This window comes from Oncorhynchus mykiss, chromosome 23 (assembly GCF_057628025.1).
Source record: "Oncorhynchus mykiss isolate SJ-2025 chromosome 23, ASM5762802v1, whole genome shotgun sequence".
Lineage (NCBI taxonomy): Eukaryota > Metazoa > Chordata > Actinopteri > Salmoniformes > Salmonidae > Oncorhynchus > Oncorhynchus mykiss.
Genome location: NC_143044.1, coordinates 10,275,397 through 10,760,455, shown reverse-complemented (window position 1 = coordinate 10,760,455; position 485,059 = coordinate 10,275,397). Strand labels below are relative to the sequence as shown.

The 485,059-nt window shown below is 41.3% G+C and overlaps 9 protein-coding genes and 2 long non-coding RNA genes across 13 annotated transcripts; 4 read left to right on the top strand and 7 right to left on the bottom strand.

Annotated features, from left to right (window-relative positions):
• The first annotated feature begins 24,035 nt into the window (after nucleotides 1-24,035).
• Nucleotides 24,036-36,226, top strand: LOC110502422 (uncharacterized). Its single transcript, XM_021580448.3, has 5 exons — nucleotides 24,036-24,137; nucleotides 28,858-28,914; nucleotides 29,580-29,697; nucleotides 29,806-29,981; nucleotides 31,281-36,226. Exons 2-5 carry the CDS (start codon nucleotides 28,912-28,914, stop codon nucleotides 35,709-35,711), a joined length of 4,728 nt encoding a protein of 1,575 aa, XP_021436123.3. The 5' UTR covers nucleotides 24,036-24,137; nucleotides 28,858-28,911; the 3' UTR covers nucleotides 35,712-36,226.
• On the bottom strand, nucleotides 35,944-45,224 carry LOC110502423 (ectodysplasin-A receptor-associated adapter protein). 2 transcript variants are annotated; one of them, XM_021580449.3, is made up of 6 exons: nucleotides 44,862-45,224; nucleotides 40,109-40,167; nucleotides 38,811-38,853; nucleotides 38,635-38,705; nucleotides 38,168-38,216; nucleotides 36,230-37,972 (listed from the first exon to the last, which is right to left on the bottom strand). In XM_021580449.3, exons 1-6 carry the CDS (start codon nucleotides 44,917-44,919, stop codon nucleotides 37,584-37,586), a joined length of 669 nt encoding a protein of 222 aa, XP_021436124.1. In that variant the 5' UTR covers nucleotides 44,920-45,224; the 3' UTR covers nucleotides 36,230-37,583. The 2 variants fall into 2 exon arrangements, with proteins under 2 accessions (XP_090074119.1, XP_021436124.1); XM_090217993.1 differs by lacking the exon at nucleotides 40,109-40,167 and having other exon boundaries at nucleotides 35,944-37,972; nucleotides 44,862-45,128.
• A 3,096-nt stretch (nucleotides 45,225-48,320) lies between these two features.
• On the bottom strand, nucleotides 48,321-298,485 carry LOC149972504 (uncharacterized). The gene is made up of 3 exons (XR_016490957.1): nucleotides 298,348-298,485; nucleotides 297,918-297,979; nucleotides 48,321-48,338 (listed from the first exon to the last, which is right to left on the bottom strand). It is a non-coding gene; the product is annotated as an uncharacterized LOC149972504 (long non-coding RNA).
• LOC110502421 (PDZ domain-containing protein 8-like) lies at nucleotides 56,037-130,907 on the top strand. Its single transcript, XM_021580447.3, has 5 exons — nucleotides 56,037-58,372; nucleotides 90,305-90,433; nucleotides 99,352-99,454; nucleotides 123,930-124,092; nucleotides 124,263-130,907. Exons 1-5 carry the CDS (start codon nucleotides 57,492-57,494, stop codon nucleotides 126,509-126,511), a joined length of 3,525 nt encoding a protein of 1,174 aa, XP_021436122.3. The 5' UTR covers nucleotides 56,037-57,491; the 3' UTR covers nucleotides 126,512-130,907.
• On the bottom strand, nucleotides 131,440-160,359 carry LOC110502420 (synaptic vesicular amine transporter). The gene is made up of 16 exons (XM_021580445.3): nucleotides 160,161-160,359; nucleotides 159,754-159,926; nucleotides 157,271-157,631; nucleotides 155,888-155,946; nucleotides 155,663-155,746; nucleotides 152,635-152,727; nucleotides 152,444-152,533; nucleotides 152,287-152,330; nucleotides 150,999-151,059; nucleotides 150,341-150,436; nucleotides 149,436-149,514; nucleotides 148,856-148,907; nucleotides 144,677-144,740; nucleotides 144,456-144,575; nucleotides 144,116-144,249; nucleotides 131,440-139,389 (listed from the first exon to the last, which is right to left on the bottom strand). The coding sequence occupies exons 2-16, from the start codon at nucleotides 159,884-159,886 to the stop codon at nucleotides 139,288-139,290; spliced, it is 1,572 nt and encodes a 523-aa protein (XP_021436120.1). The 5' UTR covers nucleotides 159,887-159,926; nucleotides 160,161-160,359; the 3' UTR covers nucleotides 131,440-139,287.
• On the bottom strand, nucleotides 163,807-187,154 carry LOC110502419 (potassium channel subfamily K member 18). Its single transcript, XM_021580444.3, has 3 exons — nucleotides 186,806-187,154; nucleotides 186,472-186,627; nucleotides 163,807-167,219 (listed from the first exon to the last, which is right to left on the bottom strand). The coding sequence occupies exons 1-3, from the start codon at nucleotides 187,026-187,028 to the stop codon at nucleotides 166,381-166,383; spliced, it is 1,218 nt and encodes a 405-aa protein (XP_021436119.2). The 5' UTR covers nucleotides 187,029-187,154; the 3' UTR covers nucleotides 163,807-166,380.
• Nucleotides 201,813-224,313, bottom strand: LOC110502418 (cytosolic phospholipase A2 zeta). The gene is made up of 20 exons (XM_021580443.3): nucleotides 223,219-224,313; nucleotides 222,901-222,973; nucleotides 222,558-222,694; nucleotides 219,688-219,816; nucleotides 219,549-219,589; nucleotides 219,381-219,423; nucleotides 217,749-217,803; nucleotides 208,181-208,320; nucleotides 207,723-207,830; nucleotides 207,580-207,614; nucleotides 207,301-207,439; nucleotides 206,902-207,038; nucleotides 206,529-206,751; nucleotides 206,148-206,265; nucleotides 205,800-205,937; nucleotides 205,578-205,685; nucleotides 203,502-203,681; nucleotides 203,149-203,318; nucleotides 202,758-202,944; nucleotides 201,813-202,454 (listed from the first exon to the last, which is right to left on the bottom strand). Exons 1-20 carry the CDS (start codon nucleotides 223,225-223,227, stop codon nucleotides 202,243-202,245), a joined length of 2,382 nt encoding a protein of 793 aa, XP_021436118.3. The 5' UTR covers nucleotides 223,228-224,313; the 3' UTR covers nucleotides 201,813-202,242.
• LOC110502416 (ventral anterior homeobox 1) lies at nucleotides 241,526-252,294 on the top strand. Its single transcript, XM_021580442.3, has 3 exons — nucleotides 241,526-242,802; nucleotides 244,766-244,953; nucleotides 250,172-252,294. Exons 1-3 carry the CDS (start codon nucleotides 242,586-242,588, stop codon nucleotides 250,697-250,699), a joined length of 933 nt encoding a protein of 310 aa, XP_021436117.1. The 5' UTR covers nucleotides 241,526-242,585; the 3' UTR covers nucleotides 250,700-252,294.
• Nucleotides 298,486-311,878: 13,393 nt separating the features above from the next.
• On the top strand, nucleotides 311,879-328,026 carry LOC100136607 (V-type ATPase B subunit; the record flags this gene model as incomplete). The annotated part of the gene is given in 13 exon segments (NM_001124597.1): nucleotides 311,879-311,934; nucleotides 312,417-312,515; nucleotides 312,599-312,692; nucleotides 313,261-313,338; nucleotides 314,033-314,172; nucleotides 316,621-316,722; nucleotides 317,531-317,628; nucleotides 317,801-317,924; nucleotides 322,768-322,918; nucleotides 323,596-323,678; nucleotides 323,898-324,002; nucleotides 325,497-325,626; nucleotides 327,158-328,026. Coding segments are annotated over 13 exon segments (1,403 nt in total), but the record flags the coding sequence as incomplete, so codon positions are not given.
• A 10,815-nt stretch (nucleotides 328,027-338,841) lies between these two features.
• LOC149972503 (uncharacterized) lies at nucleotides 338,842-389,869 on the bottom strand. 2 transcript variants are annotated; one of them, XR_016490956.1, is made up of 3 exons: nucleotides 389,464-389,869; nucleotides 389,034-389,148; nucleotides 338,842-338,863 (listed from the first exon to the last, which is right to left on the bottom strand). It is a non-coding gene; the product is annotated as an uncharacterized LOC149972503 (long non-coding RNA). The 2 variants fall into 2 exon arrangements; XR_016490955.1 differs by having other exon boundaries at nucleotides 389,034-389,095.
• A 13,079-nt stretch (nucleotides 389,870-402,948) lies between these two features.
• LOC110502415 (enolase 4) lies at nucleotides 402,949-442,833 on the bottom strand. The gene is made up of 13 exons (XM_021580440.3): nucleotides 442,326-442,833; nucleotides 441,691-441,819; nucleotides 429,166-429,365; nucleotides 420,243-420,379; nucleotides 419,581-419,750; nucleotides 418,979-419,110; nucleotides 418,465-418,533; nucleotides 414,973-415,137; nucleotides 414,759-414,884; nucleotides 414,455-414,650; nucleotides 406,232-406,293; nucleotides 403,983-404,100; nucleotides 402,949-403,424 (listed from the first exon to the last, which is right to left on the bottom strand). The coding sequence occupies exons 1-13, from the start codon at nucleotides 442,500-442,502 to the stop codon at nucleotides 403,360-403,362; spliced, it is 1,746 nt and encodes a 581-aa protein (XP_021436115.2). The 5' UTR covers nucleotides 442,503-442,833; the 3' UTR covers nucleotides 402,949-403,359.
• Between the last annotated feature and the right edge of the window lie 42,226 nt (nucleotides 442,834-485,059).

Below are 485,059 nucleotides of genomic sequence, written 5' to 3'. Positions count from 1 at the left end.
AGATCTGGATAGAAAGTTTGACAAATATGAGAGAGAGAGAGAGAGGACTATCTTTAAACTTGCATTGGAAACACTTATGACATGTATGAATCATAACAGATCATGGAAATTCACCAGTCTACACATTTTATGAGTGCTATCAAAACTGTGACAATGCATCTTGATATGGCCTATAGTGGTGACAGACTGTACTGTCAAACAAAGCTGAGAAAGAGAGAGTGAAAGACTACTGGAGATGTAGCTTCAGCCAACTCACTGTAGTTAGCCAGTAAATTTGTCTCAGTAACGTTTTACTGACATTATTTTAAAGCTTTTATGTCCACAGTGATATGGAATAAGGGTTTATTGGACACATATATGAACACCTACATGAGTAAGTCTTTGTCAGAGCTAACAAGCCACAAATGAATGACATTTTGTTCCTAAACTCAATGGAAAAACATATACATGGCACTGGTGGATCTCCACACATCTGCGAGTGATATCACTGAGTTGTGACAATGCATCTTGATATGGCCAATAATGGAACATATTGACTTCTGTCAAACACATTTTGAACTCTACTGTAGCTGTAAAACTGTATAAATGTAGCCTATTGTGTGCTTAACTTTCAGAAACATTAACACTGGATAAAATGGTTTTGAAAAATGTCAAGGTTGGAGATCCTTCATCACCGCCAGGGCCTGGCACTTTGGAAACTGTGATGAGTTCTGTGCCCACTCTCTCACAGAGGCCTGACACACCAGGAGGCTCTGGCAGCAGGTGGAGAGTGTAGGCTCCTGCATTATTGTTGAAAACATATATCACTTTGATCAGCATTATGCCCTATTAGAAAACGTCTATTAACATCTGTTTCATTGGTAGTAATACTTGATGCAACTAAAGATGCATGAATTCATGTTCTCTCCCACCTAGGTTACTAAAATGCCATACTCGGTGGTCTCCCCTCACATCATCAACTGACTCCAACATGTATAAAAAGCTGATTCTCATCAACACCCACCTGTTACCACATCACCCCTGTACACCGGGAATAACACTGACGACCCATGAAAGTGAGGATTGACTTAAGTTCTGGGCATGGTTGCATAAAACATCTTAACATCTTAAGTGTTTCCCTTAAGGAATCATTTTTTGTTTTTGTTTTCAACTTGAAATTGAGCTCAGGTGCATCCTGTTTCCATTGATCATCCTTGAGATGTTTCTACAACTTGATTGGAGTCCACATGTGGTAAATTCAATTGATTGGACATGATTAGGAAAGGCAAACATCTGTCTATATAAGGTCCCGCAGTTGACAGTGCATGTCAGAGCAAAAACCAAGCCATGAGGTCAAAGGAATTGACCGTAGAGCCCCGAGACAGCATTGTGTCAAGGCACAGATCTGGGGAAGGGTACCAAAATTTGCGTTGAAGATACCCTAGAACACAGTGGCCTCCATTATTCTTAAATGGAAAAAGTTTGGAACCACAAAGATTCTTCCTGGAGCTGGCCGACCGGCCAAACTAAGCAATCATGGGAGAAGGGCCTTGGTCGGGGACGTGACCAAGAAACCGATGGTCTCTCTGACATAGCTCTAGAGTTTGTCTGTGGAGATGGGAGAACCTTCCAAAAGGACAACCATCTCTGCAGCACTCCACCAATCAGGCCTTTAAGGTAGATTCTCTGGTCTGATGAAACCAAGATTGAACTATTTGGCCTGAATGCCAAGTGTCACATCTGGAGGAAACCTGGTACCATCCTTATGATGAAGAATGATGGTGGCAGCATCATGCTGTGGGAATGTTCTTCAGTGGCATGGACTGGGAGACTAGTCAGGATTGAGGCAAAGATGAATGGAAGAAAGTACAGAGAGATCCTTGATGAAAACCTGCTCAGGCCTCAGACTGGGGCGAAGGTTTACCTTCCAACAGGACAACAAGCCTAAGCACATAGCCAAGACTACGCAGGAGTGGCTTCGGGACAAGTCTCTGAATGGATATGACAGGGAGAAAGAGATCGCAGGAGCAGTGGTACCCTGTATGTCCTGGGTTCCCCTGGTTCCCCTGTATGTCCTGGGTTCCCCTTTGTGGTTCCATTAAGTGCTTTGAAAGGTTGGTAATGGCTCACATCAACACCATTATCCCAGAAACCCTAGACCCACTCCAATTTGCATACCACTCAAACAGATCCACAGATGATGCAATCTCTATTGCACTCCACACTGCCCTTTCCCATCTGGACAAAAGGAACACTTATGTGAGAATGCTATTCATTGACTACAGCTCCGCGTTCAACGCCATAGTACCCTCAAAGCTCATCACTAAGCTAAGGATCCTGTGACTAAACACCTCCCTCTGCAACTGGATCCTGGACTTTCTGATGGACTGCCCCCAGGTGGTGAGGGTAGGTAGCAACACATCTGCCACGCTGATCCTCAACACTGGAGCTCCCCAGGGGTGTGTGCTCAGTACCCTCCTGTACTCCCTGTTCACCCACGACTGCATGGCAAGGCATGACTCCAACACCATCATTAAGTTTGCAGACGACACAGCAATGGTAGGCCTGATCACCGACAACGACGAGACAGTCTATAGGGAGGAAGTCAGAGACCTGGCCGGGTGGTGCCAGAATAACAACCTATCCCTCAACGTAACCAAGACTAAGGAGATTATTGTGGACTACAGGAAAAGGAGGACCGAGCACGCCCCCATTCTCATCGACGGGGCTGTAGTGGAGCAGGTTGAGAGCTTCAGGTTCCTTGGTGTCCACATCAACAATGAACTAGAATGGTCCAAACACACCAAGACAGTCGTGAAGAGGGCATGACAAAGCCTATTCCCCCTCAGCAAACTAAAAAGATTTGGCATGGGTCCTGAGATCCTCGAAAAGGTTCTACAATTGCTTGGCCTCTGACCGCAAGGCACTACAGAGGGTAGTGCGAATGGCCCAGTACATCACTGCGGCTAAGCTGCCTGCCATCCAGGATCTCAACACCAGGCGGTGTCAGAGGAAGGCCCTAAAAATTGTCAGACCCCATTCACCCCAGTCAGACTGTTCTCTCTACTATCGCATGGCAAGCGGTACCGGAGTGCCAAGTCTAGGACAAAAGGCCTCTCAACAGTTTTTACCCCCAAGCCATAAGACTCCTGAACAGGTAATCAAATGGCTACCCGGACTATTTGCATTGTGTGCAAATAGTCCGAAAACATTTATACCAATTTATTGAACTTACAGGCAACAAATTATCTAATCATTATGGTAGGAGACTATAACACAGTGTTAAGAACCTCAATGGACCGTAACGGTAATCACTCTACAAACTATCATCATCATGCCCTTTAGGAAATCACAAATATTATGGACACATTAGAAATAGTGGATATTTGGAGACTAAAAAAACCTGACCTAGTGAGATATACATGGGGGAGACTTAATCAAGCTAGTCGTCTTGACTACTTTCTTGTCTCTTTCTCTCTTGCATCAAAGGTTTAAAAAAGTTTTAATAGGAGACAGAATGTGATCGGATCATCTAATTGGCATTCACATAACTCTTATAGATTTTCCACGTGGACAGGGATATTGGAAATTGTATCAAATTTTACTGGAGGACAACTTATTTTTAACTAAGACATAATAATTTATAACTGAATTTTTCCAGTATAATATAGGTTTAGCAAATCCCCTTATTGTTTGGGATACCTTTAAATGTACGTTCAGGGGTCATTCAATTCAATATTCATCAATAATTAAAAAGCAGTTTCTGGCTTAAGAAACGAGACTAACAAGGGAAGTCCATGAACTAATAGTACAGGTAGATAGCAATAAAATCGATACTACAGAGATACAAAATAAGTTAGAGGAAAAACAAAAAGAACTTGAGGAACTTATTCAAGAACAACCTAATGTAATCTATTACAAAAATCAAGCAAACTGGATGGAATATAAAAAATTATTCCTGAATTTCCAATACAGGAATGCTAACAATAAGAATTTGCAGAAACTCGTTGCTGAAGACGGAGTCATTTATGATTCTCCGAATTATATTTTAAAAGAGGAAGCTAATTATTTTAGGCAGATGTTCTCTTTTCTGTCTCATCCTCTCCCAATGAATGAAGATTATGGTAAGGAATTCTTTCCAAATAAAATAAAAAATGGAAAATTAACAAATGTACAGAAAGATCCGTGCGAAGGCCAAATTACAGAGGAATAACTTTTTGAGGCTATTAAATCCTTTCAGTCTTGAAAAACCCCAAGGCTTGATGGCATACCGGTAGAGGTATATAAAGTATTTTTTGATATACTTAAAGCTCCATTGTTAGATGGTTTTAACTACTCCTATAGAAATGGTAGTCTCAGGTACTCAGCAGGAAGGTCTGATTTCTCTATTATTAAAACAAGACCTAGATGGTATATATAAACACCCGGTCTATCTAAAAAACTGGAGGCCCCTTACACTTCAATGTCGTGTTGCAAAAATACTAGCAAAATGCATAGCACTCAGAATTTAAAGGGTTTTGCCAGGTATTGTTCATCCTGATCAGACAGGGTTTTTACATGGACGATACATTGGAGACAATATACACTAGACTACTAGAAATAATAGAACATCATGAAACATATAAGAAGCCAGGAATGGTATTTATAGCGCATTTTGAAAAGGCTTTTGAAAAAGTAAGACTGGATTTTATTTATAAATGTCTGGATTTTTTCAATTTCAGTAATTCTCTTATAAAATGGGTAAAAATAACGTATAGCAACCCCAGGTGTAAAATAGTAAATAACGGCTCCTTCTCAGATAGTTTTGAATTGTCAAGAGGAGATAAACAAGGGTATCCGCTGTCACCATATCTATTCGTTATGGCCATTGAAGTGCCAGCTATTAAAATCAGATCCAATAACAACATTAGAGGATTAGAAATACAAGGCTTAAAAACAAAGGTGTCCATGTATGCCAATGACTCAAGTTTTATGTTAAGTCTGCAAGCTAGATCACTGCAATGTCTCATTAAAGATCTAGATAACTTTTCTGTACTCTCTGGACTAAAACCTAATTATGATAAGTTATATTATGCAATATTATGTATTGGATCCTTAAAAAATAAAACTTTTACATTATCTTGCAGCTTACCTATAAAATGGTCTGATGGTGAAGTAGACATACTCGGTATTCATATCACAAAAGATATAAAAAGCTCTCCACAATGAATTTCAATAGAAAACTCGTAAAAATAGACAAGATCCTGCAACCATGGAGAGGTAAATGTCTATTGGTAACCTGTCTATTTATGGAAAAATTGCCCTAATTAACTCCTTAGTCCTATCTCAGTTTACTCACAAACTTATGGCGCTGCCTACTCCTGATGATTCGTTTTTCAAATCATATGAGCAAAAAATATTTTGCTGTTTCTGGGACGCTAAACCAGACAAAATAAAACGAGCATATCTATATAATGAATGTGAATTGGGTGGGTTGATATTATTAAATATAAAAGCACGAAACCTCTCTCTAAAAGCTTCACTCATTCAAAAGTTTTATTTGAACCCTAAATGGTCCTCAAGTAGATTAATTAGAAAAGCTCATCCATTGTTTAAAAATGGCCTTTTTGCCTTTCTGGCTTCAATTTCATTCCCCTGAAAAGATAAAACAAATATTACAACAAATATTATGGCTGAACTCAAACGTGCTGGTTGATAAAATACCTGTATTTATGGGAAAGATGTTTGAAAAGGGTATTTTGTTCTTAAATTATATTGTAAATTGTAATGGTAGAGTTATGTCCTTCATGGAGTTTTCACAATTGTACGGGAAGGTCTGCTCAATCCAAGAGTACAACCAATTGATTACAGCATTGCCCCAAAAATAGAGGAGGCGGGTGGCAGCAGGAGGAGGTAGGGAACTGGTCTGCCCAATATAAAGGATCAAAACTGGCGGAGGAATAAAAATAGCATAAATAGGAAAGTATGTCAGTTTCAGATTGCAAAATAGTTGGGAAGAGATTTTTGATGTACCAATTCAAGACTTCGTGCTTTTCAGCTAAAATTATTATACAGAATTCTTGCCACCAACAAAATGTTGAATATTTGGGGCATAAAATCATCGAACCTCTGCAGATTTTGTTGTGAGGATACAGAATCAATAGACCATTTATTTTGGTATTGCCCTCGGGTAGCCTGTTTCTGGTCTCAGGTTCAGGAATGGCTGAAAATGCATAGCATTGATCTAAAATTGACCCTAGAAATAGTTCTGTTAGGAGATCTGGAGAAACCGGGTCAGTCAATTACTAATATACTAACACTCTTAGTAGAAGTATTTATCTTCAACACGCAACCTATAGATTCTATTCGATTAGATAGATTGAAATTGTACGTTAAACACAGTTAAAAGATATGTGTTGCGTAGAAACACGAAGTGGGTGGCCAGCAGAGATGAATGGGATGGGCTGAGGGAAACTGAGGGTTGGTATGTGGAATTGGAGACAAGTGGGAATGGAGTTGCTGTGTGAGAGAGAGAATGATGGTCAAAAGATAAAGGGGGGAAAAAAAGTCCAAATAAAACATAATAAAAGTACATTTGAATGACAGTAAGTGGTAGTGTTTTTACAACTAATGCCGGTTGGCCTGAGGCTGATGCCATGCAGGTGTTTGTACACATGCATATACACACACTCTCATTCAAATACACACACAAAATAACACACACATACATGTAGTAGTGCCAGACATGCACACAAATATATAAAGTAGGCATTGCTGTTATGATTTCAGTTGTCCTTGATGTCCTTTGTTATAAATGTATTTATTCTTTGCATTGTTGTTTGCTGTTTTCTTCTGTCTTTTCCTTGTTTCTCTTTAGTTCATTCTCTTGGTTTTTGGTGCATTGGGGGGTTCTTGGGGGTGGGGAGTGGAATTAAATGTAAAAAAAAAAAAATCATCTGGGGGTGGTGTGGGAAGGGTCTCGAATGGTTGAGGGAGAGCTATTGGGGAACTGTGGGAGGATCTTGAAGGGTTCGGGTTTCACAAGATTGTGATCATGAAAAAGGAAACTACGGCATATATTTTATATCACTATCATGCACACGTTGCCTCACACATAAGTATGGCTCTGTTGCGGAAAGACTGATACATGTTTGATAGTGTCTTGATGCTCTATTGTTTGTCCTTCATGTTCTAATACTTTAATGTTACCCCTTCCTTGTGTTTCTTGTAATAAATCAAAAATAAAAAAAGTGGCTGGGATTTCCTGCACTGAGTACACCATCATCTTTACCCGAAACACTTCCACCACTTCCACCATCTGCTGTCTGCACCACAGCTCCCTCTGACCACAGTTTGATGCGTAGGCCAACCAGACTCATCACACATTTGGGTGGAAATTAGATTAAATCAAACACAACTGAGAACACACATCAACTTCATAAAACAATGAACACACATGCTCTACTCATAATATAAGTATTATGACTAGAGAGAGCAGGGTAAAGCACCTACACGGATAAACATAAATACAACTCATAAGATTCTCAGTGCAGACTTGAAGGCTTTCTATGTGTCTGTCTGTGTGTGCTCATCCATTCCTTTGTGTGCGTGTTACCTGTAGGAAGTGGTCTAGCAGCTGCAGCAACTCCATGTCTATGGATGTTCTTCTCTACCGAATGTGAGGGATTGTAAGGAACTGTATTTATGCATCTAGCGTCTCTATGGAGATTGAAGATTGTACACACAGAGTCAAATACAACGTATATTTAGTTAATCACATATTACACATTGTCCCTGACCCTCTCTAGAAAAACAGAGGGAAATGTGTCATTGTACTCTAGTACAGGGGTATTCAACGCTTACCCTACGAGGTTCAGAGCCTGCTGGTTTTCTGTTCTACCTGATAATGAATTGCACCCACCTGGTGTTCCAGGTCTAAATACTGTAGATGCAGTATACCATACTGTAGATGCACATCCCGCACATTGGCTAACCGGGCTATCTGCATTGTGTCCCATCCCCAACCCCCCAACCCCTCTTTTACGCTACTGCTACTCTCTGTTCATCATATATGCAATGTCACTTTAACCATATCTACATGTACATACTACCTCAATCAGCCTGACTAACCAGTGTCTGTATGTAGCCTCGCTACTTTTATAGCCTGTCTTTTTACTGTTGTTTTTATTTCTTTACCTACCTATTGTTCACCTAATACCTTTTTTGCACTATTGGTTAGAGCCTGTAAGTAAGCATTTCACTGTACGGTCTACACTCTTGTATTCCGCACACGTGACAAATAAACTTTGATTTTGATTTGTGGAGGTGGCCATACACAGGAATACGCAGTATGCCCACCCATTTCTCTACAGCTATACTCACCTATACTCACTAATTACCATTGAGAATAATTGAATGATCGAACAATCTATCTTAATGCGCACAACGCATCACCGGGGGCAAACTACCTGCCCTCCAGGACACCTACACCACCCGATGTCACAGGAAGGCCATAAAGATCATCAAGGACAACAACCACCCGAGCCACTGCCTGTTCACCCCGCTATCATCCAGAAGGCGAGGTCAGTACAGGTGCATCAAAGCAGGGACCGAGAGACAGAAACTGTTTTTCAGTCTCAAGGCCATCAGACTGTTAAACAGCCACCACTAACATTGAGTGGCTGCTGCCAACATACTGACTCAACTCCACCCACTTTAATAATAGGAATTGATGGGAATTGATGTAAAAAATTATGACTAGCCACTTTAAACAATGCCACTTAATATAATGTTTACATACCCTACATTACTCATCACATATGTATATGTATATACTGTACACTATATCATCTACTGTATCTTGCCATCTTTATGTAATACATGTATCACTAGCCACTTTAAACTATGCCACTTTGTTCATATACCCTACATTACTCATCTCATATGTATATACTGTACTCTATACCTTCTACTGCATCATGCCTATGCCGTTCTGTACCATCACTCATTCATACATCTTTATGTACAAATTCTTTATCCCTTTACACTTCTGTGTATAAGGTAGTAGTTGTGGAATTGTTCGGTTCGATTACTCATTGGTTATTACTGCATTGTCGGAACTTGAAGCACAAGCATTTCGCTACACTCGCATTAACATCTGCTAACCATGTGTATGTGACAAATAAAATTTGATTTGATTTAATTCCTTTCATCTCTGCCATTATTAGGTGGCGGGAATGACCACCTGTAGCTAGCTACCTACACCATATAGACAATTGTTTAGAATTACTTCATACCCACCTGATGGTAGAGAGGGTGATGGTCAAAACTTGGCATGTCAAGCCATGTTAGCTGGGGCTGGATCGTCCTGAACGATCCTTGTACAGTGTACAGACAAACACACACACACACACACCTGTTTGGTGTGATAGCTAGTTAGCTTTAGCCTTTAGCTCGATGCTTGGTGGCTTTTAATATAAGCTCCCTGTATTGTCTGTCAGTAAAGCCACCAAACATTGAAGTAACTAACGTTACCTGTTTTTGCCGCTTATTTATAACTAACGAAAGCTAGCTAGCTGTAGCGATGATCACTTAACGTCAGATCGTCACACAGCTTTTACTTTAAAAAGAGCTTGCACATGTATCCTGTTGCAGCCCTTCATCTATGCCCACACCGTCTCTGAATTAATGAACAATCTTGTGGATGACATAAGAAAAATAAATGAATGCAGTTGAAATGATTATTAAACTAAATTGGATATTGATTAAATGAACCGTATAAAGATCCTGGGGTCTCCTTGCCCCCCAGCAGCCAAATCGAACGCTCTGCACCATATTTTGACGTTTTATTGATGACGACCTACAATAACATTTCTAAATATGATTTGTACGGTATATAATGCATATAAATTATTAGAAATAGTGAAATACTTATAAACGTATTATTACAAATAATGTATAAATGCTTAAGGTTATTATACAATTATAAAATAAAAAAAATAAAAAAAATTGGCCTTGGGTATCAGGCATAGGTATAGTTTTTTGCATACTGCCTGGCCTATATGCATTTCCATGATAACATTATTTAAACATAGTGAGAAAGTGTGATAGAAGTAATATGTAGTTCACAATTCTTGCTAGGCAAGAAGAATGATTGATTTTCTACTTTTCTCACTCGATTACTGTGTTATATTGAGTAGGGCCTTGGTAGCTTTATGTTGAAGTAGTTGACTGAAGAATTCAAATTCCATGAAGACAGGACCACTTGTCTTTTAAATCAAAAGAAGCATGTCGAACGTACAACTGGGCATTTTCATTGTGAAACTATAGTATTGTTGTCTACTGTATTAACTGATGACTATCATAAGAATCTTAACACAAGCATTCCTTCACTTGGGCACAATGCAAAATACCTCTGCTCTCCCAGATGCCTGGCGTGCTTGAGTCTCAGTTTACCCCACGGATTGCACAATGTACAGTGAGTGACCTGACCTCCTGAAGACTGAGGATGGGTAAGACAAGTGACACATTTATTTCCTGTTCAGCAACAGATATTCACAGTCCAACAAAGGGCCCTATTTAATGAAAACCGATAACCAGGTTTCTAGGGTAAGACGAAAACATCACTTTTGCATTGCAAGATGGCAGGTTTTCCATTCATGAATAAATGAAACACTGTTTATGTGATGACATTGTTGCATATCTGACTACAGGTAAATAGGTAAATACCAAAATATATGAAACACCAACATAGAGTGTTGTCGTGTCTTTGGCCATGCTGGATTAATTGATCAGACATGTTATTCTATAAAATAATTTCTCCGTTATTAATATCACCTGATTGAGCTAATCATGTAAATGTAATTAACTAGAGAGTCGAACACCACAAAATAATATTTATAGAGCTGATATCTTCTGAATAAACTCTTAAAGAACTAGTAATATTTTACATCAATAGCAGTCAACATTAATCTTCATCTTATTTCAGTGTAATGGCATTCTTCGGGAGAAAGAGAGGAGGACCAAAGCGCAGCGTGGTAAGTGTTCATGATGATTTTAATTAAAGAAAGCACTGAACACTGAATCAAAACAATAAACGATGACGTGAATTTACAAAACCGAAACAGTACCGTGTGGCCCAAACACTCACACGGAAACTAACACCCACTTCACCATAGGTTTGGTCCGCCACTTCAACCGCACGCTTGGCCTCTTATGAGCGGCGACCCTCGCCGCCGACCTCGGACTGGGGACCCTCGCCACGGGTCCCGAATGGACTGGAGATTCCGGCAGCACCGAGCAGGCGGGAGGCCCCGCCAGCTCCGGAGTGAAGGGCGATTCTGGCATCGCCTGGCTGACTGACGGCTCAGACGGGCGGCTGACAGACGGGCGGCTCTGGCGGCTCAGGACTGACGGGAGACTCTGACAGCGCTCCCGTCTGAGACTCTGACAGCGTAGTGCTCCTCCCAAGTCCAGGAGTCTTGTGTTTTCGGCCGCTGCTGCTGCTGCCCGTTACCACACTGCTTGGTCCTCTTGTGGTGGATGTTTCTGTAACGGCATTCTACGGGAGAAAGAGAGGAGGACCAAAACGCAGCGTGGTAAGTGTTCATGATGATTTTAATTAAAGCAAGCACTGAACACTGAATCAAAACAATAAACGATGACGTGAATTTACAAAACAGAAACAGTACCGTGTGGCCCAAACACTCACACAGAAATGAACACTCACAAACCAAAAGTGAAACCCAGGCTACCTAAGTATGATTCTCAATCAGAGACAACTAACGACACCTGCCACTGATTGAGAACCATACTAGGCCGAACACAAAAACCAACATAGAAAAACCAACATAGACTGCCCACCCCAACTCACGCCCTTACCATACTAAAACAAATAATAAAATAACAGAACTATGGTAAGAACGTGAGATTCAGTCTCATAATCTGAAAGTTGTCAATTATTTTATCTGCAAGAACCCTGGCTAACAATTTGAATCAGCAATACAAAATTGGGTTTAATTATTTATTTACTAAATACCTAACTAATCACACAGAATTCACCTACACACAATTAATCACAACTTGATTTCAAATTACGTCATAAAGGAAAATGTCCCTAGCGGGCGGAACAGATATGACAGCTTGTTACACAAAGGAAAAGGGGCTGGGTTGAGTGAAAGAGCGGGAGACTGAGAAACAATGGGAAAAAGCTTTGCTATCGTAAATACAGTATCTTATGCATTCTAAATTACCTCCCATTTGGAAAAGGAAATTGCAATAAATATTTACTCCGAGCTGCGCTTCAGTAGGTTGGTGGTAGATGGAAGGCCCTGTTGCCAAGCCGAGTCCTCTGTCCTTTGAAGAATGTCTCTGGTTGTCAATTGGATACGTTGTAGTAACGTTGTTGTGTGATAGACGGGTTACTCTGTCTGTTCCTTCCTAACCTGCGTTTGCAGCTGCGGTCGCTAACTCAACAGCTTGGAGGTATCACTTCTGAAGTGAATAAGAGTTCAAAAGTTCATACCATTCGCAACCAAAGCTCATGCTGATGTTGGCTTCGTTCTGTAGTTATCTGAACCATTCTGACATAGGACCTCATATCCTCGGAACAGGAAGTTCTATTGTCGTCAAGGGCTTATATAGGAAGGGAGAAAAGGGGTGTGTTTCATAGTTTACAACCTCTGTCTCTTCACGTGGGCGGGCCACTGAGTGAGCAGCCCTAACTTATGAAAACCCACATCTCACATTTTAGAAGCTAAAATCACATTTCATCCCATCACAAATAATTTCATATTGAAACATTTACATTGAACAACAATTCCATGTGAATCTGATAACTCTGATGTGTAGACTTTCCACTGTAGAGTTTAGGTCATCTTATCATTGATGAGAATGTCTCAGATGACAACCGAACTGACATCATATTCATTAAGTACCACCGCATGCATTTGTTCAATTGTTCTGATTAGCAGAATATAGTTAATTTCCCCCCACATTCTGATGTTCCCAGAATCTCTATGTCAACCAAGGTTTTTTCTAAATGTTTATTTTTTTATTTTTTTTGGTCCGCCACTTCCGCCACTGTAACCTCAGTTGGTTAGAGAGAGGAAAAAGGGGGGGGAAGAGGTATTTATGACTGTCATAAACCTATCCCCCAGGCCAACATCATGACAGTGTCTTGATAATAATTGATGGAAAACAATTATCTCTTATAGATTCTCAAATCACATCCATATCTTAACAAAAATACTTTTATCATTGTTCATATTACATGCACAACGCATAGCATGGGAACTTCGTATATGTAGTGGGTATACTTTCCATGTTACAGTATTTCCTTTATAACATTTCTAATTACATCACTAACTAACAACCAAAATGACTTTAGTATTCTGTAGATCTCCTCTGACCATTCCCCACATTCTATGTTAGAAATATTGTTCCAGTATTCTCTTTTGAACGTGATACAGTTTCAGCGGGAAAAGGTCTGTTGAAACAAAGAACCTTTCTCTGGTGAGTGTTGAGAGCACAAGCCTGGATCTTCTCCCTTGATTTACAACAGGACGTGAGTTGGTAACCCCCACTAGTTCTCCACCCTCCCTTCTCTAGGGTGAGAGGGGTCTGACTGAAGTTATTCATTGCAAACCCGATCTGACCTATTTGGATTCACGTGGACAGTCATGACAATTGATTGTATAAGTAGAAGTCATGTCCACTTACCAGTCAGGCAGGAAGTAGCAGTGCCAACACTGCAAAGTGGCTGGGATTTCCTGCACTGAGTACACCATCCTCTTCACCTGAAACACTTCCACCGTCTGCTATCTACACCACAGCTCCCTCTGACCACAGTTTAATGCGTTGGCCAACCAGACTCATCGCACATTTGTGTGGAAATTAGATTAAATCAAACACAACTGAGAACACATATCAACTTTATAGAACAATGACCACACATCTCTCACAAAAAACAGACTTTTATGAATATTATGAGTAGGGCAGACTAAACTGACACACGCACACACACACACACAAACAAATAAACATGAATAAATCTCATAAGATTCTCAGTGCAGACTTGAAGCCTTTCTATGTGGAAATTATGACCATGTGTCTGTCTGTGTGTGCTCATCCATTCCTTTGTGTGCGTGTTACCTGTAGGAAGTGGTCTAGCAGCTGCAGCAACTCCATGTCTATGGATGTTCTTCTCTACCGAATGTGAGGGATTGTAAGGAACTGTATTTATGCATCTAGAGTCTCTATGGAGATTGAAGATTGTACACACAGAGTCAAATACAAAGTATATTTAGTTAATCACATATTACACATTGTCCCTGACCCTCTCTAGAAAAACAGAGGGAAATGTGTCATTGTACTCTAGTACAGGGGTATTCAACTCTTACCCTACGAGGTTCAGAGCCTGCTGGTTTTCTGTTCTACCTGATATTGAATTGCACCCTCCTGGTGTTCCAGGTCTAAATCAGTCCCTGATTAAAGGGGAACAATGAAAAAAGGCAGTGGAACTGGCTTTGAGGTCCAGAGTGTAGTTTGGGGGTTCTAGTATATACAAAGCCATAGCTTGCAAGGCAGGGAATGGCAGAAGTGTTGTGACTGTCTATATGTGTAGTGTCACTGTCAACAATACCAGGTTCACTATCACCCATACTGTAGATGCAGGTGTAGAGGTGGCCATACACAGGAATACACAGTATGTCCACCCATTTCTCTACAGGTATACTCACCTATACTCACTAATTACCATTGAGAATAATTGAATGATTGAACAATCTATCTTAATTCCTTTCATCTCTGCCATTATTAGGTGGCGGGAACAACCACCTGTAGCTAGCTACCTACACCATATAGACAATTGTTTAGAATGAATTCATACCCACCTAATGGTAGAGAGGGTGATGGACAAAATGTGTATGTCAAGCCATGTTAGCTGGGGTTGGATAGTCTTGAACGATCCTTGTACAGTGTACAGACAAACAGACACACACACACACCTGTTTGGTGTGATAGCTAGCTAGCTTTAGCCTTTAGCTCGATGCTTGGTGGCTTTTAAAATAAGCTCCCTGTATTGTCTGTCAGTAAAGCCACCAAACATTGAAGTAACTAACGTTACCTGTTTGTGTCGCTTATTTATAACTAACGAAAGCTAGCTAGCTGTAGCGATGATCACTTAACGTCAGATCGTCACACAACTTTTACTTTAAAAAGAGCTTGCACATGTATCCTGTTGCAGCCCTTCATCTATGCCCACACCGTCTCTGTTCATTCATTCAATCTTGTGGATGACATAAGAAAAATAAATGAATGCAGTTGAAATGATTATTAAACTAAATTGGATATTGATTAAATGAACCGTATAAAATCCTGGGGGTTTCCTTGCCCCCCAGCAGCCAAATCGAACGCTCTGCACCATATTTTGACGTTTTATTGATGACGACCTACAATAACATTTCTAAATATGATTTGTACGGTATATAATGCGCATCAATTATTAGAAATAGTGAAATACTTATAAACTTCTTATTACAAATCATTTATAAATGCTTAAGGTTATTGTACAATTATAAAATAGAACAAATAAAAAAATATAGTTTTTTCTAGTGTCATGACTTCTGCCGAAGTCAGCTCCTCTCCTTGTTCGGGCGGCGTTCGGCTATCGACAACACCGGCTTTCTAACCATTGCTTCTCTATTTTTCATATTCCCATTTGTTTTGTCTTGTTCCATACACACCTGGTTTTCATTCCCTAATCACACTGAATGTATTTAGTCCTCTGTTCACCTCCATGTCTTTGTGTGAAATTGTTTTGATGTTATGTGGGTATTGTTACAAGCCAAACTTTTGTTTATATTCTGTGTATTGGGCATGTTATATGTACATATGTGCTTTCGTTTGGACCAGAATAAAAAGTGTGCCTGTTAACTACACTCTGCTCTCCTGAACCTGACTTCGCCTCCAGTACACATCCTTAACATGCAGACTACATGGCCTTTATGCATTTTCATGATAACATTATTTAAACATAGTGAGAAAGTGTGATAGAAGTAATATGTAGTTCACAATTCTTGCTAGGAAAGAAGAATGATTGATTTTCTACTTTTCTCACTCGATTACTGTGTTATATTGAGTAGGGCCTTGGTAGCTTTATGTTGAAGTAGTTGACTGAAGAATTCAAATTCCATGAAGACAGGACCACTTGTCTTTTAAATCAAAAGAAGCATGTCGAACGTACAACTGGGCATTTTCATTGTGAAACTATAGTATTGTTGTCTACTGTATTAACTGATGACTATCATAAGAATCTTAACACAAGCATTCCTTCACTTGGGCCCAATGCAAAATACCTCTGCTCTACCAGATGCCTGGCGTGCTTGAGTCTCAGTTTACCCCACGGATTGCACAATGTACAGTCCTGACCAGACCTGACCTCCTGAAGACTGAGGATGGGTAAGACAAGTGACACATTTATTTCCTGTTCAGCAACAGATATTCACAGTCCAACAAAGGGCCCTATTTAATGAAAACCGATAACCAGGTTTCTAGGGTAAGACAAAAACAAAACTCTTGCACTTCAAGATGGCAGGTTTTCCATTCATGAATAAAAGACACACTGTTTTGTTATGACATTGCTGCATACCTGAACAACTCAATCAAATGTATTTATAAAGCCCTTTTTACATAAGCCGATGTCACAAAGTGCTATAATGAAACACAACCTAAAACCCCAAACAGCAAGCAATGCAGATGTAGAAGCATGGTGGCTAGGGAAAACTCCATAGAAATGCAGGAACCTAGGAAGAAACCTAGAGAGGAACCACGCTCTGAGGGGTGGCCAGTCCTCTTCTGGCTGTGCCGGGTGGAGATTATAGCAGTACATGGCCAAGATGTTCAAACGTTCCTTGATGACCAACAGGGTCAAATAATAATAATATTCACAGTGATTGAAGAGGTTGTAACAGGTCAGCACCTCGGGAGTAAATGTCAGTTGGCTTTTCATAGCCAAGCATTCAGAGTTAGAGACAGCAGGTGCTGTAGCGAGAGAGAGAGTCGAAAACAGCAGGTCCGGGACAAGGTAGCACGTCTGGTTAATAGGTCAGGGTTCCATAGCCGCAGGCAGAACAGTTACAACTGGAGCAGCTGCACGACCAGGTGGACTGGGGACAGCAAGGAGTCACCAGGCCAGGTAGTCCCAGGGCTCAGGTCCACCGGGAGGGGAGAGAGAGAGAATTAGAGGGAGCATACTTAAATTCATACAGGACACCGGATAAGACAGAAGAAATATTCAATACGCACAACATACATTTTTAAAATGGTTTGATATTCGTTTGTATGGTGTTGCTACAATTTTTTCACAACTCACCAAGCTTTGTTTCATGCCATAAACAGAGTAGATGAAATGTAACCATACTTTAAAAGTCATATCATCAATGATACTATTTAGGCCTATATACAGTAGCAAATTAAAAGTCATCAACAGCTTTTGCTTCAATTCAACCCAGGGTTCAACAAAAAATAGACAACGCATATAGGCACAGGGTTTCAAGCTTTGGTTGATTTCAAATGTAATCTTCAAGTTAATCATTAATATGTTGGATGCACATCTCCATCTCAACCAAAAATCTAAGTTACAGAATAGGAGTAAATCAAATGCAACTTTATTTGAAGTGCATTCAAAGTTTGGTTAGATTATAATTAGTTATATTCTTTAACTTAGATTTTTGTTTGAGATGGAGACGTGAATCCAAAAAATAAACTATTAATTTGTAGACGAACTGGATATTGAATTGTGTTTAGTTTTCAATACAACCAAATATCAACATTTGAAGGAGATGTATCTTCTGCTTGGATAGTTCCATCTGTGCCACTGACTTAGTCTGGCTTTAATTCCAGTTTGTCTACAAATGAATAATTGATATGTTGGATTTACATCTCCATCTCAACCAAAAATCTAAGTTAAAGAATAGGACTAAATCAAATCAAACTTTAAATGCACTTTGCATAAAGTTTGATTTGACTTGGTCCTATTCTTTAACTGCTTCAAATGTTGATATTTGTGTTGACAACCAAACACAATTCAGTATCACTTTTGCAATACAGTAAATAGCATATTAACTTGTTGACAAGTTAACAAATTATATGTTGGATTCATGCCTCCAACTAAACCAAAAAATACAAGTTGAAGAATAGGATTAAGCCACTAGCGCAGACGAAACGATCCAATCATTAGATATCCTTTAAATGTTGATATTTGGTTGTATTGTCAACCAAACACAATTTAATATTATTTTTGTAATGCATCACATAGGCTAAAGTAAAGGCAAAAAATATTTTGTACGATTGTATGTATTTTATGTATCTTACGAACTAATGTAGCAGTATTCATTCATCCTTAAAATCAGTGCCAAATGTTGAGGTTAGCCTACAGTAACTATACATGTCTTCTTATGTAATCTTAAAAAACTTGCATGTTCAAGATAGCAAAGTCGCAGGTCTATGAGGATCTTCAAAATTGCTATATTAATCTGTGCAGAATCTCGAACAGCATTGACTGCTTGCACAATGTACTTTTAATGTAATCTCAACTGCAATCCAGGCCGTTTCGTTGTGCTATTAGATGAAGCTCAGTGATAACAGATTCAGTTTTTGTATAAACACAAAATATGTCATTATATTCCCATTTCAAAATTGTTGTGCTTTTAAATGGTTGAAAGCACGGCGAGGACACATTTAGATGACAAAAAAAAAAATTCCCATTGGAATTTGGTTCTGCTTTTAGATGGTTGAAATCAAAGTGATAACACATTGGAAATTCTACAGACTTTTGGATGAATTTTTGAATGGGTGAATAAAGGTTGAAATCTCTTAGATTCATCCCACTGGGCACACCACATAATTTCAACATGGGAATAAGGGTAATATTTTGTTGAGACGTTATTCTCAACCATGTTGAAATTACGTGGTGTGTCCAGTGGGATGAATCCAAGTGTGACTGAAAGGATCGTTGGCCTAGCTGTCAAGTAGAGTATTGCAGTTGAGCATTGCAAAAGTTTCAATGCAAAATAGCCAGGGAAAGAAGTACACCACAGACTTTTCATTGTGCTAAACTCATTACAGATGATTGCCCTTGATTCTTAATTGAAGGTGTGTAACCTTTGATCCAATGTTGTGTTGATTGGACATCAGTGTCAAGACAAATGGAGTAGGTAGGCTAGAAAAAGCTGACTGTCAAATACTCAGAATTCCTTCCTTTACTATGGGTACCACTTACCAGATTATGAACGAATCGCAATAACCGGATTGACAGCGTCTTACTATTCACCTGTCATCAGAGCCATTCACATCTGAATGAATAAAAAATCCCCCCTCCTCTTGACATTCCACAGTGACGAGCTGCTGCATACGAGGACTTACAAATGCAAGAGGTGGTTTGATCAGCATTACACGGATTGTTAAATAAAGAATCTCTCTTTGAAGCATGTGAGGAATGTTGTTGTGTGGAAGAATGTTAGTGGCATGACACAAACCCTTCTTGTGACATTTTCAACATGGTTTATTTTTCTGATTTAGTGTCGTAGTTTACTATATTTGAAGCACATACTGTATGATTGAATGATGTGCACAGTGTGGTGTTTGGGCCTGTGCAAACAGGGGGAGACTTTCTTTGTTTCACAGAGCTCCCCATCTGACATTTTAGAGACTTTCATTAAAGAGAAGTCTAGCTATGAGAGTACAGCATGTTTAGACCTGAAGCTGAGACAGTAAGTGAAACATGAATCAAGAAGCCATCCTTATTTCTCTTCTGATTCCAGAATCCTCCCTTCAGGCGAAACCATTTGACTTGGTTGCAGACATGTAGGAACAAATTCACAACAAATTCATTATAATGAGAACATCTGGTATTTTCCTTGCAGTGCATGTCTTTGTCCATTCTACAAGTGTAAAACCTGCTTTTTTCACTGTTCATTCCCCTGCCTACATGGTAATTTCACATCCACCACCTCCTTTGGAAGGCCAAATACAGAAATTGACTGTGTTTTCAGAGTTTAAGTCACTTTATTAGTTCTTTGTACACAAGGTCCAACCGCTTTATGCCAAACCCTCCGAAAGACACACATACATGTTGGAGAGGTTGGAACAGGGGTGGGGGGGTTTGCCACATTAGGCGCCCGTGGAGCAGTTGGGTTAAATGTCTTGTTCAAAGGCACAATGGCAGGAATGTCATCAAAAATGTGATACCATATGTTTCCTATCAGACCTGGGATTCAAACCGCCTCTAACCGCTAGGCTACCTGCCACCCTCCAAATACCTTACAACACAGTTACTGTGCATGTTTTCTGAAGAGAACAAGTGATTATTGTGTTCCAGTATCTTAAACTTGGGGAATTCAACATAAAATGCCATCATTGCCTGATACCTCTCTGCTCTGAGGACAGTGCATGATAAGACATGCATGGTAAGACATGCATGATAAGACATGCATGATAAGTATGACACTTTGCAACTTCATTACAACAACAGTAAATCAGTAAAGAAATTCTCAATGGTGGTGGTACTGAGATGGATTCCAGACACCTAGTGAGATCTATCTGTCTGTTGGACTGGGAGGACAGAAACTAGACATTTAATATACAGTGGGGAGAACAAGTATTTGATACACTGCCGATTTTGCAGGTTTTCCTACTTACAAAGCATGTAGAGGTCTGTATTTTTATCATAGGTAGGCTTCAATTGTTAGAAACGGAATCTAAAAATCAAAAATCCAGAAAATCACATTGTATGATTTTTAAATAATTAATTTGCATTTTATTGCATAAAGCTCTCGTCGGTCAGACCAGTTGATTTCGACTGGTTCCTCCACAGCAGGAGGGCATGGAAAGGGGTGCGAGTAAGAGGAAAAGAGGAAAAGTACCAGTACCAGAGTACTCACCCCTTCTTGATGAGCCTGGTTTCTTAATGGGCAGGTAGCTACGAAATGTCCCGTAGCTCCACAATATAGACAGCTCTGGGTGTATTTGGTATTTGATTAGGGTCCCCATTAGCTGTCGCTTAAAGCAACAGATACTCTTCCTGGGGTTCATACAAAACATAATACAGAAAGACATAATACAGAACATCAATAGACAAGGACAGCTCAAGGACAGAACTACATAATTTTTTTTAAAGGCACACGTAGCCTACAAAATGACAGGTCAAGGGCAGGCAGAGGTCAGTAATCCAGATCAGTCCAAAAGGTACAGAACGGCAGGCAGTCTGAGGGTCAGGGCAGGCAGAGGTCAATAATCCAGTGTGGTGGGGCAAGGTACAGGACGGCAGGCTCAGGGTCAGGGCAGGCAAGGTGGTTTCTACTGACAATTGAGATGTAGAAACTATGGCATAAGGGGACGACAAGCGGATAAGAGGCAATCCGTAATTTCGATTAAGACATTAATGAGCGAGCTAGGACAAACATAGTCAATATGACTTTTTTTCAGCACTTTTGAAATGAACAGTGACAGAATTCAGAACATGGGCCGTTCTTACAGTGTTTTCCCTGTACACCAAGTCAGAACCATATGATAAATAAAGGGGGCTTATAAGCAGACAATGAAAGCTCTTAGAATATTATGTGATTACATTTCTCTTAAACAGGTTATAGGCTACATGTGTACCATCAAATCAGAACAATAGGCGAAATTAAGAGTGGAAAATATACCAAATTATTAGGGTGAGGTACATGGGCTACTAACAGATTACTACACAACATACACTTAGTATTACTTTCTTAGCTACAGTATACAAATCTCCCTGACATATTACATAATTTATGCAGCAGCATACAAGACATTTTTGGACTTGTGCTGTGCTCACTTGAACAGGAGTTCAAAAGTTCATCAAACTTTGTCATCAAAGTCTGGCATTCTCTGGATTTGTGGTACTTTCATGACAACTGGGAACTAAAAAAAAAAAAGGTTGAATCATGATGACGTCAGTGATCTTCAGGTTGTAGCTCTAGAGAGGCCCGAGTTCTCGACTTACAATTCTGAGTTGGATGACCCTGCAAAATGTTTTTTTCCCAAGTTCCCAGTTGTCGGGAACTCACTGAAGTCAGATTTCCCAGTTACGGGTTTACAGTTGTTTTGAGCACAGGAAGAAATCATGCTGGATTGACAGGATGGCCAATGTTGAATGTTTATCATTTTAAGCTTGGAAAAGTGTTGATGGAATTTATAGGTTTAAATGAATGACTATAATATTCCACCTTGAAGCCATACAATTGTATGAAATTGATTAATAGTCAGTAAAATTATAATAAATGATGTGTGTAGTTTTAGTCAGAATTAGGTTAAAACATAATTATTGCACAATATGTCTCTAAAGTGTCTTAAACACAGACTGTCTGAGCAAGATTCGGTGCCGTCCTTGGCTAGGGGCCACTGAGAGATTTGGGAAAGGACAGGGAGTGATTCTCATGGTCCCTAATCTTTGTTGGCAGGACAGTATGTGCGTAGGATACCTACTGTTTGTGTGCAAATGTATGTGCGTATGAATTATGTTTGTGTGCAAAAGTATGTGCGTAAGGAGCTAGTATAAAACAAATGGTTTTGTACAACTAACCAGCACTCTTGTGAATAAACCTTATTTACTATTTTAGCTGGGCCTCCGTCTGTTCAATCAGTATCTTACAAATCCTGATTAGCAGACTGAGTAGTTTAATTGAATTGGTTTATGAATATCGAGAACATAATTCTCATGACAAAAAGAGACCCTTAAACCCAGACTTGGGACCATAACGCCACTCCACTGAGTAGCAGGCTAGTGATTGCTTTGCAATGCTTGCAGTTAGCCACTGATTCCTTCCAAAACACTCATTGTTGAATTTGCGATTTCCAACTTGTTGTGTAATGTTTATGTCCAATGGGCGATGAGCACTGATATGTTTTGTCTATAATTTCTATTCATTATTTATCTTCATGTGACAAGGATTAAAAAGGATTTGACACTAGATTGCCGACTTGATTCATGATGATGAGTGCTAGCTAAGATTTGGAATATATGAGTACCAGTCCAATCAAAGCTACTGTAGATATAAGGTGATTTGACATCATTTTATCTGTAGTCAATAACCCTGAGAATTCTTGGATGTGCACTTCTAATGTAACTCAGGAAATTAAGCTTTGAATGCAGAGGTTCTTCTTATTGTACCTACCACTAGAGTACTACTGCTTTCCTGGAGCTGAGCCCTACTTGTGTGATGTACTTTTCTAAACATTGTATTCATTGGGTGGGGCAATAACTCACTATATTATGCCTGGTTTTGGTTTGGTACATAGTAAGCATAATACTGAATAAACCCAGTTATTATTACCACTTTGACACACTGATTGTCAGCACTGTGACCTCATCTCTACGGCCTTATGTCCTACTGTACCTGGAAAGAAGTGAAATCAGTATGGAAAGTATGAGTCTACAGTATAATAAGGATGCTGTAGTGTAGGGGCTGCCATGTATCTGTGTGTATACATATTAACCTCCAAAAGAAGTTGAAATGACAAAAATACAATACTTTATCATGATATTGAAGATAATGAGCAGATTTTTGAGCGATCGCAATCAAGTTCAACTCACTTAAAATAACATCCGCCTCCCTTCACTATACAGGTCAGTCAGATACAGTAGAAGACGGCAAAGACACTGATCAATGGCTTATGGCAGAATCTTTGGATTCCATTAATCTCTCCAGAGCTGTGGGCAGTGTGTGTGTATGAGAGACAGAGAAGGAGAGAGTGCATTCATATGTTGATGGATGTAGATGCATGTTTTGCAATTGTTGCAGGCCTCTGTTTCTTAATCCTTGGTTAAGGACGGGTGGTGTGTACCGCTTTCTCTCTCTTTCTAAATCTCCATTTCTCTCTCTCACTCTCTTGGCAGGTTTCGGCTGTCACCAGCCCTGTAAATGTGCATGACATGTCCCTCTCCCTGTGAAAAGGTTCATAGTGGGGGTTGGGGTGGCATTGGGGAGGCGGTCTAGGTGCTGCCTAACCTGTTCTACAGCTCAGGTTGCGGTCAGAGAAGGCATTTAACATAATGTATTTAACACAGATCCTCTTAGGTTGACAGAACAGCTAAGGTACAGAGGAGACAACATTGCCTGGGCTTTCAGAGGACGCATATCTAGGAGCATCACAAGGTGAGTCCTTCCCATCCTATGCCCCAATCTGAGCCCAGCACAGGCCCAACATATATGTATACGAGCTACGCGGCCACATTATAAGGCTTTTGGTACCATTAGAATAAGATATTTAACAAATTGATGTAATTCGTGCTGATGGTACAATGGGAATTTTAATCATAGTTCAGTGCTCTTGTTTCTGTTGTGTCAACTGGTAATAGAATGAACCTTATAAGTCCTGAGACCCCAGCCCTAAACAGTTGAATTCACGAGTTTTATTGATAAAGGTGAATATCCAACTAGTCAGTGACAACTGTGTGGAGTTTGGCGTTTGTGACAGCAACTATGTGAGCTTATTACAGTATTATAGACACAAGGTCCTTGGATTTCCTAGGATCTTCTATGTAGAAGAACCCCTTACCTTCTAATGACTCTTGTGTAGCTTGTGAGCATTATATAGTTTGTGAGAGTCTCGGCTTTTCATTGAAAGCTTTTAATAGTTTGTAGCTCAAACCATACAGACGTTTTTAGAAAAAGAACCGGCCCCTAGTCTCACAAACATTATTCTACTCAGCCCCCGTTAAACACAGAATAATGGTTGGTACCAATGAATGCAGAATAAATAGAAAAATCTAATGGTACAACCCAAAAGTCTGTAGCTCATTGGGTTAACAATTCATTCTTTGTAACGCTAATACTAAAAATCCTCTTCTCCTCATAAATGATGTCCGATTCACTTCAGATTTTGTATTTCAACTCATAACTGCACATAAAATAATATGCATACATCATAGAGCGCTTGCTTTGTTATCCAACTGATCTTGTGTCCTTTCTGTCATCCTGTGAACCCCGTTCGTTGCTGCTCACAGCGATATTATTGTATTTTAAATGTCTTGCTATTCAGATTAAATAGTCCCTCATTGAATTTCCTTGAAATAAATATACATGAGAAAACATGTAGATATCTGAAAAGTAAATATCGACCTGTGTAACCTTACAACTTCATTTGAATATGTGGCAAGGGAGGATGGTTGTTTTATATGTTGTGCTTTTAGTGTCGTTGTTGCGATCCATTTCGTTTCCTGAAGGTACTCCCATAATTGCTGTCTGGTTGGGGGTTTGTGAGTCATCGTCTGAGCAAATTTGTTGTGTTATCTGAAACATTGTGAAATGATGGGGATTATATCGATGTGTGGGTGTGGGTAGTGGATGTAGGGGCATATTTCAGTAATGTATTTCAGCACATGGGTTATCGCTGTTGGATGGTTTCTAATGAACTTGGCATCACCCTTGCAAGGCATTTTGAAAAATACACTTTAATGCCCAGAACTGTAAATAAATCAATGAAGTGGATTTTGCTTGTGGGTTACTATTCATCAAACATATAGGGCTGGTTTCCCAGAAACCAGATTAAGCCTAGTCCTGGAATGAAATTCTCCATTGAGCAAGCTTTTTAGTCCATGACTATACTTAATCTGTCCGGGAAACCGGCCCACAGTGTCTTTATAGTACCATTGTTACTTGATATCTGTTTGAGGTGTTGCTGTTGTATTACATTCTCCATGGTGGTCAGATGAGAATGAAGCCACCTTACAATTATTATCAAATATGTAAATAGACCTCCCTAACATATGGAATGTGTTGCTTGTTGTGATATACAATATGAATTACATACCAAGCCATTCTGGCCTTAAAACGAAGCCACAATAATAAAGCCACAACTACTTACTTACTTTCTTCAACTGTCTTATATCTAGTATTAGTCAGAGATTGAATACAACCTTTTTCCTTTTCATGAAACACAAAGAGACCAGTAAAAAGTTGTAACCCAATGTTTGTGGCCTCAGGTTTTACATTTTCACAGAATGCATTTGTGCTGGTGGACAGGGGCAGACTAGTTATTTGGCAATTCTGGCAAATGCCTGAAGGGCTGGTACATTTTGTGGTTGGGTGAGCAGGTCGGAATTGACACACACAAAAATATTTGTTTTATATACAAATAAAAAAAATGAAAAAGGTGAATGGCTGGCGGCTTGTGGACCTGTTAAGATTTTGTATTTTGCATTTATTTTTGTGTAATTTCTTGGTTATACTAGACTTGCTTCGACTCTGTCATCCGTTAGACAGCCAAGATCATGCATAAAAAAAACATAAAGGGTGCCTATAAAATAAAAATAGCACATTCTACACTGAACAAAAATATAAACGCAACTTGTAAACTGTTGATTTCATGTTTTATGAGATGAAATAAAATATCCCAGAAATGTTCCATATGCACAAAAAGCAGATTTCTCTTAAATTTTGTGCATACATACATTTGTTTACATCCCTGTTAGTGAGCATTTCTCCTTTGCCAAGATAATCTATCCACTGGACAGGTGTGGCATATCAAGAGCTGATTGAACAGCACAATCCTTACACAGGTGCACCTTGTGCTGTGGACAATAAAAGGCCACTCTAAAATGTGCAGTTGTATCACACAACACAATGCCACAGATGTCACGGAGCATGCAATTGGCATGCTGACTGCAGGAATGTCCACCAGAGCTTTTGCCAGAGAATTGAATGTTAATTTCTCTACCATAAGCTGCCTCCAATGTAATTTTAGCGAATTTGGCAGTACGTCCAACCAGCCTCACAACCGCAGACCATGTGAATGGCATCATGTGGGCGAGTGGTTTGCTGATGTGTCAAAGTTGTGAACAGAATGCCCCATGGTGGCTGTGGGGTTATGGTATGGACAGGGATAAGCTACAGAAAACGAACACAATTGCATTTTATCGATGGCAATTGGGCATTAATACCTCTTACTGGAAGGCTTTCCACTAGATGTTGGAACATTGCTGTGAGGATTTGCTTACAATTTTAAGGGGTGTCCATATACTTGTGCATATATAGTGTATAACAGCTACTAATTTCCAATATAGCCTAAGTCGCTAGCTTGGCTTTTATAACGTCTGTTTTATAAGCCTTATAAGGCTTAAGCAGACAGGCAGGCAGAGAACAATAAGAAGCACAGAGTGACAGCAGAGAAGATGCAGAGACAGACAGCACAACAAGGAGGCAAACAAAATGGCTAGCGCAGAGGGACAGTTATTGTCACCAGTGGTGTTTTTACATATTGTGTTTCTCTTTTAAAAAAGTTGAGGAGGGCCTCCCAAGTGGCTCAGGCATTGCTGTGCCACTAGAGATTCTGGGTTCGAGTCCAGGCTCTGTCGCAAGCCGGCCATGACCGGGAGACTCGTGGGGAAGTGCACAATTGGCCCAGCGTCGTCCAGGTTTGGCCAGCAGGTTCCCATCGTGCACTGGCGGGCCGGGCGCAGTGCACAGTGTTTCCTCCGACACATTGGTGTGGCTGGCTTCTGTGTCAAGAAGCAGTGTGGGTTGTGTTTTGGGGACACATGGCTCTCGACCTTCGCCTCTCCCGGGTCCGTACGGGAGTTGCAGTGATGAGACAAGACTGTAACTACCAATTGTATACTGTGAAATTGGAGGGTAAAAGTAAAAAATATATTTTTTTGTACAAAAAAAAGTTGAGGGGAAGTCAGTCACTGGTACTGTCAATTGTTGAATAACGCTGTACTGTACTGCCAATGTTATGGCTGTACTGCCTGTGTCCAGGTAGGGTGTGGGGATGGGATGTGTGTGTATGGCTGTGGATGAGTTGGCAGCGTGCACAGTGATGTGGGCTGGTGTGGATAAAATGCCTGGGATGGATTCTTGTCCCAGTCTGCCCCTTCCGGTACAATAATGTAATGTTTCGAAGCCAATATCATGGCACTCATAATTCAGTTTACTCCATTCCCTCTTTCTGACATGCTGCCCAAACCCCCCGTGAATACGTTGACATTCATGAGAGTAGTGGGTGTGGCAGTATGTGGCTGTGGTAGTAGGTATGGCATGTAAGCTATCATGCATCTAAACCAACTTGATTGGGGAACATTCCCCTGAGCATCCTGGCAATGGCCATTCCTGGGGTTCCTAAGGTGTGCGGCTGTCTGTGTGTGGGTGTCGCTGTCACTCTCTCTGTCAATCAGCTAGCAGTAAATTAAAGGCAGAGAGCTTTGTCAAAAGCTTTAGAGTGGTTATCAAGATAATTATTGTCATTATAACAATAGTGATGATACCTTTCAGCAGACATAGTCCAATGACTATTTTGGTTGGTTTTTACAAGTTAAGTTATGCAACCTGGTCTCAGAACATTTCATATTATTCTGTACGTAAATCACCCTCCATTTGTGAAATGCTCAAGCATTCATCCCACCTCCTGCCTTATCTTGTGACACAGCAAAAGTCTAGCAAAAACTGTTTAGGTGTCAGTCTGAGCAGAGATGCATTAACTGTGTGCAACTGTGTTTCTGTGTGGATGTTTCACCCAAAGAGCTGGTAGAGGATGTGGTTTTTCTCTGCAAGCTACACCTCACAAACATTTTAATTATCAGATATATCACCACATACAGATATTATAATAATGTGAGGCAGTTTTGTAATTAGTAAATGCAATATTTCCAAAGCTACCCTTCAATAGAAATAGTTGAAATAGATTTCTCATTTGGCCCCTACAAAATGATAGGGGAAAATCATCCTTAAGGATTTTTCAATGTACATTTTATTGTTGTGCAACATCAAACCCTGTCAGATGAAATGTCTTATTTTAGAGGGAGTTTTGCTTATTAAATCACATTATAAACTGATAGTAAAGACAAACTGTACCACTTATTTTTTGTTGTTTTTACAGGTTATAGTGAGGACATTTTTCTTGATATGCCGCTGTAAATATACTTCAGAAATCATGGTGAGTCAAATCATTTATAACGTTCCCTGAAATTGTATAACCTTTCATGCTTCCCATTAAAGCGACAATCTGAGATTGGTACATCCATTTTTGTACTTAAATAAATTATATATTCCATTGATTCATGAAGAATATAACTTATAAAATCCTTGTGTGCTTAGGTCAACTGTCATAACCCATCAGAACCCAAAATATAAGAACATTTTACTTCATTGTTAGTAAACAATATCATTGTAAACAAACCCTGTATAGTCTCAAAGTATATTTTAAACTATAATGTTTATATCATGGCTGGTCAGTCCTCGTAACCATAGCTCTATCTATGAATTTGAGAGTGATAACATTTATCCAGACCCATCCCTCAGGTTTTTACAAAAACAATGGCAGGTGACTTCTTTGTTAATGTTTGAAAAGCAGATTGCCCCTTTAAAGAGCTGGAGCCTTGAGGGAGTCAGCTTGTTTTTACGAGAACAATCTATCCTGGGGTGTATTCACAGTGTAAAAAAAAAAATCAGGGCCTAAAACCATACAGATACTTTGTTTTACCAGATTCTTAGTCCACTTTGGATGAGTACTGCACACACGCTAATGTAACTGTTGCAAATGGTTGCTGCTTGATGATAGTGACTACAATTGTTATTTCATTTTATTTGACATCTTACTAGAATGGGGAAAGTCAGCAAAGACGTTACTCCAAAAGCTTGGTCCTGGAGGATTCAGAAAGAGGAGGAGTCACAGGAATCACAGACCCGAGTGTCACTGATAAGATTGGCTTAAAAGAAGGCAAAATGTCAAATACTAGTTTATTTCTGATCAAAAACATTCATAATTATAACATACAAAGCATAATAGATCATTATTAGTGAAGCGTTTTTCTCTCTACTCTTTTAGACAATGAGATTGTTGCGGTCACCATCAATCTGAATCACCTCAGTAAAGAGGACAGGATGAAATTACTCAAGATCATGGAGCCTTACAATGACAACATGAGAGTTATGACAAAGCAGGATCTGAAAGCCAGCGTCAGTCTCGGATCATTGGATGGTGGCCTCAAAGATCCTGGGGAAGTAAGTGTCAGAATCAAATGTACTTAATGATTTATGCCAGCAGTCATTGCACTATGCTGACATAATACTTCCAATATTATTTTTCAGTTTTGAAGAATTAGAGTGCCTTCAGAAAGTATTCAGACCCGTTGACTTTTGCCACATTTTGTTCCGTCACAGCCTTACTACTCTAAAATTGATTAGACATTTTTTTCCTCTCATAGGTTTTTAGAATTGTTAGCTAATTTATGAAGAAAAATAGAAAAATGACATTTACATAAGTATTCAGACCCTTTACTCAGTACTTTGTTGAAGCCCCTTTGGCAGCAATTACAGCCTTGAGTCTTCTTGGGTATGACGCTACAAGCTTGGCACACCTGTATTTGGGGAGTTTCGCCCATTCCACTCTGCAGATCTTCTCAAGCTCGGCCAGGTTGCATGGAGAGCATCACCGCACAGCTATTTCCAGGTCTCTACAGAGATGCTTGATCAGGTTCAAGTCCGTGCTCTGCCTTGACCACTCAAGGACATTCAGAGACTTGTCCTGAAGCCACTGTCTTGGCTGTGTGCTTAGGGTCGTTGTCCTGTTGGAAGGTGAATCTTCGCCCCAGTCTGAGGTCTTGAGCACTCTGGAGCAGGTTTTCCCTGCCCTTGTCCCCCGATTGCTCAGTTTGGCCGGGCGGCCAGCTCTAGGAAGAGTCTTGGTGGTTCCAAACCTCTACCACTTAAGAATGATGGAGGCCACTGTGTTCTTGGGGACCTTCAATGCTGCAGAAATTTGTTGATACCCTTCCCCAGATCTGTGCCTCGACACAATCCTGTCTCAGCACTCTACGGACAATTCGACCTCATGGCTTGGTTTTTGCTCTGACATGCATTGTCAACTGTGGGACCTTATATGGACAGGTGTGTGCCTTTCCAAATAATGTCCAATCAATTGAATTTACCACAGGTGGACTCCAATCAAGTTGTAGAAACATCTCAATGATGATCAATGGAAACAGGATGCATCTGAGCTCAATTTCGAGTCTCATAGCAAAGGGTCTGAATACTTATGTAAATAAGGTATTTCTGTTTTGTTTTGTTGCAAAAACCTGTTTTTGCTTTGTCATTGTGGGGTATTGTGTGTAGATTGCTAAGGAATTTGTTTTATTTAATCCATTTTAGAATAAGGCTGTAACGTAACAAAATGTGGAAAAAGTCAAGGGTCTGAATACTTTCTGAAGGTAATAAAATAATGTATTGTGGATCAAAACCTTAATATTTGCCCACTGAGTACCACATAGCACTATGCTTTATTTACTATTTGATTGTCTACAGATGTTCAAGGATACCTACAGCAGAATGCAGCAATCAGTTGAGGCACCAACTATCGAGGTCGATCACCTCAGTGGACAATTAAATGCTGAAGGGGGGTTGAAGAGTGCAATCAATGGTCCCACTTTGAATGGGGAATTGCCCAATGTGACATTGGACACACCTGGAACTGATGGTGATGCAAAGTTCACAATGCCCACCATTGGAATATCTAGGCCTATAATGAAAGGAGCAGATCTCGATGGCACCCTCAGATGCCTTGAAGACAGTCTATTAATACTAAAGCTCCGCACTCCAGATGCCTCACTTGACTTGGAGAAACCAGAGGTTAAGACAAATGCATATAAGTACAAGGAGTCAAAATTAAAAATGCCTCACTTCAATCTACCACACATAAAAGCCAAAGCACCAAAGGGACACGTGAACATATCAGGAGATTTAGAAGGCCCTGGTCTCAGTGGAGAGCTGGAGACACCAGACCTGAAGATTTCAGCCCCTGATGTGGAAATTAAAGCCCCAAATATAGATTTGAATGATCCAAATGCTGACTTGAAAGCTCCAGATGTTGACATAGAGGCTCCTTCAGGCAAATTCAAATGGCTAACTCAAACAAAGCCCAAGTTTGGATTATCAGGAACAAAAGTGAAGGGACCTGACGTCGACATAGATGCTGGCCTGTCTGCAGTTGATGTGAATCTCTCCACTCTCAACATTGATGGAGAGATAAGTGAATCAGATGTAGATTTGAGTTCACCAAAAGCTGAGGTAGATCTGCAAGCTCCAGATATCAACATTGAGGCTCCCTCAAGTAAATTCAAATGGCCTCATTTAAAGAAACACAAATTTGGTCTTCATCGGCCAAAAGTCAAAGCTCCTGGTGTTAAGACAGACCTGGAGACACCACCCGTTGATCTTTCTGCCTCAAAGATTGAGGGTGAGATGAGCACCCCAAATTTAGAATTGAATTTACCCAAAGCAGACCTGAGTGGCCCTGATGTTGACATTCATCCTCCCATTGGCAAATTTAAGTTCCCGACACTCAAGAAGCCTAAGTTCAGGCTCTCTGGACCAAAGATTAAAGCTGATGCAGATCTGAAGGTACCTGACCTCAGTCTCTCTGTCCCTGATGTTGATGCATGTCTTGACATGCCTGATTTGGGAACCAATTTGTCAAAAGCAGATATCAAAGGCCCTGAAGTAGACTTTAACGCACCAGAAGTGAACATTGAGCCCCCTTCAGGGAAATTCAAATGGATTACTCTAAAAAAGCCCAAATTTGGACACTCTGGACCCAAGGTTAAGGGACTCCAAGTCGACATAGACGCCGACCTGTCTGTACCTGACTTGAATCACTCCACTCCAAACATTGATGGAGAAATAAGCGCACCAGATGTATATCTTAATTTACACAAAGCTGACCTTGATGCCCCAGATGTTGACACTGATGCTCCCTCTGGAAAATTCCAGTTGTTCAACCTAAAGAAGCCTCAATTTGGACTCCATGGTCCAAAGGTGAAGGAGACAGAAATGGTTATGGATGCTAATCTGACTGTACCTGACATGAGTCTCTCTACCCCTAATATTTACAGGGATATAAGTGCACCAGATGTAGATGTCAATTTACCCACAGCTGACTTGAAAGGTCCAGATGTAGATCTTCAGGCACCAGAGGTCAACATTGAGGCACCCTCTGGAAAACATAGATTTCCAACTTTTAAAATGCCCAAAGTTAACTGGTCTGGACATAAGGTGAAGGGACCAGACCTTGATGTTGATCTGAAGACACCAGATTTGGACCTATCAGCAATTGAAGGTGACATCGCTGTTCCAGATCTCAATGTCAGTTTGCCTGAAGCTGACCTCAAAGGACCAGGTGTAGATCTTGATGCTCCCTCTGGAAAATTCAAGTTGCCGAAAATAAAATGGCCAAACATAATTAAAGTAAAAGGACCGGAACTTGATGTAGATGCTGATTTTAACACCCCAGAATTAGATGTTGATTTACCCGAAGCATATCTGAAAGGGACTGAAATTGATTTGAAAACAGCAGACCTCAACCTCTTAGCACCAGCAATTGAGGGAGACATCACTGTTCCAGATCTCAATGTGAGTTTGCCTGAAATTGACCTCAAAGGACAGGTTGTGGATATTCAAGTCTCAGATGTTGACCTTGATCCCTCTGGAAAATTAAAGTTCCCTAAAATCAAACTGCCAAATTTGGGTTTAACAGGGCCAAGAGTTAAAGAATCAAACCTGGATGCTAATCTAAAGGCCCCAGAGTTGGACGTCTCGGTTCCTGATCTGGATGTCAATTTGCCAACAGCTCATCTCCAAGCTCCTGTAGTAGAGCTGAAAACACCAGACCTGGACCTTTCTGCCCCTCAAATTGAGGGAGCCATTGCTGCTCCAGATTTGAGTATCAGTTTCCCTGAAGCTGACATCAAAGGTCCAGAGGTAGATCTTCAAGCCCTAGATGTTGACCGTAATGCTCCCTCTGGAAAATTCAATTTTACTAAAATCAAACTGCCAAATGTTGGTTTAACAGGGCCAAGAGTTAAAGGACCAAACCTGGATGTTAATCTAAAGGCCCCAGAGTTGGATGCCTCTGTTCCCGATGTGTATGTCGATTTGTCAACAGCTGACCTCCAAGCCTGTGTTGTAGAGCTGAAAACACTTGATCTTTCCGCCCACAAAATTGAGGGAGCCATCGCTGCTCCCTGTCTTGATATTCATTTGTCTGAAGTAGACCTTAAAGCCCCTGATCTCAACATTGAGGTTCCAATAATTGAGCTTAAGACACAAGATTCAGGCATATCAGTTCCAAAGGTCGATGTGAATTTACCAAAAGCAGATATTCAAGGGTCTGATCTAGACCTGAATGCACCTGGCCTTAACTGCTCAGCTCCAAAAATTGAGGGAGACATTGCTGCTCCAGGTATCAATGTCAGTTTGCCTGAAGCTGCCCGAAAAGCCACCGATGACCAGCTGCAAATATCAGAGCTGAACCTTTCTACCCTAAAGGTTGAAGGCGATATCTCTGCTCCAGATTTAGATATCAGTTTGCCCAAAATGCACCTTGAAGGACTAGATGTAGATCGTCAAGCCCCAAATGTTTACCTTAATGTTGATGCTGATCCAACGACACCAGATTTAGACATCGCAGCTCTTGAGGTTGATGTGCATTTACCAAAAGTAGACCTTAAAGTTCATGATCTAGACCTGAAAACACCAGAGCTCAATCTTTCAGCCTCCAAACTTGAGGGTGAAGTGAATGTACCAGAGATGGATATCAACGTACCCAAAGCTGACCTCAAAGGATCTGAAGTAGATCTAAAAGCTCCAGATATAGATAAGGATGCCACTTCAGGCAAATTCAAATTCTCTTATTTTAGGCACCCCTCATTTGTTCTTTCAAATCATAAACTGGAGGAACCCAACTTTGACGTTGATACACCTGACATAAATATTCTAGTTCCCACACTTGAGACTGGGCATGTAGCCCCAAAGGTAGATGTACCTCAAGCAGACCAAAATCTATCTGCTCCTAATGTTGAAAGTGATATCAGTGCTCCAGATGTAAATCTAAGTTTACCAAAAGCTGACCTCTCCGGCCCGGAGGTGGAATTGAATGCTCCTGGTCTTAATCTATCTACTCCAGAGATTGGAGTAAGTGTCCCAGACATTGATCTGAGTGTGCAGGGAGACATTAAAAGCCCCGGGGTTGAGCTGAAAGTTCCAGATGTTGACATTGAGGCTCCCTCTGGAAAACTGCCTTATTTTAAGATGCCAAAGTTTGGTCTCTCAAGACCTAGAATAAAGGTACCAGAACTTGATGCCAGTGCAGATGTGAATGCGCCTGATGTGGAAGTTTCTGTCCCCAAAGTTGAGGGAGAGATTAGTACACCTGAACTGAGTCTCTCTGCTCCTGACGTCAATTTACCTGACATCAACATAGATGACACTCACAAAAGTAAGTTAAAATGGCAATTAAAGTGGCCAAGGTTTAGATTCTCTGTCTCAAAAGGTAAAGAGTCTGACATGGACAATGAGGAAGAGCAGAGTATGGATGAAACAGAGAGTGGTCAGGTAGAAGTACCAATGTTTACCTTTCACAGACTTCCAAAGAACAACAAGATTGAGAGTGCGCTCAAAGATGCTGCGGAGGCCCTTTTTGAGGCCATTGACACACCAAAGCTTGAAGGAAGCCTTGATACAGCTAGTACAGAGGTCAGTTTGTCTAAAGTGAATGTATCTTTGACTGAAGGAGGGAAAGAGACATCACCTTCAGGACCTATTAACATCATGGAGCGGTTGAAGTTGTTCAAAGCAAAAATCACCTCAGATGCACTAGACTCATCGGATGAAAACAACAGGATATCAATAAGCCTCTCCAATATGCTTGGTCTGAATATCACAGATCCCGATGCAGATTAATCCTGGATTCCAGCTATGTGAACCTTACACTTGGGATAAACCAACATGAATGCAACTTTTTTTGTAAATAAGCACCATTCCATTTGTGCATGGGTTGACTCCATGTTGAGGATGTGATTTGTTTCTATGTAGAAAACATAAACATGTCATTATTTTTTATGTAGATTTGTCTCAGATATCTCTTTGTATTCATCCATATGCTACATCTATATTTAAACAGTTGACATCAAAATGAAGGAAAATGTGCTCATTAGCTCTTTATGTACTCAAACTTATTTAAATTATGGTACCATTTCCCAACTTCTGTTCACTTGGAAGTATACTCATTTTTACAAATGCATCAATATTGTATCTGTCACAATTCAGACCTATTTCACCCACAAAGGGGACACAATCTGTATGGAAGATGTCATCTTTACATTGTAAGCAAAAACAACAGTTGAAAAGTGAAATGTAATTAAACTTTTCATGAGATATTTTTTCCAATAAACTATTATATTAAATTAATACATCCATTATGTTTCTTTGTCATTTATTGATGATAGACTACTAATTTATAATTGACTACAACCATATGATACTGTATAATTAAATGACAGGCTTGAATTCCTCTGATTGGATATTCATCACTGAAATCTAGATAAATAAACATTTACCAAGTTATATAATCATATACACAGAAAGCTCAAACTCTCATGGGTAACTTCCAACAGAAATCCTTTTTTTTTCAGCGCTGTATTTTTCAATGATGACTTTTGAAACGTGTTGATGAAGAAAAGTTCATAAGATTATCAAGAAGCTGGAAAACATCTAGCTTTTATTTGCTTCAAGTGGGGGTGGGGGGGAATTGTAACCACAAAAAAATATAAAATGTAAGGGAAAATGGCTAATTAGGATTCAGACCGGAGTGAGATATCTCATTTGACAACATGACCTCAGCTTCATCAAACTATCCCAAAATAATCAAGACTCATTAACTATTAATACAAACGATACAATATTTGGAGATGTTTCATGTTTTTATGAGACTATAAAGACCAATACGCAACACTATCTCCGTTGCCATATTATATATACTACATTGATTATTATTGTCTGTCATTACTATGGTGACTGTTCTAATAAGTAAAGATGTACTAACAGTTCACCATTTAAATCTTCTCTCTTTTCCACTTCTTGATGTGCCATGTTGGTTAGCACAGTTCCACTTAAGATTGACCTAGAACCATGATTTCCAATCTCCAATGTAAAGCCCAAAAGGTAGGCTACCATTATGTCAGATCGTGAAATACGTGTTAAAAATTTTTTTTACGTGGTAAAATTATTAGATCGGTCCAAAAAAAATGGTGTTCATTTTTAACAAACTGCAAAAATGAATGTGGACCAGAATGTACACGTTATATTTGCATAGTAGCAGTATGCAAATCAGGGAGCCAAATGAACGTCTCTTTCAACGATGCGATTTGTTTCCTGAAGTTCACCAAAAAGGATCTGTTCATAAAGAGCCGTTTGTTCGCGAACAACCCATCACTATTGGACACACAGCAATTCTGAGGTTGCGGGACCTTTGAAAAAGAAAATAATGACCTGGTTGAGATGTTCAGAACTACAGTATTGGTAAAGAGTACACAATGGAAATCAGTCCTATTAAGTCCTCAACTCCGCAGGAGTCATAAAATGTGATCCACCGGTCTTTTGCACACCAACTCAACCAAAATCCTGGAACCACTGGATGTTAAATAAATGGGCTTCTGTTAAAGAAAAAATGGTCCAAGTCCCTGTTGCTAATTCAATAAAGTGTATAGCAAAATGTAAAAAGTAAAAAGTAATATGCATAATTTCTGAGGGATTTTCAGGGGTTGGGGCAAGTTGTTAATGAGCATTTTGCCAGCGTGAGGGCCAGTCGTTATCCATCCAGCGTTGCAGAAGCCGCAGCACATCAATGCGCTGGTAAACCCGGCAAAGTTCGGTGAGCTCAGTGACGGTCTTGTGGTTGTTGCGCAGCAGGAACTCTTGTGTGGGGCTGTGGCACATTGAGCCCTGGGTCCGGTGCTCCAGCAGAGTCAGCTCATCATAGCTCATACCCCAACGGCTCGCAAAGTTCTTCCAGTTCTTAACAGTGCAATGATTTGGGTCCAGTTTAAGACGCAGTAAGTCCAGCAAGTCCTTGTCATCCATCAGGTCACTGATCTTTGGAGGTGGAGCTGAGCAACAGCACTTCTCACAGGGGTTGTTCAAGAACTGCAGCTCCTTGGGGAAGTCTAGGGGGTAGGAATTGGGGCAAGGAAAATGGAATTACCAACAGCCTTGGAAATATATACACTGTACATGGAAATGATTAGACTACCATTTTAGGTACACGTATGTTAGTGTAATGCATCTATGTAGAACATGTGCTTGGAAATGTTGTTCGGAAATACAGTATACATCATGATAAAAACGCTAATTTAATTTACCTTGTAAGATGGAGCCTGTGCAGATGCACTCCACACCAACTTCTACTGGCTGTATGAGGTTGGGTAAAACAAAACATTACATTCAGTTGTTGTAATTCTAGAGTGGAATTAACTACAAATATGATTCAGAATACCTCACAATATTCTAATTGATACCATTAAAATAATCACAACCTTTTTAAACCAACTCACAACACCTTTCCTATGGAAAAAAAGTGATAATTCTCACCCATCAAAATGGTCTTGTGGTTTTGACACCAACAGCTAGTTTCCGTTACAAAGGCTCAAACATTACAGATAGCCAGGGTATGACATTTTCAGATGCTGGGTAAGAGGTTTGGAGTTATATTTAAAAAGCTACAGAGTACAGGGGCAGCCTGTCAAGACTAGTCACCACATTTTCACATTAATATCATAAACAAAGAAACAATACACTTTAGCTCAGTGCAAGTGACCCCATTACACACCTGTCTTATTCTGCCTGAGGGAGGTGTGAGGTAGCCAGGTGGCATGGACCTCAGCTGCAGTGTCACTGCATCTGGAAAGGTCAGATGGAAGGTGTAAGTGAATGCTGTACTTTCTCAGAGTGCACAGAAAGGCACATCAGTTGTGTGAACAGATGTACTGAGCTTAGAGCACCCACCTTGAGGTTCTGTGACTTGGACTGGATAGTTGGACTTCAAGGACTAAGAGACACAAAACACACATGTTCAGCTTTGCTGGGAAGTGGCACACTGATGGATTGTGATCTTAATACTATATATCAATGCAGATATTTATGCTGATATACATCTTTTAAGACCGAGAGGTAGCAATGAAAACGTCTGTAAATTGTGTGAGAAAATTATACTCTTGTGTTGGATAGCGAAAAGTGGCTTGTTGCAACTTGCTTCTATATCAGTCCCTGGGCATAAGAAATTCCAGCATAATGTACTCAACTATGCTTCAATTACTTTACATGGCTATTTTCTCCTCAATCTAAACAGGCCGAAGAGTTAGCTCAAAAGAATATAACAAAATTTTTGCTAACAAAAACAATGTATCTATTCAATTAAAGGGATAATCCACTCCAAACCTCTAATTCCAATTATTAACAGTGTTAAAGAGTGTTAAATAACACTAATATGTGAAAACAATATTTTTTTGTGAACAAATGTTTCATTTTGTCATTATAACAAGCTTGGTAGCAACATGAAAATAATTGTGGAAAAATGTTGCTGTTCAAGTTGACTACAAAACCCACCATGTAATGCTCTCTCTGGGCTGGCTGACAAGTTAGCTAGGTAGCTAGCTAGCAAATATAGCTACACACAATAATACCAAAGTCCATATCAGCATGTGAAGTAGCTAGCTAGCTGTAAAAATCACCTAAACAAACTGCACTGTCAATTTAGGAGTGTATCTCAGTGAGTTAAATTTGCAGTTTGTCACTACCAAGAGCGAGTGCAGAGTATGTTGCTATGGCAACAACAGCCAATTCTCACATTTCTCACAGGGCACATTGTGAGATGGTACTTAAAGGAGAAACTGAGTTGAATAATTTGGTACACTGTTAAGATTGAGCACATCTTTAAGCTAAATATATACTCTGTCATGACGATATAAAACGGATGAATGTGTTCTATTGGCCGATCTGAAGGGCAGGTAATTGTTTTAAAAGCGTTATGAAATGTGATAGGTGATAGATAACACACTATCTCCAGTGACGAGAAACTGGTAGCTATGATGAGTTTCTACATGATTTTCAGATTTCCCAGACGGACCATTTAGAAGTTAAATCATTGGGTATAGTTCTATTTTAACCCCTGATAGAACATAGGCTTTCACCAAATTGACAGGTGTTTCATGATTTTTTATTTCTGGGGGTGGATTATCCCTTTAAATTCAGATAGTACATTTGTTTACACTAGTTTGTTTCTGATGATATTAGGAGGGTCGTACCATTTCTGCCATGAAGCTACTAGTATCTGTGTCCTCCACTGGTTCAGAGATTATTCTATCTGTCGAGACAAGACAGGTGTAACAGGGAGATTACATGAAGAGAACAATGCACAAAGGACAATATTGCAGATTTTATAGAAAATGATGGCCGATGGAAATGGAATGCAGTTTTTCAACAAAGCAAATATCAGCATGAAGAGGACACATTAAATCTGAACTTATTGAGTGTCCTGGGTCCTGATAGTTGCAGACGTACAAAGCCCTCTTTTCAGCTCTAAAACATACCTCTACAAGGCTATGCAGGCCTCTATCAGTCTGCGTCACTGTGAGGCTATTGTATGAGACCTCAGAGTTCCAAATAAAGAGCTACTCTGACCTTTCTTAGGTTACACTCCATGAAGCTGACACTCACTTCAGCTTAAATGGGAACCTTGGATTTATAAACACATTCAAGTTAACCAAAGACCATTTCACATGGGTTATATTAATGAAGTTGTTGACACAGTTGAAACTACAGTGTAAGTCAGACATAGATCTCAAAACGACAATACGTGGGTGGATTCACTTCCTCAAACAAGAGAAAAAAATAGCAGCGTTTCTCACATTGGTGGCATGAGTAAACACACACACACACACACTTTACTATAATGGAGTTGTAAGGTGTCTCACACCAGGGGCCTGGGTCATTGATTGAACATATCACCAACAAGAAGGGAAATATTGTCAAGACGTCACTTCTTTTGTGGGGATGCAAACTGTGTCAGAGTTTTACATTGCAGTCATACCAGACTAAAATAAATACTAAAACACCCTCACCAGCTTTGATTAGCCAGCAGCATACCACCCTGCATACCACTGCTGGCTTGCTTCTGAAGCTAAGCAGTGCTGGTCCTGGTCCGTCCCTGGATGGAAGACCAGATGCTGCTGGAAGTGGTGTTGGAGGGCCAGTAGGAGGCACTCTTTCCTCTGGTCTAAAAAATATCCCAATGCCCCAGGGCAGTGATTTGGGACACTGCCCTGTGTAGGGTGCTGTCTTTCGACTGGGACGTTAAACGGGTGTCCTGACTCTCTGCGGTCATTAAAGATCCCATGACACTTGTCGTAAGAGTAGGGGTGTTAACCCCGGTGTCCTGGCTTAATTCCCAATCTGGCCATCAAACCATCACAGTCACCTAATAATCCCCAGTTTACAATTGGCTCATTCATCCCCCTCCTCTCCCCTGTAACTATTCCCAAGGTCGTTGCTGCAAATGAGAACGTGTTCTCAGTCAACTTACCTGGTAAAATAATGGATAAATAAATTGAACAATATTATTTTAAACATATCACAGTCCAGAAACTGTGATAATTTCTGTGGAGGGTACAAACAAAATATTGCAGTATTTTCTGCATATTGACATATTGCAGTATTTTCTCAATTGTTTTTGTTGTTACATAGATGATGATGACAGTGAGACAAGAGAGGAGAGGACATTCCAGTTAACTCACCATATGCCATACTCTCAGTAAGATCAATAACAGCAGAGCAGTGATGATCACTGTAATAACCGTGCAATTGCTGATGGACACAAAAATAGAATCTCATTCTAGGTCTGTGGTTGCATAGATGTGTACAGATGCTTTGGTAATGCATACTCAATCTCATTCTACCTTGCTCTTTATTAGTGCAATGCTGAGACACATCAGCCCCATGTCCCCTACTCATCAACTGTAAGCAGAAACCCATCTCAGCTCAGCATTGTTTCTGCTCCACAGGGAATGCACAGACATGTACCTACTCGCTCTGCAAGAAGTTCAATAGATGAAATATAAACCACATCATAATAGATCCCTCCAGGCCATGATTCCATAGAGATTAACCTAGATTTTCTCCTTTTTGACCACCCATGCCTTTGCTACTAAGATAAGTCGAGTTTCTAAAAGTTTAATCAGACCGTGCAATGTTGCATTTGCTCTGCAGCGACCAAGGCATGCTTTTTTCCACACATGGCTTGAGATGAATGGCGCGCTAATACCTAACTCAATCCATGCAGTTTCTATACCTAAAGCAGAGATGGACAAATGCTTTGAAAGTTGCCTTGTCTATGTACGGTGAATGATTGAGGGTTGTGTGTGTGTATGTGTGTGTGTGTGTGTTGTAAAACTCAAGTTCCAGCAGGACAAATAAGTTCTGTGATTTTGTTGTGTGAGAGAAGGCTTACTTTGCTGGCCTAAAGCCCTCAGCTTCTGCACAGGCCTTGGCTGCTATATGAAGATTGACAACGCAATAGTAATAAAGAATAAAGAGCTTGTTCTTCAAGGCTTGCTGATGAGGACAATGTTTCAGCATTAAAAAAAGCACAGACATTTTTATGAAAGAATCAGAGCATTGTGCAAAATTGGGGTATTATTGTTCTGCTCATTCAACTGAGCAGGCATCCTCAAGACCCAACAGGTATCTGTCCAAACAGATCACTGAGTAAATGTAATTTATATGTATGAGCTCAAGGGGACAGCTCACATTTTCATACATTTTCCACAGCGCGCGGGAAGTAGGGGTGCTGAGGGTGCTGCAGTTCATTCGTGGAATTTATTTCCTTCTTAATGCATTTGAGCCTATCAGTTGTGTTGTGACAAGGTAGGGGTGGTATACAGAAGATAGCCCTATTTGGTAAAATACCAAGTTCATATTATGGCAAGAACAGTTCAAATAAGCAAAGAAAAATGACAGTCCATCATTACTTCAAGACATGAAGGTCAGTCAACCCAGCAAAAGTCAAGAACGTTGAAAGTTTCTTCAAGTGCATTTGCAAAAACCCTCAAGCGCTATGATGAAACTAGGACTGCCACAGGAAAACAAAGACCCATAGTTACCTCTGTTGCAGAGGATAAGATCATTAGAGTAACCAGTCTCAGAAATTGCAGCCCAAATAAATGCTTCACAGAGTTCAAGTAACAGACACATCTCAACATCAACTGTTCAGAGAAGACTGCGTGAACCAGGCCTTCATGGTCAAATTGCTGCAAAGAAACCACTACTTAAAGACAGCAATAAGAAGAAGAGATTTGCTTGGGCCAAGAAACACGAGCAATGGACTTTAGACCGGTGGAAATCTGTCTTTTGGTCTGATGAGTCCAAATTTGAGATTTTAGCTTCCAACCGCCCTGTCTTTGTGAGACGCAGAGTAGGTGAACGGTTGATCTCCGCATGTCTGGTTCCCACCGTGAAGCATGGACACTGTCATGATTTCTTTAGAATTCAAGGCACACTTAACCAGCATGGCTACTACAGCATTCTGCAGTGATACGCCATCCCATCTGGTTTGGGCTTAGTGGAACTATCATTTGTTTTTCAACAGGAAAATTATCCAACACACCTCCAGGCTGTGTAAGGGCTATTCGACCAAGAAGGAGAGTGATTGAGTGCTGCATTAGATGACCCGGCCTCCTCAATCCCCCGACCTCAACCTAACTGAGATGGTTTGGGATGAGTTGGACCGCAGAGTGAAGGAAAAGCAGCCAACAAGTGCTCAGCATATGTGGTAACTCCTTCAAGACTGTTGGAAAAGCATTCCAGGTGAAGCTGTTTGAGAGAATGTCAAGAGTGTGCAAAGCTGTCATCAAGGCAAAGGGAGGCTACATTGAAGAATCTCAAATGTAAAATATATTTTGATTTGTTTAACACTTTTTTGGTTACCTCATGATTCCATATGTGTTATTTCATAGTTTTGATGTCAACACTATTATTCTACAATGTATATAAAAAAAGTTAAAATAAAGAAAAACCCTTGAATGAGTAGATGGATCCAAACTTTTGACTGGTATTGTATATATTATTATTGTTTCAATGTTTTTCCACAAAAGTAGTGCACTGGGCCTTTACTAGTATTAGTGGATCGATATAAAAAGTCTGTAGGGCTGGCAACATTTTTTTTCAGCATCTCTGCTTTGGCAGAAAATGTTGTTGTACAATTAAGAACAGTATCTTTCAGGATTCAATAGTTAGAATTACAAGAGTTGTTGCCCTGTCCCTTTCTCTGTTATTCTGGATTCCATTAGAATGACAAAGAACAAAACCCTGTCCTCAAACAGTTACATCAAAAGGTGCAAAGTTATGGGCAAAGACACAAAACATCCAAATCAAAGTAAATATTTTCTTGATCATATATATATATATTTTTTATAACATGGAAAATAACCACTTTTGTTCAGTATTAATTTACCATCCTTACAAACCACTTAATGTAAATGTACAGTACTATATTGTATAAAGGCTGGTCATCTAGGTTTGTACCTGTAGACTTTCCATCACCATGAAGAAAAACAATGGACAATAAAGTTATTGAGTACATTGAGACATCAAGTGGTTTGCGATTATGTGATGTGGCTCAGTTGGTGGAGCATGGCACTTGTGATGCTAGGGTTGTCGGTTTGATTCCCATAGATGACCAGTATGAGGGGTATTTTTATGTTTGGGGAAATCCCACTTTTGAGAAGAGCACATTGAAATGGAATCAATGGAATGCAAATTATCTTAATTAAATTATATCAATGTGAAATGAATTATAAAACATTTTTTTAAACGAATTATTTAAAAAGTTCAGATAACCAACATTTAAAAAACAAAAGGACTTTTACATTTCAATATTACAGTGGGTCTATTTATTTGTAAATTAGAAGGTTGCTCAAAAAGAACCACAAGCAAAAAGGTAGCATCATAAACGACATAGCCTATCTATACCATTTAACGTTTGAAATAACAGTGCAGACTTACCGAATGGCTCCTTAAACGCCTTCAAGCTAGTCATCTTCACACAAATAGATGTGAACATAAGAGAAAAGTCCGTTGCACATAAGAGTAAAATGACAACGGATGATAACGAAATTGAGTCGAATAGTGCAACCGCGTTCCCGAGAATGCGCTGAGGGGGCGGGAGGTGTAGTTGGTAAAATGACGCTCAATGGGAGAAAAACAAGTTCTGACCACAATGCTATTGGTGCTTTCAAGACAACTGGGAACTCGGAACAAAACGTTTTGAATGGTCATCAAACTCGGAATTCCAAATCGGAAACTCAGGCATCTTTCTAGAGCCCTGCCTTTCCGACCTGAAGATCACCAACGTCATAACCTGATCTCGGTTATTTCCCAGTCTTGAAAGCACCATAAAACTTCTCCCCCGACCACAAGTGTCACGTAACTTCCCATACACATAAATGGTAGACATGGAGGCTGACAGACCCCTTCTACAGATTTACCATTCACTTTCCGCCATGTCTGATGACCCGAAAATGGGGACTTTTCTTAGTCTATACTATAGGATGCTATTTTACGCTATATAGCCAAGGAAACAGACCGATGCTATGTCCCATAACACTGGTGTAGAAAATTGTCTAAAAACAGTTATAAGGCTATGCAGTGGCTCCAGTTAACCAGTGGTCCAAATTAAAGCATAGGCCTACTTTTTTTGTTAATGCAGCCACACTTTTTGGGCTGCATTTACACAGGCAGCCAAATTCTCCACTGATTGAACAGTAGGAAACATCCCAGAATGAAATATGGCGGCCACTCCAATTAATATGAAATGTTACGTTTTGTATGGTATGTAGGCTATTAATTTGTGGATGTCCATCATCCATTTTGTATATGTTACAAATTACAAGTCATATATTTTACAATTGCAATTCGTACAATATGTTACGAATAGCAATCCATACAATATGTTATACATTTCAAAACGTATGATATGTTTCGAATTCCAATTGTGTGGCAAAAGTGGCTAATGTTAGTTAGGGTAGGGCATATGGTTAAGGTTAGGTTTAGGAGTTAGGTTAAAGGGGAAGGGTTAGCTAACATGCTAAGTATTTGCAAAGTTGCTAAATAGCTAAAATGTTACAGTTGTCCATGATGACATTTGAACACGCAACCTTTGGTTAGCTCGACATTCACGTTGTTGTATAAAACAGATGATTAAGTCATCTTCTGTCTTGTGTAACCATACTTAACGTAATATAACATTAAGTTGAGTGTCCCGAATATACATTTACTATGTTATGTCTACTCTATGAGACCAGGCTGCATCGTATAATATAACAGTTAACTTATACTGCATAATATATTATCCCTTTAGAGAGTCCTTTGAAAATTCAAATGTAAAGTTGCTGCCATCTGCTGAACTGTATGGGTATGTCCTGCACAATGTGGACAAAACACAGCTTATCTTAGAAATTCAATACAACACATACTTTTATGCCTAGGCATTTATTAAGATTTAAGAGTGTTCTGTTGGGGAGTAACTGATTACATGTAAGCACGTGCATGTAATCTGATTACTAAAAACTGTAATCAGGTACGTTACCAGCTGTAATATTGTCATCAGATTACAGATCCTTTTGAAAAACTAGTTAATTACTTATTTGATTACTTTTAAAATCAGAAAGGTTTGCGAAAAAATACATGATGACACCTTTCTGTTTTCTCAATCACATTCAATTCAGCATTGAAAAAAGGTGCAAGTGTACTCCACCTGAGCGAGTCTGACCACAAGGCATACCACTATAAATGACACACCAAATGTGCTTGATGGATCCTTCTCGTCTTCTTCTAATGCCATTCAAGGGGAATGTAATCCAATAAAATGAATCAGATTACATCACTGAGTTTGAGTAATCCAAAGGTTACGTTACTGATTGCAATTTGATAGGTAACTGTAAATTATTACATTTAGAAAGTAACTTATCAAATTAACGTGGATTGTTTTTAATAATGGCAATAAAAATAAACTAAAAAAGGCATAGAAACCGTAAATTATTTGATAACAGAAAATACATGTATTTCAATGACAGAGTTAAAAATACATTTTTGACTGACCAGTGTTGATAGTTTCAAATACATGCAATTTAAAATTCACGAAATTTCGATTTAAAATATTTTAGACAACTGCGCAACCTTGTGGGAATCTTACTTGAGTCAGAAAATTATATTCATATGATAGGTAAAATGTTCAAAACCTTGCAGTGAGCATATTCAATTGACAATCTCTTAGAAAAAATAAACTATTCGAACCAAGACCTGAAAAGAACTGACGTTGGCACAAAATGGAGGGAAAGTTGGAGCATAGCGAACGAAATTACGGTTAACGAATTTGTAAATTGAATCCAGTATAAAGATAATGTATAGAATGTACTATACAAGAGACAAAAATCACACATTTTACATCATAACGGCAGAGTTATGTCCAGGTCCTGCCGCAGAACAAATCAGTTGGACCGGCGTTTGATTTCCATAGGCAGGAAATACCTCACATTTTTTCATGGGTGTAATGGTAAATACCAGACAGCTCATCATCCTCAATGAAGTGAAGTATTTTTAATGAATTAATTTAGACCAGAGTAATTATATAATTGTGGCATAACATACACTTACTTTAGGGGAAGCCAGCACCCGAACAGTGCACTGTGCAATCACCAGCTTTCCTTTCCAATTTGCAAGATGCTGAAACCAGAGATCTGTATACAGTTATTTCATTTTTTTAAAATGTATCCTTTATTTTACCAGGTAGTTAAAAACAAGTTCTCATTTGCAACTGCGACCTGGCCAAGATAAAGCGTAGCAATTCGACACATACAACAACACAGAGTTACACATGGAATAAACAAAACGAACAGTCAATAATACAGTAGAACAAAATAAAATAAAATGTCTATATACAGTGAGTACAAATGAAGTAAGTTAAGGAAATAGGCCATGGTGGCGAAGTAATTACAATATAGCAATTAAACACTGGAATGGTAGATCGGCAGAAGATGAATGTGCAGGTAGAGATACTGGGGTGTAAAGGAGCAAAATAAATAAATGCCAGTATGGGGATGAGGTAGGTAGATAGATGGGCTGTTTACAGATGGGCTATGTACAGGTGCAGGGATCTGTAAGCTGCTCTGACAGCTGGTGCTTAAAGCTAGTGAGGGAGATGTGAGTCTCCAGTTTCAGAGATTTTTGCAATTCGTTCCAGTCATGGGCAGCAGAGAACTGGAAGGAAAGACGACCAAACGAGGAATTGGCTTTGGGGGTGACCAGTGAGATATACCTGCTGGATCGCGTGCTACGAGTGGGTGCTGCTATGGTGACCAGTGAGCTGAGATAAGGCGGGGCTTTACCTAGCAGAGACCTGTAGCCAGTGGATTTGGCGACGAGTATGAAGCGAGGGCCAACCAACGAGAGCGTACAGGTCGCAATGGTGGGTAGTGTATGGGGCTTTGGTGACAAAACGGATGGCACTGTTTGTTGAGTAGAGTGTTGGAGGCTATTTTATAGATGACATCACCGAAGTCGAGGATGGTCAGTTTTACGAGGGTATGTTTGGCAGCATGAGTGAAGGATGCTTTGTTGTGATAAAGGAAGCCGATTCTAGATTTAATTTTGGATTGGAGATGCTTAACGTGAGTCTGGAAGGAGAGTTTACAGTCTAACCAGACACCCAGGTATTTGTAGTTGTCCACGTATTCTAAGTCAGAGCCGTCCAGAGTAGTGATGCTGGACGGGCGGGCAGGTGGGGGCAGTGATCGATTGAATAGCATGCATTTAGTTTTACTTGCGTTTAAGAGCAGTTGGAGGCCACGGAAGTAGAGTTGTATGGCATTGAAGCTCGTCTGGAGGTTAGTTAACAGTGTCCAAGGAGGGGCCATAAGTATACAGAATGGTGTCGTCTGCGTAGAGGTGGATCAGAGAATCACCAGCAGCAAGAGCAACATCATTGATGTATACAGAAAAGAGAGTCGGCCCGAGAATTGAACCCTGTGGCACACCGAAAGAGACTGTCAGAGGTCCGGACAACAGTCCCTCTGATTTCACACACTGAACTCTATCAGAAAAGTAGTTGGTAAACCAGGCGAGGCAATCATTTGAGAAACCAAGGCTGTCGAGTCTGCCAATAAGAATGTTGTGATTGACAGTCGAAAGCCTTGGCCAGGTAGATGAATACGGCTGCACAGTAATTTTTCTTATCGATGGCGGTTATGATGTCGTTTAGAACCTTGAGCGTGGCTGAGGTGCACCCATGACCAGCTCTGAAACCAGATTGGATAGCGGAGAAGGTATGGTGAGATTCGAAATGGTCAGTAATCTGTTTGTTAACTTGGCTTTCGAAGACCTTAGAAAGACAGGGTAGGATAGATATAGGTCTGTAGCAGTTTGGTTCTAGAGTGTCACCCCCTTTGAAGAGGGGGATGACCGCGGCAGCTTTCCAATCTTTGGGAATCTCAGACGATATGAAAGAGAGGTTGAACAGGCTAGTAATAGGGGTTGCAACAATTTCGGCAGATAATTTTAGAAAGAGAGGGTCCAGATTGTCTAGCCCGGCTGATTTGTAGGGGTCCAGATTTTGCAGCTCTTTCAGAACAGGTCTGGAGTGAACCAAGGACTATATCTATTCCTAGTTCTACATTTTTTGAGAGGGGCATGCTTATTTAAGATGGTGAGGAAGGCAATTTTAAAGAATAGCCAAACATCATCTACTGACGGGATGAGGTCAATGTCATTCCAGGATAACCCAGCCAGGTCGATTAGAAAGGCCTGCTCGCAGAAATGTTTCAGGGAGCGTTTGACAGTGATGAGGGGTGGTCGTTTGGTCGCAGACCCATTACGGATGCAGGCAATGAGGCAGTGATCGCTGAGATCTTGATTGAAAACAGCAGAGGTGTATTTGGAGGGCGAGTTAGTTAGGATGACATCTATGAGGGTGCCCGTGTTTACTGATTTGGGGTTGTACCTTGTAGGTTCATTGATAATTTGTGTGAGATTGAAGGCATCAAGCTTAGTTTGTAGGATGGCCGGGGTGTTAAGCATGTCCCAGTTTAGGTCACCTAGTAGCATGAGCTCAGAAGATAGATGGGGGACAATCAATTCACATATGGTATCGAGGGCACAGCTGGGGGCAGAGGTCTATAGCAAGCGGCAACAGTGAGAGACTTGTTTCTGGAAAGGTGAATTTTTAGAAGTAGAAGCTCAAATTGTTTGGGTACAGACTTAGATAGCCTGCAGAGTTCTGTATTACTATCTTTGCAGTAGATTGCAACACCGGCCCCTTTGGCAGTTCTATCTTGGCGGAAAACATTATAGTTAGGAATGGAAATGTCAAGGTTTTTGGTGGTTTTCCTAAGCCAGGATTCAGACACGGCTAAGACATCTGGGTTGGCAGAGTGTGCTAAAGCAGTGAGTAAAACAAACTTAGGGAGTAGGCTTCTAATGTTAACATGCCTGAAACCAAGGCTTTTACGTTTACAGAAGTCAACAAATGAGAGCACCTGTGGGGTGGGAGTGGAGCTAGGCACTGCAGGACCTGGATTAACCTCCACATCACCAGAGGAACAGAGGAGAAGTAGGATAAGGGTACGGCTAAAGAGTATACGAACTGGCCGTCTAGCACGTTCAGAACAGAGAGTAAAAGAAGATATCGTACTATTTTTGTCAAAACAGCATCAGATACATGGTTTACACATGCTAAGACAGAGGGGCGTTGTTTCGCTCGATCAGATGTTTTATATGAGATTGATGCGTCTTTCTGTCGATGCGTGTCTCAGTCAAATAAATCAATATTTCAATATTTTATTTGGACGGGCAAGGAGGTACGGTAGTGCGGGCCAGGCCTCCTAAGGCACTCCAATTATAACGCCGGCCCAAGTCATGTCTAAAGTGTAAAGTAATAATGACTCAATAATCAAAAATCCAACCATGCTTTCTGGGAATGCTATAAAGTCCGGAAGTTGTGAGCGGAGGTAGAAAGTTGGCTGTCAGAAGTATTATAATGAACATTTACCTTTAACCCGTCTGTCTGCTTATTACAATACATTGCATATGGGGTGTAGTGAGATACTCGACGGGTTGGACGATTCTCTTTTCATCACTCATCTTGAGAAAATGTAAACAAAAAAACGTGGAAATTAATCACTCCGCAATCATTAATTACATTGGAAAAATCTCATTATTTATTATTTAAATAATGAAAGTGCTGGGCTACGGAGAGAAAAAAAATGGTGGGGGAAAGTGATGTGTGCTAGTGGGTCTGGGCAGGTGTGATCAGTTGATGTTTGTTTGATGATGTCATTTGCATGTGTATGCTTTGTATTGTTTTTAAAATACAATATTTTGGTCTAGGTTAGGCCAGAATTGATGCACAAAATTGGGCACGTACCACAGCTAAGGTGAGGCGAGGGAACAACCAATGGTGGCGTGATACGTCACCGACAAAAAAATAAATGCTATAACATGCGGTCTGGTTAGCTAAGACACTTAAAATACTTATCCAGGAGTTGTAAGATCTGCAAGCGTTAGCAACGTCTAAGCGTAGTTAGCTAACAGCAAACTGACAACATTGAAATGTCCATGTTAGATATGCTAAGCTAGCCAGTCTAATAGACATCAATACAAATAGTGGGGTGGTTAAATTGTGTATTTTGTTGTAGGTGGTACAGAATCTAATTCCACCCACATGCTCTTCCAACCTCTAGCTCTGTACAAGGTGAAGGTAAGTTGGCATATTTACTAAGGTCGCTCAATTTACAGTAAGCATGGTATAAACATGAATTGGGTAGTGTTTGTTATGGGGTTCCAAGTGTTTTTTTAACCTTTTATTTTTGTAAAACCTGGGTAATCTGGAGCCATTCCCCAATGCCCTGCTGAAAAATACCCCAAAGCAGTGACATTTTGGATACACGCATGAGGGAGCAGACACCTTGCTGTTATGGAGCACACAAGATTGTGGGACAGAAACCAGAAAGGGGCACTTGAAGGATATAAAATCAAGACAACAGTAATGACACAACCAAATCAAATCAAATGTATTTATATAGCCCTTCGTACATCAGCTGATATCTCAAAGTGCTGTACAGAAACCCAGCCTAAAACCCCAAACAGCAAGCAATGCAGGTGTAGAAGCACGGTGGCTAGGAAAAACTCCCAGGCTATGTGGCCAGTCCTCTTCTGGCTGTGCCGGGTGGAGATTATAACAGAACATGGCCAAGATGTTCAAATGTTCATAAATGACCAGCATGGTCGAATAATAATAAGGCAGAACAGTTGAAACTGGAGCAGCAGCACGGTCAGGTGGACTGGGGACAGCAAGGAGTCATCATGTCAGGTAGTCCTGGGGCATGGTCCTAGGGCTCAGGTCAGTTGAAACTGGAGCAGCAGCACGGCCAGGTGGACTGGGGACAGCAAGGAGTCATCATGTCAGATAGTCCTGGGGCATGGTCCTAGGGCTCAGGTCCACCGAGAGAGAGAAAGAAAGAGAGAAGGAGAGAATTAGAGAACGCACACTTAGATTCACACAGGACACCGAATAGGACAGGCGAAGTACTCCAGATATAACAAACTGACCCTAGCACCCCCCGACACATAAACTACTGCAGCATAAATACTGGAGGCTGAGACAGGAGGGGTCAGGAGACACTGTGGCCCCATCCGAGGACAACCACCTCATTTACAGACAGTACTTTGAGATGAAAGTTTTTTTTGGTTGTGCAGGGTTTTGCTTAGACAGTAAATGTATTGTTGTCTATGAGAGCGATTGAGGTGCCATTTCTCCTTAATCTCCAACACAACTATTCATACTGTGTAAGAACTTCCTTCCAAATACTTTTTACACTTTCTTTAGCCCCCCAGCCCATTCACTGTGTTGACTGATCTTTCCTCTCTAAAGCAGCTCCCAATGTCCCCTCATTGTCCCAAAACAGTACGCTAAATGGTCCCATTCTGTTGACACCTTTACCAACAAAGGCATGTTGCCCTACATCCCTTCCACAAAAAGTGTAAAATGCTTACACCACGACCATGTCTTTCCAGCAGACGAGCAGTACCAGCAAATATTTTGCAAGAGGACCAAACAGTTGTTGGTTAAGAAGCCCTACACCACTTTTGGCAGAGTCTTATCCAGCTGGCCACTTACCGCAGACAGGACAAGAACATTTGCCATAAGCGCAAAGTCTCAGCTTCCCCAACCCACCAATGCCGAACACCATTGCCAGTGTACAGAAGCCGGATAAAGGACTATGGCTGCGTTTACACATTCGGCCCAATTATTATCTTTTTTTCACTAATTGGTATTTTGACCAATCAGATCAGCTCTGAAAAAGATATGTGATTAAGACCAAATAGTGGGGGAAAAGATCACTATTGGGCTGCCTCTGTAAACACAGCCAGTGTGGATCAGCATAAGACCATGTGTAGACCATGGGTCTCCAACCCTGTTCCTGGAGAGCTACCCTCTTTTATGTTTTTGCTCCCACCCCAGTTGTAACTAACCTGGTTCATTTTATCAACCAGCTAATTATTAAAATCAGGTGTGCTAGATTATGGTTGAGGGAAAATGTACAGGACGGTAGCTCTCCATTAACAGGGTTGTAGAGCCCTGATGCAGAATCACCATGAGATAAATATGGATCTTTTCTTTCAAAATATCTTGGAAATTTGTATTCCTTTATGGATTCAGAGAATATATTTATATTACCTGTACAGGGCTATGTAGCATCAAACAGATGCTCGACATTCAGATGTCCAACAAATGTTTTTGTCAAAATCTAAAATACAAGGGTACACTATTTAATGCTAAATCAAGTAAAAAAACAAAAACATTGTATGAACACTGTTTTACAGTTCAGTGTGTCTGGGTGTTTCTCAGGTGTAGAGACACACAAGTGCAGGGAACTGTAGCTACATATTGTTACACCAGATAATGTGATTTACCCAAAGATTCTTGCAGACATCATCTAATTTCAGGTCTTCTCTCATTGATCGAGACAGGTGGGTGTGCACCCCAAAGAGCTGCATGGCATGATAACCGAGACCTACCGTGTAGTGACACAATAATGTCAGCACAAGTGCAATGTCAGCACACGCGCTGTTCATCGGGAGCTTTATGAAATGGCTTTCCATGGTCAAGCAGCCGCACACAAGCCTGAGATCACCATGCACAATGCCAAGCATCGGCTGGAGTGGTGGAAAGCTCGCCACCATTGGACATTGGAGCAGTGGAAATGTGTTCTCCGGAGTGATGAATCGCATTTCACCATCTGGTAGTCCAGCAGACTAATCGGGTTTTGGCAGATGCCAGGAGAACACTACCTGCCCGAATGCATAGTGCCAACTGTACATTTTGGTGGAGGAGGAATAATGGTCTGGGGCTGTTTTTCATGGTTCGGGCTAGGCCCCTTTTTTAAAAACCTTTTTATTTAACTAGGCAAGTCAGTTAAGAACAAATTCTTATTTTTAATGATGTCACTACCTTGTTCAGGACCAGAACAACAGATTTTTACCTTGTCAGCTCAGGAATTCGATCTTGCAACCTTTCGGTTACAACTCCAAAGCTTTAATCCACTAGGCTACCTGCCACCCCATTAGTTCCAGTGAAGGGAAATCTCAATGTTACAGCATACAAAAAACGTTCTTCCCACTAACTAGTCGTTATGCATCCTCAGAGAGGCATCTTTTTATTTGATTATTTTACCACCTTTTCTCTCCCCAATTTTGTGGTATCCTACAGGCTGGCATGGCCGTCTCTCAGCTCCCGGTGTTCTGCGTCCTCGAAAGAACCAGCAGTTTGTGGAAGGGCAGAGGCAGAGTCCAGTATTGGAGAGCCGCACCTTGGCCGCTCTTTCGCGGAGCTATACGGGAGGAGCTGGGTGGTGGAGAGATAGAGACCAGGTCCACTTGATGGCGGAGAGAAGGCAGAGGAAGCCCGGAGCAGTGGATACAGAAGAAGGGGTCCGTTACATCCACCTCTACGTGGTCCGAGGCATTGGGCGCACTCTCCGTGAAAGTCCCTCCCTGACATGAACTCGACGCACTGTTTTATCCCGGCAGGTTACGACAACTCCGTCTGAGGAGAAATAAACAGTTAAAAAACAGAAATCTGAAGGAATCCATCTGATACCCTCACTCAAAGCTTAAGAACACTGTTTGAGTGTGATTGAATAATTACCTCAGAATCTTGTCTCCTGCAAGCATGACACGTTAGCTAGCTAGCTAGAAGGACTGTTAGCAGTGGCTAGAAAGCTAGCTGACTCAGGCTTCTAAATGGACAGATGTCAAAAGAATCTAAAATGTAAAAAAAAAAAATGTCTTTGTCGCTCGGTCGAAGGCGTAGGGTATCTGAAATTGAGCAATTTGGATGAAAAAAGTAAAGATGAATTTTCAGATGATAAGAATGGTGGCTTCGATAAACAGCGGTGGTTGAATAAAATAAGAATGAGACTCTCTGACAAGGCAGTGAGTGTTATCGTCTCTGGGGTGGGGCAATATGGCCCAAATTGGCTAATCACTGCCTGCCATGGCCAAGACTGGACTTTGGTGGTTTCAAAGTAGAAAATTATTCAGTGGTGCTGTCTGGAGACAGTTTATAGCATAGTACAAACTTGAGTTAGAAATTAAGTAAAACCTGGTAGGTAGGTAGGTAGGCAGACAGTAGCTATCTACCTACAGCCATGTCTATCAGGCATGCTTTGGCAAATATTATTTTATAGTAAAACCGGCTTCAGTTTTAGATTTACAATAGTAAATTGTTGTATTATTGTTTCTCCTCTATGTTTGCTAGTAAATTTAGCTATCTAGCTTGGTGGATATACAATAGTTTGGAATCTTATCTTGTGTCATGCTTATAATTTTGTGAGATTGAAATTGTTACATAGGTAGCTAGTAAAATAATGTACAGTTGTTAATGTTACACATTTGCTAACAAGTTACATACGTGAGGCACGCAAGTGCTGTTTGAATGAATGTATGTTTACTTGCCTGCTTCTGCCTACCACCGCTCAGTCAGATACTTAGATACTTGTATGCTCAGTCAGATTATATGCAACGCAGGACACGCTAGATAATATCTAGTAATATCATCAACCATGTGTAGTTAACTAGTGATTATGATTGACTGTTTTTTATAAGATAAGTTTAATGCTAGCTAGCAACTTACCTTGGCTTACTGCATTCGCGTAACAGGCAGGCTCCTTGTGGATTGCAACGAGAGAGGCAGGTCGTTATTGCGTTGGACTAGTTAACTATAAGGTTGCAAGATTGGCTCCCCCGGGATGACAATGTGAGAATCTGTCGTTCTGCCCCTGAACGAGGCAGTTAACCCACCATTCCTGTTAACCCACCATTCCTAGGCCGTAATTGAAAATAAGAATGTGTTCTTAACTGACTTGCCTAGTTAAATAAAGGTATAAAAAAATAATTAAAATCGGCAAATAGGCACCCAAAAATACAGCTTTCCTATTGTTATGAAAACTTGAAACCGGCCCTAATTAATCGGCCATTCCGATTAATCGGTTGACCTCTAATCCACAAGCACAAAAACGTATAGTGCGATCAGTATAAAATAAAGCATTCACAAAATGCCACAAAGAGGACTACATTCTTTAAAAAATATATTTTATTTTAATTTTAAATGTGAGGTCAAATCATGACCTCAGTGATCTTCAGGTCGGAAAGTCAGAGCTCTGGAAAGTGGCTTGAGTTCCCGAGTTGGAATTCCGCGTTGGATGACCATTTAAATCAATTGTTCCCGGTCGGAGCTCGTTTTTTTTCAGAGTTCCCAGTTGTTTTGAATGTGCTAAAGTCAGAAGTCGGAGATTTCCGAGATCATTGAATGCACCAACAGTTTCCCTGGGCTTGGTTGGTGCTTATTGTCATTTCGGAAAAGGCTAAGCGAGAGGCAGAACTTTGCCAGAAATCTTTCTTCTCCAGCAGGCGACGTTGTTTAGTTTATTTATTTATGAGGTGTATTTGATCGAATAGAAGTTTTGTCATGCTTAGATTGTTACGAGTGTACTGATAAGTAGGATACGTGATATCCCGGCAATTTGGAGAAAAAAAACCCTTTTATATCGGAGTAGTCTCGAGATGGCTATACATATTCATGCCATAAGGCTAGTAACGTAGCAGATATGTAATACAGGTGGTTGATGTTAACAACTCAAATAATGAGATGTATCCACCAATCCAAAGAGAGGAATAGGGAGAGCTCCGTGCAGTTTTGTGTTAGGGCGGAGAGACAAGTATTGCCGCGTTCAAGTGCTAGTCAAACTGACATTTCAGATTTGCTAACTAGTTGTAGTCATACAAGTGCCACATGTGAACCAGTTAGCGAGGAAATTTGAGTTTAGTTCCGACTAGCACACGAAGGCGGCAAAATATCCATAATCTTTGGTATGGTAGTGTACACTTTTCTAAATCCGTCATTACGCACAACCACGTAATACGTTCGCCCAATCAGCTGAAGAGCTTGAACCCCAAGAAAAAGGCAGCTAATATGGCAGGCAGGTTTGTGAGCAACCAGGTGGAACTTGCTTTGTTATTACGGTTAAACGTCGGAATATGATTGTTTTATAACGCGGAAACGGCAAGAGGCAACTGCTCGAGATGATTTACTTGATAGTAATTTCCGCATTATCTGGCGTACTCATTACGTTGGTATTACAGTTCTTACTGCTTTACTGGAGAAGCCCCGAGCCAAAAACCGGGACAGTGCAATATGTCAAAGCAGTGCCTGATCCCGCCTTGAAGGATTACTTCAATAACCAACATGCCGAATCAGGTCAACAACAAGATATCGCAGCATCTGCTGCATCCAAACAGCAAGAGGCCATCTCTCCCAGGCAACAGGAAGCAGCTGTCACAAGCAGTAGCCCTAAACAACAACCGCCACCGCATTGTCAAAGCGAGCCACTCCACACCTCCAAACCGGAGACGTGCAATTTTCTAAACGCTATCTTTTTGTTCCTATTCAGAGAACTCCGCGACACTCCTGTCGTTAGGCACTGGCTGACCAAAAAGATCAAGGTGGAGTTCGAGGAGCTATTACAAACCAAGACAGCTGGTCGGCTGTTGGAGGGACTCAGTCTCAGGGATATCTCCCTGGGTAATTCTTTGCCCGTTTTTAAAACGGCCAAACTTATTAATCCAGTGCGTTTAAATGAAGACTGCATGCCCGAGGAACTCAATTTCGAAGTGGACCTTGAATATAATGGGGGATTCCATCTAGCAATTGATGTAGACCTTGTTTTTGGGAAGTCAGCCTACCTGTTCGTAAAGATGACGCGTGTGGTTGGAAGACTGAAGCTGCAGTTCACTCGCGTGCCTTTTACGCACTGGTCCTTCACGTTCCTCGAGGACCCATTGATAGACTTTGAGGTGAAGTCACAGTTCGAGGGAAGGCCCTTGCCTCAGCTTACCTCAATCATTGTCAACCAGTTGAAAAGAGTCATCAAGAAGAAACACACCTTGCCAAATTACAAAATCAGGTAAAACTTGCTCAGAAACTACAGTTTTATATTTGTTTAGGTCTATGCAAGTCAGTAGGCCTGCCGAGAGATGGTCAAACATGTGTATCAATATTTCAAGCTAACCTAAGGACCATGGAAAGTGGCCCTCAACAGCCTCACTTCTATTTCTATAGTTACCAAGATCTGTAAGATGCATATTTGGACTCCAAGTTGGTGATAATACATAAACTGAGCTAAATAGAAGGCTCTGGGCCTAAGGCTCTGCTTAGGCCTTTTAGCCTACTGCAACCCTTTTAGAAAAATGTTTAGGTTAAAAATGGACCACCATGTTACTGAAAGGTTTAATGACAACAAAACATGCTGTCTTGATGTTTTTTCAACTGTCAGCCGGGACATACACTGTGTGCATACTGAAAGTGGGTGTTAGTTTAAGGTCTTGAGACATGGGATGGCACCTGTTGCAAAGAAAGCCATTGAGGGACATCATGGTTGCAGACCTATGAAAGGATAGGGTTCATCCTTTTTAGACAGAGGAGTGCTTTCTGTCACTACATTCGGAATGTTTTTAAATAATCACAACCTGGTGTGAAGTAGTGACAGTTAAACATTTAGCCAACACTTGTGTAAAACTGAAAGACAAAAGCTTTCTACTATTTCCCTGTTAGAAACATGAATGCACGTGTAGCATCCTTTCACCTCCTATTATTTAATCTCTGTCACTTTTTTCAGGCTCCCTTTTATAGGTATTTTTTACTGCTAGTGTTCCCCTTCACTCTTGTATTTGGTTGCACTCTCATAGGTAAACAATTTAGACTAAGCTAGGCCTGGAAGTTTTCCGATTTTCTGTAAACGTATGTCACATAGCCTAAATGTAAGTTTAACTGATGATATACTTCCTTACTAAATTAGGCTATTATGTTACCGTAATGTTTTTACACTGTACCACTACTGTACCTTCTCAGGTATAAGAGCAATTTAATGTTAAGCGTTACCTTTTCAACGTGACTAGGCCTTAATGTAGTATAAATCGATGCCTTTTCAAGTTGCGGAAAACTAATCGATTGAATTATGCTGAAAAGGTAGGCCTTAGCCTATCACCTATAAGTTGCTATGGTTGAGCTTATTCTAAATGCTTCTAGTGGCTCTGTCAGCTTATCATAAATGCTCTGACAGCACTCTCTGGGCTCAGAATTGGTGGCCCCAATTACATGGCACACTGTCCCATGCAGCTGGCTCCTCTGTGTTATGTTTGGAAGGGTCACACTGGTGTGCTGGAACTGCAGCGATAGCTGCATTGGAATGTAAAACCTCTATACATTCAGTCTCCTGTACAGCGTGATTAACAGTATTCCTGTCTCATTCCTTTGCTTGGATTGTTAGAATAGCAGTATTCCAGCAAAATGTTATCTTGTTGCCTGTTCTATCCTTTGAAGTGAAATGCACTTCACATCCTGGGTAGGTTGTCTGCAGGTGCGTTGGAGATTCACTAGAATGTAGCATGCCAAAATCACTTTTTTAGTTCAATATGATTTATTTCAAGATGTGGTCTTTGCGTGCAAGTTTTTTTTGGGGGGGGGCAAATCCACGCTAACAGAGGGATGCACTGTTCGGTAACAGAATGACGGTACCAACAGCATAAACCGTCATTCTGTTACCAATCTTTGCATCTGCACTGTTCTGCAAGCACGTGTTTTTGTAAGATTTTATATGGTTTGTTGAACTTTGCATTAATTCGTTTTTGTTTGACATGCATTTTAAAGTGAAAAATCAGAAACTTTGCATTTGCACTGTTTTTCAAGTAGTGCTGAGTGATTACATGAAATTTCGGTTATTTATTTTTAATCAATTAGTTGACCAACATTGTTTATTATTTGAATTCCGCTTTGTTCGTTTTTTTCTGTGAGCTCAACGCGCACATTGCACAGTTTATCTAAAGATAAATCAGGTCCTGTCTGAACTGTTTGATGTAGTAGGGAGTTGTAGTTAACAACAGGACAATGTTCTACGTAGTTTAGCACATATAACATGGTAATTATTCCGTTGTCGTAAATCACATTCTTTACTGCAATATTTTTCGTAAATTGGACGATGCTTTGTGTTCTTGAAATTTGCAACACAAACAAACATGGAGGAGTGTGAATGTGACACAGAGCACGGAGACACGGAGCTCGTACCTAAAAGAGGGGCTACTTCAGTCGCATGGATGTGGTTTGGGTAGGGCTGGGCGATATGGCAAATAAATTATCACTATCTATATATATTTTTTTCATTCGATAAAGAAAGTTATCACGATATTAATAAAATAATGTTTAAAAGGTGCATATCTGCTTCACTCAAGAATGCCTAATGCCTGAACAAACCACTAGGCAGAGCATTGGGCCAGTAACCGAAAGGTTGCTAGATCGAATACCTGAGCTGACAAGGAAAAAATGCATAATAGCATTTGTGATGTCTTTGTCTTATCAATGTTTGCTTGTAGGACATAAACGCTGTCAGTGTTGACTGCTTCGGGCAAACATCCCTAGATTGGCTGGTGTTTGAGGGGCGTTTATCAATACCGTGGCGCAAACTCAAAACTTCCTGCATGTTCCAAACAGTGACTTTGCTTCAGATGTTGAATAAGGTTTGTCGTATTACCAGACTTTGTAGCCACCTGTTTACGGCACAATTTGCACCGAATGTTGCTCTGCTCTTTGTCGGACTTCAAGAAGCCAAACCACTTCCAAATGACTGAAACAGTTGAACACTTTTTATCAATTTCTTCATTGGAAGCTGCTCCTTCTCCATGGCTATCACTGCCACTGTTTTCGCTTACAATAATTTTTTGTGGTTAATAGTGGCTACTCCATCACATGAGGTGCTAAGTGGTTTTTAGTGGGCGTAAAATCAAATCAAAAAATGATTTGATTTGATTTTGATTTAGTGGGCGTATACCTCTCCACGTGCATATTGTCACTTCTCCTCTCGTTCCTGCGCGTCAGAGGTCAAATGGACTGCTGTACCTAATTATTCTATATCGACATTATCGAAAATGAATCTAAACGTTTTTATATCAATATTGAGGGAAGTAATTACCTCAATTAATTATTGATTTATTGCCCAGCCCTAGGTTTGGGTATGAAAAGTCTGACACAGACCAGAAAACCGTCCTCTGCAAAATATGCCGCAGGCCAGAGTACTGACAACGAGCTCAAACACGACTAACCTCTTTACCACCTACGCAAGAATCATGTGAAACAGTATGGAGAGAGTCTACGGATGAGACCCAAAAAGTACAGTCGAGTGCTCAAAACAAACCCCTGACTCAGACGTTGCAAGATGTTTTTGCCCGCGGCACACCATATGCCAAAGAATCCCGAAGATGGAAGGAGATAACAGCTGCCGTTACAACTTACATCTGTCCAGACATGGCCCCAATTTACATGGTCGAGAAACGGGAGTTTCTTGAGTTGGTGCTAACAGTTGACCCAAGGTACCAAATGCAAATTAATATGTGACAAGTATTAATGCCAAAATAACAGGCAAGCCCCCCAAAATATATCTATTTTAGGCCTATATTTATTTTGTTTGCAACTATAGTTGAAGTATTTTCTATTTACCTTTTTTTTAAAGATTTTATACATTAATATTTTTATTTTGTTACATGCTTAATTGAAAATTTGCACAAAGGTTCTAAATAAAAGGAGAAATAATCAAATATGAGTAAGTACCTTTTATTTGTTGAGTATAATTCAAAATGTAATAAGATGTTTATTTTTTAAATTTTATTTCACCTTTATTTAACCAGGTAGACCAGTTGAGAACAAGTTCTCATTTACAACTGCGACCTGGCCAAGATAAAGCATAGCAGTGTGAACAGACAACACAGAGTTACACATGGAATAAACAATTAACAAGTCAATAACACAGTAGAAAAAAAAAGAAAAAAAAGAGTCTATATACATTGTGTGCAAAAGGCATGAGGAGGTAGGCGAATAATTACAATTTTGCAGATTAACACTGGAGTGATAAATGATCAGATGGTCATGTACAGGTAGAGATACTGGTGTGCAAAAGAGCAGAAAAGTAAATAAATATAAACAGTATGGGGATGAGGTAGGTAAATTGGGTGGGCTATTTACCGATAGACTATGTACAGCTGCAGCGATCGGTTTGCTGCTCAGATAGCAGATGTTTGAAGTTGGTGAGGGAGATAAAAGTCTCCAACTTCGGCGATTTTTGCAATTCGTTCCAGTCACAGGCAGCAGAGAACTGGAATGAAAGGCGGCCAAATGAGGTGTTGGCTTTAGGGATCATCAGTGAGATACACCTGCTGGAGCGCGTGCTACGGGTAGGTGTTGCCATAGTGACCAGTGAACTGAGATAAGGCGGAGCTTTACCTAGCATGGACTTGTAGATGACCTGGAGCCAGTGGGTCTGGCGACGAATATGTAGCGAGGGCCAACCGACTAGAGCATACAGGTCGCAGTGGTGGGTGGTATAAGGTGCTTTAGTAACAAAACGGATGGCACTGTGATAAACTGCATCCAGTTTGCTGAGTAGAGTACTGGAAGCTATTTTGTAGATGACATCGCCGAAGTCGAGGATCGGTAGGATGTGCTTATTTTATGCCTGCTTCAAAAGAGGCAGAAGAATGCACGATCGTGAGGGGATATAGGGCAGTGCACAATTGGCCCAGCGTCATCCGGGTTAGTGTTTGGCCGGGGTAGGCCGTCATTGTAAATAAGTTCTTAGCCGACTTGCCTAGATAAATAAAATAAATATAGAGAGCAGCTGTTGCTTCGCGAGATATCTCTACCTGAAAAAATTAATTTAAGTGATTCATCATTGGTATTCAGCAGTCATAAAAGTATGCCTTATTTACTTTGAAGAACTACAAAATATACTTTTTGTCAGAAAGAATAGGCAGCAGCTCTATAGAGATGAGATGATGACTTGGAATAAAATAATAGTCATCAAATAAAACGCATGTAATATACTCAACTGAAAGTATATAAGTAATGTGAATAAATGGCTAATAAGTGATAAGCAGTAATGGGCAGTCACTACCGTCATGGGAATTCTATTAATGGTTTTATTCTGTGTTACAGCATTCAACTCAAATGATTGAAGTCGAAAAGCCTGATCATTTAAAAAAAGAAAATCCAACCAAATCTGAACCGGCCTCAAAAAGCACTAATTGCTCAGCACTATCTTCAAGCAAATGTGTTTTTTAGTGAAATTCGGTGGAAATTGTTAAAAGTTGGCCTTGTGCATGGAGTTGTATGGTTTGCTTGATTTTGCAATCATTGGTTTTTGTTTGGCATACATTTTAAAGTTTAAAAAAATGGTGTGTCTGCATCACTGTGTTACTGTGCAGTTGCCCTTTTTCAGGATGCGTAGTTGTGATTATAGGGTTGTGTAATAAACTACTATAATATGTTCTGGTCCATTTCAAATCATGTTTATCATTGTTCTACCTGGCTGTTACCTGGCTGTTGCTTTAATTTTTTAAACATTTTTTTTCTCACCAATCTTGTGATATCCAATTGGTAATTACATTGTTGTCCCATCACTGCAACTCCCCTACGGACTCGGGAGAAGCGAATGTTGACAGTCATGCGGCCCCCGAAACACAACCCTGCCAAGCCGCACTGCTTTTTGACACACTGCTCGCTTAACCCGGAAGCCAGCCGCACCAATGTGTTGGAGGAAACACTGGCCAGCTGGTGACCGAAGTTAGCTTGAAGGCGCCCGGCCCGCAAAATGAGTCGCTAGAGCGCGATGGGACAAGGAAATCCTAGCCGGTCAAACCCTTAACCCGGATGACGCTGGGTCAATTGTGACACAGCCTGGGTCAATTGTGACACAGCCTGGGATCGAACCCGGGTCTGTAGTGACGCCTCAAGCACTGCAATGCAGTGCCTTAGACTACTGTGCCACTTGGGAGGCCCCTGGCTGTTGATTTTTACATGTTTTATTTGATATCAACATTTTTAACACTGTAATGCAGCAAATAGTCCCTACAAAACCAGCTTTTCTCATTGATTTAGATTACACTTAACTAATTAGGTGAGATTAATCAGGTAATTATTGCTGTTTAAATGCCAGAGAATGTGAGTAGGCACATTGCTTCACTTGAAAATCAATGAAATGCTGTCTTGTGTCCGTTCATTTTCTCAGACTTTCCTTTTATCCACTATGTACTGTGTGGGCTGCAGAGCAGGCAAACAATGGTTTGGTTGTTTTGTGAGAACAACAACTAAATGTAACTATTTTAATGTTCCTCTGTGTGGCCACAGACACCTATTGGCATGGCATAGCCACTTCTTGTGAAAGATCTGTTTCGGCTCATGTGTGGGAGCTAACTGTTAATTGTAGACTAAATGCACCAATCTGGAGGAGTTGCCTAAAAGAGTGCATGTGTCTGAGGTGCCCATGATAAGGACTGACTGAGCAAGCTAGGGTTCTGAGGTGATTTTGAGGACAGAGCAGTGGACATTAGGATTTGCTGAATGTCACAGATGGCAGAACTCTGGGCCAGACGGTTTACCAGGATGTGTACTCAAAGCATGCGCAGACCAACTGGCAAGTGTCTTCACTGACATTTTCAAACTCTCCCTGACCGAGTCTGTAATACCTACATCTTTCAAACAGACCACCATAGTCCCTGTGCCCAAGAAAGCGAAGGTAACCTGCCTAAGTGATTACTGCCCATAGCACTCACGTCTCTAGCCATGAAGTGCTTTGAAAGGCTAGTCATTGCTCACATCAACACCATCATGCCGGAAACCCTAGACCCACTCCAATTCGCATTCCGCCCCAACTGATCCACAGATGATGCAATCTCAATCTCACTCCACACTGCCTTTTAACATCTGGACAAAAGGAACACCTTTCTGAGAATGCTGTTCATTGACTACAGTACTCACAAAGCTCATCACCTAAGCTAAGGACCTTGGGACTAAACACCTCCCTCTGCAACTGGATCCTGGATTTCCTGATGGGCTGTCCCCAGGTTGCAAAGGTAGGCAACAACACATCTGCCACACTGATCCTCAACACTGGGCCCACTTAGGGGACTAAGCATGCACCTCTACTGTACTCCCTGTTCACCCACGACTGCGTGGCCAAGCACGACTTCAACACAATCATTAAGTTTGCTGACGACACACAGTGGTAGGCCTGATCACCGACAACGATGAGCCAGCCTATAGGAAGGAGGTCAGAGACGAGAACTTCTCCCTCAATGTGAGTAACACAAAGGAGTTGATCGTGGACTAAAGGAAAAGGAGGGCCGAGCAGGTGCCCATTAACATCGCCGGGGCTTAATCGGAGCAGGTCGAGAGTTTTAAGTTCCTTGGTGTCCACATCACCAACAAACGATCATGGTCCAAACACACCAAGACAGTTGTAAAGAGGGCATGGGTCCCCAGATCCTCAAAAATCTCTACAACTGCACCACCGAGAGCATATGACTGGTCTAGGACCAAAAGTCTTCTTAACAGCTTCTATCCCCAAGACCATAAGACTGCTGAACAATTAATCAAAATGGCCACCCGGACTATTTACGTTGACCTGTTTTGCCAGGTAAGGGGCCAATCACTTGGTGGATCAGATCAGAGTAAAATGCACTAAGCCATTCACCCTGTTTCCATCCTTATCTGAGATTGGACAGGACAGACCAGATTGCCATAATTTTTTTGTAAGCTTGGGCTTACCTTGCGTCATTCCTTTTTAATTGTCATGACTTTGGGTGGTTGTTGGATTGACTCTACAATATGACTCGTATGTCCTGTGTGAAATTCAGAAATTATTTTAGTTTGAGATGTCCTGGACCATCCGTAATGGGTGAAGCCTCATGGCGTTGGAGCCATTACGGCATCAAACAACCCCCACCTCTCACTTATCCACTGTCAGCTGGGTTGTTTGTTACATAATTGCTCTCCAGACATCTGTTATTCCTTCACTTTTACGTCTAACCTCTATCGCTCTCTCTTTGAGCTCTTTGACTCTACATGCTGAGGTAGGGACACAGCACAGTTTTACATGTAGGTAGCCACTTTTTAATGGACCCTCTTCTCCTCTCTGCTCCACTCTGGATAACCTGGGACTTCAGACACTTCATTGATTGAGCTGTCATTGTTATTTAGCTGTTCTATTGGATCTCAGAGAGGGAGAAAAAGAGGTTTATAAAACAATGAAGCTAGAAGTACAACAACAACTTCATACATTACAAATGGCCATGCCCTCGCCCACCAATCTCCCCTTTATGTCCAACCTCTGTCAATAGAACAACATATTGCATACTCTTGTATAAGTGTGTGTTTTAGTGACTGGTGCTCAGCTTGGGTTGACCACATTTAAAATACCCAAATGAGGGAGAACAGGATTTTGCGGGACAGTGTAGCCTACATTAATAATTTTGGGGGGCCAGCACCCCCCAACACACACACATCCCCTTTAACTAAAGCGCACCTAGCCTACTCTTGCCTCATGCCAAATTTGGTGATGCAGAAAACGAGACCACGTGTAGCTGTTTTCTGAAAATGTGGAATATGTGGCCAAAGAACATTTTCTGGTTGGTTTCAGGGAATGTAAAACAGTTAGGAAGTGAGACTAAAAACGGGATTGAGTGAAGTAGAAGCAAAATATGTTGAATGAGAAAACCGCAATAGTTTGAAAATGACCTTATGTTTCAGTCTAATACGGCGATTTACATAATTCTGTAGCTCTTTGTTAAAAGCATGCTTTTTGTAAGTACTAAACTGTCCAATTTTCTCTAAATTTAGATGGAATTCAGCCTGAAAGGATTTGACAAATGTGATAGGCCAATGTCATATCTCAACCAATGTCTCATCCTGCGCTGTGCATAATATCAGATCTCAACAACGATTGGAGAAGTGTTTAACATCACCAGCACCACATCCTTATGATCTATCTCGTCATAAGCGCAATGTGATTGCAACAGGTACAGGTTGGAATGTCTATTTTCCTCGATTGAAGAGGAAGTCTGAGTGAAATGCGTGATAAATTGACCTTTTCTGTAAATTAGTTAATTTTTTTGATAAAATGTGGGACACAATTGTTTGGTTGTGGGACAAAGGGCCAAAATGCAGGACTTTCCTGCACAATCCTGGATATGTGGTCACTCTATGTCAGGGTAGGGCTGTGACTGTCATGGGATTTTGGATGACACTAATGGGCCATCCACAAAAATGTATGTATGCATGTATGCATGCATGCATGCTCCTCCGCTCCTGACTGTATGGGCAATGTGTGTTGCCTAGGCAACCGACGAATCCTTTGCTCCAACCCCGCTGGTCATCATTAGCTTCCATAGCAACAATGTCCAAAATGTATGGCTGAATTCTGCCCATTTCTACAATTCCTCTATTAAAATGTGATTTAAAACCTAACCCTAAACCATAACCACACTGCTAACCTTATGCCTAACCTTAAGGCAACACCTTGCTTGTTGTAGCAAGGACCAACAGTTTCATCACGTTGTTAACAGTCCATGTTACCGCAGAAACTGACAACTGCACGAATGCCTGGCCGTCCCGTCTTCGGTCAGCTGCTCATTGCACAAAAAAATCGAAAACAAAACTTCTAAATGGTTATGGCTGTTATTTTATTTTCATTACGGTCTTCATCCATAACCATCGGTTTATACGTATTTGTGCTAGACATCCTGATAATGTTGTTCATGACATCCTGATAATGAATAACTTCATCGATTCCTTTTGCTCGAAATTTTGATATTTTTTTTTACAAGACACCTGACCAGTTTTCTTTACCTGCTAAAGTGATAGCATAACTCACTGTCTGTTAAATATGGATCGCAATCTGTTTCAGCTCAATGTTTTCCAGATTTCTATCTAACACTTATGATTTCACTGTTGCTAGGGCACCGGGCATAACAATGGGTACTATAATTTCCTTGTAGCTGAGGGAAGGTGACAACAGGGGAGAAGTACATTTGTCTCAGAGTACAGTAATAATTTAAGGAGCATGTGATTTCAGTTCTATTTTGAGTGAAGTCGTAGAAAATGCTATGCTACTGTCTTTAGCACACACACGACAAGTTTATGATGACACATGTGCTCCCTGATCCTGTTAGGGCATTGAGCAGTGGGTGGGTTACACAGGTGGTGTTGAGTCCATTTTCATAACATAAATAATTGCTGTTATTTTCACCACATGGGCCATTGGCATGTTTTCCAGACATATGCTTCTTCTCATTTTGAGACTGATACCTTTACAAAAAATGTAGACAAGGTAGTGGAAGGATTTTCAGTCTGCTTTGCTCAGTAATGTAGTTTTCATGCATTATTTAAGAGAATCACAATGTGTTTGGTTATTTCATCAGATTGTTGCATTTTACTGGTCACCTCTGCTTATCATTTCCTCTCACCTAGCAACCCTCATACAGTCATTTTAGGATTATTGCCTGAAACATCTGTCTGGCTGCATTTTATCCAGTCCTCCCAAAATAGACTTTAATCCTCACCGATCACATCAGGACTGTTAAACTGAGTTTTGTAGATCTTTATTGGGCAACCAAGGCAGTTCAAATTTGATTCATCACGTGCTTCGTAAACAACAACAGGTGTAGACTAACTGTGAAATGCTTACTTATGGGTGGGTCCCTTTCCAACGATGCAGAGTTAAAGATAAGATATATACTTTATTTTGATAGTCCAGATTTTCTATCTGTAGATGTTCTACAGATGCTTATCAACAGATAGTATGACCAACTGCTTGCTAAGAGTAGGTTTAGGGTAAGGGTTAAGTTTTTAGGGTTAGGATAAGGGTTAGTAGATAGTCCATGCTCTACAGATGGACTATCCAAATAAGGTGTTACCAAAAGTAGAAATAGTGACAAGGAATAAATACACAATGAATAATATCAATAACGAGTCAAAATAACCTGGCTATATACTGAGTTAATGTGCAGGGGTATGAGGTAATTGAGGTAGCTATGTACATATAGGTGGGTTAAAATGACTAGGCAACAGGGTAGATAAAACAGTAGCAGCAGCATATGGTGTGTGTGGTGTCAGTATGCATGTGTGTGAATGTTGTATGTGTGTGGGTGTATATAGTGCGTGTGTGGGTAGAGCCCAGTGTGTGTGCATAGTCAGTGCAAAAAAGGATCAATGCAGGTAGTTCGGGTAGCTGTTTGATAAGGTATTTAGCAGTCTTGTTTAGAAGTCATATGGCTTGGGGGTAGAAGCTGTTTAGGGTCCAGGTTTTGCCCACTGGGGAATGTTTAGCTAAAAATGTTGATGAACACAAATATAAATGCACCATGTAAAGTGTTGGTCCCATGTTTCATGAGCTGAAATAAAAGATTCTCTCAATTTGGGGAACAAATTTGTTTACATCCCTGTTAATGAATATTTTGCCATTGCCAAGATAATCCATCCACCTGACGTGTGGCATATCAAGAAGCTGATTAAACGGCATGATCATTACACAGGTGCACCTTGTGCTGGGGACAGTAAAAGGCCACTCTAAAATATGCAGTTTTGCCACACATGTTTTGATGGAGCGTGCAATTGGCATGCTGACTGCAGGAATATCCATCAGAGCTGTTGCCAGATAATTCAATGTTCATTTCTCTACCATAAGCTGCCGCCAACATCATTTTAGAGAATTTGGCAGTACGACCAACCGGCCTCACAACCGCAGACCAAGTGTAACTACGCCAGCCTATGGTCTCCACATCCGGCTTCTTCACCTGCGGGATCGTCTGAGACCAGGTGCAGCTGATGAAACTGTTTGCACAACCGAAGAATATCTGCATAAACTGTCAGAAGCCTTTTCAGGGACGCTCATCTGTGTGCTTGTCATCCTCACCAGGGTGTTGACCTGACTTCAGTTTGGTGTCGTAACCGACTACAGTGGGCAAATTCTCACCTTTGATGGACACTGGCACGCTGGAGAAGTGTGCGCTTCATGGCGGAATTCCTGTTTCAACTGTACCGGGCAGGATGTATGGCATTGTTTGGGTGAGCGACTTGCTGATGACCATGTTAACAAAGTGGTGGTGGTGGAGTTATTGTATGGGGAGGCATAAGCTACCGACATCAAAAACCATTGCATTTTATCGATCGCAATTTGAATGCACAGAAATACCGTGACAAGATCCGGAGGCTCATTACTGTGCTATTCATCCGCTGCCATCACCTCATGTTTCAACATGATAATGCACATCCCCATGTCAGAAGGATCTGTACACAATTGCTGGAAGCTGAAAATGTCCCACTTCTTCCATGGCCTACATGTCACCCATTGAGGGTGTTTGGGATGCTCTGGATCGATGTGTATGACATCGTATTCCAGTTCCCGCCAATATCCATCAACTTCACACAACCATTTGAAGAGGAGTTGGACAACATTCCACAGGCACACCAGATACTGACTGGTTTAATGAGCCACACCTTACTTTTTATTCCCAGTCATGTGAAATCCATTGATTTAGGGCCTAATTTATTTCTTTAAATTGACAAATTTCCTTATTAACTAACTTTTGTTCAGTGTAGTTAGTTTTTTTTACTGCTGTATGTACGGGAAACGCATGGTATAGATTCTCCAACAAAATGCTTACTTGCAGCTTCCTTATCGACAATGCAACAACAATAAGAAATAATACAAGATAAGACTACGACCATAAAGTTAATTGCATTAGAATATGTTTTTTTTTAGCATAAGTATAATACAGGAAGGTACAATTTATAGTCTAGTCTAATGTTTACACGTGTATTAGGGAAAGGGGCCAAGTGTATAAATTGAGCAGTATATTAAGATTCTGGTAGCAGCAGTTGTGGTGTATCTGTGTGGGTGTGTGTGCTAAGGTTTGGAGAATCAGCAGGTGGTCAGTCCAGTTCAAGTGTTCAGCACTCTAATGGATTGTAGATAGAAACTGTATCTGAGCCTATTGGTATCCGACCTCATGCTCCGATAGCATCTGCCTGACAGTAAGGGAGAGAACAGCTCGTGGCTGGCGTGTGTGGGGTTCCTGATGAGGCTGCACGCCTTCTTCAGGCACTGTTTCGAGTAGATGTCCTGGATGGGTGGGAGCACGGTATTAACTATGGCTGTATCCGAGTAAAAAAATAAATAAAAAAAAAGAGTTGTCTGTTCTTCTGACGAATCGATTGGTTGAAATTTTAAAACGTATATTTTTGGCAAGCCATATGTTTGGCTACTGAGCTTGTCTGATGCGTTAAGCACTGCGCAAAAGATGAAGACACCGGTCAATATAGCCTAACTAGAAGAAAAAAAATCTGTTCCCGGCCGTTCTCCTCTCGCTGCCCTCTGCTGCTGGCCTTCGCAGATTCTACCATTATGCTCCTGATGTTGCCGGTAATAAACTACACCAGCATTCGGCAACCTTTTCCAGTTGGAGTGCCAATTTATCATACCATTTCTACTGATCTGCATGCCAGTTAATTTATTCCTTTATAATAATGTCTTCATATCTCAAAATCAATGTCATGTGGTTAATCAATTATATCTAAATGATTCAAATATAAAAGTAGCATCTATTGCCATATAAACATAGCCTATAAAGCCAACAAATAAAAACGTTGAAGGTAGAAACTATCCTGATAAATATCCCGTAAATCACATTGGCTACTCATGGAACTTTTAAATATTGTGTCAACTATTGTATTAACTTGGTCCGGCCCGAAGCTCGTGCTAGGAAATTTGCAACATTGTGTAAAATATTCTGGACCCTCAGAGTTTCCGGGACCAATAAGCTCGGGACAGACACACAGCTGTAGGCTATTTTGGTCCGGCCCGAAGCTCGTGCTAGGAAATTTGTGGGTTTCGGCGCCGACAGAGATGGCCGCCTCGCTTCGCGTTCCTAGGAAACTATGCAGTTTTTTGTTTTTTTACGTGTTATTTCTTACATTAGTACCCCAGGTCATCTTAGGTTTCATCTTAGGTTTCATTACATACAGTCGAGAAGAACTACTGAATATAAGATCAGCATCAACTCACCATCAGTACGACCAAGAATATGTTTTTCGCGACGCGGATCCTGTGTTCTGCCTTACAAACAGGACAACGGAGTGGATCCTATGCAGCGACCCAAAAAAACGACTCCGAAAGAGAGGGAAACGAGGCGGTCTTCTGGTCAGACTCCGGAGACGGGCACAGCGCGCACCACTCCCTAGCATTCTTCTTGCCAATGTCCAGTCTCTTGACAACAAGGTTGATGAAATCCGAGCAAGGGTAGCATTCCAGAGGGACATCAGAGACTGTAACGTTCTTTGCTTCACGGAAACGTGGCTTACTGGAGAGACGCTATCCGAAGCGGTGCAGCCAACAGGTTTCTCCACGCATCGCGCAGACAGGAAAAACATCTTTCTGGTAAAAAGAGGGGCGGGGGCGTATGCCTTATGACTAACGTGACATGGTGCGATGAAAGAAACATACAGGAACTCAAATCCTTCTGTTCACCTGATTTAGAATTCCTCACAATCAAATGTAGACCGCATTATCTACCAAGAGAATTCTCTTCGATTATAATCACAGCCGTATATATCCCCCCCCAAGCAGACACATCGATGGCTCTGAACGAACTTTATTTAACTCTCTGCAAACTGGAAACAATTTATCCGGAGGCTGCATTCATTGTAGCTGGGGATTTTAACAAGGCTAATCTGAAAACAAGACTCCCCAAATTTTATCAGCATATCGATTGCGCAACCAGGGGAGGAAAGACCTTGGACCATTGTTACTCTAACTTCCGCGACGCATATAAGGCCCTGCCCCGCCCCCCTTTCGGAAAAGCTGACCACGACTCCATTTTGTTGATCCCTGCCTACAGACAGAAACTAAAACAAGAGGCTCCCACGCTGAGGTCTGTCCAACGCTGGTCCGACCAAGCTGACTCCACACTCCAAGACTGCTTCCATCACGTGGACTGGGAGATGTTTCGTATTGCGTCAGATAACAACATTGACGTATACGCTGATTCGGTGTGCGAGTTCATTAGAACGTGCGTTGAAGATGTCGTTCCCATAGCAACGATTAAAACATTCCCTAACCAGAAACCGTGGATTGATGGCAGCATTCGTGTGAAACTGAAAGCGCGAACCACTGCTTTTAATCAGGGCAAGGTGTCTGGTAACATGACCAAATACAAACAGTGCAGCTATTCCCTCCGCAAGGCTATCAAACAAGCTAAGCGCCAGTACAGAGACAAAGTAGAATCTCAATTCAACGGCTCAGACACAAGAGGCATGTGGCAGGGTCTACAGTCAATCACGGACTACAGGAAGAAACCCAGCCCAGTCACGGACCAGGATGTCTTGCTCCCAGGCAGACTAAATAACTTTTTTGCCCGCTTTGAGGACAATACAGTGCCACTGACACGGCCTGCAACGAAAACATGCGGTCTCTCCTTCACTGCAGCCGAGGTGAGTAAGACATTTAAACGTGTTAACCCTCGCAAGGCTGCAGGCCCAGATGGCATCCCCAGCCGCGCCCTCAGAGCATGCGCAGACCAGCTGGCCGGTGTGTTTACGGACATATTCAATCAATCCCTATACCAGTCTGCTGTTCCCACATGCTTCAAGAGGGCCACCATTGTTCCTGTTCCCAAGAAAGCTAAGGTAACTGAGCTAAATGACTACCGCCCCGTAGCACTCACATCCGTCATCATGAAGTGCTTTGAGAGACTAGTCAAGGACCATATCACCTCCACCCTACCTGACACCCTAGACCCACTCCAATTTGCTTACCGCCCAAATAGGTCCACAGACGATGCAATCTCAACCACACTGCACACTGCCCTAACCCATCTGGACAAGAGGAATACCTATGTGAGAATGCTGTTCATCGACTACAGCTCGGCATTCAACACCATAGTACCCTCCAAGCTCGTCATCAAGCTCGAGACCCTGGGTCTCGACCCCGCCCTGTGCAACTGGGTACTGGACTTCCTGACGGGCCGCCCCCAGGTGGTGAGGGTAGGCAACAACATCTCCTCCCCGCTGATCCTCAACACTGGGGCCCCACAAGGTTGCGTTCTGAGCCCTCTCCTGTACTCCCTGTTCACCCACGACTGCGTGGCCACGCACGCCTCCAACTCAATCATCAAGTTTGCGGACGACACAACAGTGGTAGGCTTGATTACCAACAACGATGAGACGGCCTACAAGGAGGAGGTGAGGGCCCTCGGAGTGTGGTGTCAGGAAAACAACCTCACACTCAACGTCAACAAAACTAAGGAGATGATTGTGGACTTCAGGAAACAGCAGAGGGAACACCCCCCTATCCACATCGATGGAACAGTAGTGGAGAGGGTAGCAAGTTTTAAGTTCCTCGGCATACACATCACAGACAAACTGAATTGGTCCACTCACACAGACAGCATCGTGAAGAAGGCGCAGCAGCGCCTCTTCAACCTCAGGAGGCTGAAGAAATTCGGCTTGTCACCAAAAGCACTCACAAACTTCTACAGATGCACAATCGAGAGCATCCTGGCGGGCTGTATCACCGCCTGGTATGGCAACTGCACCGCCCTCAACCGTAAGGCTCTCCAGAGGGTAGTGAGGTCTGCACAACGCATCACCGGGGGCAAACTACCTGCCCTCCAGGACACCTACACCACCCGATGTCACAGGAAGGCCATAAAGATCATCAAGGACATCAACCACCCGAGCCACTGCCTGTTCACCCCGCTATCATCCAGAAGGCGAGGTCAGTACAGGTGCATCAAAGCTGGGACCGAGAGACTGAAAAACAGCTTCTATCTCAAGGCCATCAGACTGTTAAACAGCCACCACTAACACTGAGTGGCTGCTGCCAACACACTGACACTGACTCAACTCCAGCCACTTTAATAATGGGAATTGATGGGAAATGATGTAAATATATCACTAGCCACTTTAAACAATGCTACCTTATATAAATGTTACTTACCCTACATTATTCATCTCATATGCATACGTATATACTGTACTCTATATCATCGACGGTATCCTTATGTAATACATGTATCACTAGCCACTTTATACTATACTATGCCACTTTGTTTACATACTCATCTCATTTGTACATACTGTACCCGATACCATCTACTGTATCTTGCCTATGCTGCTCTGTACCATCACTCATTCATATATCCTTATGTACATATTCTTTATCCCCTTACACTGTGTACAAGACAGTAGTTTTGGAATTGTTAGTTAGATTACTTGTTATTACTGCATTGTCGGAACTAGAAGCACAAGCATTTCGCTACACTCGCATTAACATCTGCTAACCATGTGTATGTGACAAATAAAATTTGATTTGATTTGATTTGATGATTTTGCGCAAGGGAAAATAAGTAATCTGGTAGACTTACACTATAATATACAAAAGTATGTGGACACTCCTTCAAATTAGTGGATTCGGCTATTTCAACCTAACTTGTTGCTGACAGGTGTATAAAATCGAGCACACAGCCATGCAATCTCCATAGACAAACATAGGCAGTAGAATGGCCTTAATGAAGAGCTCAGTTACTTTCAACGTGGCACCAGCATAGGATGCCACCTTTCCAACAAGTCAGTCAAATTTCTGCCCTGCTAAAGCTGCCTCTGTCAACTGTAAATGCTGTTATTGTGAAGTGGAAACATCTGGGAGGAACAAAGGCTCAGCCGCTAAGTGGTAGGCCACACAAATTCACAGAACGGCACTGCCGTGTGCTGTAGCGCGCAACAATTGTCTGTCCTCAGTTGAAACACTCTCTACCGAGTTCCAAACTGCCTCTAGAGTTTCATGAAATGGGTTTCCATGGCCGAGCAGCCACACACAAGCCTAAGATCAACATGCGCAATGCCAAGCGTAGGCTCAACTGGTGCAAAGCTCGCCTCCATTGGAGCAGGGGAAATTAGTTCTCTGGAGTGATGAATCACGCTTCACCATCTGGCAGTCTGACCGACAAATTTGGGTTTGGTGGATGCCAGGAAAACGCTACCTGCCGAATGCATAGTGCCAACTCTAAAGTTTGGTGGATGAGAAATTATGGTCTGGGGCTGTTTTTTATGTTTCGGGTTAGGCCCCTTAGTTCTAGTGAAGGGAAATCTTAATGCTATAGCATACAATGACATTCGAGACTATTCTGTGCTTCATCTTTGTGGTAACAGAAGTGGCACTCCTAGTGGCCGGGGACTTTAATGCAGGCAAACTTAAATCAGTTTTACCAAATTTTTACCAGCATGTCACATTTGCAACCAGGGGAAAAAAAATCCTAGACCACCTTTACTCCACACACAGAGATGCATTCAAAGCTCTCCCTCGCCCTCCATTTGGCAAATCTGACCATAATTATATCCTCCTGATTCCTGCTTATAAGCAAAAACTAAAGCAGGAAGTACCAGTGACTCGCTCAATACGGAAGTGGTCAGATAACGCGGATGCTACACTGCAGGACTGTTTTGCGAGCACAGACTGGAATATGTTCCGGGACTCATCCAATGGCATTGAGGAATACACCACCTCAGTCATCGGCTTCTCAATAAGTGCATAGACGACGTCGTCCCCACAGTGATTGTATGTACATATCCCAACCAGAAGCCATGGATTACAGGCAACGTCTGCATCAAGCTAAAGAGTAGAGCTGCCGCTTTCAAGGAGCGGGAGACTAATCCGGACGCTAATAAGAAATCCTGCTATGCCCTCAGACGAACCATCAAACAGGCAAAGCGTCAATACAGGATTAAGATTGAATCCTACAACTTCAGCTGACACTCGTCAGATGTGGCAGGGCTTGAAAACTATTACGGACTACAAAGGGAAACCGAGACGCGAGCTGCCCAGTTACGCGAGCCTACCAGACAAGCAAAATGCCTTTTTATGCTTGCTTCGAGGCAAGCAACACTGAAGCATGTATGAGAGCACTAGCTGTTCTGGATGACTGTGTGATAACGCTCTCGGTAGCTGATGTGAACAAAACCTTGAAACATGTCAACATTCACGAAGCCGCTGGGCCAGACGGATTACCAGGACGTGTACTCCGAGCATGCGCTGACCAACTGGCCAGTGTCTTCACTGACATTTTCAAACTTTCCCTGACTGAGTCTGTAATACCTACACGTTTCAAGCAGACCACCATAGTCCCTGTGCCCAATGAAGCGAAGGTAACCTGCCTAAATGATTACCGCCTCGTGGCACTCACGTCTGTAGCCATGAAGTGTTTTGAAAGGCTGGTCATGGCACATATCAACAGAATCGTCCCGGACACCCTAGACCCACTCCAATTCGCATACCACCCCAACAGATCCACAGATGACGCGATCTCAATCGCACTCCTCACAGCCCTTTCTCACCTGGACAAAAGGAACACCTACAGTGCCTTGCGAAAGTATTCGGACCTTTTGCCACATTTCAGGCTTCAAACATAAATATATAAAACTGTATTTTTTTGTGAAGAATCAACAACAAGTGGGACACAATCATGAAGTGGAACGACAGTTATTGGATATTTCAAACTTTTTTAACAAATCAAAAACTGAAAAATTGGGCGTGCAAAATTATTCAGCCCCCTTAAGTTAATACTTTGTAGCACCACATTTTGCTGCGATTACAGCTGTAAGTCGCTTGGGGTATGTCTCTATCAGTTTTGCACATCGAGAGACTGACATTTTTTCCCATTCCTCCTAGCAAAACAGCTCGAGCTCAGTGAGGTTGGATGGAGAGCATTTGTGAACAGCAGTTTTCAGTTCTTTCCACAGATTCTCGATTGGATTCAGGTCTGGACTTTGACTTGGCCATTCTAACACCTGGATATGTTTATTTTTGAACCATTCCATTGTAGATTTTGCTTTATGTTTTGGATCATTGTCTTGTTTGGAAGACAAATCTCCGTCCCAGTCTCAGGTCTTTTGCAGACTCCATCAGGTTTTCTTCCAGAATGGTCTTCCCTGTCCCTGCTGAAGAAAAGCAGGCCCAAACCATGATGCTGCCACCACCATGTTTGACAGTGTGTTCAGGGTGATGAGCTGTGTTGCTTTTACGCCAAACATAACGTTTTGCATTGTTGCCAAAAAGTTCAATTTTGGTTTCATCTGACCAGAGCACCTTCTTCCACATGTTTGGTGTGTCTCCCAGGTGGCTTGTGGCAAACTTTAAACAACACTTTTTATGGATATCTTTAAGAAATGGCTTTCTTCTTGCCACTCTTCCATAAAGGGCAGATTTGTGCAATATATGACTGATTGTTGTCCTATGGACAGAGTCTCCCACCTCAGCTGTAGATCTCTGCAGTTCATCCAGAGTGATCATGGGCATCTTGGCTGCATCTCTGATCAGTCTTCTCCTTGTATGAGCTGAAAGTTTAGAGGGACGGCCAGGTCTTGGTAGATTTGCAGTGGTCTGATACTCCTTCCATTTCAAAATTATCGCTTGCACAGTGCTCCTTGGGATCCAAATCCGGCTTTAAACTTCTTCACAACAGTATCTCGGACCTGCCTGGTGTGTTCCTTGTTCTTCATGATGCTCTCTGCGCTTTTAACGGACCTCTGAGACTATCACAGTGCAGGTGCATTTATATGGAGACTTGATTACACACAGGTGGATTGTATTTATCATCATTAGTCATATAGGTCAACATTGGATCATTCAGAGATCCTCACTGAACTTCTGGAGAGAGTTTGCTGCACTGAAAGTAAAGGGGCTGAATAATTTTGCACGCCCAATTTTTCAGTTTTAGATTTGTTAAAAAAGTTTGAAATATCCAATAAATGTCGTTCCACTTCATGATTGTGTCCCACTTGTTGTTGATTCTTCACAAAAAAATACAGTTTTATATCTTTATGTTTGAAGCCTGAAATGTGGCAAAAGGTCGCGAAGTTCAAGGGGGCCGAATACTTTCGCAAGGCACTGTATGTGAGAATGCTGTTCATTTACTACAGCTCAGTGTTCAACACCATAGTGCCCACAAAGCTAAGGATTCTGGGACTAAACACCTCCCTCTGCAACTGAATCCTGGACTTCCTGACGGGACGCCCCCAGGGGATCAGAGTAGGCAACAACACGTCTGCCACGCTAATCCTTAACACTGGGGCCCCTCAGGGGTGTGTACTTTAAGTTTGCTGACGACACAACAGTGGTAGGCCTGATCACCAACAGCAATGAAGACGGCTTATAGGGAGGAGGTTAGAGACCTGGCAGTGTGATGCCAGGACAACAACCTCTCATTCAGTCTGAGCAAGACTAAGGAGCTGATCGTGGACTACAGGAGAAGGCAGGCCAAACAGGCCCCCGTTTAACATTGACGGGACTGTAGTGGAGCGGTCGAGAGTTTCAAGTTCCTTGTTTTCCAAGTCACCAACAAACTATCATGGTCAAAACATACCAAGACAGTTGTGAAGAGGGCACGACAATGCCTTTTCACCCTCAGGAGACTGAAAAGATTTGGCATGGGTCCTCAGATCCTCAAAGTTCCACAGCTGCACCATCAAGAGCATCTGGACTGGTTGCATCATCGCCTGGTATGGCAACTGCTCGGCATCTGACCGTAAGGCGCTACAGAGGGTAGTGTGAACGGCCCAGTACTTCACTGGGGCCAAGCTTCCTGCCATCCAGGTCCTATATTATAGGCGCGTCAGAGGAAAGCCCATCAAATTGTCAGAGACTCCAATCACCCAAGTTATAGACTGTTATCTCAGCTACTGCATGGCAAGCGGTACCGGAACGCCAAGTCTAGGACCAAAAGGCTCCTCAACAGCTTCTACCCCTAAGTCATTAGACTGCTGAACAATTCATTAAATTTACATTGAGTCCCCCCCCCCCCTTTCCTTTTTAACACTGCTTCTACTCGCTGTTGTTTGTTACCTGTGCAAAGTCACTTCTCCCCCACCTGAATGTACAGATTACCTCAACTAGCCTGTACCCCCGCACACTGACTCGCTACCAGTGCCCCCTGTATATAGCCTCGTTATTCTTGTTACTTTTTATTATTACTTTTTATTTTAGTCTACTTGATAAATATTTTCTTCTTCTTGAACTACACTTTTGGTTAAGGGCTTTTTAAGTAAGCATTTCACGTTAGTCTACACTTGTTGTATTCGGTACATTTGACACACAAAGTTTGATTTGATCTTTAATTTGAACAGTTTGGGGAGGGCCCTTTCCTGTTTTAGCATGAAACAAAGCGAGGTCCATACAGAAATGGTTTGTCGAGATCGGAGTGGAAGAACTTAACTGGCCTGAATAGAGCCCTATTCTCAACCCCATCAAACACCTTTGGGATGAATTGGAACGCCGACTGCGAGCCAGGCCTAATAGCCCAACATCAGTGGCCGACCTCACTAATGCTCTTGTGGCTGAATGGAAGCAATCCCAGCAGCAATGTTCTAACATCTAATGGAGTTCCTTCCCAGAAGAGTGGAGGCTATTATAGCAGAAACTCCATATTAATGCCCATGATTTTAGAATACAATGTTTGACGAGCAAGTGTCCACACACTTATTTGGTCATGTAGTGTATTTTATGACGTTTCCACCGGATCAGAGCATTACATTTTTTCCTCCTTTCATGCTTAGTGGTTATCGAAAGGGAGAGAGCTGGAAAGATTTTTCAAATAGGCTAAATTGCGGAACTGTTGTAATTCTTAATGGATATAAAAACAGACTTTGTCAGTGAGTTAAGACAATCAGATAACAGTATTAGATCACCAAATGGGCACATTGATAGACCTACACTTGTGCGCAGGCCTGGTAGCCTCATCCTACTTCTATATGCGTAATCAGGTGTGTGTCCTTAGTCAAGATTGACAGGACTCCTCCAAACAAAAACTTGGAAATGGAATGAACCAAAACTTTTTTCTCACAAGTTTAGCCTAGGGTGTGCTCTCTGCAAACAACGTGTCCACTCCTACAATGACAACGGTAAGACTGTAATAATTATTACTATAATAATATTAAATGCATAACAAAAATTACAGTAACCAAACAAACATTGTAAATGAGAAATAATGGGAATTGACAGTAAATGTACTACTGGTGATACTGGTGTGCCATCCCCGCAGCCTCTGCAATGGGTTAGTCCACTCAGACATGCGTGAATCAGATGGGTGTCTCGTGTGCCAGAATCTTTTTATATTCAGTGCCTACGTTAGCCTTATTCTAAAATTGATTAAATTGTTATTTTTCTCTCATCAATCTCCACACAATACCCCATAATGACAAAGTAAAAACAGGTTCCTATACATAAAAAAAAGAAATATCACATTTACGTAAGTATTCAGACCCTTTACTCAGTACTTTGTTGAAGCACCTTCGGCAGCGATTACAGCCTCGAGTCTTCTTGGGTATGACGCTACAAGCTTGGCACACCTGTAGTTGGGGAGTTTCGCCCATTCTACTTTGCAGATCCTCTCAAGCTCTGGCAGGTTGGATGGGGAGCATCACTGCATAGCTGTTTTCAGGTCTTTCCAGAGATGTTCAATGGGCTTCAAGTCCGGGCTCTGCCTGGTCCACTCAAACATATACATAGTCTTGTCCCGAAGCCACTCCTGCGTTGTCTTGGCTGTGTGCTTAGGATCATTGTCCTGTTGGAAGGTGAACCTTCGCCCCATTCTGAGGTCCTGAGTGCTCTGGAGCAAGTTTTCATCAAGGATTTCTCGGTACCTTGCCCAGTTCATCTTTCCTTCGATCCTGACTAGTGTCGCCACAGCATGATGCTGCCACCCCCATGCTTCACCGTAGGGGTGGTACCAGGTTTGGGCTCCCGAGTGGCACAGTGGTTGGAGGCACTGCATCTCAGTGCTAGAGGCACTGAGGCACCCTGGTGGCACTACAGACACCCTGGTTCGAATCCAGGCTGTATCACAACTGGCCGTGATTGGGAGTCCCATAGGGCGGCGCACAATTGGCCCTGCGTTGTCACGGTTTGGCAGGTGTAGGCCGTCATTGTAAGTAAGAATTTGTTCTTAACTGACTTGCCTAGTTAAATAAAGGTTTTTAAAAAATCCTCCAGACATGACGCTTGACATTCAGGCCAAAGAGTTCAATCTTAATTTAATCTGACCCGAGAATCTTGTTTCTCATGGTCTGAGAGTCTTTACGTGCCTTTTTGGCAAACTCCACACAGGCTGTCGTGCCTTTTCCTGAGGAGTGGCTTCTTCTGGCTGAGGGCTGCAGATATGGGAGAACCTTCCAGAAGGACAACAATGTCCACACAGGAATTCTAGAGCTCTTTCAGTGACCACCGGGTTATTGTCACCTCCCTGACCAAGGCCCTTCTCCCCCAATTGTGCAGTAAGGCTGGGCGGCCAGCTCTAGGAAGAATCTTGGTGGTTCCTAACTTGGAGGCCAGTGTGCTCTTGGGGACCTTCAGTGTTGCAGAAATGTTTTGGTACCCTTCCCCAGATCTGTGCCTCGACACAATCCTGTCTCGGAGCTCTACGGACAATTCCTTCGCTCTTATGGCTTGGTTTTTGCTCTGACATGCACTGTCAACTTTGGGAACTTATATCGACAAGTGTGTGCCTTTCCAAATCATGTCCAATCAATTGAATTTACCACAGGTGGACTCCAATCAAGTTGTAGATACTTCTGAAGGATGATCAAGGGAAACAGGATGCACCCGAGCTCAATTTCGAGTCTCATAGCAAATACTTGGGTAAATAAGGTATTTCTGTTTTTTATTTTTAATACGTTTAGAAAAACAATTTTTTTTTGCTTTGTCATTGTAGGATATTGTGTGTAGATTACAATGGAATTTTTATTGATTGAATCCATTTTAGAATAAGGCTGTAACGTAACAAAATGGCTGTAACAAAGCAAAAAGTCTAATTACTTTCCGAAGGCACTTTATTTGCAACTGCTCAACTAAAAAAATATTTATTGACCAAACAATCGACCAGTCAACTAAATGGGGTCAGCCGTAATGTCAACATGGAGGGTAAATGGGATTTTAAGATATTGAATTTGGACAATGCTAGTTAAGAAAAGATCAGTGTTAGCTGTGAATTTCAAAGCAAATCAAATGTTATTTGTCACATGCGCCGAATATAACAGACCTTACAGTGAAATGCTTACTTACAAGTCCTTAACCAAAAATGAAGTTTTAAGAAAATTACCCCGCCCCCCCCCCTTTAGCAGTCAGTCTTATGGCTTGGGGGTAGAAGCTGTTTAGAAGTCTCTTGGACCTAGAATTGGCTCTCCGGTACTGCTTGCCGTGTGGCAGCAGAGAGAACAGTCTATGACTTGGGTGGCTGGAGTCTTTGACAATTTTAGGGCCTTCCTCTGACACCGCCTGGTATAGAGGTCCTGGATGGCAGGAATCTTGGCCCCAGTGATGTAATGGGCCATACGCACTACCCTCTGTAGCGTCTTATGGTTGCATCACCGTCTGCCATATCAGACGGTGATGCAACCGGTCAGGATGCTCTCGATGGTGCAGCTGTAGTACCTTTTGAGGATCTGGGGACCCAGGCCAAATCTTTTCAGTTTCCTGAGGGGGACAAGGTTTTGTTGTGCCTTCTTCACAACTATCTTGGTGTGCTTGGACCATGTTAGTTTGATGGTGATGTGGACGCCAAAGAACTTGAAGCTCTCAACCTGCTTCACTTGGTGTGCTTGGACCATGTTAGTTTGATGGTGATGTGGACGCCAAAGAACTTGAAGCTCTCAACCTGCTTCACTTGGTGTGCTTGGACCATGTTAGTTTGATGGTGATGTGGACGCCAAAGAACTTGAAGCTCTCAACCTGCTTCACTACATGAGAAAGGGGAGTTCTCAGTCCTCCTTTTCCTGTAGTCCACAATCAATCAAATGTATTTATAAAGCCCTTCTAACATCAGCTGATGTCACAAAGTGCTGTACAGAATCCCAGCCTAAAACCCGAAACAGCAAGCAATGCAGGTGTAGAAGCACGGTGGCTAGGAAAAACTCTAGAAAGGTCAGATCCTAGTAAGAGGCCTAGAGAGGAACCAGGCTATGAGGGGTGGCCAGTCCTCTTCTGGCTGTGCTGGGTGGAGATTATAACAGAACATGGCCAAGATGTTCAAATGTTCATAGATGACCAGCAGGGTCAAATAATAATGATCACGGTGGTTGTAGAGCGTGCAACAGGTCAGCACCTCAGGAGTAAATGTGAGTTGGCTTTTCATAGCCGATCATTCAGAGAATCTCTACCGCACCTGCTGTTTCTAGAGAGTTGATAACAGCATGTCTGGGACAAGGTAGTACGTCCAGTGAACAGGCCAGGGTTACATAGCCACAGGCAGATCATTTGAAATTTGAGCAGCATCACGACTTGGTGTACTGGCGACACCAAGGAGTCGGTAGGTAGTCCTGAGGCATGGTCCTAGGCTTCTGGTCCTCCAAGAGAGAGGGAGACACAGAGAGAGAAAGTGAGAGATAAAGAATTAGAGGGTGTACTTAAATTCACACAGGACACTTGCTAAGACAATATAAATACTTCAGATATTAACAGACTGACCCTAGCCATCTGACACACAAACTATTGCAGCATAAATACTGGAGGCTGAGACAGGAGGGAGACACTGTGGCCCCGTCCGACGTTACCCCCGGACAGGGCCAAACAGGCAAGATATAACCCCACCCACTTTGCCAAAGCACAGTCCCTATACCACTAGAGGGATATCTTCAACCACCAACCTATAATCCTGAGACAAGGCTGAGTATAGTCCACGAAGGGGGGGGGGGGGTGAGCGCCAACCCGGACAGGAAGATCACGTCATTGACTCAACCCATTCAAGTGACACACCTCTCCTAGGGATGGAATGGAAGAGCACCAGTAAACCAGTGACTCAGCCCCTGTAATAGGGGTTGAGGCAGATAATCCGAGTGGAGAGATGGGAACCGGCCAGGCAGAGACACCAAGGGCAGTTTGTTGCTCCAATGCCTTTCCGTTCACCTTCACACTCCTGGGCCAGACTACACTCAATCTTAGGACCTACTGAAGAGATGAGTCTTCAATAAAGACTTAAAGGTTGAGACCGAGTCTGTGTCTTTCACATCGATAGGCAGACCATTCCATGAAAATGGAGCTCTATAGGAGAAAGCCCTGCCTCCAGCTGTTTGCTTAGAAATTATAGGGACAGTAAGGAGGCCTGCATCTTGTTACCATAGCGTATGTGTAGGTATGTACGGCAGGACCAAATCGGAAATGTAATGTAAAGCCCATGTAATGCTTTGTAGGTTAGCAGTAAAACCTTGGAATCAGCCCTAGCCTTAACTTCTTATGGCTGGGGGCAGTATTGATGAATAAGGTGCCCAGAGTAAACTGCCTGATACTCAGTTCCAGTTGCTAATATATGCATATTATTAGTATATTTGGGTCGAAAACACTCTGAAGTTTCTAAAACTGTTTGACTGATGTCTGTGAGTATGACACAACTCATATGACAAGCAAAATTATTGAAGATTTATGTTAAAAACATCCTAAAGATTGATTCTATACATCGTTTGACATGTTTCTACGGACTGTAATGGAACTTTTTGACATTTCGTCTGCTCCTAGTGGACGCCCTTCATGAGTTTGAATTTGTTTACAAAACGTGCTAACAAAGGTAGCTGTTTGGACATAAATGATGGACATTATCAAACAAAACAAACATTTATTGTGGAACTGGGATTCCTGGGAGTGCATTCTGATGAATATCATCAAAGGTAAGTGAATATTTATAATGTTATTTCTGACTTCTGTTGACTGCACAATATGGCGTATATCTTTTTGGCTTGTTCGGTCTCTGAGCGCCGTACTCAGATTATTGCATGGTTTGCTTTTTCCGTAAAGCTTTTTTGAAATCTGATACAGTGGTTGCATTAAGGAGAAGTGTATCTAAAGTTCCATGCATAACACTTGTATTTTCATTAACATTTATTATGAGTTTCTGTAAATTGATGTGGCTCTCTGCAAAATCACCGGATGTTTTTGGAACTACTGAACAATGCGCCAATGTATACTGAGATTTTTTTATATAAATATGAACTCTACCGAACAAAACATACATGTATTGTGTAACATGAAGTCCTATGAGTGTCATCTGATGACGATCATCAAAGGTTAGTGATTAATTGTATCTGTTTGATTTTTGTGACTCCTCTCTTTTGGCTGGAAAAATTGCGGTGTTTTTCTGTGACTTGGTTCTGACCTAACAATCGTTTGTGTTGCTTTCGCCGTAAAGCCTATTTGAAATCGGATACTGTGGTGGGATTAACAAGAAGTGCAAATTTAAAATGGTGTGAAATGCTTCTATGTTTGAGGAATTTTAATTATGGGATTTCTGTTGTTTTGAATTTGGTGCCCTGCACTTTCACTGGCTGTTGTCATATCGACCCCGTTAGCGGGATCTCAGCCTTAAAAGTTTAGCAGGAAGCCAGTGTAGAGAGGCTAGCACTGGAGTAATATGATGATGATTATTATTATTATTATTATTATTTTGGTTCTTGCCAAGATTCTAGCAGCCGTGTTTAGCACTAACTGAAGTTTTTTTTAGGTGGAAAGTAGAGCATTGCAGTTGTCTAATCTAGAAGTGACAAAAGCATGGATTATATTTTCTGCATAATTTCTGGACAGAAAGCTTCTGATTTTTGCAATGTTAGATAGATGGAATAAAGCTGTCCTTGAAACAGTCTTGATATGTTGGTCAAAAGAGAGATCAGGGTCCAGAGTAACTCCGAGGACTGTACAACCATCAAGATAAATTGTCAGATTCAACAGAAGAGTTCTTTGTTTCTTGGGACCTAGAACATGCATCTCTGTCTGAGTTTAAAAGTAGACCTCTCCTTTTGTCTTGATCATGTTAAGGGAGAGGTGGTTCTTCTTGCACCACATGGTCAGGTCTCATTGTTGTTGGTGATCAGGCCAACCACTGTTGTGTCATCGATAAACTTAATGATTGTGTTGGAGTTGTGCCTGGCCATGCAGTCATGAGTGAACGGGGAGTACAGCAGGGGACTGAGCACGCACCCCTGAGGGGCCCCCGTGTTGAGGATAAGCGTGGCATATATTGTTACCTACCCTTACCACCTGGGGTGGCCTGTCAGGATGTCCAGGATTCAGTTGCAGAGGGAGGTGTTTAGTCCCAGGGTCCTTAGCTTAGTGATGAGCTTTGAGGACACTTTGGTGTTGAACGCTGAGCTGTATTCAATGAACAGCATTCTCACATAAGTGTTCCTTTTGTCCAGGTGTGAAAGGGCAGTGTGGAGTGCAATTGAGATTGCATCATCTTTGGATCTGTTGGTGCGGTTTGCAAATTGGAGTGGGTCTAGGGTTTCTGTTCTAATGGTGGTGTATTGAGCCATGACCAGCCTTTCAAAGCATTTCATGGCTACAGACGTGAGTGCTACGGGTCGCTAGTCATTTAGGCAGGTTACCTTAGTGTTCTTGGGCACAGGGACTATGGTGGTCTGTTTGAAACATGTAGGTATTACAAACTCGGCCAGGGAGAGGTTGAAAATGTCAGTGAAGACACTTGCCAGTTGGTCAGCGCATGCTCGGAGTACACGTTCTGGTAATCCGTCTGGCCCTGTGTCCTTGTTAATGTTGACCTGTTTTAAAGGTCTTACTCACATCAGCTGCAGAGAGCATGATATCACAGTCGTCCGGAACAGCTGATGTTCTCATGCAAGTTTCAGTGTTACTTGCCTCGATGCGAGCATAGAATTAATTTAGCTCGTCTGGTAGGCTCGTGTCACTTGGCAGCTCTCGGCTGTACTTCCCTTTGTAGTCTGTAATAGTATGCGAGCCCTGCCACATCCAACAAGCGTCGGAGCCGGTATAGTATGATTCGATCTTAGTCCTTTATTGATGCTTTGCCTGTTTGGTGGTTCGTTGGAGTGCATCGCGGGATTTCCTATAAGCTTCCGGGTTAGAATCCTGCTCCTTGAAAGTGGCAGCTCTACTCTCCGTGTGAATGTTGCCTATAATCCATGGCTTCTGTTTGGGGTATCTACGTACAGTCCACTGTGGGAATGACGTCCTCGATGCACTTATTGATAAAGCCAGTGACTGATATGGTGTACTCTTCAATGTCATCGGAAGAATCCCAAAACATATATTCCAGTCTGTGCAAGCAAAACAGTCCTGTAGCTTAGCATCTGCTTCATCTGACCACTTTTTTTATAGACCGAGTCACTGGTGCTTCCTGCTTTAATGTTTGCTTGTAAGTAGGAATCAGGAGGATACAATTATGGTCAGATTTGCCAAATGGAAGGTGGGTTAGAGCTTTGTTCGTGTCTCTGTGTGGAGTAAAGGTGGTCTATTTTCTTTCCCTCTGGTTGGACATTGACTTGCTGATTGAGATTTTAAGTTTCCCAGCTTTGACTTTTGGAGATGAGTTAGGCTCACAGAACTAGAATGAGTTATACATTTTTCCTATTCAATACGTCTATGGTTAGGTTATCTCACATCTTCCATGTTAGATTATTATGAACAGTTACACAAAATCTTATCTGGTTTAGAATGCGAGGGGCTTCAGGCTAGAAATAGCATCAGGCATCAATTACTGGAAAATAAAGGCATACGTGTGGTCCCAAACAGCATGATGTTCTTAATTATAATGAGTAAAGGGAGTTGCACACTGTATATTCAAGCTCCCAGTAATTTATTGGGTGAACCACCAACGTTTCTGCGTCACTGTTTTGCTCAGTTGGTGCTTTATCCAATAAATTACTGGAAGCTTGTATATGGAGTGTGAGGCTCTCTTATTTAATAGCATACTGTTTACTCACCGTTAGTCAGCACCTCAAATAACTATTTTGTGTGCGTGCCAGCTCATGCTTTTTATTACCTAATTACAATGAACCCATTATTTACGGTTTAACCATCTGCCTTACTGCTGCATTTAGCCAATAACCACACCCAATTGCGGAAGTCACAGTGCTGGGACCAAACATTTTGTGAGGGTGTCTGTGTGTATGGTCAGGGAGAGAGGTTGTGCGAGCAACGGGCAGGAGAATGTCATGTTCGGAGAGTGGGTCAGTGTGTGAGTAGAAGAGTGTGAGCTAGGGCGAGCCTGGGAGATGGAGAGCCAAGCTGTGAGTGTCTTTCTCAGCCCCGCATTGGTTGAGGTCAGCCTCCCTGCTGTGGAGCGAGAGCAGGAAACAACCAGGGTTTGTTAGATAATCTGATCCCAGCAGGATATGGATTTCCTCCTGCCTTTCCTACCTGCCTGCCAACTGGAACTGTGGGGCTCCTGTAAACGCTCCTATAGCATCTCCAACATTTCTTATCTATCTGTTCTCCATCTTTCCCCTACTTTTCCTCATCTCACCATCTTCCTCATCTCTACATCATCCCTCCTTCATGTTTCAACTCCATATCCTCTCAATCTCTCCTTTTATTTCCTAAAATGTTTATTTTCTCCTCATTTCTCTTTCTACTTCATCTCTTCTTCTCATTGTCTTCTAAATTCCCTTTTCCAACCCATTCATTCTCTGAGCAAGGAAGTGCCCTTATTACTGTGTAATTATTCCTGTAATTAGAATGTAACATATTACACTAATTTATTACACACATTGATTCAGTGTATTTTTTTTGTTTTGTGCCTTTTTATACCTGTAGTCCTATACGGTGTGGCTTTGTTTATGTGTAGGTGTCGTGAAGAAGCCGTCAATAGCAGCTTTAGCATGCATTTTAGACTGTTGTTTGTCTCTAGTTTTATCACTGAGCCTGTATTTCTGTCACTTAAGAGAGACAATCCTGAGGATGCTGACAAAGCAGAAATGCTTAACGATTGTGTCTGTTAATCTGTTGCTGTGGGCTAACAGCAGATCATCCTCTGAAACATAGATGTTACCCCCAATGGAAAAGCCAGAGGCCTATGCTTCGATTGTCAAACACGGCTAAATGTTGTTTTCAGTTAGGCCCCGAGTTCTTTCAAGTGTAGAATCCCTCAGCAGTTATAGTCTCACTGAAATCACTAACAGTATACAACAAATGTATAATAATTTACTCATTGTCTACCTTTTTGTGTTTTTCCAGATACAAACCCTTCTTCCCGTTCCAAGTGCAACCTTCCATTGGATCCTCCGCCTGTGACTTGGACCTCTCTGTTCAGGACTCAGGATTGGCTGAGGGTCGGCTTAGGGTCACCCTCGTTGAATGTAGCAGGTAGGATGACTAATTCTTGGTAATATTTGAGAGGGGGTGGGGTGGTATTTCCCTATGCATTACAGCAATCCCCCTTTTATCAGAGAATATATCAAATAATATAATTATACTCAAACTAAGTCAACCCTATATATACTAATATACTTTATGTAACACACACTATGTTCAGCACTTTTTATGCAGAATCATAAGGTAGGCCACCCGCTGTGTGTATTCTAGCCTGGTTTGAGCTACTTGACAGGTTAGGATATATCTTATGGTGAAAACCACTTTTATTACATAAGTATTAAAAGGACCTAAGATGTCTGGACTATATCTTAACATTGCATTTGTCACTAGTATCTATGCTAGGTGTTCAAGGCTGCTCTTCATAAATAATCAAGGCCTTTTATTCTCTAGCCACAGAAAGGAAATGCAGCACTAATCAACTTAACCTGCAAGGCTACAAATTTACCAGGTGATTGACTTACCGCCTGCTCAAACTAACCTAATCCGTTTGGGCGACAATGCCTACCACAGTTTCAGGCTGACTACACCGCTCACGTCGTGTGCGCGCAAAATAAATTTAGACATGCATGTTATTCAATTATTGCACCCACACTGCTCGCGCGCGCCAATGAGCGTCTGCGTTGCCAAGGGCTAAAATAGAAGTCAGTTCTATTTCTGATGCAGATCGTACTGCAAGTCCTGCCTCACCCATCTCCTCATTGATTTATAGAAGCAGCTATCCATGTGCCATCTCCTCATTGGTTACACCCACGTGGGTGACTCAAAGACAAATGAGGTCAGTGCCGGTAATGCACCTAATTTATAAAAGTTGTCAATCGCCATATAAAGTCAAGAGAAGAAAAAGCCTGGAAGGAGGAGAGATGACTAGAAACGATTTGGTTGACCATTTTTATGTTTGGATTAATTGGCGGAGCAGAGGACCTTGTGCATTTCAGGTAAAATATCAACTCAATGTTTATATCCCAGGTCAAATTAGCTAGCAACAGCAAGCTAGCTAAATAGGACAAATTAGCTAGCAAGTGCAAATTGCCATAAATGTTTAATACTTTTCAACCGGTCCCTAAATTAATATAATTGTTCAGAGTTTGTTTTGACATTTTAACCTGCGTGTCGTGATCGCATTTGGTGTGGGGGGACAAAATAAATTTATGCACGATGGCGCACGCACGCGCGTAGCTGGTTTGGTTTCCATGTTAGAGGGCGCACTTAAAAAGCAGCCCTTTGTCTCGGGGTAGGTGATGTATCCCTTCACTAGTCTCCTCTCCCTTCCTGAAACGCACCCACTTCTGCACTGGGCTAGGGCTGTTGCGGTGACTGTTTCACCACCTCACCGACAGTCATGACCGCAGTAAAATTCCATGTGACTGTTGAGTCATGGTAATCTCCTCTTATGCACACTGGACATGCTTTAGTAGTACCCAACTTGCTAATGGCCTAACGGCCTGGTACTCAGGGCTCTATTGTCCCTCTAACCACTCTGACATCAATGCAAATGGTAACGAAACACAACGAAATGGAACAGTGCTTTCTAAGGTGATGATTAATTCAAAACACACATTGGCATATTAGGGCTTATACAGCCGCAGAGGCTTATGAGCGCAAGCATGAAATAAAAACCTGAATTATGATTCTGCCGTTATACAATATATAACCTACAGCATATTACGCATGGCAGAAAAACAAGAAACTAAATTGATTTTAAGATGCCTTTGGTACATAATTGGTCTAGCCTATACTCCAAAATTATACAAATTAGAGTAATCGCTTTTGAGTGTGGACAGTTATTTATTTATTTATTTATTTATTTATTTATTTATTTATTTATTATTATTATTCATACCAGATGGTGTGGTTACCTTATGCTACGTTCCAAAATGTCTATCCAAATCAATTTTTATTGGTCACATACACATGGTTAGCAGATGTTAATGCGAGTGTAGCGAAATGCTTGTGCTTCTTGTTCCGACAATGCAGTAACATCTAACAAGTACCCTAACAATTTCACATCTACCTTATACACACAAGTGTAAAGGAACTAATACGAATATGTACATATAAATATATGGATGAGCGATGGCCTAAAGGCATAGGCAAGATACAGTAGATGGTATAGAGTACAGTATATACATATGAGATGAGTAATGTAGGGTATGTAAACATTATATAAACTGGTGTTGGCAGCAGCCACTCAATGTTTGTGATGGCTGTTTAACAGTCTGATGGCCTTGAGATAGAAGCTGTTTTTCCAGTCTCTCGGTCCCAGCTTTGATGCACCTGTACTGACCTCGCTTTCGGGATGATAGCGGGGTGAACAGGCAGTGGCTCGAGGGATTATATTTTTGGCCTTCCTGGAGGGCAGGTAGTTTCCCCCCGTGATGCGTTGTGCAGACCTCACTATCCTTTGGAGAGCCTTACGGTTGTGGGCGGAGCAGTTGCCGTACCAGGCGGTGATACAGCCCGAAAGGATGCTCTCGATTGTGCATCTGTAAAAGTTTGAGTTTTCGGTGACGTGCCAAATTTCTTCAGTTGAAGAGGTGCTGTTGCGCCTTCACAATGCTGTCCTTGTGGGTGGACCATTTAAGTTTGTCTGTGATGTGTACGCCGAGGAACTTTAAAACTTTCCACCTTCTCCACTACTGTCCCGTCGCTGTTTCTTGAAGTCCACGATCATCATTATCGTTTTGTTGACGTTGAATGTGTGGTTATTTTTCCTGACACTACACTCCCAGTGCCCTCACTTCCTCCCTATAGGCTGTCTTGTCATTGTTGGTAATCAAACCTACCACTGTAGGTCTGCAAACTTGATGATTTGAGTTGGAGGCGTGCATGGCCACGCAGTCATGTGTGAACGGGGAGTACAGAAGAGGGCTGGGAACGCACCCTTGTGGGGCCCCAGTGTTGAGGATCAGTGGGGGGGAGATGTTGTTTCCAACGCTCACCACCTGGGGGAAGCCCGTCAGAATGTCCAGGACCCAGTTGCACAGGGCGGGGTCGAGACCCATGGTTGCGATCTTAATGACGAGTTTGGAGGGTACTATGGTGTTAAATGCTGAGCTGTAATCGATGAACAGCATTCTTACATAGGTATTCCTCTTATCTAGATGGGTTAGGGCAGTGTGATTGCGATTGCGTCGTCTGTGGACCTATTGGGGCAGTAAGCAAATTGAAGTGGTTCTAGGGTGTCGGGTAGGGTGGAGGTGATATGATCCTTGACTAGTCTCTCAAAGCACTTCATGATGACGGAAGTGAGTGCTATGGGGCGATAGTCATTTAGCTCAATTACCTTAGCTTTCTTGGGAACAGGAACAATGGTGGCCCTTTTGAAGCATGTGGGAACAGCAGACTGGGATAGAGATTGATTGAATATGTCCATAAACACACCAGCCAGCTGGTCTGGGCATTCTCTGAGGACGGACTAGGAATGCCGTCAGGGCCGGCAGACTTGCGAGGGTTAATACGTTTAAATGTTTTACTCGCGTTGGCTGCAGTGAAGGAGAGCCCGCAGGTTTTGGTAGCGGGCCTTGTCAGTGGCACTGTATTGTCTTCAAAGTGAGCAAAGAAGTTATTTAGTCTGCCTGGAGCAAGACATCCTGGTCCGCGACGGGGCTGATTTTCTATTTGTAATCCGTGATTGACTGTAGACCCTGCCACATACGTCTCGTGTCTGAGCCGTTGAATTGCGACTCTACTTTGTCTCTATACTGACTCCTAGCTTATTTGATTGCCTTGCAGAAGGAATAGCTACACTGTTTGTATTCTGTCATGTTTCCGGTCGCCTTGCCGTGATTAAAAGCAGTGGTTCGCACTTTCAGTTTTGCGCGAATGCTGCCATCAATCCACGGTTTCTGGTTGATGAAGGTTTTAATAGTCACCGTGGGTACAACATCACTGATGCACTTGCTAATAAACTCAGCATATACATCAATGTTGTTGTCCGATGCTATCCGGAACATATCCCAGTCCATGTGATCAAAACAATCTTGAAGCGTGGAATCAGATTGGTCGGACCAGCGTTGAACAGACCTGAGCACAGGCGTTTCCTGTTTTAGTTTCTGTCTATAGGCTGGGAGCAACAAAATGGAGTCGTGGTCAGATTTGCCGAAAGGAGGGCAATTTCCTTTAGATCTGACTAAAATAAATAATGGATTTATTGTGATGGTGTATATTAAATTGATTTATTAGACTTTTTTTAAATGTAGATGTTGGAAAGGCATGCATCAGCAGCTTGTTTGCGCGGAGGCCTTGAGATGCTAAACATGTTTATGTTAATTAGCTGCAAATTACCGTGAGACCGGCAGACTTTTGCATGACAACCAGATGACACAATTTCATGACCTCCAGAGCCCTACTCTGGGCCAATGAAAATGTGTAAACATGCCAGCTCTGGGTCTGAGCTCTGTCTCCTCCACCCTCTCCTGACGGTGGTGTAAGCCTTTATGTTGCTTGGGTCTGGTATAGTAGTGGAGTGGCTGCAGACGGTAGGACATCCAGAAACCGCTCCTCATTAATAATGCACAGTCCCTGCCCATTATGAGACCAGGCCAATGCTATGACTGGCTGGCTGACACACCTATCCTCACAGCTGCTGCAAATGGATACCCTATTACCTCACTGGGCCAGCCAGACATGTCTGACAATGACAACCATCCACCTCAACTTACCGTGTCCAATATTGGGTTTGTCTATGTGGAATTCCATTGGGATGGTGCCAAATGCAACCAAACTGCAAGGTCTTAGTTTTTGGGGGATAGGCAATGCATTTTTAAGGAAAAAAAGGTTGTTGATATTCAGAGGAATATCAGGATATTCTACATAGGCCTGAAATGTACAGTGCACAGGTCCGGATGAATATTTGATCGATTGCAAATTGCAACAGGATCTCTTTAAACTGCCTATCATGTTCTTTATGTTCTCTTAGTTTTGGCTACTTTCTGTCTGGTTACTACCAACAGACGGTGAGAAACCTCTAAGTTAATGATAGCATGCTTGCTTTTTCTTGCATACAAAATACATCGCTAGTGAAAGTCTAAAATTCAATCTAAAAAGGGATTACATTTTTTTCCCCTCCAAATTAATACAAAATACACATTGCATATATAAATGCATATATTTTCACACCCCAGAGTTAATGCTTGGTGGAAGAAGCTTTGGTAGTAATTCAACTGTGACTCATTTTGAATAAGATTTTGCCAACTAAGCACAACTCTTACAGCAGCTATAGTTTTTGTCAATATTGCTCTAGCTCAGTCAATTTGGTTGGGAATCGTTGATGGACAGCAATATTCAAACGTAGACTTTGGTGTTAAAATCTGTGTAATTCTCCAGCTGAAAAATAAAACTCAGACTGCTGTAGGTTTTCCTCTAACTTTTAACCTGGGCTCCTTTTTAATATTTACATCCGGACAAACTCCCCAGTCGCTGCAGGTGACGAGCACATCTATAACCTGATGCTGCCACCACAATACTTGAAAATACAGAGGATCAACAACTTTGCTTTCACTCCACATTACTGGCCTGTATGACAAAGTGAAAAGAAGAAAGCTGGTGTTAAAAAATCCACTCCAAATCATCCATTCTGTTTGCAACAAGGCCCTTAAAGGTAAACTTAGCGAAATGACATTGCCACGAGCAGTAGGTTGTGTTGATCTGTAGGAATAAAATCCAAATGAATCTCTTTTTTCAGATGTAATTGTAAGGCATCAAAATGTGAAGACTGTGCAAGGGGTGTGTAGACTTTCACTAGGCTCTGTATGAATATAGAGTTACCAGTCAAATGCTTGGAGACACCTACTTATTCACTTTTAATTATTATTATTATTTTTTAAACTATTTCCTACATTGTGGAGTAATAGTGTTGACTTCAAAACTATGGAACCATGTAGTAACCAAAAAAGTGTTAAACAAATGAGAATCTATTTTATTTTATATTTTAGTTTCTTTAAAGTCGCCTTGATGACGGGGTGGCAGGGTAGCCTAGTGGTTAGAGCCAGTAACCGGAAGGTTGCTAGATCGAATCCCCGAGCTGACAAGGTAAAAATCTGTCGTTCTGCCCCTGAACAAGGCATTTAGCCTACTGTTCCTAGGCCATCATTGTAAATAAGAATTTGTTCTTAACTGACTTGCCTAGTTCAATAAAAGTAAAAATAAATAAATTAGCTTTGCACACTTGGCATTTTCTCAACCAGCTTTTCCGGGAGTTCCCACATATGCTGAGCACTTGTTGGCTGCTTTTCCTTCACTCTGCATTCCAACTCATCCCAAACCAAACCATCTCAATGGTGATTGTGGAGGCCCGGTCATCTGATGCAGCACTCATGCAGCACTTCTTGGTCAAATAGCCCTTACACAGCCTGTAGGTTGAAAGCACAAACCAGATGAGATGGCGTATTGCTGCAGAATGCTGTGGTAGCCATACTGGTTAAGTGTGCCTTACATTCTAAATAAATCAGACGGTGTCACCAGCAAAGCACCTCCTCCATGCTTCACGGTGGGAACCACATATACGGAGATCATCCGTTCACCTACTCGGCATCTCACAAAGACATGGCCGTTGGAAGCAAAAATCGCAAATTTGGGAATCATCAGACAAAAAGGGCAGATTTCCACCAGTCTAATGTCTATTGCTCGTGTTTCTTGACCCAAGCAAGTCTCTTCTTATTGGTGTCCTTAGTGGCCTGATTCACGCAGTTTCCTCACGCAGTTGATGTTGATGTGTCTGTTACTTGAGCTCTGGGAAGCATTTATTTGGGCTGCAATCTGAGGTGCAGTTAACAAGTTACATCAAGCACTTGATGGTTTTTGTGACTGTGCTTGAAGACACTGTCAAGGTTCTCAATGTTCTGTGTTGACTGACCTTCATTTCTTAAAGTAATGGTCTGTCGTTTCTCTTTGCTTATTTGAGCTGTTCTTACCATACTGCCACTGACTGATTTATAAATCACTTGGTCTTTTACCATATAGGGTTATCTTCTGTATACCACCCCTACCTTGTCACAACACAACGGATTGTCTCAAAAGCATTAAGAAGGAAACAAATTACAGAAATTAACTTGTTAATTAACTCCTGTTAATTGAAATACATTCCAAGGTGACTTCCTCATGAAGCTGGTTGTGAGAATGCCAAGAGTTTGTAACACTGTCATCAAGGCAAAGGGTGGCTACTTTGAAGAATCTCAAATTTAAAATATATATTTGTTTAACACTTTTTGGGGTTATTACTGTGTTATTTCGATGTTTTCACTATTCTACAATGTAGAAAATAGCAAAAATAAAGAGAACCCCTGGTCAAGACAGAAGAAGGGTGTCCAAAGTTTGTGGTCGGCTTTTACCCAAATTCAGAGAGGAGCTCGAAGATTTTGCAATCAGTCCGTGACAGTATTAATTAAGTTATCAAGTCTGTGTAAAATGTGCTGTCTACCACCACCAGATGGAGACATAGTCAGTATATTGTTAATCCAGAATCCACACATCTTGTATAAATACTGCACTTGTTGTATACAGTAATTGGGGACTCAATGGATTTAAGTAATGGGTTTATCCAGTGGTCTAATTGAGGAAAATAAAATAAGGTCACTACCGTTTCTTTTATTTGCTTTTTTAAACACTTGTCAGTTGTATTTTTATGACCATAAAATTAAGTTTAAAAAAATCTACATTTTGAAACCATCAATTTCAAATAGGTCTACGTACTGTATATTGTAGAAATGAATCCCACAATACACAAGAATACTCTCCTATGTATTAATTTGACAGTGAAGCAAAAACTTTTCATTTGGCTCTATACTCCAGCATTTTGGATTTGAGATGAACCGTTTCATATTGACACTACAGAATGTCACTTTTTTTTTAGGGTGTTTTATATAACTGTTTTACCGTTTAGAGAGAACTTTATGAAAGAAAGAACTTTTATGTATCTAGTACCGCCTATTTGAAGGAGTCATAAGTAGTCAAGTGTAGTATTTGCTCCCATATTCCTATCACACAATGACTACATCAAGCTTGTGACTCAGACAAAATTGTTGGATGCATTTGCAGTTTATTTTGGTTGTGTTTCGGGTTATGTTGTGCCTAATAGAAATGAATGGAAAATAATGTATCGTCTTTTTGAAGTCACTTTTATTGTAAATAAAAGTGGAAGTATGATCTTTGTGCGTCTTAACTTTCTCATCAGTATTCAGGATTATCCATCGTCATGGTAGCATGACATTAATGTAGAAGTGTTCAGAAACATTTTCCATTCTTATTTACAATAAAAAACAGACTCCAAAATGACACCATACATTATTTGCCATTCATTTATATTGGGGCACATCATAATCTGAAACACAACCAAAACAAACTGCAAATGCATCCAACAAGTTTGTGGAGTCACAAGCTTGATGTAGTCAATTTGTGCTAGGAATATGGGACCAAATACAACACTTGACTACTTTTATACACAAGTACATTTGTAAAAATACTTATGACACCTTCAAATTGGGGTATTAGATACATAAAGTGCTGTAAAACAGGTATGTATAAAAAGAATACCCTGAAATAAAAAGTGACATTCTGTACTGTCTCCTCATATGAAACATTTTATCTTCCAAAATAAATCATTATGGGAGTGTAAATAGCTCAACACTTCAAATGTGCAGATACTACTGCTATACTACAGTAGTTTATGCTTTTCTTGTGTATTTTCATCACTACACCAGGGGGCAGCAATAGCCTTGACAGTGTTTGTTTGCTTTAGTATCATTGCAACCATTGGTCAGGGGTCTCTCTGATACATCTTAGTAGCACCAGAAAACATAGTGGCATCAGCAGGTTTACATACAGTAGGCTATGCACTATACATAGGGAGACCAAGAGAATCCGCAATGATGTACTGTCTAAATGAGCTTTTTGTTCTGTAATTTCTCCTTCAGGCTGTTTATCCTGGGCTCGTATGACAGAGAGACCTACGTGCACTGCACCTTTGAGCTGAGCAGCCATGAGTGGAAAGAGAAGACGCGCAGCTCCATCAAAACGGTGGGCTTCTCTTAAGATACTGTTCCCCCCCTCCCCCATGTAAATCAATTGTTACATTTTGGCAATGGTGTTTAACTCTTATAGATGAGGTACGTTTGTGAAACGTTAATTTGCTAAATACAAAACACCTAATGGTGACATTTATCGGTTTCACTGATTTTTATACATTTATATTCACAGATATTAACATGATAGAGACCATAGCCATTAGAGAAGAAGCATGACATACTTGATCTATTGACACAAATGTTTTAACTTCCCCCCCATCTGAGAAGTCAATTACCCCCAGTAACATTTTGAAAGAAAACAAATAATCAGGCCTTAGAGCAAACCTTTTCTAATTGCAGCAATTCAGAGATATTAGCATTTTCACATTGGGGTTTTTCGGAAGTAACGCCTAACGACCATTTGGGACTGAAATGTCAAGTCTAGGCTAATTGCTGACTCCACCGCTCACACATCCCAACGCTGCTTCTTTCTGTCTGTATAACTGTCATTTGTATTGGCTCAAAGTTAATTTTAGTTTCATTCAAGAGGTAATTTCCCTGAACAATTATTTCATATTCATTGTAATTAAAGGAGCAGCTTCCATCCTATCCAGCAGGGGGCAATGCCACTAACATTTGTTCTTCGCTACGTCTCTTCCAATAAATGTCTCAGTAAGCCTTATTTACTGAGTATCCTCTCAGTAAGCTATGCTTTCTAGCATGACATGATCTGTAAATTACAGTTGTGTGTGTGTGTGTGATGTTTGTTTTAAAGAGGGAGCCAATGAACATCATTTTTATTTTACCCTCATTAACTTGAGAGAGACCTAATTATATCTCTACCATTACATTTTCCCATATTAAGCTTGTTTGAGTTTTACGCTTTGCTTCAAACTGTGTTTTTGTTGTTGCTCTGTAGCCTACAGTGCATTCAGACCTTTTCCACATTTTGTTACGTCACAGCCTTATTCTAAATTTGATTGCAAAATTCCCTCATCAAGCTACACACACTAACTACCCCATTATGACTTTTTCATTTATTTAATTTTGTACATTTTAGCAAATGTATTAAACATTTTAAAACTGATATGACACTTACATAAGTATTCAGACCCTTTACTCAGTATTTTGTTGAAGCACCTTTGGCAGCGATTACAGCCTCGAGTCTTCTTGGGTATGACGTTACAAGCTTGGCACACCCATATTTGGGGAGTTTCTCCCATTTTCCTCTGCAGATCTTCTCAAGCTCTGTCGGGTTGGATGGGGAGTGTTGCTGCACAGCTATTTTCAGGTCTCTCCAGAGATGTGTGATTGGGTTCAAGTCCGGGCTCTGGCTGGGGCACTCAAACATATACAGAGACTTGTCCCAAAGCCACTCCTGCGTTGTCTTGGCTGTGTGCTGAGGGTCATTGTCCTGTTGGAAGGTGAACCTTCACCCCAGTCTGAGGTCCTGATGACTCCGGAGCAAGTTTTCATCAATGATCTCTCTGTATTTTGCTCCGTTCATCTTTCCCTTGATCCTGACTTCTCTCCCAGTCCCTGCCTCCCAGTCCCCACAGCATGATGCCACCACCATGCTTCACCGTAGGGATGGTGCCAGGTTTCCTCCAGATGTGACGCTTGGCATTCAGGCCAAAGAGTTCACTCTTGGTTTCATCAGACCAGAGAATCTTGTTTCTCGTGGTCTGCGAGTCCATTAGGTGCCTTTTTGGCAAAGTCCAAGCGGGCTCTCATGTGCCTTTTACTGAGGAGTGGCGTCCGTCTGGCCACTCTACCATAAAGGCCTGACTCCACAGAAGTACTCTGGAGCTCTGTCAGAGTGACCATTGGTTTCTTGGTCACCTCCCTGACCAAGGCCCCTCTCCCCCGATTGCTCAGTTTGGCCAGGCAGCCAGCTCAAGGAAGAATATTGTGGTTCTAAACTTATTATATTTAAGAATGATGGAGTCTGCTGTGTTCTTGGGGACCTTCAATGCTGCAGACATTTTTTGGTACCCTTCCCCAGATATACGGACATATCCTTCAACCTCATGGCTTGGTTTTTGCTCTGACTTGCACTGTCAGCTGTGGGACCTTACTTACACAAGTGTGTGCCTTTCCAAATAAGTTCCAATCAATTGAATTTACCACAGGTGGACAATTTCTATTCTCATAGCAAAGAGTGAATACTTACACTTAAGGTGTGTTTATTTTTTTTATATGTTTGCAAAAATGTCAACCTGTTTTTGCTTTGTCATTATGGGGTATTGTGTGTACATTGAGGAAAAAAATCCATTTCAGATTAAGGCTTTAACAAAATGTGGAAAAAGTCTAAGGGTCTGAATACTTTCTGAATGCACTGTGTGTAATAGTGCAAGTGATAGCCGAAGGCAGTAGCCATTTTTGTAAAAGCTATGAATCACAGACATGCTACAACACATTTTCCTCAAACATTCCTTCCAATGTAAAACCTCAACTGCAGCTGCTGAGGTAAAAGTGTTCAACTTGCCCGGTGCGTCCCTCTAATGGCTCCTCTACAGACAGATCTGTTGCCAGCTCTCCATTAATATGCAACCTAGAGATGCAGATGCAAAGTGGCATTTAGGCTTTTTTATCAGCCTCTTCCAGCTTGTGTCCCAACAGGACTCCATGCTAAGGATTAAAGGCGATACCATCTGAAAAAAGGTCACTCTCTCTCTCTTTGCATATTCCTTTGCATTTTTTTCCAAGAATGATCGCCTGAGATGAGGCCCAACTTTCCTCTGAACTGGGCTCTTTGTGTGGCACGTATTTCATGCAATTTAACTACTTTCTCTCTCTCTCTCTCCCTCCCTTCCTCCCTTGAGCAGCTCTGTCCTCAGAGTAGCATTTTTCCAGGAGAATTGGTTCAAGCTTCTAAATTATATTATTGACGGTGTTTTTCACAGCCATTTGCAGCTGTCTGTAGATATTTACTTAGTTGTTTCACACAAAAGACATGCACAACACTGGTTTCCATTGCAGAGTGCTGCAAAGCCTGCTCTTGAATAACCTGTTTGCAGAAAGAAAATAGTGTTGTCATTTATACTAGTTGTGTGGTCACAGTTGTAGCTTAGAGTATAGTGTAATTCTACTGGTAAATGATTGTAAACCAGGATAAGGTTTGAGCTATCTGCTTCTGTTTTACTCTCACCTTGACCACCCTCCCCTACATTGAGTTATAGCACGGTTTGCATTCCTAATATTGATTTTTAGATGCGTTTCCCTTCCTATTGTAGACTAGAGGGGGGGCTCGCTCCCTTCACACTCCTTCCTGCCATCACATAATACCCAGACATTTTGTGTCATCTACCCGTCTCAATATGTGTAGGGGGAGAGGAAACGTTGCGGACGCTTGGGTAAATTTAGCCTTTTTCCATGACCAAGCTGGGCTGGGTTTATTAGTGACAGGAGGCCTGTGGTGCAGACTGCTCCGCCTTACGTGTTTGCACATCTGCCCCATTGATTCCATCATCAGCCATCAACTGGCCCCGAGTGCTGATGCTTTCTGACAGCCTACCAGACGATGTGTGTCTGTATGTGTTTTCTACATATGTTTTCTTATTTGTGTGTCTATAAGTCCATCTCTTTAGTACCAAAATGTTAATGGTAAATAACCAATTAATTTTTTTACATGGTCCTTCTGTTGTCCAAATGTGCCTGAAGGTGTGTGCTTAGATTAGAAAGTGATTGGCTGAATGGCTATATCTAAGAACTGATGTCTAGTTCTCCTCAATGACAAAGGATGTCCGGGTTCAGCACTGCACTACCCCCCCCCCCCCCCACACACACACACACACACACACACACACACACTTATTTTTACTACACATAAAGGGAAATGCACTGCTCTGTCGATAGGATCACCTCAGCCCAGTGGTTAGGAGATCATGACACTGCGAAAGAACACAGCGTTTCTCACCAAAGAGCAGTTCATCTCTACATCTCTCTCACTCTCTCCATCATCATTGCTGTTGGTCATGGGAATGACACAGGCAGACAATGTCTCTGGCTGGAGTTAGGAGCTGTCTCTCTGAGGCTCACTCTCTTCAGCTGGCTGGAGACTAGTGAGTCTGTCTGTACACAGTTAGACGTAGTACTGTGCACGCACAGCTCGTTCAGAGGAGTTCCCCACAGACAAAAACAAGACAAGACGTAAAGGTGCTCACTGGGCATCCTTAATTCCTGTGACCTAGAGAGCTTGTTTGCTTTTATTTCCTTGCGATTTTGTTTCTTTTATTCAGCATTTTTCTGTGTTTCTGTCCCTCCCCGTCTTTCATGAATAATCAATAAGACATTTCCTCACTTTTCACTGTAAAGGCATCTGTCTGCACACTAGGTTTGGTTTGCTCCAAGCAGAACTGGGCTGAAGTGAATGTCTGTACTCCCTTAAAAGACCTTTGCTTGAGAAATGAGAAAAAATAGGCACTAGTACTGTTTGTCCCCCTTGAGATGCCGTAGCCAGTATACACTTCCTCAAAATAGTCTGAATTCATCTAAGACAGGGGTGCCCAGACTTTAGTTACGTACGATCTACTTTTCTGCTGCCTCTAAAAAGGCCTCTCTTATCATTTCTCCATCCTGGAACGGTTTATTGTGCTTTGCTAGTATGCGACTCACCCGGAATGATGGAATCGTGGCTGCCTCTGATTTTGAGTTGGGCCTTGTAAAGATTGATTGTTGGGCAGCTAGTTGAGACTTCAACTCTTACTTTTCTCTTACGTAGTTCACTTTGAGCTGGAAAGTCACTTTCATATTTCCTCTGAACAGTTTTGAAATGCCTCTCGACATTTCCCTTCTTAGCAAGAGCTATGTTTGAATAGCAGATCAGACACACACATTTAGAATTTGTGGCAAAAAAAATCATCTTCCTCCCACTCACTGTGAAAGTGGTATTTCGATTTATTGCTGCTTGGTTCAGCATTCATATTAAAAATGGAACCTCAACTTCATAGAAAAAAACAGTAAAATAACAACTACCACTGGAATAACAAAGAATATTCTGTTACAGGTCTCGCAAGCGTGGAAATGTAAATGTACTAACTTCAGACGGTTGCTATGGTAGTTACAGTTTGGAAAACAAATGTAGCAGCTATAGTGCCGCGGGTTGGTACAATTGTATGTCTATTATGCAGTTTAAAAAATGAAAAAATATTTTGGCTGTGCAGTAGTATTCGAGAAAGAAGCTAACCTGTAAGCAAAGCATATGGTGCTTCAGAACAGTGGACCTCATTATTTTTAAGCAGACTCGATGGTAACGCTGAATTGCCCAAAAAAATCAAATAAATTGTGCAAACATTTTGAAACTTTTTTGATGCGGTCTACTAGAAAGAACGTTGCAATTGACGGGTCAACCGCGATCAACGTCCTGGACACTAATGATCTAAGATATCTCAAGAAATCTGTAATTTTGTTGTTTTTTAGGGGTAGGTACCTTGCCAAAGACCAAAACGAACAAATAACATCACAAAATGCCATCATAATAGATGCACAAACTGTTTCGCATGGGAAGCATGTGGACGCCTTAAGAACTGTCATTTTTCTGCATCCTGTTTTCACAAAGGATCCTCTCTCATTTTGCCAGTTCACCTGGAACAACTCCATGTGTCCATCTCTGCAGTCTGGCCTTCAGCATCTACCCAGTGCTGGTTTGGAGCGATCGAAAGGGAGCACTTCCTGTGTCCATTGGTGTCATCAGAGATACTCTGACGCACCTCTTCACTCCCCACTGTTTGATGTTCCACTCCGGCATGTGTGCGTTCCTGTCTCTTTTAATCCACCTTGTGCATGGCTCGCACTGACAGCTGATGAAAGGCAGTCAATTGACAGGTCTGTCTCCCTCTCTCTCTCCCCCTCCCTTTGACCTCGCCTGCCCCTGCTCATTCTGCCCTGCAAAGATGAGGTTCATTCAGGCGATGGGCTGCACACAACCCCAAACTCCACCATACAGGTCAGGTATACACAGTGCACTTACTGGCTCCTTTGTTGTGTGGCAGAGCTATCAAGCTCTTCTCTTGAGGCAAATGTTTGATTTACATGGAGAGGATGTGAAAAAGTAGATGGTTTATCAGGTATTTTTTAATTACTTTCATCGTGTTGGTGTGGCTATTCATTTCCCTGAGGGACAGTGATATTGTACAGTGGTTGCGCCACTAAAAGTTTTGTGATCATGCTGCGGGACTTAGGTAATGTGTGGTTTAGTACGGTACCCTGCGTCACCACTTCATTGCTCCAGACCAGCGCACGGGGGAGTTGGAGCACCGATTATGCTTTTGTGTCCTACTGTGTCTCTGACAATGAATGGGTGACATAAACCTAAATATAAACTGATAATTGTGCATGATTTCAGTATTACTTACTAAAACTGTTGTTACACTAAGGTTTTTATTATTTATTTATTATTTATTATTATTATTATATTTTGTTAAGATGATTTTGTTCTTACTGTAGGCCACTCCCGATCGGTCACATTATACAGCGCCTGAGTGGCACAACTGTCTAAGACACTGCATAGTAGTGGCATGCTGTGTTGCTACAGATGCTGGTTCAATACCCGTGCCGGCCTCGACTGGCAGTCGCATGAGATGACTAGGTTTTTGGTTTCTCTCCCTCTAAAAACAGAAATAAATAATTATAAAAAACAAACTGGCTTTATTTACAAATTAGTAACGATGTCTCACGCCATGTTCAAGGATGGCCTTTTTCTTGCTCATTTTATGTTATTTGAATACAAAATCATCTCCAAAATATATTTTTTTTCAACAAAGCTATTATTTATTAGTTTAGAATTATATAAAAGCCTGTTGGATATTCTCACAGATATATTATTAACCCTGTTATTAGCAGGACAATATATATTGGTCATGGCTCCCGAGTGACCCACAATGGGACTGCCTTGCAGTTCTCCTGCTGTATCCACTGAAAGCGTGCGAGGTTCAAGGCACGGGGGCAGGGGCCATGGGATGGGCCGCAGAGCCGCGCACAGAAGACCGACCTAGCCCGCAGGGAGGGAGGGAGGGAGGGAAGGAAGGAAGTAAGGACCCCCACCTCGCCACACTGGCAAAACTTTGAGGCATTGCACTAATAATGTCGCTGACTAGGGAAACGTTCTAGCTGTTTGTTCTTAGTGCCAGTCTGCACGTTCAACCTAAAACAGTGTAACTAATACTGGCATCTTTATGCTTTCGTTAATAAAATAATTATAAAAATACTCTTTCAAAATGCAGATGTTTATTTAGTTATGGCTCCATAATGAATTACTATGGGAATAAATATCACTGAATTACAGAAATATCCTCCAATCCTCTATATGTAATTATTAGCGGAGAGAAGTCATATTTTTCGATATAACGAAGGCCAACCGTAGGCGACATGAGTCTCACTAGTGTTGAGTAATGTGCTGTTAAAAGTGGTGTAGGTCTTATTTATTTAAAGAGCATATTGAAGTTAGAAGCAATAGAATTTGAAGCAATAGCCTACAACTATTTTAGCACAGTATCGCACTGCTCTGAAACAAGCATGGGGACTGGTCTTGATAAATCAATGAGATTTTTATTTTCACTGAATTTCCATTTGGGTATTGGTTAGACTACAATTAGAAAATTAGGGAATAAAAATGTTATGCTCGTAGTGAAACCTTTATAACTAGACAAGTCAGTTAAGAACAAATTCTTATTTACAAGGACAGCCTACTCCTTCCTCCCTATCGGGGAATTGAACCCCGGTCTCCCACGTGCCCGCATGACATGGGGATTCTTTAGCGAAGTAGTCCAGTACTGTACTCCCGACCGTCATGTTGTACAGTGCCATATTTTCCGTTCCATCCTAACGGAAACCCCAAGTTTTTTTTGTTTTTCTTAGAATAGAAACATCATAATATGAATCAAATTAAACAAGTAACTTTTCTTAAAATCTGTCCCGTATACTATGTTCTTACAAAAAAGGCTATCAAATGCTTCTCAAAGATGCCCTCTGGTGGGCAAACTAACACTAACTAGCATTAATTCTACCAGTGATTCACACGTAAATAACGTGCCATAAAATTCTGCGGCACCATGCAAGCTGCACCGCAGTACGCTGCAACTTTTAAAGGATGAACCACTGTAGGTAACAAAAATGCCTTTGACACATATTAATGGATCGAAAATGTATGTGGAAAATGTATTGACATGCATCAACTCTCTCAAAAGCCAGTAAAATACTTTTATTTCTTAACCCAGTGGGGATAGTTGATGATCTAGCCATTGGAGAACTGCTGTCACCTCAATATCTGTTACATGGCAAACAAATTGACTGCCGGATTGTGTGACACTTATCAGCGCCTTCCTCCTAGGTGTGGCCAATAAATGGCCCACTATAATTCTGTTTACAGCTGTGTGTCTGCAAGGTGGGAACAGATTAAAGACACAGACACCAGGTCTCGTAGGCTGTTTGTTATCATCATTGAATTTACAATCGATTCACCTCGGAGGGTGAGCATGACAGACCTCGCCACAACCACATTACTGACTTCCTGTCATTTGGGCTCGGAATGCCTTCATCTGATGCCTTGGACAGCATCACTCATTTGAGCGTGAATGACCTCACGTTATTTGCTGCTGTATGTCAGAATTGTCCCAGGTTCTGAAAGAAACATCAATACTGTGAAGAAATGAACCAAATGCGATGCTCTGTGTTTCATGCGCAGGCAGGTTTGGCTGCCACAGTGCCACAAAGAACTACATAACCTTTAGAAAGCTGTTGTTGTACCAAAACAGATCCATTTACTGAAGAAAAGCATAACACAAGTTTATTAAAACTAAGTTTGGTAGAGATACTATGATGTTGTGGCACAGCAAATCAATGTTTGTTTTATTAGTACCGGTATAAACTCACAGCAGATGGATCTTAGGCTATAGCCTACAGTAGATCACACTAGTTGGCAAACTGCTCAGATGAGCTGAAGGAGAACTGTTTAGTTTTATGATCAGCTTATATTCCTCTGACAAGGGCCATGTTCTTTCTCCTCAGTTTAACTTCATTCAGTATGAAATAAATTGATGGTAATTTATTTTCTTAGAATTTTTTTCTGCTGCAGTTTGCATTTCCTCTGATCCAAAACTCTGATAGTACACAGGAAGGCTAAGAGACAAATGAAGAGACTGGTGCTGGAGGGGGTTGCTATGGGACTGGCTCCACGTCTGCTCTGGTAGGGTTCAAAGGGTTGGTTGGCAGGGGATGTTCTAATACACTGTGGTTGGACCAGACTAATACACTGTGGTTGGACCAGACTAATACACTGTGGTTGGACCAGACTAATACACTGTGGTTGGACCAGACTAATACACTGTGGTTGGACCAGACTAATACACTGTGTTGCTGTTTACCTACGGGCTCCAATCAGCTCCTAAGGTAAGGTAAGGTAAGCTAAGTAAATGCCAGGGGTTAATCAGGCAAGTCAGGATTGAGAAGTCCCAGAGAGCTGAGTAGCACCTGCGATCCCACAGAGAGCCTCCACTTGAGAAGTTCAGACAAGGATATGACCAGGCTAACTCTGCATTTGCCTGATTGACAAGCTGCACGTTGGAGCTCAAAGGACCAAGAATAAATAATTAAATGCCAACGTGATAAGGAAAATAAAAGTGTGTCATTGCTGTTTGAAAGGAAATTGCTGATATGAGAGGAAGGACATTTTGTGTCTTTGTGGTGGTTTTATTTCCATTTGGGAAAACTGCTGCTGATGAGAGATTATTATCTGGGTGCGAAGGACAATGGGCCTGCTATAAACAGACCTGTGGACTACGTGTGGGTGAAGAACCTACAGGGGAGGCTGTATATGCAAGTGCAAATTAGGAGGGGGGGGGATGAGTACCTTTTTTGTGTTTGCCTCAGTCTCCATAACAACTCTTTTGTCCCCTTGCTTTTGAACCCGGCCTCCTATCATAAGCCACAGTGGCAACATTAAAATTCAAATATATTTTGATGACAAACACAATCATAAATTAGACCGCAAGCTTTGTCAACTCAATTTTTCTAGATTTGTATTATTTAAATATATTTGGGTACATCTTCCCATTCTAAAATAACTAATATAGTAGCTTAATTACTTCATCATTAGTGGAAGCCACTAATGCTTCATTTAAATTGACTACCACCAATTGACACTTTTGAATTTACACACTCCAAATGATCAATGGAATCCTCAAATGTATGACATACTAAAAGGGTGTGATTAGCTAATAATTGTATTTAATATAGACAGACCTCCTCCCCAGTAGCAGTTCGCCAATGGAGAGAATGCTCAACGTCCTTGTATATCTTTGTAGTGTAATCTGTGATTTTCAAGGCGGTAACACCAATGGCATAAAACTGAGGGACATACATTTCAGTAAAATAAATAGGTATTTGAATAGTTGATTTAGAGCGTTATTTACTTTTCACGAAAGAGGAAAGGGCAACCATGACAGGCAACGATAATTATGTCAGTTACGTGTGAGGCCTGATTTAGCAGGTACATCTGCAACATGCCCAACGAGTAATGTAATTGGCTTTCTCCTTCAATTAAACATTTTTGGGTTAAACAGATTGCAATGCTTCACATCCAAAACAGAGATTATTGAGGAAACATCCATTATGAGACCTTTTATTAAATATGTTAAACCAGGCAGCCGTAACCAGCCATATAAAAGTAATCACAGTCACATTCGCTCTTACACATTCTATTCCATATCGCAGGGGTTGCCAAACTTTTTGGGGGCTGGGGATGCTTTTTGTGATGCCTAATTCATTGGGGATCCCCTCATAATCAGAACACAACTCGAGTGAGGTAAAAATAGCATACTTAGAGTTTTACTATGACTTTTTGACAGTGCATGGCCAGACAAACCAAGTCTCTGGCCCTGGGAAGGAACATTTTAAAGGCCCTCCTCTTGGTATCAGAGAGAATTTTGCAGTTTTCAAGCAAATTTCCTGCAATTCTAGACATTTTGTCATGTGGCAGAGATGTTTTTTTTTAATGCAGTTTTAAAGCTAATATCCTGAAATTCGACACATTTTCCCATGAGGCAGAAGGAGAACTTTGCCATTTTAAAGCATGTGAAGAATTTTTTTTTACAAAAATAATAAAATATAATATATATATATATATATATATCTATATCTTAAATGTATTTTGGGGGAAAAATTCTAGATCCATAATACTGTATTACACCCTCAATTTATTCCCTTTGCCAAAATATGTTTAATCTGTTTTTAATATCCTCCCAGCTGCCCACTGCACTGAGGCTAGGTAACACGGTCACCACCGATAAATCCATGATTATCGAAAACTTCAATAAGCATTTCTCAACGGCTGGCCATGCCTTCCGCCTGGCTACTTCAACCTCGGCCAACAGCCCCGCCCCCCCCCGCTGCTCCTCGCCCAAGCCTCTCCAGGTTCTCCTTTACCCAAATACAGATAGCAGATGTTCTGAAAGAGCTGCAAAACCTGGACCCGTACAAATCAGCTGGGCTTGACAATCTGGACCCTCTATTTCTGAAACTATCCGCCACCATTGTCGCAACCCCTATTACCAGCCTGTTCAACCTCTCTTTCATATCGTCTGAGATCCCCAAGGATTGGAAAGCTGCCGCAGTCATCCCCCTCTTCAAAGGGGGAGACACCCTGGACCCAAACTGTTACAGACCTATATCCATCCTGCCCTGCCTATCTAAGGTCTTCGAAAGCCAAGTCAACAAACAGGTCACTGACCATCTCGAATCCCACTGTACCTTCTCCGCTGTGCAATCTGGTTTCCGAGCCGGTCACGGGTGCACCTCAGCCACACTCAAGGTACTAAACGATATCATAACCGCCATCGATAAAAGACAGTACTGTGCAGCCGTCTTCATCGACCTTGCCAAGGCTTTCGACTCTGTCAATCACCATATTCTTATCGGCAGACTCAGTAGCCTCGGTTTTTCGGATGACTGCCTTGCCTGGTTCACCAATTACTTTGCAGACAGAGTTCAGTGTGTCAAATCGGAGGGCATGCTGTCCGGTCCTCTGGCAGTCTCTATGGGGGTGCCACAGGGTTCAATTCTCGGGCCGACTCTTTTCTCTGTATACATCAATGATGTTGCTCTTGCTGCGGGCGATTCCCTGATCCACCTCTACGCAGACGACACCATTCTATATACTTTCGGCCCGTCATTGGACACTGTGCTATCTAACCTCCAAACAAGCTTCAATGCCATACAACACTCCTTCCGTGGCCTCCGACTGCTCTTAAACGCTAGTAAAACCAAATGCATGCTTTTCAACCGATCGCTGCCTGCACCCGCATGCCCGCCTAGCATCACCACCCTGGATGGTTCCGACCTAGAATATGTGGACATCTATAAGTACCTAGGTGTCTGGCTAGACTGCAAACTCTCCTTCCAGACTCATATCAAACATCTCCAATCGAAAATCAAATCAAGAGTCGGCTTTCTATTCCGCAACAAAGCCTCCTTCACTCACGCCGCCAAGCTTACCCTAGTAAAACTGACTATCCTACCGATCCTCGACTTCGGCGATGTCATCTACAAAATGGCTTCCAACACTCTACTCAGCAAACTGGATGCAGTCTATCACAGTGCCATCCGTTTTGTCACTAAAGCACCTTATACCACCCACCACTGCGACTTGTATGCTCTAGTTGGCTGGCCCTCGCTACATATTCGTCGCCAGACCCACTGGCTCCAGGTCATCTACAAGTCCATGCTAGGTAAAGCTCCGCCTTATCTCAGCTCACTGGTCACGATGGCAACACCCATCCGTAGCACGCGCTCCAGCAGGTGTATCTCACTGATCATCCCTAAAGCCAACACCTCATTTGGCCGCCTTTCGTTCCAGTACTCTGCTGCCTGTGACTGGAACGAATTGCAAAAATCGCTGAAGTTGGAGACTTTTATCTCCCTCACCAACTTCAAACATCTGCTATCCGAGCAGCTAACCGATCGCTGCAGCTGTACATAGTCTATTGGTATATAGCCCACCCATTTTCACCTACCTCATCCCCATACTGTTTTTATTTATTTATTTACTTTTCTGCTCTTTTGCACACCAATATCTCTACCTGTACATGACCATCTGATCATTTATCACTCCAGTGTTAATCTGCAAAATTTTAATTATTCGCCTACCTCCTCATGCCTTTTGCACACATTGTATATAGACTCCCCCTTTGTTTTCTACTGTGTTATTGACTTGTTAATTGTTTACTCCATGTGTAACTCTGTGTTGTCTGCTCATACTGCTATGCTTTATCTTGGCCAGGTCGCAGTTGCAAATGAGAACTTGTTCTCAACTAGCCTACCTGGTTAAATAAAGGTGAAATAAAAAATAAAAAAATAAAAAAATAATAATAATATTCATAAACATGTATTTTTAAATATATTTTGAGATCTGGCCGCGGACCCCCTGCAGTAGCTGTCTGCATGCCTTGCAGGGACTTGTACCCTATAAGCATACACAAATCGATCTGACATGTGGCATTAGATTAGATTACTGGGCAGCCCAGTGACAGGGAAAAGGATTTGTTCGCCCTGACCAGCATCCGGGCAGACACTCTGCTCACGTGCAACCCCCTGGACCAGCCCGAGAGGAGCTTCAAGTTCAGCCATTCTGCAGAAGCCCCAGCCCTCTCAGGTCATCTATATTTCAGTTTGTACCTCTAAATGCACATGTTACACTATAGAGTGTAACATGTGCTTTTAGAGGTACAAACTGAAATATAGATGAAGCTGGTTAAGCTATGACTGTGGCACTACCTGGCCTATACAGGGTATTATATGTTTTTTGAGGCAGAATGAAAGTAAGGGGCTAGTATCGTTGACATGTTTTATCTTTTTCTGAATAGTGCAAAACCACTGAAACCATGTTTGTTTTGGCTAACCTTTCTAGTTTTTTTTTACCTCTTGCTGCCTAAAGTCATGATATTGCTGCTTATATTTTGGCATCTAGCATGGTGTCAGTCTACACATGGACGTTGATGTAGGGAGTGCTGAAGTTTAACATTTATCTAAAATTTCTCTGTCATAGAATTTCACATAATTTCATTAGGCTACATAATAACAAAGAAGACACACACACACACATTATCAACAAACTATTGAATAGATTTCACAGTACAGGCCAATTTAAGTAAAAATCCAACGTGCGATTTAAATACATACTGTGATGAATCAAAGAAGATAATGGCCAACTGTATTCTTACTCAAGCGGAGGACGAGGCTACAGACAAATGTGTATTTTAATCAGGAATACCTGCTAAATAAGTAATATTAACCTTTCATTTGTTCTTCATGGCAGCACAGATAAAAGATAGGTTTGCTGAAATAGGCAGAACATTTTTCTATTTACATCGAGGCCATTCACTGTTGCTACGCTTCCTGTTTGTTTTTCTCCTCAGTGAGAAGAAACCAAGAGCTGTCTGTTCTCTGTCAATGTTAACTAGATTACTCAGTCACTTCAGCTCGCGCTTGAGATTAAGCACCCACATAAAATAATAAAACAATGTCATTTGAGGGTGAAAGCCATTTTAAAACAACTTTAAGCACGAAAAGTGCCATTAAAAAAAGGCCTGTTTGGCACACACAGTTTTTCATTAGTTGAATTTCAGGTCTGTTTTTGTCCAACACCATGGTTGATATTCAGTCTTTTTAAAAAATGTCTAAATGATAAAAAAAACGTGTTTACTGACGCATACTGTAGATATATATATACTTTATATTCATATTTGGATACTAACATCAAGCTGAAAGGAATACTACTATAATTGTTTTGTGTCAGCAGCAGCACTGATGGATTATAAGAGGTGGTGCTGGTTTCTCTGTTAGTTGAATGAGTCATCGGAGTACAGTAGATCATAACTCTGAAGGAGCCCGGGACAAACACTCTTTAATGAACACCTGGGAGAGAACAGCGGTCTTATTTCTAAATTCATTAGGGGTTTTCTTTCTTGTCAGTGTCCACCGTGTGTGTGTGTGTTGTGCACACAGCATGTGGGAGGGGAGAAGGCACTATTTGCACTTCACACAAAAAAAAAACTCTGCTCTCATATGCAAATGACCCAGGGGGTGGATGTAGATGTAGAGGTAGATTGAACAGTGGCGTCGCTCGAGCAACAGGTATATCTGCAAGGCTACTGTGTTTGAGCACAATAGCTTCAATGACTGTCCGTCAGCACACACACACACCCATCCATGTGCCTCAACTTGGCATATTTGCTCATTTACATTTGACATTTTGGTAATTTAGCTGACGCTCTTATCCAGAGTGACTTACAGAAGCGATTAGGGTTAAATGCCTTGCTCAAAGGCACATCGTCAGATTTTCCACCGCTTAACCACTAGGCTACCCGCCGCCTCCTCAATCTCTTGGCATCTGCTACATGGGTAATTTGTTTCTCACCAATGTACTCTGTCAGACGGCCTGTCATTACAATTGCAGCGTACAATTTGATGTCTGTGCATTCTGTTCAGAGGCAATGTTGCTTAGCAGAGCATACAATTGTATTTGTGGGGACACTGTTTTTTTTTTGTTGTGTGAATCATCCTGCAGTTTTATGTTTACGATTTCACTACTTGTTTCCCTGTGAACAGTAACTGAATAAAGGACGTAGTGGAGTTGTATTTAGTCATCAATGGTGTTGACTCACCTCACTTCCTGTACTGAAAAACATATGATTTCCGCTCAGTGCAAGGCGATCATTTTTTCAGTATAATACTTGAAGTGCTGTAACTGCAAGCATAGATGTATTCAACCCTGTATGATTTTGCTGCAGCCTACGACTTGGTCATCTAACTGTAAAGCTTTTTAGTGTTACGTCACCCCTATGAATGTAATCACATGTCACTCAAGACAATGGTACCATGTTGTACACACAGCTCGAGGGGACATTAATGCTGGTCAATGAATATTCCTACTCAGGGAGGTGTGTGTTTGGTGTGCCTCTTTTTAGTTCATGGCAGGTAGGCCATCTGTGGGCCAGGCGTGCTGATCTATAGGGACCGTGTACAGCATCAGTTTAAATTGATGTGGTGCGGAGCGCTGCACGCCACAGCCCTGGTGAGCGGCAGCATCTGTTTACCTGCTCCCTGAAATTATTGGCCTGGCTGAATCATACGCCGCTCCCCACTGCTCCTACCGTCTCCTCCGTAATTGCCCTTTAGTCGGCGTTCATCCTTGCAAATTACCCATAATTGCCACTCAATGACTCCTCTGAGTGGGTTAGGATTTTGGGGGGGAAAACAGTGACATGGACACACACAGGATGTCTATCTCAGGGTCTTGCTGCCAGGGCATGTAGAACAGTCATAGCAGAGGGTATTATCTCTGCTTTCTTCTTTTGTATAGTGTCTCATTTTTGAGAGCCTTCAAGAGGTGACATGCCTATTTCCTATAAATCCTATTCAAGGCAAACTGATGAGCTTCAAGCCTAACCCTCCTTGACCCGGCGAGCATTATCTTTTTTTTGTTTTTTTTTTGGGGGGGGGGGATTTTTACCCCTTTTTCTCCCCAATTTCGTGGTGTCCAATTGTTGTAGTAGCTACTATCTTGTCTCATCGCTACAACTCCCGTACGGGCTCGGGAGAGACGAAGGTTGAAAGTCATGCGTCCTCCGATACACAACCCAACCTAGCCGCACTGCTTCTTAACACAGCGCGCATCCAACCCGGAAGCCAGCCGCACCAATGTGTCGGAGGAAACACCGTGCACCTGGCAACCTTGGTTAGCGCGCACTGCGCCCGGCCCGCCACAGGAGTCGCTGGTGCGCGATGAGACGAGGACATCCCTACCGACCAAGCCCTCCCTAACCCAGACGACGCTAGGCCAATTGTGCGTCGCCCCATGGACCTCCCGGTCGTGGCCGGTTACGACAGAGCCTGGGCGCTTACCCAGAGTCTCTGATGGCACAGCTGGCGCTGCAGTACAGCGCCCTTAACCACTGTGCCACCCGGGAGGCCCCCGGCGAGCATTATCATCACAAAATATTGATAAGCTGTAGTACAGCGCCCTTAACCACTGTGCCACCCGGGAGGCCCCCGGCGAGCATTATCATCACAAAATATTGATAAGCTGCAGTACCATGAAAACAGTTTTGTTTAATGCTTTTTAGAGTTGTGAGGTTTTAGACTGAATGTCTAGTTCAGAGATCAGTGTTTCTTCAGGTTGGATGCTGAAACTCATGAGGATCCAGCTGATGGTTTGCAGTCAATTGAATTTGCTTCGTGACTATAGCAGTGTATAGCAGACCATTCGATCTGATGTTAAATTGTCTTTTGTCAGTCGCAGCCTTGTGTGTGATTTGCATCATAACCATCGACTGAAGTGGATTGCAATGCTTTCAGAGGCAGACATTCTCAGATGAAAGCCTCCGGTTTAGATCACACAGCGTTTCCGCTCCTGGCACAAAGAAGATATTAGCCTCAGTAATAGCGGCGGCACCCTTAATATTCACTCTGCCCAGCTAAATGTTGAGCTTGAATTGCTTTATGTACACTCGGGTCCAAAATGATTGGCACCCTTGATATTCACTCTGCCCAGCTAAATGTTGAGCTTGAATTGCTTTATGTACACTCGGGTCCAAAATGATTGGCACCCTTGATAGATAAACGAAAAAGACTGAATGAAAATAAATAATACAATTAACATTTCTGAGCTATATTGCATGCTACATTTTTTAAATGATATTTTATACTAATACAATTACTCAGAGAAAGAGATTTCCAAGTCCACATATTTTACAGTAGGTATGGTCTTTTCTTTTTATGCAGCTTTCCACCACTGGTGTAAGAACTCTATTTTCATATAATCTGACCCCAGCACAGGTTCCGATCCAAGTGCCATTACCGTTTAGCATACTCCAGGCGTTTACATGTGTTGGATGACATGAAAATATAGCTCTTGGGCTAGTGGTGGGTTTGGCTTCGAAAGAAAGATTAACCCATACCTACTGTAAAATATGGTGGTGTATCTTTGACGTTATGGGGCTATTTTGCTTCCACTGCTCCTGGGGCCCTTGTTAAGGTCTACGTCATCATGAACTATACACAGTACTAGGACATTTTAGCCAAAAACCTGGTTACCGCTGCCAGGAGGCTGAAACTTGGACGCAGGTGAATCTTCTAGCAAGCCAGTAACCCCAAGCACACATCAAAATCCATAAAGAAATGGTTACTTGACCACTAAATCAACATTTTGCAATGGCCATCTCAGTCTCCAGACTTGAACCCCATTGAAAACCTGTGGTTTGAATTGAAGTGGGCAGTCCATAAGCACAGACGAAGGATATCAAAAATCTGGAAAGATGACTTATGGAGGAATTGTCTAAATCCCTCCCAATGTGTTCTCCAATCTCCTAAAACATTTTATTAAAAGGCCCAGTGCCATTATGTTTGCAAGGTAAGGGTATTTAAAGGTAAGGGTATTTAAAGGTAAGGGTATTTAAAGGTAAGGGTATTTAAAGGTAAGGGTATTTAAAGGTAAAGGTATTTAAAGGTAAGGGTATTTAAAGGTATTTAAAACAAGGGTCTCCTAAAACATTTTATTAAAAGGCCCAGTGCCATTATGTTTGCAAGGTAAGGGTATTTAAAGGTAAGGGTATTTAAAGGTAAGGGTATTTAAAGGTAAGGGTATTTAAAGGTAAGGGTATTTAAAGGTAAAGGTATTTAAAGGTAAGGGTATTTAAAGGTAAGGGTATTTAAAGGTAAAGGTATTTAAAGGTAAGGGTATTTAAAGGTAAGGGTATTTAAAGGTATTTAAAACAGGGTGCCAATAATTTTGAGGGTGCTATCTTTTTGAGAAAAGTAAATATGACTTGTTAAACAATATCTCTTTCTCTGAGCAATTGTATTAGTGTCATTCTTTTGGCATAAAATATAGATTATACAGTATTTTGTATATTTATTTTCTGAAGTCGAGTTTGCTCGTCTTTTATCAAGGGTTCCAATCATTTTGGAGCTGACGGTATGTGTGGTTTCAGACCCTCTTCTGAATCTCACTGGCCTCTTATTTTAGAAAAGGGGGAAAACATGTTTTCTTTGGCAAGATTGGCCCCCATAGTTTGACTTACCTACAAAATGTGTAGTTTCCTCCTCTAATATTACAAGAGCATGCTGTCAACTCTTACACAAACTCTATATATTTGTGTAAGTGTGTGTGTGTGTGTGTGTGTGTGTGTGTGTGTGTGTGTGTGTGTATTTACACAGTTGAAGTCGGAAGTTTACATGCACCTTAGCTAAATACATTTAAACTCAGTTTTTCACAATTCCTGACATTTAATCCTTAGATACACAGTGGTCTTCATCATTGACTTGTGCACAATTTTGATGACTTTAAAGGCTCTTGTGCACAGTTTGTCTTTACAGCTACTGTTAGCTTTGCTGTTCTCCTAGTTTCCCCACAAACACCTGTTGCCTTTTAAATGTCGTTAGGGCATTCTAGGAAAGGGGAGCAACGTGGCCAGATCAGGTTAAGCCGTGAGGCAGAAACCTGCATTAAATGAATTTGGAATGTCTCAAATGAAAAGGCAGGTTCCTGGGTCCACGGGATTTATAAACAGGTTATAGGACTAACTTTAAAAACTGCTGTCCACACCATATAATGGCGGCAGGTAGCCTAGCGGTTAGATCGTTGGGCCAGTAACCGAAAGGTCACTGGTTTGAAATCCTGAGCTGACAATATTTTATTTTGTCTGTGCTCTTGAGCAAGGCACTTAACCCTAATTTGGCTGACCCTGTAAAACAACACATTTCACTGCACCTATATGGTGTATGTGACAATAAAATAGATTGTTTTTGAAAATTTTTATTTAAAAAAAACATTGTCAGTTGCCTTCCAATGTGACAAGGCCTACAGGCTATTTTCATGGTTCACACCTCAACTGTGTTTGTATTTTTCTGGTGTATTGTAAGTATTTTTAAACCATCTGCAACATGTGTGAACATTTGATTTCCAACAATAAAATAGTCAAATAAATGTACGTCAAAAGCACAAGTTACCATTTTACTTTTTCTGATGATACCTGAAACTTTTATTAGAAATATAAACCATTATGATCTGTTCTTGCCTACAGTGTAACATTGTGATGTAGCCACATCTCTTTATCTCCAAAAGGTTCCCATCCCAGGTTTGAAATCATCCGTCAGCTTCAAGTGAATCAACCCCCCTCGGCTTGCCAGCTCATATAGATCATTTGCTTTTTCATCCCCGCCCCTAACTCGATCAGTGCCCTCCTTGAGAATTATGCCAAATGACAGCTGGGAAATTACAGTTGTTCGTCTCAGTCTCTCTGGCTTCTCTGAGTCCTCTCTGTCTCCCCTTCTCCCTCAACCATCAAGCTCTCATCACATTTGAACTCTCATTCAAGATCTGACCGACTTCATCAACTTCCTCCACAATTCTATAGTTGTGTTGGTGTGTGCACGATGTTGATAGTTGGAATTGTCCCATGATGACATGGTGTTATGAGGATCTGCATACAATAGAGGGGGACTCCAACTTTAGACGGACTGCACTTTAGCGACACATGCTGTCATGTTGCATTGGGCCAGGGAGACACAAAGCAGGTTGCCCCGACGTCACAACCGGTGAATGGTGGATACGTGACTTGTTCTCAGTGCGCTGTGACAGTGATTGAGGCAGCTGGTAAACTCCAGGAGCCTCATTTATCAATCATCTGTAGGCACAAATCTGTGCGTAAACGATGCAGGGTATCATTTCCGCGCAAAGTGTGAGATTTATCAATATGAACGTTTGCTTGAGAGTGTGTGTAAATTTACATCCATGACCATGCGTACGCACATTGTCGATTGGTCGGAATACGAGAACTGCCGGTCAAGCGTAGCCTAGTGAATGGGTCAAATATATGTTGAAATTGTGATCCATTTCTATTGTGAAGTCATGCAACATATCTTGACAGTGCATTTGTTACAATAATAATCCTTATAAAGTACAGTTATTTGTTAAATTAGAGGTACGTGTGAAAGGGAAGCCATTGTTGAAATACTATTAAAGGAAATGGGGAAATGGAATGAGAGCTGGCCGATCTTGCTCTGTTGGAAGATTTGGCACAGTTATTGTATTTTGCAGCGAGCACGTTTTTAGAGACAGGTGGGACTTTTTAGCGTCAAGTACAAATTGGATCATCAGACATAGTTTCCCCAAACCAATGTTATAGAATTTTTGTAAGGATTTAATACCTACTTTAGAAAGGCAAGCACATGCCACTCCGGTGCACATCCAAGTGCTCTCCACCCTAGGGTTTTTGGCAGGAGTTTACCGATCGGCATCTCACAGCTCGACGGACTGTGTTTTGGATGTGATCATTAGCAAAACGAACAGTTGCATACAATTTCCATACTCCATCTCACAACAGGTTAAAGTTGAGGGGTTTCTTTGCCATCAATAGGTTCCCAAATACGAAAGGAGCAATAGACGGCACCCACATCGCCATAAAAGCACCCTCCCTAAACAAGTTAAACTATGTGAACAGAAAAGGCTTCCACTCACTCAACCTATCACCTGCACATTGTGTGATGCGCAAAAGACGCTGCTGAATGTGGTGGCCAGGTGGAACACACAACTCATCCATTCTGCAGAACAGCAATGTTGGCCTGAGCTGTTGAGGATAGATGGCTTATTGGTGAGTGTTGCCTACTCATTTGAAGTATATTTGTCATTGCTAAACCAACTTGAATTGTCCTAATGTCCTCTATTTGTAGCTATGCTTTTATTTTTACTTGTCAAACCGTTTGGTTTTTACGTAACCTCTGACACTAGCACCTCTATCTCTGTATTTCATTTTCTTCAAGGCAAGGAAACATTGCTCAATCCCCACACCATTACACCACTGCCACCAGTCTGTACCGTTGACACCAGGCAGGATGGGCCCATGGACGCGTGCTGACTCTGCCATCAGCATGACTCAACAGGAGCAGGGGGCCAGAACATAATTACAAATAATTTGTAGACTGCAAATTGTCCGATTTTTAATATTTGACTAAAACATGATCATTTCAAACCTTGCTTACATACAGTTGAAGTCAGAAGTTTACATACACAGGTTGGAGTCATTGAAACTCATTTTTTCAACCACTCCACAAATTTCTTGTTAACAAACTATAGTTTTGGCAAGTCGGTTAGGACATCTACTTTGTGCATGACACAAGTAATTTTTCCAACAATTGTTTACAGACAAGATTATTTCACTAATAATTCACTGTATGACAATTCCAGTGGGTCAGACGTTTACATACACTAAGTTGACTGTGCCTCTAAACAGCTTGGAAAATTCCAGAACATTATGTCATGGCTTTAGAAGCTTCTGATAGGCTAATTAACATCATTTGAGTCAATTAGAGGTGTACCTGTGGATGTATTTCAAGGCCTACCTTCAAACTCAGTGCCTCTTTGCTTGACATCATGTGAAAATCAAAAGAAATCAGCCAAGACATCAGAAAAAAAATTGTAGACCTTTGGTTCATCCTTGGGAGCAATTTCCAAACGGCTGATGGTACCACGTTCATCTGTACAAACAGTAGTATGCAAGTATAAACACCTTGGGACCACGCAGCCGTTATACCGCTCAGGAAGGAGACGCGTTCTGTCTCCTAGAGATTACCTGAAAGGCCGCTCAGCAACGAAGAAGCCACTGCTCCAAAAACCACCATAAAAAAGCCAGACTAGGTTTGCAACTGCACATGGGGACAAAGATCGTACTTTTTGGAGAAATGTCTTCTGGTTTAAGAAACAAAAATAGAACTGTTTGGCCATAATGACCATCGTTATGTTTGGAGGAAAAAGGGTGAGGCTTGCATGCCGAAGAACACCATCCCAACCGTGAAGCACGTCGGTGGCAGCATCATGTTGTGGGAGTGCTTTGCTGCAGGAGGGACTGGTGCACTTCACAAAATAGATTGCATCATGATTAAGGAAAATTCTGTGGATATATTGAAGCAACTCTGACCATGAGAAACACGATTCTCTGGTCTGATGAAACCAAGATTGAACTCTTTGACCTGAATGCCAAGGAAACCTGGCACCATCACTACGATGAAGCATGGTGGAGGCAGCATTATGCTATGGGGATGTTTTTCAGCGGCAGGGACTTGGAGACCGGATCCAGGAAAAGATGAACGGAGCAAAGTACAGAGAGATCCTTGATGAAAACCTGCTCCATAGCGCTCAGGGCCTCCGACTGGGGCAAATATTCACCTTCCAACAGGACAACAACCCCAAGCCACACTCCCCATCCAACCTGACAGAGCATGAGAGGATCTGCAGAGAAGAATGGGAGAAACTCACCAAATATAGGTGTGCCAAGCTTGTAGCGTCATACCCAAGAAGACTCGAGGCTGTAATCGCTGCCAAAGGTGCTTCAACAAAGTATTGATTTAATGGTTCTGAATACTTGTGTAAATGTGATATTTAAGTTTATTTTGAATACATTTGCAAAAATGTTTAAACCTGTTTTTGCTATGTCATTATTGTGTGTACTGTAGATTGATGGGATTTTTTTATTTTTTTATTTCACTTTAGAATAATTGTGGAAAAAATCAAGTGGTCTGAATACTTTTTGAATGCACTGTATATGAATCGTTTAAGCTAGTTAAACAGGCAAAAATTACCTAATTTTTTTTAACTACCGATTTTTTTAAATTTTTACCTTTATTCAACTAAGCAAGTCAGTTAAGAAGACCATTCTTATTTTCAATGACGTCCTAGGAATGTAGCTAACCAGATAGTAGAACAGGCAAAAATGACCTAAAACCAATGTTATCCAAGGTAGATAGCCATGGAGAATTTATATCTGGCTAGCTAACATTAGTAGCTAGCCAGTTAGCGCTATTGACTTACCATGGGCTTGAGACCTACGCACACTACAGTGGGTATTGTAGGCAGGTAACCCTGCCAAAATTAACACAGCATGTATTTATTAACGTTTCAAAATAAAATATTGTAGTCAGGCAACATATGAGATGTTTTATAGTCGACTGCTATAAATAGAGGACTTCACAAGAAGTCAAGTGTTTACTTACTGTCTAGAAATGAACTTCATTTGTTGAATACTAATATTGTTGAATATTTGTATGCTGTAAGGGTGTTAACTGTTCTGTGATACTTTGGCTTACTGTATTTTCTTCAATGTTCTGATATCCATAGCAAGCTTAAAGTTAGAATCCTTAGTTGCTACATCCATTTTTGGACTTACACATTATTCTATATACCCATTCATTCTTGTAGAATATAACTTATAAATGCCTTATGAGCTTACTTACAAACACTGTATAGCCTCAACATGGTTAAAAGTATATTTTTTATGATGGATGGTCAGTCCATGCATCCATAGCTCTATCTATACATTTGAGAGTGGTTACATTTCTTAGCTTTTTAGCAAAACACTTTGTTTTTTTCTTCAGGATTCTAGTTTTAAAGTGATCCTAAGTTGAAAGTGCTAAGTGTGTTTGTTTCTCTCTGTGTGTTTCAGGCAGAGGTGATCAAAGGGCCCTTTGGGAGTGTGGGTATGACATTCAGGCACATCCCCGACTGTGAGGGTGATGCGGTCCATGTCAGCATCGAGACAGTCACTCCCAACTCTCCTGCTGCCCTGGCAGACCTACAGAGGGGCGATCGACTCATCGCCATCGGCGGTAAGACACTAAGGCCATGCAGCATAAGTAAACTGACTGTGGCATGATCTGGCAACCCTGAGGATGTTCGAAGTGACTTAAGAACAGCAGCATACAGTAATACTGGATGTATGTTGTTCAGTTGTACTGTTTATCTCTATGAGTCTAACATGTTCTCTATCTCTGGGCAGGTGTCAAAGTGACATCCTCTGTCCAAGTGCCCAAACTGCTGAAGCAGGCAGGGGACAGGGTGCTGGTCCTGTATGAGAGGCCTGTGCGTCACCAGAGCACCACCATTGGCCTGGGAGCCCTCCAGGAGGGGCTGGGCCAGCTGGAGGAGCCCGGGTTCATCCTCCCGCCGGGGGGCTATGAGGAGGACCCGGCACCCATCGCCGCCCTCGCCGACATATCCGACAGCAGAGACATGGACTCTGAGTTTGAAGAGTCGATTGCAGACCCCAAGTCTAGCCTGCTTAGTAGCAGCGCCGAGGCCAAGGAGGATTTCCTGTCAGTAAACCAAAGCCCCAAAAGGACTGTGGCCAATCTGGCCTCCAAACCCCTTGGCAGCATATCGCCCATCCTCAACCGCAAACTGAACTTGGCAGGGCTTCAGTCACCGGTCAGACCTCCACCCACACCAAAGCACTCACCACACAAGAGTGGCGAGCCAGGAGAGGGGCCACAGCGCCCCACTGTCCCCCCTCCACCCCCACCCACTCGCCCGCTGGTGCCCCCTAGACCCCACATTAAATTAACGTCAGCCTCTTCTGAAACACAAAGTCTGTTGGAGGGGAGCGAAGCTTCCACCGCAGCTGAGAAAACTCCAGAAAAGACTCCTACACACTCCACTGGAAGCAATGGTGACAAAGGCAGTGCTGTGACGACACCTGTGAAACAGCCCGAACCAAAGCCGGCGGTCAAACCACCCGAACCCTGCGAAGAGCCACCAGGGGCCCCCTCCGCTCCCAGCAAGCAGGAACTGGCCAAAGACAAGGTGTCTGAGAGCTCCATCATCACCCGAGACATCATGGAGGACCACTCAATGTGGGAGTCCTCAGAGATCATGTTCCGCAACCGGACGGCCCATTGGGGCAATGGTTCCGTGGTGTTAGCGGTGGAGAGCAACCATAAGTACCTTAACACGGCCCTGTGGTGCAAAGACCCCTTCAAGCTGGGCAGCCTGCTGTGTCTGGGCCATGTCAGCTTGACACTGGAGCATGTGGCCCTGGAGTGTCTGTCCTCGTCTGAGTACCAGAGCACTTTCAGACTGGAAGCCCCAGAGCCCAGGGCCAGTGTCAGCCGCACCGCCCTGCGCAGCCTTAGCACCCACAAGGGCTTCAACGAGAAGCTCTGCTACGGAGATGTCACACTCAACTTCAGCTACCTGGCTGATGGAGAGTCAGAGACGTGTGCTGGGCTGATGGAGGGTGAAAAGAAGGCCAGCATGCCGGATGAGGAGCTAAGGGAGGGGGAACAGCTTTCCTTTGTTCCCCGTGACGACCTGGCTTACAGTGCCATACAGCTGGTGGAGGTGCGCCACAACTTTCAGGACACCCAGTTCCAGAACCCCACCTGGTGCGAGTACTGCAAGAAGAAGGTGTGGACCAAGGCCGCCTCCCAGTGTATGAGCTGTTCCTATGTCTGCCACAAGAAGTGCCAAGAGAAGTGCCTGGCCGAGCACCCTTTCTGCGTGGCCGCCACCGACCGACGCAGTGCCGACCCGGAGGCCAAATCCACCATCAACCGCGCCACTGCGGGCCTCAGCCGCCACATCATCAACACCGGCTCCCGTCTGCTCAATCTGCGCCAGGTGCCAAAGAGCCGGCTGGCAGAGCAAGCGGCTGATGTGCCAGATGTGGTGCACATCCCCGACATCTCTGACAACGAGAGCAGCGATACAGAAACCTACGCTGGGGCCAGCCCCTCCAAGCATGCAGCCGGCGGCAGCACCAAGCTTGTACGGCGGGAGGGAGGACTTGACGACAGTGTATTTATTGCAGTGAAGGAGATCGGCCGCGACCTTTACCGGGGCCTGCCCACTGACGAGCGCTCTCAGAAGCTGGAGCTGATGCTAGACAAGCTGCAGCAAGAGATCGACCAGGAACTGGAGAACAACAATGCCCTGATGCTGGAGGAGAGGGAGACGGGGGACGCCCGGAGGAAGGCCCTGATCACGGCCGCCCTGGCCAAGTCTGGGGAGAGGCTCCAGGCTCTCACCCTGCTCGTGATTCACTACCGGGCAGGCATCGAGGACCTGGAGTCTGTGGATAGCACCGGCACCTCCCCCTCGGAGCCACATGGTTTCAAGGATAAGGGGGTGGCATTGGAGGAGGCCTTACTGGGGACAGAGGTTTATGACAGTGATATATGCAGCCCAGTGGAGGCCCAGCTGCTGGATGACATCACAGAGGAGCAGATCTGTGTGGAGGCGCTCCACTAGAGAGGACAAGGACGAGGGATGGGCTTCAGAACATTTTTTCTGTGGGGATGGTGGGGTGAAGGTTACCTTCTGAAGATCAGCTGAGGTGGCCTGGTGATTTGTAAAACAATTGGTCACGCAATTCATACTTGGTTTGGGGAGACCACTCTTGTTGTCCCAAAGAACAGCAGTTTAGTTTTCCTAAAATTATACTTTTAAAGGGAAGCTGGAAAGCTAGATGGTGAAATTTGCATTGAGGATCAGTGTTTCATGGCAATCTGTAAGTGCTTGGGATCACAAACATTTTAAAACATACATATATAACATTGCCTTCTATAATTTAGCTTTTGTTGACTTTTGTTGACATTAAGGTGCCCTGTAACTTTTTTTTCTATCACTTGAAAATGTGAGTTTAAATGTTTGTCACAGTTCAGTATTTTATCACTGAAAGTTACAGCAACCGCTTTTCCGTTTTGCAGAAGATTGCAATCAAAATGTGGTTGCCATTGCAGGAGCTATGCAAATAGCAAATGGCTCTGTTTTATCCAAATTATATTTGGGGAATGAATATTAGTTTGATTTGTTTTACTGTGAGTAACACAAGCATATTTTGTTAGACTGGACACCGTGTTGTGCGTCTACAGGAAGACAACAGTGTGGAAATGCAGAACAAAAATGAAATCCTCCACCATATGGAAATGTATGTTTCAGATGATGTACTTTTCATATCTTCACTTTGTGAGCACTTTTGATTTGAATGCATAATCTTTAGAAATCACCTATGACTTTCCTCTTCTTTTGGACTTTTTAGATTTTTTGCAAACTACAAGCTCGTGACGATTGAATGAAATGGGCAATAATGTTGTGGGGGAAGATGGTCTCTCCCCTGTCATCCTTGGTTCAGTTTATTTATAGGCCAAACATGTATGACCCATTTTGTTTAACCAGCATATTAACTGTACATGTTAGTTCTCTCTCTGTTACAATGTTTTCTTAGCTTTTTGGGTGGAGGGATAGTTATAATAATATTTTTCTCAAATGTATCATTTTAAAATGTTGTAAGTTATTTGATTAAGCACCTGCTTTTGTGTTCTTGCCCCCCTTCCAAATCGTTTTTTTTTTTTGTTGTATGGATATAATATCCCTGAACTAAAACATAACTATGGTGGTGGTGGTTTTATCCAATCATGTTACTTCAGACGGAATGTTTGCTTTTGAAATTATTCTTGATAAATGCAAAGTATTTATGTAGTCGTGGCAGAAAGTTTTTATTTATATGGTTCATCTCAGTATGAATATTGTTACAGGAGCACATGGATCTCTGTTTTATTCTATGTACAGTGCCAGTCAAAAGATTGAACACACCTACTAATTCCAGGATTTTGCTTTATGTTTACAATTGTCTACATTGTAGAATAATAGTGAAGACATGAAAATGACAAATTTACACAAATGGAATCATGTAGTAACCAAAAAAATGTTAAACAAATCTACATATATTTTATATTTGAGTTTCTTCAAAGTAGCCACCCTTTTTCTTGATGACAGCGTTACAAACTCTTGGAATTCTCTCAACCAGCTTCATGAGGAAGTCACCTTGGAATGTATTTCAGTTAACAGGTGTGCCTTGTTAAAAGTTCATTTGAGGAATTTCTTTCCTTCTTAATGCGTTTGAGCCAATCAGTTGTGTTGTGACAAGGTAGGGGTGGTATACAGAAGATATAATTTTACCAAATAGGGCTAAGTCCATATTATGGCAAGAACAGCTCAAATAAGCAAAGAGAAACTTCAGTCCGTCATTACTTTAAGACATGAAGGTCCGTCAATCTGGAACATTTCAAGACCTTTGAAAGTTTCTTCAAGGGCAGTCACAAAAACCATCAAGCACTATGATGAAACTGGCTCTCATGAGGACTGTCACAGGAAAGGAAGACCCAGAGTAACCTCTGCTGCAGAGGATAAGTTCATTAGAGTTACCAGCCTCAGAAATTGCAGCCCAAATAAATGCTTCACAGAGTTCAAGTAACAGACACATTTCAACATCAACTGTTTAGAGGAGACTGTGTGAATCAGGTCTTCATGGTCAAATTGCTGCAAACAAACCACTACTAAAGGACATCAATAATAAGGAAACTTGCTTGGGCCAAGAAACACGAGCAATGGACATTAAACATTAAACTGGTCCTTTGATCTGATGAGTCCAAATGTTTTATTTTTGGTTCCAACCGCCGTGTCTTTGTGAGATGCAGAGTAGGTGAACGGATGATCTCCGCATGTGTGGTTCCCACCGTGAAGTATGGAGGAGATGGTGTGGGGGTGCTTTGCTGGTGACAATGTTGGTGATTTATTTAGAATTCAAAGCACACTTAACCAGCATGGCTACCACAGAATTCTGCAGCGATACGCCAGTCCCACTAAGCGCAAACCAGATGGGATATAATTTGTTTTTCAACAGGACAATGACCCAACACACCTCTAGGCTGTGTGCTGCCTATTTTACCAAGAAGGAGAGTGATTGAGTGCTTCATCAGTTGACCTGGCCTCAATAATCCCCTGACCTCAACCCAATTTAGATGATTTGGGATGAGTTGGACTGCAGAGTGAAGGAAAAACAGCCAACAAGTGCTCAGGATATGTGGGAACTCCTTCAAGACTGTTTCAAGAGTGTGCAAAGAGTGTCATCAAGGCAAAGGGTGGCTACTTTGAGCAATCTCAAATATAAAATGTATTAACACTTTTTTGGGGGGTTACAACATGATTCCATATGTGTTATGTCATAGTTTTGATGTCTTCACTATTCTAGAATTTAGAAAATTGTAAAAATAACAACCATGGAATGAGTAGGTGTGTCAATGTTTGACTGGTACTGCATATCTTTATTTACTTGGTTTGGTGACTGGTGTGGGTTCTGATTTATAAATGCTCTGTGCAGTTAGGATGTTATAAATGCTCTGAGCAGTTAGGATGTTATAAATGCTCTGCAGTTAGGATGTTATAAATGCTCTGAGCAGTTAGGATGTTATAAATGCTCTGAGCAGTTAGGATGTTATAAATGCTCTGAGCAGTTAGGATGTTATAAATGCTCTGAGCAGTTAGGATGTTATAAATGCTCTGAGCAGTTAGGATGTTATAAATGCTCTGAGCAGTTAGGATGTTATAAATGCTCTAAGCAGTTAGGATGTTATAAATGCTCTAAGCAGTTAGGATGTTATAAATGCTCTGTGCAGTTAGGATGTTATAAATGCTCTGTGCAGTTAGGATGTTATAAATGCTCTGAGCAGTTAGGATGTTATAAATGCTCTGTGCAGTTAGGATGTTATAAATGCTCTGAGCAGTTAGGATGTTATAAATGCTCTGTGCAGTTAGGATGTTATAAATGCTCTGTGCAGTTAGGATGTTATAAATGCTCTAAGCAGTTAGGATGTTATAAATGCTCTGTGCAGTTAGGATGTTATAAATGCTCTGTGCAGTTAGGATGTTATAAATGCTCTGTGCAGTTAGGATGTTATAAATGCTCTGAGCAGTTAGGATGTTATAAATGCTCTGTGCAGTTAGGATGTTATAAATGCTCTGTGCAGTTAGGATGTTATAAATGCTCTGTGCAGTTAGGATGTTATAAATGCTCTGTGCAGTTAGGATGTTATAAATGCTCTGTGCAGTTAGGATGGGGGGATTTTTAGGGTAAAGTTCAAATAAAGAGAGCATTATTCTCTTCTCAAGGGGCCCAAATCCTCTGGATAGGATCAGTATGACATGTATTCTGTTCTCACCAAGCTAATTTATATCGCAGTGTACTTCTGTGGCTGTGCTGCCATTTGCTTCAGCACAGGACCAGAGCTGGTTAAAAGCAGGACTTTTGGGGTCAGACAGGAGGACAATATACAAGGTGTGAAGGGGAAAGGAAGCAAAGCAAAAAATGTCTGTGCAATAGACGTGATGCTCTTCTAGATACTGTCTTGGCTGCTACTTGTTGATCTCTCTTCAATTGTTGTATATTCATATTTTTGTAGGAAATGAAGACAAATGTGATAATCAGGAAGGGAATCTTCAGTTTGCAATCTCTCCTTTTCAGTTTCTCGTTGTTTCTCTCCGACGCAAAAAAATATCTGGCGTAGTTTAAGGGTCAGTTAGGTAACTTGGGGGACCCTGGGCTGGAATTGAGCTCATGGGGAGAGTAAACAAAAAACATTTTTGGTCTGTGTCTTGCTACTTCCATTACTACTGCTGCAGCTATTGTACATCTGTGCTCTCTAATCCCATTCATACGCTGTTTATCTCTCTCCCCACGATTCACATCGTGTTATGGCGTTCTGCTTTTGTGATTTGTTTTGTAAGAGGGATGTTGTACACAGTTCTAGAGGTGGATCATGTGATGAAGCGCTATTGTACATAGCCTCAATAAACAAGCTCATCTGAAGCCCCTTCCTGTGTGTTTCTACTCCAAATGCTCGTTGAATTACACAATACTGAACTCATAGTCTTACAGTACCTTCAGAATATGGCATTTGCTCCTGTTAAATATTTTCTTAGTGAAACATTACATTGATCTAAAGGTTTTTCTCTCACACTGTCCTGTAGACACAGGGAAAGATAAGGCAGCCATCGGTCTTATGGTAACTGTAAAGTTCCTTGGTGGAATGGGAACGTAGCATCTGGTAAGTAATTGGAGCCCAGTGGGGAGACTGACATGATAAGTACAGTGTGTCGTCTCAAACATGGGAAACTGGTGACACACACACCCCCCCCCCCCCCCCCCCATCATCATAGCCTGGTCCCCCATCATCCTTGTGTCTCCCACTACTGCTTCGAAGACATCAAGAATAGGAGGCATTTATCCTCAGTCAAAAACAATCATACCATCAAACATGTAACAAACTGAGGTTGATTGAATCTACTGCTTAAAAAAAAAAGATATCCAATGTTGACATACTCATATTCAATTCAAACACTTTTTCAGAGCAACATTTATTTTGGGGTTTTCCATCCCCACTGAGTATCAACATATATTACACAATCAGCACACTTTACAGGTAAACAACCAGTCCAGAATATAAAAGGTCAACATTTGTTTTTGTGTACCAGTTAGTAAGTAGTTGATATACACACAAACCAATTACATACATGTCAGAAGGCACACACACCAACATGGGCACACACACACATATGTTTGTGCATGTGTGCAATAGAGTTCTAATATAAACAAATGACCAATATATTCATCTCTACACCCTAGGTAAATATGAACAAAAAAGGCTAGGGAAAAAAGTTGTTTATCAGCTTAATCTTACACTCAAAATATATGAATCTAACCTGTTTTTTTTTTTAAACAAACATGCATATCACAATTATTGGCACCTCTGCATTTAGTTCTTTGAGCACCCTCCCCTTTCCAAGATAACAGCTCTGAGTTGTCTAGTAATGTTTGATGGGGTGGGAGAACACAGGAAGCGATTTGAGACCATTCCTCCAGATCCTTGGTCCTCGCTTGTGGACTCCCCTCTTCAGCTCACCCCACAGGTTTTCAGTAGGGTTTAGGTCAGGGGACTGGGATGGCCATCGCAAAAGCTTGATTCTATGGTCAGTGAACCATTTTCTTGTGGATTTGGAGGTTTGCTTTGGATTGTTGTCCTGCTGGAAGATCCAACGACGACCCAGTTTTAGCCTCCTGGCAGAGGCAGACAGGTTTTTGCCTAAAATCTCCCGGTACTTGGAGTGAGCCCATGATGCCATGTATCCTAACCAGTGGTGTAAAGTACTTAAGTCATCTTTGGGGGGTATCTGTACTTTACTATTTCTGTTTTTGACAACTTTTACTTTAATACATTCCCAAAGAATGTATTATTTTAAAATATATTTTTTTTTACCCCATTTTCTTGTTATCCAATTGGTAGTTATAGTCTTGACTCATCGCTGCAACTCCCGTATGGACTCGGGAGAGGTGAAGGTTGAGAGCCGTGTGTCCTCCGAAACACAACCCAACCAAGTTGCACTGCTTCTTGACACAATGCCCACTTAACCCGGAAGCCAGCCGCACCAATGTGTTGGAGGAAACACCAAACACCTGGCAACCGTGTCAGCATGCACTGTGCCCAGCCAGCCACAGGAGTTGCTAGTGTGTGATGGGACAAGGACATCCCTGCTGGCCAAACCCTCCCCTAACCCAGATGACGCTGACCCAATTGTGCGCCGCCCCATGGGTCTTCCGGTCACAGCCGGCTGCAACAGAGCCTGGACTCTAACCCAGAATCTCTCTCTCTCGTTTTTGGAAGTAAACAGCCCCACAACATCACAGATCCACCACCATACTTATTTTCTGCATGACCATGGCTCTCTTTTTACACCAAACCCTTGTTGCCAAAAATCTCTATTGTAGTCTAATCAGACCATAGAACGTGGTTCCAATCAAACTTCCAATGACATTTAGCAAACTCCAAGTGCTTACGTTTGTGGTTTGGTGACCACAGAGGCTTTGTTCTAGCAACCCTTTCAAATAACTTTTTGGCATTGGTGGCGTCTAATTGTAGTTTTGGAGACTTGGTGACTCCAAGATGTTACCCTTCTGCAATTCTCCAACTATTATCCTTGGAGATTTTTTTTGCCACTTGAACCATCCTTCTTAATACACTTGCATCCTCTTCGAGGCAGGTCCATCACAGTCACCAGTTGTTTAAAATGTATTAATTATTGCCATTGGTATTTTCCGGCATGTAGCTATCTTTTTATAGCCATTGCCTGATTTGTGAAGGTCAACAACCTTTTGTCCATGTTGATGGATGACTAAGGGATTTAGCCTGCGTGTCACCTCATATTTATACCCCTGTCATGGATGACCTGTTAAGAGTTCCCAAAGACTCAGATCAGAATATACATACATTTGATTTTGTTAATAATAATTTTTAGGTGTGGCAATAATTCTGACGCATGTTTTAGAATTTAAAAAAAAAATCTTGATTTTTTAAAAACATTTTTGTTTTTAGAATTTTAACTCAATTCAATGTTACGTTCATATGATATTTGGAGTGTAAGAACAAGTTGATAAACAACAATTACATTTTTTCACAGCCTTTTTTGTTCACCTGGGGTGCCAATAATTCAGGAGGGCACTGTATAATCCATTATGTAACCTACATGACCCAACAATGTATTGCGAAATAATAACAATCTCTCAGAATGGTAGCCATCTCGACATGAGCATTTCAATTTAAAATGTTAATATACATTTAAGAGCAAATAATGAAACTAATAGTTAAGGTATCAGGAAACTTTCTCTGTCAACTCCATCACAGACTATTTTGCTTGCATCATTTATTTACAATGAAACCCATTGGGGTGTCCATTCAACCAAACCTGCAATCCAGCAAACCCAGAGTTTTGCAATTAACAGTTCATATACCTAAAAATGCAGTCTTATTTGACATTTTTAACATGTGCCATTGTGTTTTTCCGTGGCAAGGGCATAAAAGTATTTTCACAGATTTCCAGATATCAGGTTTGCTCGAACAACCACAGAATGGTTTGTAATAAATGCACTTTGCAAAACAGCACAGAGATATTTGACAGTTATTAGCAGTGCTTTGTATGCCTGGCTGTTTCTGTTAGATCACAGTGGTCTTGACAAAGAGCAGTGGATGAGTCAATATTTTCAGCTTCAGGACAAATAGGAGAGGAGAGAGGGGGGGGGGGGACACTTCATGGCTCTGTGTTGTGGATTAATACTGGTGACTGACTTCACACAAAAGTCTCTAATGACATGTGCAGGCCAGGGCCCAGTCAGCCAATCAAATCCTCAGACTGAAGTTGCTACTGTATGTATGTGCATGCACATTGCTGCTGGTCAATATAATATTGGATCTTGGAAACAATGCATATTGATCTGTATATATTGTGTGTATACTTTTTGATGACCTACTGGAAGTGTTCACAAATAAGTTCACAAATAATGTTAATGCTCTTCACAGGTTAGTTTAGGATTCCAACTGGTCAAGATTGAGACCAGGAATTCAACCTCAGTGTTTGAAAATAATGTACATTGCGGTTCTATTTTATTTATTTAACTAGGCAAGTCAGTTAAGAACAAACTCTTATTTACAATGACGGCCTCCACCGGCCAAACCTGGGCCAATTGTGCGCCGCTCTATGGGACTCCCAATCACGGTCGGTTGTGATACAGCCTGGATTCAAACCAGGGACTGTAGTGACACCTCTAACACTGAGATGCAGTGCCTTAAACTGCTGTACCACTCAGGAGTAGTGTTAGGGATTAACACTACTGGGATGTTCAGTGCACTGCACACACAATAATAAGTGAATTCATCTTTGATAAAACTTTGAGTATTTTGTTGCTAACATTGGACAAAATTACAAAACATATCAAGCTCATCACCTCAATTCTCTCTCTGCTAAACCAACATCAACATACTAGAACTGTCCTTGGAGTTAAATGGTGTGAGTAACTAGACTCTGATAAAGTGCTTTACCATCTCCTCAAGGTGCTGTTTATTCAGAGACGTCAAAGTAAACCTGTATCCGTACGTTTACTTTTCAACACAATATATATTTGTATGGCTTGTAATGTCAATAGGGAAAGTTAATTATCTTCTCCCTAAACATTGAGTCTTCAGATCCCTATTACTAGCCTGTTCAACCTCTCTTTCGTATCGTCTGAGATTCCCAAAGATTGGAAAGCTGCCGTGGTCATCCCCCTCTTCAAAGGGGGTGACACTCTAGACCCAAACTGCTACAGACCTATATCTATCCTACCCTGTCTTTCTAAGGTCTTTGAAAGCCAAGTTAACAAACAGATGACTGACCATTTCGAATCCCACCATACCTTCTCCGCTATGCAATCTGGTTTCAGAGCAGGTCATGGGTGCACCTCAGCCACGCTCAAGGTTCTAAACGATATCAAAACCGCCATCGATAAGATACATTAATGCGCAGCCGTATTCATCGACCTGGCCAAGGCTTTCGACTGTCAATCACAACATTCTTATTGGCAGACTCGACAGCCTTGGTTTCTCAAATGATTGTCTCGCCTGGTTTACCAACTACTTCTCTGATAGAGTTCAGTGTGTCAAATAGGGGGGACTGTTTTCCGGTCCTCTGACAGTCTCTATGGGTGTGCCACAGGGTTCAATTCTCGGGCCGACTCTCTTTTCTGTATACATCAATGATGTTGCTCTTGCTGCTGGTGATTCTCTGATCCACCTCTACGCAGACGACACCATTCTGTATACTTCTGGCCCCTCCTTGGACACTGTGTTAACTAACCTCCAGACGAGCTTCAATGCCATACAACTCTCCTTCCGTGGCCTCCAACTGCTCTTAAATGCAAATAAAAACTAATTGCATGCTATTCAATCGATCACTGCCCGCACCTGCCCGCCCTTCCAGCCTGGATGGCTCTGACTTGGAATACGTGGACAACTACAAATACCTGGGTGTCTGGTTAGACTGTAAACTCTCCTTCCAGACTCACATTAAGCATCTCCAATCCAAAATTAAATCTAGAATCGGCTTCCTATATCGCAACAAAGCATCCTTCACTCATGCTGCCAAACACACCCTCGTAAAACTGACCATCCTACCGATCCTCGACTTTGGTGATGTCATCTATAAAATAGCCTCCAACACTCTACTCAACAAACTGAATGCAGTCTATCACAGTGCCATCCGTTTTGTCACCAAAGCCCCATACACTACCCACCATTGCAACATGTACGCTCTCGTTGGTTGGCCCTCGCTTCATACTCGTTGCCAAATCCACTGGCTACAGGTTATTTACAAGTCTCTGCTAGGTAAAGCCCCGCCTTATCTCAGCTCACTGGTCACCATAGCAGCACCCACTCATAGCACGCGTAGCAGATACCAGCAGATCTCTCACTCATCTCCCTCACTAGCATAAAGCACCAGCTGTCAGAGCAGCTTACAGATCACTGCACCTGTACATAGCCCATCTGTAAACAGCCCATCTATCTACCTACCTCATCCCCATACTGGTATTTATTTATTTTGCCCCTTTGCACCCCAGTATCTCTACCTGCACATTCATCTTCTGCCAATCTACCATTCCAGTGTTTAATTGCTATATTGTAATTACTTCGCCACCATGGCCTATTTATTTCCTTAATTTACCTCATTTGCACTCACTGTATATAGACTTTTTGTTTTCTTTTGTTCTACTGTATTATTGACTGTATGTTTTGTTTATTCCATGTGTAACTCTGTGTTGTTGTATGTGTCGAATTGCTACGCTTTATCTTGGCCAGGTCACAGTTGCAAATGAGAACTTGTTCTCAACTAGCCTACCTGGTTAAATAAAGGTGAAAAAAAATATATGAGTCTTCGTTTTCCACACATTCAAATGGCTTACCAAAAGGTATGTACACTTAAAAAACAGCTAAACATGTGTCCTATGAGCTGTAGTATCATTTACAGTGACAGTCATGTGCTTTATTAACTTGTTTTTAGTTTTGATGTGGACAGTGAAACTGAGGAAAGGCATTGGAGTGATGGTGTTTTTTTTAATGTGGTATACCATGCAAATAGTCACAAGCACAGTCATAAGCAGTCAACCCAGGACAGCATTGGCTATAACAGCTTCTGGTGTATTGTCCTTTCATTTCAGGTATTTCCTCAATTTAAAAATCAATCTCAATGTATAAAAAAAAATGTTTGTGGAATCAATGAAAAAGGCCAATTTCAAGGTAAAATGTGGTTTGACTTGTTATAGCAGTAAGAACATTCTCATTCCAAATGTATTGAGTAACTTGTATCTCTCATAGTGCCTTGTTCGAGATGTTGAATCTGACCCTAGGTCAATTTCTACACAGACAGAAGTAACTCTCTAAGTACATTAGTTTTGTTCGTACTGTTAATGGCCAATAGGTGAATTATTAGGATAGGTTTGTACTCCTAGCCGATCTACAGCACAGAATTTGGAAGAATTCTGAGAATTTTGAGAATGACACAAATATTAATTTCCACAAAGTTTGCTGCTTCAGTGTCTTTAAATATTTTTTGTCAGATGTTACAATGGAACAATGAAGTATAATTACAAGCATTTCATAAGTGTCAAAGGCTTTTATTGACAATTATATGAAGTTGATGCAAAGAGTCAATATTTACAGTGTTGACCCTTCTTCTTCAAGACCTCTGCAATCTGCCCTTGCATGCTGTCAATTTACTTCTGGGCCACATGCTGACTGAAGGCAGCCCATTCTTGCATAATCAATGCTTGGAGTTTGTCAGAATTCCGTGGGATTTTGTTTGTCCACCCGCCTCTTGAGGATTGACCACAAGTTCTCAATGGGATTAAGGTCTGGGGAGTTTCCTGGCCATGGACCCAAAATATCTATGTTTTGTTCCCAGAGCCACTTAGTTATCACTTTTGCCTTATGGCAAGGTGCTCCATCATGCTGGAAAAGGCATTGTTCGTCACCAAACTGTTCCTGGATGGTTGGGAGAAGTTGCTCTCAGAGGATGTGTTGGTACCATTCTTTATTCATGGCTGTGTTCTTAGGCAAAATTGTGAGTGAGCCCACTCCCTTGGCTAAGAAGCAACCACACACATGGATGGTCTCAGGATGCTTTACTGTTGGCATGACACAGGACTGTTGTTAGCGCTCACCTTGTCTTCTCCGGACAAGCTTTTCTCCGGATGCCTCAAACAATCGGAAAGGGGATCAAAGAAAATGACTTTACCCCAGTCCTCAGCAGTCCAATCCCTGTACCTTTTGCAGAATATCAGTCTGTCCCTGATGTTTTTCCTGGAGAGAATTGGCTTCTTTGCTGCCCTTCTTGACACCAGGCCATCCTCCAAAAGTCTTCGCCTCACTGTGCGTGCAGATGCACTCATACCTGTCTGCTGCCATTCCTGGGCATGCTCTGTACTGGTGGTGCCCCGATCCCGCAGCTAAATCAACTTTAGGAGACGGTCCTGGTGCTTGCTGGACTTTCTTGGGCACTCTGAAGCCTTCTTCACAACAATTGAACCACTCTGCTTGAAGTTCTTGATGATCCAATAAATGGTTGTTTTAGGTGCAATCTTACTGGCAGCAATATCCTTGGCTGTTAAGTCCTTTTTGTGCAAAGCAATGATGACGGCACGTGTTTCCTTGCAGGTAACCATGGTTGACAGAGGAAGAACAATGATTCCAAGCACCACCCTCCTTTTGAAGCTTCCAGTCTGTTATTCAAACTCAATCAGCATGACAGGATGATCTCCAGCCTTGTCCTCGTCAACACTCACACCTGTGTTAATGAGAGAATCACTGACATGATGTCAGCTGGTCCTTTTGTGGCAGGGCTGAAATGCAGTGGAAATGTTTTGGGGGGATTCAGTTCACTTGCATGGCAAAGAGGGACTTTGCAATTCATCTGGTCACTCTTCATAACATTCTGGAGTATATGCAAATTGGCATCATACAAACTGAGACAGCAGACTTTGAAAATTAATATTTGTGTCATTTTCAAAACTTTTGGACACGACTGTATAATACCACCCTCATCTGAACTATTCAGTAAATATGACTCACAGCAGTCTGCTATTACGGCCCATGAAAACCCTGTTTTGACACGGCCCCACTTCCATTGGATAAGGCTGTTGGCTCAAAATAAACACAGGGCAATGACAACAACTTTGGTTTGCTCTAGTCGTACAATAACAATGACACAGAACAGTGAAGACGGACACTCACAACGAAACAGCTTCGCTGTTAAAAATAATAAACATTGTATCTCTGTTTTTGTACAACAAAATAGATCCTCTGGAAGGTAACATACATGTCTGGTGTCCATTAATACTCATCGTACTCTGTCTCCATCTCTTCGTACTCTGTGTTCCCCTGTGTTGAGTATGATCGGGTCTTCATCGAGCAGTTAGAGTCCATCAAGATGGCCTGAGAAGATTACAATTGTATAGAGTCAGAATATAACCAAAGAATTTACCAGAAATTCTAAGAAAACAAAAATTAGCCACCAATAATTTGTTATCAAGGATCAAAGTTTCAGAGACAAAAGGTAGTTCTCGATTGAACACAAAGAGCTTTGTACTGTGGTTACATTGTAACAGTCATGTGGAAGACAACTACCAAGGCAAATTCATCCGCCTGTCTCAGTGCATTCAGAAAGTATTCATTTTGTTACATTACAGCCTTATTCTAAGATGAATTAAATTGCTTTTTTTCCTCATTAATCTACAACCAATACCCATGAAGACAAACCAAAAACAGGTTTTTAGAAATATCACATTTACATAAGTATTCAGACCCTTTAAATCAGTACTTTGTTGAAGCACCTTTTGCAGTGATTACAGCCTCGAGTCTTCTTGGGTATGACGCTACAAGCTTGGCACACCTGTATTTGATGAGTTTCTCCCATTCTTCTCTGCAGATCCTCTCAAGCTCTGTCAGGTTGACTGGAGAGTGTCACTGCACAGCTATTTACGGGTCTCTAAAGAGAGGATAGATCGGATTCAAGTCTGGGTTCTGGCTGGGCCACTCGAGGACATAGAGACTTGTCCCAAAGCCACTCCTGCATTGCCTTGGCTGTGTGCTTAGGGTCGTTGTCCTGTTGGAATGTGAACCTTCACCCCAGTCTGAGGTCCTGATGACTCCGGAGCAAGTTTTCAACAAGGATCTCTCTATACTTTGCTCCGTTCATCTTTCCCTCGATCCTGATTAGTCTCCCAGTCCCATGCTTAACCGTAGGGATGGTGCCAGGCTAAATAGTTCAATCTTGGTTTCATCAGACCAGAGAATCTTGTTTCTCATTGTCTGCGAGTCCTTTAGGTGCCATTTGGCAAACTCCAAGCGGTCTGTAATGTGCCTTTTACTGAGGAGTGGCTTCCGTCTGGCCACTCTAACATAAGGCCTGATTGGTGGAGTGCTGCAGAGTTGGTTGTCCTTCTGGGAGGTTCTCCCATCTCCACAGAGGAACTCTGGAGCTCTGTCACAAGGCCCTTCTCCCCCGATTGCTCAGATTGGCTGGCCGGCCAGCTCTAGGAAGAGGCTTGGGGATTCCAAACTTCATCCATTTAAGAATGATGGAGGCCACTGTGTTCTTGGGGACCTTCAATGCTGCAAAAATGTTTTGGTACCCTTCCCCAGATCTGTGCCTCGACACAATCCTGTCTTGGAGCTCTACGGACAATCCCTTCGACCTCGTGGCTTGGTTTTTGCTCTGACATGCACTGTCAACTGTGGGACCTTAGACAGGTGTGTGCCTTTCCAAATCATGTCCTATCAATTGAATTTACCACAAGTGGGCTCCAATGAAGTTGTAGAAACATCTGAAGGATGATCAATGAAAACAGGATGTACCTGAGCTCAATTTTGAGTCTCATAGCAAAGGGGCAGAACACTTATGTAAATAATGTATTTCTGTTTTTTTATGTATAATAAATTAGCAAAAATGACATTAGTTAGTTGCAGATTTTGCATGTGCAATTTATAAAAGCATTTCTAACTATGTACAGGTATTGTACAGTGGCTTACAAAAGTATTCACCCCCTTGGCATTTTCCCTATTTTGTTGCCTTACAACCTGGAATTAAAATCGATTTTTGGGGTGTTGGTATCATTTGATTTACACAACATGCCTACTACTTTGAAGACGCAAATTAGTTTTTTATTGTGAAACAAACAAGAAATAAGACAAACTGAGAACTTGAGCGTGCATAACTATCCCCCCCCCCCCCCCCCCAAAGTCAATACTTTGCAGAGACAGCTTTTGCAGCAATTACAGCTGCAAGTCTCTCGGGGTATGTCTCTATAAGCTTGGCACATCTAACCACTGGGATTTTTGCCCATTCTTCAAGGCAAAACTGCTCTAGCTCCTTCAAGTTAGATGGCAACCACTGGTGTACAGCAATCTTTAAGTCATACCATAGATTCTCAATTGGATTGAGGTCTGGGCTTTGACTTGGCCATTCCAAGACATTTAAATGTTTCCCCTTAAACCACTCGAGTGTTGCTTTAGCAGTATGCTTATGGTCATTGTCCTGCTGGAAGGTGAACCTCTGTCCCAGTCTCTAGAAGAGGTTTCCCTCAAGAATTTCCCTGTATTTCACCTCACCAATTTGGACTATTTTGTGTATGTCCATTGCATGAAATCCAAATAAAATCTATTTAAAATACAGGTTGTAATGCAACAAAATAGGAAAAACGCAAAGGAGGGTGAATACTTTTGCAAGGCACTGTAACTGCCAAAAAAAAGGAAACGCCAAGATAAAGTGTCTTAATAGTGCCAAAACAGCTTCAATGCGCCTTCGGATTGTCTGGAACACTATTGTAGGGATGCAACACCATTCTTCTATGACAAATTCCATAATTTGGTGTTTTGTTGATGGTGGTGGAAAAAGCTATCTCAGGCGCTAATCCAGAATCTTCCATAAGTGTTCAATTGGGTTGAGATCTGGTGACTGATACACACACACACACACACACCTTTTAAACCTCCTATGCTCCTTTGAGACCCCTCTTTCAATGTCACTGAGCTCTCTTATTCCAGCCATGGTAGCTACAATAATGGGCAACTCTGCATTTTTATACATGACACTAAGCATGATGGGATATTAATTGCTTAACTAATTTAGGAACCACACCTGTGTGGAAACACCTGCTTTCAATATTTTGTATCCTTCTTTATTTTGGAAGTTACCTTTAGACTTACCACCATTCACCACCACCATCTACCACCAAAAGGTCAAAAGGGGAAACTTTATATAGTTCAAACACTTTAATAAAGCTGAATCCCCTGCTATCTGGTCATGTATGTGGTGTATCTGTTACAGCAAACAGTAAACATTCACACAATCTGTCCACCAATCCCTCCACCACAAGAGGCTGGAATGGAGTGAATGGCGTAGAATCATAGCTGTGTTCGAATACTCATACTAACCGCACTGATCGTACTATTTGTGACGTGAATTGAGTATATAGTATGCTTATTGGTCATAGTATGGATATAGTTAGTATGCCAAAAGTTTCCAGATGTCGTACTAAATTCAGAAAAATACAAAGTATGCACGCAGGGGACACTATTTCCGTACTTTTAGGGCCCATAATGCAATTCTTCAGAAAATGGGTGTGGCTTCACAACGTTTTCAGATTTGAAGAAAATGGCGGAGAAAATGCAGCCGAAGTCTGACTAACTAATGACAAATGTTAAGAAAATGTTGAGCAATGTAATAAAGTAATGACTTTTCAAATAAGTTGCGTTACGTTGGCAGACAATTTGCTAGCTACACTATCCTTACGAACCGCATAGCATTACAGCAGTATGTACCGGTATGTTAGCTAGTTACCTAACGTTAGTTGGATACTAATACATCAAACTTGCCAGGCAGTATATTAACTATCTGCTATCTAACTAACCAAAGTTTATTGACTTGATTATTCACATCATTCTTAGCTAAGCGGTATAGTCGTTGAGCGTTTCAATAGACATGGTTAATTCTGGCTATCTACTCTAGCGCACAGTTGAATATGGCCGGTGTCGGCAAAAAAAAGCGGAATACATTTTTGCCAGCAGCACAGTTACAGTCACCAACGCTCTGGATAACATGAAAACAGCCTAACCAGCTCTGCTATGGCAAGTAAAATGGTCAGAGAGAGGTGTTCTCTCATTTGTGTCTAGAAATAGCTAGCCAACGTTAGCCAGTTAGCGTGGGTGCTTGACTGCCGTTGAACGCTCGGATCAACCCTACTCCTTACTCCTTGGCCAGAGTGTCCAGTGTGCTCTCTGAACGCTCCGACCGCTCTGAATTTACAATCTGACAACGCTCTGGATTTACAAACGCCCAGAGCGCATTCTGGTACTGCAGATTGAATTTACGAATACCCCCAAAATCGTAAAATGTTTAGCTAGTCATTTGTTATGATAACAGGCTAGCAAGAGGTTGCATAGCAACAGCATCCACTTCCGGTAGACAGGCAAAGCTCTAGTATGCTCAACTGAAACGATACCATTTGTTTACAGTATACTAGAATGAACTAATAGTATACAGTATTTAGTATATACTCATTAAGTATGCAGTATACAGTATGTTTGCATGGGTATTTGAACACAGCTCATGTGTTTGATACCATTCCATTCATTCCATTCCAGTCATTACTATGAGCCTGTCCTCCCCAATTAAGGTGCCACCAGGCACCATGTGCACAATCTATCCACCTATCCCTCCCCCATGTGCACAAATAAGCCATCCTCTTCCACCTACCCATACACAGCTTACTCATAGTCTAAATCAATTTAGTCTAGGGAACCAAAAGCAGGTAGAAGGTAGAGTGGGGGTGGCCAAAAGCAGTAGAATGCAATACACAGCGATGATGAGACCTGAACTGGTCAACTTAAACAGACAGCCCATTCAAAGTGTGTCTCATGATCAAAGAGTGTCTCGAGTTCCTCTCTCTCCGTTTCACCTGGTAGTGAAAAGATGGCAATAGTTTGAGCCTGTGGGGACGGCAATGGATAGTTCTCTCTGCATCAGATGCAGCTTTACAAGTAACCAGTATTCAAACGCATACCTCTGTTTAAGTGTGTGTAGTATGTTTGTGTGTGTGTGTGTGTGTGTGCATGCGTGCACACTTCTGTGCACATGTGTACAAGGTGTTCAGTGTCTCACCATTTTCTCTTCCCTCCCAGGAGGACTCCTGAGGAAGTAGCAGAGGGGAGCGAAGAGGATGTCCACGACGCCGATGATGGTCATGAGCCAGGGGAACCCAATGTTCTTCGCTATGGCGCCTCCAGCGGACGGACCTTCATCAGCAAAAGGAAGGTCAGTGAGCTTATAGAGGAGCCGGATATAGATTATTTCCCCCAAATTGACATATCGTGATGCCACTCTTTTCGTGCCACACCTCAAAAAAAAAACAAAAAAAAACATACATAAGAACGTGTGACAGAAATGTTTTAAAACTATACTATGGGACTGGGATATTTTCAAGCATCTGATGGTAATTTACCTAAAGCAAAGCCCATGCAGAAAGCCACATCAGCAATGGCGTACACAGTGCCATAGACTGACACATGTCTCAGGTCCACCAAATATCCCATGATTGGCATCATAGAGGAATCCACCATGCCTGACAAGAGACAAGAGAATGAGAAGTTCAGTAATATCTGTTACAAACCAGATGCTGATTTCATCATCTGTTGTTTCTCTATACAATACAAATTGACTTACCAATTGCAAAACCAACACCAAAATTCGGAAGTATCAGTCCATAGATGTCCTTAGCGAAAGGGACCTATGACACGACATAGTCAAGGTAAGGAGTGGAAGAGGATTTGTATTGATCAAATGTTTACCGTGTAATTCAGAATACCATCTTTATGTGGTCTAAGGACTTGAGGATCTTTGTTCTCGCACTACATTTGTTATCGCACAACACAATTGCATAAGGAACAACCATGAAAATGTAATTATCTGTGTCCAGAGAATTTACTGTTCTGACTGGCTTTTGAATTGACTTCTGATTGAACTCCCCTTCCCTTCGTAGACTCAAAATATGATTTGGAGACTAATGAGATAAAGTAGGACATTAAGACAGTAGGCCTGTTCCAATACTTAGAAAATTAATCCTTACTTCCTCCCTTCTTGTATGTAACCCCTGATCTGACATGACTGGGTTGGTAAAACCCTAGCTTTCACCTACACAACATGACCAAAAGTATGTGGACCCCTGCTCGTCCAACATCTCATTCCAAAATCATGGGCATTAATATGGAGTTGGGGACGCTTTTCACTAGATGTCACTGTTGGCACAAAGTTGGAAGCACATAATTATCTAGAATGTCATTGTAGGTCTGTAGCATTAAGATTTCCATTCAGTGGAACTAAGGGGCTTAACCCAAACCATGAAAAACAGCCCCCAACCATTATTCCTTATCCACCAAACTTTACAGTTGGCACTATGCATTGGGGCAGGTAGCGTTCTCCTGGCACTCTGAGCTCCCGAGTGAAGCAGCGGTCTATTATAAAAAATATAAAAAGATTTGTCCATCAGACTGCCAGATTGTGAAGCGTGATGCATCACTCCAGAGAACTTGTTTCCACTGCTCCAGAGTCCAATGGCGGTGAGCTTTACATGACTCCAGCAGACGCTTGGCATTGCGCATGGTGATCTTAGGCTTGTGTGTGGCTGCTTGGCCATGGAAACCCATTTCATGAAGCTCCCAACAAACAGTTATTGTGCCGGTACAAGAACTGTTTGAAACTCTGTAGTGAGTGTTGCAACCGAGGACAGATGATTTTTACGTGCTACACACTTCAGCATTCTACGGTCCCATTCTGTGAGCTTGTGTTACTTACCACTTCACAGCTGAGCTGCTTACCACTTCACAATGACAACACTTACAGGTGACCTGGGCAGCTCTAGCTGGGCAGAAATTTGACGAACTGACTTGTTGGAAAGGTGGCATCCTATGACAGTGCCACGTTAAAAGTCACGGAGCACTTCAGTAAGGCCACTATACTGCCAATGGCTGTGTGATATATATATATACAGTGCCTTGCGAAAGTATTCGGCCCCCTTGAACTTTGCGACCTTTTGCCACATTTCAGGCTTCAAACATAAAGATATAAAACTGTATTTTTTGTGAAGAATCAACAACAAGTGGGGCACAATCATGAAGTGGAACGACATTTATTGGATATTTCAAACTTTTTTAACAAATCAAAAACTGAAAAATTGGGCGTGCAAAATTATTCAGCTCCTTTACTTTCAGTGCAGCAAACTCTCTCCAGAAGTTCAGTGAGGATCTCTGAATGATCCAATGTTGACCTAAATGACTAATGATGATAAATACAATCCACCTGTGTGTAATCAAGTCTCCGTATAAATGCACCTGCACTGTGATAGTCTCAGAGGTCCGTAAAAAGCGCAGAGAGCATCATGAAGAACAAGGAACACACCAGGCAGGTCCGAGATACTGTTGTGAAGAAGTTAAAGCTGGATTTGGATACAAAAATATTTCCCAAGCTTTAAACATCCCAAGGAGCACTGTGCCAGCGATAATATTGAAATGGAAGGAGTATCAGACCACTGCAAATCTACCAAGACCTGGCCGTCCCTCTAAACTTTCAGCTCATACAAGGAGAAGACTGATCAGAGATGCAGCCAAGAGGCCCATGATCACTCTGGATGAACTGCAGAGATCTACAGCTGAGGTGGGAGACTCTGTCCATAGGACAACAATCAGTCATATATTGCACAAATCTGGCCTTTATGGAAGAGTGGCAAAAAGAAAGCCATTTCTTAAAGATATCCATAAAAAGTGTTGTTTAAAGTTTGCCACAAGCCACCTGGGAGACACACCAAACATGTGGAAGAAGGTGCTCTGGTCAGATGAAACCAAAATTGAACTTTTTGGCAACATTGCAAAACGTTATGTTTGGCGTAAAAGCAACACAGCTGAACACACCATCCCCACTGTCAAACATGGTGGTGGCAGCATCATGGTTTGGGCCTGCTTTTCTTCAGCAGGGACAGGGGAGATGGATAAAATTGATGGGAAGATGGATGGAGCCAAATACAGGACTATTCTGGAAGAAAACCTGATGGAGTCTGCAAAAGACCTGAGACTGGGACGGAGATTTGTCTTCCAACAAGACAATGATCCAAAACATAAAGCAAAATCTACAATGGAATGGTTCAAAAATAAACATATCCAGGTGTTAGAATGGCCAAGTCAAAGTCCAGACCTGAATCCAATCGAGAATCTGTGGAAAGAACTGAAAACTGCTGTTCACAAATGCTCTCCATCCAACCTCATTGAGCTCGAGCTGTTTTGCAAGGAGGAATGGGAAAAAATGTCAGTCTCTCGATGTGCAAAACTGATAGAGACATACCCCAAGCGACTTACAGCTGTAATCGCAGCAAAAGGTGGCGCTACAAAGTATTAACTTAAGGGGGCTGAATAATTTTGCACGCCCAATTTTTCAGTTTTTGATTTGTTAAAAAAGTTTGAAATATCCAATAAATGTTGTTCCACTTCATGATTGTGTCCCACTTGTTGTTGATTCTTCACAAAAAAAATACAGTCTTATATCTTTATGTTTGAAGCCTGAAATGTGGCAAAAGGTCGCAAAGTTCAAGGGGGCCGAATACTTTCGCAAGGCACTGTATATATATTTTACACCTGTCAGTAACCAGTGTTGCTGAAATAGCCGTATCCACTAATTTGAAGGGGTGTCCACATACCCCTGTTTTTACAGTGCCTTGGAAAGTATTCAGAACCCTTGACTTTTTCCACATTTTGTAACATTACTGCCTTATTCTAAAATTGATGAAATAGTTTTTTTTTTTCCATCATCAATCTACACACAACACCCCATGATTACAAAGGAAAAACAGGTTTTTAGAAATGTGAAATAAAAACTGAAATATCACATTCACATAATTATTCAAACCCTTTGTTCAAGCACCTTTGGAAGTAATTACAGCATCAATTACAGCATTGCTACACAGCTATTTTCAGGTCTCTCCTGAGATGTTCGATCGGGTTCACGTCTGGGCTCTGGCTGGGCCACTCAAGGATATTCAGAGACCTGTCCCGAAGCCAGTCCTGCGTTGTCTTGGCTGTGTGCTTAGGGTCATTGTTCTGTTGGAAGGTGAACCTTCACTGCAGTCTGAGGTCCTGATTACTCTTTGAGCAGGTTTTCATCAAGGCCTTTCTCCCCCGATTGTTCTGTATGGCCGGGTGGGCAACCCTAGGAAGAGTCTCGGTGGTTTCAAACTTCCATTTAAGAATGATGGAGGCCACTGTGTTCTTGGGGACCTTCAATGCTGCAGAAATCTTTTGGTACCCTTCCCCAGATCTGTGCCTCGACACAATCCTGTCTCAGAGCTCTACGGACAATTCCTTCAACCTCATCACTTAGTTTTTGCTCCAACGTGGACTGTCAACTGTGGGACCTTATATAGACAGGTGTGTGCCTTCAAATCATGTCCAATCAATTGAATTTACCACAGGTGGACTCCAATCAAGTTGTAGAAATATCTCAAGAATGATCAATGGAAACAGGTTGCACCTGAGCTCAATATCGAGTCTCATAGTAAAGGCTCTGAATACTTTTCAAAAAAACTGTTTTTGCTTTGTCATTATGGGTTACTGTGTGCAGATTGATGAGGAATTTGTATTTATTTAATCAATTTTAGAATAAGGCTATGTAACATAATAAAATGTGGCAAAAGTTAAGGGGTCTGAATACTTTCCGAAGGCACTGTATAGTGTTACCCAATATCCTTAGATGGACCCCCTGATTCTGATGATGCCACCAGGCCAAACAGCTACATTAATGTTAGCATTGTGTTGAGCTGGTTGCTAAAAGCTACCTGATAAAGATGTGTCTAGTACTCACACAGAGGATGCTAACCCCCACGAGGACCATCCCGATGAGAGAGCACAGCCATCTGGGAAAAGAGGAAAGAGCAGTTCAGGGTCTGCCAATGACAACAGTCAATGTCCCTCTCCCCTCCCTTCACTGTTGTTTTTGTTACCGCAAGCCCACAAAATCTCATTTATTACAATAATAAACTTCAAATAAATGACAGAGGAAGCAAATGGATCACAATCTGTTTCTTTGAGACTGGATTAGGACATTTTGAGAAACAAATGTTAGATTTTTTTTCAAACTTTCTAAAAGAATACTTCTATGACTACAGGCATTATTTGAGCCCTGAAACACATGTATTTTCATAAAGTGTGAGGTAAAAATCTATTGATTTAAATGTGACTGTGCACACACAACTGTGGTAAACAAACAAACGTTAGCCAAGCGGTTATAAACACACTGTCACGCTGTAGACTTCAATAAACAGCAAATACCCAACCTGCCTGAGAAATCTAATTTAGAGTTGCTCAATAGCACAGGAAACAGATACCAACATAGGAAAAGATAAGGAGACCGAAAAAAAAACGGGAGTCATTTCCCTCCCTACCTCCCCATCTTGTGCGCGAGGACGCCAAAGATGTTAGTTCCAATAAGGTAGGAGATGCTGGCTGGCACAAAGGCAACGCCTGGCAGAGAGAAAGATAGAGAGGGAGGGACAGAGATCAGTTGAGAGAGAGCAGGGTAGAGAGAGAGATAGCAGGGTAGAGAGCGAGAGATAGCAGGGTACAGAGGGGCCCAGATAAGCAAGCACATTATCCGTCTCTATCATAGGGCTCCAGCATATCTCCTAGACACAGTAATGAGCACTCCCACTCTCCACTCGCCCGCAAATGAAACCCTAATATCCTGTCCCCCTGCCTCCCCCCTATGTCCCTCCATCCTCTTTCTCATCCCCCATTTATCTGTGTGAGTCCTCATAGTCAATGCCACTAATAAAAATAAGTAATAATGGCGGGAAAAGAAAAAGAGTATTCGGTTTCACTAAAACGGGAGGTTCAATGAGGTGGAGAACGACTACAGATCCGTTTCAATGGTCATCTAGATACTGTATGAAGTTTTTGTGAATTCACAGTTATACGCCACAGTGTCATAATCAAGTTATTATTGTGCTATGCTGTTTCTTTTTGCTGTGTTTTCAAACCTCGAGTTCAAATGAAGGCCATTATTCTAAGTACATTCAGCAAGCAGGGTAGCCTAGTGGTTAGAGCGTTGGACTAGTAACCGGAAGGTTGCAAGTTCAAATCCCCGAGCTGACATGGTACAAATCTGTCGTTCTGCCCCTGAACAGGCAGTTAACCCACTGTTCCTAGGCCGTCATTGAAAATAAGCATTTCTTCTTAACTGACTTGCCTAGTTAAATAAAGGTAAAATAAAACATTTAAAAAGCAGCATTGGCAATAGGGGAAACAGGGTTGTCAAAAGGGACAAAAAGGAAAAGAAATGTCAAAATACCTAGCTGCCATTTTCTTGGACACATGGTCTCCATCATCCAAATAGGCAACGCTGGTTCTAACATTGCAATGGCCATGTTTGCAAAACAAATGGATCCTGGAAAAGAGAATGTGATTGAGGATAAGTGGATCTTGGGCCTGTTGTTCTCCATCTTTACACATTTTTATGTCCCTGACAGCCCCCCCCAGGCATAATACCCAGTATTAGGCTGCCCTGGCAAAAGGGCCTGGTAATTGAAGTGGTGGGGAATCTAACTGACACATAGATGTTGTTTCCCCAAGCACTTCAGCATCACACATACACCAACACACACAAGCAAATGTGCACGCACACAACACACATACACACTCTATTCTGATGCGGAGATGACCCCTTCTAACATGCAGTGCTCGCTCCCTCTCAACACTCTTTCTGGCAATAATACTGTTCTTAACCCAGAAATCAATTGGTAGGCTCAGTGTTTGTCTTTTCCTAGCTCAGGGGAGAAATTCAACCACTGGAATACAATTTGTTTGAACATCTAAGTCAGTTCTTCTTCCACATCTTTGCTCCCACCCAGTTGCTTTTCACTTAGTGTGACTGAAATGGAAAATGCCACAGTGGGTACTTCAGAATGAAGTAATAATATGACTAACAATAATAAATGATGAATTCTTACCTGCAGCAATGAGTATGTATGGATCTTTAATAAGGCTCCAAAGTGAGGACCCTTTCTGGCTCTGTAGAGAGAAAAGGGTCAGGAAATGTAGAGCTAAACAGAGCTATCAGTTTCATGTCAAAACTGATTAATACAAAAAGGCAGCCTCGAATAATTATGTGGTACCTAGTTACTACAGTGCTGTCTGTACCTTTACATCATTCCACAATGATGTACAGTTACTATCTGTGCTTTCAGTATGCAAAGTGTTTGTGCACACTGAAATACCACTGTTCCTGCTCTTACAGTAATGAATAGGACATGTCCACACATAGCCATTGAGTTCACTAATGACTGGCACAGGTGTGACAGTAACCTCTTGTCAGTTACTATGACAACGTCTTTAAGCTTAATGATCATGTATTCACGTCACTGTTAAAAATCTCAGCAACAGAGATTTTAATTTTTTTTAACTAGGCAAGTCAGTTAAGAACAAATCCTTATTTTCAATGACGGCATAGGAACAACTGCCCTGCTCAGGGGCAGAACCACAGATTTTTATCTTGTCAGCTTGGGGATTTGATCTTGCAACCTTTCGGTTACTAGTCCAACGCTCTAACCACTAGGCTACATGCCGCCCAGCAGCGATGTACTAATAGTGAGGATTATGTCATGTCCCCTTCCCTTTTTCCCTTTTTAATATTCATCATCCACAACTAAACAATGTATAAGCGCCATTGGTCTGATAATCACAGCCACCATCCGATTGGGTCTCTGTCACTACCTCCTTGGTATCCGTGATGACTGATATGCATCAGCCCCATAGATCAAAGTCAGAGGGGCTCTGATAGGAATATCCATCCCAGGCACATGTCTCCTCTAACTGGGATGGTAACCCATCATACCAGAGACCTACACAGCGCACAGCTCAGGCTGCCGCTCTGATATAAAAACCTGGCTGGAAGACACTTCCAAACGGATCATCACTCATGGCTGTCACTGTGAGCGGCTGAGGTTCATTTCTCTGCTTATCTGTTTGCATGGCAGAAGAGTTCTGACAGAGAAAAGTGTATTTATTCAGTGTTAAATTACTTGTAATGGCCTGTGCACTATTTGTATTCCCTAAACAGTGTAAAACACTTTAAGCATCTGGAAAGACGCTGTATGAATCCAATCAAATCACTTATAATACTCTATTGATCCCCGCATTCATATCACAGTGATCTGGTGATTGTGAACACATTCTTACACAATTCCAATGAATTTACATCAATAATCATAAAAAGAGCTGTCAAAGCCATACACTCACCTCTGGTTCCACCTTTGAGGGCTGGAGAATGAACAGTTGCAGTGCTGTTGGGAGACACAGAGGATGAACTTAGTTAGCATGCCTAACAGGTGACTCCAGATTAGAGAAAACAGAATATCTGCATTATGATAGACAGAAACATGGCCACATTACTTACCTCCATCCAGCACAGCCAGAACAGCCAGAATGAGGAAAGGCGCCGTTTTCCCCACAAACTCATACATGACGCTGCCGAATGGTGGGCCCACTGGGTGGAAGAAATTAAAGGTGGTCAATGATTTTGTGCCAACTGTTGCCTGTTACAGTAGTCTACAAAGAGCTCAAATACATCATGAATTGTGTACATACCCAGCACGCCCATGGCCAGACCACCCAGTGCTATCCCGATGGCATTTCCCCTCTCCTCATCATCTGTGTACACACTGGCAAGCATCCCCATCCCTAGAAGAAGAACAGAACATGTAAGCTCTTATATACAAATGTACATTTCACCTGGCCATATCTATTTAGTTGGTTTGAGCAGTCAGGGTAATATACAGTGCCTTGCAAAAGTATTCAGACCCCCCACATTTTCACAATTAAAATGTATTTAATTGTCTTTTAAATATATATATATATATATATTTTTACATACATAGAACCAGTCAAAAGTTTGGACACACCTACTCATTCAAGGGTTTTTCTTTATTTTTACTATTTTCTACATTGTAGAATAATAGTGAAGTCATCAAAACTATGAAATAACACATACGGAATCATGTAGTAACCAAAAAAGTGCTAAGCAAATCTAAGTATATTTTATATTTGAGATTCTTCAAAGTAGCCACCCTTTGCCTTGATGACAGCTTGCACACTCTTGGCATTCTCTCAACGAGCTTCATCAGGAATGCTTTTCAACAGTCTTGAAGGATTTCCCACATATTCTGAGCACTTGTTGGCTGCTTTTCCTTCACTCTGCGTTCCGACTCATCCCAAACCATCTCAATTGGGTTGAGGTCGGGTGATTGTGGAGGCCAGGTCATCCGATGCAGTACTCCATCACTATCCTTCTTTGTAAAATAGACCTTACACAGCCTAGAGGTGTGTTGGGTCATTTTCCTGTTCAAAAACAATTGATTGATGGGGTGGCTACTTTGAAGAATCTCAAATAGAAACTATATTTTGTTTGTTTTTTGGTTATTTCATAGTAAAATGTAGTAAAATAAAAATAAACCTGTGAGTAGGTGTTTTTCTTTTTTTTACCCTTTTTTCTCTCCAATTTCATCATATCCAATTGGTCGTTGTCTTGTCCCATCGTTGCAACTCCCGTACGGACTCAGGAGAGGCGAAGGTTGAGAGCCATGCGTCCTCCGAAACATGACCCCACCAAGCTGCACTGCTTCTTGGCACACTGCTCGCTTAAGCCATCCGCACCAATGTGTCCGAGGAAACACTTTCCAGCTGGTGACCGAAGTCAGCTTGCAAGCGCCCGGCCTGCCACAAGGAGTCGCTAGAGTGCAATGGGACAGGGACAGGGCTGGCCAAACCCGGACTACGCTTGGCCAATCGCACGCCGCCTCATGGGTCTCCCAGTCGCAGCCGGCTGTGACACAGCCTGGGATCGAACCCGGGTCTGTAGTGATGTTTTTAGCACTGCGATGCAGTGCCTTAGACAGCTGCGCTACTCAGAAGGACTAATTGTAATTTTTTGTTAACAGTCTACACAAAATACTCTGTAACGTCAATTGGGATGAAAAAGTATAACATTTATAAAAACATTAATAAAAATGTAATAAATTTAAATATTGTCGTTGCATAAATATAAATAACCCTGAGTCCATACATGTTAGAAACACCTTTGGCTGCGATTACATAGGTGAATCTTCTAGGGTAAGTCTCAGCTGGATTGCGCAAGATTGACCTATTATTATTTTCTAAATTCTTCAAGCTCTGTCAAGATGTTGGTGATCATGGCTAAACAGAAATGTTCAAGTCTTGCCATAGTATTTCAAGCAGATTTAAGTCAAAACTGTAACTTGGCCACTTAGGAACATACACTGTCTTCTTGCTTTAGGATTTTACCTGTGTTTAGCCCTGTCCCGTTTTTTTAATCCTGAAAAACTCCCCAGTATTTGCTGATGTCAAGCATACCCATACCACGATGGTGGCACCACCACGCTTGAAAATAAGAAGGCAGTTACTCAGTGATGTGTTGTATTGGATTTTCCCCAAACATAAGGCTTGCATTTAGGACAAAAAGTGTATTCCTTTGTCATGTCTTTCTTGCAGTATTACTTTATTGCCTTGTTGTATACAAGATGCATGTTTTGTATATTTATGTTCTTCTTTTCTCTCTGTCATTTAGGTCATTATTGTGGAGTCACTACAATGTTGCTGATCCATCCTCAGTCCTCTCCCGTCACAGCCATTGAAACCACTTTTAAAACCACCAATGTCCTTAAGGTGACATCCCTGAGCAGTTTCATTCCTGTCCTGCAGCTCAGTTCAGAAGGACGACTGTATCTTGGAGGTGTCTGGGTGGCTTAATACATAATGCACAGCACAATTATACATTAGACCATGCATGCCACAAGAGGTATTCACTGTCTGATTTTTATTGTTACCTATTTACCAATCACTGCCCTTTTTTTTATGAGGCTTTCGAAAAGTTCCCTGGTCTTTGTAGTAGAATCTGTGCTTGAAATTCAATACATAACTGAGGGACTTTACAGATGTATGTATGGGGGACAGAGGAAGTGTTAGTTGTTTAAAAATCATGTCATGTCCATGTAACTTTTCATGTAATTTGCCTAGCCAAATTTAACTCCTGAACTAATTTAGGCTTGCCTAAACAAAGGGGCTGAATACTATGCAACAACTATATTTTTGTTATTTAATTTTATATGAATCTTTCATTCTTCCACTTTGACATTACAGAGTGTTTTGTGTATATTGTTGACAGAAAAATGACAATTACATCAATTTTAATCCCACTTTGTAACATAAAAAAATGTAAATCTGAATACTTTTGCAAGGCAATGTATTTCTTTATAGCATACTACATACATTATTAGTTCTTGAAACACTGCTCTTCATTTATCCCAGGGCTGCTTGCAACAAATCCTCTGTGACTGTTTGAATAGACACTTACCAGTGTCTATTAGGGAGTATTTGTTGTTCCTCTCACCACATCACCTTTCAATAACTTAACTAGAGATGTGTATAATAAATGCCTCATTGTTCAACTCGAGAGACAAAGATGCATACCAAGGTAGGCCTACTGTAATAACAAAGGGGAAGGTTCTGGGGCAACTGTATGTGCTTGCTGCTCCTGTCTCAAAGTGAAGCTAATCCTGAAAGCATCTATAAATGTCAGGGGTAATGCCAAGGACCTCACCAGCCACGGAGGAGCAGGAGGAGCCCACACCCTGCAGGGATCTGGCCAGAAACAGCAGAGTGTAGCTCGATGAGAAGGCGAACACTTTACAACGACGACAATAGAAATTCAGACGACAAAAAAAAAGAAAAGAAAACATCAATCATGAAAAAATATAATTGAAACACGGTGTGAGATCTGGAAACAGGTGTGGATGTGACAGGTGTGGATGTGGGTAATACTTACTAATGGTAGACAGGAACATAATACAGAACCCGGCAAACATGGGGATCTGGTATCCTATTCTGTAAGCACATTGAGACATCCTTTCTCAATACTATAGAATGTAATGCAATAATATATAAAACAAGACGCATAACTACAGCTCATCTAACATTAGGCAGTCTAGTAGAAGTTGGGCAGAAACACTCTTTGGCCTCGTACACACTGCGTTTGGCACAATGGTTCTGATACAACTGATATTTGTGTGATACACACCTGGGAGTTGGTCTGCACAAAAACGACACAATCATGGTGCGGTGTCAATGCTTTTGTAAATATGCATTGTGTGTACTTAGAGCCTTGTTCCATGTACCTGACATGCATGACTTGCCTTGTGTTGTCGTTTCCCACACGGAAGGTGACTATGGGTAAATAATAGGATTCTATTGTTTGCTTTAATTACAGAATATTGTGGCGCCCGGCTGAGACGGTAAATATTAGCCTTGACGCATTTGTCTATAACTGAGCAGTGAGCACTGCTAGAGCTCAAACCTTGACTGACTTTACCCATGTGAGCATTCCACAAGACAATATTTCACAGTAATATCTCTGACAAATTGGTCTTTCCGAATAGGTGCGCTAACATACAGATATGTCTACAAAAGTACTGATCCTTAGTACAATCGATATTGAGTAATTTCAGAATACAGTACGTAGTAACAATAACTACAAGTGCTTGTAAAGCACTACAAGCAGGGATCCATACTGAATGCATGCATGCAGAGATGCATAAATCCAACACAAACCACTAAACAGGAATTTAGCTATATGGGAACAGGTTGGATTAGATCTAACTGACATGACATTTGGTCTCAAAATAGCAATATACAAATGGCAGCGTTCCATTTGACTCCCTGTCACTTGAAAAGAGTCTGTTCCTGGTCTTTCTCTCCATGGACCTTTGACTGATTACCCAAACGCAGGCCAAGCTGAGCCACCATTTAGCTCTGGGCTAGCAGGAAGCCCTGGCAGGCACCCACACTGCATGTGGCTTCACACTGAAGATACACATTGGCCTAACCTGCATGCCTGCTGTCATCTCATTTTAGTGTCATTCAAAACTACTTGTCTTAATTATTAGTATTATTAGTCAAATCAAGTCATAACTGTATGAAACCACCCCTTTATAACCATAATTAAAACATTTGTGCAACCAGGGAATCATTTTAAATGCTAAAACTCTTCATTAACTAAGGCAACATAAATAGACAGGTTTTACGAAACCTGAATTATAGTTGCCATGCAAGCAAGTTCACAGCTGGCATTTCATTGAAATAATCTAGAAATAAGTATGAAAATTAGTTAACAGAAAACACACCAACCAGTGTGATCATGTCAATCACCCACCTGTTGGTGAGAGGCCCAATAAAGGGGTTGGTGATGAGCTGTACGGTGGCCTTGGAGGCAAAAAGTAGTCCCACTTTCACATTCTCATTGAGAAGCTGGTCATCTGCTTTGGGGCAGTCAGGCTCTGTGGAATTGTGGGGTGTGAGAGCCGAGGTGGAAAGAGAGACCGCCTGCGCCTGATCCAAGGGTATGGGTGTGGAGTCCATTGGGCCCCCGCTGGTTACCCTGACAGAGTTGTCATAGAGGGACACGATGGTCTGGAAGGTTCCAGAAGGGGTGTGTGGGGAGGCCGTGGTGTGATTCTTGGCCATGTTGGCTGCTGCATCATCAACTGTGTATAGGTAGCTGGGGATGATGGGGACTACCAGGAAGAAAGGAGCAGAAAAACAGATCCTGAAAAGTGTTATATCTACTATAGTATATTCCGATATAACCTCATCATCCAAAGAAGTCTGTGTGGAATATAATTACACATTTATTTTATATTTATTAGATTTTCGTAGCGGGTAGGACATTAGGACACACTCCATTTCTTTCAAAGGTTAAGAAAATATTGATTTGATTTAACTCATGTAGCTATAAATGTGCCAGATAACACAATAATTGGCCTCTTTAAGATGGTTTTAGCTTATTATTTTCATATTATTGTTATTATCATGCTTTTATCATATTGTTATTCACACCCTTGCTGTTTATCGATTTGTCTCCAATCACGTATGAGCATACACAGCTACTCTAGAGTCATTTCTGACTGAAAAATTCGGACATTCTTCCAATGCGCATCTGTATCCATTGCTCAATGGACATGTCCGGGAGACGTGACGACACGATCTCAAGCAAAATAACAGCATTCATGTGCACATCAATGCCATCCATAATCTATCTGATACGACTGGGTGATTCATTGGTAATGGCAATGCTGATGCTTTCAAGGAAATCAAGAGAGCTGGGCACCTTGGGACCAAAAATATACAATGGGTGTAGATGGATGAATTCCACGGCCAAATAATCTGTAGCGGGCCCACCATCCCGGCCCACCATAGTTTTAATTTACTAATTACTATTCACTTGGCCACGTGAAAGGCGATATAAATGATGACCAATTATTAACAATTAACCTCCCTGTGAACTTTACACTAAGGCTACATTCAGCTTTTGAAAATGCCTAAGGTTGTAAACAACTTGACACAATCTGATAACATGAATAATCAACAGAGGAAATGTTTAGGGAAAAACATTGTAGCACATAGGCCGCTTACTAATATGTTATTATGGGTATATTTACATTTTAATTCACAATATGTTGGATTTATGACCTATTTTATTCATTCATTCTGAACTTGGACTCAGGAGTAGACGTAAAAGTAGTAAAAGTAGTAAAAGTAAATCCGGGATGTTCCAATTATTTATTTACATTTTATTTCACCTTTATTTAACTAGGCAAGTCAGTTAAGAACAAATTCTTATTTACAATAACGGCCTACCTTGGCCAAACCTGGACGACGCTGGGCCAATTGTGCGCCGCCGTATGGGACTCCCAATCACATTCGGATGTGATGCAGCCTGGATTAGTATGATATGTTACATTTGGTATGTATGTATTCATTTGTGGATGTCCATCATCCATTTCGTATGATATGTTAAGAATTACAATTCGTACAATATGTAACGAATTTCCAAAATGTAAAATATGTTACGATTTCCAATTTGTTGTTGCTAATGTTAGCTAGGTGGCTAACACTAACACGTTAAGTAGTTGCAAAGTAGCTAAAAAGTAGTAAGTAGTTGCAATGTTGCTAATTAGTTAAAATGCTAGTTGTCTGTGATGAGATTCAAACACGCAACCTTTGGGTTGCTAGACATTCGCGTTATACACTCACCCACCCTACTTTCACTTCTGCCTTAAGTAACCTTCTGTTTTATGTATCATACCACACCTAACATATAATACACATTTTTGTGTCCATGATTTACGTTTACTATGTATAGTTTAGTCTATGAGACCAGACTGTCATTCTTACTCATTGTGCTATCTAATATTGGATATTGGATGAAAACCAATGTGTATCTTATTTGAATAAAATGTAACAACTGAAGTAGCTAGTGTCTAATTTCGTATATAATTAAAAAGCTTCATGCAAGGTAAAATTATGAGCAAATCATAGGCTTTAGACTAGACAATGTTTTTTTCTTTTTGGGGGGGGGGGGGGGGCAAGACCGAATAACTTTTTTTCCACACCAAAAATTATAATTAAACTACTCTAAACAAAAAGGAGAATACAACCATCTTATACAAGTGAAACAACAAAACATTGCATGGTTGAAAATAATATTGTCAGTTGTCCACATTGTTAATGGGTTAGTTTGGCTAGCAACAGACTCGAATTGTCCTTTAGACAGGCATTGATACGTTTCAGTGGGTGAAACAACAGTTGACACAACAGTAACAGGTGTGAAAATAATATTTCCAAAGTTGCACCTACCAACCACCGTTAGAAGCATATTATCCAGCAGCAAGGCGATGAAAACGATGACCAGGGTCAACTTCCTCGATTGTCTTTCCTCTCTCATCCATGACAATAAATTAAATTCTCTCAGAGTGTCTAATCTTCCCATTTTTTGAGTCCACAAAGGAGCGAGCGAAAAAAGATTTGCTCTGGGGAAATAACAAACGTTATGGACACCAGAGAGTGACAGTCCTAAAAATGTGCTTTAGCACAATAAACCTAATTGCAAATTAAGCATTCATACAAGGCGATGTAAAATGACTTGATGTAGATTGGAGAAGACTCAACTAAATCGCATATGTGTCATTAGAATAAAACAGAAATTGGTACATCTGCTTCAATAAATCGTGACCTGTAATGTGACATAATGGTTGAAATCTTACCTTAGATGCACATTAGCAAAAATCACTTTGCGGCTGCAAACCGTGGTGAAAGAAACGATATGTGCAGGGCGTTTTAGTTTCTTGACTGGTCCTTGACGTCATGCAACTTTTATCATGAACATCCTCACCTAGAGCACAGCAGTGTCTCGAGAAGGGTGCAACTGCAGCCCGCAATTCGGGGGCGTTCCTACATGTGGGCATTTCTGCATCTGCAGGAACCCCTCTTTATACTTCTTTTGATACATTTTAAACTCTTACTCCAGTATATAGGCAGGGGCGCTCCAGTACAGTAGATGGCAGGGATGCAACATAATGTTGGATGCAATACGCTGATAAACCTCACAGGCAGAAGAGGCGGGGGCGACAACGGTAGCTAGCTATAGCTAGTATACACCGACAAAGTGTCCTTTGCCCCTGTTCTGTTAACGAAGGCTAGGGCAGGAGGGAGCCGAGGCTAGGGCAGGAGGGAGCCGTTCCGCTAATGTCATCCGTGTTTATCATGGCTAAAAAGGACATTATGTTTTCAGGAATTTTTACGATATGGCCAATTTTGACATTGTGGCTGTGGAATACAGTGAAAACCGTTTAGCACTGCCTTCTCCCAATCCTGATTCGTTCAAATAATCAATGATGAAAACCCAAATCCAGGAACTACTGCTGCTCGTAATCACATCATTCTACGTAAACCTTGACAGATTCTCGCTGTTTCATCTGTCCACGATAATCTGTCCACTAGAGGTTACGTTGAAGACAAAGTCGAAATAGTGAAAGTCTGTGTTTTGATGATGTTCATGATATGAAATCAATACAATCTGCAAAATTGTAATTATTCGCCTACCTCCTCATGCCTTTTGCACAAAATGTATATAGACTCTTTTTTTTCCCTTTTTTTTCTGCTGTGTTATTGACTTGTTAATTGTTTACTCCATGTGTAACTCTGTGTTGTTGTCTGTTCACACTGCTATGCTTTATCTTGGCCCGGTCCCAGTTGTAAATGAGAACGTGTTCTCAACTAGCCTACCTGGTTAAATAAAGGTGAAATAATTAATTTTTTAAAACAATTCAATGTCCAATTCCATAAAGTTACACTACATGGTCAGCCACACCCTTTGCTGACAGGCGTGTAACCATGCAATCTCCATAGACAAACATTGGCAGTAGAATGGCCCGTACTGAAGAGTTCAGTGACTTTCAGTGTGGCACATTCATAGGATGTCTTCATGGCCGTGTAGCCGCATACAAGCTTAGGATCACCATGTGCAATGCCAAGCGTCGGCTGGAGTGGTGTAAAGCTCACCGCCATTGGACTCTGGAGCAGCGGAAATGCGTTCTCTGGAGTCACGCTTCACCATCTGAATCACGCTTCACCATCTGTCATTCCGACGGACTAATCTTGGTTTGGTGGATACCAGAAGAAGGCTACCTGCCCGAATGCATTGTGCCATCTGTAAAGTTTGATGGAGGACGAATAATGGTCTGGAGCTGTTTTTCTAGGCCCCTTATTAGTTCCAGTGAAGGGAAATCTTAATGCTACAGCATACTAGACCATTCTGTGCTTCCAACTTTGTAGCAACAGTTTGAGGAAGGCCCTTTCCTGTTTCAGCATGACTACTACTACTGTGCACAAAGCGAGATTCCTACAGAAATGGTTTGTCAAGATCAGTGTGGATGAACTTGACTGACCTGCACAGTGCCCTGACCACAACCCCATCTAATGCCTTTGGAATGAATTGGAACGCCGCCTGTAAGCCAGGCTGAATCGCCCAACACAGTGTACAACCTCACTAATGCTCTTGTGCCTGAATGGAAGCAAGTCCCTGTAGCAATGTTCCGACATCTAGTGGAAAGCCTTCCCAGAAGAGTGGAGGCTGTTATATCAGCAGAGGGGGAACCAACTCCATATTAATGCCCATGATTTTGGAATGAGATGTTCCATAAGCAGGTGTCCACAAACCTTTGGCCATGTAGTGTATTCTTTTTTTTCCACTTCTGATTGGCATCATTGTAATTTTTTATCCAACTACAGTTTATCTGTTAAAGACTGACAATCTAGCATTTAAAAAAATAAAAATAATTGGGTAGCCTAATAAGAAGGCTACACTCCAGTTTATTCATAATCATACATAGGCAACAGCCTATCACAAGGTCTACAGTAGATGTGTGTATGTGCGTGCTTGTGCTTGTGGAAGTCATTTAACAGAGATTTCTCATGGGGCTGTGAACCAAAAGCTGGAGCATGAACAAACACACTCCTTTGTAATTTCCTGTACATGACCGATTGTCACATCTGCACATCTGCTCATGCTACGCCCTCTGGTGGTCATCCGGTGTCCTTTTGTCAGTTCTCAAGATCCTGTTGCTCTGCTGTGCTTGTTTCCCTGCCTCACACCGTCTTGTCCTCTCTTGCAGTTACCTCTCTGTCTCCTGTCTCCTGTCTCCTGTTCCACATCTCACCATCCAACCAACTTGCCCTGTATATCACTCACCATCACTCCCTTGGATTCCCCTTAGGACCTGTTTCCCTGTTCAACTCCAACCTCACTCTACACTTCTGGTTTTCCTGCATCTCATCTGAGCTATCCCGGTTCTGCACTCCATATTTCTCTGTGTACAATAAACATTTTGGTTCCATCATCCCGGCTTCCTCTTCAGAGTCTGCTCTTGGTTTCCCCGTTTCGCACCACGTAACAACAATATAGATCCTGTGAGGTCCTGCGAGGTAAAACTACTGGAACTTTTGTGAACTGTCAAAAAAACTTTATTTTGATCCCCTCATACAGGAGTAATAGGAAAGGGGGGATACCTAGTCAGTTGTCCAATGTATTCAACTGAAATGTGTCTCTACATTTAACCCAACCCCTTTAAATCAGAGAGGTGCGGGGGGCTGCCATAACTGACATCCATGTCTTCAGCACCCGGGAAACAGCAGGTTAACTGCCTTGCACAGGGGCAGAACGACAGATTTTTACCTTGTCAGCTCAGGGATTCGATCGAGCAACCTTTACGGTTACTGGCCCAACCCTCTAACCACTAGGCAGGCCTAGTTCAATAATTTTGTGGAGAAAAAAAGTTATTTACATTTTTTAATACATATTTGTTTTAATTTCGATATATCAGGGGTTGCTGCAGCACCCTCAGCACCACTTACTTCTCGTGGCTTTGTAAAAAACGATACTCTTGTCTATTTTGAAAAGGACTCGTCATTTTGCACACTTCATTCAGTAAAGGGTGGCAATGGCACCATCTTGTGTTATATGACGTCTCTTGCATCTCCACGAGAATGCGAAACTGACACAGAGTAAGCCTATGTGTTGCCATAAACAGGGAACCACCTACAGTGTCTGTGCATCGCCAATTCTACGGAGACATAAAGATGACGTAGCTGTTATCTGTCTAGACTTCACGCGACTGTAAGTGTGATCACATTACATTTTATTGGCCCCGGATATATCCACGACCTTCATCCAGTTAAACTGAAGCAAATCTAAACTATATTGACATATTCAAACTATCATGTCACCCACCAGGATATAAGCATATCGTATTTTGCTGTTCCGAATTTGCTGTATGAGTCTGATTTAAACAAGTTTTGATGTGTCACGATGTCTCACGTTGTTTCCCTCATGAAAAATGTAGACACCACACATTGAGTTGAACGTGTTTTAATGGTGGTGTGAAAGCAGGATATACAGTTGGCTGGAGACAGCATGAGCTTATACATGCAGGGTGATTAAGATAACAAATTATCTGAAATATGTTGTCATCTCTTCTCCATTACAATTTTAAACAAAAAATGTAAGTAAACTACCGTATACATGTTAGTAGTTACTGCTGGCACATACAATGCACACAGTCAAATACTAGCTCAATGAACACAGAAGGCAAGTTGATTTTTTTGATTGGTAGTACTTAATTTTACATTACCAAGAATTTATACATGATAAATGATAATTACACAATAATAACCATTTGGTACCAGGTACTATAGTTACTAGCCTAATTGTGTTAAATTAAGTAAATACCAGAGAAAATGCATTGATAATAAATACAAGGTAAATACAGTGACCATTTATAATGTTTTATATATAAACTGCTACCACATTAGTCCCTATAGAGAAGGCACTGAGAAATGCAGGCGCAAGTGCACAAACATTCGGAACACCTGCTCTTTCCATGAAATTAACTGACCAGTTAAATCAAATCAAATTGTATCTGTCACATACGCTGAATACAACAGGTGTTCAACATAACCAACAATGTAGTTCAATAAATAGAGTTAAGAACATATTTACTAAATAAACTAAAGTAAAAAATAAAATAAAAAGTAACACAATAAAATAACAATAACAAGGCTGTATACCGGGGGTACCGGTACTGAGTCAATGTGCTGGGGTACAGGTTAGTCAAGGTAATTTGTACATGTAGGTAGGGGTAAAGTGACTATGCATAGAAAATAAACAGAGAGTAGCAGAAGTGTAAAAACAAAGTGTGGGGGGGGGGGGGGGGGGGGGGGGGTAAATAGTCCAGGTGGCCATTAACTGTTCAGCAGTCTTATGGCTTGGGGGTAGAAGCTGTTAAGGAGCCTTTAGACTTGGTGCTCCTGTACTTCTTGCCGTGCGGTAGCAGAGAGAACAGTCTAGGATTTGGGTGACTGGAGTCTGACAATTCTTGGTCCTTCCCCTGACACCGCCTAGTATATAGGTCCTGGATGGCAGGAAGCTTCGCCCCAGTGATGTACTGGGCCGTACACACTACCCTCTGTAGTGCCTTATGGTTAGATGCAGAGCATTTGCCATATCAGGCGTTGATGCAACCGGTCAGGATGCTCTCAATGGTGCAGCTGAATAACTTTTTGAGGATCTGGGGACCCATGCCAAATCTTTTCAGTCTCCTGAGGGGGAAAAGGTGTTGTAGTGCCTACTTCACGACTTTCTTGGTGTGTTTGGACCATGATAGTTGGTTGATGATGTGGACACCAAGGAACTTGAAATTCTCGACCTGCTCCACTACAGCCCCGTCGATGTGAATGGGGGCGTGTTCGGCCCTCCTTTTCCTGTAGTCCACGATCATCTCTTTTGTCTTGCTCACGTTGAGGGACAGGTTGTTGTCTCTGACCTCCTCCCTATAGGTTCTCTCATCGTTGTCCCAGGTGAAAGCTATCCCTTATTGACGTCACTGGTTAAATCCCCTTCAATCAGTGTAGATGAAGGGGAGCAGGTAGGTTAAAGATGGATTTTTAAGCCTAGACACAATTGAGACATGGATTGTGTATGTGTGACATTCAGATGGTAAATGGGCAAGACAAAATATTTAAGTGGTAGTAGGTGCCAGGCACGCCGGTTTGAGTGTGTCAAGAACTGCAACCCTGCTGGGTTTTTAACACTCAACAGTTTCCCGTATGTATCAAGAATGGTCCACCACCCAAAGGACATCCAGCCAAGCACTGGAGTCTACATGGGCCAGCATCCCTGTGGAATGCTTTTGACATCTTGTAGTTGACACCTTGTAGAGTCTCAAACTTGAGGCTGTTTTAAGGGCAAAAGTGGGTGCAAATATATTAGCAAGGTGTTCCTAATGTTATTGTACACCCAGTGTATATTCAGGCAACAGACATGTAAGATGAATCTCACACAGATAACATCACACAATTTTGCTTAAAGTGGCACTCGTCCCATTTTCACCTCATTTAATACCTGATTTACTTAACAAAAGGAACATCTCAATAGGTGGTCAAGGTGAGTCATGACATATCACAGGGGGGTGGGCCTTTCCTCTTTTGTTCTCTAATGTTCCTCTATTGTTCCTCAGGCAAGGAGGGAGGGTGATGACATCACGACTTCCCATCAGACCAACTCCTTGAATGCCCTATTCCTTGAAGTTTGTAATTGTGTCTAAAAAAACACTATTTTTCTCTAAACTTTTTGGTTTTACCCTTGAGTGTGTGTACTTTACTGTATTTATACTTGGGATATCACTTTTCAACTGGACATTTAAAAAAAAAAATCACTGGAGCATTGTCCACATGCACATTTTCATTTGCTCATGCTAATGATGAGGGGTCAACTCAAGGGTTATCTTTGCACCGCCCTGAGCTAGACACTGTTCCCAAGTCAGCCGTACAGAACTTCAACTCCACTCTTAGTGCTTTTTTGACCCACAGTGCAGGGCCTTATAACCCTAGAACCCTTGAGCTGCCCAATGGGGGCCAAAACTCTTTGATTCAGTCGCTCTCCAACTCGTCATACCTCTTGACCTTCCCCCCGCTGATACAGCGCATGCACTGGCGGTAACAGCTGACGATGCGTGACTGGCCCAGCTTGAAGGCCATGGACATGATGGCCATGCCAGTGATGATGAAGACGAAGGTGAGCATGAAGAACTTGGGGTGGTTGGGCACGATGTCACCGAAGCCGATGGTGGTGAGGGTGATGAAGCAAAAGTAGTAGGCGTCAAAGGTGTTGAACTCTGTCTCCCACAGGGGCAGGATGAGGCCTCCAAACAGGATGTAGGCAAACACCACCACCAGGATGAGGAGCAGCGGGACGTTTAGCTTGTCCATACTCTCCCCGATGCCTGTGAAGTCCCAGATGGCAAAGTCCTTGGGCAAGGGAGGCATGCTGTCAAGCTCATGGCAAGAAAGGCTCCGCACCAGTGGGCCCTGCCTATTGAAGTTCTCCTGTGCAATGATGCAGTCAAAGATCTTTGTGTTGTTCAGCAACTGGTTGGACTTGCGCTTCACAGACTGCTGGCTGTGAAGGACCTGTCGGATGTCGATGGGCTCCCGGACCACCACCTTGTGGCTGAATGTGTAGGTTCCGTCCTGGCGGTCCCCCTGGCCCCCGTCCCCTGACTTCTCTGTGTGATGGGAGGGGAGCCAGCGGCCATATTGACGCAACCTGCAGAAAAGAGTGTGCAGGTGGATGTAGGCCCTGGACAGGAGCACGGCCATGAGGTCTCCCACATCTGTGATGACCAGGAGCATGAGGGGGATACCCACCATGGCATACAGGATACAGACCACCTTACCATTCAGGGTCACCGGATATATCTCTCCATAACCTGAGACAAGAAAATAAGCAAGGTATTCATTATTTCTCCCTCATTACCAAATATAATATTTTGTGACAACAACAATTGAGTCTAACTTCAAATTATATTGTAAAAATGATATGTACACTACCAACATACAACAAAGACGTGTAGAAGGTTGAGATAATACATTTTTTTAAAGTTGGTTTTGGATCTACAGTGCCTTGCAAAAGTATTGGCGTTTTTTCTATTTTGTTGAATTACAACCTGTAATTTAAATGGATTTGTATTTGTATTTCATGTAATGGACATACACGAAATAGATCAAATTGGTGAAGTGAATTGAAAAAAATAACTTGTTTATATTATTATTATTATTTTTAAACTGAAAAGTGCGTGTGTATCTATTCACCCCTTTTGCTATGAAGCCCCTAAATAAGATCTGGTGCAACCAATTACCTTCAGAAGTCACATAATTAACTAAATAAACTCCACCTGTGTGAAATCTAAGTGTCACATGATCTGTCACATGCTCAGTGAAAGGCCCCAGAGTCTGCAACACCACTAAGCAAGCGACACTATGAAGACCAAGGAGCTCTCCAAACAGGTCAGCGACAAAGTTGTGGAGAAGTACAGATCATGGTATCAGAAACTTTGAACATCCCATGGAGCATCATTAAATCCATTATTAAAAATTGAAAGAATATGGCAACACAACAAACCTGCCTAGATGGTGCTGCCACCAAAACTCACGGACCAGGCAACTAGGGCATTAATCAGAGAGGCAACAAAGTGATCAAAGATAACCCTGAAGGAGCTGCAAAGCTCCACAGAGGAGAATGGAGTATCTAGCCATAGGACCACTTTAAGCCGTACACTCCACAGAGCTAGGCTTTACAAGAGAGTGGCCAGAAAAAAATAAGTAAACATGTTTGGTGTTGGCCAAAAGGCATGTGGGAGACTCCCCAAACATATCGAAGATGGTACTCTGGTCAGATGAGACTAAAATGTAGCTTTTTGGCCATCATGGAAAACGCTATGTCTGGTGCAAACCCAACACCTCTCATCACCCTGAGAACACCATCCCTACAGTGAAGCATGGTGGTGGCAGCATCATGCTGTGAGGATGTCTTTCATCGGCAGGGACTGGGAAACTGGTCAGAATTGAAGGAATGATGGATGGTGCTAAATACAGGGAAATTCTTGAGGGAGACCTGTTTCAGTCTTCCAGAGATTTGAGACTGGGACGGAGGTTCACCTTCCAGCAGGACAATGACCATAAGCATACTGCTAAAGCAACACTCGAGTGGTTTAAGGGGAAACATTTAGATATCTTGGAATGGCCTAGTCAAAGATCAGACCTCATTCCAATTGAGAATCTGCCGTATGACTTACAGATGGCTGTACACCAGTGGAAGCCATCCAACTTGAAGGAGCTTGAGCAGTTTTGCCTTGAAGAATGGGCAAAAATCACAGTGGTTAGATGTGCCAAGCTTATAGAGACATCCCCCAAAAGACTTGCAGCTGTAATTGCTGCAAAGGGTGGCTCTACAAAGTATTGACTTTGGAGGGGGGGTTGAATAGTCATGCACGTGCAAGCTTTCTTTTTTTGGTCTTATTTCTTGTTTGTTTCACAAAACAAATATTTTGCATCTTCTAAGTGGTATGCATGTTGTGTAAATCAAATGATACACTCCCCCCAAAAAATCTATTTTAATTCCAGGTTGTAAGGCAGCAAAATAGGGAAAATGCCAAGGGGGTGACTACTTTTGCAAGCCACTGTATTGCTGCCATCTGTTGGTCATATCTGTAAGCTGCCTTTGCTGATTCTTCTCTTTGGGCATTCAGGGACATATAACTGTATGCTCATTGCGCAGGTATTGCTATCATAACCTTATTATTCAGTTCTTTCAATTACAGTCAGTGCAACATTATGCAAATTCACAGACATATATATGGAAGCGATGACTGGCCATCCATGATATACAAATGTCGTTTTAACCATGCATTGAGGCTATTCGGCGATTGTTTAGAATTACATTATTTACAAGAAATGTAATAATACAAGCTTATATTTTTGGTTCTGAGGGAGTAGGACAGTTGAAGTAAGCTCAATAGGCATTTATTAGGGGTTAACAGCCTATTGTTATTATTAGATGTGTTTTTTTTCCCTTGACATGGTCAAATAACTCAAGCATAGATTAGTAACTTTTTTCTAATTTGGCACACAGAAACTAGACGCCATCAGTAACTTGTTCAAAAAGAATAGCCCCAATGGCACTGCCATTATGAGCAGTCTCACTTAAATCATCATATTGGATGCCCGATTTGACACATCTCTTAACATAGTTCAAGGAAAGCAAAGGGATTCGTTAAGAATTGGCTGAGTTATTGGTAGATCAGGACATCAGATGTTTCATGTCCATTTAAATCCTTTGTAAATCCACTTCACAACGGCCTATCAACTTGAAACCTTTTAGAGTCATCAAATAATTACCATAATGAACCATGTTTTTGCACTGATATCTTAAAAAATAAGGAAACTATTAACAATCCACTTCTTTGACTATGTAATGCTAATGCTTAAAATAATCATAAAAAATCTTCTCATGTACTAAAAGTCAGATTCACTACAAATGTTGTCTTTGGGCTCATCACAATGGTCCCTAAAGAGATGGAGACAATAACATTGATGCATTCAAAGATGGCCACACTATACCAGTGCTAAAATATGCTTCTCATGAACCATAGGACCAAATGACACCAAATGTGGAATCTAGGCCCATGGTACATATCTTAAAGATGCACTACGCAGAAATTGTTCCTCCATTTCCTGGTTGCTAAAATTGTAATTGTTTGCCTAATTTCAGTTTGTGACAAAACAAGCAAATGTTGTGCAGAGAATCATTGTATGATCTAAACTGCTGTGAAATATATTTCCCATAACAAAAAATATTGTATGTTCAGCTGTGTGAAACTGGTTAACAAAAACACATGAGAAAGATACAAAAACAAAACTTAAGAACGGGAAGCATAGAGATAGTGCACATAGAACAGATCTACCGCTTCTTAGACTTGAGTTCAATGAGAATGGCAGATCTATAACACATGAATTTGGTCATATTGCAGCTTTAACTTAGTTTAAGAAAAGCTAAGGGATTGGTCAAAAGATGGCTGAGCAATTGATAAATACAAAATCAGATTTTACATGTAATTTTAAGCCACTGTAAATCCACTCCACAGTGGCCTGTCAACTTACGTGTCATCGCTATCATGTAATTTGGAATTGATATCTCAAAACACAAGGAAACGATTAACAACTCATTCTTTGCATATACAATGCTAATGCTCAAAACGATCTACAATCATCTTCTCCTCATGAACCATATGTCAGATTCACTCCAGATTCTGTATTGAGACTCATGATTGAACATCAAGGAAGATAGTTCCTACATGATAAAATGCTTGCTTTGATATCCAACTGATACTGGTTTTCCATTCTGTCATCCTGTGAACTCTGTTCATATATTCTATTAATTTAAAAGTAAAACATTTGATGTAGAAACCGCAGATTGCCCCTTTAAAAGTACTGTTCAAAAGCAGCTGTTGAGTGACTTTTATGAGAGATTAGAAAATATATATCTGACTTACTAAAAGATATGTGCTGTCGCTGAGGGGGGTGATGCTTATTAGCGTAACTCCCATAGCATAGAATGGAAGGCATGCATGGATTACCATGCATTTTCTCTCACTTGAGAGTGTCCCTGGAGATGATAGTGCTACATCATATCACAAGCTTAATAAAAGTGAAATCTCCCACTATAGACACACACCATTGCCTCAACAACACGTGCACAATAACAATCTCATACAAGCTCAATAACTTACAATTTTGACTACTACGGGATAAAGAGGGGACATAGTTGAGATGGGATCCATTGTGGCTTTTTAGTAGCGACATGAGGATACAATTGAAGTCGGAAGTTTACATACACTTTAGCCAAATACATTTAAACTCAGTTTTTCACAATTCCTGACATTTAATCCTAGTAAAAATTCTCTGTCTTAGGCCAGTTAGGATCACCACTTTATTTTCAGAATGTGAAATGTCAGAATAATAGTAGAGAGAATTATTTATTTCAGCATTTCTTTCTTTCATCACATTCCCAGTGGCTCAGAAATGTATATACACTCAAATAGTATTTGGTAGCATTGCCTTTAAATTGTTTAACTTGAGTCAAACATTTCGGGTAGCCTTCCACAAGCTTCCCACAATAGGTTGGGTGAATTTTGGCACATTCCTCCTGACAGAGCTGGTGTAACTGAGACAGGTTTGTAGGCCTCCTTGCTCGCACACGCTTTTTCAGTTCTGCCCACAAATTTTCTGTAGGATTTAGGTCAGGGCTTTGTGATGGCCACTCCAATACCTTGACTTTGTTGTCCTTAAGCCATTTTGCCATAACTTTAGAAGTATGCTTAGGGTCATTGTCCATTTGGAAGACCCATTTGTGACCAAGCTTTAACTTCCTGACTGATGTCTTGAGATGTTGCTTCAATATATCCACATATTTTTCTTCCTCATGATGCCATCTATGTTGTGAAGTGCACCAGTCCCTCCTCCAGCAAAGCATCCCCACAACATGATGCTGCCACCACATGCTTCACGGTTGGGATGGTATTCTTTGACTTGCAAACCTCCCCCTTTTTCCTCCAAATATAACGATGGTCATTATGGCCAACAGTTCTATTTTTGTTTAATCAGACCAGAGGACATTTCCCCAAAAAGTACAATCTTTGTCCCCATGTGCAGTTGCAAATCGTAGTCTGGCTTTTTTTATGGTGGTTTTGGAGCAGTGGCTTCTTCCTTGCTGAGCGGCCTTTCAGGTTATGTTGATATAGGACTCGTTTTACTGTAGATACTGTATAGATACCTGTACCTGTACCTGTTTCCTTCAGCATCTTCACAAGGTCCTTTGCTGTTGTTCTGGGATTGATTTGCACTTTTCGCATCATCTCTAGGAGACAGAACGTGTCTCCTTCCTGAGCGGAATGATGGCTGCGTGGTCCCATGGTGTTTATACTTGTGTACTATTGTTTGTACAGATGAACGTGGTACCTTCAGGCGCTCCCAAGAATGAACCAGACTTGTGGAGGTCTACAATAGTTTTCTGAGGTCTTGGCATATTTTTCTAGTTTTTCCCATGATGTCAAGAAAAGAGGCACTGAGTTTGAAGGTAAGCCTTGAAATACATCCACAGGTACACCTCCGATTGACTCAAATGATGTCAATTAGCCTATCAGAAGCTTCTAAAGCCAATACATAATTTTCTGGAATTTTCCAAGCTGTTTAAAGGCACACTCAACTTAGTGTATGTAAACTTCTGACCAACTGGAATTGTGATACAGTGAATTATAAGTGAAATAATCTGTCTGTAAACAATTGTTGGAAATATTACTTGTGTCATGCACAAAGTAGATGTCCTAACCGACTTGCCAAAACTATAGTTTGTTAACAAGACATTTGTGGAGTGGTTGACAAACAAGTTTTAATGACTCCAACCTAAGTGTATGTAAACTTCTGACTTCAACTGTATATTGTGGTGATCTTGGAGACTAAAACCTAGCAAACAATACTCGTCAAGAAAGTGGAAAGAAGTATGTCTTAGGACCACTGATCTCATTTGGTGATGGGAAATGCATCTTGCTCTTTCAGTAATTTATGGACTCCCTGTTTGCCAACCAAGCTATTAGCCATTAGCACAATAACCATGGACCACAATAACTATCATATATCAGACCTTAACAGACTTCCTAATGTATTAATGTAAACAGACTTCCTAATGTATTAATGGCTCCTTAGACAATCATCCAGTTGAACGGTTTATTGCCTGCCAACTGTACAGCATACACTAAAAGTTGCCAGATTCAGAACAATGCTAAACAAGATAGACTACCTGCTGATTAATAATATGTCAATCGGTTAAGAGCGTTGGTCCACTAACCGGAAGGTTGCTAGTTCGAATCTCCAAGTCGACTAGGTGAAAAATCTGTCGGTGCCCTTGAGCAAGGCTCTTAACCCTAATTGTTTCTGTAAGTCACTCTGGATAATTGCTTCTGCTAAATGTTTAAAATGTCAAATCTGCAGTTGATGGGATGGCACTTTAACAATCACATCTAGGCACTTATGCTGTAGCTTCTAATGGATTTTGAGTGAAGTCAAGACTGGTGGTGAAGCCAAGTCAATGATCTATGTTCTCCACTAGAAGAGAGCTGAAAGAGCAGGCTAACCAATGTCTTATCTTATAACTTTAAATACTGGACATACACTACCTTGTCCTCACACTCCCTCAATATTGTAGTAGTTGTCGTGTCTATGACCACATCTGTCATTGACAGTTCAATTATTTGACTACCAAAATCAATAGGGGCCATTTGGAGATCAGGGCCCCTGGGAACATGCCCTGCATGCCCGCTCGGTATTCGGCCATGACTACTACAAGATTAGATAGCTAGCTAGACTAATTTACCAATCTAAAAATTGTTAGCTGACATGGCTAATTTAGTGACTGTTAGCGACTGACAAAACAAGAGAAAAACTGCCGATGCACAAACACATTTCGACCTTGCACCTTGTGTCTTCTACTAATCTAACTCTCAACAGTAAGTTGAGACCCCGACTGTTCTCCCTCCAAAAAATGACCGTTTATGTGGCTTATCCCTGTGTCCGGCCCTGCTAAACCCAATAGAAATGCTTGTTTCCTCTGGGAAGTAATTGTTAGGGAGGGGGTCAGGAAACCACATTTGTTTAATATAGAATACAGAACGTCTATGTATGTGCTAGATACAAGTCAATGTCAACCATTTTTTTAACAATTCATTTGAAAAAGGGATATAGGTTGGATGAATATAAATTCATATTACAGTCCAGACCTTTTGGAAAATGTTTACAAAATAAATAATAATAATAAATAATACTGACAACTTTGTCCATGAAATGATCTAACGTACAAAAAGGTGTAACATTTATTATACTGTATTTCCATGTAATGACAAACTATGTATCACAAGGCTAATGTAGAAGTCAAGTTGGCTATGGTAGGAATTACAGAGAGACAAATCACCAAAATGTCACAGCTTCAATCTCTGTTGGCCAAACATGTTGTTTCATGGTTGACTGCTGGATGGATGGAGAGCAGGTCCTCAATTTTCTACCCTGATGAAGACAGCTTGGCTGTCGAAACGGTGGCAATTACATTTTTGCATCTGAGCTCCTAGAGTGTGCGGCTCTCTTTTATCTTCAAGTTTTCTACTCCGCTAGCCAGCACCTCGCCTAAACAGGTGTGCGTTTCTTTTTCTTCTAGATTCCTCAAATTTTCTACAGCCTGGTAGCATCAGTTCACTCAGTGAGCACAGCACACAGTCACTAAGACCAAAGTACATCAAGCCTCAGGCAAACAACAGCTAATGTGGTGGAAATCTCAGTGCCCAAAGAGATGAGAGAGACAGAGTCCTATTTGTTTTTTAGGTTAATCTTTGTAAAAGATTTTCATTGATATTGTACCAATACATCATACAGTGCCTTGCGAAAGTATTCGGCCCCTTGAACTTTGCGAACTTTTGCCACATTTCAGGCTTCAAACATAAAGATATAAAACTGTATTTTTTTGTGAAGAATCAACAACAAGTGGGACACAATCATGAAGTGGAACGACATTTATTGGATATTTCAAACTTTTTTAACAAATCAAAAACTGAAAATGTGGGCGTGCAAAATTATTCAGCCCCCTTAAGTTAATACTTTGTAGCTGTGATTACAGCTGTAAGTCGCTTGGGGTATGTCTCTATCAGTTTTGCACATCGAGAGACTGACATTTTTTCCCATTCCTACTTGCAAAACAGCTCGAGCTCAGTGAGGTTGGATGGAGAGCATTTGTGAACAGCAGTTTTCAGTTCTTTCCACAGATTCTCGATTGGATTCAGGTCTGGACTTTGACTTGGCCATTCTAACACCTGGATATGTTTATTTTTGAACCATTCCATTGTAGATTTTGCTTTATGTTTTGGATCATTGTCTTGTTGGAAGACAAATCTCCGTCCCAGTCTCAGGTCTTTTGCAGACTCCATCAGGTTTTCTTCCAGAATGATCCTGTATTTGGCTCCATCCATCTTCCCATCAATTTTAACCATCTTCCCTGTCCCTGCTGAAGAAAAGCAGGCCCAAACCATGATGCTGCCACCACCATGTTTGACAGTGGGGATGGTGTGTTCAGCTGTGTTGCTTTTACGCCAAACATAACGTTTTGCATTGTTGCCAAAAAGTTCAATTTTGGTTTCATCTGACCAGAGCACCTTCTTCCACATGTTTGGTGTGTCTCCCAGGTGGCATGTGGCAAACTTTAAACAACACTTTTTATGGATATCTTTAAGAAATGGCTTTCTTCTTGCCACTCTTCCATAAAGGCCAGATTTGTGCAATATACAACTGATTGTTGTCCTATGGACAGAGTCTCCCACCTCAGCTGTAGATCTCTGCAGTTCATCCAGAGTGATAATGGGCCTCTTGGCTGCATCTCTGATCAGTCTTCTCCTTGTATGAGCTGAAAGTTTAGAGGGACGGCCAGGTCTTGGTAGATTTGCAGTGGTCTGATACTCCTTCCATTTCAATATTTTGCACAGTGCTCCTTGGGATGTTTAAAGCTTGGGAAATCTTTTTGTATCCAAATCCGGCTTTAAACTTCTTCACAACAGTATCTCGGACCTGCCTGGTGTGTTCCTTGTTCTTCATGATGCTCTCTGCGCTTTTAACGGACCTCTGAGACTATCACAGTGCAGGTGCATTTATACGGAGACTTGATTACACACAGGTGGATTGTATTTATCATCATTAGTCATTTAGGTCAACATTGGATCATTCAGAGATCCTCAGTGAACTTCTGGAGAGAGTTTGCTGCACTGAAAGTAAAGGGGCTGAATAATTTTGCACACCCAATTTTTCAGTTTTTGATTTGTTAAAAAAGTTTGAAATATCCAATAAATGTCGTTCCACTTCATGATTGTGTCCCACTTGTTGTTGATTCTTCACAAAAAAATACAGTTTTATATCTTTATGTTTGAAGCCTGAAATGTGGCAAAAGGTCGCAAAGTTCAAGGGGGCCGAATACTTTCGCAAGGCACTGTATATGGTCTTCGAAATCCATGTATATGTCTTTCAAGCACGCACATTTATTTTTTACAGGAAAGCCATAGAGGTTGCTTAGAGGCTGTCAATCTGTGAGTGACAGTAGGCTGTTTGAGATTGCGCAGATTGAAAATGTGCTAGCCTGAATGACATGCTGCGCTGTTCCAAGTTGTCAAGTGAGGGTTTGTAAGGTCATGAAAAGTCCTGGGAAGGAGTTTCATAATTGCTGGTAGTGTAATTCATTAAAGCACACTTTTAAATATGATCAATCCATTAAAAAAGTATATATCAGCCATTATCGGAATGACCCTTCAGTGCACGTCTGTGGTGTTGCGTGTGTGCCAGTGCAACATGCCAGTGCGAGTGGGCCATTGCCCGAGGAGAGAGAGCAAGGGCGCCGCCAGGGATTTTGGGCCCCATGAAAAGATATCACATTGAGCCCCACCACCACAGGCCACACCAACCCTGCGCAATTGTTGTAACCACACACCTCCAGAACCCAATCGACCCATTTAAAGCTTTATAAATAACTCCACCTTTGCAGGCTTGCAACTCTCTTGTAGTCCAATATATACTGTACGATATTTACTGACAGTGAGCTGTGAAAATATAACACTGTGCAGACATGCATGCAGCATTCTGCATACAGTGGAATTCACTATTTGATGCAAGACTGATACCCTCTATAAGAAATGTGCTAAAGGCCATCTTTTACAGTCTAAATGTAATTTTAATGGGAAAATTCTCTTAAAATGAATGAATAACTTAAAATAAATATAACTTAAATATACATGAACCTCTTCAATTTAAATAAATTAACATTATCATCTATAAAATGATATAACAAACAAAATAATAAAATCAGAAGCAGATTATTGAACTAAGTTTACATACCAACTAGACAATAAGCAGCTGGAAAAGTGGAAATGGAAAATGGAAAACAAAATGGAAATAGAAATGAAAAGGCCTGATGGTGGCGCTAGAGGAAAGGTCAAGAGGTCACCAAATCAATAGGTTTCTTCCACTTGTGGTCTTGATTGTGTGCAACACATTTTATGACAATCCAGCCATTACTTTGAGATATATATTTTTCTCAGTCTGTTCTCAGTCTTGTTCTCAGCCTGTGGGCATCATGTGTGTAGTGATCCAATATCCATAACCATGCCATTTAACAGTTATCATTGGCCCTTGCTCATTCTTACTCACCAAGAGCCTAGCGTTGAGCCTTCTTGCTAGCAAAGTCACTGGTCAAGTCTTTGAAGTCCAGGGATATGTTTTTTGGGATTCCCATCCGATTGTGTGATTTTCTTTTTCAAAGCAAATTAGGCGATGGTGGTGCCTAGTTCTCCTGCAGAACTTTCCCATGCCATAAGTCTTAAACATTATAAAAACTTTTTATTTGCATCCTTAAAATCACTTGTTTTACTGTAGCCAGACTGACCTAAATATATTTTCATATTGAATGTATGACATTCACTCACTAAGGTCTGAAGAAGAGAGATTGAAAAAGGCGGCGAAAACAAAATCCACTACAGGTAGGAGATGTCATATGATGAGTGGTATCGTCTTAAACCAATGTTTTAAATACTTACCCCCCCCCTCTCATATGATGAGTGGTATCGTCTTAAACCAATGTTTTAAATACTTACCCCCCCCCTCTCATATGATGAGTGGTATAGTCTTAAACCAACATTTAAAGACTTAAACCCCCCCTCTCCAATATATTTCAGGACGATGTAGAAGACACCGCCCCAAGAAGTCACAGCATGTCACGTCAGCATCTAGCTCTGCAGGATCAGGTGCTGTATAGGCTACTAGCTAAAGTAAGGTGCATTCTTGTACACACATCCCTAGAGGTTCCCTTACATTACTTAATGACCACAATCTGTTTTCTTTCTTGGCGATACTGAAAACAAAATACACGGCGAACTGGGTATGTAGTCTACTGTGTGTAATGATGAAGGCTTGATGCAAGGCAAGATATAATAGTTGTGATGACTTGTTGAGTAGTTAGAGATATCACTGAAAACCCCTTTAGTAATAGTGGCTTTTGTTTGCATGTTGGAAGTTTTCATACAAATACATTTGAACTCAGTTTTTCACAATTCTTGACAATTAATCCTAGTGAAAATTCCCTGTCTTAGGCCAGTTAAGATCACCACTTTATTTTAAGAATGTGAAATGTTAGAATAATAGTAGAGTGATTTATTTCAGCATTTCTTTCTTTCATCACATTCACAGTGGGTCAGAAGTTTACATACACTCAATTAGTATTTGGTAGCAGTGCCTTTAAATTGTTTAACTTGGGTCATTGTCCATTTGGAAGACCCATTTGTGACCAAGCTTTAACTTCCTGACTGATGTCTTGAGATGTTGCTTCAATATATCCACATATTTTTCTACCTCATGATGCCATCTATGTTGTGAAGTGCACCAGTCCCTCCTCCAGCAAAGCACCCCCACTACATGATGCTGCCACCACATGCTTCACGGTTGGGATGGTGTTCTTCGGCTTGCAAGCCTCCCCCTTTTTCCTCCAAACATAACGATGGTCACTATGGCCAAACAGTTCTATTTTTGTTTAATCAGACCAGAGGACATTTCTCCAAAAACTATGATCTTTGTCCCCATGAGCAGTTGCAAACCGTAGTCTGGCTTTTTTATGGCGGTTTTGGAGCAGTGGCTTCTTCCTTGCTGAGCGGCCTTTCAGGTTATGTTAATATAGGACTCGTTTAACTGTGGATATAGATACTTTTGGACCCGTTTCCACCAGCATCTTCACAAGGTCCTTTGCTGTTGTTCTGGGATTGATTTGCACTTTTCGCAACAACGTACGTTCATCTCTAGGAGCCAGAATGCGTCTCCTTCCTGAGCAGTATAACAGCTGTGTGATCCCATGGTGTTTATATCTGCGTACTATTGTTTGTAAAGATGAACGTGGTACCTTCAGGCATTTGGAAATTTCTCCCAAGGATGAACCAGACTTGTGGAGGTCTACAATTTGGCTGATTTCTTTTGATTTTCCCATGATATCAAGCAAAGAGGCACTGAGTTTGAAGGTAGGCCTTGAAATACATCCACAGGTACACCTCCAATTAACTCAAATTATGTCAATTAGCCTATCAGAAGCTTCTGAAGCCATGACATCATTTTCTGGAATTTTCCAAGCTGTTTAAAGCACAATCAACTTAGTGTATGTAAACTTCTGATCCACTGGAATTGTGATACAGTGAAATAATCTGTCTGTAAACAACTGTTGGAAAAATTCCTTGTTGCATGCACAAAGTAGATGTCCTAACCGATTTGCCAGAACTATAGTTTAACAAGAAATTTGTAGTGGTTGAAAAACAAGTTTTGATGATTCAAACCTAAGTGTATGTAAACTTCCGACTTCAGCTGTATATATGCTCAATTAAACAATTTAATTATAAAGTTAACATTTATCAACACAATTTTAACAGTACATAAGTCTGTTGTTCACTGCAACAATATCAGTAGCTTGTCTCAAATATAGCATGAAGCAAAATGTGTTAGAACACGTGCTGGTACCACTTCATATAATATTTCTTACAATCTTCAAAAATGAAATACGTTTGTATTCTACATGTGCTTTGCACAAACGTGTGTGTTTGTATTCAGTGTGACTGTCAAACCCGAGATGGACTAAAAAAGTGTGTGTACAATATACCGACACACAGACAGCGCATTGCGCAAACAGAACAACCCTCGCAATATCAACTGGAAATAGATGGGTCTACTGCTGAACCTTTTGTTGAAATGGGATGGGAAGAGACTGTCACTGGCAAACATGGTTACAGACCGAACAACATTATATAGGATCCCCTCCTCGTGAAGAAAAACCCATGAGCTAATTATAATTCACACAGTATACAAAACAATTAAATCATTCCAAGATTGCCTGAAATTATGAATAAGATACTAATGAGATAGACCTAAATAACAGTAGCCTACCTTATCCAATTGATCCCCGATTTATTTAATGAGGTAATTATTTTATGAAGACTAAAGTATTTGTTGTAACGTAGATTTTTTTTTTTTGCCAACCTAGGAGCTCTCCAGACGGATGGCTAAACTCTCTTTGGTAGGGGGCAGTATTTTCACGTCCGGATGAAAAGCGTGCCCAAAGTAAACTGCCTGTTACTCAGGCCCAGCTAGGATATGCATATAGTTGGTAGATTCTGATAGAAAACACTTTAAAGTTTCTAAAACTGTTAAAATAATGTGAGTGAGCATAACAGAACTGATATGGCAGGCGAAACCTCGAGGACAAACCATTCAGGGATTTTTGTTGTTGTTGAGGTCATAGGATTTACCATTTGGTTTCTATGGGATACCCTTATTATTAGGAACCTGATTTGAGTTCCTATAGCTTCCACTAGATGTCAACAGTCTTTAGAAATTGTTCAATGTTTTTCTTTTGAGAAATGAAGAAGTAGTGCTATTCATTGTAAGTGTTACTCCAGGTGGACTGTTTTGATGTGTGTGAACTGGAGGGCGCTTCACATTGTTTTTATCCGGTATTGGAAAAAGTTTATTCCGTCATAAATTTTATTGATTATTTGCGTTTTAGGGTACTTCAGGTTGGATTAGGAACGTTGTTTGAAATGTTTGGACCAAGTTTACAGGTAATTTATTAGATACTTTGTAGGCATGTTGGGCGAGTTGAAACCGGTGCATTTCTGAATCAAACGCGCCAAATAAATTGACATTTTTGGGACATAAAGAAGGACATTGTTGAACAAAAGGACCATTTGTGATGTTTCTGGGACATTTTGGAGTGCCAACAGAAGATAATCTCATGGTTTGCTTTCCCTGTAAAGCCTTTTTGAAATCTGACACAGCGGCTGGATTAACAAGAAGTTAAGCTTTATTTTGATGTAGAACACATATTTTCAAGAATGTTAAATATTTAAATTTGGTATTTTGGAATTTCGCGCTCTGCAATTTCACCGGATGTTGGCCACGTGGGATGCTACCGTCCCACCTGCCCATAAGAAGTTTTAACCACGTGTTGACAACATGTGACTAATAGTGCAGTTCTATGTGGGGGTCTTAGTGCCTTAATCAAGGGCACAATTGCAGGAGATGGTAGGCATACATGGGAACAGACACAGCAGCTTTTCAGTGTCAATAATGCTTACTTTGTATTGTAGGCTAAAAGTCATGGAGAAGTCATGTAGAATGTGTATAAACCGTTAACAGTGAATATTCAGAGGTCCCTATAGCATAATGTCACCAAGTCAAGCACTGGTGCCCATGCATAACAGTCCATAACCAGGCATAATCATTGACAGTATCTGTATTGTCCTCATACATTTACAAAGCCAACAATTGTCATGCACAAAAAGCCTATTACTACAGATCTTAATTTGATCACACTGTTGCAGGACAACTTTCCTGCAATGCAGTGGCGATTTTAGCATGTAAATCTTGGTGGGGCAAACTCAACCAAGTTTTTCACATGCATGCCAGCAAAGCCACTCACAACATGCTATTATTTTATTTGCCCTATGTGGTCTGAAAAGGAAGGAAAATACAATCACAAAGATCCACTTTTATAGACAATATACCGACACACAGACAGCGCATTGCGCAAACAAAATAACCCTTGCAATATCAACTGGAATTAGATGGGTCTATTGCTGAACCTTTTGTTGGAAAAAAATATTTGAATGGGAAGAGACTATCACTGGCAAACATGGTTACAGAACGAACAACATTATATAGGATCCTCTCCTCATGAAGAAAGGCGCATGAGCTAATTATTTAGCATGTGCTAATTATAATACACAAAGTACACAAAACAATTAAATCATTCCAACATTGTCTTAAATTATGCATAAGATACTAATGAGAGAGACCTATATAACAGTGGAGGCTGCTGAGGGGAGGATGGCCCATAATAATGTCTGGAATGGAGTGTAATGGTTGCAATGGAGTGAATGGAATGGTGTCAAACAATGTGTTTGCCACCATTCAATTCATTCCAGACATTCTTTTTGAACCGTCCTCCTCTCAGCAGACTCCACTGCTGTTTAAGCAATAAATCAATTGAGATGTACAAACTATGGCATAAGGGAACGATGAGCTGATAGGAGGCAAGTTGTAATTTTGAAGAAGACATTAATGAGCGAGTAGTCAATATAACTATTTGTTCAGCACTTTTGAAATGTACAGTGACAGAATTCAGAACATGGGATGTTCTTACAGTATTCTCCCTGTACACCACATCAGAACCGTAGGATAAATAATGGGGATATGAAGCAGACAATGAAAGCTTCTACAATATTCAATGATGATATTTCCCTAAAAACAGACTATAGGCTACATGTGCACCACCAAGTCAGAACAGTAGTCTTAGGGGGAGATGGGACAAATTCTTAGAGTGAGACAAATGGGCTACTAACAGAATACTACACAACATAAACTTAGTATTACTTTCTTAGCTACTGTATACATACAGTGCCTTGCGAAAGTATTCGGACCCCTTGAACTTTGCGACCTTTTGCCACATTTCAGGCTTCAAACATAAAGATATAAAACTGTATTTTCTTGTGAAGAATCAACAACAAGTGGGACACAATCATGAAGTGAAACGACATTTATTGGATATTTCAAACTTTTTTAACAAATCAAAAACTGAAAAATTGGGCGTGCAAAATGATTCAGCCCCTTTACTTTCAGTGCAGCAAACTCTCTCCAGAAGTTCAGTGAGGATCTCTGAATGATCCAATGTTGACCTAAATGACTAATGATGATAAATACAATCCACCTGTGTGTAATCAAGTCTCCGTATAAATGCACCTGCACTGTGATAGTCTCAGAGGTCCGTAAAAAGCGCAGAGAGCATCATGAAGAACAAGGAACACACCAGGCAGGTCCGAGATACTGTTGTGAAGAAGTTTAAAGCCGGATTTGGATACAAAAAGATTTCCCAAGCTTTAAACATCCCAAGGAGCACTGTGCAAGCGATAATATTGAAATGGAAGGAGTATCAGACCACTGCAAATCTACCAAGACCTGGCCGTCCCTCTAAACTTTCAGCTCATACAAGGAGAAGACTGATCAGAGATGCAGCCAAGAGGCCCATGATCACTCTGGATGAACTGCAGAGATCTACAGTTGAGGTGGGAGACTCTGTCCATAGGACAACAATCAGTTGTATATTGCACAAATCTGGCCTTTATGGAAGAGTGGCAAGAAGAAAGCCATTTCTTAAAGATATCCATAAAAAGTGTTGTTTAAAGTTTGCCACAAGCCACCTGGGAGACACACCAAACATGTGGAAGAAGGTGCTCTGGTCAGATGAAACCAAAATTGAACTTTTTGGCAACAATGCAAAACGTTATGTTTGGCGTAAAAGCAACACAGCTGAACACACCATCCCCACTGTCAAACATGGTGGTGGCAGCATCATGGTTTGGGCCTGCTTTTCTTCAGCAGGGACAGGGAAGATGGTTACAATTGATGGGAAGATGGATGGAGCCAAATACAGGACCATTCTGGAAGAAAACCTGATGGAGTCTGCAAAAGACCTGAGACTGGGACGGAGATTTGTCTTCCAACAAGACAATGATCCAAAACATAAAGCAAAATCTACAATGGAATGGTTCAAAAATAAACATATCCAGGTGTTAGAATGGCCAAGTCAAAGTCCAGACCTGAATCCAATCGAGAATCTGTGGAAAGAACTGAAAACTGCTGTTCACAAATGCTCTCCATCCAACCTCACTGAGCTCGAGCTGTTTTGCAAGGAGGAATGGGAAAAAATTTCAGTCTCTCGATGTGCAAAACTGATAGAGACATACCCCAAGCGACTTACAGCTGTAATCGCAGCAAAAGGTGGCGCTACAAAGTATTAACTTAAGGGGGCTGAATAATTTTGCACGCCCAATTTTTCAGTTTTTGATTTGTTAAAAATGTTTGAAATATCCAATAAATGTCATTCCACTTCATGATTGTGTCCCACTTGTTGTTGATTCTTCACAAAAAAATACAGTTTTATATCTTTATGTTTGAAGCCTGAAATGTGGCAAAAGGTCGCAAAGTTCAAGGGGGCCGAATACTTTCGCAAGGCACTGTATCTCCCTGGCATATTACATAATTTATGGAGCAGTATTTTTGGACTCAGCGTTGTTGTGCTGTGCTCATTTGAACGTGGTGCTGCGGTCCGTCTGTGGGCAAACTTTGTCATCTAACTTTGTCATCTCAGTCTGGCATTCTCTGAATTTATGGTGCTTTCAAGACAACTGGGAACTCAAAAGTGAACAAGGTCAAATCATGATGTCAGTGATCTTCAGGTCAGCTTTCTAGAAAGAGTCCCGAGTTCCCAACTTGAAATTCTGAGTTGGATGACCGCTCAAAACATGTTTTCCAGTCCAAGTTAATTTTTTTCAAAGTTCCCAGTTGTCTTGAATGCACTGAATTCTGAGATTTCCCAGTTCTGAGTTTCCAGTTGTTTTGAATGCAGCAGTAGTCATGCTGGATTCACAGCATGGCCAATGTATTCAATATTTTCTGTCCCATGGTGTTGCATGTGAATGTTGATCCTTTTAAGCTTGGAAAAACGACCCTTTCAGAGATATGTTTTAAATCCTTAAAGCCATACTTAGCCCACACACCCTCACCATTGAATAGCAGGCAGGGGAAGCAACATAGTGATTGCTTTGTGACGCTTGCAGTTAGCTATTGATTCCTTCCAAACCACTCATTGATGAATTTGTGTAATGTTTCAAAAACATGAACGCATAATGTTAAAGTGATGGTCCTATGTTTCATGAGCTGAAATTAAAGATCCAAAAAGCTTATTTCTCTCAGATTTTGTGCACCAATTTGTTTACATCCATGTTAGTGAGCATTTCTCCTTTGTCAAGATAATCCATCCACTTGACAAGTGTGACATATCAAGAAGCTGATTAAACAGCATGATCATTATACAGGTGCACCTTGTGCTGGGGAAAATAAAAGGCCATTCTAAAATGTGCAGTTTTGTCAGACAACACAATGCCGAAGATGTCTCAAGTTTTGAGGGAGTGTGCAATTGGCATGCTGACTGCAGGAATGTCCATCAGAGCTGTTTTAGAGAATTTGGCAGTACATACAACCGGCCTCACAACCCCAGACCACGTGTATGGCGTCGTGCTCGCGAGTGGTTTGCTGATGTCAACGTTGTGAATAGAGTGCCCCACGGTGGTGGTGGGGTTATGGTATGGGCAGGCATAAGCTATAGACAACAAACACAAATGTATTTGATCTATGGCAATTTTAATACTGAGGCCCATTGTTTCAGCATGATAATGCATGGCCCCATGTCACAAGGATCTGTACACAATACCTGGAAGCTTAAAATATCCAAGTTCTTCCATGGCCTGCATACTCACCAGCCATGTCACCCATTGAGCATGTTTAGGATGCTCTGGATCAGCGTGTACAACAGCGTGTTCCAGTTCCCGCCAATATCCAGCAATTTCGCACTGCCATTGAAGAGGAGTGGTGCAACATTCCACAGTCCACAATCAACAGCCTGAGTCTCCACTTAGTCTCCACTTAGTCATCTAGAGAAGATTACCAATGCCTACGCTATGTATTATAGCTGGCTGCCCCTCCACCACAGAAAGCACTGAGCTAGGCTGAAACACCTTCATTTTGGAGCTGCCTTGTGTTTTTTAACTTAATGTTTTTGATTATTTATTTTTTTACATTGTTTGCAAACTGATATGTGACATGAAATAATGAAAAAATTACTTGCAAAACAGGCACTAAAAAAAATATAGACGGGTTGCAATTACTGCAATGCAGGACTGTTTAAAATGCTGCTTTAAAAAGGCTCCTGAAGTTTGTAATTTGTACTTTTCAATTTTGTACTTGATTTCCCCATATGAAAAATGAATCAACTCCTACAAAAATGTCCATTAATTATAATTATCCACACAATAATTCACATTTCCTATTTCCTAGTAGCAAATTAAAATCCTACACCTGCACACCAGTATTGTAGTATAGGCCTAAAGTGTTGTCTTAATTGGGAGTATTTTGTGTTTGTTCTGCATGTCTTTTGAAATGTATGTGCATTAGATTACTTACCCACGGTTGTGAATACAGTACAGCAGAAGAACATGGATGCATCGTATGTCCATCGCTCTGGACGTTGAAGCCATATGGACTTGAACCCCCTGTTGATTTCTTTCTCTAGTTCTTTTACCAAATCTTGTTCTTGAGTAGAATTGCTGGACAAATTAACTGCAAGTAAAATGCTATTATTTGAATAAAAGTAGACTACACTTAAAAAACAAAACACATTTCCACCACATTTTCACCCCACCTATAAAGACTTTACAACTTACACGTACTACAAAAACAAAATGTATACTGGTGTTATCAACATAGATCTAGCTACCTATCTGGTATTTCACCTTACCTGGATAATTCTGAATTGTGCGCACCAGTTCACCCAAAAACTCACGATATTCCCGTTCTGTTTTGTACACACGCCCTCCCTCTATGTACCAGAATAGCACCGCTCCCAAGGCTGCATATCCGACGAGCGAAAGTATGAGAAAAACGTGAGGAAACAGCTTCCATAGATTCAACTTTATTGACTTCTCTATCGAACTTCGTGACTTTCCCTCTGCCACCGACATCTTCCAGTCTCTGAAGAGCTATTGTATCGCAATTCCAAATTATCTCTCCACGGTAAGGCTGTCATGACGGTCTGACGGCAAGAAGCGCAGGACCTGGCCACCCCTCTGCATTAAGCAAATCCTTACTCAAAGTCCCCCAGGAGACAAGTGCTATTGACTCCAACGAATTATCCCTCCATTTGTAGTCTAACCATCCACAGACACGGCAGAAAGATGTCTCTTGGAAGGCATCCAACAATTAAGATGCATCTTAATGCATCTTCATCTCAGGATGAAACTCCACAAAAGAGGACATTTATTCGTTTGGTACTTGATTTCACATTAAAGCCTCCTAAACTGGATAATGCAATTGCCATTTTAATCAGTTAACACAATTTGATCTTGTCCCCTTGCCTTTTTCTACATTGAGCAACAGGTGTTGATCTGTATTTAGCTAGCCCATATGCCAGTGTGGTTTCAGAGGAACGACTCCAGGCTTCTCAAATACCAGGCAGTAAAAGAGACAATACAATGCACAGGGACAAAACTACCTTAAAAACATCTTACAACCATTACAACTAACTTCTGCTGCCATAAATCACAATGTGAATCATGACCATTGCTAAAACATTGCCTACTGAAAATAGGCCTACTGTTTTACTCAGTTGTGATATTTATTGTACAAAGTGTAACGGCCGTTGTTGGTGGAAGAAGGTGAGGACCAATGCGCAGCATGGTAAGTGTCCATATTGATAATTTATTGTCACGAGAACACTAAACAAAATAACAAAGGCGAATGAACGAAACAGTCCTGTCTGGTGTAGACACAAAACAGAAAACAATCACCCACCACTCAAGGGTGAAAACAGGCTACCTAAGTATGGTTCTCAATCAGGGACAATGATTGACAGCTGACTCTGATTGAGAACCATACCAGGCCAAACACAGAAATACCAAATCATAGAAAAACGAACATAGACAACCCACCCAACTCACACCCTGACCATACTAAAACAAAGACAAAACAAAAGAACTAAGGTCAGAATGTGACACAAAGGGCCTGCTGTAAGGCAAGAAAGATGCATCTCTTTAAATGTATTTCTTGTTTAATCCAACGAATCACGTTAAGAGGAGCACAATGTCAGACGGTCCATTTAAAGTCTTTTCAGACTGTTGCCATGATCCAAATAGGTGTAAGTCTGACAGTGGCAATTGTAATTACCCTGTTATGGATGATGCGAATTTTCGCAGCTTTTTGTTAAAAATCGCGCAACATTTCAAAGTCCTGCTACTCATGCCAGGAATATAGTATATGCATATGATAAGTATGTGTGGATAGAAAACACTCTGAAGTTTCTAGAACTGGTTAAATTGGGTCTGTGGGTCTGTAGAACTGGGTCTGTGGCTATAACAGAACGTGTTTAGGAGTAAAAATCCCTGGTAAAACTGTTTACCAAAAACAAAAACAAAAATATTCGTCCGCCATTCAATTATTTGTTTAAGACGAGAGAAAATATTTGCGAATCCCCTGTAAACGTCTACAGCTTCCAAACGATGTCACCATTGCTATCAATATCTGAATCATTTATCCTTGGTTACAACACGAATAGACCCCTCCTTTCTTGAGGCGCACCACAGTATGTTGTGAAACTGAAAAAATGGACGATGTTTTCCAGACTTGCTGCTATCGAATACAGATCGCCCCCTGATCAATTTGATACATCATTAACGTTTATTAATACCTAAAGTTGGTTTAGAAAAGTCGTTTGAAGTGATTTGTAAAAGTTTATAGGCGACTTTTGTAATTTTAAAAAGTGACATTGCGTCTTGTAAATGGACTTTTTGCAGCATCAGACTGGCCTTCAGCAAATTACATTTTGGGTATACAATGACGGATTTAATCGGGAAAAAGACCCAATTGTGATGTTTATGGGACACATAGGAGTGCCAACAAAGAAGCTCGTCCAAGGTAATGAATGTTTTATATTTTATTTCTGCGTTTTGGGTAGCGCCGGCTACCGCAAAATCTGTTGTTGGTATTTTGGGGGGTGCATGCTATCAGATAATAGCTTCTCATGCTTTCGCCGAAAAGCATTTTACAAATCTGACTTGGTGGCTAGATTCACAACGAGTGTAGCTTTAATTCAGTACCTTGCATGCGTATTTTTATGAAAGTTTGAGATTTATCGAGTACTAAGTAAAGTACTATAGGTGGCGCTCTGAAATTTCCGCTGAGCGGTCCCTGTACAGGGACCACCTCCTTAAGGGAGTCAACTTAGGGAGGATGTTTTAGGCTCTCAAGCTAAGTTTTGCATCATGTGAGCGTGGTTCACCGACACACATGTAATGGAACTAACCTACCAGGTTGTCCAATTTTGTGAGAGTGGCAAGAAAGAACCTTCTGTGCCAGGTGCATCAAAGCTGGGACCGAGAGATTGAGAAACCGCTTCTATCTCAAGGCCACCAGGCTGCTAAACAGCAATCACTAACTCAGAGAGACTGCTGCCCACATTGAGACCCAAGTACTGGACACTTTAATAAATGGATCACTAGTCACTTTAAACAATGCCACTTTAATAATGTTTAGATATCTTACATTACTCATATCACATGTATATACTGTACTCAATACTACTGCACCTTGCCTATGCCGCTCAGCCATCACTCATCAATATACTTATATGTGCATATTCTCATTCACCCCTTTAGATTTGTGTGTATTAGGTAGTTGTTGGAGAATTGTTAGATTACGTGTTCGATTTTTGTGTATTAGGTAGTTGTTGAGAATTGTTAGATTATTTGTTAGATATTACTGCACTGCTGAACTAGAAGCACAAGCATTTCACTACACTCGCATTAACATCTGCTAACCATGTATTACGTTCCCCAGGTTCTGTGTTGTTTTGGGTTTGTTTGTGTATATGTGTGTATTTCAGGAAATGGTTTCCTGGATTCGAAGCAGCTGATTGGTCTGCCCCATGATGATTGGAGGTCTGATCCCCGCCCTCTTGTCCGGGGATACAGCTGTCTAAAATTACAGACTCCTTCTGCAGCTTGAAAAGCCAGTGTTCCTTTGTTAGAAAGTGAGCTTCTTGCATGTCCTGTGTTGGTTGTTGCTCAGAGACAGGTTTTGTAAAGTATTTTGTAGCTGCTACTTCTGAGGTATGTGTGTGCGCCAATAGGACTCAGTGTTTTTGATGATTGAAGTTGTTCACTTTAAGTTTATTATTCTGTTTCATTTGTTTCCAGGGGTGGAAGGGTAAGGCACCTTGGGAGTGCTTAGGCAAGAGGCCTGCGGGCATACATATACCCGTAGTATGTACTCTGTCTATGCACACTAGGTAAGACCTGGGCAGACCACCCCCTGTATTTTGGTTAGTGCGCCAGGTGGTGTTAGGTGGGTAGGCAGGTTAGGTAGGAGAGAGGACTCTTTAACTTTATTTGCTTTGGTTCCGTCCAGACCCCTTTCCCCACATTACTGTATTAAGGAAATAAATTCCTAGTAAACGGTAATATTCTCTGCCTCTGTCATCCTTACCTGCACCTACAATCACATACCTCTTTCACTCCACGGGGAGTTGAGTGTAGCAGGTTGTTGCGTTCCCTCCTCCAAGAGGTGTGTACGTAACACATGCGTATGTGAACAATAACATTTGTTTTGATCAGCAACTGGTCTGCAGCCTCCCTTTTGTAGGCCCGCAGACCAATTTAAACAAAGCCTTTTTTAAACTCAGTTGGTCTCAACTTACTGTTGAGAGTTAGAATAATAGAATACACAAGGTGCAATTTTGAAATGTGGTTGTGCATCAGTAGTCACTCAATTTGCCCATGTCAGCAATTTATTTTTAGATTAGTAAGTTAGTCTAGCGGCCAGCTATCTAAACTTGTAGTAAGCATGGTCGAATTACCGACCGGGGTGGGGCCCACTAATCATCAGTTATATTAAAAACTGCAAATATTTGCCTCCACCCTATGGCAAAACGTGTAGAATTGCTGTAAAATAGCAGATTCTTTCAGCCCTGCGGCAAAATTAGTAGAACTGCATTAAATTAGTTATACACTTTTTAAATGTTCTCTAAGCTCCGTTGTGCAGAATTGCAGGAAATTAACTTTAAAATTTAATTTTTTTCTCTTCACTGTCACAAGGAGGGAGGCTAAAATGTTTTGCAAGCCAGCGCATAGGGCAGTGAGTATGGGTACGAGCCAACAAGGGGTTCATTCTCAGACTACTTTTTCTCTTCTTTACCCCAACTGGCTTTAATTATGGGCAGGTGGGACGGTAGCGTCCCACCTCGCCAACATCTGGTGAAATTGCAGAGCGCAAAATTCAAATTATAGAAATATTTAATGTTCATGAAAATACAAGTATTATACATCAAAATAAATCTTAACTTCTTGTTAATCCGGCCGCTGTGTCAGATTTCAAAAAGGCTTTACGGCGAAAGCACACCATGCGATTATCTGAGGACAGTGCCCCGCATACAAAAACATGAAACATTTTTCAACCAGGCAGGTGCGACACAAAAGTCAGAAATAGCGATATAAGGAATGCCTTACCTTTGAAGCTCCACTTCTGTTGGCACTCCAAAAGGTCCCAATTACATCACAAATGGTCCTTTTGTTTGATAAAGTCCATTATATCCTTAACTCAGTTTAGCTGGCGTGCTTCATTCAATAATCGACCGGTTTCCCTCCTTCAAAATGAATCCCAAACGTTACCAATAAACTTATCCAAGCAAATCAAACAACGTTTATAATGAAACCTCAGGTACCCTAATATGTAAATAAACTATCAAATTTAAGACGGAGAATAGCATGTTCATTACTGGAGATAAATGAAAAAGAACACGCATGGAAACACAACAGCCAAAATGGGAGCCACTTAGAAAAACTACAACTTCCAGCTCATTCTTCCAAAAACCAGCCTGAAACTCTTTCTGAAGACTGACATCTAGTGGAAGCCCTAGCAACTGCAATCTGGGAGGACTTCACCTCATAAAAAACATGAAAGACAGGCACCACTTTTGCAAAGTTTCCTACAATACATGTACTGTGGCTATATAAATAATTCAGATGAGGATGGGACTTCACTATCTGTATGGTTATCACATCCATTTGAGCAATCAACATTTGAACATCATACAATGTTCAAATTAATAATGGTCAATTGATAGGGTCACATATAGACAGTACTGTGACACTATCACACTACGTCTACAATCACAACTGGTTAATCTGGTGAATAATTAAGTGATAATGCCAGAAAAGCCAATGTTTGGAGGATATATTGGCTCGGGTTTTATATCTTCCAAACACCGACTTCTCGAGCATTATCAAATGTATTTATAAAGCCCTCCTTACATCAGCTGATATCTCAAAGTGCTGTACAGAAACCCAGCCTAAAACCTCAAACAGCAAGCAATGCAGGTGTAGGAGCACAGTGGCTTGGAAAAACTCCCTAGAAAGGCCAGAACCTAGGAAGAAACCTAGAGAGGAACCAGGCTATGAGGGGTGACCAGTCCTCTTCTGGCTGTGCCGGGTGGAGATTATAACAGAACATGGCCAAGATGTTCAAATGTTCATAGATGACCAGCAGGGTCAAATAATAATAATCACAGTGGTTGTCGGGTGCAACTGGTCAGCACCTCAGTTGGCTTTTCATAGCTGATCATTCAGAGTATCTCTACCGCTCCTGCTGTCTCTCTAGAGTTGAAAACAGCAGGCCTGGGACAAGGTAGCACATACGGTGAACAGGTCAGGGTTCCATAGCCGCAGGCAGAACAGTTGAACCTGGAGCAGCAGCACGGTCAGTTGGACTGGGGACAGTAAGGAGTTATCAGGCCAGGTAGTCCTGAGGCATGGTCCTAGGGCTCAGGTCCTCCGAGAGAGAGAAATAAAGAGAGAATTAGAGAGAGCATACTTAAATTCACACAGGACACCGGATAAGACAGGAGAAATACTCCAGATATAACAGACCGACCTTAGCCCCCCCGACACAAACTACTGCAGCATAAATACTGGAGGCTGAGACAGGAGGGGTCGGGAGACACTGTGGCCCCATCCGACGACAGGGCCAAACAAGCAGGATTTAACCCCACCCATTTTGCCAAATCACAGCCCCATACCACTAGAGGGATATCTTCAACCACCAACTTACCATCCTGAGACAAGGCAGAGTATAGCCCACAAAGATCTCCGCCACGGCACAACCCAAAGGGGGCGCCAACCCAGACAGGAAGATCACGTCAGTGACTCAACCCACTCAAGTGACGCACTCCTCATGGGACGGCATGGAAGAGCACCAGTAAGCCAGTGACTCTGGCCCCTGTAATAGGGTTAGAGGCAGAGAATCCCAGAGGAGATAGGGGAACCGGCCAGGCAGAGACGGCAAGGGCGGTTCGTTGCTGCAGTGCCTTGTTATTCACCATCACACTCCTGGGCCAGACTCCTGGGCCAGAAGTTTATTTAGTGCTTTTTCCGGGTAGGCGGAAAGTAGAGCATTGCAGTAATCTAACCTAGAAGTGACAAAAGCATGGATATATTTTTCGGCATCATTTTTGGACAAAGTTTCTGATTTCTGCAATGTTACGTAGATGGAAAAACCTGCCCTTGAAACAGTCTTGATATGTTCGTCAACAGAGAGATCAGGGTCCAGAGTAATGCGCAGGTCCTTCACAGTTTTATTTGAGACGACTGTATAACCATCAAGATTAATTGTGAGATTCAATAGAAGATCTCTTTGTTTCTTGGGACCTAGAACAAGCATCTCTGTTTTGTCTGAGTTTAACAGAAGAACATTTGCAGCCATCCACTTCCTTATGTCTGAAACACAGGCTTCCAGCGAGGGCAATTTTGGGGCTTCATCGAAACGTACAGCTGTGTGTCATCCCCATAGCAGTGAAAGTTAACATTATGTTTCCAAATGACATCACCAGGTGAAATATATAGTGAAAACAATATTGGTCCTGAAGCGGAACCTTGAGGAACACTAAAATGTACATTTGCTTTGTCAGAGGACAAACCATTCACAGAGACAAACTGATATCTTTCCGACAGATAACATCTAAACCAGGCCAGAACTTGTCCGTGTTGACCAATTTGGGTTTCCAATCTTTCCAAAAGAATATGGTAATTGATGGTATCAAAAGCAGCACTAAGGTCTAGGATCACGAGGACAAATGCAGAGCCTCGGTCTGACGCCATTAAAAGGTCCTTTACCACCTTTACAAGTGCAGTGTCAGTGCTGTGATTGGGTCTAAAACCAGACTGAAGCGTTTCGTATACATTGTTTTGTCTTTAGGAAGGCAGTGAGTTGCTGCGCAACAGCTTTTTCTAAAAATTGAGAGGAATGGGAGATTCGATATAGGCCGATAGTTTTCAAAATATTTTCTGGGTCAAGGTTTGGCTTTTTCATGAGAGGCTTTATTACTGCCACTTTTAGTGAGTTTGGTACACATCCGGTGGATAGAGAGCCGTTTCTTACGTTCAACATAGGAGGGCCAAGCACAGGAAGCAGCTCTTTCAGTAGTTTAGTTGGAATAGGGTCCAGTATGCAGCTTGAAGGTTTAGAGGCCATGATTATTTTCATCATTGTGTCAAGAGATATAGTACTATAACACTTGTGTCTCCCTTGATCCTAGGTCCTGGCAGAGTTGTGCAGACTCAGGACAACTGAGCATTGGAGGAATATGCAGATTTAAAGAGGAGTCCGTGATTTGCTTTCTAAATGATCATGATCTTTTCCTCAAAGAAGTTAATGAATTTATCAATGCTGAAGTGAAAGCCATCCTCTCTTGGGGAATGCTGCTTTTTAGTTAGCTTTGCAACAGTATCAAAATTACATTTTTGATTGTTCTTATTTTCCTCACTTAAGTTGGAAAAATAGGATGATTGATTATCACTTTTATACGGTTTACTAACATGTTAAAATTATGATTGACATATTTTCAGAAATGTTGTTTCTCATTAGTCATTCTTATTAATGTATTATTATTACCTTGTTAGTCTCATTTCAAACGTCGTAAAATTCTTGGTTATCTGCATGAACCCTGGCGTAAATTATGAATCAGCAATATACAAATTGGCTTAATTATTTATTTACTAACTAAATAGTCACAGAAATACATAACAAACAAACAGTAGATATTGGCTACTCACAATGATAGAAAAGTCCCTAGTGGACTAAGCCGATATGACAGCTTGGTAGACAAAAGGAAAGTGGTGGGACTGAGAAAGAGAGCGAAAGACAAAATGGAGTCATTACACACAGTCTATAATTATATTAATTGAAATGCTAATCCTCTACACATGAACAGCTGCTCATTCGAGAATGATTGCAATGTATATATATTTACGCCCGTATGTCATTAATTTGTTAACTTTCATTGAAGTCACAAAGTCTTTTGTGATTGTAAATGGTTAGATGGATACTTTAGAGTACCATTCAGAAATGTTCCTATAGAATAGATGCTTCGGCGGTTGTCTATTCTCATTCTAGATTTATGTCATTTCTATCTGCAGACTAGTATTTATACGTCTAAGATTTGCTCTTATTCTGTAGGGATCGATAGTCTCAGAGTTTAACCATTTCCAGCCGTGTAGTCAATGCTACATGTGATATTGTCTTGTCTTTTGGTAGAGATTTCCTCCTCTTTGTCTGAAGAGGAGTAAGGATCGGACCAAGATGCGGCGTGGTAAGTGTTCATGACGATTTTAATGAGAAAAGCACTGAACACTATGAAATACAAAAACCTAATACGTGAAATAACCAAACTGAAACAGTACCGTGTGGCGACAAACACCCACAAACCAAGAGTGAAACCCAGGCTACCTAAATATGGTTCTCATTCAGGGACAACGATAAACAGCTGCCTCTGATTGAGAACCATATCAGGCCAAACACAGAAATAGAAAAAACGTAGAAACACAAACATAGACTGCCCACCCCAACTCACGCCCTGACCATACTAAATAAAGACAAAACAAAGGAAATAAAGGTCAGAACGTGACAACCAGATAACTGCACTTTACCACCTGCACCACTTTGAAGGAATGGACTTCTAACATTAGGTCAGTAGCAAAAGCCTTTAAAACATGTATACACTTTTTCCATCAAGTCTAGTGTGACTTGAAGGTAACATGCTATCAATTTATTTGACAGTCTTTTAAAGTGAAATCTTGCAGGTAACTACTTCTGATTGTTTCTTCCAATGTCTAATAAAGGCACTTGCAATATGAAGCCTTATATTCAATAACCTACAATTAATCTGGCTCAATTTAATGTTAACGTTCATAGACACTATTTTACCAAAAACGACGAGACGGCCTACAGGGAGGAGGTGAGGGCCCTCGGAGTGTGGTGTCAGGAAAATAACCTCACACTCAACGTCAACAAAACTAAGGAGATGATTGTGGACTTCAGGAAACAGCAGAGGGAACACCCCCCTATCCACATTGATGGAACAGTAGTGGAGAGGGTAGTAAGTTTTAAGTTCCTCGGCGTACACATCACAGACAAACTGAATTGGTCCACCCACACAGACAGCATCGTGAAGAAGGCGCAGCAGCACCTCTTCAACCTCAGGAGGCTGAAGAAATTTGGCTTGTCACCAAAAGCACTCACAAACTTCTACAGATGCACAATTGAGAGCATCCTGTCGGGCTGCCTGGTACGGCAACTGCTCCGCCCACAACCGTAAGGCTCTCCAGAGGGTAGTGAGGTCTGCACAACGCATCACCGGGGGCAAACTACCTACCCTCCAGGACACCTACACCACCCGATGTCACAGGAAGGCCATAAAGATCATCAAGGACAACAACCACCCGAGCCACTGCCTGTTCACCCCGCTATCATCCAGAAGGCGAGGTCAGTACAGGTGCATCAAAGCTGGGACAGAGAGACTGAAAAACAGCTTCTATCTCAAGGCCATCAGACTGTTAAACAGCCACCACTAACATCGAGTGGCTGCTGCCAACACACTGACTCAACTCCAGCCACTTTAATAATGGGAATTGATGTAAAATATATCACTAGCCACTTTAAACAATGCTATTTAATATGTTTACATACCCTACATCATTTATCTCATATATACTGTACTCTATATCATCTACTGCATCTTTATGTAATACATGTATCACTAGCCACTTTAAACTATGCCACTTTGTTTACATACTCTCAAATGTGTATACTGTACTCGATACCATCTACTGCATCTTGCCTATGCCGCTCTGTACCATCACTCATTCATATATCTTTATGTACATATTCTTTATCCCTTTACACTTGTGTGTATGAGGTAGTAGTTTTGGAATTGTTAGCTAGATTACTCGTTGGTTATTACTGCATTGTCGGAGCTAGAAGCACAAGCATTTCGCTACACTCGCATTAACATCTGCTAACCATGTGTATGTGACAAATAAAATTTTATGATTTGATTTGATTTTTAGCAAGAGGCTCAGTCGAGACTAACAGATTTAGGCTGAGAGCTAATCTGTCAGTCACACAATCAGTCCCCCCAAATGTAACTTGTATTAAGATGTACACTAAGTGTACAAAACATTAGGAACACCTTCCTATTATTGAGTTGCACACCCTTTTGCCCTCAGAACAGCATCAGTTCATCAGGGCATGGACTCTACAAGGTGTCAAAAGCATTTCACAGTGATGCTGGCCCATGTTGACTCCAATTGGTTAGAGTGGTGCACCATTCTTGAGACACATGGGAAACTGTTGAACGTGTGAAACCCAGCAGCGTTGCATTTCTTGACACACTGAAACCGGTGCGCATGGCACCTACTACCATACCCCATTCAATGGCACTTGAAATATTTTATCTTGCCTATTGCCCCTCTGAATTACACAAATACACAATCCATGTCTCAATTGTCACAAGGCTTAAAAATCCTTATTTAACCCGTCTCCTCCCCTTCATCTAAACTGATAAGAAGTGGATTTAACAGATGATATCAATAAGGGATCATAGCCTTCACCTGGTCAGTCTGTCATGGAAAGAGCAGAAGTTCCTAATATTTTGTACACTCAGTGTAGTTTACAACTACCAACTAATAGATTTATTAGGCACAAATGAATTAATACAAACAATAACCAAACACATGCAAGATATGGTACAGAATAAAGCAAAGTAAATTACTATCATGAAATTATCACGACTCAGGATATGACACAGGAGGCGGATAGTTTAATTCTCAGAATATTTAATATAACAATGGGGCAGGCAGAGGTTCGTAAACCAGGTCAGAGTCAGGCAGGTACAGGACGGCAGGCAGGCTCAGGGCCAGGACAGGCAGAAAGGTCAGAACTGGGAAGACTAGAAAATAAAAAATAAGAACAGGAGAAACGAGAAACACGCTGGTAAGACCTGACAAAACAAGACGAATTGGCAACAGACAAACAGAAAACGCAGATATAAATACACAGGGGATAATGGGGAAAAATGAGACACCTGGTGGGGGAAGGAGACAAGCACAAGACAGCTGAAACAGATCAGGGTGTGACATAACATGGTTACACCTAAGGTGGTGGTGTCTCCATATGAAACATACTGTATGGTTTATAATGGTAAAATATAAAAAATACAGTCTAGATAAACAACACACAGCGTCTATATCGTACGGAACATAGACTAGGAGCTTGGAAACAAGAACCCGAAGTCACAACAAAATGCATTCTCCTTTTAAACCATCAGAAGCGGGGCTTAAAACTTCTTAGGGCTGCAATCCCGTTAACGGGATCGATATGACAACAGCCAGTGAAAGTGCAGAGCACCAAATTCAAACAACAGAAATCTCATAATTAAAATTCCTCAAACATACATGTGTTTTATACCGTTTTAAAGGTAATCTTGTTGTTAATCCCATCAAAGTGTCCGATTTCAAATAGACTTTACAGCGAAAGCACCACAAACGATTTTGTTAGGTCAGAGCCAAGTCACAGAAAAATTCTGCCATTTTTCCAGCCAAAGAGAGGAGTCACAAAAAGCACAAATAGAGATAAAATGAATCACTAACCTTTTGATGATCTACATCAGATAACACTCATAGGACTTCATGTTACACAATACATATATGTTTTGTTCGATAAAGTGCATATTTATATTTAAAAAATCTCTGAATACATTGGCGCGTTACGCTCATTAGTTTCAAAAACATCCAGTGATATTGCAGAGAGCCACATCATTTTACAAAAATACTAATTATAAATGTCGATGAAAATACAATTGTTAGACAAAAAATATAGATACACTTCTCCTTAATGCAACCGCTGCGTCAGATTTCAAAAAAACTTTACGGAAAAAGCAAACCATGCAATAATCTGAGTACAGCTTTCAGACAACAAAGCAGCCAAAAAGATATCCTCCATATTAGGTAGTCAACAGAAGTCAGAAATAGCATTATAAATATTCACTTACCTTTGATGATCTTCATCAGAATGCACTCCCAGGAATCCCAGTTCCACATTAAATGTTTGATTTAGTTTGATAATGTTCATCATTTATGTCCAAATAGCTACTTTTGTTAGCACATTTGGTAAACAAATCCAAAGTCATGAAGCGCGTTCCCTAGTTTCAGACGAAATGTCAAAGTGTTTCGTTACTGTCCATGGAAACATGTCAAACGATGTATGGAATCAATCTTTAGGATGTTTTTAACATAAAACGTCAATAATGTTCCAACCGGAGAATTCCTATGTCTGTAGAAAAGCAATGGAACGAGAGCTAACTCTCTCGTGACCGCGCCTCAGAGCCTGTGGCACTCTGCCAGACGCCTGGTTCAAAGAGCCCTTATGAACCCCCACTTCACAGCAGAATCCTCAAACAAGTTTCTAAAGACGGTTGACATCTAGTGGAAGCCTTAGGAAGTGCAACATTGAAAATTGACCAACCTTCAGATTTCCCACTTCCTGTTTGGATTTCTTCTCAGGTTTTTGCCTGCCATATGAGTTCTGTTATACTCAAAGACATCATTCAAACAGTTTTAGAAACTTTGGAGTGTTTCCTATCCAATACTACTAATACTATGCATATATTAGCAACTGGGACTGAGGAGCAGGCCGTTTACCCAGGGCACCTGTGGGCATCTTTCATCCAAGCTACTCAATACTGCCCCTGCAGCCATAATAAGTTAAGACCCCCCCCCCATTAATTAGCATCACTTTGCTGGCGAAAAAATCTAATGAAATATTATAGACTATTCCAATCAGATCACACAACTTAATTTCAATATTATGAACGAACACCAGGAATGCGCTCATCTGTGTCATAACTCTCCTGTGACGATCTGAAGGATCAGGTTAGTGGTTCCGCTCTACAGCGTGCTCTCTCTCATAGAGGGGGAGAGCGGGAAGTCGGCTGTTTAATGGTCGGTTATAAAATACGCTGCCCATATGCTCTGTAGTGTTCGAGATTGGAATGTAAACTGTGGAACACAGAGAGGCCCTTGGACAAAAATAATGGAACAATATTTCTATTGTTGAGAATGTCGGAGTGGTTCGTAGACACTTAAGGGAGAGTCATGACGAGTTTGTTTCATTTGATGATCTCATGAAGGACAGGAAACCCACATAACTGTATCTTTGTTTGTGTACACTTTGTTATCAGATTTACATCTAGATGTTGGATAAAATATGATAGTTTCATAAGTTATTTGTGAGAAGATAAAATGTGATGTTAACCTCCTAAATTAGAGTAGGGATTTTCATATGAAGTTTAACTAGTCAGTGGCCACACCCTCGTGAGCCCAGACATCACATTAGGCATCATAGAACTGCCTGCCTTCATTCACAGAGTATAAAACATACTTCCTACAAAATGCACATTAAGCCAGAGAACGCTGGGACGGAGTCCCCGCGTTGGAATGGCTACAATTCTATAGGACATCAGAACAGATAATATGAAGCTGATAGGCCACGGAGACCATACAGGGTGCAGCGTTGGCTACACGGCTGGAAATGGTTCAACTCTAAGACTATCGATCACTACAGAATAAGAGCAAATCCTAGACGTAGAATTACTAGTCTGCAGATGGAAATTACGTAAGTCTAGTACGAGAATACCGACAACCGCGGAAGCATCTATGCAACGACCATCTGTACGCCTGACGTATACATTACAATAGACACTATCCAGAGCCGCTGAGAAAGCGACAACTACGAAAGACATTGTGACTTCTGGGGAAGTTAACCAGAGACTCTGATGAACTGACTTTCCAGCAGACGGACCGGCGATTCCAACAGAGAAGATAATGACATACAAGCGTAAATGTATACATTGCAATTATTCTCGAATGAGCGGCCGTTCAAATGCAAAGGATTAGCATTTCAAAGAATATAATTATCAACTGTGTGTAGTGAATCCATTTAGTCTTTCCCGCTCTTTTCCTGTCCCCAACCATTTCCATTGTCAACCAAGATGTCATACCGGTTTAGCCCACTAGGGACTTATCAATGCATTGTGTTAGTAACCAATAACTACTGTTTGTTTGTTATGTATTTCTGTGATTATTTAGTTAGTTAGCAAATAATTAATTAAGCCAATTTGTATATCGCTGATTCATCATTTAGGCTCCTGCAGATATCCAAGGGTTTGCGACGTTCAGTAATGAGAAGTGATGAGGTAATAATCATACATTAATAGAAGAGTAATCGATAAGATATGAAAATATCTGAAGAGTTGATTCGGGAAATAGACTCTATAAACATTTTCCCATGATGCCCCGACTTCCTAGTTAATTAAAGTGTACATGATTTGTTTAAACACGTAATAATAAATACACCATGAGAATTGATTTGATAAAATAACAGTCTTCACATTTAATGATAGTTCAGACACGACATCTAATAATAAGCAAGCAAATGAATGAGACCTGGTCTCTCTGAAAATACATCAATCATAAAACGTAGAAGGCAAAAACTCATATCAAAATACTCTGCTCTTTATGATCTAAAAAATGAAACCAAGGCCCCTGAATTGAAGATACAATTCATGAAAATATATTCACAATATCAAGTCAGCAAGCTGCTGATGATGTCTTCACACTGTCTTCCTCTCTCTCTTACTGTCTCAAATGGACAGTGTAACCAGACTGGACGTCCCACCAAGAAATTGCAGTTAGAATTGCTCCTCTCAATGTAAAGACTGATCTGATTGCATGTTGTTCTCGCTCTCCCTCCATGGAGGGGCTCATGTCAATGGCATGCGTGCTGCTCATGGTGGTCCTATTCCTCCACAGGCACCTTCCTCTCGAGGACCTTCCCGAGAGCCTGGAGGATCTTCTCCTTGTTGTTCTGGATGTTGTATGAGGTAAGGTCTGTCAGTGCCCGGAAGTCCTTTGCTGCGTAGGTCAGGTGTTTGGTGAGGTAGGGGGAGCGGCTTGTGCTAACGTCAACATCCCCTGCCATCATCTCCTCCTTACCCTTACGTGCCACACCTAAAGAATGAGAACATAACAATACCATCAGCTTTAAACATCAAACAACCTTAAAATCAAACTTCAGTTTGATCAATAATATCAACAAAGTGCAATCCAATACAAAGTTTGAAGGCAATGATCTTTGGCCCTGATCCCTAAAACACATATGAACCATTTTCTATTGACAGAATATTGATTTGATTGACAGGCACAGAGCCAATGGCTTATTGCCAGCTTGCATTATAAGCTAGCTACAGTAGCTCATTGACTACCCCTACACTCTGCTTCTTTTAAAATGACCATCATCTTGACAGTGCTTACCAGGGGCCTTGAACTCTTTGAATGAGATGTTGACGAAAGGGAAGTGAAGCACTGTGGGAGCCTTGGGGTTCTTTTCATCCTCAAAGATGTATAACTCTTTCAGGGGCTGTCCCTTCAGGCTGCTGAAGTCAATGCGGGGGAAGGGGATGCTGTGGTCTTTGCAGTAAACCTCAGTCCTCTTTAGGACCTGGTAGATCGATTAAAGAGATGTCAGTCAGAACAATCAAACTCAGTGTATGGCCATTAGGCAAGTCATATGCACCTTCTGGCCTTGTGTGTGTGTGCAGACCTCTGTGCAAAATGTGGATCTAGCAAATTATCAAGTACACTGCTCTGTTCATCTTTCAACACAAATTCACTCTTGTATTATTCATAAATTCAACCCATTTACTTCGAATTGGTCCTCGCACCACGAATAGTTGAGGGACATGATGACATCAACAGCCCTCTCTGGTCTCAAGACAGGGGGGCAGCCTGTGTTGATGGAGAACCCAGAGTCTGCCAGGTGGAGTGTGGAGTCAGCTGGAGTCAGTCTGTTGGGGAAGGCATCTGGATGCATATCTGCAGCAACATTGGGAGAAAAACTTCAGCAAACATAATCTTAAACTACATACAGTAATAATACAATACATAAATAGACTGTTGGTGCCACACACACACACACACACTGTACAACAGTATTTTAATAAATCCATGTTGAATTTGTTTTACCAGTAATAGTTAGGGGAAGTTCATGCATGGTACCTTTCCAGGCAGTAAAGTTGCTGTTGTCATTGTAGTTCCAGTGCAGGAAGAACCCCCGCATAAAGTTGTAGATCTGAGTGATGACTGGCCGGGTGGTAAAGAAGCTGGTCAGCGCTGAGGCAGTGTTAGTGACAGGCTTGAAGAGATAGGTGTCCAGGGTGGTTGGTTCATTGTCGGTTTCTTTGGAGGAAGAATTTGAGGGGTGTCAAATAACTGAAATATTGCCACAGAGTTTGGCTGTGGAACAGTATAGTATAGACACCCTAGTCGCATCCTCCGAGCATGTGCAGACCAGCTGGCTGGTGTGTTTAAGGGCATATTCAATATCTCCCTAACCCCGTCTGCTGTCCCCACATGCTTCAAGAGGGCCACCTTTGTTCCTGTACCCAAGAAGGCAAAGGTAACTGAACTTAATGACTATCGCCCCATAGCACTCACCTCTGTCATCATGAAGTGCTTTGAGAGACTAGTCAAGGATCATAATCACCTCTACCTTACCTGACACCCTAGACCAACCGATCCACAGACGATGCAATCGCCATCACTCTGCACACTGCCCTATCCTATCTGGACAAGAGGAATAACTATGTAAGAATGCTGATTATTGACTATCAACACCATAGTACCCTCCAAGCTCATCCTTAAGGTCGAGGCCCAGCGTCTGAACCCTGCCCTGTGCAACTGAGTCCTGGACTTCCTGACAGGCCACCCCCAGGTGAAGGTAGGAAACATCCCTAGACCAACCGATCCTCTCCACTGATCCTCAACACTGGGGACCCACAAGGGTGTGTGCTCAGCCCCCTCCTGTACTCCCTGTTTACCCATGACTGCATAGCCAAGCACGCCTCCAACTCAATCATCAAGTTTGCAGATGACACAACAGTAGTAGGCTTGATTACCAACGATGACGAGTCAGCCTACTGAGGGGAGGTGAGGGCTCTGGGAGTGTTATGCCTGGAAAACAACCTCTCACTCAACGTCAACAAAACAAAGGAGATGATCGTGGACTTCAGGAAACAGCATAGGGTGCACCTCCCCATCTACATCGACGGTACCGCAGTGGAGAAGGTAGAAAGCTTCAAGTTCTTTGCCGTACACATCACTGACAAACTGAAATGGACCACCCACACAGACAGTGTGGTGAATAAGGCAAAACAGAGCCTCTTCAACCTCAGGAGGCTAAAGAAATGTGGCTTGTCACCTAAAACCCTCACATACTTTTACAGATGCACAATTGAAAGCATCTTGACGGGCTGTATCACCGCCTGGTACGGCAACTGCACCACCCGCAACCGCAGGGCTCTCCAGAGGGTGGTGCAGTCTGCCCAACGCATTACCAGGGGCAAACTACCTGCCATCCAGGACACCTATAGCACCCGATGTCACCAGAAGGCCAAAAAGATCATCATGGACATCAACCACCTGAGCCACTGCCTGTTCACCCCACTATCATCCAGAATGCGAGGTCAGTACAAGTGCATCAAAGCTGGGACCGAGAGACTGAAAACAGCTTCTATCTTAAGGCCATCAGACTGTTAAACAGCCATCCCTAGCACATTAGAGGCTGCTGCCTATAGACATAGACTAGAAATCACTGGCCACTTCAAGGAATGGAACACTAGTCACTCTAAGGTTTACATATCTGGCATTACTCATCTCATATGTATATACTGTATTCTATACTTTTCTACGGTATCTTAGTCACTTAATAATGTTTACGTATCTTGCATTACTCATCTCATATGTATATACTGTATTCTATACTATTCTACGGTATCTTAGTCTTTTAATGTTTACATATCTGGCATTACTCATCTCATATGTATATACTGTACTCTATACTATTCTACGGTATTTTAGTCCGTTCTGCTCTGACATTGCTCGTCCATATGTATGTAGTTTTAATTCATTCCTACTTAGATTTGTGTGTATTGGGTATATGTTGTGTAATTTGTTATATATTGCTTGTTAGATATTACTGCACTGTCAGAGCTAGAAGCACAAGCATTTCGCTACACCCGTGATAACATCTGCTAATCACGTGTATGTGACCAATAGAAGTTCATTTGATTTGACCTATTTTGTTGACATCTTCACCCAGCCATGGGCTCCAGGATGGCTGACCTCCAGTTGCAAATCTCCAAAGCTGGGTCAGGTTGAGAGAGAAGACACTGCTCCAAAGACCTGTCAACACAGAGACAGAGGTGCCCACAACTGTTGTAAAAAGTATTGCATTTACATTGAAATTCATAGATACATTTTGCACACGCATGCACACACAAATAAGTGATCTCTCACCAAGCAGATAGGAGGTACGTATCGCTGGATGTTTTTTGACTAGGTGACCAAGGTAGAATTCACTCCCGAAGTCCTCCGCATGGATGTAGGCGCCATACTTTGGAATGCCCACCTCATATGGTGTGAACTCACACCACTCTAAAATGATAGGAACAGCCATTTCAACTCCAACTGCAATTTTTCAAATCGGTTGTATAGCATTTTTGATTTGACACGCGCAACATACGTTTGGTGTATTACCTGGATACATAAAGTTAACACCAACATTCTGTTATTCAACACGTGGACCACTGTTTGGGTTTCATTCAAATACATATTATCAAACATAAAATGCTAGAACAGCTTTACCAAGTTCTCTTGTGGTGTCTTTCACTCCATCTTTCAGGTTGACAGCAGTGCAGATGGGTAAAGGGTTCTGTCCCTCTGATACAGCCTTCTGCTGGTCAGACAGAGTACTGGTGTTCTCCTACAAATCACACGTTGGAGAAATCATTCTGTCACAGGCTGTTCCAAACAACTTCGCAAAATGTTAAATATGTAAAGCATCATAACTCCGTGTGAAAGACATAAGACACTAATTGTGCCTGTGGGAAAAACATTCCACGGTTTCAATTAAATAAAAAGCACTATAATTACAGGCAACAACCATTTCCGTGAAACTCCTTCCCATTGCAGTGTGATTAGTACAGTGTGTATTGTAAAGTAGGAGTGTACAGTAGGCTGTTGTACCTTCCCATACAGGCAGTGCTCGATGACCAGACCCCACATGTCTATGAGTGACACCATATGACCCTCCTTCTCTTTCTCTGCCATCTGGTGTCTGTAGTACTGCAGCTTCTCAGGGGTGAAGGCACTGAGGAAACTCTTGGTGATCTCCCCCTCCATAGCTGAGATGGACTCATCCATGTCACACTGTGACCAATCTGCTTCCTGATACAGCGTCGCTAAGGCCCTGTTGAACAGGAATATGTTATGATGTCACATAAGTATGGGTCTCAGTAGTATAAACTGGCATGTGTTAGTTTGTTCATTCACTCCTTCATTAATTCTGCTTATTGGATATGGCATATTTAATTGCAATGGAGATAAATTCCATGCTCACCATGTGGAGCCTGACACACCAGTGATATAGCTCATAGCATCCAGTAGGCCCAGTCTCTGCAGCCCCTTCAGACTGCCATACAAGCCAGTCATTGCTCTGGTCCCTCCCCCTGAGCCAACCACAGCTATAACAGGCACCTGGGTGAAAAAGACAAACACCATCTCTGGTTGGATCTTCCATCTGTCAGTCAACCTGTTTGAGACTTGTTCCATAATTACAGTGAATGTCACCACAGTAGAAATAAACCAATTCCCCACAACAATGTCTTTCATGAGACTGGAAAAACACAAACATATTTGGTCAGCATCAATATTCAGTCTTCATTAGTGTGTAAATTATGGATGACAAGCAGCCATTGGTGCAGTGTGTAATAAGTGCATAAAACTCATCACCATGTACCTTTTTAGGGTCAGGGGCCGAGCTGAGGCCCAACACCTTTTGTAAGGCCTGACCCACTAGCACCTTTCTTTTCTTCAGGAATTCTTTTTCCTCCGGAGGGATGTCAAAATCAAGACGCACCTCAAATTCATCATCTAGGCTGTGGATTTACAGGGGCCATAAAACACGCACACAAGCACGCACACAGTATCTTACAACAACAACAACTCATGCCTTGTGTTTGTATACTTCTGAATGAAATACTGATGTTTTTTTTTTTCGTAAAAAGGAACACTTTACCAGTCCTCTGCTCTCAAATGTAGATCCACCATGTCCTGTGAAGGGGCAGTGTCCACGTAAGTCATATAGGCTTTACAAACACCCTTCATCAATAATCATTCCTTGGATCTTTATGGCAAAGACTAGAATGTGGTCTACTGTACCTCTCCCATAGGTAAAGATACTTTGAAGTCATTACTGGCTGGAAGTTGCTGGAGTGGAACAGCAGATACGCCAGTGATAGTTGCACCTTCTATCTCACCCAATTTATCCTGGGGATACAAGAAATATGATAGTGGAATTTTTAAAAATCATATGGAACTTGGATGACGATAAGGAAGATATTGGTCAAGTAAAGTATTTCGCCACTATGGCCTATTTATTGCCTTCAGTCCCTTATCTTACCTCATTTGCACACACTGTATATAGACTTTTTCTATTGTGTTATTGACTGTATGTTTGTTTATTCCATGTGTAACTCTGTGTTGTTTGTGTCGCACTGCTTTGCTTTATCTTGGCCAGGTCACAGTTGTAAATGAGAACTTGTTCTCAACTAGCCTACCTGGTTAAATAAAGGTGAAATAAAATAAAATAATGAAATAAAAGGATCAGTTAACCGCACCGTCAAGCCAAGCTCCGTCTCCAAGTCTCTGTTGATGTAGTAGCGTACGGTTTTGGCCAGGTTCGATGTTTCTTCAGGAGCAAGAATCTTATGTTCTTCTTGAAAGGCCCCACACAGTTTCAGTACCACATTCTGCTCCACTAGAACAATAACATAGATTGGTTGCTCAGTTGAGTGCTTTATGATATACAATTCATACATTGGGGTGTATTTAGAAAACAAATCAACGTTTATTGGTTGCGTACACAGTTTAGCAGATGTTATAGCGGGTGCAACAAAATGCTTGTTACTAGCTCCTAACAATGCAGTATAATGTCAAACAGCACACAAATATATATACCGTACAGTACCAGTCAAAAGTTTGGATACACCTACTGTAGTCCTTCAAGGGTTTTTCTTTATTTTTTACTATTTTCTACATTGTAGAATAATAGTGAAGATATCAAAACTATGAAATACCACATATAGTAGTAACCAAAACAGTATTAAACAAATCAAAATATATTTTATATTTGAGATTCTTTAAAGTAGCCACCCTTTGCCTTGATGACAGCTATGCACACTCTTGGCATTCTTCAACCAGCTTCATGCTTTTCCAACAGTCTTGAAGGAGTTCCCACATATGTTGAGCACTTGTTGGCTACTTTTACTTCACTCTGCAGTACAACTCATCCCAAACCATCTCAATTGGGTTGAGGTCATGTGATTGTGGAGGCCAGATCATCTGATGCAGCACTCCATCATTGTCCTGTTTTTGTCCTGTTTAAAAACAAATGATAGTCCCACTAAGCGCAAACGAGGTGGGATGGCATATCGCTGCAGCATGCTGTGGTAGCCATTCTGGTTAAGTGTGTCTTGAATTCTAAATAAATTACTGACAGTATGACCAGCAAAGCACCCCCACACCATCACACCACCTCCTCCATGCTTCACGGTGGAAACCACACATGCGGAGATCATCCATTCACCTACTCTGTGTCTCACAAAGACACAGCGGTTGGAAACAAAAATCTCAAATTTGGACTCATCAGACCAAAGGGCAGATTTCCACCGGTCTAATGTCCATTGCTCATGCGTCTTGGCCCAAACAAGTCTTCTTCTTATTGATGTCCTTTAGTAGTAATTTCGACCATGAATGCCTGATTCCCACTGTCTACTCTGAACTGTTGATGTTGAGATGTGTCTGCTACTTGAACTCTGAAGCATTTATTAAGACTGCAATTTCTGAGGCTGGTAACTCTACTGAACTTATCCTTTGCAGCAGAGGTAACTGGGACTTCCTTTCCTGTGGCGGTCCTCATGAGAGCTAGTTTCATCATAGCACTTGATGGTTTTTGCAACTGCACTTGAAGAAAGCTAGTGAAATTGTCCGGATTGACTGACTTTCACGTCTTGAAGTAATGGACTGTCATTTCTCTTTGCTTATTTGATCTGTTCTTGCATTATATGGACTTGGTCTTTTACCAACTAGGGCTATCTTCCCCTATCTTGTTATAACAAGATTGGCTCAAACGCATGAAGGAAAGAAATTCCACAAATTAACTTAACAAGACACACCTGTTAATTGAAATGCATTCCAGGTGACTACTTCATGAAGCTGGTTGAGAGAATGCCAAGAGTGTGCAAAGCTGTCATCAAGGTAAAGGGTGGCTTCTTTGAAGAATATAAAATATAGTTTGACTTGTTTAACACTTTTTTTGCTTACTACATGATTCCATATGTGTTATTTAATAGTTTAGATATTTTCACTATTATTCTACAAAATAGTATGAATAAAGAAAAACCCTGGAATGAGTAGGTGTGTCCAAACGTTTGACTGATACTTTTGGCTGGTGCTGAATCTAATGAATCTAATTAACAACTGAAATAACACTGTAACAGTAATCCAAATGCAATCTATACATATGCCCACCGGTTGAATTTACAGAAGATATACTAAGAATTATATGTACAGCAGTAGATAGAGTGAGCTATGTAAATAATCTAGTATATAAATACATATGGCGGTGTGTATAAACAGTTGAACTAAAATGCAATTTACAGTAGTAGAAATAGTAGAGTGAGCTATGTCAAGAATACAGTATTTAAATACACAGTATAAAACTCCATGGCAAAACGGATAGAATTGCAGGAAATTAGCTTCCGGACCAGAGTGTATGTGAATATGTGTGTGAGTGGTGTGTATAGACAGTATGTGAATAGAAAATGAGTCTATAGCAGTAGTTATATAGGATGAGCCATGACTAGAATACAGTATATAAATATAAAGTGGGTAAATAAGTGGCACTTATAGTCACTGACCACGTTTACACGCCCAACAATATCCTGTTATTATTCGGGTTACTCAAGTATTCTGTTTTTGAGTTGACACACAGCTTATGAACATCATATTCCATTTACAATAACATGAAAATGCTTGTAAACTGGATATGAGTAACACGGATAAGATGCCTGGGATATACTGATCTTAGATGGGATACTGTGGCATGCAAACATCTTATCCCGTTTACTTTAGTTTTTTTGCGGTCTGTATACAGTAGGCTCAGTTTCGCATATCATGGCCCTAGTCAAAATACCCTATAGAATTAATGATTTTTCCAATAGAATCCTATAGGATTCTGGCAGTCCTATAGGATTTTGTGTCACCTGTATCAGAATTCTATTGGATTACTTTTCCCCCCTATTGGAAATCAAATAGAACTTTTATTTCTTAATTGAACCCAATAAACAACAAGTTATTGCCGTAAGTTCCTGTACAACATAACATTAATTACAACATTTTAGTTGATCGGAAACAGTTCAATATTCATTTCTGTTTTATTCACCTTCAAGACTGTCCCTTTAAGAAGGACTGACGTCACAGCTAGCATGCTTGCAGTATTAATTAACTACCAAGTTCAGCTCACCACCTGTGGCTGTGCAGAGGATCTCTGATTTTCTAACATTAATATTCTACCCGTTTTATCCTACACTGTGCGTGAATGCAAGAACTTGTGAATACAGCAGTGGTGTAAAGTACTTAAGTAGTACTTGAAAGTTTTTTTTTACTTAAGTACTTTCTAGGCAGAATTGCAAAGAAAAAGCCATATCTCAGACTGGCCCAAAAAAATTAATTGGCGTCCCGTCAATTGGCGTCTCGTCAACGGGACAATTGTAAATCATGCAGCGCCTTTTGTCAAGATCGCATATTTTAGAGAAACAAATGTCGGTACATATAAGTGTCTTACATTGGCTGAAAGCTTAAATTCTTGTTCATATAACTGCACTGTCCAATTTACAGTAGCTCTTATTGCGAAAAAATGCCATGCTATTGTTTGAGGAGGGCTCCTAACAACAAAACACTTTTTTCACTGCAGTAAGTTTGATAAATTCAACCTTGAAGGTGAAATGTGTACTTACGTTCTGAAATATTGCTCTGATTAATCATTCAAAGGGTCCCAGAGATAACATTAAGTGTTGTTTTGTTAAATAAAATCCTTTTTCATATCCTAAAAAGGTCGATATAGCATGCACAATCGATTTTGTATTTCCACTCGTTCAATTTGCAAAGAAAGGAATCTGTAAAAATATCACCCTAAACGTTGTTTCAACGAGTCAAATCACGTTCGTATTTATTCCTCAGAGATCCTAGAACGTAACAAGACTTCACTATATCATTAGGGGTGTAGTATATCCTATACAACACCATATTTGGTCAGAGAGCGATGCCTTCATGGCACGCCGATGACGCGGGCGGTCATCACTTGAACGACTGCATCTTTGTCAAATAAGCACCAAACGGGGTCAAACAAAGCTAGCTAGATCGCCAATGAGCTGGGCTTTACGGGACTATCCGGAAAACTATGTATATGTCGTAAAATGTAGCTACTAACCTTGTACAACAGCATGCCTTTTCATTTTGGACAAAAATTCTAAGAATATTCAGAGTTATGAAGTTATGAAAACTGGTTGTTTTGCAAATGTTGAACATATAATATGGCTACTAATACTTGGAACGCTAAATCAAAGTCCAAGTATACAGATTTTACGATATTCTTGCAGAAAAATTTAATATGAATGTGAATGTTTCCTTCACGATTTGCTCAAATGTACCTGGGGACTTCACACTAAAAGTCTTGTAGTTCACTCATTCTTCAAGTTATCCGTCTGAAACTTTGCACCTACACTGCTGCCATCTTGTGGACACTATCGGAATTACAACCAGAGTGATGGCTGGATGGTGGTAGAAAAAAGTTATTTCTTTGTATTTTCTTCTACCAGATCTATTATGTTATATTCTCCTACATTGCTTTACAATTTCCACAAACGTCAAAGTGTTTCCTTTCAAATGGTACCAAGAATATACATATCCTTGCTTCAGGGCCTGAGCTACAGGCAGTTAGATGTAATTTAGACTAAAATATATATATTTTTTAAGTATTTAAGTTTTAGTCGTCACTGTTGATGTTGAGATGGTTGTTTTGTGGGTACTATTTAATGAAGCTGCCAGTTGAGGACTTGTGAGGCATTTGTTTCTCAAACTAGACAATCTAATGTACTTGTCCTCTTGCTCAGTTGTGCACCGGGGCCTCCCACTCCTCTTTCTATTCTGGTTAGTGCCAGTTTGCACTGTTCTGTGAAGGGAGTAGTACACAGCGTTGTACGAGATCTCTTGGCAATAGCTTTCATTTCTCAGAACAAGTATAGACTGATGAGTTTCAGAAGAAAGTTATTTGTTTCTGGCCATTTTGAGCCTGTAATCGAACCCACAAATGCTGATGCTCCAGATACTCAACTAGTCTAGTCTAAAGGCCAGTTTTATTGCTTCCTTAATCAGCACAGTTTTCAGCTGTGCTAACATAATTGCAAAATGGTTTTCTAATGATCAATTAGCCTTTAGAAATTATCAACTTGGATTAGCTAACACAACGTGCCATTGGAACACAGGAGTGATGGTTGCTGATAATGGGCCTCTGTACGCCTATGTAGAAATTCCATTTTAAAAAAATCAGCTGTTTCCAGCTACAATAGTCATTTACAACATTAACAATGTCTACACTGTATTTCCGATCAATTTGATGTTATTTTAAATGGACAATTTTTTTTGATTTTCTTTCAAAAACGAGGACATTTCTAAGTGAACCCAAACTTTTGAACGGTTGTGCAAGTATACTTAAAACCAAATACTTTTAGACTTTTACTCAAATAGTATTTTACTGGGTGACTTTCACTTTTACTTGAGACGTTTTCTATTAAGTTATCTTTACTTTTATTCAAGTATGACAATTGGGTACATTTTCCACCACTGGAGTACAGTATTTGTTTCCTTATGTTTCCTGACAAAGTTATCAATGTTTAAGTCCTATTTTGTCATTGTGCAACCCTTTATGCACACATTTTTCTGCTACCTAAGAAACTACTGTTATTTGGCTAAGTTGTATCCATTTGCATCTTGTTTTTGAGTAACTATTGTTATAGCAGATAAGAAATATTTCTTATTGCTAAATATAAGTATGTGCCTTATATTTTTAACCTTTATTTAACTAGGCGAGTCAGCCTTATTATAGGCAAGGCAAACACGTTTTCATTATTTCAGGTAGATCAAAATAAATAACTCAATTACATCACGTTATTTGTACTCATTCAGCAGTTTTGACCAAATTAAGAAGAATACTATTGGAAATGAATGTTGAATGTTCCATTTATATTCCTAAAACATAAGTTAAAAATGATGCTGTCGCTGCTTCCCCTTGACAATCATTTTTGATAAATAGCCTTATGTCAAAACACTGTTTTGAAGTGTTCAAATCAATAAATATCAAATACAAAGTAATTTTACAGAAAAAAAGTTATCAGCAGACTTTCAGCATGACTATAGGGAAGGGCACTCAACATGCTCAGCACTGACACAAATGACTGGTGATTGGCTGAAAGAAATTGATAGTATGAAGATTGTGTGAGCTGTTTTGTTAGACTTCAGTGCAGCTTTTGATGTCATTGATTATAAACTATTGCTGAAAAAAACCTAGGTGTTATGGATTTGCATCCTCTGTCTCATTATGGATTGAGAGTTACCTTTCTTATAGAAGAGTGGGGGTTTTCGTTAATGAAAGGCTTTCATGCAAATTCAGTTGAGTATGGTGTACCGCAAGGCAGTCGGCTCGGGCCGTTATTGTTTTCTGTTTTTTACAAATGACCTTCCACTGACCTTGAATAAAGCCTGTGTGTCTATGTACGCTGACGACTCAACAGTATACACGTTGGCTGCAACAGTTAAATAAATAACTGATAAACTTAACATAGAGCTCCAGTCAGTTCTAAAAAACGAAAAGCATATATTTTTTTGACAAATCTCTCGTTCAATGCTAAACCTCATTCAGATCTATTATTGAATGATGCGGCTATTGAGCAAGTTGAGGAGACTAAACTGCTGGGTGTAAATGGCAAGCTGTCATGGTCTAAACATATAGACTCAAAGGTGGCTAAAATGTGATGATAGGGTGTTGCGCTGCCTTCTTGACAGCTCAGTCGACCAGACAGGTCCTACTGGCCCTAGTTTGGTCACACCTGGACTACTGTCTAGATGTGTGGTCATCTGCGACAAAGAAGGACATAAGTAAATTGCAGTTGGTCCAGAACAAAGCAGTGCGTATCACACTCAAAGTTGAGGAGAGATTGACTGCATATTGGTCTTTGTGCAAGGTATTGATGTGTTGAAGGTACCGAACTGTCTGTTCAAGCAGTTTGCACACAGTTCAGACACACATAGGTACAACACAATACATGCAACCAGAGGTCTCTTTACAGTCCCCAGGTCCAGAACAGAAGATGGAAAACTCACAGTTTTAAATAGAGTCATGGCTACAATGGAACTCTGCCACCCCAGGTAACTCAAGCTAGCAATAAAAACAGATAAACACTTTAATGAACAAAGGACTGTGAAGAGACACAGCCATTTTATACATGTTGTAATTTGCACTATACCATGTATTAGACTTAGATATTGTGTGTAAGTACTGATATGTTGGCTATGTGTGACGTTTTAAATTGAGGTATTTCCGTCCTTGACTAATAATGTTCTGTACTATGTAGTATGTTATGTTTTATGTAGACCCCAGGAAGAGTAGCTGATGCTTTTGCAGCAGCTATTGGGGATAAACCAAAATCCCTGTTGTTTTGACAAGTGGCAATTAATCACTCATATTGACTAGGGGGAAATCAGGCTGTATGCGCTGTTGAAACTAACACAAATCAAAAACCAAATGGAAACTGGAAATATTGTTTGCGTCACTTGTTAGAGGACAACTTGTAGAAGACAGCCAGCCACATTTTGGATTGTTGCATTTTGTTTCGAGTGGGTCGCCAACGCAGAAAGCTAAACGCAACACTATTTTGTTAATCACATATCGATATCAATTTGACATCAATAGAGCGGGGTCAAACGTTTGATTTCAAAATAGCACTATTCAAAGGCCACACTGAATCTCAGAATCGTTCACACAGTATATCACTGGTTAGAAGAGAAGTTGCTGTGGAAACGGGGAAGGAAACAAATCAGTTGCTTTATTATTTATCTTCAACGAATCACGACCCACCATAGTATATCAACAGTGACAAGAGTTGGCTGTTATTGGAGTGAAAGTTTGACTCTCAAATCCATGTATTTGTGTGAATACAAAGAGCGCCCCGAATTTCCTCTGCCATTTGAGTTTGAAAATTGATAGCAAAATTCGACTGATTTGTATGACAAATCTGATCTGTGGTAAAAAGGACGTGTAATTACCCTCAATTCGATTTGGTCAAAGCGTGAGGTTGTGCAATGTAGTAACACATACTCTCCACGTACAGGAAATTAGCGGAAATAATATCAAATAATCTACTGTAATATGTAGCTTTATTGGGCAATCTCACAGCTAAATATGGAACAGAAACTTGAACATTTATGTTCAACTGCAATCAAGATTAAAGACCAGTAAACTGAGGAACAGTCTCTGACCCGTATCGCTCCGGAGCACAATCTCCATCTCTTTGCCTACTCACCCCAGTGATAATTGAAGAGGTTCTCAACCTCTTCAACACACCACCACAACATGGGAGTGATTCAAATTCAGAATTTGGAAACAGTCCTTTTGGACTGCTATGGGATTCGATACTTTAGGATTGTATCTTATAGGATCCTATAGGATTCCAATACAAGAATCCAATAGAAAAATCCTATCAGATTTTAGAACCAGTCCTGTGCAGATCGATCCACCATAATAATTCCATTATACTTTATTTTGCTGATAAATTGTACTGGACCGTGTAGCCTACTGGCTTAGGCTACTTTTACCCCTAATTTAGATACGTTTTTGCTTACAATTTACGACATTTTGGTAGGGCATAGTATAATTTCCGACATGTGTTTGTCAACTATAGTTAGATACATGCAGCTTCGCTTCTGTCATAACTTGTTGCCCAGATGACTAAATAAAGTAGTGCTCACCAGAATAACATCAATAGAATGAATTTATTAGTAATTTAGTTAACACCTGTAAAGCTGTCTGTTTTGTTTAGGGACCAGAGAGAAAACACAATACCTCCAAAACAGTGGAAAGATTGTTCCTGTGCAAAATGTCCAAATGTAATCAGCTTGACCTGTTAGGGAAATTAAAAGCTGAGAAAAAGTTTAAACATGTCTCTGATAAGACTTCAGTTCTTCTTGGGTGCATATTTTATGTGGTTGAAATGCTGTCTGCTTGCATAACAGTGTTAAAGATAACAAGTGACACGCGTATTTTCATTTTCTAAAGAGATAAAATAAATAATTTCTGTTCCCGAGACAAAATTACATTTGTTGTATCATTTTACTGAAAGAAGTGCATAATTCTGCAGGAGTTAATATTATGCTACATGTGAGAGGTTATAGACCTACAGTCAATGTCCAGATTTCAGTTACTATTCCATTTAACCCATATGAACTTATCCAGAATAAAACCTTAAGCGGGATATGAGCTACTATCCAGAATACTGTGCGCATGTAAACGTGGTCACTCCTCTTGTCAGGACTATAGAGGGAAGCAACTGGGTTAGGAAGAATGCAAATACTAATAACAAAGTGAACATCCCTTGGGCCTGTCCTGACACTGAACAGGCAAAACTCAAACCAGGAACTGATAATGACAATAATGCAACCAACTTTGCCCCAGGGATAGTCTTAAGACTGTAGATATATCCACGTCTTAAATCTTGCAAACAAGTTTAAACCTGTTTTATGGGTCAAGTAAATGGCAAACTATGTTCAACAGGCACCTGGAGAAAAATGCTCTTCAAACTAGCTTTTCAGGGGTTTGTGAAAGAAAAGCTGGGTAGAATGCATTATGTGTTACAATTCAATTTGTGTTCCAATAAAATGTGTGATTGTGTAATTATTGTTATTCCATTTCTGGTAGGGAAGGAACAGGTTTTCTGATTACATGTCTCTGCAGCTCAAAAGGTCACAATCTCACAATCTCAAGTTTCAATATGCAGACGGATTTATGGCGCAGTTGCTGACTGCAGGGCCGGCGCCAGAACGAATCAGTTACAGACATGACACAATAATACTCACTGGCAGTGGTCATCAGCTTTTCCACATTCACATCCACAGTAGAGAATGTGGAGGCCTAGGACAAAATATACTACAATGATCAGCCAATAGAATAGCCTTCTGTTTGGGAATGACAAGTTCTTTCCTTCATTTTGTACAGCAGTACATTACGTGTACATTGCATTCAGAAAGTATTCAGACCCCTTGACTTTTCCCACATTGTTACATTAGTCTTAATTTAAAATGGATTTAAAAAAATGGAAAACACCCCTCAATCTGCACACAATAACCCATAATGACAAATCAAAAACAGGTTTTGCAAAAAAAATTACATCAAGTATTCAGACCCTTTACTCAGTACTTTGTTGAAGCACCTTTGGCAGCGATTACAGCCAAGTATTCTTGGGTATGATGCTACACCTGTATTTGGAGAGTTTCTCCTCTTCTTCTCTGCAGATCCTCTCAAGCTCTGTCAGGTTCAATGGGGAATGTACTTCTCTCAATTGATCTTTCCCTCGATCCTGACTAGTCTCCCAGTCCCAGTCGCTGAAAAACATCCCCAGAGTATGATGATGCTGCCACCACTATGCTTCACCATAGGGATGGTGCCAGGTTTCCTTCAGACGTGACCCTTGCCATTCAATTTCGGTTTTATCAGACCAAAGAATCTTGTTTCTCATTGTCTGAGAGCCTTTAGGTGCCTTTTGGCAAACTCCAAGCGGGCTGTCATGTGCCTTTTACTGAGGAGTGGCTTCCGTCTGGCCACTCTACCGCAAAGGCCTGATTGGTGGAGTGCTGCAGAGATGGTTGTCCTTCTGGAAGGTTCTCCCATCTCCACAGATGAACTCTGGAGCTCTGTCACAGTGACCACAGTCACCTCCCTGACCAAGGCCCCGATTGCGCAGCTTGTCCGTGCGGGCAGCTCTAGGAAGAGTCTTGGTGGTTACAAACTTCTTCCATTTAAGAATGATGAAGGCCACTGTGTTCTTGGGGACCTTCAATGCTGCAGACATTTTTTGGTACCCCCCCCAAATCCTGTCTCGGAGCTCTATGGACCATTCATTCGACCTCATGGCTTGGTTTTTGCTCTGACATGCACTGTCAACTGTGGGACCTTGTGTGCCTTTCCAAATCATGTCCAATCAATTGAATTTACCACAGGTGGAGTCCAATCAAGTTGTAGAAACATCTCAAGGATGATTAATGGAAAAAGGATGCACCTGAGCGCAATTTTATATATATACACACACACACACACACACACACACACACACACACACACACACACACACACACACACACACACACACACACACACACACACACACACACACACACACACACACACACACACACACACACACACACACACTTGCATACATTTTTATTTTGCTTTGTCATTAAGGGTTAATGTGTGTAGATTGATGAGGAATTTAATACATTTTAGAATAAGGCTGTAAAGTAACAAAATTTGGAAAAAGGGAAGGGGTCTGAATACTTTCCGAATGCACAGTATTAAATACAAATAATTGTCTGTTTCTCACAGCACATTACCATGTCCTTTCATTATTGACCACATCATTATCCCTCTATGATCATCCTTTTTATGCTGACTTTGCCTTAGAATGATAAAACATATGATCATGTCCTTACCACTAGTACACCATTAGAGAGATAGTCACCAGCATGCTCTTTACTGCAAACAGGGAACACAAACTGTTGTCAGTCATGGAATACCTTTTTACAACAAAAATGTGACTATTTCAGCACCTTCTTTGAAAGTAGTCTGACAATGGTATGGATGTCAAAGTTGTCACTCACCTCTCCAGCAACTCAAACTCAACCCACAATTCATTTGTGGTCTGAAATAGAGAGATGGCATAGGAGACTAAACATAGGCTACATGGGATTCATTAATGACATATTCTAGCTCTAATCCTTAGTGCTATAATAGTCCTACCGGTTCACTGATGAAGGTCTTGGTCTCCTTCTTCCCAGGTGTGAGGTTACTGATGTCAAACACTACAATGGAGCACAAGTCATCACCCATGATACTGTCCTCATCGTACATCGTCAACTCCACAATATTCTGAAAAGACAAGGGCATCTCTTACTCCATTTTACCACGTTTGGATGTATTTTGATTTACAGTATATTACAACAAGACAATGCATGTCTGTTTTATACTATAAGGGGTAAACTAATGAGATACAATCTCTCATTCGCTCATTCCATGGCATGTGAAACAGCTTGATAACCTATTTCCAATATATTAAGGAAATAAAAATGCACTCCAAACTAGCTTTTCAGGGGGTTGTGAAAGAAAAGCTGGGTAGAATGCATTTTATTACGTGTTACAATTCAATTTGTGTTCCAATAAAATGTGTGATTGTGTAATTATTGTTATTCCATTTCTGGTAGGGAAGGAACAGGTTTTCTGATTACATGTCTCTGCAGCTCAAAAGGTCACCATCTCAAGTTTCAATATGCAGACGGATTTATGGCGCAGTTGCTGACTGCAGGCCCGGCGTCAGAACGAATCAGTTAGACAGATATTCAATTTCTATAGACCCAAACTGCAGGAATGTCAAAACGGATGATCAATGGAAACAGGATGCACCTGAGCTCAATTTCGAGTCTCACAGCAAAGGGTCAGAATACATATGTAAATAAGGTATTTCTGTTTTTTATTTGGAACACATTTGTAAAAATGTTTAAAACCCTGTTTTTGTTTTATCATTATGGGGTATTGTGTGTAGATTGCTGAGGAAAATGTTTTATGTAATCAATTTTAGAATAAGGCTGTAACGTAACAAAATGTGGAAAAAGTCAAGGGCTCTGAATACTTTGGATTAAATTGCCCAGCCAATTAAATAACTTTTAATTTACTCATCTGTCTTCTGTTCCATGGCGCAATTCATGCATCTCCACTGGCATCACCACTGGCCTCTCTCTCATCCATCCTCTCTCTATAGTAGCCTAGTTCAATGTGTGTCCCAGTAGTAGCTATATAGTTTGGTCCCTTATTCCGATCAATTAAAAAATGTATATATATTTGAGGAAGAAAAACAAGTATATAGGCTACATCTTGTCAACTAGCAGGGAAGTTTGAATGGTGAGAGCTTCTCTGGTGTGATCACATTGGCCGCTGGTAAAAATACAATGAAGTGGAATACTCTGTTCTCCTCTCGCCCAGTGTTTATGTTTCCAATTACATGTATTACGTCAGAATTGGTAAGGGGATACCTAGTCAGTTGCACAACTGAATGCATTAAACCGGAATGTTTCTTCTGCATTTAACCCAGCCCCTCTGAATCAGAGAGGTGCAGGAATGCCAAATGTTAGAATGTTTCTTCTGCATTTAACCCAACCCCTCCGAATCAGAGAGGTGCAGGAATGCCAAATGTTAGAATGTTTCTTCTGCATTTAACCCAACCCCTCTGAATCAGAGAGGTGCAGGAATGCCAAATGTTAGAATGTTTCTTCTGCATTTAACCCAGCCCCTCTGAATCAGAGAGGTGCAGGAATGCCAAATGTTAGAATGTTTCTTCTGCATTTAACCCAACCCCTCTGAATCAGAGAGGTGCAGGAATGCCAAATGTTAGAATGTTTCTTCTGCATTTAACCCAACCCCTCTGAATCAGAGAGGTGCAGGAATGCCAAACGTTAGAATGTTTCTTCTGCATTTAACCCAGCCCCTCTGAATCAGAGAGGTGCAGGAATGCCAAATGTTAGAATGTTTCTTCTGCATTTAACCCAACCCCTCTGAATCAGAGAGGTGCAGGAATGCCAAACGTTAGAATGTTTCTTCTGCATTTAACCCAACCCCTCTGAATCAGAGAGGTGCAGGAATGCCAAATGTTAGAATGTTTCTTCTGCATTTAACCCAACCCCTCTGAATCAGAGAGGTGCAGGAATGTCAAATGTTAGAATGTTTCCAATCAAATGTATGAATTATAAACACTGCGATTGGATGATAGCTGTGAGGGTTATCGAATCAGACTTGAATCCTCTGACCACCTCAAGCTCATTAATGTTCATATTTGAAGATTGCCGTAAGGCAAGTCTCTTTGGCAAATGACAGGAGTGGCAAGGGGTGTAATGTAATGCTGAGCAGACCTGGCAACCAGGCTATTACCAGCATGACCAAATACCCCAAATGGGTGGCTACAATGTCATTGCACCCTACCTACTTACAGTACCTTTAGAAAGTATTGATTCCCCTTGACTTATTCCACATTTTGTTGTGTTGCAACCTGAATTCAAAATGGAATACATTATTCCTTTATTTCTCACCCATCTACACACAATACCCCATAATAACAAAGTGAAAACATGGTTTTAGAATTTCATTTTATTCCAAATGTATTCCGGATTTATTCAAAATGAAATGCAGAATTATTACATAAGTATTCACACATGTAGAAGCACCTTTGGCAGCGAATACAGCTGTGAGTATTTCTCTAAGAGTATCTCTCAGAGCTTTCCACACCTGGATTGTGCAACATTTGCCCATTATTCTTTTCAAATGTCTTCACGCTCTGTCACATTTATTTAGGCTTGCGATAACAAAGGGGTTGAATACTTATTGACTCCAGACATTTCATAATTCCACTTTGACATTATGGGGTATTTGTGTGTAGGCCAGTGACAAAAAAAACTCTATTGAATCCATTTTAAAAATCAGGCTGTAACACAACATGTGAAAAAAGTAAAGAGTTACAAGTACTTTCTGAAGGCACTGCATGTGTAAATACATAGGTTTTAGGAACACTATGTCCCTATGGGTAACTCTGCCTAGTGATTGGCCTATTGTGTGAGGGGACGTACCTTGACATGACGGTGGACCCTGAAGTGGAAACTCTCATTCCACTCTGGGGTCTTGCTGTTGGGCACAGTCTTAGTACGGTGAGACCTGGCAGAAGCTGTGGGGAGGCGTACAATAACATAACAGTCCGACTCAGACCCTGTAAAACAAAACAGGACTGTCACAAAATAGTTTTGCCAATAGCAGGTAGGTCTTTGTGTGTATAAACAGATCAGAGACCTTAACTAAAAAGCTTAAAAGTGGTGGTTCAGTTTGTTTGTTTTTTCACCCAAAAAAGTGTCTGCTCTGAAAATTAATTTAGAAATCTATGAAAAGTATGCACAAGGCGAAAACAATATGACTCACAATAATCATGAGATTGGTTGTTTTTTGCTCGGAGTACGGTAACAGTCAGGCTCTGGTAGGTCTTAACTCTTCTCTAACAGGGGAGGCAAAAACATACAGAGATAGTTACAGAAATACAACACACATACACCCTACATATTCTGGGAAAAAAGTGCTGAAGGGTGTAGTGAGAAACAATATTTCTTTATATAGTAGATACATTAAGCACCTGCATAATTCTAATGGATACATTTCAAACATGAAAGCACCTGGACGAGATAAACAATGTTTTGTGCATGATCTATATTATACACTTTAAAATATAGAGAAGTACTGTACCTTCATCATGGTTAGTGAATGTTCCTCCCAAAGAATTGAAGAGCCTGTCAGCTGCTGGGAATCCTTCTCCCTGAAGAGTGGAAGGTAAATACACTATGTAGGTGAGGCATAATAGGAGGACACACTGTTCTCAGGCTCAGGCATGTCCAACACAGGAAACCAGGGGTCTCAATGCCAGATGGGATGGCCTAACTTCTTGTTTTGTTTTGCACAAAAGGATCACTATCTGGCTAATAATGCTTGACGAGAAAAAATGGTCCAGAGTGGTAGCCTCAAGGAAACAAATGGGCGGGTGTGCAATGTTCACAAAAAAAAAAAAAAATGTAAGCACTGATCACATTTCAGGTTTGCTGAGCACAAACTTGAACTTTGTGAAAATTCTGTGCAACTTCTGGCACGCGTTTATTGTGAACACTGAGGCTGTACCCACTTTAAGTTACAGTTATAACAGTGGCCAAGTAGGCTACTGTGGCTTTCTGATCATAATATAGACCTATCAGAATGATAAAACAATGGAGAAAATGCATCCCATAACATTTTGACATGGAAAAATCTGTTTTATCATTCTGCCTACAGTAGGAGCCGATATGTGTTGTTCAATGTAGGCCTACATTGCAAGAGACTTTAGGAAAAATTGTGGATGTCAGTTAAAACCTGCTTATCCACTTGTCCTTAAGATAAAGATGTGACTGAAAAAGTGTTGTTTGATGCAAGAAACCGCTTTTCAAAATAAAGTTCATTATTTCCATACCATTATTACAGAGAATGACAAATTATGCCACCTTCTGCCTATTGGCTACTTAGCTTACTGAAGCCTGTCTCAAAATACAACACTGCCCCTTTAAGACCAAAGAAAATGCTCTTGACCTGACTAGCTTTTCAAAGATGGATAGAAATGCTCACGTGTTGTGCTCTTGTAGGAAGCAACCACTTCCCCATTGCTGACTAGAAATGAGCTACAACTGGGCTAATAACTTACTAGCTAGCAAAGGATATGAAAATGGTGTGCACACGTGACTACATGCAGCTCTCGCTTTGATTACAAAACAAACGCATCTAATCGCAACCACTCATGCTGGTAACAGAGTCCAGTTCAAAAGAATGGCACAGATCCATATATGGACAGGAAAATGTGCAATGCTGGCTCACCATTCAAAATATGTATTTTTATAAACATGAATAAATTAATAAACATTAATGACATTAGATTGATGTTTCGGCCTTCAATGGCATGCTTCAGAATAATCACAAAGGGAATGGACAAGTTCATGTAGGGCACGGGGAGCACAATTAGGGAGAAAACTCTTCAGCTGGTGGTGCTAATCAGAGACAGTGTGGTAGACCATACAGGTTAGTACTCAGGGTGTGGTGTGCTGTGGTCAAGGTCTCCACCTAATGTTGAAATACAGAAGTGAAACCAGTAAACAACAATTGGAAAAGTAGACAAGCTTTTTTAATTTCCAGTACGGTAGATGTAATTGATATACAACCACTGCTATATAATTCATGTTGAATATGTTGTGTGTTGAAAAATAAACAGGGATAAGCAAAACTAGGGATAGCAACAATAAACATCAAAAGCTTAGGCAAAGAGGTCTAACAACTGGTTTGGACTGCAGTTAGTGAGCTAGTGAGCAATAAAATGCTTATCATACAATGTGATTTTTCTGGATTTTTGTTATAGATTTCGTCTCTCACAGTTGAAGTGTACCTATGATAAAAAATTACAGACCTCTACATGCTTCGTAAGTAGGAAAACCTGCAAAATCGGCAGTGTATCAAATACTTGTTCTCCCCACTGTGTTTGAGCCATTGAATTGCGACTCCACTTTGCCTTGCGGAGGGAATAACTACACTGTTTATATTCGGCCATATTCCTAGTCAACTTTCCATGGTTGAATGCTGTGGTTCGCACTTTCAGTTTTGCGCACCATCTATCCACGGTAGTGATAGGTGAACGTTGGGAGCCGGCTCGCACATCAGAAGAGCCAAATCTTAAAAAAATATATTTAAAAAATTAAGATATGAATATTCAAAAGATTTAAATAAATAGAATCAACTCATTCATAGAACAAAAAATAAATCAAATAATATGGCCTAAATGTTCAATCGCACACACATTCGTTCAGACTGTCTGCTCAGACTAACTGCCTCCCCTGTGGATCCTGTCAATCAGACACGCAGTGTCAACCAATGAACCAAAGATGCATGAGGGAGGGCAGAACCATCTCTCTCACAGTCACACACTTAGCAGCCGAGGAGCGAGAGGAAGGACAGCTGTGAAAACAGCTGGAAAATGAGTCAGAAGCACAGTAGCATTTGGATGCATTTTAATAATGTAGACAATGTTAGAGCACAGTGTAGAATTTGCCAAAACATTTCATATAAAGCCGGTTCTACACACAACCTACACCGGCATGTGCGAACTGTGCACCCAACTGTGAAGCTAGCTGTAGCGAAGCTTCGAGAAACTAGCGGGCCTGCTAGTGATAGTGGAGCCAGCACCTCCCCACGTGGAGCTGTATCCACTCAGTCAAATAGGCCTAGACCATGACCCACAGCAACGCAGTCTTCTATGGACCAGTTTATGCCAAACGTCTACGTCTGTAGCAAAACAAGGCCAAATTGATATTGCAATAATTGCCACCGATTTCCAGCCATTTTTGAATGTCGAGGACAGAGGTTTCAGAAATTATAGCAATAGTCTAAATCCAATGTACACAATTCCACACAGGAAAACCATTTTAAAATAACTTATTCCACAACTGTACGAGAGCACACAGGCTTCAGTGCGGGAAAGAGATTAAAAGCTACTGCAGTTTGCCTTACCACTGACTGCTGTACATCAAGGGTAACGACTTCTTAATAGTCAGGTAACATGTCACTTCACTGATGATTTTTCGATGTCTAGCTATCTTCTGGACTGCTTTGAGTTCAGTGACAGACACCTCAGAGAACATGGCAGAGGAACTGTTGAGAGTGGCCAGAGAAAGGCAAGTAGATGGAAAAGTGGTCTGTTGTGTTAGCGACAATGCAGCTAACATAACCAAAGCCATGAACATTTTTAATCCATGTCTTGCACACACAATCAACCTGAGTGTAAGAGATGCTCTGAGGGTCATGAAGCCCATTGTGGACAAAGTGAAAACAGCTGGGGAATACTTGCACAGGAGCAAAGTAGGTGCTGAAAAACTAAAGTCTACACAACGCCAGATGGGGATGCTTCAGCTGAGGCCTAAACAAGACTGCACTACAAGGTGTAATTCAACATTTTATGTGTTGTAGCGGTTTCTTGAGTCAAAGGATGCCATCATCTCTAACTTGGCCATTGTCAATGCACCTGTTGATGCTCTGACCCAAGAGGAATGGGAGGTGGTGGAGGAGATGTGCAGAGTCCTGGAACCCGTTGAGCAGGTCACTGTGGAGATCAGTGGAGAGAGGTACAGTAAGCAGTTATTACTACATCATTATTTAATCAAGTATTACACATGTATATGAGCAGTAGATGAGAATGTAGTATCAGTAGACAAAACATGAACTAATAACTTACTGTTCTCTCTTTTCAGCTATGTGACAGCCTCAAATTATACTCCTGTGTAAGGGTCTGCAGCGAGTCACAGCCAGCCGCCAGAGAGAAACAAATGTAAACACAGGACATGTGAGAGTTGATGGACACCCTATGTTCATGACCCCAGGTTTAAGAAGTTAGCCTTCAGTGATGCCAGAGCGATTGATGAGGCTCTTCAAAAAAGAACCTCAGCAGCAGGGAGGGACAGCCCCAGCAGTCAGCTGGCTCAGGCACCAGGAAGAAGAGGGATCAGATGGAGCAGAAGCACCAGCAGTAGTGCCACAAATGTCTGCTGTTTGGATGCTGTTTGACGAGAGAGCAACTGGTGATGCAGCATGAAGGAATCCCTCAGCAGATGCCATAATGGAGGTCCGATCCTATTTGGAGCCCCTCCTCCAAAATGTGATCAGTATTGCTGTGTGCTGCTGGTTATAACATGGCAATAACAAAGAGAGAGAAAAGAGGGACCAGTTTAATGTTTTAGGTGGGATGCTCCTGTTTTGCACATTTCTATTTATTTTTCTTTGATATGGTGCAATATTCTATTATACTGTTTAGATTGTTTATTTACATTCAAAAGTTATACTTAAATGCAAATGTTTAATAGCATTATTTTTCATAACAAACCAATGCATTTTTAAATACATTGTGGTTAAGGTAGAGTATGATTTCATTTAATAATTTAATTAGAATTGTTTTAACAACAATCATAATCAAACTATTTGACTTGAACATTTTTTTTTTAAAGACCCTGTCAGGACCCGGTTACGAACTCGGGTCTCCAGTGTGAGAAACAGTCCCTTAGCAAACTGAGCCACTAATAGTCAGCAGAACCCAGAAGATGAGGCAGACACAGCAGTACTTGAGACGGTGTTTTAATAAAGTAAAAAGGAAGGTTCTTCAGGCAAAAATATAAATCCACAACGTCAAAAGTAATTCCAAGAGAAAAAGGTAATCCTCTAAGTCAAAAGGTAAATCCACAAGGTGGTAGGTACAATAGGGAAAAAGCCTCAAAAGATCAAAAATAAACAAGGACAAAAACAGAGTACCACAAGAGAGTCCAACTGGAGTAACAAATGTTCACAGCATGGCTGGGGCTGGGTGCTAACATTAAAACACAGAGCAAAGAACTGAGGAAAACTAAGGGTTTAAATACATTCAAGGGAAATGAGGCACAGGTGCAAATAATAACTGGAAACAAGGGAAAACAAAATGGTCAAAAAAGCACAATGGGGGCATCTAGTGACCAAAACCGGAACAATCCTGGCCAAATCCTGACAGACTAATCCACGGTTTCTGGTTAGGGTAGTTTTAAAAGTCACAGTGGGTACATCATCTCCAATGCACTTCCTTATGCATCTTCGCGTTAAAATTTTCTTAGCGATGTCCTGGGTTCGGGCGGCTCGCCATCCTTGGTGGAACAGAATCCATATTCAAAAAACCTGACCTGTTTTACCAACAGGATCACACAATATATATATATATATATATATATATATATATATATATATATATATATATATATATATATATATATATATATATATATATATATATATATATATATATATATATATATATATATACACACACACACACCATGAGTACCTTTCATATAAACATTAATATAGCTATTAGCTTTCATCTCTTACAGGAATAAGAAAATAAAACGTAGTCAAAATGCTTTAACTACAGCATAAGCCTTAACAATAAACTAGCCTGGGCAATGCAAAGGACTTTACACCATTAAAGCACCAGGATCACGTGGACTGAACAATAGACTAGCCTGGGCAAATGGAAAGTACTAGTGCTTACACCATTTCTAATAAAGTAATCTAAAACATATCTGTGTACCAAAATGGGTTGTGATAATAGCTAACCACATTTTATAAAAGGTTAAAAACTAAAATATTGCCATGCATGACTAGCATGATCACTAACGATTGCTATTTCAATTGAGCAATAGCTGAGCTAGCCTAAATGTTAATGGCTTGTGCATATGCTTAGCTCAGTATGAACACGCACAAAATGCTAGCAATAGCTTAGCTAGCCTAATCACTAACAGCTCGTTCTCCTTATGATAACTCCCCAAATCCTGGCGTCAAACTTTCCCTCAACTCTTTTACAGCATGTTCGGATAGATTAGTGAGTGTTAATATAAGGTTCTCTTTTTAGTAAGGGTTTTATACAACTTCTCATGATGATTTGAAACTTATTCTATGGAAGAAAGACTGGCGGTAGCTATTCACGTTCCGTTCTAGCTCCTTTTCAACATGTTAGCACCCACCGGTGTTGAACGTAAGGTTAGGAGAGGGACTAAGATAGAATATTGGGTTTCATCATGTTGCTGGTTACTATTATTTTTCTCCACATATACAGGGTCAACTGAAGTAGGTTCAACAGGGACATCATCCCTTGTGTTCTTTGTCTCTTCTTCACTTTCAGACATGTCAGAGAAAACAGCTAACTCTTTGTCTATGATGAGAGAAGCTTATTTGTGAGGATTTGCAGAATGTTCAGGTAAGTTGTTTATCTCTCTGTCAGGGGTTTCAGGTTGTTGAGGTAAGTTGTCAGTCTGATGTACTGTTCCAACTTCTTCTGCAAGGATATCTTGGCCTGCCGTAACTTCATCATGCTTTTCCTCGATAGCAACCCTCCTTGATGTTCTCAACCTGTGAGTATCATAGACCTTGGTAAACCTAAGAGTCTCTTGTCTTTTCGTTTTTTCAACTTAGAAGTCATAAGAATCTGAATGTGTCTCATTCTCTTCGGTCACATCATCAATTTTAGAAAGAGAGGGTCCAGGTTATCTAGCCTAGCTGATGTGTATGGGTCCAGGTTTTGCAGCTCTTTCAGAACATCTGCTATCTGGATTTGGGTGAAGGAGAAACTGGGGAGGCTTGGGCAAGTAGCTGCGGGGTGCTACTGCGGGGTGCAAGTAGCTGCGGGGTGCTGAGCTGTTGGCCGAGGTTGGGGTAGCCAGGAGGAAAGCATGGCCAGCCGTAGAGAAATGCTTGTTGAAATTCTCGATTATCGTGCATTTATCAGTGGTAACAGCATTACCTAACCTTGGTGCAGTGGACAGCTGGGAGGGGGTGCTCTTATTCTCCATGGACTTTACAGTGTCCCAAAACTTTTTGGAGTTAAAGCTACAGGATGCAAATTTCTGTTTGAAAAAGCTAGCCTTTGCTTTCCTGACTGACTGCGTGTATTGGTTCCTGACTTCCCTGAAAAGTTGCATATCGCGGGGGCTATTCAATGCTAGTGCAGTCCGCCACAGGATGTTTTTGTGCTGGTCGAGGGCAGTCAGGTCTGGAGTGAACCAAGGGCTATATCTGTTCTTAGTTCGCATTTTTTTGAAAGGGGCATGCTTATTTAAGATGGTGAGGAAATTACTTTTAAAGAGCAACCAGGCATCCTCAACTGACGGGATGAGGTCAATGTCCTTCCAGGATACCCGGGCCAGGTCGATTAGAAAGGCCTGCTCGCAGAAGTGTTTTAGGGAGCGTTTGTCAGTGATGAGGGGTGGTCGTTTGACCCATTGCGGACCCATTACAGATGCAGGCAATGAGGCAGAGATTGCTGAGATCCTGATTGAAAACAGCAGAAGTGTATTTGGAGGGCAAGTTGGTCAGGATAACATCTATGAGTGTGCCCATGTTTACAGATTTAGGGTTGTACCTGGTGGGTTCCTTGATAATTTGTGTGAGATTGAGGGCATCTAGCTTAGGTTGTAGGACTGCCGGGGTGTTAAGCATATCCCAGTTTAGGTCACCTAACAGAATGAACTCTGAAGATAGATGGGGGGCTATCAATTCACATATGGTGTCCAGGGCACAGCTTGGAGCTGGGGGGGGGGGGGGGGGATCTAAAACAGGCAGAGACAGTGAGAGACTTACTTCTGGAGAGATTCATTTTTAAAATTAGAAGCTCGAACTGTTTGGGCATAGACCTAGAAGACCTAGTTTGGGCATAGACCTAGAAACTCCTCCACCTTTGGTGGTTCTATCTTCACAGAAAACGTTGTAGTTGGGGATGGAAATCTCAGAATTGTTGGTGGCCTTCCAAAGTCAGAATTCGGACATGGCAAGGTCATCAGGGTTGGCGGAGTGTGCTAAAGCAGTGGGAGGAGGCTTCTGATGTTAACAAGCATGAAACCAAGGCTTTTTCAGGTACAGAAGTCAAGTTAACCTCCACATCACCCGAGGAACAGAGGAGGAGTAGGATGAGGGTACAGCTAAAGGTTATCAAAACTGGTCGTCTAGTGCGTCGTCTATGTCCCGGAAAGTTGGCTGTTGTATACAACGTCATTGTAGTCACATTAGCGTAATTTACAAACAACAAGAACGTAAACAAACATTGTGGAAAAACAATTGGATTTCTGGTTTCTTGAGTTTGACATGCCTGAGCCTGAAAACAGTGGGTCCTCCCATTTAGCCTCCCTCCCACTCTGCAAGAAGAAGGATTCACAACATCTGAATCCTTCAGTCTATGCTCAGACCCCGACCAGAGCACTCCGTTCTGTCACATTTGGACTCTTGCCCCCCCCCCCCCCCCCCCTCCTCCTATGAGGGGCCAGTTTTCCCTCATCCCAGTCAAAACTCTTCTGTCCTGGCACCCAAATGGTCGAACAAGCATCCCCCTAACAGCTGAGTCCCTGCCCTTCTTGCACTAACACTTGCCCCTGTCTTTTCTTACCAGCACTGACTTTGCTAGCTGTTTTATTGAGCAAAAATGTATTATGACTTCGATATGTAGTTGTCTCACCTAGCTACCTTAAGATGAATGCATTAACTGTAAGTCGCCAAGGATAAGAGCGTCTGATCTAAATGTAAAAATGTATTGTGAATGTATAGCTCCAGAATATGGTTGAAACTATGTCTTGGATGTCATGGACTGTCAGTCCTTGTCTCTAGAATGTTGTTTGAGGATATTTTAAGAGAGGTTACATTTCCTTACATGCTCCACCCCTCAGTTGTATACCAAAATACAAATAAAAATGTTTTTACCAATAATCTGTAAATACTTTGTAAAAAGTCTATTACTCTTATCTTTGTTCACAGTTGTGATATTCTGTTTCAGAGACATCAATTATGAAGGACCCCCCTCATGTAAATTCATAATCATCACCACAGGGAATGGGGGATGGCCACAGGAGGGCGATAGAGCCTCACTAGTCACAGACCTCCAGATGCTACTGCAGCTATTACGCCATGATCATTGGAAACCATGGCCATATTTTATCGTCTGTCCTTGATCCCTTTCTGTCAGGTCTTTGTCATGGTTTGTTTGAGGCTCCTTACCTCTTATAAAAAAACATTACATTTGTGATGTATTGTATACCAAGGCAACAAATTCACCATCCAAATGTCAAATGAAATATTCTGATTGACATATAGCAACCATCATAGTTAGTGCTATTTACACATCAGCTCTTTGGGAATACAGGGCAGTGGAGAGCATTTTGGGTATTCTACTCAAAGAGTAGTCCAGCTTAGATGTCATTTTTCTCACTTGCATTCACAGTGGTCTATGTCAGAGCATTTTGATGGAGTTACATTAATCATCAATTTTTCTAATGATTTATTGTTCTAAAGTAGGCATGCCAGTTAAAAATGTAATCTAAAACTGTGAAATAGCCACATCCAGACTGCTTTAATTCCCAAATCAGTGTCTGAAAAAATTGGAGGTAGTTCTTCCTCCTAATTTCCCCCATTAACTAATTTTAGAGCTAAAGTGTAAGTAGCTGCCAGACGAGTTTAAATACCTTGCAAACAAATTGGAGTCTTTAGGATTTCCTATAAGCAGAGCTTTGAGGATGATTTAACCTTATACCCAACGGTATATATTTTTTAACAACTCCAAAAACGCTGTGCAGGTGAGGTTGGAAGCTCAAAGGGGCTTATATGAAAACCACACCACAAAACCAATATACAAATCTAAATACAATAAAAATGTGTTCAATCAGATAAACAGAGCATATAAAATGTACATGATATACTCGGTATACAAGAAAGAACATTTGAGTATGTGTGTGTGAGTGTGAGAGTTACATGGAGGAGACTACTGGGTAGTCACGCTGACCCCTAGTCTTCGCTTGAAGTTATTGAGGGTTGATGATGTTTTGGCAATGTGAAGGTTCATAGAGAATTGACTATGTGAGGTGCAGCAATGAGGAGGGTGAAGGGTGTCACAGTGTGTTGTATGCATTAGATTTGGGAATTAACCTGGAAGAATCAGTGGAAGGGTTTAGGTAGGCTGTCTGGGAGGTATGTGTATTTGCATAATTGGAGTATATTCATGTTGTAGATAGACAACATATTGAGTTTCTTAAACAGAGGGGAAGATGAAGCCAAGTAGTTAGAGGAGCTGGATAGTCTTGCACATTTCTTCTGTGTGATGAGTAATTTGTGTAAGTTGGAAGTATATGTACTGGCCCAGACAATATTGCATTCAATTATATATGGGTAAATGAAGCTGTAGTATAGTCTTGGGAAGCAAGCCTGATGAACCAAACCACTAATGTTTCTGATGATACCAACGGACTTCACCACTTTGCTGAAGACAAAGTGAATATCTTTCCAGGACAACCTTTCATCAACTAGAACACCGACCATAAAGGTTATGGTGGCTGAAATTGGATACAGTAGTGAGGCCCAACACCCAAAATCTCATGTAGCTAAGGTAATACATCTCTAGACACTGTTGACTATATTGTCAAACTAAAGATGAATGAAGTTGACAATGCAAGACTATCACATTTCAGAATTGCTGCCGTTGAATAGCTACTGTATGTAAACACAAACACTAAATCATTCTTCAAAATACTGAATGTTTTCTCCTGTAAAAACATTTAAATGCCCAAAATGTTACAGTGAAGACCCTAGTTCCATTCATTGTTTTATGCTTCAGTATTTGAATAGGAAATAGATTCATTAAACTAAACATGAACATAAACTCATTTTATAATCTCGGACAGTGTTGTATGTATATGCTACTTTTCTTATTCCCTTAATGAAAGCAATCTGGACTTTATGTACATGTAAATGTGTTTTATATGGTTTATTGAAAGTGTTTGCTCTTAAATGCTTTACAGGTCAAAGGATTTTAGCATTAAGCATTACCCTTAAACATACATTTTCATTGATGCCATGTTGGGCAACGGTACCTGCAAAATTGAATTGATGTATTGTCTTACAAATATATGGTACTACACACGTATACGTTTTATCAAGTTATTGATCACTCAGCACAATAATCCGTTTTCCCTTTCCTCTATCAACCATTGCCAATGTTGGAAAGATTCTGTTTCTCCTGACTGTTCCAAGCAGAATGTGTTTTCCCCCTCGATATTGGCTTCAGGAGCCTCCAATAAAGAGAGCACTTACAATCCTGTCTGACTAGGAAGATCAGGCCATACATACACTTGACAAGATTATCACCCCAATACAGAAAGACTAAACACAGAGTAATGGGAACATATTTTAAAAGAGCTGAATTTATCCAGCTATTTGTTGTTGTGCATACGTGGTTCACTGCACTGATTTGTTCAGTGAAGAAGTACTTATGAAGGTATTGATTTTCTTTGGAGACTGAATGATCACATATGGCTACAGATCCAGATAAAATGCTGTTTGATGATTGAGGAAATGCTTCAGCGTTTACAAATGGTTTGGAGGACGTTTGTAACAATTCTTCACTTAAAACTGCCAGGCATCACTATTATTATAGTTTTTTCCCTCCTAACCTTGAACGGAGTGGGTTCATTTTGTCTGGTGATAGTGATAGACGGGGACAATGATACACATTAAATGAAAACAATACACGTCATGTACATTAAAGGGGCAATCTGCAGTTGCAAAGTCAATTTTTTGGACAGTTAAACTAATGATATATAGCCATTGATTCTTGAAGAAAATAACTTATAAATGCCTCATGAGCTTAGTTCAACTTTCGTACCCCATCAGAACCTCGAATATAATCTTGTTTTACTCCAATGTTTGTAAACAAAGTCAATGTAAACAAACACTGTATAGCTTCAAAACATGGTTAAATCTGTAGTTAAGGGGCTCTATTCAATCTGTATCACGGAAGTTCAGCATTGACTGAAATTCAAAGGCAATGCTACATTTCTTCAATTCTATCGCTTCAGTGATACAGATTGAATAGAGCCCTTGATCTCATGGATGTTCAGTCCTTGCATCCTTAGCTCTGTCTATGAATTCAAGAGTGGTTATATTTCTCAAGCCCCATCCCTAAGCTGTTTACCAAAACAGGTGGCAGGATGCCGGCTTTGTTTTTGGTTCAACAGCTGATTGCAGCCTTAAATGCTGTAATGTGTAATTGTTTCTGTTTTCCAGCCTTTTCTATTCTCTCTGGCATGTTCAGTTAGCTGGGATGTGAACCGTATCTGATTTGAGTATATCCTCATAAGTCGAGAATGAAGTTCCTTTTAAAATCATAGCCTTGAGAGTTATAGTACAGTATATCGGCAAGCTCACTCTTCGTACCGCATCCCTGGCAATTTACTAGCGCTACTTACTCCTCATTACAAAACTACAGTGTTTCCTTTAGTCTTAATGAAATCAGATTTCTTATTCAATGTTTTTTTGCTGATGTTCTGGCTTGATGAAGGCATCTCAGGCCTCCACTCATGCTGTTGGCCACAAGATGGTGAGGGAAATTGAAATTGACACCTTGTTTTGACACTGTCTGCCTACCTCCCATTAATATCTTTGTGTTGAACCAATTGCGCTGTTGTCTTCCAAAGCATGGTGTTACATCACTCCACGTTAGTATGATTAGGCCCACAATCGAGTTATGATTAACTGTCCAGTGTTTCTAGATTTCTAGGAAATATGACCTATAGTTAATTACAAAGAAATACTTTTCCTTCCAAAAAAATTGTAAATAATTATGTTAAAAAGCAGATTTTCTGTGTTGGAATGGTGTGGGCGTATACTGATTGGCCAACTCAGCCAACGAGACAGGGCGACATCATTCTCCATGAGTGAATTGCAATAATTTATTTAATGGTCTGTTTGAGATACAAGTTTGAGAAGGGGTTTTTAAAGTGAGATTTTCACTGGGCAGTTACTTTAAATAAGGGGTGTCAAACTCATTCCATGGTGGGCCCAGTGTCTGCAGGTTTTTGATTTTTCCTTTCAGTTAAGACTTAGACAACCAGGTGAGGGAAATTCCTTACTAATCAGTGACCTTAATTCACCAATCAAATACAAGGGAAGAGCAAAAACCGGCAGACACTCGGCCCTCTGTGGAATGAGTTTGACATGTGATTTAAATGAATAAAACCATTTTTTTTTTTAGAAAATATGAATATTTCACATTGACCTCTGTATTTTTCAATATCTGTATTTTCTGAATAGTCAGGATGCTGGTATATAAAAAGAAAGAAAACATCAAAGTGTTCATTCACTAATCTACTATTGAAAAGCTATGATGAAGCCAGTATGGTCCTTAGATTTTTCTACAGTATTCCTGAGTAGTTTTAGATAGCACTCTTTGTCCTATATAATTCATCATTGTAGTAATTGCTACAGGTGTAATTTGAGCAGTTTCTTTGTATCTCTGGAACAGTTATGTGCCAATGTCAGTCACTGTGTACCTTTAGACTAAGGATAACAGTCGTGATGAAAAGACCCATAAAGCCTTTCAAAATAGATCATTTTCCCACCCAACAATGAATGTCATTCAGGCGCGCAGATGGATTTTTGGGGTAAATCTTTGTGATTGTTTGGAAACATGGGAGACCGAGTGGGGACGGCTGTGGTGCTCTACGTTTAACATCATCTTAACTGTATTGCATGATCGAGAATTACAAAGGATAACTCTGCTGTGAGTTGTACCGAATATACAGTGTACAGTTTTAGAGCAGTCACTACATAGAGACAGGTCCGATATGTGATGAGGGCCTACCTATTGAAAAAATCCCCTCACTCTGCCTCTCTCTGGCTTTTGTTCCTCGTCCTCTCCCTCCCCCTCACTGAGCCCACTGAGGGAGAACAGGTCTCATGGTAATGTTTTGGTGGAATATGAATTGGGTATGATTATGTTGCCTCATTTCTGATTCATGACATGAAGCATAATTTATTTAGGCCTTGTTAATTGAAACATCAGTACAACAAGACATTATGAAATATCAAGACATTAAGTAATTTTTTCTCTCCTTATTTTCATTTATAGGCTACATTTCAGCGATGATGTAATATGTACAGTGCCTTCATAAAGTATTCAGACCATTCGACTTTTTCCACATTTTGTTTTACGTTACAGCCTTATTCTAAAATTGATTAAATCGTTTTTTTCCTCTTATCTATCTACACACAATATACCCCATGATGACAAAGCAAAAACAGGTTTTTAGAAATGTTCGCTCATTTAAAGAAAATCACATTTACATAAGCATAACCTTTTACTCAGTAATTTGTTAAAGCACCTCTGCAGTGATTACAGCATCGAGTCTTGTTGGGTATGACGCTACAAGCTTGGCACACCTGTATTTGGGGAGTTTCTCCCATCCTCTCAAGCTCTGTCAGGTTGGTTGGGGAGTGTTGCTGCACAGCTATTTTAACTTCTTTCCAGAGATGTTTTATCGGATTCAAGTCCGGGCTCTGGCTGGGCCACTCAAGGAGATTCAGAGACTTGTCCCAAAGCCACTCCTGCGTTGTCTTGGCTGTGTGCTTATGGTCATTGTCCTGTTGGAAGGTGAACCTTTGCCCCAGTCTGAGGTCCTGAGTGCTCTGGAGCAGGTTTTCATCAAGGATCTCTCTGTACTTTGCTCCCTTCATCTTTGCCTTGATCCTGACTAGTCTCCCAGTCCCTGCCACTGAAAAACATCCCCACAGCGTGATGTTGTCACCACCATGCTTCACCGTAGGGATGGTGCCAGGTTTCCACCAGACGTGACGCTTGGTGTTCAGGCCAAAGAGTTCAATCTTGATTTCATCAGACCAGAGAATCTTGTTTCTCATGGTTCGAGAGTCTTTAGGTGCCTTTTGGCAAACTCCAAGAGGGCTGTCATATGCGTTTTACTGAGGTGGGGCTTCCGTCTGGCTAATCTACCATAAAGGCCTGATTGGTGGAGTGCTGCAGAGATGATTGTCCTTCTGGAAAGTTTTTCCATCTCCACAGATGAACTCTGAAGCTCTGTCAGAGTGACCATCGGGTCCTTGGTCACCACCCTGACCAAGGCCCTTCTCCCCCGATTGCTCAGTTTGGCCGGATGGCCAACTCTAGGAAGAGTCTTGTTGGTTCCAAACTTCTTCTATTTAAGAATGATGAGGCCACTGTGTTCTTGGCTTGGTTTTTGCTCTGACATGCACTGTCAACTGTGGGACCTTATATATGTGTGCCTTTCCAAATCATGTCCAATCAATTGGATTTACCACAGGTGGACTCCAAGTTGTAGAAACATCTCAAGGATGATCAATGGAAACAGGATGCATTTGAACTCAATTTCGAGTCTCATAGCAAAGGGTCTGAATACTTATGTAAATAAGGTATTTCTGTTTTTTAATTTTCATACATTTGCAAACATTTCTGAAAACCTGTTTTCGCTTTGTCGTTAAGGGGTATTGTGTGCACTGTCTGTATAACCTGTTGATTGAGAAAAGGCGTAAGATAGCTGACACCCCCTCTCTTTGAAAACAATGGAGCAGCTAGGACCTTTAAGAACATCTGGCGTTTGTGTTGAAGCCAACACAAACCCATAATTCCAATTATTTGCGCAGTTGTCACAATTGGTCATTTTTAAACCCCGTGTCTCAAAATGTTGAATATAATAGGGAGGAAAGTTTGTTTTCACAAGATCACTTGGAACCACATGGCTCAAGGGTTTTGACAAGAAAGAAAAAAGTAAATGTGAAACCAGCTATAAACCACACAAGATTCTCCAGCTCAGCCGCCTGTGCAGGCCCCTATGTACCTAGAAAGAACAAGCTCCTTAATACATCATTCAGTTTGGGTAACAGCTGGGTTTACTACCATAAGGAATATAATCATGCTAATTGTAAACATAAAACTCTTTCAATACACATGTTTACCTTGAATTAACACATTTTGTATAACTTGCCAAGACTTATCCCCTGGTAGCAAGTTAACTTCTATTAGAGGCCTTGTTAGAGGGTGCCAAGTAACATTACCCAAAGAAACTACTGGGAAGCTTGGTAATTAGGCATCAATGACCTATTATCAAGAATATAGTTTTCGGGTTCTCTCTGTTGACTGAACTTGCTCATCACTAATGCCAGGAGTGCCTTTGCTTAGGCAGCATAAAGGAATTCTAATATAAACACAGATGGATGTTATTGTCTGGTCTGCATCAACATTTACCATTTCATCTTCGAGATCGCTACAAATTTCACACCACATCATCATGCCACCCCAATTGAACAGATTTGTATTTTATGTGCAGGCCTATTTGATTTCCGGCGCCTGTTTGTGAAACACATTGATTTCTATCCAGGCATAAATGTGTTTAGTTTAAACCTCCAGTTTTCTGCCTTGATTGACAGAATGATATTGAAATGTCCTCTCTCTGTTTCCCAATCCATTACACTGTACAAACACACACACACACACACACACACACACACACACACACACACACACAATCACACTGAAAGAGCAAGGCTCTGATACTGGACCTTCCCACTAATCACGCTGGCTGTGATCATGATGAATGTGTTAGCGCTTTACTAGAACTGCTAGTGGTAGTGTCCCTGCTTGCACTTGGCCTTTTCTGTAAACAGTCGCTAGCCCACCCATGATGACCAATATGTATGTTTAAGAGCTTCCAGTTGTGGGCTGCTGCTATTAGGTGTTCTGAGAGAGGCTCTGAATGGAGCTACAGATGCATGTTATATGAAGGGATCATGTGAAGTGGGTTCCTGGTGACACAGGTTGAGGGGGAAAATGAGGGGTAGTTTCCTTACCATCTGCCATACTTGTAGATACATATACAAATAATGTGTACCACAATTTTCTTATTTTAAAAGAACCAAATTCAACCCACACAATTTGGAACATTTTGACAATCTTATAACCAATTGCTTCTTACAAGCATAGTAAGCAATTCTAAGTCTACAAAGGCCTCTGTTCCGTTTTCTTCCACCATAAATGATTATTTTGTCTGTGATTCTTATAAGCAGAAACCACTGTATTTGTGGGAGGATAATGCTATAGTGCTATCTCTGTTGCAAAATGTTACTATTACTAAGACTGTTATGTCTCTCTTGAATAATGGCCATTATTGGGAGGGATGTAACCTTCTTTTTGGATAGAGTGGAAGTGACAAAATCAACGCCAATGCAGCGCCATGGGGTGCAGCCTCTAAATGTATTCATTTAGCTTTTACAATCTTATCCGAGGGCACCCTGCATTGCCAGGACTGTTACTGGGGAAGACCATGCCCCTTTAATAACCACAGCACCACCACTGCCTCTTCATATTGTGCCCAACCATTCCCAATTTGACCAGTAAATAGCGCATTCGCTGGTCCTGGTAACACTTCACATGAACTTGCTCTTCTACCTGTAACTGAACCATGTTGTTGCACTAGTACCAGCATTTAAGTTGTTGCAATCTGATTTTTGATTGTTGCAATCCGTTTCTTATTTCACCCCCCCAAAAAAACAACGCCATTGTAAAGTGATGACTAAAATCACCACGTAACAGCATGTTAATAGAATGTTGTTACTATAGTAATTACAACATTGCACAGGTATAGAGCGACTGTTACTGATGTACTGTTTTACCATCTTGTTTGATGTATACAAAGCTTTCAAGTGAGCTCATAATTAAAAATGAGAAACACAACTAATACATTGTGATAAGAACAATGGAATAAAATCAAACTAGCTGCGAAGCTTGTGAAAAGACATGCAGAAGCTAAGTGTCAAAAAGAGAATAGAGCATTTCATTTCTCAACAAAGCACACCCATCGATATTTTTAATACTCAACCTTTTGAATGTACATACTATTTTCCTGCCTATTACATGGATTTTGAATTTTCACATTATATTCACACTAATTTACAGTGTCTTTGCAATATTGCTGTAGAACTAGCAATTGGGGACTGGATATTTCAAGATGAGCCATTGTTGGAACCCGAGAGGCCACAGGGCTGCGTGTACAAGCTGTTTCCCAGGCTGAAGCTCAGCAACACAGCTTGAGAAGCAGAATTCCCCTTCAGTCGCTCCCTTTTTAGCCCCCTTTTACATTTCTTGAACAATCGCTCCTTCTCCACTTCAACCAGTCGTCCCCAAACACTCAGTGAATAAAGTTAGTGCAACATGCGGCCCTTAAACCCACCCCAAGACTGCTGCCTGGCAGCCACACTCACAGAATTGTTTATTAATAGTCCAATTAGATAATTGCCATCTTTCACTACTTTTCCTCCCTGTTTCCCATAAAGGAATTATTGGTGTTCAGGGAGGGGGACAGCTTGAAGAGGGCTTCTGGCCCCGCAAGGTGACGAGAAGGGCCGGAGAATGTTCCTTGCACAAGGCCATTGGTTTGAATTGAATCATTGTAGCCTAATCAATGGTCTTATTGGATTACTCCCTGAGATTTTGTTGCTCTGACAATGGAAATAGCTAAGAGTTGGTGGGTGGGTGGGTGGATAGTGGGATGGAAGGAAGTGCTGGAGAGGGGGGCCGTTCCACTGGTGTGAGTGCAGGGGCACTAATGACAAGTTTTGTCCCCTTTTTGTGTTTTTCAGATTAAGATTAGAAATGCAGCAGACTGCTTCTTATATGAATGGTGGGGACACTACATTAATGACTAGGACCTGTGGGCAGCTCTTCCTGCTGTTGTTCGTCGTGCTGAGTGACGTGGGACGACACAGGAAACTTTAACACAGTTCCTGTTAAGCAGAGCCAGGTGGTTTTTGTGAATCAGCTTTCGTGGAGAGTACAAATTCCTATCGGGGTGGATTCACTTTATTCTGTATCCTCTGTCTCTCCGCCTCTGCTTTATTCTCTCTATCTCGGTCTCCCTCCCTCGCTCTCTCTCTATCCTTCTCTTACTCCCACTCGCCTGTGAAAGTACTATATCGGCAAGAGCTCTATGTTGCAGAGGGACGATCATTGGCAAAAGACACAATAAATGCGATTAAAGTTAGCCATCGTGGCCAGACAACCAACTCCGGAGAAACGTTGAAAATGGCGGGCCATGTTCCGGGGATCAAAGAATGAAGTGCCTGGGAACTTTTCTGGAAGTGTTGTACCCCTGTGATTGTGTCTGTGTGCTCAGGGAGGCTATTTTGCAAAGCGAGACCAATCATTTCTCTTGATTCCCTGACTGAGAGCTGGCTGACAGATGAGGACAGAGTGAGCGAACCCCTCCATTAGGACCTGATATATTTCCCAAACAATTTAGTGTATTCATGAGGCAATGCAAATGTGGAAGCAGCAAAATGACCGTAATCAATTGAAACAGCGAGCGTGTCGATCCATCGCTCTGATTATTTGGAGATCATCTATCAGCCTGATGTGTATGTAACAAGGCGAGGTGGCATTAAATCGCTTTTAAGTTTCAGTGATAAGTCCATGATCATTGGGCAAGTGAGTTGGACAATGAAAATAGGGCACCTTGGCAGGTGAGGTAAGCGCTCCCCGAGCATTAGGTAGGTGACTCTCTGGTCTAAAAGGTGCTGTGTTAAAACAAAGCCACAGTGTTGAGACAACACAACGCGCAATACTCTCTGCAATCCCTTTTTTCATCTGACAAAGGAAAGAAAGTGGGGGAGGAAAGAAATATCGGAGAGGATAAGTGATTATGGAGGTCAGATACAACCAGGAGACAGAACCGGGGATGGGGCTGAAGAACGGACTAAAGGATGGGAAAGACAGCAAGGATTCCCAGGGAAACCTTTCCAAAACCTTCCTAAAGAATCAGCAGGAGTCCTTCTCACCATCTGGGATGGCGGAAAACTGTGAGAAGAACCGAGCTAGCACGGGGGACCCAGACTACTGCCGTAGAATACTCGTCAGAGGTGAGAGGATTTCTACTCATATGTTCTAATGCTGAAGCGTATGGGGTCTATTTACTCATTGCTTTACTTTATATGTACCCACAGGAAGAAATAAGATCATTTGCTATGTGAGATATGCTGCATTTTTCAAACAAAAAAAACATTCTGAATTAGGAGTAAATACAAATATAAAAGTGTAAATAAAAACATAAATTTTGAGCATTTTTGTATGTCCATATTTTCATGACTTATGTAACACTTGTGACATACACCTTGTGACATGCTCCTTGTGTCAAAAATGATTCACAACAATTGTGTTTCTTCTGAAATTGAATTGTAGGGCACACTTAAAGAATCATAGCAAACCTTTATTTAAGGTTTCTAAATACATTTGGTTTCTAAATTAAGAACGCATTTTCACGCTGCTATATACTATACAATTTCTCCTTTTGAAAAACACTTTGTATTTGAAAAGAATATTCAGAGAAGCTTAAAAGAATATGATATATAGGTGTTCGCTGTCTTATTCAGATACAGATGTTGAATGACAGTACTAATGGACGTAAAATGTATTTGCTTATATCATCTTTGATTCAAGCTATTTCATATGTAGTTAATACAAATAAATGTGCTAATTGTTATGAGCGTCGTCTGGCCTCAGGGGTAAATTGCCACAGAATAAGCACACATCATTTATCTACTCTGTTTAACACAGTTGGTTAAACAGAGACTGTTTAAAAAATAGGAATAATCCTTGCTAATTGGTATAGAAATAATTTAACAACTAAATGAAAACTACATTCAGAGATAACCTAAAAGTATGAACATTTATCTTTTGCTGCTTTTAGATGAGAGAAATAATAATACTATATAAAAACTATAAAAAGTAATAATACATTTAAGTTCATTGAGAAATAACCTTTCCCTACTATATTTTCTCTCTTTTCTATTAAGTCAATAAAAGCTAATACAGCTATGGAATTAATATCAAATCAAATGATTTAAATGTATATCCTTGAATTATTTTCCATTCACATGACAAAAAGTACAACTTTTTAACTACTGTACACATTCGATTTGGATTGTAGAAACCTAGAGGAAAAAACACGTTTGAGGTTAGTTGACTCATTTTAGGAGAGAGTTCTGATTGACATGATAAAATATGATCATTTAAAGTATTACTGCAATAAATGAGTTGGTAAAAGTAAATTATCACAATGAAATAAATGGATAATATCGCTGTATTTTGTAGATGTTTTATTCTTTTTTTTCAATCAACTTTCTTCTGTAAACGGCACTTTTCAAATGAATTAAAGACGGTTCTTTTTTTAAACTGGTTTTAGTGCACTTGAGGTTACCCGTAGTTAGTCTGCAAAGTACAGTAGTTGGTTGGGAAAATGTCAGTGTATCAACTGAAGTAATGCGTAGAACTGTGATTGATATTGTGCATTGTATGCATTCATATAAATATTGCACCATATTCATGTGCGTACCTGGATGGTTCATTTTTCCATTTTGCAGACATTCTTAGTTATCAAAACATATTGGATTGTGTAATGTAATTCAATGGAGATGTACAGAGATCCTCAAGACCTAAGTCTTTCATTGAAGACAATCATCAATTTCATGGACAACAGTAGACATACAGATATTACAAAAAGGATGAATGGTCATTCTGATGTGATTAAATTCAGACTAAGAGATCACTTTATTGGTCAAAAATCTGACTTCCACTTTTAACCCAACCCCTCCAAAAGACACACATACACAGGTATTTGGAGAGGTGCAGGGGGGCTGTTAAGTGCTTTGCTCAAAGGCAGGTAATGGCTTCATGGATTTCATATCTGGTTGCCAGCTCACTTCCCGACAGACCGAGGATTCGAACTCTCTAACCACTAGGCTACCCGATGACCCACAAGTGTTTCTAAAATTGAAAATAGCTATCATTGATAAAGCTTCAATGGTCACTTGTTCCTTGTTGTAGATGCCAAAGGGTCTATACGAGAAATCATTCTGCCAAAGGGACTGGATTTGGACCGTCCCAAACGAACCCGGACCTCTTTCACTGCAGAGCAACTCTATCGTCTGGAGATGGAGTTCCAGAGGTGCCAGTATGTGGTTGGGAGGGAACGAACAGAGCTGGCCCGCCAGCTAAATCTATCTGAAACTCAGGTAATTCAAGCAATACACAATACATGTGCCTTTTTCCCCTCTGACCATGAGTAAATAAAAATGGCAAGTGCAATACTACATCTATGTTCTGTGCTATCACAGATAGTATGTTATCGGATTGTTCAATGAAGGGCCTTTTGGGTAGTGTAATTTTGTCAATAATAATTATTTATTTCACCTAATTTGAACATTCTGTCATAAAAAACACATGCTCAACTTCATGTAACACACGGTTTCCCATCTCAAGAGGTTAAATTAAGAAAAATGAAAGTAAAAGTGTTGACCATAACAGGGTTAACAGTTTCATCTTAAATCAGCCGTAACTCCCATTGTGACAGGGAGCATGGAAGCTTGTTGTTTGCAACAGGGAGGGGCAATTTAATGCATGTGTAACAAAAAAATTTAACTTAAAAAAAAACTTCTAGCCTATCTATCTATGGGTAGCATAGTTGACGTGTCATGCTTGACAGGCTCAGTTTTCCGCAACAAAACACCAGAATATTGCCTAAAAGAGTAGAACCAGCTCACCTGCTTTAACACTATGATTTGACAATTAGATGTTCAATGTTTTTTTAAATAAAATCACTATTATTGGAATATGGTTACATTTAGTTAGAGTGTAGATGTACTCTCCGTGACCAAAAGTATGTGGACACCTGCTTGTCGAACATCTCATTCCAAAATCATGGGCATTAATAATATGGAGTTGGTCCCCCCTTGACTGCTATAACAGCCTCCACTCTTCTGAGAAGGCTATCCACTAGATGTTGGAACATCAGAATTCTGCGGGGACTTGCTTACATTCAGCCATAGCAACATTAGTGAGGTTGGGCGCTGATGTTGGGCGATTAGGCTTGGCTCGCAGTCAGTGTTCCAATTCAACCCAAAATTCAACCCAAAATGTATTCGATGGGTTTGAGGTCAAGTCTCTGTGCAGGCCAGTCAAGTTCTTCCACACCGATCTTGACAAACCATTTCTGTATGGACCTCGCTTTAGGCACTGGGGCATTGTCATGCTGAAACAGGAAAGGGCCTTCCCCAAACTATTGCCACAAAGTTGGAAGCACGGAATCGTTTAGAAAGTCATTGTATGTTGCAGCATTATAATTTACATTCAGTGGAACTAAGGGGCTTAGCCCAAACCATGAAAAACAGCCCCAGACTAGTATTCCTCCTCCACCAAACTTTACTGTTGGCACTATGCATTCGGGTAGGTAGCATCTCCTGGCATCAGCCAAACCCAGATTAGTTTGTCGGACTGGTGAAGCGTGATTCATCACTCCAGAGAATGCATTGGCTTTACAGCACTCCTACCGATGCTTGGCATTGTGCACTGTGAACTTAGGTTTCCATGGCTGAGCAGCCGCACACAAGCCTATTTCATGAAGCTCCCGACGAACAGTTCTTGTGCTGACGTTGCTTCCAGAGGCAGTTTGGAACTCGGTAGTGAGTGTTGAAAACCGAGGACAGATTATTTTTATGCGCTACACGCTTTAGCACTCGGAGGTCCCGTTCTGTGACTTGTGTGACCTACCACTATGCGACTGAACCGTTGTTGCTCCTAGACGTTTCCACTTCACATTAACAGTACTTACAGTTGACCAGTGAAGCTCTAGCAGGGCAGAAATTTGATGATCTGACTTGTTGGAAATGTGGCATACAATGACAGTTCCACGTTGAAAGTCACTGAGCTCTTCAGTAAAGCCAGTCTACTGCCAATGTTTGTCTATGGAGACAAATGGCTGTATGCTTGATTTTATACACCTGTCAGCGACGGGTGTGGCTGAAATAGCCGAATCCACTAGTTTGTAGGGGTGTCCACATACTTTTGTATATATAGTGTATGTGATACAACAGTTACTGTTAAACGTTGTGTTTTATCAAAATCTACACACAACGACCCTTAGGAATTTTCAAATCTTATCTCAAATTTGAAAAATGCTTTCCATATTGTCATCATACTTGTTGTCATATCCCATTCCATTACAATCTATTTAATTGTTACTATAACCCAGCTGACATTTTATTTAGCATACTGGTTAGCTAATTGTTTCTTACTAAAATCATTTAGAAGATAATAAAAACATGTGGAAAACTGTTTCACTGATCACATAGCTCCAGCAATACTATTGTCAGGTAATGATCATATACAAAACTCAAAATATATGTTGTTGTATTTCGCTTAATGAACTATGCAATCGCAGTCAATTCTATTGCCATGTTAGCCATATTTTCAGTTTTCTAGTCCACAGGCCTTAGCTGTGAGGTCAGAGAAAGGTCACGCTGCATACACTGTCGGGGGAACTGTATTTGCGCTTATCTGCTCGCTCTCGACAAGAGATACCAAACCTAGTTACCCTTCAATGTATAATTTTCACTTCTGCTGCAGAACTTAGGCCGACATATTTGCAGCACAATTCTATTTATTTATTTATCTTGCAAGCTGGCTAATGGCATGGTCAGCCACATTTGCATATGTTTATTACGGTATGTCATGAATGCTGAAAATCGGGCCTAAACTAGCTTGACTTTGGACAGATGTTGGACTGGAGCATTATGCTCAGGTATTTTCTGTGAGTCACAACATAGTGACATGTTTCTCTCACACATTTCTGATCATCACAATAAATATTCATAATGATCTAGCATATACATACATTAAAAAAAGTTAAAAAATGTATTTATGACCCATACATTTGATGCTTTTATTTTGTATGTAGCTACAGTATACAGTACATGTGGTTAACCATGTCAGCACACAATTGAATTCAGAATTCTTTGGTGGTTTTCAATAGAGAATAATGGTACTTTAGACTTCACGCAGCTGTTAGGTCCCCATTCACAGGGAGGACAATAGGCTTGAATTTCTTAACGTCTTTTCACATGCAACATTAAATGTTCCACGCAGCCATGCTACTTGATTACTTTAAATCTTCAACTGTCTCGTTCATGCATTGATGAAGTGGGCTCTAATGACGGCATCATGAAATACAATTTTTGTTCCGAAGCACTCTTGGGGTGTTACATTAAGAAAGGGCAGCCATTTGCTGAAGTGTGCACACCTAATCACCTTTGTTTGGGTTGTTGGCTTTAGAGCCCCTCGTTGGACGTTGTTGAAAATGTATCCTCTCAGATAAAAGATGTTCACTAATTGTTATGGTTATCATAATGTAATTCCTTACTTACAGTGTGTAAAATAGATTTGCGATTAACCCGCTAGCCTTGTGAATTTACTGAGTTGTTTATCTACAACAACAACAACATGAGGGAAAACATACCATTCAGATGTGATTGAAGTAGCTGCCGTTTGAGGTACTGTAGCTGGAGGCTCATTGATTGAGACACATTCCCTCTAATTATGGGACATATGAAAGCAATCAGATTTGATTGCCACGGACTTGACAGAGGTGGGGAAAAACATGAAGAAATGCAAAACTCCTGTTATCATTTTTTAAAAGGAATTTATTATATAAAATGTATATTTATAAAACCCAAATGGGAAAAGATAGTCATTCAACAATAAAAATAGACCTATCAAACGTGGAATAGAAACGCGTTTACTTTACTTTGTATTTACTTGACTAATTTATCTACTTGATTAGGAATACAACATCCATGTTAATCTGTCATACACACTTTACTTTGTAATACCTCAGTCTTTGTTATACTTCAGACACATACATACATATAAACTCATCAGGGCCAGCCCCGGGCATAAGCGGCATAGGCGTTCAGGGTCTCAACTCAATCCGTTTCTCAATATACTGTTGAGAGTTAGAATAGTGGAATACACAAGGTGGAATTTTGAAATTTGGTTGTGCAGTTTTCAATTGTTATGTCAGTCACTGCCAGTCACTCAGTTAGCCAACTTAGAATTTTTAAAATCTAAACTTGAAGTAATTATGGTAAAAATACCGACCAGGCATGCAGGCCATGCAAGGCATGTGCTCCGGGGCCCTGACCTCCAAGGGGCCCCCACTGATTTTGTAAGTCTTCCTCACTCAGATATCATTAACATGGCATAAATCATGGCAAAATGTGTAGAATTGCAGGAAAGTAGCTTTAAAATAAGAAACATGTATCTCCACTCCATGGCAAAATGTGTAGAATTGCAGGAAAGTAGCTTTAAAATAGGAAACATGTATCTCCAGTCCATGGCAAAATTAGTAAAATTGCATGAAAATTGCTAAATGTTTTCGCCACTCCATGGCAACTGCAACACTTTCTCTACGCCCCATGGCAACTGCAACACTTTCTCTACGCCCCATGGCAACTGCAAAACTTTCTCTACGCCCCATGGCAACTGCAAAACTTTCTCTACGCCCCATGGCAACTGCAAAACTTTCTCTACGCCCCATGGCAAAATATGTAGAATTGCAGGAAATTAACAAAAATATATGAATACGTTTTTCTCTCACCGACGTATTATTACTATTATTATTATTATTATAATAGCGGGTCCACTAACAAGTTTTTCCAGCAAGGGCCCCCAAACCAAATCTTGCCTAGGGCCCCCAAAAGGCTAGAGCCGGCCCTTATACTCATTACTATCTGACCCTGCTTTTGTTGCTTTCATGTCCTTTAGTTCATGAATTATTTAATATGCTAAAGATTTTAAAGGTCATGGAAATACATTTGATTAATTTCTTACTACTTTATCTTACATTCTGCATTTTACCAGGAGAAAAATATGTTATTGAGTTATTCATGCCTCCCGTCACACATTTTTCTTTACGGAAAGTTTAGTTCAAGTTTAGACCCCAAACAAAGTACTGTATAGTGTATGCTCATACCTACTATGAAAAAATACAAATTATGTGTGACTCTGATAACATCCATTAATGTGACATTGATACATAAATATTTATATGGCATTAGGTTGTGATTTCATCCGTATTTCTGTAAATTAGCTACTAAATCTGTCAAGGGGTGGTAGCTGGGCCCCCTGGTCTCATTCCCATTTTATTACTATCACAATTAAAATCATGTGGCCATCAAAGTGTGACCTATACTGAGACCACAGGGGAATTCGGAATTATTCACAACAATCCAAATCATTGTCATTTTCTGAAAACATTGGTGTTGCAATAAATGCCCACAGAGATGATAAAATATACATATTATCCAAAGTATGTTCATTTGGAAAATAGGCCCTATTTTGCTTAAGGTCTCTAATGCTTATTTTCTGTCTGAATTTGGTTTTGTGTCCTCCCTCAAGGTTAAAGTTTGGTTCCAGAACCGACGCACAAAGCAGAAGAAGGACCAGGGCAAAGATTCAGAGCTGCGCTCGGTGGTGTCGGAGACGGCAGCCACCTGCAGTGTATTAAGACTCCTAGAGCAGGGCCGGCTCCTCACGCCGCCAGGTCTGCCGGGGCTCCTGCAGCACTGTGGCAACGGCACCTTGAGTGTCGCCCTGCGAGGGCCCTCCATGGGCATGGCCAGCAATGGAAGCAGCAGCAGCAGCAGTGGTGCCAGCTCAGGGACGGCCGGGGGCAGTCCCCCTCTGCCCATAGTGACCAGTTCAGGGACGGTAGCGGGCCTTCAGAGCTCCCCGTCAGCTCATGGCCTGTTCAGCTTCCCCATGCCCTCTCTGCTGGGAAGCGTGGCCACCCGCATGTCCTCCAACCCGCTTTCTATGGCCGGGAACCTACAGGAACTGTCTGCCCGCTATCTGAGCTCTTCTGCTTTTGAACCTTACTCACGGACAAATGGCAAGGAGAGTATGGACAAAAACGTTTTCGAATGATGTTTTTGATTCGTTTCATTGCTCTCCTTGCTTTTTATCACCTTGGTTTTGTTTGTTTCGCCCTCTTCTGTACTGTTTGTGTTGTGGTTGTCGTTCATGTGAATCCAATTGAGCATCTGATGCCTCTCGGAGGGAGGAAAACAAAGACATACATTTCATTCTTACAAGAACAGGGTGATTGTTTTTAAGCTTTTGCACTAAATTAAAGTTTCAACTCCATGTTGTGAATTTCAATACAAGTACTCAGAGAAACAAATATCCATGAGATTGCATAGGTGCAGCATTGCATTTTTTTTTGCAACATTTTCTCACATTTATTTTGCCGCAATAGCAATCACAAAAAGAGCAACAAAAATGAGTCTGTTTATGTTTTGGTAACACATCACACATGTTTAGCTGCTGCAGGTAATTGGCACATTACACACAAAGCTTTTCAGTGATTGGCCATGGGTGTAACATGATGGTACCTTTTTGATTTTGTGTTTTATTATTTGATTGTTTTGGTTAGACAGTGTTTTGAAGTAGAGAGTTATCAAGCATTACAGCTTGCGGAGTTCAGGTGACAGACTGTCAGTTCAGGATGGCATGGTGAACTTGGAGTTCGGCCCTTGTCAAACATGACATTTCAGTTTACGGAAATATCACAGGTCTCTTTTTCCATTTGCAGATACTCATGAGGAACACAGGCATTTAACATACAAATGCATTTACATATGCAGATGTTTTGCAATATGAAACTACAATAACAGTATTTTATACCAGTTTGTATTTGTTTTTATGTTTGGGCCAAAACAAACTAAAGAAAAATGTTGTCATACAGTATGATAGTTCAATTGTTCTGTGCTAGTTGTTTTATAAATGGGTTTGTGAGGGTTTTCCCAATATGATTTTAAACACAGTCTACATTTGTGACTTTTATGTCTTAAAGCTGCAGTATTCCACTTTTTCGTCTGTGATTTTAAGAATACTGGAGTGGTAGTCCAGATTTCCATGTAAGAGTTGGAGAAAAGCTTGGAAGTGTGGGGTTGGGCAAAGGGAGGACGGAGGAAAGGGTTCTGGAAAAGCTTTTGAACTACAGTAAGCAGCTTGCATAGTTGGATATAGAGAATTGAACTTGATGCTACACGATTGAAAACAGTGCAGAAGGTTTTGCAATATTTTAAGACCTTTTCCCGTGTGAAATGTTTTAAGATCAGTCACCATGGCGGGAGGTTTAGTAGGAAAGGAGCATGAGGTGAGTGAAATTACTGTAGTACAAAAGAAAGACAAATGAGAATTGTACCTAAAATTGTTATTTTATTGTAAATTATTAATGTCCGTAATTAATAGATGATTAGTATGTATATCTGAAAAATAATGAATGAATGAATGAATGAATGTAAGGGAGGAGGTGATAAATCAATCAAAGCTCTTTGGTGCTGTTGTTGTGAAATAACTTGAACTTCGTGACATGTGTGGTAAGAGTGTGGATACATATTATATACAGTATATATGCCTACCAAAAAAGCCACGTGTGTTTTTTTGTTTGTTCATACATTCATCATGATGATAATCCAGTTATGATTAAAAAAAAGGCCATGTTGTACCTTCATTGACAATGGGTTCGAATAGCAGTTTACTTAAAAAAAAAAAAAAATATTCAAATGAAGTGTTATGCCCTATGGAGAGGACCTTTGTCTGTATTATTCTAGGTAGCAACTGAAAGGTTGCAAGATCGAATCCCCGAGCTGACAAGGTCAAAAATCTGTCGTTCTGCCCCTGAACAAGGCAGTTAACCCACTGTTCCTAAGCCGTCATTGAAAATAAGAATTTGTTCTTAACCGACTTGCCCAGTTAAATAAAAGTTAAAATTTAAAAAAAAAATAATAACCAGGGTCGTGTTAAATAGTAGCATGCGTGTTTGAGGGGAGTGTTTTTGTTTGCTATCTTACTCTAACCCTAACAGAAACCCTAACCATAACCTCTAGCTCATGGGAAAATGTACACACATTCAAAAATGTGATTGAGGCAGCGAAGGAGGCTAGGGAAGTGATATTGAAAATATGGTTTGACTCAACTCTGTAAAGTTTCGGTACTAGATGGGCTTCGTTGAAAAATGACAATTGTTAATTAAGAGAGCTACTGTATAGAACTGTCAAAATGGACACTGGAAAAACTTTGTCTGGAAGCCAAGCTATGCAGCGAAAATGACATTTGCAATGTCTGTACATAAGAACCCTTGGAGGCCTTTTCAATGGTAGTGTTTTCTATGGAATAGGAAAAAATCCCACTCTGGCCTATGAAAAGAATTGAGCTAAACCATTCAAAGCAACAAAAAAAATGTCACACAAGGAGGGGAATTGTCTCTTGAAAAAGCAGTTGCAGTGGTCAAAACCATGGAAGTCTGGGCACAAAAAAAAATGGGGATGAATGTGATGATCGCAACAATAAAGGTCATAAAGGGTGTCCAAACAAATAAGCACACAGCCCACCATGTGGATTAATGGCATAATGCTCCTGGAATGGCTACCACTCTACCCTACTATATGTAGTGTGTCGTACAGCTTAATGTTTGAGTCAATGGAAATAACATAAAAATATGATTGTATTAGAAATTCAATATAAGAAATGTATTAGTGTTAGCCAAGTTCATTAAGTTGCACTTCTATCAAACTGGTGTCAAACTGTCATATATTCAAAAATTCTATGGGCCTCTTTTGTCAAATCAACAATTTAAATATGGACCAGTACAAAGAGCATGGATACAAAATGACATGGAATTTCTACCAGTGATTCATAAATGAAGAAGAAATAATCCAATATGGCGGAAGTTCTGGTTCCACTTTGGACATTTACACGGAACAAAAATGTAAACGCAACATGTAACAGTTTTTTGGATTTGAATGAGTTACAGTTCATATAAGGAAATCAGTCAATTGAAATAGATTAATTAGGCCCTAATCTATGGATTTCATATATGTTGGTCACAGATACCTTAAAAAAAGGTAGGGGCGTGGATCAGAAAACCAGTCAGTATCTGCAGTGACCACCATTTGCCTAATGCATCTCTTTTGCATAGAGTTGATCAGGCTGTTGATTGTGGCCTGTATAATTTTGTCCCTCTCCTCTTCCATGGCTGTTACAAAGTTGCTGGATATTGGTGGGAACTGGAACATGCTGTCGTACACGTTAATACAGAGCATCCCAAACATGGTCAATAGGTGACATGGCTGGTGAGTATGCAGGCCATGGAAGAACTGGGACATTTTCAGTTTCCAGGAATTGTGTACAGATCCTTACAACATGGGGCTGTGCATTATCATGCTGAAACATGAGGTGATGGTGGTGGATGAATGGCTCAACAATGGGTCTCAGGATCTCATGGTATCTCTGTGCATTAAAATCGATAAAATGCAATTGTGTTCGTTGTCCATAGCTTTTGACTGCCCATACCATTATCACACCGCCACCATTGGGCTTTCTGTTCACAACGTTGACATCAGCAAATCGTTCATCCACACATACACGGTCAGCAGTTCTGAGGTCGGTTGGACGTACTGCCAAATTCTCTAAAACAATGTCGGAGGCGGCTTATAGTAGAGAAATTAACATTAAATGATCTGGCAACAGATCTGGTGGACATTCCTGCAGTCAGCATGCCAATTGCTTGCTCCCTCAAAACTTGAGACATGTGGCATTGTGTTGTCTGACAGAACTGCACATTTTAGGGTGGTCTTTTATTGTAAGCTTAATAAGCTTATTGTGCACATGGAACATTTCTGGGATCTTTTATTTCAGCTCTTGAAACATGGGACCAACACTTTACATGTTGCATTTATATTTTTGTTCAGTGTATTTCCCTGTGTGCAGAGGGAATTTGATTTAAAAAATGTATGTATCAAAATTAGCATTTTAGCCATGTGTTACCGTGCAATATTTACGACAAGGAAATCTAATGATACGAGAACAGTCTATGTTCATTTAGATATTTGAACTTGGAGTGCTGATGCTGAAACTCCTATTAAGTCTGTCAGGGCCATGCACACACCTTTTGGGGGACATAAAAAGGCACCCTACCAAAATAAATCCCACAACCGCAGCCACAGACGTGTTACAAGAAGATAGGAAAGCAGCACAATCTGATGAGTAAAGTATTTTGAACTGGAATAAATTCTGCACTTATTAACCATTAACAACACAATTACAGTCAAAATAGAATTATGTAGGAAATAATGTAGCCTGCCATTACTATATCCAACCAAACTCCATTTGGTGACACTATCATGTATCCCAGTGGTTTTCTAACATATTTGACCCAAAACCCCCAAAAAGGAGTGATATAAAACTTGTGACATCCACGCAAGCACATGCAGGTGTGCACACACGAAGATGTATGCACGATCGCTGCGCAAATGTAACTTGTCATTACAGCCATAAACGTCATGCATTTTCAAAACGCAAAGACAGGCTACAGAAATAAACAGCATTTTACACCTGCATTTGGAGTCTTTCATGTTAACAGCCATTATCAAGTAAGGATATAGGCCATCATGTCACTTCTCTGGAGTCCGGAGCAATACTTATGCAGACCACGTGCCTTTTTGTCCACAGTCTCCATAGTGCCATTTTCGGTGGTGGTAATTTACCCATTTTGGAGAAAAAAAATGTTGCCGTTGTTCTTGTTCTGAACCCACTGACCACAAGTTGTGGTTAACTTCTCATCTATACTTCAGAACCAAAAAGTGCCGCTCTGGATTGTTGACCAATGACCATTCATCAGCAGTTGCACCAGTGGCGATTTAAGCATGTAAATCTTGGTTGGGCAAACCATTTTTTTCTGTGCATGCCAGCAAAGCCATTACACAACACATTAATTGCACTATAACCGTGACAAACGGTGCCCACAAACTGTTAGAGCCTACATAAAGCTGTCCCAACAGCAGAGCTTTCTTTTCAGCACCATGGAGTGAATCCTTACCACCGCTACACCTGGCTATAAGCAGAGTCTTGTCTGGCAGCGAAAACAGATCATTCAGCCTCATTTACTGCCTTTTTTAAAACATAGCTGATATGCCTGACTTGCTTTAACAAATGTACAGTAGTTACTACTCACTCCTTGTGGATTTGTGTAAGTCGATAAGAACCACATTCTCCTTCAGTAATAACAAACGCCAAAAGGAGTTTTGACTTTTGAACCATACACAAACGCTATTACATTTATGTGCAGTAAATTCATAATGTTTATTCTCATATCATTAACGCTTAACTCTAGTATAAGCAAGTGCAAGCAAACGAGTTACGACGAGGTGGGCCTTTTTGTTCAGCGCTTTCAAGATGGACACCGACAGAAATTCAGACTGATGTTAGTTCAGATAAATTCAGCAAGATGTTGAGGCCTTAACTCTTCTTTAAGTCACCACAGAGAGAGAGAGCGAGAGAGAGAGAGAGAGAGAGAGACTCAGTTAGCCTACCATTTGAAGTATTTTATTAGGCCCATGTGGTCTTAAAAGGAAGGAAAATAAAATCATGAGGATCCACTTGCGCACTGCGCAAAAAAAAACAACTTGCAATATCAACTGGAATTACATCAGTCTATTAGTGAACTTTTTGTTGAAAACAAATCATCTAATAGTAAGAGACTGTCACTGGCAAACATGGTTACAGACCCAACAACATTATATAGGATCTCCTCCTTGTCAAGAAAAATTATAATACACAAAGTATAAGCAGACAAAGAAAGTACTTATAATATTAAATGATTTCTCTAAAACAGGCTACATGTGCACCACATAGTCAGAACAGTAGGTTAAGTTCTGAGGGGGAAAGGGACCAAATTATTAGGGTGAGGCACATGGAGTACTAACAGCTTACTACACAACATACACTTAGTATTACTTTCTCAGCTACAGTATACATATCTCCCTGGCATATTACATCATTTATGCAGCAGCAAATAATACATTTTTGGACTCACCATTGTTGTGGTGCTGTGCTCACTTGAACAGGAAGGTGGTGCGGCGATCCTTCTTGTGGGCAAATTTTGTCATCAAAGTCTGGCATTCTCTAGATTTATGGTGCTTTCAAGACAACTGAGAACTCAGAAATAAACAAGGTGGAATCATGACGTCAGTGATCTTCAGGTTGGAGCTCTAGAAAGAGACCAGAGTTCCCGACTTGGGATTCCGAGTTGGATGACTGTTCAAAATGTATTTTCCCAGTAGGAGTTTCCAGTTGTCTTGAACTCAATGAAGTCTGAGATTTCCCAGTTCCGAGTTTCCAATTGTTTTGAATGCGGCAGAAGTCATGCTGGATTGACAGCATGGACAATGTTTCCAACCTTTTCTGGCCCATTGTGTTCGTGTAAATGTTTATACTTTTAAGCTTGGGAAAGAGACCCTTTTAGAAAGATGTTTTAAATCCTTAAACCCAGACTTGGACCACACACCCTGTCCACCAAATAGCAAGCAGGGGAAGCAAAATAGTGATTGCTTTGCAACGTTTGCAGTTAGACATTGATTCCTTCCAAACCACACATTGTTGAATTTGAGATTTCCAGCTTGTTGTGTAATGTTTATGTCCAATGGCCAATGAGCACCGTTTTATCTATTGTCGACGTGATTCATGATGATGACTGCTTGTCTAGCTTGCTAGCTAAGATTTTGAAAGCATGATGTTGAAAGGATCGTTCCAATCAAAGCTACGGTAGATATATGATTTGACATAATTTTATCTGTGGCCAATGACCTTGAGCCATCTTGGATGGGCACTAATGTAAATCTATGGCAACACCCAAGGGGGCTGGAACTGCCAAGCTCTCCCTGTAGATTCTGCGGTTACGTAGTGTCTCCATGAGTGACAGAACACTGAGCCAATCACGGTGCAACTAGAGAAGATTACCAATGCCTACACTATGTATTTTCTGCTGGCTGCCCCTCGATGACAGAAAACACTGAGCTAGGCTGAAACACCTGCATTTTGGAGCTGCCTCACTCAATAAATATGCCTTTACATTATTTTCAAACTGATATGTGTCATGAATTAATGCCAAAATAAAAGGCAAAACAGGCAACAAAACAAAAAAACATAAAAATATATACAGTTCAAGTCAGAAGTTTACATACCTTATGGTTGGAGTCATTAAAACCTGTTTTTCAACCACTCCACAAACTATAGTTTTGGCAAGTCGGATAGGACATCTACTTTGTGCATGACATAAGCAATTTTCCCAACAACTGTTTACAGACAGAGTATTTCACAGAAATTCACTGGATCACAATTCCAGTGGGTCAGAAGTTTACATACACTAAGTTGACTGTGCCTTTAAACAGCTGGGAAAATTCCAGAAAATGATGTCATGGCTTTAGAAGTTTCTGATAGGCTAATTGACATAATTGGAGTAAATTGGAGGTGTACCTGTGGTTGTATTTCAAGGCCTACCTTCAAACTCAGTTCCTCTTTGCTTGACATCATGGTCCTTTGCTGTTGTTCTGGGATTGATTTGCACTTTTCGCACCAAAGTACGTTCATCTCTAGGAGACAGAACGCGTCTCCTTCCTGAGTGGTATGACGGCTGTGTGTGTTTATATCTGCATACTATTGTTTGTGTAGTTGAACGTAGTACCTTCAGGCGTTTGGACATTGCTCTCAAGGATGAACCAGACTTGTGGAGGTCTACAATTTTTTTGGTCTTGGCTGATTTCTTTTGATTTTCACATGATGTCAAGCAAAGAGGCACTGAGTTTGAAAGTAGGCCTTGAAATACATCCACAGGTACACCTCCAATTGACTCATGATGTCAATTAGCCTATTAGAAGCTTCTAAAGCCATGACATCATTTTCTGGAATTTTCCCAGCTGTTTAAAGGCACAGTCAACTTAGTGTATGTAAACTTCTGACCCACTGGAATTGTGATCCAATGAATTTCTGGGAAATACTCTGTCTGTAAACAGTTGTTGGGAAAATTGCTTATGTCATGCACAAAGTAGATGTCCTATCCGACTTGCCAAAACTATAGTTTGTGGAGTGGTTGAAAAACAGGTTTTAATGACTCCAACCTAAGTGTATGTAAACTTCTGACTTCAACTGTATATATATCTATGTTGTTGTTGTTTTCTTAGCTAAACAGGTGGGGCTCAAAACAGGTTCTGCCCCACCTGCCCTGAATAACGAGTCGTCACTAATTTACACGCAAAGGTGGCACACATATCCAGTTTAGTAGATTAGTGACCAGAAAGAAGAACTTGTTTAATTTCATTTCCAGTTTTGTCTGGCAAATACAGAGTGGGCCTACATTTATCATCCATATAAAATACAGTTTAGCAATCTACTACTGACTCATCTTTGCCAGAACAATGGGCTGTGTGGCATTTTGATGGACCATTTTCATATTTCAGCCTACCCACTGGACACAAATTTCAATTAATTGTCTATTCCACATTGGTTCAATGTAATTTTATTTAATAACGTTGATTCAACAAGTGTGTGTCGAGTGGGTAGTTTGGTGGCTACATGTCTAAAGATAAGCAGCTCTAACATCACACTGCCTCCCACATTATAAGATAAAGATGTAACATTCTTATGACCTTTTCACCATATTTGTGAGAGAACAGGGTTGGCAATAAGCACTCTGCAGGAAGGCTGCCTCTACTCTGTTTTTGTCAGGCAAAACTGGAAGAAATTAAACAAGTTTTTTCAGGTCACATGCACTGCCTTTGCAAGCCAATGCTGATGACTGGTCATTGGTCAACAATAAAGACACGCAGCGTTTTGGTTCTGAAGCATAGATGAGAATTGAAAGTCGACTTGTGGGCAGTGGGTTCAAAACATTTTTTTAAATAAAAAAATGGGAAATTATACCACCACCAGAAAGGGCAATTTTGAGACTGGAAGAACAAAGGGGCACGTGCTCGCGTGTAAAAGTCCTATCTGGGCAGTGTGCACATGCCTGAAGTCTGGGCTACCACGGGAACACAAGACCCTGTTCAGATTCCACATGCCATACAGTTATATTGTTTTTCGGGGCATGTTTGCCTTGGGTTGGAAGTAAAATTTGAAGACACATTTCCATTCCATCCATCCCTCTCTCTTCTGTGGATGAGTAAAGTAATGCTTCAGTGGCATTGGAAACTGACGGTCTTTTGTCTATCAGAAGTATGAGCATAGGCAGAAAATCTTACCTTCCCCACTGTGTCTTGGGAATCTCCCAGGAGAGAGAACAGTCACATTTATGTCCACCCCCTTTTCTACCCCCACCCATTCTCTCTCTTCTCCTGCAGTCCAAATTAGACAGAAGGTCGGGAGGTTTTGTAAATGGGGGGATAGGGAGCCGGTGGATTTGTTGGGGGGAGTGTCATAGCTTGAGACCACCAACACATTTCTCCAAACAGTCTTTAAACTTAGTACTTTGGGAGGAAATAAAAACTGCATCCAGTCTGTTTGTTTTGTCCACCTCTTTCCTTTTCCTATTTGTATATACAGTACCAGTCAAAAGTTTGGACACACCTACTCATTCAAGGTTTTTACTTTATTTTGACTACTTTCAATAGTGACCACATTAAAACTATGAAATAACCCATATGGAATCATGTAGTAACCAAATAAGTGTTAAACAAATCAAAATATATTTTATATTTGAGATTCTTCAAAGTAGCCACCATTTGCCTTGAACTTTGCACACTCTTGACATTCTCTCAACCAGCTTCATAAGGTAGTCACCTGGAATGCATTTCAATTAATAGGTGTGTCTTGTTAAAAGTTAATTTGCGGAATTTCTTTCCTTCTTAATGCGTTTGAACCAATCAGTTGCATTGTGACATGGTAGTGGTGGTATACAGGAGATGGCCCTATTTGGTAAAAGACCAAGTCATATTATGGTAAGAACAGCTCAAATAAGCAAAGAGAAATGACAGTCCATTACTTTAAAACATGAATTTCAAGAACTTTGAACGTTTCTTCAAGTGCAGTCGCAAAAACCATCAAGTGCTATGATGGAACGGGCTCTCATGAGGACCGCCACAGGAAAGGAAGACCCAGAGTTACCTCTGCTGCAGAAGAACAGTTCATTAGATTTACCAGCCTCAGAAATTGCAGCCCAAATAAATGCTTCAGGGAGTTCAAGTAACAGACACATCTCAACATAAACCATTCAGAGGAGACTGTGTGAATCAGGCCTTTGTGGTCAAATTGCTGCAAAGAAGCCAATACTAAAGGACAGCAATAAGAAGAGACTTTTTGATTCCAATTGCCATGTCTTTGTGAGACGCAGAGCAGGTGAACAGATGATCTCTGCATGTGTAGTTCCCACCGTGAAGCATGGAGGAGGAAGTGTGATGGTTCTTTGATGGTGACACTGTGATTTTATTTGGAATTCAAGGCACACTTAACCAACATAGCTCCCACAGCATTCTGCAGTGATACACCATCCCATCTGGTTTGCGCTTAGTGGGGACTATCATTTGTTTTTCAACAGGATAATGACCCAAAACACACCTCTAGGCTGTGTAAGGTCTATTTGACCGAGAAAGAGCGTGATGGAGTGCTACGTCAGATGACCTGGCCTCCACAATTACCCAACCTCAACCCAGTTGAGATGGTTTGGGATGAGTTGGACTGCAGAGTGAAGGAAAAGCAGCCAACAAGTGCTCAGCATATGTGGGAACTCCTTCAAGACTATTGGTATCCCAGGTGAAGCTGGTTGAGGGAATGCCAAGCGTGTGCAAAGCTCAAGGAAAAGGGTGGCAACTTTGAAGAATTTCAAATGTAAAAAATATATATATATAAAATATATTTGGATTTGATTAACACTTTTTTGGTTACTACATGACTCAATATCTGTTATTTCATGGTTTTGATGTGTTCACTATTCTACAATGTAGAAAATAGTAAAAATAAAGAAACATTCCTGAATGAGTAGGTGTGTCCAAACTTTTGACTGGTACTGTATGTATGGGGATTAGAAAGTACAGGCCTTATCAAAGCTCCAACCCTCTCATGCCACATAAGACTAGCCAAGAACTAGTGACCTCAGGTCCTGTAGTGCGCCAAATCTAGAGGATGTTCTAGCCTTCCCAGCCTGTTAAGTGACCTGCCTACCTTTGACAAGCTGTTAACCTGTTTGCACTATGAGACTACGTTGAGTAGTGGGGTCACAGCCACGTTGTATTCATTCTAGCCTCTATGCACTCCCCTCCTCTAACCTTTTCCCTTCGTTTGTAGACTTCAATGAACAACACATCAGCTGTGTGACCAGGCTAAAAGCCTTCAAGCCATACCATGTTATAACTGCTACACATTGCCTACATTGTTGTCCCCATATTAGCTAAAGTAACGTCTTAGTCAACATAGCTAATGGAACTAATGCGTTAGTAAATCCGCTATTGTAAGCAGTTACACCAGCGGGCTCCGGAGACAATAAATTAATCAAACCAAATGCTTACCTTAACTTGGAATAGTTCCAGTGTTGTGTTGGATAGTCATAGCCAGCTAGCTAACATAGCATCCCTCTGTTGGAGCCGGGTGTTTGAGTAACTAACCTATCCAGCTGCATTTACTGCTAAGTGAAAAAAAATTACTCTCTTGCTTCTCCTTCATTTTTGAAGAAATTGATTTGTTGAATACTGTTCAACTATTGTCTTTCTCTCTCTTTGAGTCAACTACTCACCACCTTTATGCACAGCTTATGCTTTCATTAAGTACTAGACTCATTCTCCGATCCTTTGATTGGGTGGACAACATGGACGTCCTCCAGAAGTTGTCATAATTACTGTGTAAGTCTATGGAAGGGGGTGAGAACCAAGAGCCTCCTAGGTTTTGTAATGAAGCCAATGTACCAAGAGAAGGACAGAAGCTACCTGTCTTCCGGCTACATCATGGTGCTTCCCTACAGAGTGCTGTTGAGGCTACTGTGGACCTTCATTGCAAAACAGTGTGTTTTAATCAATTATTTGGTGGCGTGAATATATATAGTATAGTTTTATCTAAAAAGGATATATTTTTCCAATGTTTCACAATTTACATTTTTATGAAATTCACTGAGGAGGATAGTCCTCCCCTTTGTCCTTTTGAGGTCCTCCACCGCCTTGGGGATAGTGTATACCCCAAAAAGTAGACTTCTAAATATTGTGATGTTGGAGAAATAAAGCAAATAACAGACATTATGGAAGTTACATGACATTTACATTTTTGGGGAGACTGAACATATTAGAAAATGTCTGAGTTTGTAAGTCTTAGGTCAAAACATGGATAACCATTTCGAAGGAAAGGCTCGGCAGAACAATTTGTTGACATCTGGAACATTTTTAAATGTCAGCAGAAGCCAAAATACCTTAGAACTAAATAAAGGTAGCTTGAACTGCATACTGCAGAGGCTAAAGCCAGGCACCACATCTGAATAGAGCATGTTCACTTTTTCCATATTTTGTTACGTTACAGCCTTATTCTAAAATTGATTAAATTGTTTTTTCCCCTCATCAGTCTACGAACAATATCACATAATGACAAAGCAAAAACAGGTTTTTAGAAATGTTTGCAAACATATTAAAAATAATGAACTGAAATATTACATTTACATAATTATTCAGACCCCTTACTCGATACTGTTGAAGCACATTTGGCAGCGATTACACAGCCTTGCTTCTTCTTGGGTATGACGCTACAAGCTTGGCACACCTATATTTAAGGAGTTTCTCCCATTCTTCTCTGCAGATCCCTTCAAGCTCTGTCAGGCTGGATGGGGAGCGTCGCTTCACAACTATTTTCAGGTGTCCCCAGAGATGTTCGATCAAGTTCAAGTCTGGGCTCTGGCTGGCCCACTCAAGGACATTTGGAGACTTGCCCCGAAGCCACTCCTCCATTGTCTTGGCTGTATGCTTAGGGTCATTGTTCTGTTGGTAGATGAATCGTCGCCCCAGTCTGAGGTTTTGAGCACTCTAACAAGTTTTCATCAATGATCTCTGTACTTTTCTCTGTTCATATTTCCCTCAATCCTGACTAGTCTCCATTTCCCTGCCGCTGAAGAACAACCCCACTGCATGATGCTGTCACCAACATGCTTCACCGTAGGAGCAGGTTTCATCAGACTAGAGAATATTGTTTATCATGGTCTGAGAGCCTTTAGGTGCCTTTTGGCGAACTCCAAGTGGGCTGTCATGTTTCTTTTACTGAGGAATGACTTCCATCTGGCCACTCTACCAGAAAGGCCTGATGGTTGTCTTTTGCTGATTCCAAACTTCTTCCACTTAAGAATGATGGAGGGCACTGTGTTCTTGGGGACCTTCAATGCTGCAGACATTTCTTGGTACCCTTCCCCAGATCTGTTCCTCGACACAATCCTGTCCCGGAGTTCTACAACAATTCCTTCAACCCCATGGCTTTGTTTTTGTTCTGACATGCACTGTCGACTGTGGGACCCTATAGAGACAGGTGTGTGCCTTTCCAAATCATTTCTAATCAATTGAATTGACCATAGGTGGAGACCAATCAAGTTGTAGAAACATCTCAAGGATTATCAATGGAAACAGGATGCACCTGAGCTCAATTTTGAGTCTCATAGCAAAGGGTCTGGATACTTATGTAAATAAGGTATTTATGTTTTTTAAAATTTGTAATACATTTGCAAAAATGTCTAAACCTGTTTTCACCTTGTCATTGTGGGGTATTGTTCCTTGAGGATAATTAGGAACGTGGTTTCATTTTTATGAATAAAAAAAAAATCTCAGTTTGACATTCCGCTGGAATTGCCCTAATACCTACATAGTTTGTTTAAAATGTTCTCAAATTTGGACAATTTGGACCAAAAGGTGACCACTGCATATATTCTTATATGGTGTCCCCCACACATCACACTTTGTAAGAAAGTTAGAACCACTGGGGTTGGCTATAAACAACGTTCGCTCTAAGCAGCGCAAGGGGAGAACGCAGAAGAAATATCAGCCTGCACAGAGAAGAACGATACTGACCTTCACTCAACTTACCTTCCCTATATATGTCACTCCCTGTGGTTCCTTCCCCAGGCATCATTGTTTCTGTTTCAGTTTCATGTGTGTGCGTTGTTCATTTTTCATTTATTGATTAAATCACTCACTCCCTGAACTTGCTTCCTGACTCTCAGTGCACATCGTTACAGAATGATGCCTCACCTAAGGGAAGCATCAGGGAGTGTTTTTTTTTTGTTTCGGTGGGGTCCGGGAGCCGCTACAGGCTCTCATGCCTCAGACAGATCGCCAGGCACCTCTGCCTCAGGTGGTTCGTCAGGCTCCCATGCCTCAGCCCGATCGCCAGGCTCCCCTGCCTCAGCAGGGTGACCGGTCCGCTCCTGATCCCCGGGATCGTCCCTTTGGTTGGCGTCCTGCGGCTGGAGCCAAACACGCCTGGGAGGGGGAACCATCATGTATGCTCTCTCTCTAGCCTCTAGGTCACCAGGCTACTCGTTATGGCGCACACCTGTCATCACTTCCCTGATTACCTTCCCTATATATGTCACTCCCTTTGGTTCCTTCCTCAGGCATCATTGTTTCTGTTTCATGTCTGTGCATTGTTCGTATTTCTTGTTTTGTTTTATGTTTCGTTTATTGATGTCACTCACTCCCTGAACTTGCTTCCCGACGCTCAGCGCACATCTTTACAGCTTTAAATATTTAAGGAATTCCGTGTATGTCAATTGGCCTTGAGGTACAAGATTATAGATATTTTGTGTAGTCATGTCAATACATATTAGTCAAATGAACTAATACAAGTGTGGTCACTAACAGCCATTATGCCTTTATTGTTTGATCCATTGCACATTTTACATTCAGACTCATGGCAAAATGTGTAGAATATCAGGAAATTTGCTAAAAAGCATTTAGTGTTAGTTTTAACATATCAACTAACTCTAAATGTTGTGATCTTATATATCAATTACCACAAAGTGTTGGTTTATCTAACACCAAATGTGCAGTGGCCTCATCTTTAAAGTAACACTGAGCTATACTTGCATCTACAGTATGAAGATTCCAGGTAGCTTAGGTAGGTAGTAAAGGTGTTTGCGTGAAATCATATCTGATAAATGAGGGCAGTGCTCCTGTGGGCGGGAGCCCTTCAGTAGTATTAAGTGCTATTTTTTGCATGCAGTCTAAAACTTTTGGATAGGCTCTCCAGGGACTACGGGAATGGGTTGTGTCGTCAGATTCCCCACTGTAAAGCTTACCCACTTCAATTTGTAGTGCTTTTTCTGCCATCAGAGAGCTGGAGTGAGTGAATGAGAGTGTGTGTGTGGGGGGAGGTGGGCAGTTAAGAGCGCTGGGCCTGTAACCGAAAGATTGCTGGTTTGAATCCCTGACTCGACTAGGTGAAAAATCTGTTGATGTGCCCTTGAGCAAGGCACTTAACCCTAATTGCTCCTGTAAATCGCTCTGGATAAGAGTGTCTACTAAAATGTAAGTGTGTGTCGGTTGAGTAGGAAGCAGAGGTTCAAAACCATCTGCAAACGTTCACTTTTAACCTATTGTGCTGGATGTGCTGCTTTAAGTGAAACAGGATCAGTGATGTTTTTACCTGGCACTCAAAATAAGTGATAACGCACTCACCAGGACACCGTGTCAGTGTGAGGCACATGTGGTTTCAGAAATCTGGAGCAAATACTCAACCTAAGGTCACAACGCACTAGCAGATCACCGATTTTGATAGATCACTAACTCGTGTACGGTAGCAATAGGTTATGTGGAATATACAGACAAAGCCTCTCTTTTGCCATACATTATATCAAACTAAATTATAAGGTGAGAAGTCATGATTTTCATTCATGACTCATGAGATTCTAGTGGGCATTGCTGTTCTCTCATAATTTTCTAATATAGCACCTGAAAAAACAAAACATCATAGGGAAAAGCAAAAAAATAATAATAATAATAATTTTCACATGCCTAAAATAGACATTGAACGTTCAGTGAGGCTTTACTGCCACACTGGCGGTGAGAAGTCATCCCATTTGGATATTTTGTAGCACTGTTTTTAAATGTAATTTTTAAATTGAACCTTTATTTATCAAAGCAAGTCAATTAAGAACAAATTCTTATCTACAATGATGGCCTGGCCAGTGACGACTTGGAAGTGCGGTTCAATAAAGGAAGGGGCTATATAAATAAATTTGATTTGAATAAAGGTATTCTAACTGAAGTAGCCTACTTTCAATGACCTTTTAAACTGTATGCCCTCAATATACAAGTACCCTTGCCCGATCCTGGCCGTTCTACTGCTGTAGGCTAGGCAACAAAAAAAACGGTTGACCGTTTTATGTGTGGATTAATAGGGACAGGTCGAAAAGCATTAAACATTTATGGCAATTTAGCTAGCTAGCTTGCACTTGCTAGCTAATTTGTCCTATTTAGCTAACTTGCTGTTGCTAGCTAATTTGTCCTGGGATTTAAACATTGAGTTGTTATTTTACCTGAAATGCACAAGGTCCTCTACTCCGACAATCGACACATAAAATGGTCAACCGAATCGTTTCTAGTCATCTCTCCTCCTTCTAGGCTTTTTCTTCTCTGGACTTTATATTGCGATTGGCAACTTTCATAAATTTTGTGCTACCGCCACCAACCTCGTTCGTCTTTCAGTCACCCATGTGGGTATAACCAATGAGGAGATGACACATGGGTACCTGCTTCTATAAACCAATGAGGAGATGGGAGAGGCAGGACAATCTGCATCAGAAATAGAACTGACTTCTATTTTAGCCCTTGGCAACGCAGACTCCTCATTGGTGCGCGAAAGCAGTGTGGGTGGAATTTTTGAACAACATAGATTTCTAAATTTATTTTGCAATAAATTAGTCAGCCTGTTAGGCTATTTGATCAGAGAAACGTGCATGGTGTAAAAATGATGTCTTATTACATTGTCATACACTTTATCTACAGCCTGTAGAACACAGAAAGAACACAAAGTATTTATACCTTAGGCTACAGTATATTTTCTACATGATTTATGTTAGATTATTTTTTGATGGAATGTTGCTGGAGCGACGCGTCTCTCCAACCTGGAGAGGCGCGCTGGGAATGGACAAGCGTTATTTTTCGCACCTGCTTAGTGGGCACTGCTTATCACAGGGCGGCTCAGCACTCACCTAAAAAGCCCAAATGCCACTGGTTGATAGAAATTTTAATTGTTTTTGAGCAGAATTGTGTGAGGTTTTATGTGTTGTTGGAGGCCCCCCTCGTCATAGGCGGCAGCCTAATCTTGTCTAATGGGCAGGTTAAATTAAAATCAAATCACATTTATTTATATAGCCCTTCGTACATCAGCTGATATCTCAAAGTGCTGTACAGAAACTCAGCCTAAAACCCCAAACAGCAAGCAATGCAGGTGTAGAAGCACGGTGGCTAGGAAAAAATCCCTAGAAAGGCCAAAACCTAGGAAGAAACCTAGAGAGGAACCAGGCTATGCTGTGCCGGCAGTACCACTATAGCCAAAAGGTGGACATGCTCATAGAAGGCGGGGTGCTGAATTTTTTGGGGGCTCGCTCTACAGACTGCTATATTGGTCCTCTAGTACAGGACTAGTAAAGGACCAGTGGACTACTTTTGTGAAGAAAATAATAATAACAACAACAATACAATTCAAATAATAATAATTTCAGGGGGGTGCTGCAGCACCTTTGCACATCCCTACTTCCCACGGCTATGGGCATGCTGGGAGAATGTCAATTTCTTGATACCATACCAAAATGTAATCCACATAGGTGCTGGTAAAGACAACCTACACTGAACAAAAATATAAACGCAACATTTAAAGTGTTGATCCCATGTTTCATAAGCTAAAAGAAATCCATATGCACAAAAATCTTATTTCTCTCAAATTTTGTGCACAAATTTGTTTACATCCCTGTTAGTGATAATTTCTCCTTTGCCAAGATAATCCATCCAACTGACAGGTGTGGCATATCAAGAAGCTGATTAAACAGTATGATCATTACACAAGTGCACCTTGTCCTGGGGTCAATAAAAGACCACTCTAAAATGTGCAGTTCTGTCAGACAACACAATGCCACAGATGTCTCAAGTTTTGAGGGAGCAAGCAATTGGCATGCTGACTGCAGGAATGTCCACCAGATCTGTTGCCAGATCATTTAATGTTAATTTCTCTACCATAAGCCGCGTCTGACATTGTTTTAGAGGCTTTGGCAGTACGTCCAACCGACCTCAGAACTGCTGACCGTGTATGTATGGATGAACGATTTGCTGATGTCAACGTTGTGAACAGAAAGCCCCATAGTGGCGGTGTACAGTTTTTCACACAACACAATGCATAGCTGCCTCCAACATAATTTTTGAGAATTTGGCAGTAGGTCCAACAGTCAAAACCACATTTCTGTCTGTAATAAAGTGTTTTTGTGGATGTAAAAAGTGGCCACTGCTTATCACAGGGCAGCTCAGCACTCACCTAAAAAGTCCATAGTGTTTTTGTGGGGAAAAACTCATTCTGATTGGTTGGGCCTGGCTCCCAAGTGAGTGGGCCTATGCCCGCCAAGGCCCACCCATGGCTGCACCCCTGCCCAGTCGTGTGAAATCCATAGGTTAGGGACTAATGAACTCATTTCAATTGACTGATTTCCTTATATGAGCAGTAACTCAGTAACATCTTTGAAATTGTTTCATGTTGCGTTTATATTTTGGTTAAATTATAGATAATCACATTTTAATTTGGCATTATAAAATCTATCAAGTGTGTGTTTAAAAATGTCCTCCAATTCTTCGGTTGAGAGTCGTGTTAATATCATTATTTAGTTTAGGATCGGTCTGTATCCCATATACACTACGTAGCGTTTGTTTAAAAAAAAATGTGCCTGTGATACAGAGGCGCGCGCAGGCACCCTCAATGGTCATGTGAACGCGCCCTCTGTCGTGGCTTCCAATGTCATATGACTAGCAGCCGCAGTGTCATTTAATACCATACAGAAATAGCTAGCTTGTTACCAGTATCTTTTAGTTATTACCCTTAGCTACTAGCACACCAGCTATACTGTAGTTCAGGTAGAGGGTTTATTTAAGTATGGCAACCTTGGTGGGAAACAGGACAATGGACATCAACGGTCCTGCTGCGGCAAGGACACACACACAAGCTGTGACCAGAAACTACATCTCTCAACCAAGGCTGAGTACGTAGCTAGCTACCTAGCCAGATGCTTGATTCTCCATAGCTTGCTAACTACTGGATTGTTTGCGCGAAAACAAATACTTACAGTGTATGTGAAATATTCGATAAAATACATTTTGCATTACCATTGAACCGACTGTCACTGCAGCGACATAAGTAAAATGCTTGAAGGTGTGAAGTGGCTAGCTTGCAAACTAATATTAGCAAGCTAGCTAACCTGTGTGCGAAGCTGTTTTGCAACAGTCCCATTTATAATCTTTGCTTGTCTGTTATGTAAAAGTACCAGTTTAATATTAGCGTACACTTATAAATATAACTATGCGTTTAACTATTTACTATATTTGTTAATCATCAAGCGTTATGCGAACATAAGCTAGCTAGGTAAAGACAAAGTAAGCTAACTAGCTAGCATAGCGAAATCAGCTGACTGCTCCTGACAGAATGAATAACCGTGCGATAGCAAAATATAGCGTGTCACGAAATCAACGCCTTTACTCTATAATGTACAGAAGATTGGTGTATGTCATGGAAATTGTAACTATGTAGCTAACTAATTGTATTGGTTTGTGGTGTGGAAATTATTGCTAGGAAGATGGAGTTATAGACTGACAAATAAGTTGATTATCCCACTAAGACATAATCACGTGAGGCTGAAGGCACAGACAACATTGAGACCGATGTTTCACTGGATGTACAAATGTGACGCATCCGTTTGGCGTTTCCACTCACTACCAAATATGGTAGTGAGTGGAAACGCCAAACGGCGTGCAGTGGGGGAAGATGGAAGGAGATGGATTTTGTCCGACATTCAGCAAATCTACTCCTCAATTAAACATTTTAATCTCAATACAGTTTTCTGTTCCCAAAACTAGAATCTGTTATAAACAGAACGGACTAAGTTTTGTAGACTTCACTCTTAGCACACTTTTATTTTGCAGTTTAGGAGTGTGAAGGTGAACTGAGGTATTGCACACGGTCACCTCAGAGTAGGCATTCCTTACAGAATATGCAGATGCAGATTAGAACGTGCCAATAGGATATAGCTATGGCCTGTTCTGACCACTGACTCATTTGTTCCTGTTGGGAATTACAAGCTGTGGTCTATCTTGGTCTAGTTATCGCTGTACATAGATTTTTTTCCTATTGTGTTATTGACTGTACGTTTGTCGCACTGCTTTGCTTTATCTTGGGCAGTTGTAAATGAGAACTTGTTCTCAACTGGCCTACCTAGTGAAATAAACATTATAAACAATCTTTGTTGCAGGCCTGCTGCTGGTAGTCATTAGATATCACGTTTTTGGTTTTCGCCCTAGCACTACACAACTGACTCATAACCAACTCATAATCAAGCTTTGCTTATTTGAATCAGTTGTCATGCTAGTGTAACCGACGTGAAATGGCTAGCTAGTGGTGGTGCGCGCTAATAGCGTATCAATCGGTGACCTCACTCGCTCTGAGACTTTGAAGTAGTAGATCCCCTTGTTCTGCAAGGGTCGTGGCTTTTGTGGCGCGATGGGCAAAGATGCTTCGTGGGAGGCAGTTGTTGTGTGCAAAGGGTCCCTGGTTCGAGGCGAGGAGAGGGACGGAAGCTATACTGTTACACTAGGGCAAAAAACAAAAAGTGCACCGGTGGGTGGGGGCAGGACAGAGTTTGGGAAACCCTGACGTAGACCACCATGGGCAGTGAAATGCTACTTACGGCCTTTCCCAATGCATAGATTATTTTTTTACAAAAGTTAAACACTTAATAAAATAACTTGGCTATATACAGTGCATTCGGGAAATTATTCAGACCCCTTGACTTCTTCCACATTTTGCTACATTACAGCCTTCTTCAAATTGATTAAATTGTTTTTCCCTGATCAATCGACACACAATACTCCGTAATGACGAAGCAAAAACAGGTTTTAGAAATGTTTGAAAATGTATTAAAAATAAAACATCACATTTACATAAGTATTCAGACCCTTTGCTCTGTTGAAACACCTTTGCAGCAATTACAATCAAGGCTTCTTTGGTATGATGCTATAAGCTTGTCACACCTGTATTTGGGGATTTTCTCACATTCTTCTCTGTAGATCTTCTCAAGCTCTATCAGGTTGGATGGGAAGTGTCACTGCACTGCTGTTTTCAGTATCTCCAGAGGTGTTCGATCGGGTTCAAGTCCGTGCTCTGGCTGGGCCACTCAAGGAGATTCAGAGACTTGTCCTGAAGCCACTCCTGCGTTGTCTTGGCTGTGTGCTTAGGGTCGTTGTCCTGTTGGAAGGTGAACCTTCGCCCTCAGTCTGAGGTTCTGAGCGCTCTGGAGCAGGTTTTCATGAAGGATCTCTACTTTGCTCTGTTAATCTTTCTCTCGATCCTGACTAGTCTTCCAGTCCCTGCCACTGAAAAAAACATCCCCACAGCATGATGTTGCCACCACCATGCTTCACTGTGGTGCCAGGTTTCTTCCAGATGTGACGCTTGGCATTCAGGCCAAAGAGTTCAATCTTGGTTTCATCAGACCAGACAATCTTGTTTCTCATGGTCTGAGAGTCCTTTAGATTTCAGAATGGAAGCCACTGTGTTCTTGGGGACCTTCAATGCTGCAAACATTTTTGGTACCCTTCACCAGAACTGTGCATCGACGCAATCCGGTCTCGGAACTCTACTGACAACTCCTTCGACCTCATTACTTCGTTTTTGTTCTGACATCAACTGTGGGCCCTTATATAGACAGGTGTGTGCCTTTCCAAATCATGTCAAATTAATTGAATTTACCACAGGTGTAGAAACATCTCAAGGATAATTAATGGAAACAGGATGCACCTGAGCTCAATTTCGAGTCTCATTGCAAAGGGTCTGAATACTTATCTAATTTAATGTTTCTGTTTCTTGTTTTTTTTACATTTTTAATTAAAACAATGTTTTTTGCGTTGTCATTATGGGGTATTGTGTGTAGGTTGAGAATTTGTATGGATTTAATCCATTTTGGAATAAGGCTGTAACGTAACAAAATGTGGAAAAAGTCAGGGGCTCTGAATTACCCCAATGCACTGTATGTACATATTTCTAGGAATAAAGTTATAATGTTAACAGTAGCAGCAGCATATGATGAGTCAGTTTATACAAAAAAATGTTTATACTAAAAGGGTCAATGAAGTTAGCAGACTTATGGCATGGGGGTAGAAACTGTTCAGGGCCCTGTTGGTTGCAGACTTGCATCGGTACTGCTTGCCATGCTTAAGCAGCGAGAACAGTCTTTAACCTGAACCCCGTTCCGCTAGCGGAACCCCTCGCCAACAGCCAAGGAAATTGCAGGGCGCCAAATACAAATCAACAGAAATCTCATAAATCAAATTTCTCAAACATACAAGTATTAGGCACCATTTTAAAGATAACATTCTCATTAGTCCAGCCACAGTGTCTGATTCCAAAAATGCTTTACAGCGAAAGCTCCACAAACGATTATGTTACGTCACTACCAACTCACAGATAAACCCAGCCATTTTTTCCAGCCAAAGAGAGGAGTCGCAAAAAGTACAAATAGAGAGAAAATGAATCACTAACCTTTGAGGATCTTCATCAGATGACACTCATAGGACTTCATGTTACACAATACATGTATGTTTTGTTCGGTAAAGTTCATATTTATATCCCAAAATCTTATTTTACATTGGCGTGTTACGTTCAGTAGTTCCAAAACATGCAGTGATATTGCAGAGAGCCACATAAATTCACAGAAATACTCATTAGAAATGTTGATGAAAATTCAAGTGTTATGCATGGAACTTTAGAAACACTTCTCCTTAATGCAACTGCTGTGTCAGATTTTTTAAAAAACTTTACGGAAAAAGCATAATCTGAGAATGGCGCTCAGGGCCCAAACCAGCCAGAGAAATCTCCACCATGTTGGGTAGTCAACGTTATGCATAAATAACATTATAAATATTCACTTACCTTTAATCTTCATCAGAATGCACTCCCAGGAATCGCAGTTCCTGTTTTTGTTTGATAATGTCCATCATTTATGTCCAATAGCTTCTTTTGTTAGGGCGTTTGGTAAACAAATCCAAAATCACTTTCAGATCCAGTTGGACGAAAAGTTCAAAATTATATTACAGGCCGAAGAAACTTGTCAAACTAAGTATAGACTCAATCTTTAGGATGTTTTTATCATAAATGTTCCAACCGGAGAATTCCATTGTCTGTAGAAAAGTAATGGAACGAGAGATACCTCTCATGTGAAAGCGCAAGACTGAGAACGAGGCTGCAGGCAGACCCCTTAGTCAAACAGCTCCCATCCGGCCCCCCTTCACACGAGCAGCCTGAAACAAAGTTCTAAAGACGGTTGACATCTAGTGGAAGCCTTAAGAAGTAATAACCCATATCCCACTGTGTATTCGATAGGGGTGAGTTCAAAAACTACAAACCTCAGATTTCCCACTTCCTGTTTGGATTTTTTCCTCAGGTTTTTGCCTGCCACACGAGTTCTGTTATACTCACAGACGTCATTCAAACAGTTTTAGAAACTTCAGTGTTTTCTATCCAATATTACTACTAATATGCATATATTAGCATCTGGGACAGAGTAGGAGGCAGTTCACTCTGGGCACGCTATTCATCCAAAAGTGAAAATGCTACCCCCTATCCCAAAGAAGATAACTTGGGTGGCTGGAGTCTTTGACAATTTTTAGGGCCTTCCTCTGACACCGCCTGGGCTGTCCGCACTACACTCTATAGCGCTTTATAGTTGGATGCCAAGCAGTTGCCATACCAAGCGGTGATGCAGCAAGTCAAGATGCTCTCAATAGCACAACTGTATAACTTTTTGAGGATCTGAGGGATCACTTCAAATAATTTCAGCCTCCTGGGGGGGAAGAGCCGTTGTCGTGCCCTCTTCATGACTGTGTTGGTGTGTTTGGATCATAATAGATCCTTAATGATGTCGACACCGAGGAACTTGAAGCTCTCGCCCCCCTCGACTACAGCCCATCGACGTGAATGGGGGCGTGCTCGGGCCCTCCATTTCCTGTTGTCCACGATCAGCTGCTTTGTCTTGCTGACGTTGAGGGAGATGTTGTAGTCCTGCCACCGCACTGCCAGGTCTCTGATCTCCTTATACGCAGTCTCATTGTCTTCGGTGATCAGGCCTACCACGTCGTGTTGTTGGCAAACTTAATGTTGGTGTTATGCGTGGCCACACAATCGCGGGTGAACAGGGAGTACAGAAGGTTATTAAGCTTGCACCCCTGAGGGGCCCCAGTGTTAGGGTCAGTGTAGTGGATGTGTTGCCTACATTCACCACTTGTGGGCATCCTGTCACGAAGTCCAGAATACAGTTGCAGAGGGAGGTGTTCAATCCCAGGGTCTTTAGGTTAATGATGTTCTTTTTGTCCAAGTGGGAAAGTGCAATAGAGATTGCATCATCTGTGGATCTGTTGGGGCGGTATGCTTATTGGAGTGGGTCCAGGGTGTCTGGGATGATGGTGTTGCTGTGAGCCGTGGCCAGCCGATGTTAGTGCTACGGGGCAATAGTCTTTTAGACATATTACATTGGTGTTCTTGGGCACATGGACTATGGTTGTCTGCTTAGCGTAGGTATTCAGGTGTCGTGTTATACACATGCATTTTCTGATTTTTTTTTTTTAATGAATTTTTTAAACTCTTAAATATCTTGCTGCGTATTGAAAATGCAGATCTAAAATGTTTGTTATTGTCATTTCTGCTCGACATCACTCAACTTGTACTTCAGTTGCACTTCTCCACTCGGAGCATAATTCACCAATGGCAGCACTCTGACAGATGTGTAGCTACTTTTCTCGGCATAGCCTACTTGTCTCCGGGGAAATGTAAGGTTCACTTCAAACAAAACATTAGGAAATGTAGCTGGCTACATTCTTTCTATGATAAACATTTAGAAATATGATGGGTATTCATCGTTTTAAAAATTTAATTGCTCATTTTTAACTCATTCACTTGTGTGACTGCTAGACAAATAGCATTACAATTCTGTCATCTGATGAAAAGGAAGCTATTTTCAGCGGAATGTGTTACAATAATATTTTTTTGTGAAGGAAAACTGTAGTTGCACGTCACTGATCACTATTGAACCAAAAAAACCACTGACATTTAATATAAAACACAGGTGAAATGGATTAAAACACAGATTCGACCCCTGAGTATTAGACTGGGTCAGGGAGAGGTTGAAGAAGTTAGTGAAGACACTTTTCAGTTAGACATCACATGCTCTGAGTACGCATCCTGGAAACCCGTCTGGCCCTTTCCCTTTGTAATCCGTGATGGTTTTCAAGCACTACCACATCCAACGAGCATCATTAACCTCTCTGGGATATGTGGGACGGTAGCGTCCCACCTGGCCAAAAGCCAGTGAAAATGCAGAGCTCCAAATTCAAATAAATTACTATAAAAATCTAACTTTCATGAAATCACACCTGCACGATACCAAATTAAAGCTACACTTTTTGTGAATCCAGCCAACATGTCAGATTTCAAAAAGGCTTTTCGGCGAAAGCAAACGATGCTATTATCTGAGGATAGCACCATAGTAAACAAAGAGAGAAAAGCATATTTCAACCCTGCATGCGCGACACAAAACGCAGAAATAAAAATATAATTCATGCCTTACCTTTGACGAGCTTCTTTTGTTGGCACTCCAATATATCCCATAAACATCACAAATGGTCCTTTTTGTTCGATTAATTCCGTCGTTATATATCCAAAATGTCTATTTATTTGGCGCGTTTTATCCAGAAAAACACCGGTTCCAACTTGCGTGACTACAAAATATGTCACGGGTTACCTGTGAACTTTGCCAAAACATTTCAAACTACTTTTTTAATACAGCTTTAGGTATTTTTTAACGTAAATAATCGATAAAATTGAAGACGGGATGATCTGTGTTCAATACAGGAGGAAAAAAAAACTAGCTAGCTTTCTGGTCACGCGCCTCTATCTAACAGTACACTTCAAGTTACCCTCGTTCTGGATGGCAGTACTTCTTCATTACACAAAGGAAAAACCTCAACCAATTTCTAAAGACTGTTGACATCCAGTGGAAGCGATAGGAACTGCAAGAAGGCCCCTTAGAAATCTGGATTCCCAATAAAATCCATTGAAAAGAGTGACCTAAAATCAGAATGGTTTGTCCTCTGTTTTCGCCTGCTAAATAAGTTCTGTTATACTCACAGACATGATTCAGGAAGTTTTAAACTTCAGAGTGTTTTCTATCCAAATCTACTAATAATATGCATATCTTACCTTCTGGGGATGAGTAGCAGGCAGTTGAATTTGGGCACGCTTTTCACCCAAAATTCCGAATGCTGCCCCCTATCCTAGAGAGGCTTTAAGTGTCCGTGTTAGTGTTCTGTTCCTTGAAAGGGGAATTTCTAGCCTTTTTAAAATAACAAAAAAAATACTGTAATCCTTGGCTTCTGTTTGGGATATGTACGTACGGTCACTGTCGGGATTATGTTGTCGACTCACTAATGAAGCCGGTGACTGATGTGTTAAACTCTTCAATGTCATGGATGAATCACAGAACATATTCCAGTCTGTGCTAGCAAAACAGTCATGTAGCTTAGCATCCACTTCATCAGACCGCAACCGTATTTAGCCGTCACTGGTACTTCCTGTTCGATTTTTTTCTTGTAAGCAGGAATACCGTTATGGTTAGATTTGAGAAATGGAGGGCAAGGGTGAGCTTTGTCTGTGTGGAGTAAATGTGATCTACAGTTTTTTTTTTTGTCTCTAGAAATAGGTAAGACGAATTGCCGTTTTCCTGTATTAAAATCACTGGCCACTAGGAGCGCTGCTTCTGGATGACCATTTTCTTATTTGCTTATGGACCTATACAGCTCGTTGAGTGCGATCTTAGTGCCAGCATCGGTTTGTAGGGGGTAAATATACGGCTACGAAAAATATAGATCTAATTTCTTGGTAAATAGTATGGTCTACAGCTTATCATGATTCAAGCATTAAAAAGCAAATTCCTTCCCAAACCATTCATTTTTCAACAATTGTAGGTGTTTTCTGGTCATTAGTTCTATTTGTATTGACTGCCATGTAAAGCAAAACTACCCAAGCTCTGGTTGATAGTTCTAGAATTTTGCAGGTTCTTATGGCAAGCACAAATGGTTGCTGTGGAGCCCCCCCCCCCCAAAAAAAATATTGGTCACATACACATATTTAGCAGATGTTTTCGCAGGTGTAGAGAAATAGGGTTCTAAGGTTGTTTGTGTACTGCCTTTAGCCGGCATCAGAGACAGCAGGATGATGGCCAGGCCTATTTTCACACTGATGTGGAGAATAGATCTCTGAAAGGCAGCCTTTTCCCAATACACCACTGCTAAAAGGCCTGCGAGATGGAGGCATATCACAGATGGATGGTGACCCCATTAACTGTCCCTTGAAATAATAACATGGGGATGTGATTTCTCTCTGTTCTTTCATATAATCCTGTATTCAATTTTGGCCACTACTCAAGAACACATCAAAAACCACGTTATCCACTTTTAGGCAAAGAGATTCATAAAAATGTAAGTAAAAGCTGGGCTGAAAAATGTATTATTTAGCAACACAATGCAAACAGGTTTTTTTGTACAGACAAGACAAAAGATTTGCAAGCTTCAGTTCAATTGATAAAGCTAGTCATAATTTGATAATGGGAAATTTCAGTTAGGTAACAGAAACCAAACTTTGTATCTGCACAGTTCTTCCTGTAAATGTGTTATACAATTTTCTGTGGAAATTGTTAAAAGTAGTCATTGTGCATAGATTTCTATGGTTTGTTCAACTTTTAAAATCAATTGTTGTCTGGTACACATTGTAAAGTGAAAAATCTGAGTCAGCGTTATTTCGTTACCATGGAATTGCCCTACTGCTATCATGAGTCAATTCACCTAAATTGCAGTTGGCTAGGCTATATCCTTGCTGCCAATTTCAACCATTTAATGGATATTTTAGAACGGGGCATCGGCTAGATGATTAGTTGTGATATTTGCAGTGTCGTAGACAGTCATTGTCAAAAACAGTAACTTCTTCGGGGTATCCCCCCCTTCTCAATTTCCGCCTGAAGACATACTCTAATCTAACTGCTTGTAGCTCAGTCCCAGAAGCAAGGATATGCGTATTCTTGGTATCATTTGAAAGGAAACACTCTACATTTTGTGGAAATGTCCACAGCTCTCAGGCATTTCCTTCTGGAGGATGAAGGCATTCACCACAGCAATGTCAATGAAATGATAGAAAAATGTCTTGTACCATTTCATGGTCTTGTGGAGAACATTGTAGTAGCCTATCAGTGCATCTGACAGGTCCACACCTCCCATGCCCTTGTTGTAGTCCTTTACAGCAGCTGGAATTGGGACATCTTTTGTGGTCCATGCCCCGGTACCGTCCTTTACACGCCTGACGACGTGATCGCCACTGAAGGACTTGTGGATACTGGAGCACATGACCACCTCTGGTATCCATCCACTTTACAAAGAGCAGGCCATCTTCACGAATCCATCGCATGGTACCCCGCTCAACCCGCTTAGGCATGCCGTTCACCTTTGTTTTTGGAAAGCCCACTCTGTTGGTCCGAATCGTGCCACAAGCCCACACATCCCACTTCCTCAGCTCTGTAAACAGGATAGGGCTTGTGTAGAAGTCGTCCACAAACAGTTTGTGACCCTTCCCCAGCAGTTGAAAATCCAATAACTCCATAACGGAATCATAACTAAGTCCATTACTGGTAGCAAAACTGTTTTTCCCCTCATAATCAAAGAAATTGCATGTGTATGCATACACAGAATCAGCCAAAACAAACAGTTTGTAACCCCATTTTGTTGTTTTTTCCCGCATGTATTGTTTGAGGCCAATTCTGCCTTTGAAGCTACCATCCTCTCATCTATGGACAGGTTCTGGGCGGGCTGAAAGTAGGTCTTGCATGCCTCAACGATGTTGGGGTAGAGAGGTTTGATTTTGCAGAGCCTATCAAACCTTGCTGTGCCTCTTGTCATTCTCCCCATCAACTTCTGGGTCACTGATGTGAAGCTCCCGTGAGATAGTCAGAAACCTTTTACAAGACATGACAGTGATGGGGAAAGGCAGTTGATAGAGAGCTGACATTTTCCAGTAGTCCCTTAGAGTTTTCAACTTCACCAGCCCCATGTAAAAGACCATTGAAAGGTAGCAGAAAAGGCTTCCATACCCCTTTCTTTCCTGCCTTCTTCTTAGCCCAACACTTATTGGTGTTCGACACCAGGGAATCAACAACTGACGAGGTGAAAAACAGTTGAAGGGAGCTGTACTTTGCAGTCATGTCTAGTTGAGGTCCTGGCTGCCTTTTGGGTCTAAAAACTGATGAAATTGGTTCCACATCATCTTCTAATACAGAGTGCCAACGACCCTCTGGCCCTCTGTCTGCAGGTTTCTCTCTTCCCCACCTCCGCTTCTTTGTCACTGACTTCACATCTCTAGATGGCCGGGTAAGTGTGGAGCCGGAGACAGCAGGGGTCCGGCTGGATGAACCAGCTTCAGAGGGAGATGGACACCTAGACATTGGCGGCTCATAATCAGAATCACTGCCACTGTGAAAGATTTTAAAAAATCAGTAACAATACTTTCACAGTATGAACCCTGTATCAACACATAAAATAAACATATGTATTATATAGAGTACAGGGAACATAATCCCTATGGTGAAGTGCTGTTCCATTCCATGTTTATGTAAAATCAATAAAAAAAAATATATATATATATATATATATACACACACACACACTGTATAGCCAATGTGTACTTAACACATTTCATTACTGATTATATTTTTATACATCGCAAATAAAATAAAATCTAAAAATACAAAATGAATAATATTTTATATTATTAATTTCAAACAATGACATTACCAGTCCAGCATGGCATCCTCTCTGTGCAGAAACATGTCTTCCACCTGGGAGTCAAAACTGGCTTCGCAGAAAGATTAATCTTCTTGAAGCAACTCGGTCTTGCTTTCTCTATCAATTTCCTCTGTAATTTGGGTTAAATCTGTATACCGAGACCTTGTTTTAGCTTTTCCTGATTTATTTGCCATAATTGAAATATGCCGAAAATGCTATTGACTATGTACTGCTATGCGTAACACTCGTGGCTCCGTCAAGTAGGATTTGCAATGGCGAATGAACCTCTTTTTTACGGCAGAGTTTGCGACAAAGGCTGGTCTTTGAACGTATAACCATTACATATTGCCGTTTACCTCAGCTCATTGGCTATCTTCCAAGCTAGATTTCAAGATGATCAGTGGTCATTGGGCCAAAATACAGTCAATCAACGATAGACCGGTCCTAACATTGGTGTGCAATGAGGTCATTGATTGGTGTCTTAAAATCGGTTTGTTTCGGTGAATACGTCCCGGGAAAATAACCATCAAGTATGGTTGTGTTAGTAACAACCAGAGGATTGCAATGAAACCAACCATGACTGGATAAACGTTTGTTTTGTGTGTAATTACCACAAATGTTTCGTTCAAAGTTGAATGAGACGGAAACCACGATGCAAGCGGTTTACAAATGTTTCGTGTTAGGCTATAAAAATGGATTTTATCAAATAAAATGAACATTCACTGTGTAGTTAGGACAATTGGCATTGCCACCAGAGGAAGATCTTCAAAGATTAGCAATTTATTTTATTATCATTTCTGACTTTCGTGACACTAATGCTTGGTTGGAAAATGCTAGTAATACTTGTGTGTGGCCTTTTTGGCCTTTTTTTGGCTGGCCTTTTTGAAATCTGACATAACTGCTAACCTGTTTGGGCTAGGCGGCAGTATTTTCACTTTTGGATGAAAGGTGTGCCCAGAGTAAACTGCCTCCTACTCAGTCCCAGATGATAATATATGCATATGATAATATATGCATGTATTGGATAGAAGTTTCTAAAACTGCTTGAATGATGTCTGAGTATAACAGATCTCATATGGCAGACAAAAACCTGAGGAAGAAAATCCAACCAGGAAGTGGGAAATCTGAGGTTTGTAGTTTTTCAACTCAGCCCCTATTGAAGATAGGAAGTGCAACATGACCAATATCCCACTAAGGCTTCCACTAGATGTCAAGTCTTTAGAATGTTGTTTGATGCTTCTACTATGAAGGGTGCTGAATGAGAGGGAATTGAGTCAGGTGTCTGGCAGAGAGCCACGGGCTCGTGACGCGCGGTCATGAGAAAGTTACCTCTCGTTCCATTGCTTTTCTACAGACAAAGGAATTCTCCGGTTGGGACATTATTGAAGATTTATGATAACATCCTAAAGATTGATTCTATACATCGTTTGATATGTTTCTACGACCAGTAATATAACTTCTTGGAATTTGTCCGACATTTCCGCTGGACTTGCCCGCGCCTCGTGAGTTTTGATTTGTTTACTAAACGCCCCAACAAAAGGTGTTTGGACATAAATGCTGAACTTTATCGAAGAAATCAAACATTTATTGTGGAACTGGGATTCCTGGGAGTGCATTCTGATGAAGATCATCAAAGGTAAGTGAATATTTATAATGCTATTTCTGACTTCTGTTGACTCCAACACGGCGGATATGTCTTTGGCTGGTTTGGGCTCTGAGCGCCGTACTCAGATTATGCTTTTTCCTAAAGTTTAAAAAAAATCTGACACAGCGGTTGCATTAAGGAGAAGTTTATCTAAAGTTCCATGTATAATAGTTGTATCTATCAATGTTTATTATGAGTATTTCTGTAAATTGATGTGGCTCTCTGCAAAATCACTGCATGTTTTGGAACTACTGAACATAACATGCCAAAGTAAAATGAGATTTTTGGAAATAAATATACACTTTATCGAACAAAACATACATGTATTGTGTAACATGAAGTCCTATGAGTGTCATCTGATGAAGATCATCAAAGGTTAGTGATTAATTTGATCTATATTTCTGCTTTTTGTGACAACTCTCTGGCTGGAAAAATGGCTGTGTTTTCTGTGACTTGATGGTGACCTAACCATAATCGTTTGTGGAGCTTTCGCTGTAAAGCATTTTTAAAATCAGTCACTGTGGCTGGATTAATGAGAATGTTATCTTTAAAATGGCGCCTAATACTTGTATGTTTGAGAAATTTGATATGAGATTTCTGTTGATTGAATTTGGCGCCCTGCAATTTCATTGGCTGTTCCCAGACAGGTTAACAAGAAGTTCATCTTTTAAATGATGTAAGATGCATGTATTTACATAAATGTTTAATATTACACATGGTCTATTTAGAATTTGAGCCCTGCCATTTCATCGGATGTTGACCTGGTGGGACGGTAGCGTCCCACCTACCCCAGAGAGGTTAACTTCTTAGTGACAGGGCACTATTTTCACATCCGGATGAAATGCATGCCCAATATCTTGCATGTGTGATTTAACCTCTCTGGGATATGTGGGACGCTAGTATCCCACCTGGCCAAAAGACAGGGCAAATGCAGAGCGCCAAATTCAAATAAATTACTATAAAAATCTAACTTTCATGAAATCACACACGCAAGATACCAAATAAAGCTACACTTGTTGTGAATCCAGCCAACATGTCAGATTTCAAAAAGGCTTTTTGGCGAAAGCAAAGAATGCTATTATCTGAGGATAGCACCATAGTAAACACAGAGAGAAAAGCATATTTCAACCCTGCAGGCACGACACAAAACGCAGAAATAAAAATATAATTAATGCCTTTGACGAGCTTCTTTTGTTGGCACTCCAATATATCCCATAAACATCACAAATGGTCCTTTTTGTTCGATTAATTCCGTCTTATCTATATATATATATATATATATATATATCCAAAACGTCAATTTTATTTGGCGCATTTTATCCAGAAAAACACTGGTTCCAACTTGCGCAACGTGACAACAAAATATCTCAAAAGTTGTACCTGTAAGCTTTGCCAAAACATTTCTAACTACTTTTGTAATACAACTTTAGGTATTTTTTAATGTAAATAATCGATTAAAATTGAAGACGGGATGATCTGTGTTCAATACAGGAAGAAAATAAACTGAAGCATGCTTTCTGGCCATGCGCCTCTAACAGTACACTTCAAGTGACCCTCGTTCAAGATGGCCGTACTTCGTCATTACAAACAAAGGAATAACCTCAACCAATTTCTAAAGACTGTTGACATCCAGTGGAAGAGATAGGAATTGCAAGAAGGTCCCTTAGAAATCTGGATTCCCAATGAATTTTTTTTTTTCAAGTCTGAATGGTTTGTCCTTGGTTTTCGCCTGCTAAATAAGTTCTGTTATACTCAGACATGATTAAAACAGTTTTAGAAACTTCAGAGTTTTTTTTTTTATCCAAATGCATATTTTTAGTAGATATCTTTATCTTCAGGCATTTGAATTTGGGCATGCATTACATCAGGATGTGAAAATACTGCCCCCTGTCACCAAGAAGTTTGATTTTATAGTAAATTATTTGAATTTGGTGCTCTGCATTTCCTCTGGCTTTTGGCCAGGTGGTACCCTAGCGTCCCACATATCACATAACAAACTTGTATGCCATCTGTTAATACGAATAAAATAGTTAAATAACGAGCCCAGTTGGTTTACCCACAGAAAAATACAGGAACCTTCCTGCAAGCCATGATTGGCTGAGATGATGGATGGGCTGGAGATGTCGAGAGATGAGTTCAGATTGGTCTGCCATGTAGCATGCTTCTGTCTATAACATGAGCTGCTAAGTATGTGTGGATAATCCGGTCTTCCGCAGCTTTTTTTGAACGATATCATGAACTGAACGGTTTGCTACTGCTCTCAACACTGCTGCCCTGAAGTTAATGGCGCTATCGACAAAGTTCAGTGGGAAAAATGTTGGAGTAGTTTCTAGAGGATGTCGTGCCATGCTTACTCTCGCTGACTCTGAAAATGAATCAGCCAATGAGGAAACCCCTGATTTAGTTTACATTTTCATTGATCCAGACATTATAGTGTCTTCTGATGACAATGGTGGGGAAGCTGGCTGGTAGCTGGCTGGCTCGCTAGGAAATGTTTACGATCTGTGTAGGACCCCCCCCAGAGGTCCCGAGTTGGATGACAGTTCAAATTGTATTTATTTTTTTGTTCCCCCCCCCCAGTCAGTTTTGTCCCTCTCTCTCGTACCCAGTTATTTTCAACGCGGTATTAGAGTTGGGATTATGGTTCTTTGTTTAGCAAGCAAGCTAGCTAGCTTCCTACATGTCATAACAAAAGACTCCACTATGCCTTTAGGGATCCTGAGTGGCGCAGCGGTCTAAGGCACTTCATCGCAGTGCTCTAGGTGTCACTACAGACCCGGGTTCGATCCCGGCTGTATCACAACAGGCCGTGATCGGCAGTCCCATGGAGCGGCACATAATTGGCCCAGCGTTGTCCGGGTTAGGGGAGGGTTTGGCCAGGATAGGCTGTCATTGTCAATAAGAATTTGTTCATAACTAACTTGCCTGTTTGAATAAATAAAAACGTGACAGATTTTATTTTATATAGTATATGTTTACCAGAAACTTTGATGTGAACAACATTTTGTTGTTACATCCTGAATTCAAAATGGATTAAATCTTTTTTTCCTCACTCCTCTACACACAACAATTTCAAAGATTTTACTGAGTTACAGTTCATATAAGGAATCAATTAATTGAAAGTATTAAATTGAAGACCTAATCTATGGATTTCACATGACTGGGAAACCAGATATGCATCTGTTGGTCAGATACCTTTAAAAAAAGTAGGGGCGTGGATCAGAAAACCAGTCAGTGTCTGGTGTGACCACCACTTGCCTCATGCAGCGTGACACACCTTCGCATAGAGTTGATCAGGCTGTTGATTGTGGCCTGTGGAATGTTGTCTCACTTGTCTTCAATGACTGTGTGAAGTTGGTGGATATTGGTGGGAACTGGAACACTGGTGGAATATGCAATTCAAGTGAGAGACTTTCATGTCTTCAAACAATCATCTTTATTTAATATCGATACATTTTTGCAATAATGAAACCGGTCATCTCGACAGTCTTCACTGTTGGGATGAGCAGCCTAACTGAAAATGAACAAACAGATCTTATATAGGACCTAAAAATGCTTACTCAGACTAGTTCCAACCTTCCCATAAGCCACCTTGGTCCATCTCCTGGTTATCTGCACGGGATGTTTGACTTCCAACCCGGCTTAGTTTCCCAGATGCCAGGAAGATGAGACAATGAGGCATTGTTCTAAACTCTCCCAGGCTCTCAGTTCACACACACTACAGGTTTTTAATCACCAAGTCATTGTCAGCTCAAGCTATCTCTAGCAAAACCTATTTTTCTTGACCATACGCCCAGACTAACTGCAGGAAGCTAGAGTGGAAACCACCTCTTTATAGAAACGCAGTATTAAACAGAACAGGAATGTCCTACTATTTAAGTATTGATTGCTAACTATTCATATCAAACAAATCAGGTAAAATTGAGAATTCTCTTACCTTTTTAAAAATAAAAATTACAAGTTTTTAAAGACATTTCCTCTGTTTAGTGCCTAATGAACATGACCCAGGACAAGCATCATGATTCCACTATGTAAAAGGCAACGCCTATGAACTCTGTGCCATTAGCACAAACCTGCTATAGTTCCTAAGTATTATCATCAAAAATTGCTATTTGGCAATGGATATAAATCAAATAGATTAGGATCAGTTTCACTCCGGATCAGAGTTCACCCCTCCATTCACCACGGCATGTACACAACTTCTTTACCCATGTCATTAGTATAACAATCAATCAATCCATAATACATTCATTGCTCCACTCATATAGTTATCATACAAAACTTACTCAAATCAGTCATTTAAAAAAAAATCATTCAGTTTCCAAATCATAATTAAAACACCAATTTAATTATCCAACCCAAATTTAGATAGAACCAATGTGAATCACTGAGGAATGTCAATCACTCAATGTAAAACCCTGAACTTAACACACATCAACACTGGCAGAATGTACATTTATATTAACATACAATACATTCACCTTATAATTAACAAACTTTCTCATCAGGGTTATAATTACAGATCAGTAGCAGTGGTATAGACCTCAATCAACTTATTATTATTATTATTATTATTATCAATTACGTGCACAGTTGACCAACCCCCTCCCTTTCCCAGCACTCAATCTTCTGGCATTTCTTCATTTTTCTTCTTCAGATAGCTTCAAAGTGGATGGCCCATGACAATGCCCCAATTTCAATGTCTCACCTGAACCCCACCAAAATTATTATGTCTTGTCAACCAGTATACCAGTAATGTGAGAAGTTTTGGAACGGATCTCTCTCCATGCTCACTCCACATGGACTTCTTTTGTACTCCTGATAGAAAAGGCAGTTGATAGCTTCAACTGGATGCTGTACACCGGTTTCTGGCTCGGACACAGATCTCTCGATAGAAGTGGTGTAGGACAAGGCCGTATTGACTGTAGGACAAGGCCGTATTGACTGTAGGACAAGGCCGTATTGACTGTAGGACAAGGCCGTATTGACTGTAGGACAAGGCCGTATTGACTGCCATGTCTTCAGCCGGTTAGAGGGGGTTTTGAGGTCCACACCCTGTTTGGTCAAATGATCCCTTCCAAGCATCTTCAGTGGTTCCTCCTTTAAAAGTTGCAAGCTTACACCGCAGGACCTAGAGGTAATTTGTGGTTTAGGACGGTACCCTGCGTCACCACTTCATTGCTCCAGACCAGCGCAAGGGGGAGTTAGAACACTGATTTATGCTTTTGGGTCCTACTGTGTCTTTAACTGACAATGAATGGGTGACATAAACCCAAATATAAACTGATAATTGTGCACAACTTCAGTATTACTTACTAAAACTGTTGTTAAACTAAGATTTTTATTTTATTTTGTAAGCATTATTTTGGTTTTACTGTAGGCCACTCCCGACCAGTCACGTTTTACAGCGCCTAAGTGGCATAGCGGTCTAAGATGCTGCATAGCATACTGTGTTGCTGCAGATGCTGGTTCAATATCCGTGCCGGCCTCAACTGGGAGACCTATGAGATGACTAGATTTTTCTCCCTCTAAAAACAGAAATAAATCATTCTAAATAACAAACTGACTTTATTTACAAATTGGTAACAATGTCTCACTTCATGTTCAACAATGGCCTTTTTTATTATTGATTTAGAATGATATAAAAGCCTGTTGTATATTCTCACAAATATATTATTAACCCTGTTATTAGCAGGACAATATATTTTGGTCATGGCTCCCGAGTGGCGCACAATGGGGACTGCCTTGCAATTCTCCAGCTGTATTCACTGAACGCGTGCAACGTTCAAGGCATGGGGGCAGGGGGCACGGGATGGGCCGCAGAGCCGCACACAGAAGACTGACCTAGCCCATAGGGAAGGGAGGGGGAGGACCTCCACACTGGCAGCACTTTAAAGGGCATTACACTAATAATGGCGCTGACTCAGGAAACGTTCCCTGTGTTAGTGCCAGTCTGCACGTTCAAACTAAAACCATGTAACTAATAATGGCATCTTTATGCTTTTTTAAATTTTATTTTTCAAAATCAAATCAAATTTTGTCACATGCACATGGTTAGCAGATGTTAATGCGAGTGTAGCGAAATGCTTGTGCTTCTAGTTCCGACAATGCAGTAATAACCAACAAGTAATCTAGCTAACAATTCCAAAACTACTACCTTATACACACAAGTGTAAGGGGATAAAGAATATGTACATAAAGATATATGAATGAGTGATGGTACAAAGCGGCATAGGCAAGATACAGTAGATGGTATTGAGTGCAGTATATACATATGAGATGAGTATGTAAACAAAGTGGCATAGTTAAAGTGGCTAGTGATACATGTATTACATAAAGAAGCAGTAGATGATAGAGTACAGTATATACGTATACATATGATATGAATAATGTAGGGTATGTAAACATTATATTAGGTAGCATTGTTTTAAAGTGGCTAGTGATATATTTTACATCAATTCCCATTATTAAAGTGGCTGGAGTTGAGTGTGTTGGCAGCAGCCACTCAATGTTAGTGGTGGCTGTTTAACAGGCCTTGAGATAGAAGCTGTCAGTCTCTCTGTCCCAGCTTTGATGCACCTGTACTGACCTCGCCTTCTGGATGATAGTGGGGTGAACAGGCAGTGGCTCGGGTGGTTGTTGTCCTTGATGATCTTTATGGCCTTCCTGTGACATCGGGTGGTGTAGGTGTCCTGGAGGGCCCCCGGTGATGCATTGTGCAGACCTCACTACCCTCTGGAGAGCCTTACGGTTGTGGGCGGAGCAGTTGCCGTACCAGGCGGTGATACAGCCCGACAGGATGCTCTCGATTGTGCATCTGTAGAAGTTTGTGAGTGCTTTTGGTGACAAGCCGAATTTCTTCAGCCTCCTGAGGTTGAAGAGGTGCTGCTGCGCCTTCTTCACGATGCTGTCTGTGTGGGTGGACCAATTCAGTTTGTCTGTGATGTGTACGCCGAGGAACTTAACTTACTACCCTCTCCACTACTGTTCCATCGATGTGGATAGGGGGGTGTTCCCTCTGCTGTTTCCTGAAGTCCACAATCATCTCCTTAGTTTTGTTGACGTTGAGCGTGAGGTTATTTTCCTGACACCACACTCCGAGGGCCCTCACCACCTCCCTGTAGGCCGTCTCGTCGTTGTTGGTAATCAAGCCGACCACTGTTGTCGTCCGCAAACTTGATGATTGAGTTGGAGGCCACGCAGTCGTAGGTGTTAATAAAATAATGATAAAAATACTTTCAAAATGTTTGAGTTATGGATCCATAACGAATTACTATGGGAATAAATATCACTGAATTACAGAAATATCTTCTATGTAATTAATGGCAGAGTCACTTCATATTTTTCAATATACTGTAGGCCTACCGTAGGCAACATGAGTCTCAATAGTGTTGAGTAATGTGCTGTTAAAAGTAGTGTAGGTCTTACTTAGACTATATTGAAGGTATAAGCAATAGGATTTAAAGCGATAGCCTACAACTATTTTTAGCACCGTTTCGCGCTACTCTGAGACGAGCATGGGAACTGGTCTTGATAAATCAATGCGATTTTTGTTTTCACTGAATCTCCGTTTGGTTACTGGTTAGACTAGAATTAGAAAATTAGGGTATAGAATAGAGGTTGACCGATTTAATTGGAATGGCCGATTTTTTAAAGTTTTCATATTCAGAAATCGGTATTTTTTTGGACACCGATTTGGCCGATATTATTATTATTATTATTATTATTATTATTATTATCATTATTATATTTAATTTTTTTAAATGTGTATAAAAAAAAATTACACCTAATATTTAACTAGGCAAGTCAGTTAAGAACACATTCTTATTTTCAATGACGTCCTAGGAACGGTGGGTTAACTGCCTTTTTCAGGGGCAGAACAACAGATTTTTATCTTGTCAGCTCAGTGATTTTTGTTTTTGCAACCTTCCGGTTACTAGTCCAACGCTCTAACCACCTGCCTTACATTGCACTCCACGAGGACCCTGTTATGCGAGGGAAGCAAGAAGCCAAGATAAGTTGCTAGCTAGCATTAATCTTATCTTATAAAAAACAATCAATCTTAACATAATCACTAGTTAACTACACATGGTTGATGATATTAGTTTATCTAGCGTGTCCTGCGTTGCATATAATCGATGCGGTGCCCGTTAATTTATCATCGAATCACAGCCTACTTCGCCAAACGGGTGATGATTTAGCACTGTCGTTGCACCAAACCTAACCATAAACATCAATGCCTTTCTTTAAAATCAAGACACAAGTATATATTTTTAAATATATATTATATTTAGTTAATAATGCCTGCTAACATGAATTTCTTATAATTAGGGAAATTGTGTCACTTCTCTTGCAAGCAGTCAGGGGATATGCAGCAGTTTGGACCTCCTGGCTTGTTGCGAACTGTGTGAAGTCCATTTATTCCTAACAAAGACCGTAATTTGCCAGAATTGTACATAATTATGATATAACATTGAAGGTTGTACAATGTAACAGCACCCGTTAGATAAAATACAGAATATTTCACTGAAAGAATAAACGTTTTGTTTTCGAAATGATAATTTCCGGATTCAACCATATCAATGACCAAAGGCTTGTATTTCTGTGTGTTTTTATGTTATAATTAAGTCTATGATTTGATATTTGATAGAGCAGTCTGACTGAGCGATGGTAGGCAGCAGCAGGCTCGTAAGCATTCATTCAAACAGCACTTTTGTGTGTTTGCCAGCAGCTTTTCTCTGTGCTTCAAGCATTGAGCTGTTTATGACTTCAAGCCTATCAACGCCCTAGATTAGGCTGGTGTAACCGATGTGAAATGGCTAGCTAGTTAGCGGGGTGAGCGCTAATAGCATTTCAAACGTCACTTGCTCTGAGACTTGGAGTAGTTGTTCCCCTTGCTCTGCAAGGGCCGCAGCTTTTGTGGAGCGATGGGTAACGATGCTTCGAGGGTGGCTGTTGTCGATGTTTTCCTGGTTTGAGCCCAGGTAGGGGCAAGGAGAGGGACGGAAGCTATACTGTTACACTGGCAATACTAAAGTGCCTATAAGAACATCCAATAGTCAAAGGTATATGAAATACAAATCGTATAGAGAGAAATAGTCCTATAATTCCTATAAAAACTACAACCTAAAACTTCTTACCTGGGAATATTGAAGACTCATGTAAAAAGGAACCACCAGCTTTCATATGTTCTGAGCAAGGAACTTAAACGTTAGCTTTTTTTACATGGCACATATTGCACTTTTACTTTCTTCTCCAACACTTTGTTTTTGCATTATTTAAACCAAATTGAACATGTTTCATTATTTATTTGATGCTAAATTGATTGTATTGATGTATTCTATTAAGGTAAAAGAAAAGTGTTTATTCAGTATTGTTGTAATTGTCATTATTACAAATCATTATTACAAAAAATATATAAAAATCATCGGAATCTGCTTTTTTGGTCCTCCCATAATCGTTATCGGCGTTGAAATATCATAATCGGTCGACCTCTAGTATAGAAATGTTATGTTCTTAGTGTAACCTTTTTTATTTAACTAGGCAAGTCAGTTAACCTCTCTGCGCACCGAACCCGTTAGCGGGATGAAATTCGACAACATACGGTGATCGCTACATAAATAGTCATATTAAACATTCCTGAAAATACAAGTGTCTCACAAGTTTCGAAAGCCTAGAATCTTGCTAATCCAACTACGTTGTCAGATTTAAAAAAGGATTTACTGCGAAAGAATACGATGCGATTATCTGAGAATAGAGCCCCATAAAAAACAACTATTTCAACCAGCACAGGCGTAACAAAATCACAAACTGCAATAAAATAAATTGTTTACCTTTTGACGATCTTACTCTGTTTGCAATCCCAATGCTCATTGTTACACAATGAATGGTCTTTTGTTTGATAAAATAAATGTTTATAGCCTAACACAACATTTTGTGAACCGCTTGTGTCGTGAATTCCGTCTCATTCCATTTTCGACGACACATTCGATGTAAATACACACACTAAACTTGACTTTTCCAGTTATGTCATTGCAATCAACTGGTTTGTTTGTAACACAACCAAACCTGATGGGTCATTTCGCGGGACGTATTGACTGAAAGAAACCATTTTAACCCAATGACCACTGATCGTCTTGAAATCTAGCTGGGTAGATAGCCAATGAGCTGAGGTAAACGGCAATATGTAATGTTTGTGTTGGAAGACCAACCCATGTAGTAAGCTCCGACGTAAAGAGGTTCATTTGCCATTGAAGATTCATACCAGAAGGAGCCACGCATGTTACGCACAGCGTTGTTTTGGTAAAGCACATCTTCAGCTGTTTTATATATCAATCAGTATGGCGACTAAGTCAGGGAAAGCTAAATCTAAGTCTAGATATACAGATGTACACACAATTTTAGAAGAAATTAATCGGGAAAGGGAGACAGATTGTTGGAGGACGATTAATTTAGCGATTCCCAAATGGAGGAATATTTTTTTTGAACAGAGAGGACACCGTTTTGGACTGGTAAGTTTTTCTCATGCCAATGCTGTTTGAAATTAATAATATAAAATATTATTTGTGAAATAGCCTATTTGAGGCTGTTGAGGGGAGGGCAGGCCCACAACAATGGCCAAAGTGAAATAGAGACAGTAGATACAGCTGGTATGATGTTATATAATAAAGACCGTAGCTCTAGCTGGTCTGTCATAATATAATAGAGACAGTAGATCTAGCTGAAATGTCATAATATAAAATAGACAGTAGATCTAGCTGGTCTATAATAATATATTCAACCTTATGTTCCCTGTACTATATATATATATATATATATATAGTATATATATATGTATATGTATATGTATATGTATATGTATATGTATATGTATATGTGTATATGTATATGTATATGTATATATATGTATGTATATATATGTGTATATGTATATATGTGTGTGTGTGTTTTTTATTATACCTGTTGTTACAGGGCTCATATGTGAAACTATTCTAACTGAACATTTTCTTTCACCGTGACACTGCCTCCGAATGGGAGCCCCCAGTGCCAAGGTGTCCATCCCCCACTGAAGCTGGTTCATCCTGCCACAAGTGGTGTTCATCTGCCCAAATTTATTTCTGCAGGCATGGATGTGCCTCGGCAAGAAGGGCACAGCATGGAGGCGTCGCTGTGTTCTTTGCAAAATGAAGTCCCCCATCACCTGCACCACAGAAAGAGACTGCTATGGCACCTGGCATCAGCAGCACAATATTGTGTAGAGGACTGAGGTTCTTCCAAATATTGAAAGTGTTATTTTGTAAATGTATATATTTTTTTCATGTTTTTTCTTAATTTTTTTTTGTGGGGGTGGGGGGGTGTTAGTTATTCCATTCAAAATGTATAACTTCACCAATTTGGCAACTTGGGTACATTTGGGCTACTTGTGTGGGACACCTGGGTGACTTCATGATAAATGTCATGTAGCACACTCATTTTGGAAGTTATCATTCTGAAACTTTGCACAAGTACTGTTGCCTGTCCCCATCCTATCTGAATGTTTGTTTGTCTTGTTCATTTTTAAGATGATACAACAATAAAAAAACGTATGTTTTTGTCATTGTATTATCTCAACCAGATCTATTGTTATATTCTCCTACATTCAATTCACATTTACACAAACTTCAGAGTGTTTTCTTTCAAATTAAACCAAGAATATGCATGTCCTGGGCCTAAGCTACAGGCAGTTAGATTTGGGTATGTCTTCAAGCGGAAATTGAAAAAAGTAGGGGGGTAGCTGTAAGAGGTTTAACCTCGGGTCCGGGAGCGTAATCATTGACTGACACTAATTAGCATAACGCAACGGACATAAATATTCCTAGAAAATATTCCTATTCATGAAAATCACAAGTGACATATAGAGGCACAGCTTGGCCTTTTGTTAACCACCCTGTCATCTCAGATTTTCAAAATATGCTTTACAGCCAAAGCTAGACAAGCATTTGTTCTTCACGTTTGACTGAGAAGTCGCCCGGAAATTGCAGTCACGAAAACGGCGCAAAATATTCCAGATTAGCTCCATAATATCGACAGAAACATGGCAAACGTTGTTTATAATCAACCCTCAAGGTGTTTTTCAAATATCTATTCGATAATATATCCACCGGATCAATTGGTTTTTCAGTAGGACCGATTGGAATAATGGCTTCCTCTGTATTTTACGAGAGAATCACTGAGAGCCATCAGGTGACCACTTGCGCAATGTAGCCGCTTATGGGTATTCTTCAACATAAATGCGTAAAACTATGTCACAATGCTGTAGACACCTTGGGGAACACGGAGAAAAAGTAATCTGGTTGATAGCCCATTCACTGCTCAATATGGACGCATTGGAACGCAGAGCTTTCAAAACATGAATCACTTCCGGATTGGATTTTTCTCAGGCTTTTGCCTGCAATATCAGTTCTGTTATACTCACAGACAATATTTTTTACATTTTTGGAAACTTTAGAGTGTTTTCTATCCTAAGCTGTCAATTATATGCATATTCTAGCATCTTGTCCTGACAAAATATCCCGTTTACTACGGGAACGTTATTTTTCCAAAAATGAAAATACTGTCCCCTAGTCACAAAAGGTTCAATCTGATTAATATTATGAGGTTTCGATTCCAAGAAAAATCCTCTGGGTTTCTGTTAGGATGGAACTGAAAATATGGCTCTGTACAACGTGACGGTCGAGAGTACATTACTGGGCGATTTAGCTAAAAAATCCCCATGTCCTGCAGGCAAGTGGGACACCAGGGTTCAATTCCCCGATGGTGACAAAGGAGTAGGCTGTCCTTGTAAATAAGAATTTGTTCTTAATAAAGAAACAGTCAAAAGTTTGAATACCTACTCATTCTAGGGTCTTTCTTTATTTTTGTACTATTTTCTACATTGTAGAATTATAGTGAAGACATAACTATGAAATAACACATGGAATCAGTTCTTATTTACAAGGATAGCCTACTCCCTCCTCCCCCTTGAGCCATTTATTGAAGGCTATCAAATGCTTCTTAAAGATGCCCTCTGGTGGTCAAACCAACACTAATTAGCATTACTGGTACCAGTGGTTCACACTTAAATAACGTGCCATAGAATTCTGCGGCACTATGCAAGCTGCGCTGCAGTACGCTGCAACTTTTAAAGTAGGAACCACTGTAGGCAGGTTACCAAGAGTGACGAAATGCTCCTCGCCCCAGCAAATGGCTCTAAACTGTTACTGTGGTGTCATTGTTCTTTCAATTTATAGTAACTGCACCACTCTGCCACCTTTTGCAGAGGCTGTGGGTTTAACCAGCTGTCTCTTTGAATAGGTGTTCCGATCAGTATGCACCCTGCCAGCAAAAATATCCCACAGATTAGTGTTCCCACCCTGCCAGCCAATTCTACCCCGTTTTCAAGCCTGATTACACATGCCCCAATCAATGCAGTCAGGTGGGGAGTTCTCTTTACATATTGGGTCCATCTACTTTCAGGGTTAAAAGCCTGCCCATTTGATGGGGTTGTCATCACTATAAGGAGCATTGTTAGAAGAGCCAAGCGTTAGAAACTTGAAAGAGCAAGGTTGGCAGCATCCACATTTTTGGTGAATGCCTCAGACCTAGGCTATTCATTAATTAAACCTATTCATACTATTTGACGAATGTCTTAATCATTTGCACGCTTACATTTTTGTATGATGAGTTGGAATATTTCAAGATACTTAAAATGAAACCTTTTCCTCCCCATCCATCATACAAGGGTGGACGTTCTATTTTGTTTGGAATTTGGCTTCTCAGAAACGTGATACTTTCTAGTTTGAAGTTCTGCCGTTTCAAGAAATTAGTCAACGTACCAATGCCTGTATGCAGGCTTTTATAGCCTTTAATGATTTCAGAAAGCAGGCTGATTTAGGCTATTCAATGTCATATTCATGTAAAAAATAATCCTGCTAAACTGTCCTTGTACCATTATAATATATTTTTATTAATTGGTTTTAGTTTGTGATCTCTCTTACACTGGTTTTTAGAAGCCATTGAGATTTTACTGAAGGTTACTTTAAATCAGTTTTGCAAGGACCGTCTTGACTCTTGTCCAATGTTCCCTCTAAGCTGCCACTCATCTCCCCCAGGACTGCTGCTCAGAAAAAGTCCACAGAGAGAAGCACAAGATTGAACTTCACTCAAGTTTCCACAGCAGTGATCATCAACCTGGACTGGTTGATCTCCAAGGCATTCCTAGTCGGCAAACATTTCTGTAATAAATCCAACGATAAAGCCTTGTTCCTATTTTTTTGGTGTTCTTCTTGGGCTGTTGGCGCACGATTCAGCTGACCTGCACGTCGGGTAGGCGAACTGTTTCTATTTTGAGCTATTTCATGTGTCTGAAGGTACAAACTCCGTCTTCCCGGTGGGCCCAGAGAGCAAATCAAGTGCACTATACGCTTGCCGCTGGCCAAATGGATGGCTCAGATGAACGTGTCTGCAGTAACGTAGCAGGCATATAAGAAAGCTGTGAGATTTGAAAAAGTTTAAAACCATTACTAGAGAGAGACTCAACAAGTTTAAGTTCTTACTCAGCACTGTCAACTTTTATAAGCCATAAAATGTGCGCTCCTATTTCCACTCAGCACTACAACAAGCACTGAAGAAGTAATGAATTAGTAGGAAAGTGTATCTATAGGCTTGCGTTATTATTAGTAGCTTGGGACTTTTTTAATGTTATATTTCACTTTCTCTGTTAATAGGAGTAACAACATGAATTTGTGCATGAAGGAGAAATAATGCGGCGCAACTCGAGTTTTGCTGTCCATCTGGAAGATGTCCCTTTTTGGGATGTTGAGAGGCAGACCCTCAGTCTGCTGCTCTCTCGGTCAGCTGATACTGACCATCAGATGCAGGCACCATCAGCCCAGTAAAATAAAAATCATTTTAAATGCATAATCACTCAGCTGTGCTCCACAAGTAATGTTACAAGTCTATTACCGGTGTGATCATATCGCCTGTCTCCAAATTTTGAAATATATATATATTTTTAAAGGTCGACAACAGTGCATTAGCAGGGCTATTGAAGCAAAGCTCATATGTGGTGTTAATGTATTGCATAGGCTTAATTTTTAAATAGTCACATCTTAAATAATCCTCCTCACCTCAACACCCCCCCCCCCCCCCCCAACAAAAAAATACATGAAAAATAAATAAAATATAACACCTGCACTTCACCTCCCCCTTCTAGCTCTGACTCTACTGATAGCTACATTATTTAGGAAACATTTACTTTCTATGCTTGTTAACCTTTCTGATCTCCCCATCCCGGATCCGGGTTCGTGAATACAGACTCAAGCTCATTACCATAACGCAACGTTAACTATTCATGAAAATCGCAAATGAAATGAAATAAATATCTCAAGCTTAGCCTTTTGTTAACAACACTGTCATCTCAGATTTTCAAAATATGCTTCTCAACCATTGCAAAACAAGCATTTGTGTAACAGTATTGATGGCTAACGTAGCATTTAGCATTAGCATTCAGCTGGCAACATTTACACAAAAAAACAGAAAAACATTCAAAAAAATAATTTACCTTTGAAGAACTTCAGATGTTTTCAATGAGGAGACTCTCAGATAGCAAATGTTCAGTTTTTCCTGAAAGATTATTTGTTTAGGACAAATCGCTCCGTTTTCTGCGTCACGTTTAGCTATGAAAAAAACCCTGTATCCAGGATTGTGTAAATCTATCAGCAAGCTCATTAGCATAACACAACGTTAACTATTTATGAAAATCGCAAATGAAATGAAATAAATATGCCATCTCTCAAGCTTAGCCTTTTGTAAACAACACTGTCATCTCAGATTTTCAAAATATGCTTCTCAACCATAGGAAAACAATCATTTGTGTAAAAGTAGCTAGCTAGAGTTAGCATTTCGCGTTAGCATTTAGCGTTAGCATTAGCGTTAGCATCCAGCACGCAACATTAACAAAAACATAAAAGCCTTCAAATAAAATAATTTACCTTTGAAGAACTTCTGATGTTTTCAATGAGGATACTCTCAGTTAGATAGCAGATGCTCAGTTTTTCCAAAAAGATTCCTTGTGTATTAGAAATAGCTCCGTTTTATACATCACATTTGGCTACCAAAAAAAATCCATAAATTCAGTCCTCAAAACGCAAACTTTTTTCCAAATTAACTCCATAATATCGACTGAAAACATGGCAAACGTTGTTTAGAATCAATCCTCAAGGTGTTTTTCACATATCTCTTCATTGATACATCGTTCTTGGACACATGCTTTCTCTCCTGAATCCCAGGAGAAAATGCCCGCACCTGAAGATTACGCACAAATTTAGACAAAGGACACCGGGCGGACCTCTGGAAAATGTAGTCTTTTATGGCCAATCTTCCAATGATATGCCTACAAATACGTCACAATGCTGCTAAGACCTTGGGCGAACGACAGAAAGTGTAGGCTCATTCCTTGCGCAATCACAGCCATATAAGGAGAGAATGGAAAACAGAGCTTCAGAAATTCTGCTAATTCCTGGGTGATGCATCATCTTGGTTTCGCCTGTAGAATGAGTTCTGGGGCACTTACAGACAAAATCTTTGCAGATTCTGAAACTTCAGAGTGTTTTCTTTCCAAAACTGTCAAGAATATGCATAGTCGAGCATCTTTTCGTGACAAAATATCGCGCTTAAAACGGGAACGTTTTTTATCCAAAAATGAAATAGCGCCCCTAGAGCTCTAAGAGGTTTTAAGATGAATGCACTAACTGTAAGTCACTCTGGATAAGAGCAACAGCTAAATGACTAAAATGTATTTTTTTTTTAAATATACAAATAATAATCTGAGCGGTAGATCTTGGCTTGCAATTTTGACTCAGTAATCTTTAAGGTTGGAGACCACTGTTCTAGTGTTTTCCCTGTTAGGACTATCAACATCTCCCTTTACTGTGGCAATTGTGATCAAATCAACACAATATTAGCCACTTTCAATGCAACATACTGAAACAAAACGAACTATACAAGAGATATTTTTGTAGGCTGAACGCATCGGAGTAGGATTCTATTGCATTGACACGCACTACTCAGCCCGTACTCTACACAGACCAGTGCAGCATAAGCAATCAGAGATGCAGTAGGCCTTTATGCAAATAGACCATTGCCATATATGGATCTGTGTCATTTACTTTGAACTGGACTGTGTTTACTGCATGAGCGGTCTTGAGTAGATGCCTTGTTTTGAGATCAAAGCGAAAGCTGCATGTAGCCACTTGTGCACATTTTGTTTATCCTTTGCTAGTTAGTTATTAGCCGAATTCATAGATCATTTGAAGTCAACGATAAGGGAGTGATTAAGAGCACAAAATGTGTACATTTCTAGACATCTTTGACGTCAGAGCTTTTTTTTTTTGTCTTAAAGGGGCACTGTTTTATTGAGGCAGGCTTGAATAAGCTAAGTAGCCAATAGGCAGAGGGTAGTATTTTTCTGATTCTCTGTAATAATGATATGGGAACACTCTTACACTGCGAGGTCCGGAGTACTGCTCGAAAATATGGTTTATAAAGGAAATGTCCCATTCAGGCCGTTTAACATTGAATATAATGTCAGTTCCGGTCTGTTTAACATGGCGACTCTCCCATAGGCACACATGCATTAGCAGCTGGGTCTGGTCCGCTTAGTTCATGGACTGTATATGAACCACAAAAAATGAGGGAGTGGGATGTCTCGCCTCCTCTTCCATCTCTGCTGCTGGTTTTCTTTTCTACCTGATAACTAATTATAGTCACCTGGTGCCTCAGGTTTATATCAGTCCCTAATTAAAGGGGAAGTGTGAAAAAGCAGTGGAATTGCTTTCAAAGTCCAGATTTGTATTTGAGGTTCCTATAGCGCAGTGGTTCTCAAATCTCTCCCCGGGGAACCCCAGCCATGTATTTGATCTATTCCAGAGGTAGCACACCTCTAAACAGTTTTAGAAACTTCAGAGTGTTTTCTATCCGATATTAATAATAATATGCAAATATTATCAACTATGACTGAGGAGCAGGCCGTTTGATATGGGCACTTTCATCTAAGCTACTCAATACTGCCCCTACAGCCATAAAAAGTTTTCACTATTCCTGACATTTAGTCATAGTTAGAATGACCACTTTATTTTAAGAATTAGAAATATCAGAATAAAAGTAGAGAATTATTTATTTAAACTTGTATTTCTTTCATCACAATCCTAGTGGGTCAGAAGTTTACATACACTAAATTAGTATTTGGTAGCATTGCCTTTAAATTGCTTAACTCGGGTCAAACTTTTCGGGTAGCCTTCCACACGCTTCCCATAATAAGTTGGGTGAATTTTGGACCATTCCTCCTGACAGAGCTGGTGTAACTGAGACAGGTTTGTAGGCCTCCTTACTTGCACACGCATTTTCAGTTCTGCCCACAAATGTTCTATAGGATTGAGGTCAGGGCTTTGTGATGGCCACTCCAATACCTTGACCTTGTCGTCCTTAAGCCATTTTGCCATAACTTTGAAAGTATGCTTGGGGTCATTGTCCATTTGGAAGACCCATTTGCGACCAAGCTTTAACTTCCTGACTGATGTCTTGAGATGTTTCGTATTTTGTGAAGTGCACCAGTCCCTCCTGCAGCAAAGCACCCCCACATCAAATCAAATGTATTTATAGAGCCCTTCTTACAAGTGCTGTACAGAAACCCAGCCTAAAATCCCAAACAGCAAGCAATGCAGGTGTAGAAGCCTTGTGGCTAGGAAAAACTCCCTAGCAAGGCCAAAACCTAGGAAGAAACATAGAGGAACCACGCTATGAGGGGTGGCCAGTCCTCTTCCTGGCCAAGATGTTCAAATGTTCATAAATGACCAGCATGGTCAAATAATAATAATCACAGTAGTTGTCAAGGGTGCAACAGGTCAGCACCTCAGGAGTAAATGTCAGTTGGCTTTTCATAGCCGATCATTGAGAGTATCTCTACTGCTCCTGCTGTCTCTAGAGAGTTGAAAACAGTGGCAGCATTTTTTTGATTCTGCACATGATGCTGCCACCCCCGTGCTTCATGGTTGGGATGGTGTTCTTCGGCTTGCAAGCCTCCCCCTTTTTCCTCCAGACATAAAGATGGTCATTATGGCCAAACAGTTCTAATTTTGTTCCATCAGACCAGAAGACATTTCTCCAAAAAGTACTATCTTCAGTCTCATGTGCAGTTGCAAACTGTAGTCTGGCTTTTTTATGGCAGTTTTGGAGCAGTGGCTTCTTCCTTGCTGAGCTGCCTTTCAGGTTACAGTGCCTTGCAAAATGATTCAGCCCCCTTAAGTTAATACTTTGTAGCGCCACCTTTTGCTGCGATTACAGCTGTAAGTCGCTTGGGGTATGTCTCTATCAGTTTTGCACATCGAGAGACTGACATTTTTTCCCATTCCTCCTTGCAAAACAGCTCGAGCTCAGTGAGGTTGGATGGAGAGCATTTGTGAACAGCAGTTTTCAGTTCTTTCCACAGATTCTTGATTGGATTCAGGTCTGGACTTTGACTTGGCCATTCTAACACCTGGATATGTTTATTTTTGAACCATTCCATTGTAGATTTTGCTTTATGTTTTGGATCATTGTCTTGTTGGAAGACAAATCTCCGTCCCAGTCTCAGGTCTTTTGCAGACTCCATCAGGTTTTCTTCCAGAATAGTCCTGTATTTGGCTCCATCCATCTTCCCATCAATTGTAACCATCTTCCCTGTCCCTGCTGAAGAAAAGCAGGCCCAAACCATGATGCTGCCACCACCATGTTTGACAGTGGGGATGGTGTGTTCAGCTGTGTTGCTTTTACGCCAAACATAACGTTTTGCATTGTTGCCAAAAAGTTCAATTTTGGTTTCATCTGACCAGAGCACCTTCTTCCACATGTTTGGTGCATCTCCCAGGTGGCTTGTGGCAAACTTTAAACAACACTTTTTATGGATATCTTTAAGAAATGGCTTTCTTCTTGCCACTCTTCCATAAAGGCCAGATTTGTGCAATATACGACTGATTGTTGTCCTATGGACAGAGTCTCCCACCTCAGCTGTAGATCTCTGCAGTTCATCCAGAGTGATCATGGGCCTCTTGGCTGCATCTCTGATCAGTCTTCTCCTTGTATGAGCTGAAAGTTTAGAGGGATGGCCAGGTCTTGGTAGATTTGCAGTGGTCTGATACTCCTTCCATTTCAATATTACCGCTTGCACAGTGCTCCTTGGGATGTTTAAAGCTTGGGAAATCTTTTTGTATCCAAATCCGGCTTTAAACTTCTTCACAACAGTATCTCGGACCTGCCTGGTGTGTTCCTTGTTCTTCATGATGCTCTGCGCTTTTAACGGACCTCTGAGACTATCACAGTGCAGGTGCATTTATACGGAGACTTGATTACACACAGGTGGATTGTATTTATCATCATTAGTCATTTAGGTCAACATTGGATCATTCAGAGATCCTCACTGAACTTCTGGAGAGAGTTTGCTGCACTGAAAGTAAAGGGGCTGAATAATTTTGCACGCCCAATTTTTCAGTTTTTGATTTGTTAAAAAAGTTTGAAATATCCAATAAATGTCGTTCCACTTCATGATTGTGTCCCACTTGTTGTTGATTCTTCACAAAAAAATACAGTTTTATATCTTTATGTTTGAAGCCTGAAATGTGGCAAAAGGTCGCAAAGTTCAAGGGGGCCGAATACTTTCGCAAGGCACTGTATGTCGATTTTACTGTGGATATAGATACTTTTGTGCCCTTTTCCGCCAGCATCTTCACAAGGTCCTTTGCTGTTGTTCTGGGATTATTTTGCACTTTTCGCACCAAAGTACGTTTATCTCATCTCATCTGAAAAAAAACTACTAAATTGCAATGTCCGTACTGTGACAGTACGATCGTCCTCGCAGTGTAACAACCCCAACACAGGATCGGTACATCCAAACATCACACCTGCGGGACAGGTGCAGGATGGCAACAACAACTGCCCGAGTTATATCAGGAACGCACAATCCCACCCTCAGTGCTCAGACTGTCCGCAATAGGCTGAGAGACATATACCCACAGTCGCTGGACCAGACAGGACTGGTAAAAAGTGCTTTTCACTGAGGAGTCGCTGTTTTGTCTCACCAGGGTTGAATGTTGGATTTGCGTTATCATCGAAGGAATGAGCGTTACAGAGGCCTGTACTCTGGAGCGGGATCGATTTGGAGGTGGAGGGGCAGTCATGGTCTGGGGCAGTGTGTCATAGCTTCAGCGTACTGAGCTTGTTGTCATTGCAGGCAATCTCAACACTCTGCGTTACAGGGAAGACATCCTCCTCCCTCATCTGGTACCCTTCCTGCAGGCTCACCCTGACATGACCCTCCAGCATGACAATGCCACCAGCCATACTGCTTGTTCTGTGTGTGATTTCCAGCAAGACAGGAATGTCAGTGTTCTGCCATGGCCAGCGAAGAGCCCGGATCTCAATCCCATTGAGCACGTCTGGGACCTGTTGGATCGGAGGGTGAGGGCTAGGACCAATCCCCCCAGAAATGTCCGGGAAATTGCAAGTGCCTTGGTGGAAGAGTGGGGTAAAATCTCAAGCAAGAACTGGAAAATCTGGTGCAGCCCATGAGGAGGAGATGCACTGCGGTACTTATTGCAGCTGGTGGCCACACCAGATACTGACTGACTTTTGATTTTGACCCCGTCTTTGTTCAGAGACACACTATTCCATTTCTGTTAGTCAGAAGTCTGTGGAACTTGTTCAGTTTGTCTCAGTTGTTGAATCCTGTTATGTTCATATAAATATTTACACATTAAGTTTGCTGAAAATAAACGCAGTTGACAGTGACAGGACATTTTTTTTTTTGTCATTAGTCTAAAAAAAAACACCTGAGGGTAAATAAATCAGATTTGACCATTCAGACACAAGTTACATTTTTATTTTATTTTTTATTTAACTTGGCATGTCAGTTAAGAAAAACAATCGTATTTTCAATGACGGCCTAGGAACAGTGGGTTAACTGCCTTGTTCAGGAGCAGAACAACAGATAATAATAATAATAATAATAATAATAATAATAATAAATAAATCGGGGATTAGATTTTGCAACCTTTCGGTTACTAGTCCAACGCTCTAACCACTAGGCTACCTGCCGCCCAGGCACATGGCCAGGAATCAGATTTGTATCAGACTTCAAACCACCTGTGAAGGTGGTTTGAAATGTGGCTTGAAATATCAGATTACATGTGGTTTTTGGCTGTTCAGAATGCAGGAAAAATAACCAATTCAAATTGGATTTTGATTCCCTTCAAACTGCCAATGTGAACACTGCTTAGAGACCCTGTCTTGGTGAATTACTTTCAAGTTTCAAGTGCTTTGAGATTCTTTGCTTGTTGCTTCATGATTATTGGACAATTTAACAATTTGTCGCATGCTCCGTGATTTGTAGTTGCACAAACATGAAAGGCTCTGAGTTTGAACATTTCTGGGGGTGTGCTTCCTTGAATCCCTTTGTCCTGTAAATGATCATTGAAAGTCTAGGAATATACACTTTTGTTTACCATCAAGGACATCAGAATTGAGTTGAAATTGCCTCCCTATTACAAATTGATTGGTGCTCTTGGTCCATTTGTCTCCTTTGCCTTGGATTTTGCACCATTGAAGATTCACCGAAGATCCAACACCTCCATCTCAGAGTAGCCTATCTATCCAACTTGAATAAGCCAGAGCATTGTTTGGCAATGGGCAAGCCTTTAATTTGCCTAAAGATAGTAGGGATGTTTTCATTCCAACATCCAATAAGCCTATTCTGATACTATACATGATTTGTACTGTTTGTCTTAAATGCTGCCATATTTCTTCTGATGAGTGGCAACAAGGAGATTGTTAGGTTTAGGCTGATCTAAGCAAACTTTTTTGGTTGAGTGTGTTTGTTGGCTAAGAGTTGCATGTTTGAGTTAAGGAGGTTCCCTGGTTTCAGGCTTGGGCCAATTAGCATTCCCATCTCCTGGTGGCCTGTGAGAAGCCCCCTGTGCGTGCTTGTGGTCGGGTAGAACTTGATTGTGAGCCGCATGTCACTGTTACCACTGCTTTGTACCATGTATTCAGCGTTCGAATGATGCTGCGCCCCATCCCAGCACCCACAGAGCCCCCTCTTTTTAGCTGGGAAATTCAATTGTGTTGGAATGCTCTGTGCCTCTTTTCTCTGATACTTGAATGGGCCCTTTAGTATTTCACACCAAGGTGTCCTTCAGGGTGTGAGGTCAGGCTACCAAAACAGTTTCTAGTGGCGGATTAGGACCAATTAACATCTTTGTACACAAAGGCTCTGGCAGCTGAACAGGCCGGAGGGTGACCCACACTGCCGTTGCATGCCAAGCCAGGGGACTGCTGCACTTGAGCTCAAGTAGCAAAAGAGGGGTGGGGAAAGTTTTTCAAACCTAATGAGAAATGTTGCTCCTTCACATCATATGAATGTGTAGCGCATTGATTAATCATGATCTTGTGTAATGAGTGGGTACTATATTTCTTTTAGCTGTGTGCAACTGTCTCAGAGGACATCTGAGGTTTTTTTTTCATTATTAGGGAAGTTCTGGTGGGCCTAATCTAAACCATAATTTCAACAATGTGTCTGTGCAATGCACCACAACATTTTATTTGCTTTGTTGGAAGTACTTATTGTGTTCTAAAAGGGTACTATCCACCAGATTAAACTGGTCATTTTTTCACACAATAAATGTGAAGATAGCCCTATTTGCAGAGACCATCTTGAAATTGGGCTTATGTTCCCATTTTCTGTTTTCAAATATTTTCCATTAGAGCTTTGTGGACTTGTGGAAATATCTTAAGAGGTTGATGTACAATTGTACAGCCACAATTTTCTTGCATCATAATTATTATAACCCTTCAGTAAGTAGCCATATGTATCTCCTTTGAGCCATATATGGAATATTTGTAGGGTAAGTGTAGCTATTAAGTCCATAATAGGTCTAACACGACCAACCAACATACATTCTGCAATTTGTCTGAGGAGAAAGGGGCAAACAAAAAAAACTGTACAACACATACATTAAGCTGCTTTTTAAGGGGGTATTTGGATGCAAGATTTGTCAGAGGCGAAAGTATAATCATGTCAATCATGAGGCTAATCTTTTATTTAATTGACTGTTGAGCTTGTGGGCCAATAGGAGATAAGGGTGTGCTGATGACTAGGAGTATATCACACATATTTGTGATGGCCTGCACTACTCGTTATTTGGGATATTGACAGTGCTTCTGCATATTTCTGCAGTTACGTTTTTGTATTTTTAGTTTTGGGAACAAATTTGAGTGGGAACTCAAGAGCTTTAGGCTATGAAGTAGAAGTCCATCTGAGATGAGGTTGAATTTTTACTGATTTTAGATGCACGGTTAATTGCAAGGTTTGAATGCAACGTTTTTAGTCTGAGAAAAACGAATCATTAGCGCTATAGCCACTTCCCACACACACACCTGCATTTCAACCCCTATTACCCAGACAGGCTGTAAGAGAGAGATGGGGTTAGGGGCCCTAACCTTAAATAATACAAAAAAAAGGATAATCAAAGATTTGCCTCTATTTTTATCAACCAGGTAGTTATAACCAAAACTCAAATGCTAGGCTGTATTATGGTGTGGCATAGTTAATAATTTAATATGTCAAGATATCATGTAGGCTAGCCTACATCATGATTATCACCACTGCATGCTTATATTTAATTCATATAGGCCTACTTGCAGATTTTTAGTTGTGCCAAGTTATGAAATAGAGCTAACCAGTATTCATAGCTCATTAGGAGATCATTTGAAATAAAACCGTTTTGAGACGGGGATCGTGGTCTCTCACTGAGACTTAGCAATGTTAATTAATCCTAGACTACTCATTAGCCTACGTTCAAGGCCTGTGCCTTAGGGTAGAGGGAGGCAAAACGGAATTAATCAATGACTTTAATCACTGGTAGGCGCTGAGTTTCTATCAGGATGAGATGCTGCATAATTGTATTGTAGATTTTGGAATCTTTAAGTCTCTTTACGCCTCTACAAATGTCTTTACTCCCGGTGCAGGGAGTTGTTAGAGTAGTGCGAGCAGAGGCAGTTTATTTGGAGAAGGAAGGGAAACTAGTGCCCCTCTGTTGGGGTGGTCCTTTTATCACACTTGAGCACTCCCTTTGTCTCTCACACTCTCTGTCTCACTCTCTCTCACTCTTCCCCATCTCTCTCTTACAGCCTGTCTGGGTAATAGGGGTTGAAATGCAGGTGTGTGTGTGGGAAATGGCTATAGCGCTATAGTGCATTGACAGGTTATTTGTTGGCCACTGCCTAATTAGTGGCAAAGTGGATGCACCCCGCCAGGCTTTAGTGTTCTGTGTTAGAACCAGTCTGCTCTAATTTCCTTGCAGCTTTGATATTGGCCAAGAGATTGACGGTTCACAGAAAAAAAGAAACACAAGGGCATGATGGAAGACCTGGTGAAAACAATGTACTCCCCTTCACTTCACCTCCTCATGCTATAGCTGTGCGAGGAGAAGCAGACGGAGGCCCCCGGTTTTTGCAGACACTACCAAATTGGCTCTAATGTCAGCAGAGCTAATGTTTTCCCAAAGAAAGTAAGAGGACAAAGTTTTGGACCACACCTATGCTCTTCTGTTTCTCCATAATTGGGCCTTTAAAGGGGGGCCTGAACTTCCTGATTTTGGCCTAGTTTTTCGTTTTGGTCATTAAGCAATGCAGCGGCCATGACTGAAGCCAAACCAGAGTTGTTGGTGGTTTCAAATCAAAGCACCTTACAGATTAAATGCTTCCTTACTTGCCCTTACCAACAATGCAGTAAAAGAAGAAAAAATATATATATATATAAGTAACATAACCTCTCTAGGGTATGTGAGACGCTAGCCTCCCACCTGGCCAACATCCAGTGAGATTGCAGAGCGCCAAATTCAAATACAGAAATACTCATTATAAAAATTTAGAAAAGATACAACTATTTTACACAGGTTTAAAGAATAACTTTTTCTGAATCCAACCACGGTGTCAGATTTCAAAAATGCTTTACGGCAACAGCATACCTTACGATTATTTGAGAACATAGCCCAGCAGACAAATCATTATAAACAGTAACCAGCCAAGTAGAATAGTTACACAAGTCAGAAATAGAGAGAAAATGAATCACTTACCTTTGATGATCTTCATATGGTTGCACTCAGAAGACATTCATTTATTCAATAAAGGTTCCTTTTGTTCGATAAAGTCTCTTTTTATATTTCCAAACCTCTGTTTTGTTCCCGCGTTTTCTTCAGTAATCCACAGGCTCAAACACAGTCACAACAGGCAGACATAAAAATCCAAATTGTATCCGTAAAGTTCATAGAAACATGTCAAACAATGTGACACGGCAGGGTCCACTCATTCAGACTGCTCTTACTCCCTCATACATGGCATTGAATAGAAAACTACCAACAAAAGAAAATCCTACTTCCTGAATGGATTTTCTCAGGTTTTTGCCTGCCAAATCAGTTCTGTTATACTCACAGACACTATTTTAACAGTTTTGGAAACTTTAGAGTTTTCTATCCAAATCGACCAATTATATGCATATCCTATCTTCTGGGCCTGAGTATAAGGCAGTTTAATTTGGGCATGCTTTTCATCCAAAATTCCAAACGCTGCCCCCTACCCTAGAGAAGATAATTAAAGAGCAGCAGTAAAATAACAATAGCGAGGCTATATACAGGGGTTACCGGTACAGAGTCAATGAGCAGGGGCACCGGTTAGTCAAGGTTATTGAGGTAATATGTAGGTAGAGTTATTAAAGTGACTATGCATAGATAATAACAGAGAGTAGCAGCAGTGTAAAAGGGGGGGGGACAATGAAAATAGTCTGGGTAGCCATTTGATTAGATGTTCAGGAGTCTTATGCCTTGGTGTTAGAAGCTGTTTAGAAGCCTTTTTGGACCTAGACTTGGCGCTCCGATACCGCTTGCCATGCGGTAGCAGAGAGAACAGTCAATGGTGGATGGAGGCTTTGATAATTTTTAGGGCCTTCCTCTGACACCGCCTGGTATAGAGGTCCTGGATGGCAGGAAGCTTGGCCCTGGTGATGTCCTGGGCCATACGCACTACCTTCTGTAGTGCTTTGTGGTCGACGGCCAAACAGTTGCTATACCAAGTGGTGATGGTGCTCTCAATGGTGCAGCTGTAGAACCTTTCGAGGATCTGAGGACCCATGCTAAATCTTTTCAGTCTCCTTAGGGGGAATATTTTTTGTCGTGGCCTCTTCACAACTTTCTTGGTGCGCTTGGGCCATGTTAGTTTGTTGATGTGGACACCAAGGAACGTGAAGCTCTCAACCTGCTCCACTACAGCCCTGTCGATGAGAATTAGGTCGTGCTCGGTCCTCCTTTTCCTGTAGTCCACAATCATCTCCTTTGTCTTGATCACGTTGAGGGAGAGGTTGTTGTCCTTGCACCACACAGCCAGGTCTCTGACCACCTCCCTATAGGCTGTCTCATTGTTGTCGGTGATCAGGCCTACCACTGTTGTCATTTATTGTGTGTTCGCACATAGCAAAAGTTTGTACATTCACTCTGCCAAAACCGTACACATTTAGTCACTCACTCTTCTAGATTACTTGAAACAGTCTAACCAGGTCTTGTCTTGAAGTCTCCTAGGCTAGCTAGTGCTAGCCAATTTATAGTTATTTATGGACCGTCAATAAATTACACAATGTAAATTGGACAATATTTTCATGTTGCGCACCCTTTTAGTTGTCTCATTAAATTATTTCAATAGTTGTATATTCATTTCTATAAGCAATAGTTGGTTTGAGATTAAGTCATTGAAATTTGAGGCTATTTACATTTTACAATATTGTCCCATGTAATTAACCGACGGTCCCTAACTAGCCCCTTAGGGAAATCAAATGTCAAAACAAATTGACCATGGGAATTACAATTGGGTTGCACCCAATTTATGATTACTTACTTACAGCTGTGGGCAGGATCAAAATAAACCCAACCTAAGGAAAACTGTTAGAGGACATGAGTGTTTCAGCATGATATAGATAACGTTTAATGGGGGAGGGGAGGGGCTTTTTGGGGGAGGGTGTGGTGGAAATTAGTAGGGATTTATTAGGTTTATATTTTATTTTTGTGGTAGTTCAGAATTGGGCAGATCATGATTGATCGTACATTCCAGCACAGTAAGTGGTGGCATGCACTTAAACGGTTGTTTGCGGACTGCCATGATATCATAGAAGAAGAAGAAAACTGTTACAGTACCCTTCATTCTGTGACACAATTTCCTTCTGGCATCTTGCAAACGTCTTTTTTGGACAAGATTAACTTTATGACAAATTATCCTATTTACACTTTGTAGTCAATTTTGACACTAGAATAAGTGTTTATGACTCGTATTGATGCCACAGACTGTTTTCAAAACGAGAAGTTTATTTTTAGGGGCAGTCGCTCTTTAATCATAGCCTCCTGGCCCGCCTCCATCTATTCCCCCATCTGCATATTTTCCCTTGACCGTGATGGCTTGGGCTCCTTAATACCCAGTGTGGTGAGTTTGGGTAGTTAAAAGTCCTATTTCAGATGAAAAGATTCAGCAAACATAATTTTTTATTATTATTGGGTGTTCTGTAAAAAAAATGCATGATCGCCTAGTTTGCACTGCCTTGCATGGCAAAGAGATGGTTTTGATGAGGAGAGCAGGTGTTTGTGTTTTGGAAGCAGGAAATAAACAAAAGAGAACCAAAGCGGCCCACCCGTGCTGTAGTAGAAAGTCTGTTATCTACCATACCATGTGTGTTTGGGAGGGCTTTGATCACTGGTGTGGTGTTGGGCTCCTGGCCCGCCCTTAGGGGAGGGATGTGGCCCTTCACGTGGTAAGTGTTCTAATATGTGTATTTACAAAGGGGTTAGGATCCCGGAACCAAGTAAACACGAGGGCTGAATTCTCCTTGATACATCTAAAACTGATGTTATGGAGTTGGGTAGAATACATTTTAAAGATTGAGTATTAGGCTAATCATTTAATTGTTTTATTGCACAGACAAAAGAGATGGTGGGAGCCAAAAAAACTAACATACTAGCCAAATCTGAGACACTGGGGTGAATCTTTAAGTACAGGGAATGAATGATGAATTGTGCTTAGGCAGGCCTAACTTAGAATTATACAAAATTCACAGTAATTAAGTAACATTCACCTCTACGTGTCTGGCGTATTGTTTAATAAATTGTAAACTTTGGCCTGTGTAAATTCTATTTTATCCCATATGTTCAAAGTGCATCATGTTTTTCTTGACATTTGGCCATGAAATGCATGAAAGGCATTTAAACCCCTTTACAAAAGTTTAGTTTTTAATTTTCCCCCTATACTGATGGTCATTGTTTTGATCAACTACTTGTAAAACATTTAAAAATATATATTTTTAATATATGATGGATAAAAAAAAACATATATATAAACATATATATGTATGTATGTTTATTTATTTAAAACATATATATTATTGACTGTTATTCTCTATTTCAGCATATTCTACTGTGTCTGGAGTGAATGGCCCCCTGGTGATTCTGGATAATGTGAAGGTGACTAAAGATTTAAAATTACTTTTCTATGAGGGCTCAGACACAGCAATAGCATTTCCTGAACGAGTACTTAGCATCCTGACCCATGCTAGGTCCACGTTCGGTGCGATGTGTGCAAGCACATTTTTTGTCGCTGATCATTTAGAACAAATCACAATTTCTCAATGCTCGCATCATTTGAATTTTGAAAGGGAATAGAACTTTTGGCCATAGACTTGCGTGAAACTTGCAGTTTTCGTTAAGGGGGGTGGAGACTGCAAATCACATTTGTATCTTTCCCCCCTCCGCCCCCAGAACTTATTAGAGCATGTGATGCAATTATGCAAGATTTTTGTTCTGTGGTTCTGGCTTGCTTAGTGACATTGATAGTCTTATTTTCTGCAGGGTTAACCTAATTGCTGGCCATGTATGTTTCCTGTTTTGAAAGACCGAAATAAACATGCTTGTTAAATGGAGTTTTCCAACCTTTTTTAATGTGGCAGTTTCCCAGGTATGCAGAGATTGTGCACCTGACTTTACCTGATGGCACCAGGAGGAGTGGCCAGGTGCTGGAGGTGATTGGCACCAAGGCTGTCGTACAGGTGAGTCCCTCGCAACACACACACACACACACACACACACACACCACAAACGACTGAAAGATACCGTTTAATGTCATTTTCAGGTGTTTGAGGGGACATCTGGTATTGATGCCAAGAAGACGGCCTGTGAGTTCACCGGTGACATCCTGCGCACACCTGTGTCTGAGGACATGCTGGGTAAGATGAGCCTTTCACGATGAGCGGAGTGGCATCCGGTGGGCGCTAGGCAGGAGGAAGCATGAAATCCACCACTGATTAAGACTAATGTTTTCATCACTCTGTATAACTGTTTCCACCTACCCTCTTTCTCACACAGAAGAAAATACCATGCAGGCTTTACTCTCTTGGTGTGCTAAATACCATTGTTCTGTTCCATTTTTACCTCGCCTCTGTTAATGCCTCAATTTGAGTCCTGCATTGAGTATTCTCCGTGAGCAAATTAGGGGAACAAAACATTGAAGAGAATCTTTGAGGCTTGTATGACTTTTTATAAATCTCCTAGTCATACCACCTCAGTGGGACTCAAGGTTAGGTGTATTTGAATAGTTGAGTGAACCATCTGTTGCTAGTATAATTCAATAATGGGCCTAAATTAATTGGAAATATAAAATGCAGCATCTCTACCATTGTCTGAAACCTGAATTAACTGCTCATATTCTGTAACGAATCAGAGGCAGAGATTATTATGTGGATGGCAATCCATGCAATATGAAATTAAACTAATAGAGAATGTCTTTCATTTCAGGACGTGTTTTCAATGGCTCAGGCAAGCCCATTGACCGTGGCCCCACTGTGCTGGCTGAAGACTATCTGGACATCATGGGTAGGACGGAGCTATGATTCAGTTCATTCAGGAAGCGAAAGATATTCTTAGATAACCTTGTCTGTGTTGAAATGCAATTGGCCCTGATGTGCAGAAATAGAAACATGGTACCTGGACAATGTTCTTAGTATACTGAGCTTTCACCGGATCAATCCCATCTTTACTCTGCTAGTGGACTTAGATGTGAAGCTAACATTAGCTTGTATAGTGTGAGTTCAGTCTTTAGTTGTATCTCACTGCTACAAGGCCAAACACTGTATTTATATTGACTGTTGATCCCATCCCTGAATCCCTTTCACGTCTAGCTTGCCATTGTGTATGCATGGCATCCCAATGAATAGATGACTTGAAGAGGGTCATGAGTCTTCCATCTTAAGGGCAATAAGGTCTTTGACCCTGACCTCTGGTCTGACCATTTATTCCATCTCGGGACCATGTATGGATGTATAACCTTTTGGCGGATTTCATGTATCTCCTTCAAGTGTACTTACTTCATTTTATTTGCTAAACCATAGTTTATGCTACGTATGTGTGCAACTGCACATACAGTGTAAATGGCTGAATTGAAACTATTATAAGGCCAACTCATTTATATCCCAAATTTGACTACTACCTGGGCAATACCTGGGTTGAAAGTGGCTAACTCTCTGGTATGTGTTTCTGAACCTCTGCTGTGACCGCTGCCCTGTCCCAGGCCAGCCCATCAACCCTCAGTGCCGTATCTACCCTGAAGAGATGATCCAGACCGGTATCTCTGCCATTGATGGGATGAACAGCATCGCCCGAGGTCAGAAGATTCCCATCTTCTCTGCAGCCGGCCTGCCCCACAACGAGGTACGATGTAGACGCTTGCTCTGCGAAGGCTAGGACACCCAAACGCATACGCTATATATGCCTTAGGCTGCATTTTGCCATATTATAGCCTCAGTCAATAGCATTGGAGATGGGTTCTCTAACATTACCGATGGACTAATCTGATCTGAAACCTGAGGCAGTCTATTCTGTTAGACACCTCAGCGATTTGTAATATCGCATTTTACTGATTGTGGAGGGCATTTTCTTATTTCACAGAGAGCTTCGCCCTGTCTATCGTCACACACCGCATTCCAGAAATCCACACACATCTACTAATTTTACTCACTTCATATGTCTTGTAGTGTTTGTACAATCACGCACCTGTCACATTGGATAGTCTGTATCAGAGACACTGTTAACTAGATGCTTGTTCCCCATTTCATTTTAGGCTCATGTATTAACAGCCTATTTAGTTCCAATGGTTTGAACACATTGCATTAACCCTACTAAAGAGAGAACCTGAAGGTAGCGTATAACGTTATTATACGGCACTGCTATTAGTTGCCAACCTGCCTCTAAACATGAGTCAGATCCATGTCTCTGTGTGTCAGTGTGTTAGTTATGGGCACATGGCAGCCATCTGGACTTCACTTCCTGTCTCACCGCCTAAAATATAGGACGGACCAACCAAACCTCCCACAGTTCCACTGGTGTCATATAGTATTTAATTTGGATTTGGAGAACAGAGTTGAAAATATTTGCTTATCGCAGACAGTCATTTAAAATTGGATTCATTAGAAAAGTTTACTTTTTGTGGAAAAGTGCCACAGTTAACTTACTTGGCGTGAACGCAAGCGAAAAGGACATTCGTCAACTCTTTGAGGACAGTCGAACTTGGTAAAAGTGCTTATTTATTGTTGAAAGTAAAACCAACATGTTTTTGTCAGGGTTTTACCTTTGACTGAACTTGGAATGGGGTGAAAAATAATCTCTTGTCTTTGCCAGCTTGACTGTTGTTCATCTGACTCAATTTTGGGAGTTATGGCACATCATAGGTGCAAGGTTTTTTAATTTTTTTAAATGTTTATCTTTATTTAACTAGGCAAGTCAGTTAAGAACAAATTCTTATTTTCAATGATGGCCTAGGAACAGTGGGTTAACTGCCTGTTCAGGGGCAGAACGACAGATTTGTTTGTACCTTGTCAGCTCGGGGGTTTGAACTTGCAACTTTCCGGTTACTAGTCCAACGCTCTACCCACTAGGCTACCCTGCCCCAAGGTGCTGGGCAGTGTTAAGGAAGTCCGAATCATTCTCCATTCCAACATGTTACAAGCCTCATTTTGTGTTAGTTTCCACCAGTCTCCATGAGCACTTGAAATCTCAGGGAAAAGATAAGAAATATCAGTGCTAAAGGACTAACCCAAAAAGTCCGGACCACCGAGCTATTGCACAATGACTTTGAAAACAAGGTTATGAGTTTCAATAGTTCATGTACACAGTCTTAAACACGTTTAAGAGTATACTGCATCGTTTCATGAGTTCATATTGTCATATCAGACCGTGTCCATGGTTTCCCATGACTGAAGGGAGGCTATTTTCTGATGCCTTGGGGAGAGAGCGTGGTGGCCGCCGAGGCCTCCTGGTTGAACTGGTAAACGAATTAAACTAATAAGACAATGGTGGCGAGAGGAGATTAGGCGATCGTGTGAATAGTGCTGATTTAATGTAGGATTGGTAGCCCAGCCATGAGGTCGTTAACGCTTGAGGTGGCTGTCCTCTCACCAGTCATCTCTGTTTGTAAACAGCCTCATTATGACCTTATGACCGTCCGGGCACACTGCCAAACTAAAACATGCACGATCAAATTTCACCGGAGGGGGAGCCTCAATCAAATGCATAGAATCCCGCTGAAGCAACAGAATAACAGTGATTTTGGGCAGTGTAAATAAATGAAGATAATCTGGTCGCTTGATTAGCAACTTTGTTTTGGAAGTGAATAAAATAATCAAAAGAGGGTGGTTGAATCCCACTGTAGAATCCTACTGTAGTAAAAACAGTGAACAGCCTTGTCTGACTAATGGTGCTGGTTGACTTCTCGTGTCACTGGAATGGTATAAAATGCTTCTCGTTTCATTAAACAGATGTCATGGGGTCATTTGTGCCGCGGATCTCAATGGGCCAGGTGTCTCAGCTCAGGGTGCACTGAGAGGCCAACCTTGATTTAACAGACAGCAACCATTACATTAAGTGATAAGCGTGAAATTCCTCCCCTCTTACATTCCTAATCACTGAGTTTTTATCCAACTATGCACCTCCGACACAAGCATAGTTGGGCACACACGCATGCCGACACACACAGAAGACTCCAGTAACTAGCTGGCTGGATGGGGCGCTCGCTGATGTTCAAACATTTGAATAGACTGGCTGTTTTATCAACGTCAATGTTTCAAGACCTCGTCATTTTTAATCCTGTGTTTTGGTTCTCAGATTGCTGCCCAGATTTGTCGTCAGGCTGGCCTGGTGAAGAAATCCAAGGATGTGATGGACTACAGCGACGATAACTTTGCCATCGTCTTTGCCGCCATGGGGGTGAGCTGAGCGGCACCAGATAGACAATAAAAAAAAAAAAATCTTGTTCTTGTCTGTTTTTTCCTCTAGTGTGTGGCTAATTCTTCCTCTTAACCCCAACGTGACACTGCCCCAGCTCCATTTTTCACTCTCATTCACCAGGTGACTTAGCGTTTTAAGTCCCCTTTTACGTCTGCTCCTTTGAGCAGGTTCTGGCCACGGCGACAGGTTGTTATTCAGCAGTCTTGAACACATTCAGCCGGCCAGTATCAAGTTCTCTCTAGTTCAGCTGCTCTGGTCATGACTATTTAACACCGGGTGGGGAATCTTCTGTGACCTGTGACAGAGATGTTAGTGACCCCCACCTCTGCTCCTCTGGGCCCCCTTATCCTCTCCCTGCTGATGGCTAATTCACACACCATTGAGGGCCTTGTAACATAAGCACAAACTCTGTAACAGGGTAGTGGAAATGCAATGCATAGGGGCAGACTGGTGTGAAAAGCGATTAGGACATTTTGAAGCATATGTAAAGGACAGCGTATTAACACTTAACCCTGTTTTCACATATCAGAACATATTAAGTTACCTTGAGTTGAAAACTGCTGAACCAGTAAGCTGCAGCATAATTTGCACTACATTGCCCTCTGTATAGTATTTGGGAAGAATTTACCCTAATTTGTTGTGATATTTGAAAACAGGAGCTCCTTTTTCTGATATGCATTTTTTCATTCTCTGCCATTGGGTGACTAATATATTCCTGCTTTTGTTGAAGAATGTTCAAGGCCTTCTACTATCAACTTGGTGTGTAATCTCAAACCTGTCTTTTCAGGTGAACATGGAAACTGCTCGCTTCTTCAAGTCCGACTTTGAGGAGAATGGATCCATGGACAATGTTTGCCTGTTCTTGAACCTAGCCAACGACCCCACGTGAGTTCATTTGCATAAGCTCGGTGCAAAATCAGTAATGCACTAGCTCCCTCCTATAATAAATAATCTATGGAATCATGGATTCACGGCAATAAAGTGTCTGTATAATATTGCTACCTTTTTTATTATGTTAATTAAAATTGAATTCCTTCCTTGTTCTTTCCTTTCTCAGTATTGAGCGCATTATCACCCCTCGCCTTGCTCTGACCTCAGCTGAGTACCTGGCCTACCAGTGTGAGAAGCATGTCCTGGTCATCCTGACTGACATGAGCTCATACGCCGAAGCTCTGAGAGAGGTGGGCAACCAAACTAACTCAATGAGGTCTGCTGTTTACTCCTGGGAGAAAAAAATGACCCGTACTTTATTTTTTGTGACGTGTCAGACTTGCACGATAATTCTGTCAAAGAGCCTTAACTCTCAAACTTCTGAATATGGGTAGCAAATTCAATATGTCGGTTAAAGTTTGGTCAGTACAGGCTACATGGTTGTGATATTGAAAACCTCCACAAATCAAATCACAATTTATTGGTCGCATACACATATTTAGCAGATGTTATTGGTCGCATACACATATTTAGCAGATGTTATTGGTCACATACACATATTTAGCAGATGTTATTGGTCACATACACATATTTAGCAGATGTTATTGGTCACATACACATATTTAGCAGATATTATTGGTCACATACACATATTTAACAGATGTTATTGGTCACATACACATATTTAGCAGATGTTATTGGTCACATACACATATTTAGCAGATGTTATTGGTCGCATACACATATTTAGCAGATGTTATTGGTCACATACACATATTTAGCAGATGTTATTGGTCACATACACATATTTAGCAGATGTTATTGGTCACATACACATATTTAGCAGATGTTATTGGTCACATACACATATTTAGCAGATGTTATTGGTCACATACACATATTTAGCAGATGTTATTGGTCACATACACATATTTAGCAGATGTTATTGGTCACATACACATATTTAGCAGATGTTATTGGTCACATACACATATTTAGCAGATGTTATTGGTCACATACACATATTTAGCAGATGTTATTGGTCACATACACATATTTAGCAGATGTTATTGGTCACATACACATATTTAGCAGATGTTATTGGTCACATACACATATTTAGCAGATGTTATTGGTCACATACACATATTTAGCAGATGTTATTGCAAGTGTAGTGAAATGCTTGTGTTCCTAGCTCCAACAGTGCATTAATATCCAACAATACACGCATCTGAAAGTAAAAGAATGGAATAAAGAAATACAGAGATGTTAGGGTGTGTGTGTGTGTGCACAGTGCATTTGGAAAGTATTCAGAGCTCTTGACTCTTTCCACAATTTGTTACGTTAGTCTCATTTTAAAATGGATCGGGAAAAAAAATTGCCTCATCAATTTACACACAATACCCCATAATGATATAGCGAAAACAGGTTTTTAGAAATGTTTGCTAATTTAATAAAAATAAAAACTGAAATACCTTATTTACAATCGTTAAGAATCCAACCACCCAAGCCATGGACTGTTCTCTCTGCTTCTGCACGGCAGGCAGTTCCTGTGCATCAACTCTGGCTCCAACAGACTCTTGAACAGCTTCTATCCCCAAGCAATAAGACTGATAAATAGCTACACAGACTATCATAGGTAACCTTGTATCCTCATTGACTTATTTATTTTTGTCTCTATTCACACACACATTCACCCCATCATCATCTGCTCACTCACATAACATCTGTCGTGGAAATTCTCACACAGGGACACTCAAAGTCAATCTTAAATAAATCATCCTTTATTTGTCAGCGCGCTGGAGAGTTTCCAACCAACTAAATGCAGCATAGTACACATGTTAATCGGGAGCTCTGTCTGTGGGCAGTCCCAGCAGTTGTCTTATATATGGCTATGCACAGACAAGTTAGATTTGCATGATTTAGCATAATTAATTAATCATTACCGTTTTGTTTCATTCATGTGACCGACCAATACTGGTTCATAACATGTGACAGACCAATACCTCACGAGACCTCTTCTCTCGAAGCTGAGACCTTGAAACTGAGATCTTTCGTTTGTACTCAAAACAAGGTCTGGTTGTACTGACAAATTGCAGCTACTGATAGTGAGGATTTGTACAGTCAGCCACTTGCATGAACACAGACATTGGTTTATAGAACAGCACATGAATAGAACACAGAAATTAGTTATAAGAAAAGCACAAACAGAAAGAATTCCATTACACATCCACATACGTTACCTTCAGAAAGTATTCAGACCCCTTGACGTTTTCCACATTTTGTTACATTACAGTCTTATTCTTAAATGGATTAAATTAATTTTAAAAAACAGAACAATCGACACAATACCCAATAATGACAAAGCGAAAACAAATACCTTATTTACATAAGTATTCAGACCCTTTGCTATGAGACTCATAATCGAGCTCAGGTGCATCCTGTTTCCATTGATCATCCTTGATGTTTCTACAACTTAATTGGAGTCCACCTGTGGTAAATTCAATTGATTGGACATGATTTGAAAAGGCACACACCTGTTTATATAAGGTCCCACAGTTGACAGTGAATGTCAGAGCAAAAACCAAGCCATGAAGTCGAAGGAATTGTCTGCGAGTGAAAGCGAGTGAAATGGGCAGTGAGGTGTTTTCTCATGTGTGTCTGGAAGTAGCTAGCTACTAAGCTAGCCAACTTTAGCCAGTTAGCTTGGGTGCTTGGTTGGGACAACGCGTGCATTGGCAGACAATTTGCAGAAGGACGAGCAGACTATTCCCCATTGTTTATCATTGCAATTTTGACGATCATCTAGCTTAAAAGGTTTGAGAGGGTTTATCTAATGTTTCTTTGTTAGATTTTTGCTCATATTGCTCTGACTAGCATTAGTTGGTCATCTTGTTGTTGAAGTGCATATAGGGAGAGATGGTCTACCTTTTTATGGTTGTTTGATCGGTAGGACTGTAAAATTCCCAAATGAAAGAGGACTCTTGTGGTATTTAGCTACGTATTTGCAGAAATCCATTCAAGTGTGTTTGGTGGCTTTTGACAAATGATTCTAAGCATTCTAATGATCTAAAGTCACACTGTTGCAATTGCATGTAAACAAAGTCCAATTCAAAGTGAATGATTGCAGGCCCTTGTGGAAAACTGCTTATTTGCATATAGGACTACTGTACCGCTGATTGGCTATGGCGCACTAGTCTGCATAGACTCCGGTCCTCGATGAGACCGGTGTGCTTTTATTAGGTTTGATTAACTGCAGTGTCTTAATGGTCCAAACGCATGACACTTTCCCACTCTATATTGCTATAGAATTTTCACAAATGCCTTAGTATACGTAATTCCTAAACATTCTAACTACTTGTGAAAATGCCAATGTCTAAAGTGTAATTCTTCCTGGGAGTGTACAGTTGAAGTTGGAAGTTTAAATACACCTTAGCCAAATACATTTAAACTCAGTTTTTCACAATTCCTGACATTTAATCCTAGTATAAATTCCCTGTCTTAGGTAAGTTAGGATCACCACTTCATTTTAAGAATGTGAAATGTCAGAATAATAGTAGAGAGAATTATTTATTTCAGCTTTTATTTTTTCCATCAATTTCCCAGTGGGTCAGAAGTTTACATACACTCAATTAGTATTTGGTAGAATTGCCTTTAATTTGTTTAACTTGAGTCAAACATTTCAGGTAGTCTTCCACAAGCTTCCCACAATAATTTAGGTGAATTTTGGACCCTTCCTCCTGACAGTGCTGGTGTAACTGAGTCAGGTTTGTAGGCCTCTTTGCTCACACACGCTTTTTCAGTTCTGCCCACAAATTTTCTATAGGATTGCAGTCAGGGCTTTGTGATGGCCACTCCAATACTTTGACTTTGTTGTCCTTAAGCCATTTTGTCACAACTTTGGAAGTATGCTTGGGGTCATTGTCCATTTGGAAGATCCATTTGCGACCAAGCTTTAACTTCCTGACTGATGTCTTGAGATGTTGCTTCAATAAATCCACATAATTTTCCTTGCCTCTGATGATGCCATCTATTTTGTGAAGCGCATCAACCCCTCTTGCAGCAAAGCACCCCCACAACATGATGCTGCCACCCCCGTGCTTCACGGTTGGGATGGTGTTCTTCGGCTTGCAAGCCTCCCCCCTTTTCCTCAAAACATAACGATGGTCATTATGGCCAAACAGTTATATTTTTGTTCCAACAGACCAGAGGACATTTCTCGAAAAAGTACGATCTTTGGCCTCATGTGCAGTTGCAAACCGTAGTCTGGCTTTTTTTATGGCGGTTTTGGAGCAGTGGCTTCTTCCTTGCTGAGTGGCCTTTCAGGTTATGTCAATATAGGACTCATTTTACTGTGGATATAGATACTTTTGTACGAGTTTCCTCAAACATTTTCACAAGGTACTTTGCTGTTGTTCTGGGATTGATTTGCACTTTTCGCACCAAAGTACGTTCATCTCTAGGGGACAAAACGCATCTCCTTCCTGAGCAGTATGACAGCTGCGTGGTCCCATGGTGTTTATACTTGCGTAAGAGGCACTGAATTTGAAAGTAGGCCTTGAAATACATCCACAGGTACACCTCCAAATGACTCAAATAATGTAAATTTGCCTATCTGAAGCTTCTAAAGCCATGACATAATTTTCTGGAATTTTCCAAGCTGTTTAAAGGCACACTCAAATTAGTGTATGTAAACTTCTGACCCACTGGAATTGTGATACAGTGAATTATAAGTGAAAAAATCTGTCTGTAAACAATTGTTGGGAAAAATACTTGTCATGCACAAAGTAGATGTCCTGACCGACTTGCCAAAACTATGGTTTGTTAACAAGAAATTTGTGGAGTGATTGAAAAACAAGTTTTAATGACTCCAACCTAAGTATGTGAACTCATGACTTCAACTGTATATGAACAGATTTGAATAAGAATTCATGTTGCTAAAATGCCGTCCATTCCACTTTAAATCCCAATGCACACAATACATTCATTAACTCAATCACATGCTCTAACAATGAAATGTTCAGTAGTTTGTGTTCAGGGTTCCTATTACCTGGTTCCACCTATGGCTCACTTCTTTGTCCCATGTCTCCCCAGGTGTCTGCTGCCAGAGAGGAGGTCCCTGGTCGTCGTGGTTTCCCCGGTTACATGTACACTGATCTGGCCACCATCTACGAGCGTGCTGGGAGAGTGGAGGGCAGGAACGGCTCCATCACTCAGATCCCCATCCTCACCATGCCCAACGATGGTGAGACATGCCGGTTTTTCTCAGAGAAAAACAACCAATATTTATTTAGGAAATAATGTATTTATATAATGTATTATTTTTATTTATTTACTTGTCACATTAGCAATATTGGCCCAGCGTTGTCCCGGTTTGGCCGGTGTAGGCCGTCAATGTAACTGGCTTAGTTAAATAAAGGTTAAATAAAAAATGTTTTGTTTATTCTCCGGTTTTGTCTCCGAAGAGCTGCGTTCTTTCTTTTTTTTTGACAGGGAACAAATTGTTGCTTGCCGTTACTATAGTAACCTCTTGATGGGCCTTCAATCTGTATTTGAATGGGAGTCCCCCCACTTTTAACGTCAAAGAGAATTTGAGCGAGCATATTTTTGAGCACTATCCTCCCAAGATGTGGATCAAAACACTCATTGTCCTTAAACTGGGAAATGCTGTAAACTTTACATTGGATCTGCATTTCAGTAGCTATAGGCATTCTACTCTTAAATTGTAGACATTTTAGTGTAAGTGTATGCCTGGTTCATTGACATTTATTTTGGGAACAGTGATTTACGAGCGTGCTCAGTGCATGCTTTATCAAACATACGCTCGCTTTACTGTGCATTCAAAGGCCACTTGATTTATCGTGACTTGAACCCTGGATATTATCTCTTGATGTTGACCTCCATGTTAACTGTGTTTTCCAGATATCACCCACCCCATTCCTGATCTCACAGGGTACATCACTGAGGGACAGGTCTATGTGGACAGACAGCTGCACAACAGACAGGTACAGACATACTCACTGATGATAGACATGTATTCACATTCTCACTAATATGGCTCAAACCCACCCTTTGTACCTGACTATTGAGGAGTCTATCTTGAGAACTATAGTTCTCTCTCCTGACAATTGTCCAATTGTTGCCCAATGATCATTTGTTTACTACTACTTTGTTGAACATTGAATTGACTATTATTATTCTATTATTTCATGCTTTCCTTTCAGATTTACCCACCCATCAATGTGCTGCCCTCTCTGTCTCGATTGATGAAGTCTGCCATCGGTGAAGGAATGACCCGTAAAGACCATGCTGATGTCTCCAATCAGTTGGTAGTTGTCAAGATCTTCTATAACGAAGCCTAATTTCTAATGAACTACAATACACATTAAGCATTTGTCGCATACAGCACCTTTAATTCACTGACCTCCCAACATGCTTCTCTCTCAATGGCTCACATCAACACCATCATCCCAGAAACCCTAGACCCACTCCAGTTGGCATACAGCCCCAACAGATCCACAGATGACGCAATCTCTATTCCACTCAACACTGCCCTTTCCTACCTGGACAAAAGGAACACCTACATGAGAATGATATTCATTGACTACAGCTTAGCATTCAACACCATAGTGCCCTCAAAGCTCATCACCAAGCAAAGGACCTTGGGACTAAACACCTCCCTCTGCAACTGGATCCTGAACTTCCTGATGGGCCACCCCCAGGTGGTAAGGGTAAGCAGCAACACATCTGCCATGCTGATCCTCAACACGGGGGGCCCTCAGGGGTGTGTGCTTAGTCCCCTCCTGTACCCCCTGTTCACCCATGACTGTGTGGCCAAGCACAACTCCAACACCACTATTAAGTTTGCCGACGACACAACACAACAGTGGTAGGCCTGATCAGAGACCTGGCAACAACCTCTCCCTCAACGTGACCAAGACAAAGGAGATGATGGTGGACTACAGGAAAAGGAGGGCCAAGCACGCCCCTATTCTCATCGACGGGGCTGTAGTGGAGCAGGTTGAGAGCTTCAAGTTCCTTGGTGTCCACATCACCAAGAAACTATCATGGTCCAAACACACCAAGACAGTCGTGATGAGTGCACGGCAACACCTATTCCCCTCAGGAGACTGAAAAGATTTGGCATGGGTCATCAGATCCTCAAAGTTCTACAGCTGCACCATCGAGAGCATGGTTGCATCACCGCCTGGTATGGCAACTGCTTGGCCTCCGATCACAAGGCGCTACAGAGGGTAGTGCGTACGGCCCAGTACAGCACTGGGGCTAAGCTTCCTGCCATCCAGGACCTCTATACCAGGCGGTGTCAGAGGAAGGCCCTAAAAATTGTCCGACTCAAGCCACCCTAGTCGCCATAGACTGTTCTCTCTGCTACAGCACGGCAAGAGCTACTGGAACGCCAAGTCTAGGTCCAAGAGGCTTCTTAACAGCTTTTCTCCTAAGCCATAAGACTCCTGAACATCTAGTCAAATGGCTACCCAGACTATTTGCATTGACTCTGTTATGATCTATGCATAGTCACTTTACCCTTACCTACATGTACATATTACCTCGACTAACCTGTACCCCCGCACGTTGACTCTGTACCGGTACCCCCTGTATATAGCCTCGTTATTGTTATTTTGTTTTTGTGTATTTCAGTTTATTTAGTAAATATATTTCTTAACTGCATTGTTGGTTAAGGGCTTGTTAGTAAGCATTTCACGTAAGGTCTGTTGTATTTGGCTTATGTGACAAATAGAATTTGATTTGATTTGAATCTCCATGTCTTGATCTACCTCTTCCCATGCCTTTGTCCACCTCAGTATGCCTGCTATGCCATTGGTAAGGACGTGCAGGCCATGAAGGCCGTGGTAGGAGAGGAGGCCCTCACCTCCGATGATCTGCTCTACCTGGAGTTCCTGCAGAAGTTTGAGAAGAACTTCATCGCTCAGGGTGAGACAGATGAGACTCAACTTATGACCGTAGCACCACAACCAGAGAGCATGCCTAGTAAAAATGTAGTTGTATGGCATAATTTAAATCAAAAGGTGAAAACGGTGGCATGGCATTCTCCCGGGGTCCAGTATTTGGTAACAGAATGAATGGGTGTTTTTCACACCGTTAAGTGAGAGGCATTATGCTTGGCCAGGTCATTGACAGACTTGTTCAGAGATCTTGTCTGGAGATTTTATTTACATGTTGCATTAGATATTATACATTTGCCACCATGGCTTCTCCTGTATCTTATGTTTGTCTTACCTTTATTCCACAAATTCCTTTAAAGCATTGACTGATCATGTGTTGCCTGAGGTCTTTGACCTTATTACCCCAAAATTCTGCCTTGATTTTGCCCAATGACTGAAAAATATTGTAGTATTATCGGATTAATAATATTTTGTTTGCATGTTGAATCACACTTCAGCTATTTAAGGTTTGTTAGATGTTTCTTAATAAACCATTTTGTTTTGCATGTCATTAATTGCCGATATTATCATAAAATGTTGCATCGCTGGGTTTTGAAATATATTTGACTGAGATCTGCCACCTCTTGGCTCCTAGCAAAGGACCTATGAATGCTGCATGCTGTTTATTCTTCTTTCCTTCAGGTCTTTGTTAGTAAAGGTACATTTTCAATGCCTTCGGGCATGATCATTTATATCAGCAGAGGGAAACAAAAACCAATGGCAAACTTCATGTCAGCTATATAGATGTATTTTTTTCACTCAGCACCTTGGTGACATTCATAATGTGTGCATGTCGTCAAAGCATTATGCCAAACCTATTCTCACACTTGGCCTTGGATTGATGAGATTGCTAAAGGAAGGATTTGTGAGCAAATCTATCCAGCTTAGTGTATAGTGAGCCTGAATTCCTTTTTTTAACATGAGTCAAAGCCTAATGCGATCCATTAAAATGAGAATGTCATTAGTATTGAGTCTACTGACGTGAATTGAAACCTCAAATGGAAAACCTCGCTCCATAGTAGTAATATGAAATGCAAGTATCATGTCAGACTTTTGCGTCTTCTCTCTCAGCTGAAACAGACAAATGGGTCCGTCTTTTAGGCGAAAAACAAGTGCCTGCCGTTCAGTCTTGTCCTTCAGATAATGAGATTACAAAGCAGGGATTGCACAATTGTAGGCTATGTTTCACAGGGACCTAATGCTTGTAATCCTGTTGTGACACGATATGATTATTGACTTAATATCTAGCCTATAAATGATCTCTTTCCGACAGCGTAAGCTGTGATGTATTGTTGGGGGGGGGGGGCATTTAAGACATGTTAAGCTCGATGACCTGACGTTGACCATGGAACCCACAAGTGTTCTGAAAAATATCACTGAATCACTGGGGAATATTGTTGTATTCATACTCTTAAATAAAACCTCTGAGTAAAATACTAAATTTGCAATTGGTCATCACATGGAATATTGTCAAATGTCATAGCATTCAATATCTAAAACGATGTAACCTCACCCCTCAGGCCCTTACGACAACAGGACTGTGTATGAGACCCTGGACATTGGCTGGCAGCTGCTCCGAATCTTTCCCAAAGAAATGCTGAAGCGGATTCCCCAGAGCACCCTGGCTGAGTTCTACCCCAGGGAGTCTGCAGCTCGTCACTGAGCTCCCCTCAACTCAGAGATCAGAGCAGTAATCTCAGCTCCCTCTGTAATGTATTGTACTGTATCTGTGTCCAGAGTCCCGTATGGATTGTGTCTGATTATCTCCTTTTATTTAGAGATTTAAGCTTACCCTTAAATCAAAAAATGATCCTGTTATTTATTGGGATATGTTACTGTTGGATTTTGTTCATTGAATGTTGTCCCCACCTAAAGTAAATGAAACTTTCCAAGAAGGTAAAACATCCTATACATTTAGATCTCAAAGGAAGTTGTGTGTTCTCTTTCACATTTCAATGGTTTAAATTTGTCCAATATGTTTGTTACTGTCACCCTGAAGATAGCACTTCAATCACTTATTTCAGATGGTGGGGCAATTACTGTCAAATTGTAGGACTTCATCAAACACCCAGGAGGTCTGAAAGTGACATGACATAGTTTAATTTATTACACTGAACCTCATTGGTACTTAAATGTTTACTTGTATAGGCTTCAGGTAAGGGTTTCGATATTGGACAAACTTTTGGGCTACTTGAAATTGATTTATATTGTAGATGTCAAACTTTGTAGACTGTAATTGCTTATTTATTGGCCTCTAATTACTATTGATAGATAATTGTTTACATGGTTTATTATTGCTATATATATGCGCTGTAAAAAGAGTACTAAACATTCCCCTGTTTCGTTGTTAATTCTCTTGTTCGTTTGCCGAAATCATCTCTGTTATGGCTCTTCTGTTTTCCTGTCCATAAATAAATTATGTTAGAACTACGAAGGATATGACATGTTTATAATCCCACCTGACATTGCATACAAAATCAATGTAATTTAAAGGGGCAATCTGCAGCTCAAACAGCCCTGCCACTGATTTGGTAAATAGCTTAGGCATGGGGCTTTAGAAATGTGACCACTGTCAAATTCATAGATGGAGCTATGGTTGCAAGGGCGGGCTGTCCATCCATCATAATGCAATTATAGTCTAAACCATGTTGAGGCTATACGGTGTTTGTTTACACATATGATGGGTTAAGACCAATTAACGAAGCTCATGAGGCATTTATAAGTCATACCTTTCAAGAATCAATGGGTATATATGAATTTAAGAATCCCAAAATGGATATAGCAACAGCAGATTGACCCTTTTAAGGTTGATGGGTCTCGCGCACTTGTAGTAGGGCTTAGTAGTGACTGTCAGCAAAAAAGCCAAATCGAAATCCAAACTCGAGTAATATTTTTTTATTTTAAGTGTCTGAGTCATAGACTGTAATATAGGCCCAAATTAACAAAAACATGCACTTGTATCCTAGATCAGACCTGAGGTTGTAAAATATGACCAAAGGTGAGTCTTGTACATAGGCAGAAAGGAAGAGGCCTAGCAAGAGGGTCCACTCCCATTAAAATCTGTCCACGTGGAAATACAGCTATAAGCAGAACACCTGCCTTGCTGTGTTTTGGACAATGACTCCCATTGCGGAGACGAGACCATCTCAACATTATATACAGTATCTCTGGCACAGGTGTCTCAGGGTATCAATTTCCTGTTGCACGTGCAGTAATGTGTAGCCTACTCACTACTGTAATTTTAGAATTTCTTGCAATAGTGACCCCAGAGGAACTAAATCAAATAAAACTATACTGAACAAAAATATAAACGCAATATGTAAAGTGTTAGTCTAATGTTTCATAGAGCTGAAATAAAAGATCCCCCAAATTTTTGCGCACAAAAAGCCTATCTCAAATTTTGTTCACAAATTTGTTTACATCCCTTTTAGTGAGTATTTCTCATTTGCCAAGATAATCATTCCACCTGACAGGTGTGGCATATCAAGTAGCTGATTAAACAGAATGATCATTACACAGGTGCCCCTTGTGCTGGGGACAATAATAGGCCACTCCAAAATGTCCAGTTTTGTCCCACAACACAATGCCACAGATGTCTCAGGTTTTGAGGGAGCGTGCAATTGGCATGCTGACTACAGCAATGTCCACCAGATCTGTTGCCAGAGAATTTAATGTTAATTTCTTTACCATAAACCAGATCCTACCGGCCTCACAACAGCAGACAGACAACCTGTAACCACGCCAGCCCAGGACCTCAAGCTTCTTAACCTGCTGGATCGTCTGAGACCAGCCACCCGGACAGCTGATGAAACTGGGTTTGCACAACCAAAGAATTTCTCCACAAACTGTCAGAAATCATCTCAGGGATTCTCATCTGCCTGCGTGTGATCTTCACCAGGGTCTTGACCTGACTACAGTTTGATGTTGTAACTGACTTCAGTGGGCAAATATTCACCTTCGATGGATACTGGCACGCTGCTGAAGTCTGCTCTTCACAGATTAATCCCTATTTCAACTCTATGGCATCCAGTGGGTGAGCGGTTTGCTAATGTCAACATTGTGAACAGAGTGCTTTGTGGTCGTGCAGTTATGGTATGTGTAGGCATAATCTACGGACAACAAACACAATTGCATTTTATTGATGGCAATTTGAATGCACAGAGAAACCGTGATTAGATCCTGAGGCATTGTCGTGCCGTTCATCCACCGCCATCAACTCATGTTTCAGCAGGATAATGCATGGCCTCGTTTCAGCAGGATAATGCATGGCCCCATTTCGCAAGGTTCTGTACACCATTCCTGGAAGCTGAAAATGTCCTCGTTTTTCCATGGCCTGCATACTCAGCAGACCCATTGAGCATGTTTGGGATGCTCTGGATTGATGTGTACAACAGCGTGTTCCAGGTCCCACCAATATCCGGCAACTTCGCACAGCCATTGAAGAGGAGTTGGACAACATTCCACATCTTTCAGAACTAACCTGCTCCGTGGTAGGCTAACTCCACTTACCCTGAATGAAATTACTGAGCCTTGCGTTGTGGACCAATGAAATCAGATTCCCTCCATCTTGCAAAGATTGCGTCATCATCCACTTAAATTGAGGAAGGCGACTGGTTAAATATTTTATTAATTATATTGTATATATACACATACATACTAGCTACTACTTTGAAATATTTTTACCCCAACTGAACGTATGATGTCAATGTAGTCTGTCTGAGGTGCCCTCTGAATCACCTATTTGGAACACGGTGAATGCACATTATTCACCCCATTATTCACCCACTCAACCCCAAATTCCAGCTCCTTCTCTCTGGCTGCAGGTACAAACTACCTAAGGTAAAAATAAAAATAGGGCCAAGCATAATTTTATTCCGAATGCAATTCTGCACTTTAACGCTTGTACTTTAACTATGAAATTGCACTTACACAGCCTACTGCTTATTTTATTATTACTTTTTATTATATGTTTTATGAGTGTGAAATCCCAGCAAAAATGAATCACTGCATTCAGAGAGAGGATGAGTTTGGGGGTAGGGTGCTAGCCAACATGATGTGTTAGAGCAGCAGTGTTGAGTAAGCACATGTAACCTGAATGTTGTACCCTAAAGGAAATAGTACTTGAGCTGGTGTGTAGATTGAAATATGACTGCACAGTGCTTCACAGTAGGGTACCTACTAAGCAACCAATGCTGATAATGTTACATGTAAGTCAGAGTTATCCTCAATTTAAAAAATAAATACATTTGAAATACTTCAAGGGTAGAACCCTTTTTGCTTCCAGTTGGAACCCTTTTGGATTCCATGTAGAACCCTCTATCGAAAGGGTTCTACCTGGAACCAAAAGGGTTCTTTCTACCTGCAGCCAAAAAGGGTTATTGAAAGGGTTCTCCTATGGGGACATCTGACGAACCCATAAGTTTCTAGAAAGCAGCTTTTTTTTCTAAGAGCGTATGCATTGTGCCTTAGGACCATCAATGTAGTCTTGACTTTGGATGATATTGCTTTTCTCATTTCACTTTAAAGCCATACGGCAGCGGTTCATATAGAACTTGTTAAGGTTCACATAAGGTTCATTCAAATTGGGAAGATTTATTACATAGCCCATCATCCTCATTACCTCAGCTTCTCTCCCTCTGAATATCTAACTCAGAATGAGTTTAAGTGGAGTCTGATCTTGCATTGACTGGCTCAGTGAAAGTAGGTCACTAATGAAAATGAAAAAGAGATATTGTCAGTGTTTTTTGTTCTCTTTTGTGCTTTTGGTCGTATCGGTGTCGACGGATGCCGGCAGCAAGAGACGAGGCAGTCTTAAAAATGATTGACAAAGATGATTGAGCTAATATTAACACGGCATTCTTACATATCAGACTGATATTGTTTCCCCCCTGGCAACATTTGCATCATATTGGAAACTAGTCCGTGATTGTATAGGAGGGAATGTTGTGACTGTTAACACATTCAGTTCTGTTGTGTAGTGTTTACTGATAGCATTCTCTGCCAACTATGCCAACTATCAACCACACAATCTCTGCTGCTGTGACCTTTGAAACCTGGACTCGCTATGAACTGTGTATGTTTGACGTTTACCTTTGGTAAAAAGCACACCCTAGCACAGTTATTTACTCTTGCTGCCCCTTTTGTCAATGCAAAACGTATTCATCTTTAGTTTAATAGAGAAACATACACTAACTGGATTCTCTTTTGTAGATGTTAGTGTTCAGAATGCAAAATGACACCTAAAGCATCTCTGCCACTTCTCCTTGTGGCTTTTACTTTTCCTTTATTCACATACACATACAAATGGGCTTGAAATACAATGTATTTCTGTGTTATTTTGCAGTTGCAGTTTTTCTTAAAACCAAAAAATGCATCACTCAAGCCAGTGATTTTGATCTCTGGAATTTTAGAAAAATATCGAAGATATTTGAAATAGTTCTTTGTAATCGTTACAGTCGAGGGATTTTTATCTGAATAAATGTGGCCTTTGCTCATACATCCAGTGTTTTCTCCAGTCAAAAAAAAACACATATTGTGTTTGACTTCCACTTTAAGAGGCTGCCTTGCTATGCCAAGCAGCTGCATATTAGGACCTATTACGTGATTTCATAGCTCTTAGAAAATTGCTCCTATTCACGACGAAACACCGGGGCTACAGAGGGAGAGAAAAAAAGCCCCCAACACACAATCATGTCTTTTCAATTGACGATGGCAAGGTTGATGACAACATGACCATTGTACTATAATGATAACACCACAAAGGCATCTGCCCCCTCATCAAGGATTCCGTACGGCTGCAGATACAATTTAATTCACTTCTCTGTCTGCGCTGATACCATTATGCAGCGCGTCGGCACAGGGGTAATCACTGTCTTCCCCGATAGGAGGGAAAAGAGGGGAGAAAAAAAAAGACGGGACTGATGATGGTGAGGCCGAAACTTACAATTAAGACTGCCAAATCTGACGTGTCAGAACCCCTGTCACCCCGCACTTGTACACTTCCAGGCCTGTTTATTTACCATGTCTACCAGAAATTATAATTAACGTATAATTTAGTTCAAGACGTCCTTTTCTGGCGTTGATTGAGTTGGGCATTATGGAATCTGTGAAAGAGAAGAGCAAGAGAGGCTGGGATGAAACTGGCAGCTAAGTGCTGTTGAATGAATGACGTGGAGAGGTTGCAGGAGGAACTTTGATATCGCAGGCACAGACGTTCATCAAGTTTTAATTTAGGTGTCATTGGGAAGGGAACGGCCCGTGTTAACGGCCTTAATTCCTATTTTTCCCCTTCGACCACAATGTTTAATTAGTTAAGTGGCAGTAAGACTCGTTCACTGGGGTTTGTGATTACGCCTGCACATTTTGTCAATGTTTATAGTATTAAGTGTGTCTCTGAATGTTTCTGTTTTTACAACAACTCTAACTGGCTAAAGTGAGATTTTATACTTCAATGTTTTAAAAAGTCTAACATCAGGGTCTAAAAAATGTTCCCTAAATAACTTGAATAATTCATCATAGATTCAATCTCTTGTCCTTTGTTTTCCATCAACAGTTTAGAACCATTCTGGTGATAAGATCTATTATGTTTCTATAATCATTTGCCTTTCTGACCTTGACATTAATTACGTTGTAATAAAATGCACCCATTGTTGCAGGGAGGTTGTTTTCTTTGACCTTTTGTATAGTGGTCTCAAGTAGTCTCAGATGTGTTCAAGTAGTTCCGCTGATGTTGTGGCTTTCACAGAAAGCAGAATAGTTAACACCTCAGTCGCAGTGGTAATATTAGTTCACCTTTTCAATTGAAAAGAGAACATATGTGGTTCACGGCAAAGCTTTGACATGACAGAAAAATGCAAACACACGTACTTATATTGTCAAGTTTGTCAAGTACTTTCTTAGTAAAGTTTGAGATTTCACAGTAAGCGAGCCTACATAAATGCTCGTGTTTCTGCTTGTTTTGTAAAGAGCTCATAAGAAGTGCACAAAGCGTAAAAGTCCTAGTCGTCTCATCCTTCAGCGTTACCTCTGTCCTTGAGATGTAAAGCTATTTGTGAAAGCAACTGAACATGACCAACCAAAGACATGTAAAAAAAAATAAAAAATGGTATCTGTATGATATTCAAGATTGAAACATAAAGAGATGAGTTCCAATAAGGTGAACCTTAGGATCAGACAACATGGCAACATTTGTGTTGTCTACAGTATGCCAACAACCAAGCTACTGTAGGCCTACCGCTGTAGTGTAACTCTGCTATTGATCAAAATAAAAAAATAGATGTAGTTCTTGGGCTTCAATTCAATCAAATTGTTCTCGTCACATGCTTCGTACATTAACAGTGAAATGCTTACTTACGGGCCCTTCCCAACAATGCAAAGAGAAGAAAATAGAAAATAGAGAAATAATAGATAACTAAAACTATTAACAATAGAAGAAATAATAAATACATAATGAGTAACGATAACTTGGCTATATACAGTGCCAGTCAAAAGTTTGGACACACCCACTCACTCCAGGTTTTTCTATATTTTTACTATTTTCTACATTCTACATGTAGAATAATAGTGAAGACATCAAAACGATGAAACAACACATATGGACTCATGTAGTAACCAAAAAAGTGTTAAACAAATACAAGTATATTTGAGATTTGAGATTCTTCAATGTAGCCACCCTTTGCCTTGATGACAGCTTCATGAGGTAAACTGGAATTAACATGTGTACCTTGTTAAAAATACATTTGTGGAATTTCTTTCCTTCTTAATGCGTTTCAGCCAATCAGTTGTGTTGTGACAAGGCAGGGGTGGTATACTGAAGATAGCACTATTTTGTAAAAGACCAAGTCCATATTATGGCAAGAACAGCTCAAATAAGCAAAGATAAATGACAGTCCATCATTACTTTAACACATGAAGGTCAGTCAATCCGGGCGGCAGGTTGCAAGATCAAAAGGTTGCAAGATCAAATCCCTGAGCTGACAAGGTAAACATCTGTGGTTCTGCCCCTGAACAGGCAGTTAACCCACTGTTTCTAGGCCGTCATTGAAAATTAGAATTTGTTCTTAACTGACTTGCCTAGTTAAATAAAGGTAAAATAAAACAATGAACAAATCCGGAACATTTCAAGACCTTTGAAAGTTTCTTCAAGTGCGCTAGCAAAAACCATCAAGCACTATGATGACACTGGCTCTCATGAGGAAAGGAAGACCCAGAGTTACCTCTGCTGCAGAGGATAAGTTCATTTGAGTTAACTACACCTCAGATTGCAGCCCAAATAAATGCTTCACAGAGTTCAAGTAACAGACACATCTCAAAATCAACTGTTCAGAGGAGACTGCATGAATCAGGCCTTCATGGTCGAATTGCTGCAGAGAAACCACTACTAAAGGACACCAATAAGAAGAAGAAACTTGTTTGGCCAAGAAACAAATAATATTTGAGATTTTTGATCCATCCGCCGTGTCTTTGTGAGACGCAAAGCAGGTGAACGGATGATCTCTGCATGTGTGGTGGTGAGTTGGTGACACTGTCTGTGATGCATTTAGAATTTAAGGCACACTTAACCAGTATGGCTAGCACAGCATTCTGCAGCGATACGCCATCCCATCTGGTTTGCGCTTAATAATAATAATTTGTTTTTCAACAGGACATTGACCCAAAACACACCTCCAGGCTGTGTAACTGCTATTTGACCAAGGAGAGTGATGGAGTGCTGCATCAGATGACTTGGCCTCCACAATCCACCGACCTCAACCCAATTGAGATGGTTTAGGATGAGTTGGTCCGCAGAGTGAAGGAAAAGCAGCCACCAAGGGCTCAGCATATGTGGGAACTCCTTCAAGACTGTTGGAAAAGCATTCCTCATGAATATGGTTGAGAAATGCCAAGAGTGTGCAAAGCTGCCATCAAGGCAAAGGATGGCTACTTTGAAGAATATCAAATATCAAATATATTTAGAGGTTTTTAACACTTGTTTTGGTTACTACATGATCCACATGTGTTATTTCATAGTTTTGATGTAGAAAATAGTAAATATAAAGAAAAACCCTTGAATGAGTAGGTGTGTCCAGACTTTTGACTGGTATTGTACATGGGATACCAGAGTTCCGAGGTGATGTATGGGGGTACGGGGTAATTGATGTAGATACAGTACATATAACTTGGAATCAAGTGGCAGATAATAAACAGTAGCAGGCAGCGTGTCAAAAGATTTTCTGCAAAAAGTCTGAAAGAGGATAGTCTGGGTAACTATTTAGGAGTCTCATGGCTTGGGGTTAGAGGCTGTTCAGTGTCCGGTTGTTTCCGGACTTGTTGCGGTAGCAGAGAGAACAGCCTATGACTTGGGTGGTTTGACAATTTTTTGGGCCTTCCCCTGACACTGCCTTGTATAGAGCAGTGGTGTAAAAAGTACTACATTGTCATACTTGAGTAAAACTACAAAGTAAAAGTAAATTCTATAGATCAAATTCCTAACATTAAAGCAAACAAGACCGCGCAATTGTTTAATTTTTTATTTTTACGGACAGACAGGGGCATATTCCAACCCTTTGACATAATTTACCAACACACTAGTTGTGTTTAGTGAGTCCGCCAGATAAGAGGCTGTAGGGATGACAAAGCGTTATATTGATAGATGCATGAATAGGACTTGATACAGTAGATGCATTAATTGCTGCCCTGCCTGAGCATTTTAAATGTAACGAGTACTTTTGGCTGTCAGGGATAATGTATGGAGTACAAAGTACATGCTTTCTTTAGGAATGAAGTGGAGGAAAAGTAAAAGTTGTCAAAAATAGAAATAGTAAAGGAATGTACAGATACTAAAAAATACACTTAAGTAGTACTTTAAAGTATTTCTACTTAAGTACTTTTCATCACTGGTATAAAGATCCTGAATGGCAGGGAGCTCGGCCCCAGTGATGTACTGGGCCGTAGCACTACCCTCTGTAGCGCCTTGCGGATGGCAAGCAGTTGCCATAGCAATCGGTGATGCAGCAGGTCAAGATGCTCTCAAAGGTGTAGCTGTAGAACGTTTTGAGGATCTGAGGTCCCATGACAAATCCTTTCAACCTCCTGAGGGGGAAGAGGTGTTGTCGTGCCCTCATCATGACTGTGTTGGTGTGTGTGGACCATGATAGATCCTTGGTGATGTGGACACCGCAGAACTTGAAGCTCTCGACCCTCTCCACTAGAGCTCCGTCGGGCCACCATGCGGTCTTGTGAAAGTTAACCTGTTTAAAGGTTTTGCTCACACCTGCTCGTCAAACATCTCATTCCAAAATCATGGGCATTAATTTGGAGTTGTTCCCCCCTTTGCTGCTATATCAGCCTTCACTCTTCTGGGAAGGTTTTCCACTACATTGCTGTACCGACTTGCTTCCATTCATTAGTGAGGTCAGGCCATGATGTTGGGCGATTAGGCCTGGCTCGCAGTCAGCGTTCCAGTTCATCCCAAATGTGTTTCATGGGGTTGAGGTCAAGGATCTGTGCAGGCCAGTCAAGTTCTTCCACGCCGATCTTGACAAACCATTTTTGTATGGACCTCGATTTGTGCACAGGGGCATTGTCATGCTGAAACAGGAAAGGGCCTTCCCCACAAAGTTAGAAGCACAGAATCATCTAGAATGCCATTGTATGCTGTAGCATTAAACTTTCCATTCACTGGAACTAAGGGGCCTAGCCTGAACCATGAAAAACAGACCATTATTCCTTCTCCACCAAGCTATACAGTTGTCCCTATTCATTTGGGGCATTCTCCTTGTACTGCCAGATGGTGAAGCGTGATTCATCACTCCAGAGAACGTGTTTCCACTTGCTCCAGAGTCCAATGGCGGCTAGCTTTGCACCACTCCAGTCAACGCTTGGCATTACATATGGTGATCTTAGGCTTGAGTGCGTCTGTTCAGCCATGGAAACCCATTTCATGAAGCTCCCAACGAGCAGTTCTTGTGCTGACGTTGCTTACAGAGGCAATTTGGAATCGGTAGTATGTGTTGCAAACGAGGACAGACTATTTTTACGCGCTACACGCTTCAGCACTCAGCTCAACAGGACACCTGTTGTGTGAGGTTGTGTGGCCTATCACTTTGCAGCTGAGCCGTTGTTGCTCTTATGCATTTCCACGTCACAATAACAGCACTTACAGTTGACCAGGGCAGAAATTTGACAAACTGACTTGCTGGATAGGTGGCATCCTATGACGGTGGCACATTGAAAGCCACGGAGCTCCTTAGTAAGGCCATTTTACTGCCAATGTTTGTCTATGGAGATTGCATGGTGGTGTGCTCTATTTTATACAACTGTCAGCAACAGGTGTAGCTGAAATAGCCAAATCCACTAATTTGAAAAGGGTGTCCACATACCTTTGTATATGTAGTGTACTGTACGGCGTTACTCTGGACCCTGATCTCTCTTTTAACGAACATATCAAGACTGTTTCAAAGACAGATTTTTCCATCTAGGTAACATTGCAAAAATCTGAAACATTATGTCCAAAAATGATGCAGAAAAATGTATCCATGCTTTTGTTACTTCTATGTTAGACTACTGCAATGCTCTACTTTCCGGCTTCCCGGATAAAGCACTAAATAAACTTCAGTTAGTGCTAAATACGGCTGCTAGATCCTGACTAGAACCAAAAAAAATGTATCAAATTACTCCAGTGCCAACCTCCCTACACTGGCTGAAGACTCATCTCTTCAGTGGGTCATATGATAGAGTGTAGTCTGGCCCAGGAGTGTGAAGGTGAACGGAAAGACTCTGGAGCAACGAACCGCCCTTGCTGTCTCTGCCTGGCCGGTTCCCCTCTTTCCACTGGGATTCTCTGCCTCTAACGCTATTACAGGGGCTGAGTCACTGGCTTACTGGTGCTCTTTCATGCCGTCCCTAGGAGGGGTGCGTCACTTGAGTGGGTTGAGTCACTGACGTGATCTTCCTGTCTGGGTTGGCGCCCCCCCCTTGGGTTGTGCCGTGGCGGAGATCTTTGTGGGCTATACTCGGCCTTGTCTCAGCATGGTAAGTTGGTGGTAGAAGATATCCCTCTAGTGGTATGGGGGCTGTGCCCCCCCCCCCCCCCCCCCCCCCCCCCCCCGGCTTCGTTTAAGCCGCATTTTCCCGGTCTTGGGCATTACGGCCTGGTCCGGGGTGAGCGTGTGCTGTGATTCCGACTCGTTGAAGTAGAAATCCTCATTCAAATCTAGGTTAGTGATTGCTGATCTGATGTCCAGAAGCTATTTTCGGCCATAGAAAACGATGGCGGAAACATTATGTACTAAAACAGTTAAGATCAGCTAAAAAAAAAAACACAAAATAGCAGAATTGGTCAGGAACCCGTAAAACGGCTGCTAGCCATTGCAGCGCCATTCCCTGTGTCAATTAATCACGGATAAAGGAAAACTGCGATGCGCGATGTTTATGCTGGTTTGGAGATGATTAACAGTGTTGTTTCTGTCGCTCTCCAACAGTGTCCCACATGGTCATTGAAGAGGTCAACAGCATTCAAGAGAATCTGGACATAGAGAGGCCATGCAGACACAGTGTGGAAGCCATGGCCTCCAAGGTAGATCAGCCTAATGAGCATTGCCCTTTGTTTTCTTCCAATTCTAACTTTTGTATGCTCACAATTCTTCCCTTACACCAAATATTGGTCCTAATTTACTAACACTTTCTGTGGTAAAATTGGTCCTGTAATCCAGTGCACAATTATTGTTGTGAAATGCTTGCCAAACTTCTATGTCTAATCATTACCAACACATTTTTTTGGACAGAAGCCTGGCAGTTCTGTACAATACCTTCTCCTTCTCCTCCTCCTTCTCCTCCTCCTTCTCCTCCTCCTAACAGTCCAGTCCAATTTGAGCTTTACCAAAGAAATATATATCTATATAAATTGCAAACATTTAACCTTGTAGCAGCATGTTATACAATGTGTGAGTTCTTTGTAGATTTACACGTGTGTGTGTGTGTGTGTGTACTTGCGCATGTGTGTATGAGCGCATGTGTGTATGAGCGCTCACGTGTTTTTGTATGATTAATTAATTGGCTTACCATTTGAATCTGGTTGTTGTGGTCTTACAGGTTTGGATAACCACATAGGAAGACAGAAAGAGGGAGAGAAGGATAAGAGAAGGTCTAGCAGATGAATCAAAGCCCTTCTTCAATTAAAAAAAAAGGGGAGAGAAAAAGATGTTGCTTACAACAACCATGGAGAGAACAGCATTATAAAAGCGCTCCAATATGGGTCAGACCAGCCTTGTAAAGGGGTCTTTGTTCTCTTCTCTCTCTGGTGAAAACAATGCAAGAGAAAAATGAAGACATCTCTTTTCTTACTGTGATAAATGGGCTTTACTGGAACATCATAAAATGAATCTTCCAGAATGAACTAAAATATCAGAGAACCTTGAATGCTGTGTCACTGTATAATCCTCTATTGTTCACGCAGGGGACATACAAGTCTAAAGGACGGCCTAAACACAGAGTAAAGAATTTAGAACACATGATTACAAATGCATTGTTGTCAATTACAACCACCTGGAAATATTGTACTGTTTTCCCGTGAAATGTATTTTCATGTCAAATGATGAGCTTCCATTATATTTAGGCACTACCTTTGTAGTGCCTCTCAAACCCCTCCTCGGGTATCCCCAGATGTTTCACCATTTTGTTCTAGCCTTGAACTAGCTCACCTGATCAAGAGCTTGATGATTAAATCAGGCATAGATCTCCGTAGGCACAGCCTACCTTCTATGGTTTTGTCATAGTGCTCTGCACACCACTTTAGTCTGACAAACAGTTTTTCCCAATACAAGGAGTATGTGTGAGGTGGTAGACATCTTAATGGGATACTGTGAGATCCAACTAATTCATTATTTTTTCCAATATGGAAGGTATTAGGATATAGTGTGAAAAATCAATAATAGAAAATGAATTAAATGTGTTTGAATCCAAAGAAAGTGCCATTTTGAAGATGACAGCATTGTCAGCTCATTTACATTTAAATTGAACACAACATATTTTGGTAGGTCTCATGTAAAAACACAGCCAAACTGACTTCTGTGAGTCATTTGTTTCATTTTCTTGAGCCCAGCGCTGGTAATTCTGACTGCTAACAGCACCCAAGGAAAAAAAAAGTTATATCAAAATCTTAAACTCTCCAACATTTTAAATTAAAAATCCATAATAGCGGGTACTTACAATTTACCACCAGTCAAATCACAACAGCGTTTAGTGTTGATGTTTGATCAAAGAAGATGAGGGGGCCATGATTTTGTAATGGTGACCTCTGAAGCGCCTCGTATAGCCTGCCTGCAAGCCACACTGATTTCTCTGAGTATGTAATTTCATAATAATCTGCTATTGATGAGAACAAATTTATCAAAGACTGTGATTCTGTGTTATGTATTGTTGATTGCATTTTTAAAAAGATGCACTTCGAAGAGCACCATCGGAAAATGGAATTGCTGCAATCTGCCCTGACTGGGATGTCATTAATAAATGCTTCTATTATAGCTCTGCTTTTTTCTCTCTCACCACACTCTCCGTCTGAAATGACATCAAGAAATGTGCATCATCTGCACCCCTTTTCTTTCCTTAGGCTTCATTAGTCTTTACTTAGTAGTAGTATCCATAATTGACACATATGGCCATCTTGATGATAGAACTTTAGAATTTGAACGTCTCATACTGGTAGTTCAATATGGGTGACTTAGGTTGAATTGATGAAATTGTATGGAATTTGAAAAGAAAAAGGACACAAAGTCCAAAGTGCCATAGGAATGGGGGATGTAAATACATTTGTTTCATGAATTAATGTGAGTAAGGCCTTTCCCCCTGGCTCTTTCTAACGCCATGGCTGTTATTTCACACCTGATTATTGCTTGTGCATCCTTCCGCGATGCCACTTACAGGTACAGTGTGATTAAATGGATGATGAATGAGAAAATCGGACCAACATTTTATCTGGCATCTTGTGCCACATTGTCTATTATCTGCTTTCCTTCCCATCTGTTTCCTATGAAATGTTCTTGAGATGCTATCTAAAAAATACATGTATATACATAAAAAAATACTTACATTTGTGTTATATAAATTACTCCGTTTTGCCTTATCTAAGTGAATTGCTTGCATATGGAATATGCCATGAGCTGCAAGCCACTAACAAGTGAGATTCAATCAGTGTTTAAACCTACTTATTGTGGTTCTGAGCCAGAATTCTGCTTATATAATTTTATTTTTACCAGGTAAGTTGACTGAGAACACAATCTCATTTACAACAAATTATTGAGTGCACTGTATCAGCAGAATTGACAGTGCCCTACAGCAAGGGCTTTTTAGTAATGAATATAGGCTACAAGAGAGACAGGGCAGTTCAACTATTACAAACAGCCTATGTGAATGCAGCCGTACACACAGCTGTCTTAACAAAATAATGCAAACTAAATGCTGAAAGTAGTAGCATAGTTATTCATGCATGCATGCAAAAAAAAAAATACTGAATAGCAGTTTAGCTTAGGATACCGACACAACTGCGAAAGCAAATGAATGAATGTGAACAAAATCGATAAAGGCAAGACACAATCTATATTTAGGCTAGTTACATTAACTTCTTGGTGACGGGGCAGTATTTTCACGTCCGGATGAAAAACATGCCCAAATTCACCTGCCTGCTACTTATCCCCAGAAGATAGGATATGCATGTTATTAGTAGATTTGGATGGAAACACTCTGAAGTTTCTAAAACTGTTTGAATCATGTCTGTGAGTATAACATAACTTATTTAGCAGGCAAAACCCCGAGGACAAACCATTCAGATTATTTTTTTTTGAGGTCACTCTTTTCAGTGAGATTTCATTGGGAATCCAGAGTTCTAAGGGACCTTCTTCGAGTTCCTATTGCTTCCACTAGATGTCAACAGTCTTTAGAAATTGGTTGAGGTTGTTCCTTTGTGTAATGAACAAGTATGGCCATCTTGAACGAGGGTCACTTGAAGTGTACTGTTAGATCGAGGCGCGTGGCCAGAAAGCATGCTTCAGTTTGATTTCTTCCTGTATTGAACACAGATCATCCCGTCTTCAATTTTATCGATTATTTACGTTAAAAAATACCTAAAGTTGTATTACAAAAGTAGTTTGAAATGTTTTGGCAAAGCTTACAGGTAACTTCTGAGATATTTTGTAGTCACGTTGAACCAGTGTTTTTCTGGATCAAACGTGCCAAATAAATTGACATTTTGGATATATATCGACGGAATTAATCGAACAAAAGGACCATTTGTGATGTTTATGGGACATATTGGAGTGCCAACAAAAGAAGCTCGTCAAAGGTAAGGCATGAATTATTCTTTATTTCTGCGTTTTGTGTCGCGCCTGCAGGGTTGAAATATGCTTTTCTCTCTTTGTTTACGGAGGTGCTATCCTCAGATAATAGCATCGTTTGCTTTCGCCGAAAAGCCTTTTTGAAATCTGACATGTTGGCTGGATTCACAACAAGTCCACCTTTAATTTGCTATCTTGCATGTGTGATTTAATGGAAGTTTGATATTATAGTAATTTATTTGAATTTGGCGCTCTGCATTTTCCGACGCTAGCGTCCCACATATCCCATAGAGGTTAACAGTAAACAAACGATGTAAACAAAAGCAGAATGGAGATCAAAATAACCAAAACATAGCCTACAGCCAACTAGAGTGAGATGCAGCCTTGCATAGCTGTCTTGTCAAATAAATAGGCCTATACAGCCCCCCCTTCAAACATGGAAAATCATGCTGCTCGGTCATGAGATAAGCAACATTTTGTGATATGGCACAATACACTTCTGTGAATCAAATTCGACCCACGTAATCAATTAAGCAATGCCAGCCTATCATAAATACGTACAGTTCCATTTACAGCAATGATAACCAATAGGCTACCAAGAAAACCATAATAGAATGTATCTATTTCTATGATGAAAAATACCGATTTGTAGTTATACCCAGGGGTGTCATTTGGGTTATTGCATTGGAATATATAGAATTTTGCTTATGTCACACTATACCACTATAAACATAAAAGTTCAAATGTTTTTGACCAAGAAGTGACAGGTTCGATGGCACAAAATCTCAGCTGTGCATTATCATAACCGTGGACAGCGCCCTACACAATAAACCAAGATTTTGATAAAAACCAACCAGCTAGATTGAAACAATTTTACCTTTTCAGTGCAGCCTCCTTGATGCTCTGTGGACCTTCCTGAGTAATCGATCATTCCATTCTCCCCGAAATCTTCTTGTAAGATCCCCCTCAAATGTCAGTTGGATTAGGTGAGCTTTCCTTGGGTGTAGCATGCTTCTTCTTTGTTGACTGAACACGTTTCTGAAAAATGGAAAATAGGGCACACAGGGCGTCCAACCAGTTGGTTCTTGGGTTCGCAGAATCGTTCTGACATTTCACCAATGACGCATCCAAAGTGCCGAAGAACACTCAGTCTCTTCTCCTATGTCCTACTGGCCTACTGTACTGTCCACCACGTATTGCTGGAGATTTGTTACTTACATAATGTTGTCGTTTGCTTGGAGCTGTTGGTGGTGCATCAACTCTTTTGGTACTATCAATAGCATTCTTCCAGGTAGAATACCCATCTTGGGTCAAGGCCTTGTCTGTGTTAGCATTGGACCCAACACAGAATTTTCAACATGGGAAGCATGCCACATCTGCAGTAACCGAGTATTCCAGCCACTCTCTTCCTATGAACCAGTTGCTATTAAATTAAAGATTTTGGAGAGAAAAAAGAACTGGAAAACCTGTGGCTATGGTAGGATTCTAGGTTAACTTGGGTTCGCTCCCCTGTTTCAGGAACAGTCGGAGGTGGAGGTGGCTGTGGAGCCATTATACTGACAGCACTTGTGGGGGTGGGTATGCTCTGCACACGGAACTAGCTGAACTCGGCAGCATCATCACTGCTGTGCTAGGCGGTGGTTTGATGCTGCTTCTGCTGCTCATCGCTGTCCTTCTTCTCCTTTGTTTGGGTACTTTGGCGAAGCAGATTTCTGATATCTATCGTGACAGATTAGCTGGTTCGAGCTAGCTAAATAGGCTACGGCTAATAACACTAAAGCTTTTTACAGTTTGCTAAGAAGCTAACTACACTCGGTAGTGGTGGGGCGCCGAGACAGAATTGAGTGAAGCAACTTCAAAGGTAAACTTGACCGCTCCCTTATAAATGAAGACCAAACCAGGCATATCATGTTGTTCAATTAGCCTACCACAGCGATAAGAGCTGAAAGCGTATTTTCCCGCTTTTTTTGGAAACCCAAAGGAATCATACTTGACTGCCAAGTTGCTTTCCATAGCCCCCTTACACACACCACACCGTGCCCTGTCCATTGTGCTGACACAGCGCATTGGAGTTGCAGATTTTTTTTGAGCCAAGCTGTCGCTCAATCATTTAAACTATTTGCTATTTTGATATAGGGACAATAAAATTAAACTGAGGGGGCTCAATTTTGAACTGAGGGGGCTATGCCCCCTTTAGCCCCCTCGTGAAGCCGGGCCCGTTCTGTGCAATATGAGCTTCAGGAACCAGAACATCATGACAGTTTACTATAATATAACTATAATAGTTTGACCATAATTGAATACTATTGACATACCATCAGAAAGATGAGAAATGCCAAAGACAGTAAATCCAAAGCACCAGGTTCTTTCTATGTGAAAGAGTTCAGTCAGCCTCCTCTGCATCTATTTCTCTCTCTCTCTCTCTGTTAAAAAGGCCATTACAGACCACAATTTAGTCCTCCAATTACCTTGCTGGTGTCTGCCTACTGGGTATGACTTATCTGATAAAGAGGAGGAAATGGACACATGGAAGCAGAGCTATCGACAAAAAAGTGTTTGCTATGGTACTGTGTGTTGATACAACATGTAAGTAGCCACGTTTCTTTTTTTTTCATTTTTGGAAGATTTTATTTGATATTTTATACACAATACAAAACATACACATACAAACATCAACTTGATTACACCTGCCCAGAAGCACGAGTACACACCTCCATCTCCAGTGCCCGCATCACTTTTTGTCACATGGCCTCAAACTGCAGCATTTTGTTTCTCTCTGTAGCCTGCACACTTAACATTTTTAGATAAGCATTTGAATTTTCCATTCAAATAAAATAAAATACAATTTTATTTGTCACATGCTGAATACAACAGGTGTAGACCTTACTGTGAAAGTCTTACTTGCAAGTCCTTAACCAACAATGCAATTTGAGAAATAGATTTAAGAAAATATTTACGAAATAAACTAAAGTAAAAAAAAATATTAAATCAAAAAGTAACACAAGACATATAGATAACAATAACGAGGCTATATACAGGGAGTACCGGTACAGAGTCCATGTCAATGTGCGGGGGTACAGGTTAATCGAGGTCATTTGTAAAGTGACTATGCATAGATAATATACAGCGAGTAGCAGCAGTGTAAATTAAAGGGGGTAGGGGGGGTCAATGTAAATATTCCGGGTGGCCATTTTATTTAGTTTAGTTGTTCAGCAGTCTTACGGCTTGGGGGTAGATGCTGTTAGACTTGGCCCTGCGCTCCTGCTTGTCGTGCGGTAGCAGAGAGAACAGTCTATGACTTGGGTGACTGGAGTCTTTGACAATTTTTGGGCCTTCATCTGACACCGCCTAGTATATAGGTCCTAGATGTCAGGAAGCTTGGTCCCAGGGATGTACTGGGCCGTACGCACTACCCTCTGTAGCGCCTTATGGTCAGATGCAGAACAGTTGCCATACCAGGCTGTAATGAAACCGGTCAGGAAGCTCTCAATGGTGCAGAACTTTTTGAGGATCTGTGGACCCATGCCAATTCTTTTCAGTCTCCTGAAGGGAAAAGGCGTTGTCGTGCCCTCTTCACAACTGTCGTGGTGTGTTTGAACCATGATAGTTTGTTGGTGATGTGGACACCAAGTGACTTGGTATTCTTGACCTGCTCCACTTCAGTCCCATTGATGTTAAAAGCCTGGGTTTTCTGCACGTTAACACTAGAAGCTTATTACCTAAAATGGATCAATTGAAAGTGTGGGTTCACAGCTCCAATCCAGATGTGTTGGTCATTACTGAGAAGTTGTTCAGGAAGAGTGTTTTGAATACTGATGTTAACCTTTCTGGTTATAACCTTTTTCGGCAACACAGATCTTCCAAAGGTGGGGGAGTGGCAATCTTTACCAAGGATTACCAAGTCTGTCCCCAAACAATTTCATTTGCTGGTTTTAAGCATTACACTTTCAAATAGCTCTTTGTTCACTGTTGCTGGGTGCTATCGTCCTCCATCAGCACCGGCCTGTACCATACAATACCTGCCCTAATAAGCTCTCTCCTGGCCCCTTAAACTGAGTCTAAATTGCTACGTGATCTAAACTGGGACATGCTTAAACCACCTGACCAAGCCCTAAAGCAATGGGACTCCCTAAATCTTTCTCAGATTATTACCAATTCCACAAGGTATGACTCCAAACACCCAGAAAAGGCTACTCTCCTCGATGTTATCCTCACAAATACTCCTGATAGGTATCAGTCTGGTGTTTTCTGTAATGACCTTAGTGATCACTGTTTTACAGCTTGTGTTTGTAATGGCTGCTTAGTGAAACAACCTGTCCTAATTTGTCATAGATGCTTGCTAAAAAATCTTAATGAGCAAGCATTCCTTCATCAACTTGCTTCTGTAAAATGGCATAGAATCAGCTCGATCCCCTCTGTAGAAGACGCTTGGACCTTCTTTTTTTATATTGAGAATTAAAAATAGGTTCAGCTGCTGGTTCGACCGGGATCTTGCAGAGTTACTCCACCTCAAGAATTGCATTTGGCAAAAGGCTCGGCACTCGCATACTCAGGCTGACTGGCTATCGATCAGGCAAATGAGAAATAAGTGCACTCAGATTATCTTGAGGGCCAAAGTTAGTTACTTTAAGGAGCAGTTCTCTCTCTGTGGGTCTAACCCAAAGAAGTTCTGGAAAACGGTTAAAGACCTGGAGAATAAACCCTACTCCTCACAGCTGCCCATCCCTTAATGTTGATGATATGGTTGTTACCGACAAGAAGCACATGGCTGAGCTCTTTAATCACAACTTCATCAAGTCAGGATTCCTATTTGACTCAGACATGTCTCCTTGCCGTCCAACATTTTCTCATCTCCCACCCCTTCTAATGTGACTATCCCCAATGCTTCTCCCACTTTTATCCCTGCCCCGCTACAAAGTTTCTCCCTGCAGGCAGTCACTGAGTCCGAGGTGCTAAATGAGCTCCTTAAACTTGACCCCAAAAAAACATCTGGGTCAGATAGTTTAGACACCTTCCTCTAAGTTTGCTGGCCCTATCATCGCCAAGCCTGTCTCTCCTTTCTGGCGAGGTTCTCATTGCTTGGTAGGCAGCCACGGATCATCCTTTGTTTAAAAGGGGAGATCAAGCTGATCCTAACTGTTATAGGCCTATTTCTATTTTGCCCTGTTTATCAAAGTGTTAGAAAAACTTGTCAATAATCAACTGACTGGCTTCCTTGATGTCTATAGTTGTCACGACTTCTGCCGAAGTCGATGCCTCTCCTTGTTCGGGCGGTGCTCGGCGGTCGACGTCACCAGTCTTCTAGCCATCATTGATCTATGTTTCATTTTCCATTGGTTTTGTCTGGTCTTCTTACACACCTGGTTCCAATCCCATTCATTATATGTTGTGTATTTAACCCTGTGTTTCCCCTCATGTCCTTGTCAGAGATTGTTTATTGTTATGTTCATGTTTTATGGATTGGTGTGCAACGGGTTTCTTGTACCCACATTTATTTTATCATGGACTTTGGTTTTGGAGTTTGTGTTTTGAGTTATTAAATACTCCAGTTCTACCATGTTTGATTCTCCTGCGATTGACTTCCCTGCCACCTACATTCACGACGTGACAATAGTATTCTCTCGGGTATGCAATGTGGTTTCCACTCAGGTTATGGAAGTGTCACTGCAACCTTAAAGGTCCTTCATGATGTCACCATTGCCCTTGATTCTAAGCAATATTGTGCTACTATTTTTATTGACTTGGCCAAAGCTTTTGATACGGTAGACCGTTCCATTCTTGTGGGCCAGCTAAGGAGTATTGGTGTCTCGGAGGGGTCTTTGGGCTGGTTTGCTAACTACCTCTCTCAAAGAGTGCAGTGTATAAAGTCAGAAAATCTGCTATCTCAGCCACTGCCTGGCACCAAGGGAGTACCCCAAGGCTCGATCCTAGGCCCCACGTTCTTCTCAATTTACATCAACAACATTGCTCAGGCAGTAAGAAGCTCTCTCGCCCATTTATATGCCGATGATACAGTCATATACTCAGCTGGCCCCTCCCCGGATATTGTGTTAAATGCTCTACAGCAAAGCTTTCTTAGTGTCCAACAAGCTTTCTCCACCGTTAACCTTGTTCTGAACACCTCCAAAACAAAGGTCATGTGGTTTGGTAAGAAGAATGCCACTCCTCTCACAGGTGTTATTACTACCTCTGAGGGTTTAGAGCTTGAGGGAGTTACAAGTACTTGGGAGTATGGCTAGATGGGGCACTGTCCTTCTCTCAGCACATATCAAAACTGCAGGCCAAAGTTAAATCTAGACTTGGTTTCCTCTATCGTAATCGCTCCTCTTTCACCCCAGCTGACAAACTAACACTGATTCAGATGACCATCCTACCCATGCTAGATTACAGACACATAATTTATCATTCATAAGGGTACTCTCGAGCGGCTAGATGTTCTTTACCATTCGGCCATCAGATTTGCCACCAATACTCCTTATAGGACACATCACTGCACTCTATACTCCTCTTTAAACTGGTCATCTCTGTATACCTGTTGCAAAACCCACTGGTTGATTGTTATTTTTAAAATCCTCTTAGGCCTCACTCCCCCCTATCTGAGATATATACTGCAGCCCTTATCCTCCACACACACAACACCTGTCCTGCCAGTCTCATTCTGTTAAAGGTCCACAAAGCATAAACATCCCTGGGTCCTCTTTTCAGTTCGATGCAGCAAGCGACTGGAACAAGCTGCAACAAACACTCAAACTGGACAGTTTTATCTTAAGCTCTTCATTCAAAGATTCAATCAAGGACACTCTTACTGACAGTTATGGCTGTTTTGTGTGATGTATTGTCTCTACCTTCTTGCCCTTTGTGCTGTTGTCTGTGCCATATAATGTTTGTCCCATGTGTTGTGCTGCTACCATGTTGTGTTGCTATCATGTTGTTGTTATGTTGTGTTGCTACCATGCTGTGTTGTCATGTGTTGCTGCCTTGCTACAGTGCCTTGCGAAAGTATTCGGCCCCCTTGAACTTTGCGACCTTTTGCCACATTTCAGGCTTCAAACATAAAGATATAAAACTGTATTTTTTTGTGAAGAATCAACAACAAGTGGAACACAATCATGAAATGGAACGACATTTATTGGATATTTCAAACTTTTTTAACAAATCAAAAACTGAAAAATTGGGCGTGCAAAATTATTCAGCCCCTTTACTTTCAGTGCAGCAAACTCTCTCCAGAAGTTCAGTGAGGATCTCTGAATGATCCAATGTTGACCTAAATGACTAATGATGATAAATACAATCCACCTGTGTGTAATCAAGTCTCCGTATAAATGCACCTGCACTGTGATAGTCTCAGAGGTCCGTTAAAAGCGCAGAGAGCATCATGAAGAACAAGGAACACACCAGGCAGGTCCGAGATACTGTTGTGAAGAAGTTTAAAGCCGGATTTGGATACAAAAAGATTTCCCAAGCTTTAAACATCCCAAGGAGCACTGTGCAAGCGATAATATTGAAATGGAAGGAGCATCAGACCACTGCAAATCTACCAAGACCTGGCCGTCCCTCTAAACTTTCAGCTCATACAAGGAGAAGACTGATCAGAGATGCAGCCAAGAGGCCCATGATCACTCTGGATGAACTGCAGAGATCTACAGCTGAGGTGGGAGACTCTGTCCATAGGACAACAATCAGTCGTATATTGCACAAATCTGGCCTTTATGGAAGAGTGGCAAGAAGAAAGCCATTTCTTAAAGATATCCATAAAAAGTGTCGTTTAAAGTGTGCCACAAGCCACCTGGGAGACACACCAAACATGTGGAAGAAGGTGCTCTGGTCAGATGAAACCAAAATTGAACTTTTTGGCAACAATGCAAAACGTTATGTTTGGCGTAAAAGCAACACAGCTGAACACACCATCCCCACTGTCAAACATGGTGGTGGCAGCATCATGGTTTGGGCCTGCTTTTCTTCAACAGGGACAGGGAAGATGGTTAAAATTGATGGGAAGATGGATCGAGCCAAATACAGGACCATTCTGGAAGAAAACCTGATGGAGTCTGCAAAAGACCTGAGACTGGCAATTTGACACATACAACAACACAGAGTTACACATGGAATAAACAAAACATACAGTCAATAATACAGTAGAACAAAAGAAAACAAAAAGTCTATATACAGTGAGTGCAAATGAGGTAAGTTAAGGAAATAAATAGGCCATGGTTCCGAAGTAATTACAATATAGCAATTAAACACTGGAATGGTAGATCGGCAGAAGATTAATGTGCAAGTACAGATACTGGGGTGCAAAGGAGAAAGATAAATAAATAAATACAGTGTACAGGTGCAGTGATTTGTGAGCTGCTCTGGCAGCTGGTGCTTAAAGCTAGTGAGGGAGATGTGAGTCTCCAGCTTCAGAGATTTTTGCAGTTCTTTCCAGTCATGGACAGCAGAGAACTGGAAGGAAAGACGACCAAACCAGGAATTGGCTTTGGGGGTGACCAGTGAGATATACCTGCTGGAGCGCGTGCTACGAGTGGGTGCTGCTATGGTGACCAGTGAGCTGAGATAATGCGGGGATTTACCTAGCAGAGACTTGTAGATAACCTGTATCCAGTGGGTTTGGCGACGAGCTTAAGGACAACTCAGTCAAGGTATTGAAGTGGCCATCACAAAGCCCTGACCTCAACCTCATAGAACATTTGTGGGCAGAACTGAAAAAGCGTGTGTGAGCAAGGAGGCCTAAAAACATGACTCAGTTACACCAGCTCTGTCAGGAGGAATGGGACAAAATTCACCTAACTTATTTTGGGAAGCTTGTGGAAGGCTACCTGAAATGTTTGACCCAAGTTAAAGAATTTAAAGGCAATGCTACCAAATACTAACTGAGTGTATGTAAACTTTGACCCACTGGGAGTGTGATGAAAGAAATAAAAGCTGAAATATATAATTCTCTATACTATTATTCTGACATTTCACATTCTAAAAATAAAATGGTTATCCTAACTGACCTAAGACAGGGAATTTTTATTATATGTCAGGAACTGTGAAAAACTGTGTTGAAATGTATTTGGCTAAGTTGTATATAAACTTCCGACTTCAACTGTATATTGTATTTATTTTATATTTTTAATCCCAGTTCCCTGTCCCCACTGGAGGCCGTCATTGTAAATAAGAATTTGTTCTTAACTGACTTGACTAGTTAAATAAAGGTTAAATAAAATAAAATACAAATAATGGGTGCCTGTCCACAATCAGCTCCTTTGTCTTGCTCACATTGAGAGAGAGGTTGTTGTCCTGGCACCACACTGCCAGATCTCAACCTCCTCCCTATAGGCCGTCTCATCGTTGTCGGTGATCAAGCCTACCACTGTTGTGTCGTCAGCAATCTTAATGATGGCTTTGGAGTTGTGCTTAGCCACACAGTCGTGGGTGAACAAGGGGTACAGGAGTGGACTAAGCACGCATCCCTGAGATTCCCCAGTATTGAGGATCAGCGTGGCAGATGTGTTGTTGCCTACCTTTACCACCTGGGGGCGGCCTTCCAGGAAGTCCAGGATCCAGTTGCAGAGTGAGGTGTTTAGTCCCGGGGTCCTTAGCTTAGTGATGAGCTTTGTGGGCACCATGGTGTTGAACGCTGAGGTGTAGTCAATGAACAGCATTCTCACATAGGTGTTCCATTTGTCCAGGGGGAAAGCGCAGTATGGAGTGCGATTGAGATTGCGTAATTTGTGGATCTGTTGGATCGGTATGCGAATTGGAGTGGGTCTAGGGTTTCTGGCATGATGGTGTTGAGGTGAGCCATGACCAGCCTTTCAAAGCACTTCATTGCTACTGACATGAGTGCCACAGGACGGTAATCATTTAGGCAGGTTACCTTCGCTTTCTTGACTATGGTGGTCTGTTTGAAACATGTAGGTATTTCAGACTCGGCCAGGGAGACATTGAAAATGTCAATTTGTCTTGCTATTTGCACTTCTTTACTTGAAGTTTACCAAAGTAAGCCTATCTCTGACTGGCCTAAATTCTTCCTTCAGCTTTCCCTCCGAGTAGTGTCCGGTCCAAGCTGCTCCTCTTAGCTCTCAGCCTGGCTGTCAGAGGCAGCTCAACAATCCCCAACCCGTTTTCTCAATCGACCCCCACACCCAATCTACTCACATGGCACACACTCACATACAGACTCATACATACACACTGTCCCTCTCTCCCCTTATCTTTCCTTGGCCTCTATTTCTTACATCTCTCAGAGAAAATGACAATTTTCGTGGTTTTGCTTTGTGCCTGACTTTACTGAACTCTGGAGAAAACGAACATTGTGGCTCGGTGAGTACATCTGACAATGTGCTCTCCCGTCATGATGTGAACAGTATGAACGTGTCACTACCAAAGTCTAATGGTTTTAAATGACTGTTTTGTATTGTCTGGAAACTCACTTGTAGAATTCACTTGCAGTAGGTCTCTTAAAAAAGAGAGGCCGTGCAAGGTTATTAAACAGAGGTGCCTAGTTATTCTTCTTTTGTTGATATCAAGTAACGTGCAACCTAACCCTGGCCCTGATAAGTAATGTCTACAAACCCCCTCGCATTTTAAATCTAGATCTTGTTTTGATATTTTTCAAATACAGTGCCTTGCGAAAGTATTCGGCCCCCTTGAACTTTGCGACCTTTTGCCACATTTCAGGCTTCAAACATAAAGATATAAAACTGTATTTTTCTGTGAAGAATCAACAACAAGTGGGACACAATCATGAAGTGGAACGACATTTATTGGATATTTCAAACTTTTTTAACAAATCAAAAACTGAAAAATTGGGCGTGCAAAATTATTCAGCCCCCTTAAGTTAATACTTTGTAGCGCCACCTTTTGCTGCGATTACAGCTATAAGTCGCTTGGGGTATGTCTCTATCAGTTTTGCGCATCGAGAGACTGAACATTTTTCTCATTCCTCCTTGCAAAACAGCTTGAGCTCAGTGAGGTTGGATGGAGAGCATTTGTGAACAGCAGTTTTCAGTTCTTTCCACAGATTCTCGATTGGATTCAGGTCTGGACTTTGACTTGGCCATTCTAACACCTGGATATGTTTATTTTTGAACCATTCCATTGTAGATTTTGCTTTATGTTTTGGATCATTGTCTTGTTGGAAGACAAATCTCCGTCCCAGTCTCAGGTCTTTTGCAGACTCCATCAGGTTTTCTTCCAGAATGGTCCTGTATTTGGCTCCATCCATCTTCCCATCAATTTTAACCATCTTCCCTGTCCCTGCTGAAGAAAAGCAGGCCCAAACCATGATGCTGCCACCACCATGTTTGACAGTGGGGATGGTGTGTTCAGCTGTGTTGCTTTTACGCCAACCATAACGTTTTGCATTGTTGCCAAAAAGTTCAATTTTGGTTTCATCTGACCAGAGCACCTTCTTCCACATGTTTGGTGTGTCTCCCAGGTGGCTTGTGGCAAACTTTAAACAACACTTTTTATGGATATCTTTAAGAAATGGCTTTCTTCTTGTCACTCTTCCATAAAGGCCAAATTTGTGCAATATACGACTGATTGTTGTCCTATGGACAAAGTCTCCCACCTCAGCTGTAGATCTCTGCAGTTCATCCAGAGTGATCATGGGCCTCTTGGCTGCATCTCTGATCAGTCTTCTCCTTGTATGAGCTGAAAGTTTAGAGGGACGGCCAGGTCTTGGTAGATTTGCAGTGGTCTGATACTCCTTCCATTTCAATATTATCGCTTGCACAGTGCTCATTGGGATGTTTAAAGCTTGGGAAATCTTTTTGTATCCAAATCCGGCTTTAAACTTCTTCACAACAGTATCTCGGACCTGCCTGGTGTGTTCCTTGTTCTTCATGATGCTCTCTGCGCTTTTAACGGACCTCTGAGACTATCACAGTGCAGGTGCATTTATACGGAGACTTGATTACACACAGGTGGATTGTATTTATCATCATTAGTCATTTAGGTCAACATTGGATCATTCAGAGATCCTCACTGAACTTCTGGAGAGAGTTTGCTGCACTGAAAGTAAACGGGCTGAATAATTTTGCACGCCCAATTTTTCAGTTTTTGATTTGTTAAAAAAGTTTGAAATATCCAATAAATGTCGTTCCACTTCATGATTGTGTCCCACTTGTTGTTGATTCTTCACAAAAAAATACAGTTTTATATCTTTATGTTTGAAGCCTGAAATGTGGCAAAAGGTCGCAAAGTTCAAGGGGGCCGAATACTTTCGCAAGGCACTGTAAATGTACGCAGCCTGTTGTCAAAAATGGATGGGGTTTGTATTTTGGCTAAATCAACTGATTCTGATGTAATTGTGTGTTCTGAAACCTGGCTCAGCAAGCCTGTTCTTGATAAGGATATTTGTATAAATGGTTACAATGTGTATCGCACTGATTGAGTTAAGGTGGGGGTGTGGCTATATATGTAAAGACTAAATAAATAAGTATGGCAAAGTCTGAAACTATTTGTAAACAGCTGGAATGTCTTGCTTTGAATATTGAGGTTTCAAAGAGTCTCTCTATAACTGTGATTAGCAGTTATAGACCCCCCTCTGCTCTCGGTGATGCATTTTCTTCTCTGATGCACCTTATGTCTAAACTTCTTTACAGTGAAATGATCTTGATTGGTGATCTAAAGCCGGTGTCTGATGATTTAAAAATGTTTTGTATGAATCTTACCCCGTTGATTAACTCACCCACTCGCCCAAATCTCAAATGTCCAGAGAAATCTACCCTGATTAATTTGATATTGACAAATGTTTCACATAAATATTCTGCGGTTGGTGTTATTTTGTAATGATTTAAGTGACCCTTGTGCTGTTGTTGCTGTTAGAAATACTAAGGTTCCTAAGACAAACCCACGCTTTATTCGTAAGAGAAATGAGCAGGCAAGAGTTTTAAAGAGCAGGCTTTCTTTCATGATTTGTTTTAATTTGACTGGAGCAAGATTGAGCTTATTCCTGATGTGGAAACTGCCTGGAAATTCTTTCATTATGTTTTTTTCCAAATAGTTAACAAACATGCCCCATTCCGCAGGTTCAGGGTTAAAGGGTGGGATAATCCATGGTTTTCTTCTGAGCTGTCTTGTATTATACACAAATGTAATCTAGCCTGGGCTAAAGCAAGCAAATCATGTTCTGATGCTGATTGGCTTATTTTTTGGCAGTTACGAAACAAGTGTTCTTTCTTCTCAGGATGGCCAAGTCTGAATATGAGCCAAGAAAGTTTTGGAAGAGTTTTGGAAGTCTATGTCTGGAAACAGTAATGTTAATGAATTACCGTCATATGTATTGAAGGACTTTGTTGCTGTATATGACAAAACTGAAATGCTGAATTGTTTCAATGAGCACTTTGTATCATCTGGTAGGCTGTTTGATTCGGTGTCCTCTGTCTCTGTACAACCCTGTGTGGAGGAACCAGTGAGAGCTGGTCAAACTTTTAGCTTTTTGCCATTCTCAGTGCAGGAGGTACTGTACACAAAGCCCTGAAATCCTTAGATCAGAGAAAGTTTCTTGATCCCCTCTTTTTAAATCTGGCAGCTGATTTCATAGCTGAACCACTTACATATATGTTCAATCTAACCCTGGAATGTAATGAAATTCCAGAGATCTGGAAATCAGCATTTGTCATACCACTTTTAAAAAGGCGAGATCCAACTCTTTTAAATAATTATAGGCCACTCTAAAAGCTGTCACCCCTGGCGAAAATACTTGAAACCCTTGTGAGGGAACAGTTAAAATAGTTTTTATATTTTATCAATGTACCAATCGGGCTTCAGGAAGAAGCATAGCACATTTACAGCAGCCATGAAGGTTTTAAATTATATTACTGAAGCCCTTGACAAAAAACAGCACTGTGTCTCACTTTTATGGATCTCTTTAAGGCTTTTGATACAGTTGATCACACTATATTCAGGCCTCGATCGTCAAGTGTAGGTCTTTCGGAGCATGCAGTTGCATGGTTTGCTAACTATCTGTCTGATAGAACTCAGTGCACTCAATGTGATGGTCTCATGTTGGTTAAATTGTCTGTCTGTAATGGTGTGCCCCAGGGCTCTGTACTTGGTTTCCTCTTATTCACTATTTATATAAATAATTTAGACAAAAATTTGCAAAATATGCAACTTCACTTTAATGCTGATGATACTGTTAATTACTGTTGTGCCCCATCTCTCACAAAAGCTTTCCAGAACTTGTACACTGCTTTTTATACTGTTCAACATACCCTGTGTCAATTGAAGCTTATCCTCAATACTGACCAAACTAAGCTAATGGTGTTTTCTAATGCAAGAAATAGACCTTTGAACCTTTCAACTATTACTACCTTACAGAGAAATGAGATTGAGACTGTAACCTCAAATAAATATATTGGAATTGTAATTGATGACGCCCTCTCTTTTAAACTGCATATTCAACAACTTACAAAAAAACTAGGCTGAAGTTAGGATTTTATTTTAGGAATAAGGCATGTTTTTATTTTGAAGCCAGAAGGAGGCTAGTATCAGCTACATTTATGCCTTTACTAGACACCCTTTACCATGGAGCATTGAGATTTATTTTAAACTGCAAAACCCTTACGCACCACTCCACTTTATATACCAGGGTTGGCTGGCCTTCTCTAGTCACTAGTAGGCTCAGCCCCTTGTCGTGTCTTTGGCTATGCCGGATTAAGTGATATGACATGCTATTCTATAAAATCCTTTCTCCGTAATTAATATTACCTGATTGAGCTAATCATGTAAATGTAATTAACTAGAGAGTTGGGGCACCACTAAATAATATTTATAGTGCTGTTATCTTCCGAATAAACTCTTCAAGACCTAGTAATATTTTACATCAATAGCAGTCAATATTAATCGTCACCTTTATTCAGTCTCATCTGAAAGTTGTAAATTCTTGGTTATCTTCACAAACCCTGGCTAACAAGTTGAATCAGCAATACAAAATTGGGTTTAATTATTTATTTACTAAATACCTAACTAATCACACAGAGTTACATATACAAAGAATGAATCATACCTTGATTACAAATTACGTCATAAAGGACACGTCCCTAGCGGGAGAAACAGATAGGACAGCTGGTTACACAAAAGAAAAGGGTCTGGGTTTGAGTGAAAGAGCGGGAAGACTGAGGGGCAAAGGGAGAAGCTGTGCTATCGTAAACACGGTGTCTTATGCATTCTAAATTACCACCCATTTGGAAAAGGAAAATGCAATAAATATTTACTTTAATATTTGCAGCTGCTGTTGCTAACTCAACAGCTAGGAGGTATCACTTCTGTAGTGAATAAGAGTTCGAAGTTCATACCATTCGCAACCAAAGCTCACGCTGAGGTTGGCTTAGTTCTGTAGTTGACATGTTAGTCCTTTTAACGCAGAGGCTGCAGACCTCACGTACTTGGAACAGAGGTTATATTGTCGACAAGGGCTTATATAGTGGAGGGAGAAGGGCGTGTTTCACAGTCTACAGCCCATGTCTCTTCACAGGGGCGGGTCACTGATTGAGCAGAGCCCTAACCTTATGAAAACCCAAATCTCTCATTTGGAAGCTAAAATTACATTTAATCTTTTCACCAATAATTTTATATTCAAACATTTAAATTGAACAACAATTCCATGTGAATCCGATAACTGCGATGTGTAGACTTTCCACTGTAGAGTTTGTCATCCTATCATCGATGAGAATGTCTCAGATGGCAACCAAACAGACATCATATTCATTAAGTACCACCGCATATGTTCAATTGGTCGGATTACCAGAATATAGTTAATTTCCCCCACCTTCTGATGTTCCCAGAATCTCTATGTTAACCAAGGGGTTTTCAAATGTCACATCAGAAGGGTCGAGAGAGGAAAAAGGGAGGAAGAGGTATTTATGACTGTCATAGAGGTATTTTATGACTGCCTATCCCCAGGCCAACGTCATGACACCCTGGTATACTTCTATTTACAAAGCCATTTTGGGTTTACTACCATTTTATTTGGACATTTTTATTGTTCAGAAATGTGGTTGGTACTCTCTTCGTTCGCAGGACTTTATCCTGCTAACTGTTCCAAATGTCCAAACTGAATTTGGTAAAAGGGCTTTAATGTCCTCTGCGCCATCGGCTTGGAGTGCCTTGTCCCGATTGGTGTTTTTAAATCACTGATGAAGGATTTTGAGGCTGGTTCCCTGACCTGTCAATGTGTTTAATTTGCTGGTTTATGATTTTGTTATACTCTTGTGAATCGTTTTTACTAGATTACTTGTTGTCATGTTGTCTATCTGTAAATGTGTAATGACTTGGTGCTGCCTATCTTAGCCAGGACACTCTTGAAAAGAGATTTTAAATCTCAATGAGCCCTTCCTGGTTAAATAAAGGTTAAATAAAATAAATAAATAAACTCTGCGTCTCACAAAGATACGGCGGTTGGAATCAGACCAAATGACAGACCAAATGACAGATTTCCACTGGTCTAATGTCCATTGCTCGTGTTTCTTGGCCCAAGTAAATCTCTTCTTATTGTTGGTGTCCTTCAGTATTGGTTTCTTTGCAGTAATTTGACCATGAAGGCCTGTTTCAAGCAGTCTCCTCTGAACAGTTAATGTTGAGATGTGTCTGTTACTTGAACTCTGTGAAACGTTTATTTGGGCTGCAATTTCTGAGGTGCAGTTAACTCTAATGAACTTATCCTCTGCAGCAAAGGTAACTCTGGGTCTTCCTTTTTTTGTGGCGGTCCTCATGAGAGCCAGTTCCATCATCATGGTTTTTGTTACTGAAATTGAAGAAACTCTCAAAGTTCTTGAAATGTTCTGGATTGACTGACTTTCATGTCTTAAAGTAATGATGGGCTGTCATTTCTTTTTGCTTATTTGAGCTGTTCTTGCCATAATATTGACTTGGTCTTTTACCAAATAGGGCTATCTTCTGTATACCACCCATACCTTGCCACAACACAACTGATTGGCTCAAACGCATAAACTTCTTTGGGATCGGTGTCCCTTCCACGGGACGGTTGTGCTAACGTAGGCTAATGCAATTAGCATGAGGTTGTAAGTAACAGGAAAATATCCCAGGACAGAGATATATCTGATGATGGCAGAAAGCTTAAAAACTTCTTGATGCACCCATCCCGTTAGCGGGATTTTGTCAACCACCGCTGAATTGCAAAGCGCCAAATTCTAATTCAATCACTAAAAATATTAAATTTTCATGAAATCACAAGTGCAATACAGCAAAACACAGCTTAGCTTGTTGTTAATCTAACTGGCATGTCAGATTTCAATAAAGCTTTTCGGCGAAAGCATACCAAGCGTTTATGTAAGCACATCTCTCTCAGTTGGCAAAATATTACAAAAAGCTAGCAGCCAAGTAGATTGGTCACAAAAGTCAGAAAAGCAATAAATAAAATCGCTTACCTTTGATGATATTCAGATGTTTGCACTCACGAGACTCCCAGTTACACAATAAATGTTCCTTTTGTTCCATAAGGATTATTTTTTATATCCAAAATACCTCCATTTGGTTGGTGCGTTATGTTCAGAAATCAACAGGCTCGAGTGGTCACGACATTGCAGAAACAAATTCCAAATAGTATCCGTAATGCTCGTAGAAACATGTCAAACGTTTTTAGAATCAATCCTCAGGTTATTCTTACAATATATAATTGATAATATATCAACCGGGAATGTAGTTTCTTTAGAGAGAGAGAGAAAATGGATGCTCCAGGCTGTTGCGCATACAAAACACTGCTGGCACCCAGCCATGCAATGACGCGATGTGATCTTTCTCGCTCATTTTTCTAAATAAAAGCCTGAAACTATGTCTAAAGACTGTTCACACCATGGTGGATGCCATAGGAAAATCTGGAATCTGGTTGATATCCCTTTAAATGGAGCGAAGGCAGTTTATGGAACATGGAGCTTTCAAAATAGAAGCCACTTCCTAGTTTGATTTTCCTCAGGTTTTCACCTGCAATATCAGTTATGTTATACTCCCAGACAATATTTTGTCAGTTTTGGAAACTTTAGAGTGTTTTTTATCCTAATCTGACAATTATATGCATATTCTAGATTCTGGGCCTGAGAAATATGCAGTTTAATATGGGTACGTTTTTCATCCAAACATCAAAATACTGCCCCCTACACTCAAGAGGTTCAATTCTTGTTACTCTAACTGCACTGTCCAATTTACAGTAGCTATTACAGTGAATGAATACCATGCTATTGTTTGAGGAGAGTGCACAATTTTGAACATAAAAAGTTATTAATAACAAATTAGGCACATTTGGGCAGTCTTGATACAATATTTTGAACAGAAATGCAATGTTTCATTGGATCAGCCTAAAACTTTGCACATACACTGCTGCTATCTAGTGGCCAAAATGTATATTGCATCTGGGCTGGAATAATACATTATGGCATTTCTCTTGCATATCCAAGATGATGGTACAAAAAAGTACAACAAAAAAAAAATATATATATTTGTATTATCTTTTACCAGATCTAATGTGCAATATTCTCCTACATTCCTTTCACATTTTCACAAACTTCAAAGTGTTTGATTTCAATTGGTACCAAGAATATGCATATCCTTGCTTCAGGGCCTGAGCTACAGGCAGTTAGATTTGAGTATGTCATTTCAGGCGAAAATTGAAGAAAGGGGCGGATCCTTAATTAAGAATGAAAGAAGTACAAATTAACTTTTAATAAGGCACACCTGTTAATTGAAATGCATTCCAGGTGACTACCTCATGAAGCTGGTTGAGAGGATTTCAAGAGTGCACAAAGCTGTCATCAAGGCAAATGGTGGCAACTTTGAAGAATCTCAAATATAAAATATGTTTTAATTTGTTTAACACTTTTTTGGGTACTACATGATTCCATATGTGTTATTTCATAGTTTTGATGTCTTCACTATTATTCTACAATGTAGAAAATAGTAAAAATAAAGAAAATCCCTTGAATGAGTAGGTGTGTCCAATCTTTTGACTGGTACTGTACATGGACATTGAAAATACAATATAAAAGAGGAAATATAGCATGTCTGTTGATAGTTATTTTATGGATGTGTGTGTGTGTGTGTGTGTGTGTGTGTGTGTGTGTGTGTGTGTGTGTACTGTATATGTGGCTGTGCATATGAATGGTTGAGTGAAGGAGGATAAATATATGAATATGTGTAGGAGGGTGGGAGAGAATGGGTATATGGCATAGGGTATATGTTGTGAGTGAATGAATGAAGGAGAATGGATGAGTAAGCAGATGTATAGAGGGTTGTAAATGTGTCTGAGAAGAAGGGAGGGGGGAAAGACGGGAGGTTGCGATAAACTTGGCCTGGGTGGGTAAGAGAGGACAAGGATGGGAGGTGGTGTTAAGCTCGGTTTGGGGGGCCAAGGTTGGGTGAGGAAGGGAGGGTGCGATAAGCTTGTGACTTGGAAACCCATTGTACAATTAATATGAGTTCTGGACAGATTAGGAAAGGATGTCGAATCATTATTATTCCTTGTTTGTCATAATTAATTAGATTCAATGGTGATTATTGGTGAGAATGGCGAGGGGCTTTAGCCGTGGGATTGGGATGGGGTGACTGGGAGGGCATCAGTCACTTTTATGAGATGTGCCCTGACATTCTTTGGCTCTGTTCTTGCTGGACATCCGTATGGTCATTCACACATCCCTGAATCAGGTCATCCAGACCTCTTCCTCCCTCCATTTGTACCGGCAGAACCGCTCCTTAAAGAGGAAGAGTATGTTGTACTTGGCCCACCTGGGGCCAGAGACCATCGCTGCGATCAGCCTGGAGGATGAAGAAAGGGAGGAGGAGAGTGGGGAAGCACACGTAGAAAAAGCAAGCTGCCATTGACCTTGAGGTTATAAGAGCGGAACTAAGGGACATCAGAGAAGATAGATTTGATAGATTTGGGGGTGGTTTAAAAATACTTTTTGTTGCTACAAGTTTCAAAATCCATCTCTGAAATTGAAAATCCGTGTTGATCCTCTTGGTGAAACAGCATAATCTAGATGTCTCTGTTATGTTGTCATAGAGTAGGCCCTATGCACATTCGTACAATTAGCAAAAGTGGATGCTTTCCATCTACAGTGTTCTACAAAATAGTATCGCTATTGAATTATTTGTGAAATCAATTAACAGCACAATCAAATTAACTCTCTCATTTTTCTCTTCACTGTTGTTGCTGCTCGTCACTGTAGTTAATACGGTTTTGATTGCAGACAGTCCAACTAAAGAAGCTCTTGGCGAAGTACAACAGAGGTCAGAGTCTTCTGCAAAGCAATTAAGACGGCCTTCTCTCTGTAGCTTTTTTTTTGCGAAGCAACCTTGAGTAGGGTTACATTTGACTGAAAGAAGAAGAGTCAAGTGAAGCCTGAACCCCCTCACTGTGCTGTGAGTGCTGGGTGATCCTTAATGACTGGAGGCATATTTCGTACAGAAAATTATCAAAAAACAAAATCACGATTAATTTGGTAATTTGGCAGGCTTGAGTTTCACGACTTTCCATAACCTTTTATACTGCATGCAAATTGCAGAATGTATATTTCAGGTTACCAGTTTGCAGTTAAGCTTTGTTTGAAGATGTGGTGCTAAGGTTAAGGGTAAAGACTAAGGTTAAGGTTGTGAATAAGGTCAGATTTAAGGTTAGGGTCAGAGATAATATTAGGGCCAACCACAAAACCAGACTAGATGTGTAAAAAAAACTATGTAAGTGAAACGGTTGCGCTTTCAACAGAAACACGTGAAGATTTTATAAGTTCTGATTAGATTTTTTCTGCATTCAGTATCGAGAAGTACGAGGCCCTGCAGGAGAACCTGGATCTGGAGAGACACCTTTGAACAAGTGGTGAGCTCTCTCTAGGCACCCATAATTGACTTAGCAGCTGTGGGTGGGTATTTCTGTCAGCTCGATATGTCTCCTCAACTGTGATTATTAATATGATGGTTCCCAATCACATTTTGCAGGCACCTGATCCTGAACCTTTTTTCCTACTGACTCATTGCTTAGACACTAACATGTGACTACTTTCGGGAAACTAGGCGTGTCGCAAGTCACGACTTCACAGGAGACGCATTTGAACGTTAATTTCAATTTTTTATCAAAATGTGTTATTTTGTCAGACATTCCTTCTTGAAATGTTTAATTTCCATGTGCCTTTAATAACAAATGTATGCCATCTGTAAATACGAATAAAGTTGTTAAATTACAAGCCTAGTTGGTTTAGCCACAGAACAAGAGAGGAACCTTCCCGCTAGCCATGATTGGCTGAGATAATGTATGGGCTGGACATACCGAGAGATGAGTTTCGGATTGGTCTGCAAGCGTCTGCTGTCTATAAAATGAGCTGCTCATTATGTGTAGATAATCCTTTCTACTGCAGTTTTTTCAAAAGATATAACGTTAGCCATGAAGAACTGCAAATGTGTTGCTACTGCTCTCAATAACATTGTTTCCCTGAATTTATCAGGCGCTATCGACGAAGATGAGTGGGAAAAAGTTGTGATGGACTACTTTCAGGAAGACGATCATACCATGCTGACTCACTCTGACTCTGAAAACGAATCAGATGATGTGAACCAGAGTCACTTGACACAACGGGCCAAGCAAGCTGCACAAACAAAACGGAAACCACACAGGAAGTCTTATTTAATGACAGGTTTCAGTTTGCCGTGAAGCATTCATCCAGGTATACGGGTAAGAGTCTAGCTACAGTTATCAGATATTATACATTTCTAATTTTGTCAAAGTTATTTTCATTGCAAGTTCAAGCTTACTGTTAACTAGCTGACGTTAGGTGGCTGGCTATCTAACATTATATGTGTGATCTGTGTAGTAATATAATCTCACAAAGCCATTTGTGTTGCTAGTTATAGCCTAATGTTAGGTAGCTAACATTGAACTTATTTGGTTAACTTTAGCTTGCTATGAAAATCAATTTGCATTTGCTAGTACTCTGAATTTGGATTATGGTTAATCGTTTAGGTAGCTAGCTAGCTACATGTCTAAACTTTAGACCCCAAGTTAAAGATTACTGTTAGCAAGCTAGCTGACGTTAGGTGGCTGGCTCGCTAGCTAACATTACGATGATGATCTGTGAAGTAATATTATCTCAGAGCGCCATTTTCATTGCTAGTTATAGCCTAATGTTAGCTAACATTGAACCTATTTGGTTAACTTTAGCTAGCTATGAGAATCGATTTCTATTGCTAGTACTCTATGGATTGGGAATATGGTTAATTGTTTAGCTTGCTAGCTAGCTACATGCCTAAAGAAAATACTCTACTTCGCCAGATGATTACATGACCCATCAAGTTAGCCGGGTGTGTCCGACGGTTATTACGACTATCTATTGTATAATAATGCAAAATCTGGAATCAGTAGAACATTCCTGACTCTCCTCCACAAGTCATACAAGGATAATGGTCTAATGCCTCCCATCAAAAAGAGAGCTGGAAAAGCAAGCACTTGTTCAGAGTGAGCGGTCTGTCTACTAGAGGTTTCTGACTGCAATACCACCTGTCAAGACCTGCAGTTGTCTCTGGGGGGTCCTACTGAACCATCAAGCAAAGACATCAGGATGCATTACAGCTTTGTTTTTGCTCAACAAGTAAGCAACATTTCCTCCTTTATACTGATTAAGGACATAGATAGATAGATATATAGATAGACACAATTCATTTAAATGTATCTTGATGTTCTTTTGTTGTTTGCAAGTGCACTATCCTTCGTACCCTATGCAGCCAGGTCCCACCTACTTTTAACTCCTTGCAAGTGTGTCTTGTTTGGTATCTGCTGTGAAGGAATACCACAACAAGTCAACTACTTGATTGATGAAGGCATGTCATCCAGCAAAAGCAGCAGAGCAGTCATCAAGTCATCAGCTGCATGCACCATTTCTTCACCAACTACAGAGTTGAGAAAACACATGTTAACCTGAATCGTGAAAACTGCAAGTGGCCAAAACACGAACAAGTTTGTGCTCTGATATTGTGCCTGGCGGACTATACACAAACACCGCCACAGTCAGGACCTTCACTTCCTGATCACAGGCCACACCAAGTGTGCCCCCAGAATGGTGCTTTGGCCTCATTAAGCAGCACTTCAGATAGACCAGAGTGAAGACTTTGTCTGAGATTGCTGGTGTTGTGAAGGGCATCACTGTAACAGGGGTCAACATCCCACAGCTAGTTGGACTGGAGGATGGTATGGTGCTGGTGGAAAGCTATGGCTGGCAACAACACCTGACTCCATACTTCTGGCCGCTGCCACAGATCAAGCAGTACCAGTACTTCAGGTGAATATAATTTTCATTGCATTGTATGAGGTTATTCCATCTTATCTAAACTTGGGAGGTGAATTGATGTGATGCAAGTTTGTAACGTCTTCAAAAAAAATGTGTTATTTCCTGTTTTACAGCTTCAATGATCTGGAGCCTGGTGTTGTTGTCGCCAAGGAGCGTTTGGACTCAGTCGGGACCAAGTTTCAGCTGCTGCACAACCCTGACATCCTTCCTCACATAGATTGTCTGCCTGTACAAGCACCACCTGGACTGGACACAGCTGGAAAACATATCGTTTTGAGAAGATCGGGCAGTTTTGGGACGAAGAAGCCATGGACATCACATGCCCAGCACTATGGTCAAGGGCAGGACAGAAACAGGCTCCGAATATGGATTCCCTTGTTCATGCGTTGTTCGGACGGACCAGTTCAACACTGGGGGCGAGTTCTCAGTCATCAGCACTATCTGTAGTGCCTCTATTCACATGACTCTCTCCTAACACACACGCTATACGTTGCTGCTACTATTCATTTTTGTATCCTGCTGCTCAGCCACTTTCCCCCTGATTGTATGCATATCAACTACCTCGTCTATCACCAATATCACTGATGTCGTTATTAATATTGTTCTTGTAGATACTGTATATTATTTTGTTCTTTCTCTACTGGCATTGATACTTCTTATTTTTTTATTTATATTGACAGTGTCTATTTTTGATATTGGTACTATGCAAGGAACCATTTCGCTGTACCATTTACACCTTCTGTACAGACTCATCCACTTAGCAAGATGTTGCTGGGGGATATAACATTTATTTCACATGACCCATCAATTTAGAGTGTGTCTTGGTAAGCGTCATCTAATATTTATAAAATATTTTTTATTTCTGGACACTTTCTGTTTACCTGGAATTTTTCCCTATTGTCGGCTACTACTTTTACCACTTTTAATCTTAATCTTTACTACACTACTCACTGTTTAGCACATGACCTCATATGTGAATTCTTAAAGAGATGGGTGGGGCTGGCTTAAGACAGTGTGAACAATACAGAATGGGTGTAGACGAAGAAGAGCTCTCCAGTGGGTTTACAAAAACATTCAAGGACCATTTTCTCAAAAGTGGGGTTACAAGTTAATCAACTTTCAAAGCGGAATTACCTCAAATTTTGCTACATAAGACCAAATCAAGACGGTCAGTCACATATGATGACGCACCATGGCTGTTTCCCAACAAGTAAACAATGGAATCAGGCCATTTCCCTAATCTCAGACGAGGTGGCTGTGTTTATCTGTAAATTAATGATACATTTCAGCTGTAACATTGGACACCAGTATCCAGTAGTACAAGGGTTTTTAATGTTGATAATATGTGATGCTGCTGTGTTCAAAGGTTGAATCAGTCATACGCACAGGTGCACCTTGTTCTGGGGTCAATAAAAGGGCCCTCTAAAATGTGGAGTTTTGTCACACAACACAATGCCACAGATGTCTCAAGTTTTTTAGGGAGCGTGCAATTGGCATGCTGACTGCAGGAATGTCCACCAGTGCTGTTGCCAGAGATTTCTCCACCATAACCCGCCTCCAACGTCATTTTAGAGAATTTGGCAGTACGTCCAACCGGCCTTACAAAGGCAGACCACGTGTATGGTGTCGTGTGAGCGAGCAGTTTGCTGATGTCAACGTTGTGAACAGAGTGTCCCATGGTGGCGGTAGGGTTAAGGTATGGGCAGGCATAAGCTACGGACAATGAACACAATTGAATTTTATGGATGGCAATTTGAACGCACAGAGATACTGTGATGAGACCCTGAAGCCCATTGTCGTGCCATTCATCCGCGGCCATCACCTCATGTTTCAGCATGATAATACACGGCCCCATGTCGCAAGGATCTGTATTCAATTCCTGGAAGCTGAAAATGTCCCTGTTCTTCCATGGCCTGCATACTCACCAGACATGTCACCCAGACATGCATTTGATCTGTAACATTGTACACCAGTATCCAATAGTACATGGTTGTTTAATGTTGAGAATATGTGTTCAAAGGTTGAATCAGTCATACGCACAGGTGCACCTTGTGATGGGGACAGAACAATTGTTAACGGGTATGTACAAAAGCACAAGAGAGAGAGCTTAACATTACATTTAAACTACTCAATCAGTTTTGAGGAGTGAAGTCTCTGATGGGCATTGACTAGAACAGTGAAGTCAGGTATAGTTTCTGAAGTCGCTATGCGCAGGATTGCTGAGAGGTGAGAGCCAGTAAGAGATGATCTGTGCCTTGACTTGTTATATTTTGTCACTGAAAATGTCTGTTCACATACATAGGTTGACCCAAACAGTACAAATCTTCTGAGCATGACTCCTAATCTTTGGAAAGTTTTGTTCATCGAGAGATGCATAGAACCTGGTCAGTGACATTGTTTTGAATAATTCACCAATCACTGCATCAGACTGAAGAACGATAAACTGAAGTAATGGGTCAGTGGGAGCGTAATCCACATGGAAGGTGAAAGGAGAGGAAACCAACAGCATGTCATTTTCCAACACTTTGAAATCCTCAAAACGACGAGAAAACTTACCGTTCAAAGCACACAGCAGCGATGTATACTTCCCCCGCTGGCCATCTGATAGGGTACAAACGAGTAATGTCGGAAACTGGGTGAGATTGTTGGCTTCTACTTAACGGGTCAGGAGGAGTCATTTTCCCTTGAAGGCTTTGACAAGGATGTACAAAAATGATGTGTACAAATGATGTTGTGCAAAAAGGCCCTTCCCTTGTAGTTCAGAATTCAGTTCATTCATTAGGGCCGTGATGTCCACGGTGAAGGCAAGATCAGCCAACCATTCTTTATCTTGCAGTTGAGGGAAATCCACGTTTTCCTTTCATTTGAAAAAACTCAGCAATCTCAGACTTCAGGTCCCACACCCTTTTAAGCACCTTCCCCAAACTCAGCCATCTCACGTTTGTGTGGTAGGGGAGATCTGCATGACCCGACTCTGTCTCTTCCAACAGTGAGACAAACTGTCTGTGGTTTAAAGATTTTGCTCTTATGAAGTTTACCTCCTGATGAATAATGCAACGCAGGGGATAAAAAATGGTTTCAGCTCAGCTACTAGGTCCCACGCTCTTCTCAATTTACATCACCAATATTGCTCAGGCAGTAGGAAGCTCTCTCATCCATTTATATGCAGATACAGTCTAATTCTCAGCTGTCCCTCCCCGGATTCTGTGTTAAATGCTCTACAACAAAGCGTTCTTCATGTCCAACAAACTTTCTCCACTGTTAAAATTTTTTTGAACACCAAAACAAAGGTCATGTGGTTTGGTAAGAAGAATTACTGCCTCTGAGGGTTTAGAGCTTGAGGTAGTCACCTCATACAAGTACTTGGGAGTATGACTAAACGTCACACTGTCCTTCTCTCAGCACATATCAAAGCTGCAGGCTAAAGTTAAATCTAGACTTGGTTTCCTCTATCCTAATCGCTCCTCTTTCACCCCAGCTGACAAGCTAACCCTGATTCAGATGACCATCCTACCCATGCTAGACGTCATTTATAGATCGGCAGGTAAGGGTGCTCTCGAGCGGCTAGATGTTCTTTACCATTCGGCCATCAGATTTGCCACCAATACTCCTTATAGAACACATCACTTCACTTTATACTCCTCTTTAAACTGGTCATCTCTGTATACCTGTTGCAAAACCCACTGGTTGATGCTTATTTTTAAAACCCTCTTAGCCTCACTCCCCCCTATCTGAGATATATACTGCAGCCCTCATCCTCCACATACAACACCTGTTCTGCCAGTCACATTCTGTTAAAAGTCGCCAACGCACACACATCCCTGGGTCGCTCCTCTTTTCAGTCCGCTGCAGCTAGTGACTGGAACAACAAACACTCAAACTGGACAGTTTTATCTCAATCTCTTCATTCAAAGACTCAATCATGGACACTCTTACTGACAGATGTGGCTGCTTTGTGTGATGTATTGTTGTCTCTACCTTCTTGTCCTTTGTGCTGTTGTCTGTGACCAATAATGTTTGTACCATGTTGTGTTGCTACCATGTTGTTGTCATGTTGTGTTGCTACCATGGTGTGTTGTCATGTGTCGCTGCCTTGCTATGTTGTTGTCTTAGATCTCTCTTTATGTAGTGTAGTGTTGTCTCTCTTGTCGTGATATGTGTTTTGTCCTATATCTATATATTTTTTAAGTATTTTTAATCCCAGCCCCAGTACCCGCAGGAGGCCTTTTGGTAGGCTGTCATTGTAAATAAGAATTTGTTCTTAACTGACTTGCTTAGTTTGATAAAGGTTAAAAAAATCAAATCAATAAAATCTTGTATCCTTTTCAAAAGGCCAATGTTTTTTCCTGTCAAGTTTGGGCACCCATCAGTGGTCACACTAGATAACTTTCCAAAACTCAGTCCCAGCTTTGCCACATACTTATTAACCTCCTCCAATAAATCTTTCCCTGTGGTTGTGCTCTTCATTGACTGCAATGAAGCAAGATTCTCTGTAATTTAAAAGTCTTGTGTTATGCCTTGTAGGAATATCAGCAACTGCGCCGTGCCACATGCATTACTGCTCTCATCTAGGGCCAAGGATTAGCAATTTTGTGGGACAGTACAAAGCTAGCTCTCGCAATTCTGTTGTTTGCTGAATGCAGTTTTGTGAGAAGTCCTTGCTGCTTTTGCAACTGAGAAAGCAACTATTTCGATGCACCTTCCCTCTGCTCGGAAGACATATTCCTATATTTCTCTGCATGCTTCGTCTGGAAGTGTCGGGACAAGTTGTAGTCTTTCAAGACATCGATGCTCTCTTTGCACAGTAAGCACACAGCTTTCCCTGATACCTCAATAAAGAAATATTTCGATGTCCACTCTTGTTTGAACACCCTACATTCATTGTCTACTTTCCTTTTCTTTTAAATCTTTGAAAAACTATTTTTTGTGCAATTTCTAGCTAGCTGCTATTTGTAACTAACGTGTGTGTTAGCCTGTCTGTCACTGTCTGTCCTCGTGCAGTTGTTATTTATACGTGCCTTCAAAATAAATGTCCCACAAGCGATGAGAGTTAAATCATTATACAAAGGCAAGTATTAACCGGCCTTACAAAGGTATTAATTAATGTATAATGTGTAAATTCAGACCGTTTCGCTCTCGGAGCATTTATAGCACATACTGGACGCTATGGACGAGGCGTAGGGTTGATCTGAGCGTTCTGACCTCATAACTGCAGTAAAGCACCCAAGCTAATTGGCTAAAAATAACTAGCTTACTAGCTACTTCCAGACACAAATGAGAGACCTCCCTCTGACCATTTTCCTTGGCCTAGCAGAGCTGGTTAAGCTGTTTTCATGTGAACTAGAGCGTTAATGACTGTAACGGTGCTGCTGGCAACAATTTTAATTACTTTTTACTGACACCGGTCATATTCAGTGGGTGTTGCGCGTTTATGAATTCAGTTATTCTGTGCTCTGGCACACTCAGACGAAAGTGCTCTGAAATCAGAGTAGATAGCCAGAGTGAATTTAGGAACGCACCCTTAACTTCCGGAGGACCTATCATCCTTCCACTCCCTCCTCTCTACCTTCTCTTCCTCTGTATCCGCTGCTAACGCCACTTTATATCACTCTAAATGTCAATTTAAGCCTTGGAAGCTCTTTCCACCATCTCCTCCTTCCTTAATCCTCCACCCCTCCCTCCTCCCTCTCTCGACGTTGTCAACCACTTTGAAAAGAAGGTTGAGAACAACGCTCCTCATTTACTCAGCCTATTGAGTCCACTGGTCCCACTCACACAGAACTACTCTACGCCTTGACCTCTTTCTCCCCTCTCTCTCCAGATGACCACCTGTGACTAGTGAGGTCCGGCCGGCTGACAACCTCCCTTCTCCAGACCATCTCTGGAGACATTTTCTCTTTCCTCACTTCCCTTATAAACTCATCCCTGACCATTGGTTGCATCCCCTCTGACTTCAAAACGGGCCGAGTTCCTCCACTCCTCAAGAAACCAATACAAGACTCCTCTGACGTCAAACTACAGACCGGTATCCCTTATTGATTTTGTTTCCAAAACACTTGAGCGTGCTGTCTGCGACCATCTCTTTCAGGTTAGAAGCTATGGTGAGCTTCGATTGGTCGCGATATCGTGGAGGATGTGAATAAATGTAAGCTTTTCCCTCCCTGTTCAGCTCCCTTGCCCATGCTTGCATCGCTCAGAGGTCCGTTGCTCAACGATCCACTTTAGAATGTTCCTGCCTGTCTCTGGCCTGCCTGTCTCTCACCGTGGTGAAGCAGGAAAGAATTTCAAAATATTTCTGGGTCACAGATTTTTTGTAATACTTCAGAATAAGAGTCTCATCCTGTATATTTTGTAAATTAATAATTAGTGAGAAGATTTGGGAAAATGTGTACAATTATCAGTATATTTTAAACTAGTTATCATTCTACTCAGCCCTTCAGTTTCAAAATCCAGTTTACACCCTGCTGCTCATTTTGTGGCCCTTAAAGATTGGCCAAGTCTGGCATGCTGCATTATGAGACCTTTACATATGACCTCTTTGCAAACACACATTTTTATAGCCTCACTGGATTCTATACAAGCTACGCTGCTTTAATCTGCACACAAATATTTGTTTTATTATACTGAAACTACCAACACGCTATCACAGATTATTTCCCTTGTCAAATATCACCTTTTATAGATTACAGAAATATTATCTGAAAAAAATGGAATTCAGTTTTGTGCGGGGAACCACTATGAATGTGTATCTGAACAAGACTGAATGTCAATAAGCATGTCAATTAAACTGTGAAATTCCCTTTTGAATGATAATGGCCAAAGGGAGCACTATGGGCAGCGACTTGCTGTATCCATCATAATAATAATAATAATAAGGAGCTTCAGCATCACCATTTACTTGCAGCAGTATGGATGAAAACAATTCTAAAACAGTGGGATCACTGATCTCTCCTAGTCTAGGGGGAAGGTGAGCCATACCCTCCATTCAAAGAACAATTAACACATGATTTGAGGAGCAGAGAAAAAAATGTTGACTGGCACCAACCCAAAGCTACTGATCAGCAATTATCACCACATGAGCTGTTTGTTTTGCAGGCTCTGAGCAGCTTATTTTGTGTTCCATTGTTTTGTGTGCACTGCTTTAAAGCAGTACCACTCTTCAATATTTTTGCCACAAAAAAATTCTGTCAGTAGTGAAGAACCATTGCATGCCATTTAGAACCACCATAGCACTCTTTATTTCCTTATTCACATCAAATTTAGTAAGAATGACACAGGTAAACAGAATTTCTTGGAGGATTGTCTCCATTCACACTAATGCTCTTTAGAGCCACCCTAGCTCAAACAGTGGCTCTCTCAATGATGTGTTATTATATTCTGTGAGTGAATGTGAAAATGTTTTGTGGTTACAGATGAAGGTGATTGACACCAGCTCAAGGGAGCTACAGAAGGTGGTGGCATTACGGCGCAAGCTAGAGCTCCTGGAGGAGAGGAGGGAGCATGAGGTGTACCAAGGCTTAGGGGTTTACTATAGAGTGGCAAAGCAGAATTGGAGGACTGACATACTAATGGTACACAAAGTTGCTATACATGATCCCAGCAGGGAATGAGTGGGCTTTGTCAAAAGATTTATATTATTTTCACGGTTTGACAATGGGATTCCAACATGTATAGACCTATCCAACCTTTGGTTTTAACTGTAGTGAAATGCACAGTACATCCTTAACTTGTTAGCAGAAGCAATGGACTCCACAGAAAATAGTTTCTTAGTGCACTTTATGGCATTTGTGGGTTCATCTTTTCATGTCAAAGTTCTCCCAAAAAGCCTCCCGAGTGGTCAAAGGCACTGCATCGCAATTCTGGGTTTGAGTCCAGGCACTGTTGCAGCTGGCTGCAACCGGGAGAACCATGGGGAGGGTTTGGCCAGCAGGGATATCCTTGTCCCTCGCGTACTAGTGAATCCTTTGGCGGGCCGGGCGCAGTGCGCGCTGACACGGTCGCCAGGTATACAGTGTTTCCTCCTGGTGCGGCTGGCTTCCCGGTTAAGTGGGCATTGTGTCAAGAAACAGTGTGGCTTGGCTGGGATGTGTTTCGGAGGACGCACTGCTCCCGACCTTTGCCTCTCCCGAGTCCGTATATGAGTTGCAGCGATGAGACAAGACTGTAACTACCAATTGGATACCAAATTTGGGAATATAAGGATATCCCTGCCGGCCAAACCCTCCCCTAACCTGGACGACACTGGGCTAATTGTGCACCGCCCCATGGGTCTCCCGGTCGCGGCCGGCTGGGACAGAGCCTGGTCTCGAATCCAGAATCTCTAGTGGCACAGCTAGCCCTGTGATGCAGTGCTTTAGACCACTGCACCACTCGGGAGGCCCTATTATAATGCATCTTACGCCTCTCTTAATAAATGGATAATGATGTTACTCCTCCATTTGTTCCATTGACCAGTTGAGGAGCTGCAGAAGAAGCTCCAGGCGCTATCTAACCCTCCTCCTGCCCACTAACTAACCCACTGAGGTGAGATACAAACAAATGGGAATCATTTATGTACATTTTAAATTAATTGTATGTGCATGATGTCTTCATACTGGGGACCAGGCTTACTTCCTGGTCAGGTCACATGGTTCAGAAAAACTCCCTATAGGGCCCTATATGTAACACATCAATAAATCTGGTCCATCGTCAGTGAACTCTCTTCAGCTCACAGCTTGAGTTTTTTTTTTTTTACAGGGACAGTGCACATTAATCAACGTTTCAGTAAAAGTGCTGGTTTTAGCCAGCTTGCTAATTTTCCACCCCAGTCCCTGGGCAGGTTATTAAAAACAATTACAATATAGACAATCATTGAGCAGTGAGCACACGCAGAGCAACATAGGACAAGCAAGACATAGCATACAGACAGAGCAACATAGGACAAGCAAGACGTAGCATACAGACAGAGAAACATAGAACAAAAAGCAGCAAGACAAAATTCATAAAAGCAACAAAGTGTTTCCACACCTCACAAGCTACAGACAACAGACAACATGGAAAGCGGCAATACACAGCTAGGGATTATGATCACAAATCCGATTGACATTTAGCCATGTATTCACACATTTTGTGAAAGTGTGATAGGTGGTGCAGTTATGTGTGTCTGATGGCAGTGTATTCCAGACATGGGAAGCTCTCACAGAGAAAGCGGATTTACTTTAAGGTGCTTTTCCTTAAGGGAACTATACAGTCACCTCTCATGGCAGACCTTGTGGATCTGCTGCCATATGTTTGGGTTTTCTGTTTAACAAAAATACTGAGTGGAGGGGGAGAGGAAAGATATCAGAAGTGATATTCTTTTAGTGATTCAAGACTCAGCAAAGGAGCCATGTACAGTAAACAGAAAAAATATATAAAATCTATATTTTAAGAGCTTTGACAAAGTGTTCCTGTTACCGCTTTGTCTTTGGTTGTGGCGTTTAATTGCAGGCACTCTGTGACTATACTATTTATTTTATTGCACTGGCACTGAACATTTGGATAGTAGTTCAAGGGTGTCATTGTACAGCCACCCCCTTTCCAGTACACTATGCAGCCGAGAAGCACTGTCTGGAAGACTTGAATCAGTGACCCAATTGTTTCAGAGTCTCTCACAGAAGCTCTGATCTTTGGGTTGCACTTGATTTGGAGGGTGCCCATTAAGTTATTAACTAACATGGGTCTTATTGATACATTACCGACATGTCCACATTGACTTTGGACAACCTGTCATTTCCACAATATTATCATTTTCTCAGTCCATCCACAAAGTTTCACTGTTTATAGTTTTCACGTTTCACTCAGATTGAATCACCTCACCAAGTTCTAATCTGGAATTTTGTTGACATACCATGTTATTTGTCCTTGGGTTTCTTGCAGTATCCATAATTGCATTCTAATTTAAAATTGCTTACAATACATTTTTCTTTCATTTATTTTCCCCACCTCAATACGATTTCAAAAACTTCCTTGGTGGGAGTGAATGGCAGCTCGACTTAATTGAGGACCATTATTTAACCTATAATTAAAGTTGTTCTATAAGTAATTTATATTTTCCAGAATCAATTTGGGTCAGTTGTGTCACTTTTGAATGAGGAACCTTGACATTAATAATTGAATAGTCGAAGGACGCACGTGGCTGTGTTTTATGAGAATGTATTGGGGATGCATTGGGCATTCATTGGCCATGTGAGTTAAAGTTACATTCTACCATTTACACAAACAAAAAACAAACCTTGAATAGCTAGTGGGTGGTACATTTCTATTATATTAACATTAAAAAATACACTTATTTTGTTACCAGTCCTTCCTTTTTTTGTGTGTTTTTCTGTTATTGGGCGCTCAATACTGCATTTGGTTGCCTCTAGAGGTAGAGAAGATCGTCTTGAATACCGTCATCAATTATCTTTTTCAGTTTTTTAAGAACCTTTAATAAGAACATATATTTCTTTATTATATTGGATATTTGATATTTGATATATGGATATTTCTGTCAATACTTTGAAGGACCACATTTTCATAGCTGAGTTATGTGCTAGCTAACAATGGCTTTATTGTATTATCTTAATCGAAGGTCACACGGGTTTACCCATTCAATTGTTGGCATTCTCTCAACCAGCTTCACCTGGAATGCATTTCCAAAAGTCTTGAAGGAGTTCCCACATATGCTGAGCACTTGTTGGCTGCTTTTCCTTCACTCTGCGGTCCAACCAATCCCAAACCATCTCAATTGGGTTGAGGTCAGGTGATTGTGGAGGCCAGGTCGTCTGATGCAGCACTCTCTCACTCTCCTTCTTGGTCAAATTGCCCTTACACAGCCTGGAGGTGTGTTTTGGGTCATTGTCCTGTTGAAAAACAAATGACAGTCCCACAAACCAGATGGGATGGCGTATTGCTGCAGAATGCTGTGGTAGCCATACTGGTTAAGTGTGCCTTGAATTCTAAATAAATCAAGGACAGTGTCACCAGCAAAGCACTCCCACACCATCACACCTCCTCCTCCAAGTATCATGGTGGGAACCACACATGCGGAGATCATCTGTTCACCTACTCTGCGTCTTTCAAATAGATATTGCGGTTGGAACCAAATATCTCAAATTTGGACTCATCAGACTAAAGGACATATTTCCACCAGTCTAATGTCCATTGCTCGTGTTTCTTGGCTCTCGAAAGTCTCTTCTTATTATTGGTGTCCATTAGTAGTGGTTTCTTTGCCATTTGACCATGAAGGCCTGATTCACACAGTCTCCTGTGAACAGTTTATGTTGAGATATGTCTGTTACTTGAACTCTGTGAAGCATTTATTTGGGCTGCAATTTCTGAGGTTGGTAACTCTAATGAACTGTTCCTCTGCAGCAGAGGTTACTCTGGGTCTTCCTTTCCTGTGGCGGTCCTCATAAGAGACAGTTTCATCATAGCGCTTGATGTTTTTTGCGACTGCACTTGAAGAAACATTCAAAGTTATTGAAATGTTCTGCATTGACTGACCTTCATGTCTTAAAGTAATGATGGACTGTCATTTCTCTTTGCTTATTTGAGCTGTTCTTGCCATAACATGGACTTGGTCTTTTACCAAATAGGGCTATCTTCTGTATACCAACCCTACCTTGTCACAACACAACTGATTGACTCAACCGCATTAAGAAGGAAAACATTTCACAAATTAACATTTAACAAGGCACACCTGTTAATTGAAATGCATTCCGGGTGACTACCTCATGAAGCTGGTTGAGAGAATGCCAAGAGCGTGCAAAGCTGTCATCAAGGCAAAGGGTGGCTACTTTGAAGAATCTCAAATATTTTCTCGTCCTCCTGGTTTTGACCCTTGCCTGTCCTGACTATGAGCCCGGCTGCAGTCCTGTTCCATTTTGGACTCTGCCATGGCTATGAACTCTTGCCTGTCCTCGACCTGCCTTTTGTCTATCCCTTGGACTATAATAAATATCAGAGCTCAAACCATCTGCCTCCTGTGTCTGCATCTGGGTCTCGACTTGTGTCCTTATAGTGCAACACTGTAATCAAGACAATGGGTGGCTACTTTGAAGAATCTCAAATGTAACATATTTTGATTTGTTTCACACTTTTTTGGTTACTACATGATTCCATACGTGTTATTTCATAGTTTTGATGTCTTCACTATTATTCTACAATGTAGAAAAAAAGTACAAATTAAGAAAAACCCTGGAATGGGTAGATATGTCCAAACTTTTGACTGGTACTGTATAGTGTGCAAAAAATAATAATATTTACAAGCTGTTAAATCAAATAACTCCAACCTTTGTAAGCTGCATATAACTTTTATTTCCTACTGAATTTTTCAACTTCTGAATGAACATAATAGCTGTTGATTTTGAAGGAGCAGCCTACCGAAGCCATTTGTAAAGACCACTGTATGAATTGTTGCCTACAATGTTTACCCTCAATACTCACCTTTATGGAACGTAAAAAACTGGAATAAGGGAGGATGGAGGAATAAGGGAGGAGGGAGGTAATGCTTCTTATAAAATATCCTCCTGAAGTGGTACCGTATAGTTATTGTTGATCAAAATCCAGACAGTAGCTTTTGACTGATATCAGACAACATACTGTGGCTGAGATGATACAGAGAGTCCAGAGAGGGGTTCACCTCCGACACGTGGGCCAGGCCCTCAACAGAACCAAAGCCATACATAACTCACAAAGGGTCACCAACATTGTACCACTTCACCTCAGAGAAAAGCTGTGTTTAAACATAAATGCACTCTTTCATCTTTGCTGATGAAATGGCTTTATGACTTGTGCAATCATATTCAAATCGAATCAAATCAAATCAAATTTTATTTGTCACATACACATGGTTAGCAGATGTTAATGCGAGTGTAGCGAAATGCTTGTGCTTCTAGTTCCGACAATGCAGTAATAACAAGTAATCTAACTAACAATTCCAAAACTACTGTCTTGTACACAATGTAAGGGGATAAAGAATATGTACATAAGGATATAAGAATGAGTGATGGTACAGAGCAGCATAGGCAAGATACAGTAGATGGTATCGAGTACAGTATATACATATGAGATGAGTATGTAAACAAAGTGGCATAGTTAAAGTGGCTAGTGATACATGTATTACATAAGGATACAGTCGATGATATAGAGTGCAGTATATACGTATGCATATGAGATGAATAATGTAGGGTAAGTAACATTATATAAGGTAGCATTGTTTAAAGTGGCTAGTGATATATTTACATCATTTCCCATCAATTCCCATTATTAAATTGGCTGGAGTTGTGTCAGTGTGTTGGCAGCAGCCACTCAGTGTTAGTGGTGGCTGTTTAACAGTCTGATGGCCTTGAGATAGAAGCTGTTTTTCAGTCTCTCGGTCCCAGCTTTGATGCACCTGTACTGACCTCGCCTTCTGGATGATAGCGGGGTGAACAGGCAGTGGCTCGGGTGGTTGATGTCCTTGATGATCTTTATGGCCTTCCTGTGACATCGGGTGGTGTAGGTGTCCTGGAGGGCAGGTAGTTTGCCCCCGGTGATGCGTTGTGCAGACCTCACTACCCTCTGGAGAGCCTTACGGTTGAGGGCGGAGCAGTTGCCGTACCAGGCGGTGATACAGCCCGCCAGGATGCTCTCGATTGTGCATCTGTAGAAGTTTGTGAGTGCTTTTGGTGACAAGCCGAATTTCTTCAGCCTCCTGAGGTTGAAGAGGCGCTGCTGCGCCTTCTTCACAATGCTGTCTGTGTGAGTGGACCAATTCAGTTTGTCTGTGATGTGTATGCCGAGGAACTTAAAACTTGCTACCCTCTCCACTACTGTTCCATCGATGTGGATAGGGGGGTGTTCCCTCTGCTGTTTCCTGAAGTCCACAATCATCTCCTTAGTTTTGTTGACGTTGAGTGTGAGGTTATTTTCCTGACACCACACTCCGAGGGCCCTCACCTCCTCCCTGTAGGCCGTCTCGTCGTTGTTGGTAATCAAGCCTACCACTGTTGTGTCGTCCGCAAACTTGATGATTGAGTTGGAGGCGTGCGTGGCCACGCAGTCGTGGGTGAACAGGGAGTACAGGAGAGGGCTCAGAACGCACCCTTGTGGGGCCCCAGTGTTGAGGATCAGCGGGGAGGAGATGTTGTTGCCTACCCTCACCACCTGGGGGCGGCCCGTCAGGAAGTCCAGTACCCAGTTGCACAGGGCGGGGTCGAGACCCAGGGTCTCGAGCTTGATGACGAGCTTGGAGGGTACTATGGTGTTGAATGCCGAGCTGTAGTCAATGAACAGCATTCTCACATAGGTATTCCTCTTGTCCAGATGGGTTAGGGCAGTGTGCAGTGTGGTTGAGATTGCATCGTCTGTGGACCTATTTGGGCGGTAAGCAAATTGGAGTGGGTCTAGGGTGTCAGGTAGGGTGGAGGTGATATGGTCCTTGACTAGTCTCTCAAAGCACTTCATGATGACGGATGTGAGTGCTACGGGGCGGTAGTCGTTTAGCTCAGTTACCTTAGCTTTCTTGGGAACAGGAACAATGGTGGCCCTCTTGAAGCATGTGGGAACAGCAGACTGGTATAGGGATTGATTGAATATGTCCGTAAACACACCGGCCAGCTGGTCTGCGCATGCTCTGAGGGCGCGGCTGGGGATGCCGTCTGGGCCTGCAGCCTTGCGAGGGTTAACACGTTTAAATGTCTTACTCACCTCGGCTGCAGTGAAGGAGAGACCGCATGTTTTCGTTGCAGGCCGTGTCAGTGGCACTGTATTGTCCTCAAAGCGGGCAAAAAAGTTATTTAGTCTGCCTGGGAGCAGGACATCCTGGTCCGTGACTGGGCTGGATTTCTTCCTGTAGTCCGTGATTGACTGTAGACCCTGCCACATGCCTCTTGTGTCTGAGCCGTTGAATTGAGATTCTACTTTGTCTCTGTACTGACGCTTAGCTTGTTTGATAGCCTTGCGGAGGGAATAGCTGCACTGTTTGTATTCGGTCATGTTACCAGACACCTTGCCCTGATTAAAAGCAGTGGTTCGCGCTTTCAGTTTCACGCAAATGCTGCCATCAATCCACGGTTTCTGGTTAGGGAATGTTTTAATCGTTGCTATGGGAACGACATCTTCAACGCACGTTCTAATGAACTCGCACACCGAATCAGCGTATTCGTCAATGTTGTTGTCTGACGCAATACGAAACATGTCCCAGTCCACGTGATGGAAGCAGTCTTGGAGTGTGGAGTCAGCTTGGTCGGACCAGCGTTGGACAGACCTCAGCGTGGGAGCCTCTTGTTTTAGTTTCTGTCTGTAGGCAGGGATCAACAAAATGGAGTCGTGGTCAGCTTTTCCGAAAGGGGGGCGGGGCAGGGCCTTATATGCATTGCGGAAGTTAGAGTAACAATGATCCAAGGTCTTTCCACCCCTGGTTGCGCAATCGATATGCTGATAAAATTTAGGGAGTCTTCTTTTCAGATTAGCCTTGTTAAAATCCCCAGCTACAATGAATGCAGCCTCCGGATAAATGGTTTCCAGTTTGCAAAGAGTCAAATAAAGTTCATTCAGAGCCATCGATGTGTCTGCTTGGGGGGGGGGATATATACGGCTGTGATTATAATCGAAGAGAATTCTCTTGGTAGATAATGCGGTCTACATTTGATTGTGAGGAATTCTAAATCAGGTGAACAGAAGGATTTGAGTTCCTGTATGTTTCTTTCATCACACCATGTCACGTTAGCCATAAGGCATACGCCCCCGCCCCTCTTCTTACCAGAAAGATGTTTGTTTCTGTCTGCGCGATGCGTGGAGAAACCCGTTGGCTGCACCGCCTCGGATAGCGTCTCTCCAGTGAGCCACGTTTCGGTGAAGCAAAGAACGTTACAGTCTCTGATGTCCCTCTGGAATGCTACCCTTGCTCGGATTTCATCAACCTTGTTGTCAAGAGACTGGACATTGGCAAGAAGAATGCTAGGGAGTGGTGCACGGTGTGCCCGTCTCCGGAGTCTGACCAGAAGACCGCCTCGTTTCCCTCTTTTTCGGAGTCGTTTTTTTGGGTCGCTGCATGGGATCCGCTCCGTTGTCCTGTTTGTAAGGCAGAACACAGGATCCGCGTCGTGAAAAACATATTCTTGGTCGTACTGATGGTGAGTTGACGCTGATCTTATATTCAGTAGTTCTTCTCGACTGTATGTAATGAAACCTAAGATGACCTGGGGTACTAATGTAAGAAATAACACGTAAAAAAAAACTAAAAACTGCATAGTTTCCAAGGAACGCGAAGCGAGGCGGCCATCTCTGTCGGCGCCGGAAGTACCTATGGGCGTGTCTCCCTGTTCCTGTACTCCCTGTTCACCCACGACTGCGTGGCCACGCACGACTCCAAAACCAAGTTTGCTGATGACACAACGGTGGTAGGCCTGATCACTGGCGACAATGAGCCTACAAAGAGGAGGTAAGTGACCTGGCAGTGTGGTGCCTGGACAACAACCTTTGCCTCAACATCAGTAAGACCAAGTAGCTGATAGTGGACTACAGGATATGGTGGAGGCGAGCACTCCCCGATCCACATCGACGGGGCTGCAGTGGAGCGGGTCGAGAGCTTCAAGTTCCTCTGGGTTCAAATCCCTAAGGACTTAAAATGGTCCACACACACGCGCACAGTCGCGAAGAAGCTTGAACGCTCCTCTTTCCCCTTCAGGAGGTTAAAAAGGTTTGGCATGAGCCCTCAAGTTCTACAGCTGCACATTTGAGAGCATATTGATTGACTGCATCACTGCTTGGTATGGCAACCGCATCGCCCTCGATCACATGGCTCTACAGAAGGTGTTGCGGACACCCAGTAGGGGGCCGAGCACCCTGCCATCCAGGACCTCTATATCAGGCCCTGTGACAGGAAGGCCCGAGAAATCGTTAAAGTCTCCAGCCACCCAAGCCATAGACTGTTCTGTCTGCTTCCGCATGGCAAGCGGTACCGGTACATAAAGTCTGACACCAACAGGGTCCTGAACAGCTTCTATCCCCAAGTCATAGGACTGCTAAATAGCTAACAAAATGTCTACCTGAGTTGACCCATGTATTTCTTTTTCTTTTTGCACTGTCTCTATGTACACTCACAGGACTCATGCTCATGCACGCTGACACTCCAACACACACAACATGCACATACATTTATATTGACTCTACACACACACACATGCACACACCCTCACATACAATCTTAATTTACACTGCTGCTACTCGGTTTGTCATACATCCTGATGCCTAGTCACCTTTCCCCTATACATGTCTACCTCTGTCACTCCAGTATCCCTGCACATTGAAAATATGGTATTGGAATTGACTCTGTATATAGTTTCTTACTTCAAATCAAATCCCGTGTATTTTAGTTCTAATTTTATTTGTTGTGTGTTTTTGATCTACCTTGTTATTTTAGTACTACATTGATATTGATTACTGCATTGTTGGGTTTAGAGCTTGCAAGTAAAGCATTTCACTGTACTTGTGCACGTGACATTCAAACTTGAACTTGAGACTGGAAGCAAACTTAAAATAGAAAAACCTAATCCTGCATTATTTATTCACAACTGGTAAATGTTAGTCAACTGATAATCAAGGTTTAAATGGCATGTCAATATCTATATCACATTCATCAGCATCAATGTTTTTTTTATTTTTTTTATTCAACCTTAATTTAACTAGGCAAGTCAGTTAAAGCGTTTTAGGACTAGGGTCCTTTTTTCAGAATTTCCACCTGACTGACATGCCCAAAGTAAACTGCCTGTTACTCAGGCCCAGAAGCCAGGATATGCATACAATTGGTATCATTGGATAGAAAACACTTTGAAGTTTGTAGAAATGTTAAAATAATGTATGAGACTATAACACAATTGATATGGTAGCCGAAGAAAACAACCAGAATATTTTTTGGAGATCCCATGCTCTTTCAATGGAAAGCTATGGGTCCTATGCAGTTCCAGCTCCCAGATTGCAATTCCTATGGCTTCCACTAGATGTCAAGTCTTTGTTCAAAGTTTCAGGCTTGTTTCTTCCAAAACGAGGAAGAATTTTGAGTCTGTGGGCATGCGACAAAGAGGAAGCGCACTTGCTAATTTTACTTTTCTATTGAACATACTTCTTTCTGTATGAAATATTATAGTTTATTTACATGTTAGAGCAGCTGAGGCTTAAATAGAAACGTAGTTTGACTTGTTTTAACAAAGTTTAGTGGTAGCATGTTGCACGAGTGGATTACTGAAATCGATGGTGCCAACTAAACTGACTTTTTGGGATATAAAGAAGGATTTTATCTAACAAAACGAATATGCATGTTGTAGCTTGGAACCTTGGGATTGCGAACAGAGGAAGATTTTCAAAAAGTAAGTGATTATTTATTTGCTTTTTGTGATTTTATGAAGCATGTGCTGGTTGAAAAATATGTTGATGTGGAGCTCCGTCCTCAAACAATTACATGATATGCGTTCGCTGTAAACCCTATTGTAAATCGGACAATACAGCTAGATTAACAAGAATTTAAGCTTTTAACCGATATGAGACACTTCTTTGTTCATAAATGTTTAATATTATGATTATTTATTTGAATTGCACACCCTAAAATTTCACCAGATGTTGGCAACAGGTGTCCCGCTGTCGGGACGCTTACCACACATTATTATTTACAAGGAAGGACAGAGACCCGGGCCAACACTTTCACATCCATCCTTCTACAGTCAGTAGGTAATCATCACATGGTTCAACTTCCTATACACATATATAAATGATGAGTAGTAGGATTTTGCACCTTTTCCCTCAATGCTGAAGCAAACAACTGATTGCACAACTATGTCATCACACTAACCGCGCGGGTCTGCATCTCACACTTCCTTAGCCAAATTCTTGACGAGCTCTACAGTCGTGGCCAAAAGTTTTAAGAATGACACAAATATTAATTTTCACAAAGTCTGCTGCCTCAGTTTGTATGATGGCAATTTGCATATACTCCAGAATGATATGAAGAGTGATCAGATGAATTGCAATTAATTGCAAAGTCCCTCTTTGCCATGCAAGTGAACTGAATCCCCCAAAAACATTTCCACTGCATTTCAGCCCTGCCACAAAAGGACCAGCTGACATCATGTCAGTGATTCTATCGTTAACACAGGTGTGAGTGTTGACGAGGACAAGGCTGGATATCACTCTGTCATGCTGATTGAGTTAGAATAACAGACTGGAAGCTTCAAAAGGAGGGTGGTGCTTGGAATCATTGTTCTTCCTCTGTCAACCATGGTTTCCTGGAAGGAAACGTGCCGTCATCATTGCTTTGCACAAAAAGGGCTTCACAGGCAAGGATATTGCTGCCATTAAGATTGCACCTAAATCAACCATTTATCAGATCATCAAGAACTTCAAGGAAAACGGTTCAATTGTTGTGAAGAAGGCTTCAGGGTGCCCAAGAATGTCCAGCAAGCGCCAGGACCATGTCCTAAAGTTGATTCAGCTGCGGGGTCGGGGCACCACCAGTACAGAGCTTGCTCAGGAATGGCAGCAGGCAGGTGTGAGTGCATCTGCACGCACAGTGAGACAAAGACTTTTGGAGGATGGCCTGGTGTCAAGAAGGGCCGCAAAGAAGCCACTTCTCTCCAGGAAAAACATCAGGGACAGACTGATATTCTGCAAAAGGTACAGGGATTGGACTGCTGAGGACTGGGGTAAAGTCATTTTCTCTGATGAATCTCCTTTCTGATTGTTTGGGGCATCCGGAAAAAGGCTTGTCCGGGGAAGACAAGGTGGGCGCTACCATCAGTCCTGTGTCATGCCAACAGTAAAGCATCCTGAGACTATTCATGTGTGGGGTTGCTTCACAACCAAGGGAGTGGGCTCACTCACAATTTTGCCTAAGATCACAGCCATGAATAAAGATTGATACCAACACATCCTCTGAGAGCAACTTCTCCCAAACATCCAGGAACAGTTTGGTGACGAACAATGCCTTTTCCAGCATGATGGAGCACCTTGTCATAAGGCAAAAGTGATAACTAAGTGGCTCGGGGAACAAAACATCAATATTTTGGGTCCATGGCCAGGAAACTCCCCAGACCTTAATCCCATTGAGACCTTGTGGTCAATCCTCAAGAGGCAGGTGGACAAACAAAAACCCACAAATTCTGACAAACTCCAAGCATTGATTATGCAAGAATGGGCTGCCATCAGTCAGGATGTGGCCCAGAAGTAAATTGACAGCATGCCAGGGCAGATTGCAGAGGTCTTGAAAAAGAAGGGTCAACACTGCAAATATTGACTATTTGCATCAACTTCATGTAATTGTCTATAAAAGCCTTTGACGCGAATGAAATGTTTGTAATTATACTTCAGTATTCCATAGTAACATCTGACAAAAATATCCAAAGACACGGAGGCAGCAGACTTTGTGAAAATTAATATTTGTGTCATTCTTAAAACTTTTGGCCATGACTGTACACTTGGGTGCGACACTCACAGCAACACTATGGGGGCCTTGACGAAGGGACTGGAGTCGTTTAGCGGCATCCTTTCCGCAGACCGTGTAGTCGAAGACTTTCTTTATCTTCTCCGTGAATCTGGAGTAGAAGAAGCAGATTGGGGACTGTCTCTCCCACACCGCCGTAGCCCAGGAAAGCGCTGCTCCATGGAGGCAGCCAATCAGGAACGAAATCTTGGCCCTTTCGCTATCATAAGAGTAGGGCTGTTGCTCAAGTGACTAGTGAACATTGTACTAAAAAGGCTCTGCAATCTCCGAGGTTGCCATCGTAGTGCTCAGGATTTGGAACAAACGGCTCCCAGGGCGGAAAATAAGTACTTGGGACTGGTTGTAAGCTCTGGACGAAGGTTCGGTCCTGTAGGTCAGACAGATTCTGTGAAAACTCCTTGATGTGTTCCAGAAGGGCTTTCAGGGCCTGGTCATGTTGCTCGAGCAGGGCGCCTTGGCCAGCGAGGGTTTGGTGGAGAGGATCTGAGTCTGCTGGGTTCATCTCGTTGGCCAGACCGTACTGTTAGGCGGAGTGGAACAGGGAAACCCAAGAGCAGTCTCAGATGAGGAGACTGGGATGAAGTAACCAAGTAAGGTATTTATTGAAAGACAGGGGAAAGATGGAGTGCAGGCCAGGGGAAGCTCGGTTGGTTTGCAGGAAACCAGTTGTGGAGGCTGAGGCTGGAGCGAGAGGGGTTGGGACAGGGTAAGCAGGTCTGGAGGAGAATCCAAGGGAGCAGTAGAGTGGGAAATCCAGGGCAGAGTAGCAGGATGAGGAGACATGGGACTGGAGACAGGAACCAGAGTCAGAGCTGGCAGAACTGTAGCGGAGAGGAAAGCCGTGTCAGGCAAGGAAAACCGGCACAACAGGATAACAGGAGCTAAATAGTAACAAATGGCTAGAAACGTAGACTGACTGAGCAGAGATTATGATCTGGCAGTGTAGAAGTGGCAGGACTGAATATTTGTAAAGGTCTTGATTATGGAACAGGTTGCAGCTGGTGGGGATCTGCTCGGACTCTAGCACACCTGTCTCTGCCCACACAATCACACACATACACACACAGTGGGAGGAAGAGGGAGAGAGCACTGGAGGAGTGGCGTCAGGTCAAGGAGACACAGGATGAGCAGTAGCGGGCGTGGCAGGAGTAGATGTAACATGTTCGTTCCTGACGCTTCAGGCTTGCCTGGCACCTGGGCTCCCGTCGGACCCTGGCTTTTGTGCAACAATGCTTTTGGTGGCCTACCATGGTCCCTGACGTGTCCAGATTCGTCGCTGCTTGCACGGTTTGTGCACAGAACAAGACTTCTTGGAAAGCTCCGGCTGGTCTCCTCCAACCTCTGTCTGTCCCTCATCATCCCTGGTCTCACATCTCCCTGGACTTTGTCACGGGTCTTCCCCCGTTTGATGGCAACACCATCCTGACCATGGTGGAACGGTTTTCCAAAGCCGCCCACTTCATTCCTCTCCCCAAACTACCCTCTGCACCCAGCTCATGGTGCAGCACGTCTTCTGGATACATGGTCTAACACTAGACATGGTCTCCGACCAGGATCCTCAGTTCTTGTCCCAGTTCTGGAAGGCGTCCTGCACCCTCATTGGGTCATCGACCAGCCTGTCCTGATGGTTCCAACCCCAGTCCAATGGCCAATCAGAGCGAGCCAACCAGGACCTAGAGACTACTCTGCACTGCCTGGTCTCTGATAAACCCCACCACCTGGAGCCAGCAGCTTGTGTGGGTCGAATATGCCCGCAACACCCTTCCCTGCTCCGCCACGGGCCTATCACCTTCTGAGTGTTTCTTGAGGTATCAGCCCCCGCTCCTCCCTGAGCAGGAAGAAGAGGTTGGCATACCTTCAGCCCAGATGTTTGTCCGCCGCTGTCGTCGTACCTGGAGGAGAGCCCAGTCGGGCCCTCCTCAAGACCACCTCCAGGTATCGACGACAAGCAGATTGCCACATGAACCTGGCTCTCCGGTATCGGCTAGAGCAGAAGGTATGGCTGTCCACCCGGGATCTGCCTCTCCAGGTTTAACCTTTCTGATCTCCCCATCCCGGATCCGGGTTCGTGAATACAGACTCAAGCTCATTACCATAACGCAACGTTAACTATTCATGAAAATCGCAAATGAAATGAAATAAATATGCTAGCTCTCAAGCTTAGCCTTTTGTTAACAACACTGTCATCTCAGATTTTCAAAATATGCTTCTCAACCATTGCAAAACAAGCATTTGTGTAACAGTATTGATGGCTAACGTAGCATTTAGCATTAACATTCAGCTGGCAACATTTACACAAAAAAACAGAAAAGCATTCAAAAAAATCATTTACCTTTGAAGAACTTCAGATGTTTTCAATGAGGAGACTCTCAGATAGCAAATGTTCAGTTTTTCCTGAAAGATTATTTGTTTAGGACAAATCGCTCCGTTTTCTGCGTCACGTTTAGCTATGAAAAAAACCCTGTATCCAGGATTGTGTAAATCTATCAGCAAGCTCATTAGCATAACACAACGTTAACTATTTATGAAAATCGCAAATGAAATGAAATAAATATGCCATCTCTCAAGCTTAGCCTTTTGTAAACAACACTGTCATCTCAGATTTTCAAAATATGCTTCTCAACCATAGGAAAACAATAATTTGTGTAAAAGTAGCTAGCTAGAGTTAGCATTTCGCGTTAGCATTTAGCGTTAGCATTAGCGTTAGCATCCAGCACGCAACATTAACAAAAACATAAAAGCCTTCAAATAAAATCATTTACCTTTGAAGAACTTCTGATGTTTTCAATGAGGATACTCTCAGTTAGATAGCAGATGCTCAGTTTTTCCAAAAAGATTCCTTGTGTATTAGAAATAGCTCCGTTTTATACATCACATTTGGCCACCAAAAAAAATCCATAAATTCAGTCCTCAAAACGCAAACTTTTTTCCAAATTAACTCCATAATATCGACTGAAAACATGGCAAACGTTGTTTAGAATCAATCATCAAGGTGTTTTTCACATATCTCTTCATTGATACATCGTTCTTGGACACATGCTTTCTCCCCTGAATCAAATGGTAAAGTGGAAGCAGCTGGCAATTGCGCACCGAATTCGACGCAGGACACCAGGCGGACACTTGGGAAATGTAGTCTCTTATGGTCAATCTTCCAATGATATGCCTACAAATACGTCACAATGCTGCTAAGACCTTGGGCGAACGACAGAAAGTGTAGGCTCATTCGTTGCGCAATCACAGCCATATAAGGAGAGAATGGAAAACAGAGCTTCAGAAATTCTGCTAATTCCTGGGTGATGCATCATCTTGGTTTCGCCTGTAGAATGAGTTCTGGGGCACTTACAGACAAAATCTTTGCAGATTCTGAAACTTCAGAGTGTTTTCTTTCCAAAACTGTCAAGAATATGCATAGTCGAGCATCTTTTCGTGACAAAATATCGCGCTTAAAACGGGAACGTTTTTTATCCAAAAATGAAATAGCGCCCCTAGAGCTCTAACAGGTTAATCACACAAACTCTTCCACCGGTTTATCAGCCTGTTTCCTATCTCAAAAGTCATTAACCCCTCTGAAGTTCATCTTCTGTTGCCCCATACCTTTCGTATACATCCTACCTTTCATGTGTCCACTGTCATGCCCTGATCTGTTTCACCTGTCCTTGTGCTTGTCTCCACCACCCTCCAGGTGTTGCCCATCTTCGCCATTACTCCCTGAGTATTTATACCTGTGTTCTCTGTTCATCTGTTGCCAATTCGTTTTGTTTAGCCAAGCCTACCAGCATTTTTCCCTCTGCTTCTTGTTCCTGTTTCCTAGTTTTCCCGGTGTTGACCATTCTTCCTACCCTGAGCCAGCCTGCCGTCCTGTACCTTTGCCCCACCTATCTGGATTACTGACCTCTGCCTGCCCTCGACCTGCCTTTTGCCTGCCCCTGTTCGATTAATAACCTCTTAGAGCTCTAGGGGCGCTATTTCATTTTTGGATAAAAAACGTTCCCGTTTTAAGCACGATATTTTGTCACGAAAAGATGCTCGACTATGCATATTCTTGACAGTTTTGGAAAGAAAACACTCTGAAGTTTCAGAATCTGCAAAGATTTTGTCTGTAAGTGCCCCAGAACTCATTCTACAGGCGAAACCAAGATGATGCATCACCCAGGAATTAGCAGAATTTCTGAAGCTCTGTTTTCCATTCTCTCCTTATATGGCTGTGATTGCGCAAGGAATGAGCCTACACTTTCTGTCGTTCGCCCAAGGTCTTAGCAGCATTGTGACGTATTTGTAGGCATATCATTGGAAGATTGGCCATAAGAGACTACATTTTCCAGAGGTCCGCCCGGTGTCCTTTGTCTAAATTTGTGCGTAATCTTCAGGTGCAGGCATTTTCTCCTGGGATTCAGGAGAGAAAGCATGTTTCCAAGAACGATGTATCAATGAAGAGATATGTGATAAACACCTTGAGGATTGATTCTAAACAACGTTTGCCATGTTTTCAGTCGATATTATGGAGTTAATTTGGAAAAAAGTTTGCGTTTTGAGGACTGAATTTATGGATTTTTTTTGGTAGCCAAATGTGATGTATAAAACGGAGCTATTTCTAATACACAAGGAATCTTTTTGGAAAAACTGAGCATCTGCTATCTAACTGAGAGTATCCTCATTGAAAACATCAGAAGTTCTTCAAAGGTAAATTATTTTATTTGAAGGCTTTTATGTTTTTGTTAATGTTGCGTGCTGGATGCTAACGCTAATGCTAACGCTAAATGCTAACGCGAAATGCTAACTCTAGCTAGCTACTTTTACACAAATGATTGTTTTCCTATGGTTGAGAAGCATATTTTGAAAATCTGAGATGACAGTGTTGTTTACAAAAGGCTAAGCTTGAGAGATGGCATATTTATTTCATTTCATTTGCGATTTTCATAAATAGTTAACGTTGTGTTATGCTAATGAGCTTGCTGATAGATTTACACAATCCTGGATACAGGGGTTTTTTCATAGCTAAACGTGACGCAGAAAACGGAGCGATTTGTCCTAAACAAATAATCTTTCAGGAAAAACTGAACATTTGCTATCTGAGAGTCTCCTCATTGAAAACATCTGAAGTTCTTCAAAGGTAAATGATTTTTTTGAATGCTTTTCTGTTTTTTTGTGTAAATGTTGCCAGCTGAATGCTAATGCTAAATGCTACGTTAGCCATCAATACTGTTACACAAATGCTTGTTTTGCAATGGTTGAGAAGCATATTTTGAAAATCTGAGATGACAGTGTTGTTAACAAAAGGCTAAGCTTGAGAGCTAGCATATTTATTTCATTTCATTTGCGATTTTCATGAATAGTTAACGTTGCGTTATGGTAATGAGCTTGAGTCTGTATTCACGAACCCGGATCCGGGATGGGGAGATCAGAAAGGTTAATAAACTGTTGTTACTTCGACGTTGTCATGAAACGTGATAGCGGGGGCACTGTGTATAATGTTGAGTCATTATACACAGCGGAGAGTGGCTTTTTACCCAGTTAAATGAAAAATAAAATAATAAAAGACGTAGGGGAACCATTACAGGGGACAGAACCGAAAAAAAAAACTAACGAAAGTGATCTCTAGTGTTCTGGAACAGAACCGTTATTTAAAAATCTAGAGAACCGGTTCATGGCGTTATTTTTTTGTTCCAAAAATATTCCTAATGTCTAGCATATAATTCTGTAATGTGGTGAAGTTATAATGCAAGCAATAGCCTAAACACTTTCCAGTTTACGTCATGTCATGATGTTCAGTGCTTCAAACAAAGCCCCTTCCATGTCCACCGGTGTCACAACTCCCACCGAAGGTGGCTCCTCTTCATATTCGGGCGGCGCTCTGCGGTCGTCGTCACCCGTCTACTAGCTACCACCGATCCTCTTTGGCTTTTCTGTTAGTTTTGTCTTATTGGTTACACCTGTTTCTTGTTTGGGTTTTGGTTAGGGCTATTTAAGCCGGTTATGCCCACCTGCTTTTGTGCGGGCTTGTTCCTCTGTTAGTTTGTGGATGTGCATTTGTATTTTATTTTCTCCGGACTGTTAGGGTCCTATTTTTGGGCCAGTCATTTTTATGCGCCTAGTATTTTTGTCGTGACCGTTTTGTACCGGAATAAATATGATTGTCCTAACCCTCTGCTCTCTGCGCCTGACTCCAAACCCACTACTCCTAGAAGACCTGACAACCGGGGAAATTTCAGTCGCATCTCACACTTGCACATCCATAGCAAGCTCTATCTGTGCTAATTAAAAACTATGTTGATTTCACAAGTTCAAAAAATAACGAAAATTAGCTATGGACCTTTACTTTTTTGGGTTCAAACCGGTTCTGACCTAGGGATTCTGTTTGGAATGGAATGATTGGGGAAACCATTTTTGTTCCAAACCCTGATTAGAAGTTATTCTCAAGATCATACCAGAATCTGATTCCCTTTTTGTTCTAACTGTACAGGACACTTTCAAAGGCCCTCCCCCCACATCAAAGTTGGATCTCCGTTAACAAACCCTGAGTCTGAACTTTCACATGAAAGTTGTGAGTTTTGTATCCTTTAAACTAAATAAAATTAAAGAATGACGACCCCATACTTACTCTGAGGGTGGACTCTGGAGGGGGTTTCAGTAGTTGTAAACATGAGGAACAATATTTTATCACTTTTTGTCAATTAAGACAGACCGCTAATAGTTTCAATAAGAACAGCTTATTTTATTGTGAATGTTAAATTGAACAAGTGACATGACATTACATTTTAGGAAACTGTACGGGGCATTTAGATTTTCAAATGTATGTCTAGTAATTCACGCAATAATAAGGGCATTGCCTTACTCCCTTCACCTGTTGTGAAATTCATATAAATATGAATAATTTCCAGACACATTCTAATTATAGAATAGTAATTTAGTGAAACAAAATATTGTAACAAAAAAAAATACATTATGACATTCCATCTTCCACACAGCCCACCCAAGTTTTGTAGTACGGGCACCGCCAGGTCGCAATTGTAAATGAGAACTTGTTCTCAACTTGCCTACCTGGTTAAATAAAGGTAAAATAAATAAATAAAAACGTTCAATACTTTTTTAATGTGTGATTCCACACAGCCCACCCAAGTTTTGTAGTATGGGCACCGCTATTGAGGAGGTGGTTGCTGTCTGCTGGTTGTTGATTTTGTTAAATGTTAAAAACCTTTTTTTATGTGTGATTATTTTATGCTCCTCTGCAATAAATGTAACATATAAGAAGCTAAGTTGTGCCCTGTTGCAAACATACCTACAAATAGTTTCAGTTCTCTGCCACTGCAAATCTTTCCATCAGACAAATGGCATAGTCGCGCAAAGTAGGAGTGCTGCAGCTCATCAAATATTTATAACTGTCTGTGAAGGCTCACCGTATCCCTTCCCCAGCAGTGTGCTGGATGTCACCAGGGTGAGCGGGGAACAGCCCCAGACCAAGCAGAACTCCCAGGACTCTGTACAGATCTAGGCCCACTCAGCTGGCCTGAGACCTGTTCACTAGCACCCCAGGGCCCTGGGTAAGTATGCCTCACTGCATTACTCAACACCTCAAATATACCATCACTTCATGACTTACACTGAAGTTCAAGTCCCAAGATCCAACTGGTTGAAAATTTAAAACCTACTTCTTTCTGTAGGAAAAAGCTCATATAGTGTAAGAACCAGTCTTGATGTAGTTGTTTCTGATGATCACATGAATTATTACAGCAGCTCTGAGGCCCAGTGGCTTCATATTGTATTAAGCTGTGATGTCCTGATACTGCTGCTTGTTTTGTTTTGGGGAGGGAGTGCCCTACAGTATGAAGAATTACCATGGTGCAATTGATTTAAGTGAAATTAAATACTTTGTTCCCACAACCTGAAGCTTTGTTCAAATTTCCTTAATGGTGAAGGTGAAGCCCAAATTATTGACAGTCTTTGTTTGCACTGAGAGCATCCGCCAGCCAGTTTTTGTAGCCTTGAGCATTTGCCAGAGCAAGTATGTCTTTTAAATTGGTCTGTCTAGACCAGTATTAACCTTGTAGCCTCCCAGTGAGCAATTACAGGGCACTGTGGGAGATTTTGTTTCCACTACTCCCCTCGCTCGTTGCTTCCCTAGACCTTCATGGACCAGGATTTTTTTGGCCAATGGGACCTCTTGTGTCAGGCTGTGCAGGTGTTATATGAAGGTGTTATTGTAAAGTTTTTTATGCAGAATCTATTGGTCACTATTGGCCATTTCAAACTAAAGAATTTCAAGCATGTAATTCAGCGTTGCAGCTGGCAGTGCTGGAGCTTTAGAATTGAGTCAAATGTGAGAACTCAAGATGGCACCGATAGAGATGGCAGCTTCACTTCAAGTAGTTAGGAAACTGTGCAGTATTTTGTTTTTTTATTTATTATTTCTTACATTGTTAGCCCAGAAAACCTTAAGTGTTATTACATACAGCCGGGAAGAACTATTGGATATCAGAGAGACGTCAACTTACCAGCACAACCAGAACTACGATCAGGAATACGAGCGGACCAAAGCGGATCCTCTGTCTGCACCTCCCAGAGCATTTGAACTGATTCCAGAGGCCGACCCAACACCATCGGAGGAGACGGTGCCGGAGCGGTCCTCTAGTGAGACTTCGGATGCGCGCACACCACCCACCGCTTCAGAGTATATTACTCGCTAATGTCCGGTCCCTAGTTAACAAAGTCGATGAAATTAGGGGAAGAGTTGCTTTCCAAAGAGATATCCAGGATTGTGACATACTCTGTTTCACGGAGACATGGCTAGCTGGGGACATGCTGTCAGAGTCCGTTAAGCGAACGGGATTTTCAGTGCATTGCAACGACATGAACAAACATCTCTCTGGTAAGAAGAAGGGCGGGGGTGTATATTTCATGATTAACAACTCATGGTGTAATTGTGACAACATACAATAACTCAAGTCCTTTTGTTCACCTGACCTAGAATTCCTCACAATCAAATGCCGACCGTGTTATCTCCCAAGAGAACTCTCCTCGGTTATCGGCACAGCCATGTATATCCCCTCGCAAGCGGATACCAAGACGGCCATCAAGGAACTTCACTGGACGTTATGCAAACTGGAAACCATATATCCTGAGGCTGTATTTATTGTAGTTGGGGTTTTAACAAAGCTTATCTGAGAACAAGGTACCTAAATTCTATCAGCATATCGATTGCAGTACATGAGCGAGTAACACACTCAACCACTGCTACTCTAACTAGCGCGATGCATACAAGGCCCTTCCCTGCCCTCCTTTTGGCAAATCTGACCATGACTCCACATTGTTGCTATAGGCAGAAACTTAAACAGGAAGCACCCGTCCTTAGGTCTATCCAATGCTGGTCTGACCAATCGGATTCCACGCTTAAAAATTGCTTCGATCACGTGGACTGGGATATGTTCCGGGTAGCCTCAGACAATGACATTGACGTATGCGCAAGTTTATAAGAAAGTGTATAGGAGATGTTGTACCCACAGTGACTATTAAAACCTTTCCTAACCAGAAACCGTGGATTGATGGCAGTATTCAAGCAAAACTGAAAGCACGTACCACCGCATTTAATCATGGCAAGGCGACTGGAAACATGACCGAATGCAAACAGTGAGTTATTCCCTCCGTAAGGCAATAAAACAAGCAAAGCGTCAGTATAGAGACAAAGTGGAGTTGCAATTCAACGGCTCAAATATGAGACGTATGTGGCAGGGTCTACAGACAATCACGGATTACAAAAAGAAAACCAGCTCCGTTGCGGACAACGATGTCTACAGTGCCACCGATACGACACGCTACCAAAGACTGTGGGCTATCCTTCTTTGTGGCCGACATGAATAAAACGTTTAAACGTATTAACCCTCGCAAGGCTGCCGGCCCAGATGACATCCCTAGCCGTGTCCTCAGAGCATGCGCAGACCAGCTGGCTGGTGTTTTTACAGACACATTCAATCAATCCCTATCCCAGTCTGCTGTCCCCACATGCTTCAAGATGGCCACCATTGTTCCTGTTCCCAGGAAAACAAAGGTAACTGAACTAAATGACTATCGCCCCGTAGCACTCACATTTCTCATCATGAAGTGCATTGAGAGGCTAGTCAAGGATCATATCACCTCCACCCTACCTGTTACCCTAGACCCACTCCAATTTGCTTACCGCGCCAATAGGTCCACAGACGATGCAATCGCCATCACACTGCACACTGCCCTATCCCATCTGAACAAGAGGAATACCTATGTAAGAATGCTGTTCATTGACTACAGCTCAGCATTCAACACCATAGTGCCCTCCAAACTCATCATTAAGCTTGAGACCCTGGGTCTCGACCCCATCCTGTGCAACTGGGTCCAGGACTTCCTGATGGGCCGCCCCCAGGTGGTGAAGGTAGGAAACAACATCTCCACTCCGCTGATCAACAACACTGGAGCTCCACAAGGGTGCGTTCTCAGCCCTCTCCTGTACTCCCTGTTCACCCACGACTGCGTGGCCATGCACGCCTCCAACTCAATCATCAAGTTTGCAGATTACACTACAATGGTAGATTTGATTATCAACAACGCCGAGACAGCCTACAGGGAGGAGGTGAGGGCCCTCGGAGTGGGGTGTCCGGAAAACAACCTCTCACTCAATGTCACCAAAACAAAAGAGATGATCGTGGATTTCAGGAAACAGCAAAGGTAGTACCCAACTATCCACATCAACCGGACAGCAGTGGAGAAGGTGGAAAGTTCCTTGGTGTATATATCACCGACAAACTGAAAAGGTCCACGCAACAGTGCGCAACAGTGCCTCTTCAACCTCAGGAAGCTGAAAAAAATGTGGCTTGTCACGAAATCGCTCACTAACTTTTACAGGTGCACAATTGAGAGCATCCTGTCGGGCTGTATCACCGCGTGCTATGGCAATTGCACCGCCCACAACCGCAGGGCTCTCCAGAGGGTGGTGCGGTTTGCACAATGGATCATCAGGGGCAAACTACCTGCCTTCCAGGACACCTACACCACCCGTTATCACAGGAAGGCAAAAAAGATAACCAAGGACAATAACCACCCGAGTCACTACCTAGGTGCATCAGAGCTGGGACAGAGAGATTGAAAAACAGCTTCTATCTTAAGGTTAATAAATGGAACTCTCGTCACTTTAATAATTTAATCATGTTTACATATCTCGCATTGCTTATCTCATATGTATACACTGTATACTGTATCCTTCACTATCTATTCTTTACTATCTTTTGCATCTTAGACTCTCTGTCACTGCTCATCCATATATTTTATACTTATATATTCTCATCCCATTCCTTTACTAGATTGTGTGTATTCGGTTTGTTGTGGAATTTGTTTGATTTGAGGTTTTGTTGTGGAATTGTTAGATATTACCTGTTAGATACTACTGCACTGTCAGATCTAGAAGCATAAGCATTTCGCTACACTCACAATAACAACTGCTAACCATGTGTATGTGACCTATAAAATTTTATTTTATTTGATGTTTGGCACATCAGAGGTTAAGCTGTTATGCTAGGTGTTTCTTACGGACCAATTTGGATTGGGATCAACCTGCCCTCAGAACGCCACAATGACCATCATGCTTAGTTGACCATGAGAATGGGCTTTTTTGTTTTCCCTCATCTGTACACATTTGTTGGACTACTTTTGAAGTGAGGGGGAAATTTGAGAGCTAGGGTGACGTCCCGTAACCATTGTGTGGGGCATTAATTGAGGATTTGGGCCTCATTTGCCGCTAAGGCACAATTTCCACTTGGAGCACAGCTGAAAGAAAGGTGAAATCTCCTAGGATTGTGTAGGAAATTCAATGTAAGTGACTTTTCTTTCTGCCATATTGTTTACATGCATGCAACTTACCCCCAAAAGCCTATATGAGGATAAAGTGTCCTGTGTTAGATTTATCTTGCGGGGTCCTCAAGGGGCTCAGACTTCATCTTAAGACCGATTGGCTCTGTACATTCATTCCTCAGCGGACTGCCCCTAAACACAGACGAGGCTACAACATTGTTGGAAGAGGAAGTCACTTTGTAATTTTATTTAACTGCAGACTTCCCCTCAACAATGGCCTAGCAGACAGAGGGAGCTGTGGAAAGGGGGACTTTGCATGGATCAAGGACTCAGAATTGTGCAAACTGACATGTTTTCTTATGGCCCTCCATTTTTTTGTCATGTTGAAGGAAGATGAGGTTAACTAAGACTTAACTCAGATGACGCCCAATGAGATGAGTGTCATTGAGCAGCAGACCTTGCTTGAGTAAGCAGCTCTACGTGCTGGATAGACAGAAAGCGAGACAAAGAGAGAGTAACGGGATGGAAAGAGAGGGATGGAAAGAGAGAGAGAAAAATATAATTCTTTAGTAATAACAGATATTATAGCAGAAAATGGTGCCACAGGCTGAGATTCAAACAATCTTTGCACTGTGATCCTGATTCAAAAGTGTAAAATATTTCCTTGTTTCCAAGTGTGTCAACTGTCAAAATGCCTATAGAATATGTGTACAACCACTTGATTAATTTATATATAGGGTTTTTCTTTATTTATATAATTTTCTTCATTGTAGAATAATAGTGAAGACATCAACACTGTGAAATAACACATATGGAATCATGTAGTAACAAAAAAGTCTTAAACATAATAAAATATATTTTATTTTGGAGATTCTCCAAAGTAGCCACTAAGGAGGTGTGGGAAGCCCAGCCGACTCCCTTTATGCAGCTTGGTGGAACACAGAGACGACGAGGGAGCGGATAACAGCCATATGGCTAGTAGTAAGGGAACATATGTACGAAAGCCGGAAGTTGATACCTGAGCAAAGAAGTACTTGATTGTCAAGAGAGTGTCTAGCGGTGAAGTGTGCGCTAGATACTCTTAAGTATTACCTGTTGGGCACCCACTCACCCTGGTCACAGACCATGCTCCTCCGGCCAGGACTAATTGAGGCTGATTGAGACTGGTGAGTAATCAAGGGGCTGAATGCTCACCAGCCATCCGGGGCCCATAAAGGTGCCAGGAGTGCAGCACACGGGAGGGTTGGAGGTAGCGAGAGGTTGCTACCAGATAGACGTCCTCACAGTCTGCTAGAACCGAGGGGCTAGGTGTTCTACCCCGGGGGAGACGGCATTCCCCAGAGCCCAGAAGGCGTTAACCCAGAAGTGGTCTCCTTGAGGAGACCGGTTTCTTTTCTTTTTCTTTATCGTTTTAAATAAACACCCTTGAAACTGAGGTATCACACTTGTGTCTGTGCCTGATCTGTGTAAACACATAGATTAAACCCCCTGGTCTGCCACACCAGTCATATGAAATCCATAGATTAGGTCCTAATCAATTTATTTAAAATGACTGATTTCCTTATATGAACTATAACTCAGTAAAATCTTTGAAATTGTTGCATGTTGCGTTTTTGTTTTGTTTTGTTAATTGTAGAAGTCACCGACAGTATCACCGACAGTATCACCGACAGTATCACCGACAGTATCACCGACAGTATCACCGACTATGGCCAGCTGATACTTGCTCTCCTTGGAGCTGTTGTTTTCAGCCCGTGGACAGCTCCACAGTTCAGTGTTGAAATCGAGTCGATGACCTGGTCAATACCTTTCCCTGCTTCCTTTTCAGTGACCTGCAGTCTGACATTGATTGACAAGCAGTAAATATTCTACCGATTAGGCCGGCCATGTAATTAACCGGAGCCATGCTGTGTCCCTTTTTTCTATTTTGGTGAGAGACATCTTTTACCGCTCTCAATTTCTGTTGCCATCAGCCATTACAATGCAACGTTTTGTTGTTTTATCCCCCCAGAGGGATTGGCATTTAGGAATCCCCTTTTTAGTGTGTTTAGGAAACACTTCATTTAGCCTGTTTTGTCAGTCATTTCATTTATTTTCCAAACAGAGTAATTGCCTGGTAGGGAGCCATGGCTGCTCAGGGCCAATGTACAGGACTGCTTTGTCTGGCTAACCACACTCATTGATTAGAGGATGTCTGTAAATATCCCGTGTGCTCCCTATCTCTTTCTTTCTCTCCTTCCTTGGTTTGTTTGGGGGTTCAGTAGATGGCTGTGTGAACACACAGAATATTCCCAAATGTTTAGCAACAATTTCTACTACATACGTACCAAAGTAGATGAAGCAATGCTGAGCTAAGCACTTTGAGACCAAGTGAAATCCAGTCTATTATGATACTTAATCTTTTTTTGTAAGTTGGTATTTCAATTTAAATGCAATTTTACTCACGCTAAACTGTTGTAATTACACAGGTATGCTTGATAATAGGAGTAATTGTGCTTTGTGCCATGTGCAGCTACAGATAGCTTACGTAGGCGTATCGTTCTAAGTTAAATAAAATGATTAATTGAATTATGGAAAAAACATATCCTAAATCATAAATCAAGTAAGTTGATAGGTGAAATACAGTAATTCATGGATCATGTCGCTAAATCAACGTTGTCTTTCGAGTTGAAAAGAGGCATGAATGAAGGAAAACTCCTTTGACAGGCTCATTGATGCAGGCCATAAGTGCTCCAACACAGTTGTGTGCTGGTTCTCCCTGTCTATTGGTGCCCAAAGCAGCTTTGAACTCTACTTCCCACTGGAACAACTGCGCCGTCTGTTACACTGGCGCTGAGGATGCCACAACTGTTTAGACCGGTTGTTCTGTCTTTATAAAGGACTTAATTTCCTCTAGAAACTGTATTGTGGGGTCAGATGAGAATATGACAAATTATGAAGGGGCCCTTTCTCAGTGTGTTGGCTTTCCTTGGTAGTCAGCATCCTCTCAACATTGCTTAAAAATATGTTTCCTCTATAACAGCCTATATCAGCACTAACATGTTACATAAAGACATTGAGTAATAGTGAGTACAACTAATGTAAAATATTTTTCTGTCAGTATCAAACTATTCCAGTACTCCTACTTCCATGATTTCTACTCGGGGTTCACCTGCTTTACGCTTAAATGCCCAATGCAGCTAATTTAAATCTCAATATTAAATAATTCCTCGGTAACAATTGGGTAACCTTATTGTAATAGATTTCCATTAAAATGTGCAAAAGTATCTTTTTAGCAAAAAAAAATATTTCTCAAGCAAGAATTTAGCTAGGACTGTCTGGGAGTGGACTGAGTGGGGAGGGAGAAACTGAAAATTAGCTGTTTGGAACTCTCTTTATGGGTCTATTAACCAATTTACCGTATGGTGTTGTCACCATGGAAAGCCGAAAAATCCCACCTATCCAAACCTGCTGATTGGAAAGTCCTGTGGAGATTGTATTTTCAATCAGAAAATGTCAGGAATTAACACTGATCACACGTTTACAGTATTCATTTCATCAGCTGTTGTACAATATGATATAAAACACAGACTGCACTGGGCCGTTAAGTGTTGAAATCCTTGGTCTTGCTCAATGTCTCATCTATACTGAGCAAAAAATATAAGCACCACATACAACAATTTCAAAGTTACAGAGTTACAGTTCATATGAGGAAATCAGTCAATTTAAATAAATTCATTAGGCCCTAATCTATGGATTTCACATGACTTGGGAATACAGATATGCATCTGTTGGTCACATAAACCTTTAAAAAAATGTGCATTCAAATTGGCATCGATAAAATGCAATTGTGTTCGTTGTCCGTAGATTATGCCTGTCCGTACCATAACCCTACTGCCGAATTATCTAACTTGACGTTGGAGATGGCTAATGGTAGAGAAATTAACATTAAATTAATTGGCAACAGCTCTAGTGGACATTCTTGCAGTCAGCATGCCAATTGCAATCTGCCCAAAACTTGAGACATCTGTGGAATAGCATTACGTGACCAAACTGCACATTTTAGAGTGGCCTTTTATTGTCCCCACCACAATGTCCACCTGTGTAATGATCATGCTGTTTAGTCAGCTTCTGATATGCCACACCTGTCAGGTGGATGGATTATCTCGGCAAATGAGAAATGCTCACTAACAGGGATGTAAAAAAATGTGTACACAAAATCTGAGAGAAATAAGGTTTTTGTGCATATGGAAAATGTCTGGGATCTTTTATTTCAGTTCATGAAACATGGGACAAACACTTGTTGTGTTTATATTTGTGCTGCATCTGACCTGCATCTGTCAATGCTACAGTCCGCTCTCTGCTGAAGGAAAGAAGACCTCAGATTACAAAGCCCGTCTGTTGTCCACACTGCATTATATCAATAATGGAAAAATATTAATAAACCACACCAAAAAGTATGGTTATTATATGGACAGGTTTATTCAATATAATGATGACCACAGCACAGTGCCTTACATTGAATTAGATTAAACATATATATATATATATTCTTTGGAATTTGAAAATATGTTTAAATATCATTTTCAGTTTATTTCAGAGTTTGCAATGCAAAAGTATTTTGATCAATTCAGTTTTGTTGCTAGGGTAAAATACAGACCAAGACTTCATTTGGTTAGAGTGAAACCTATTTGCACGAAGTGAAGGCTGGAAAATCGATAAAAAAATGTAATGGTGTATCATCTAAATAGATTGTATGAGCTATTCATTTTAAGTCCTGTATTTACATTATATTGATGTGAACATAAATAGAAAATGTAATTTGGAATAAAAACATTATGGTTTTTGTTCAATCCTTGTCCCCGAGAAAATTATGTAGATGACTGCTCCTCCGTTTCTCCAACAAAGAGAGGGGATGTGTGTTGTTTTCTTGAATCTGCAGACAGGGGAAAAAAAGTGGAATAAGTTGAATGGACAACAAAGACTTTAAAAAGGCCAAAGAGAAACTAGCCCCTGCATGACAGCCTATTGAACAAGTTCTGTAGAGGTCTATGTACATTGAACATGCCCCTCCTTGCTCCAGGCCCCTCTATTCTAGGTCTGTGATGTTTTCTACTGCTTTGACAGTACTAAAAATATATATTCCACAGAGCCAGAACCAAACAGTATACAAGAGTCCTGTATATGCAATTGGTGCACAAGTTAATTCTTTATTTTATACAAAGATGAACTCGCTTTTCAGCAATTGTCCAAATGTCCCTGTCCCTTAGGGGGGGGGGGCATAATTATGTAGCCAATTAACAGAACCAAGGTAGATTTTTTTTTGCCAGCTCCCCCCCCCCCCCCCCTTCATGATTCCTGACACACAGTTTCCTTTCACGGGCAGTTAGAGATGTGTTCTCACCAGCCAACCCATTACTGCCTCTCCTCCCCATAGCTTTGTCTAGCCTCCTCTTTCTACCGGCTGAAAAGACAAGAGAAGAAAAAGCCATACCCAGTATTCCCTGCTGGGCCAATTCTTCCTCTATAGAAATCAGACGGTTGTATTTAGTCAGCCGCTCTCCACGACTCAGACCTCCCAGTTTGACATAGCCAACTCCCAGGCCTACGACCTGAGGGAGAGAGCGAAACGCACAATGACAACAGTTTACAGGCATAGAGCTCCAACATGCAACTGCTCATCAGCAAGGGAAGGACAAGACGCCGTCAGTTAGCTTTGTTGTAGTGTGAGTACACAATGACAGGCAAACTGTTTATGATATCTCTTCAACAGAGGTTATTGGGCCTTGTAAATACACACACTTGTATTGTCAAACTCGTGCAGAACAGAATACATTCATAATTGCTGAGTTACTGCAATTGATTGTGGGTCGTTCCACGAAATTGCGTCCCTTGGATATTTTAAGAAGAAATTGTGTGCAAATATTTAATAAAAACATCCTGTTATATAAAATGAAATGCCCTTTAATATAGACCACATTGAATATTCAATAAATCCGATTTTTTATATAATTAGACTTACTAAAGAGCCCATATTCTGCATTTTGACATCTCTCTGTGACTTCTATGAAGATTTTAACCCAAATAGCCCAAACACTTCCACCAAGTTTTCACCATCATTCTAAAGCCCTAGTTATTTAGATGGGAAAAAAATGTTTCAACAACTTTTTTTGTGAAACTTGGATTAAAAAGTTCCTCCCGGTTGCACACAACAAGCTTCCATTCCCCATGTTACAAGGGGATTTATGGCTGATTTAAGATAAAGTTGTCAATCCTGTTATGGTCAACCCCGTTATACTTATTAGGCACTTACTATAGTTATTTTTTTATTTAACCTCTTGTGATGGAACAATGTGTTTTTCAAGAAGTTGAACATGTGCTTTTTATGACAAAAAGTCAAAAAACTGGTAAAATAAATCATCAAGTTCCACTACGTAGCCCTTTACACTCGTACAGGTTGAAAATGGAAGATTTGGGAACTGGTAAGCTCCTAAATTGGAACGCAGTGGCTGTCCAGTAACATGCTATACATGACGTCAGAGCTCAGGCTCTACGCTTCATTCACAGTATTCTTGGGTTTTGACTGACAGCCGTTCTGAACTTGGGCACAGCACGCGACAAGATGTTGCCCCAATCCCTCCGACTAATTGGTGAACTTTTGCTGTCAATTAAGAGGACTATGTATTTTGAAAGATGAGACGTTGAGGATTATAATAAACATCCCTTTGAAGTTATACAAGCAAGCCAAACACCAAATGTGTCCAAAAGTCCAAATGTGCACTTCACATTTCAATATCATAAAAATCAGGTCATATACAGTGTCAACATTTATGATCACTATGTTTGATGTACAGTTACAAGATGACATAGTGTCATAACCCGAATGCACTCATGACTCCTTTCTAAACGCACCAAAATAACAATCTGTTTTTTAAATTGCACCGTATGATCCTATTTTATAACTTAGCTAGTCATGTAGGCAATAGAACAAGTTTTCAAATTATGCCTACCTGACCCAGATTGCGATTTATAATGGGCCGTTTTTGGATTACGTAAACAACAACAGTAACTGTGTGATGGCGGGGACGCAGGGTTGTGTTCCAAACAAAACAACTACAAGTGTGATTGCTCTAGTTCCTCAACAGCACAGCTAGAAGAGCCCAAAAGCACCTTATAGTTGAAGACTATTCTTTAAGTCATAAAAGTGCATTGAAATTATTTAGGAACTGTGCACACTTTGGAGAGGTGTGTGTGGCCAGTTAGTCCTCTCGCTCAAACCCGTGTAACTTTTTTGGTCTTATGTCGCACCTACCCCACATTTTCCAGAAATATTCGTATCATGTTACTGAATGTATCCAGAGTATTTTCAGATTTTGTTATTAGCTAATGCGGTGAAAAGTACAGTAAATGTCAAATGCACATAAAATTAACAGTGTAATTTTGTGTCCCAGGTGAAATGTTGTGTCCTCAACTTTGGTTTAAAACCGTTCCCTTTCAAATGCTACCATGCTTATGCATTTTATTATCATATTTCTTCTGTCAGAAACATTTCAATTGAGCCCTATCCATATATGCCAATTCCCAAGAGTGTAAAAAGTTAAAAAGGCACCTAATTGGTGGAAGGACCCTTGTCAGACTTTCCGTCAAACAGATTGATAGATAAAGACACAGAGAGAGATAGACATGTAAACATATAGATGTAAAGAGACACACAAAGCCAGGGAGTAGATGACTAAACCTCACCACATCTGAGAGGGCGTCATCACTGCAGGGTTCACCGCACGTCGTTCCAATTATCACTGCACCTGACATACAAAAGGTGACACACTCTCAAGTAATTTACTGTACATGACCAGGTCAATTAATCAACTCTTTACACTATCTGTCATTACAGGGGTTCGTTCCCTCTTGAAATACACTGCATTCCCCAAAATAAACATGAACAAACTAACAAACCTTAGTTTCATATAAACATCAATTTGAGTGAGATCGTAAGAACAAAGGTAATCTCCGAAACCCAGAACTAGAATCTTGCGAAATTGTGTCAGATGCTCGGTTAAATCCTGAGGGGAGACATGCTAGAAGATATACTAACGAGACAAACGAAGCCTCAACCCCTCTAAGTGGAAACTATCGCGATGAATCCCAAACAAGCCCCTCGGCCCTACCATCCTCGATATAAAGGTTGCGTTCCTCTGCTCAGACATTGCATGCATCAACCAATGGTTGCATGCCACGTCATTCGACTGTATCGTTGGGCACCATATTGCTATAACATATGATGTGGTTAGCTGATACTTAAAATACCTATCCAGACTAGGGTTGAAAGGCGGGAAACCGGTTACGGAGATTTACCAAGAATTACCACCCAAACCACCCCCTTTTCCTGGGTAAAAACACTTAGAGAAACCGGTAAATTATTATAAATTATTCATATGAACAGCATGACGTGAAATGGAACTGTTCAATTATATGCAATGTCTCAATCTGGATTCTCTAAGGCTTTCTCTCTGCTCTCTGCATGATCAATCATCAATGCTCAGGGTGGGAACAGACTCAGTATGGACCGCAGTTGACAATGCATGTCGACCTATCATCTCATCATGGGAGCTTTTTTTCTTGTGACAGGTGGGCCTACATTTTCTGCAGCATAGCCTATGCTACAGTAATATAAGGACCGAATGCGCCTCTAATTTACACATCTCCATCTGGCTTTTGGGGGTCACATTATTTGTTTAATTTTAGATACATTTTTTTTAAACAGCCTATCACTCGAATATCGTTGCTTTAAAGCAGTGCATGTGCGAGCACTCTTGCAGCATTTCTCTATCCATCAGTAATCGACAATCCTGTTCAACATACAGTGCCTTGCGAAAGTATTCGGCCCCCTTGAACTTTGCGACCTTTTGCCACATATCAGGCTTCAAACATAAAGATATAAAACTGTATTTTTTTGTGAAGAATCAACAACAAGTGGGACACAATCATGAAGTGGAACGACATTTATTGGATATTTCAAACTTTTTTAACAAATCAAAAACTGAAAAATTGGGCGTGCAAAATTATTTTTACTATTTTCTACATTCTACATGTAGAATAATAGTGAAGACATCAAAACTATGAAATAACACATATGGAATCATGTAGTAAGCAAAAAAGTGTTATACAAGTCAAAATATATATTATATTTGAGATTCTTCAAAGATTCTTCCCTTTGCCTTGATGACAGCTTTGCACACTCTTGGCATTCTCTCAACCAGCTTCAATTAACAGGTGTACCTTGTTAAAAGTTCATTTGTGGAATTTATTTCCTTCTTAATGTGTTTTAGCCAATCAGTTGTGCTGTGAAGGTAGGGGTGGTATACAGAATATAGCCCTATTTGGGAAAAGACCAAGTCCATATTCTGGCAAGAACAGCTCAAATAAGCAAAGAGAAACAACAATCCATCATTACTTTACGACATGAAAGTCAGTAAATCCAGAACATTTCAGGAGGATAAGTTCATTACCAGCCTCAGAAATTGCAGGCCAAATAAATGCTTCACAGAGTTCAAGTAGCAGACACATCTCAAAATCAACTGTTCAGAGGAGACTGCATGAATCAGGCCTTCATGGTCGAATTGCTGCAAAGAAACCACTACTAAAGGACACCAACAAGAAGAAGAGACTGGCTTGGGCTAAGCGACACATGAGCAATGGACATTAGACTGGTGGAAATCTGTCCTTTGGTCTGATGAGTCCAAATTTGAGATTTTTGGTTCCATTTTTGGCTCCGCATGTATGGTTCCCACTGTGAAGCATAGAGGAGGAGGTGTGATGGTGTGGGGGTGCTTTTCTGGTGACACTGTCAGTGATTTATTTAGAATTCAAGGCACATTTAACCAGCATGGCTACTACAGCATTCTGCAGCGATACGCAGGACAATGACCCAACACTCCTCCAGGCTGTGTAAGGGCTATTTGAACAAAGAAGAAGAGTGATGGAATGCTGTGTCTCCTGACCCATCCTGTCTCAGCCTCCAGTATTTATGCTGCAGTAGTTTATGTGTCGGGGGGCTAGGGTCAGTTTGTTATATCTGGAGTACTTCTCCTGTCCTATTCGGTGTCCTGTGTGAATCTAAGTGTGCGTTCTCTAATTCTCTCCTTCTCTCTTTCTTTCTCTCTCACGGAGGACCTGAGCCCTAGGACCATGCCCCAGGACTACCTGACATGATGACTCCTTGCTGTCCCCAGTCCACCTGGCTGTGCTGCTGCTCCAGTTTCAACTGTTCTGCCTTATTTTTATTCGACCATGCTGGTCATTTATGAACATTTGAACATCTTGGCCATGTTCTGTTATAATCTCCACCCGGCACAGCCAGAAGAGGACTGTCCATCCCACATATGCTCTCTCTAATTCTCTCTTTCTTTCTCTCTCTCGGAGGACCTGAGCCCTAGGACCATGCCCCAGGACTACCTGACATGATGACTCCTTGCTGTCCCCAGTCCACCTGACTGTGCTGCTGCTCCAGTTTCAACTGTTCTGCCTTATTATTATTCGACCATGCTGGTCATTTATGAACATTTGAACATCTTGGCCATGTTCTGTTATAATCTCCACCCGGCACAGCCAGAAGAGGAATGGCCACCCCACATAGCCTGGTTCCTCTCTAGGTTTCTTCCTAGGTTTTGGCCTTTCTAGGGAGTTTTTCCTAGCCACCGTGCTTATACACCTGCATTGCTTGCTGTTTGGGGTTTTAGGCTGGGTTTCTGTACAGCACTTTGAGATAACAGCTGATGTACGAAGGGCTATATAAATAAATTTGACTTGATTTGATTTGATTTGCATCAGATGACCTGGCCTCCACTAACCCCCGACCTCAACCCAATTGAGATGATTTGGGATGAGTTTGACCGCGGAGTGAAGGAAAAGCAGCCAACAAGTGCTCAGCAGATGTGGAAACTCGTAGAAAGAGGAGGAAGGGAGGCGCTACTAAGGTACACAATAGTAAATATTGGTAGATAGAAGGTGCTCTTTGGTAAAAGGGGTAAATTGGTCATCAAAAAGAAAGGAGGACCAAGGCACTCTTCATATAATTATTATGCCTTTATTAGTATGACATGTTCAATTGAAACAAAGTTTTTTTAAGCAACGCATTTCGGCTGCATGTGGGTGTGTCCATGCAGCCCGAAACTCGTCGGTTTAAAAAAAATGGTTTCTATTGAACATGCCATAATAATAAAGGCATTTTAATTAATTATATGAAGAGTGCCTTGGTCGTCCTTTCCTTTTGATGTGGGAACTCCTTCAAAACTGTTGGAAAAGCATTCCAGGTGAATCTGGTTGAGAAAATGCCAAGAGTGTGCAAAGCTTTCATCAAGGCAAAGGGTGGCTACTTTGAAAAATCTCAAATATAAAATATATTTTGATTTGTTTAACACTTTTTTTGGTTACTACATTATTCCATATGTGTTATTTCATAGTTTTGATGTCTTCGCTCTTATTCTAAAATGTAGAAAATAGTAAAAATAAAGAAAAACCCTGGAATGAGTGGGTGTGTCCAAACTTGACTGGTAGTATATATATCAGACACTGTATATACGGTGCATTCGGAAAGTATTCAGATTCCCTTGACGGAGACGTTAGTTCGGGTTCAAGTCCGGGCTCTGGCTGGGCCACTCAAGGACATTCAGAGACTTGTCCCGAAGCCACTCCTGCATTGTCTTGGCTGTGTGCTTAGGTTCGTTGACCTGTTGGAAGATTAACCAGACCAGAGAATCTTGTTTCACATGTTCTGAGAGTCCTTTAGGTGCCTTTTGGCAAACTCCTAACGAGCTGTCATGTGCTTTTACTGAGGAGTGGCTTACTTCTGGTCACTCTACCATAAAGGCCTGATTGGTGGAGTGTTGCAGAGATGGTTGTCCTTCTGGAAGGTTCTCACATCTCTACAGAGGAACTCTGGAGCTCTGTCAAAGTGACCATCGGGTTCTTGGTCACCTCGCTGACCAAGGCCCTACTCCCCTGATTGCTCAGTTTGCCTGGACGGCCAGCTCTAGGAAGAGTCTTGGTGGTCACAAACTTCTTCCATTTAAGAATGATGGAGGCCACTGTGTTATTGGGGACCTTCAATGCTGCAGACATCTTTTGGTACCTTTCCCCAGATCTGTGCCTTGACACATTCTTGTCTTAGAGCTCTACGGATAATTCCTTTTACCTCATGGCTTAGTTTTTGCTCTCACATGCACTGTCAACTGTGAGACCTTATATAGACAGGTGTGTGCCTTTCCAAATAATTTCCAATAAATTAAATTTACCACAGGTGGACTCCAATCAAGATGTAGAAACATCTCAAGGATGTTCAATGGAAACAGGATGCACCTTAGCTCAATTTTGAGCCTCATAGCAAAGGGTCTGAATACTTATGTAAATAAGGTTTTCAGTTTTTATTTTGAATACATTTGCACTCATTTCTAAAAAAATGTTTTTGCTTTGTCATTATGGGGTATTGTCACGATCGTCTAATGAAATAATGGACCAAGGTGCAGCGTACGTAGAGTTCCACATGTTTAATCAAAATGAAACTCACAATAACAATAAAGAAGAATAAACGATACGTGAAGCTCAAGCAGTGCTCAACAGGCAACTACACAGAAAACAAGATCCCACAAAGCACAATGGGGAAATGGCTGCCTAAATATGATCCCCAATCAAAGACAAAGATAAACAGCTGCCTCTGATTGGGAACAATACCAGGCCAACATAGATATATACACACTAGATCACCCACCCCAGTCACACCACGACCTAACCAAAATAGAGAATAAAAAGGCTCTCTATGGTCAGGGCATGACAGGAATCGGTGCAGGGAAAGGCTCCGGCCATGGAGCTGGAAGTTTCGGACCGTTGCAGGAGATTCCGGACTGTGGACCGTCACAGGAGGTTCCAGACTGGGGACCGTCGCCGGAAGCTCTGGACTGGGAACTGTTGCCGGAGGCTCTGGACTGGGAACTGTCGCCTATTCTGTGTCTGGAGCTCTATTGGAAGGATGTGACACCATTCTTCCACAATAAATTCCATAATTTGGTTTTATTGATGGAAGACGCTGTCTCATGTGCCTCTCAAGAATCTCAAGTGTTCAATTGGGTTGAGATCTGGTGATTGAGATGGCATATGGTTTACATCATTTTCATGCTTATCAAACCATTCAGTGACCACTCGTGCCCTGTGGATGGAGCATTGTCATCCTATGGGGGCATAGCCACGGTAGCAAAAATAACGGCCAACAGAATGGCCTGTTCAGCATTTTTATACATGATCCTAAGCATGGGATGTTAATTGCTTAATTAACTCAGGAACCTCACCTGCGTGAAGCACCTGCTTGCAATATGCTTTGTATTCCTCATTTACTCAAGTTTTTCCATTATTTTGGCAGTTACCCGTATGTTTCACAAGTTGACAGCACAGTACAGTAATGTACAGTAAAGAAAAGTACAGTACAGTACAAGACAATACACCAGAACACATTAGAGTACAGTAAATAAAATAAAAGTCAAATATAGTGTACTATTGTACCCTACTATACTCTAATGTATACTCTGCTGAACTAAACTGTACTATACTGAGTAAAACTCTACTGTCCTATACCGTACCAACCCGTACTGTACTATACTGAATAAAACTCTACTGTCCTATACTCTACCATACCATACTGTACTTTACTGAATAAAACTCTACTGTCCTACACCGTACCAAACCATACTGTACTTTACTGAATAAAACTCTACTGTCCTATACCGTACCGTACCATACCGTACTGCATTGTACTCCACTCTCCTAAACTGTCAGGCACTGTACTGTGATGTTCAAACTTGTGAAACATAGCGTAGACGTCTATGATTAGTTCAGATTTGGATCTGATCTGCACCGACCAAATTTTGTTGGGGCGGAGCTCATTGGAATAATAGTGTTTGTTTCCATTCATAGGCTTATGTTTCGGCTGCTCGGCCATGGAAACCAATTTCAATAAGCTCCGGACAAACAGTTCTTGTGCTGACGTGGCTTCCCGAAGCAGTTTGGAGTGTTGCAACCGAGGACAGACGATTTTTACCTGCTAGGCTCTTTAGTACTCGGCGGTCCTGTTATGTGAGCTTGTGTGGCCTACCACTTGTTGCTCCTAAACATTTCCACTTCACAATAACAGAACTTATAGTTGACTAGGGCAGCTCTAGCAGGGCAGACATTTGACAAACTGACTTGTTGTTTGTGGCATCCTATGATGGTGCCCCTTTAAGTCACGGAGCTCTTCAGTAAGGCCATTCTACAGCCAATGTTCGTGTATGGAGATTGCATGACTGTGTGCTCAATTCTATACACCTGTCAGTCATAGGTGTGGCTGAAATAGCCAAATTCACTAATTTGAAGGGGTGTCCACATACTTTATGTATGATGCACAGTATGTAACTATTATTGAGAATGTTATTTAGTTGAAGTGGTCTGTTGGTTTATTCTGTAGGTTTGACTACTATGAACGTCAGCACTGCTTTTGAAAAAGCTAACATAAGTCCATGTGACAGATATAATATATATATATATTTTTCACCTTTATTTAACCAGGTAAGCTAGTTGAGAACAAGTTCCCATTTACAACTGCGGCCTGGCCAAGATAAAGCAAAGCAGTGCGACACAAACAACAACACAGAGTTACACATGGAATAAACAAGCATACAGTCAATAACACAATAGTAAAAAAAGAGTCTATATACAGTGTGTGCAAATGGCGTGAGGAGGTAAGGAAATAAATAGGCCATAGTAGCGAAGTAATTACAATTTAGCAGATTAACACTTAAGTGATAGATGAGCAGATGATTTTGTGCAAGTAGTGATACTGGTGTGCAAAAGAGCAGAAAAGTAAATAAAAACAATATGGGGGATGAGGTAGGTAGATTGGGTGGGCTATTTACAGATGGACTATGTACAGCTGCAGCGATCGGTTAACTGCTCAGATAGCTGATGTTTAAAGTTAGTGAGGGAAATGTAAGACTCCAGTTTCAGCGATTTTTGCAATTCGTTCCAGTCACTGGCAGCAGAGAACTGGAAAGAAAGGAGGCCAAAGGAGATGTTGGCTTTGGGGATGACCAGTGAGATATAGCTGCTGGAGCGCGTGCTACGGGTGGGTGGTGTTATCGTGACCAGTGAGCTGAGGTAAGGCGGAGCTTTACCTAGCATAGACTTACAGATGACCTGGAGCCAGTGGGTCTGGCGACGAATATGTAACGAGGGCCAGCCGACTAGAGCATACAGGTGGCAGTGGTAGGTGGTATAAGGGGCTTTGGTAACAAAAAAATAAATATTCTGTTGCAATCTTCAGCTAGCTCCTCTTTCTTATATTAAGAGGCTTGAAAAAGTATTATTGTGACATAATGCTTACTTCAATGAGAATGTATGTGCAGTTGAAATTTGGCCATAGAATTAATGACTGAAAAAAAAACGTATTTTCTGTAAATTACGTATTTTCACTTTTCATTCAGCACCTAAAATGCACCGGATTTCAATGTCCGGAAAATATGTATTTTCAACGTCCGGAACATACGTCTTTTCGACATCCGTAGAATACGCCATTGCACCTTTTATTCAGCACCTAAAATGCACCCGACTTCAACATCTGGAAAGGACGTCTAAAAGATTCATCCAACAGAATCCATCAGAGCAACCATGTATGTCAGCGTGTGAGTGAACTCACCCCATCCTTTGGTAAAAATCCTTTGTTCCATCTCTGTTGTATACACTGTGTCTATTCAGTTTTGATGTTATGACGCCAATTAATTTAAGTCAATCTGGCCAATATGTAGGCTAATTCCACTAGCATGGATTTGACATTCCCTCCATAAAACTATGCATACTATACATTTGACTTACAATAGGACAATGAGTCATGTATTAGTAAACAATAGCTCTATGTAAAACTGACTCCATCAGTGGCTCCCTTACCTTTGTTCTCTGTGGTGACGTGGATCAGGTCGGTGACTGTGGTCTCATTGCTCTGATTGAGGATATACCCTCTGACCCCTGGAAGAGATGGGGCGTCTTCCCGTGAGCTGTGACACTGGGGCTTGGAGGAGATGTCAGAGAGCAGGCTACACGAGGCTCCAACCACACTGCTCAGTCTCTCCCACTGCTCCACATCCTTACACAGGGGTCACATACCATGAGCTTCTACAAGCACATTTGTACTCACCAACGCATGTCTTTCGTTTACTGCGGTATTGTGTTCAGAGCTGTGTTCCCGTCTTACCTCTTTTCGCAGAGGATCGATCAGAGCTACGACTGCTGGGTATTTACTAATCAAAGCCTCATACATGTCCACTAGTTCATCAGGAGACTTGGGTGTTCCTGTAATAACTTCATACTTTCCTTTTGGCTGTAGAGGAGCCAAGACAGAATTAATACATAGAATTGTACTCATTGTGCAAGGGCACACTGCATGTTTTAACATTCTGTTTACATACATAGTCCATTAGGTTGTGAGCAGCACAGTTTACTGCTAAATGGATCCCCTTTCCAAGTGCCAATCCAAGATTGTTAGATGCTTCAGTAATTAGATCGAGAGGCTGCTCAGGACGCTCATACCCAACAACTAAGGCTCCAGAGTCAGACACTGTTGGCAGTACAGGCTGGAAAGAGAGAAGGAATGTTTAGTCAGCCACCTGGAAAGGAACACAAAGTGTCATAATAATATACCTATATATGTGGAGAGAAGTGCTGGATCATCTATTTGCAGTTTGATAGTGCAACTAGCGCTTAACCATAAACAGACGGCATTGAATTGATTCAAGCCTTGAAAAATGTACGCTTTCATGTAAGGTATACAGTGCCTTCAGAAAGTATTCACACCCCTGGATTTTTTCCAAATTTTGTTGTGTTACAAAGTGGGATTCAAGTGGATTTAATTGTCATTTTTTTTCAAGGATTTACACAAAACAGTCTGTAATGTCAAAGTGGAATAAAAAATCTAACATTTGTAAAAAGAAAAAAGGAAAAAGAAAACACTTAATTTATCTTGATTAGATAAGTAGTCAACCCCGAGTCAATACATGTTAGAATCACCTTTGGAAGTGATTACAAATTAGTCTTTCTGGATAAGTCTCTTTTTCCCAAATTCTTCAAGATTTGTCAAATTGGTTGTTGATCATTGCTAGACAAGCATTTTCAGGTTTTGTAATAGATTTTCAAGCAGATTTAAGACAAAACTGTAACTCGGCCACTCAGGAACATTCACTGTCTTCTTGGTAAGCAACTCCAGTGTAGATTTGGCCTTGTGTTTTATGTTATTGTCCTGTTGAAAGGAGAATTAATCTCCCATGTCTGGTAGATAGCAGACAACCAGGTTTTCCTCTAGGATTTTGCCTGTGCTTAGCTCCATTCTTTTTTTTTTTCATCCTGAAAAACTCCCAGTCCTTAACAATTACAAGCATAACATGATGCAGCCACCACTATGCTTGAACATATGGAGTGGTACTCAGTAATGTGTTGTATTGGATTTGCCCCAAACATAACATTTTGTATTCAGGACAAAAAGTGAATTGCTTTGCCACATTTTTGCAGTATTACTTTAGTGCCTTGTTGCAAACAGGATGTATGTTTTGGAATATGTGTATTCTGTACCGACGTCCTTCTTTCACTTTGTCAATTAGGTTAGTATTGTGGAGTAACTACATATTGTTGATCCATCCTCAGTTTTCTCCTATCTGTATCTTTGTAGTGACTGGGTGCACACTATCCAAAGTGTAATAACCTCACTATGCTCAAAGGGATATTCAATGTCTGCTTAAATTTGTTATATATATATATATATATATATATATATATATATATATATATATATATATATATATATATATATATATATATCTACCAATAGGTGCCCTTCTTTGTGAGGCATTGTAAAGCCTCCCTGGTCTTTGTGGTTGAATCTGTGTTTGAAATTCACTGTTCGACTGATGGACCGCACAGATAATTGTATGTGTGGGGTACAGAGATGAAGAAGTAATTCAAAAATGTAAAAACTATTATTGCACATAGACTGAGTCCATGCAACTTATGTGACTTGTTAAGCAGATTTACTCCTGCTTATTTACTCTACCTTATTTACAGTAGTCTTGCTAAGGCGTTGACATATCAGGTTTTCATTATTAGTTAATTAGTAAAAAAGGTTAAAATCATAATTCCACTTTGATATTATGGGGTATTGTGTGTAAGCCAGTGACATAAAATCTCAATTTAATCAATTTTCAATTCAGGATGCAACACAACAAAAGTTGGAAAAAGTAACATTCAGTCTTAGAAATAAATCAAAAGATAGCATATCTAAACTCAGCAAAAAAATAAACGTCCTGTCACTGTCAACTGTGTTTATTTTCAGAAAACTTAACATGTGTAAATATTTGTATGAACATAACAAGATTCAACAACTGAGACATAAACTGAACAAGTTCCACAGACGTGACTAACAGATATGGAATAATGTGTCCCTGAACAAAGGGGTTCAAAATCAAAGTAACAGTATCTGGTGTGGCCACCAGCTGCAATAAGTACCGCAGTGCATCTCCTCCTCATGGACAGCACCAGATTTGCCAGTTCTTGCTGTGAGATGTTACCCCACTCTTCCACCAAGGGCCCTGCAAGTTCCCCAACATTTCTGGGGGGAATGGCCCTAGCCCTCACCCTCCGATCCAACAGGTTCCAGACGTGCTCAATGGGATTGAGATCCGGGCTCTTCGCTGGCCATGGCAGAACATTGACATTCCTGTCTTGCAGGAAATCAAGCACAGAACAAGCAGTATGGCTGGTGGCATTGTCATGCTGAAGGGCCATGTCAGGATGAGCCTGCAGGAAGGGTACCACATGAGGGAGGAGGATGTCTTCCCTGTAAAGAATAGCGTTGAGATTACCTGCAATGACAATAATCTCAGTCCGATGATGCTGTGACACACCGCCCCAGACCATGACGGACCCTCCACCTCCAAATCGATCCTGCTCCAGAGTACAGCCCCGGTGTAACGCTCATTCCTTCGACGATAAACGCGAATCCGACCATCACCCCTGGTGAGACAAAACCGCGACTCGTCAGTGAAGAGCACTTTTTGCCAGTCCTGTCTGGTCCAGCGACGGTGGGTTGGTGCCCATAGGCAACGTTGTTGCCGGTGATGTCTGGTGAGGACCTGCCTTACAACAGGCCTACAAGCCCTCAGTCCAGCCTCTCTCAGCCTATTGCGGACAGTCTGAGCACTGATGGAGGGATTGTGCGTTCCTGGTGTAACTTGGGCAGTTGTTGTTGCCATCCTGTACCTGTCCCGCAGGTGTGATGTTCGGATGTACCTGTCCCAGCGCAGGTGTTGTTACACGTGGTCTGCCACTGCGAGGATGATCAGCTGTCTTTCCTGTCTCCCTGTAGCGCTGTCTTAGGAGTTTCACAGTACGGACATTGCAATTTATTGCCCTGGCCACATCTGCAGTCCTGATGCCTCCTTGCAGCATGCCTAAGGCATGTTCCCGCAGATGAGCAGGGACCCTGGGCATCTTTCTTTTGGTGTTTTTCAGAGTCAGTAGAAAGGCCTCCTTAGTGTCCTTGACATTAATTGACCTTAATTGCCTATCGTCTGTAAGCTGTTAGTGTCTTAACGACCGTTCCACAGGTGCATGTTCATTAATTGTTTATGGTTCATGGGAAACCGTGTTTAAACCCTTTACAATGAAGATCTGTGAAGTTATTTGGATTTTTGACTCATTATCTTTGAAAGACAGGGTCCTGAAAAAGGGATGTTTCTTTTTTTGCTGAGTTTATGTCCACCAAAATGTATTTGCTTTCTTTTCTAGAAGGTAGAGTAAGAAAGACAACATGTACTGTAGATCCTGACTCAACTGTGAGTCATAAGACACAAATAGAGCCCTATACTGTACAGTAGAGCCAATATACAAATATCTGCCGCAATGTTCCTTACCCCTGTTTTTGAAGCAGCGTTCATTATTTTCATCATCTCCTTTTGAAGCTCAAGTACCATTGTAATGATCTGTTGGGGGAGTTCACAGGTTGTCTTCGATACATGTTTCTTTAAACTATGTAATACCAACGCTTGGCAGAGAAAATGTGCTATGTTGGAAAACAATCAGGAACATTGGTTGACTTAACCTCGACACTCTCAAGACTAGTATTCAGTAAGTCCTGTATGGTCGTGTGCGGCGTAGTTGGTAGAGCCTGGGGCTTGCACCACCAGGGTTGTGGGTTCGATTCAAGCGTGGGACCAGAATGAATGTATGCACTCACTACTGTAAGTCGCTCTGGATAAGAGGGTCTGCTAAATTACTTAAATGTGTAAGTGTCCAGATAGAACACAAAGAATAAACTTGAGTTTTGATGGACTCTCCCAGTAATACTGGGCAGATGGAGAACAAAATGTGTAACTTGAAATTGGAGAATAAAGGCTGAAAATATGTTGTGGTTGTGAGTGTCAGTACTTGTTTCAGTCTTTGTCCAGCTTTAGGGATGACAATGACTTCCTCCAGTAAATTGAGTTTTCCTGGGGACATCTTGCCACAGCTCAACAAAGTTACCAAGGGCACAGGGATGTGCATCTCTTCTGGACACGGCTGTTAAAATAAAGAAAAAGCATAGTAAAGCATTTGGTGTTTTACAAATGTGACCCGTTTCAAGAAGCGAGGTGTATGTCGCTCGCCACTACTTCACAGAAGAGGCATTTTAACGTTTTTTTATTTTTACATTTTTTTATCATTTTTTGCCAGAAATGCCTTCTGGAACATGTAAGACTTGGTGAGGTATTAATGAACACTTTAGTTACAGTAGCAGATTTTGGACATTATATGCCCAAGTCAAGAGAAGATAGTCAATATTATTACTCAGCACTTCTGACACTTTTTAAAAACTACTGGCTACATGTTTTGTATGACAACTAGATGAAATAGCCTCCCTACAACCACATATACTGTATAGTATCTGGTATTGCCCTTAGGCCTATCATTCCTGATCAATGACCTATATCACATTGCATGGTGTGTTTGTGTGTGTGCAGGTATGTGTGTTGAAGGGGGGGCTCACTGACTTGTTGGTTTCTCAGAGCTTTGATGTACTTGTACAGGGGGAGGCATTGCAGTAGAGCCCCAGTCTTGGCCACAGCCAAGGACACTGAACCAACGGCCATGCTGCCAGGCAGGACCAGCTCTGAGGGCTCTGGAGGTGGAATGGGCTTCTCTGTGCTGTTGCCTTTTTTGCCTGGAAAATCCAGAAACAAACTTCATCTGCCTCAATGTTGTTACACAACTTGAGAGGAAGAAGAATTTCCCCAGTGACTGACTGAGAGGCCAGGCCTCCCACAGGGACTCTCTTACAACACTAGAGAGAGGGGAGCAGACGGTTTACCACAGGGGGACCACTAGGGAAATAAGCAAGAGAGCATTGCATTGGACCATTGGACCAGCGCTTCAACTAAGACTTCTCTATGGAGCTGGAACCTAATACTGGCAGAGCTCTTAAAATAACACCTCTCAATGTGTCTCCCAGGTGGAAACTTCAGCGTAACATTGAACCTGCACATAACCTCTGAGCACCAGTCCGTTTCTTTATGCATACTTAAAACATACACAGGGTCTCACTGCTGCATTTGATTGAGAACAAGCTAATGTTTTTAAAGAAAAGCATCCAGTGGTAATATGATGTGTGATGTCAGATTATCTGGCAGGCTGGCCCAGGGGAGAGGTTCGTTACCTTTGTCTCCACCCTTCTTGTCTTTGGGGGGTGCGGTGGGAGGGGATGGCTCAGGCACAGGCACACTCGGTGGCGGGTTTTCCTTCTCTCTGTTCCGAATGTCCTGGTCCTCCAGGTAGCGGGCCATGAAGAAATCACTGCCACACAAAACAAATACCACTTGGCATTCATCCACAGGAGCAGCATAGAGTTATCAAAAGCAGCATGCATGACACTATGGGGTTGATCAGGACAAGGGTTTATTTTACCCTTGGATGAGCCATTGTATAATAGGAGAAATGTCAGATATTGACCAAATAGGTACTGATGGAGAATGGAACACACTCCTTGTGTGACACCAGAGATACCGGAGCCTTGTATTTGAGAGAGCACAGCAAACTATGTTCTGTCTCTGCTATTACAAAGCCATCATACATTTCTTAAATGATTTCTGAATTAGGTACAGAGTAAACAAGCTTGCTTGATTGGCTATGTAAAATCAAAGCACAGGGTCTTATTTTCAGTTTATACATTATAAACGTGTAGGCTAATATTTTTGGAGGCTGTCATGTAAAGCTGGGAAGAACAACTGAAAAGTATCGACACCGACAAAACCAACCACCTATCGTGAACATTTTTCTGATAGTGTTCATTACGAAAAATAGCCTATTCTGCCAGACACCTGGTTGAAACAGCTCTTATTTGCTCCCCCTTCACAGTAGAAGCCTGAAACAAGATTCTAAAGACTGTTGAAATCTAGTGGGAACCTTAGGAAGTGAAATATGACCCCATAGACACTGTATATTGGATAGGCAATGACTTGAAAAACTACAAACTTCAGATTTCCCACTTCCTGGTTGGATTTTTTCTCAGGTTTTTGCGTGCCATATGAGTTCTGTTATACTCACAGACATCATTCAAACAGTTTTAGAAACTTCAGTGTTTTCTATCCAAATATACTAATTATATGCATATTCTAGCGTTTGGGCCTGAGTAGCAGGCAGTTTACTCTGGGAACCTTATTCATCCAAGCTACTCAATACGGCCCCCCAGTCCCAAAGAAGATTAAGAGGGTGTGAACGACTCTGAATAGGTGTAGACAAAGAATCAAATCAAATCAAACTTTATTAGTCACATGCGCCGAATACAACATGTAGACCTTACTGTGTACATGTAGGTAGGGGTGTGAAGTGACTATGCATAGATAATAAACAGCAAGTAGCATCAGTGTAAAAAACAATGTAAATAGCCTCAGTCCGGTAGCCATTTGATTAATTGTTCAGCACTCTTATGGCTTGGAGGAAGAAGCTGTTAAGGAGCCTCTTGGTCCTAGACTTGGTGCTCCGACACCGCTTGCCGTGTGGTAGCAGAGAAAACAGTCTTTGACCTGGGTGACTGGAGTCTTTGACAATTTTGGGGGCTTTCCTCTGACACCGCCTAGTATATAGGTCCTGGATGGCAGGAAACTTGGCCCCAGTGATGTACTGGGCCATACGCACTGCCCTCTGTAATGCCTTACGGTCAGTTGCTGAACAGTTACCATACCAGGCGGTGATGCAACCGGTCAGGATGCCATCGATGGTGCAGCTGTAGAACTTTTTGATGATCTGGGGACCCATGCCAAAACTTTTCAGTCTCCTGAGGGGGAAAAGGTGTTGTTGTGCCCTCTTCACGACTGTCTTGGTGTGTTTGGACAATGATAGTTCGTTGGTGATGTGGACACCAAGGAACATGAAACTCTTAACCAGCTCCACTACAGCCCCGTCGATATCAATGGGGGCCTGTTTGGCCCGCCTTTTCCTGTAGTCCACGATCAGCTCCTTTGACTTGCTCACATTTAGGGAGAGGTTGTTGTCTCTGACCTCCTCCCTATAGGCTGCCTCATCGTTGTTGGTGATTAGGCCTACCACTGTTGTGTTGTCAGCAAACCTAATGATGATGTTGAAGTCGTATTTGGCCATGCAGTCGTGGGTGAACAGGGAGCACAAGAGGGGACTAGTGTTGAGGATCAGCGTGGCAGATGTTTTGTTGCCTACCCTTACCACCTGATGGCGGCCCGTCAGGAAGTCCAGGATCCAGTTGCAGAGGGAGGTGTTTAGTCCAAGAGTCCTTAGCATAGTGATGAGCTTTGTGGGCACTATGGTGCTGTACGCTGAGCTGTAGTCAATGAACAGCATTCTCACATAACGTGTTCCTTTTGTCCAGGTGTGAAAGGACAGTGTGGAGTGCGATTGAGATTGCGTCGTCTGTAGATCTATTGGGGCAGTATGTGAATTGGAGTGGGTATCTAAATTATCCGGGAGGATGCTGTTGATGTGAGCCATGACCAGACTTTCAAAGCACTTCATGGCTACCGACGTGAGTGCTACGGGATAATAATTTAGGCAAGTTACCTTCGCTTCCTTGGGCACAGGGACTATGGTGGTCTGCTTGAAACATGTAGGTATTACAGACTCGGTCAGGGAGAGGTTGAAAATGTCAGTGAAGACACTTGCCAGTTGGCCCACGCTTGCTTTATGTACATGTCCTGGTAGTCCATCTGGCCCTGCGGCTTTGTGAATGTTGACCTGTTTAAAGGTCTTGCTCACATCGGCTACCGAGAGCGTTATCACACAGTTGTCCAGAACAGCTTGTTGCTTGCCTCAAAGTGAGCATAAAAGGCATTTAGCTCGTCTGGTAGGCTCGCGTCACTGGGCAACTTGCGGCTGGGTTCTCTTTGTAGTCCGTAATAGTTTTCAAGCCCTGCCACATCCAACGAGCGTCAGAGCCAGTGTTGTAAGATTCAATCTTAATCCTGTATTGACGCTTTGCTTGTTTGATGGTTCGTCTGAGGGCTTAGTGGGATTTCTTATAAGCGTCTGGATTAGTGTCCCGCTCCTTGAAAGCGGCAGCTCTAGCCTTTAGCTCGATGCAGATGTTACCTGTAATCCATGGCTTTGGGTTGGGATATGTACGTACAGTCACTATGAGGACGACATCGTCAATGCACATAGTGATGAAGCCGGCGGCTGAGGTGGTATACTCCTCAATGCCATTTGATGAATCCCAGGAACATATTCCAGTCTGTGCTAGCAAAACAGTCCTGTAGTGATTTGCCAAATGGAGGGCCTGGTCTAAAGTTTTTTCCCTCTGGTTGCACATGTGACATGCTGGTAAACATTTGGTAAAACTGATTTAAGTTTGCCTGCATTGAAGTCCCTGGCCACTAGGAGCGCCGCATCTGGATGAGAATTTTCTTGTTTGCTTACGACCAGCATTGGATTGTGGTGGTAAATAGGTGGCTACGAATAATATAGATAGTGTGGTTTACAGCTTATTTGAAGGTACTCTACCACACGCGAGCAATACCTCGAGACTTCTTTAATATTAGACATCGCGCACCAGCTGTTATTGACAAATAGATACACACCCCCGCCTCTCGTCTTACCAGAAGTAGCTTCTCTGTCCTGCCAGTACATGTAAGATCCCGACAGCTCTATATACTATGTGTCGTCGTTCAGCCACGACTTGGTGAAACATAAGATATTACCGTTTTTAATGTCCCGTTGGTAGTATTTTTCAATCATCGCACGTTGGCCAATAGAATGGATGGCAGTGGGAATTTACTCACTCGCCTACAAATTCTCAGAAGGTTGGCCAACCTCCGCCTCCTTATTCTCAGTCTTTTCTTCAAACAAATGACAGGGATTTGGGCCCGTTTCCGAGAAAGCAGTATATCCTTCACGTCGGACTCGTTAAAGTAAAAAAAAAATCCAGTTTGAGGTGAGTGATCGCTGTTCTGATGGCCAGAAGTTATTTTCAGTCATAAGAGATGCTAGAAACAACATTATGTACAAAATAAGTTTAAAAAATAAGTTACAAACAATGTAAAAAAAATGAACAAAATAGCAGTTGGTTGGGAGCACGTAAAAAGTCAGCCATCCCCTCCGGCTCTGCAATAGGTGTAGCAAAACATTCAAGGGCCATTTTCTCAAAAGTGGGGTTACAAATTTATCAACGTTCAAAGCAGAATTACTTTCCCATTGTTCCTCAACTGCATTGTATGATATGATTTCCACCTGATTTCCACATCCACGGACGTTGGTTTTTGGTTCGGGCCAGACCAAATTTGAATCAATCATAGACTTCTAGCCTTGATTTAGAGCACACATAGACGTCTATAAATGACATATTTTCAACATTCATTCAGAACCAAAAATGAACATGATTTTAACATCCGGAAAAATACGGATTTTAGACGTCTTTTCAACATAATTTAGCTTACTGGGACTATTGGCAATTTTTTGGGTCAGACCAAGGGATGTAATGGCCAGGACCGGCTCTGCTAGACGTAATGTTTGACTAAAAACATAATCATTTCAAACGCTGTTTACATTCAGGGCAGCAGGTAGCCTAGTGGTTAGAGCATTGGGCCAGTAACCAAAAGGTTGCTATATTGAATACCGAAAGGTTGCTATAACCGAAAGGTTGCTAGATTGAAAAGGTCATTCAAAAGGTCTGTCATTCTGCCCCTGAACAAGGCAGTTCTTAGGCCGTTATTGTAAATGAGAATTTGTTCTTAACTGACTTGCCTAGTTAAATAAAAAAACATTTGTATACAATAACATATGCAGTATTTCTCTATTATGCGTGGCAATACTTTGGAACAGACTTCCCAAATTAAATTCACTTGGAGCTGATTTCCTGGTGTTTTTAGTCTTTTATGTCCAACAATGAAAATTCAGAAGATGTTCCCACCCCAAAAAAACAGATCTTGGGAAGGGTACCAAAACATTTCTGCAGCATTGAAGGTCACCAAGAACACAGTGGCCTCCATCATTCTTAAATGGAAGAAGTTTGGTACCACCAAGACTCTTCCTAGAGCTGGCCGCCCGGTCAAACTGAGCAATCGGGGGAGAAGGGCTTTTGTCAAGGAGGTGACCAAGAACCCGATGGTCACTCTGACAGAGCTCCAGAGTTCCTCTGTGGAGATGGGAGAACCTTCCAGAAGGACAACCATATCTGCAGCATTCCACCAATCAGGCCTTTATGGTAGAGTGTCCAAACTGAAGCCACTCTTCAGTAAAAGACACATGACAGCCAGCTTGGAATTTGCCAAGATTGACCAGAGAAACAAGATTCTCTGCTTTGATGAAACCAAGATTGAAATCTTTGGCCTGAATGCCAAGCGTCACGTCTGGAGGAAACCTGAAAAGCCAGAGCCCAGACTTGATCAATAGATCTAACATCTCTGGAGACCTGAAAAATAGCTGTTCAGCCACGCTCCCCATCAAAACTGAAAGAGTTTGAGAGGATCTGCAGAGAAGAATGGGAGAAACTCCCCAAATCAGGTGTGCCAAGCTTGTAGCGTCATACCCAAGAAGACTTGAGGTTGTAATCACTGCCAAAGGTGCTTCAACAAAGTACTGAGTAAATGGTCTGAATAGTTATGTAAATGTTATATTTCATTTTTTATTTAAAAAAAAATACTTTTGCAAACATTGCTGAAAACCTGTTTTTGCTTTGTCATAATGGGTTATTGTGTATTGATTGATGAGGGTAAACAATGATTTCATCCACTTTAAAATAAGGCTGTAACGTAACAAAATGTGGAAAAAGTCAAGTGTTCTGAATGCTTTCCAAATGCACTGTATACACTGAGTGTACAAAACATTACGGACACCTGCTCTTTCCATGACATAGACTAACCTGTTGAATCCAGGTTAAAGCTATGATCCCTTATTGATGTCACCTGTGTAGATGAAGGGGAGGAGACAGGTTAAAGAAGGATTTTTAAGCCTTGAGACAATTGAGACATAGATTGTTTATTTGTGCCATTCAGTGAATTAAGAACATTTATTTTAAGTGCCTTTGAACGGGGTATGGTAGTAGGTAGCAGGCACACCGGTTTGAGTGTGTCAAGAACTGCAATGTTGCTGGGCTTTTTACACTCAACATTTTGCAGTGTGTATCAAGAATGGTCACCACCCAAAGGACATCCAGCCAACATGACACAACTGTGGGAAGCCTTAGAGTCAACATGAACCAGCATCCCTGTGGAATGCTTTTGACACCTTGTAGAACATACCCGACAAATTTAGGCTGTTCTGAGGCCAAAAGGGGTTGCAACTCAATATTAGGAATGTTTTTCTAATGTTTTGTACACTCAGTGTATACCAAATCAAGACTTTTTCAGAAACAACCCAGCAGAAAATTGTATGATTTCATGTTTGTGTCACTAACGCAATACCCTTTAGGCAAGGGTATCTAACTTGATATTGCAGCTCTGCCAAGAGGAGAGAATGACAGCAGTTCAGCAGAGGACAATAGCATGCTAGGCTTTGGCATCTTGGCACAGTCTGCGCTGGGGCCAGGGGTAAAGCTAAGCAGTGACCCCTCCTCCCTCTAACCTAGTGCCCTTGTGACTCCCCAGGGATACCAATCTCTGTGAGATCATATTATGTGATCATTACAGCTAATGCTGCCACTTGGAGAAGTGCCATGCCTTTCAAATAATCTAATATGCATGCACTGTTGGACAAGTATTGGCATTACAAGCTATGCCATCCAACTTGAGGAGAAAAATATGAAAAATATTCCTCTAAGACAACTGGAATTTGCCTTTTTTTCAGTGAAGAACAAATTCTTATTTACAATGACAGCCTACACCGGCCAAACGCAGACGACGCTGGGCCAATTGTGCACCGCCCTATGGGACCACAGCTGGTTGTGATACAGCCTGGAATCTAACCAGGGTGTCTGTAGTGACGCCTCTAGCACTGACACAGTGCCTTAGACCGCTGCGTGACTTGGGAGGCATCAGGATTTGCTGGATGGAGATTCAAGTTCTTTATCATTTAATACATTTGTCTGGGAACATTTATCAGACATTTGATATATTTCACTAGGATTTAGCACAAGCTACAGTCCCTGGTTCTAGAACAGGCAAACCGGTTTAATTTATTTATTTATTTCATTCATTTATTTATTTATTTTGATTGTTATTAATCTAGTTTTGTCTTTTGGGGCATTCTATAAAATAACTAGAATAATATAGTTAATTAACTACAAGATACTCTTAAAATGTTGCAGCTGTGATATACTATTTAATTACATTAGATACTTTGTGGACACCAAATAGTTTAGGCTCCATTGAATCAATGCATTTCCTTAAGTCTAGACCACATGTCAAACACAAGGCCGGGCAGAATCCAGCCCGACACATCTTTCCGTTGACACGTGCAATGATTTGTGTTGTCAAATAATTTTGGACCGCTTCCATATCGCCCCTGATGCTCTACACTACAAGTCACAGCAAGTACTGCTAAAGTACTGCCAATGCACTGCCTACACACACACACACCACTCCTCCAAGACCCACACAATCAATTATTCTACCGGACCGAAACTTTAAACATGTAGGCTAAATGTTCATGCCAAGTTTCTGTTCTAACAGGTCATTGCTGAAAATGTCATCTTGGTTGTCAAAAAGTTCTAAAATAAAGGAGTATAAATAAGTAAACAGCTGAGTCATCTACTTTATGGAATTACAGCCCGATGCACTTGCATTGGGTGAATGCAATGTCAATTGCGCTGCTTTCGTGTGTCCTGTTTACAGCGCGCAGCGGAGGAAGTGTACAGACAGCTTGGATTTTGGCATCTAGGCTACTAAAATGTTGCAGTCTGGCTTCATTCTTTTAAAGCTTGACAACGAATAACCAATAACCAACCCAGGCCTATTACAAGGACATTTGAGCAGTGGCCTAGGCTGGCTACTCAACTACAAGACATATTGAGCGCACCATACAGCAATGCTGCATTCAACCTATGATTGCTATGATTCATTCAACACTGACCTTGACTTAATTTAACCCTCCTGTTGTGTTCGTTCGTTTCATGTTAATTAATGATGTGTTCCCGTTCTGCCCCATTATAGTGATTATAAATCCATAGTAATACATATATTATCACTTAATGTTGTGTTAGATCTTTTTATCAACTTAAGTTCTTGCGAACATTACAAGTTTTGAACTTCTATTAGCTATTTATAGCCTGTAGGCCTCATTGACCTGAGCTCATACAACTCATTTTTGAGTAAAAAAAAAAGCATAATGTATGGATTATTTTGACTACAACAGATACTCAGATGAAACATATTGTGCTATTTGTCACAGACTACTTTGTGTCAAAGTTTAACAAGGACTCTCTCCCCTCACCCGTGTCATGATCAAAGATATGATCAAGAGCCTCACATGCAGTATATCGTTTGGTCATTGTGCTGCCACAGAATGAATTGTGAGCAAGGCCTTTATATACCAGAGTTGCAAGAAAAGTTGTATATATCATTGAAACGATGTTGCGATTGTTTGTGAGAATGCCAACAGGTGTGGTTCCTGTGGGGGAAAGATTATATTGGGGAAAGGTTCCCGTGGAGGTTGCCATGAAAGAGTGAGGTGTGTGTGTGTGTGTGCTCAAACACACTTGCATGTGGGGGTCTGGGAGGGGAAGTGTGTCCATCTGATGAATGGGCATGTGCCTGAACTAAATTTTATACACTAATTGTAGTCTCACTCATTCATTTCTAATGATCGGTCCGGGAACACCGCTGGTGTACAAAAGTTAAATAAAACACCCAAAATGTTATGAAAATCACCCAAATGTATTTTGTGTGTTCAGGTTCCCAGAGTGGACAAAGTAGTGGAACCTTAGGACAATCCATTTTCAAAACTTGTGAATCGGTTCAAATCTACAGCCGGAGGGTTATTATTAGACCTGGGGGTATTTCAGCAAGGTTGTTTTTATAGTTATTAGTTACATATCCAACCATGTAAAAAAAATAATAATAATTCTGCACTCTGCGAATAATATCTGATAATCATTGATCGCCAATATCTTGACTTTCAGTATTGACAACTACTGGTTTCAAAAACATATCTGTGCACAGAGCTCTAGAGAGGATGCGTACCTAAGTATTTTATCCACTCCTGTCTGGTCGCAGGGATCAGAGCCCTTTAGGATTGTGTTCAGTGATTCATGGATCCAGTGGAGAGCGGCCATCACAGAATCCCTCCTCTTATCATTGTTGATATTGGTCACACCACTTTGGTCCTGGAAACTGTTGTCGAGGACCTCCCTGTGGCTTGATATCACCGCAGAACATGTCGTCTAAACACAAAGACAAGGGGGAGAAGGGTTTTAGCAAGAAAAAGCAGTGGGTGGACAATGTGAGGCAAAACCTACTATGATGCCTTTTAGAAGAATGATGATGCTGTCTGCTACATAATCTACTATAGTCCTAGGAATACCATGATACAGTGCCTTGAAAAAGTATTCCTCCCCCTTGGCGTTTTTCCTATTTTGTTGCATTACAACCTGTAATTAAAATACATTTTAATTGGATTTCATATAATAGACATACAAAAAATAGTCCAAATTGGTGAAATTCTAAAAAATAAAAAATGTTAAAGTGGTGCATGCATATGTATTCACCCCGTTTGCTACAAAGCCCCTAAATAAGATCTGGTGTAACCAATTACCTTCAGAAGACACATAATTAGTTAAATAAAGTCCACCTGTGTGCAATATCTCATGATCTGTCAAATGATCTCAGTGTATATATACACCTGTTCTGAAAGGCCCCAGAGTCTGCAACACCACTAAGCAAGGGGCACCACCAATCAAGCGGCACCACGAAGACCAAGGAGCTCTCCAAACAGGTCAGGGACAAAGTTGTGGAGAAGTACAGATCAAGGTTGGGTTATAAAAAAATATCAGAAACTTTGAACATCCCACGGAGGACCATTAAATCCATTATTAAAAACTGGAAAGAATATGGCATCACAACAAACCTTCCAAGACGTCCACCAAAACTCATGGACCAGGCAAGGAGGGCATTAATCATAGAGGCAACAAAGAGACCAAAGATAACCCTGAAGGAGCTGCAAAGCTCCACAGCGGAGATTGGAGTATCTGTCTATAGGCCCAATTTAAGCCGGACACTCCACAGAGCTGGGCTTTAGGGAAGAGTGGCCAGAAAAAAAAGCCATTACTTATAGACAAAATAAGCAAACACGTTTGACGCATGGTGGTGGCAGCATCATGCTGTTGGGATGTTTTTCCATCGGCAGGGACTGGGAAACTGGTCAGAAATGAAAGAATGATGGAGGATGCGAAATACAGGGAAATTCTTGAGGGAAACCTGTTTCAGTCTTCCAGAGATTTGAGACTGGGACGGAGGTTCACCTTCCAGCAGGACAATGACCCTAAGCATACTGCTAAAGCAACACTTGAGTGGTTTAAGGGGAAACATTTAAATGTCTTGGAATGGCCTAGTCAAAGCCCAGACCTCAATCCAATTGAGAATCTGTGGTATGACATAAAGATTGCTGTACACCAGCAGAACCCATTCAAATTGAAGGAGCTGGAGCAGTTTTGCCCTGAAGAATGGGCAAAAATACCAATGGCTAGATGTTCCAAGCTTATAGACATTTTTTTTTATTTCACCTTTATTTAAACAGGTAGGCCAGTTGAGAACAAGTTATCATTTACAACTGCGACCTGGACAAGATAAAGCATAGCAGTGCGACAAAAACATCAACACAGAGTTACACATAAACAAACGTACAGTCAATAACACAAAATAAAAGAAAAATAGAAAGATCTATGTACAGTGTGTGCAAATGAAGAAGAGAAGGGAGGTAGGCAATAAATAGGCTATAGAGGCGAAATAATTACAATTTAGCAATAATACTGGAGTGAAATATGTGCAGATGATGATGTGCAAGAAGAGATACTGGGGTGCAAAAGAGCAAGAGGGTAAGTAATAATATGGGGATGAGGTCAAGTGTGCTATTTACAGATTGGCTGTGTACAGGTACAGTGATCGATAAGCTGCTCTGACAGCTGATGCTTAAAGTTAGAGAGTGATCGATAACATCCCAACATATAAGACTCCAGTTTCAGAGATTTTTGCAATTCGTCCCAGTCATTGGTATCAGAGAACTGGAAGGAAAGGCGACCAAAGTAAGTGTTGGCTTTGGGGATGACCAGTGCAATATACCTTCTAGAGTTGGTGCTGCTAGGTGTTGCTATGGTGACCAGTGAGCTGAGATAAGGCGGGGCTTTACCTATCAAATACTTATAGATTACCTGGAGCCAGTGGGTTTGGCAACGGATATGTAGTGAGGGCAGCCAACGAGAGAATAGAAGTCGCAGTGGTGGGTAGTATATGGGGCTTTGGTGACAAAACGGATGGCACTGTGATAGATTACATCCAGTTTGCTGAGTAGAGTGTGGGGGGCTATTTTGTAAATGACATCGCTGAAGTCGAGGATCGGTAGGATAGTCAGTTTTATGAGTGTATGTTTGGCGGCATGAGTGAAGGAGGCTTTGTTGCAAAATAGGAAGCCGATTCTAGATTTCATTTGGGATTGGAGATGCTTAATGTGAGTCTGGAAGGAGAGTTTACAGTCTAACCAGACACCTAGGTATTTGCAGTTGTCCACATATTCTAGGTCAGAACCGTCCAGAGTAGTGACGCTAGCCGGGCGGGAGGGTGCGGGCAGCAATCGGTTGAAGAGCATGCACTTAGTTTAGGCCACGGAAGGAGTGTTGTATGGCGTTGAAGCTCATTTGGAGGTTTGTTAGCACAGTGTCCAAAGAAGGGCCAGATGATTACAGAATGGTGTCGTCTGCTTAGAGGTGGATCAGAGAATCACCCGCAGCAAGAGCGACATCATTGATATATACAGAGAAAAGAGTCAGCCCGAGAATTGAGCTCTGTGGCACCCCCATAGAGACTGCTAGAGGTCCGAACAACAGGCCCTCCGATTTGACACACTGAACTCTGTCTGAGAAGTATTTGGTGAACCAGGCGAGGCAGTCATTTGACAACCAAGGCTATTGAGCCTGCCGATAAGAATGAGGTGATTGACAGAGTCAAAAGCCTTGGCCAGATCGATGAAGACGGCTGCACAGTACTGTCTTTTATCGATGGCAGTTATGATATCGTTTAGGACCTTGATTGTGGCTGAGGTGCATCCATGATCAGCTTGGAAACCAGATTGCATAGTGGAGACGGTACGGTGGGATTCGAAATGGTCGGTGATCTGTTTATTAACTTGGCTTTCGAAGATTTTAGAAAGGCAAGGCAGGATGGATATATGTCTATAACAGTTTGGGTCTAAGGTGTCTCCCCCTTTGAAGAGGGGGATGACCGCGGCAGCTTTCCAATCTTTGGGGATCCCAGATGATACGAAAGAGAGGTTGAACAGGCTAGTAATAGGGGTTGCAACAATTTTGGCGGATAATTTTAGAAGATTGTATAGCCCAGCTGATTTGTAGGGATCCAGATTTTGCAGCTATTTCAGAACATCAGCTGTTTGGATTTGGGTCAAGGAGAAGGGGGGGGGCAAGTTGCTGCAAGGGGTGCTGGGGTGTTGGTCGGGGTAGGTGGAAAGCATGGCCAGCAGTGGAAAAATGCTTATTGAAATTATCGATTATCGTAGATTTATCGGTGATGACAGTGTTTGCTATCAGTGCGGTGGGCAGCTGGGAGGAGGTGCTCTTATTCTCCATGGACTTTACAGTATCCCAAAACTGTAAAGCTTTCCTAACTGACTGAGTATATTGGTTCCTGACTTCCATGAAGAGTTGCATATCGCGGGGGCTATTCGATGCTAATGCAGAACCCCACAGGATGTTTTTGTGCTGGTCAAGGGCAGTCAAGTCTGAGGTGAACCAAGGGCTATACAGTGCCTTGCGAAAGTATTCGGCCCCCTTGAACTTTGCGACCTTTTGCCACATTTCAGGCTTCAAACATCAAGATATAAAACTGTATTTTTTTGTGAAGAATCAACAACTAGTGGGACACAATCATGAAGTGGAACAACATTTATTGGATATTTCAAACTTTTTTAACAAATCAAAAACTGAAAAATTGGGCGTGCAAAATTATTCAGCCCCTTTACTTTCAGTGCAGCAAACTCTCTCCAGAAGTTCAGTGAGGATCTCTGAATGATCCAATGTTGACCTAAATGATTAATGATGATAAATACAATCCACCTGTGTGTAATCAAGTCTCCGTATAAATGCACCTGCACTGTGATAGTCTCAGAGGTCCGTTAAAAGCGCAGAGAGCATCATGAAGAACAAGGAACACACCAGGCAGGTCCGAGATACTGTTGTGAAGAAGTTTAAAGCCGGATTTGGATACAAAAAGATTTCCCAAGCTTTAAACATCCCAAGGAGCACTGTGCAAGCGATAATATTGAAATGGAAGGAGTATCAGACCACTGCAAATCTACCAAGACCTGGCCGTCCCTCTAAACTTTCAGCTCATACAAGGATAAGACTGATCACAGATGCAGCCAAGAGGCCCATGATCACTCTGGATGAACTGCAGAGATCTACAGCTGAGGTGGGAGACTCTGTCCATAGGACAACAATCAGTCGTATATTGCACAAATCTGACCTTTATGCAAGAGTGGCAAGAAGAAAGCCATTTCTTAAAGATATCCATAAAAAGTGTTGTTTAAAGTTTGCCACAAGCCACCTGGGAGACACACCAAACATGTGGAAGAAGGTGCTCTGGTCAGATGAAACCAAAATTGAACTTTTTGGCAACAATGCAAAACGTTATATTTGGCGTAAAAGCAACACAGCTCATCACCCTGAACACACCATCCCCACTGTCAAACATGGTGGTGGCAGCATCATGGTTTGGGCCTGCTTTTCTTCAGCAGGGACAGGGAAGATGGTTAAAATTGATGGGAAGATGGATGGAGCCAAATACAGGACCATTCTGGAAGAAAACCTGATGGAGTCTGCAAAAGACCTGAGACTGGGACGGAGATTTGTCTTCCAACAAGACAATGATCCAAAACATAAAGCAAAATCTACAATGGAATGGTTCAAAAATAAACATATCCAGGTGTTAGAATGGCCAAGTCAAAGTCCAGACCTGAATCCAATCGAGAATCTGTGGAAAGAACTGAAAACTGCTGTTCACAAATGCTCTCCATCCAACCTCACTGAGCTCGAGCTGTTTTGCAAGGAGGAATGGGAAAAAATGTCAGTCTCTCGATGTGCAAAACTGATAGAGACATACCCCAAGCGACTTACAGCTGTAATCGCAGCAAAAGGTGGCGCTACAAAGTATTAACTTAAGGGGGCTGAATAATTTTGCACGCCCAATTTTTCAGTTTTTGATTTGTTAAAAAAGTTTGAAATATCCAATAAATGTCGTTCCACTTCATGATTGTGTCCCACTTGTTGTTGATTCTTCACAAAAAAATACAGTTTTATATCTTTATGTTTGAAGCCTGAAATGTGGCAAAAGGTCGCAAAGTTCAAGGGGGCCGAATACTTTCGCAAGGCACTGTATATGTTCTTAGTTCTAAATTTTTTGAATGAATGCTTATTTAAGATGGAGAGGAAAGCACTTTTGAGGAGCAACCAGGCATCCTCTTCTGATGGGATGAGGTCAATATCCTTCCAAGATACCCGGGCCAGGTTGGTTAGAAAGACCTGCTCGCTGAAGTGTATAAGGGAGTGTTTGACAGTGATGAGGGGTGATCGTTTGACCGCGGGACCCATTACGCACACAGGCAATGGGGCAGTGATCGCTGAGATCCTGGAGACAGCAGAGGTGTATTTAGAGGGCAGGTTGGTCAGGATGATATCTAAGAGGGTGCCCATGGTTACAGATTTTGGGTTGAACCTGGTATGTTCCTTGATCATTTGTGTGAGATGAGGGCATCTAGCTTAGATTGTAGGACGGCCGGGGTGTTAAGCAAGACCCAGTTTAGGTCACCTAACAGTATGAACTATGAAGATAGATGGGGGGTGATCAATTCACATATGGTGTCCAGGGCACAGCTGGGGGCTGAAGGGGGTCTATAACAAGCGGCAATGGTGAGAGACTTGTTTCTGGAAAGGTGTTTTTTTTAAAGAAGAAGCTAGAATTGCTTGGGCACAGACCTGGATAGTATGACAGAACTATGCAGGCTATCTCTGCAGTAGATTGCAACTCCACCCCCTTTGGAAGGTCTATCTTGTCTGAAAATGTTATAGTTATGGATGAAAATGTCAGGATTTTTGGTGGCCTTCCTAAGCCAGGATTCAGACACAGCTAGGACATCAGGGTTGGCGGAGTGTGCTAAAGCAGTGAATAAAACAAATTTAGGGAGGAGTCTTCTAATGTTAACATGCATGAAACCAATGCCTTTACGGTTACAGAAGTCAACAAATGAGAGCGTCTGGAGAATGGGAGTGATGCTGGGGGCTGGAAGGCCTGGGTTAACCTCTACATCACCAGAAGAACAGAACATGAGTAGGATAAGAGTATGGCTAAAGGCTAAAAGAACTGGTCGTCTAGTGCGTTCGGAACAGAGAGTAAAGGGGGCAGGTTTCTGGGCACGGTAGGATAGATTCAAGGCATAATGTACCGACAAGGGTATGGTAGGATGTGAGTACATTGGAGGTAAGCCTAGGCATTGAGTGACGATAAGAGAGGTTTTGTCTCTAGAAGCACCATTTAAGCCAGGTGCAGTCACCGCATGTGTGGGGGGTGGGGGGTGGTATAACAGGGCTAGCTAAGGAATATTGAGCAGAGCTGGAGGCAGGGAGATTCAGACAGCTAGCAGGCCGGGGCTAGCAGCAGGCTAGCAGATGGGCCTCATTTGGATGTCGCAACGGCGGAGCCTGTTGAAACCCCCTCGGATGGTTACGTCGGCAGACCAGTCATTATGGATCGACGGGGCTCCGTGTCGGCAGAAAAGGGTCCAGGCCAATTGGCAAAAGATGTAATTGAAGCCCAGGAATTGCTTGATAGATCTCTTCGGCTAGCCGGGAGATGGACCTAGATTCGAGGCTAGCTCCAGGCTAACTGGTGCTTGCTTCGGGACAGAGACATTAGCCAGGAGTAGCCACTCGGACAGCAGCTAGCTAACTGCGATGATTCGGGGGAGTAACGGTTCAGAGCTTGCGGTAGGAATCTGGAGATATGGTGGAGAAAAGCAGTCCGATATGCTCTGGGTTGATATCGTACTGTGCAGGCTGGCAGGAGTTTACCGGGCTGAAGCTGGCAGATGTCCCAGTTAACGGTGATGACAAACTAGCAGTGGCTAAATGACGACTAGCTAGTCAGCTGGCTAGCTTCTGAAGGGGGTTACGGTTCTAAAGTTTAAAAAAAATTGCAGATCCATACCGCATTGGGTGAGGCGGGTTGCAGGAGAGTATGTTCAGTCCGTAGATGGAAAAATTTGATGAAAATGTATTATTAAATATATATGAAGAAAGAAACAATATATACAAGGGACAGGACAAGACATACCCCAATAGACTTGCAGCTGTAATTTCTGAAAAAGGTGGCTCTACAAAGTATTGACTTTGGGGGGGTGAATAGTTATGCACTCTCAAGTTCTTCGTTTTTTTGTCTTATTTCTTGTTTGTTTCACAATAAAACATATTTTGCATCTTCAAAGTGGTAGGCATGTTGTGTAAATCAAATGATACCAGCCCCCCAAAAAATCTATTTTAATTCCAGGTTGTAAGGCAACAAAATAGGTTGAATGCCAAGAAGGGTGAATACTCCTCGCAAGCCACCGTATACAGTAACGGTCTGTAACAAGTTTTACCATAATAAACAGAGACTTTACTCAATCCTTGTGCGAACATCACATGGAAACCATAAAGTTCTGAATGTCACTTCCATAGAGATATCCCCAAAAAATGTGACTATGGTCACACCTCCAATACCAACAAATTATATCATACTAGTCTATTCATGTGGGGGGGAATTCCGACCCGGGTTAAGTGTGCATAAATGGAACATAATTCACCTTTTATGCACTTTTATCTCTATGCATATTCTGACCTTGAGTTTAAGCATGAGAAAAGCATGCTATCACCATCATATATCATTCATTTGGGGTGGAGATCAAAGAAATGTGTGGCGGAGGTGTCTACAGATACGCCATAATCTGACCTTGACTTAAGTCCCTCATAATACCTACACCTTTACACAATGAATAAGGTCGAGCAACCTGTCAGTTCCAAGTGGAACAACATCTACTTCATTTTTTTATTTAGAAAGAACACCATTCTCCATGAACTGTAATTTACAAATTGATAACAGCTCTTGAGAGCTAGGTAAATGAGTAAGCCGTTTGGATAATGGGATTGTAAATATAAATGACAATTGTTTTAGATTTATTTTAGGCCTATCTTATGATAGCTGGAAACAAATGTGAAACCAGTCATATAGCAGCCAACTGAAGCATATCAACATATTACCTTTTGCACAGTGAATTTTATGAAATGCTGGCCTTATAACTTGCAAAGATTAAATTTGGAGACACAAGCTATAGGCTTCTGTAGCCATGTGCAAATGACCGTATAGCGCCAAACCTACCGAGTTTATTTATAATTTCTAGAATGTTTAAATTATATGCCCAGACTTTTTACTGTATGCTTTACAATTTGTATACTGTTAAATATGAACCACTATCGGTAGCCACCATCAGTTCTACCCACATACATTTATAACTGTCACTTTAGTGTTAGTTTCCTTACATTTGGCATCATTCCATTACATCGTTAGTTTACCTTTCTTTCCTCTGTTACGTTTGTGTAGTAGTTCCTGAGGATCGCTAGCAACAGTGGATCACATTAGACTAACATATTACAAATTGTGCAATAATTTGGGACATGTAGCCTATTTGAATCATTATAAAACGCAGACCATACATAGCAGTTCAAACCTGGAGCCTGGGGTACTCAATTCACGACGACTGGACCATTATCATCACAGTTCCGTGATCAGGGAGGATTATTAGGGTAGATTTATAGGACTACTGTTCAAGCTCTCTTGTACACTTTTATCACCGTCCAATATTTCATGGATTTAACTGTTTAAAATATGGTAACTTTCAGGATGAAACACCGTTTTTTGATTCACCAATTTATTTTGTGCATAAAGGCTGTCCAGACCTGTTTTTTATTATTATTCATAAATACTTTCCTAACCCTAAATAATATAGATCAGAGTATTTTTAAATCTACCAGTTGGTGCTAAAAATGAGATGAATATGAGTGTATTTAGGGATTCGTGGCTTTTCCTAATATGATCCCTAACATTATGAACTGTTCTCTCCATATATTCTAGTGAGTCTTTCGAGAAAAAAAGTTATAATTAAAAGCTACACCAAATTTAAAGAGACGGCTTTAGATACATGTACTGATAACCCTATGGAATGAGAACATCTGTTGTCCGGTAAGCGGGAAAGAGTTTTCAGCAGTTAAATTACATTTATACAGCATGTGCAAGAGAACCACACCTGCAAAGCCCTTTACACACCTACACAAGGGTAAGTCTGAATACCAACTACTAAGAAGTATGAAGGAAAGGCACATGAAAGGCATACATTTCATAAGTCTGAATCGGGCCCAATGTCAACAAACAGATTTGTTTTGGTTCGATTAGGGGGAAAAGATTTAGAAATTTAACCAGAGTGTCACAGTGTAATAAGTCAAACAAAAACAGCATCCGTCAAAAGCATTGCACTCTGACTGAGTTAACATGGCTCAAGGTGTGAAACAATTCAAATGTTGCACTGAGGGAGAACAGTGAAATAAAGGTTTGTTTGGATTTGTGCCTCCCTCTGCCTCGGCTGCCATCTTAGAGTGGTCCCAGACTGTGATGAGCACTGAGGCAGGCAGCGCTAACACAGGCACCTCCCACTGACCTGAAGCCAGCAGCGTAGTTAGGAGGTGGAATATCTGAGTTAATTATCCACTCTCTTCTTTCTCTCTCTCTCTCCCTTTAGGTTCAACCACTAGCCTCGCTGTTCCCTGTCATGGCAGATTACCATCAGCCATCTCATGGTATCTGCCAAATGGGCATGGTAATAATCCAAGAGAATCACTCTAAAGGCTGCTAAATCCTCTACTCTGTCCCTTGGGCCGAAATGTTTCTCTGTCGACTGTGAGAGAGGTTTCCTGTGTCGAATCTATACTGAACAAAAATATAAACACAACATGTAAAGTGTTGGTCCCATGAGCTAAAATAAAAGATCACAGAAATGTTCCATACACACACAAAGCCTATTTCTCTCAAATTTTGACTTACTCCCTCACTAACTTTAAGCACCAGCTGTCCGAGCAGCTCACAGATCACTGCACCTGTACATAGCCCATCTGTAAATATCCCATCCAACTACCTCATCCCCATACTGTTATTTATTTTGCTCCTTTGCACCCCAGTATCTCTACTTGCACATTCATCTTCCATCTTCTGCACATCTATCACTCCAGTGTTTAATTGCTATATTGTAATTATTTCGCCACTATGGCCTATTTATTACCTACCGCCCTTATCCTACCTCATTTGCACACACTGTTTATAGACCTTTTCATTTGTATTATTGACTGTATGTTTGTTTATTCCATGTGTAACTCTGTGTTGTTGTTTGTGTCGCTTTGCTTTATCTTGGCCAGGTCGCAGTTGTAAATGAGAACTTGTTCTCAACTAGCCTACCTGGTTAAATAAAGGTGAAATAAAAAATGTATTTAAAAAAGTGTGCAATTGGCATGCTGACTGCAGGAATGTCCAACAGAGCTGTTTCCAGGTAATTGAATGTTAATTTCTCTACCATAAGCCGCATTCAACATTGTTTTAGAGAATTTGTCAGTCCATCAAACCGGCCTCACAATAGCAGACCACGTGTAACCACCCCAGCCCAAGACCTGCGGGATCGTCTGAGGGGGAAGGGGGTGCTGAGGAGTATTTCTGTCTGTAATAAATCCCTTTTGTGGAGAAAAACTACTTTTGAATGGCTGAGGCTGGCTCCCCAGTGGGTGGGCCTATGCCCTCCCAGGCCCACCCATGGCTGCACCCCCTGCCCAGTCATGTGAAATCAATAGATTAGGGCCTCATTTATTTATTTAAATTGACTGATTTCTTTCTATGAACTGTAACTCAGTAAAATCTTTGATATTGTTCAGTGTAAAACTGCTGGCCTCAGCACAGTCGGATGTAAATGAATGCCCAGGCGTTGTAGAGGCAACTGTTTAGTAAAAACTGATAGTTCATGATTACTTTCGCAAGGCACTGTATGTACACGTATATACTGTACTCTATATAATCTACTGCATCCTTATGTAATACATGTATCACTAGCCACTTTAACTATGCCACTTTGTTTACATACTCATCTCATATGTATATACTGTACTCGATTTCATCTACTGTATCTTGCCTATGCTGCTCTGTACCATCACTCATTCATATATCTTTATGTACATATTCTTTATCCCCTTACACTGTGTATAAGACAGTAGTTTTGGAATTGTTAGTTAGATTACTTGTTGGTTATTACTGCATTGTCAGAACTAGAAGCACAAGCATTTCGCTACACTCGCATTAACATCAGCTAACCATGTGTATGTGACAAATAACATTTGATTTGATTTGATTTTATTATGTTTCTTTGCCCAGACTAAAATTCTGAAAAACTGAAATGGCAAGGGGCAGTGGTTGTCCTCTGATGACTACCCTCCAAGCCTGCACGTTTCCCCAGCTGCATCTTCCCATTAGATCTCCCTGAATGGCTGAAGAGCCCAGATACTGTCATGTCAAACATGACCATATACTGGCAATTCCAATTGAAAACCTTATGAGTAATTTTTTTTTGTCAACAATGCCCCACTTGATAGCAACAAATACATTTGATTGAATATCCATAATATGACAGATGAAAAAACTTTCTGGAATTGTGCTAGAAATTAGGTTACATTACGAACCTACTGCCAGTGGTGTAAAGTACTTAAGTAAAACATATTTGGAACTACTACTTGGGAGGGTATCTGTACTTTACTATTTATATTTTTGACAACTTTTACTTTTACTTCACTACATTCCTAATGCCAATGGTGTAATTTTTACTCCATACATTTTCCCTGACACCCAAAAGTACTCGTTACATTTTGAATGCTTAGCAGGTCATAAAATTATCTGGCTGACTGACTAATCACATGCTTCATTTGTAAATGATGTCTGAGTGTTGGAGCATGCCTAGAAACTAAAAACTAGAAAATGGTGCCATCTGGTTTGCTTAATATAAGGAATTTGAAATGATTTATACTTTTACTTTTTACTTAAGTATATTACGTTTGAAACTTAAGTATATTTAAAACCAAATACTTTTAGACGTTTACTCAAGTAGGATTTTACTGGGTTACTTTCACTTTTACCCGAGTCATTTTCTATTACGGTCTCTTTACTTTTACTCGTGTATGATGATTGGGTACTTTTTCCCGCACTGCCTATTGCAACCTCTACAGATATTGATCACAGATTTGGCAGTATGAATTAAACATTTGGGAAGTGAGTGGGCTACTTCAATTGCCAACAAGGAGAAGATGCACAAAACTGAAAAGAACCTGGTACAAGGAAAAAGGAGCTCGCTAGCTAGCTTGCTCATGAACTTACCTTTTCTTCGTTTTTGATGATGCAGAGGACCTGTGCCTGGAGGGATAGTTGACCCTTTCCATCATAAATTTCTTTCCCCAATAGTCTGCTTATCACAGGTGGCGATGATAATTTTGAGAAGTAATTTGCCTAGAACATTTCATAAAACTTTTAATAATCACAGCAGAAAGAAACAACAACCTGGATATTGGGACCACACCAGCCGGTGCACTGCAGTGCCACAGCCCAGCAGGATTACTGATTCAATTAGGCCTAAACAAGGGCATGATTTGCTCATCAGTGCTCAGTAACACTAGTGCTCGACTTGAGCCAAAACTAGCTAACGTTAGATAGCTGTTTTTTGTTTACATGGTAAGCTAAGACTAAATAACGTTCCCCTTGAGTCAGCTACAGAAGCTAATTTAGCCACGATTTACGATGGAGTTGTGCAGCCACTACTAGGGAGGACTGGAGCTTAGACATTACATACAATTTATTTTTTCAGCACCCAAACACTTGCCCGTATTTACACATGACTTCTGGCTCCAGTAAGTTAGCTGATTAACTTAACATTGGCTTAGCAAACTAGCTAGATAGAAAGCATGATAATATGATGGTCAGCAGTTCAGAAATCAATGCATCATTGTCAATCATACCAGGTAACCATAAATATCCTCGGGCTTATCAAAGAACATGTCGTTCAGGACACCCTCCATCTTCTGTGGGACGCCGTTTGCCCTATAATATTCTGCAGCTTTCATTTTTAAATCATAAAACTCCTGCTCTTCTTTGGAGACACGACTGTTACAATTCATAAAGCCTTTATAAGACATAGCTATAACGTTCTGTCGGAGTGTTGTAGAGAAAATAAGGCTTGTATTCGCAGTCGCCACTTCCAGAGAACCGAGCTACCGACAGTACTGCAGCTAGTGCTACTGTTCACTTACATAGCTACTACACCAAGCAAACTGTCAACAGAGCCGGGTCTTTGTGTACAATACTGGTCGCTTAGCAACTTAAATGTGACATAACTTCCTACATTGAATTATATCGTTTACATGTTTCATCAGAGAGAAAATAACGTAACACGATCGTTAGGAAACATATCTGGTTACATTTTCATCTATAACCTGAACTATGGATATGTGGAGAGAAATCGCCGGTGGGCATTTAAGCCCGGAACAGCGCCTGACAGGCAGCCTTGTATTCCAGGCTGCGTGCTGCCCCAAGACCAGCGGAGGAATAACGAGTCAAGGAACAATGCTCTATCAAGCCACATTCAAACAGCCAGAATCCTGAAGCCTAGAGGGGGAAAAATAGTTAGCTAACATCTTTCTAAAATGAGGCAACTTTATACTGATATGTCACAGATATTATATCAGACTGATTTGTTGTAGATTAACCATATTTGTGTGCTTTTCGTGTGCTTTGCTAGTCTTGTGAGCCAGGGTTTCCCAAAATTTGTCCTGCCTCCTCGGGTTTTTGCCTTAGCAGTGCTAAGTTAGCACTACACAGTTGATTCAAATAACCAAAGCTTGATGATGAGTTGGTTCTTTGAATCATCTGTCTACTGCTAGGGACAATAACAAAATATGCACCCACGGGGGCCCTAGGACCCAGTTTTTGGAACTAGCTAGGTAGTCTTGTGAGCTATCTAGGTAGTCTTGCTAGCTAGTTAGCTAACTAGTTATCTATGTTGGTTGTTAGCTTGCATAACTGATCTGTATAATTATAACAGACACTTTGTGTTTTGTGGTTAATATTTACATATACAGCGCTCCATTCCTGACAGGCTGATCAGATTAGCTTTTAGCCTCAGAGCTTGATCAGATTGTAGGCTGTTTCATGAGCAAAGCTCCTTGCAGGCATATAAGCAGTCAACGTGCCTTATAGGCTAATGCATATGATCCAGTGGGTGAGCGCTATTCCTGGCAGGCTGATCAGATTCAATAGCAGCCTCAGAGGCTGATAAATCAAGATGCTGCAGGCTGTTTCATGAGCAAAACTAATTGCAGGTATATTAGCAGTCAAAGTGCCTTTTAGGCCTACTGAAATTAATGATACTTTTAAGAAATACTACGAAGACCTCTACACTTCCCAATCAAGCGATGATCAATCAGAGATCGACTCCTTTCTCTCCACTCTCAACCTCCCATGCCTGTCAGAGGAAGACAGAGAGCGCCTGAGTGAACAGTTCTCAGTTCCTGAATTGTTGGAGGCCATTAAATCCTTACCTTCTAATAAATCTCCCGGGGAGGATGGCTTCACTCCAGAGTTCTATAAAGAATTTAGGGAGCTGTTGGTCCCCTACCTTATGGATGTACTTAAAAAAGCCGGGGAAGACAACTGCTTTCCGGAATCTTTCTCTCAAGCAGTGATTACTGTAATCCACAAGAAAGGGAAACACCCGCTAAAGTGCGCCTCCTATAGACCAATCTCTCTCCTTAACACAGATTGTAAACTGGTCACCAAGATGCTATCTAAGAGACTGGAGTCATGTCTTCCCCTGTTGGTCAACCCAGATCAGACTGGTTTCATAATTAATAGATTGTCCTCCAATAATCTCAGAAGGTTCTTTGATATAATTCACCTTGCTAACAAAAACAAAATACCTAGTGTCCCTCGACACTGAAAAGGTCTTTGATAGGGTTGAATGGCCATACCTCTTTCGCGTCTTGGAAAAGTTTGGTTTCGGTACCGTGTTTGTAAATTTGATAAAATCACTCTACAAATCTCCTAAAGCTAGGATTGCTACCAATGGGATTACTTCCTCCTCTTTCCCTCTCTATAGGGTGAACAGGCAAGGTTGTCCAATTAGGCAAGGTTGTCCAATAGCTGAAGCTATTAGAATGTGTCTTGTCATACATGGCTTTGAGGTGGGCCCCCATACCCATAAGTTATCACTCTTTGCGGACGACCTTATTTTATTTCTAACAAACCCAGAACACTCCCTCTCTCACTTGCAGATCCTACTACAGTGTTATAATTTTGATCAAAGCGAAATCTTACCGTTGTCTGTCTTTGACCACCATACCACCAAGCACAAGTTTCCTTTTAGATGGTCGCCTATGGGCTTCACATATTTGGGCATAATGGTGGTTGGTAACCTGAACAACCTATATAAACTCAATCTGGCCAGCTTGTTGCAAAAGGTGGAGGGTGACCTTTGTAAATGGATGGACTTGCCTCTCTACTGGGTAGAATACATGTAATTAAAATGAATGTCCTGCCCAGATTTCTATATTTGTTTCAATCTCTCCCTATCCCTGTGCCCGCAGCATTCTTTTCCTCTCTCGACAAGCTGACCAGACAGTTTATCTGACGCGGCAAAACCCCTAGGGTTGACCCGGATGCATATGTTCCAGTGGGTGAGCTCTATTCCTGCCAGGATGATCAGATTCAATAACAGCCTCAGAGGCTCATAAGTCAGGACGCTGCCATTCATGCTCCTTGTTGACTCAACCTTCCGTCCTCTCTGTCTGTACCACTCCAGACTAGCCAGGTCTCTCAACCTGGTCTCAGAACATTTTGTATTATTCTGTACGTAAATCAGTGACACTCCATTTAGTATGATATGTGACATTTCGTATGGTTAAAATCAGACCGATGATTACTTAGGACAAAAATTCAAGTAGGATGGTTGGTCAAGGTGAATGGGTACAACGCGCACATCTAGCATGCTAAAGGTTGTGAGTTCAAGTCTCATCACCGACAACGTCAGCATTTTAGATAATTAGCAACTTTTTAACTACTTACTACTTTTTAGCTACTTTGCAACTACTTAGCATGCTAGCTAATCCTAATCTTAAAACTTTTCACTAACCCTAACGCCTCGATCACACCGACAGCTTCATTGCGTTTTTGGTACACCAGAAGTACATTCATTTCCAATGGAACAATGCTTTTGCCTTGCAGCATTGCGTTAAATATAAATATATTGCATTTATCGAAGGTATGCATCAAACTATGCGTAGATGGCTTGACAGAAATGGTAGCAGGCCTCCTGAGTGGTGCAGCGGTCTAAGACACTGCAGTGCTTGAGGTGTCACTACAGATCCGGGTTAAATCACAGGCTGTGTCGCAGCCGGCTGCGATCGGGAGAACCCATGAGGCGACATACAATTGGCCCAGAGTCGTCCGGGTTAGGGCGAGGGTTTCCCATCGCGCTCTAGAGACTCCTGTGATGGACCGGAGCACATGCACGATGACACGCTCGTCAGTTGTACGGTGTTTCATCCGACACATTGGTGTGGCTGGCTTCCTGTCACGACTTCCACCGAAGTCGGTTCCTCTCTTTGTTCGGGCCATCGTCGATCCACTTTTCATTTTCCATTTGTTTTGTCTTGTTTTCCTACACACCTGGTTTTCATTTCCCTCATTAATTGTTGTGTATTTAACCCTCTGTTCCCCCCATGTCTTTGTGTGGAATCGTTTGTTGTAAGTGCTTGTGCACATGTTTACTGGTGCGTGTCGGGTTTTGTACCCATGGTGGTTATTTCTTTATGCCGTTGGTTTTGCAATTTAACTGCTCCGGCTATTACCTAGTTCTGCTCTCCTGCATCTGCCTTCCCTGCCACCAGTTACGCACCCCTTACACTTCCGGGTTAAGCAAGCAGTGTGTAAACAGGCAGTTCGGCTTGGCAGGGTCATGTTTCGGAGGATGCATAGCTCTCAACCTTCATCTTTCCCAAGTCCATACAGGAGTTGCAGCGATGGGACAAGACTGTAACTACCAATTGGGGAGAAAAGGGGGTTAAACAAATGGTAGCAGAAGGTGAATGTTGAACTTTTGTTGCAAACATATCCAGTTGACACTGTCGTTGTGATTGAGGCGTAACCCTAACCTTAACCCTTTTACTTAACTCCTTAACTTAACCCTAACCTCTAGCGTAGCTAATGTTAGCCAGCTAGCTAACGTTAGCCACCTAGCTACAATTCGTAACATATCATACGTTTCTTTGCACAAATTTGTTTACATCCCTGTTAGTGGGATTTTCTCCTTTGCCAAGATAATCCATCCAACTGACAGGTGTGGCATATCATGAAGCTGATTAAACAGCATGATCATTACACATGTGTGCCTTGTGCTGGGGACAAAAAACAGGCCACTCTGAAATGTGCAGTTTTGTCACACAACACAATGCCACAGATGCCTCAAGTTTTGAGGGAGAGTGCAATTGGCATGCTGACTGCAGGAATGTCCAACAGAGCTGTTGCCAGATAATTTAATGTTAATTGTTGTTTTAGAGCAGGTATTCCCAAACTGGAGGGTAAGCACAATGTAGGGTACGCCAAATAAAAATATGAGTCACTTTTCTTTTCACATTTTCAAACAGTGCATTTATATTTTCCAACAGGGCTATACATTTGGGTGAAGTTTTTTTCTCGCCTGAGTATACTCATTTCACTGCCAGAAATACAATTTTACCATCTAATGTTCAGCGAAATAACAACACAATGTCAAATACAGGTAGCCTAGTCAAATAATTAACATCCAATCACATTAACAGTTACTCTCTCGTGGGAAACCTTCACTCTTGCACAGACATTTAGAAACTAAACATGACAATTTAAAAAATAAGGCCCCTGAACTCTTGTGTATTTTCTGCATTATGCAATGACATGGGCAGCGACCATGTAACGCTTTTACAACATAGAGAAGCTGGTTATCAAGGGGCAAAGTATTGATAAAAATAAATAAATTGAGAGACAAGTTTAAAGTTTTCTTTACTGACCATCATTTTCACTTGTCTGACCGCTTGCATGATGACAAGTTTCTCATACGACTGGCCTATCTGGGTGATGTTTGTTCTTGCACGAATTATCTGAATCTAGGATTACAGGGACTCTCTGCAACTATATTCAAAATTGAGCCTATGATTAAAAAGTAGGAGCTCTTTTCTGTCTGCATTAATAAGGACAACACACGGGTCTTTCCATCGTTGTATGATTTTTTTGGGTGCAAATGAACTCAAACTTACGGACAATGTCAAAAGTGATATAGTGAAACACCTGAGTGAGCTAAGTGCGCAATTACACAGATACTTTCCCGAAACGGATGACACAAACAACTGGATTCATTATCCCTGTCATGACCTGCCTCCAGTCCACTTACCGATATCTGAACAAGAGAGCCTCATCGAAATTGCAACAAGCGGTACTGTGAAAATGTAATCAGAAGCCACTGCCAGATTTCTGGATAGGGTTGCGCTCAGAGTTTCTTGCCTTGGCAAATGTCGCTGTTAAGACATTGATGCACTTCGCAACCACGTACCTATGTGAGAGTGGATTCTCGGCCCTCACTAGCATGACAACTAAATACAGGCACAGACTGTGTGTGGAAAATTATTTAAGACTGACACCGACGTCTTGCTCCCAGACAAACTAAACAACTCCGTTGCTCGAATTGAGGACAATACAGTGCCACTGACCTGGCCCCCCACCAAAACCTGCGGGCTCTCCTTCACCGCAGCCAACGAGAGTAAAACATTTAAGCCTGTTAACCCTCACAAGGCTGCCGGCCCAAACGGCGTCCTCAGAGCATGCGCAGACCAGCTGGCTGGTGTGCTCACGGACATATTCAATCAATCCCTATCCCAGTCTGCCGTTCCCACATACTTCAAGAGGGCCACCATTGCTCCTGTTCCCAAGAAAGCTGAGGTAACTGAGCTAAACGACGATCGCCCATTAGCACTCACTTCAGTCATCATGAAGTACTTTGAGAGACTAGTCAAGGATCATATCACCTCCACCCTACCTGACACCCTAGACCCACTCCAATTTGCTTACCGCCCCAATAGGTCCACAGACGACTCAATCGCAATCACACTGCCCTAACCCATCTGGACAAGAGGAATACCTATATAAGAAATGCTGTTAATTGATTACAGCTCAGCATCTAACATCATAGTACCCTCCAAACTCGTCATTAAGCTCGAGACCCTGGGTCTCAACTTTCATTTCTTTTTTTTTTCTTTTTGAATTTTACCCCTTTTTCTCCCCAATTTCGTGCTATCCAATTGTTTTAGTAGCTACTATCTTGTCTCATCGCTACAACTCCCGTACAGGCTCGGGAGTGACGAAGGTTGAAAGTCATGCGTCCTCCGATACACAACCCAACCAAGCCGCACTGCTTCTTAACACAGTGTACATCCAACCCGGAAGCCAGCCGCACTGTGCCAGAGGAAACACTGTGCACCTGGCAACCTTGGTTAGCGTGCACTATGCCCGGCCCGCCACAGGAGTCGCTGGTGCGCGATGAGACAAGGACATCCCTACCGGCAAAGCCCTCCCTAACCCGGACGACGCTAGGCCAGTTGTGCGTCGCCCCACGGACCTCCCGGTCGCGGCCGGTTACGACAGAGCATGGACGCGAACCCAGAGTCTCTGATGGCACAGCTGGCGCTGCAGTACAGCGCCCTTAACCACTGCACAACCCGGGAAGCCCTGGGTCTCAACTTTCTGACAGGCCGCCCCCAGGTGGTGAGGGTAGGAAACAACATCTCCACCCCGCTGATCCTCAACTCTGGGGCCTCACAAGGGTGCATTCTCAGCCCTCTCCAGTACTCCCTGTTCAACCACGACTGCACGGACATGCACAACTCCAACTCAATCATCAAGTTTACAGACAACACTACAGTGGTAGGCTTGATTACCAACAATGACGAGACGGCCTACAGGGAGGAGGTGAGGGCCCTCGGAGTGTGGTGTCAGGAAAATAACCTCACACTCAACGTCAACAAAACAAAGGAGATGATCGTGGACTTCAGGAAACAGCAGAGGAAGCACCCACCTATCCACATCGACGGGACAGTAGTGGAGAAAGTGGAAAGTTTTAAGTTCCTCGGCATACACATCACGGACAAACTGAAAGGGTCCACCCACATAGACCTCAGTAGGCTGAAGAAATTTGGCTTGTCACCGAAAACACACAAACTTTTACAGGTTCACAATTGAGAGCATCCTTTCAGGCTGTATCCCCACCTGGTACGGCAACTGCTCCGCCCACAACCATAAGGCTCTCCAGAGGGTAGTGAGGTCTGCACAACGCATCACCAGGGGCAAACTACTGCCCTCCAGAACACCTACACCACCCGATGTCACAGGAAGGCCAAAAAGATCATCAAGGACAACAACCACCCGAGCCACTGCCTGTTCACTCCACTATCATCCAGAAGGTGAGGTCAGTACAGGTACATCAGAGCTGGGACCATGAGACTGAAAATCAACTTCTATCTCAAGGCCATCAGACTGTTTAACAGCCATCACTAACATTGAGTGGCTGCTGCCAACATACTGTCTCAAATCTCTAGCCACTTTAATAATAAAAAATTGGATGTAATAAATGTATCACTAGTCACTTTAAACAATGGCACTTTATATAATGTTTACATACCCTACATTACTCATCTCATACTGTACTCATACCATCTACTGCATCTTGCCTATGCCGCACGGCCATCACTCATCCATATATTTATATGTACATATTCTTATTCATTCCTTTACACTTGTGTGTATAAGGTAGTTGTTGTGAAATTGTTAGATTACTTGTTAGATATTACTGCACGGTCGGAACTAGAAGCACAAGCATTTCGCTACACTCGCATTAACGTCTGCAAACCATGTGTATGTGACAAATAAAATTTGATTTGACTCTCTACACTACATCCCAACATTGCAGAGTTATGTGCATCCTTTCAAGCACACCCTTCTCATTAACCTGTGGTGAGTTATTCAAATCAAATCAAATTTATTTATATAGCCCTTCGTACATCAGCTGATATCTCAAAGTGCTGTACAGAAACCCAGCCTAAAACCCCAAACAGCAAGCAATGCAGGTGTAGAAGCACGGTGGCTAGGAAAAACTCCCTAGAAAGGCCAAAACCTAGGAAGAAACCTAGAGAGGAACCAGGCTATGTGGGGTGGCCAGTCCTCTTCTGGCTGTGCCGGGTGGAGATTATAACAGAACATGGCCAAGATGTTCAAATGTTCATAAATGACCAGCATGGTCGAATAATAATAAGGCAGAACAGTTGAAACTGGAGCAGCAGCACGGCCAGGTGGACTGGGGACAGCAAGGAGTCATCATGTCAGGTAGTCCTGAGGCATGGTCCTAGGGCTCAGGTCCTCCGAGAGAGAGAAAGAAAGAGAGAAGGAGAGAATTAGAGAACGCACACTTAGATTCACACAGGACAACGAATAGGACAGGAGAAGTACTCCAGATATAACAAACTGACCCTAGCCCCCCGACACATAAACTACTGCAGCATAAATACTGGAGGCTGAGACAGGAGGGGTCAGGAGACACTGTGGACCCATCCGAGGACAGGGCCAAACAGGAAGGATATATTCACCATTTTTGATTAACAAATAAGGTTTTAATATGTAAAATGGCTAACTAAAGAGCAAAATTATAGATTATTATTATATTATTATTTGTGCCCTGGTCCTATAAGAGATCTTTGTCACTTCCCACGAGCCGGGTTGTGACAAAAACTCACACTCATTCTTATGTTTAGTAAATGTATTGTCACGTCCTGACCTTAGTTCCTTTTTTATGTCTCTATTTTAGTTTGGTCAAGGCGTGAGTTGGGGTGGGCATTCTATGTTTAGTTCTATGTTTGTATTTCTATGTGTTTGGCCTGGTATGGTTCCCAATCAGAGGCAGCTGTCAATCGTTGTCTCTGATTGAGAACCATACTTAGGCAGCCTGGTTTCGCCCTTGAGTTGAGGGTGGTTATTTACTGTTTAGTGTGTTGTTTCACCTGACAGGACTGTTTTGTTTCTTTCATTCACTTTGTTATTTTGTTTTGTGTGTTCAGTTCTAATAAATGAACATGGACACTTACCAGGCTGCATATTGCTCCGATCCTTCTTATTCCTCATCAGAAGAGGAAGTGGCTCGTTACAGAACTACCCACCACAACCGGACCAAGCAGCGTGGTAACCAGGAGCAGAGGGTTCCGGACATGGGTGGAGATTTTGGACGGTAAGGGACCCTGGGCACAGGTTGAGGAATATCGCCACCCCAGGGAAGAGCTGGAGGCAGCCAAAGCAGAGTGGCGGCATTATGAGAAGTTAGCACGGCAGCGCAACAGGGATGAGAGGCAGCCCCAAAAATGCATTGGGGGGGCACAAGGGGAGTGTGGCTAAGTCAGGTAGGAGACCTGAGCCAACTCCCCGTGCTTACCGTGGAGAGAGGTTGACCGGGCAGGCACCGTGTTATGCGGTGAGGCGCACAGTGTCCCCAGTGCGCACGCATAGCCAGGTGCGCTTCATCGCAGCTCCTCCTATCTGCCGGGCTAGAGTGGACATCGAGCCAGGAGGAATGAAGCCGGCTCAGCGCATCTGATCTCCAGTGCGTCTCCTCGGCCCGGGTTATATGGCACCAGCCCAACGCACAGTGTCCCGGGTTCACCAGCACAGCCCAGTGCGGTCTGTTCCACCCCGCCGCACTTGCCGGGCTACAGGGGGTATCCAGCCAGGACAGGTTGTGCAGGCTCGGTGCTCGAGACCTCCAGTGCGCCTCCATGGTCCGGTACATCCGGTGCCTCCTCCACGCACCAGTCCACCTGTGGCAGCCCCACGTACCAGGCTGACTCTCCGTCTCCTCCCTCCAGGTGCTCCCTCCTGTCCAGCGCTTCCAGATCCTCCCTCCTGTCAGGAGTTGCCAGAGCCGCCCGTCAGTCCGGAGCTGCCAGAGCCGCTTGTCAGTCCAGAGCTGCCAGAGCCGCCCGTCAGTCCGGAGGCGCCACAGCCGCAGCCCCTCAGTCCAGAGCCGCAGCCCCTCAGTCCAGAGCCGCAGCCCCTCAGTCCAGAGCCGCAGCCCCCAGTCCAGAGCCGCAGCCCCTCAGTCCAGAGGTGCCCCTCTATCCAGAGGCTCCCCTTAGTCCAGTGGCGCCCTCTACGAGGGTCTTCAGTCCGAGGCCCGCCGTCGCCGTAAAGAAGGCCCAACCGGACCCTCCCCTTCAGAGTCAGGTTTTGCGGCCGGAGTCCACACATTTGGGGGGGGGGGGGGGGGGGGGGTACTGTCACGCCCTGGCCATAGAGGCTTTTATTCTCTATTTTGGTTAGGCCAGGGTGTTACTAGGGTGGGCATTCTATGTTCTTTTTTTCTATGTTTTGTATTTCTTTGTTTTTGGCAGGGTATGGTTCTCAATCAGGGACAGCTGTCTGTCGTTGTCTCTGATTGAGAACCATACTTAGGTAGCCTTTTCCCACCTGTGTTTTGTGGGTAATTATTTTTCTGTGTGTTTGTGTGCACCTCGGTTGCGTCACATTCTTTGTTGTTTACCTGTTTCGGTTTCACTTTCATTAAAAGATTTGGAACTACATGCACGCTGCGCCTTGGTCGATTTATGACAGGGAGTTTCAGGATAGCGAGCGTGACATGTATCTTATAGTGTGTGTGTGGCAGGCATACAATGATGGCAAAAAACAACATTTGAGAGTGCGCTGAACCTGGTGCTAGAGGCTTGAGGTTGGATGTTTGTGGGAGTACAGGACTATAAAAAGTTTGGGATCCACTGTTTTAGAGAATTCCAACTGGTCTCACAACCACAGTATGGTGTTGTGTGGGTGACCAGTTTCTGATGTCAACGTTGTGAACAGAGTTTTCCATGGTGGCGGTGGGATTATGGTATGGGCAGGCATAAGCTAAGGACAACGAACACAATTGCATTTTATCAATGGCAATTTTAATGCACAGAGATACCTTGACTAGATCCTGAGTCGCATTGTCGTGCCGTTCATTCGCCTTGTTGCAAGGACCTGTACACAATTCCTGGAAGCTGAAAATGTCCCAGTTCTTTCATGGCCTGCATACTCACCAGACATGTTACCCCTTGAGCTTGATTGGGATGCTATATCCAGCAACTTTGCACTGCCATTAAAGAGTGGGAATACATTCCACAGGCCACAATCAACAGCCTGCTCAACTCTATGCAAAGGAGATAAGTTGCGCTGTATGAGGCAAATGGTGGTCACACCAGATACTGACTGGTTTTCTGATCCACGCCTCTACCTTAATTTCCCTCCTAACAGACGCATTGTGTCCAGAGGATGGAAAACTCTGTTCTTTACAATCGATGGGCTTTATGAGACTATGGTATCTATTTCCCTTCTCTCTCCTGTTTCATTGTACATCTCACTGTTCTGTTCTATGCTGTTGTGTTTGTGTGCGAGATTTGTCTCTAGTCAACCTCTTCTCTTAGTTGCCCACATGTCTTTTTCTTAGTTGCCCACATGTCCTTTTCTTAGTTGCCCACATGTCCTTTTCTTAGTTGCCCACATGTCCTTTTCTTAGTTGCCCACATGTCCTTTTCTTAGTTGCCCACATGTCTTTTTCTTAGTTGCCCACATGTCCTTTTCTTAGTTGCCCACATGTCTTTTTCTTAGTTGCCCACATGTCCTTTTCTTAGTTGCCCACATGTCCTTTTCTTAGTTGCCCACATGTCCTCTTCTTAGTTGCCCACATGTCCTCTTCTTAGTTGCCCACATGTCCTCTTCTTAGTTGCCCACATGTCCTCTTCTTAGTTGCCCACATGTCCTCTTCTTAGTTGCCCACATGTCCTCTTCTTAGTTGCCCACATGTCCTTTTCTTAGTTGCCCACATGTCCTCTTCTTAGTTGCCCACATGTCCTCTTCTTAGTTGCCCACATGTCCTCTTCTTAGTTGCCCACATGTCCTCTTCTTAGTTGCCCACATGTCCTCTTCTTAGTTGCCCACATGTCCTCTTCTTAGTTGCCCACATGTCCTCTTCTTAGTTGCCCACATGTCCTCTTCTTAGTTGCCCACATGTCCTCTTCTTAGTTGCCCACATGTCCTCTTCTTAGTTGCCCACGTGTCCTTTATTAGGATTGGAATGGACAGACTGTATGCATAGTGAACTCTTGCCTATGGTGTCATTCTTAATTGTTAATGGAAAGAAGACCATGTACTATTATTGAGGTTTTGTATGATCTGTATGTCCCTTTTCTCTCTGCCTGGGAGTAGCTGTGTGTCCCTTAAGTCAATCCATAACCATAGCTAGAGCTCCTCAATTGTGCTGAGCCTGGTGTTCCGGAATCCTAAATGAGTTCTACATGGAGCTCCTGCTACCTACAGCTCCTCCAAATTGAGATTTTGCTTTAATTTCTCAAGAGTGGTCTGGGTTTATTTTTACTTGAACCAGTCCAGTCATTGTTGATTAAGGGATGATGTTGAGGAAATCTGATGTCTCTAATTGGGAATAGGAAGAACGAGTTATCAGATATGATGAAGATGTCAACCGTGTTTGGTTAGTTTGCAATTAATTTGCCAAACATTTTTTAACAGGGCACTGATTTTTTTAGATGTCACTGTTTATATAATGGAACAAAAGTATAACATAAAGGGTGTGTGTGTCTTAAAACACTTGATTCCCTGTATAGTGCACTACTAGTCCTGGCCATAAGTAGTGGGAATAGTGTCATTTCAGATGTACATACCCGTTGCCTGCTTGTTTAAGTACAAGTAGAAAGATGCCATGGCAACCCAGATTGACATGTTAGTTAGTTCAGGATCAATCTACTTGTTGATGAAGGTCCTTCTGAGCTAGGCACTGCTCAGATGTCTTCTTAACCTTTGCATGATATGAGTTCATGATCAGTTGTTTGGGAGTTGAGGTGTTTTGTAGATTAAATCATTTGAGAAAAGCTCAAGTGGGCCCTCTAGAACAAGCACAGTGTTTACTCAGGGTATGCTCTTCTGAGACCATCTTTCAGAATGTTGCAGATGGAAATGTAATGCAAAGAAGAACTTCTACGATTCCACTCTCTGGTATAATCGATGGCATTCTGCACGGTTGTGTTTCACTAAAAATGCCCCAGATTTCTTTCATTCTCCAGTGAAGCTTCCAGTCAGTTGTCTTTTTTTGCTGAGCTGCTGTACTTAAAAGTACTAATTCATTGTTTTCAGTATATCAAATTACTTATTTACAGTTTAAATATTTGTGTACTTCTTTTTGATCCTTAGTAATCAGTATAACATACAAGATGTTCCTAAAGTGGTCCTTATCTCATTCATGATTATCATGCAATAAATATCTGCTCAGAGAACATGAAATATACCAGCCTTTTTAAATAAAATACCACCACTTATACTCACCGTTGTACTTTACAGTTATTTACTTTAAACCAGATTCTGACGTGTCAATTATTAAAGCATGGTGACAACTTGTACAAAAACAACTATGTTTTCTGTTCATGGGCACCCCTCGCTTTTCACTGCTCACAATTTTCCAAGCTTTGTGCATTTAATCTTGAATACTGTACATATATTGTATACTTCACAGCTGGATAGTGGTTGGTGATCACAGGAGAGTATGTTTTTCCTGTTCTTAAGCTGTGTTTACACAGGCAGCCAAACAGATTTTTTGCAACAATCTGATTGGTCAAAAGATCAGAATTAGGCCTGTGTAAACACAGCCCTAGTGATGAGTGATCTGAATGTTCAGTCTGTAGCTGTGCATCTATGAAATCACCACTGAGGGACATCATGTAGAACACCCCTAACTGTAACTGGCAAGACTCAAGTGTGTAAAGGACAAAACAGACCAACTCAAACAGTCAGCCGTGTGCAGCAGATCCCCTGCCTGGTGTCGACGAATGGTGGTCATTCATAGAATAATTGGGAAATTATCAGAAAATGACTGCCAATATTCTATGGTCTGAGGTTGCGCAACTGCTGGGCAAGGCAGACGTTAGTGTAGTTTGTATTTTTATTTGTATTTATTATGGATCCCCATTAGGTGCTGCCAAGGCAGCAGCTACTCTTCCTGGGGTCCAGCAAAATGAAGGCAGTTATACATTTTAAAAACATTACAATATATTCATAACATATTTCACAATACATTAAGTGTATACCCTCAGGCCTATACTCTACTACCACATATCTACAACACAAAATCCATTGGTACATGTGTGTATAGTGCATATGTTAGCGTGTGTTTGTATGCATGTGTCTATGTTTATGTTGCTTCACAGACCCCAATGTTCAATAAGGTGTATTTTTATCTGTTTTTTAAATCAAATTTTACTGCTGGCATGAGTTGCTTGATGTGGAATTGAGTTCCATGTAGTCATGGCTCTATGTAGTACTGTGCGCCTCCCATAGTCTGTTCTGAACTTGGTGGCATGTCTTGTGGTGTATGCATGGGTGTCCGAGCTGGGTGCCAGTAGTTCAAACAGACAACTCGGTGCATTCAACATGTCAATTCCTCTCACAAATACACGTATTGATGAAGTCAATCTCGCCTCCACTTTGAGCCAGGAGAGATTGACATATTCTTAATGTTAGCTCTCTGTGTACATCCAAGGGCCAGTCGTGCTGCCCTGTTCTGAGCCAATTTCAATTTTCCTAAGTCCCTCTTTGTGGCATTTGACCACACGACTGAACAGTAGTCCAGGTGCGACACAACTAGGGCCTCTAGGACCTGCCTTGTTGATAGTGCTGTTAAGAATGCAGTGTAGCGTTTTATTATAGACAGACTTCTCCCCATCCTACAGTAGCTACTGTTGTGTCAATATGTTTTGACCATGACAGTTTACAATCCTGGGTTACTCCAAGCAGTTTAGTCTCCTCAACTTGCTCAATTTCCACATTATTCATTGCAAGATTTAGTTTAGGTTTAGAGTTTAGTGAATGATTTGTCTCAAATATAATGCTTTAAGTTTTTTAAGACTTAGGACAAACTTCTTCCTTGCCACCTATTCTGAAACTAACTGCAGTTCTTTGTTTAGTGTGGCTGTCATTTCAGTCACTGTGGTAGCTGATGTGTATAGTGCCGAGTCATCAGCATACATAGACACACTGGCTTTACACAAAGCCAGTGGCATGTCGTTAGTTAATATTGATTTGGATTTTGTTGGAGGCTTCCATTAAAGAACACCCTCTGTGTTATGTTAGGCAGGTAACTCCTTATCCTCAATATAGCAGTGGAAAAAACATGATGAGACAAGCCATCAACATTACCAGCGCATTTCTTGTCACAGGCCTAATTGAACATTTCCTTCATAGTGCTTCTATCAGAAAACAAGCCAGGAGGAGAAATGACACCAAAATGTACAAAATAACCAGTGTGTTGGAATAGAAAAAATCCAAACAGTGCTTAAATAAGAGTTCAAGTGCAACCCATTTCACCAGGAGGCAAATGTCAACCAGGGGAAATGTCGTCTTGGTAAGCTAAGCCACTGGGCACAGACGCCAACTTAACATTTATTCCACGTTGGGTCAATGTGATTTCATTGAAATGACGTGGAAACAACTTTGAATCAACTAGTGTGTGCCCAGTGGGAAGGCAGAGAAGTCCTCAGCGTGGTCTGTGTTTGGAGCTAGGACATACGCCTGGAGAGAAGCACAACAAGACATATGAACCTAGGATAGGATTCTAATGCAAAAAAAATCTAGAAGAAAATGGTCAGATTTTTTATGGTTGTCTTGTCAATGTCGTTATTGTCTTGTCTGTATTTCGTTTTAATATATTTTTTCTAAGGTCAAAACTGTTGCCAGCCATGTTCACTTAAAAATAAAACTGCACTGAATAAAACTAATATAAAAACCCTCTGCCCTAATGTTGGTTTCCAACATCTTGTCTAAAGGAGAAGATACCAACCCTCTGAGTCTTTGCTCTTTAATGGCGACTAGTTGTTCCCCCTTTTCTCCATTTCTTGTGAAATTTCATAACTTTTAAAACCATTACCAGAGAGAGAGACTTTCAAAGAACACAGCAAAGAGATGCTGTTTTTATGAGTGAGTTCATGTCTAAATATGTATTCAGCACTATCAACACTTTTATTCAGCACTTTAAAAAAATCATAAAACACACTTCTTCCTACATCCACTTGTGCGGCAATGAAAGAGTAGCCAAGTGTGCCCTGTGTTTTTGTTATTATTAGCAGCTCGTTGTGTCTATTTTAATATCTATGAATATCTCAATTTCTCTGGTCATAGGGACAACATGAATTTATGCATGAGATGCGGTGTGACTCGAGTTTCTCCATCAGGTCGAAGACGTTGCCCACTCTCTGGTCAGTCTCACTGGAGAAAAGAAAGGAGATAGCAGGAACCGGGAGAGGCCCTCAACCGCTCGCTCTCCCTCCACTGAGACTGCCATGTTCAAAACAACTGGGATCTCAGAAATCTCTGACCTCCAAGCATTCAAGACATATGGGACGTCACGCTGCTTGCTTAGAGAGTACCACTTCCTACATATTCAGCCCATACCTGGCCCGAACTTGGAACCTCGGACTCACAAACACATCGCGCCACCTCAAAAGCTAGCTAACGAGGCTGAGGAGTAAGTTTCACACATCCCAAAGTGCTACGTTCACCCCTCAAACTTACTCAACCAAATGTTTTCTCTTGATAAGTCTGTGAATTGGACCATTTTTCTGTCCTTCTAAGCATTTAAAATGAACCGAGTACTTTTCGGTGTCAAGGAAAATGTATGGAGTAAAAACGTAAATAATTTCTTTGGGAAGGTAGTGGATTCCAGGCTGGTTTGATTCCAGGCTGTATCACAACCATCCCATAGGGCGGCGCACAGTTGGCCCAGTGTCGTCCGGGTTAGTGTTTGTCCGGGGTAGGCCGTCATTGTAAATAAGAAATGGTTCTTAACCGACTTGCCTAGTTAAATAACATTTTGATCAAATAAATTAAATTAAGTACATATACCCAAAAAAACGACTTAAGTAGTACTTCAAAGTATTTTTACTTAGGTTTTGTACACTGGTATAACTAAGTAACTAAGTCAATATGACTATCCCCTATGGATAAATAAATGTGGCAGTAACAACAAAAAAGTTCAAACCTAGGAAATAATAAATGATTTCAGCTAACTGTGGTTAAACATGTGACCCCCAAATAGAACAGTATGACCATAATACAACTGTAATGAATTGCATAATAATAAGAAGCTACTTAAACACATTTCCTATCATTAATGATTTATTATTATTATTATTATTTGTTATTACTGTTATTACTTGTATTATTATTATTAATAGCCTACTATTATTAAAATGATTAATGTATTAATATTAGTATTATTAATATTAGAAACAGCATTAGGAGCTGAGGCTTATATGTCTTGAAGGGTCAGAAAACGATGGTTACAGTGTTCATTAGCCATGCAGCTGAGCCAGGTATCACTACTATACAGAAACCAAATCCAAAAATGTTACAGTATAGGTTCCCATTGTTGGGAGAAATGTCCATTCAAAGAATATGAGGGAAATTATGATGGTACTTTTGATTAAAGGAGTGCACAGAGCTGGAGACAAATGATTGAATAAAGAACAACTATTCCCCATCCCAAATCCTGGCTTTAACCACAAAAAAATTATTCAATTGTGGGGTTTTTTTTGGGGGGGGGGGCATTGGTATTTAACTCAAACCTCCACAACAAATACTTTCGATAATAAATGAAAGTTAGTTGATGAAGGCCTCATTTGGAGTAGGCTAGGTCTAAACCATTGAACGAGTTGACTCTGTCATGTATAGTTTAGCAAAGACCCTGAGGTTGTGTTAGGATAACTTAAAATAACATGAAGGAACATTTCAAGATGATAGGTAGATGATATTTGGATTTCCCATTCTCACTTCTGCTCTTTGACCTTCGGGCTACTACTAACACATAGCATAGCACAGCACATCGGCATAATGTCCAATAATCTTTAACCTCATTCTGATTGCCACATTATTTTAGACTGCACTACATCCCACCTTACCCAAATCTGGCTTTAAGTTTGTCTAGAAATATGGCAATATCTTTTGCATTATCCACATTTTGGCTATAATTTTTTATAATAACTCGTGTCAGGGAAGAAGGCTGTATACATAATTAGCTGAGGTAAATCTGGTGATTAATTGAAGTTATCCGTTAGATTATCCATAGACAACCGGTTAGATTATCCAACAGTCAACAGTAGGCAACCGTCTACTATTCAATGGGTTTCCAAAACCCAAATGAATTTAATGCAACAACAAAAAATATATAACAAACCAGAAAACAATGCCTTACAGAAATGGTCATGCTATGCAGTTGAACGCTGCTATTCATTCTCAACCAACACTCATTTTGTTTAGACCATAGGAGCAACAGTTCATGGTCACATGGCTTGAGTCACTGGTGATAATAATACATTGATTAGTTTAAAAACAGAGGTTGATGGCTGTTTGATTACAATTCATAGCCAAATCAATGTGTCTATAGGCCCAAAAATAAACATTTCTAACGAGTAGGCCTACAGACATCAATAGACCTGGGTTTGCTGACAATGTAATAATAGCCTTCAACAACTAGGCACATCTTTAAACATCACTGTGGAATAAATTATTGCTATTTGCATCTTTGCCATATGAAATAGGTTTCACTTCGTGATGTAAGGATGACAGCATTCCGTTCTCTTTCCTTTAAAAAAATAAAATATAGGCTAATCCCGAGTTTGTGACTTCACTTGGGGTATTCCATGGTGAACTTCTACTCTATTTTAAACCCTGTTTGAGGATTATGGGTGATCCTATCCAGCACGTAATTATATTGCAGTCTCGTATTTAAATCAGAAACACTATTACACTATCATAAGTGAGAACAGGACTTGCATATGGGTGTATCGGAGTGTGAGGAGCGCAATAAGCACAATTCAGGGATGCTCTTTCGGTTTTGGTGCTCATGGAGAATGTCGGTGAATTAGAATATCCCCGCAAATGTGAGTCTCATTGTTTAATCTGCATCTTTATATTTACCACGTCCACTTCTAATAATAACACCAGGGCATTCAATTTTGGCAGACTACCAGGGTTAAATCCGGCATACCTGGAAAAGATTGAGACCAATGTGGCCATGTCTCGTTTTTTGAATTAAGACCAGTCTCGTAAAAAAACAGCCGTTGGTTGCCAAAGAGGTCACAGATGTTAGAAGAGACAATGTTTGACATCAAAATGCATCAAAACACTGCAGTAGTTCACATTTGGCATGCTGAAATAGTTTTTTGAAGGAAAGGAACAAATTGCATTAGGCTAATGTATAGAAAATGAATATATGACTGTAGAGTTGAACATATTTTCCTTCCTCTTTAAATTAAACAGTTACAGAAAATACATACTGTTCCAGTGAGATTATTTTTTTGTAAACATATTTACATCATGGCGAAACCTTTATTCGAGTTAGGCTGTATTTGGCCAAAATGTATGTTCAATAGGCTAGAAACACCTACATAGTAGCCTACAAGTTTGGTTGAGGTGGTTTAATATCTGACATAATTTACATATATTATTTCCATGTTTTAGTCAGGCCTATGTTTTATAAATCTTTAAAGAGCATCAATACAACGTAAATCGTCGGTGGAAGAAATAAAAATAGCCTACATGGAAAATATAGGCTAGTAGTGCGTCGTGTGTTTGTGTGTAAAATCAGCGCATGTGCTAAAACATCTATGCGTTCATTATTTCGACGTTGAAACCAACAAGCAACGTTGCTTAGAATGTGACTCTACTTAAAAACTATGCAGCAAATTGTTCACCCCTATCTCTACCCAAATGTATACTGTGGCCTACACTAAGCAATCCTAAAACCGCATTGAATGAACAGCCACACCGGCGAGGAGGCTCGTGTATCAGCTCAAGCCTGTAATCAGGGTTCACTCAAAAGGGCAGTTTGCACCAGGACAGGAAATCAACGAGAGGGCCCCAACGTCGGCGACACCACGGAATCGAGCGCATTCATTAGCTAGCTAGACACAAATCATATCTGACACAAAAAAAGACAAGCTCATCTCCATCACATTCACATAGTAGAGCATGCGTATTGGGTTGTTTTATATAATGAAAGCACAAATTATTTATCTAACAAAGTCCTGCTTCCCTGATGCGAGTCCAATGAAACAGGACTAATTCTAGAGTTGAGTTGACTATCTGGTGACTAATTAACCTACTAGTCAATAATGATCCATCACTGTTTTCAAGACAAGACAAACCTGTTTAGTCCCTTTTCTTTCAGAAGTGAATGTAATTCATTTGGGAAAACGTCTTATTTGGATAACCGGCAGTGATTACAATATTGGTCCAAAACCAAGCAGTCAATGCAATACATTGTTATGCACATTTATACATGTGTATTGTTAATTATATATGCATGATTATTAGGTCATGTGGAGAGTCATACAAATAGTATGATTGCTTGTTACTGCCACCATTAACTGGACATAGCTGAAGTAATCACACTACAGCCTTTTCATCTATATTCAAAATTCTATTCCACATGTGTCATCATCATTCTAAAAAATTACAGCTTCCTGGTGGATACAAGCATTTTGCTACACCTGCAATAACATCTGCTAAACACGTGTGTGTGACCAATACATTTGAATTTGATTTTGATCCTTAAGATCATTTAAGGTTATAAAAGGAAACTTAAGGTTATTTCATGAACCTGTAGTTTAATTGAAGAACCCATACTCTGCCATCAGATCGTTCTTTAAACTTTGCAGATGTGATGGGTGGTTTGAGAAACCTTTTTCAAAGAAGGGTTCATTTTGGAACCAGTAGGATGCTTGTGCATATAATTCTAATTTGGTCAAAGAAACACTAGGGAAGTGCTGATTGTTGGAAATGACCGACGTGTTCGGTTTGCTTCTAGCAGAACTTGTCTAGGCAAAGCAACATCTGTGCCTTGCATAGTCCCTTAAAATACCTTAGCTTGAAAAACGAGAAAAAAGCTGCTAAACTGTTACTGTTTGTCCCTCTTGAGATGCAGTAGCAACAACATAGCCAGTATCAAAGATTATGGCTATACTTGTCTCTCCTCCCTAACAATGGGAGTCCCCGTCCACAAAGCGGCATCGTAATCTAGCTCTTGTCTATCCTTTCTTTGGATTGGTGGATACATTTCATTATTTTAATACTTGTTTGAATATTTGATGAGAGTTGTTGATGTCAACTGCCTGTATTCAATGGAGAGAGATGCTATGCCACTAGTCTCTTGCCATCAATATGAATAGCCATCTGTTTTTTTCTCCAAATTTCAGGGATGTAACTTGTCCTACTTATATCAGTACATTCTTAACACCCTAAGCATTAGACAACTTATATTCAATCAAATAAACCTCCATGTAGCAAATAAGCCATACATTTTTTGTTGTTGACCAAATTCCACACACTCTCATTGACCTCCATACAAAAACTCCTTGCTTGGTGGGTAGAAAAACAAAGAAACAAAGAAAACGCCACCTGCTGGAGGGAGACAGCTTTTCTGCTGACTTGGGCCTCTCTTTACACTTCCTCAAAATAGTCTGAATTAATCTAAAAACAGGAGTCTCCAACCCTGTTCCTGGATAACTACCCTCCTGTAGGTTTTTGCTCCAACCCCAGTTGTAACTAACACAATTCAGTTTATCAACCAGCTAATTATTAGAATCTAGGGGTGCTAGTTTAGGGTTGAACTGTGAACCTACAGGACGATATCTCTCCAGGAACAGGGTTGGAGAGCCCTGATCTAAGATAAATGAAGAAATATGAAATTGATTGTAACGTTTTTGACAAGGAGGTCTTAGTCACGCAATTTTACACTTAACTAAGATGTCTGGTGCAGTATTTCTCAAGTGAAGAAATTTGACCAATCACAGATGAAGGGGCATAGACTTCGGCTACCTAATTTTGACTTGCGTCAAGAAAAAAAAAATATGACCCCACTGTTTCAACTGTGAAGCATGCGACATTTTTAACCAGAGCCATATCTTTAAATAGGCTACATGGCTCTGGGGTAAATGTTAGCTATTTGCTAGCTAAGATAATTAATTAAACTACTATGAAAAAACAATACATAATGTTATGTAGGCAACTCTTCGTTTTTTCTTCAGCTAGCCAAACAACATATGTTGTTATGTTAGCTGTAATGTTAGCTGGTATTGAGAAATGTTAGTCACTATTTAAACCCACGATACTCTTTCACCATTTTCCATCCTCCGTCCATTTGTCCCTGTCTTGCCCTGCCCCTGTCCACTTGTGGAGAGTTTGGGTGCTATGAAAGACAAACTCAACCTCCACAAACAGGTAAGACACAAACACACAGGACCCAAAGTATAGGTTATGTTAAACTTGACAAAAAGAAACAGAAATAAAACAGATTAGATATTAGATGCATTATCAAGGACTCATGTTTATGTAGTGTTTGTGTTTATGAGCAATTTATTATCTAGCAAAATTTGATTGGCAGCTCCGGTTTTGGATTGCACTGTTGGCCATTCCTGTCTCATATAAATATACTGAACAAAATATAAATACAACATGGAACAATTTCAAAGATTTTACTGAGATACAGTTCATATAAGGAAATCAGTCAATTTAAATAAATAAATTAGGCCCTAATCCATGGATTTCACATGACTGGGAATAAAGATATGCATATGTTTGTCACAGACACTTTTTTTTTTAAAGCCTCCCAAGTGGCGCAGGCCTGTAATTGTCATCATAGGTACACTTCAACTATGACAGACAAAATGAGAAAAAAAATCCAGAAAATCACATTGTAGGATTTTTAATGAATTTATTTGCAAATTATGGTGGAAAATAAGTATTTGGTCACTTACAAACGTGCAAGATTTCTGGCTCTCACAGACCTGTAACTTCTTCTTTAAGAGGCTCCTCTGTCCTCCACTCGTTACCTGTATTAATGGCACCTGTTTAAACTTGTTATCAGTATAAAAGACACCTGTCCACAACCTCAAACAGTCACACCCCAAACTCCACTATGGCCAAGACCAAAGAGCTGTCAAAGGACACCAGAAACAAAATTGTTGACCTGCACCAGGCTGGGAAAACTGAACTTGCAATAGGGAAGCAGCTTGGTTTGAAGAAATCAACTGTGGGAGCAATTATTAGGAAATGGAAGACATACAAGACCACTGATAATCTCCCTCGATCTGGGGCTCCACGCAAGATCTCACCCCATGGGGTCAAAATGATCACAAGAACGGTGAGCAAAAATCCCAGAACCACACGGGGGGACCTAGTGAATAACCTGCAGAGAGCTGGGACCAAAGTAACAAAGCCTACCATCAGTAACACACTACGACGCCAGGGACTCAAATCCAGCAGTGCCAGATGTGTCCCCCTGCTTAAGCCAGTACATGTCCAGGCCCGTCTGAAGTTTGCTAGAAAGCATTTGGATGATCCAGAAGAAGATTGGGAGATTGTCATATGGTCAGATGAAACCAAAATATAACTTTTTGGTAAAAACTCAACTAGTCGTGTTTGGAGGACAAAGAATGCTGAGTTGCATCCAAAGAACACCATACCTACTGTGAAGCATGGGGGTGGAAACATCATGCTTTGGGGCTGTTTTTCTGCAAAGGGACCAGGACAACTGATCCGTGTAAAGGAAAGAATGAATGGGGCCATGTATCGTGAGATTTTGAGTGAAAACCTCCTTCCATCAGCAAGGGCATTGAAGATGAAACGTGGCTGGGTCTTTCAGCATGACAATGATCCCAAACACACACCCCGGGCAACGAAGGAGTGGCTTCGTAAGAAGCATTTCAAGATCCTAAGGTGGCCTAGCCAGTCTCCAGATCTCAACCCCATAGAAAATCTTTGGAGGGAGTTGAAAGTCCGTGTTGCCCAACAACAGCCCCAAAACATCACTGCTCTTGAGGAGATCTGCATGGAGGAATGGGCCAAAATACCAGCAACAGTGTGTGAAAACCTTGTGAAGACTTACAGAAAACGTTTGACCTCTGTCATTGCCAACAAAGGGTATATAACAAAGTATTGAGATAAACTTTTGTTATTGACCAAATACTTATTTTCCACCATAATTTGCAAATAAATTCATTAAAAATCCTACAATGTTGATTTTCTGGATTTCTTTTCTAATTTTGTCTGTCATAGTTGAAGTGTACCTATGATGAAAATTACAGGCCTCTCTCATCTTTTTAAGTGGGAGAACTTGCACAATTGGTGGCTGACTAAATACTTTTTTGCCCCACTGTAATTACAAAAAAGTAGGGGTGTGGGTCAGAAAACCAGTCACTATCTGGTGTGACCACCATTCCCCTCATACAGCGCAACACATCTCGTTAGCATAGAGTTGATCAGGTTGTTGATTGTGACCTGTGGAATGCTGTCCCACTCCTCTTCAATGGATGTGCCAAGTTGCTGGATATTGGATAACGCTGTCGCACACGTCGATCCAGAACATTCCAAACTCAATGGGCAACATATCTGGTGAGTATGCAGGCCATGAAAGAACTGGGACGTTTTCAGCTTCCAGGAATTGTGTACAAATCCTTGCGACATAGGGCTGTGCATTATCATGCTGAAACATGAGGTGATGGCGGCGAATGAATGACAACAATGGGCCTCAAGATTTTGTTTACACAGTATCTCTCTGTGCATTCAAATTTCCATTGATAAAATGCAATTGTGTTCGTTGTCCATAGCTTATGCCTGCCCATACCATTACCCCACCGCCACCACGGGGCACTGTTCACAACGTTAACATCGGCAAACCACTCGCCCACATGATGCAATACACATGCCTGCGGTTGTGAGGCCAGTTGGACGTACTGCCAAATTCTCAAAAATGATGTTGGAGGCGGCTTATGGTAGAGAAATTAACATGACATTATCTAGAAACCGCTCTGGTGGACATTCTTGCAGTCAGCATGCCAATTGCAAGCTCCCTCAACTTGAGACATCTGTGGCATTATGTTGTGTGACAAAACTGCACATTTTAGAGTGGCCTTTTAATGTCCCAACACAAGGTGCACCTGTGTAATGATCATGCTGTTTAATCAGTGTCACTGATGGTATGTCACACCTTTCAGGAGAAATGCTTACTAACAGGGATGTAAACAAATTTGTGCACAACATTTGAGAGAAATAAGCTTTGTTTGGGATCTTTTATTTCAGCTCATGAAACATGGGACTAACACTTAACATGTTATGTTTGTATTTTTGTCGGCGAAAAATGAAACGTTGTTTCCTTTTCTATCTTCTGTATTATACACTACATGATCAAAAGTATTTGGACACCTGCTTGTGGAACATCTCATTACAAAATCATGGGCATTAATATGGAGTTGGTCCCCCTTTTGCTGCTATAAGTCTCCACTCTTCTGGGAATGATTTTCATTAGATGTTGGAACATTGCTGCCAGGATTGCTTTCATTCAGCCAAAATTGCATTAGTGAGGTTGGACACTGATATTGGGTGATTAGGCCTGGCACGCAGTTGGCGTTCCAATTCCTCCCAAAGGTGTTCGATGGGGTTGAGATCAGGGCTCTGTGCAGGCCAGTCAAGTTCTTCCACACAGATCTCGACAAACCATTTCTGTATGGACCTCACTTTGTGCACGGGGGCATTGTCATGCTGAAACACGAAAGGGCCTTCCCCAAACTGTTGCCACAAAGTTGGAAGCACAGAATCATCTAGAATGTCCTTGTATTCTGTAACATTAACATTTCCCTTCACTGGAACTAAGGGGCCTAGCTGGACCATGAAAAACAGCCTCAGACCATTATTTATCTTCCACCAAACATTACAGTTGGCACTATGCATTTGGGCAGGTAGCGTTCTCCTTCAATCCGCCAAACCCAGATTTGTCCGTCGGACTGCCAGATGGTGAAATGTGATTCATCACTCCAGAGAACATGTTTCCAATGGTCCAGAGTCCAATGGCGGCGAGCTTTACACCACTCTAGCCGACGCTTGGCATTGTGCATGGTGATTTTAGGCTGCCATGGAAACCCATTTCATGAAGCTCCAGACGAACAATTATTGTGCTGACGTTGCTTCCAGAGGCAGTTTGGAACTCAGTAGTGAGTGTTGCAACCAAGAACAGACAATTTTTTCGAGCTAAGCTCTTCAACACTCTCCAGTCCTGTTCTGTGTGCTTGTGTGGCCTACCACTTCGTGGTTGAGCCGTTGTTGCTCCTAGACTTTTCCACTTCACAACAACAGCACTTACAGTTGACCGGGGCAACTCTAGCAGGGCAGAAATTTGATGAACTGACTTGTTGGATAGGTGGTATCCTATGATGATGCCACATTGAAAGTCAAATTGCCGACAAGACTAATTTGAAGGGGTGTCCACATATTTTTGTATTTATAGTGGACATCTCAATGCTTGTCAATTAGTGTCAAATGTAATTCGACTGTATTGTTATGTTGCAAAGGGAAACAATAACTACAATTGGGGGAAAAAGTTGTTTCTGAAGACTTCTAAATGCATCAAAGGCACAAATACAGTATGACCTCCCAATGTTTGGTAATGGCTGGTAGCAAGAAGGTACATGTTCAATAAGATGCAGGCAGAGTGCCGAAAAAAGTGAACATCATAAGCTCCATACAAGACAAATTGAAGAGGACTTTCATGAAACAACACAGCACCAACAAAGTGCACTCCGTTTGTCCGCCATTGTAAGACCAAAAAAAATCGAATATAAATAAATGATTAAAAAAGCACAACTATGTAACGTAGCTGCCTACTCAATGGTCCCATGAAATCAAGTGCCACAACATGTATGAAATTCCTAATCTTCTATTCCAAACAAAAACGAATTCAATAAACAGGTTACAATAATGGGTTGCCATTTAAATAAATAAAAACTTACAGATTGTGGATATCCCTTTGCTTGCTGCCTCCCTGTGAAAATAGCAAGAAAATAGCAACCTGTGGGGGGAAGAAAGATTAGTGGCATGTTCTGTTTGCTCAAATTGCTGACCATATTTTTTATATATAGGTAATGACAGGACAACCAGTAACGGCATCAACTGAAATAGCCTTACTTGAGAAGCAGATTTTTTTTAAGTATACATGTTTCAATTGCAGAAATCGACCAGTGAAGCTAAAAAAAAAAATACTAGCTCCAAAAAAGACCAGCCCCGTTTGCCCAACCCCTCGAATTTGTGGCTGCATTTGGGGCCGGCGCAATTATTTTATTGAGGTGGCCTGGTGGGGTTCTCTATAGGCTTCTAAAAACCTACACCATTGCAACGTAGGCCCTAGGCTTTTGAAATAGTATTTTGCTTGTCTTTCTGAGGTCTATTTATTATGCAGTGCTCAATATTAATTTGGTGGCGCACATAGGCCACTTGGTTAAAAAAAAAAATGAACATGACCTGTTTTTGGAATCGGACTTTATAGACTACATTATAAATCCTTGAGAATTAAAAACATTATAGGAAAGGCCTTTAAATATATTTTGCAGAGGGTGGCGCAAGCAAGAGTGTAATCTATAGTTATACAATGGTAGTCTATAAATCACCTGTTGCTGAGTTATACGCCACATTATTTCATAACAAATGCAATACCCGTCTGTGATTGTCAGGCCAACCCAAGATGGGTGGTTAATTTGCATTCACACGTTTTAATTGATTAACTAATAATGTTAAACAGCTTACCAGGGGTGTTGGTGGGGTCACATGAAAAAGTGCAGTTTCTACCTAATTAGTGCGTCTTTTTCCATAATCTCTAACTGAAATACCCGCCTAGTCATGTTTTCAATCTTGAACAGGTGTTTGCTGAATGGGGTATTGATGGTCCTTTAAACATATATTTATATATCTAACCCAATATTTCGCTCTTCAGTGAGAATAATACATTCTTAAAGCTGTATAGTGGATAAAAGTTCCTCAATGTCTTTCCACCTTGGACTTACTATTTTTTTAAGTGAAATAATATTAGTATAGAGCATGTAGTCTAGGGCCAACAAATGCTGCTAAACAAAATGTCCAATGTAACACAAAGTGGATGGTTACTTGTGATTATTGAATCAAATAATACAATATTTCAATTAAGTAAATGGGTTGATTCTTCAATCGAACTTGAAGAGAACATTTTAATAAGGGCACTTCAAAATGATTTGGCTGCATACATCATGCTAATGTGAGTTGTCAAAATGTTAATTGAATCCGTAAGATTATCAAACCTTTTTGTAATTGGATGGTCTCCCTAACTCCATTAGCTGAACTTATTTTCTTTCCGTTGAACTCTTAAAATACAGGTAAAACCTCAATGACGAGGATGTGATATATTCAAGGACTTTGCATTTAAAGGAGTATTCCTCTACAAAACTATATTTTGGTATTTCTTTCATTAGTCCACTGTTGATACAGCCACAAAATGTTTACATGTCAGCTATCAAGTTTTCATAGTACTTTCAAAAAGCTAATTGTAACTTGCCACATCATCATCGTGATGCAAAATGCATCAAATGATGTTAAAGGCATCGTAGTGATGATGTGTCAAGTTACAGGACTTTTAAAAAGCAAATTGTATCTTGAAAACGTGATTGCTGACATGCAAAACATTTTGGGACTGTACCAACAGTGGACTAATGAAATAAATACCTAAATAAAGTTTTTGAGTGGATTATTCCTTTAATAGGCTGTTTGACTAGTCTGTTACTGATGTGATATGCCATCACATGGGATTTGTCACAAAATTGCAGAATCCTTCAACTGATCAAACCTTTTATATAGGATGGTCCTTTAACTGACCAAAAATGTTTCTTGATCATTTTCAAAAGGTGAACTATTTCAAGTCCCTGAAAAAGCCTCTGAACCCATTTACCCGAAACTCATATGTTTATAGGCTATCAAATGTTCAGTTAGGTCAAAAGGACCTAGTTGTGTATCATAAGATACCTGCTAATTGTCCTCGCCCCTTTTCCTATGCATTAAATTACGTTTGACAGCTATTTTGGTTCTATGGTGGAAAATGCATACTCATGAATTGTTGGCATTTTCGTTAGCTCCAGATGGTGACGAGGGAAGAAAAGTACAAATAGTTTAACATATAATCCTCAGGCGTGTTCAGGTAACCCAAGCAGAGCAGTTCCTGTGTACCATGTCCCTTTTTATAATGCAAAAAAAATGGTCGACCTGTCTGTGAACTCTCTCGGCGGGCTTAGGAGAGTGAATTAAGCAAGATCTAGCTAGTGCATTTATTAAGCCAAGTCTTAAGAGTGTACTTTACACAAAACCACTAATCTTCCTGTTTTATACGTGCCAACAACAATTGTATTCTGAAATGGGCACTTGAATGCACCACTGAACGATGTTTCTAACAACCGTTGCGTATATGTGGGCCGGCTATGTATCAATCAGACAGCCTACACTTTCAAGAAGATATAACCTTTTTTTCTAAGAGTGTAGAGTAGACTGCACACATCGATCAGTTCCTACATGAGTAGATTACAGTAAGAGAAAATACATGGGTATAGATATGGAGCACCATTAATAGAGGGTATTGTATAAAACCAGGTGTCATAGCCTTCCAAGGACAACTTTGCTAAGAAAATAATCAAACAACAGAAGGAGTAGAGTTGAATATTGTATTACTTCTGATATCTCGTATAAGGATTTCAAATGGAAAATAATTGTCTAAACATTATAGGACCAATACCTCTGTTAAAAAAACGCAAACTTGGAAAAAAGCATAGGAATCCCACATAGATTGTTTACTTGGAAAAAATACATAATAGTTCCATAATATCCATTAATTAAAACTTTACTTAGCCATGTCAACACTTTAAACCTATCTGACTAATAGTCCATCGCACAGCAAACTGCAGATGAGTGCGTTAAAAAATTAAAGCAGGCCTTATACAGCAAGTAGGCCTAAATGTACATTATTTGTACAACATTTTGGACAAATTAGTAACTTTTCGAATATTGAGGTTTTTCATTTAGGCAATAGCATGCTTACTATTCTGAAAACATTACTTTGAAGAGCATTTAATTCCTCTTTTTGAAGAATGCATAATTCATTACTCTTTCAAACATATATTTCAATGATATTTAGAGAACATTCTCATCATACCTGTCATATACAATAACACAAGATTTACGAGCATATATAAAGTAGTTAATGGTTACTAGCCTTATCAAAACATGTTGTTTATTAATTATGAATGGTTAAAGATAAGGTTGGCACAAACATCAAATTGTACATAAGAAGAAATAATTGAAATAAAATGTCGCCTAAAAGGTTACTTATGCCCAACGCTGTGTGCTGTGTGAAAATGGTATAATGGACAGAGCTTGTTTGAATAATTGAACACGCACTGAAATCATCTTATTCATTATTTTTTGTTTGTTCCTATAGCTAAGGTCTTGTCTCAAAACGGTAGCCTAATTCAAGGCCTGTATATCCAACAGAGAATGATTATGAAGCAAACAACAAAACAATTAATCCAAACTTATTTTCTCTTGTGTTACATTTTACGTTTGTAGCCTAGTCACTGAATGTAGATAACAATTCAAACGGTTGAGTTGGTTTTGAAAATGCAGGCTACAAATAACATGCACATTATTTTCATTATACTTATATTAATGATTTGTAATGATTATTTTAATTATATTTTCCCATCTTCACGCACTTTTTGGAGGGGGGATATAGGCTAGTAGCCGCGCTTGTAGCCTGCAAGTTGATCTTATCAGATCTTTCGGAATGAATTAAGTAACGTTTAAAATGGTGCGGCAGGTAGCCTAGCGTTGGACTAGTAACCGTAAGGTTGCAAGATCAAATCCCCGAGCTGAAAAGGTACAAATCAGTCGTTCAGACCCTGAATAAGGCAGTTAACCCACTGTTCCTAGGCCTTCATTGAAAATAAGAATTTGTTCTTAACTGACTTGCCTAGTTAAATAAAGGTTAATAATAAATAAGTAATACATTTTGAGGTATGGGTTTAAGATAATTATTACAAGACACCCCCATGTAAAGAATGAAACGTACCCTCCCCTCTGTAGGCTAATTCAGGTATTTATTATATTATGCTTGTTAGAGAATGTGTTTCATGAATTTGTTGACCCTCCTGCAGGTGCTTCTCTTCTTTCTGCACCGACACCCCCCTCTTGTGGATAGGGAAGTGGTGGTTTGGATCAGTGTATCATGACAAGGTTTCTGTATGAAACTATAACTTTTATGGGTATTTTCTAGTTTCCATGTGCTTCTGCGCGGTACTTTCTTTTTTTCCCCATTTATGTTATTTTTTTCCTCCATTTTAACCAAACAAAGTTGTTGTTGTCAATGGTATGCATGATCACTATAACCTACTGTTGATGTTGTAAAGATCAAGCATAGCATGCCTCTGTTTGTTGTTCATTTATCCGTTGGAAAAAGAGGGGTCCATCGTTGTCGCTTATTCACACAACACATAAATAGTGAAATACACTGGTCTTTACAGTTATAATTTCTAGTACATTAACTAATCCCAATTCAAGATGGTAATTGATTGACGTAAATGTAAACAAATAGGCAACCAACAAAACATATCACCATGTCATTGGATTTAGGTTAGAAGTTGGGTGAAATAAAATATGAAATTCCCTCATGTTGATGACTTTTTACAAATTCAATCAGTTTTCCACTTTGATTCAACATCATCACATAGTTTTTTGTTGTTGCAATGACGTGAAAACAACGTTGATTGGACCAGTTTTTGCCCAGTGGGAAGCGAATGGCAAAGAACAGGCATAAATGCGGTGCTTCTGCAATCCGAGAAACAGAATCTTTTTTCCCAGTTGGATAAATCGTTTTGTGTGTTTAGCATCCTTGAATATGTCTTGCACTCCAAGATTATGCGAGCATTTTCCAATTAGGCGGATATAAATTAATCATAATAATGCTGCAAGCCTACAACAAGAAACAACGCTTGTAACATCATTAGTGGTGGAACATGAATCCAGCTATACTTAAAATGTTGCCTGATTCATCCAAGCCTTCGTGCGCTTTGTGATAGGAGAGAAGGGTCCTTGTCCTCACAACCAATATACATTTTTTAAGGCACTTAAGCACCATCACCATTTCTTCTCGTGTCCTAGCATCATTAATGGATATTTTTTCCCTTTATTTTCCTTTAAAAAAAGATGATTACCAGGGTTTCAGAGATGCTCCACTGCACTTTATGGCCACTTGCACTGTTTGTGCATGCCAGACCTGGGTTTAAATTGGCATACTATTTATTGTATTCAATTACTTTCACATACGTCTTGAAGTAAGTTTTTTTTTCTTTGAAGATTGCATGTGTTTGGAAATACACTTGGAAAGGGTTTTTTCAAATACAAATAATGAAATAGTCCATGCATTAAAACCCAGGTATGTTTGATCCTAGGAGTATTTGAAATAATCTATTTGGATACAAGTTTGTAAATAGTGTGAAATAGTAGCCTATTTATCTGAAAATATTTCAAAATACTTTCAAATACTTCATATAGAAGTAGTTGATTTGGCCACATCATTTGAAAATACTCAAATACACAGGAAATATGTATTTAAAATACAAAATATTCATGTATTTGACCCCAGGTCTGGTGCACGCACAATGTATAGCTTTCCTTGGAAAAGAAATGCCAGACAAATCAAATCCAAACTTTTTGAAAAATCTTAAGCTATGTTGGCTGTTTTCTGTTATAGTAATATACCATGAATTTTCAATACATTTTCTGTTAGACTTATGGATAAATCTGAGTGTGTTAAATGTGTTTATTATATTGTCATTTGAAATCTTGAGAAAGAACCAATAGTGGATGTCTTGGCAATTTTTTATTTGAAGTGAATGAATGTATGGCAAGGAGTTGCCTTGCTGCATATGAGGATGTCACATTGCTGAGTCTACCTTTAGAAATAATTAGTGATGATAAGTTATTATCAGTTAAAAATACATATTGACACAATCGGAGTAAACAGATTACTTCTGATGCAATAACTTGGGACTGTGGTATGGTGTGTTTACACTAAACCAGGCATATATCTGAAGAAATATATATTTTTATTTTAAAAATGGTGAACTATACCACATTGTTCACACTTACCCAATGTGCACTTATCAGTCCACTGAATCAACATGTAGTACTACCATAATTAACTACCATCATTGTTAGTTGACAGTGAGAAAGTCACATAGCAGAAGACCACTAGATGGGGTAAGGAGCTGGTCGTTTGTGCACCACAGGCTAGGATGCTGAAGTGACCTTGATAGGTTATTTTCTCTTTTCTTCACCAGTTGCTACAGTAACTGAATATATTTGGATCCTCTCAATGAGACAATAGTGGAGGAAAATGTTTTCGATTTTTTTTCTGGCTAGTCATCTCTCAAATGACTCCATCTTTTCTGTTTGAAATGGGGTCGAGAGGAAGATTCCCCATTGTGAAGTATGTGCTGCTTTGGCTGTCTGGCTCTGCTCTGTCTGACTTTTTTGGAAACTTCTTCTGCATGTGTAGCATCACTTCTCAGTGTAGCTCTTTTCCTTCCCTGGAAGATGGCACCTACTCACTCTATCATGTGGGGGAAGTGAGTTGAGTGTTTGATACATGATGGTACTGCTATAGTAACACTCCACTGGAGGGCCGTGGCTATAGGAGAGAATGATGGATCCCATTTCATGTACTACACCCCACAATCCTCAAGCTAACCAATTTTTACAATATAAGCTTTAGGTCATATGGGCGTGGAGAGGTGTGCCCATTGCTGTCCAATGAGGTAATTTATAGACACTATTTCTGGCCATTTAGGGGACCCTCTTTTTTCAAGAGCACCCCCAGAGGCAAATTGTTGAGCATGTAACTTTAAAATTCCACACTGGCTACCACAGGGTTGTTTCAAGAATATGTATATTACCCTTTAGCAAGGCAGAATGTCGGTTTCAAATATTGTTTTTGCCAACTGCTTAAAATATATTTTTCACCAACTGCTTGTTTACAGACTTTTTAATCAATTAACCTTGGCATTTCTTTATTCACTGATAGTTAGTTGTTTGTGTTCTGGTCAATGTTCATTGTTGTGTCAGTATTGGTTGATGCAATCCAATTTCTCCTTTGGGATCAATAAAGTAGTCCTTGCTAACTAGCAAGTGGGTGATTATTGGAGTGGTATTTGCGTCCCTCACCTTTGCAACCATGAAAACACTTTAAAATGACAAATAGAAGCAGGTTTCCTCTGTGATTTTGCCTGTGCTTACCTCCATTCCATTTATTTTTTATCCTGAAAAACTCCTCAGTCCTTAATGATTAGAAGCATACCCATAACCTAATGTAGCCACCTCCAAAATATAGAGTGGTAATGTGTTATATTGGATTTCCCCCAAAGACAGCACTTTGTATTCAGGGCAAAAAGTAAATTGCTATGCCACATTTTTTTGAAGTATTACTTATTCTGTACGGGTTTTCTTCTTTTCACTCTGTCAATTAGATTAGTATTGTGGAGTAACTACAACGTTGTTTATCCATCCTCAGTTTTCTCTTATCACAGCCAATAAACGGTGTAACTTTTTTAAAGTCACCATTGGCCTCATGGTGAAATGTCCTTCCTCTCTGGCAACTGAGTTAGAAAGGACGCCTGTATCTTTGTAGTGACTGGGTGTATTGATACAGAATCCAAAGTATAATTAGTAACTTCACCATGCTCAAAGAGATATTCAATGTGTGCTTTTTTTATTAATACCCATTTACCAATAGGTGCCCTTCTTTGCGAGGCATTGGAAAATCTCCCTGGTCTTTGTGGTTGAAATTAACTGCTTGACTGAGGGACATTACACAGAATTGTATGTGTGGGGTACAGAGATGAGGTAGTCATTAATAAATCATGTTAAAAACACTATTATTTGACACAGAGTGAGTCCATGCAACTTATTATGTGACTTGTTAAGCACATTTACTCCTGAACTTATTTAGGCTTGCCATAACAAGCCTTAACATACTTATTGACTCAAGACATTTCAGGTTTTAATTTATTAGTAATTTATACAAATTTAGAGAGAAAAAATAATTCCACTTTGACATCATGGGGTATTGTGTGTAAGCCAGTGACAGAAAATCTCAATTTAAATGTTTTTACATTCAGGCTGTAACACAACAAAATGTGGAAAAGTCCAGGGATGTGAATATTTTTTGAAGGCACTGTATGATAGGTGTCTCTAAGTTTTATGTAATTGGTGTTGCCGCCTTAAAAATCCCTCATTACAAAGATATACAAGGACCTTGAGCACTCCCTCCAGTGGCAAACTGTTCTGGGGGAGGGGTCTAGATTTTAAAAAAATTATTAGCTAATCACACCCTTTTAGTATGTCATAAATTGGAGGGTTCCATTGATATTCGGTGTGTGTCTAAATAAAAATAGCCATTGGAAAATGACATTGTGAACAAAATGACTAATCATGTATTTTTAAAGAGTTAATAACCTTAGATTTAAGAATCTGTGGCCTCCATTTATGAAAATCCTCAATTAACTGGTGCGCTGGACGAAATGAATCCCTTTTGGGTAGTGTGGTTTTTACCTATTTTTTTTACATTATGTCATGAAGAACACATGCTCAACTTAATAAATAAACATGTTTTCCCATCTCAAGAGGTAAAAAAAAAAAATACTGTAGTAAGTGCCGATTAAGTGCCAAATAAAGTATCAAGTAACGGGGTTGACCTTAACAGGTTAGAGAATTTCATCTTAAATCAGCCATAAATCCCCCTGTGACAGGGGGAATGGAAGCTTGTTGTGTGCAAAAGGGTGGGGCAATTGCATGTAAGCTTCCCCCAAAATATGTAATTGTTAAAACATTTCAATGTTTCTTTTAAAATATATATTTAATAGGAATAGTTTGACAATATTAAAACAAGAGTTCAGTTCATGTAACAGGGTTGACCTTAAAATGAATCACGTAATAATGTTTTGCAATGACAACAAAAAGCAACAAAAATAACTATGGCTTTACAATGATGGTGAAAACTTGGAGAAATGTTGGGGTTAAGTGCTGTTAAACTCTGAAACCCTCTTGTGGCACTTTCTAAGTTAAGGGCGGCAGATAGCATCATTAAGGGCGGCAGATAGCATATTGGTTGCTGGATCCAGCAATCCCCGAGCTGACAAGTTAAAAATCTGTCGTTCTGACCCTGAACAAGACATTTAACCCACTGTTCCAAGGTAGGCCGTCATTGTAAATAAGAATTTGTTCTTAACTGACTTGCCTAGCTAAATAAAGGTTACGTTTAAAAAAATAAATCCATTTAAGTGACACATTGTAAACTACCTTCAGTTTTGGGAAATATACAGGTAAAGAGGGGAGGACAGAGGAGCCTCTTAAAGAAGAAGTTATAGGTCTGTGAGAGCCAGAAATCTTGCTTGTTTGTAGGTGACCAAATACTTATTTTCCACCATAATTTGCAAATAAATTCATTAAAAATCCTACAATGTGATTTTCTGGATTTTTTTTCTTCTCATTTTGTCTGTCATAGCTGAAGTGTACCTCTCTCATCTTTTTAAGTGGGAGAACTTGCACAATTGGTGGCTGACTAAGTACTTTTTTGCCCCACTGTACCTCTTGTGTCTGAGCCGTTGAATTGCGACTCTACTTTGTCTCTCTACTGACGCTTAGCTTGTTTGATTGCCCTGCGAAGGGAATAGCTTCACTGTTTGTATTCGGTCATGTTTCCGGTCACCGTGCCCTGGTTAAAAGCAGTGGTTCGCGCTTTCAGTTTCGCGAGAATGCTGCCATCAATCCACGGTTTCTGGTTTGGTAATGCTTTAACAGTTGCTGTGGGTACGACATCGCCGATGCACTTGCTAATGAACTCGCTCACCAAATCAGCATATTCGTCAATGTTGTTGTTGGACGCAATGCGGAACATATCCCAATCCACGTGATCGAAGCAGTCTTGAAGCGTGGAATCCGATTGGTCGGACCAGCGTTGAACAGACCTGAGCGCGGGAGCTTCCTGTTTTAGACTCTGTCTGTAGGCTGGGAGCAACAAAATGGAGTTGTGGTCAGCTTTTCCAAAAGGAGGGTGGTGGAGGGCCTTGTATGCGTCGTGGAAGTTAGAATAACAATGATCCAGTGTTTTACCAGCTCTGGTTGCACAATCGATATGTTGATAGAATTTAGGGAGTCTTTTTTTCAGATTAGCCTTGTTAAAATCCCCAGTTACAATGAATGCAGCCTCAGGATATGTGGTTTCCAGTTTACATAGTCAAACAAAGTTCGTTCAGGGCCATCGATGTGTCTGCTTGGGGGGGAATATATGCGGCTGTGATTATAATTGAAGAGAATTCTCTTGGTAGATAATGCGGTCAACATTTGATTGTGAGGAATTCTAAGTCAGGTGAACAGAAGGACTTGAGTTCCTGTATGTTCTTATGATCACACCACATCTCGTTAATCATAAGGCATACCACCCCCGCCCCTCTTCTTACCAGAAAGATGTTTGTTTCAGTCAAAGTTGACATCAGCAAAACGCTCTCCCACATGACGCCATACACGCCATCTGCCTGGTAAAGTAGAAATGGTACAGTTGAAACCGGGATTCATCTGTGAAGAGCACACTGTTCCAGCGTGCCGGTGGCCATCGAAGGTGAGCATTTTCCCACTGAAGTCGGTTACGACGCCAAACTGCAGTCAGGTCAAGACCCTGGTGAGGACAATGAACACGCAGATGAGCTACCCTGAAACAGTTTCTGACAGTTGGTGCAGAAATTCTTCTGTTGTGCAAACCCACAATTTTATCAGCTGTCCGGGTGGCTGGTCTCAGACAATCCCACAGGTGAAGAAGCCAGATGTAGAGATCCTGGGCTGGCATGGTTACACGTGGTCTGCAGTTGTAAGGCTGGTTGGATGTACTGCCAGATGTACTGCCAGATTCTCTAAAATGACATTGGAGGTGGCTTATAGTAGATAAATTAACATTAAATTCTCTAGCAACAGCTCTGGTGGACATTGAATGTTAATTTCTCTACCATAAGCCGTCTCCAACATCCCAATATTGTTCACATTTCATGTAAATGTTGAAACTACATAACAATACTAAATAAACAATTGATCAAGGAAATGTTTAAGAAAAATCCACTCATAACCACTCATTCCTTTCATTTACAGTGTGAAATTACACTAATATGTGAGAACAAAAGTTTTGGTGAACAAATGTTTCATTTTTGCATTATAATAAGATTGCTAGCAACATGGAACATTGTTGTGGGAATCTGTTGCAGCTCCAGTCAACTACAAAGCTATGTCAATGGCGTGCGTACTGGGAGAGGAGTCAGGTGCAGGAGAGCAGAGAGTTGTGAACAGGCACACACTTTATTTAGGCAGGAGAAACCAACAGACGGACGCCACTGCGTCGAAACCACTAGCCAATGCAAATGTGCAAACGCGCAAAGTCACAATAATATTGTATAAACACAATAACATACCTTGTGTAATAAAACACGGAAATAAACGCATACCAGCAAAGCGCGTCAACATAGACACGTAACACAAAACAATCTCACACAAAGACATGAGGGTGAACAGAGGAATAAATACATGTAGTGTGATTGGGGAATGAAAACCAGGTGTGCAGGGAACAAGACAAAACAAATGGAAAAATGAAAAATGGAGCAGCAATGGCTAGAAAGCCGGTAACACCGAACACCGCCCAAACAAGGAGAGGGGCCTACTTCGGTGGAAGTCGTGACAGTAGGAAGCTGTAACCTGTAACATACCTCGTTCACTCTCCTCAGGACTTTAAATGGCCCAACAAACCGCGGGCCCAGCTTCCGGCAGGGCAGGCAGAGGGGCAGGTTTCTGGTCGAGAGCCAGACCCGGTCCCCTGGTGCGAACACCAGGGCCTCACTGCGGTGACGGGCCGCTCTGGTCTTTTGGCGCAGTGCGGCCTGCATGAGGTGACCATGGGCGGCTTCCCATGTCTCCTCCGCACGCCTGAACTAATCGTCCACCGCAGGAGCCTTGGTCTGACTCTGATGCCACGGTGGTAGAACCGGCCGGTACCCCAATACACACTGAAATGGGGAGAGGTTGGTGGAGGAGTGGCAGAGCGAGTTCTGCGCCATCTCTGCCCAGAGCACGAACGCCACCCACTCCCCCGGCCGGTCCTGGCAATAGGACCACAGAAACCTGCCCACATCCTGGTTCACTCTTTCCACCTGCCCATTACTCTCGGGGTGGAAACCCGAGGTGAGGCTGATCGAGACCCCCAGACGTTCCGTGAACACCCTCCAGACTCTCGAAGTGAACTGGGGACTCCGATCAGACACTATATCCTCAGGCACCCAGTAGTGCCGGAAGAAGTGTGTAAACAGGGCCTCCGCAGTCTGTAGGGCCATAGGGAGACCGGGCAGAGGGAGGAGATGACAGGCCTTGGAGAAACAATCCACAACGACCAGGATCGTGGTGTTGCCCGGTGAGATAGGAAGATCCGTCAGAAAATCTACCGACAGGTGTGACCAAGGCCGTTGTGGAACAGGTAAGGGATGTAGCTTATCTCTGGGCAGGTGCCTAGGAGCCTTACACTGGGCGCACACAGAGCAGGAGGAAACATAAACCATCACGTCTTTAGCCAAGGTGGGCCACCAGTACTTCCCAGTCAGACAGGGCACCGTCTGACCGATCCTCAGGTGACCAGAGGAGGGTGATGTGTGGCCCCAATAGATCAACTGGTCACGGCCAGCAGACTGAACGTACTGACGCCCGACGGGACACTGGAGTGGAGCGGGCTCTGTATGTAACGCATGCTCAATGTCCGCGTCCAGCTCCCACACGACCGGCGCTACCAGGCAGGAGGCCAGGAGAATGGGAGTCTGATCCATGGACCGCTCCTCTGTGTCATACAGCCGGGACAGTGCGTCTGCCTTCACATTCTGGGAACCTGGTCTGTAGGACAGGGTAAACCCAAAATGGGTATAGAACATGGCACACCTTCCCTGACGAGGATTCAGTCTCCTAGCTGCCCGGATGTACTTCAGGTTGCGGTGGTCAGTCCAGATGAGAAAAGGGTGTTTTTCCCCCTCAGACGTACAGGACCCCCCTTCAGCAGTGAGGTAATGGGAGCAGCCACCTGACCAAAACCCTGGATAAATCTCCGGTAGTAATTGGAAAACCCTAAAAAATTGCTGCACTTCCTTTACCGTGGTGGGAGTTGGCCAATTACGCACGGCTGCAATGGTCACTCTCCATCTCCACCCCTGATGTGGAAATGCGATACCCCAGGAAGGAGACAGACTGCTGAAAGATCAGGCATTTCTCAGCCTTGACTTACAGGTCATGCTCCAACAGTCCTCCAAGTACCTTGCGCACCAAGGACACATGCTCGGCGCATGTAGCGGAGTATGTCAGAATGTCATCGATATACACCACTACACTCTGCCCGTGCAGGTCCCTGAAAATCTTGTCTACTAAGGATTGGAAGACTGATGGAGCATTCATCAACCCGTACGGCATGACGAGGTACTCATAATGCCCTGAGGTGGTACTAAACGCTGTCTTCCACTCGTCTCCCTCCTGGATACGCACCAGGTTGTATGCACTCCTGAGATCCAGTTTAGTGAAGAAGTGCATTGACTCAATCGCTGTGGCAATAAGAGGTATCGGGTAACTGTACCTCACCGTGATTTGATTGAGACCTCATAGTCAATGCACGGGAGCAGACCTCCATCCTTCTTCTTCACAAAAAATACATTTGAGGAGGCGAGTGAAGTGGAGGACCGAATGTACCCCTGCGACAAAGCCATAGCCGGCGGCTCCGCTTGCGACAGGGGATACACGTGACTCCTGGGAAGTGCAGCATCTACCAGGAGATTTATCGCACAATCCCCCCATACAGCGTTTGACCACTCCAGAGCTCTCCCTGAGAGGCATGAGACGAGGGCGGACACTCCCTCCCTTCCCGAAGGAGCTGAGTGAACGGTGGCCAGGTATAGGTCCAGTTGTAAGAGGAAGCCCTGGCACTGTGCTGCCGTCCCATCATACTCCCTGGGAAGGAAGAGACGAATCCCACTGGAACTGGATCCGGACGGGACGGGTAGAGGTATCCCCGGTTGAGCTGGTCGAGGCGCTGGAGAGACTTCCTGTCTCTCCCAGCGGTCCATAGTCTGGACAACGCGATCCACCATGGCACCAAGATGATGCAACATTGCCGAGTGTTTCTGGACACGCTCCTCGACTCCTCTGACCGGGGTACCTGCTCCTGCTGACTCCATGGTTAGGTGTGAGATTATGTCAATGGCGTGCGTACTGGGAGCGGAGTCAGGTGCAGGAGAGCAGAGAGTTGTGAACAGGCGCACACTTTATTTAGGCAGGAGAAACCAACAGACGGACGCCACTGCGTCGAAACCTCTAGCCAATGCAAAAGTGCAAACGCGTAAACAGTCACAATAATATTGTTTAAACACAATTACATACCACGTAAAATAAAACACGGAAATAAACGCATACCAGCAAAGCGCGTCAACATAGACACGTAACACAAAACAATCTCACACAAAGACATGAGGGGAAACAGAGGAATAAATACATGTAGTGTGATTGGGGAATGAAACCCAGGTGTGCAGGGAACAAGACAAAACAAATGGAGAAATGAAAAATGGAGTGGCGATGGCTAGAAAGCCGTTGACGTCGACCGCCGAACGCCGCTCAAACAAGGAGAGGGGCCGACTTCGGCGGAAGTCGTGACAAGCTAGGAAGCAAATGTAGCTACACACATTAATAACAAAGTAAATATCTGCATGTAAAATAGCTGGTTAGCTGTAAAATCGCCAAAACAAACTAGACTATCAATTTAGGAGCCTACAATCTCACCATGTGAAATGTTGCCCATGCTACGCGGTGCATTCTGGGCGATTCTGGGAAGAGGAGCACTCTCCTTCAAGGAGTGAATGGTAGTCTATTGGGCACTAGCTCAAAAACCCAACGTTAGCATGAATTTCGCCAACCAGAAGTACAACACTGCAAATATTTTCCGAGATGTAAGATAACTAATTGCTCTCTGTAATATCGTATAGCTTTGGAATCGTGACATTATGTACTTTCGAGGAAATAGGCACGTTTCTTGACATATACATCGACTTTGAGAAGGGATTGCGTGACCATTAGCTTAGCAACCGCGTGAAGCCTCATGACAATGCGAACGCGATTGGTCGACAGTTGGCTGGGTGGGGTATTATATGTTCCTTCATTCATTGGATTACTATCTCCTTTCTATAATATCTCTGGCAATGGCACCATGCAATGCATTCTGGACTAAAGAGGCAGACAAATAGGAAAAAGTGGTAGACACTCCTGTATATTACAAAAATATTATCAATGGCTGATTCGAGAGAAGACATTCTCCCGAGTTATTACATCGGCCAGTATTGAAATCTGACGTGTGATTGACGTTTTCGCAATCTAAAAGTCATACTCCTATTCACTTCCAGTGTAGTGAGAGTGATTCTATCACAGTGCCACGTCATACCGGACGGATTTCTGCCTGCTTGAATGACAATAACTCAGATACACATGAAAACATGAAATGACCCAGGGAATCGATAGAACATCACTTGGAGATGCACAAAAAACAATATAACATTCAAAATGGGTGAACCTTTCCTTTACGTAGTTGCTCTTT

Coding starts and splice junctions, on each gene's coding strand:
- LOC110502422 (XM_021580448.3), top strand. Junction 29,698..29,805: donor TAAGATTGGCTTAAAAGAAG/GCAAAATGTCAA, acceptor CTACTCTTTTAG/ACAATGAGATTGTTGCGGTC. Junction 29,982..31,280: donor GCCTCAAAGATCCTGGGGAA/GTAAGTGTCAGA, acceptor GATTGTCTACAG/ATGTTCAAGGATACCTACAG.
- LOC110502423 (XM_021580449.3), bottom strand. CDS start 44,919: ATGTTCACATCTATTTGTGTGAAGATGACTAGCTTGAAGGCGTTTAAG. Junction 38,706..38,810: donor CCAAGTCACAGAACCTCAAG/GTGGGTGCTCTA, acceptor TGACCTTTCCAG/ATGCAGTGACACTGCAGCTG. Junction 38,217..38,634: donor CCTCAGGCAGAATAAGACAG/GTGTGTAATGGG, acceptor AACCTCATACAG/CCAGTAGAAGTTGGTGTGGA.
- LOC110502421 (XM_021580447.3), top strand. CDS start 57,492: ATGATTTACTTGATAGTAATTTCCGCATTATCTGGCGTACTCATTACG. Junction 90,434..99,351: donor ACCCTCGTTGAATGTAGCAG/GTAGGATGACTA, acceptor TTTCTCCTTCAG/GCTGTTTATCCTGGGCTCGT. Junction 99,455..123,929: donor CGCGCAGCTCCATCAAAACG/GTGGGCTTCTCT, acceptor TGTGTGTTTCAG/GCAGAGGTGATCAAAGGGCC.
- LOC110502420 (XM_021580445.3), bottom strand. CDS start 159,886: ATGGGAAGATTAGACACTCTGAGAGAATTTAATTTATTGTCATGGATG. Junction 149,515..150,340: donor TCCAAGAAAATGGCAGCTAG/GTATTTTGACAT, acceptor TCTCTCTGCCAG/GCGTTGCCTTTGTGCCAGCC. Junction 148,908..149,435: donor CTCGCGCACAAGATGGGGAG/GTAGGGAGGGAA, acceptor CTCTTTTCCCAG/ATGGCTGTGCTCTCTCATCG.
- LOC110502419 (XM_021580444.3), bottom strand. CDS start 187,028: ATGTCGGTGGCAGAGGGAAAGTCACGAAGTTCGATAGAGAAGTCAATA. Junction 186,628..186,805: donor CACAATTCAGAATTATCCAG/GTAAGGTGAAAT, acceptor TTTTACTTGCAG/TTAATTTGTCCAGCAATTCT. Junction 167,220..186,471: donor TACTGTATTCACAACCGTGG/GTAAGTAATCTA, acceptor TTCTTGTCTCAG/GTTATGGAGAGATATATCCG.
- LOC110502418 (XM_021580443.3), bottom strand. Junction 203,319..203,501: donor CAACTTTACTGCCTGGAAAG/GTACCATGCATG, acceptor ATGTTGCTGCAG/ATATGCATCCAGATGCCTTC. Junction 202,455..202,757: donor CAAAGAGTTCAAGGCCCCTG/GTAAGCACTGTC, acceptor CTCATTCTTTAG/GTGTGGCACGTAAGGGTAAG.
- LOC110502416 (XM_021580442.3), top strand. CDS start 242,586: ATGGAGGTCAGATACAACCAGGAGACAGAACCGGGGATGGGGCTGAAG. Junction 242,803..244,765: donor CCGTAGAATACTCGTCAGAG/GTGAGAGGATTT, acceptor TCCTTGTTGTAG/ATGCCAAAGGGTCTATACGA. Junction 244,954..250,171: donor TAAATCTATCTGAAACTCAG/GTAATTCAAGCA, acceptor TCCTCCCTCAAG/GTTAAAGTTTGGTTCCAGAA.
- LOC110502415 (XM_021580440.3), bottom strand. CDS start 442,502: ATGTCTTATAAAGGCTTTATGAATTGTAACAGTCGTGTCTCCAAAGAA. Junction 441,820..442,325: donor AGGATATTTATGGTTACCTG/GTATGATTGACA, acceptor GAAATGTTCTAG/GCAAATTACTTCTCAAAATT. Junction 404,101..406,231: donor ATGACGCCCTCTCAGATGTG/GTGAGGTTTAGT, acceptor TCTCTCCCTCAG/GTCGTAGGCCTGGGAGTTGG.